Below are 576,716 nucleotides of genomic sequence, written 5' to 3' on the forward strand. Positions count from 1 at the left end.
GCAGGAGAACATTCCAGCTCTCTTCTGAGAATTGGTTTTGTCTGAGAAAAGCAGGAATGCTGTAAATGCTTCCTGCTGCTTTCTCAGGTCAGGGTGGTTTATGACAGCTATTGTTCAGCTCATGGACACGTGGTCTAGTATGCTGATCTTCATTGTAATCTTTTTGTACATTCTCACCTTTAAAAAAATCTGATAAAGAGACCACAGAGCCATGAAAGGTTCACAGAAGTCAGTAGAATTTTATTCAATGAAATCACTCAAAAGCTGTGTCATCTATGTTTACCTTTAAATTATAAATTTTTTTACATAAAAATTCGAAATTTGGGTTAAGATTAATATTCCTTGAAAATTTCCTTAGAATATACTGGTTTACTACTACATTTCATTTTTCCTACATTCAGCTAGATGACCACTTCATTTGGTGTCTCTCAGCCTCCTGCTGAGATATTTGAGTCCGAGTATATCCTCAGCATTAACAGTAACCCTACATAAAGAGGGCAGCCCAACAGCAAAACAAGAGTTGTATACCCTCCTGAGTAAAGAATAATAACAATAGGAATATTAATATCAGTGATCAGAATAGTTATACTGCTACCATTTAATTTCTATCAAATATCATTCTAGTCACTCTGTACCCATTAATCCTCACAATATCTTTATTAAATTGGTATGTTTATTCTCATTTTACAAATATGGAAACTGAGGTTCAGAGAGAAGAGGTAACTTGCTCAGAGAATCAAGACAATGGTGAGAGAACCCATCATTAAATCAAGGACTATCTGAGTACCCCTTGAGGCTTCTGTTATCAAAAGGGGTTGGCCTCAATTCAACAACTATTTATCAACGATATCTCCATTCCTGGCCTTGGTTTGGGTTTAGGAATGCAATGATGAATACACAGTTCTTGCCCATAGAGACATTATACTGCAGTAGAGGAGACACAGATAGAAATATATTTTCAAAACAATGTGGTTGGCAGGAGAGGTAAATACAATCTATTATTATGTAAGTTTTGAGAGGGAAGGCAAGCCCAGAATAGGGCCTAGGAAGGTTTGCTGTGGAGCATGATGCTGTACACTGAATCTTTCTTAGGGAAAAGTAAGAAGTCGGGAAAAGAAGTAGGGGAAGACTATTTATTCTAGGTAAGAAACATAAACAACATGAACAGCATAAACAGGCATGTGAGCAAGTGTGATGTTTTTGGCAAATCAAAAGAAGCTGAGCATCCATGTATGCTCAAGTTCAAGCTGGGGAGTAGCAGGAGCTGGGGTGCTTGCCTGTATCCCAGAAACAATAACATCAAAGCGTTATAAGGACAGATTCGTGTTAAAAAAAAAAAAAAAAAAAAGCCATGTGAAGGCTGGATTGGAGGGTACGGTATAGAGAAGCTGTTAGGAGTCTTAGTTGTTAACTATATTGTTCTCAGCAACATTTTCCCGAAGAGACCATTGTTTTGCTCATAGAGAACAATTAACTTGCTATTCTCACCAAGTGCAAATTGCTATGTACTAAATGAGACCAGAGTAGGCCACACTGCCCTTGACACTGGCCAGCACCATGCAGGCATAAATACAGTACCTCTTCTGAAGAAATAAAGATGGACGCACTGTCAGCAGAAATCACAAATTTATTAACTCTTAAATATATCAATCAGTCATTTACCATTATAGCAAGAAATATATACAGTGTCCCATGGTAAACTGCAGTGTTTCAAAATGATAGAAGATAATAAATGTGTAATTCATTTGTGGTGGAGAGAACAAATCACAATTTCCTCACATCTTAGTGCGGAAGACAAACTTGATCTACAATACTTCAACACCACATGCTACGTTAAAAGTGTAAAAAAAACACTCTACACCTATTTTTTTTTCTTTAATACATGTATGCCACGTATAGCTGCTTCACAAAAGGGTAAAAGAAATTAAAAAGGGAAAAATGAGGCCATTTTTTTTCACAGATCTCATTGGCAGGTTAACATGGCTCAATATATTTACTGTATATATTTATTTTAAATATATATTGTTTTAAATTGTGTAATAATTATCAGAAAAGCTTCAATCCATCTACCATACATCCACTAGCAATAATATCTAAGATGATTAGTAACCAACAAGAAATGTGAGATGAGAGAAAAGTGGAAGGGTTGTTTTTGTTGTTTTGTTTTTCTTTTTTGCTTCTGCTTTAAAAATAGGCTTCTGAGGACTGGGAATTACTATCGTTAAAATAACAATGATGGAGATTCCATGCACTGTAAAGCATTTCAGGGAAGAGAACAAAAATCACAGGAATTGAATCAACAAAGGAAAAATGAGAAGCACAAAGAAAACCTAGGACATTTCCCTTTTTGTTTTAAACTGGGAAATCCTAACTCCTTGGAGGAAGACAATGATACTCTGATTCAAGAGAGAAGCTAAAGAAGCACAAGTCACAAAGACCAAGTTCAAAACACTTATGAGAATGGTAAACATTTGTAAGCCTCTCTAACGCTAGAAAACTAGCTAGTGATGATGCAGAAGTGACCCTTTCATTCCCCAAGGCGGAGGTGGGTGCGTTTGCATAAAACCCCCTCTGCTATCAACTTGGTATCCTCCTGGCAACTGTCCCAATCAGTAAGACGTTGCAGTCACAGGAGGAACTTGCTTTTATCCTAACTTTAAACAACGCAAATACCTCCAACATAGTTAGTTAGGATACCTAAGTCCAAACTAGAGCTTAAGCAGAATTATAAACCTTTAAAATCTTGACAACATTTTTGTGGGCCCTGAAGATGATCAAAAGTGCTAGTTTAGCTACCTTCAAAAGACTTTTATTTCCCTTTTACCTTCATTATGCAAATTTCACTTTTATTCTTTTCTCACACACCATTAGCTCGCCTCCCCAAAAAAGGAAAAGAGAAAAAAGAATGGAACAAAAGAAAAAGAAAAAAGGAAGCAAACGAAAGGAACAAAGAAACAGGATAAAGAAAAGAGATCACAGATTTGAGAAAGAAAAACAATTCAATTCAGCAAATTCACCAAAACAATGTGAATATATCCTAAAGTGATTAAACTCAAAAATGATGTGAATTTTTCCAGTTTACACAGTTTGACCAAAAACAGCATGGCTTTATGTGGTAGCAAACCAACTGATTCTTGCTTCTACTTTCATAAGTGATTTTGCCCACATATCAACCCACTTTAATTGATAATCAGCAAAACTTTCAATGAAAAATCATCCATTTCAACCAGGATCACACCAGGAAACTGAAGGTGTATTTTTTACCTTAAAAAAAAAAAAAACCCAAACAAGCCAAAACAGATTAACAGCAGAGTTCTAAAAAATTTACATTTCTCTTACAAACTGTCATTCAGAGAACAATAGTTCTTAAGTCTGTTAAATCTTGGCATTAACAGAGAAACTTGATGAAGAGTTGTACTTGGAATATTGTGGATTTTTTTTTGTCTAATCTCCCCCTATTGTTTTGCCAACAGTAATTTAAGTTTACGTGGAACATCCCCGTAGTTGAAGTGTAAACAATGTATAGGAAGGAATATATGATAAGATGATGCATCACATATGCATTACATGTAGGACCTTCACAACTTCATGCACTCAGAAACATGCATGAAGAGGAGGAGAGGACGGCCCAGGGTCACCATCCAGGTGCCTTGAGAACAGAGAATGCAGAAGTGGCACTGTTGATATTTAGCTGAAAGGAGAAAGGGGGAGGAAGAAATAAATTATATTGTTTTACAAAATATCATCAAATTGCTTTGCCATAGATTTGACTAGGCTACAGTTTTATAACTTGGCTAACAAATAGATAGAAAACACTATATATAAGAGATGTTTGCTTGTGATCATTACAAGAAGAAATACACAATGTTACACAAAGAGAGTATTAAAATAGAAAATCAGTATTAATTATTTTTTCACACAAAGCTAAGCTAAAAACAAAGAGACAGAGACACAGGCTTCAGTCACATTATTAAATCTAAGTATACATCTTAAGCATTCCTGTTTACTGGACAAATTAGTAAATGAATATAATCCTTTTGTTGAAATAGACTTAAAATTCAAGTTCATCCTTAGCTTCTGTTATTATTATTAGATTCCTTGGGAAATCAAACCTAGAAGTCAATTTAACAAGGAATATAGTCTCAAAAGTAGAGAGAACATGATTACTCTCTTTAATTGTAGCTCTCCTTTGTTGAAAGCAACAGCTGGGAGCACTATTTGTTTTTGTTAAAAGCTCTGATAAGGTTTAGTTCTCTGAATGAGGCAAATATTCACAACAGCACCATACATATCTGAATGCTTGTAACCTAAGTCTAAGAAACAATTAATTAAAAACAACAATAAAAGCATGACATTAATTACAGTCAACTTTCAATTATCCTGTGGAATTACCCACTTTGTGAGTTTTAAATTTCAGCTTGACTTCCTCCTGTGGCCTGTCCTCATGGTCAAGTACCATTATACTCAGTCAGGCACAGCAACTTGATTTACACATTCGCCATAGCCAGCTGCTTATAGAACTGCAAACTCTTGAAAGAATGGTTAAGACACCAAAGGATTCTAAAGCTTAATATGAATTAAGTCTGGATAATTGAGAGTTATCTGAACTGACCCAGACATAATTTACTTTTGATGTGAAAACTTCAGGATTCTAACGTGACACAATCCACATGTTGGAAAAGATTCTTTTCAGTGTTTATTACCTTTAAAATAAGGATTATGCTACCAAATAGGGCTGAATGTTAGATTCAAAAGCTCATGCAAAATTGCTATGAATTTTCAAAGACCTTGTGCGTTTTTCATTGAATATTATGCAAGAAAAAATATCCTCAAAAGGAAGGAAAACAGCCATGCAGCTTTTCATTCAGCTCCAATCACAAAGTATCACGGAGCAGGATGTTACTTACAAGACCCATATGTGAATGGTTTTCAGGCCTTAGATGTTTTGCCACAAAGAGGTGCCTCCTGAGAAGTTTTCTTTCCCATTTGGAATACAGGGTGGCCTATTAAGAGAAGCCCCATTTAAGCCACCTGGCATAAAATGAAGTTTTCTTGAATAGGCTTCATCCCATAAACACTTCAGGGAATTGCAAAAAAACCTAAACCCCTGGTACTGTATGAATGTAACCCCTTCTATATTAACTGGTGATTTGTGCTGTACCTCTTTGGGGTAAAAAACACACAAAAACAGGTGTCTTCATTATCTTCATATTCCTCTTGTGTTTTTCTCTTAATTACATAGCTATGGTTTTGGGAATAAATTTCAGCCTATTGTTTGGTTTGGTTTGATTTTGTCCCTGTTGACCCACTTTTTACAAATCTAACAGTGATATATAATTATCAAGGCTATACAGAAGGCCTCTGAAAACCACTGTGGTATGTTATCAAACTAAGAAATCATGATGGATTCTCTGGAGTGAGTTGAATGGCTGTTTGTATGAACCCCCATTCCAAATCCCAAATATTAACAGGTGATCCTGGTGAGAGAATTTGGAAAGAGATCAACAGTGGACCAAACTTCTACACTGAGTTTAAACTCTTCTTGTTTTCATCTCACTCCACTTTACCAATAAGCCTATTTTCAATTATTCCTCTTTAGTTGTAACCGGCCTTCCTTACCAATAATGTTCTATCATATTAAACTAAATCCTGATATTGTACTTTTCTTCATGATGCTCCTTTAGCTTGGACTATCCTCCTTTGCTTTTTCAATCTTTCTATGTCTCTAAATTCTACTCATCATTTAAGATTTTGTCCAAAATTCTATCTTATACACAAAGTGTACTTCCAAACTGTTATAAACAGTTTACTACACTGTTCATTAATTCTACTGTATTCTGAAGTTGATGATAAACTTTATTATATCATTTTTTTCTTTAGAATCAATGATTGGCTAAATGAGAATACATGTTCCTTGAAAGCAATATCTTGTACCTTGTGTTGAATCTGGCACAGATTAAGCACATAGGAGATTCACAATAAATATGTGCCTAATCGCCGACTGGAAAAGCAAATGATCTGAGGTAGAGTGGTGAGGTGAGAACGACATTGCACTACCTGACAATGGCCTTTTAAATGCTGTCTCTCTAACTGCGCTTTAGGGGATCATCTATGAAATGAAACTCCTGATACCGTATTGGCCATTTTAGAAACTCCTCCCTATGTTTTCCTCTGATATCCCCTTCTTCTGTCAATTGAGAAAATGAAGTCACAAATATTTTGCCTTATTATACAAATCCCCTAGATTTAACCCTGTGAGATTTTGATAAGGTAGTCTCTAGTCCTGTCTAAACCTATCATATACTGCTCTATAGCAAGTTTCAACCCACAAATGGCTGATCTGATTGATCTTTCCAGAGAATCATAAACCTTTCCCGTGAAGGCATTTATTTTCATCAGCGTAACCAACTACTAGCATTAAATAACATATACCATGCTATTAACAATGGAATAAGTAGAAGGAGCTGACCATGGGTGTATTAACAAAGAAGCTGACAGCCTGGAAATATTTACTTGATGGGTACTGTTGGTGACCCCGAGCGATGAAAATGAACATTCTGCCACTTTCCATCCCGGCGGTGCCACACACGAGTCTCTTCTGACTGCATTGTCTTTGGCATTCCACTGCCATCCATGTACTGTGTGAGCCTAATATATGCTATGCAGGCGGCATCATCCCCTACCAGATGTACATGAGGGTTTAGAATAATAGTGTGGATTGGTTTATTGCTTTTGGACAAAGCTGAAAGAGAAAAACATGAAAAGCAAAATTTAGTTTCTATGTAAAGGAAACTAAAACCAGTAATAACTTCAGTTAGGACCAATAAATGAAATGATGTTTATTCACTCACTAATTAATTAGTTAATTAATCTACTATTTGTACTAATCGGGTACTGGGCACTGTACAAAGCGAAAAAAGAACAAAAGTGGATACAGTCTTTATTTTATCTGGTTTCCTTTACAGGCATTTATATGCTCTCTGGAAATTTTTATTGGGTGAAAAAGCTGGAGAGATATATTTATTTACAATGGAAAGTGGTTAGAAACAGAAATCACAATATGAATAGAGGTGAAGAAGGCCCGGCCCAGCTGTGCCAAGCAGTGCCTGTCTTTTCCAGGAATGAACTGCTAGGACAGTTGACCAGGGATCTTGTGGTGGTGTTTGTTTTTGTTAGTTGGTGAAGTACGTGAGGGAAGGGAAATATATCAAGTTTCAGGTATAGACACCACTGTCTTCAAAATAAGGCTGGCGGTAGCCTTTGAACAAGTCTATGAACTTGTTTCTCATCTCATCCTCTGACTCCTCCACATACTAGAGTCCATTCCATGATAGTCCACTGTGATCATTTGATAAACATTCAAAATGTGGTGTTGGCACGTAGCCTGATTCTGATCTTCCAGCTCTTTCCCTTGACTGAGTAGCCCTCACTGTGCTCCAGCCTCTGGTGTTTTGACAGTAGCTACCAATTCTAATTATTCAGTCACCAAGAGATGCGAGGAGGATTTAGTGCACATCACTTATTGATGCTGTTTCTTTCTTAGATCACTAGAAAAGGTTGAATTGTTTTTAGCTGTTATCCAAACATGCTTTCCATTCTCGGAAAACATATATTCAAATTATATAAAATATTATTATAGTCACCTAAATACCCCATTATGAAGGAATTATATTTATGGAACATGATATATAGTGTTATACTGAAATAGGTTAAAATATTAATGGGTTAATTCTTTCATTAGGGATCAGATGGTGTTGATAGAAAGTTAGTTGGAGGAAACATGAGATGCTATCAGAACACTGGAATATAGGGAATATGATAACATTTACTGAAATTTTGTTAAAGAGAATTTATCAAATAGTTCTTTTTGTTTATTTGTTTGTAAATGTCTAATGCATATAAGAAAAAGTAACTCATTCAACACATCTTAATTCGGAAATCCATGCCAAGGCAGACATTCTTATCAAAGCTTATAATTACTGAAAGTGATGTGATTATCCTAATCATTCCTATAATACATTTCTTTTTTAATTCAGTAAGATCTCTGCAAAAATAGTAAATTCACTTAATGCAATATGCAAACACAGCATAATGTCTAATGTCATTAGGTGTAAGGAAAAAGAGAAGGATAAAGGGAATTCCTGGTTTACATTTTTCTTGATGACCTGAAGGATTTCTGCAGGATGAACTTCTTTTGTCACCTTCTTTGAAAAGTGGCTGTTTCCTCTGAAACTACCACAAGTCTTTTTTTTTCTTTTTTTTTTTATTATACTTTAGGTTTTAGGGTACATGTGCACAATGTGCAGGTTTGTTACATATGTATCCATGTGCCATGTTGATTTCCTGCACCCATTAACTCGTCATTTAGCATTAGGTATATATCCTAATGCTGTCCCTCCCCACTCCCCCAACCCCACAACAGTCCCCGGAGTGTGATGTTCCCCTTCCTGTGTCCATGAGTTCTCATTGTTCAATTCCCACCTATGAGTGAGAACATGCGGTGTTTGGTTTTTTGTCCTTGCAATAGTTTACTGAGAATGATGTTTTCCAGTTTCATCCATGTCCCTACAAAGGACATGAACTCATCATTTTTCATGGCTGCATAGTATTCCATGGTGTATATGTGCCACATTTTCTTAATCCAGTCTATCGTTGTTGGACATTTGGGTTAGTTCCAACTCTTTGCTATTGTGAATAGTGCCACAATAAACATACGTGTGCATGTGTCTTTATAGCAGCATGATTTATAGTCCTTTGGGTATATACCCAGTAATGGGATGGCTGGGTCAAATGATATTTCTAGTTCTAGATCCCTGAGGAATCGCCACACTGACTTCCACAATGGTTGAACTAGTTTACAGTCCCACCAACAGTGTAAAAGTGTTCCTATTTGTCCACATCCTCTCCAGCACCTGTTGTTTCCTGATTTTTTAATGATGGCCATTCTAACTGGTGTGAGATGGTATCTCACTGTGGTTTTGATTTGCATTTCTCTGATGGCTAGTGATGATGAGCATTTTTTCATGTGTCTTTTGGCTGCATAAATGTCTTCTTTTGAGAAGTGTCTGTTCATGTCCTTTGCCCACTTTTTGATGGGGTTGTTTTTTTTTCTTGTAAATTTGTTTGAGTTCATTGTAGATTCTGGATATTAGCCCTTTGTCAGATGAGTAGGTTGCAAAAATTTTCTCCCATTCTGTAGGTTGCCTGTTCACTCTGATGGTAGTTTCTTTTGCTGTGTAGAAGCTCTTTAGTTTAATTAGATCCCATTTGTCAATTTTGGCTTTTGTTGCCATTGCTTTTGGTGTTTTAGACATGAAGTCCTTGCCCACGCCTATGTCCTGAATGGTATTGCCTAGGTTTTCTTGTAGGATTTTAATGGTTTTAGGTCTAACATTTAAGTCTTTAATCCATCTTGAATTAATTTTTGTATAAGGTGTAAGGAAGGGATCCAGTTTCAGCTTTCTACATATGGCTAGCCAGTTTTCCCAGCACCATTTATTAAATAGGGAATCCTTTCCCCATTTCTTGTTTTTGTCAGGTTTGTCAAAGATCAGATAGTTGTGGATACGCGGCATCATTTCTGAGGGTTCTGTTCTGTTCCGTTGATCTATGTCTCTGTTGTGGTACCAGTACCATGCTGTTTTGGTTACTGTAGCCTTGTAGTATAGTTTGAAGTCAGGTAGCGTGATGCCTCCAGCTTTGTTCTTTTGGCTTAGGATTGACTTGGCGATGCGGGCTCTTTTTTGGTTCCATATGAACTTTAAAGTAGTTTTTTCCAATTCTGTGAAGAAAGTCATTGGTAGCTTGATGGGGATGGCATTTTCACGATATTGATTCTTCCAACCCATGAGCATGGAATGTTCTTCCATTTGTTTGTATCCCCTTTTATTTCATTGAGCAGTGGTTTCTAGTTCTCCTTGAAGAGGTCCTTCACATCCCTTGTAAGTTGGCTTCCTAGGTATTTTATTCTCTTTGAAGGAATTGTGAATGGGAGTTCACTCATGATTTGGCTCTCTGTTTGTCTGTGATTGGTGTACAAGAATGCTTGTGATTTTTGTACATTGATTTTGTATCCTGAGACTCTGCTGAAGTTGCTAATCAGCTTAAGGAGATTTTGGGCTGAGACAATGGGGTTTTCTAGATATACAATCATGTCATCTGCAAACAGGGACAATTTGACTTCCTCTTTTCCTAATTGAATACCCTTTATTTCCTTCTCCTGCCTGATTGCTCTGGCCAGAACTTCCAGCACTATGTTGAATAGGAGCGGTGAGAGAGGGCATCCCTGTCTTGTGCCAGTTTTCAGAGGGAATGCTTCCAGTTTTTGCCCATTCAGTATGATATTGGCTGTGGGTTTGTCATAGATAGCTCTTATTATTTTGAGATAAGTCCCATCAATACCTAATTTATTGAGAGTTTTTAGCATGAAGGGTTGTTGAATTTTGTCAAAGGCCTTTTCTGCATCTATTGAGATAATCATGTGGTTTTTGTCTTTGGTTCTGTTTATATGCTGGATTACATTTATTGATTTGCGTATGTTGAACCAGCCTTGCATGCCAGGGATGAAGCCCACTTGATTATGGTGGATAAGCTTTTTGATGTGCTGCTGGATTCGGTTTGCCAGTATTTTATTGAGGATTTTTGCATCAATGTTCATCAAGGATATTGGTCTGAAATTCTCTTTTTTGGTTATGTCTCTGCCAGGCTTTGGTATCAGGACGATGCTGGCTTCATAAAATGTGTTAGGGAGGATTCCCTCTTTTTCTATGGATTGGAATAGTTTCAGAAGGAATGGTACCAAGTTCCTCCTTGTACCGCTGGTAGAATTCGGCTGTGAATCCATCAGGTCCTGGACTCTTTTTGGTTGGTAAGCTATTGATTATTGCCACAATTTCAGAACCTGTTATTGGTCTATTCAGAGATTCAACTTCTTCCTGATTTATTCTTGGGAGGGTGTATTTGTCGAGGAATTTATCCATTTCTTCTAGATTTTCTAGTTTATTTGCGTAGAGGTGTTTGTAGTATTCTCTGATGGTAGATTTTATTTCTGTGGGATCAGTGGTGATATCCCCTTTTTCATTTTTTATTGCATCTATTTGATTCTTCTCTCTTTTCCTCTTTATTAGTCTTGCTAGCGGTGTATCAATTTTGTTGATCTTTTCAAAAAACCAGCTCCTGGATTCATGAATTTTTTGAAGGGTTTTTTGTGTCTGTATTTCCTTCAGTTCTGCTCTGATTTTAGTTATTTCTAGCCTTCTGCTAGCTTTTGAATGTGTTTGCTCTTGCTTTTCTAGTTCTTTTAATTGTGATGTTAGGGTGTCAATTTTGGATCTTTCCTGCTTTCTCTTACCACAAATCTTAAAATTTGAATTGAAAGATTTATCTGATTACTCACCTTCATTTTCATTTTACTTTGAAAATAAGCATCACATATGCTTGAAAGCACTCTTCCATGTTAAATATTTTGGCATGGTGTGGTTTTTAAAAATTTTTTCCTCCTACTTTTTCTTATTTTTAAAATTTGAGACAGGGTCTCGTTCCGTCACCCAGGCAGGAGTCCAGTGGCATGATCATAGCTCACTGCAGCCTCAATCTCCTGGGCTCAAAGTGATCTCCCATTTCAGCTTCCCAAGTAGCTGGGACTATAGGCGCTTGTCATCATCCCTGGTTAATTTTTATATTGTTTGTAGAGATGGGGTCTCACTATGTTGCTCATACTGGTCTTGAATTTCTGGCCTTAAACTATCGCTATCCTCCCACCTCAGCCTCCTCAAGTGTTGGGATTACTGGCATGAGCCAGCATGCCTGCCTAATTTTTTAATATATAGTTTTATGAAAACGTGAAATAACATTTTTTGTAACTGCCTTATAGCTTATATTATACATTAACTGCAACTTGCTTGAAGTGTATTCAATCAACATAACTTTTTTTTTTTTTTTTTTGAGATGGAGTTTCACTGTTGTCGCCCAGGCTTGCGATCTTGGCTCACTGCAACCTCCACCTCATGGGTTCAAGCAATTCTCATACCTCAGCCTCCCAAGTAGCTGGGATTACAGGTGTGTGCCACCATGCCCAGCTAATTTTGTATTTTTAGTAGAGATGAGCCTTTACCATGTTGGTCAGGCTGGTCTCAAACTCCTGACCTCAAGTGATCCACTGGCCTCGGCCCCCAAAGTGCTGGGATTACAGGCATGAGCCACTGTGCCCAGCCAACATTAATTTTTTTACAAAGATATTTTTTAAAACACACCAAAACTGTAAGCCAAGCCTGACATATTTTTTTTTTCAATTTTGAATACAAAACCATTGTATGGTTTCAAATGCTGGATGAAGGTAAAAACTCTCATTACAGAAAACAGCAAAATAATCTGCAAATTTGGGAAAAATTCAGAGAGGTTTAAAAAGGGCATGTTATTAAATTAGGAATAAATGTACCATTTTCAAAGTAGAATCGGTGAAAATCCATCCCTTCCACTAAATTGCCCAAAGCTTCAGGTTCAAAAGCAGTAAGGCCTGGGTCACAGATTTTTCTGTAAAAGAAAAATAATGAAAATAACCAATTAATAGGTGCTTTAATGTGTTTTGTTGTTTCATGTGTAAACATTCTGATTTGCCAGTCACTGAAGGAAAGAGCCTCTAAAAACACTTATATACAAAAGTTCTATCATAAATCGTGGCAAGGTGGATTGAGGAGCAGACTCTAAAAAGACATTTTGCAGAGAACTCTGATAGGAACAAACTAATTTATCCAGTTCAAGCAGATGATAATATACAATATTTTAGGAGGCCCCTTTTTATAATTTCTACTTTTTTATTTTTAAGGTGAATTTTCCAGTTTTTCTAACTCTTGATTGAGGTTTACTATTTTTAAAAAATGCTCTCCAAGTCCTATTGTCCCAGTGTAAGACACTCTCCAAATCCTATAAAACTATCTTTGATTCTGAAATTAAATACTTCTGCAATAATAATAATAAGAATTATTATTATTATTTTTGAGACAGGGTCTTGCTCTGTTGCCCAGGCTGGAGTGTAGTGGTGCAATCATGGCTCACTGCAGCCTCAACCTTCCAGACTCAAGCAATCCTTCTGGCTCAGCCTCTGTAGTAGCTGGGAGTATTCGCGTACAGTACCATGCTGGGTTAATTTTTAAATTTTTATTTCTAGTAGAGATGGGGTTTCCTTATGTTGCCCAGGCTGGTCTCGGACTCCTAGGCACAAGTGATCCTCCCACCTGACCTCCCGAAGTATGGGATTACAGGGGTGAGCCACCATGCTTAGCCTTGGAATAATTTTTGATGGACCACATATCCTACATTCATGTCAAACATGTATATTACAATTGACTTGAAAGAAAGTATCACACCCTACACTTCCTGGCAATGTCCACAAGACTTACATCTTATTACTGTGTTTATTTTATTTTTAAAATGAAATCAATAGAAGGTTCAAATGCTCATATTGGTTTTCTGTCTTTTTTTTTTTTGAGACGGAGTCTCGCTCTGTCGCCCAGGCTGGAGTGCAGTGGCACAATCTCGGCTCACTGCAAGCTTCGCCTCCCGGGTTCACGCCATTCTCCTGCCTTAGCCTCTCTGAGTAGCTGGGACTACAGGCGCCCGCCATCACGCCTGGCTAATTTTTTTGTATTTTTAGTAGAGACGGGGTTTCACGGTGGTCTCCATCTCCTGACCTCGTGATCCGCCCGCCTTAGCCTCCCAAAGTGCTGGGATTACAAGCGTGAGCCACCGCGCCCGGCCGGTTTTCTTTCTTAATCCTAGAAATATGATTCAATAAAGGGGTGCACAATTTTAAATATTTGGAAAAAACCAATGAGCTTTCTTTGGAGAAATTTATTTATTCAGTAAAGAATTGCTGAACGCTTACTATGTGGCAGATATTCTTCAAAACAAGCAATTATAATATAATAATCAATACTAGAATAGATGAAAATGTGAAGTGCTCAAAAAACAGATTACTAATAGGCAGTGAACAGGAAAGGTTTAAGAGAGGAAGAAAATTTGAGCTGGGCTTTGAAGAATGAGCAAGAGTTTTCCAGGTATGTGGGAGGTGGTGGGCAGGGGGAGGACAGCAAGTGCAATGGTCTGCTGCTGTGAAAATGCAGAGTATGCCTGGGGAATGATGACTGGTTGCTTGATATGGAAAGCAGGGTCACGGTGTTATGTGTGTAAGGCCCCTGGAAATGGAAAGAAGAAAATATTTCCTTTGGGCCTATGGTGATCAGGGTAGGTTTCTCAGAGAAGGTGACAAGACCTGGATTTGAAGAATGAATGGGAGTTCACAAGGTAGATCAAATGGAGTACAAATCAAAGGATTTTGGACTGTTTATTAATTTGCCCCAAAGGGTAATACAGTGGATGGGGCCACATCTAATTTCATAGAGAAATTCCCCATTTGGGTGGGGGGGGGGCAAAATTTTTTAAATATTCAAAAGAAATACAAATTTCAAAAGTCTAACTCACTGTAGTTCCTCAAAGTGCAGTGCTGTTTATAGAACGTGGAACTGGTGTTATTTAAAGAACACCTTTAAAAAGTAGAAACCACAGTGGATATCTTTTGTGCCTTGAAGATGATAGGGGCAAGGATTACAGTAACCTTCACTTCAGACTGCCTGCTGGGCAGGCATTTTTAAGCTTAAAATCAAATATATATAGTCTCTTTCTAAGAAGCAAAATGGGAAGAACAGCGTTCCTATGGTAACAAGAATTTATTCTGCCAGGGGCTATTACTTCCTCTATAAATATGGTTTTTGGTTGTCATTATCAGTGAACCAAAATTTCTTACTGCCTTACATCAGTACTAACATAATCTGGGAATCACTGTGCCATGATGGATCTTCTTACCCAGCCATGAAAAAGAGTCAGTATATTTGGAAATGTGTCTGTCTATCTAATCTATCTATCTATCTATCTATCTATCTATCTATCTATCTATCTAATCATCTATCTATCATCTATCTATCTATCTATCTATCTATCTATCTATCTATCTATCTATCTATCTATCTGATCATCCATCTACCCCATAAAAGGCTTTGTATTAATGAAAGATCCACAAAGCTGCCATTTGACATGTGGGTGTGTGTGATCTGAACAGGTGTTCTAAGGACCAGCTGACACGGATACACCAGTACATTCTACCATCCCAAAAGCTCTCAAATGGAAGCCCTGTTGGATTAGCTCTGGCTGCAAAGTACAAAATCAGGCCAGATTATAAGTCTCCATAGGCAAAGATATTAGTGAACTGGTGTGATTCTAAGGTTTAGCATTATTTAAAATACCCTATTTTAAACTGAGAATATAGGAAACATACCCTTTTGCCTGGCTACAATTGCTCCCTATATAATAGTAGTATCTGTTTATAAATTTGGAAAGAATATAAAAGAAGCAGGAAAAAAATTCATACACAATTTTACCTCTCAGAGGCAACTTCTTTTTTTCTTTTTAACAACAACAAACACAACTTTTTATCATTCCACAAGGAAATGCTATTGCAAAAGAAAAAGATTTTTTAAAAAAGAGAATAATCTTATTCTTTGGATAATCATATCTATCTAACAAGGATATAACAGCAACAAGAATTTTTAAAAAGCAGGTTCTATGGCACAGCTATAAACAATTATTTAATAGAGAACCGTTGTCTCTGAAAACAGACTGTTCTTCTTAACTCCAATTTTTACTATTTCTTTTAATCCAAGTATGCCTTATTAGGTCATGATAAAGAATCGATACACTCATACACAAGTATATGCATGTGTTTATACATATATGCACACATATTTAAGTTATAAGAAGAAGCTCCTGATAGAGTTTCCGTCTTACATTTAGCTAATCTCATCCATATTTTATATTTGGTGCTTATTTATAACTAATGATAAAAGTAATACTTGCTTATGTAAAATTTGGGAACAATAAAAAAGCAAGAAAAAAATTCACAAATAATTTTACCTCTCAGAGGCAACTTCTTTTTTTCTTTTTAATTTGGCATGTTTTTTCTTTTTAATTTGGCATGTTTTTTCTTTTTAATTTGGCATGTTTCATTCCACTTTTAATACTTTTTATTTATTTATTTGTTTATTTTTTGAGAAAGAGTTTCGCTCTTGTTGCCCAGGCTGGAGTGCAATGGTGTGATCTCAGCTCACCGCAAACTCTGCCTCCCGGGTTCAAGCGATTCTCCTGCCTCAGCCTCCCAAGTAGCTGGGATTACAGGCATGGACCACCACACCTGGCTAATTTTGTACTTTTAGTAGAGACGGGGTTTCTCCATGCTGGTCAGGCTGGTCTTGAACTTCCAACCTCAGGTGATCTGCCTGCCTTGGCCTCCCAAAGTGCTGGGATTACAGGTGTGAGACATCACACCTGGCACTTTTAATACCTTTTACTTTTGTAGTTGTAATAATTATGTACATACTCTTTTATGTCCTGCTTAATTTTCAGTAAAAACATCATAAATATTTTTCCAGGTCACTAGAAACTCAACATAACCATTGCACCAAAGATGACTTAATGGGAATGGTACTGTTGGGCATATACATTGTTTCCAATTTTTCACTATCATCAATTTTGCTTCAGTATATATCTTTGTTCACAAATTTTTGTTCATGTTTTACATAAAAAATTTATACTCGTTAAATTCTTGTAAGTAAAATTATAGTATTACAGTAAACTGAGCCTTTATAAAAGCTTTCAGGTATATAATAACAGATTATACAACAAAATATATTACTAATCCCCCCATATCTGCCACCACTGCCACCCTGAAAGTTTGCACCCAACTGTGTTTTATTCCATGGTATAGGAAAGTCACCATTGTCCTGCAGTATCTGCACCTTTCTGGCTGTCAGCAGAATTTACATCTCTGCTGATTTTATAGGGAGAAGAGGCTCTTGCATTCAAGTTTGTGCATACTTAATTAGTAAACATGAACATGCCTTTATTAGTTTACTTGTCATTTATATTTCCTCCTCTGATAATAGTCAGTTCATGTTCTTTATCTATTTTTCTACTTTCCAATCATATTCACTCAATATAAAAAATTAACTTGATATATGTTTTGCAAATGTTTTTCTAAGTTTGTCTCTTACTTCTATTCTTGGTTTTTTAATTAAAGTATACACATTTTATCCATTTAGGTATAATAATATTATGTTCTCATTTATGATTATATCTTCAGCTTTTGGATCTTTCTAGCCAGAGATCAGATTCAATCTCTGTTTTGCATTTTAAGGCTTTCACTGGGGTGGAAGTCATTAGTTGCATGGTGTAAGGAGAAGGCCCTATTTAAATTGAATGCTTTATTTTAACTTCAGCAAAGTAATTTCCTTCATAGTTCCTATGATCCAGGAGTTTATAAACTTCAAATAAGCATTAGAACCCATTCTTCAAGTAAAGTTTTCCTTAAGATACAAACATATAAAGGACATGCAGATAAAGTTGAGCTGTACTGGCTGAAGAGAGAAGGCTACCTCATGTCACCTCCTAATCTCTTTCTCTGCCCCAGAACCTCTGCAGAACTGCAAGGGAAAACATTTCTTAAGCCAAAATGCACACTTTATGTACTTTCATATTTTTTTGTGTGTTTGCTCACATGAATTGCTCTGCCTGGATTGACCTTTTCTCATCTGGACTTCTGTGTGTGTGATGTGGGAGTGGTTATACATCTGCATATTTACAAAGAAATCTCCAATCGTTGGATCAGAAGTCAAGTCTTTTCTCTGTGAAATCTTTTTTTCTTTTCTTTTTTGAGACAGGGTCTCACTCTGTCACCCAGGCTGGAGTGCACTGATGTGATCATGGCTCCATGCAGCCTCGACCTCCTGGGCTTAGGTGACCCTCCTGCCTCAGCCTCTCAAGTATGTGGGACTACAGGTGTGCACCACTATGCCTGACTAATTTTTAAACTTTTTGTAGAAATGGGTCTTGTTTTGTCACCCAGGTTGGTCTTGAACTCTTGGCCTCAAGCAATCCTCCCACCTCGGCCTTCCAAAGTGCTAGGATTACAGGTGTGAGCCACTGTGCCTGGCCTCTGAAATCTTAAATAAATTTTTCTCTCCTAGGGGCGCTTAGTTATTTATACCATGAAATAAAACTATTGTTGACATATCAAACCTTGAATTAAATATACGTGAATTCAGATATGTTGAAGAATGCATTCATATAAAAACTATATTTACCATATGCATGAAAGCAAAGTAAACGTCCGCTACTCACGTGTAGGCTTCAAAGTCCCCATTGTTGATAGCTTCGATCAGTTGTTCAGTGACTTTGATAATCTCTTGCTTTCGTGCTAAAGGCAAAAATATAGAGTTGGGTAAGAATAAAAGACAAAAGTCATATTAAATATTCTTTTTCATTTTTAATTTTTGAGATAGGGTCTCACTCTGTCACCCATGCTGGAGTACAGTAGTGCAATCACAGTTCCCTACAGCCTTGACCTCCTGGACTCAAGTGATCCTCCCACCTCTGCCTCCCAAAGTGCTGGGATTACAGGTGTGAGTCACTGTGCCCAGCCAAATCTGCATTTTAACATGACTCTCAGGTGACCTCTGAGTACATTCATGTTTGGAAAGCACTGCTATTTTCCATTTGTTTGAAAACAACAGTCACCTGAAAGGTCAGTCAAGGCTATGTTTTTTAAAATTAGTTTTTACTAAGGCCAGGCACAGTGGCTCACGCCTGTAATCCCAGCACTTTGGGAGGCCGAGGTGGGCGGATAACCTGAGGTCGGGAGTTCGAGACCAGCCTGACCCACACGGAGAAACCCCATCTCTACTAAAAAAAAAATACAAAATTAGCCCGGCTTGATGGCGCATGCCTATAATCCCAGCTACTTGGGAAGGCTGAGGCAAGAGAATTGCTTGAACCTGGGAGGTGGAGGTTGCGGTGAGCCCAGATCACGCCATTGCACTCCAGCCTGGGCAACAAGAGTAAAACTCCATCTCAAAAAAAAATAAATAAATAAAATAAAATAAAATTAGTTTTTTACTACCTTAAACAACTTGATTGGATTAGTAAACATATTTCTCTTCATAGTTAACAAATGTTATTAAAAACAACCTTAAAAAGTATCATTCTAATAATATGTCTATCTTCAGAGTAAAGATGATATCTTGCATTGAGATATTGAACTTTATATAATTATTTGCATTTTCTCACTTTTCTGCTTGACAAACTCTACAAAAGGATGCTGACACTGTGATTGGCCTTTGTATTTAGACAAATGGCCTTTAGTAAACTCTACAAATTGAAGAAGTGACGTATGAATCAATACTGTAGATGTAGGCAGATAATAAGATGAAAGCCTCCAGGTATAGCTGTCAAACCCAACACCAATCATGATTTGTTTCTATTCCTAGCCTATAATTGGTGAAATTATTAATAGTGGTTTGGCTGAAATCCTATCTATTCAGTGAATTTGTTTCTACTGACATCTGTCTCAAGTGTTCTTTCTCTTTTTTGAAAGCCTGCAGCATCTGTATCACTCAGAAATTATGCATATACTCTCTGGATACCTTCTTTAGTTTAAAACACATTATTACTTGTTTTAAATTGTTATTAAACTTTCTGTACTGTGTAATGTGTCTTCTTTGTTAACTTAAAAGCTTCCCGAGGGCAAAGAACATTTTGTTTTCTTGTATAGCCTAAAAAGCTTTGTTCAATGTCTTTTATGGAATAGATGCTCAATGTTTGTTAATTTAATCAATTGAGACTAATAACCTTTTCTTGATTTCAGAACACTGTTCTCTTATAAAATTACTGCATGAAATATTTTAGAATCAAATTTTACTGGATTTTAAGAATATTGTGATATTCCCTTAAAATCACTGAACATAGACTGGGAATCACAAAATGTTACTTCCCATCTTATCTTACTGAGGTAGTGAGGCTGCTATTGATCACGAAAAAAGCTGACCTCTGGTTTTATTCTTTATTGACTAAAGAAACCAGTTTGCATTTTTTATGAATCTGATCTTCATTAAGCAGATTTTAACCACAAGCTTAAATGCTTACTTTCACTCTGAAACTTCAGGTTACCTAGGTGATGACATTATTTAAAAATAAATTTTCTATAAACCAAATTTTACTTCATCGAGACTATATAAGACTATATCATAACAAATACAAGTAATAAACTATCCTATAAAATGCGATTAAGTTAGTCCATAATATGGTTGCTACAATGTCAAGGCCTATAATATTAAAAAATCACTATATGGGTTAGAATTCATATTTAGTTATATAATTACTTTTCATTTATATAAAGTAACATAACACAGCTCCTACAGAAGTCCAAAACATTTCTTGCCCTTGCTCATTTGATTGATGAATATCAATAATACATTCAACAGCAAAACATACTGACAGAAGTGGTATCAGGGCATGATTTTGTAATAAGGATCCTGCCAGTGACACATTTTAGCTTAATTCAGTTAGGCAATAGGTGATTCATCTGTCTGTGGCCTCAACAGTATGAACATTTGGCAAAAGCTAATGACAGCTGACCCGATTCTGGAATATAAGGGATACGGGTGAGGAGGATCTCAGAAAATGAGATTATAAAAATGTGGCCACCAAAACTTCTTTCTCACATGAAATCCTCATTTCAAACTAACAGATTTTTTTTTGGTCTGATATACTGCTGATAGGAAAAGCTACAGTTTAGAAAACATGGCCAATTTGAAATGAGCATAAGATCAACGTCCTTTGTGGAGCTTCATTAGGGTAGGCTTCAGTTTATAGAGTGTGAAGAGTTTAGGATCACTTCCTGAAGTTTCTGAAAGTCTCTGCACTGCCTCACAAGCATAATATGGAATTAGAACCATCGGGTGTATATGGACATCTTTTACTTTCTGAACCACTGTGGAAATACGCATTCGCTCTTAAGTATTTTGCATGCCACAACTGGCTTAAGGTTGTCCTGCATAAACAAAGCAACGCAAATTGCCTCCTCTCACTTCTTATGCGTAGAAACAATGGTGCTTTTGCTAGCAGGACAACAAATGGGAATTAGCCAGGATGCTTCTGTGCTGTATCATCATAAAAACAACGTGACTCGTTTGGCTTAGGAGGGGCCTGGACCTCAGGAATCTTTAGAGTGCTTATTTCCCTGGGGCAAAGGAGCTTGAGTGAGTCACAGGCGGCACATGACAGCTGACTCTTTAAAGGAAAGCAGAAGGCTGGAAATGAATCATTTGTATATAGTAGTCAGCTTGTGGTTGGAACTGTTGCCACAAGCCCAGCATCTGACCTAGAGGAAGAGTGAGGGTTTGGTGCTAGCTAGGTCTACTCTCAATCAGCAGTGAGGCTGAGGAACAGATACTGTGCCAGTGGTTTGGACAGACAAGTTGTGTGGGGAGGGGGTCCACTCTCATCTGGCCTTCCCTCTTCCTGAACACCAAGTAATAACCACTCCAAAAGTCAAAGTGGAGAGCTTGTGACGTGTCCCTAATTATACCACGATGAATGGAGAATGTACCAGTAAGGTGTTCCCTGAATACCAGAAGCTTCTTCCACTCCACAGCTAGCCATTTAATCACAGGAAGCTGTTTACCTACTAGGTTTATTTCTAGAACTGAAGTGCTCAAGCCTATACTCACAGGGCACAAAGTACTTTCTGGGGATTTCTAGATTCTTAGGAAAAGGAAAAAGAGAAAACCTAGTGGGAGAGATGCTCCAGGTTCTGAGTGGAATTACTTTCCATGCAATTATGCACAAAGAATTGGGAACATTTTCCCTTTCAAATTAATATACCTTTGGCTGTTGTTCTAAGAGGCCTGGAAGAGTAGGATAAGGGTGTGAATGATCCCAGTGTTTGAAAACAAAATAAAACCCAAGAACTGAGAGTAATTACATAATAAAACAACTTACAGATTTCAACATTTCCTCAAACATGAGATTTGGTTACTATAACAATACTCAGGTATGCAGTGATTATTTCTTGGTTTAACAGATAAATAAAGGGATTATAGGCATTGCCCAAAGGTATGGAGTTTGCTGATCACTCCTTCCCACCTTCTTGTCTCGGAACACTCTCCTTTTACTTAACTCTCTTGCTTTTCTACATGTTCTCATTCTCATTTGCCATGTTATCCTTCTCTACCCGGATATTAAATGCTTCAATTCCTTCTAAAGACTCAATTTGAGTCCCTCTCCTTATCTCATGCTGCATCCCTAAAGTCCTGTGTACACCAGTGTTTTAAATAGTCATCTATATTCCAATGACTTCCAAATTGTTAACCTCCTTCCTAGACTTTTCCTTCGGATCTATGTGTCAAGGCGTATTTTTGAGCCTCCATTTGGGTATCTCAAGTGGACCTCAAACCCAACATATACTGAACTGAGCTTAAGAATTTCCACCACTACAAGCCTGCTTGCTCTTCCATGGATCCCCATCTTGGTGAATGGCAAGATCATCTCTCAGTTGCATAAGCCAGAAGGAAACCTGAGGATCATATTTGACTCCCTAAATCCAGCATCTCAATCCAATCCATTGAGTTCTGTTGAATTTGCCTTCCTCTTCTTTTTTACTTTTTTTCCTCTTCACCCCCACTCTGGGTACAAGCACCCGTCATTTCTTGTCCAGGCTCTGTAACAGCCCTCCGACTTAGTGTTTCTGCAACCAATTTTGCTCTTCACTATTCTGTTCTCTACAACGCAACCACCTCTCTCTCTCTCTTTCTTTTTTTTAAATGCCTGTCTCTTCAGATAACCTTCTATTTGAACTCCTCTAAAACCTTCTCACTACTCTCAGGATAGGTACCTGAAGAGAGACTACAAAACCTTGCATAATCTGGACTCTGCCCATCTCATTAGACTCATTCAGACTCTTTGACTTTATCCTCTCCAATCCACTCTTGCTCCCTTGTTTTACCAATTCGAAATGGACATGCTGCCTCCTATTACCAGCCCTTCATATGTACTGTCTTCTCTTCTTGGAAAACTGCCCCCCCCGCAATTTTGCTCCTACTTCTTTTATCAGATCTCAACTCAACTATTATTTCTTCAAAAATGCCTTCCCTGGGCCAGGCGCGGTGGCTCATGCCTGTAATCTCAGCACTTTGAGAGGCTGAGGCGGGCAGGTCACGAGGTAAAATGGTAAAACCCCGTCTCTACTAAAAGTACAAAAATTAGCTGGGTGTGGTGGTACGCACATGTAGTCCCAGCTACTTGGGAGACTGAGGCAGGAGAATCACTTGAACCTGGCAGGTGGAGGTTGCAGTGAGCTGAGATGGCACCATTGCACTCCAGCCTGGTGACAGAGCGAGATTTTTTTCTCAAAAAAAAAAAAAAAAAAAAAAGGCCTTCCCTGACCCTCATGTTAGGCCAGGTCCCCGTGATGTTATGAATTCATACATAGCTGACACCTGATTTTTAAAAGCACTTAGTACACTTGTATTTACATATTTATTTGCATGTAACCAATTAATCAGTTTTCTCTATTACTCTATAAGGGTGGTACTGCACCATTGCAACTCCAGCAGATAACACAGTACATGGCATATAGGAAATGTTCAATAAGTATTTGAATGAATGGTAGGTCCAAAACAAACTCAATTGGTTTCTGATTCCCAAGCCAATGACCATTTTAAAATATATGATGCTACATTATTTGGTGATAACCTGATAGCCTTTAAGAAATATAAAATTGGCAAATGGAAATAATTTAAGTATAAAGTAGCATGTCTTATCGTTTACTGACAATGAAAGAAAATTTTTTGACTTGTCTAAAACTGATCATCGAACTCCTTTGTTTTCCTGACGTACTCATTTTTGCTAATGAAACCACAATTTTGCCAGTCTCCCAGCTCAAAACCTGGGTTTTCTTCTGGATTCAATTCTTTCATTTGTTTCCATATCCAATCCTCCATGGATCATTATTTTTCCTTAGCACTTATGATGATGTTTCCCAGGGTACATCCTTAGCCTCTTAATTATTTCATTTGCTTACTCTTGGCAATCTCATTCACTCCTCTGGCTCTGACCGCATGCTGAAGACTGCCAGTTCTCTATCTTGGGGACCTTAAATCTTTCTAGGCTCCACGCTCATATTTCTAACTGCATTCTAAACATCTGAATTTGTCCTGGCATTTCAGACCCAGGGTGCCCAAAATGAACCTCAGTATTTTTCTCACAAAGTCTGTTGCCTCTCTGGAATTTCTCATCTTGGATAGTGGCATCATAATCTACTCAGCTGCCCAAACTGGAAGTCTTGCTATCTCCTTTCTTTTTATTCCTCGTAGATCTTTAGCTTTTCTACATTCTTCCAACTCTTTCTCAGAGCCATTTCTTCCTCTCTAGGCTCACTGCCACTACTCTGATTCAGGCTCTCGGAAGTTCCTGACCCTTCCTGCTCCCAGGTCTCCCACACCAGCCTCTCTCACTCCTCACTGCTGCAGAATCATCACTCTATAGAACAGAGCTGCCATTGTCCCCCACCCCTTTAAGGTTTCTAGTCCCCCTCCTCTCATGGTCTAGAAGCTGAAGCCCAAAGTTCTCTGTTTTAAAGATCTTCTTACTTTTCCAGCTTTATCTCCTGACACTTTTTGTCCTCCAGGGCTTTTAAATATTCTCCAGCCACACTAAGGGGCTCACCTTTCCTCAACTAGTCCTGGCTCTTTGATAACTGTACTTTTCCTGCCATTTTTCCTTCTGCCAGAAACTCTCCCTCTTCTGCCTGAAAATCTTTTTCAATACCTTGCTCAAGTGTCACTTTGCCTGTATTGCTCTTCCTGAGTGCTTCAGACCCAGCTACTTTGTTACTTTGATCTTAATGCATTATCACAGGATGTTCATATATCTAATTAGAACTTGACCAGTTTATACTCCGAACACCTAGTACTGAGTCAACGTCTATAAATGCATGCATGTATGAATAAATATCAATATATGGTTAGACAATATATATAAAATACTGGGTACATTTTAAACCACTAGATAAATGCAAGTATGTAGACAATTATCATGTATGATAGCAGTCTGGATGTGGTGGTGCTGAGAACGCACCTTGGATACTTCAGAGTCTGCATCAGGACCACAGTTTATGAGGCTGCAGTATTTCGGATGCTGGAATAGCAGCAGATTTAATCTTAAAAGTCTAGTAAGATAAACCAGATACTTCTAGTGAATGTTTACATTTAATATTTCTTTTAAAGAGGGTTGAGTGCAAAGAAATTCTAGTATTTGAGCTTGAGCTTTTCAGTTGTTTAGATTTTGGATTAATCAGTTTATTAAAGTGAAACTACTTGATGATAAGCCCTATTGAGAGGTCTAGCTGACTACAATGAAACTTGGACCACAAAATAAACTGAATTTATACCTGCAAATGTGTCTTCACTGGGATGTTTGCAGAGTGTCATATGTTGAAATCTTTTAGTGAATTGTGCCTAAAAAGCACTTATTAATGATCAAAAGCTGTGCAATTAAAATTGTTGTATAGCAACAATTTTTGTTTCATCTTAAGTTAGCAATTCTGTTTATTTACTTAATATGTCTAGTTCTATTTAATTTAAATCCTTCTTTCTACATTTCTCACACGTTATTGGGTACTTGGCTGCCAGAGACTTGAAGGACAAGGAGGTTAAGTGACTTGCTCAAGTCATCCAGCAAATTCAGAGGCTGTGCCAGGGTTAGAGCTTTATTTGGCTAAGGTTCCCCTCTGCTGTTTAATTCACTGATCTATGTTCCTTTCCAGCCCACAGTGCTTTACTTCAATATTTTGAAATCATAAACTTAAATGAACCACCTAAATGCCTTTGAACTTACTCTGGCACGGTGACTGACTACTTAATTACTAGGCTAAGGGTGTAATTAATTATTACATCAATTTCACACAACTGGGTGCCCCATGGTTTTATTGTCTTTTTCCATGCTGCCATTAACAAAATTAACCCTTGGGAATAGTTACTATTTTAGGCAAATATACAAATTATGCTGTTGGTAGTTTTACAGAAAAAGGTGCCTATCAATTCAGTTATATTTGGCATTCCCTGTGCAATTAGTGGCTTGTTTCTCTGTGACTTTATTTTTACTTCACTAGACTGATGTAGTAGTTAATGTTGGGGAGAGGAATTTTCATAATTTTGGCTTTTAAAATCAAACATCACAGATTCTAAAGTTGATTGATTGAATATCTATAATATTTTATTCAAATATAAGATCTGGCAATTACTAAATTTCTATTCACGAATGTTTACTGTAAACCTCTTTTATCCAGAAGTCACCTGTTGAAAAACATCAACTTTTCACCCTTTAATTACTAGAGGCTTTTACGATTAAAAAAATAAATAAATTATTCAAACCATCTTTGAACTTTGCTATATAATGCAGAGTAGTTTCACAGTACAAAATGATAGTTAATTGGGGAAGAAGTAATACCAGTCTTAGCCCTGTTAAATTGCTATAGCCTAATGATAAATAATTAACAAATATTTAAGATCAGAAAGATCTAGCATTGGGATCATTTAGAATAAGTACAAATAGGTTTGTATTTTTTTTAGTTTGCAAGGATATCACTGGGTTACAGCAAAACATGGTCATGTTATTCCTAAAATTACCTTTGATTGGAAAAGGAAATAAAAGATTTACTATTAAATTAAAGGAGGTATAAAGTATTTATAAAGATTTTCATTAAAAATGACTTAAATAAATGTTTTAGAGTCTAAAGAAACTATCTGTGATTACACAGAACATTTGCTTATGTGAAAGAATTCACCCTAGCCACATTAAAGTAATTGGGTAACTATTCTGCCACCCCCAGCTGACTTGCAGAAGCTAGAAATAGCACAGCATTGTGAATACCATTGAGTATTTAAAGTATTAAGATGTTCCATGAATCAGATAGGTGTGGTACCATTTCCAGTTAAGATTGATGACATGGAAGAAAAAGATTTTAAGAAACTGGTCAAAGACTCACATCCTCTGCTCGGATTTAAGATTAGAAAGTCTCTTGGCATTCAAGTTTACACATTTGCATGATCAGAGAAGTTCTAAGCATTCTCTAAGAGTATCTCCTCTCTCCACTGTGTAACCAAGGTGATGGTCACAGTTATTTTCTTGAAAGAAAAAAATTCAGACTTGGAAAAGAGACAATTAGACACAAAGTTTTAAAATATTTGGAAAATCCTTTTTTGCCTTTTTTTTTTGGGGGGGGTGGTCATGAAAGCAATCCAGCTGCCCCTGGGTGCTGTAATGATTTCAACTAACTCTGCTAATCAATTTTATATTAGTCAAATGGAGCATGTATCTTTCAGGTCAATTGTTTGTTTGTTTGTTTGTTTGTTTATTTATTGAGAAGAAGTCTTGCTCTTGTCCCCCAGGCTGGAGTGCAATGGTGTGATCTCGGCTCACTGCAACCTCCACCTCCCAGATTCAAGCGACTCTCCTGTCTCAGCCTCCCGAGTAGTAGTAGGGATTACAGGTGCCTGCCACCACACCCAGCTAATTTTTGTATTTTAGTAGAGACAGGGTTTCACCATGTTGGCCATGCTGGTCTTGAACTCCTGACCTCAGGTGATCCTCCCGCCTCAACCTCCCAAAGTGCTGGGATTACAGGCGTGAGCCACTGTGCCTGGCCAAGAGTTAATTTCAAAGTGTTAATATTCTGTCCTCCCTTCAGTATTAATAGCTAGAAGTATAAAAAGTGAGAATGGTTAAAATCCTTTATAGCCATGATAGTAGGTTTTAATTTCTTTCAGTGATTTCAGTTGCTGTTGTTTAGCTCACAATTAATTTAGCTTCTTTTCAATAACTGATTTCATCCCTTTATGAAAAGTATACTATTTGAACTTAGTAAATAATAGAATTTAGTTTATTCCTGGGTAAGTTCATTTATAGCCATATTTTCCTGAGTAAACAAACTGGTAAATTGGTGAGTGCCTTCTTGGACCAAGAAGGCAGAAAGAGCTGAAGAGCATGTCCTCTCTACCAAATAAGCATCATATCCCTTTGCTGGTTTTGAATAACAAACAAACAAACAAACAAAATTCCATAGTATCAACTGAACTGTTACGTCCTTGAATTTATTTTTTGAGAAAGAACTAGGCTGACTATATTAAGAGTACTCAAAATGTTATTATGCATCCATAATTATTGAACTCCAAGTGATCTTTTTAAAGGTATCTTCCCCCCATCTTCTTGCTAGTGTATGCTCTCAGTCATATTTCAGTGTTTCTCACACCATTGTTGCCTCAATGAGGTAGAAGCTAAGCAGTTTTACCAACTTGAACATAGTATGAATATTTCAACTATAAGAATGTCATTTCACTTCTTTGTGTTGCATACTTCTTATCTTATTTTGACTCAGGAAGTCTCTTCTCCTGGAAGAGACTGTCCAGATAACGAAGCAGATCTTTTACTACACAGGAGTATGCAGCAGCATCTCCTATCATTGTACTTTCATGTTTTCTAGCTTATTCTTATCTTCAGCAGCTGAAAAAATAGTAGCTTGTGCTTTCATTACAAAGTCCATCACTATCCAGTCCATAGCTCCCTGAATCAATAAAAGATAATCTGCAAGGGCAGATTATCTTCAGTGAAGTGGGAAGAAGAAAGGCCAATTTACAAAACATATGGGAAAATCAGTCTCCTCCCATTCATTGTTTAAAACTACTAAAGCATCTGTAATCTATAGTAAGTGGGGAATTAGTGGAAAAAGTTTATAAGACGAATAAAATAATTAAGGAGTATTTTTCCAATTTGGAAAATTACGAATAAATGACAGAACCTCTTGATATGTCAAGAGTATGTTGCATTCATCTATGGCATTGTAGATCCAAAGGCCAGGGCTCAACATAATATGTGTGCCTACATGCCCAACTTTGATGATTACTGTAGCTTTCTCAGATGTCAGACCATTGGACTGAAAAGGCACAGCAGCAATCAATCTGTGTAAATTTACAATGGTCTGTCACAACTTGCAAGACTTATTTAGGTTTGGAGGAAAATTATTTATACTTCCCATTTTTACCACACACACATTCACATAGTGATACTGAAACTGCATTTGCAAATATTACAACAATGAGATAAATGTGACATAACTGACTTCATCTTGCTTTTAACCTCACAAGCTAACTGCCCTTGCTCATCCCTGGGTGTAAACCAAGCCAACTATGGGAGAAATTTACTTTACGGTTTAACTTTAAAGCAAGGATGATTACAGCCCTTTCCCAAAACTATGCCCCTCCTTGTTCAGGACTGAAACTACCTTCATAAAACTAATAAAAAGCCACAAGGTTAGAATTATGGTAGAGTCTTGAATTTGCTAAGATCTATGAATAGTTAAGCAATAACCAGCTATTGTTCCATAGTTTGCTTACTGATCAGGAGTCATGTACCTGGAGGTCACAAGATTTATAACTTCTTCAATTACTCCTAATAGATAACATTACTATTGTAAAACCTAAGATTGGTCTTTGAGATATTTTTCAGACTTTTGCATTCTGGTGAACCAACTGATGCCACCCTTTGTATGTGACTCATACAAAGGAACTGACTCAACTGGTCCTGCAACCCCCACCCAAAAACTAACTCAGCACATGAAGACAGTTCTGACATGTCTATGATTCCATTCCCAACCAATCAGCAGCACCCTTTCCCTAGCCCCCTGCCTGCCAAATTATCCTTAACAACCCTAGCCTCCAAGTTCTCAGAGAGGCAGATTTCAGAATCATGTCCTGTCTTCCTGCTTGGATGCCCTGCAATAACTAAACTGTTTCTCTACTGCAACATCACTGTCTCAGTGTATTGGCCTTATCTGTACAACAGATGAGAAGAACCCATTGGGCTGTACCCACGTGAATGCCTATAACTCTTCCAATGTCGTCATGCATTTGAAAGCAGTGATAAGACTCGTAGGCCCAAGAGCCATTTCCATGCTTAGTTACTACATTGGTTAAAGCTTACTTTGGGAAGATAAAAATATCCTATCATACCAGAAATTACTAAATGACTCACAGTAACACATGCTTTTTAATAAAGGATACCTCACGTTGGTACTGTATAATCAGTTTAGCTCTGGGATATTTGCCTCTAAATTCAGCTTAGATAATTAATTTAAAAGTTCTTGTTGAAATATTGGGGCCCAGTTGGCCAGGTGCAGTGGCCCATGCCTGTAATCTCAGCACTTTGGGAGGCCGAGGCAGATGGATCACTTGAGGTCAGGAGTTTGAGACCAGCCTGGCCACCATGGTAAAACGCTATGTCTATTAAAAATACAAAAATTAGCCCGGGCGTGGTGGTGGGTGCCTGTAGTCCCAGCTACTTGGGAGGCTGAGGCAGGAGAATTGCTTGAACGTGGGTGGCGGAGGTTGAAGTGAGCCGAGATTGCGCCACTGTACTGCAGCCTGGACAACAGAGCGAGACTCTGTCTCAAAAAAAAAAAAAAAGACTATTGTGACCCAGTTTTACAGGTCCAGTAAAGGTGTTCTTAGTTTAACCAATGCAACTGCAGTAAAAATTAAATTTATGAGCCATATATTTCAGAACCAACAACATATTATGTATTCTCATTTATTCCAACATGTATTATAAACGTAAATTACCATAAATTATCAATTTATTTTAAAATTTAATGTATAGTAGATACATATTTGTGAGTATGACTCCTTCAAAAGATGAACAGTCTTCAAAGACACCATTCAAGTTACTTAATAAGTAATTAATATTCCACACTTAGGAAATTCGCGTTTATATTATATGAACTGAGATTAAGACAATAGTAAGAATTTTACATTTAAAAAAAACTGGAGATAACATCAAAGTATTGACTTGGAGGTTTCAGAGAGGATGACTACTGAGAATGACTACAAAAGGTTATCTCTGGCACTTGCATAGTCAGATTACAACCACACAGCACTTACTGAAGTGAGGTTAATTTAACTAACCCAGATGATGAAATTCCTCAATAACTTACAACACTGCTCCTGTTACAAAATTCTAGTACAGATTTAAAGAATACCAACTCGGGTACAAATGTTTACACACATCTCAAACAAATGTGTTTTTGTTAGTTTTATTCTCAGTGACAGGTAAACACATTTCATGTTTATTAACTCTTCATATATTTAAATAGTCCTAAGTTCCTTCTTAGGCTTCTCTCTTCTTGTAAAGATTATGAGTGAATAGCTTCTATTTCTTGAAGAGAGACTTAAATATACAATCTCATATGCTCATATGTAAATATACAAACTCTTCCTACATTGGTCAAAATACCACTTAAAAAATCACAGCACTCTTTTGGAAGTAAGTTATTTCTTCTGTCATTACAGACCATTAACCTTTCCAGATGTATTTCTTTACTGTTTAGTAATATGTTTACATTTTTGTGCAGCTTAACTTTGTATAATGTGATACAATATTTAATCAGAATGCTATAATTCTGTGTGAAGTGTCCTAGGTATGGAGTAAAAATACTCTACTTAAAATACTCACTGCCCCAAAATGTTATTTTCTCCAGTTGAAAACATTTCCTAATTCAAACTGTAAAATTGTAAAAAAAAATGACATTTGGAGCAGGATTTCTTTTTCTTTCTTTTTAAATTTGAAAACACATAATGGTATAAGTTTTTGTCTATTACCCCAACTTTTCCTGAAATCCAAATTCTCTCCATAACATTTACCATCTGTGTTTTGCTAGACAGACATGCTGTAAATAACCACATGTAGTGATGTTAATAAAGAAACCCATGATCCTGTACACAGTCAATTCAAAAACAAATGATAGGTCTTTCACATTTAATCTGCTAACTTCTATCAAGATAGTTAGTTTCTTTTGAGGAAACACTGAACCGGGTAATCACAATTTCTAAAAGGGACATTATATGTTATCGTTCTTGAGACATTTTGCTTGAGAAGTGTTTAAATAATTTTGCATAGATATGCTCCTTTTCAAATTCACATTTTACTTTTGTGGAAAACAATCAGTCTATATATTTTTCTTTTCCTCTCAGCAGTGATAATCAAGACACAGGCAAAATTGAGCCAATTTTTCAAAACAGTTGAACATATCCAGAGATAAAAGGATCACTTCAAATGAGGGATGACTTTGAGTTATTACTTAAAACATGTTTAATAAATACAAAATGTGTCTCAACTCAAAATTAATGTAAAAACCTCATAATCAATTCATTAATCTATTAAGTGCCTATTAGATGATACTATGGAGGCCAAAAGTAGTGAACTAAAATACTTTAATTGTTTAAAATTCATAATGAGTTAAAAGAACACTGTCATCTTCACAAACACTTTAAAAAAACCATCAATTTCGATTTTAAAGCAAAAACGAACTTGTTTTCTGCACTTGGGCAGCTTTATGTAGTTTGGGTATTTATGCACATAGGTTGGCTGGATGTGGGTCTTAACATTTATACCTACTTATCTAAAATAAATGTTTCAGAAAATAGAAACGATGATGTTTAAAAACACACACACACAGTTCTCTTTGGATTTATGGACTCTTTTAAATCATGGGTCAGGAATTATACTAGGCATTTAATAGATTGTATCACTATTCAACACGAGTATGCTGTCTTATTATTATTATTTTCAGGTTGAGCCATATGAAATTACTTTTGTAGGTAAAAAATGGTTAGGTATTGACATATTATTATTATTCTTTTTTAAGAGATGGAGTCTAACTCTGTCGCCCAGGCTGGAGTGCAGTGGTGGGATCTTGGCTCACTGCAACCTCTGCCTCCCAGGTTCCAGCAATTCTCCTGCCTCAGCCTCCCGAGTAGCTGGGACTACAGGTGCATGCTGCCACATCGGCTAATTTCTTTTATATTTTAGTAGAGACAGGGTTTCACCGTGTTGCCCAGGCTTGTCTCGAACTCCTGAGTTCAGGTAATCCGCCCGCCTCGGCCTCCCAAAGTGCTAGAATTACAGGCATGAGCTACCTACCGCATCCAGCCAGCATTGACATATTATTATCCCTATTGTACATATGACTCAGAATGGTTTACATGAGCAGTCAGAATGCATATTCAATAAAGAGCTGGGCTGGGATTCAAATCTAGTATATTTGACACCAAAGCGCGTCCTCCATTCCAGTAGGAAAAAAGATCCTATGACTTAATGCTATGATATGAATGTATGTGTCCCTACAAAGTCCATGTTGCACCTTAATAACAAATGTTGATGGTATTAACAGGTGGGGCCCTTGAGTGGTTATTAGGAGGGGACTATTGCCCTTATAAAAGGGCTTGAGGGCCGGGTGCAGTGGCTCACATCTGTAATCCCAGCACTTTGGGAGACCAAGGTGGGCGGATCACTTGAGGTCAGGAGTTTGAAACTAGCTTGGCAAACATGGTGAAACCTTGTCTCTACTAAAAATACAAAAATTAGCTCTGCATGGTGGCGGGTGCCTGTAATCCCAGCTACTTGGGAGTCTGAGGCAGGCAGGAGAATTGCTTGAACCTAGCAGGCGGAGGTTGCAGTGAGCTGAGATTGTGTCACTGCGCTCCAACCTGGGTGACAGGGTGAGACTCTGCTTCAAAAAAAAGGGCTTGAGGGATTGGCTAGTCCCTTCCATTCCTTCTGCCATGTGAAGACACAGCCAAGAGGTGCCATTTTTAAAGCAGAGAGCAAGCGTTCACCAGACATCAAGTCTGCTGGCGCCTTGATCTTAGACATTCCAGCCTCCAAAACTGAAAAATAAATTTCTACTATTTATAAATTACCCAGTCTGTGATATTTTGTTATAGCATCACAAATGGACTAAGACACTTTTAAAACATGCATTCTCTGTGTTTTTAACTCCTAAATTATGGAGCGGGGTGGGGGGTAATCATATGTACAAAAACCGACACAGAAAAAGTTGTAAACTGATCACAACTTCAAGAGAATTCTGATCATTTTAGTGGCTGCTAGGACATGTCATGGTTGGTATCCACTATGCTTCCTTCCTTTACCAATTAAATATTTATTATTCCTACTATTGCCCAACACTATTCTAGATACTATGAATATGGCAATAAACAAAACAGACAAAAATCTCTGCTCTACAGAAACTTACATTTTAGTAGGGTGAAGAGGAACAGGAAATAAGTAAAATAGATATTTCAGATAATAAATATAAGGAGAAAAGTAAAACAGAAGAATGGGAGTACTGGATTTGGAGGGATGTAAATTTTATTTTATTTTTTGAGACAGTCTCACTCTGTTGCCCAGGCTGGAGTGCAGCGGTGCCATCTCAGTTCACTGCAACCTCTGCCTCCCAAGTTCCAGTGATTCTTGTGCCTCAGCCTCCCAAGTAGCTGAGATTACAGGCATGCACCACCACACCTGGCTAATTTTGTTGTATTTTTAGTAGAGATGGGGTTTTGTCATGTTGGCCAGGCTGGTCTCAAACTCCTGGCCTCAAGTGATCTGCCTGCCTCCCAAAGTGCTGGGATTATAGGCATGAGCCACCATGCCCAGTCTGGAGGTATGTAATTTAAAATAAGGTAGTAAAAGATCTCACAGAGAGGGTAACATTTGATAACATTTGGTCAGAGACTTAAAAAGAGAAAGGGCAGCAAGCCACATGGAAATGTGTATCAGGACATACCCGACATGGAATAGTAAGTGCAAGGCCCTGTGGCAGGAACCTGCTTGATACATTTCAGAAACAGTGTTCCTGATGCACATATAATAGGATATTAAGTCAGATGGCAAGGCAAGGCATGTCTGAAGGAGCCCTGGTCATGGCAGGCCTTTTAATAGATTCTGATGGCTTTGGCAGCCACTGGAGAATACAGAGCAAGAGCAGCACATGATATTTTTGAAAGTGTAACTCTATTCTCTGTTGAGAATAGACTGTAAGCAGAAGCAGGTCAATGGCTAAGAAGCTATGTCAATAATATTAGCAAAAGATGATTATATCTTAAGTTAGAGTGATGGCAATGGAGTTGGTGAGCAGTAGTCAATTCCAAAAAAAAGTGTGCATTTTGAAGGAGAAACTGGTAGGATTTTCTGAGACTGCATGTGGGGTATAAGCAAAACTAAGGAGACAAAGAAATTAAAAGAAACTAAGGAGACAAAGAAAGACTAAGGATGATGATGAATGTGTGTTAAAAGCACTAGAATATAACATAGTCATATCAATTCAGTTTTCTTAGATGCATTTGAACACAAACATATTGAAAATGGTTGAGACATACTATACAGGAGTAATGCAATGAGTAATGCAGTAGTGCAGACTGCACTGATAGTACCATGGAAGTGAGGAGAAATTAAAGAGAAATGTTCTTTGGAGGTGACATTTAAAAATATAACTCAATCTATAGCTTAGATTAAATAAAATAGTTGTATAGAAAGGTTTTATATTTGTTTTTAAAGAAAACGCAATTGAGTAGTTTGGAAATGTCCAGACCTCATTATAGTTTTTAAATTTTGTTCTAATCTAAAGAGAAGAAATCAAACATCCAAAGGTATTTGCATATTGCAAATAATTTCCTTTGGATACTGAAGTACTCACATATATGTAATCAGTGGGATAATATAGCTTTGGCAGAGAAGTTAGTTTCACCACAGTAAAATAAATCATAGCAATCCCAATACTTAAATCAGTCTTTTTGTACTAAACATGTTGCTCACTTTCATATAATGGATTGACAAACTCTGCTCAACAACGTTGGCCAAGGGAAAAATGTTACGCTATTCCGTTTTAAAAGAAATAAAGACAGACTACCTAATTCTGTAGGTACTGAGTTCCAAAGGCAAGATATTTTATCCATTCATGTACTCTGGAAGAAACTTTATTTAACATATAATAAAATTTTAATGCAAAAAATAGCTATTCACTGGAATGGGAAATGCACTAGCAGATATAATTTCATTGAAGAGGATACTATAAGACTAAAAACTCCCTTAGGGAAAAGCTAAGCCTTTTAAGCCTCAGTCTATTTTACTATATTCAGCACATAGAAGGTGCTCAATCTTTTTTTCTTTTTTTTTTTTTAATGAATGAATCCAAGTATTTCAAATAGAGGTCTCTTTGTTAGGCATTACATGTGTTACATTCATCTGAAGCATTCTGTGTTTGTTCACATATGATAGCAGCTATATCCTTATACTTCTTTCTTTCTTTCTTTCTTTTTGAGACGGAGTTTTGCTTTTGTTGCCCAGGCTGGAGTGCAGTGGCACGGATTTCGGCTCACTTCAATCTCCGCCTCCCGGGTTCAAGCGATTCTCTTGCCTCAGCCTCCTGAGTAGCTGGGATTACAAGCATGCACCACCACGCCCAGCTAATTTTTGTATTTTGAGTAGAGATGGGTTTTCACCACGTTGGCCAGGTTGGTCTCAAACTCTGGACCTCAGGTGATCCCTCCCAAAGTGCTGGGATTACAGGCGTGAGCCACCGCGCCTGGCCATATTTATTTTTTAACGCACATATTATTTCTTGTTTTAGCCATTGCACTCCAGCCTGGATGACAGAGAGAGACCCTGTCTCTAAAAATTAAAAAAATGAGAAAATAGTAAAGGTCAAAATCAAAAGCAGAAATACATAAGGGAACTAATGTGGAAGGTGTAAAGAAAATTCCCAATTTTTATTTAAATGAAAAAGGGGGGCAGCTATGAGAATGTCTGTTTCCATATAAGCAATAATTGGTTAAGTCAAGTAAACAGAGTCACTTTATGGATATTTTACTAAGAATCTGAATTTTGTGTTAGGTAGGGAAGATACTGAAACTCATGAAATCTGTGGGGCATTCTGAAACAAAGAATTTAATTATAGACTTGTTGAAAATTACACATTTTACTCAACAAGCTAAGACCTTTCCCTATATACCCATTCTATCCAAACTTCCCTTTCTTACCCACTCCCATCTTCGGTCCTGGTTCCACTGTGATATTCACAAGCCTCATCCCTTCTACTCAGCGATGGAATTTAGTAACCCAGTGTCTAATTTCTAAAGAGCAATTTACAGTCTTTTTCCCACTTCTCTTATAGATGACTAGTCCAGGAATAGCTTTAAAATGTCTCTATCTCTCTCTAAGAATGAGTCTAGATCCCTAATTCCTGTCAAAGTGCTTGGTCTTCTCTGAAAGGAGGCCATTAGGGCTAGTATGATTCCAGATCTCTGCTTATAGCTACATAGTTGCAATGTCCTGAGTCCCTTCTTCATTGTATTTCTTGATTTTACAAACTTGCTGTACAGATTAAATGAGATTTAAAAAAAGCCCTAAAACATAGTGGTAAAATGTTTTACAAATACAATGGTACAGCATTTTATATATAGATGCAAGACACCAATCAGTTCTATTCGGTAGAATTAACTTCACAAAAACTGACAAATAACATGCTGTTATCAACCAAGTCAACACATTCCTTTATAGCCTTAGAGCTAAACTTTATAAGTAGAAATGGTTTTAAGGTTCTTTGGGAGCTCTTTACAAAAGATAATCTATTATCCTGAATTACGTTTCATCTTTTCCTCATTATTTAGGACCTTACACCTGATCCCAGGAGCAAAAGATGATTCCTGCAGATGTAAGATTAGACTGTGCTACCTAACTTGGAAGTCTTCATGTTTGATAGAAAACCTCCCTGGCAAGTGCCTTTGCCACTAACCTTTCTGGAATACTTTTGCATATTATTAAACGCATAGGATATAATATTGGAGTAATGTAAGGGCTGAGGGATCCCATAAATTCCCAAGTGGTTCAGTGCAGTGGTTCAAAGCATGATCCCGCTCCTGTTAAAGCACTTAGTGGTTATATGATTTAACCTCTCTAAGCTTCAGATTGTTCTTTTGAAATATTGGGTTAATAAGACTTACTTAACAAATGGAGTTTTTATTAGGATAATGTAAGGTAAAGTCTTTAGCTACTCTGTGATCTTTTTTTATTATACTTTAGGTTTTAGGGTACATGTGCACAATGTGCAGGTTTGTTACATATGTATCCATGTGCCATGTTGATTTCCTGCACCCATTAACTCGTCATTTAGCATTAGGTATATATCCTAATGCTGTCCCTCCCCCTTCCCCCAAACCCACAACAGTCCCCGGAGTGTGATGTTCCCCTTCCTGTGTCCATGAGTTCTCACTGTTGAATTCCCACCTATGAGTGAGAACATGTGGTGTTTGGTTTTTTGTCCTTGCAATAGTTTACTGAGAATGATGTTTTCCAATTTCATCCATGTCCCTACAAAGGACATGAACTCATCATTTTTTATGGCTGCGTAGTATTCCATGGTGTATATGTGCCACGTTTTCTTAATCCAGTCTATCGTTGTTGGACATTTGGGTTGGTTCCAACTCTTTGCTATTGTGAATAGTGCCGCAATAAACATATGTGTGCATGTGTCTTTATAGCAGCATGATTTATAGTCCTTTGGGTATCTACCCAGTAATGGGATGGCTGGGTCAAGTGGTATTTCTAGTTCTAGATCCCTGAGGAATTGCCACACTGACTTCCACAATGGTTGAACTAGTTTACAGTCCCACCAACAGTGTAAAAGTGTTCCTATTTGTCCACATCCTCTCCAGTACCTGTTGTTTCCTGATTTTTTAATGATGGCCATTCTAACGGGTGAGAGATGGTATCTCACTGTGGTTTTGATTTGCATTTCTCTGATGGCCAGTGATGATGAGCATTTCTTCATGTGTTTTTTGGCTGCATAAATGTCTTCTTTTGAGAAGTGTCTGTTCATGTCCTTTGCCCACTTTTTGATGGGGTTGTTTGTTTTTTTCTTGTAAATTCGTTTGAGTTCCTTGTAGATTCTGGATATTAGCCCTTTGTCAGATGAGTAGGTTGCAAAAATTTTCTCCCATTCTGTAGGTTGCCTCTTCACTCTGATGGTAATTTCTTTTGCTGTGCAGAAGCTCTTTAGTTTAATTAGATCCCATTTGTCAATTTTGGCTTTTGTTGCCATTGCTTTTGGTGTTTTAGACATGAAGTCCTTGCCCATGCCTATGTCCTGAATGGTATTGCCTAGGTTTTCTTGTAGGATTTTAATGGTGTTAGGTCTAACATTTAAGTCTTTAATCCATCTTGAATTAATTTTTGTATAAGGTGTAAGGAAGGGATCCAGTTTCAGCTTTCTACATATGGCTAGCCAGTTTTCCCAGCACCATTTATTACATAGGGAATCCTTTCCCCATTTCTTGTTTTTGTCAGGTTTGTCAAAGATCAGATAGTTGTAGATATGTGGCATCATTTCTGACGGCTCTGTTCTGTTCCATTGATCTATGTCTCTGTTGTGGTACCAGTACCATGCTGTTTTGGTTACCGGAGCCTTGTAGTATAGTTTGAAGTCAGGTAGCGTGATGCCTCCAGCTTTGTTCTTTTGGCTTAGGATTGACTTGGCAAAGAGGGCTCTTTTTTGGTTCCATATGAACTTTAAAGTAGTTTTTTCCAATTCTGTGAAGAAAGTCATTGGTAGCTTGATGGGGATGGCATTGAATCTATAAATTACCTTGGGCAGTATGGCCATTTTCACGATATTGATTCTTCCAACCCATGAGCATGGAATGTTCTTCCATTTGTTTGTATCCTCTTTTATTTCATTGAGCAGTGGTTTGTAGTTCTCCATGAAGAGGTCCTTTACATCCCTTGTAAGTTGGATTCCTAGGTATTTTATTCTCTTTGAAGCAATTGTGAATGGGAGTTCACTCATGATTTGGCTCTCTGTTTGTCTGTGATTGGTGTACAAGAATGCTTGTGATTTTTGTACATTGATTTTGTATCCTGAGACTTTGCTGAAGTTGCTAATCAGCTTAAGGAGATTTTGGGCTGAGACAATGGGGTTTTCTAGATATACAATCATGTCATCTGCAAACAGGCACAATTTGACTTCCTCTTTTCCTAATTGAATACCCTTTATTTCCTTCTCCTGCCTGATTGCTCTGGCCAGAACTTCCAGCACTATGTTGAATAGGAGTGGTGAGAGAGGGCATCCCTGTCTTGTGCCAGTTTTCAAAGGGAATGCTTCCAGTTTTTGCTCATTCAGTATGATATTGGCTGTGGGTTTGTCGTAGATAGCTCTTATTATTTTGAGATACGTCCCATCAATACCTAATTTATTGAGAGTTTTTAGCATGAAGGGTTGTTGAATTTTGTCAAAGGCCTTTTCTGCATCTATTGAGATAATCATGTGGTTTTTGTCTTTGGTTCTGTTTATATGCTGGATTACATTTATTGATTTGCATATGTTGAACCAGCCTTGCATGCCAGGGATGAAGCCCACTTGATTATGGTGGATAAGCTTTTTGATGTGCTGCTGGATTCGGTTTGCCAGTATTTTATTGAGGATTTTTGCATCAATGTTCATCAAGGATATTGGTCTGAAATTCTCTTTTTTGGTTATGTCTCTGCCAGGCTTTGGTATCAGGACGATGCTGGCTTCATAAAATGTGTTACGGAGGATTCCCTCTTTTTCTATGGATTGGAATAGTTTCAGAAGGAATGGTACCAGTTCCTCCTTGTACCTCTGGTAGAATTCGGCTGTGAATCCATCAGGTCCTGGACTCTTTTTGGTTGGTAAGCTATTGATTATTGCGACAATTTCAGAACCTGTTATTGGTCTATTCAGAGATTCAACTTCTTCCTGATTTAGTCTTGGGAGGGTGTATTTGTCGAGGAATTTATCCATTTCTTCTAGATTTTCTAGTTTATTTGTGTAGAGGTGTTTGTAGTATTCTCTGATGGTAGATTGTATTTCTGTGGGATCGGTGGTGATATCCCCTTTTTCATTTTTTATTGCATCTATTTGATTCTTCTCTCTTTTCTTCTTTATTAGTCTTGCTAGCGGTCTATCAATTTTGTTGATCTTTTCAAAAAACCAGCTCCTGGATTCATTAATTTTTTGAAGGGTTTTTTGTGTCTCTATTTCCTTCAGTTCTGCTCTGATTTTAGTTATTTCTTGCCTTCTGCTAGCTTTTGAATGTGTTTGCTCTTGCTTTTCTAGTTCTTTTAATTGTGATGTTAGGGTGTCAATTTTGGATCTTTCCTGCTTTCTCTTGTGGGCATTTAGTGCTATACATTTCCCTCTACACACTGCTTTGAATGTGTCCCAGAGATTCTGGTATGTTGTGTCTTTGTTCTCGTTGGTTTCAAAGAACATCTTTATTTCTGCCTTCATTTCATTATGTACCCAATAGTCATTCAGGAGCAGGTTGTTCAGTTTCCATGTAGTTGAGCAGTTTTGAGTGAGTTTCTTAATCCTGAGTTCTAGTTTGATTGCACTGTGGTCTGAGAGACAGTTTGTTATAATTTCTGTTCTTTTACATTTGCTGAGGAGAGCTTTACTTCCAACTATGTGGTCAATTTTGGAATAGGTGTGGTGTGCTGAAAAAAATGTATATTCTGTTGATTTGAGGTGGAGAGTTCTGTAGATGTCTATTAGGTCCACTTTATGTAGAGCTGAGTTCAATTCCTGGATATTCTTGTTAACTTTCTGTCTCGTTGATTTGTCTGATGTTGAGAGTGGGGTGTTAAAATCTCCCATTATTATTGTGTGGGAGTTTAAGTCCCTTTGTAGGTCACTCAGGACTTGCTTTATGAATCTGGGTGCTCCTGTGTTGTGTGCATATATATTTAGGATAGTTAGCTCTTCTTGTTGAATTGATCCCTTTACCATTATGTAATGGCCTTCTTTGTCTCTTTTGATCTTTGTTGGTTTAAAGTCTATTTTATCAGAGACTAGGATTGCAACCCTGCCTTTTTTTTGTTTTCCATTTGCTTGATAGATCTTCCTCCATCCCTTTATTTTGAGTCTATGTGTGTCTCTGCACATGAGATGGGTTTCCTGAATACAGCACACTGATGGGTCTTGACTCCTTATCCAGTTTGCCAGTCTGTGTCTTTTAATTGGAGCATTTAGCCCATTTACATTTAAAGTTAATATTGTTATGTGTGAATCTGATCCTGTCATTATGATGTTAGTTGGTTATTTTGCTCGTTAGTTGATGCAGTTTCTTCCTAGCCTTGATGGTCTTTACAATTTGGCATGTTTTTGCAGTGGCTGGTACCAGTTGTTCCTTTCCATGTTGAGTGCTTCCTTCAGGAGCTCTTTTAGGGCAGGCCTGGTGGTGACAAAATCACTCAGCATTTGCTTGTCTGTAAAGTACTTTATTTCTCCTTCACTTATGAAGCTTAGTTTGGCTGGATATGAAATTCTGGGTTGAAAATTCTTTTCTTTAAGAATGTTGAATATCGGCCCCCACTCTCTTCTGGCTTGTAGAGTTTCTGCCAAGAGATCAGCTGTTAGTCTGATGGGCTTCCCTTTGTGGGTAACCTGACTTTTCTCTCTGGCTGCCCTTAACATTTTTTCCTTCATTTCAACTTTGGTGAATCTGACAATTATGTGTCTTGGAGTTGCTCTTCTCGAGGAGTATCTTTGTGTCATTCTCTGTATTTCCTGAATCTGAATGTTCGCCTGCCTTGCTAGATTGGGGAAGTTCTCCTGGATAATATCTTGCAGAGTGTTTTCCAACTTGGTTCCATTCTCCCTGTCATTTTCAGGTACACCAATCAGACGTAGGTTTGGTCTTTTCACATAGTCCCAAATTTCTTGGAGGCTTTGTTCATTTCCTTTTATTCTTTTTTCTCTAAACTTCCCTTCTTGCTTCATTTCATTCATTTCATCTTCCATCAGCGATACCCTTTCTTCCAGTTGATCGCATCTGCTACCGAGGCTTCTGCAATCTTCGCGTAGTTCTCGAAACTTGGCTTTCAGCTCCATCAGCTCCTTGAAGCCCTTCTCTCCATTGGTTATTCTAGTTATCCATTCTTCTAATTTTTTTTCAAAGTTTTTAACTTCTTTGCTATTGTTTTGAATTTCCTCCCATAGCTCAGAGTAGTTTGATTGTCTGAAGCCTTCTTCTCTCAACTCGTCAAAGTCATCCTCCATCCAGCTTTGTTCCATTGCTGGTGAGGAACTGCGTTCCTTTGGAGGAGGAGAGGTGCTCTGCTTTTTAGAGTTTCCAGTTTTTCTGCTCTGTTTTTTCCCCATCTTTGTGGTTTTATCTACTTTTGGTCTTTGATGATGGTGATGTACAGATGGGTTTTTGGTGTGGATGTCCTTTCTGTTTGTTAGTTTTCCTTCTACCAGACAGGACCCTGAGCTGCAGGTCTGTTGGAGTTTACTAGAGGTCCACTCCACACCCTGTTTGGCTGGGTGTCAGCAGCGGTGGCTGCAGAACAGTGGATTTTCGTGAGACCACAAATTCAGCTGTCTGATAGTTCCTCTGAAAGTTTTGTCTCAGGAGTACCTGGCCGAGTGAGGCGTCAGTCTGTCCCTACTGGGGGGGTGCCTCCCAGTTAGGCTGCTCAGGGCTGAGGGACCCACTTTAGGAGGCAGTCTGTCCGTTCTGAGATCTCCAGCTGCGTGCTGGGAGAACCACTACTCTCTTCAAAGCTGTCAGTCAGACAGAGACATTTAAGTCTGTGGAGGTTCCTGCTGAATTTTTGTTTGTCTGTGCCCTGCCCCCAGAGGTGGAGCCTACAGAGGCAGGCAGGCCTCCTTGAGCTGTGGTGGGCTCCACCCAGTTCGAGCTTCCTGGCTGCTTTGTTTACCTAAGCAAGCCTGGGCAATGGCGGGTGCCCCTCCCCCAGCCTCGCTGCCGCCTTGCAGCTTGATCTCAGACTGCTGTGCTAGCAATCAGCGAGACTCCGTGGGCATAGGACCGTCCGAGCCAGGTGCGGGACACAATCTCCTAGTGTGCCGTTTTCCAGGCCCATTGGAAAAGCGCAGTATTAGGGTGGGACTGACCCGATATTCCAGGTGCCACCTGTTACCCCTTTCTTTGACTAGGAAAGGGAACTCCCTGACCCCTTGCGCTTCCTGAGTGAGGCAATGCCTGGCCCTGCTTCGGCTCGTGCACAGTGTGCTTCACCGACTGTCCTGCACCCACTGTTTGGCACTCCCTAGTGAGATGAAACCGGTACCTCAAGCAGAAATGCAGAAATCACCCGTCTTCTGTGTCGCTCAGGCTGGGAGCTGGAGACTGGAGCTGTTCCTATTCTGCCATCTTGGCTCCGCCCCCTCTGTGATCATTTTTATCCCAAGGGTAAGTCTTTGGTAGAAACTATGAGCCTTGTTTATTAGCTATTTCTGCCCACTAAAATCTAACTTTCATGAAAGTTGAAATCCTATCTATGTTGTTGCCTCTGAATATCCAGCACTTTTAACAGGGCTTGGCACTCAGCAGTCCCTCACTAAATATTTGCTGAAAGAGTAACTTACTAAATAAATGTAAAAATGATCAGCAAATTTCTTCATTCCTACTTGTCCTTTATCATTAGCCTACAAACTTGATCTAGACTCATTCATCCTAAAACATAAACAAAACAAAACTCAACCCTCCCTTGACCATGTATCTCCCTTTAGACATAGTCTTAAAACTGGTCTAACCATCTTTGGTCTTATAGCCTTCAAATACATATGCCACAGAATCACCAGAGTGTTCTACCTATGGACATCTTACCACATCTTTCCTCTGCTTAAAACTTTCTGATATTCCTCAGGTGCTTGGTACATTATCTTGCAGAATCATCCTTGTCTATGATGTATGCCTCTCATCTCTTAATATTAGATCAGCTCAAGCTCCTTCATATGGCTCAGTGCTCCCATAACTAGCACCTTCCCTCCTCTCAAGCTTGATCTGCTACCACTCTCCAACTTGCATTTCATTCTTCAGTAATACCCTGACTGCTTGCAATACCTCAGACATACCATGCTTTGTTTCTGTGCCTTCTATTGGGAATGTTTCTCCTCTTGCACCTTCTTCACCTGGTTAATAGTAACTTCCCCTTTAAAGCTAAGTTCAGGAGTTATATCTTTGAGGAGTCCTTTCAGAATGACCATTGGTGAAGAGATATGAAGAGTGAATGAACTCTCTCAGATTAGACCAGCTTTCTATAAACTCAATTTTCAGAAGAAAGTCACAAAAAAGAGATTAAGTAGTTCCTCCTTTGATTTACTTTTATTTTTAAGAGACAGAGTCTAGCTCTGTTATCCAGGCTGGAGTAAGTGCAGTAGTGCAGTCATAGCTCGCTGTGGTATTGAACTCCTGGCCTCCTCTTGCCTCAGCCTCTCGAGTAGGTGGGACTACAGGTGTGTGCCACCATGCCTAACTAATTTTTATAAATTCTTTTTTTGTAGAGATGGGGTCTTGTTATATTGCCGAGGCTGGTCTCAAACTCCTGGCCTCAAAAGATCCTCTGGCCTCAGCATCCCAAAATGTTGGGATTACGAGTATGAGCCACTGTGCTCGGGTGATTATAATCTTTTCTTACCTCAGAACTATTAAGAAAACTCAATATTTCAGTTTTAATATATTACAGAACTTTGGAAAGGAAAACTCACAGCAAAGATACAGACAGAAAATGTGTGCCATTACATCTATCCAATACACTGACTGCATTATTACCTTATGGCCAAAAATACCTCCAAGTACAAGAATATTAAGCCTGTACCCTTGGCATGTTTATGTTTTTCTTATACCCAATCTCTTGCTTCCTGATGCTATACTTACATGATAGCCAATGCTGTTAAATTATTTTTTAATATAACAACAAAGCTTGGAAATGTTTAGGAAAGCTGCCTTGTTGAGTTTCCCTACCTGGACTGAATACAACCGTTGTAGTTTAGTTAAGTGCTGTTGATCACTATTCACTCTCTATTGGTTTATGCTAGAATACAGTCCCTATAATCCACTCAGAATTAGCCCAGTCCATTTGAAACTCTCTCAATCATTTGTGTCTTTGCCTGCAACGTTATCTTGTAGAATCATCTTTCTTTTCTAAATCTTCTAGAGTCTAGTTAGAAGACTATACATTACAGGTGTTCATAAAATATTTGTTGCACTAAATTGAAAAACGAAAATACCACTGTTTCAGATGTGAAAAATAAAAATTCTTTATTTCTACACAGGCTCTTTCATTAAGCTCCTCACTGAATAATGTCTTCTCTGCTTTTACTTGCTAATATCTTACTTTTTCTTACTTTATCGTCTATCAATCATATTAGCTTGAGATAAAATCACCTGTAACCTGGTGGGATATTAAAATTGTATAGGATTAAGATTAATTTCTTAAATACTTTAGACCTAATTCCTCCTGACCAAATCCAGGGGGTTATAGCAGAAATCCACAGCAGAAAATAAAATTAGGGCCACTCCACTTACTCACAAAAAGAATCATGATATAGACATATAACTTTACATAATTTATAGATATATTTATTAGTATAAAGTAATACAAACTCAGCAAAGGAGACATTATTTCACTCAAGCAATTATTTTATTCTAATAAATAATTTCAGAATTACATAAAAGTCATAGTTAGTTAATAAAAACATAGCAAATAATTAGGATTTAACTTCTATATAGAAATGAATGAGCTCAAATATTAATTTAATTTTAGATATTAAAGAAATTTTGTATGGAAACTTTAGAAACATAAAATTTGACCTCATAATAATTCTCACTGGAATGTGTTTAAAGTAGTAACTTTATAGTCCTATAGTGCTATTGATAACATTTTGGATATTCAGGTTAGTGAACACCATTTTTTTCCCAATTTTAATAAGATTTCCTAAAACTGCAGCAATGTATTGTTTCTTTAAACTTTGAGTTAAATGTCTTTCTATGACTGCTTGAATAGTTTATATTATTAACATCTAATTGTTTTATAATATGTATTATCTTAGAATGTATCATTTTATATATTTTTAAAAATAGAAGAGATCTTACAACAATCTATTAATAGTACTGCATCACAATAGAGTAGAAAAAGAGCTTAAAAGTCTGTATTATTGATTTCAATATCTAAATTCTGCTGTTATGAGGAAACCTGAGCCACAGGTAAGTTATGCAACTTGCTCAAAGCAAGTTAGATAAAGGTTAGAACTAGAAACAGTATAGATTTCAGATTCAAATCAGATCCTTGCTGACATTTTACATTTTACATCACTTAAAAAAAAGTGATAAAGCCATAATCTGAAAAGATAAAGAAGATAGAAGGAATAATATTTTAAAATTTACACAAACCTTAGATTTAGTAGCTTATTAAATTGGACAATTTTTATTAGGTAATGGGAAAAATAGATATATGAACAAAAATGAGAAAGTTTTATAATCAACATTTATGTAACTATATTATAAAGTAAGTTATATTTGGATAACTATGAAATTTTTGATTACACAAAGTGTGAGTCTGATTACCTCTTATATTTTTAACTCCCACATAAAGTAATATCTATGAATAGTTAACCCATTTATGCTGGAGGTTGCAATTTTTTGAATTTTTGCATGAGTGGAAAATCAGACCTTAGTGATGACCTTGAGCAGTAGGATATAAATAACTCCCACATGCTTAGCGTTTCGATAATGGAACAGTAGGTATAAGTGGGTAAATGTCAGATTTTTAAACTGTGAATTCTTAAAGTTAATTCTTACAGTGAATTCACAGTTTGAAAACTGATAGCTCAGTCAAAGTTTAGAATCTGATGGAAGAAATCTTACAGCATACATATGCCTTTAGAGTTTATGTAGTTTTTAATAAAATAATGCTACATTATTTTTGCTGTGCATAGTTCTAAAACTCATTACAGGGTTTCACAAACTCACAAGAAAAGCTATTTATAGAAATTTTGAGCAGAGAAACTTTATTAATATAGAGTGAGCTGATGTTTTCCTAATGTTAAAATGAGAAGTTACATGTTTTTGTTTGTTGGTTCCATTTGTCTTGATTTTGGACCTTGTTTTAAAATGGGGTTGGCAACAGTTTGACCCTGTATTTTGTTAGCAGAGCTAAAAAAGCTTGAGGTTATCACTGAAAAACTTAGGATAACGTGGCAGGACGCAAGCAATAAAGAGAAAAATTTGAGTATAGAGGTAAAATAGAAGAAATATACAAAAATAGAGAAAATGAAACTGTGTTACATTAGTGGTGGAATAGAATAAATTCTGCATCAGTCCTATAAGTTACTAATTCTGATACAACACTTAAAAAATCAGCAGGTAGTATATGCAGATAGTAATTTTTCTAAATAAACTTGTTGTAAAATCAAATTTTGGATTAGGAACCTGAAAGAAGTTATTATACACTACAATACAGTTTCCTCTAAGACATTTTTAACCTAATGGGACGACATAATTATCAAAAGTCCCTCAATAAAATGCCCAAGAGTTTCTTAATTTGCAGATTTTTCTGGAAGTGAGAAATGTATGCAAGACAGTTCCTGAAATACAAATTACATGGAGATAACAAGAAGATCAGTATCATGAGATCATCTGCCTTAGGAAATCCCACACAGAAAAGAAGGTTTTCATTGATCAAACAGAACTTAAGAATAGTTGAATCTGGGTAATCAGTCATCATACTATTCACTAATATACATATTTATGGAAGACCCACACAGAGAGCTCATTAATCAAGTGATTCTACAAATTAGCTGAGACCACGATATCCAGGTCATCAAATATGAATCACCATTCAAGTAATAAGGGTGCCGACAACTTTGTCCTTAATTGAGACTTTTGCAAACATCCTCATTACTACTACCTAGTAATGAGGAAAAGTAAAAAGGAATTCAACAAGGATGAAGTCTCCACACACAGTCTCATAGCCATAGAATCTGCTTGTTGTAAAGGGCTCCACTTTCCTAGATGTTTAAGAAGGATGAAACGCAGCAAGAGATCCAAGCTTGTGGTGAATGGTGAGCTGAAGTGAGATACTGGAAACAGGATGGTGACAGAAATGACACAAGGGCATACAGGAGCCCAACTTCAACAAATGCTGCACAGGAATGCTGGGAAACAGCAGCAGATGGACCATATGGACACATACCCATCAGGAGGAAGTGGGTGACTCTGAACAATGGTGCTGGATGGGTTATGAGGCAGAGAGGCATTGTGGCATACAGCGACAGGTCCTGCAAACTGTGGCTACAGCCACAAACCAAAGGACGGTCTTCACATGTATACAGTGTGGAAAGAACTGCTACACATCACTGACTCTAGGCACACCCACACCCCTGGCGAGGAGTGCAGTTTGTACTGTTAACTGCTAATTAAGAGCTAATGATGATAGCTTAAATTAATGGAAGTAGCTGTTTTACTGGAAATTGATTAAAAATGGAAATGACTATTTCAACAATTTTTGGCCTAAAGAATTGTATATTTTGAAAACACCAGTTAGTTGTAAGAAGAAAACTTTTTTTCTTAGTATAGGATGGGCAGTTGTTACCACAGTGCTTCCATGATGGTAATTATGCTTTGTTAGGACTCCCATTTGCTTTTTTTTTTTTTTTTTTTTAAAGCAAAAAGTCTCACTCTGTCACCCAGGCTGAAGTGCAGAGGCACAATCTCGGCTCACTGCAATCTCCACCCACCGGGTTCAAGTGATTCTCATGCCTCAGCCTCCCGAGTTGCTGGGATTACAGGTGTGTACCACCATGCCCAGCTAATTTTTGTATTTTTAGTGGAGACAGGGTTTCACCATGTCAGTCAGGCTAGTCTTGGACTCCTGACCTCAAGGGATCTGCCTGCCTCAGCCTCCCAAAGTGCTGGGATTACAGGTGTGAGCCACCACTCCCAGACTCCCATTTGCTTTTAAACTATTAGTAACTCTCCATGACACTCAGTTTGCTGCTGAGTTTCCTGAAATAGCATCAGAGATAATATTTGGTTTTAAACACTGAACAAAATTAGAAAGCTGCTCCAAAGGTCAACACTAGGGTGTCAACACATTGCCTTGGAGAAAGAAAACAATGAACTCTGGAAGCTTTTTAAAAAGAAGAGTTGTAAAACAATGCAAGTCCCTTAGGATGATTATGAGCTTGGGAAGAAAATGTGGTTAGAGCTAAACGTTGAAGGTTTTTAAGAAAAAGGAAATGAAAGAACTTTTAGATTTAAAAAATGTATTTATTTGGGGTCTCACTTTTTTCCTGGGTTTCACTGAGTTTTTTTTTTTTTTTAGGTAAAACCTGCATATATGTTGGGTTTCACTAATTTTTCTTGATAGTTATTGTATTAAGTAAGATAAATGGGCCTACATTATAGCATAACAAGATTCATATAAAGGGTAGGAAACAGCATTTTGACTCTGATGCATTCAAATCTCTTGAACATGGCTAGTTCAAAAAGAGAAGCACATATACCCAAAGGACTATAAATCATGCTGCTGTAAAGACACATGCACACGTATGTTTATTGCGGCACTATTCACAATAGCAAAGACTTGGAACCAACCCAAATGTCCAACAACGATAGACTGGATTAAGAAAATGTGGCACATATACACCATGGAATACTATGCAGCCATAAAAAATGATGAGTTCATGTCCTTTGTAGGGACATGGATGAAACTGGAAAACATCATTCTCAGTAAACTATCGCAAGGACAAAAAACCAAACACCGCATGTTCTCACTCATAGGTGGGAATTGAACTATGAGAACTCATGGACACAGGAAGGGGAACACCACACTCCGGGGACTGTTGTGGGGTGGGGGGAGGGGGGAGGGACAGCATTAGGAGATATGCCTAATGCTAAATGACGAGTTAATGGGTGCAGCAAAACAACACGGCACATGGATACATATGTAACAAACCTGCACATTGTGCACATGTACCCTAAAACCTAAAGTATAATAATAAAAAAAAAAAAAAAAAGAGAAGCACATGGAACTCAGGTAAACAGAAGGGATTCAATAAATATTTGCTGAATGAAGAAAAAGCCTAGACACAATTCAAAAATATTACACAGACTGGGGCCATGATTTCTCAATGGAAACTAATAAGAAGAGCTGAAGGAAAATGGGCCTTTAAATCCTGGCTTTCTAAGGTGCTCCTGACTGAGAAACCATTAATCTCTGACTACTTTTGCTTTCTTTTATCTTTGAGAACAGCTGGCCTGTCTGCCTTTTCCCATTCAAAGAGGCCAGAAAGAAAAACTTTGTTGTTAGTTTACCTCATTTCTTCCTTTGACCAGGTCACCACAGTGTTTAATCCCCTCCTCCAGCAACTCCATGTTTCTTTACATTGGAGAGGGACACAGAAGCTGTCCCTGCCAGGTTAGTCCTTGGGGATGGGGCAGAATGTGCACTGCCTTGGTATGGGAGGCATGTGACATGGTATTCAAGGAATCATGTACCACCATAAAACAATGTAAGTCTAGGTGCTGGTGTTAGATGCACAATAGCCGAGGCAGCCAGCAGCAATGGGTAGAGCATGTGCTCGCATGCAGAAGTATGTATGGGGGTATGCCTTTAAGAATATGTCAAAAAGTGTGGTGTCTCACTGATCACAATGTTGTCTACAGAAAAGAGAAGGTTGAAAAGTATGTGTGTGGAAGACACACAATTTTGTAGATATGACATGGTTTTGTAGATAGGATACAGTTTTGGTCAGATTATTTAACTGATAGTACTTGTGAGTTCTTGGATGTTAGTTATAGGATGTTAGATATGGGTAAATTTGGGTTTCAACAGAGCTGGACAATAAACACATTCCCTACCAAGCTACTGAGAGCCACAGCAATTCTAAAGTAAAAATAAGAGAGCATAATTATTCAAATATAGGGTCTTTCTTGAGGACCACGCACTGATAAATGGAGAGATTCCCACACAAACAGATCATCAGCATAATAAATAATTTAAAATCATTTAAGACCATTTTATGTACCACTTGTCCCAGTAAAAATGATGGTGCCTAGGCAATCTTTCAAAGTGTCTTCTAGTCTTAAAGATTTCTGATATCATTCAATATTAAAAGGGTTAGTCTCCAAAAGGCTGTCTGGGTCTTACAGAGAACACAAATGAGTCCTAATGGGCTATGGCTATGACATTTTTGGCCAGATCCACACCAGTAAAATTAAGCAGAAACTTAAATAATGTATCTATTAAGGAAATAAACCAAAGCACTTTGGGTTAAACCATCAACTGGACGTTTCTTTTGATCTCAATATGATGCTGAATTTCTCTACTACTTGTTGTATATAGACTCAATGTAACTATAAATACAAATACTATCTCAATTTATGAAATCCCAGAGGCAAGATGAAACCCATATGATTTGAATTGGAGAACTGTTTTCTAAGAACTGATATTATTATTTCATTTTATGAAAAATAAATTACAAACTACAAGGTAACACTGACAGGAACTCTGTTTATACATTAATGTTTACATAGATTAATAGCAATGATCCTGAACCAATACTTAGTACAGTTGGATGCCAAATTCAGGTGAGAAGGACTACTTATTAAAACCCTTCTCATGATCACGTTCCTTGGCAGATGAACTGCATATAGTGAGGTGCTGGTATTCCCCTAATTTTATTTAGTTATTTAAAGATTCAGTTTCTCCAGTGGACAATGAACAAGTTTTCTTAGTCTTGCTCTAGGGAAGAATGTGAAAATTCATATGAAACATTTAGCTTAGCTTAAAGAGCTAATGAACCCAAAACACAAAGATAATGCTTCCTGAATCAGTGGGAAAGCTAAATGGCATATCTATTTATTTGGCTAAAAAAAAAAGAATATTTTTATCTAGTATGACTGGTATCAATGATTCATAAAACTACTTCAGTTCAAATTTTAGCTTCAGTGCAAAGAGTGAGATGAATAGTCCTACTAAATAAAATTCTTGACACAGCTATCTACCTTTCCACTGTAAAAAATAATGACTGACTACCTCTAGCAGAGTTAGGTCAGTGTGCTTAGTTATATAAATAGAGAGTACACTTTAATAGCATCAGCTGTTCTATTCAAACAGAAAGGAAAAAGTCAGCAGAGCTGACTGGCAAGTTGTGATCTACAGCCATTTTTACTTCCTAAATTGACCCCATGTCTCCTTGACCTGAGAATTTCCAAATCCTTTATTCTAAAACATGAATACAACTTTACAAGACTTTATTGTATTAACACTACCTTTAGAATTAAAGCTTATGGTGATACTATTAGGTAAGTAATCTTTTCAGATGAGGTTTAATTAATTTATGGATCATTGCTCCCAATTTATATTTCTTTTCCTTTAATATTTCTGTTTCAAATATCCTACGGTTACCGCTGTTTGTCAGAATATCTTCTAGACAACTGGTCTATAGAGACTATAGTTATATACAATGAATTACAAAAACAACATAAAACTGCAAATGCAACTGATACAAAAGTAATACTTCTAAAACAGTGATGTGGCCAAAGGAGGTGACCTAACTGCAAATGTGTGTTCAGTATGTGTGTGCAGGGGCACTGAGAAGATGTCTGTAGAAACACTACCAATGACTCATACATGTAGCTAAAAGAACCTTGGCAACCAAGGTGAATGGAGGTCAAGAATACCTTTGGAATGTACACAAAAAACTAGGATAAAAAGGCGGCCAAATAGAAAATTCTACTGATACTTATTTGAGACGACTAAAAGTTAAAAAGTTATTTTTATACTGTATCCTTGAATATAAATTGTTTTCCAGATGGGTTTTATGAATGTACCCAATGTGTATACATCTTATATTACTTTTTGACTGACAAATTTACAATTTGTTATGTTCCTATAACTAGTAACTCATTATTAGTTGTCATTACTGCAATGTGCTAGAATATGCTACATGTCTACAGTTCGAAATATATAAAATAATATGTAGGAAAAATGACAAAAGTAACGTATCGTTGAAATAATTATGTACTTATAAAAATATTTTTTACTCATAAATAAAATATTTTTGTACTTTAGGATAGGCCTACTTCCTAAACTTATTAGTTATTTGAAGCACTTTTTTTTCCTATATATATATATGAAGCTCTGAGTTAGGATTTTCCATTTCTGGTTAAATCATACCTTTCACATCTTCATCCTCAATTGTTGTATTTGAACTCTCAGTTGACTCCTGATGAGAAGAAAACACATTTTTAGGTTGCACGCAACGAATAGCTTGATTTCCTCCTTAAAAATTGGCTAGTGACATACATATCATGCAAAATTCTTCAGCAGGCTATGTGCATATGCTGACATGCAAATGGACAAACACATTAAGTGGTTTTTAACAGAAATAAAATGTCTGATGCCGCAAACATTTCAAACAGGGAGTACTCTGGTTGCCTAAGCTCCGAAGCTGTATAAATCCAGGTGATTTGTAGAAGCAGCGGAAGTATGCAGTTTATTTTAAAAACTGTGTAAGGATGTGTTTGGTGTTACAGTGCCCTATAAGGTTTGCTTTTTCTGTGTGTTTACAAGCAATTGAATATGTTAGCTGAATGAATTTGAAACTTAAAATAGAAAAAAGTTTTATTCCCAATTAATTAATCAATAAAGGTACCTTCTTTGTGTCAGGCACTATGTTAAGGCCTGTATGCCTTACACCTTTACAGGGAGAGAAAGCATTTCACCACATCATTTAATGAAGAAGCTAAGGGGGTTAAGCTGAGATATGCTGAAAGTACTTTTGAGAAGAATTTTCATGTTTGTCCTCAACACAATGGAATTATAATGAATAATTTACTTTCAAGGACAATTAGACTTTTTTCATTCTTTTCAAAATTAGCAACTGGCTGTTATTGATAAGAAACCTACTTCCATAATAAAAAGACAAAGCTCTTTCTTTGTAAAACTACAAATTAAGTGGAAGATTGTTAAGCACACTTAAAAGTACACTGTAACTGCCAGAATTAAGATACATTTCTTAAAATGGTGTGATAAATCTGTTCATTAATAATGTATGAATAAAATATTTTCTAGCAAATAAATTTTATAATATTCATAAGAAAGACATAGTTTTCTACTTGGAATGATTAAACACTAGAGCCAAAAATAACTGGAAACAAACTTCCAATCAATAGCTCAGTAATGGAAAACAGATTCTGGAAAATAATGTAAACACCAGCCAGTGTCATTTCAATATTCAAAAAAGTGATAATTTATATAAATATCATATACAATATTTAAACCAAGGGAACTAATTAAAGGTGTACCCAGAGTCTCCATACACACAAAACCAAAGAAAGGAATCTTCATGCATTTCTTAATGTGACCTAGTATTCAAATGTAAGCTGAAAATGGAGGTAAACCCATGCACTGTAAAATTAAACTAATTCACGTAAGCAAGAAATATCATGCAGCAACTCTTACAAATGATATAGCTAGAACTACTGAAGTGTCCATTCCAGCTGTTACGCTCGGCGTTTCATTGGCTAATGCTATTAAAAAAATTGTTCTCATATGTAATGGTCCTGACTACCTCAAGGCTTTTCGGGACCTAGACCATTTGCAGTGTCCTGACTATAAAATAAATCTCATATTAAAGAACATAACACTTCATGTTTTTTACTTTAACGGTTTTAATATTGATCAATTAAATGTTGAACCAGAGAGGAAATATATTTTCTAAGTCTTAAGATAAAATGTGCTTTCTAAGTCTTAAACATCATTGATATGGAGAAGATGCATGACTATATCTAATATTTGAGAAAAGTTTAGTATTTTTTTCTTCCCTTAGAGACATAATAATATATGAAAAGTAATAAATTGGACACATGGAATACATTCAGAAAAGGTCTTTCATCCTATAGACATGTATGTTAGTGCTGTTATTTAGTTAACATGCTATACAAATAATTTACAATGTATAGGAAACATTTAGTCTTCTTTCAGCCTAAGTAGTTAAACCCCGTTACTGGAATATATATTACTCAATAACAAACATATTTCACAAAAAGTGAAACTCCTTGATTCGCCTCAAATTCATGCCAAACAACAACAACAACAATAACAACAATAACAACATCATCACCAACAAGGAATTAAGAAACAAAAAACCAAAAAAAAAAAAAAAAAGACCACCACTCTGACAACAGAATAGAACTCAAAAGTAACACTAAATAAAAAAAAAAAACCTATAAAGTCAAGTTGATATTTTTGAAGACAATGGAATGATATTGCCAGAAATTCTAAAATATCATGCACAATATATCTATAGTACAAAGCACAAAGTCAGTCATGGGGAAAAAAATGACCAGATGGAATTGCTTAAGACACATAGTCATCTTGACATAAAGACTTCATTCATGTTTAGCCTGACTTTTATTGACTCATGGTAACATTAGTTTCTCTTTCAAGATGTCATTCATTTTTATTTGCAAGAAGTATGTCCATAGTTCTAGACAAATTAGGCCCAAAAGGAAGTGTGGTAGAAAATGGTTAGAATTTTCTTTCCTATTTTTAGATAATGAATTAATTTTTTTGAATATTTGATGAGATGTATAGTCTTGTTAAAGCAAGATGATGTTGATTCTTTCTGAATACCTTGTTTCCATCAGGGTTGTGGATTACAGTAGTTTGGGGCTCCTGAGTGAGAACAAAATAGAGAAAGAAACAGTTCGCATTGGTAAGTACATTCTTTCTAGTGTGAAGGACAGAGCAGAGTGAGCCAGCTGACAAAATGAAATAGTGACAAGAGCTAAAGCGATGTTAACTGCTGTCAGAGTTGCAGCTGACAATATCTCTGATGAAAGATCTCCCTGGCGCGCCCATGAGATAGGAACCTCCCTACCCAGAAGCAGCATGCAAAAGACCTTATTCTTGATCAGCATTCAAACAAGGCTTTGATATTTAGAGATTTGAAGAGGCACTCACTGTTTCACTTAATCCTATGCTTTCCTTTCTTCTTTAATGAGTGACCTGTGAATGTCTGTCCCATAGAGAACTGGCCAAGGACACTGGAGCTAAAACTCTGAGATGATTTCAAATTCTCAGAGAAGATATTTTTCAGTTATATTGGTTTGAAACTTGATTATGGTATCATTAATTAATATGTAACTGAATACCCTTATAAAATCTAGAGCCATTGGACAACACTTAAAAAAAGACTATACGAAAGAATCCACTTCAAAAGACCATAAAAAAATTTTAAGGAACATTTAAAAAGTTTACTTAAAAGGTTCTAGAACTAATCATGTAATCACTATAATTTGAGGCATACTGCTATTAAATCCTGTATTAATTCATATCTAAAAAAACTTCTACTTTATGGACTATATATACAGGATATTTGGCTGTAAAGTCATGCTTTTTTATGAAGAAAGTATTGGTTTTTCTATTGTTTTCTATCAGAAAGCAAAGAAATATTCCCAAGTGGAGAATAACATTCAAATAACTGATGTAAAAAAAGATTCAATATGCATACATCAGTGACATGCTTGGCACTTTCATTATGTGATATCTTGGCAATGGAGAGGTACTGCAACCCACTGGGAGTTCTCAACCGTGGACACTCCCCCATCACTATGGTTTACACTGCTGCAATATTGAGAGACATATCCATTGCTTCCATTCTCCCTTTCCCTTGGCTACAGCTGTGATCAACATTGGTTTTTTTTTTTTTTTTGAGACGGAGTCTCGCTCTGTCGCCCAGGCTGGAGTGCAGTGGTGCGATCTCGGCTCACTGCAAGCTCCGCCTCCCGGGTTCACGCCATTCTCCTGCCTCAGCCTTTCCGAGTAGCTGGGACTACAGGCGCCGGCCACCACGCCCGGCTAATTTTTTGTATTTTTAGTAGAGACGGGGTTTCACCGTGGTCTCGATCTCCTGACCTCGTGATCCGCCCGCCTCGGCCTCCCAAAGTGCTGGGATTACAAACGTGAGCCACCGCGCCCGGCCAACATTGTTTTTTACTAGTAGATAACCTGCTATCTTGATGTGTCAAATGGAGCCTCATGGTTAACTCAAGTGAAATGATTCCCTAACATTTTTAAATTTATTTAGAATAACAGTACGAGAACAGCAAATAATTGAAAAACATTTCTGAAAATCATAAATCAAAATATGAAATAGTTTAGGGAAAATGTTATGGAACTCAGAGATCACTGAATGACAGTATTCAAATTCTGAATTTTAACATAATACCATCTCAAAGTGTTAGACTAATTTAGTTGTTAATTGTGTGGATTTGATTGAGATAGACATAACTGGTTTCCACTGATAATTCAAAGCTCTATTCTTTGCAATTTCATTCTTTGGATTAAAGTGAAACAGTGAAAATTTAATTTAAAACATAATAAACGGAAAGCTCTAAATTATCCAGTGCCTCTTTATCTCAGAAAGTGAAGTCTTACAAAGCCCTGTTGTGTTTTAGTAAGAGGGAAACGAGAACTCTGAATAAGGTCTACTTTTATGTTGTCTAGCAACAATCCCATTAGCTCTCCTTGATGTCAGCATTTGCATCATGAAAAGAAGAAACCATTGTTTGCATAATCTAGAACTATCATCATCAGAAGAGCTAAGAGCAACCAAAGCACTGTATTTTGAATGCAGCATGCAATAATTCCAACTACAGAGACCACAGCTATCAGTACAATGTTCAACAATGAAATGAGATAATCTCATGTTAGAACACACTGCTTCACAACTAACTTAACCAAAAAAAAACCCAAAAGAAATGAACTTTGTCATATCGTAGAAAGCAAAATAAAAAGAAAAAACAAAAAACCCAACACCCAACGAAATAAAATATTTATATATATGTATCTATATAGTGAAAGCAAATGAGAGAAATCACAAAAGAAAAAAAATGTAAAGAACTTAAGAAGGGTTACAAAGAGTCCAGGTATACCAGCGCCGGGGTAGGAATATTTTCTTTGGGGCTGGTTACCACGTTGGCTTTGTTGTTTATCTGTGGGTATGCAGAAAATAGAAACAGAGATGCCTTAAACCCCTTGGTAGCCAATGTCTCTAGACGCAGCATGTCTACATGGAGATGTAGACATGAAGATAAAGAGCCACTGAAGATGAACGTGAAAGACATGGTGATGACTGACAGGAATGATGATCGCTAGTCTCCGATGGTCACATACAGGCTGGACCATGTCCGTGATGGTGCAATGAGAAAACAGACGTGTCTGCTGTTGCTATGCCACCTTAGCAAACAAAGAGCTGCTTCAATGGAGCTCCAATCAGGTTTCAGAGTATGAAATGAATATAACCGTTCTCATACTCTTCAAGTTGGATTCTGTTTCCAAGCTTCCAATTGTTCACAGTTATAAATATATTTCTTTCTTCCCTCATTTTATTCTTGAGCCTGAAGTCACACATAGACCATCTTTCTCTGGGGATCCAGCATTACTTTGCTTAGGAGCAATTAAATTATGCAATTAAAATTTAGATCTTCTGAGAAAATGCTGGTGTCACAATAGCTTTTAAAAATGACAAGTGTAGATCTCCTTTAAAAATTACATCTTCAATTATTAGTGGGGAAATCAAACTTTTTATGTTGAATGTAAAAGGACTTCAATTTTTACAGTTGTGTAAGAGGAAAATACTACATTTTCTGTCAATGTGCTACTGCTATCACTGCAGAATATATTTGGTAATATCATTCCTTTGCTTTAACATAACTGGATTTGACTTTAAAGAATATATCATTACCACTGTGGAAGCTGCGTGGTAAAAGCAACTTAGAGGGTCAATAAGTGTTCTAACAGTCCACAGAGAGGACTCTTTGTAGACATGTGGCAACCAGAAACTACAACTGAGTGGGCGCACTAAGAATCAAGGACTAAAAAATAATAATCAACATTCTTTTAAACTCATGTGTGACAACTTACATTATGGTTCTCAAACAAAAATGTAAGGTAACGTTCATTTTCTTACACTATATTATCTAGGTATTTTATTTATTATTTTCTAAAGGAATATACCTCCATGATTTTAATATAAAGACACATAAGGATATAAAGAGAAACATATACTATATAAAATAAATGAGTATCAAATGAGCATTTCAAGTGGTGACACCAGTTTAATTGTTTGGGTTTTCTGGAAGTCTATACCTGATAACTGTATATCCTGTCAAAACTAGTATTGAGAGGAAGATAGAAAGTAACATAAATTAATTTAAATATGTAACATTTTTCCTTTCTTCTTATTCCCTTTTGTCTGATTACCGGTATCATTATTTTTACAATAAGTTGTGACACTGTGCTGCTTGACCCGCAGGAAAGGATGAGAAAACTTCTAAACTTTCCTTTACTGGAAAATTCTATAAATGTTGTCATCAATCTATATTCTCCAGATAGTTGAAACCTTTTCTTTCCTTTAAATCAAAGTGCACAGAATTTAACATGATATTTGTGCAAGAGCCAAAGAGATAAGAGGTAAAAAGTCTATTAAAGAGGGATCAAAATTCAGTATTTATGTTAGTTCAGGGTACGTGAGAAAAGGGGAGGGATGCACACACGAATAATTTCCTATTCGGGAAACGTGCTGGGCAAAACACAGCTGGCTTCCTGTCAAATGAACAGGGGCACTTATGGTTAAAGCACCACATGTATTTAATATGCTATATTTAGTTTATATCGATGAATGCAAATGAAAGAAATATTCTGAGATACTTTTATTTCTATTTTGAAATATGATACTTGACTTTTTTTCTAGGATGTGGTTGCCAAGAACGGCTTTATTTTAGTGAAAATGTCCCACTTGCACACCTGTGCACACAAACTTAATCTGTACAAGTGCACATGTTCCCCCCCCACACACACACACCTATACACATTCACATACAGATACACAGCATACACACACCATCATCTCTTCCAGATGAAGGCTATTCTGTCTGGGTGAGCCATTCTTTATTGTTAGGTATGGGAAACATGAGTTAAATGAATATGTGCCTCAACCACACTTTTGGTCATGTTTAATATGCAGTTAAAGCTTTTTTGTTAATGTAAAGACTAACTAAATGATTTTTTTCCTATGGAAAATCTTTTGCAGGTATTTATAATATTAATTTATTGAAAAATAATAGGAGAATTTCTAAGCAAAAGGCGAGAAGACGTTCTTTTCAAAGGGTCAAATATAAAGTATGGGTTCAACCACAAATGTCTTTTTTTTTTTTTGAGACGGAGTTTTACTCTTATTGCTCAGGCTGGAGTGCCATGGCGTGATCTCGGCTCACTGAAACCTCTCCCTTCTGGGTTCAAGCGATTCTCCTGCCTCAGCCTCCCCAGTAGCTGGGACTACAGGTATGGCCACCATGCTCGGCTAATTTCTGTGTTTTTTTTTTTTTTTTAGTAGAGATGGGGTTTTACCATGTTGGCCAGGCTGGTCTCGAACCTGACCTCAGGCAATCCGCCTGTCTCAACTTCTCAAAGTGCTGGGATTACAGGTGTGAGACACCGCTCCTGGCCCATAGATGTCTTTTAAAAATACAAAAACTCTGGCACTTTTGTGTGATATAATTATTTTATGTTAATATAAGCAGGGTGTTTTTCAAAAAATCATGAATCAAATAATTAAATCAGATAATTGTATGATGCACTGAATTACTCTTATGAGGCATGGGCAAGATATTCCTATTTCTCAGGTGTTAAATTTATTGTTTGAAGGTTAATAAACATTTCCTTTAAAAGTACTTAACTAGGATTGGTACATTGTAAGATCACTTTCACACCTTTATAAACTCCATGGTGAATGTATTATGGTGTCCTATAAATCACTCCTATTTTAGCAACCATGAAGAGCATTAAAAAAAAAACATAGTTTTTTGTTTGTTTGTTTTTACTTATCACTATACAGACATTCATTCTGTCATGGTCTTTTTATTTTCAAAGAGAAAATTGACTTTGTAAAAGAGCAAACCTGTTAATGTAACTATCTACATGTTTAACAAATTCAATTTCAGAGAAAAACAATGTAATAGGTAAGAGGAGTACCGTGTTTTGATAGTTGATTAACACTGACCTGTAATGGTCCTACACCCTCTCCACTTACACTATCTTAGGTAAATAAGACTTTTATTCCTAAGTGTGAATTTTCACAGGAGGAGAAATCTGGCAGATAGATCCTCACCATCATCTGAACACTCGAACTGGACTTCCTTTTCTGAATTGACCAGTCAAAGAGAAAGGAAAAGAAAAAAAAATATGACCGGTTGGATTTAGAGTATCAAAGCATGGAATATAGAATAATTTTGTTTTTAAAGAGGAGCTATAAGTTGAATGGAAGGAAAAAGTTCTGGAAATGCGTTCTATGTAAGGATAGTAATGAAAATAAATATCTCAATAGGAACTGTGAGCTCTCAGTCACTGAACGGTACAGGAAAGCCCAGGAGAAGAAAATATTTGGAAAATGTAAGATACCACATTTCTACTATTGTAACATTGGGAAAAAGGCAGTCATCAACTATCATTCTTAAAATCTAAATGGAATAAACTAATCAGAATGAAGATAAAATTGCAGGCTGAGGAAAGCAATTGGTAAATGGAAATGGCATCCTAAAGGAAATCACAAATGCATAGTCATCAGTGCTCCAGAAATTTCCAAGTTGCACACAGACAGGTGGTAAAGAAATGACTGAGCATGAACATTTAAAGTGACAAATGATTTTCTATGTTTTCAATATGAACTGACCACCTGACTTTGGGTCAAATTCAAATGTTAGAAAATTAATTAATTCCCAAGAACGTTGAAGTGTTGATGAAGAATGTATGCATCTGTCCTTGGAAGAGAAAGAAAAGGATTAAAGAAATAAAACATTTAGGTGTTACTCTGAAAAGGTAACAAACATCATTATGCAACATGAGATTACATTCCAACAAGAGTAAATTCCCTTGAAACAAAATACAATCAGTAGGAAAGAAACTGTATTATTTTGTTTAGAAAGCCAGAAAGTAAAAATATCCTGCTGTTATTTTTCTTGCAAGATTTTTCCAATATTTGTTCAGATCATTCATCTTGAATATATCTCAACACCTTATGACAGAAACAAGGAATAATTAAGATCTTTATAAAAACTGCCTAAGCAGATTAATTTAGACATTTGACATTCTATTTTCCATACCCAAATATGAGTATTTTTCAGGCTATATACTTCAGTGGCCTTCACGTATGCAGCATAATTATTTGGAAAAGCATTTGTTTTTTACAGACTTTTAGGTCACCATGGTAGTTTGGAACTGTAGTAAATCAGAGAGATTAAGACATTTAATTTCTATAGGAACTCTATATTGTATAACAACATTATTTTTTCATGACTATTTCATATATAATCCAATAGAAGAAATACAGCTTTTCTTGGTATAAATGTTAGTCATCTTTGTATATTAAATCATTTGATATTTCAACCTGCAACCTTTATCAGAAACAATAAATAATAGAACTTGCAAAGACTTAGGAATTATATTTAACATTTAAAGATTATCCAGCATCTGAAAGTCAGAAATGGATTAGGGGCATCTGTTTAACTTACCTTTACTCCATCTGGTTTCTTCAACAAACTCTTGGCTGCTGTAAAATGAGAGTAAAATCAGTTTAGTGAGTTATCCATAGAAGCCCACAGCCAGACAACAAAGCAGTCAGGTTATTGTCTCCTTCTACCACCTTTGCTGAGTTATGGCCAACATACGGCAAGTTATCAACGTCACACTGATGAGCGCGAGCTTACAGGACATTGAAATACAGTATCACTTTTCTTGGTTTGCCACAGCAAATTTAGAACTAAAGGGTAGTTCGTTGCATATAATTGAATACTTTGCCAGTTGTGTTTATTGGACTTTATTTCACTGTTGGATGTGAAAAGGATACTGGAACTTTAACTGGACTATCCTTTTGTAATCCAGAAAGTTGAATTCAGTCTGTGGACATCAGCTGACAGATTGTATTACATGTTCATTCACACCACATATGGTGACCATGTCAGTTCTGCCATTTAAGCCCCTCTTTCTAGAGGTTGAAAACTCATTTGTAAAATTTGCTCTGGCTAAATAACATCTTCATTACATTTTTCTAGTCAGACAATTTGGTTTTACAAAAAATATTACTATTTAAATAAAATGGCATATTATTGGCCTAGAGCAAATTTTTAAAATGTTTAGCACATGATCTCTAAAAAAATGGCACTATGTATTCTTTCATACATTAAAATCAGAATACAAAGGCTTCATAAACAAAAGCCTTCACAATGAAAAAGTAAAAATCATAAAATTTGAGACAACATAAAACCAGAATAAAATCTTCAACGAAATTAGAGAAATCTTAAAGCATATGGTCTTATGTGAAACTTCATTTTTCTTGGCAGGGAGCTTTTAACATTCCTTCTGTTACTAAACTTCTTGAGTATATTAAAAGGTGAAGTCATCCTTTCAAAAAAATCTACTAAGGAACGTGTATATACACAGTGAACAGATAATATAACTGTCTGTCAATGACAATTAGTACACCAAGTGTAGAACATTCACAAATATGCAGGACATGATACACACTTATGCTTTCATTTAATATTAATTACATATACTTATTTAAGTATATCAGAATAGAATTTGGCTTTGAAAGTGGAAATACCTAGCTAGAATAGAACTGCATGAACATGTAATTTCCTGACATTCATTGATTTGGGGCATTATTTCAATATCATATTGGTATATTTTTAAATTTACTTAAAAGATACAAAAATGTTAACTTCATTAATCTTTAGCAACAAAGCTATTAATTTATTATTAATTGAGATTGTAAGAAATAGTTGCCTTAGCTATTATATTGTTTGCCTGGAGCTAAAAAGCAGTATTAAATCAATCCTGTGGCAGTTAATAGGTTAGAAAGCAAACTCAGAATAATTGAAATTGCAATAGCAAGCAAAGAGAAGACGATGATTCAGGGTAAGCAGGGATTTGGCCTGGGAGATGCAGAAATGTCCCTTTTGGTTACTATTCACCTTACCTCACAAGAAATACATTCCACATAAAGGGAGAAAAGAAAAAATAAAAACAACTTTATAACCATATACTTATGGACAAATTACTTTAAAGAGCATGTTTGGCAATGAAATAGGATGAATAAAATACTCAAAACTAAAATGCAGTATCAAGTACAAGATGTTGTAACTGGGTCTAATGTTATTCAGTTGATTTTGAAGTGATGGATAAAAAAATTGCTTTTTCATGCTAAGACATTCAGAAACAATATAAAATTCACATATTAGTCATGAGTTTTTAGTTTACATGATGATGAAAAGGAAACTGTGAGGTAAACAAAAAGCTTCTATATATGGGTACATACATTAATAAAGGCCCAACTTATGCCCAAGAATGTATTTAACACTTCAACAAAATGTACAATTTTAAATGTGAAGATTTTTTAAAGTTTGGGTTAGTTTGCCATTAACAATTTATGCTATATAAATCACTCTACCTTTTCATGATTCACTAATTACTGGGCCACGTTGAAGTTTATTTGAATATCGTATATATGAATTAATATTTAATGAGATGGCATTGACTCACCCATACAAATGTCAACTATATTAATCAACTGTTTATGAAACAGGTAACTTGACAAAGGCAGCAACAAGGTATTATTACACTAAACGAATTGGACAAAATACATACAACTGGCCAACACAGTCCCTCAATTCGTAGCATTATTCATTGTACTACTGTTCTTATTTTTTAACAGCCTTTGAAAGGCCTCTTATGGTTTCCCATTATTTGTAACAAACTGCAAAGGTGAGGAGAAAGGTGACCACTTAATGCGGTTGTAAATAATAACTAGATATTGGTTGAAGAGCATTTAATAATGATATGATGGATTATTACCTGATAACACTATAACACCCAGGCTAAGTATGTAGCAGAAAATAAAATAAAGAATTGAAAAAATAGCTGGATAGTTTGATGCTGCAGATCACTGTTATGTAAACCGTATCCAAACTGTAAACCATATCTAAACTGTAAACCGTATCAAACTGTAAACCGTATCTAAACTGGTAGTATTTTTGACTGACAAGTGTTCCAAGTCTAAAGGGCCAAAGGTTACCAAGTGCAGCTTAATTGCTGCTCCAGTCCTTCCCCCTACATAAGACTGCTTAGCATTGAACAAGATTTGACTTTTGGGAACCTGGTCCTTTGAGATAATCTATCAAAGAAGGAGGTTGCAAAACTCAAGTAATTTCTTGGAGTAATATATACTTTATCTCCACTTTTAGAGAGTGACACTTACAATAAAGAAATGGTTTGGCTTCTTTAAGCCTATTATTTAACAAACTTACTTATTTTTACCATGGAATCATTTTGAGGAACATTTATTATGCTCTGATAGTACTGAGTGCAAGGTGCTCTGTAAATTCTTGAGTTAGATACCTTTGACAGTTGTAATCACTTTTATAGTACACCAAGAAAATACTATACTTTTGAATGAACTTAGGTCTAAGAGAACTGGGTTCCTCAATAATGGTCTTTTTTTTTTTTTTTTGAGACGGAGTCTCGCTCTGTCGCCAGGCTGGTGTGCAGTGGCGCGATCTCTGCTCACTACAACCTCCACCTCCCTGGTTCAAGTGATTCTCCTGCCTCAGCCTCCCAAGTAGCTGGGACTACAGGCACGCGCCACCACACCCAGCTAATTTTTGTATTAGACGGGGTTTCACCATGTTGGCCAGGATGGTCTCGATCTCTTGACCTTGTGATCCACCTGCCTCGGCCTCCCAAAGTGCTGGGATTACAGGCGTGAGCCACCGTGCCCGGCCAATAATGGTCTTATTTTAAAAATCTTGCATACTAGGATTCCCTATGAAAATGAGACCAAAAATAACTTATTCAAAGTTATTACTTTATGAAATATCAGTAATAAATTCTAGGTTTGAAACGCTGAGATCGTAAATGACAGAGTATTTATTTCCACAACTCATGCACACCCCAGCATTTGATAGATGAGGCTAGTCCTGCACCAGCACTGACCGGTGGCCAGAGCTGCCAGAAGCACTCTTGTGAAGGGTGCAGTCACGGAGGCTCGGCAGCAGACAGCACCCAGGTAGACTGCTAATGGCAGCCACAGGTGTAGAAGGAATCTGTGCCACACATTTGCCACCCCTGAACAATGAGGCTTTTCTAATTATTAGATTTTTAAAATTCCAGAGACAAAAAAGCAGAGACTACTTAAAAAGAAAACCAAGGGATAAGAAGCAGAGTTCTCAATGCATGTACCTGAGAAATTCCTTGTAGCCAGCATAGTTGTTAAGATGGCACCCTGTGAAAAAAATTAGAACACAAAAGTCAGTGTTGCCTATGCAAATCCTGGACCTAACAAATATAGAGTCTTTGATAACAAATCTTTTCCCGGCCCTACTTTCAGTTAGGGGATTTTTGATTGTTTGTTTTTGTTTTTTGGTTTCCTGAGAGTCAAAGGCCTTTGTCTCTCATGATGCTGGGACGGCCCTCATGTGCGGGCCAGATTCTGATTATCAAATTGCACAGCTGTTTTCCACTGAAGGAAGGATCCACAGCATGTGTTGCCAGGATGATTCTAGCTTTTCACCATAGTTTTGATTCTGGTGTGTATTCCATTTCCCAAGACCCCAAAAAAGAATAATGAGAGTACTGAGGTCTACATAATTGAAAGCCTTTGCTAGAAGTTATTTTCCTCACACAGTATTTCACTTCTTAGTCTGCCAAATCTACCTCCCCACAAAAATGTAAAATTTCTTACCTTTAGTTTTCTTCTAGCATTAAATTTCTTCAAGCAGTCTACAGTCTCCTGTCTGTGCATCATGGAAGCAACAGTAGAACGTTGCTAGAAGAAGAGGATAAAAAGTAACTTAATTGAGAATATTTAAAACACACTAAGTATAATAATGTCCCTGACTTCATCAAATATTTATTAATGGTGCTGCACCTGCATGATCAACTTCTAAGTATTCAATTGCCAAAGTTACCTAAAAATAAAATTTTGGTTTTGCCAAGACTACTTGTGACCAAGATGCAACACTGATGTATAGAAAGTATAGAAATGGGCCAGGGGCGGTGGCTCACGCCTGTAATTCCAGCACTTTGGGAGGCCGAGGCGGGCGGATCACGAGGTCAGGAGTTCGAGACCAGCCTGGCCAACATGGTGAAACTCCATCTCTACTAAAAATACAAAAATTAGCTGGGCGTGGTGGTGGGCACCTGTAATCCCAGCTACTCGGGAGGCTGAGACAGGAGAATTGCTTGAACCTGGGAGGCGGAGGTTGCAGTGAGCCAAGATCGTGCCATTGCACTCCAGCCTGGGCACTAAGAGCAAGACTCTGTCTCAAAACAAAACAGAACAAAAGCAGAAAGTATAGAAATGAATATTAATAATTTCTCAAATTATCTTTATTTTAATGTCTTCAATCACATTTCGATTGGGCTGCTTTTCATTTACTTAGTGACACATTTATCACCTTAGCATTTGACACATTCAGAAATTTACTTAAGTCTCCAGATCCCCCTCAAGTTTCACACTATTTTTCTTAATATTTCTAAAATATATTCAGACTACTACGGCCATTCTTTTATGCCACTAAAACTCTACTCTCACCTGCCAAACTTCACACTTGTTTCTAAAGTTGCCTAATGATAAATAATTGAACTTTGTTCAATCTTTTCTTCTGGGACACATTTAATTTTGGTGTTATTTTCTTAACCTTGTTCATGAGTATTGTCAATAATTGATATGGAGAATATTCATTCCTTTTGTTACTGCAAGCAATATTTATTTAAGAATCTATGCAATTCAGACTTTGCTACTGAAAACTGCATTTTTTCACCATCATAAAATTCATTTTCTTAAACACCTCGAGTCAAAAATTCATTTATTCTGAGTTTCATCTCTTTTTGCAAAGCTATTTTAATTCCATAAAAAATATATTAAAAGAGAGCTTATTTTTTATTTTAGCTCTTGAAGTTTTGTAGAAGTTTTACTTACACAGATCCATGGGTGCTTCAGTGCCTCTGAGGCTGTGATACGTTTGGCAGGGTTGATAGTAAGCATTTTATTGATGAGGTCTTTGGCTTCAGGAGTCACCGTGTCCCATTCTGGTGATGGAAACTTCAAAAATATAAATTTATAAAAAGTTTAACAAATAGACACACTCAATCAAACAGGGAAGAGTTAACTACATGAATCATTCCCTCAAGTAGTGAATTTCTTCATAAATTTACTTTTTATATAAGTTAAATTGTATCTAAAATAAATAAAATCATTTAGATCTATTCTCCCCCTCTATGTAGACAACTATATACATTAAAGAGTATCTGAGAAGGGACCAACATAGGTACTGAGCTGCATATCACATATGGTAAATACATTTTAATACTCCATGGCTACTTGGAGTGCTGTAGTGAGAAGAATCTGAGACTACAGGAGCTTCAGCAAGGAGCTTCAAGAAGTTTAATCTGCCCAATTACAAATTTCACCAAAGTATATGAAAGTAATCAAACCTTATAACTTCCCATTACTAATACTTTTTATATTAAGACTATATAAGAAAGCTACTTCTGGCTGGGCGCAGTGGCTCATGCTTGTAATCCCAGCACTTTGGGAGGCCGAGGCAGGCAGATCACGAGGTCAGGAGATCGAGACCACGGTGAAACCCTGTCTCTACTAAAAAAAAAAATAAAAAAAATTAGCTGGGCGTGGTGGCGGGCACCTGTAGTCCCAGCTACTCGGAGAGGCTGAGGCAGGAGAATGGCGTGAACCCGGGAGGCAGAGTTTGCAGTGAGCCGAGATCGCGCCACTGCACTCCAGCCTGCCTGGGCGACAGAGCAAGACTCTGTCTCAAAAAAAAAAAAAAAAAAAAAAAAAGAAAGCTACTTCTTTCTTTACGTTATTTTTTGTACTGATAATTACTTAACTTACTTTTACATGATTAGCATATTTAGAAGAAATACTGTCCTTCAACGACGAAGGGAAATTTATACCACATTAGTTGCAAAATGATAGAATATCGGGTTATTTTCCCAATTCATGAATTTTTATGGACAATCTTGAAAAACAAAGCCATTGTCACTGTGTCATGGAATTAAATTAGTCTATTTTTAGTAGTTTTAAAATGGGGAACTTGTGACTCACTGGCAAAAGAAAGCATGAGAAAAATGATATTGACTCTAATACCTGTGACTTTTGCCAGCTTAACAATTGTCATTTTTTAATTCCTGAAGCTTATCTTTGGCAGTTGTAAAAGCTTGCTAACTATTAGGAGCTACTAAAGAAACACACGAGGTTGTTTCTTAATGTTGTACAGGTCTTCTGATAGCAAATGAGGCGTAGGTTCAGCATGAAGAAAGGTGAACATTTTCCTCAGTTCTCTAATTTTCATGAAAGCATTCCTCTAGGTATACCAAGCAGTGCATTTTCAGGGCTATGTCTGCACAGAGAGGGGCTGGTTCTAGTCTGTAAAGATGGTGAATGTGCTAGCTGTTGCCATGTAAATAATAATTTGTTCCAATTACTAGTCTAGGAATAATGCAATGATTCGAAATTCAAAGAATATACATTTTAAATTCTTGCTAACTGACACACACATCCATCTAAATAGAAAATTTTATCAGAAATGCATTGAAGAGTTCATGAGACATGACAGAATATAATACAGACATTTTATATTTTCTCCTCTCACTTTCACATTGAGCTTTCAATTTGTGCACAAAAGGCGAACCCAAAATTGCTACTACGTAGTTACTCTACTTAATAACACATGGAAAGCATGCCCAGACCCTGCACATGGATTTCCATAGGGCTGTATGAGGGGAAACCAGAGAAAGTGGTAAATCATATTTACAAGAATATGTATCAAAGGAGAGCAAATTATATCATAAACACAAAGTTAAGCCACAAAGAGAAAGAGTAGATAAAGCCTTCCTCTTCAGATTCTGAACTTAATTTACGAATGTATATATATATATATATATATCTACTTTCAAATATTTTAATTATAAATTAAATATATTAGAATTATGATTTTCAAATTTTTCAATTGTGAAACTCATTCTTCAAATGAAAGCTTGCATAGTATCCCAAACAGTACAAAAACAAAAAACAAAACCCAGAGACTGGTATAGTGGGATAATGTTCTATTTGATATGTGATCACAGCAAAGTATTGTTGGTATATAACGCAAAATTATGTGATAGATATTTGAGAATATAATTCAACTAAATAGGCAATAATCATTTCTATGGCAGAAATATTTTAATTTTTATGTTTTTAAAATGCACTAAGATCCAAGTATTTTGACAAAGTTCTTCCTCAGAGACTTCACATGGCTTTTCTTTCAATCTTAGGAGACAGTGAGTTAAAAGGAAACATAAACTGAATACATACGCTGCATTTCTTTCTCCCTTTCCTTAAGAGAGAGGGAAATAATATGAGAAAGTGGTAAAATTATGGTTAAAAGAAAAATGAAAAGATCTGGCTCTTGGTCAACAAGGAAAAGACAAACCTTCATCTAAAGTGATATAAATAGTTATTACATACATCATAAGCTCCAGCCTTGATCTGCTGATAAAGTCTGTGTTGGTCTTCATCCCAGAAGGGTGGATACCCAACAAGTAGAATATAGAGAATGACACCTGGAGGAGAATATAATGTTAACACAATTTAAGTCATATAGACAACAATAAATTAAATATGGCTGATCCACAATGATATTAAGCCGTAGTTGTTAAAACAGAGAAAACTAGATTGTAGGAAAACTTCAGAGGGACGTGTTATGATCGAGTCTAGAGCAGTCTCTGGAGGGTGAATGCTTCTCCTCCTATGCTCCAGAACTCTGACAATGTGTCAGTCAATGCATGCATCAAAGAATTCTAAAGAGGTATGGCAGGGCAACATTCATTTAGGGCAACATTCTTTGGCCTCCCTGAACTCTTGTCTATATAGGGTCTTCCTGCATTCTTATCTATATAGAGACTATGATTTTAGTCACTGTGAGGTTGAAGTTTAAAAACTAAGCATGTTTTTTATTTCCTCATACTTGTTTTGATGGTAATTGGGACATTTTGTTGAGTGATGGTGTCCTGGTTATAAATTCACATTCTAAATAACCAGAGTCCTGCAAATGTGGGTACCCCATAGAGATAAAACCCTTTTCTTTTCAGTAATCTTAGTCTTCAAAAACTTCAAACCTTCTCAGTCAAACAACTAAACCAAGACTACAGAAGAATATATATTATGGGAGAGGGAAAAGGAAGAGAAGGGAGAAATCCCACAGAAAATTCAAAGTAATAATAACAATAAACACATGGCTGTAATAAAATTTGCTAAAATTTTTCACAAACATAATTATTTATAAATTAATCACCATCTAATTTAATTTTTAAAATTAAATAAAATTCTGTATTCACAGTTTTTAAATTTCCCTGAAATCATATCTGCAGTCTAAATGTCTGAGATTGTTTTGAGACAATGGTCTTCTCTGTCATCAAATATCTCTCCTGCCACTTTTCGCATATTTTATTGCCTTGCTTAAGGCCTTTGGTTTCTTTCCTAGCTCATTATTCTGGAGGAAGGCAGTCATTCCTCTGACCTCTCCTGTTTGCTTTTTTCTTGCTATGTTTCCTTAAGCCTGGGAAACCTGAGAAAGAAGAGTAAGACAGGTGACACTTTGCCAGGTGTACTCTGAGACTTATTTTTTCCCTTATCCAAGGTGGTGTCTTTGGTCTCTGTACCCAGGAGATCTATCCCTGTTCCTGTCCACCAGTCTGGACATCTTTATACAATAGACACTGTTGCAGCTGAAATGGTTTTTAAGCAATGGTTTAATCATCTTAGAATTTTATAGCCTGCTTCAGGAAGATACAGTTCATAAGCAGATTTTTCAAGTCATGTGAATCAATACAAGGATAAAAAATTTTAAACAACATTCTTAAGGAAAAAAAAAAGACCATGAAGAAAACCACAGTATATTGGTACCTCACCTTCATGACATAAAAATAATTTTTCCATGCATCTAATGAAAATGATGATAGTAATGATGATGATGAGTGTTTGTGTTTGTGTTCTCAGGAGGCAAGTAGAAAAAAAGCTGTACCTGAGTAGTTTTAGCCCTCTGCTACATAAGGTTCCAGGAGGTTAAGAAGAAAATTTGCTTTGTAATAGTGATAGTTTCCATTGAATATGAACATTTTCCTAATACACATCTGGAATTAGGCTGTTATAAAATTATAAAACAGTGGCTCAACTGAGACATTTAACATTCTCAACATAGGCTGTCTGTCCTTATGAATTATGTCTGCAGTTGACAGTTGATGCGGTGCTTCTCGGGGAAGAGGAAGCTCACAGAGGGCTCATTCCACGAGTAAAGCAGCCAATATGTAATAGATGCCCACAATTTAGTTGTTTGAGGGAAGAGTGTTTACAAAAACATGTACTTTAAATAAGATAACAGCATAAATGTGAAGATGAAAAAAAAACACTTTTAGGCCCAAAGACTTAAAAAAAAAAAATTACAGGTGCTATTGACTAGCCTGATGTGAAATTGTCAATGCCTATTTAAATAAACACTGTTTTGTAAGTTTACTTCAACTTGATTATTAAACAAGCATCTAAAACCTTTCTGAGTTATGCTATTTTGTAGTTCTGTTTTCTGAACATATAGAACAAGTATGAGACTCATGGCATAAGAATAATGTAATATTAATAAATTTTATTGTAGATAACATTTATTCAGAGTTATGTGTGCTTTAATGCATTATCTCATTTAATCCTTGTATAATGCTATGAGGTAGATATTGTTATTATCTGCATTATATTATAGATGAAGAAACAGGCTGAGAGGTTAAGTAACTGTTTCAACCACAAGCAGGACAGACATAATGATGCTCTAAACATTCCCTGCAGCCACTTTTTCTTTCTCTGTGAACTTTAGTAGGAATGGTAATATACAATTTACAACTTCGTGTTGTCTAACTGAGAGACCTTGACATACTAGCAAAGATGTCCATTTGGTCCTATCTTAAATGTTCCTTGCAGCTACTTTTTCCTTTAGCTAGGTCCTCTAAACAAACGCCTATTTTAAAAGTGTTTGTTGTTCTAGGCTGGGCGTGGTGGCTCACACCTGTAATCCAAGCACTTTGGGAGGCCAAAACGGGCAAATCACCTGAGGTCAGGCGATCAAGACCAGCCTGGCCAACATGGTGAAACTCTGTCTCTCCTAAAAATACAAAAAAATTAACCGGGCATGGTGGCACATGCTTTTAGTCTCAGCTACTCGGGAGGCTGAGGCAGAAGAATCGCTTCAACTGAGGAGGTGGAGGTTGCAGTAAGCCAAGGTCGTGCCACTGAATTCTACCAGCCTGGGTGACAGAGTCTTGTGACTATCTAAAAAAATAAAAATAAAATGAAATAAAACAAAATAAAATATAATAAAATAAAAGTGTTTGTTGTTCTAATTGAGAGTTCTTGCCTCATGAGTAAGCCCAACTTACCCTTTTTTAATAAACCTAAATTTTACCTTTTTTCTATGTCAGAGAAAACAGAAAGGAAAAAAATTTCTAGCTCTTTTTCTTTGCCAATATACCTAAAGTAGTAAAATCATTACAAGTCAATGAAGAAGTCTTTTTTTTTTTTTTTTTGCAAGAACACTTGAGGGGTGATGATGTGACCTCAAAATATTGGGTGTCTCTCATGACACTAGCAGCCTTTGATGATTACTGACTACATAATTTTACTGGGGTTGTAAAATAATGATGGCTAGGCATGGTGGCTCACACCTGTAATCCCAGCACTTTGGGAGGCTGATGTAGGAGGATCACTTGAGCCCAGGAGTTCAAGACTAGCCTAGCCAACATAGCAAGACCCTGTCTCTTCCAAAAACAGAAAAACTTAGCCAGGTGTGGTGGCATGCACAGCCAGTCCCAGATACTTGGGAGGCCGAGGTGGGACAATCACTTGAGCCCAGGAGTTCGAGGCTGCAGTGAACCATGATCACATCACTGCATTCCAGCCTGGGCAACAGAGTGAGACTCACAAACAAATAAACAAAATGATGATACTCTAATTATATCATGCTTTCTTTACACTAAGAAAATCTTGCTCCTTATCCACTTGGTTGGCCTAAGATACAGTTCATATAGGAAAGATAGGCTATTATTTATTTATTTTCCTCTTTACTAGCCAGTTTTTAAAATAACGCATTGGCTCCCTAACATCCCCCAAAGGTTAGGACTTCTGTTGAATTTTGATTATCATTATCAATTCCTGGATTTAAACTTACGTGATGTATTTCAATCTATTATGGTATTTTTCTTATTGGTTCTCAATTGCCCCATCTTTGGCTAGTGCCAGCCTCCTCAAGGTGGCTCCTGCATCTGTTAATATAAACTCTGTGGTCCTTAATAGTTTTTCTATGTGGTATGACAAGATGCTCCTGGATCATCTTGCTTTTTTTCTGTTCTAAACTTGAAATCAGTTGCTACTACAGAAAGTTCCGGTTCCTTTTAATGGTAAATAGTATCTAGAGACCAAGATTGAGCACTTACACGTGCTGTCTTGGAGCTACAGGTTTCTTTGAAAAAATAAATCAAGATATAAGGAGAGAGGAGAGAGAATGGAGCAAAACTTACAAATTAAGAATGACTAAGAGATCTAAGAGACCAAATAAGATTATGACAGGAGACGATAAATAGGAAAATGACTAGATATTTTGATGCTACTAAGCAATAACTATTAAAGTTTTAAAACTAATATTACTGTCATATTTAGAGTCCTTTTCTTTTAGAGATATACTTTAAAATATTTATAGATGTATTGATACAATGTTTGAATTTGGTTAAGATAATATTGGAGTGGGAAGTGAAAGGGAGGAAATAGATGAAATAAGATTAGCCATCAGTTTAATATAGTATTCTCTCCATTTTATGTTTCACATTTTCCATGACAAACAGTTAAAACTATTTTTGATAGAGTTGGTTCCATATACAGATAGATATTAAAACTAGTTTTCCTTATCTTATGTATATATTTGTGCTTAGGAGATGCTAGAGATGTCCGGTTAATAAGACTTTTGAGAAGCGCTGATTACGATTAGGTAGAAAGACTACATCATCAAGAACATTCAAAATTGATTTTAATAAAAGTTAATGTTAAAAAAGTTGTTAAACCTATAATCTTGTTAATAATTAAACATTCTAAATGTTATTCTTACAAAAGGAGAGATGAAGAAGGAAGGTTGGAGAACTCGGAGAAGATAGTGGGAAGTTAATGGAAGAATCTAAGACAGTTGCTGAATATTCTAAGTAAATAAAGGGGTACTTTATAAACTTACAAGCAAAATGCATGTGGAACTTGGAAATACACAATTAATTACATGAGTGATAAGTATGGCTCTCTCTTACCTTGCTGTAATATGATTAATGGAAAATCATCATACATTTCAAGTAGAGAAAGTGCTCAACTAACACTCTGTGACCTGAATGGCCAACGAAGGGTAGAACAAAGAGCTAGAAGATCAATGCCAGCAAGATAGGAAGGCATGTTTCAGAGGATGGAAACTATCTATGCCATGTAGTAGGAGTGGCAAACTGACAGGCCTTCTAGCAGCAGGCAGGGATGAAGGCCTGCACCTGTACTGTGTATGGGGTGGGGTGGTCACCAAGAGGGCTGCTGTGTTTATGTGTCTGACAGGCACAACTACTATATAAGAGCAAAAGCATTGCATCACTTGTTCTTTTGATTATTTTAAAGAAGCAAGAAACTGACAGTTTTTATAGAAATTACTTGCTAATAAATTATAAAGATAAATAATTAATGTCAACGCTCATAAGAATAAAATGTCCATATGTCTGACTAAGACAGCAGACCGCCTGCAATGGACAGAATGTTTGTACGGCTCTCAAAATTCATATGTTGACATCCAAATCCCAATGTGATGGTATTTGGTGTGGTGGGGCCTTTGGGAGATAATTAGTTCATGAGGATAGGTCCCTCATGAACAGGAACAGCACCCTTTTAAGAAGACGGCAGACAGCTAGCTAGCTCTCTTAACTACCATGTGAGGATACAACAAAAAGTTGGCAGTCTGTAACCCTGAAGAGGGCCCTCACCAAAACCTGACCTGACTATGGTGGCTCCCTGATCACAGACTTCCAGCTTCCGGAACTATGAGAAAGAAATTTCATTGTTTATAAGCCACCCAGTCTATGTGACTTTGTTATAGCAGCCTGAACTAAGACTTCACCTGTTTGCAACCTCTGACATATCCTGGAATAATCTTAGAAACTGCTCTCCTAAAGGAATCTGAAATTAGCTATAGTAGTAGTGCTTAGTTTTGGTGTTGCATCAGCATCACCTGGCGAGCTTGTTAAAATGCAAATTCCTGAGCCTCACCTCAGTGAATCTTTTTTTTTTAAATTATGCTAAAAATACCTAACATTAAATTTAAACACGACATTAAATTGTACATAAAAAAGGTCCCGCACAGTGACTTTAAATTATACATAAAAAAAGGTTCCACACACTTGCAATCCCAGCACTTTGGGAGGCCAAAGTGGGCAGACTGCTTGAGCTCAGGAGTTTGAGACAAGCCTGAGCAACATGGCAAAATCCTGTCTCTACAAAAAGTAAAAAATTAGCAGGGTGTGGTGGTGTGCCCCTGTAGTCCCCGCTACAGGGGAGGCTAAGGCAGGAGGATAACTTGTGCCTGGGCGGTGGAGGTTGCAGTGAGCTAAGATGGTGCCACTGCACTCCAGCTTGGGCAACAGAGCCAGACCCTGTCTCTAAATAAATAAATAGTACATAAAATAGATCTTTTTTTTGTTTTGTTTTGTTTTGTTTTGTTTTGTTTTTTAAAGACAGGGTCTCATTCTTTTTCACCCAGGCTGAAGTGCAGTGGTATGATCATGGCTCACTGCAGCCTCAACTTCCCTGTCTCAAGTGATTTTCCTGGGCTCAGCCTCTCGAGCAGAGTAGCTAGGACTACAGATGTGCGCTACCACGCCCAGCTAATTTTTTCTGTTTTTGTAGAGGTAGGGTCAGACTATATGTTACCTAAGCTGGTCTCAAACTCCTGAGCTCAAGTGATTCTCCCACCTTGGCCTCCCCAAGTGCTGGGCTTACAGGCATCAGCCACCATGCCCAGCCAGATGTACAATTTTTAAGTGAACAGTTTTGTAGTACTAAGTACATTTACACTGTCATGAAACAGATCTCCAGTTTGTTTTCATTTTTCAACACTGAAACTCTATATACATGAAACACTAATTTCCTCTTTCTCTCTAGTTCTTGGTAATCACCTTTCTATTTTCTGTTTCTATGAAAGTGACTGTTTTAATACTTCACATGAGTAGAATCATATAATATTTGTGCTTTTGTAACTGGCTTATTTTGCTTAGCATAATGTCCTTGGGGTTCATCCATGTTGTAGCATGTGACAGAATTTCCTTCTTTTTTAAGGTTGTATAATATACAATTACATGTATAAACCACATTTTGTTTAAGCTCTTTATCTGTCAATGGACATTTGGGTTGCTTCTACCTCTTGGTTGTTGTGAATAGCGTTACTATGATCATAGGTGTACAAATATTTCTTCAAGGTGCCGCTTTCAATTATTTTGGATATATAACCAGAAGTGGGATTGCTGGATCCTGTGACCCCAGAGAATCTGATTCAATGGTCCTGAGGTAGATCTCAGGTGGCTGCACTTTAGGTCATTCTGAATGAACCATGTGGTTTGTGGTTCACAGTTTGAAAAACACCAAGTCAGGGAAACCAGACATAGTAAATGTAGAGAAATTTAAGACAGTGTGTAAGTTCAGAGTAAGAGAATATTGGTAAAGACTATGATTGGGAGTAAGGCTCCATGAACTGAAGACTGTTGGAGATGCGGGTAATAATGGATGAAGGCAGAAGGCCTCTAATTTGGAGGCCTATCTGTGATTGGCCAAGTGTAAGGTAATCTCAGAACTGGTAATAGCAACAGAATATCCAGTAGGCTTGGGATTTCAAAATGATTAAAGTACCTGATAATGACTTACCCCAGCTGAAATATGAAAAGGTTAAACCCCAGAAAACACATCATTGCTGAACCTAAATTCACCACACAAGAAAAGAAGAAACATATTCCATAAAATTCCCAAGGTTTGTCCAAAGTCAAGGTACATTTGTGACAGCCACTAATTTATTATCACTCATAACTGTTGACAGTGATACCTAAGTAAGGTAGAAAAGTAGCAAGACAACACATATGTACATAGGGTGTGGGAGAGACCTATGTTATAGGCTTGCATTTATTTATTTATTTTTAGGCCAAATTGTAGAAGAAGCTCTGTTAGAAATTTGTGATCCAGTGATATCTACAAACATTTCCTCATCCCATTAGGAAATTATGGAAGCAGTTATACATACAATTAAGTCAAAAAATTAATTTACTGCTGTTAATGGCAGAACACAAGGCTATGGTCTTGCTTCATTAATGTTTATTATTTGCTTTCCAGTAATGGACTAGTTGCTTCCAAAGAGAGAGTACAGGTCAGACCATACTCTGTGTGAGATCACAAAAGCAAGGTAATGTTGGAATTTGATATTTCCCGTGTGCAGATAATTGCATGATTCTAATAAAAATAATGTACAGGCTTGTTTTAGTCATTATACCAATGCCCTGCTTCACTCTGCTCTGCTGTAATGAGGGTTCAGAGCTTAATTCATATAGAAGGCTAGCTGCCTTTCTGCTAAATGGCTTGTTTTGCATTTCTTTTGTTTTCTGAGTAGTGTCATTTTTTACCACTCAACCCACTGTGTACTCTTGAAAATAAGTCACTACTTAATTGGCAAGAGACAGTGCTAATGAATGGCTGAAAAAGAGTTTCCCTCAGGACAAGCCACAACCTAAAAGCAACCAAATAGTGTGTCCATCGCTGTGGTGGTGATTACAATGGTGATGAGTAAGGGTACATCATCTTACAAATAAAGTGAATTAATGTCACTTTCATGTCACATGAGTAAGGTGATATATAATAAAATGGTAAAACAATTCCAAATCCCACAACAATGACCAAGACATGTAACAAAAGAATACATTATAATGTTCTAGTGGGAGTCATTTCCCCTAAACATGTGATATTAGAACACTTAAGACATTTTCATAGCTGTGTGATCTCAAGTGCATTTCTAGACAAAGGGTCCACACAGTCTCTAAAGAAATAGAAGTTGGTGGCACATACATGCTCCAACTGGGGCATGACTCATCACAAAAGAATTTGGCTGTTTGCATAATATTATGTGAAGAAAGGATACAATATAGCAAGGTGAAAGGTGGCAAAATTGGGGTTAAAAATCTATGAGATGACCTATGGCTATGAGTTTCTAAAGAGTCATTCTTGATATCTGTGTGTGTGTGTGCGTGCATTATGCACATGTGTATGTAGTATCTAATATTTGCTGAAAAAATGTTATATAGTTTAGAAAACAAAGATGGAAACTACTCTCTACCTATCCTTTTTCCCTCTTCCAGACAAGAAAGTTAGAGCTTCTACCTTATAAGTTCTCTCACATTTCACAGATATGAAAACTCACTATTATAAGATATTCCATTATTTTAAAAGGTTAGATATATGAACTGTATTACAGAAATGTACTCAGACAATCCACGTAAAATCAAATATTCCAAAGTAATATTAAAATTGAACATAGTGTGTTTTGTGAGTCTAAGACAGTGAATCCAAACTCTGAAAACACATCATAGGTTATTAAAAACGCAGTTGCCTGTGTTTACCACATATCCACTAAAGCAGAGGCCCATGCAGGACCTGGGCATTTTGATATAAAGGCATATGTTGTCTTATTGTGCTTTTTTTTTTTTTAACTGTACTTTGCAAATATTGCATTTTTTACACACTGAAGGTTTATGGTAACCCTGCATTGAGAAAGTCTGTGGTGCCATTTTCCTAACAACTTGGGTTCACTTCGTGTCTCTGTGTCACATTTTGGTGAGTACTGCAATATTTCATGAAAGGAAGAGTTAACTGATGTGGCAAACTTCATTGTTGTCTTGTTTTCAGAAATTATCACAGCTTCCCCAACCTTTAGCAACAACGATCCTGATAAGTCAACAGCCATCAACACTGAGGCAAGACCCTTCACCAGCAAAAATATTGCAACTTGCTGAAGGCTCAGATGATGATGGTGATATTTTAGCAACAGTTTTTTTTTTCTTTTTTCTTTTTGTAGAGATGGTTCATCCTATGTTGCCCAGGCTGGTCTCAAACTCTTGGACTCAAGATCCTCCTGTGTTGGCCTCCCATAATGCAAAGATTACAGGCGTGAGTCACTGGGCCTGGCTATTTTAAAGTATTTTTTAGGTAAGGTATGTGCATTTAGACATAATGCTATCGTATACTTAAGAGACTATAGTACAGTGTAAACATAACTTCTATATGTACTGGGAAACCAAACAATTTGTGTGACTCACTTTATTTTGATATTTGTTCTATTGTGAGACCAGAAATTAAACCCATAATATCTCTGAGGTTTGCCTGTATATGCTTCATCAGTGATTTTTCTGCACAGCCAGAGAACAATCCCTAGCATAAACTATTAGCTTTATGGGTTTCTTTTTAGTGGATCTGATATTCTTCAACATCAATAAAACTTATACATTACAAAAAAAGGTTTTAAATTTTCAAAAAATTCTTAATTTTTTTGGATTGACAAATTATGATTGAATACATTTATGGGGTATAATATGATGTTTTGATATTTACAGATATACAATGTGGCATAATTAAATAGAGCTAACTCACCTGTCACCTCACTTGTCTATCATTTTTTATGGTGACACATTTGAAACATGAAAAAATGTTTTCGATATAAGAACAAATGAGTAATTTATTTAAATTCTTTGGCAGAGTAAAATATGATTCAGAAGCTGTGAAATCTGTCCATAATAACACCTTTTACAAAATAAAACAAAGGAAAATTATTTAAAAGTAAAGAAAGAAAGCAGAGAGAGGGAGAGAGAGAATTTGGTATTCAGGTCATCAGATGAGGGCATTCTACCGATAATCACGCCGATAATGCTGAGTTATATAATACACTTTGTTTTTAAGTCTACTATAATGCATATATCAGTTATCTAGAAACTTCATTTATAAATAAAGACTTTGTATAATAATAGCAATGATAACGATCACTTACTGTATTTAAAAAATCCTCTCTGCAGTCCCATGAAGCAAGAACTTTGATGATCTCCATTTCTAGGAGGGAACTGAGACACGGGGACTAAAGAATTTGTGCCATGTCATACAGCAAGTGAACTGAGAAGCTAAGTGTGTTCTCTTAACCACTACAGATACTGCCTCCTACCTATGAAGTAAACAGGAGGGATGAAGACAAAAAAGTAGAAAATGGGAAGGAAACTAGGAAAACAAGGAGAGATAAACACAAAGGCAGAAGAGGCTGGAAAAGGCCTTCGATGAAGTAGGCAAAGAAAGAGTATGAAATGTCCCTTATGCTGAGTCCTGCTTCCCTTGGTTACTGATTATTGTATGCCACACTATCCCTCTAGTGTTCAAGGTCCAAATGCAGCATTTTAGCTACAACCCCCCATCTTTACAAAAATAGCTTGATAAAGTATGTTTTAAAAATACTTTAAAAAATATGATTGTATCCTTCACAAAACCTGTCTGTGTCTGCCTGAGTCTCAGGCCACTCTGTTGCTTTTTAAATTCATCAGCAGAAACAGATCTATGTATGCTGGGAGCTGATTTATTGCAAGGAAAATATCTGAGATATCTTCCATTAACATTTAGATTTGAACAAAGATATTTTGTGACAATGCTCTAATTCAAGGCATTTTAGAGCTCATGCCTTAGAGTTCATGCTTAGAAGATACTCTCAGGTAGATAGCAGGAAGACAGAGCTTGGGGCATTCCTAAGACCTTACCCATTAATTAAGTAGCAATTGTCAATTGTCTTCCTTTAAAGTGCACTGCATTTGACCCTCCTACAATTCAATGAGGGTAACATATTCCTATTTTACAGGTAAAGAAACTAACTCAGATATATTAAAGAGACTGGGTTAGTAGGTAAAAAGTAAAGACTGAACCCCAGGGGTTGAGACTATAAATATAGTGCCCTATTTTACCACTGCCTTCCCAGGCGTGGAGGTAACTCTGAAAGCCCAAGATTCAATCAGTTTAAGATCAAACATCAAGTTGTTACCAAAGAGGTAAAGCTGACAAGAAATATAGTGAGGAATAGCCTATCACTATAAAGTAGTGATGATGCATTTATTAACTTTTTAAACTAAAACAAGTCTAAGAAATTATTTTCAGAATCAAGTAAAGTTTTTTAAATCAACTTTTTCCAAGCTTGCTGACAAACACCAAAGGCACTGAAATCTGTCTGCAGCACACTAAAGCCAAACTATGATAGTTAGGTATCTACTTGTAGGCTGGTAGCAATGACATAGTATCAGGAATTTAGGTGATTATGTTGATAATCTTAGTAGGGTAATGTTGCAGTATTCTTTCAGTCTTTCACATATTCAAAGCATATGTTGAAACATAAAAATTCCATTATAAAAACTGTGGGTGAAAATCCTCCCCATTATATGTCTTTGGGCCTGCATAGGATACTGTTTTTGATTTGAGTTGGCTGATAGAGGCCTAAATCAGACTTTTGTCCCCACAGGATGGTCAATTTCATTATTTTCCAATATTTACTAGTTCACTCTTAAACTCTGCCAAGTATCATGGGCAAACATAATATTTATTGGAAGTATTGGTTGGATCCATTGAGAAGACAGCAGCATAAATATATAACCACTAGGAGCAATGCTCCACATCCCTGTTATCAAAGTGTTCCAGAAAACAGCAGAATTAGCATCACCTGAGAGTTTGTTAAAAAGGTAAAAGTTTCTATCCTAGATATACTGAATCAGAAACACAGCAATCTGTCCTTTAAACAGCTGTCCATGTAATCTTGTTGTAGACTGAGGTTTGAGAACTTCTACTCTAAGTTGATCACTAGAGAATATCAACTTCAAATTTAAAAGATATTACAGGGTGAGTATCCCTTATCCAAAATGTTAAGGACCAGAAATGTTTCAGATTTTGGATTTTTTCAGATTTTGTAGTATTTATACATACATAATGAGATATCTTGGGGATGAGACCCAAGTCTAAACATGAAATTCATTTATGTTTTATACACATCTAAACACATAGCCTGAAGGTAATTTTATGAAATATTTTAAATAATTTTTTGCATAAGATAAAGTTTGGACTGTGTCTGACTGTAACCCATCACATGAGGTCAGGTGCAGAATTTTCCACATGGCGGCAATCATGTTGGCACTCAAAACGTTTTGGATTTTGGAAGCATTTTAAATTTCATATTTTTTGATTAGGGATGTTCAACTTGTATTTTAAATTATAAAAATTGTGGTTGTTATAGACAATATTTGTGTCCCTCATAAAATGCATGTGTTAAAATCCTAACTCCTAATATGATGAAAGGAAGGAAAGTGAGGTCTTTGGTAGGATGGAGGCCTCATGAATGGGATTAACGCTCTTATAAAAGAGACCCTGGGAGCCCCCTCTCTCTTTCTGCCATGTGAAGACACAAAGAGAGGATAACGCTCTACAAAACTAAAAGCAGGCCCTCACCAGACGCCGAATCTGCTGGCACCTTGATTTTGAATTTCCCAGCCTTCACAACTGTGAGAAATAAATTTTTGTGGCCAGGCATGCTGGCTCACACCTGTAATCCCAGCACTTTGAGAGGCTGAGGCAGGTGGATCACTTGAGGCAGGAGTTCAAGACCAGCCTGGCCATCATGGCGAAACCCTGTCTCTACTAGAAATACATAAATTAGCCATGCATGGTTGCGCGCCTGTAATCCCAGCAACTCAGGAGGCTGAGGCAGGAGAATTGCTTAAACCTGGGAGGCAGAGGTTGCAGTGAGCTGGGATTGTACCACTGCACTCCAGCCTGGGTGACAGAGCAAGACTCCATATCAAAACAAATAAATAAATAAATAAGAAATACATTTTTGTTATTTAACCCACTTGGTCTATGACAGATTGTTATAGCAGACCAAATGGACTAAGACACTAGCATATCATAAAATTTGCTTCAAAATATAATTGCTTACCACATGCCCACATATCCACTGGCTTTCCATAAGGATCTTTACGTAAAACTTCTGGAGAAAGATATCCAGGTGTGCCAGCAAAACCTAGGGAAGAGAGATGTTAATGAGTCACAGTTGATTTGACAAAACAATATGAAATGGGAAACTAAGAAAGAAAAATTTCGGGGGCTTCTTTATCTGATTATATGTTTTTCAAAATACAACAAGATTCTCAGAGCAATAAATAGTGTAGACTTTCTCTTTATAGAAATATCAACACTAGTATGCCCTGCCCTGTAACTCATTTGAAAAAAAATACATCTTTTTTTCCAGATATGAAGGCCAATCTACTATGCTGCAAAGTCACTGTGTACACTTAAGGCCACTTTTGGTTAGCAATTCTTACTGTCCTTTATGTATATGGGAGTTAAAACTATACCTGAAAAGAAATATGGAGAAGAACTCACCAGGAGAAGATATAAGTCCAAAATATATCACAGAGCTCACTGTGTACTATTAAATAATCAGTATGTACTTGTAACTGGCAACTAAAGAGAAGATGCAGGAATATTCAGATGAATCACTATTGAACAAGTATCAACTAGACATTCGACTTAAGAAGGGATGTGGTAAAAACTAGATGGGGAAAGAAAACTTCATATTATACATATTGGTATAGAATTCAATAAGTTACACTTAGAAACAATTCATAGCTAGAATCTAGAGTAAAATATTTATTTCTGAAAATAGCAGTTTTTTAAAATAAAAATGTTTACTTGAAACATACTAAAAACAACTATCCTCATTTGGAAGTTTTCTTTAAAAGCATAAATAAACTAAAAAAATCTTTTAAAAAGTATATATAATGGGATTTCTCCAACCACAGATCACTGATGAAACACACCGTATACTTATTGAAATGCAAAGTGTCCAAGAAAGAAACTTTTCCCCCCTCACTTCTGTGACAAATTTATACTTATTAAGTACAAACAACATGCAAAGAGGCATTAAAAGACAATATATACAACACAGTTACTTCTCTGAACAAAAAAGAAAATGAGGAAAAATTGCACTCAATCTTTTTTCTTTTCTATTACCATTCTTCTTTTTCTGTTTGTTTTGGAGGAAGATTGGATAGACAATGAGAAGGGATTCCAAGAAAAGACCTGTATGTTGTAATTTAAGCTGCAAATGGACCCTGGGTAATCCACCTGTACCTCAAACTTGACTTGAAATAAATATTTGGTTGGTAGTTGTGAGGTACAGAGAATTACTGAGCAATAATGGTGGTTCCACTGCCTAAAGCTTGAAGATTTCCTCAAGGAGTGATATGCACTCTGTGAATTCCAAGGTAGAGATGGACACAATTGTTTTAAAGAGCTTGCCAGCGCTTATGTCCCCTCCACTCTCACCATCCTTCTCCAACTCCTCTAGAGTTGACAGGCAATGAGACTCCAATGAGAAATCGATGCTAATGTCCAGATTAAATCCAATGTTCTTAGTGTATACTTTCAGATCCTTTATCATCTGGCTACCCTTCATTCAATCAACATGATTTCATTCTCCTTCTGAGCCCTTGACCTGACTAAGCTCTTTAAGGTCTTTTAAAAATGGTCTTCTCATTGTCACCCTTGATACTACTTTTTCTGTTCCTTGAATCCTCAATATTTTTTCTCTACCTGTTTTCTAACAGAGAGTGGCTCTAAGTTATTTCCATCTTAGAGCTCTCCTTAGTTACCTACAGTTCTCGGTGATCCCTTCTCACCCTGAATTTCAATGACTCTTTTATATACAATCTGTACTCTTCTGTCCAAATCAGTAAACTTTAATAATGTATGATTTCGATAACTTATAATACATGGCCAGAAGTAGGAAATGTTAACAATACCTCTCCTAAGCTTCCCTAAGATAGGGAGGTAAGTTACTATGTGAGTAAGAAATGAAAAGATCATTTAAAATGTAAATTATTACAAACCTCTTCTGGAGACTAAAATTCTAAGAGAATACCAGCATGCTCATTCTTATTTAGTTACAACCATCATTTGAGCAGTCAATGGGGTCCTTACCCCAAGAATATTGAAGCATATATCTAAATGCATGGACGTTAGGAAACAATGTACTGTACAATGTGACCTCATAAATACAGACATATGGGGGGTAAAATAGATAAGACCTTCTTTGTGGGAAATTAAACTTGCAAGAATCTAGGATTATCATACTACATGCCATCAATAGAAAAAGTAATGAGAGCTTGCCTTTTTTAGGGATAGCATATGTTTCTTACTTTGAAAAACCAATAAGAAAATCAAAATAGGTAACACAAAGAGAAAAGAGAATTACTGACTGTTGGAAATGTATCCATTGTAACATATTGGCATAAAAAGAACCTTAATATCATAAAAAAGAGACGTAACAGCAACCAAGCAAAATAATTCTTCCATGAACCGAGATCTTGGTAATTATCTTTTTTTTTTCTAGCAGCAAAAAAAATGCTGGAAATGTATTGCAAATATCACGTCCAGTTCCATAAGAGAAACAGAATATATTTGAATACTTCTTTTTGGTAAATTTTCTAGCCATCTTATCAAGTATAGTGACAGGGTGTTTACTTCTACCATTTTTGGCTAGTACTCCAACAGACCAGACTTTCAAGAAAATGAAAAGTAAATATGGGAAAAAACAAACAAGTTTGGACTTGAAAAATGATAATTAAGAAAACCACAATAAACAGCTTCCATAATGCTTTGTATTATCTATTATGTTGTTTTGTATACATACTATGTTTTTTTCTTATTTGTAATGGACCTTGTATATTTATTAAAATAAAATTATGTAAAAGCCTGAAGCTCTGGTATTTCACATAATGAAGAAAGAGTCCTGCTCTTTATCAAAATTAAAATGACAAAGCTTTTCCTCCATAAACACTGATATTACATTTTGAAAGATAAAATTAATCAGTAAAAATATATGGGACTATAATGGCAGATCATAATGAATGAACATCAAAACAGGTCATTCATTATTAAAACATGCCTTTACTGGTAATACTTAAAATATATCTGGCAGCTCATCTGAAAGAAACGTAGAACACCACATGTCTCCTTTTTCCTCAGATTACCATGAAGATTTGCTTGAACTTGAGACAAGAAAAAGAAAGAGAAAAAAGAAGTATATTCTCCCAAGTTTAGACACTCTGTTTTTCTATACTTCTGAAATACTGAATTTCCTTAGAACTTAAGATGTTGTTTCTTTTAAAAGTTATTACTCTAACAGGTACCTTAACAGTAACTTAATTGCTGACAGCGCCATGCTGATGAAGTGGAAATTTTATTGCTGAGCTGTTACTGCTTCTTTGGGACCAGCTTGTTTTTAGAAATCAATAACAATTTGAAAATCTATGTACTTTTATTTGGATGCTATTGCTTTTACTGACCTGATATTCAGTCTTCTACTCACTGATTCACTAAACAACTTTCACTGAATATGCAAAGAACTATGTCATTGTTTCACACCAAGACAATTTTGAAAACGTATTGAACATCCTTTATAGCTCACTCAAGTTTCTATGGACTGTTTCACTCAATCTGATAACAGTCCTGTGAAGAAGTGTTTATTATCTCATTTACAAAGAGGACAGTGACCTTACAGATTTCAAGTGACTTGCTCAATATCATACAGTTGTTAAGAATCAGAGCCAAGATATAAATTCATATATTCTGATTCAAAAAGTAAAATTTTTTCTACTACACATAGCCCTGTTCTCAAACTATATGTGTCATAGCAGAGGAGATAAAACATTAAGCTCAAAAACAGAAGAGATTTAAGGAGCTTGATTCCAACATTCTTGAAATCATCAAACATAGCTGCTGATGTTAATTTGAGCCTCAGACCTGATAACAAAGGCTTGTCTTATTCCTGATATCCTATCATCACCTTTACCAATTTCTGGCAATTATATCCCTGGGCCTAAGTTCCCATTTTTGTATCCTGCCTCATACCCCAAGTCTCTCATGAAGTGGGGTCCTGCTTTGCCCTACACAGGACTCGGGTCCTGTCTTTGAACCCAATGTCTGGGACTTTCATGTTTCCTAAACAGATTCCCATAGAGTTCATACTTCCTGTCTGATCTGTATGTTATTTGGAACTTGCTTGCTCCTACACCCTCCCTAGTCAAAGCTATCATCATGCATAATTTGAACGATTGTTTTAGACTAACTGGGTCCTTGCTTTTAGATTAACTATCCTTAAATCATCTTCTATACTTCTACTGGAATCATTATTAAACAACATACACCTAGGTATGTCCCTCTCTTCTAAAAATGTTTCACCAGATCCCCAAATCTCTAAGGTGAAATCCAAACCCTTCAAAAAAACATAAAATCATTTCCTGCCTCATTAACTACTACTCACTCAAGTATCCTTTAGTTTTATCAAACTTCTTGTTTTACTGTAATGGAAAAAATAGTTTCATGCCTCTGAGCCTTTCCATGTGCAGATCCCTCTGTCTGGAATGCCTTAATCTCCTTGCATGACGGTGAACAAAGTCCCATTCATCTTTTAGGCAACCATAGGTGTTAAGACAATTATTGAACCTCTCTCCAGAGGCAGGTTTTCGTACTTCCTGTCTTGTGTTCCCACAGCACCTCATACATTCCTATGTTAAGATACTTCCACCCTGAATGGTAAATAGTTGTAGATACAAAAGCCTCAGCTCCTCCAGGGTCAGGACTTCCTACTTAATTTATGTATCTCTAGTATTTGATTTGCCCATCTCTGTGATAGCCCCAATACTTCCTGTTCAACCCTTAACTCCTGTTACAATATATTCTTTCTGTGTTAATTGTACTCTTTTCCAGGATACAAAGATCATCTGAATCTCTAATTTACAGACCTAATCTAGGTCCTACCTTCTTTCAGTTTGCAGTTAATGGGTACAAGCTTATTAAAAAGTTAAAATATTATAAACAGAATGACAAGTTTGGAGGTATTAAATTCATCTGGGATTGGAGGGTAAAAAGACAATGTAAAAGGTAATATTAAACATGGGAAAGACTTCAAACAAGCATAACTGTCAGGTACTACTGAAAAAGGACAGGCAGCAGGAACTGAGGTCCCGCATTAGGCTGCCAGGAAGGCTTGGCACACCCTCCACTCCCAGTAACAGCTGGGACAGAAAAGGGAGATGTGGTGAATCCTGGGAGTCATATGTACATCTTGGGAGATGTGTACATTAGGGATACAGAAAAGCATTTGCATATAAAACAAAGAAATAGCATGTTTTTAGTCCTCTATTTGTTGTTGCTCAGAGGAAAATAAATCAGAAATGAAGGGCGGTAAAAAAAATTATCTAACCTCAACACACCGAAAGTCAGAAGACAAGACAGGCTTGGGGAGAGGTTATATTTTTGGAACTCTACATGAGAAGTGGGTTGGATATTGGAAAATGGCAGAGAGAGGCATATGAAAATTAATGAGCAATAATTTATTCAGGCTGAATACTGAAACCAAACATAAGTCTGGTTAGAAATACTATAATTTAAATTTATTTAATTTCTTCCTTAATTGTAAAGAAGCAGAAATTTCATCATACAAAAATTTCTAAATTATCAGAATTTTTGAGAGGAAACTGGCATGTTGAAGACATAAAATAACTAAGGTGAAATATACACATAAATATATGCTTCATAATTTTTAAACAATCTTCAAATCATAAAGTATTATATGTGAAATATCCTGTGTTTCTTGAGCATCTACTATCTACACAGCAGTTTTTGGCATCATATGAGGTTGTACGCAAACGATCAACTTTCTTTCAAATAAAAAAAGTCCTCTTTGAATGTTGTAATCCTCTAATTAATGCTTACTAAATAATGTACTTTCTCAATCCTCCTTTGAGAAAAAAAGTGTATGTCTTCTTGTTCTCCCATTAATATTTTCCCTTAAATTATTTCTAGATTATATACCCTTTTATGTCAACAAAATTAAATGCTTATAAAGGCACAATATCTAAAAATTAGTCAAATTGTTATTAGGATGAAATTTTCCATTTTATTTTCACTAGGAAGTGGGATTAGGAGCCAGAAGTCAGAAGCCAGAAGACTACAGGTAGCATGAAGGAGAGGGCTCTCTCTACTCACCAAACCACGCCTGCTGGTCCCCTTGAACTTCTATGGCTAAGCCAAAGTCTGCCAATTTCACAGCTGCTCCCTTGGATTTGCTAGCTAAAAGCAAATTCTCAGGCTTTATTTAGAAAGAAAAAAAGAGACTGAAGTGAGAACCTATTTTAAGCGACTATTCAAAACTAACAACATTTTACAGGATTAGGGGGAAAAAAATTCATGCACTGTCATCTTTCCTGGAGACTGCCATTCCTAAATCCCAGGGAAAATACAGTTAGAAAATGATTAAATATTATCATGTGTGCAGGCTTCAGACAGATGCATAACTGTCCTAGAGAGATACTGGGTAGAAGAGAGAATACACTTGGGGAGGGATCGAGTGAATGAGAGCACCTGTCTTGACCTGCTCACATGTTTCCAAGGACTGCTCAGGATTCGGACTTGGCCATGGACATTGACTTAGAAGCCTAACAGAGCAGACATTTTCAGCAGAAGGAAACTTGGCAAAATAATAACAAGAGTTGGACCAATCTACAGACATTTGGCAAATGAAACTGTGCAAATTAAATCCTAGTTAACTTCAAGAGTTTGGACCCAAATGTAGTGATTTTGATTCCTCAATGTTTCCAAACAATTTTGGTACAAATTTTGGAGACTTACTCTGAATTATGTATTAAAATTGCTGTCTTTAAGAATCTGTTTATTCTTAAAGGCAGAAAGAGTATACTACTATTTGCCAAATGTTATAGTCAGCTTTTTTTCCTTATAAGCCAGCTTTTAAAACATAATTTACATTTCTTCAAAGTGTGATTCAGAGCATTACTTATATATTTATTTTTCCATCTCAGAGTACTATGAGAAAGATATATTTTTATTTTCTTGGGTACTTATCATTATGCAAGGGCTGATAACTCAGTCTTGGAATAAGGCTGTGTCTATACCACTGTTTCCCAACCAATGCATCAAGACACATTAGTACTTTGAAAATAAGCACCAGGGAACAGTCTTCAATTTCCATGAATCGCCTTTGTGGATTTTAAGAAATGAAGATGGTCAGGAAAAGGAGGCTGATTAATATATACAATTAAGGATATACAACCCCAAACTCGATAAATATATTGGGTTGGAATGTATATGGGAGAGTGGTTCAAAGTCCTCCTATTTGGGGACAAAACTCAGCAAATTTAGAGGTGTGTCTCAGACTGAAAAAAGTTGGGAAATAATGGACTCTACGAATGCCAAAACGATTGTCAGAAAATCTAAAAATTCAGTCAAATTCATTTTGTTTATATGTTAATAAACAAGTAATGTCATGCTGTAAAAATCAAATTGGCTAAATTTTTCCCACTGAATTAGTCAATTCTGTTGGTTGTTTTAACCTTGTGTAAACACAGCCTAAACCAGTATCTAATTTATTAATTAAGCCAGCCATGCAAATTAGCAAAGACCCATAACCAGAACTTGGAAGAAATTAGGTTAAATCTACAAGAAATTAGAGTGTTGGCGAGTAAGTTTTAATCAAGTACCAGACTTCTTCAGGCTATTGTTGCTCACTGCCATCAGATTCATCGCTATTATGACGACTGGTAAATGTGAGAAAACTTTTCTAATTTTGTGGGGCTGATAGGGATTTTTAACCACCTCAACACTAAATACATAATTTAATTTGGAGTATGGGATAAAGATATCTCAAGAATATAAAAGGCTTTTATGCTGAAATGACTTTTAGTAAAACCTAACATTTGAAATTATTTGGAACTTTATCAATATACTATAGTATCTACTCATGTTAAATTATTTTAATTTGAAGTTTTATTTTTGCAATGAAAATTTATGGTCTACTACATTCATGCATTTCCTAATTTGATCAAGAAGTTAAGTTCCAACTATTAATTCATGGAATAATTAACTTAGAAAAAGCTCATCAAACTGTAAGCAATGGTTGATTCTAATTCTTTCTTCACTTTCGAAAGCACAGGTATGTCAGAGATTTCTGTTAATACACATCTGTCCTAATTTGTCAACCACAGACTCATTCAAAAAAAGAGTTTCAGTCACTTTAGAAATCACATTTTAGGTGTTTGAAGTCAGGTGATAAGTTTGTTGAGCAACTGTCAGCGTAACTGGTAAATCATCTTTTAAAAAATTGAGTGTGTTTTCACTCTTATCACTAAATGAAAAAGCTGTTGGGCAGGGCTGTGTGCGTTATGCCTCAAGCACCAAGTATCTGCCAATTCAGAAGAAATGGAACATCTTAGAATTTTATCATGCATATCCTCTGAATGACCGGGGCAAATACTCATAACTAATGAAGACCTCACTGTAGGGCCTTTGTGAGTCATCCAGAAAATAGTAAATCCATCTGGACCAGAGTTGCACCTTATACTCATGAAGACTGTTCAGCTGCAGTTATGTACAAGAAAAGGCAGGGTTATTTGAAGGTGACTGTGTAGATGTAACAATTAAGAGACTAACATTATTTCATGTTTATGTATATCTTTAGGCAAACCTAAAATACAGAATCATATAATGAAAATTTAAAAATTACGATGATTACTAAAATTTAGGATCTAAAATGAAATTATATAATGAAAACTAAAAAATTTAGGATGATGAGTTTAAGGGATTATTCATTTTTAATATTTCATCACAAGATTGCTTTAAAGGGCAGCTCCAATGAAACATTAAAAATAATCACACAAGTTTGTTTTCTATATAACTCCGGTATATATCAGTTTGAATAATCCTCCTATCACGTTCTGTGATTGTGTGGGAGGCTTAATCACTAAGACTTTCTAAAGCAACATTTTAATCAGGACAAGCACATTTATTCTAATTTTCCTGAATTACTACCACTCATATAGCTTCCAAGTTAAAAATATATTCTACTACAAAATTTTGTTGGCAAGGTTAGTTTAAATTCTGAATGCCTACAGAAAGGAACATAATTTGCAAATATAGTTTACCCAAGCTGAAAGGGTAGTATTTCTCCCCTAATTAATGATTAGCTCCTTAGAAAGGACCACCACTACACAATTATTTGCTACTATTCCACTATATTGATTTTCTATTTTCTAACACGAATCAGACAGGTGAGATCAGAAACCCAGGTATTCTAATGTAGCTAGCTATGGACCACAGCACCGTAAGAGAAACAGGCAGGTGATGATCTAGAAAGAATGTGAAGATCTGGGTTCATGTCCTGGCCCTAACTGTTATTACCTATGTGGACTTGGGCAACTCACAAATGCCTGGACCTAATTAATTAGTTCCTTAATCTCTCAAATGAACATTATAAGGGTACTAAATTATATCTCACAACAGTTTCTATGAAATAATAAAATCACACTGAATTTTATCATAGGAGCTCTGTCCTCTGTGGTGACAACATACACATTAGTGATTAGCTACTACATTCCAGTGCAGCTGGTCATTTCAATGTGCAGAACATTTAATATTTGTAACTTGAGGAATGTCTTTTTTAATGATGCCAACTTAATGCAATCTATTATGTTACTCTTTATATATTGAGAGGATCCTTAGATTCTTATAATGCAATCCCTTTCTAGGTTGGTTTTTAAATAGAGTGCACAGACATTCTTACACATAGGTTCCTTCCCCACCCCCATTGTTTCCTAATGATGCAGGATTTTCCATGACATCTGGTCTCAGTGTCAACAACCATTTATAGCATATCAGCTGTAATGAGCAGCAACTGCTTGCGAGTTTTGTTCTGTACTTTCATATGAATACAATGGCAACTTCTTTCAACATGGTTCAAAGTTTTCTTGAAACTGTTCAAATGCCTCAAAGTACATAGGCAGGTTGATGGAATCACTTTCAGAACTGGAAGAGACTTGGGAGATAAAATAACTCAAACCTTTCAGTTTCTACATGAGGTAGGAGGCCCAAAAAGATGAAGCCGAGACCTGAAGCTAGATTTTCTAATTCCTTCCTTTTAAAGACGTGATACTAAAGAAACTCCACCAATTGTATAAAAAGTTATTTTTAAAAGGTAGTCCATTCAGTAGATGTTTTTAGAAGAATTTGAAGTACTCAAAAATACTTACTACCCATATCCAAGACTTATGAAAAAAACGTAGTTTTAACCTTGCTTCACCAATTATCATAATCTTTATTAATAAATTGATTTGGCAAAGGCAATAGCCTTTAGCATTAACCATATCAGGCTTTTATTTCTGCACATCTAAAAGATGTGCCATCTAAAAGACTCAACCATTAGAAATATATATGTAAAATCATGTGTGTTTTACTTCTTTTTAAATTTTTGAATATTATAAAAAGAGCAAATTACTAATTTTATTATCCTATATTATTTAATTCTTACATTCCTTTGGATATTATTTTTAAGGACTAAAAATTGTCTTTTAAAATTTCTTTCCTCTATTGGAGAATCTCATTCTTTTAACAGAAAACCATCCTCTGCTTGGCGTGTTTTCTGTCACTTATCTTTTGCCAAAGAAGGTGCGAATGAAGCTCCCCAAAATAAACTATTTTTTTTTTTTTTTAGTTTTGCATGAATTGAAAAGTTTGAATGTCAAGCTCACTTGTCTCTTGTATACATGGTACAAGGGATTTTAGCTTTTATTTTTGTGTGGAATTAATGCCTGAATTCATGTACTTAGCACAAGGAGTTTCTAGCAGATGTATGTGCTGTAAGTTTGCAATTAGGAAGTACTCTTTCTATTGCTATGCATATATGAGCAAGTTCATAAGAATCCTTCTGTATTCCATTCCTGTTTATTCATTTACTTCCACATTATCAGCACACACTGCTGGGTAGACTGAAAGAACCAGAGTGTAACTAACTGCAGTGGGAGAGTGCCAATTACCCACAGCTTCTCCACTGCCTAACAAACACTAGGCACTCAATAAAGAAATACTGGAATGGCTAAATGAATTATTAAATTTATCAAATACATACTTTGTTTCAAAAATATCTAAACATACATACACAGATGAGGTGTTCCTTAAACTTTTATCTAAACATGGCTCTGAGAAAGTATAATACTTGTATAATACTTGTATAATACTTGTATAATACAAGTATAATACAAAAGTATAATACTTGTGATTTTATAATTATCCAAAATATAAATTTCACAGGTTGATATATCTACTACCCATGGTTAACAAGAATTTACTGGCCGGGTGTGGTGGCTCATGCTTGTAATCCCAGCACTTTGGGAGGCCAAGACGGGCGGATCACGAGGTCAGGAGATCAAGACCATCCTGGATAACACGGTGAAACCCCATCTCTAGTAAAAATACAAAAAATTAGCTGGGCGTGGTGGCAGGCGCCTGTAGTCCCAGCTACTCGGGAGGCTGAGGCAGGAGAATGGCATGAACCAGGGAGGCGGAGCTTGCAGTGAGCTGAGATCGCGCCACCGCCCTCCAGCCTGGGCGACAGAGCGAGACTCCGTCTCAAAAAAAAAAAAAAAAATTACTAAATACTTCTCATCTCCCCCCTTCCCTGAAAACTAATTCCTTTCTACTTTGGTCATAAATTTAATTTATTCCTATGAAACAGCTTTAAAGTTCCCATCAAATCTCCAAATTCTCTTCATTAAAATCTCTCTCTTTCTCTCCCTCTCATATTCATCTATCCATCCATCCAATGACATTTCCATTAAGTAATGTTCTTCTGAATAGCGGCTAATAGTAAAGGCAGCATTCTCTGCTGAGGCAATTCACAGGGTGTTAATTCGTTGCTAAAAGATTCAGTTGTGTGTATAAAGCCTCCTATCCAGAATGTTGTTCATGAAATAGTTTAGTAACCATTTCGGGTACATTTGAACTGCAGAAATCTTACTACCTTGTTTCAAATATACTTATTTGAAAAAGCATAGCTTTATAACTATCTCCTTTACTTATTCTGTCAACTAAGTCATAGAAATTGTATTCTCCAGGTTCTTAAATGAGAAAATAGATCTGATCTGAAATTCCTTTATTTCTTGTGACATTAAAAATTGTCATTTGTTACTGCAACCTCACTTTGACCTAATATTTTTCTGAATGCAGTACTTGTCTGAGGTACTTCCTCCTTTCTGGGAAGAACATCATCAATATGCTTTTCACATATGCATATATATTGATTTTTTTTTTTTTGTAGGGAGGGGGGAGGTCTTGCTATGCTGCGCAGGCTGGTATTGAACTCCTGGCCTCAAGCAATCCTCTTGCCTCTGTCTCCCAAAGTGATTGGATTACAGGCATAAGCCACTGCACCTGGCCTATATACATATTTTTACACGATCCTTAATTCAATGGCCAGCAGGGTTTCATGCACACAAGGTCTGTTCTTGTTTTGCTCAGTAATGTATGCTTACATTTAAAATGATGCCTTAGTAGCTGCTGAAGGAATGTTTGATGAATATTCATTCTTCTCTTTTTGTATTTGAACTTTAAACCACCAATTCACAAATATCCAACACTGAGTTATAGCACTCAGCATTTCATAAAGAATCTATCTATCGATCGATCTATCTATCTACATAATTTATTTATTTATTTATTTATTTTTGAGACAGAGTCTCGCTCTGTTGCCCAGGCTAGAGTGCAGTGGGCGATCTTCGCTCACTGCAAGCTCTGCCTCCCCGGTTCATGCCATTCTCCTGCCTCAGCCTCCCGAGTGGCTGAGACTACAGGTCCCCGCCCCCATGCCCGGCTAATTTTTTGTATTTTTAGTAGTGACGGGGTTTCACCATGTTAGCCGGGATGGTCTTGATCTTCTGACCTCGTCATCCACCCGCCTTAAGCACCCAATACTAATTGTCTTCATGTGGCAATTACTAATTAAATGTGGCAAATGCATTTTATCCTTCTTTGTCTCATTTTCCAAAGGCTGTGGTCAATGCTACCTTACTGATTTTCTAAATGAAAAAGTTTTACTTCATACACCTGTCTACTCATTATATCTTATTTTCTTTATTCCCAATGATACAGATTTTGTTTATCTCTAGAAGACCCAGAGGCAGGACTATTTTAACCTTTTGATTCACTAAATTTAGAACCATTTCCACAAATTATTCTGAATGTTGCTAGCAAAATTATTTTCCTATCATTCTTTTGACTCATTCTTTGGTCTCTTTACAGGCTTTTAATTCATCCAACTAACTAAATTGAGAAGTACTAGTTATTAGGCATGCAGACTTGGAATCAAATTTCTTAGGCACCAATCATATTTTACTAGCTGAGTGATCTTAAGTTCTTTCATTTGTGGTTGCTAAATTTTCGTTTACGTACTATGAGGATGATCAGTGCACCTTCCTCATAAAGTTGTTCTGTAGATTTGTATGATAAGACAGTGCAGGATACATAGTAACTGCTTGATAAATGGCATCTTTTACCATTTTGATTATTAAGACCCTGACTTGATCCAAACGCTCCCAAAGACTGCAGTCCTATCCCTGAACTGTACTGTACCACCACTAGATCCTCCTAATATTATCTAGATCTACATTAATTGGCCTGCCACTGGACACACCTTTGACAAAAGGCTGTGGTCCATGTATCCACTAGGTTCTGCCTGGTGCCGATGGATGTACCTTCTTGACGCTGATATCCCACCACCCTGACTCTTCTCCTATTGCTTGTTTCAGGGACATCCCGAAATTGCCTGTTGTACCTCAGTCTTGTTTATAGGTCCTCATAATTTCCCACTGTCTAATGAGCCCCAATGAGCAGCAGTTATTCAACTAAATAGTGATCTTTATTCTGAAGATAAACTTATCTTTTTTATGTTATTCAAATATTAATGAACACTTAATAACCTATTTTACTGAATGCTGCCTTTTGTATTACAGATGTACTTTTGGTTGACCTTCATTCATTTCTAAATTGAAGGAATATGCTGCAGGTATTGGCCAGGTATAAGCCCCTGTGTTAGGTACTGTGGAGTATCGCATTACGTTAAACAGCTATGGTTCCAGAGGGCTTATATACAAATTGTACAGCACTTACATCCTCATAGGTGCTTTTGATCATGATAAACATGACATTTCCTGTGTTTCTTTTTCTCACTGATGTGGACAAATTAAATTATGTGCATCAAACATTTCTATCGCATATCAATTAACATATTAATTAGTATATGGACACAAAAATACATAGCATAGGAATAGTAAAGGCAAGTTTTTGCTTAAGGCCTGGTAATAAGAAATTTCAGCACTTGATCTTTTTAACTTTACTATATTGGTAAACATGCTGTTACAAGCGATATATTTATCAGAGTATACATCACGGGTATAAAAGGCATAAAACAAAGCCAGGGATTTGGTGCTTTCAAGAGGTTCATCAACTGCCTCTAATGCACATGTTTTGAACTCTCTCAGTGTGTTTATGAAATGGCCTACTGAAGCAAGCACTGAGAACCAGACTCAACTGAAATCCATCCAAGTCAGCAATTTGACACAAACTAGGACAACAACTACAAAAATTATAACAAGCTCTCTCAAAAGCTCATTTCTGTCCTTTCCCAGAACCAGAATAAGAATGGAGAGCAAAAGTACTTTCCCTGCCTTAAACAAATCTGGTGGGGAATGCAGCAAGTTATTTCTTTTGCTAGTAAGCCTCCCTAAAAATCATCTGCTTAAGTTTTTAATTAGTGACATTAGCTCATATGTCAGAGAATATATTTTTCTTCACAGCCCATGTCCTATTAAAGTTCCAGTCTTTGAAGGGCTCACCTGAGTCCAGATGCTTAGAGAAGTCCCATATTATGATTCCACAAAAAATAACTTTAAAGTTATGGAAGAGGATTCACTTTTTTTATACTTGGTTTTTAAAGTCCACTTATGGTTATATAACATGGAGTAAAATGTTTCAAATAATAAATTTATAGAAGTATCTGAAAAAAATTGCACAAATGATGTGCATGTTCATATATGTTCACTTAAAAGGAAAGTAGTGCTGTGGGTACTGAGAGGTAGCAAAAGGGGCTCTGTCTGTAAATGGCCAGTAAAGAATTTTTGAGGTGACTGTAAAATACATGAATTTTCAAAGAAACACAGAGTTTTTGCTTTATACTAATGGGTACATTTGGTAAGTGTTAGCAGATATACAGTCCCATCTTGGCTCTTCAGAAGAAAATGCCCTTAACCATACCTTTGCTTTTGATATTGAAAACTCTCAGAATTAAATGAAATCAAAAGATTGCAGAAAACTAAGGCAATGTTTTGCTTATAAATCACATCTTGATGTAATTGGTTTAGAGATACAGTCTTCTAGAACATTAAGTGACTAGAAATATGGATTTATAATTTTTTTATAACCAGAAAAGTCTGCATGTGAGAAATAAGTCTAGGTCCTCTCACTAAACACACACAGTTTTAGACATTCTAAATTATCCTTTGCCACCTTTGTCCTAATGCCTAGAAAATGCTGAGTTCGAAAGAGTCAAAACTACACAGTGCTCACATTTACTATTTTACTCATCCAGTAGTTTTTCTTTTCAATTTCTAGGCTTCACTATTTTTCTGAAATTCCACAGGTAAAACTAGAGTGCTGGGAAATGGAGACAGAAAATTAATGAAAAAGTACTCCCCTTGTGAGCTATTTCATTTCTAAATGATCTAAAAATTCTCTGTCCTCAAGGGTATCAGAAGCTGAGTGAAGTCTTAAGGGTATCAGTAAGCATTCAAATGAGAATAAGTATATAGGGATATCCATATATATTTGCTACATAAATATTATTTGATGATTAAATTTGTTTTGCTTTCTTTACGTCTGTAGTTTTAGAAGACACTAGTATCTTGGTCTTTAGGAATATAAATAAATAAAAAACTAAGAGGCCTCAGTGTCCTCAGAATTCCTAGGACTAATGTTAAGGGAAAGAGAATGTCAGAATTCAAAATGGGGTTCTTTAGCACATAATCATTTAGGCTAAAACTTCACCTAATAACTTTATCTCTACACACTTTATAATTTTACTAAGTATTTACATAATATTGGGTATATATCACATGAATATAAAATGTTTGATCAATGTACACAGAACAAATTTAGAGTGAAGAAGAGATCATCAAGCCCTACTGAAAGTCACACTAATGCTATATCCATCCTTACAAGGAAAGAAATATAGCATCCTATTTATTGTTAATGTTGGGAAGTTATTTCTATCTGGATAAATCAAGATTTGTATGTCTCAAGTGTGTGTTAGAGATGAAATAAGCGAGATTGTGGTGAGGGAAAGTTTCTGAGTAACGTGCTGGAATAAGTCCACACAACTTTATTGCTCATATTTTTGCCTTTACAGGCATAATTGCAGCTGAACAGTCATTAGGGACTGTGTGGTGGTTTATCTTCTCCAACCGCATTACTCACCTTCAGGTCCCGATGGACCACGCCCATCTGATGGCAGTGTAGCACAGCCTCCAGGATCTGCTGAATGCAATGACTGCATGCAAACACCAGGGGGCGTGTGTTAGTTCCAAGCTTACACTCACTGTCTGTATACCCTCAGAGAGACTGGGTTAAAGCGCAGAGCTAGCAGACAACTGGGGTTGTATTGTACCACCTTCAGCCATGTAAACATATTGCTCAAGTAGAGTGACTACTACCTCAGAACAATCAGATCTTGCCAGATGTGAGTCCATTTGTTCTAGAAAAACCCATTTTGAAAATACTTCATGTCATTCAAGAGATCATTTCCTGGTTATAAATTCTCCCAGGAAATAAACTGGAACACAAATATAATCTTTATAGCTGTTGTGTCCCGCCTCCACCCCATCACATAAATTGTTTCCCTTTTCTCTCCCATTTTTCCAGTATTGTTCTAAAAGCTGTCACATTAACAGTCAGGGCACCATTAAGGTTAAATTAAGATACCTAATGAATTTTTGATAAATCATTAACTTCGTGTGCTTTAATTTAGCTGGCAATTATTATCTCTTGCCTAAGGGTTCATCAGACTCAAATGGAGCAATGCGTAACCAGTTGTTCTGCTACAGCAACCCATGGTCTCAGAACAGAAGTGGTGTTTAAAATCTACAGGCGGACATACATCACAGGCCAAGTTTATCTCCAGGCAAATGCTGGGCAATTCAAGAAAGCCTGCCCCTCAACCCCTTTTGGTAGGTAGTTTACTGCTTGGAAAGTTAACAGGTTGTATTCTTTAGTATGTTTCCCTTTCTGCTATGATGTATATTTAGCCTGTAGATGAGCAAACTGGAAGAGGCATCATGCATTATCATTTCATCATTTACTCATTTTAGAAACAAGTTGGGAAAGGCAAGGGAACCATTTTAAATACCCACCCTCTGCCCTTTCCCCAGAAAAAAAATAAAACTGCTTTGATTCAGATTTATGGACTTCATATACTGACCTTCAGGTCCCTGTGAACTATGCCATTTAGGTGACAATGATTTACACTTTCTAGAATCTGCTGTATACAATGACTGCAAAGATACAAGGGCAGAATGGAAGGGAGAACATTTTAAAGGCACATAATCACATTGAATATGAAATAAAATGAAAGTCCCAATGAAACAAACAAACAAACAAAAATTATATTTCTTCACTTTTTTTAGCTTTACATTGGAATCAAATAAAGCTGAATAAAGCTAATTTTGGTACTAACAAAAATGACATCCAACACAGACTTTGTGACATGTTCAGACAAAACAATTTGAGTTGTGTTGTTTTCATTGTAAGTGTACAAATTAAATAATATGTATAAGAAGGTAAAATCTCCTTATTCAGAAAGAAAAATTTATAAAGAATTCCCATAATGTTCTGGGAAAATTCTTCAGAGATATAAAATTTCCAGGTATTTCTTATACACATCTAAACTGTTTAAAATCTGAGGTCACAATTAAACAGGTGTTGAAACAAGAGGGTAAACACAGATGAAGTGGCAAGTGAAACAAGGGTCAAAAAAAATGGAGGGACACATTTACCATTTCGCCTTAGAAGCATTGCTTTTTGTAAAGTATATAACAGGAAAACAAATGCAAGTCTCCAACAATAAAAGGAGAATTTAAAGTAAACTCATAAATAAAATAAACCCCTCTTTAGTGTAAGAATACTTTGGGGAAGAGCTAGGGAGCTTTCAAAGAATAAATAAATATAAATTTACAATCCCCTGGAGCACTGGTAATTGTTAAACCCATTTCCATACACTTCAATGAAGAAAAACTTTTGCTTCATACTATATCAAAATGCACATTTTATGCTATTCTTATTAAAGGTTCACTGATATCAAACGGGACTGCTAATTAGAGAGGAGAAATCCTTGTTTGGCACCTATAAGGTCCTGTGAGCTGTCATCTGACATATAATAATGTAGAACATATCACACTGATGAATTTTGTATAAGTTCACTGTGCAATTCAAATGCAAGTACATCCTGAACTACATTTATTCATTGAAAGATGAAGCAAACATTTTAATAAGGACATTTTCAACCACTTAACGTATAAAATAATATTATTCTAAAGAAAAATCTTGAATTTAAAGAAGTAATCACCATCTGATTTATTACAATGTAAATATTTTAAAAATTGATCATGACTATGATTTTTCTAGCTCTCATTAACAATACCACTAAAAGCGTCTCACATTCATTGCTGTTGACTACATTGTTTATTTGAGTATTGGTCATTATTTTTAAACCATAGGAATCTTTTTTCTTTTACAATAATGTTCACTTTGCACTACTCTTTAGGAATATTTCTCTTACTGTTTTCAAACAACAAGCATAAATTACTGAATCTTGGGAATAACAGAAGATAAAGAAGTAAACAATAATACATACTAAATAGACTTCACCATTTTTTTTACTAGTGAGAATGGATTCAATTCTTAAATTTTTGAGAACTAGTAAAAAATTTTCACAATTTTTTGACAATCAAATAACCTCTTCTGAGACAGGGTCTCACTCTGTCGCCCAGGCTGGAGTGCAGTGGCACGACCTCTGCAGCCTCCAAGTGATTGTCCTGCCTCAGCCTCCTGATTATCTGTGACTACAGGTGCATGCTGCCACACCTGGCTAAGTTTTGTATTTTCAGTAGAGACAGGGTTTCACTATATTGCCCAGGCTGGACTCAAACTCCCGGGCTCAAGCAATCCTCCCACCTCGGCCTCCCAGAGTTCTGGGATTATAGGAGTGGGCCACCACATCTGACTGAGAAATAGCCTCTTTATGCTTGTAGTTAGAAGGGAATGTTTCTTCTCTTTGATTTTGTCCGAGAGCTTTCATAAAAAATATCTTAGAGCTCTTTAGCAGTAAAAATAGTCTCTATTTCAATTTCAACCAGTATTTTTCAAACCAAGTAACAGCCTGTTTAACATAACTTTGAAGGGTGAAATAAATGAAATTCCCTAGTTTAGCACCTTGATTAAAAGGATTACTGTTTCTTGGCAAGTGGCCAAATAGCTACTTCCAGAGGTTCCCCAGGCCCCTTTCAGGACCCTAATGTGGGGATTTGGGGTAAACAGAGCAAGCGATGATTCACTCATCATAGTATAAATTACACAGAATTTTCTATTTGACTTTGGCCATACAAATTCCATTAAAAATTAGAGTGTAGTCATGTACAGATAGATTCACAAAGTGCCATAAACAGTGCATTAAACCAAGAAGAAAAATTAGAAACTTAGAAGTGTGCCTCTGAGGGCAAGGAGGGGCTGGGAACCTTAATATCAGCTGGACATCTGTTGAGGGTCAGGCTACAATGGGATTAGCAATCCTTGGGAAACTCTGACAGCATTGGAGAATGGGAGCAGAGTCAATCTCTGCTCCCAAACATCTCATTTACGTTGCTAATAATGAGCCAATCACTCTTGATCAGATTTTTAAAAATAAATGACAGTTACAGAATATATAAAAGTACACAGGAAAATTTACACCATGCAATCTAAGTAACATCTAAGCAAGTGGTTAATGTTTACTCCGCTCCAAAAATGTTGCCTTGGATAGCCTAGGAAGTTGCAAATTAGACCAAAAACTTAGCCTTTTTAAAACTTTTGTAAAGATTTTGCCAATTAACAAGATTGAAAAATTACTCTTGAACTCTCTTAAATGCCTGAATAAATATTTTTCAACTCAGAGGTTCAAGGGTTTTAATGAAATTTCCAAAGAGTTAATTAGCTAATAATAGTTCCTTAAAGAGACCACTGAGACTTTTTTCAGGCTGTTTCTGTTTTCTGATTAGATATTCATTGTTCAGTAGAACTTTCTGTGATGAGGAAAATGTTCTATATCTGGTCTGGCCAATTGGTAGCTACTAGACACTTGTGGCTACTAGGCAGTTGGCTAGACCAACTACGTGGTTAGACCAACTGACCAAATTAAATAAATTTTTAATTTAATTTAATTTTAATTAATTGAAATTGCAATAGCCACATGTGACTACTGGCTACCACTGGGCAACCTAGAATCTATCTAGGGATTAGAGGATTTCAATCTTTGATCTCTGACTTTCACTAAAAAATATATTGCTTTAGCAGAAGTCATTCCAATTAGGTGGGGTGTTTTGGTTTGTTTTTCCTTGTTGTTTTTGATAAAATATGTAATCTAACTACAGATACTAGATAAAAATATAGACCAGATTCATAAAGTTTTTTTTTTTTTTCTAAGAATCATCCCAGAGATCCTTAAAACCTGTGTTTGTACAAACATGCATTTGTAAAGAAATATACTGAAAAAGTATTATTTGAATGTTGAGTCTTGTATCTTGCCCAGCGCAAGTCACTTACCTGGCATCAGCTTCACTGTAGTATTCTCTTGCCACTATGTCTTCAAACAGTTCACCTCCAGTAACTCTGGGAAGATAAAAAAGATAATCACATTTAAAAAGAAGAAAAAAAATAAGCATCAATAGATTTGCAAATGTGTTCATATAGATGTTTTTCTTGGATGATTTTTAAAAAATCAAAACATTTTAAAACATGAGAGTGTTCATAAGTCAAATCTATACTACACTAAACATTTTAATCTTTTTTATTTGTCTATCATTAGACACATGAGGTCACAATTATCTGTATGCCATAAATATAGTAGGCAATATCTTTTGCAGAAAATGGTTTTCATTTCAATTTTTCAAATATTAATGATATCTGACAAAATTTTGGCACAGTTTAGAAACATTTTCTGAACAAAAGGAGATGATACACATCATAGCTACTGAGTATGAGTTTGCAGGCTGTATCCTTCCATGTATCCTTTTGCTATTTTTGAGTGTGTGCATCCTTAAACATACATTTTTCCCCTTGAAAACACACACATAAAAACAGATGCTTTTCCCACAAAAGTGGGATCATATACTATATGTAAATAATTAAGCTAATTGTATTTGTCATTTTACATTAAATTATGGGCACCATGTCATATCAGAAGCATTTTCCCCTAATTTAACGTAACATAGCAATGAATAGAGATATGCATGTGTACATACATGCGTGCACACACATGTATGTACATATTAGAGGGTATTTCTACAAGAGAAATTCTTACAAGTAAAATTACTGGGTGAAAGTACCCACATTTAAAATTTTGTAGAGCAGACAGGGCAAATCACCTTCCAAAATGGTTGCACCCCCAAAATTGTGAAGGTGCTCACACGCCCAAATCATTACTAATAGTTATTATTAATAAAGAACACCTATTCAATTGTGGAAAAGTTAATATGAATTTCTTGGTTATTAGCGAGGTAGACCATTTTCTCATTTATCAACCATTTCTTCCTCTGCTTTGATCGGGCTTTATTTTAAAAGGACATTTCATCTTTGGGGTTTAACCTTGTTAAGAGCTAACATTTGCTGAGTTCTTACAATAAACCACACAGTGTACTAAGCGTTATATTAACTTATAAATCCTCACAATTGCCCGCCGAGCAATTCCCCTCCCAGTTTATTGATGAGAAAATGGAGGCCCAGAGAAGTTAAGTAACTTGCCCAAGATCACACAGCCTTTAGTGACACAGGCAGGCCATCCACTCCACAACTCATGCCCTCAACCACTCCACAGTGCAGATTTCCAATAATGACACTGCCAGTCTTTCCATTAGAAGGCATGAGTCATTTGGAAAAGCATCAAGTAAAGGTATAGAGCTTCATGTATGAACACTATAGAGTGAGATAAAAGGATGCTAAATTAGTTTTTCTTTTTGTTCACTTGTTTGCTTTTTTGCTTTATTAAGTTCTGAAACATCATCAACGGATAGCATGTTTTAGAGATCACCAGTTAGTATTCTCTCCCTTATTCTCCTTTCCAAAAGGAAAAGATGGGATACTAAAACTTATAAATATGTCTGAACATTTATGCAACTGCTGCCTCTCTTAATTGCATTCTGGATACTTCAAAGTCCTTTAACGTCCATCATTATTTCCAATTCTATTATTTTTACATATAAAATATTTGCCTAAAATTATCATATAAATCTTCATATAGGCATGTTCTAAAAATCATGGTTACATGTACATAATTCCATTTAATAGCATAGCTATTTATTCTAATTAGAATCTATAAGGCAATCACACAATGTACCTTACATAAATTACAATGCAAAATAATTAGACAAAAAACACTTTCGACAAATCTACAGTTGCCTGTATAGCGATGATAACAATTTTGTGAGATTTCTTCCTTTGAATGTGACTAATGTATTATAGATATAATATATACTCATAGTTATCCTTGTTTTTGACCATAAGTACCTAGAAAACCTACATACATTAAAGACAATTTTGGATTGTTAAAATGTTTAATAAACATTGATCAAAGTCTACTGACATTAATAAAATTGCTGCTATTTATAGGCTCCTTAAACGTGTTATTTGGCCTATGAAAAATACCAGATCCTGGATCACTGGGCTTTCAACTTACTGATCTTTGTTATGTTAGCATCTAACCTAGCATAATACATATCTGCTTAATTAATGACTCTTGAAGTAATGATTAAATGAATTAACCCAGTTACAGAATCATGCTATCCATTTCATTTACTGTATATCTGAACTTTACATGAGCTTAAAAAAAATCATACACATACCAAAGTTTAGCTATATACAGCAATAGGTTTTATTTCCTAAGGGGTTCATATTTAAAGGAGAATATTTGAAAGTAAGGGGGACTAGCATTCTGGTAGTTTTCAATAAATCATAATAGCTTTAGACAAATTTGAGGGGTGTAGAGTTTCATGCTGAGTTTTAGATTATATAGTTAACTGTGTCTGACAACATTCTCTCTCCTAGCATTCATTCTTCCCATTATTTAAACATATCTTTACACAAATGAAACCATTTTATCATTTCTTCTATATGTATATGTCTGAAAAGGAAAAAATATCAGTTATAATAGAATTCAGTGTCTTGAAGAGAAGCTACTGAATTTTCTAACTTTAACATATTTCTATACTCACATTATTGTTAAATAGAACACAAAATTAAGCCATAGTTATTACATATTTTTGAAAATTTTTACTGTGCTGTGTGAAATTTCATATAATGCCCAAATTAAATCAGTCCCATGAATAAATTGTTAATTAATTAGAGATTTTGTGAATAAATTGATGTCAGAGTTCTACTATGATATGAAGGATATCAACTATAAATTTGAAGCATTAATTACCATCTATGAATCTCCAGAACATTAGGGCTCACAAGGAAAAAAAAAGATAACTCTAGAACATGAAAAGATGAGACTACATATCAGAAAGATTAATATCTGTGTTATTGTTGTTATTTATAGTGATGTTGATTCACACTGTATTATTACCCTGTACAATAAACTGTTCTTTTGTTTCTAGTGTACAGTTTGCAATTCACATCAGAAATGGTCAAAATTAGTTTCATCCAGAATACAATATTTGTAAAATTTCATCAGTAATAGATCTTTGACCATGAGGCTGAGCAGCAAGTAGGGTCAAAGACTGGGATTTAAAAAACAAAATGGTGCCACATTAACCCAAGGAATAGCACTGACTTGGAGATTAAAAGCAGTGCTCAAGGTGGTGGGGGAAAGCCAGGAACTTCAGGTTGGAGCTGATGGAAAACAGGAACCAAGAGCGGCACCTAGTTAATGCACAAGTAGGAGGCAATCTTGCTAAGGTAGGACTAGGACTAACTCCTGGAAAAAGGAGGAATTTCCCCTGGGAAATTAACTTAAAGCTGAAGAACAAACCTAGTGAGATGAGATTGCCAGACCTGAAATCCAAGCCTCTGAGCAGTGGTAACAGAGGTTCATTAAGCAGTTAAGCGAAGAATCACCACCATCAGATTTTTATTTGTCAAAAAAACATATCTTGTGCTGCCTTGCATTTAAGCAATTGGTATGTCTTCATTTAGTGATGAAGGCAGAAGTTGTAATGGTGACACATTCATCCGTATCACCTGCATGGTCATCCAACGCACTGTCTTCCACTTGTTGAACAATAACAATAACAACAAATATTCATTGGGTGCTTATTGTGTGTGCAGCTACCTGGATATCTGTGCAACCCCCCCTCAATTAATAGGTTAAAATCCTAACCCCCAAAGTGCTGATATTAGGAGGCGGGGCCTGTGGGTGGTAATGAGGTCATGAGGGTGGAGCCCTCATTTGGGGTCGTTACCAAAGGGACTCCAGAGAGCTCTCTCCTCTCTTTTCTCCATGTAGAGATGTAAGAAAAAGTCAGTAGCCTGCAATCCAGGAAAGAGCCCTTGCCAGAACCAGACCACGCTGGCACGCTGATCTCAGACTTCCAGCCTTCAGGACTGTGAGAAATGTCTGTTGTTCAAGCCACCCAAGCCATGGTATTCTGTTAAGCAGCCCAAAAGACTAAGAAAATGTGCCAAGACTAAGCGCTGTTCTAAGTGCTCTAGAGATTGTAACACAGCAACCCTATGAAGTAGATACTAGTGCTATTTCTGTTTTACAGACAAGGAAACGAAAGTAATGGAGATTAAGGTCATTTCCCAAGAACACACACAAAAGAAAGGAAAAGGACTAGTTTTTTTCTTGTCTGTGCTGCCCTGTTAGCTTGCCCCTTGGACACAATTTGGGGAGCAGAGAAGGGTAAGACAAGGGGCACAGAATAGCCCAAAGGATCAGGCAAAAAGACTGGGAAGGATACGGACATAAAGAATTCCCACTTATGTGCCCTTTAATCATTGATTAAAGTCAGACAGTTTGACTACTGGTGAGGGCAGGAGAGTAGTCACTGGTCAGTGTGAAGCTGATCAGGGCTCATTAGTAGGAGTGTTACTGGGTGTCTTGGCTGGATGATTTTACATTACAAGTGTGCAGCTGTCCTGTATATGGCAAGACTGTCAGCACCAGGCCCTGTTCTAGGTGTGGCAGCACTACCTTGTCAGCGTGCCAACCAGTGTGCCAACTCCATCCATTTCTAGTTACCCCAGGGGCTCCCTAAAGACCCCTGAAGGGAACCATGTGTCTAATGAACAAAGTCTATGGGGATACAATGAAAAATGTGGGTCTCCTTAGCACCATGTTCTAAGATATAAAGTAAATCAAGCCAACCACTGGTGTAAGGGTCTGTCAGGCAGAGCACATGACTGATAATGGGACATTGTCTCTTCAGCACCTTACACAATGCCTGGCCCACAGAAAGAGCTTAATAAATGTTTTCTGAGTGAATAAGTGATTAAATAATTAAATGGGGGAATGAAACTATAAGCACCACTTCACGATTTTCTGGTTTGACCTGTTATTTGAGCTAGTACCTGAGGGTGAAGAGGCCCAACCACTTTTTCTATTATGTAGGTACTGATCTCTAACTAAATCTTGCTGATTATATCTCCAAAACAGGACTTGAATCAAGACTTCTATCTCCACTACAATGTCACCAGCCTAAGTCTCTGCTATCTCTCACATGTACCATGCAATAACTCCTAATGGGCCCCATTTCCTATCTTGCCCCCCAGCCCCCGCGTCAACTCTCTACAGAATAGCTTTAAATGTACATCCAATTTTGTCACATGTCTGCATGAAGCTCTTCAATGGCTGTACGCTGATTTTTCAGGCCAACTCCTTACATGACCTTCATGTCTCCACTTAATTTGTATCCCACCTATCTTCCAATTGAGGCCCTCTCTGTCTTGCTCTAGTTGTGATGGCCTTCCTCCAGTTCCTCAAGCATAGCAAGCTCCTTCCTGCCCTAGGGCCTTTTCACATGCTTGTCTCTCTTCCAGGAATTCCCAAGAACACTCATGGAGAAGGAGAATGTCAAATTTGAAAGTAAGTGGTCTTTCTGCAGTGTCTGTGAGGTGACAGTCATTTATAGCATCCTTTCTATGTCCTTATGGAAAACTTAATAATGAATTCAGGGCTGTGCAAGCTGTGTTTTGGAGATTAGCTCTTATGTCTTACCATAGTACTTATCTTTTTTGATTTAAGGCTGGTTTACTGAGTCAGATTACCTCTTCAGAAGCCTATAATTTGTAACTGCATAGTTTTGCACCAGTCCTACCCTTAGCTCCCCAAAATTCCACTGGGCACATATACGTATATTATGAGCATGGATGAGTTGATATAATAATGCACTCAACTCTCTGGAAAACACAACAACTGATACCAGAGTACCTGTGCATATATAAAACAAATTTTAAAAACAGAAAAATACTAATAGCCTACTCAGATAGATTAGTGAGTGCCCTGTTGGGACATTAGGCTTCCCTGCCAAGCATAACCTTTGGTCCCTGAGATGTACAGTTCTTGGAGTTGAACCTGGGCCCAGACCCAAAGATGCAAGACACTCTTTTGGAGGTGAGGAATCTGGCTGAAAAGAGTTGGTTACACACTAGACCCGGAGTTGGGCAACAATAATCTCCCATTAAAGTAGTGAGACAAAAGGAGAAATAACACACTCACGTAACTCACAATGTAGTTAAACCACATATACAAAAATTCAGTTTTCATAATCACCATTTAACTTTCTGCTTCATCTATCCAAGCTAACTGAATAACCAAGTCACATTTTTAAGAGTTAATTTTCATATATGTATAGTAAGTGTTTTTAATTCTCAAAGTCACTAATCTTTATTGGCCCCAATATTTTTAGTAATTTGCTATCAATAATTTTTATTATGGCCCCAATATTTTTAGTAATTTGCTATCATGAAATTATATATACAGTTGGCCCTCTGTATATGAGAATTTGACATTGGCAGATTCAACCAACTGAGGATCAAAAATACAGTATCCAAAAACAAACAAGTATACAGAAGGATGTGCATAGGTTATAGGCAAATACAGTATTATGCCATTTTATATCAGGGACTTCAGTATCTGCAGATTTTGTCATCTGAGCGGGTCCTTGAATCAATCTTCTGTGGATAGCGAGGAACAACTGTAATACATACATACACACACACATATACTACTATGTTATGTGTGTATATATATGTAATTTCGCTTATAAAATACTGATTTTGCTGGGTGTGGTGGCTCACGCCTATACTCCCTGCACTTTGGGAGGCTGAGATGGGAGGACTGCTTCAGCCTAGGAGTTCAAGAACAGCCTAGGTAACATAGTGAGAGCATGCCAGGTGGGGTGGTATGAACCTGTAGTCCCAGCTACCCAGGAAGCCGAAGTGGGAGGATCGCTTGAGCCTGCGAGGTTGAGGTTGCAGAGAGCCATGATCATGCCACTGCACTCCAGCCTAGATGACAGAGCAAGACCCTGTCTCAAAAATAAATAAATAATAAAATCAAATATTCATTTAAAGAGGTAAATGGAAGATTTCTAACATGTCAGGCATTTCAAAAGATATCTGACCTATATACTCTATCGTGCATTAAAAAAAAACAAATGAAAGAAATCACTGTATATGGTTTTACAAGCACCACAGATATTCTAAAGATAACAAGCATATTTACAAAATATATTTTAAAAGAATAGAGAAGTCCATCTAATTAGAAACTATTTGAATACACAGAGGAATTATGTATTAACTATTGGAATTCAGTAAGCCTATCAGATAAATTAAAATCTCAATACCTATGCTATCTCTTGACATTCACTAGACTAAGTTTCAAACAATATAATATGGACATGATTATTTTTATTTATCTATATGTTACAATCATTGCCATTTAAAAATCTCTTGTATTATCACATTTTTTGCTCATATTTTGTTATTTACTATGCTTGGGTAATCCTTAGAGAAAAATTATAATTACTTTAAAAAATATCTGCCATTGACCCGCTGAAGAATGTTACTAACCGAGCATCATTACCTGATAAGCTACATATTATTAATGTCACATGTACTGAAACAGCCTAGGAATCCTGCCAGGGTTAGGCTGAACCTTCCTGTGCACATCAGATTTCACTGTTAATGCCAAGGCAACTGCCTTTGACTGAAAACATCATCACAGTTAAATTGTGTTTCACATGTTAATTGGGATGAAATCGTTTCTGTATATCAGTAATTCATCTAAAAGTTAGCTTTGGTCATCAGAAAAATGAGCATTTATTTAGTGACAAAATGTGTAGATCATGTTATGAAAGCAGGAAAGCTACTGTAGATAATGGGTGAATTTATACCCCAAAGTTCAGATTCTAACATATTTCTAATCATCAATACTCCAGAAATAATCCTGAAATAGAGGTGACAGATGAGTGAAGCTACTGATTTGTTGATATGCCCCTATACGACAACAGGTTTTCCAGGTTCTGGAATATTGGGGGTTTCAAAGATGTCAGACAAGAAGAGATTCTATCATCTATCAGTCTTCAATACTCAGAAGACCAACAGATCCTCTGCTGGAGAGGAGATACTGTTACTGTTGATCCCTGTGAGTGTGTAGATGCTTACAAAGGAAGGGCTCAAGCTACAGGTGGCTGCAAGCTATTTAAATGGTCCTTCTTGTTTTGAGGATACCAGGACATCCCCTACCAAGTTCTCCAGTGGGCGACTCATTTGTTCTCACAGCATTTTTTTTTTTTCCTGAAAATACAAATAACTTCATGGAGAGTTAAACTTTGTCATTAAGCAGTGTCATTTATATACTAATTCTACAAATATTACTCAACTGTATTCATAATATGTGTGAGCTTTGCCCATGCTAATGGACAAGAATATAAAGAATCAAGTTATAAGTTCTATCAAGCATCTAGTCTAGTGGAGAAAATAGAAACATAAATAAAAAATTATGTTCCTGTGGAACATGCTTTAACTAAAGCATAGGTCTATTTTTGTAGCCACAATCCTTAAGACCTAGCAAATCCTAGACTCAGGAATTGTCCCATTTACAGAGGAAATATGTATACTTGTAAGTAAAAAAGTTTCACCCAATACTTACCTTTTTGGCATGATGAAAGGAAGAAGAATTAGCACAAATGGGACATATGTGGACTCTATCTATGTAGACTCACTGATGAATACACAGTAACATCCACACTGGAACATTACACCAATCAGTGCCCCATGCCAGCCAGGAAGGCTGGGAGTCTTGCTGCATCTTGTTCACTTATTGCAGTTTACGAAGAATTGTTGCTATTTCCCCTATTTCCTATGCTTCCCAGAGGGCTCCACACCACTGCTATATAGATTCAGGAAGTTACTCCATACAAAGGATAAGCAAAAAATGAAGAGGAAATAATAGTCTCATAAAGGCTAAGGGAAAAGAGAGGAGAGAATAATGAATTCCTTCTGTGGGTCAGAGCAACTTTCATAGAGGAGGTGCTATCCAAGGAGGACTGTACATAAATGAGGAAGAGTTGGCCAGGAAGAAATGTGAGACATGAACACCTAGGAAGAAAGAGGAGTTCAACTGGAAAGAGGAAAGAAAAAAGGAACCAAGGAGTTGGAAACAGGAATCTCAATTTCCCCTTATTTGATCTCTAACTTTCCTCTCATTCCTCACAATATTCAGGATATACTTTATTACTACAGTGACTTACAAGATAGGTGTGGTGGCTCAGGCTTGTAACCTTGGCATTTGGGGAGGCCAAGGCAGGAGGATCACTTGAGTCTAGGAATTCAGTCTGGGCAACATAGTGAGACCCCGTATCTATAAAAAATTTAAAAATTAGCTGGACATGCCTGAGCATGCCTGTAATCTCAGCTACTCAAGAGGCTTAGGGAGAAGGATTGCTAGAGCCCAGAGGGTAGAGGTTGTAGTGAGCTACGATCACAACACTGCACTCCAGCCTGGGAGACAGTGCTAGACCCTGTCTCTTAAAAACAAACAAAAAGGCCTACAAAAGCTACCTTTTCCCAGATGTGCTCAACATTCTTTTTGGTATACTCTAGTGACTGTGCTTTTACAAATGAAAACTAGCAGCTCGTTTCTAGTTACATAAAATTTTCCCATTTATCTGAATAAAGGCTTAAGTCAATCTAGACATTTTTAAAAAGATAAAGCCAGATTAATCTCCACACAGGCTTAACAGAAACGATGCTTTCTGAAGGGATGTCTAGATAGTAATATCATTTTTTTAAAAAAATCAAGAGTTATTGCCGGTTTTATTCCCAACCTTTTGATTTTGTCAATAGCTAAGAAGTGACTTAGTAATCGTCTCTAGGTTTAACATTCATCCTCACAAGTTCTTCATGCTTCAGCTTAAGTGTTCTGTTGCCAAGTACTACACATATCATCAGACAACAGATTTCTTATTTTTTACTGGCATTATAGTTGGGTCTCTGGAATATTACTGAATGGTTTATTGTACGTGTGCCTGCATACACGTGTACACACAAGCATACATGCCCACTTAGTAAGCGTTAAAGAAAAGCCTGATTTGCTCTAGTAATTTTAGCTGACTTTTTACTGGATATAAAATGTTCAACGAGTTAAAAAAAAAAAAGCACCACTGTAAAGCTGCATAATTCAATTTAATTTGAAAAGAGTCTAGTCTGAATAGCCATATTTCTAAATTATGGAATATTTTTCTAAGGAAATGAAAATACATTTCTTTTAAGTAAAAGATGATAAAGTCTTATTTGACTCCTTTACAAATTATAAATTCTGCCAGAGCTCCATTAAGAAACAGCCAAGCAGAGGCATGCCACATGCAAATTATTGTGTTAAGTAATTATCTAAAATCTTATTTATACTCATTTTCTTAGCACAATGCCTATTTAGAATACAGAGACTGAGGTAAGTCTAGATCATTCTAATTATTGTCAATTTAAAAATTATTCACTTATTCATGTATTTGTGTGTTACTTATAGTACACCATTTTCTTAAAGGGATTTGAGACAGCTTATCATCTGTCGAAATCATCTAAATTATAAAATTTCCCCATGTGATCTCTAAGTGCATGCTTTTTTCTTTTTCAGGCTAACATACGAAAGAAGGAGCAACAGATTTATACTTAACTGCTGCCTATAAAGATCTATACAGCCTTACATTGCTTCCATTTTTAATAATTGTAACAGTTCAGTAAGAAAAATGTGCTTGATTTTAACAATCAATTGTTCATTGAATCAAAAAATATTTGTTGCTTTTTATGTGCAAGTGTTAGGCAACTAATTTACTGAAACTTGGTTTAATAGTTTGGTTCAATAAATTGTTTTTAAAAAAGATTATTAGGTTTATAGGCATATATGGCTTTATTTAATTTAATGAATGCCTGCAAAATTACAAACTCTTTATTCACACTTAGTAGTAGCTTTGTCACTATTCAGCAATACGACAAGATAATCTTAAAAATAAAATGCATTCTGTCCGGGCACAGTGGCTCACACCTGTAATCCCAGCTCTTTTGGGAGGCCAAGGCAGGCAGACACAGTCAGGAGTTCAAGGCCAGGCTAGCCAACATGGTGAAACCCCGTCTCTACTAAAAATACAAAAGTTAGCTGGGCCTGGTGGTGGGTGCATGTAATCTCAGCTGCTCAGGAGGCTGAGGCAGGAGAATTGCTTGAACCTGGGAGGTGGAGGTTGCAGTGAGCCGAGATCACGCCATTGCACTCCAGCCTGGGTGACAAAAGCAAAACTCCATCTCAAAAGAAAAAAAAAACAAAACAAAATAAAATGCATTCTTACACACATAATAAACACAACATTTGTAGGCATGATTACTGACAAATGTTAAGTTACTACAATGCAAACCAGGCACTCTGGACCTGGGTACTGAAAGCCATTTAATGTGTGGGTTTTCTTTCATTGAGAGCTTTCTTTCACTTTGTCTGTCATAAAATCCTCACTTTTGGTTCTTCCCGTATTTTCTTTCCCCACTCCCTCCCTCTAGTTCTATAGGGAAGGGCCTGTTGCCAAGGTACTGAACCATTTTGCTGGACCCTAAGAAGGAAACAAGGATGTTTCAGTGTTTCCAACTCTAAGATAGTGGTTTAATGGGTAGTTTGGTGGATGGTGCTATCCCACAGATTTCTAATACTGGAGAAGGAAAGGTAATTTTCTTGGAGGCACTTCTTGGGATCAATGGGAGGAGAAGTGATGACAGAATACAATTATTTTTAGTTGATCACCTGGAGACTATCTATTCAGCCACATGATTCAAGTCTGGAGTGTATCTGTACTCAACTATTGTGTTAAGAACAGTACAAATAAACGACTTCGGCTCAGTATCCTATCCCACCCAAATATACTTCATGTTGAGATTTATGTTTCACTTAAGCAAATTTTAATGGTAGGAAGCTTTGGAAAAGGGGGAGGGGGAACTTAGTGAAAAATATTACCGACTGTGATAGTGTCGAAGGAAGCTAACCTAGAATTTAAAAAATCCTTAGAGAATCTATGAAATAGAGACTCATGATGGAGATAACTAGTTTCTTTTAAACTCTCATTTGTGACTATTAAATGTCTACTTTTCCATTTATAAAATGTTGCCTGTATTAAGAGTTCTTTATACTGAAGCAATTTTACTAGGTTCATTTGCATACACACACTTAAAGCTCAGTTTCAAGGTATCAGTGACCTCCTCCTTGCAAAGCTAACACTGATTGGCCTAGAGTACATAGTTCAGGCCCTTACCATGACATGCACGGACCTCCATAACCTGGCACACTCTTACTGAGCTCTCTCTTTTTAATTCCACACCAATTACCTTGAACTTTGGTTAGTTGCCTATTTCACCATGCATTTTTAATGCCTAGCTAGCTAGGCAATCTTGATTTAATTTTCCATGAGCTTATACATTCTTCAAGAAAGAGCCCAAGTTTCCTCCAGAAATACTTCTCTGAAATCCACCCACTGTGCTTTCACAGGATACTGTGCTTGTTTGATTTAAATTTCACACCGAGACCATCTGCTTATATACCCATATCTCCTACTAAACCACAAGATAAGGAAAGGCAAGGACCGTGTCTTACTCATTTTTGGTATCCCTTGAACCTAACATGAGCCTAACACATTGCCTAAGACATATTAGCAGCTCAATCAACATTAATTGAATTAAACAGTATGTGAAAGGGAAGATGCAATATGAAATCGGTTAAAACAGGGAAGTGGAACTATGGGTATTTTTTATTATTAACATTTTCCTTTAAAAGGAGGATTTAAAACTCCTTCTAGTCATTTGCACATTTTTTCTTTTAACAAGTATATACCAACTGTCCATGTATTAGAGCCTATATTAGATGAGGAATATGATGGCCCCTAAATTTAAAAAAAAACCCGGAAAATACAAAATGTAATAGGACATCAACAGATATAACAGATATCCATGTGATACATAAAGGATATCAATTCAAATTTTCAAAGCATAAATGCTTGGCTATTACTACAGATAAGTCAGTTGAAACATCAAATGAAAGCAGTTAAGACAGTTCAAAGGGTCTTCAGAAAAAAAAATAACATTTAACCACAGGATGTGGTCAGTCTCCTGTCAGACCACAAATAGTCACCATCTGCAGGTAAGTCTATGATTAGAAATGTTTTCAGCCAGCACCACAGTGTATTGGTTTGTGAAAGAGAACAGGCAAGATATGGGGTTGGTGATTAGAAGTGAAGCTGGCTGGCCATGATCCTATAAATTTACCCATTACAACAAATTAAAGAGGGCTTATTCAAAGGGCTGTACAATACCTCTCTATTTTGGCTGCCAAATGCTTAGAAGAGTTACTTTCACACAGAAGTCACAAAATGGCTGGACATGGTGGCTCACGCCTGTAATCCCAGCAATTTGGGAGGCCAAGGCGGGTGGATCACGAGGTCAGGAGATCGAGACCACGGTGAAACCCCGTCTCTACTAAAAATACAAAAAATTAGCTGGGTGCGGTGGCGGGCGCCTGTAGTCCCAGCTACTCGGGAGGCTGAGGCAGGAGAATGGCGTGAACCCGGGAGGCGGAGCTTGCAGTGAGCTGAAATCGCGCCACTGCACTCCAGCCTGGGCGACAGCGAGACTCTGTCTCAAAAAAAAAAAAAAAAAAGAATAGGACAGTTTCATGCTAAAGAGGGAAGGCTGAAGAGAAGAACCGTCTCTCCCTTTTTCACTATGGAAAGTAGCAAAAGAGAGTGTCTTTTGACTGTGAATCAGCTCTAGTAATACTGGTCCAGTTCAAAGAGCAGGAATCCCCTTCTTTTAAAAACCAAGTATCTTCCTAAAGCTCTGAATGTTCAATTCTTTGTACTTTTGCAATATATGTGTAGAGTTCAGTCATTTTTAAAAGTCCAATTTACCTTTTGAAGATGAAACATAGGTTTTCTCCTCTACTGCTCATCTATGCCCAAATCATTGTCATTTTTTTTCTTTGACTCCTCCAATATCCGTTTTCCTCCACTTCCATTCTGCCCTCCTATAAGCCCTTGCCACAATGCAGCGAAAGAGCTTTGTAAAATGAAATCGGATTATTTCATATTTCCGATCTTTAAATCTTCCAATGCCTTCCTAGAACACACAGCATAATATCTAAATTCCTCTTTCTGGCCTACAAGGCCTTTGAGCTCTGGCCCACACCTATCTCATGTATTATTTCATATCCTTGCACCCTAGGACTTGGGATGTTTCATGCCACACTGGCCTTTGTTCTGCTCCTCACTGAAGCCACATTTTCTTAGGGCTGTACCCATTGTTCACACTGAGTGGAATATCTACTCACAGATCTTCTCAACATTTAGGTTCTTCTCCTGAAACATCATAGCAACCATTCCCGATCACCCTCTAAATCAGCCATCAGCCCCTAGTTACTCAACAAATGTCACACTGTTTTCTTCATAGCACTAGAACTAAAATGATTTGCTGGGTTTCTTTGTTCATTTACTCATTATCCACCCCTCCTCCTTCAACTACTACAATGTCAGTTCTGTCTTGTCCATCACTGTATTCCAGGACTTGGCAGAGTATATGCATATAGCAGGCATGCAATAAACGTCTAATGATTGAATTACTTAAAAAAAATCAGACGCACTAACACTGAGATCAAACAACCAAAAAAGCAGACTAGAGTCAAGCAGTGAACATTATACATGTTCAGACCCCAAACATAACAACTGAGATCTTTTTTTCTTTTCCTTTTTTTTTTGTTTTTTTTTTTGAGATGGAGTCTCGCTCTGTCACCCAGGCTGTAGCACAGTGTGCGGTCTTGGCTCACTGTAACCTCTGCCTCCTGGGTTCATGCCATTCTCCTGCCTCAGCCTCCCTAGTAGCTGGGATTACAGGCACCCGCCACCAAGCCTGGCTAATTTTTGTATTTTCAGTAGAGACGGGGTTTCATCATATTGACCAGGCTGCTCTTGAACTCCTGACCTCAGCTGATCTGCCTGCCGCAACCTCCCAAACTGCAGGGATTACAGGTGTGAGCCACTGCACCCGGCCAACTGAGATCTTTTGATCTGATATCTATGATTCTGTTATACAGGGGGAAATCTTAGATTCCCCACATAAAATTTTACATTTCTAAGCTTTACAATTCTTATAAAACTATATAAAATAGTCTGATTTTTCAGGTATCTCAAAGCAAATATGGATGAAATTTGAAATTGGTTAAAATGACAAACATAGAAGTTAGTTACCTTATGTTAGAACTGTCTTCGATACTTAGCTATTTAGCTGTGTGACTCAGAAGAATAACTTAACTTCTCTGAACTTCAGTGTCCTCATCTATAAAATGGCTAAAACAAGTATCTAATAGTATTGATGTAAAATTAAAGAGCTAAAATAGTTGAAGAACATAAACGGTGTCAGGTACACACTAGGTACCCAATAAACATCAGTTATAATTATTATTGCTTCAAAACAATGAGTCCTCTTTGGTTAATATACTGCAACCACATAACTAGACATCATTTTACTGGGTATTAGGTTTATATACTTAGGAGAAGTAATTAACAATAGCTTGATACTTAAACTATAAGATTTATAAATAAAATCTATCCACATTGTGTGGTCAGGGGTCTCTAATTTTTTTTTATGGAAAAGTGATGTTTTTAAAATTGTGGCAAAATACACACAGCATGAAATTTACTCCTTAAAAAATTCTTAAGGGTGCAATTCAGTGGCATTAACCATAATGTTGTGTGACCATTTTCAGAACTCCTGATCATCCCAAGCAGAACTCTGTACCCCAAAACTATCCATTCCCCCTCTCCTCCAGCATCTGGTAACTGTTACTCTACTGTCTTTCCCTATGAATTTCCCTATTCTAATTATTTCATATAAGTGGAACCATTCAATATTTGTGCTTTTGGGTCTAGCTTATTTCTCTTAGCCTAATGTTTTCAAGGTTCATTCATGTTGTGGCATGTCTCAGAATTTCATTACATTTTTAAGGCTGTGTAATATTGCATTGTATGTACAGGCTACATTTTTGTTTATGCATTTATCTGTTGAGGGACATTTGTGTTGTTTCCACCTTTTGGCTATTTTGAATAATGCTGCCATAAACATTGTAAGTATCTGTTTGAGTCCCTGCTTTCAATTCTTTTTGGTATATACTGAGAAGTTAAATTGCTAGATCATATGGCAATTCTATGTTTAACTGTGCAAGGAATCACAAAACTGTTTTCCACAGCTGCTGTGCCATTTTACATTCCCACCAGCAACATACATGAGTTCCAACTTCTCTATATCCTGGCCAACACTTGTTGCTTTTTTTGTTTGTTTGTTTTGTTTTTATAATAATCACTTTAGTGGGTGTGAAGTACTATTTCATGGTGGTTTGATTTGTATTTCTCTAATGATGAGTAATGTTGAGTGTCTTTCTATGGGCTTATTGGTCATTTGTATATCTTCTTTGAAGAAATGTATATTCAAGCCTTTTACTCATTTTTAATTGTTTTTTTGTTGTTGTTAAGTTACAGAAGTTCTTTATATATTCTGGACATTAACCCCTTACTAGATGTATGATTTGCAAATATTTTCTACTATTCTATAGGTTATCTTTTCATTAATTTTTCTTTTTGTAGAGACAGGGTCTTGCTATGTTGCCCAGGCTGGTCTCAAACTCCTGGCCTCAAGTGATTCTCCCACCTCTGCCTCCCAAAGTGCTGTGATTAGAGGCCTGAGCCACTGTGCCTAGCCCATATTTTTACTCTCTTGATCGTGTCCTTTGATGCATAAAAGATTTTTAATTTTGATGAGGTTCAATGTATCTAGTTTTGCTTTTGTTGCTTGTGCTTTTGTGTCATATCCAAAAAAATTGTTGGCAAATCCTATGTCATGAAAGTTTTTCTCCTACATGTTCTTCTAAGAGTTTCATAGCTTTAGCTCTTACATTTAGGTCTTTGATCCATTTCGAGTTAAGTTTTGCATACGGTGTAAGGTAAGGGTCCAACTTTTAAATTTTGCATGGGATATCCAGTTTTGTTCTAATAATTCTGGTACAATGTAGGAAAATGGTTGAAAGGACCATGTACAACTTGTATATGTCTATAGAGGTTAATTAAAAATGCATTCAAAGTTTCTTTTAAATAGAGAATATAAAACAAAACAATATACCTGTTACCAGATTTTTAAGTAATTAACTTCTAAATATCTCACACAAGAATTTGAGAGAATTGGCTAATATTTAATCTAAACCATTATCATACAAGATCTTCTCCAAAGGTCAGAATTCATGCAATTCTACCCTCTTAAGAATAATATCTCTATAAAAATATTAAATTGGCTTTTATGTTGTTGTAGTTTAGAAAAATCAATTTGTAGCAAATACAAACATATGAGTCGATTCCTTTAGATTATAAGTATTTTACAGTGAAGCAAGTTTATTCTTGTTTTACTCTTTATGGTGAATATAATGAAAATGATTAAGAATATAGTTCTGCTAATAAACAAATTTAGTAAAGTTGCAGGATACGAAATCAACATACAAAAATCAGTAGTATTTCAATATACTAACAACAGAGTATATGAAAAAAATCCAGAAAACAATCTAATTCACAATAACTACAAAAAGGAATAAATTTGAGCAGAGATGAAAGATATGTACACTGAATTCTACAAAACATTGATAAAAGAAATTGAAGACAACACAAATAAATAGAAATATATCCTCTGTTCATGGATTGGAAGAATTAATGTTGTTTAATTAAGTTCATACTAATGAAAGTGATCTACTGATTCTATGCAATCCCTACCAAAATTCTAACAGCATTTTTTTCCACAGAAATAGAAAAAGCAATACTAAAATTTGTATGGAACCATGAAATACTAAAATTTGTATGGAACCTCAAACAGCTAAAGCAATCGTGAGAAAAGAGAACACAGCTGAAAGCATCACACTATCTGATTTCAAATTCTATTACAAAGGTAATCAAAACAGCAGAGTTACTGGCATATTATCAGATTCATAGACCAACAGAAGAGAATTGAGAGCCTAGAAACAAATACATACATTTATGGTCAACTAATTTTCAACAAAGATGCCAAGAATACATAATGAGGAAAAAGAGAGTCTCTTCAGTAAGTAGTGCCAGAAAAACTGGATATTCACATGCAGAAGAATGAAATTAGACATTCATATCACACTACATATAAAAATCAACTCAAAATAAATTAAAGACTTAAATGTAAGATTTAAAACTGTAAAACTACTAGAAGAAAACATGGGGAGAAAGTTCCTTGATATAGGTCTGAGCAATGAATTTTTAAATATGACACCCAAAAGATCAGACAACAAAAGCAAAAATAGATGAGATTACATGAAACTTAAAAGCTTCTGCTCAAAAAAGGAAACAACAGAGTGAAGAGACAACCTAGACAATGAGAGAATATATTTGCAAACCATACATCTGATAATGGGTTAATATGCAAAATATACAAGAAACAAACAACTCAACAGTAAGAAAACAAATAACCTGATTAAAAAATGGACAAAGGACCTGATTAGACATTTGTCAACAGCAGACATACAAATGGCCAACAGGTGTATGAAAAAATGTTCAACATAACTAATCATCAGGAAAATGCAAATTAAGGCTATAATAAAATATCACTTCACACTTGTTAGAACAACTATTATCTAAAACACAAAAGATAAGTGGTGAGGATGTGGAGAAAAGGGAACCCTGGTACACTACTGGTGGGCATGTAAATTACTATAGCCATTATGGAAAATAGTGTGACAGTGCCTCAATAATTTAAAAAATAGAACTACCATATAATCCAGTAATTCCACTATGGGGTATATATTCAAAGGATATAAAATCAATACGTTGAAGAGATGTCTTCACTCCCATACTCACTGCAGCATTAACAATAGCCAAGAAATCAACCTAAGTGTCCATCAACAGATGTGTGGATAAAGATAATATGGCATATAAACACAATGGAATACTATTCAGCCTTTAAAAAGAAGGGAATCTTGTCATTTGTAAAAACATGGATGGCCCTAGAGGATATTATGTTAAAAGAAAAAAGCCAGGCACAGAAAGATAAATACTGCATGATCTAACTTATAATGTGCAGTTTAAAAAAGTCAAACTCGGCTGGGCGCGGTGGCTCATGCCTGTAATCCCAGCACTTTGGGAGGCCGAGGCAGGTGCATCACCTGAGGTCAGGTGTTCAAGACTAGCCTGGCCAACATGGCAAAACCCCATCTCTACTAAAAAATAAAAAAATTAGCTGGGCATTGTGGTAAGCACCTGCAATCCCAGCTACTGAGGAGGCTAAAAAATCTGTCCATAACTAGCTGTCTATCTGGGAGTCTAGTTATCTACCTGTATTATATTTTTTCGATGTGAGACACGAGTTTCATAAATGTAATTAGCAGAACACAGACTGCACTAGAGAAGTGTGAAAACCAATTTGGAGACAATAAATTCAATTAACTCAAAAAACATACTCTCGAAAAACTTCAAGAGCCAACATCAAACTTGTTTATGTAGAGAGACATGTTGGGCCTAATTCCTGAAAGATTATTTTACTTGAAGATGGGTAAAACCCTGGAACATGAAAACAGTTTTCATTAAAAAAAAAAAAAAAAAAAAGGAAGTGTTTCACTATTTGTTATTTAAAAAGAATATGGTTATGCTAAACTTCCAGAGTTGATGCATTCTTCCGTTCTACAGGATACCTTACTAAACCAGACTAAACTGTTTAAATATAACTCATTTACATAACAATTGTGTTGATAAAAATGTTGAGGAAAGGGAAAAGTACCTAGAAACATATCATTAGCTGACAAGGACTGATTGACCTTCAATCATTATTTTACATTAAAAGCCCTCTGAGACTATTTAAAAGATTAAAAAAATATGGTAAAAAGGGCCTAATCTCATACACAGGAAAGGATGCTTAAAGTATTTACTGGTGGCAATTTTAATTTGGTACACTGGAATGAAATTTTTGTTTAAAAAAAAAACCAAACACAAAGGACATGAACAGACACTTCTCAAAAGAAGACATACATGCAGCCAACAATTATATGAAAAAAAGCTCAATATCACTGATCAATAGAGAAATGCAAATCAAAACCACAATGAGATACCATCTCACACCAGTCAGAATGGCTATTATTAAAAAGTCAAAAAATAACAGGTGCTGGGGAGATTGGGGAGAAAGAGAAACCCTTATACATTGCTGGTGGGAGTGTAAATTAGTTCAATCATTGTGGAAAGCAGTATGGTGATTTCTCAAAGAGCTAAAAGCAGAACTACCATTTGACGCGGCAATCACTTACTGGGTATACACTGAGAGGAATATAAAGCATTCTACCATAAAGACACATGCATCCAAATGTTCATTGAAGCACTGTTCACAAGAGCAAATACATGGAATCAACCTAAATGCCCATCAATGACACAGACTGGATAAAGAAAATGTGGTACATATACACCATGGAATATTATGCAGCCATAAAAAAGGACAAGATCATGTCTTTTGTGAGAACATAGATGGGGCTGGAGGTTATCATCCTCAGCAAACTAACACAGGAACAGAAAACTCAACACCACATATTCTCACTTATAAGTGAGAGCTAAAAGATATGAACTTATGAACACAAAGAAGGAAACAACAGATACTGGGGTCTACTTGAGGAGGGAGGGTGGGAGGAGGAAGAGGAGAAGAAAAGATAACTATTGAGGACTGGACTTAATACATTAATGATGTAATAACGTGTACAACAAATCCCAGTGACATGTGTTTATCTATGTAACAAACCTTCAAATGACCGCCAAACCTAAAATAAAAATGGAAAGAAAAACTCCAAACAACAAAACGTGTTTTATGTGTACACACACATGCACATACACACACATTCACATACACACACACACAATCTCTAAGTCACTAGATTTTAGGGTTGTTTGTTGTTTGAGGTAATCTTTTAAAAATTAACTTATTCAGAAGCTACAATTATGTTTCTGATTTTCTTGAGCATTTTAGTACTGATGCTCTCCTTTCGGGAACAAACATGACATGAAAGTTTTTAAAAAATCATCAACCATTTCTTCAACTAAACTCAGCCCACATGGCCTACTCTGGATATTCCAATAAAGCACACTAGGTCTGCTGACAGAATCTGCAGGTGAAGAGGCAAGGAAATACCAATAAACGTGGGTGCAGCAGTGAATTGAATAATGAATCCAAGTATAACCTTCAGGCATTGTATAATAAGGCAACCAGAAGCCTCCAGATAACAAAGAGGCTTTATAAAACTACTTCCATACATTTTCCAATGCACACCTTGAATTGACGTAAATTCACACTTACTATATCCTCCTTCCCTCCTACCTAAAAGAAAGAAGCCTTCCTCCTTGAAGATCAAAGGCTTCATTTCCGATCTTAGTTTGCTCCTGCTCTTCAGAGCCTTACTCTTCAGTTCTCCCTGACTCCCCCACATTTTTCCTGAGTTTTCACTATCTACTTCTTAACTGGCTTCTTCTAATCTGCCCATAAGTGAGAGTCTCCCATCAATATCTCTGTCTACCCTCATTCTTTCTCCACCTATTACTCTCTTACCTTTTAATTATCTTCAGTAGATGTCTCATGGACATTCTGAAGGCATTTCAGGGTATGCAAAATATATTCATTTTAATCTACATTCTTATATCACAAATCCTACCCGTGCACCAATCACGCTAAATCCTTGGCTCCACTTTCAGTTCCGCACTGTTGCATCCAGTGGTTTACCACCTTTTGCCACATTCTGTCTCCAAAATACTCCTGGACCTGATCCCCTCTTCTCCATTCCCTATCCCAAGAGTTCAGTGCTTCACCGTGTCTCACATAAATTACTAGACAATCTCCCAATTCACCTCTCCTTTAACAAATACATTCTTCACATTGCTGCCATGGTTATTGTTCTAAAATGCAGTGCAATCAGGGCATTTCTCTGATTAAAAATATGTTTGATTCCACAAATAGCATTTAAATAAATTATGAGGTTTTAGAGCTCAGAAAGGACTGTTGAAATAATCTATTTTAGCACAGAATAGTGGGATAATCTTTCCAAGGTCATCGGTCACAAAGGAAAAAGGCTAGTATTAGAACCCAAAAGCCTGATTCCTCACTGCATTTAGGCAAAGCTTATTTCCAAGTTTGAGTTTCGGTTTACAAATTGAGATACTTCTTTTTCACTTTTAATGCCATGCAATCATTAAATGTTCTCTTCAACCATATGTCTACATTATAAGGAAGCTGTGAAGCAAGATAAGCCTCAGCTCTTAGTTAGATTTTGACTAAAGTGCTTCACTGGACAGATCTTATTGAGAACATTTTTCTCTGTTGACGTCAATGGAAAAATGCTAGGCATATTTGCCAACTCTCAAACTCTGTTAAATGTTACATACGTGTTCAAAATGGCTAGAGAACACATAAACAAAAACATTAATCCCATAGGAAGCAGAAAGACACTGTCACTGCTGAATTTGAGAACTCCAGGAGGTCTTATAAGCCCAGTTTTACCAGGGTAAGTCTTCCTTTGTCAGCAGCATATGGTGTGACACACAGGTGAAATCAGTTGAAGAAAAAAATGAACAGGGCATCTGTGCACTCACTTCTTCAAGTTTTAACAGCCAATTAGGCTTTCTACAGTAATATTTATAGCTCCACAAAACTCAGGTGGTAAATGTAATCACTTTTCCCCTCTGGAGAATGTAGGCTGTTAAACTACAGAAGTGAGGGAGTTTATTCTACTCATTTGCTGTCTTAAGGAACTTAAAAAGAATGGTAATTGTTTATTTGAAGATTACCATCCACTCCGTGGATAGAAAGAGAATAGAACTAATATTATGTGTCTGTATGACAAATTGCAGTGTTTTATGCAACAAAATGTAAAACAATTAAACAAACACCTCATTCACTTGGTATCATTAGGGATAGGGCTATTTTCTTAAATTATTTTTCAAAATAACAAAAGCTCCTTTAAGCTCCAAAACTTTATTTAATTAATTTTGATGGCTATAACAAAATATACTTTAAATTTCTCTGAATTCTTAATTTAAATATACAAAATACAATTTTCTTAATGACCCAGGATCATAATTATGATTATACAATTCTGTGTTATGCAGTTTTTGGTGCTTAAGAACTACAGAGGTGAGTAGAAATATTTGGCCCCTCACCAAGTCCTGTCAAACCACAATGTTTTTATAGCTCTAATTTCTTTGCTGTGCTTCATTTAAACCCTCAGTCAGTCAGCTCTTTATTCTTCTTGTTACTGCAATCAGTCTTTGTCTTTTTTGGTCTGTACTTCTCCCCTTTAATTTCCAGTTTCTAATTGCCTAAATGCTTGGACATTAGATTACAAAACCTGTTAAAATGCATGAAAGCGATGTGTTCTGATGAAGGGCCTGAGGGTCTTTGTGGAATAAAGTGCAGGAGCCTCAGTGAATATATCTGTTGACAAATATTTTAGTTATGTAAAGTTTTTTTTTGCTTACTGACTTCCTCGTAAGCAGGGATTTGAAGCATAAACTATATTGTTACTTTTTAAAAGAGAAGCCTCACATATTTTTGATAAGTATCTTCTAGCTAAAGTAAGAAAATACTCGGTCATCACTTATTAAGCTCTTTTAATATACATATTTAGACAGAGGCTCTCCCTCTGTCACCCAGGCTGGAGTGCAGTGACAAGATCCCATAGCTCACTGCATCCTCAAACTCCTTGTCTCAAGCAATCCTCTCACCTCAGCCTCCTGAATAGCTGGGACTACAGAAATGAGCTGCCATGCCTGGCCCCTTATAATATTTTTTATTTTTGACATTAAAAAAATACATAATAGACTGAAAATCTACATTCACAGATCTCCGATGTTTCGTCCCATTAACTTATTGGCACATTTGCTTCTAATCTCCTTTACCAACCCCTCACCTTTTTAAAAAGTCAGAATTACTTTAATGAAAATAAGATATTCTCATTATAGAGATTTAAAACAATGAAGAATAGTATAAAAATGAAAGCAAAAAGAAGAAAAAGCTACCTTAAATCCAAACCAGAAATAATCATCAATATTAGAAGATCAAATCAGATAGTAATCTAGAAGAATGTGTGTGTGTGCATGTGCCCAACACAAGCACACAGAAGGGTATACAGATGATAGAAACATACACATTTAAAAAACAAACTCGTATGATTATTAATCTTAATTTACTGAGCATTAAGTTTAACTCAGTTTAAAATTAATAGAAAAAACAACGTGAACCTTAAAAATAAATACTTTTAAACTGCAGATATATTTCTCAAAAGATCACTCTAAATTATTTTTAAAAGAGAATTTTGAAAAAAAATTAAGAAGCTAGAATAATTTGTTAACTATGTTTTAATTTAGATGGTATCAACTGACATGCTGCCTTCAACAAAAGATGAAGACATTAGCATTCTCATGCACCCTTCTAATTCCCCTCCCTCACTTCCCTATGTTTGTTAATTATAATGTGAAACTGCCTAGATTAATACATTCACATTCTCTTGGTTTTCCTAATTCCCAGAATTGTTTAGTACTCATTTCATTTTGAAGAGGATTAAATGCTCATAGCCAATCCTTTTACCACAGGTTTTTCATTAATAAATTATTTACTTTCATTGATTTGTATTTTGTTTTTTGTTAGTTCTCCTTCCTCTCCCCCCAAGAAGAGTCTAATGAATTCTTTACTTTGGGTTTTTTTTTTTTCACATTTGAGAATTTTTACTGCTGTGGTTTTCATTAGATAGCATCTTGCTGCCCGGATGCGTAAAGAATTCTTTCCATAATCTTAAAAGTTTATCAGCTTAACTAGAACATCTCTCAGATTCATGTTCTGATTCAAAATTCCCTGGAATATGTTGTATTTTCGATATACAGATTCAATCTTTCTTCATTTTGTAAAAGTTCTCTTGAGTTACATAAGTTGTTTCATATTTTGGGTTCTCTATTCAGGAACACCAATTACTCTTATGTTGAATTAGCTTTAGCTCTGTTCCATAGAAATTAGATTCTCTAAAACTACTGCATTCTCCCCTCCTTCATCCATATACACTATACTGATCACAAGTCTTCTCACTGTCACTAATTACATAATCAGTACTGTTTATCAAATACCTTGTATTTTGTCTGTTACTAGTTCAATAATGATGTTAGCTTGGCCCTCGATTTGTTTTCTCACACATATGATATACCTTTTATTTTCTAGGCTTTGAGCTCACTCTTTATTGAATATGTGTCCTTAGTGAGTTGTTCTTTCATGTGACACAACTGTGAGATTTTCTTTGGCTCATTTGTGTTACAGTTTTTTCCTTTGGGCTCTTTGTATACTACGTTTATTTTTTTATTTAGCTCTAATAAGCTTGTATAATTATTTGCATAAATGTTGTGCCATGGCATATTTTTCCCCATGTTTCATGTGTTTGGACATTTCAGACAGGACTCTGTATTTGTCATGAAAGAGTGCACCTGATTTAAGTCTTTCCCTTCCATAAGTAACATCATATGCTTTTCCACCACTGTGAGCTACTCATGGAATGCTAGGAGTTTCACAGTCCTACCATCCTTCTATAGCTTGAAAGACTGACAGGAGGAAGATGGTTGCAGAATCTGGCTGAGAATTGGTATTGTGTTTTTGTTAGAATACTTGAGCTCTACTCTAAAAGTAGTTTAAAATAGATGCTTTGTATCAGGGTTCAACTCACTTCATTAAAGAAAGATATTCTGTTCCCAAGGAACAGTATCTTAATATTTTGGATCATTTACCCAACAATGAAATGCCCATTCAATCCTGTGATAGTCAACTCCTTTGTTCACATTTCCCCCTTTATTCAAGTATCCTAGGACTCTGTTTCTAATTCTTCTCGGCCAGGAAAGAAAAAGAAAAAGGATTCACTAAGAATGTCTCTCTACATATTTGGTTATTTGTGAGAATTGTCAGGATTGGGTCAACTCAGTGGTATAGCCCTAGAATTACAGAGTAGGTTAATGATCAAGCCACACTGTGCCACTCACTCTGTTCCATCTCAGAATTGTTTGTTTTTTATACTGGAGACAAGTTTTTCAAGTGTATTGCTTTAAGTTATCCCTCATTCCCTATTTGGTTCATATCAGTTCAAAATGAAAATGTTTCAGCTAGTTTTGCTCGTTTGGTAGGTATGCAGGAAAATGTGCCAATGGATTTTATGTTACAGTTTAAATACGATATCTTAAACCAGAAATTTTACTCGTTTGTAAATAAACAGTTTTTCACAGAGCTAAAGAGATAACTTTAACAATACACAGATGTAGCCAAAGCTCTTACTTCTCATTTCTTTCCCTAAATACTTGCAAATTTTAAAAACCATCGTAAGATTTTAACAGAGAAGTTTAGGAGTAAAAAATCTAGTGCTGGAAGTTCTGGTCAGGGCGATCAGGCAGGAGAAGGAAATAAAGGGTATTCAATTAGGAAAAGAGGAAGTCAAATTGTCCCTGTTTGCAGATGACATGATTGTATATCTAGAAAACCCCATTGTCTCAGCCCAAAATCTCCTTAAGCTGATTAGCAACTTCAGCAAAGTCTCAGGATACAAAATCAATGTACGAAAATCACAAGCATTCTTGTACACCAATAACAGACAAACAGAGAGCCAAATCATGAGTGAACTCCCATTCACAATTGCTTCAAAGAGAATAAAATACCTAGGAATCCAACTTACAAGGGATGTGAAGGACCTCTTCAAGGAGAACTACAAACTACTGCTCAATGAAATAAAAGAGGATACAAACAAATGGAAGAACATTCCATGCTCATGGGTTGGAAGAATCAATATCGTGAAAATGGCCATACTGCCCAAGGTAATTGATATATTCAATGCCATCCCCATCAAGCTACCAATGACTTTCTTCACAGAATTGGAAAAAACTACTTTAAAGTTCATATGGAACCAAAAAAGAGCCCACATTGCCAAGTCAATCCTAAGCCAAAAGAACAAAGCTGGAGGCATCACACTACTTGACTTCAAACTATACTACAAGGCTGCAGTAACCAAAACAGCATGGTACTGGTACCACAACAGAGACATAGATCAATGGAACAGAACAGAGCCCTCAGAAATAATGCCGCATATCCACAACTATCTGATCTTTGACAAACCTGACAAAAACAAGCAATGGGAAAAGGATTCCCTATTTAATAAATGGTGCTGGGAAAACTGGCTAGCCATATGTAGAAAGCTGAAACTGGATCCCTTCCTTATACCTTATACAAAAATTAATTCAAGATGGATTAAAGATTTTTTTTTTTTTTTTTTTGAGACGGAGTCTTGCTCTGTTGCCCAGGCTGGAGTGCAGTGGCACAATCTCGGCTCACTGCAAGCTCCGCCTCCCAGGTTCACGCCATTCTCCTGCCTCAGCCTCTCCAAGCAGCTGGGACTACAGGCGCCCGCCACCACGCCCGGCTAATTTTTTGTATTTTTTAGTAGAGACGGGGTTTCACTGTGGTCTCGATCTCCTGACCTCGTGATTCACCCATCTCAGCCTCCCAAAGTGCTGGGATTACAAGCGTGAGCCACCACGCCCGGCCAAGATGGATTAAAGACTTACGTGTTAGACCTAAAACCATAAAAACCCTAGAAGAAAACCCAGGCAATACCATTCAGGACATAGGCTTGGGCAAGGACTTCATGTCTAAAACACCAAAAGCAATGGCAACAAAAGCCAAAATTGACAAATGGGATCTAATTAAACTAAAGAGCTTCTGCACAGCAAAAGAAACTACCATCAGAGTGAACAGGCAACCTACAAAATGGGAGAAAATTTTCGCAACCCACTCATCTGACAAAGGGCTAATATCCAGAATCTACAATGAACTCAAACAAATTTACAAGAAAAAAACAAACAACCCCATCAAAAAGTGGGCAAAGGACATGAACAGTCACTTCTCAAAAGAAGACATTTATGCAGCCAAAAGACACATGAAAAAATGCTCATCATCACTGGCCATCAGAGAAATGCAAATCAAAACCATAATGAGATACCATCTCACACCAGTTAGAATGGCCATCATTAAAAAATCAGGAAACAACAGGTGCTGGAGAGGATGTGGAGAAATAGGAACACTTTTACACTGTTGGTGGGAATGTAAACTAGTTCAACCATTGTGGAAGTCAGTGTGGCGATTCCTCAGGGATCTAGAACTAGAAATACCATTTGACCCAGCCATCCCATTACTGGGTAGATACCCAAAGGACTATAAATCATGCTGCTATAAAGACACATGCACACATAGGTTTATTGTGGCACTATTCACAATAGCAAAGACTTGGAACCAACCCAAATGTCCAACAATGATAGACTGGATTAAGAAAATGTGGCACATATACACCATGGAATACTATGCAGCCATAAAAAATGATGAGTTCATGTCCTTTGTAGGGACATGGATGAAACTGGAAACCATCATTCTCAGTAAACTATCGCAAGGACAAAAAACCAAACACCACATGTTCTCACTCATAGGTGGGAATTGAACAATGAGAACACATGGACACAGGAAAGGGAACATCACACACTGGGGACTGTTGTGGGTTGGGGGGAGGCAGGAGGGACAGCATTAGGAGATATACCTAATGCTAAATGACGAGTTAATGGGTGCAGCACACCAACATGGCACATGGATACATATGTAACAAACCTGCACATTGTGCACATGTACCCTAAAACCTAAAGTATAATAATAATAATAATAAAAAAAAAAAAAAACTGCACATTGTGCACATGTACCCTAAAACCTAAAGTATAATAATAATAATAATAATAATAATAATAAAGGAGTAAAAAAATCCACATCTTCTAATGCAGTGAAGAGCAATTTGAAGAGGCATGTCCTGTCCTTTGGCAGAAAATAGCATTGAGCTACTGTCTGCTACCATTGCTACACAATCAAATTCTTCCATAAAACTGAGTACATTTGAAGAATGACAAACAATTAAAAAAGATGCTAGAAAACAAAAACTCCTCTCTTCCAAAAACCAAAGACTATCTCTTAACTTTAACTATAGAATAAATGCAAAAAGGTAAACTGTACAAATCAGGAGACAGCCTGACTTATGTGTACCAACCACTTACATTATCTTCTCTCCTAAAATGGATATAACAAAAGGCCAGTTTAAAAACTATATTCCATTGAATGTTTTTGGAGACTAAGCTATGCAGAGGAATTTTTCTGTAAGCAGAAATGGCTAGACAAGTGCTATATTATAGTTGAGTCTTTGCTAAAATCGTTGCTTCTCATCCAGGTTTGGCTGCTCCTTCTCTCTGGAATTACAACACCAATTCTCAAAGTAACATGATGCTCTTCCTTTTACTTTTCCTTAAGCACGTTTCCCCTTAGCATGTGATATGGTTTGGATATTTGTTCTCATCAAATCTCATGTTGAAATGTGACCCCTACTGCTGTAGATGGGGCATAGTGGGAGGTGTTTGGGTCATGGGGGTGGATCCCTCATAAATGGCTTGGTGCCCTCTGCCCTGCCACACAGTGACTGAGTTCTCACTCTATTAGTTCACAAAATAGCTGATTGTTAAAAGACCCTGGTACTTCTTCCCCTCTCTCTTGCCCCCTCTCTTGCCATGTGACACTGCCTGCTCTCCCTTCATCTTCCACTATGATTGGAAGCTTCCTGAACCCCTCACCAGAAGCAGATGCCAGCACTATGCTTCTTGTACAGTCTACAAAACCATGAGCCAAAATAAACCTTTTTTCTTTATAAATTATCCAGCCTCAGGTATTCCTTTACAGCAATGCAAAACAGACTAACCCAGCATGCTTGAAAGAGCCTGACATTTTAAAACAGAGAACTTTATTAGAAACCAGAAAAAGAATTCTTGAAATATTTACTGAAAATACAGCCACTGTTTGAAAAAGTCAGCTTTCCAAATACAGGTTTCCCATCCCAAGACTTCCAGTTGACAGTGCAGAAGAGTTTTTCTTCAACCAACAGTTTCATGTCCTACCCACATGTAAGGCCAAATTTGGCCTGCATGGCTACTTACATAACTATGTGGTTTCCTTTCCTCCTAGGTCCCAGATTTTACAGTGAAAGATACTATCTCATTTTTTCTAAACAAAAGTGTAATCTCTCATTCATTTTATTCTATTTTAAAACCAAATACCATGACCTTATTAATGAAGCTCTTTCAAACTTTGACACACTTAACCAATTAAAAAGGCAATAGAAAATGACATGTTTGATGTGCATCAATGGCAACACTCCTCAGTTGGTTCATTAACTTTCGGGATATTCTGTTATGCCACAGTTTCTGAGTGTTCTCAAATTATATTCTCACATGAACATAAACAGAAATGGTTTTTCATATTGTATTCATTAAAGTGCTACAATATATCAACCTTTTAATATAGCACAATGATAATGTTATACATTTAGTACTGATTTAGTACTGATTCAGTAAGATGTACCACGTTTTCTTAACCGTAGATATAACTGTCTCTCTAGTTAGACAAGATATTCAGAAAACTAACTAAAATCCCACAATTACCTTATGATTACTTCCTTAGCTGTAAAACATACATACTTCTTGTTGCATATACTCTTTGTTGTGATTAAGAGATCAGACTCAGAAGTAGGTCTGTCTGGTATCAAATTCAGGTGTAAAAACTTACTACCATAGAGCTACAGGTAACTATCTTAACTCAGGAAGGCTTATTATCTGTAAAATCATGATGATAATAATAGCAACTACTTCATAAGATTATGAGGATTAAATGAAATAATGTATTCAGGGCTCTGAGTGCAATGACTACCACATATTTAAGCACTTAATTCAAGTTGGCTATAATTATTTTTAAAAGCTATACTATAATATTCAGAAGAAGTGACCTTTCTGTTTTTTTAAATATATCAGTCATCAGAAATGGAATGTGGGGTAGGGTGGGGGGAGGGAGAATATTAGAAAAAATAGCTAATGTATGCTGGGCTTAATACCTAGGTGATGGGTTGACAGGTGCAGCAAAGCACTATGGCACATGTCTACCTATGTAACAAATCTGCACATCCTGCACATGTGCCCCAGCACTAAAAATAAAAACAAAAATGCAGTGTGAAAGTAGAGGTAAAATAATTTTCTCACAAACAGAATAATTTTATTAATATAAGGAGTTAGAATCAATAATTGTTATTCTATTTGACCTTTTCTATACCTAAATAACTGAGAAGGAAGAAAAAAAGAAAGACCGGCTGGGTGCGGTGGCTCACGCCTGTAATCCCAGCACTTTGGGAGGCTGAGGCGGGTGGATCACCTGAGGTCAGGAGTTCAAGACCAGCCTGACCAACATGGAGAAAGTGTGTCTCTACTAAAAATACAAAATTAGCCAGGTGTGGTGGCGCATGCCTCTAATCCCAGCTACTTGGGAGGCTGAGGCAGGAGATTCACTTGAACCCGGGAGGCGGAGGTTGCGGTGAGCCAAGATCTCCCCATTGCACTCTAGCCTGGCCAACAAGAGCAAAACTGTCTCAAAAAAAAAAAAAAAGAAAAAGAAAAAGAAAAAGAAAGACCAGGTTATGTGTTAAATTAGTCCTTAGAAGGTATCTGATTTTTTTTTCTTCAAAAGGTCTGAAATTTTCAGTGAAAACTGAGCTCACAGAAATAGCCCAGACTTCTGTAAGATTATGTTCTTCCTTCCCACTACTACAGCCTTCTACTCCTTCTATTTTAGGAATAAAAGTGGTGGTGCTAGCAAAACATTGATATTTGCCTGTGATTTGGGATTAAGAACATTAAATGTTATTGGGTAATTTTCCTGTCTTTTCATGAAAACTAGAACTCACACCAGCTATATTAAGTAAAAGCAGATCTATAGGGGAAAGTCAGATAATTCAATTACAAGTTCAGCTAGGCCTCTGAGAAACTAGAATATCATCAAGGTACTATGCTCATCTCTCTTTCCATGATGAGAAAGGGACTCTGGCTCAATGATTCTCTGTCTGCCTGCTCAATTCTCCTTCCTTCTGATTGGCTTCTTTTGCATAACTCATTTTTGCAGCTTCTCATAACTCTCACTTAACCATGGCTTTTGGAGAGCATATTTTGACCCTGGCCCCAAATCTCCAAGACTTTAGAATTTTGGTCTGTCTTGGTTTCACATCTAGGTTGACCAGTTAGATGTTTACATTTGATCCAATAAACTGTCTAGGTCAAAATCATGTGACACATAGGGTGGCCCACCCACATAGGGTGTGCGTAGGATTTATTCTCCATGAATAGGATAGAGGTAGGAAGGAAATTTATATATAAACCATAAGACAAATAAAAGCATTTAAATCTAGGACAAGTGTTTCTATTTAGCAGAGCTGTCTCTTTAACCTGAATTTATTGAGGTACAATTTACATATAGCAAAATCCACTCTTTTTGGTGTATAGTTCTGAGTTTCGACAAACACATATTGTCGTGTAACCATCATGTGATCAAGTCAAAGGATGTTTCCATCACTAACTCATATCTAAAAATTCTGAAAAGTGTACACCTTAAGTATCCCTCCTTTTACCTTAAAGAAGCGAGCTGATAAGCTGCTCTTACTGAGGAAGTTTCCTTTTTAAAAAATTTGCCTTTAAGAGGTAACAGAAACATTATATATATTGATATTGAGATCTGAGTATTTTTACTCATGGCCTGTTTCAGGCTGTTATTTAAATAAATATTAAAGGGACTTCTTTAAGCTAGAACTTCATGAAACATTTAATGTATAAGGGCTCAGGTGAAGCATCTCTGTACAGTATATACAGTAGACACTTATTGTTATAAGCTTTAGACAATATCTGAATTTAGACCACAGCTTGCCAATAAACGGACACTCTCCCATGGCATTCTGCCAGTGGAGGGGTGGAAATGCTTGGGAGATAAACAAAGGTCACAGCTTTATTTAACACCGTCACACACCAAATCGGAAGATAGGCATTCCCTATTGGGGCAGAGACAGTCTGTCCTCCCGTGACTGCTCAGCTCTTCAGTGGAGTCAAATCCTGCCTTTAAAAGGTGGGGCTCACCAAGTGGCCTAAAACAGGTCTCATCTTTCATCAAGGGCTTCTAATTTTAAATTGCTGCCATGCTAAATTTTATCTTGAGTGTTGCCCTCAGTCTCCACCCAGTTCGTTGAGATGTACCACTGGTTTTAAGCAAGAATTTTCCAGGGTTTTGAATTCCAATGTGCATTATTTAGCAAATACCCTTCATAGGGCAAAAAAAAAAAATGCAAGTTGATTAAGAATTTGAATAAAAGCCTCATTTATGAGCATTGGATGTATTTCATGTGGTATACTGAAGCTAACCTACAAAAATATAAATCTCTACTGATACCACTCTCTGCAATAATAGAATCTACTAATAAGAGATTAAAAACAAAACCAATCATTTCCTAGGATAAAAGGTTAAAGTTCCAATTTAAACGGTACTTAGAAATGCACTGTAGCAGCCTTATGAGTTGCAACCTGGACTCAACTGGTAAAAATGGGTAATATCACATGCTATGACACTCAACTCCTCTAAAATACGAGGCAGCAGGATTCCTCTGGATAACTTTGCCCAGAAACAACGTATCTCTAGTAACGCTGCCAGCAGGAAAATCTAGCTGATAATTGCTGTTTAAAGCACTTACGGTTTGAAACGGGACCTCTTAAAAATAAAATTTGTAGTTTAACTTACATACAGTTACACTTACAAAAGACAAGGGTACAGACAGAATGTACTTACTGAAGTTATTTAATGCTTTCATATTACACACTACACGCAATTTTTTTTCTGTGTTACGGAATTCAGCATCTTTCATGTAGATTAACCTCACCTGCGTGTGCATTTTATTCCCATTGTGGACTAAGGTACTAGTGTGTCAGTGTTCACTGCAGACAGACTGAAATGCCTGAGTGAAGGCCACCATGTACTGCAGCCTTTAGTCTGCCTTTACAGATCAGAAAAACCTAAACCAGTCTTCCATAAAGCTTAATCATTGGCTGGGGTATGGAGAAATCTGATTCTTGCATTTACATTATAAAACCCCAACATAATATAAGACTATGCCTGGGTGTCTCAAGTTATTTCTAGCAGTCTTCCATTGTCAGTAAAAGGTGTTTCTTATCTACAGAATGTGGGCCAAGAGTCGCTGCACTGAGTGGACGTGAATTCTGGGATCTCATGTTTTCAGCATTAGGATTAGGTTGTACAAGAACCTATGGGGAGTAGAATGTGGGAGATGGAGAGTGACCTCAAAGTGTGAGAGTTGTTGGGGTGATTACCATAAGCAAAAATAAAAAAGGGATAATTAAGTGAGCCCAAATGGTTTCAAAGCCCAAAGGCTGTGTGAGTTGTAGAATGTGAAGCACAGGAGCTGGAGATGTTCCTGAGCTTCTCTCTTCACCCCAGTGATGAGGAGAGAAAACACAGGAGAGGCAGGCCTTGTTGGTTTATGCAGGAAGAAAAGAGGTTTCTTGGAAGGCTACGGGGTAGCTCACAAAACAAAAGGCGAGCCTGAGGAAGCAGGCTCAGCAATCATGAACCAGAGAGGCTTCCTGGTTTCGGGTGGTAGGAACAGATGTGTCTCTTTCAGGCATCTCCACCACTCAGTTCACTCCTATTTTCAGTCCGTAAGTTATTTGGCTCAGGTTACAAATTCCAGAGAAGGGGGTGTACCTCACAAGCTTAGTTCAGGTTTTATGCTCATCCCTTAGATAAGGGAGAAAAAGATACCTGGGGCAGACCCACCAGGCTACTTATAATGAGGAAAGGTTGGTCCTGCAGTTAAATTGTGGTGGTTTCCAAAAGAATGCAATAGCTAAGAAACAAAAATAAAAGATATGAATGATGCCTATCTTTTATCTTAAGAAAAAAAAAGTTTTCTGGTTCTTTATGTATTTCTGCCTAAAGACCCATTAAAAACTGAAGGGCTCACTCATATTCACAGATCCCTGCTGAAGCTGAGAACCAGAAGGCTGAGTCACTCTCCCCTGCTGTTTATCCGGGTCCCACATCAGCTTGCTGTCCTTTCTCATCATCTCACTTTGGGTCAAATGTAACTAGAGACTTCTCAGCTTATTTTTAGTAGCTGGTAGAGAAACATAATGTGTTCAATTCCTTAATTAATAACCTCCACAATTTTTCCACTAGAGGAGAGGAGACAAAACAGGTTAACATTTTTATCTCTGTGCATTAAATTATCTATAGATAACATAAGACCAGGTATCATTTGAATTTCAAATTCAGGCAAGAGTAATTGATTAATTAATTAACAGAAAAGACAATATTTCATATAATCAACATGAGGAATTTCAGATTTGCAGTTGAACCTCTAAAGTGATTTTTTTCCCTCGACTTCACTAGTTGTCCTTCCCCAGCCTCATGTGTGTGCAGGACACAAACATACATGCATACACATATATACATGTGTATATATATGCACACACATATTTGTATACACATGTATTTTGTATACACAGGGTAATTCATAGATGTTATCTGATTTCATAAAACTGTGTATGCTACTTTATGCATCTTTATCCTTTTTAACCTTTTGAATCAGAAAGGCATATGGTCAGAGGAAAACTCAGTTTCTCTGATAATGACTGAATTAAATATGCAAACTTACAGTATAGATTAGTATATAGTATAGTATAGATGAGTGTATAGATTAGTATATATATAGTATAGGTTAGTGTATATATAGATTAGTATATCATATAGAATAGATAGTATATAGTATAGTATAGATTAGTATATAGTATAGTATAGAGTAGTATATAGAACTTTGTGCTAAAAAATAAAAGCACTTTTTAAAAATGCAGTTCCAGTTTTGTAAAGATAACTTAAGTATTGCTTCCAGTATTAAACTGTAAGTAATTGTGTTTAAGAAAAGAGTTTTAATTGGCATGTATATGCGTTGTTATTCACCTAGACTACCCACTTTTGGCCACAGTGTTTCCTTTCCTTCAAAGGAAATTTTGCTCCTGGCTTGAATCCTGGCTGCCTCTTCTTTCTGTCTGACTGTAGTGGACCTATGTGGTTTTTTTGTTTATTTGTTTTTGTTTCACTTTTTTGCTTTAGTAAACTACTCTCCTACTCTTGGTCCACGTGTCCTGTGTACTGGTTTGACAACCACCTGTTTCCAGCTCCACAAGCTGGCATGTAATTCCCTTGGTCAGAGTAATTTGTTCAAGGATGAACTATACAACTCAATTTTCATAGAGTTGTTGGAATTAACTGGCAAAAGGCTATCTTTGCAGTGACACTTGTTGCTGTAAGAATGATGTAAGCCTGGAACTGCTGGAGGTCACCATATTGGGTAAATGTGCCTGGCAATAAAGTAGAAAAGAGGACCTGAGACCAGCTGAACTTGGGCCACCATTGAGCAACATTTGAAACTAAGTCAACTCATACATTTTTCTCAATTATTTGAGGAAATAAGTTAACTTTTTGGCCAAAGCTATTTTGGATTGCTGCCCCTTGCAATATAAAGAGTCCTGAAGAATGCACTAATTTTTACATGTTATTGTCAACCACTTTTCAGCAAAACACCCCCCAAATCAATCTATGTGATTCCAGCTACAAAGGTTTTGTTCACACTTCTTTTCTCAATAAACAATCTAGGATGTGAGGGTCAGCTCAATTCTGTTACTAAAACACCTTCTGATCATGCTTTGGTCCAAATAGAACCAGCTCTCACAAACCTAGGCTTTATCTCTGTATTTAAGAAACAAACCCACTCCAGTACTATTGATTGAGGGCTTGTAACATCCAGAAGCTTACGGAAAAGCCTCTATCTATGAACATTTGCTGGTTATGGTAATAAAGAGACAAAATTGGTGGTACGTTAGCTCCATGTTCAGGGCATGCAGGTAAAAGAACAGGGTCATGGAACAAGGAAGGGATACAAAAAACAGTTTGAATAAAAAATAAGACTTCAGAAAGTCTCTTGTTAACTTTTGTTTTAAGGAAAGAGATAAAAACAAGCCATTCAAAACTAAATGCAAGCACATAATACCTCATCATCTAGGTTCTGCTAAAGAGTAAATATAAAGCAATATTTTACAGTTGTTGATAGCACTATTTTCAGTGTCAGGCAAATCTAAGTTTAAATCGTAGCATAGCCACTTACTCTGTGACCTTAGGTAAAGCAAATAAACTCTCCTGCCTCAATTTCATCTGTAAAGAAGAATTAGAATAATACTATATACATTACGGAGTTACTGTCAATGAGACAATGTGTATATGCTTGTCAGTTTGAGAAGGCGGAGTTCATGGTAAGTGCTTAACAAATGTTCACTCTTATTACGGCCAGACATTCCTTTACAAAAACAAAATGACTTTCAAGTAATTTCACGTGCTGATAAAGGCAATTCAATAACATGCACCTGAGGCAAATTTCATTTGTGACTATGGCTTTTTACTCTTAGGTCTTATTCCCATAGTTTAGGGTTTTCAGCAGAGACAACATCCCAGTCTCTAAAACTCTCTTTCACACCGTAACACTCAAAAGGAAGAGCAGGGTCTTTATTCTTAATTATTTTTTGCTTTCTTTAGGAAGAGATTATCTGAACAACTAAAGAGAACTGAAGGATTGAGGTTGCTTTGAGAAACAGTTTCATTGAGAAATAGTTAATATTGAAACACAAAGTTACAGAAACAATGCCTTAAATCTAAGTGTATATGGAAAGTGTTCTTCCTTCTCCAGACTATTAGTAACAGTCAGTTATAAAGTTTTTCCAAACTCTGGGCCTAAATTTTAAGGGTCTAAATATTGCAATTCCTATGGCATGAGGCTGTCTATCATCAGTACACTCTAGTCATAGTCCCCAAGTGTTTTGGGTTTCACAATTATCAGCCAAGCATACCCTTTGAAAAAGTCTGCATCATCAATAATACTAGGACAAGAAGCCAAATATGATGATGTTGTCATCCAGATCAGTAGGTTTCTTTGTTCAAGCAAGAGCAGGCAGAAAATATTTCTTTCTGCCCATGAAAATGCCCCATTTGGGTCAACATTTCTGGAAAGGGTTGAATAGTTTTCAGATTCCAAAATAAGAGATTAAAAAAGCAAACAAAAGAGTCTTTCTTTCCAGGGACTCCAATGAAGAATGCAACCACTGAGAAAATATATTAATCCATGTATATACATTGCATGTTTCAGTCTTGGCACTTTGTGGGTTTGAGAAAGAAAATGACAGGAATGACTTCAATTGCTTAAATAATTACAGCCATTAGTATCAGGCTCCTCAGGTAATTGAATATCCTACTTTACTTGCTGGCTAAAAATAAGTAGCCAAATGTTTCTAAGAAAAAGACAAAGTAAATGGTACACACTTCAACTCATTAAGCAACATAATAATAAACATAATAATAAAGAAACATAATAAAAAAGCAACATAATAATAAAGAAAAATCAGTATTTCAATTTAAGTACATCATAAATACCATGTGAGACAACATTGCCTCTATTTAGACCATACAGGCATAACTATTTTCATTTCTTAAAACGTATCATGATGTCTCATTTTGCTCAAAAGCAGATATTTGGCTAAACTAAATCTCTAGTTTTAGTACTGACCAAAAATCAATTTCTATGATTCTGAGCATACTAATTAACTATTACTTAGGCAACAGTTGGCACTGAGGCACCATTATGTAACCAAAGTAGCAAGTAGATGAAAGAAAACCTAAAACATTCACTTACAACTCTTTAAACCCTTTGCAAAACAATGCTATATTCTTCCCAGAAGTTTTCTCATGTGCTCTTCTGCAAAAATATTTATTGAACATCTGCTATGTGCTCTAGACACTGGGGATAATACTGATCAAAAGAGAAAAAAGTCCCTGCACTAATGGAGCTTACGTCATAGTTGGTAATACAGAAAATTAACCAGATAAATTAATTCATGGTAGTTTAATAGTGGTAAGTATCAAAAAAGAAAAAAAAAAAAAAGCCAAGGAAGGAATTAAGAAAAGTTGGTGAAGAAAACAGATCAACTTTTAGATTGGTGGGCAGGGAAGGCCTCTGTGAGCCAAGCTCTGAGAGGAGAGCTGGGGAGACCATGCAGGTTTCTGGGAGAGGAACACTCAGGGCCAAGGAAAGAGGAAGTACAAATACCTTGAGCTGCAATATGCCTAGCATGTCCCAGGCTGTGAGGCAGGCAGTGTGGCTGGGGCTGAGTGGGTCAGAAGGAGAAGGCAATGTGGCAATGGAGTGTTTTGAGCAGAGGAGTGGCATGCTCTTGGAATTTGATAGGATCTCTCTGGCGACTGTGTTGAGAAAAGACTATATGTAGGTGAGGGTAGAAAGAGGAAAACTAGTTGGGACACTTTTACAGTGATCCAGGCAAGCGATGACAATGGTTTTGGCCAAGGGGGTGCTGTGGAGATTCAAGATATATTCAAGTTCTGACAGATTCAAGTTCTGGATATATTAGATTCAAGAAGTGTAAATGTCTTGAAGTTGAGATATGCTTAGCATGAACCAGGCTATGAGTAAGGCAGTATGGCTGGAGCTGAGTGAAATGTATTCAGTTTCTGAATGTATTTTGAATCTAATAGGAGTTGCTGATGAGTCAAATATGGTAAGTAAGAGAAGTGCGCAATGAGTCAATAATTACTCTAAGGTTTTTGGACTGTGAGCCTGAAAAGACGGAGCTGCCACTAAGAGGAGCAAGTTTGACCTTAGAGAGATGAGGAGAACTGTTTTAGATATCTTAAATTTGAGATGCCAATTAGACATGCAAGTAGAGATAGTGAGTAGGCAACAGAATGTGCAAGTCTGGAGTTTGGGTAGAGGTCTGAGTAGCAGTTTGTAAATTTGGATATCATTAGCTTATAAATGGAATAATTTAAAGCCATGATACTGGATGAGATTCTTAAGAAGCAAGTATAAGCAGAAAATGCATGATGCCCAAGGACCAAGCCCTTGTACTCCTACGTTTAAATGTCTGGGAGATGAGGAAGAACCCGCAAAGAAGATACAAAAGGGTGGAAGGAAATTACCTCTATGGTATGGCCAAATTACCTCTATGATATTTTGAATATATGCATGTTAATACGGTTAAATGAATATTCAAAAGACTTAAAATATCTTGAAGAGAGACACAAAATCCTACTCATTTTGGGCTTCAGGGACCAGCACTGTACCAACTACATAAAACACACTAAATGTATTTGTTGAATGAATAAGTGAATGGATAAATGAATGTAGAATCTTAAACATTCACTTTGGCTCAACGAATATTTATTGAGCATTTTCTAGTTCCAGGAACTGAGCAAGACACTGAGAAAACAAATATAGATAGAGATCTATCTGATAAGGAAGACAGACAGGTTAACTTGATAGTATATTGGTTTAATTTCTTGCTAAGAGAAACATCAGGCAATTAAATGGAAATATATCAGACATAGATGAAAAAAGTATGTTACTTAGGAGAATGACAGAACTCCTCAAAAAAAAATTCTAAAATCTGATTCCCCATCCTCCCTTTTAACAAGAAATATAAGAAATTACAGTGAAAGTCAATGGATAATCATGATTCAAGATAGTCAATTTCCTATGCATAAAACTTTTCATTAACACGTCTATCACTACACGAAAACAGCAAAGAAGAAAGATGAACAAGATCATAAATTAGAATTTTCTTCCAGTTCTCTGTTGAAAGCTTTTTTTGAGGCTCCAATAAAAGTTCTGGTTAATTTTAGGTTACTGATTTGTAATTCAAAACTTATAAACTTCAAAAGCGTTTATGAAAATCAAATTAATATTTCTCTTTCAAATATTCCTTAAAACAAAAGTAACATCTTACTTAAAATAACTGGGACAGAATAACTCTGCTCAGTTAGATCTTTGCCCTCACTACCTCACAGAACTGACACACATCACACAATATGAGTGTATATTAGGTAAAAAACATGTATACATCAAGAATGAATATATGAAATTTCAGCTGATGTATGCTCAATAATTGCTTCTACTTTTTGACTTATTTAAAATGTGAAATAATAAGTCAACATTAAACAATTAATAAGTCAACAATTCAACAGATGTCTGTTGAGTGCCTGGTATGTTTTAGTGCTGTTTACATCCTTGCTTTAGTTAGTAAAGGGAAGGAAGGTCTTCTCTCAAAATCTGCTTGTTTGTCAAGTCACATAGCTTCCTGGGACCTCTTGCCATTATCTTTCCTATTTTAGAAGTTTTACTTATTTTATTCACATAGTCAAAATTCAAAAAAAAAGGGACTAAGTACCTATTTCTGAGTCTGCTAAATGTCTATTAACACAATGTCTTTGCGTTCACTGTTGTCCACGACACAGCTATCAGCTAGTCAAACCATCATGAGAGATAAAATCTTTTCTCTAATCAGATTATTGTAGTTATTTAGAAATGGAATGTTCTAAACAGAAGATTTCAATAGAAGAGGTTCAGATCCCATTAATCATCATATCTATTACTTTTACCACTTTAATTACTCTCTAAACTTTCCACTTTTATTCATTCCCACTGCACTGCTTAGTTCCAAAAACTAGCATCTCTCACTAGGATGCCAATGTTCTCCAACTTGTGGCTAGAATGATTTCTCTAAATGTGTATCTCATCAGGTCACTCCCCTTAACTCTATTTTAAAAAATCAGGATCACATTTTAATGCAAGGAATGATAAAACTGGAAGTTGCTTTGGAAATTGCTCCCAGCTGGTTTCTTCAGTTCTCAGAGCCTTACCGTGCTCTCCTTTCACCCTTAAATGTAATAGCTCATCCACACTAAACTCTACATTTCTACAATTTTCCACATCTCTCTCCTCTGGGCCTTTGCACATGTTGTTCTTCTTGACATTGCAGGGAGGAGCTAGAATCTGACTAAGTGAATTCTACTCAATGTAGAGTCTTCTGTGTCTTTCCATTCCCCAGTTCATTAGACACCATTTCCTTCTGGGAGCTCACCTTGTCTTAGGGCTCACCATAGTTTATTGTTTCTTGTCTCTACTAGGTTGTAAGCTCTTTGTGGGCAGATATGTCTTATTCATGGGTTTAGCTCTAGTACTTAGCAAAGTTCTTTGCATATAATTAGTACTTAATAAGTATTCATTGAATGAATGTATTATAATAGCAAACCTATTTACAGAGAATGTCTAAAGTACCAACGCTGAGGGGGGTTGGTGGTTGTGGTTAACTGCAAGCCAACAGCAGAACCTGCCAAGTTTGGTTGTCTCAAGTAGAAGTGAAAAGTAAGCAGGGATTAAGTGGGAGTTGGGCTTCCTGTCTGCAAAGTCCAGGCTGGGAGATGAAATGGATGAGTGCATGGCAGAAAATATCATCACATACTGAAGAAGCTGACTGCTAAACTTAGCCTAACATGTTTTAAATTGTAACTTTTCCAGATTCTCTTTCATAGCAGAATGTCACTGACAGTCTACAGATACTGTCTCCAAAATGGCAATTAATACTGAATACAGCAATTCTAGCCTCTTTTAAGGAGAACCATCTGACCCAGAAGTTGAAAAGAATTTACTTAAGAAGGCACCAATTTAATAAGCATCCAAGATTTTACATTTAATTAACTTTTTGAGAAAATTGTGCTTTCAAAATCTAGTTAAACAAAAGAGGTAGTAAATCTCTTTAATGCCTCAACATCAAATTCCAATGGAGTATGATTTTTTTAAAGTTTCAGATTTTTTTTTCTGAGAAATATCAAACTGCTTATATTATCCGTCTTGCCAACCTATAATATATAAGAAAGAGGTCAAACTAATAATCTTAAACGTGTCTTAAAAATGTAAAGTTCTAGTCTTGATTTCTGACCTCCAGCTAATGAATTATTATGCCTTGCTTGTATTCTCAAATCCAAACCATTTAGTAGTTTATAACTGGATTTTTATAAAATTTGACATTTTATTTATTTATTTAAGACAGAGTCTCTTGCTCTGTCACCCAGGCTGGAGTGCAGTGGCATGATCTCAGTTTACTGCAGAGCCTCTGCCTCCTGGGTTCCAGTGATTCTCCTGCCTCAGCCTCCCAAGTAGCTGGGATTACAGGTGTGTGCCACCATGCCTGGCTAATTTTTGTATTTTTAATAGAGATTGGGTTTCGTCATCTTGGCCAGGCTGGTCTCCAACTCCTGGCCTCAAGTGATCTGCCTACCTTGGCCTCCCAAAGTGCTGGGATTACAGGTATAAGCCACTGTGCCCAGCCTAAATTTAACATTTTAAATAAAGCATTGTGAGGACTTTTGGTTTCCGATATGGCGTGTAAGGAGCTTAGAAGTCCATCACTCTGTAATTAGAACAAGTACAACACTGAACAAACTGACAAATTAACATTCTTCTTAGATCTGCCATAGAAGTGAGGTTACAGTGCAAACTGCTGCCCCTAAAATTGGAGAGTAAGACAGGTTAGGATAGAGTGTCACAATTTATCAGAGCAGAAATCCCTGAGCAGAAACCTCCTCTGAACCATCATGAGGTAGGAAAACATAAACTTTAACTGATGAATTGCTGAAGGATCAGTGTGGACAAATCTGAAAGATAAAAACTTTAGGGGGACCTAATCTTAAGGGGATCCTCACACTTTTGAAGAGTTTTACTTCCAAGAGCTGTATCAGAGCCTCACAGTGAATACCAGAGGAAAAATCTCTTTCTGCTTCTGGAAGAAGGAGGAGAAAAGAAACAACTTTGAAATATGGCAGAGAATGCTGCTTGTCTTAACAAGGTCTGCCCTCAGGAAAAACTACTTTAGTAGAGCCCAACCTCCTGGGGTTTTATCAGAGTCTAACAAACCTAGGGAAATAGAAATCCCCAACTCTACCCAGCTGTACCCTTGAGCACCAGTGTAGATTACAGTCTAGAGGTACAAGCTTATGAAAAGACTGAGATCTAAATATAGGACTACAGAGTGCTTCCTCTTTCCCCATAACTTACAATTATTATTAGTGAAGGCTTATTTACCAGAGTTGTGCTTGTTTTTTTTCCTAATCTAGTGTATTAGTCCATTCTCACATTGCTATAAGGAAAAACCTGAGACTGAGTAATTTATAAGAAGCTTAATTGGCTCTTCTTCAGGCTGCACAGGAAGTATGGCAGCATTTGCTTCTGGGGAGACCTCAGGGAGCTTTTACTCATGGCAGAATGCAAAGCGGCAATAGGCACTTCACATGCTGAAAGCAGGAACGAGAGAGAGAAGGAGGTAGGCCACACACATTTAAATGACCAGATCTCATGAGAACTCACTCCTTATCACGAGGACAGTACCAAGAGAATGGTGCTAAACCATTTGTGAGAAATCCAACCCCATGATTGAATCACCTCCCATCAGGCCCCACCTCCAACACTGGGGATTACAATTCAACATGAGATCTGGTGGGGACACAGATCCAAACCATATCACCTAGTATATCATGCCCACCTTTCAATAAATAACAAGGCATACTAAAGGGCAAAAACACAGTTTGAAGAGACTGAAAAAGTATCAGAACTAGAGTCAAATATGACAAATACGTGGGAATGATCAGACCAGACATTTTTTAAAACTGTGAATCATATATGAAGTGCTTTAATGGAAAAAATAAACGCCATGCAAGAACAGGTGGATGATGTAAACAGAGAGATGAATATTCTAAGAAAGAATCCAATAGAAATGCTAGCTTGACTGTCAAAAACACTATACCAGAAAAATGGAGAATGTCTTTGACAGGCTCATTAGTAGACTAGACAGGGCTGAGAAAAGAATCTCTGAGCCTGAAGATATGACAATAGAAAAAACTTCTAAAACTGAAGAGCAAAGGAAGAAAAAGACTGATAAAAAAGAGAGCAAAGAATATCCAAGATTAGATTGTGGGACAATGACAAAAAGTGTAAATATGTATAATTTGTTTAATGGGAATAGTGGAAGGAGAAGAAAGAGAGAAAGAAATAGTAACAACATTTAAAGCAATCATGACTGATAACTTCCTGAATAATTATTGTGAGACAGCAGTAACAGTTTGACAGTTTCCTCAGACCCAGGAAACTCGGAGAACACAAGGTATGATAAATACTAAAAAAAATCCCTAGGCATACCACATTCAAACATCAGAAAAAACAAAGAAAAAGAAAAAACAAAGAAAAAATCTTTATAAAGATTCTCAGGAACTAGGCAAGAAGAAGAGTATGGAATGAAACAAAGTGTTAAGAAGAAAACAAAACCAAAAAACCCTAGAATTCTATGTTCTGTGAGATTATCCTTCAAATGTGAGAAAATAAATACTTCTCAGACAAACAAAAAGAATTTGTAGACCTGTCTTGCAAGAAATGTTAAACGAAGTTCTTCAGGAGAAGAAAAATTACAAAGATCGGAAACTCAGATCTACGGCCAGAAAGAGAATCAAAGAAGGAATAAGTGAAGACAATAAAAACTATTTTTCTTATTCTAAATTGATCTAATAAGCAACAGTTTGTCCAAAGTAATAATAGCAACAATTTATTCAATTATGTATGATTGTGTGTGTGTGTGTGTGTGTGTGTGTGTGTATGTATGTACTTATGTATCAGTGAAATACATAATAGCAGTGATACAAGGGACAGGAGAGAAGAGTAACATTTTGTTATTATAAGATACTGATACTACCCATGAAGTGGTATAGGAGATATTGTGGGTTCAGTTCCACACCACCACAATAAAGCAAATATTACAATAAAATGAGTCACAGTTTTATTTCACAGTGCATATAAAGTTATGTTTGCACTACACCGTGGTCTATTAAATGTGCAATAGTGTTATCTCTAAAAACAACGTGACATACCATAATTTTAAAATACTTTGCTGCTAAATATGCTAATGATCATCTAAGACTTTAGTGAGTTGTAACCTTTTTGCTGGTGGAGGTTCTTGCCTCAGGGTTGATGGTGCTGACTGATGGGGGTGGTGGCTGCTGAAAGCTAGGGTGGCTGTTGTAGGTTCTTAAAATAAGGCAACAATTGAGTTTGCTGCATATTGATTGACTTTTTTCAGGAAGTTTCTCTGTAGCATGTGATGCTGTTTGATAGCACTTTACCCATAGTAGAACTTCTTTCAAAATTGGACTCAATCCTCTCAAACCCTGCTGCTGTGTTATCAATTAACTTTATGTAATATTCTAAATCCTTTGTTGTCATTCAACAATGTTCAGAGTATTTTCACTAGGAGTAGATTCCATCTCAAGATACCACTTTATTTGCTAATTCATAAGAAGCAACTCCTCATCCATGGAAGTTTTATGCTGAGATTACATCAGTGCAGTCACCATCTGCAGATTCCGCTTCCAGTTCTAGTCTTCATGCTATTTTCACATCTGCAGTTAATATCCTCCACTGGAAGCCTCAAACACCTCAAAATCATCTACGAGAGATGGAATCAACTTCTTCCAAACTCCTGTTAATGTTGTTATTTTTACCTCCTCCCATGAATAAGTAATGTTCTTAAATGGCATCTAGAATGGTAAATCCTTTCCAAAAGGCTGTCAATTTACTTTGCTCAGATCAATCACAGGAATGACTATCTAAGGCAGCTATCGCCTTACAAAATATATTAATGATAATACTTAAAAGATAATATGACTCATTGACCCAGAGGCTGCAGAATGGATGTTGTTTTCGTAGGCATGAAAACAACAATCATCTCTTTGTACATCACCGTCGGAGCTCTTGGGCAACTAGGTCAATTGTCCGTGTGCAGTAATATTTGAAAGAAATCATTTTTCTCCCCCTCAGGCCGCAGATCTCAATGCCAGGCTTAAAATATTCAGTAAACCATGAGGTAAACAGCTGTGCTGTCATCTTGGCTTTGTTGTTGTATTTACTGAGTACAGGCAGAGTAGATTTAGCATCTATCTTAAGGGTCCTAGAATTTTTTTTTTTTCTTTTTGAGATGGAGTCTCGCTCTGTCACCTAGGCTGGAGTGCAGTGGTGTGATCTCGGCTCACTGCAAGCTCCGCCTCCCAGGTTCACGCCATTCTCCTGCCTCAGCCTCCCGAGTAGTTGGGACTACAGGTGCCCGCCACCAGGCCGGCTAACTTTTTGTATTTTTAGTAGACACGGGGTTTCACTGTGTTAGCCAGGATGGTCTCGATCTCCTGACCTCGTGATCTGCCCATCTCGGCCTCCCAAAGTGCTGGGATTACAGCCATGAGCCACTGCGCCCGGCCGGGTCCTGGAATTTTTGGAATGGTCAATGAGCATTCACGTCTTCTTAAAGTCATCACATGCATTAATCCCTCATGAGAAAGTTAACCTGTTCTTTAAAGCTGTCCTTTAAAACTTGTCTCAAGCTACGAAAGTCCTAGATGGCATCTTCTTCCAATAGAACACTGTTCCATCTACATTGAAAATCTGTTGTTTAGTGCACAAACCTTCATCACTTATCTTAGCTAGATATTCTGGATAAGTTACTGCAGCTTCTCCATCAGCCCTTGCTGCTTCACATTGCACTTTTTTGTTATGGAGATGGCTTCTTTCCTTAAACCTCATGAAACAATCTCTGCTGGCTTTCCTCTATTCTTCTGCAGCTTCCTCACCTCTCTCAGCCTTCAAAGAATTGAAGAAAGTTAGGGCCTTGTTCTGGATTAGGCTTTGGCTTAAGGAAATGTTATAACTGGTTTGATCATCTATCTGGACCAATAAAGCTTTCTCCATATTAGCAATAAGGTTTGCTGTCTTATCATCTGTTTGCTAAATGGAATAGCACTCGCAATTTCCTTCAAGAACTTTTCCTTTGCATTCACAACTCAGCTAACTGGCCCACAGGTCTAGCTTTCAGCATATCTCTGCTTTTGACATCCCTTCCTTACTAACCTTAATTCTTTCTAGGTTTTGATTTAAAATGAGAGATGTGTGACTCTTCCTTTCACTTGAGCACTTAGAGGCCAGTGAAAAGTTATTTATTTGTTTAATTTCAATATCTTTGTGTCTCAGGGAATAGGAAGGCCTGAGGAAGGGGAAAGAATGGGGAAATGGCCAGTCAGTGGGGGTAGTCAGAACACACACAACTGATCTATAGATTCAATGAAATCCCAATCAAAATCTCAGCAAGTTATTTTTCAATATATACTAACCAATTTGAAAGTTCATATGAAAAGAAAAAAGACCCAGAATAGCCAAGAGAATATTGAAGGAAAAGAACAAAGATAGAAGACTGACACTACTCAACATTGAGACTTACCATAAAGCTACAGCAATCAGACACTGTGCTATTGGCAAAAGAACAGACAAAAAGATCAACGGTACAGAACAGATCTTTGAGTATAGAAATACACTCTCATAAGTATAATCAACTGATCTTTGATAAAAGAGCAAAGGCAATACAATGGAAAAAAACATTCTTTAATAAATGGTGCTGAAACAACTGAAAACTCACATTAAAAAAACGAATCCAGACACAGACCTTACACCCTTCCCAAAAACTAACTCAAAATAGATCACATACCTATGTTTTATGTAAAACACAAAACTCTAAAACTTCCCAGAAAACACAGGAGAATATTTAGATGATCTTGGGTATGCTGATGACTTTTTAGATATAAGACCAAACACATAATCCATGAAAGAAACAAATTGATAAGCTTAAAAACTTAAACTTAAAAATTTCCACTCTGCAAATGACACTGTTGAGAGAATAAGAAAAGCTACAGACTGAAAGAAAATATTTCCAGAACACATACCTGATAAAGCTTCTGTTATCCAAAATATACAAATAACTCTTTTTTGTCTGTTTGTTTTAAGATGGAGTGTCACTCTGTCACCCAGGCTGGAGTATAGTGGCTTGCAGCATCTTGGCTCACTGCAACCTCTGCCTCCTAGGTTCAAGCCTCTCAAGTAGCTGGGATTACAAGCATGCACCACCATGCCCAGCTAATTTTTGTCTTTTTAGTAGAGATGGGGTTTCACCATGTTGGCTAGGCTGGTCTCAAATTCTTGACTCAAGTGATCTGCCCACCTCAGCCTCTTGAAGTGCTAGGAATATACAAATAATTCTCAAAGCTTAACATGAAAATGAACAATCTAATAAAAAAATGGATGAAAAACCTGAAGAGATACCTCACCATAGAAGAATGCAGATGGTAAGCGAGCACATAAGAAGACGTTAATCATTGTATGTTGTTAGGAAATTTCAAATTATAACAATGGAATATCACTACACACCTATTAAAATAGCCAATATCAATAACACCAAATGCTGGTGAGAATTCTTACAAAGGTAAAGCTATGGAGACAGTACGGAGCAACAGGAACTCTCATTCATTGCTTGTGTGAATGCAAAATGGTATAGCCACTTAAGAATACTGGCAGTGTTTTAGAAAACTAAATATACACTTACAACATGATTCATCAGTAGCACATTTAGGTATTTACCCAAATGAGTTGAAAACTTATGTCCATGCAAAAACCTATATATGGATGTTTATAGCAGCTTTATTCATAATTGCCAAAATTTGAAAGCAGCCAAGATGTCTTTCATTGGGTGAGTCAATAAACTCTGGTATGTCCAGACAACGAAATATTATTCAATGACAAAAGGAAATAAGCTATAAGGCCATAAAAAATAAATAGAAGAAACCTAAATGTGTACAGTTGATTCTTGAACAACATGAGGGGTGGAGTACCAACCCCCCAACAGTTGAAAACCCTTGTATAACTTTTGATTCCCCACAAATTCAACTGCTAATAGCCTACTGTTGACTGGAAACCTGAAGGATAACAGAGTTGATTAACACATATTTTGTATGTTACGTATATTATATATGTATTCTTAAAGTAAGAGAAAAGAAAATGTTACTAAGAAAATCATTAGGAAGAGATAATAAATTTACACTCAGTAAGTGAAAGTGGGTCAACATAAAGGTCTTCATCCTCATCATCTTCACATTGAGAAGACTGAAGAGGAGGAGGAAGAGGAGAAGTTGGTCTTGATGTCTCAGGAATGGCAAAGGTGGAGGAAAATCCATGTATAAGTGGACCTGTGCAGTTCAAACCCATGTTGTCCCAGGGCTGACTTTATTACTAAGTGAAAGAAATCAATCTAAAAGGTTATATACTGTATGATTCTAACTATATGATATTCTGGAAAAGGTAAAGCTATGGAGACAGTAAAAGATTAGTGCTTTCCAGAAGTTAGGGGGTAAGGAGGACAGAAAGGTAGAAGACAGAAGATTTTTGGGGCAATGCAACTATTCTGTATGATCCTACAATTGTGGTTATAGAACATTATACATTTTAAAAAACCCATACAATGTAAAACACCAAGAGTGAACCCTAGCATAAATTATGGACTCTAGGTGATAATCATGTACCAAAGAAGGTTTATATAGTAGTACAATGTACTACTATAACTAATGTACTAATGTTCTGTGTGGATTTTGGTAGTGAAGGAGGTGGTGAACTTGTAGAGATAAGGGTATATGGGAACTTTCTATATTTCCACTCATTTTTGCTGTAAACTTAAAATTGGTCTAAAATATAAAGTTTATTAAAAGTTTAAAAAGAATTGTCAAAGTTTCAAAAAATCCTATATTCCACAATATTTTCTCTAACTTCATGAAGATGAATTATAATAAATATGAGAGGTGATATAACACCAAGAAATCCAGATCTGTATTAAAAAGGGCAATAATAATAATAATTACCATTATTATTTTAAATTGAGACAGGGTCTCGCTCTGTCAACTAGGAAGCAGTGGCATAATCTTGTCTCACTGCAGCCTTGATGAACTGGGCTCAAGTGATCCTCTCACCTCAGCCTCTCAAGTAGCTGGGACTACAGGTGCATGCCACCACACCAGCTACTTTGTAAAAATGTTTTTGTAGAGATGAGGTCTCACTATGTTGCCCAGGATGATCTTTAAGTCCTAGGCTTAAGCAATCCTCCTGCCCCAGCCTCCTGAAGTGCTGAGGTTACAAGCATGAGCCATAGAATTAATGTGATGGTATATATATACTAAGAAGAAATCCTTATTCTCATCAAAGAATAAAAATTTCTAAAGTGAACAAATAAAATAGAAATGGGCCCTCTGGAATTTATGACAATTATCCCTGACAAAAATTCTGATATCAAATAGTATTTATCACAAAGAACCTACCTCCTTCTGTAGGTTGTAACTAAAGAGTCTTTAGGAGACAAGTTTATACCTTATCCCACACAAACTGAAAGTTTTCATGAACATAAAGGAAACATGATGCGTGGGTAGAAGGATTTAATTTGCCATTGTGGAGCACCATAATAGAGAGAAGTTAATCGTGTATTTTGCCTTCCATTCAGAATAGAATCAAAAGTATATGACAAAGCATCCCTTTCTATTAAAAGGACAGAATGTCATGAGCATTGAAAGCGTTCTTCCTTAAAAAATATAACAAAATCATTAGTTGTTTTATTAATTTTTCAAAAAAAGGAACACGATTCGGATGTGTCCTTTCATGAGGAAAAAAAAACACTAAAATTGTTTAGTATAAGTACTGGGAAATCAATATTTTTCCCACATGAGACATACTAAAATTCTAGATTCATTGGTTTTCACTATAATGAACATTAAATTTCATTTTAAAATAGCCCAGATATTTTGATTCAAACAAAATTCCATTTTCTAAAAACAAACAAGAAATGTAGTATATTTATAGCATCAGGGTTTGCTATTTAAAATATCATGCATTTTATGTAGATTAACTGTTTCTTCTTCTTTTTTTTTTTTTCATTTTTTAAGTCAGGTTCTTGCTCTGTCACCTAGAGTGCAGTGGCATGATCAGAGCTCACTGCAGCCTCGAACTTCTGGGCTCAAGTGATTTTCTGCCTCAGCCACCCTAGCAGCTAAGACTACATGCATGTGCCATCACCACAGACTAATTTTTAAAACTTTTTTATAGACAAAGAGTCTTGCTATGTTGCGCAGGCTGGTCTCAAACTCCTGGGCTCAAGCGATCTCCTGTCTCAGCCTCCCAAAGCACTTGTGATTAGAGGTGTGGGCCACTGTGCCCAGCCTGCTTCTTAAATACATATTATGATCTTGAAACAAAATTCGTAGACTCAGCTATGTTCTATAAAGTATTTTCAAAGGGATTACACTATTTTAGTTCTTTTTTTTTATTCTTCCCAGCACCTTACTTCAGTGACTTCTAACTGGGCTAACCTATCTCTAAACTAAGTCCATCTTTGCTTGAAGCTATCTACACAGAACAATATCACGGCAAACGTTGTATTATACTGTAATTGCTAATTTTTTTTTTGGTTTCTTGAACAAGTATTCACTCAACAAACACATAATACTGATTTTCTCTGACATACAGTTCCTGAAATAAATGTCATTAATGAAGGGTAACAAAATATGTCACTCCAAAGTATGCCACTTGTAAAAATTATTTTTTGCCGAAGGCAATTGTGAAGAAGCAGATACAGATAAAGCTCTTTGCTTTCCCTCTATTTGCCTAAAAGCAGGACATAAATTTGTAGAGTTTTCTCTCCTGCCCTCTCTCCAGGGATGGCAGAAGTTAGTGACAACCTAGAGCCTGAGCCTGGAGACTGCAACAGAGGAATCCGCATAAGAAACTTTACTACAACTAGCCATTATCTGTCATTAATTATCCTCATCTATTTACCTTCACACAATTTGCTGTTCTTATAGACTCAAAGTCCTTTTCCTTTGTTTTGTCTCTAAGAATTTATTGTTCTTTTAAGATGATATATAAGCTGAAGTTCTAACCACCCCTTTGAGTTACTCATCTCTGAGTGCTTCCATGTGAACGTATTATACACAGGTTAATAAACGTCTGTTTGTTTTTTCCTTAGTCTGTTTCCTGTCAGTCTAATTTGCGGGGTCCCAGCCAATGAACCTAAAACAGGTAGAGGGAAAACAATTTTTCAATGCCAACACATATGTTCAGGTGACTGCCCATGTTAAAGCCTTATTTACCATCAGCCCTAGAAATGAATTTGATCTGTGATCTACCTTATCTGCTTAAGGCTGAAGTCTCTGCCTGAAGGCGTCTCCCTTGGGGACTACAGTCTAGCTCCGTTTCTCTTATCTTTCAGTAAATTCACATCTCTATAAAGTTAGCCCTCCTTGTTCTCCAGAGCTGCTGAGGTGTGCCCAGAAACCATGCTAGGCACAAACCCTGGAAAGGATTATTTGAAAAAATCAGGGCAGTTCATTATTTGCTGTGAAGATGACTTTGCTTTCATAAAAGCCTTTCCCATTCATTCCTGAGTCTATCTGCAAAAGAGACTACTAATGCCTTATTGTTAAAAATGGCTAGATATCTGAATAAAAATATATAAATTTAAAATAGCAAGAAATATATATATTTCTTGTTATATATATGTTTCTTGCTATTATATTTCTTTATATATATATCTTTCTCTATATATTTCTTGCTATTATATATATTATATATAAATTTAAAATAGCAAGAAGAGGCTGGGCATGGTAGCTCACACCTGAGCACTTGGGGAGGCTGAGGAGAGAGGATAGCTTGAGACTGGAAGTTTGAGACCAGCCTGGGCAACATAGCAAGACCCCATCTCTATAATAAAATAAAATTTAAAAAGAAAAAAAAAGAAGAAAATTTTTCCATAGAACTCATGTTCTCCTTTGTTTTGATTTTTTAAAAAGTAAAAATCATTTCATTAGAAGAAGACTCAATGCACCTATAAAAATAGAACTTCCATTAGATTCTGAATAGCTAACATTCCACAGGAAATATGTACAAGCACCACACTGCCAAAACCATCATCAAAAGGAGGAACACAAGGAACATTCCTTCTTTGGGAATTCAAGTAGTTATTTTATCTCGGAACTCACTGGGTAAGTGGCTCTAATTTTCCATTAAGAGTATTTCATTGATATGTTTAAGATATCAATGTATATTTCTTAACTATATGTAAAATGTGCATTTTTCTAAAGCTGCTTACTTTTCCTTTTCATAGATTATTGCTGCAATGATCATGTAATTTCGATAAATTAGACACTTACATCTGTTATGCTCTTTTCAGTCATTGAAAATGCATACTTTTAACCATTGTTTTTCAATTTTTCTAATGCTGGATGCTTTATTGGATTGTGTTTAACTAGTTTATTAATCTCATTTACTGGTAGATCATTTTAAGGATAACTGCTGATAATGCTCCTCTTAAACTTTAAATACTAAAGAATAATTGCAAGAATTTGAGCCCTTCATTCTAGAGGCAGAAGTTCAGTTGCCTGTTGCAGCATATTTCAAATTACTATGGTTTGTATGTGAACTTTCACCTTCTTCACTTTGGTTTCAAAGACATTAATAACCCAAACAAATATCATTGCTAAAGACATAATCCACTTTAGTTAAAAATCTTATTCTGTTTCCATGTGAACTGCTTTCTTTATGTTCTTCACCAATTATTGTGCTGAATTTCTAAAAAATGATACAAGAAAAAATAAACTGTGTGATTCTCATCATGCCCTTAATTTAATAAGGAATACAGAAGCTATAAATTTTAAAATATAGATATAAATAACTTAATGACTGTGGAAAACTGGCATAGTAGAAGGTTTTGACCTAACACTGAAGTGCTTTTTACAGCAGAAGGAGATCAAAATATATCACGCCCAAATATGCCACTTTGGCATAAGGATTATTTTGAGCTAAAGCTAAGTGGGAATCAACAGATACAGAGAGAATTATCTGCCCTCCCTTATCTGCCTAAAAGCAGGGAATAAATTTCCCTTTAAGGAAGATGCTCTCTTTCCCCAACACCAGTGAGAAAGATTGACTCATCACAGAAGACAGGGAGTCGACAGCAGATGAGTTTGCAGAAACAGATCTTACTAAAATAGCTCTTATCTTCCATTAGCTCCTTCATATATTTACTAGTCACTTTTCCATAAGTCAATTCTCCATTATCTCTTGAAGCCCAAATTCTCTTTCCTTTGTTTAAAAGGGTATAAAAGCCTGAGCCTAACTGCTTCTTTGAGTTTCACTTCTTTTCTGTGAACTCCCATGCACATAAATATTAATACAAATTATATGCCTTGTCTCTTGTTAATCTCTCTCTTGTTAGTTTAATTCTCATGCCCCAGGCACTGAACCTAAAAGGATAGAAGAAAGTGTTTCCTCCCTGACCGAACTGTGATCGAACTCACTTCAGAATGTTATTACTTAAGTAATGAGAACTCACAAAAGTGTTTTTTATTCCACCATTCATCATAGCATGAAGGACATATCTTAGTTTACAATACCATACCTTGATCTGCAAAACAAAGGAGATCTGACCAATTAAATGTATTAAGAAATAACAACATGTCTGATGCTTAAAAAAAATATGGTAGGTGTATTTCTCCCAGTAAATATAGAAAAAATAAAAATCCCTGTGTTCCAATGACCTCACCTAGCCGTAAGGAAACACCACCCAGGCATGTCAGTGGAGGCTGTGGGGGGAGCCTGGGCTACAGCCCCCATCAGTCAGTAATAAGATGGCATCTGCTTACTCTGGTATCAGAGAAGGCCTGCTAAAGAGAATAGTTAATGGAATCCAAAGTCTTATAAAATAATACCCCCAAATGTTCAGGATATAATCCAAAAATCACTCATCGTATCAAGAACTAGGAAAATCTCAATTTGAATGAGAAGATAATCAACAGGCAGCAACACCAAGATAAGAATGCTGTCAGAATTATCTGATATGGATTTTTAATCAGCCATAATAAAAAAATGCTTCAGAGAGCACTTATGAACACACTTGAAACATACATACAAACAAAAGGGAATCTTGGCAAAGAAATAGAGGCTATAAAGAAGAAAAGGAAACTGCAGAAATGAAAAATATAATTGACATAAAAAATTCAATGGATGGGCCAGGCACAGTGGCTCATGCCTGTAATCCCAGTACTTAGGTAGGCAGAGGCAGGCAGATCACGAGGTCAGCAGTTGGAGACCAGCCTGACCAACATGGTGAAACCCCGTCTGTACTAAAAATACAAAAAAATTAGCTGGCATGGTGGCGTGTGCCTGTAATCCCAGCTACTTAGGAGGCTGACACAGGAGAATTCTCGCGGTTGCAGTGAGCAGAGAACGCACCACTGCACTCCAGCCTGAATCGCAAATTGCACCACTGCACTCCAGCCTGGGTGACAGAGTGAGACTCTGTCTCAAAAACAAACAAACAAACAAACAAACAACAACAAAAAAAAACAGAGGAAAGAATTAGACAATCAGACTTGAAGACAGAACAATAATAAATTACCCAAACTAAACAACAGAAAGACAACAGACTACGGGAAAACTACAACAAACAGAGCCTCAGGGACCTCTTATACTCTAACAAAAGATCCAACATTCATGTCATCAGAGTTCCAAAAGGAAGGGAGAAAGAAGGTGGGGCTAAAAAGGTATTCAAAGAAACAATGTCCAAAAGTTTCCCAAGTTTGCCAAACAAAAATGGACACATTCAGAAGGCTAAGTGAACTCCAAAGAAGTAAACTCCAAGAAATCCACGCCAAGCAAGATACATCATAGACAAACCTAGAAACCAAAGACAATGAAAAAAAGAAACAAAAAACAAAAAATTTAAAGCAGCCAGAGAGAACTAATACCTTATCTTTAGGGGAAAAACAATTAGAATGACAAAGACGTCTCATCAAAAACCAAGGAATCCAGAAAGAAGTGGCACAACATTGAAAGAACTCTCAACCTGGATTTTATATCTGGCAAAAATATCATTCAGGAATAAAGGGGAAATCGAGACAAGCTCAGAAAAAGGAATACTAACAATTTGTTGCTAGCATACCTATCCTAAAAGAATGGCTAAAGAAAGCTCAAGAAAAAAATCATAAAAGGGACTCAAACATTGCAAAGGAAGAAAAAATAATGGAAAAAGTAAAAACAAGAGCTGAGAAAGGACTGAAGAGGAAGCACTACTAGAACAACATAGAGCCAGATGAAACTATGGCCACATGAGCAAGCCATGGATGAACTGGGACTGTGGAGAGGAGTCTGTGCAGTAGGATTGTGCAGAAGTAGTGCTTCAGTCTCTATTCTAAATATGGCAGATATGCTTGGTTGCCTACCTGTCAGGCCTCTGAGCCCAAGCCTGCAGGTATGCATCAAGATGGCCTGGAGCAACTGAGGAACCGCAGGAGAGGTGAAAATAGCCAGGTCCTGCCTTGACTGATGACATTCCACCATTGTGATTTGTTCCTGCCCCACCCTAACCCATCAATTGACCCTGTGACATTCCTTCTCCTGGACAATGAGTATCAGAAGCTCCCCACAGAGTACCCTGTAACCCCTGTCCCTGCCCCCAAGAGAAAAGTCCCCTTTGACTGTAATTTTCCACTACCCACCGAAATCCTATAAAACCGTCCCACCCCTATCTCCCTTTGCTGACTCCTTTTTCGGACTCAGTCCGCCTGCACCCAGGTGACTAAAAAGCGTTACTGCTCACACAAAGCCTGTTTGGTGGTCTCTTCACACGGACGCACGTGACACTACCCAACAGATAAAACTCCCATTCTTTCTTAATAACAGAATCACAATTTAGTTCTGGACTGGGTATCACATGATTCAGAGGAGGCCAGTTCCCTCACCAGATCTACAGACTAAATTATTATTTGTCAATGCCAGTTGTAATTTCATTCCCTTAACAAATACCTGGTTTAGTGTGGGCTTGAGAAGTCTAATTAAGGATTCTTGAACAGATATCTTCTGAGAAGCTCTTAAGAAAGATTTCTCCATGAGTAAAAACTTACGCAATAGAATTTTGATTCCCCTTTTTCTGCCTTTGGAAGTCACTGTGATAACTGAAAATGTGGCAGTCAATTTCAGACCATAGGGGAACTCAAACATGAAGACAAACCCACATAATACTAAAAACAGACAGATGGAAAGAACGTGGTTTCTTAATGATATAATCGAAGTATTGAATTAACCAAACCTAGTATTAACCTACCTTCAAACTCATATTATGTGAAATAATTTTTTTAATCTTTCCCAAAACTCTGTGGCATCACATTAAAATGCTAAACAGTAGTCCATTATATGAATATACTATAATTATGTAGCTATTTCTCTATAATTGGACCCTTAAGTTGGTTTCTTTCTTTTCTTTTCTCCCCCGTTATAAAGGATGATGCAATGAACATCTTTCAGCATAAAATTTTAACTGAATTTAGGGTATACTTTCCATGGACTTTGTTCCGAGGAGTAAAATTACTAAGTCAAATGATACAAACATTTTTTATTCCCTTTGATGAGCACAGTAGCACCAAATTGATTTCCAGAAAGTATGTTCTTATTAAACTCCTACCAACCATATGTGTGGCCTGTTTTACTATATCCCTGCCACTATATCCCTGCCAAGAGTCATTATTTTCCCTTCATTCTTGCTGACAGCGCCTCACTTTAAAAGTCTTGATTAGTTTAAATCAATTTTGGTAATCCAAGTTTCTTCCTTGAGTCTTCTTTTTACATTAAGACAATAAATTATACATACTCTTAAAAATTAAATGGAAAATTTTGCTTATGTCAAACATTTCTGTGCTACAAGGTAGAATTGAGAACCACTCATGACATCACAATGGACAACGCAAACAGAAATAACTATTTCACTTAGGTTAAGGTTAATTCAAATTAAGGTTAAATTAAATCTTAAATAAAACAATGCTGAGTAGTATCCTCTTTTCAAAAGAATTAGAGTTGAATGTTACTTGAACATTAAAAAATATTGTAGCAGTCAGTAATTTGGACTGTACAATGAGAAAAATCATTAATTCAAAACGGTCCTCAATTAGATTGCAAAAATAATGAATACAGAGTATATACTTACAAATCAAACACCAAGTAGTGAAAGCCCTCTTCTGATATGCTATCATGAAGTCGCACTAGAAAAAAATAAGAGAAGAAAAATTGTGTTATACCTATTCCAACGATCAACGTTAAACCCCACTTCACATGGACATGTATCTCCTAGCTAGAAATGTTGGCATTACATTTTATTTTAGCCTTTGATACATCCGTATCTTTTACAACATAGCTTGGGTTCAGATAGACCTAAGGTTTGGGTTCTGGTAATGAAAATTGGTAACTATGCGATCTTAAAAAAAAAACTGCTTAACTTGTAATGATACTAGTACCTATGCTTTATAAAACGGTTGAGATTAGATGAGATAAAAATAAATCCACAAATTTTCAGGTGAATACTAAACAAATGTTAAGGATCATTATAATATATATCCACATACTCAAAGTCACTAGGTTCTGGCAATTCTTTCACTCCTTGCCATTCCCTTTGCTATCACCTTAGTCCAAGTCCTCACCAACTCATGCTTGGTCACTACAATAGACAGTAAGAGGAATGATTCCAAGTCTAGGAAATGGTTTCCCTGTGTTCTCCCTTTTGTCCAAGAAGTTCTAGGTGGCACTCCCTGGCCAACCTGGCAAAACACAGATTTGTTATGTTACTTATTCACTCAGGTCACCCAAATCCATTTACCAAGTCATTAGCCCAAAATGTACAGCTTGAACTTTTGCTAAAATAATCTACTAGTTTCTCAAATTAATACCACTCTAAAATTTTCAATGAGCTAGACTTTAACTGATAACGCTAAACTAAATCACACATGTAGAATTACGTACCGCTGTATCTGCTATTTATTTGTTCATAAGCCCCACACCTTGTCCCAGTTATCCTTCATAGATAGTGAATTCTTTTTGTTGTTGTTGTTGTTTATTTATATTTTACTTTTATTTTAGCTTCAGGTGTGCATGTGCAGGTCTGCCACATAAGTAAACTCATGCCATGGGGGGTTGATGTACAGATTACTTTGTCCCCCAGGTACCAAGCCCAGTACCCAATAGTTATTTTTTCTGCTCCTCTCCCTTCTCCCACCTTCCAACCTCTGGTAGCCCCAGTGAATTCTTCCTATGTATCCAAATCACTTGAAGTGGTGGCTTGATCTTCACTGGGAGCAAAAGAAGGCAGGGAACGCAACAAAGTTTTAGGACACAACTGCTTTTACAAAAGTCACCACAAAATAATAATGATTTTCTACTACAACCTCTTACGTTTCCCATGCACTGATGACCACCACATGGAAAATGTGAATTTATAAGAACATTTAGGTTATCACACAAACTAAAATTATTTACACAAGGAGACTGTAGTACTCATTCAATACCCAAGCTCATAGACTTAACATAATCTCTGTGCTTTATCATCTAATTCCATCCCCTTTGGATCTCATTCCTGGCCTCCTATTAAAATATTTTCCGAATCCCTCTCTAGATAGATTATAGTCTGTAAAATATGAATTTTCTATTGTTATTAACGTGAGGAGGAGGCCTATACTGTAGGCAACTGGGAATGCAGCCAACAGTTCAGTCTCAGACCCTCTACTTAGCTCTTGAGTGCATGAAATGTAAGCACACTGCAGTCCCCCCTGCCCTGCCACGCTTATCTTACTTGTCACAGTGTCACCCTTGAGGTCATTCATACATCATATTTTATCTTTATTTACTACCTTTAATACCTTTCCCTTCTTCAGTATATAGAGTCTCATCACCAATACTCCCAAACAGGAACCATATCTTATAAGTCTTGCATCCTACACAGAGATCTGGCACATAGTAGATGGTCTTTCATCAAATTGTTTTTGAGCATTTACTATAGAAGGTTTTGGGATGGAAATTTTCACCAAAGATAGCTATATATATGTTATATATACACATAACACACACACACGTATATAAATAAAATAAAACGATGGCTACATAAGCAATTCTTCCATCACTTTAATGGTGTGAAAGGTATTCTTCACGTTGCCAATATCAGAGATGCCTGCTAGCTTTGCTTAAACTTATGCTGCTGAAGAATATAAAGAGTTTGGTTTGATGGTGCATCTTCTAATGATCATTTAGTACAGTAAAGAAAGCTGGGCCATGGATGATAGCTCACTGGCTTCTTGAATGACACAGTTTCAGAGATATCTCACTTAGCAGCTATAATACAGTATGTATTCAAACGAACTTAAATAATGGCATGGCTTCTTAAAGAACTCATACAATTATTCTGGAAAATAAGATGGGTTCCCATGTTATCAAAGTTAAACTGAAAAGTACAGTCTACAATGTGTCCAGGAGGAAATCACCATTACTTTCTTCCACTGTCTGAAGGTAAAAGCCTTAGGTGCAGGTAGGATCTCAGGTGTCCAGATCAAAGAGGTGTACAGCTGAACAGAGGAGAATATTTCAGGTACAACTGGAGAAGTAGTAATAATTTCTGTCTATCCTGGGAATAACATTTTTTTAGAATTATTTCTATTCGCTTATTAATACTAATTAATACTAAATATCATCATTCAGAAATTAATTATTTTTTGAACAAGTCAGGAGTTGTTCAGATGGAAACATGATAATCAAACATATGATACAAAAGCACTTAACCAGCTAACATGTGATAACGGTTTGAGACAAATCATTCAGCCAAGTTTACTTCTTTTGCATCACACAATTCCAAAATAATCCCTAATATGTCTAACCAGCCATTTGACCACGTGAGATTATGAATAAATGTGTTATTCATATCACATATTCAACATCATGTTTACTTGGGATTAATATATACATATTTCCTTCCTTCCTTTATTCCTTCCTTCCTATGTCCCTCCCTACTTCCTTCCACTCTCTTATTTTAAATAATGAACTGAAAAAACAGAATTACATGAAATTGTCATGATTTTCACTTACTGTATTAACAAAAGTAGATACTATAGTCTTCACAGAGACATTCCACATGTTCACAATTACTGTGAGGATGGGTTTGTTTCCTTTAAAAATGTTTAACTCTTCAACTATTATTCTCAGAGTTGATGGTATGTCTAAATGGTCTGAAAGATAGTGTTTTAGTTGTAGACATCATCTATTTCTCTTCAAGCCTTTTCCGTTGGTCAAAAGTATCCTTCATTTCCTATTTTTTTTTTCCTTTTTAACGGTTTCTCAAGGATTGAAAATCATGTTTACTTTTACAAAATGTTATGTTAATTATTCCCTATAAATAACTGTCAATTCATTTTCACACCAAAGGAACAACACAACATTCTGTTCGTCACAGCTGTTAGCTCAAGACTGACGGCATGGCTGGCCTTGACAGTACTGCAGATGCTGCATTTTGAAGCATACTGCACCTCGTTCTTCCTATGACTGCTCTGTTATTGCCATAAGCTGCACATATGAGTGGACGCAATTAGCCTAATTACAGTTGTCCCTATGATGTTTTTAGAGAGAAATTCTAAAAAAGAGAATGAGAAAAACATTTGAGAAAACAGGTTATAATACATTTTGGCAGTCATTCTTTTTGAAGTTTGCTCAAAGGTAAAATTACGTGTATGAATAAATGAATTTTCACAACCTGAAACAGCACAACAGTTCTCATCAAATTTTAAATTCTGGAACTTTAAGTATGGAATTTATAAGAGGGATAAAAGTGGCTCTGAGGCTAAAAATAGTTCCAAAGGTTAGCTGACCCATGTATTACCACATTTGAATGATTGCAGGATCGCTGCTTTCTCTTCCTGTCCTGTGTTCTTGCATTATTTCATTGCAGTTTCTAGATAAATATTAGCTCCATAAGGAAGGGGTCAAATAGACCATGGTCCTTGTATGATCTGAGAAATTTTAATTAAATATGATAGAAGTTTTCTAATTAATTCCTCATTTCACTTAAGTGGTTAAAAGATATAATAAAACTTATGTTCTTACTGTCAGGCACAATGCAAATAATTTTTGCAAGAGTTATTTTATTTAATATATGCAAGCACCACAAGGACATTTTGCCATAAGCTTTTACAAATGAACGTTCACAGGCTTAGAGGTATGGAGGAAACTTCCAGGTTAACAGCAAGTAACTGGCCTGGCTAGGACCAAAATGTAGAGTTGGATGATTCCAAACACCTTGTTCTTACTGAGAATACTACGTGGGCTCCCTAAAACCTTTCTATCAACAAACTACTTGCCAAATACCTGGTGGCATATGAACTGGTTTGTCAGGGTAAAATAATATTCAAAAAAATTCAGAAGAGAAGAAATAAAAAAACTATTATGGTGACTAGAGAAAGAAAAGTAGTAACAAGTAAGTAACAGACAATTTCCACAGAAAAAGAAAACCATTTTGACTGTAGGTTTAAAATGTAATGCTATAATTTTGAGGATATAGAGGTAGCTAGATGATGTCTATGATATGAAGCCACATTGTCTCTCTATACAGTTGCTAAAGCCCCAGAAAATTGTTATTTTTCCACTTCAAATTAGGAATATGAGAATTGCCAGTGACTCAGCTGTTTTATCTGATAGAACATTTAATGTACCAAAAATGCTAGCAAGTTGAAAAACCTGAAAGCTTACCCAACATACAAAATATCATAAATTTAAATTATTTTCATTTCCAAAAATTAACTTTCACATCATGGACATTATGATAACATGGACAAAAAGGGGTGTGTGTGTGTGTGTGTGTGTGTGTGTGTGTGAGTGAGAGAGAGAGAGAGAGAGAGACGAAGTGGAAATGAATGGGCAAGGGAGAAGAGGGAAAACAGTAGGAAAATTAACTCCAAGTAGAAGCTGTGTCAACAGTGATTAGGTACATCTTATCCATTTTGATGACACGTTAGAAACACTTCTGTCAAAAGAAAAGGAATATATTATTTTATTGAGACTTAATATCTTTCATAAAAGGCTGACAGGATACAAAGTCAATGTTTTCCATTTCAGTACTACTTCCTTCCTCCTCCATTTCTTAACAGTACTCCCCCACACAAAATAAAACCAAGGTTGTTAATTATAATTTTATGTAATTTTATGAAATTATTTATATAAAATATTATTTGGTTCAAATTATACTGATTCTTACTCTGCCATACAACCCAAACTCACTATCTGTTGCTCTTCACTAAAATTTATTATGGAGATGAGGCAGTCAATTACATTGGTGGACCCCAGTGGACTATGTCTATTATTATTCATGTCCTTGTGCAGTCCCCTCCCACATTACCTCTGGGCTTGGCTATGTGATTTGCTTTGAGTGAGTAGCACGTGTGATGCAAGCAAAACCTTAGTAAGTTTTCTACATTGGAGCTGTAATCTTGGAAACCACTTGCTGTGCTAAAAGAAAAGATCAGGTTAGATTGGAAGACAAGAGGCCACATGAAGAGAAACCCCCGAGGATAAGAGATAATTTTGACATTCTATTACTAGCACAGCTCACAGCTGAACGAAACTGCATGAATGACCTCAGCTACACCATGTGAGTAGAGCACCCATCTGACTGAATCCAGTCAACTCATAGAATTATCACAAATAATAAACTGATGTTATTTTAAGCCACTAAATCTGGGATGGGGATTGTTACCTAACAATAGATAAATAAACAGAAAAGACTTAATCTGAAATGTGTGATTGACCACATTGTCCTCAAATAAGTCTTTCAATATCATAAGCAAATTTAGCAGAATAAAAGAATGAGTTTGACCTCAGAAAGTAAGAAAGAATTAGTAAAAATTCTAAAACTGAGCATGGTAGGGCAATGCTGCCAATATTATCATGATACTAATAGAGTAATTCATACAGAACGATTGTATTATATCCTCATAATCATTGTTTGTCAGCTCTGAGTAACAGTTCTGGTTATTAATGAGGCAGAATTTGCATTTTTAGCTTTGCTGTGTTGCAAAGACTGAGGTAGTTGGATTTGGTTCACATACTGGGATGCAAAAATGGCAGCTTGTAAGTCAGATCCTTTTTATATTCCCATCAGTAGTTAATTATAATTCACAGCTAAAACAAGCACTAGCCAAGTTAGGCCATCCAACACTCCAAGTCTACCCCAAAAGAGGGAAGCCAACATTAAGTTCATTTGTAAATTAAAAATAATAAATATATACATACATTTATTAATTTTATATCTATATACACTTTTTTCAATATTATATTAAAAATGTAAAAACACACACACATTAGTATTAGAACATTTTAATAGTCAAATTACACCACTCTGGAGAGAAATTTCAGCTCAACCATTATTCTCCTGGCTGTATTTATGACAAAGCTGCTCATTTCTAGAGAGAAAACTTTTCAAATAGAAAACACAAAAGCACTGAAAACTAAGTTGAAAATCAAACTAACACTTCTAGAAAAGTGAAGCCAAATCTCTCTATGTGGTTTTTTAAAAAGTATTTCCTATAACACAAATAATACAGTTAATAAAATGACATCACTTGATTTTTATTTTCCCAGTATAAAATATATTAACTTGAGTACATTAGAAAAAATATATGCTGTTTTTTTGAAATAGAGATGTTCATTTTTAAAACACTGAATAGAAATATAGACAGATATAGATACATATTCATTTTTATGTTGTTATTCAGGTCAAGAGTCCTATATAGCATTTATACTTTGTCTTTTTTTACTTGTTTTAACATGAAACTTTAACATTTGGGCATAAAAAATTGGGAGTTTGATTAGCTGGTTAAGGCAAACAAATGAACTGGTCAGGCTTAGAAGCCATAATCTGTTTTAATTTTAGCTATTTGAACACATAAAGTTACATAAGGGATATGTATTTTTGAAAACCTATTTAGCAATATGCCCCATTTATAAATGCCAAATAAGTAATTATTCATTACTCAAAAGTTAAAATTAACTTCTATATAAGAAATTGAAAAATTATACTAAAATTTTAGATATTCTTCCTGTAATGACAAAAAAACTACCTTGTAAACTTAATATCAACTAACATTATATTTCAAAGCAATTCACTGTTTACATGTAAGAATAGGAATGAATATTAATTACTTTTTAAAATAATCAAATGTAATTATTATATGAAAACTTCATAGGGAATGTCATCCATATTAGTTTAAAAACTATTCTAAAAGTACACAAAGAAAGTTACTGGATCCCAAGATAAGTCCTGAAGGTCAAAGCATATCAACTCTGGTGACTATGGTCTCCATCCTTATTCCCGAATCCTCACCCCACTCCTGATTCAATTAAAAGCCAAGTTTAGATTATCTTCAATATCTATAGGATCAGATTAGTATAATAGCATTCAGTGCTGACTAGAAGAAATCATTATGCCTTTTATAAGCCAGCACTAATTAGAAGCCTAGATAATCCAACTGGGTTTCTGATGGGTCAAAATAGTTATTACCTGAGAGAATTTCAACCTGGGAAGAAATTAGAAAGTGGGAGATATGATTAGTAACTGTTGACTGTATGGGTATCAGCCACATCTATCACATGACACTACAAACAGCATGAAAGAACAATCAGTTCTTTTGCTTGAAAGAAAAAAGTCATCAATGGCTAAATATAGAAGCTCAGAGAAGATTAAAACAATATAAAAGTAAATAGGTAATTCATGTAACACTCTGTCCTGCTCATTTTTAATAAAAACATAAATTTAAGGGGAAAGTAAATAATAGATTTAGTAATATCTGGAAACATTCTTTGTTTTCTTTGAAAAATAATTTGAGATTATCTTGTTGTATATTTTAATTGAATAATTCCATTTTGCTTATTTTGTTTTCTAAAAAAGTAATTTCATTTCTTGGAAAAGTTGATACTCATTTCAAGAGTACTGAAACAATACTCATTTATATAGAAAAATCTTCCCTCTCTAAATTTTGCATTAATATCATTTGTTTTATGAACTTTGATTGGTGATTCCAACTTTCCTTTCTTCTTGCCTTATGTTTTTGTTATTCTATCTTCCATTATGTATGGCAAGTTAGTCAGTGATCTTTCATCAATATCCTTAGCCATTAGGAATATTAAAAAAGGGCCGGGTGCAGTGGCTCATGCCTGTAATCCCAGTATTTTGGGAGGCTGAGGCAGGTGGATCACTTGAGGTCAGGAGTTTGAGACCAGCCTGGGCAACATGGTGAGACCCTGTCTCTATTACAAAAAATTGGCTGGGTGTAGTAACGCATGCCTGTAGTCCCAGCTACTCATGAGGCTGAGGCAGGAGAATCGCTTGAACCAGGGCGGCGGAGGTTGTGGTGAGCTGAGAAATCACCACTGTACTCCAGACTGAGCAACAGTGCGATACCCTGTCTTAAAAAAAAAAAAAAAAATTAAAAAAGAAGAGAGACGTCTGTCTTGGTCTATCTTACTGTACTCTCTGAACCTTATCAGAAATTTTGATGAGTATGGGAGAAGTAAGGGAAGACAGACAATATATGGAAAAGTAAAGGTATTCCAGAGAAGGCGCATCCCTTGCTGATGAAGAGTTGTTACTTCTGTAAGGAAAAATAGAACAATTGTTTTTTGTTCTTAATTTGAAATGAGGTCTTGCTATGTTGCTGAGGCTGGCATCTTAAATGCCTGGTTCAAGCAATCCTCCTACCTCAGCCTCCAGAATAGCTGGGATTACACAAACACCACCATTCCTGGCTAGAAGAAACAATTTTTAAAGAAGATTAAAAATAACAAGAATAAAATCAAACATGCTGAAGTATATTTCACATTAAAGTAACTATTGCTTTGTGAAACTTTTGCTTGGGTTATACACACACACATACACACACACACCACACACAGACACAAACATATATATATATAAAAGATACACTGGGCCATGATATAAAACATTTTTTATACTCTAGGTCACTCACAGTAAGTAATACTTGATAAACACTGGATTAGATGATCCTTTAAGAAGATCCTATAAGATCCTTTCTAAGTTTTTACATTTCTACATTCCTGGATGATTATGGCTAACAAATAGTATAGGAAATAAACAATACAGTTATTATCAATACAAAGCTAAATATGATTCTCTAAGTGTAAGAGTTTTACCTCTTCAACACTCTAACAAGTTAAAGTTTAAAACTTTAACTTCATTTTATTTTGGAATTGTTTTTAATGAGTAACTAGAGAGAAAACATAGAACATTTATCTTGCCAAATTAAAAATATGCTCTTCAAAAAATTAACTGAGCAGATGAGCTGCTTTTATAACACTAGCCCCTGGAGAATAGTAAATGGAAAATCTTATTAGATCATCTTCTCTTTGTAACTTACTACCATATTATATTAACACTTGCAACTGTATTTTCCCTAGCGACTCACTAGCCCAAATGCTCTCATCTTTCAGTTCCTTTTTTGAAAATTCATTTATTGCATTTTTCCAAAGTTGATATGTCCTATAAGCAGGAAATCTGTGAGTTTAAAATCTTAATACATGTTAAGAAATGCAATGTAATTGGCTTGTAGACATATTGTACTATAATATTACATTATCCAATAACATTTGCCTCTATATATCTATTTTTATGATGAAAGCACTTAAAATATCAGTTTATTTCTCCTGGATAACATATGCAAAAGAAGTACATGAAAAATACATTCTGTAATCTTAGGCTCACAATCTGGGAAAAACATGGGAGTTATTTATGAACTTGCTCATGAATTAGATGCCATTGGAATAATGAAGAATACTAGTAAATATAGCTGCAGGCACCAGTCTGCATCTAACAGGCACCTAATATATTTTTATCTAAGCCTTCGGGAGAACAATTAGTTCAGCCTAGGTCAATGATGTTTCTAAAGTAAAGAATAATTATCTATCTATCATGAAATCAAGGAAGTTATAATGAATGTCAGACATCTCAAATGTGTGGTGCATTTGCTTGTCTCACTTATCTCATAGACATCTCAAACCAAACAAGCTCAAAGAACTCGTGATCTTCCCCCCAAAACCTGCTTCATCCATGGTCTTCCAACTTTCCAGTTGCTCATAAAAACCCCAACGTAATTCTTGACACTTTCTGTGAAAGCAAAATCTAATCTGAAAGCAAATCCTTCTAAATATAATAGGGCGCGATGGAATATACATACATATATAGAGAAAATCTGACCACTTTTCATCTCCTCTACTGTTACAAGCCTGATCTATGGCAAGTCCAGTAGCCTCCTATCTCATTTCTATGTTTCTACCCTGCCCTCTCACTGTCTTTACCATAGCAGCCAGAACAATCCTGTTAAAACTTAAATCTGATTATTGTCCTTAGGTTCAGAATCCCCCAATGGCTCTCCACTTACTGTCTCTGAGTAAGAGCCCAAATTCCATTCATGGCCTAAAAGGTCCCTTGCTCCCCTACCCTCATTATCCCCCTAACCTCTCCTACTACTCATCCCTGGCCCACTGTGCTCCAACTTCATTGGCATCCTTGCTGCTTCTGGAGAACTCCAGGCAAGCTCCTGTCTCAGAGCCTTTGCACTTGATGTTTCCTCTGCCTGGAATTCTTTCCCCTGATATTCACATGGATCAAGGCCTCATCTGTTTTAAGTCCCTAAGCAGCTTTTCAGAGTATTCATTTTTGTAAATAAAGATTTTTTTTTTGGAACATAGCCACATCAATTTGTTTATGTATTATCTATGTTGGTACAAAGCTAGGACTGCATTGTTTAATAATTGCAACAAAGACATGTCCAGAAAACTGAAAATACAAACCCCTTTACAGAAAAAGCCTGTTGACCGCTGGAGTAGAGGGTAAGATTGCTGAAAGAGAGAATATAGGTGCTGAGAGGCCAGAGTTTGGCATGCATAATCTATGTGGCTAACTAAAGCCATTAAGAATGATGGCGGAAGTGGAAAGGAGAGAACGTAGTAAGTCAGTTACTATATAATACAACAAATGATGGGAATTACCAAGAGAATGATAGAAAACTGCTGCACTAAGAATGCTGGATGTTATAATCTAACCCCTGGTTCTGTGGTATGTAGAGGCCCAAGAAAACAGCCCAGCCAACACCTCCAGGTGCTGCAGATAAAGCAGCTCACTCGAGAGTCAGACTGCAGTCAGCACAAGAAGAAATGAACAGAGATTAGACAACAGGGGGCAGTTTGCAAATATTATACCAGATTTATTATTGTACAATTAAAGGGAAAAAGAAGACTAATGAAAAGTGTGAAAAGTTGGCAACTTTCTCACAGTCTAGGCATTAACCCAACAGTTACTAAAATTGCTTAAGATTCAAACTTGGTAAACTTTCATATTTTTTAACGAAAGATTTTTTTTTTTTTTTTTTTTGAGACAGTCTCACTCTGTCACCAGGCTGGAGTGCCGTGGCATGATCTTGACTCACTGCAACCTCCGCCTCCCAGGTTTAAGCAATTCTCCTCTCTCAGCCTCCTGAGTAGCTGGAACTACAGGCATGCACCTACATGCCCAGCTAATTTTTGTATTTTTAGTAGAAACAGGATTTCACCATGTTAGCCAGGATGGTCTCGATCTCTTGACCTTGTGATCCACCTGCCTTGGCCTCCCAAAGTGCTGGGATTACAGGCGTAAGCCACCACACCCTGCTAGAAGAGATATTTTTAAGTAAATTATGTTTTTATGAACCAAATTTAAGAAATATAATTTTTGGTATTTTATTACTATTATATTTCCAAAGGTTCTAAATCTTATTAAAGTGTGATTTTGATTTTACATATTTTTTATTTTTTTGAGACAGAGTCTTGCTCTGTTACCCAGGCTGGAGTGCAGTGGTATGATCAAGGCTCACTGCAGACTCCAACTCCTGGGCTCAAGTCATCTTCCCATCTCAGCCTTCCAGTTACAAGAGGCACGCACCACCACACCTGGATAATTTTTTGTTTTTGTAGAGATGAGGTCTCACTATGTTGTCCCGGCTTGTGATTTTAAGTCTTTATGCATATGTCCTGTATTTATAGCATCTGAATTATTTAGAGAACAATCAATAGTTACTCTGATTTTATTCACTCATTATATAAAGATATTATATCTTCATACTTGGTCTGAATATGCATTTTAATTAAGTTTTCTTTCTAGTTCTTATATGCCAGATGAAATACTGTAAAAAATGAATAAAGAAGATACATTTTAAATTTGTTCTCAATAATAACACCTATATGACATTAATTCTTTTTTTGATGAAAATTGGTTTTGCCACCTCTATTCTTAAGCAAACTATTTTGTCAAACTGTCCTTCAACCCTGAACAAAAAAACATTAATAGAAAATATGTTCCAAGATTCTTGGAAAATATATTTAAGTTTATAATCTTGACTGGAGTCTTCATTCAGAGATTCTAAGCCAATGGGATAAATGAGTAGCTTTATGAATAGTTTTATCTAGGATTTTTAAGAAGACAGAGCACAGTATTATAAGAAATAAGGTTCTACGGGGTGTTCATTCTTTCAGTCACTCAGCAAATTTTCTCGAATGATATTTGCTGGGGATATAACTGTGAACAAATCAAGGAATGGTGATCTCAGCACTCATACAGTCATTAAGATGAAATCCTCTCACTAATTTTGTAATTCTGTATTCTGGATTATTGGCTTTGCAGCTAAGGCATATCCCGCAAAGCATGTTTCATTTTACAGTCTTCTCATTATCCATGCCCAGGGAAGCACAAGAACACAATATAACTATGCCGCAAACAAATCTAACTAGTGATAGGTTTTAACTAAATGAACTACGAAATGTCTTCACCTATATGGGACTACTAAATCAATAGTCTTTATCCACTGACAAACTGATTTCATCAAACAACAGACTTTTCTGATTTTTCTTTTTTCCAAAATTAACTTGCTATTGAGAAAGTTTAACAAATTGTTTAAGCTGAAAGACAAATTTCCTGGTAAATAACCATTTAACATCCCCTGTGCCTTTGCCTCAAATCCATTACCAACAAGGCAGTAATCCTTTCAAAATGCAAATCTGATTATATCACACTTGACTAGTTTAAAATTTGTCAACCCTTCCTATTAATTTTACGTTGAGGACCAAACTTCTTAACATGACCCATTTATCATGTATCATCCAAACTGGGACACTCTGAGAGTGAAAGAGAGTGATTAATTTTTATACCAGTAAACCAGGACAGCCCCTAGAAAAGAGGTTAGTGTGGCTATCCCACCCACAAGGCCTTATACCTCTTCAAATTCCTTCACATTCTCCCTTACTGTTTCCCCTCCAGCTCCCTCCAGCAGGCATCTTTGTTAAGAAAAAAATAATATAGCTGGGCACAGTGGCTTATGCCTGTAATCCCAATGCTTTGGGAGGCTAAGGCAGAAGTATCGCTTGAGCCCAGGAGTTCGAGACCGGCCCGGCATCTCTACAAAACATTTTTTAAAAGCCGGACATGGTGTTGCATGCCTTTGGTTTCAGCTACATGAGAGGCTGAAGAAGGAAGATCGTTTGAGCTCAGGAGCTCAAGGCTACAGTGAGCCATATTTGTACCACTGCGCTCCAACCTGGGTGACAATGAAACCCTGCCTCAAAAATATATAAATATGTATCTCCATATTCAAAACCTGCAAATGGCCAAAAGAATACATGTCCGTTGAATGACATGACGAAACACTGTTTAACTGATTCACCTGAGGATTATCTAATTCTCTAGAATAGGTATCTTTACTTTGTTTTATTTGCTATTGATTAGGCTTTAATCAGGAGTCTGCAAACCATGGTCTGTGGGCCAAACTGGGATAGGAGAGTGTTTTTATATAGTCCATGAGCATAAGGATACATAACAGAGAACTTATATGGCCCACAAAGCCTAAAAAATTTACTCCTTTACAAAAAAAGTTTGCCAACTTCTGGATTAAGAAAACTGATGATGCTGCAAATGATTCTTTTTATACCCTTGTTGCCTGTAAAGCAATAATCAGTTTAGTTTTATGGCAATTACATCCTAGCATTCTTTCTTTCAGTGACTATGAATATTTCTGTTACTCCTACACTTTTTTTGAACTGGCTTTGCCATCTTGCTAGTTCTTTCATTAGTAAAGTATTCTGTAATAAGTATTTTATAAAAAATAAAATATAAAGTATTTTGTAAATAATAATGACTACAGATTAATGATGATCAATGATCTATCATGATGTGTATATATACACACACACACACACACACAGACACAAACACTTATAGCATGTGTCACTTAATTACAGAGATACATGCTGAGAAGTGTTGTTAGGTGACACTGTTGTGCAAACATCAGAGTGTACTTATACAGACCTAGATGGTATAGCCTACTACACACCTAGCCTATATGGTAGTCTATTTCTCCTAGGCCACAAACCTGCACAGTATGTTGCTGTACTGAATAAGCAACAACTGTTAACATAATGGTTAGCATCTGCTCATCTGAGCATAGAAAAGATAACAGTAAAAATATGGTATTATCTGACCATCGTCAATGCAGGCAGTCTGTTGTTAACTGAAACATTGTTATGCGGTGACTGTGTCTGTGTGTGTGTGTGTGTGTGTGTGTGTGTGTGTTATGTTTTAATTAGTAAATATATAATGTTATATGAATGTACCATGATCTACATAATCAGTCTTCTGTGTAAGGACATTTGAATTATCTTCTGTCTCCTGTTCTTCAGCCCTATCACTCTCACTCACCCTCAAGGAGCTTCTCATTGTGTATTAAATGCGTATACATCACCAAGCCAGGATTTCAAGGTCTTCTTTGGTCCAGAAGCATTTAACTGATAATCTATTGTTTCTGACCTCTGAGACCCTTTCCTGGAATGCTGCCTACTCCAGTCCCTACCATGGAAACCCTACACTTCATGCTGAAATGCCAGCTGCTCACAGTTCACGGCTCAATGCAGACTTTCCTTCTATTTTCTGTAGTTCTTGGGGCCTCACTTCTAGTAAATTTAAAGAAAATAGGAGACTCAGTCAATCTTGAATAAGTTTAACCACCTTGGAAGTAATACATCCTAAGATTTGATATGTAACAGGTAAAGAAAATAAAAAGTATGTCGAATTTCCATTCACAGCCAAGATGTACCATGGAAAGATGTCTTGAATATAAGTTCTAGAAAAAATAAGCAAACAAACTTGAATCTTTTCAATCGCCTTATAACATGCTTGGTATAAGATAATATTTTTGCTAATTGGCAAAAAAAAATAAGACAAATGGAAAATAAGTATTTGCTGTCGTACTTATATGCCTTAATCAGTTACAATGAACATTCTTGCTCACTTGGCAGGAAAGGTGGGCATATTCCTTTGCTCTGACTTTATATATATTAAGTAACTTTCTGTTCTTAACCTGCCTTCTTATGTGAACTTTCATATAAGTGAGACAACACATGAGCAGTAAACACGGTAGTACCCTGAAAGGAACTGTGGTCTGTAAAATCTGGTGGTGTACTTCTGGTCTCTGTATTTACTGTGGCTAGTACATTCTGGCACACATAAGAAACTGCGTTGAAGGATTAAAGGGATTGGTGTATCAGTGTATCAGTGGGTTGTTTTAGGCTGAGTCAGTCTCTTAAACCAAATCATCTCTGGTGAATGATAAGCCCATATTTTTGTAATTAGAAAATAAATGGAGAGTCCAAACTTTGGACACTTGGTAACCTATAATCAACAAATAGGCACCATAAGAATTGCAGAGAAAGCTGACTTTCAACTTTATACAAAATTTAACATCCTTTTAGCTACAATAATAGTTATCCAACCTTGCCTTGTTCTGAAGTTTTGTGTATGTCCTTGATAGAAGCAAAGTCTTCTCTTCTTTCTGACCAAGCACATGGAATCAGTTGGAAGAGACTACCTGCCTAGTCAGCCAGATGTCTGATGATCAATGGAGCAGTCACAGGAGGTAGCAGCAGGATCAGACTTATCTTCTAGTTACATGTACATACTTCTTTAATTCATGGAATGTCAAAGACAGGGAGCAGGCACTCAATAAATAGTCATTGGTGATAAATTCCTTATTCTTCCAGTGAATATTTATTGAGTTCCTACACTGGGCAAAATATTATAGGTACTAAGAATAAAGCACGAAACAAAATAACGTGCCTGACCTCACAAAGCTTATGTGCAAATATGAGAAGACTGATCAATATTAAGCAAATAGGTAAATATATACATAGGAAAGTGATAAGTGCTCTGAAAAACAATAAAGCAGGGTAAGAGGGAAATGAGTACCAGAAGAAGGGAAAGAAAGGCTATTTGGGAAAAGCATCACTGATAAGGTGAATTTTAAGAAGAGACCAGAAGGAAATGAATAGTGTAAGCCATGGAGATGCCTCAGGGAAGATCATATGGAAGATAGGCAAAAGCAAATACAAAGATCCTATAGCAAGACTTTACTTGACCAGTTTGAGAAACTGTGTCTGTAGAAGAGTGAACGGGGAGAAGGCAGTAGGAGATGAGATCAGAGGTGTGAGTATCGGGGGTGTGAGTATGAGGGGTTATACAGAGCCTTGGAGTATGCTATTATTAAAGGCTTTGGCCCTTCCTCTGAGCTAGATGGGAATTCACTGTAGAGTTCTGAGGAGAGGGTGATGTGCTCTGCTTGTTTTAAGAACACATCCGTGACTGATATGTTGAAAATACACTGTAAGGAAGCAAAGGTAGAAACATAGAAACATGCATGTAAAAAGTCAGGTGATGTAATCCCAGCCACTCTAGAGGCTAAGGTGGGAGAATCGCTTGAACCCAGGAGGTGGGGGTTGTAGTGGGCCGAGATTGCGCCACTGCACTCCAGCCTGGGTGACAGAGTGAGATATCATCTCAAAAAAAAAAAAAAAAAAAAAAAAAAAAAAAAGTCCGGTAAAAGATAACAGAGTTTCAAACCAGGATGGTGACACCAAAGGTACAATGAGATCAGACTCTGAATACATTTTGAAAGTAGAGCAGACAGGAACTGCTGACAGAGTGGGATGTGAGAGGAGAGGAATAATGAATGATGTCAATGTCCTCAGTAACTGGTATACTGGAATATATGAAGATAGAGGTGTAACAGGTTGAAAAGATGGAAGTAAATTGGAAATGCCAAATTTATCATCTAATGGAGAAATCAAGAAAAACAAATTCATTCTTTAGTGGATGAAATCTACTCTTGGCCTACTTGAATATAGCACTTTAAAACTAGGTATCAGAACATTATATGTTGTGTTTGAGAGCAAGAGCTCTAAAGCTGCATGAATGTTGTGTACTATTGTTATTATTAAATTACATTAAGGAAAATTGTTATTAAACATTTGTTTTAAATTTTGCATTAAATAAAGTTGATACATTTGTTATGAATAAATATTATATGAAATAAATCCTTTCATACTAGGCAGTTACTTTACCACGTGGGACAATAGGGTTTCAGAGAATGGATAGCCCAAGGAAGAACAGAAGCACTTGACTGGATCAGGAAGTGTTGGTTTAGGCCCTGACTACCAATAGCTTGCTCTCCAATCTTGGCAAAGTAGACAGTGGATCTGGGCCTCCATTCCTTGCAGGCAAATTGAAGGGTTCAGTTAGATGGGTCTCAGCTGTTTTCTTCAACCGGAACAATCCACCAGCATCTAACTTTAAACAACATTTCTCATAATGATGACGTATAATTCACAATGTTTAAAAAAAAAAAACTCTCTTCGGTGGAGATTTAGGATATTGGTTAAGAAGGGCAATTTAATTTAGCAGTATGGTGAATCAGGCTCATATAATCCAGAGACCAGGGAATTCAGACATAAATTCAACATTTTACTTAGGTTCACTTTTATTCACTATACAAATGAAGAATTAAGATTTTTCATGGAGATTTGTAAAAATGTTTTTAAATAATAGGCTTGTTTTATACATGAATAAAGCAGCAAATTATTACATGTAAAATTTCTATTATTTCCCTTTAATCATTGACTGTCTTATGATGCTCTCTTTGAAGTGAAAAAAAGTAGAGAAAAAATACCTTTGAAAATAATGATATTATCCCACTAATGGATGGTTGCATCTCTATATAGAAATGTGTTCCTCTATAAGTGAAGGTTAATTTGATTCTTTCAATTTATATCATTTTTCCATTACATTTCACTGTAATAAATTTTGGACTTCTTAATACAGGTGATTCTTATTATCTGCACTAGTTATGTTCTATAAAGTCATCATGAACATTGAATGAGCAATATATTAAACTACTGTTCTTGGGGGAAATACAGGGTTAGTTTCCTGCAAGCCCCTACTCACAACATTTCTGTCAACTAATCAATATATAACCTAGTTTTATGTGTGTTTCTGTTTAAAGAGATCTTAATTGATACACATTGTTGATTCATTGACATCGAACCCACAGTAAAAGGCACTATAACTCATGCATGAATGAAGCTTATCTAACACACAGATAAGTGTGTGTGGAAAAGATGTGCCTTTTCCATAAGGCACATCACAACCTTCTTGAGCTTAGGAACTCTAGACAACACTGCAGCTTTATATTTGGGGGCCATTTTAAACAGGAAAATTAGCAAGGAAAAGCACCAAAACGTGGCATTACATAGACGGTGAAAAGGGCATTTGCTTAGTGTTTATAAAAGCTTACACATGAAGGCAAAGTGGGGCCTTATTAGACCTTAGCTGGGTACACATATGCACACAATGTGACTCAAACATCTTGCTGCTCTGCATGTCTGTGAAGGTCCATGAGTGACCACCAAAGGGCTTCAAGTACAGATGGGATTACAAATAAATTTTCCAAGAGCAGGCAAACTTGCAGTTACAGAAACTGCAAATAATGAAGATCAACTGTATTTATTTCTTATCAACTGATCATGGCTCTTAGCCCTTTAATTATATTTATCTGCTCTTTAGAACTACTGTCAAGATACTGTTGATCAATAAACACAAATACTTAACTGTAGATGAGGAAATCAAATCTGTGTGGTTAACCATTCATGAAATTTTTAATAAATCAATTACCACCTAATCAATCTACTTTATAAGTTTGCATTTTGTAGATACGACCTTTCTAAATATTTAATATTGCACGAATTATAAACACTACTAAAAGAGCTACAAATTATGACACTGTGTTAGAGACTACATTAGAAAATTACACTACAGTTTATAACCTACTAGAAGATTGGCTTCCATTCAGGAAAGGAAATAAAAAAGAAATAGAAAAGGAATAAGAAATACAGCCTTGTTAATTTTAAAAAGCAATCTTTAATATTAATATAAGCTATAATTAACATTAACGTGAAAATTATGTTTAAAAATGCGCAGTAAAATCAGAAGTCTGGGTGACCTTTCTTCTGGATTCCTGCCGTGAAAGAGTGTAGTTTGAAGTGATTTTGATATCTATCATACTCTCTGATCCTCTCAAAGGACTTATCTTTCCTGATACAAAGCCTCTGGGCATTAAAATTATTCATCATTTCATGACATATTTGGGGCTCCCTGGCAAAAACAGCTCTCTGAAGATGATGCACGTAAATAAAAAGGGTGTAAAAGAAAGTCTTGTATTATGTAATGAAAAATGAAAAGAATGCCCTGTTGATGGTAAAGGTGATTTTTTTTCCTTCTTTTAAGGACAATAAAATCATAGAAAATAAAATGATATCAGTATCATTTGGAAAAGTTTCTATTTTTAATAACTCCTAAACAAAAATGCTTTTGAACTAAGTTGAAGGTTTGGCTGAACAATCTGTGAACAGGAAAAAGAGCTGCTGTACCTGGTCCTCTTGCTTGAAGTTGCCAGTAATACAAAGCCAAACTGCACCAACAATGCCAAGCCCAGTTGGAAGATTTCCACCAATGTAAATAATATTTATTTCTAGAATTGAACAAAATACCTAGACAGTAAAAAATACATATATAACTCAGCAGTGCACTGGAATTAAGGGACTAATGGTTTTTATCTGCAGCATATTCCTTCAATTATATAATTCATTAAACACAAAGAATAATGAGGAAGAAACTGTGCTAAGTATCAGGCTGAACAGAACTACCCATTGGACAGAGCCTCAGAAAACCTTTTAGAAACCACTAATGTAATCAAATCATCTGAATAAATAAATTTGTATCAGAAACTCCAAGAAGCTAAGGTAATAACAATTTCTGAGTAACCATTTTTGCCATAGTCAATTTTGAAAATCAAAAATAGACTCAAAAAATTTTTAATACTTTTTTAAAGAAACATGGCATTAACTGACAAAAGGTAAATTTCTGGTTTTTAAACTTTTTAAAATAAGAAATAACTTTCAGTAAATATTACATTCCATACAGTGACTCAATACATATATAAACACATAATATATATACATACATAACTAAAACATAAGTTACAGAGAACAATACTTAATCTTACTACATGTAATATACTCTGACATTTAATGAAATTTATCTCACTATATTTAGTGGTCATTAAAGGGTCATAATGCACAGTTTGAAAAAATCTAGACAACAGTATTTGTTATATCTCTCCCAGTTTGGGGCCTCATCGCTAGTAGTGAATTGATTTGGCAGTGAAAAAAAATTTCATCTCAAGTTCCTTGGATGATAATATATATCAAATAAATTTACTCTTGTCAATTGGATTATGTGCTTGGTAAAAAAAAAAAAAATAGAAAGGGAGGGAAAAACAAATTCTCCATTCTATTATTCTATTGTGATAGCTTTCAACTCCAACTTTGGGCAGCCTTACATACAGGAAATAATGTATAATTCACAATGTTTAAAAAAAAAACTCTCTTCAGTGGAGATTTAGGATATTGATTAAGAAGGGCAATTTAATTTAGCAGTATGATGAATCAGGCTCATATAATCCAGAGACCAGGGAATTCAGACATAAATGCAACATTTTACTTAGCTTCACTTTTATCTTTCTTCCTATTCACATCTAATTCAAATCACTATACTACAATATCCATTTGTTAGGTAGCAAAAAATGAATGTGTAGTTATTTTCAATGAAGAGAACTGTTTATACAGAGTTGAGTTCTTTGGGCATGGAGGACAAAGCATAAAATAAAACAGTTTTTAAAAATGCCTTGAGAAACATTATCAATGAATGTTTCCTTACACCTGATCAGAGGTTTTGCAAATGCATATTTATGGCTAGTTTTCTACTTTGCTCATTCATTCATTCTCACTAAAATTAATGAATTATTAGACCTGGGGTTATGTGGTCTTTGAGAAAAATCACTTGCACATTTGTTCAGTCAGGGTTCTTAGGACTGTTGACTGCAAACACTTGGGTATACTCCATCAATTCTAATAAATTTATTAAGCCAATATTGAATAGCTTCCAGAATTGTTGGGAGGGCTTGGGAATAAGTTTCCAGAAAAAAAGTCCCAAGACTAAGCTCCGGAACTAGCCTGATGGAAAAACAGCTGCCGCTACATCTGATGCAATTAATACCAATAATATATGCCAACTGCCAATGCCACCAGGTCCAATGCCACTTTCATATCAAAAATTAAATATACTGATGACTCCTCAAACCATAGCCCTCTACCACCACATTCACTGAGAAAAATGGAAAGTCTGTGCAAAATCTGCCTTCTGACACTGATGAATCCCCAAATGAAGTATGGCAAACATCTGTTAGATTGGACAAGTCTACAAGCCTAGTGACACGCCTGCACCCTGGCTGCAAGAAAGACTAGAAATTTGACTTCTGACTTCTAAGTTGCTAAGACATAACCCAGAGTGTTGTAATTTCATGAATTTAGAAAGTCTACTCAAATACTATGGATATGACAATTGTCTAGCATATTAGCATTTTATGTAATATATCATGGATCACAACATATTAAAAAAATCAAATCTCAGAATTTCAGAAGTGACAGGGACTTCAGAAAACAATTACAATCCAGCCCCTCAGTTGTACTAATGGAGTCCAGGGGCTATCTATTCATTTAAACCAGAGCCACAAATGGTATTCTAAAGTCTGTGATGGTCTTTTATATTAGGCCATTCAAAGATCACCTCTTCTTATCTCCTATCACTAGTGCTATTTGTGAGCAGAGAACGGTTCAGCTGAGATTGTAGACTGAGTATGGTAGCACACGCTTGTAATCCTAGCACCTTTGGAGGCCAAGGCAGGAGGACCACTTGAGCCCAGGAGTTTGAGACCAGCCTGGGCAACATGGCAAAACCTCGTCTCCATTTTTTTAAAATTAAAATAAAAAATAAAGCGAAGAAAATGTAGGGAATTATTATGTTGAAAGCGGTACATTGACAATTTTAAACATCATCCAGACAGGCTGCAGTTGACATTTCCAATATTCAATGAACATTCCCCCTTTAACTGTGAGAATCTGCTAGCTAGTGATTTTGTGAGTTATTGCCCATTAGATGGAGGGCTTCTGGAACACATCGCCTCCTCCCTACACACTAACATACAAAACAGCAAGTCATATGCCTCGGAAGGATGACCCAGACCAAAACCAAAATGTTAACTGGGTAAATATTGTCGTTGGCATCTATTTGCTTTTCATTAGGTTGGAACTGAACTAGAGCTTCAGGGAGATCAATGAGCACAGGGTGCAGTGGTAAAAATGTGGCACCATAAATCTGCTTGCAATTAGCAACAAAACCTGAAAATTAATTCAGAAAGTAGATACATGTCAACACTAAGTGAAGAAACAAGTGTTCTGGATGATGACCATGCTTTACTACTATGATGGTGAAAATAATGTGTCCTTATAGAGTTTATATACACTTGAAAGTTTTGAAGGAAAATGTAAGAGAATAGGGACTCCAATGATGAAATTGTAGATACAAGCCTGCTTTGGTTAGTTGAAACAGTATTATGTAGAATTGGGAAGATAATAGGCATATGTATTTATGATCCTCCCTCAGGAGCTTTGGCTTAAGAAGTTACAGGCTAACAGTACTTCCTATCACTTATTACCCAATCAAAGCCCATATGATGTGAATAGAGAGGTTCCTGATCTAAGTGGAAACATTCTCCAAATCCAAAACAATAAATTATCAAACTTCTTATAAATTCCCTCTCATTCTAAATGTGTGTGTATTATCATTATCATTATTATTATTTGATATGGAGTTTCACTCTTGTCCAGGCTGGAGTGCAATGGCACAATCTCGGCTCACTGCAACCTCCGTCTCCTGGGTTTAAGCGATTCTCCTGCCTCAGCCTCCCAAGTAGCTGGAATTGCAGGCATGCACCACCACTCCCAGCTAATTTTGTAATTTTAGTAGAAACAGGGTTTTGCCATGTTGGTCAGGCTGGTCTCGAACTCCTGACCTCAGGTGATCCACCTGCCTCAGCCTCCCAAAGTGCTTGGATTACAGGTGTGAGCCACCACGCCCAGCCCATGTGTGTGTATTATTTGATTGTGCTACTGCACTTCAGCCTGGGTGATACCCCATAGAGAGATACTCCGCCAGGCTGGAGTGCAGTAGCTCAGTTTAAAAAAAAAAAAAAAAGCAAAGGAAGCAGAGAGAGCTAATAATATTCATATGACCTGTAAGTCATTGTCCTGTCATACTATTATACGTAATGTAGCATAATATAGTCAGTAAACATTACTCTGTTAAATCTTGGTTTCAAAGTCTATAGACACTGACAGGTGCTTTCAGGGAGAAACAGAACAGAATCTGAGCAGTTTCAGATCCAATACTTAGGTCCTCGTCAGCTTGAACTGAATCTCAAAGTACTAAGAAGCATCATAAAATAATGTTCAATGCATATTTCCCTAGGATTGAGAAATAATCTATTCCTAGGCATAAAGTCAGCCTTAGGTTTTCAAAAGGTAATTTGTTTCCTTAACTATCTGCTTTAAATGAAGGAATAGTTGTTTTGTCATCCAAAGGCAAAAGCCAAGATAATCTGGACATAAAGCTATAAAGTAAATTCTACTGAAGAATATATTAGAAAATTTGCAAGTAAATCAATACGAGGAAACTAAATGTAGCCATTAAAAGGCCTATATGTTAAGAGTCTTCATGCGTTGTGAGATTATCTATGTACACAAATAAATTTAAAAAAACATTATCTACCTATCCATTTATCTATCTCTGCCATTTTTATGCACAATAACCAAAAGGTAATTCCCACTGCAGGTAATTTTTGGTTATTTTCACTCAAAGGCTACCTCACCATGGAGTTACCACAATTCCTTGGTTTTCTTCAGAAAGGTATTAATATTTTCAAAGGACATGATTCAGGCAGCTTAATACAGAAAACAATGTCAATGCAGGAAAGAAAACAACAGCAACATAGAGTGCAAAAGGACACCAAGTCCAATACCAGCAGTCACTGCTGCAAATAATGTAATTTGTAAATCAATTAAAAGTTGCATTCATAGAGATCAGGCACTCATTCAGTTTACCAAACATAATCAAATTACACTTCCAGGGGGAATTAATGTCACAGTATATTTAGTCATTGCTGCAACTGTCATTTCCAATAGGATAAATAAAATAATCCTAGGCCTCCATAGCTGTCACTGAGATAGTACAGAAATGACTGGTGGCTCCACAGGCAGGATGCCTGGCATGCAGTGCCAGTTCAGCCACTTACTGGGTAACTGTGGGCAAAGTGCTTAGCATCTCTGCCTTCTTTCCTTCAATTTGTAAAAATGTACATAATACAATGTGCTAGCTCAGGAGGTTACTGTGTCTGCTAAACAAGACAATCCATCAGAGGGTTGAGCATCATGCCTGGCACAAGATTTACATTTGATAAATCTTTAGTAGTTGTTATAATTTGAAGAATTAGGTTCAAAAACTTACAGCCACATAATAGTTGAAAAGAACAGCATTACTGTGCATGTATTATTAAAAATATTTCTGGAGAATGTCTTTACTTGCTTTTAAAAGACTTTTGTCTACCTTTGCTTTTAAAAGACTTTTGTGCTTTTTAGCACAAGTAGATGGCATAGTCCAATCTGTGGTACAGTCCCACAAAACACTGAAAATCATTTCCCAATCTTCCAGACTGTTGTTCACAAAAGAGCAGCCTTCCAGGTTTCCCTGTTCCTTCTCCCCTATTCTGATCCTCTACAGCTGTCCATATTTTCATTTACATGTTGTAGGGAATAGACAGTTTTGAATCATTCATAGCCCTGTCCTCTGCTAGGTTCTGACATATTTATTCAGCCTTGTCTGGGAAACTGGAAAAGGTATCGACTTTATGGAGAGAGAGACCTCTTAGGCAAGAATTCTTTCAAAGCAAAGACAGAATTGGGCAATTAATATTGACCCACCAACAAAATGAAGAGCATGGTATTTTATCTATTTCTTTGGTGGGGACAGAAAAGTAGGTAACAAAAATCCAGAATTTAATGAGGAGAGGGAAAAAGCATTATTGAGCATAAAAGGACACCAAGTCCAATGCTGGCAGTCACAGCTCCAAGGAATGACATTTGTAAATCAATTACAAGCTGCTTTCACAGAAATAAGATACTCATTCAGTGTCTGCTTCCCTCAAAATTCCATATGACACTGAGGTACAATTAGCACTACAGCATTTTTGTTTCTACATATTAATTTGACATCTATTTCTTGGGCATTGATTCTGTGCCAGGAGACTTTCTAGGTATTAGGGAATCAAAAGTAAACAAACAGTCATGAAACAAAACCTCATGGAACTTACATTACTATCTATCTGTGAATGCAGCCAAGGCATTCTCCCCAGATCTGTCCAGAATACAGAGGTACCAAGGACTTGAACGTATAGGATCTTTGGAAGCCTAGAAGGCCAGACTCTCTTTACCTACAATATGCATTACCTAGCCTTGTAATTATCCTCACAAAATAGTACACCAGCTCAACCCTGAAATATCAGAGCAAGGCGGCAATGTAATTTTTGTCCTATGAGAGGTTATCAACAAAAATGAGGGGTTAGCAAGTCACTTGGTGTCACAGGCAAATATTACATAAGGATATAATTGATTGCTAATGCTGTATGCAAAAGCACTTTTTGCTGGGTTTTTACAATCTGACCTATGAGAAAGAACTAATCAAAATCATTCTTTCCTTTGATAACCACTTACACTTCCTCCTGGTAAATAGGGTGTCCAAGAGAGCACATATTTATTTATGCCCAAGCATTTCTGAATGTAGCTTACAGCCTAAATCCAACATATATTGTGTAATATATTATAATAATTTGACCAGTTATTATTAAGAACACAAGCCAAGTTAAGGTCTTTTCAAGCTCTAAAATCCTACAATTTGGGTGGGAAATTGTACTACAATTAATGGGCACTGTAATAGATCCTTTATATATAGAATTTCTAATCCTTATAACAATGTAAGGTAGTCTTATTTCCAGCTTTACAGATTTATTTTCAGATAAAGGAAGGAAAAGGGGCTTATTTCTGCAAAAACAGATAGTACAATGGAGAATCCCGGACTCAAATACAAGTCCATTGTACTTGAAAGCTGGTACTTTCAAACTAGTCCCTGGCCTTCACAAATATGTTGGTATGTTAAATACTTGTACTTAACCCTTACAAGAAAATACAGTGGGCATAATGTGAATTAGGGAGTGGAGAAATATACTAGTGGAGAAAATAAATACTCCCTGCTTATGCTCTCTAGTTGGTGCCTTTTTGGTTTTAATGGGTAATCTGCATTTATGGTATATTGATAAAGTTTGTAGTTTATCTGTAAAGGTTGAGAATGACCAATGTAGCAAGGATATGTTTTAGCAAATGCAAGTGCATGTTGGACTGACAGCCTGCTGATAGGAGCTGTACAGCCATGCTTGTTGTTAAGGCAGGCATCTGCTTTGATTGGTTGGTTCTCAAGTCATACCGGTTGTCAAATATTTTAAATAACATTCCTGCTGCATGCTGTCAACTTCTGATTTTATATTCCCAACCCTGAACTCTCTACCAGATTTCAGACTCACATCCAATGACTTCTTTGGCATCTCCAACTCAGAAGTCTAATAGGCATTTTAAGATTAATGTGCCGGTAACAAATCCTTTCATCTTCCCATCACAACATTCTACCTCACTCCCAGCTGTGCCCACCTCCACTGAGACAACTCTATCCTCACAGTTTCTCTGGATTTATCCTTGACCTCTCTCTGTCTATAATAACTCATATCCAATCTACCAGTACATTCAGCTCTACTTTCAAAGCACATCCTGCATCTGACCACAGTGTTCTATCTGCATTGCTGCCACCTCAATTCAAGCCACCGATTACTGCAACTGTCTCTTAGCAGGTCTTCCAGCCTCTGCTTTGGCCCTTGCAGTCCTCTTGCAGCATAGCAGCCAGAGTGATCCTCTTCAACAAGAAGTCAGATCAGCTCACTCCTCTCTTCAGAACTTGCTGAAGCCTTCCTATCCTTAATAATCTACTCGGACTGCCATAACAAAACACCATTAGACAGGTGGCTTACACAACAGATATTTATTTCTCACAGTTCCGGAGGCTGGGAAGTCCAAGATCAAGGTACAGGCAAATTTGGTTTCAGGTGAAGACCTGCTTCCTGGCTTGCAGGTAGATGGCCCCCTTGCCACTGTGAACTCAAATAGTGGAGAGAGAGCTCTAGTCACTTCCTCTTCTTATAAAAATACTCATGCTATCAAGGAGGTCCCACCTTCATGATCTCATCTAAATCTAATTACCTCTCAAAGGCCCTATCTCTAAATTCCATCGCATTGGGGATTTGAACTTCAACATATGAATTGGGGAGGTGGGCACAAACATTCAGTCCATAACAATCCCACTCAGATGGAAAGTAAAGGTCTTCACCATGACCTAGGGCCCCTGCCCTACTTCCAGTCCCCTCACTCCACACCACACTATGCTGCATTGCCTGCAAGCTGCTCCCATCCTTGCCAGATAACCCCCCATCTCACTATCCCTTAGAGGTTCCTCCCTCAGGTATCTGCAAGGCCTGCTCCCTGACTTCCTTCCATACTTGGCCCACTTACCATAATCTCACCACAATCTGACCACAATATGACAGGCTTTATTTGTTTATTCACAGCCCCTGTTCCCAGAATAGAAGCAGTATAAGGGCAAAGAATTTTGTCAGCTTGGCTTACTGGTGTATCACAGGTGTACAGAAGAGTACCTAACATGACAGATATTAAAAAAGATTTGCTAAATGGATGAATAAATGTATGAGGACAAATTTTGTAGGACACGTGTAATTCTAAATATACAATGATTTTCCTACAATTCTCAAAATAATTCTATATCCAAAATGGAACATATCCCCCAATGTTTCGTTTTGCTTTTCAAAATAATGTAAAATAAAATATATCAAATGGAATAAGAAAGTTGAGTGACAGCGAGTCTAAGAGGGAGTTAAAGTCCCATTAACAAGTTTCATAAACTTGTGAGTCCTTATCTTTCCTCCTGTGGTTTCATTTGTGTTTGGTTTCAGAAATTCTCATCGAGGAAGCTAAATGCAATCTTTTGTTTTGGTTTGGGCACATAATCAAAAATTTTTAGCTGCAAGAAAACAGTAATCCAACTATTCAGGGGGTTTCCTTGAAATCTGTCACTTAGAGATTTACTGTGGTATAAACTTGGATGTAAATTTCTATAAAATATCTACCTAGGAAGATATAATCTGAACTTTTTTCCTAGAAACTATAAAACTATAAAAGTACATATTTTTTTTTAATCCATAGGTTGGTTCCCAGGCCTTTACCATGCAGAGATAGGCTGCCTGGACATACCAGAGTTGAAATGTTTTTGAAATAATAATAAATACTAAATCTTTATACAGTTTCCAGGATTTGACACCAGTTTGTGGACCAAAAGCAAGAAAGACCTAGCAGGCTTGTCCATGCCCATCCTTAACCGAACATATAGCTCTCCATCCTCCTTCTCCCAAATATGGTATTACACATCCACTCATCTCTTAGTGCCTTCCAATTTGTGGCTTCAGAGCTGGCTCCCCGATCACTCCTCTAATTTCTGAATCCTTTCTGAAGCTAAGAGCTAACAGTGCACTCAAATAATTCTGTGCATTTATCCATGCATAATATGAAGAAGCTAATTCAAGTGAAGAAAAGGGAAGGCTGACTGGAACGATGAGGTTAAAAACAATGGAGCTTGAACAGGAACACAGAAACAGCTCTGACTAGAAAGACAGGTGTGTGTGTGTGTGTGTGTGTGTGTGTGTGTGTGTGTGTGTGTCAGAGACAGAAGGATACAGACAGAGAGAGAAAATTTGAGAGTAGGAACCACAGAGCACAAGAAGAAAAATGAGGTAGAGGTTTGGAGAATATGAGCCTGCGAACAATGAGAGAGGTAGGAGGAAGTATATTATTTTCTTTTCTGAGGTGTGATTCCCATAGAGAATATTTCCCTTGGGGGTAGGTTAGATACTTACAAGATGCAAAACACAATGTGCTCTCCGTTCTGCCAGGTACATATTTAAGAGAACAGTTTGGAGTTAAAGGTAGAATGCAGCTGGGCCACTTTATAACCTTAGCAAAACAGGGTTTAAGAAAATAATAGAGGAATTTCACTCTCAGCAAACAGGGACCTGTTTCTGTAATGCGAACTCATTAGGGCTATGCTCCTACTCAGCTTTTGTGCAAGCAACTCTAGATAAAGTGCTACTCAAATATCCCCCAAATCTGTCCCCAACTTAATTCAGACACCAGAAAAAAACAATAACTTAGAGAAACAGAGGTAGTCCAAAGACATGTTAGGGAGACAATTGTGGTAAGGTGGAATTTCTCATGTGGTAAGGTGGAATTTAAAAGTTTATTTAAAAGTGAACGTAAAAATCTACTTCCTCCGCTTCCCAGGTAGCTAATAACCTAGCTTTATTGTTAATCAGAAAAAAATAATAAATATAAAAATGTAGGTTAGGCACGGTGGCTCACGCCTGTAATCCCAGCACTTTGGAAGGCCAAGGTGGGAAGATTACCTGAGGCCTGGAATTCGAGACCAGCCTGGGCAACATAGCGAAACTTTGCCTCTAGAAAAAAAAAATAGCCTGGTGTGGTGTTGTGCACCTGTAGCCCCAGCTTCTCAGAAGGCTGAGGGAGGACTGCTTGAGCCCATGAATTTGAGGCTACACTGAGCTATGATCTCCTCACTGCACTCCAGCCTGGGCAATAGAGAAAAATCCTGTCTCTTAAGGACAAAAATAAAAAGAAGGAAAAAGAAAAAAAATGCATAGTAAATTGTGAAAGCAGTGGATATGAATAGGTAAGATTATTATACCATACTCTGTGCTGGATCTAATGACAATTTGTTTGCTAGGCCCTGAAGATAAAAAGTGAATGAGGTCCCTAAGGCCAAATGGCTTTTTGTGGGGGGAATAAGGATATGTAAATAAGTAATGTGGTACCAGAGCCACTACTAGCCTGCATAGGGCCACTGTGCAAATTAGAAAAAGGAAGCCCTGCACCAGCGCTGACTCACTCCTTCGGCCAGGCACCTTTGTACACTACAACACCCACCCTAGAATACCAATTAGGGGCATCAGGGAAGGCTGGGGGGTGATGCCAAAGATGAGGCCTAAACAGAAAGGAGGAGTTCAGCCAGACAAAGTGGGAGGGAGAAGAAGAGTGTCTCCTACCAAGAGAATGTAAGTGGAAAAGTACCAAGAGAAGATGGAAAAATTAGTAATTACAGTTTTAGGGAGGGAGTCTGTATGGCTGGAGAGTAGCAAACAAATAGGGGAACTCAAAATATAAAGGACTTTGCAATGTCAGGATTTTAGAATTTAGCCTGATAAATTAGGGAGCCATGGGAGGATTTTGAGGAGAGTGACAGATCCGAGTTGCATTTTTAAAAAACCCCGTTCTTCATAGCAAAGGGAAGAATTCAGAAGAGGGAAGGCTTATTAAAGCATGTGGGTTACGGGGAGGGGATAGATTTAAAAGCCATTGAGAAAGTTGAAGGGAGAACTGCTAAGTGCTTATATAAGTTGGCAAGGGAAGGAGAGGTAGACAGGATGACACCAGGTTTCTAGCTTTGGCAAGGCTTATAGCAGGGAACACAACCAGAGAAGCAGGTTTGGGTGGGAGCTGAGTGGGGCAAGGGTGGAAAACAAGTTCCATTTTATGCACAGTATGATTACCAAGGTACCAGAATATCATCCAAGTGAATATTCCACTAGCTAGTAGGAAACGTGTCTGGAGAGAAACGTTAAACCCTCTAAAATAGATTTGAGAGTTACTAATATATGAATGAAATGCCCTGGGTAGATTTAAGAGGTAGGCAGAAGGGGAATTCACAAAGGAGATTAGGAATGAATGGTTGGAGATAAAGAAGAAATCTAGAAAACACTTATGTTACAAAAGCCAAAGGAGGTAACTCATACGGTTTCCTGGGCCATATCGTTTCCCTACGTACAAGACAGACTCAATCCCCATCCTCAGAGAGCTTACTATCTATCAGAAAAGTTAGATGATTAAGTAAATAGTCCTAACAAAACCAAATCAGTATTGTAATGGGGAAGGTATGGAGCATTCAACTATAGAGAGACATCAAGTAAGACCAGAACAAGAAAGTTCCACTGGACTTAGTAATAAGGAGGTGGTGATAATCACTATGAGAGCAATTTATTTGGAACACATAGCAGAAGCCTGAAAGCAGAGGCTTAGAAAATAAATAAGCATTAAGGAAATGACAATAGAGTGCTTCTCTTTCAGAAACTGTTCAACAAGAAAGGAATGAGGGGAAAATTACTTACATAGCTAATTGTCTGTTGACATTTTTTAAAAGGTAGAAGGATAATTACCTGGCATTATCCATAGACAGACTCATTTTAACTTTCATAATTTGGAGACAACATTGTTCCTTCCTTCCTAAATCTTATCCTTCCAGATGCTTAAATGTGTTCAATGCTCTGTAGAAAACATTCCACAGACAATATGAGCCTCTCTCTTTATATCTCTAATTAGGGCACTTAATTACATTGCTTCTTTGAACTGCTGAGTATTTTTATGTGTAAATGTCCTAACTTCTCTTACAGGAAGAAAGCCCCTTACATGTCAACAGTGTTTGGTATCATATCGTTCACATTCTAGTGCTTTATTTAAATAAAAAGTAATACAGCTGCACAGAGAGCTTTCACAGCTTTGAGCAGATGAGGAAGTGAAGAACAGAAGGCTTGTAGAGTAGAAACATGAACTTTGGAATCAAACAAATGTATTTGAATCCTGGTTCCACCCTTCATAAACTAAGCAACCCCAGTCAAATTAATATATCTATTTGAGACTGAACTTTTTCACTGTACAGAGCACATAGTAAAGGCTGGATATTTATTGAACTAAATTAAAAACACTTGATATAATATTTATATCTGCAGAGTAGTTGAGAAAATTAAATAAGATAATTATGTTAAGTGTTTAGATACAATACGTTTCAGATTGACACTATCTAAGGATCTTTCTTTCTTGCAGATTTCATTCTTTAGACCTGTTATGAAAGTGATAAAGAGGACAGGGAGCCTAGAGATCTGCAGAGTTGAATAGAAAGTTCCTGGCTCAAAGCTTTACTGGGAATTTAGTTTTCTAAAACATTATCACTAGCAGAATGTTTTTTATAAATTGTGGCTTTGAAAACCTGTATCACAATCACCTGGGTGCTTGATTTAAAAAATTATAAGTCGCCGGGCATGGTGGCTCATGCCTGTAATCCCAGCACTTTGGGAGGCCGAGGTGGGCGGATCATCTGAGGTCGGAAGTTCAAGACCAGCCTGATCAACATGGGGAAACCCCATCTCTACCAAAAATACAAAATTAGTCGGGCATGATGGCATATTCCTGTAATCCCAGCTACTCAGGAAGGCTGAGGCAGGAGAATCCCTTTAACCCGGGAGGCGGAGGTTGCAGTGAGTCGAGATCGTGCCACTGCACTCCAGCCTGGGCAACAAGAGCGAAACTCGGTCTAAAAAATAAAAATAATAAAAAATAATAAACAATAAAGAAATAAAACAAGCAAACAAAAAATTAAAAAGTGGTAGATTCCTAGAGCCTGCTCCAGATCAATTTGTAATGCTGAAGCTCAAGAATCTGCCATTTTATCAAAGGAATCTAACATACAAGAATGCTTCAGAACCACCCTCTAAAAGTCAAACTCACCCCAAATGCATTTTGCCAGTTACTGTGCTCCAAAAACAGGAAACAAGATTAGTTTTCAGACTTCCCTGGATATATGAATTATTTATTATGATTTCCATTCAGGATGGGCTCTGTAGAGTCATTTCTATCTCAAGGAAGCTATAAGCTATAATCTTAGTAAACTGAAAAATTGAGGGACAGTTAGGAGGATTCCAGAACTACTCCCTTCCAGGGTTGGAGAAAATCAAGGCATATCTGAACACTATCAGAATGTCCACTCACCTCCATTCCCTGTCTCCCACATTCCTCACACATACAAATGTCATCAGAAGTGGAGAGATGGACATGCTAAGGCTGAATTAAACCCAAACTGATACCAAATTGGCAGCGGAGTGAAGCTATTTATCCCTCCTCCCTTTTTTGGGCAACAATAGCCATCTAGGCTAAAGGCTTATTTTCTTTCCCATAAAGAGATGGCAAAAGCATACTTCTCCTCTCATAAGGCTGTCTGTGGAAGCTGGTTAGAACAAGGGGCATTCTTTTTTTCTTTTTTTTTTTTTTTTTCCAAGATGGAGTCACGCTGTGTTGCCCAGGCTGGTGTGCAGTGGCACGATCTCGGCTCACTGCATCCTCCACTTCCCAGGTTCAAGTGATTCTCCTGTCTCAGCCTCCTGAGTAGCTGGGATTACAGGTGCCCACTACCACGCCCGGCTAGTTGCTGTATTTTTTAGTAGGGCCTGGGTTTCACCATGTTGGTCAGGCTTGCCTCGAACTCCTGACCTCATGATCCACCCACCTCAGCCTCCCAAAGTACTGGGATTACAGGCATGAGCCACGGTTCCCAGCCAATAAGGGTATTCTTTATACTTTCCTTCATTCATAGAGCCTTGGAAAATTTCATTACTCCAAATACAAGTGCAGGTCCTTGTTCCTGATCTCTGATAAAAAGGATCATGAATTTGGCAGGACTATACCCATGACAACATCAAGAACCTTATAGCATATGGAATAGTTCAAGCTCCTTTCCATTGACTGGCTAATATAGATTGGTAGATTCACATAATAAAATATCATTTGTTGGAATTCATATTTTCCATTGCCTATTTCTTCATTTCTTTACTCAGAGAGCTCCTAGCCCTTCAAGTCCTGAAGTTACCAGGTCACTCATTGATATAACCATTTGAATATCATGTGATATGAAAACACTATATGAACTATTTCCATACTCTCAAAGTACTTTTCAAAAAAGAATGTTATGTGTAAAAATGAAACTCTGTTAAGGTTCTCTAATAACATAAAGATATTAAGGCAGTAAATTTGTCATTAGCAACTTAATAAAATCAAGCTACAATTTGTGATGAGCTAGGTTGTGATCCACTTACAGTGTGATTATTAAAGTCTTTGGTTTGCAAAATGAACATAGGAGTCGTCTTAGTCCCTTTAGTGTTGCTATAACAAAATACCTGAAGCTGCACAATTTATAAAGAAAAGAGATTGGCTTCACTCACAGTTCTGCAGGCTGGGAAGTTAAAGAAGCACAGCACTAGCACCAGCTCCGCTTCTGCTGAGGACCTTTGTGTTGTGTCATAAGATGGCAGAAGGTCAAAGGGGAAGCAGACACAAGTGAAGGGGCCAAACACAAAGGGCAACCCATTCTTGTGAGACTGAATCTATTTCCAAGAGAACTAATCCAGTCTCCTGAGAAGGAGAACTTGCTACTGCTAGAAAGGCACCAACTGCCCACCAGGGCAAGGGCAAAGCCTTCATGATCCAAAGCCTCCCATTAGGCCCCCTCTCATACAGTTTCCACCCCACACCTTGCTGCACTGGAAATTATGGTTCCAATAAGAGTTTCAGCAGGGTCAAGCCACATCCAAACCATAGCAGAGACCATGTTAAACTATATCTATAAAATAAAAGAAAGATACTACAATTTAAAAATAGATATGTAACAAAAGAAGAGCAGAAATTATCTGTCCTATAAATCAAGATTAGAAATTAAACAATCAAAATACCAAATTTTTTAATCCACAAAACTGAAAGTCTTTCCCAGAAGACAAGTGACATTATATTTCTTCAATCTATATTCATTCAAATATATGCTAAAAGTATTATATTTCAATAGAAAGGGATAATTCTGTCTTCCAAGATAAAAGATACAAACATGATAAAAAAAAATTTAAAAAAAAAGTCCAACAAGGGCAGAAGCACTAGTGTAGAGAGTTGGGAGGATAAAAGGGCAAAGCCAGAGGCAAGTATGATAGGTTCAGATCAGAAACAGGGCTGTCTGTGAAGTCACACCTGGGTGCTCATGCACTCAAATTTAAAGTGTGTAGAACAAATAGTCCAGGGCCCAATAAAAGAAAGTCAAAAAACAAGAGCTAAGCCAGCTGTACCAATCACCAGTCATAAGAACAGGGTCCGGACTGTGTTCATCATTTTTGGAGGCCAGGGAATTCTGATAAGCTACTGACAGAAAGTAAGAATTGTTCTCTATTTTGGCAGCCCACAGTCTACATCTATGTACAAAAGTAAGTGAATGAGAGTAGGTCAGTATCTCCCACGCTTAGCAGCGGAAACCATCAGACTTTCCTCCCACCGACCACCTTGATAATCTGCTGGATTTGGCTCTTTGTCTTGATTCCAAGTGCTTATTTCCCTTTCCAGGAGAAATTTAAATTATATCTGATAAGGGCCAACAGACTATTCCTCAGTGTCATGTTAAATTCAAATTAAACTGGACAGAGTATTTAAGGGGACCCAGGCCAGCTTTACAAGTGAAAAATAGGCCCAAAGAATAAAGTAACTCTCTTCATGAGATATTTGCAAATCAAGGTGAATACAATATGCTTTTCTGTACTCTCAGAAAAATGGTCTTATATTACATCAAATTATGTCATTCTAGTTTATACCTATTATTGTCAGAAGAAGTTTGTGTAATTAAGAAAGGCAAGCTCACAACTGAAGTGATTCTAACTTTGACTTCATAAGAGGTGCAGACCCTGGTATACTCAGGGTGTTTTGAGAGAGACGGGGAAAGAGATGGGTTCAAAAAGAAAAAGACCTCAATAAAATCAGAAGAAACAGAAAAAATAACATCCTGTCAGATTCTTGGCTTAGATGGTTGCAAATCTGCCAAATGAAGACAAAGCTGACCTGTATCATACATGGGACAAAAGTTTAAAAGTAAGAGCAAAAGTCAGGAGTCAAAATTATTCTAGAAGCAGCACTTGTATGTAAATTCAAAGGTAATCTGAAACAGATAATCAGTTCCCAAGGAAAATGAATAAAGGGAAGCCTTGAGTAGTCTCAGCTTAAGTCCAAAATTCATAGGTTACCTAGGTGTGGTAGTTGGCAGATGAAGGCACCAAGAGATAGGCAGCTATTATCCAGAGCTTTATCATGAGGCAAGAAATCTAGTCAATGGGCAACCGAGAAGGTAGGTAACAGTAAGACCAACAGCAAGACTGAAACAAAACCAAGCAACAGGGATAGGGCTTTTTGTATCACATTAGACCTAGAATTGAGAGCTGAGCTAAACCAGAAATCAGAGTTGAAATGACACTATCTTCCAGAATTAGAGAAACTCAGAAGTGGGAAGCAAAGCAGATCATCACTGCACCCAGATATTTTAGCTTCTCCCTTCTAGGATTCAGAATCTACAAAGTGGCCAGGAGACACAAATAAAGCTATTTGTCAGATCCAAGAAAAAAAAGCATTAGGGAGTTCAGCAGACATCCAAGATCCAAGTAACCCACAAAGATGAAGTCATCTCACTGTAGAGCAGGGGTCAGGAAACTATAGCTCACTTGCCAATTCAGCTCACCACCTATTTTTGAACAGCCTGTACTGATAATTTTTGTTTGTTTGTTTGCTTTTGTTTTTGTTTTTTGAGACGGAGTCTCGCTCTGTCGCCCAGGCTGGAGTGAAGTGGCACAATCTCGGCTCACTACAAGCTCCACCTCTTGTAGGGTTCACGCCATTCTCCTGCCTTAGCCTCCTGAGTAGCTGGGACTACAGGCGCCCGCCACCACACCCAGCTAATTTTTGCATTTTTAGTAGAGACAGGGTTTCACCATGTTAGCCAGGATGGTCTCGATCTCCTGACCTCATGATCCGCCTGCCTCAGCCTCCCAAAGTGCTGGGATTATAGGCGTGAGCCACCGTGCCCGGCCCAAATGTTTTTTACGTCTTGAGATGAATTAAATGAAATTCAGATTTTAGTGTCCATAAGTAAAGGTTTATTGAAACATAGCCATACCTATCTGTTTATGAAGTTTCTGTGGCTGTTTTTGTGCTACAGTGACAAAGAGGAAGCATTGCCAGCATAGCCCAAAATATTTACTATTGGGTGCTTTACAGAAAAGTTTGTCAATCCTTGTTCCAGGACAGAGCTCCCAAGTGAGAGTGAGAGATAACCGACCTTTCTCTTTCTTTCCTGACTACTGTAGTTTGGTAATTTCATTTGAAAAGCAGCTTTTTGCTTGGAAAGGTAGAGTAGTCAAATAAAGGGCTATCCTAGAATAAGGTTTATCCAGCCTTATCTGAAAGGCTAGGTAATCCAGCAAGGAGAAAAAAAAAAAACCATGACATTTATTGATAATGCTGTTCTGCTTTCTGGAGTATCATTAAAATGCTCCTGAGGAAGGTAAGGAAGCAGCTAGCAGTTTTAGGTATCTGCCAGATAAAAGAGATCATGAGCCCCTTACTCCTGACAAAGATGATTCAAATGCTGCAGGGTGTATGAGAAACATATCAAAGATCACCAAAAGGGTCTGGGCCAAGATTCCAGCCAGCAGAATAGGAATTTCAGAATATGATAAGGAGATGTCAAGGAAGGTCAGGCAGTAAAAAGAGGTTTGCTGACTCACGTGGTTTGTTGACTTAGCAAGTCAGGGAGAAGTCAACTGTTTGCTCTCCTGTTACAGTCTTTAGGCGTGGGCCAGCCCAGGGCCATTGATAGTCATTTTAGCCAGAAGGAAAGCAAAAGCCTACAGATGAACTTAAACAAAACAGCTGTGACATAAGTTAAAATTTATGCTTTTCTCTTAATAGAAGTGTTTGTTCCTCTTCAGATAATCTAAACTTGAACTTAATAAAAATATACGTACCCATGCATTGTTTAATTCCTATAGCATTTATTTGTTGAGCGCAGACTCTACGGCAGGTGCTTTTTTAGGTACAATAATAAACAAGAAACGTCCATGCCCTCATGAAGTTTTACATACTAGTGGGTAGAAAATAATCAAATCAACAAGTAAATATACAAAATCTGAATAAGCGCATCAGAGATAAAGCAAGAAGGATGCTAAGGAGTGCTGGGTGGGGCATGGGGGAGGGAGGCTGTTCTTTCACACACAGCTGTCAGGGCAGGCCTCTACTCTTGGATGAGCAAAGGCCTGCAGGAAGTGAGCCAGCATGCCTCCTTGCTGTATCCTCAGAAAGAACTCCAGGCAAAGGCCCAGCAGGAGGACATCAGGAACAGGTGAAGAAATGCAAGGAGCCCAGAGGGGTTAGAGCAGAGCAACTGAGGGGGAGAGAAGCTAAGATCAGAAGAAAAATAAGCTAAGAAGGGAGAGAGGGTGTTCATTGTGGAAGCCTTGCATGCCATTGTGAGGCCTCCCCTTGTCCTCTGAGTGCAGTGGGAAGCCACTAATTAGTTTCTGAGCAGAGGAGAGACATGGTCAGACTTGCAGTAGCCAGAGTAATCCTGTTAAAATTAAATTGGATATTGTCACTTCACTGTTTAAACGTTAAAACCTTCCCAAATTAAAAACAAATAACTGCATCATAAACCTCCAACCTATTTATTATCTCAAAAAATAACGTTTTCTAGTTTACCGAAAAACCTCATGATAGCCTTACATAATTTTTTAAAAAATTTCACTGGAAGGTGTTTTGCAATTGTTACACCATAGTAACTCATCACTGACTCAGACTGGGGAGAAGACCCGTCAAAATTAGTTAAAAGACTAAATTACTCTATTTTATTTAAATAGGTTTCATTACCTTTTTGTGTGTAAAGGAATCAGAATTGCCAAGGTTGCCTAGTAAAATCTGTTTTGATGAATAGATTTATAAGGATTGTAATTAGCATATGTCAGCATCAGACTATGCTACCTTGGCTCTGCTTATAGTACAATTTCTATGCTTCAATTTAATTAGATACCTATAAATTGTTTCAAAAGCAGTTTATTTTCTTTAATAGACTTGTCCTTTACTTAAGAAGATGCACTGCCTACTTTTTTTATGAAAAAGAAAATTGCATGGCCCCAGAAGTAAATCAAGTAATGCTGGTTATTTATCTTTTTGTTGTTATTGTAACTCTTACTTTAAATCACTGAGTTCCTCAATATTAGTACTATGGCATTTTGGAGCAGATAATTCATTATTGTGAAGTGCTCTTCTGTGCATTGTAGGATGCTTAGCAGCCTCCACCCAAGAGATGCCAGAATGGCACCCACAATTGTGACAGTCAAAAATGTTTCTACACATTGTCAAATGTCTCCAGAAGGAAGAGAGAGTAGAGGGGGCAAAATCATCCCAGGTTGAAAACTGTTACCTTAAATGAATGATCCTCTGTCTTTCTGTGGGGGAAAAATGGTTCCATCTCTTTTCTCTCATCCATATTATGAATAGATTCTTAGAAAATGACCAGAAGATGTAATTTAATTTTGAAGGGCAGATTTGTATAAGAAATACCAAAAGAAAAGGTCACTGGAATAATCAACACATATAAGAATAACATTTGAAAACCATGTTTTATCAGAGTTCTCTTGGAGAGTTCCTAACAAATAAGCTTAAATGCACATTTGGCACTACAACTTTTAAATGAGAAATTGTTTGGAAGAAGGAGATTGGCAGAAGGAAATAATGATCTTCAAAATACTAACTCATTATAACTTTAACAAAATTAAGTCTGTAGGTAAAATTTATGGTCTTCCTACTTTTCTAAGAGTATAAATTGATATAACCCTATTTAAAATGAGGGTAGATGGATTATTATTGTAACAAGAAGCCTATGCTGCATTTTTGTACATCTCAAAATATTTCGTTCCCAAATATAATTTCCTTTTATTCATCTGGAATAAAAATTCAGCTGTTTTATATATTAAATGTTTTAAAATATATTCAGAATGAAAGTAATCTAAGAAAAAGACTGTTGTTACTGCTCCTTAAAAGAAGTCAAATTTTTACAAATAAGCATTTTTCATCATTCTGTGTATGGGCCCCTTGGTAATATACTGCTGGGCACGTTCATACGCTGTCACTATCCCATACATTTAGACGACTCAAAACATACATTCATACTCTCTAGAGTTCTATGTGGTATCCCACATGCAAGTCAGATGGGATATATACAAATTAAAGTAGTTGAGCCAACAAAAGATACATGTTTGGGAAAGGCACGAGGGACCAGTAAGAAGTGCGCTTTACTTTAGTGGACAGAATGGGGGGAAAAAAGCACCCTAGAAATAAGTGCTCAACCACAGTTAGGTGGTGATGGAGTTGCTATGACATTATGTTGCTTTTTCAAAAGATACTTTGAGCACCCAACTTGACTACTCTTGACTCAGCAGAGTTCAGTCTTAGTCTAAGAAAGATGATCACAGTCACCGCCAAATATTTCCATCCTAAAGAGGATGCTCACATAGTAAGAAGCTTATATCTTCTGCCAAAAAATGAAAGATCAGGGGTTTGGGCAGTGGCATTTGTGACTTCTAGTCTTCTTTTTTTGTCCATGGTCCCCCATAATGGATAGTTCCAATCCTTAAAAAAATAATGTTTTCAAATCAGTGAAATTTCTAATTTCTCCCAATGTTTTTTCCTCCTTTGTTGCCTATTGTCAGTTAAAGGGGTCAACATCTCTCTAGTCACGCAAACTAGAAACCTCAGAGAAACCTCCTAGCCCATCTGCCATAAGTTAATTGCTGCTCAAGATCTGATTCCACAGCAACATCTTTGATAGCTTTGCCCTCCTTGCCATCCTTGATCCCATTGCTATGGTTGAGGAACTCATCATGTCTTACACCTACATTCACTCCAGAGACTTTCAGATGCTCTTTCAACACCAATTTTTCCTGACACCACATAATTATGCTTATTACTACTAAATCTGTCCTAAAAAACTGATATAATCATGAGTCGACTAAATAAATCTTAAATTAATTCTTTATTTTCTCCAGATTAAAAATCAAATTCCTTCCCAGACTCTCCACTATTATTCTCAATCAACTTTTATTTCTGACATACATACATAATACGCCAATCATTACAGGTTTTCAGTCATTCAAGTGCGACAAAGACTTTTAACTGTTTTTTCTTTTGTGGGCCTTTCTATAATGCTCTTCAGTCCAATCCCTACAACTTTATGGCAAAATTCTGTTCACCATCCAATATATTTCAGTTAAGATTCTTAGCTTGTATGTTGGTGCTCCCATGGCACCTTATTAGTAGTTTCATTATAGTATATAATCACACTATATTTCAGTTGCATACTTAATTATTTGTCCTTTAAAATTGTGAACTCCTTTTGGTCAAGGAATATGTCTCATTCATCTTTGTAGTCTACTAGTACTCCAGCTACAACAGAGTTAGCGCTATTCAATTCAATCAAGCTTAATCATTAGAAATAGAAGACAACTGGCCAGGCGTTGTGGCTCATGCCTGTAATCCCAGTACTTTGGGAGGCCGAGGTGGGCAGATCACCTAAGATCAAGAGTTTGAGACCAGCCTGGCCAACATGGCGAAAACCTGTCTCTACTAAAAATACAAAAATTAGCTGGGTGTGGTGGCATGTGCCTGTAATCCCAGCTACTCGGGAGGCTGAGGCAGGAGAATAGCTTGAATGAACTCAGGAGGCAGAGGTTGCAGTGAGCCAAGATTGTGCCACTGTACTCCAGCCAGAGTGACAGGGCAAGACTTCAACTCAAAAAAAGAAATATAAGGCAACTTCCAAATTATGTATAGTTTTATTTTTCTTATCTTTCATTTTACCTTTCCCCAGATTAATATAATTTTCTTTAATTCCAATATCAAATGTGGACATAAAACTAATCTAATGATTGTTTAAGAAATTAGAGGGCTGGGTATGGTGGCTCATGCCTGTAATCCCTGCACTTTGGGAGGCTGAGGCAGATGCATCACCTGAGGTCAGGAGTTCGAGACCAGCCTGGCCAACATGGTGAAACCCCATCTCTACTAAAAACACAAAAATAGCCGGGCGTTATGGTGCATGCCTGTAATCCCAGCTGCTCAGGAGGCTGAGGCAGGAGAATAGCTTGAACTCGGGAGGCAGAGGTTGCAGTGAGCCGTGATCATGACACTGCACTCTAGCCTGGATGACAAGAGTGAAACTCCATCTCAAAAAAAAAAAAAAAAAAAAAGAAGTTAGAGAAAAATATAATGGGTGGAAAGAAATTAAATTAACATTTCATTTATTATATTTTTCAAAAGATTTCGAAAAAACATTTCCAGATCTAATCAAAATATAATGGGATGTTTCATCACTTCAATTTGAAAGTGAGCATTTTGCTCTAAATGAAAAATAGATAAGACAAAGCATAGCATGTTTTTTGACAAATATCCAACACAAATTCATGTGAATATGCAAAACTGCCTATGCCTACGGAAATAATAATTATGGATGTCTCAAGGAAAGTGTTTACAAAATATGAGATTCTGCACATATATTAGTAAGTAATATCATTTTCTGAACAGAACAAGTGAAAGAAAAGACATGCTACACTTCAAAATAATGTGCTCATGAAACCTACTGTTATCTTCTTTGGTGAACAACTTTGTATGCTACAAAAATTTTTCCTCTTATTCTATGCATTTGGTTAAAACACACAATAAGCCCATCACTAAAAACTGAAAGTAATCTTTGGAGACTGAATTATAAAAACTACTGAACTTCAACAGTGTGAGCAAAATCTTCTGTCATTTCACAGGATATGTTATAAATTACTACTGAAGTGAAAAACGTGAAAGAATATTTTAAGAGAATTCAAGTCATATCACTGTTTACTTTCCTTCAACATAGACCATTAGCCTTCTAAACTAAATAATAAAATTAACAAGTTATTTCAAACAATAACCTGACATGATCATAAATCCATGGTGAGCTCATTAGAGCTACATATGATTTTGTTAAACTGATGTACTATAAATCAAATTCAGAGAGCAAACACTTCTACCTATGGAGCATTTTTAAAGAAACAAATTCCTGTGTTCAAATGTGTATATAATAAGAATATGAAGCTACCTTTTCTATTGTGGCAAATTCCTACCAAAGTAAACTGCAGCTAGGATAAAAAAGTGACAAAAAGAAATGCTATAATTGAACTCTAAAGTACACTTTCAAAAGTTATCTCAAACCCCTAAATTGGTATTCCTCTGTATACTCTAAGTAAGTTATAAGCAATGATTGTTTTAAAAAAATTGGGCTTATCTGATGTAAGAATTCATCATCACATTACTATCTGGTCCTGATTTCTTTTTCTACAATGTAAACCATAGTTTTAAAATGTTTTGTTATACATTGTACAAATTATATTAATTACTATTGTTTCCTTAGCCTTCATTGTTTTCTGACAATTATTTTATTTATTTTCATGATCAGTAAGAGATAAAAGTAAAAGACTGTCTTGTACAGCGAGTAAATAATTAATTCAGGGCCAGATGTGACCACCTAAAAGATGTAAAAGATAAGCCAGATTTTTTACCAAGATATTAAAATTGTCATTAAAATATAATTAGTTCTATAATACCTATATTTTCCATAAGCATTTGAATAATAATGTCATGCTAATATTGCCCTCTGGAACAAGGACTAATAATAAATACTAAAATTAGATAATTTATCTAAGCAAGGATTTTTTAATCAATGTTTATAAAATTTTAAAATTATTTTCTGCACTTATTAAAGAATAGTATGACTAATTCAGAGTTATACAGCAGCGATACAGTATTGAAGAGCACAGATTGTCATGCCAGAATATGCAGGTTTGGATTCCAACTCCACCATTTACTAACTGCCTGATCTTGATTAACCTGTGTAACCTCCTTAGGCTTTAGATTCCTTGCCTGTAAAATGAAGACAAGAATGATATTTTTTTGTTATGAGAATTAAAATAACTAATGCATGGAAAACACTTAGACCAGAGCCTGATAACACAGTTAATAGTTTTATCATTAGTTCCAGTGGTGAAGTTCTTTGGAATTCCAATCTAATTTTTTTTTTTATAATTCGGCCTACTTCACATCTTAATAAAAGCACTTATCATAGGCAAGTTTATTATCAATGCTACTGGAATAAAGGGAAAAGAGGAATGATTTTTAAGTGATTAAAAGGTGTTATCACTTCCCCAACTATCTTCCGGGCTCCCTAGCGACATGAGTTATTCTTCCCCATGGTGAGAAAAGGGAGTGGAGGTGGGATTCTGCACAACTCAAGCCCCAATGAAACAAAGTACTTCTCATGTTTGGGATTATTTTTCTTTCAAATTTCAGTTTAGAGCCGACTTCTGAGCTGAAGAAATTACTATAAACTTCCAATACTCTGTTAGGGGATTCTACCCTGAATGTAGTGGAGACAGGGCAAGATGGAAATCAAATAGGCTTAGTAGAATAAATCAGAACTATTTCAGTAAATATTATGCATTGATAGATCAAAGTGTAATCTATGTACTATAAGTAAGTCTAAAAATGAAACTATCCTTCATTTGTAACAGAAGGACTCTTTTTCTCCAGTTTCATGTATAAATCTACCTACTTCTAAATTAACTTAGTGAAGTGGCTTTTTCATTGATACATGGAATAAAAATATTTACAAGGAAACCAGTAACAAATGTACTCAGATTCAAATTCACCAATGGAAAAGATTTTGAAGTATTATCTTGAATATACAACTTTTATATCCAAATTTTGTCTTTTTAGTAAAATAAGCATTTACTTAAAAAGATGATAAATTTAACTTTCTACCAAGAATTATAAAGAATATATCACTGGCACCATATTGTATAAACAAAGAAAAAAAAAGCTAAAACAGATAATTAGAATTTTTTGAACATATTTATTTGAAGAGAAAAATATATCACTGTGCTGGTTCTCACATTTATTAAAAGAGAATAATCAATTCTGCAGACTGTAATATATTCTAAGAAGTAATTTGGCCTTCTCACCAAATAATCATAATAAAGAGCTGAGATTTAATCAAATAAGGTAAACATAAGATAATTTGCTTTTTGCTACTAAATAGTATTAAAATACTTTTTATCTGTTAGAGAGTCACTAGAGAAAGCAGTTAACAAGAAAAATTAATTACTCTTGTTTGATTACAAACTATTGTAATTTTTAGGCAGGACCATCAATAAGGGAGAGGTCACAGAAAAAAAACTGCAAGTGTCGCTTTCTTAGACTGTTGCTCAATTTCTGATGCCATTGAAAAAGACTTTTAATTGCCATTCATAAAACTATTAACTTTGTTTTCTCAGTAGATCAATTAACATTTACTCTGCATTAACTCTATTCTTCTTCCCTATGTGATTTTGTTTCAAAGGGTTCAAAAACTGGAATATTGGTGCAATAAACACGTAAGGCAATTTACTCATTTATAAGTAAATACTGGGCATATTTAAGAGAAATATTTAGTAAGCTTAACCTGTACAATGTGATTGTATTTGTTCCTTATAGAACCTGAGGAATCTAGAAGACAACTGCACGCAGAGAAGGATAAAAAGGCAAAATTTATGGTTAAAATCATCTGTTAAAGACAAAAGAACAAACAAAAAATGACAGTTAATTTATTTCATAAAAATTTGAGGAATGGTATTTAAGCGAAAAATTTCTTGTGTAGACTAGGGAGATCTAAGATTGTGGTTAAAATATTACTTTTACAGGATGACATCACATCTCCAAGGTCAGCAAAAAGAAGAAACACTACGTGCTAAATGAAGTAATACACAGGTTGTGTGTTTTTCATCTCTTTTTAGATCTGGGTATGATCTTGGGCATATTACTTCACTACTTAAACCTTCAATTTGTAGAATCTAGGTTGGTCTTAGGTAATTTCTAAGAGCCCTTCCAGTTTTAAATTTTAGGAAAAGAAAATTATATAGATCCTAAATGCCATTATTACTCATAGGAATGGGAAACACGCTTTTATAGAAAGTAAAGGCTCTTATATATTCTTTAATCTCCACCTGTCAGCACATGAAATTTTGTGTACTGTTATATATGTCAAACAATAAAACATCTTTAAGCAGAGCATCTCTCTTAAACACACTGGTTCTATACCAGGGCTAATATATATGGTAGGTAGCTGTAACTTATGCTCTCTAAAATGTAAAGGCTTTCTCTTCCTGTATTAGTATTGAAAGTTTTTTAGTTAATGTTTATCTTATGTGAGGGGAGGAATCGATTTGAACCAAAAACAACCTCAAAACTCTCCTCAAAAGGGAACAAAAACATTGCTTTTTCAATCTTGCAGCTTCAAGTTAGGTTCCCTAAACATTGCCATCTCTTTACAGAGGCAATCAACAGTTTAGGTCTGGCAATATCATTAAAGAACTGTGACTTTGGACAAATCATATACATTTGGAAAGTTTTAGCTTTCCTAAATATTAAAACAAAAAAATTAGAGTTTATGCTACATAATGTATAGGATCTGCTATTGCAATATCACAATTATCTGATTATGTGTAATACATATCATATATTATATACTATATATAACATACATATCATATAGAATATATGATATTTGAAAGTTTCTGAAATATATTTCCCCATTGTTGAATATGCACATCTCAGAAAGATACTACTAAATGCTAAGAAATGAATTAATTAGTTACTACTTGGTAAGCAGTACCCCATAATAATGTACTCAACTGTTTATTTAAATTAATCGTCTTACAAAGTATATTATCTCCTCACCAAAGTAAGATGCATTACCTCATTCTCTCTATTGATTCTTGGAAGGAAATAAAAAAGGCAAATATTTTCTCTGCTTTACAAAGAGAGGAACTAGAACTTAGTGAGTGGATGGGATTATATAGCAGATCACAGAGCAGGCCAGCATCAGAAGGAGAATAAACTGTGGCCCAATGAATCTATAGAGCTTTCCATTAACATTATGCCTCTTATTTTCTGTTACACTTTGTAGTGTATGAGTGAGTGTGTTTGTGTATTTTGGGGTAGTGGGTAGGGAAGCCAGTAGAGAGGAGATAATCATTGAGCTATGACGTGATCTCAGAAAGGTTAATTCATTCACTGCACTAGGGGTTCCAGGGTATCACTAAAGACTAGATTCAAAAGGTTACAGAGCTCTTCCATTTGCTCTCTAGCTGCTGAAGTTCATTAAGCCATATTATAATGGGAACTGCTTAACTTATAAAGATAGTGTTAATCTACAAATATAAATGTTGCTTCAAACTTTCAAAAAATTATCTTGCTCTTTATAAAGTCTACACAAAATGTAAATAAAAGTCTTTAGGGAATGGGATAACCCAGCAACAGAATTCATCATCCCATGAACTGCAAAGTTGTCTCAAATACTGATCTTTTCCCAAATAAAGGCCCATACATGAATATCTTCTCACTTGGGACAATCAGGTAAGTCAGATCAAAGTTCTCAATATTTTTTCTTTTCCTTTCCTGGCCCAGCTGTTTTTGGACTCTTATGGTTGAATTAAATGAATTTTTTTCCTGTTTTCCTATTTTCTCTTTACCATTGTTTGTTATCTGAGCTTCACCATAAGTTTCGATAAATTCCTGAAATCAAAGACCAAGAAAAAAAATAGTATGAATATCAAATAATTTTGAGAATTTGGCTATCACCTCAAATATTTTATTTCAATACCTGAAAGGTATTTTTCTTTTACTTATTTGATACATATGTTGACATATAGCTCAGAATTTCTGGCTTACAACAAATTTGTTAATTCCTCAAAGAAAAATAAGCCCATTTTATTAAAATAAAAGGTGAACAGAATGATCAAACATTAACTAACCTAAGCACAAAGTAAAGTGTTCTCCTCAAATTGCTTCAACATCTTAATGTCAGCTATAATCTTTCCAGTCTGAGGTTCAAACAAAAATTGCCTGGCTAGAGCACAGCAAAGATGGAGCTTCTTTAAAAATGGCCTGTACTCTGCAATTTATTGAGCCAAAAGATGCATGGTGCTTTCTTGGATCATGTGGACCACACCAAAGAGAGAACCAACCTGGAGTTGTTTAAATTCTTATCCAAGAAGATGTAGTTGAGGGGTACCTACGCTGATAAGCCTAGATTCTGATATCCTGACTGAACACTATTATCACTGATTGTGCTCATGTAACTAGGAAACCATTTTACACACAGCAGACACAGCAAAGCAGATTATGATACACTTTTTTTTAAAATCCCACTATTGGTTTCCCATTGCATGTAGAATGAAACCCAAACTCCCAAATCTGGTTAACGAAACCCTACATGGTTAAATATCTACCTACCCTGTTCAGTCATTCCCTTTCAAACCCCATGGCAGTCCATCTACTGGTTTCCCCACTTTTCCCCTAACAAGGAGGACTCTCTGTGCCTGAAACTCTTTCTCTCTTTTTCATGATGGCTTCCACCTGTCATTTAGATATCAGTTTAAATGTGACCTCCATAGATACATCTTGCCTGACAAAACGCTCTAAAGCAGTGACCAAGACTCTCTCCCTAACCAAACATCAGGCAGGTTCCTGTTTTCAACTAGATCTCATCCTTGGACAATGTCCCTAACCTTCCTAAGCCAGCCTAAATGAAGAATACTACGAAGTGATTTCCCACCTTTGATATCTCATCAAGGTCTTCATCCTCTACCCTTAATGTCTAAGTCCTTGGCCTGCCTTTAGCAAGAATCTTGTTAGTACAGTTCAGCAAGAATCTCCCTATCCTTGATGTCTCCTCTTAAAAATCTTCCATCCACTGACCCCCTCACTCTGCTCCTTAACTATAAATCCCCAGCTGTCATTGCTGTGTTTGGAATGAAGTTTAGTTATTTCCCCGATTGCAACAGTACAAAATAAAATCTATATCTGCTTTAACTGGTGTCTGGCTCTGTTTGTTTTTGATAGTAGCCACCCGGTCCCCTGGTATCAAATTACCCTATTTTAATTCTCTGCATAGAATGAATCCTTATGACATTATTATGGTGTTTTGTTTATACACTAGGATGCAAAGCTTTGGGAAAAGATGGGCATTGTCTCTCTCAGTCACTGTTTCATCACCAGTGCATATAGCCTAGAACAAAGCTTGAAAATGGCTACACACTCAAGAAATTTTGTTGGGTGAGACCATTTTCATGATATATCTAAAGGGGTCTGAAAATGCACAAAAGAGAATGCTGAAATTAGCATATATATATAGGATTTATTATAAAAAGGCAAAAATGAATAAATCAAATATTAAAAGTTGAGCCCTCAGGTTTCTTCTTTATACAATGTTGTATTTTCCAAATTTTCCACTAACAGTATTACTTTTAAAATCAGAAAAACATAAAAAATAACACATGAAAAAAAGTAGTTTAATGAATCACCATTTTTAGTTGGTTTAAAATGTGTTTCTTTGGAAGAAACCTTTTACTTGCTGCAAGTTTTCAAGATTATTGATTCTGTGCCAAGAGAAAGACACATTCAAATATAAAAATGAAACAAGCACATTTTCACAAGGGAAAAAATGGTCAAAAATAGTTATTTCCTTCCTTAAAGTTCTAAAGCCTAGCTGATTTTAAAACCAAGGAAATAATAAAATAGAGATAAGGGAGAAGAGGATAAGAGTCTGATATTACTTAGGTACCACATTACCTATGTCACGGAAATCAAGAGCAAATGCTGTTTTCCCTGTGTAATCTGATTCAGTCATGATTGAGTACTAGTGATTCATGTGGTGCTGTTAACTAGTGCAATGATCAACAGGAACTGCAGTACTCTCCTCACAACCCTGGGTGAACTACTCTCCAATGCATTTGCAGATGTCCACTTATGGCATCTGTCTTTAAAACACTCCTGCTTTGTTGGCTGTTGCTTACTATTTTATGACAGTTACTGTTGTTATTGATGTTTTAAAATCATTCTTTACATGAATAAACACAACACTGTCAGATTACATGGCATGGAGATTCATCAATTAAGGTTAGATAAAATGAAAAAGAACTCATCCCCTATCTCTCTCATTAGATAAAAGGCTTTGGTGGAATCTACTGACCTTAGGGCCCTTATGCAGGCTATTGGTTCCCTCTGCCTACAATGTTTTTAGTTTGTTTGCTTGTTTGTTTTTCCCCCAGAGAGCCAAATGACTTCCTTCCTCCCATCTTTTAGGTCTGAATTCAAATATATTTCACATTCTCTATGAAATGGTCCTGACCAACTATATAAAATTGGAATACCCCAACACCCAGTATTTCCCTCTTTGCTTCCTATTTTTCCTCAACAGTTATCACCATCTAATATCCAATGCTTTGTTTACTGCGTGTCTCCCCAAAAACTGCAAGCTCCTTGAGGGTAGGGATATTGGTCTGTTTTGTTCCTACTATACACCTAGAAATGTAACTTGCTGAGTGAGTGAATGATACAGGTGAATTTGCCAGTGTTACAATTTTTGAGATTATGTCTCATAAATTTAATCCATCTATGACTTATACCCCGAGATAAAGGATCACTCGAAATCTCTCTTGTGGTTAGAAATGGGTCCTAGGGTTCAAGGACCTAGAATTGTCACAGTTCCTTTCGTACTCCTGAAATCTTAAAAGATTGAAGAAAATCTCCAGTGAGGTAACCAAGGAATTATGATATTTGGCTGTTATGGATCCCCGAAAAAAATGTACACTGTGTCAGAAGGTGTTGACAATGCTATCTAGGACACAAAAGTTTAGAACTTTCCCCAGCATACTTTCTCTTTTTATAAGTTTAGTCTGTATGTAGTGTCAAAATGAAAAGAGTTCTTGTTTTAGCTTGGCAGTTTTTCGAATGTTTGACTTTGGTATCCTAGAGGAAATGGAGGAAACTAGTTTCATTATCCACAAAAATTGAGTCTCATAGGAGGACCTGATACAAACCAAACCAAACCAAACCAAAACAAACAAATATCAACTTTCTGTACAGGAATTACAAGTTCACTAAACAAAGATTTGATTTTATCTTAAACCTGAGCAAGAGAAGTAATCTTTGAACTATAGTGGTTCATTGGGTAATTTCTCTTTAGCCAATGTTACGGGCAAATTCCTATGTTGATATACTAACCCTGATACTTCAGAATGTGACTGTATTACTTGCATATAGAATGTCTAAAGGGGTAATTAGGTGAGAATGAGGTTATCAGCATGGGCCTAATCCAATATGACTGGTGTCCTTACAAGAAAAAATGAGCACTTCATACAGAGGGAAGACCATGTGAAGACACAGTGAGACGACAGCCACCTACTTGCTTAGGAAGGAGGTCTCAGAAGAAACCAAACCTGACAACACCTTCATCTTAGATTTCTGGCTTCCAGAGCTATGAGAAAATAAATTTCTGTTGCTTATGCCACCCAGTCTGTGGTACTCTGTTACTGGCAGTCTTAGCAAACCAATACAGCCAAACAAGAAATGCCATAAAGTTTTGTCAGAGTAAAATGCTTCTAAAGAAGTAGATTTATGTGTCAGAGTTGTTTTGTTCTCTCCTCAAACCAGAAGGTTCCTTTTAATCAGCTGCCAGTATGTTTTGTTCCTACTATACACCTAGAAATGTAACTTGTTGAGTGAGTGAATCATACAGTGAATTTGCCAGTGTTACACTTTTTTTTACCCATAGTATCCATTCACTTAAGACCCTAAGATGCACCCACTAAGTGCAGGATACCAAAAACATCAAAGCAGGAATAGAAATTGAACGCTCCTACCATAAAATTAAAACACCTGTAAACTTTTCAGTGAAAGATTTTGCAAATTCTACATCTCTGTTACCCCTTTTCTCACTGCTTCTAGATCAGAAATACTTAGGTTAACAATAAAATTGAGGGAGCTGGGACAGTAACATTTTTCCAAAATAATCAAACCTATTATCACAGAATCCAGTTTACACATATTTCTGAATTTACTGTTTCTTTCCTGTGTTTTTCTTCTTTGTTTCTTATATTCATCCCATTTAAAAAATTTTGAAAACAGTTATGCTATTTTATAATTCATGAGGGATAAATATTCTAAAGTCCTTTTACTATTTCTAGAATCAAATCAATACCTATAAGGTAAATTTTTTTGTTTTTTGAGACAAGGTCTCATTCTGTCACCCAGGCTGTCTGAAGTGCATGGCTCACTGCAGCCTCAACCTCCTGGGCTCAAGCAATCCTCCCACCTTAGCCTCTCTAGTACCTGGGACCATACATGCACACTACCACATCCAGCTAATTTTTTTAATAGTTTGTAGAAATATGGTCTTGCCCATATTGCCCAGGCTGGTCTCAAACTCCTAGGTTCAAGCGATCCATCTGCCTCAGCCCTCCAGACTGCTGGGATTATAGGCATAAGCCACCGCACCTGGCCTAAAGTAAACTTTTTACAGGATATATGGAATGTAATTTAGCTGACTAAAGTGATGACATAAATCCTGTCTTTCCATACTTCAGCAGCAGTAGCTGAACAACTCTTTTTTTTTTTTTTGAGATGGAGTCTCGCTCTCTTGTCCCAGGCTGGAGTGCAGTGGCACAATCTCGGCTCACTGCAAGCTCCGTCTCCCGGGTGCAAGCCGTTCTCCCGCCTCAGCCTCCCGAGTAGCTGGGACTACAGACACCCATCACCACACCTGGATAATTTTTTTGTATTTTTAGTAGAGACGGGGTTTCACTGTGTTAGCCAGGATGGTCTCCATCTCCTGACCTTGTGATCTGCCCGCCTCGGCCTCCCAAAGTGCTGGGATTACAGGCGTGAGCCACCGTGCCCCGCCTGTAGCTGAACAATTCTTAAAGACACATAAAAGCACTATTCAAATGAGACCTTATATTTTTTTTTTAAGTGTTTATACATAATCACAACCTTTTGAAAAAATATATACATAACTTTTCAAAAAATTGTTATACTTGTTTCATTTTTACCTTCACAACTATTTTCCCAATTAGGTAAAGGATTATTGTTTTCATTTTATACAACTCTACAGAAAGGACATTGAACTCATTAACATAGCAGACTCCAAATTATGTGGTTAAGATAAAGCTAATATAACCAGGGATTACCTAAATTTATTTATTTATTCTTTAAATTACACTCAGGTTTTCCACTGGTTGGTACACTGTCAACTTTCAGCACAACAGGAAACATACACTATTAATTAATTTGGTACCTCTGTTTCCACAAACTTTTCACATTTCTACTTCAAAGATTGCATCAAAAAACAAACAACAAACAACAAACACAGAAAAATTTTGAGGAATCAAATGTAACCAAGATTGAAAGTTAGGAAACTATTTTTTAAAAGTTATAAATATTCTAGATTATCGAATTAGCATTTTTATTGTGGTACTTAACATAAAATTTTAAATTAACATTTAAAAAACATTAAAAATATGTTCTCACCAATATTAGGGTGCTTCAAAAGACGGCAGATTCTGGCTTCTCTTTCTAGTTTCTGATGATCTGTTTAAAAACAAAAACAGAATAAGGCAAAAATAAATAAAGCAAAAAATAATAAAACACAATAAACAGCATAACAAAATGACATAAGGCCTTTGCATTTACTTATCCCTTGATTTCATTTTGAAATAATGATAATTCAAATTTAGAATTAAGTGAATAGCACATAGTTCAACAATCTAATTTGATTTTTCATTGACTTGATGCTTGACAGAGTGCAGTATAGAACAGTGCTAAATTTAGACTTCGGGAAAATAGTGGAAATTGCACAAAACAATACTATTCTTTCTCATCTTTACATCAAGTATATATTATTGTAATAAGTTAAATAACCCAGTGTAGACATACCAATTTAGAGCAGAGGATGCATATATGGAAATTGAATTGCCAATGGAATAAGTGCTAAATCAGGTAATTATATTTTATCCCTAATGGAGAATGTTCTCTGTCAGTCATATGTTCTGTTAACCATTCTCCTTACAATTGTTGGCTCAGCTTCCTAGGTATATGATGCTCTTCCTAATATCAAAGATTTCCAAAAACCCTAATTGCTTGCTCATCTTTACCTTTCTATGTTTCCCTAACCATTTCTTTGAAGAAACATGAACCACTATAAACTTGTGTTTCAAGAATTATCTTAATATTCTTCTTTGATTTTTTGGTGGAGGTACCTATAAACATAAATATAACCAAAATGACTCATCAAAACACAAAATAAATCATAGAGAGAGACAAAAACATGGTAGAAATACATGTTGCTGATAAGGGCAGCAGTGTAGAGTGGTCATTAGTTTAATACTTATACACAAAATATCTGATTTAAATCTTACAACCACCATCTTATATTGGCAATATTATCCCTATTTTAAAATACAAATGCCAGTAGTTTAACACCACTGCCTCGATTAATGCAAAGCCTCCAGCAATTTCATCCACTATTTCTTTTGCATTTATGATGCAACACATGTCAACACATATAAAAATGTCAACACTTTTTTAAATAAAAGGAAAATAATGTTTTAGTTTTAGTTTGGAAATAGTTTTGACCTTGAAGATCCCCTAAGAGAGTTTCTGGCACTCCCTGGGTCTGCAGACACACTCTGAAAACCACTGGTGTGTGCTATAATGAACTGTTGTATATAATGTATACAATGTAGATTTTTTTGGCCATTTAGAAAAATATTTTAAACACGTACAGTGCTATTAATAGCTCAAAGTGCCAAAAAACAGTGTCTTAATAAATCAGCCCAGCATTAGATACGCTCTAACAGTGTAACTCCATTATATCTGGATTCCCAAATACAAAGATAGATACTCTCTGGACCTACCATTATCTAGAATTATACCTACTTCAAATAAATGTAAATTCTTCAAACTCCCTATCTTTTTAACAAGTACTTATACTTAAGACGAGCTACTTCCAACTTATTTAGAAGTATGCAAGCAAACACAAAAAGTAAAGGTAGATTTTGAAAATGCCTCTAACAGCAATACCATAAATATTGCAAAGTGTTATACCTAAAGTATATGAAAGAGGTTGGGCACAGTAGCTCACCCCTGTAATCCCTGCACTTTGGTAGGCTGAGGTGGGTGGATTGCTTGAGGCCAGGAGTTCAAGACAAGCCTGGCCAACATGGCGAAATCTCATCTCTACCAAAAAAAAAAATACAAAAATTAGCGCCTGTAATCCCAGCTACTCAGGAGGCTGAGGCAGGAGAATCACTTGAACCCGGGAGATGGATGTTGCAGTGAGCTGAGAACGTGCCGCTGCACTCCAGCCTGGGTGACAGAGGGAGGCTCTGTCTAATAATAATAATAATAATAATAATAACAATAATAATAATAAAGTATATGGAAGACATATACTTAAACAGAGATTCGAATTTTGTTATGGAGACAGGGATATGAAAATATATGTGCTAAACTATGTGATTTATATATATATATATATAAATCGTCTGAAAAACATATAATTACATTAAAATAAAGAATAAAAAGGAATCAAAAGACCTTTACAGACAGTAAGTTCTACAGAGTTTTTGCTATAGAGATAAACATAATTATAAAATTTTATATAGCTTATCGTTATGGGCTGAACTGTTGTTTCCCCGTAAAATTCATATGAAGCCATCCTAATCTCCAGATCCCACAGAATGTGACTGTATTTGGAGATGGAATGTTTAAAGAGGTGACTGAGTTAAAATGAGGTCATTATTGTGGGCTGTAGTCTAATATGACTGGTGTCCATATATGAAAAGGGGACTAGTGCACTGACACACACAGAAGGAAGATCACGTGAAGACATGGGGATAAGACAGGCATCTACAAGGCAAGGACAAAAGCCTAAGAAGAAATCAACCCTTCTGACACCTTCATCTTAGACTTCTGAGCCTCCAGAATTGTGAGAAAATAAATTGCTCACAATTGGCTATTTAAGCCACCTAGTCTGTGGTACTTTGTTGTGGTAGCCCTATCAAACTAATACATCTAATGTATCAGTTTTCTATTTCTATGTGTCCAACACCTCAAACTTAGAAGCTTAAAACAACGCATATGTATAATCTCATAGTTTCTGTGGGTCAGGAACCTGGGCACAGCTTAACTGAGCCCTTTGCTTTAGGGTCTCTCACCAGGCTGCAATCAAGGTGTCAGCCATGGCTGGGGTCTCATCTAAAGTCTTGACTGAGGAAGGATCTGCTTCCAAGCAGGTGTAATTGTTGGCAGTACTCAGTTCCTATAGGACTTGTTGAGGTGAGGGTCTCAGTTCCTACATAGCTGTTGGCTGGAGGATGCACTCAGTTCCTTGCATGTGCCAATATGGCAACATGTTTCATCAAAGTCATCAAAGGGAAGAGTATGGTAAGCAAAAGGGCAGGTCACTATCTTATTTAGCCTAATCACAGAAGTGATATCCCATCATGTTTTCCATATTCAATTGGTTAGAAAAAAAAAACTACACTGGCCCAATTTCAATGTACAAGGGCATGAACAACAGGAGGCAGGATTATTAAGGCATCTTAGAATTTGTCTGCCACAGTAGATTTTTTTTTTTTTTTTTTTTTTTTTTTTTTTGAGACAGAGTTTCGCTCTTGTCAACCAGGCAGGAGTGCAATGGCACAATCTCGGTTCACTGCAACCTCCACCCACCAGGTTCAAGCAATTCTCCTGCCTCAGCCTCCCAAGTAGCTGGGATTGCAGGCACCTGCCACCATGCCCAGCTAATTTTTGTATTTTTGGTAGAGATGTGGTTTCAGCATGTTGGCCAGGCTGGTCTCAAACTCCTGACCTCAGGTGATCCACCCTCCTCAGCCTCCCAAAATGCTGGGATTACGGGCATGAGCCACTGTGCCCAGCCCACAGTAGACTTTATAACAATAGTACTGATGGGCTTTCTCTGAAAAGCAGCTTCACTTACTTTTCCTCCATATAATCACATAACTTAGTGATCATCTATGAATCATAGGCATTCTGCACTCTCCCACTGGGACATGTTTTGACATCCCAAACATGATGATATAAGTAAATTCTAGTTTCCATTAAAACTAGAAATTAACAATAATGAAAATGCATATCACCTGGTATGTTTCACATTTAACATCAAGTCCACAACCTGACTTTTAGAGAGAGTAGGTAGGTGAGGAGTGATTAAATACCTATTACAGTATTACCAAAAAGCACATTTCTGTATTTATCCTGCTAAAGAGATGGATTACTTTTAAAGTCTCCTTTACTTTTAATTCTGTCAGCAACAAAAATTACACATCCTACCTCATCATTCCCAGCTCTGACAACCACAATGGCAAGCGGTAAAGACAGATTATAAAAGGCAAGACAGCCATTATACTGTTTGGCACCATTTGAAGATTTTCTTTTATTATCCACAGGCCCTGAAGCTAGTGTGGAACCAGCCTTATTTATCATTTAATATTTATTAAAGTCCTTGAACTATAATAGTTTGGCCTTATTATTCCTTTGAAGCTCAAGTCCATACTCTTACATGAATCAAAATATAACTCTTCAGGCTGTAATCTTGTCAGGTCTGATAAGGTACAAACTGTTAGTAATATATGGTTGAAGACCTGCCATATAAACAATGCCTTAAGGAAAATACATCATCATTTGGTTTTGACATGAAGTCAGTGAGGGAATAATATTACCAGTAGAAAGACTTTTGGATTTTAAAACATTTCTCAAGAATTTTGGTGAAATGTTGTTATAATATTACTTCCCAGCTAACATATACTTTAACTTACAAAATATTTTATTTCAAATGAGGTGGAAAATGTGAAATCAGACCTAATGAAGTAAATCCTTGACTCCTGTTCCAAATCAAATTTTAATCTTTACGCAAAAGAATAATCCTGATCACAAATGCAAATTAAAGTGCTAGCCCTGATTCACTTTCACACAACAATAGAAATATCACTAAAGCTACATAAAGCAACAATATATCTACTCAGGCAATATCAGGGAATAAGCTCTTATCAATAAGCAAATTTCAAAAGTACTTATTTACTCCTGCAAATACCCAAGTATTAAAATATTAACCTTGTTAGGGGGTTGGAGGAAGATCTAACAGTCATTGCTTTCTTACATGAATGAGATATAGAAAAGAATTTCATCTTTCTTGACACCACTGAGTCCTCATTATTAGCATTAATTATTACTCTCCTGTAATCCAGTGAAGTCCTCAGAGGCTACAGAGGTGTGAAAACCCATAGGTACCTGCACCACCTACCAAATGCCAAGGGAGGGGTTTGGGCAAAAGGAGAGGTTGCCTTCTGTCATAATTGGTCAGTTACTGCCCCTTCCAACAAATATACACACATGCATGCACACACATGCACATGCAGGCACACACACACAAATATAAGCATAAAACCTAAGGAAGGCTTGAATTTGCCATGGCCGAGAAGGTTTAACTCTTCTACTCCCCTTCCCCACAAAGAGAGTCCCACTCCCAAAATAATCTTATATCAAAATTACAGAGGAGTTTTCCATGGGCGCATGAAAAATGGAATGTTTAAAATCCAGCTCTATCACAAATTTTTACCTTGCTGGCCTTTCGGCTTGTCGGCTTAAGCTGCTGAGCTGGTGTGTTCCCTATTCTTATCTCTTTAGTCCTGACCTTTCCTGGCCTTATGCTCCAATTTGAGATCAATGCCTCAGATCTGTTTTTGAGGGCAGGTTAATTCTGCCTCCCTGACTTCCTTACCACAGCCAGCCCAACTCGATTTTGAAACTTTTCACATTTGCTTCATTTCCAAGAAACTACAGCCTCGAGTAAGAGACATTCTACTTGCCCCTCTGGAAGAAACCTGGCTGGCTACTCATTCTCAGAATGGGGGAAGATAATACTAAACGTACCTAAACTATTTGAAGTTTTATACTGTTGCATCTGCTTCTTACATTTTTTTTAAAAATCTCTTCATGAGTTATTGCTGTCAGCTGTTAGTGCTGTGAATGTCTCCAGTACATAAAACAGTTTCAGGTGCACATAACAGGCCTTAAATAAATGTTTGTTGACCAAATAAATGAATGAAGGACGGATGCCCCCCCTTTTTTTTTCACAATTGCTGTGAACGGAGAACCAGGGAAAACAAAAGCTTAAAAATATAATCATAAATAAGCTGGAAGTGAGAACTTAGAGATCCTCTCTTAAAGAAAGATGCACTTTTTAGTGCATGGATTCTGGAGCACTATAATGTAGCTACTCAGAGGCCTTATTCCTGGAGGTTTTGGAATTACATTGTGAATGCATTTTTCTTGTTAGAGAAATTATGTCTCACTGAATGAGGCATTTCTCTAGAAAGAATATAGAATCTATCCATTTAAGTAGGTCACATTTAAAAACAGACTGCAAGGTAGAAGGAGCTAAGGAAAGGGCCATTTCACTACAAAACCTGAACAGGATGTATATGAATTTAAAGCTGTCATATCCATTTAACAAAAAGTTTTAAAAATTCATAATTAAATATTACAAAACTATGCTACATCATTGTGTCATAAATTTGAATTTTTAACTAATTGACCTAGAATCTTTCTGACATTAGGGACCAGTCCTTCTGCTGCCCACTATGCCTTGGAAGAATCAGTCAGATCCTACAACTATATAGGATGATTGTTCTTCTTTTCATGGCAAAGTAGAATTAGATATAGATGCTGAAAATTCCTACATCTTAACTTCGAATGAAAGTTTCTACATCTTAATTTAGAAGTGAAACTTTTTGAAAGTCTATTCTGTGCTGGAAGCTCATACAAATGTAGATTATGAATTATGATGTGAGTCCAACCTTGACTCTATATGGACTGGAAACCATGGCTTCCTTGTGGAGAAGCTCCACCCCAACATTTGAAAAAAAAAAATTTACGTGAAAAAAGAACCAAGCCTCTACTTCATTTTACCTTCATTCTGCAGTTTCATCTAATATAAATAATATATATTCACTTTTGAATTTTTTATTTGTAATCTTTTCTTTCCCTTAGGAAGAACCTCCCAGATTGCATACATGTGAGGTGCTGCTAAGTGTCGATGCATGCTCCTTGTTATGCTTATGAAAAAAAGTAGAAGATGAGAATGTATTGTTTAAATTCTAAACAAAAAAAGACTTGCATATTCAAATACCTCAGATAATTTATAATATTAACTTTCTTTAAGTGAATAGAAACTCATTCATACTGCTAAAACTAGTCAATAAAATCCCATACATATCTTATATTACATTAGTCATGAGTGAGCCGCCATAGTAAAATGATCACTAAGTTGATGTCAAGGTAAAGAAATTGGCTTCCAGTACAGACCCTGCCAAGAATGGCAAAAAAGCAAATCTTATACATATGTAAAGCTATATTTATTCCTCTCTATCCTATTAAGATACTATAAGTTTGAGATACTATGTATTTATTTTTAAGGGAAAAAGTCCTTATATCAGACATGCTACTTAACATATTTGTAATTAATATTTTATTAAGCAAACACAAGGGAACTGATAGCTGTTTTGGAAGATGAAGTAAGATGTTATGGTCTAAGTACGTGCAAACTAATAATTAAACTAGCAATTATAAGAATATCCTTCGAATTGAAGAAAGAAAATGAAGTTATCATTTATTGAACTACAATCCCCAAGTTAAAAAATGCAAGACACTTAAAATCTTGCATCTATATATTTTAATTCTATTAATTGAATTAATTAAAAATAAATAAAATTAATTTAATTCTATATTCCTTGTTTACCACATTTGTGAATGCTTTTATTTCCTATACATACACACATACACACACACACACACATAAATGAGGTTTAATGCAGCCACCTAAATGAAAAAAATACTACTGAGTCAAGGTATTTAAAATGAAATTGTGTAGTATCCCATGTACCTCAAAAATATGTAAAACTATGACATATCAATTAAAAAATACAAAACAAATGAAATTTTCTGTTTTAGGTGAAACCTTGAAGGCTAAAAACAAAATAATTATCAGATACAGGTGCCAAATCAGAACTTGCCAAAGGTTCATTTGAAGCCATTCTGTCATCATGAGCCCACTGCTTGCTTTCGGCTCTACAAGAGAAGGTAATGAGACCCCCAGAGAGGACTACTCAGGATAGAGTGGTCAGAACATTCTGTACCACCTCCTACTTCACACCACAAAAGAGCTTACTCAAGGGTACCAAATTGGAAGGGAATGAGTGTCTCTGAGAGAAATATTTGAAAAAAAATGCATCTCCTGGAGTTAGAGAAAAATAACTACTACCTATTTTAAATCTGACTTTAAAGGCAGGAAATTGTGGCTTGCTAGCTGTCCTGGAATTGCAAAGCCCAGAAGACTCTGTTGTGATCAGGCTATGCTTCCAACAATGGCAAGAAAAAGATGCACCTTTCTCATGGACAGGATACAGGCCCACAGGAAGAATGATCTCACAAGGGACAACGCCCAAAAGGACCACCTGGCAAGGCAATGTAATCCCAAAAGTGGGGTGTAATGCCAGAAACCCAGGAGCTGCAAAGACAGCTAAAAACATCCAGCCAGGGGCAGCATGACTTTCGGAGGAACTATATACCCAGAGGTCCCTAAAAGGATTTATCCAAAGAGAGAGTTAGCAATCATGCATCTAACAGAAGGTAGCAGTGCAGGTTGGAACTGCACCAGTGACTCAGACTTGCCCAGTTCCTTACAGCTCTTCTCTAAAGGGCCCTAACGGCAGCCAGTGAGTGGCAGAGGAAGTCAGGTGACAAAGAGTGTCAGTACCACACACCCCCTGGTGCAAGGAGGCTGTCAAGCCTGAAACAGGCCCAACCTGAGGTAAGAAATTTTAAATCATTACTCTGATCAGGACTTTTAAAATCCTGAAATGAGACTGTTCTTGTGACTAAAAGACACAGCAAAGCTCTGAGATCTAACCAAGACTTCTTACATGGCTGAAATAAATATATTCAGTGGGAAGACGAATAAAGTAGTTCCCACTTGCATCCCACTAAAGCTAGATGGTTAAAATTCTGATTACAGTATTTTAATAAAATAGTCATTTGTTATAAATATTTAACAAATATATAACCATCTAGTGTTTGAATTTACTGAATATCATTGCCTTTACATCACATACCTCTGCTTTCACAGTTCCATGTCCAATACCCTTTGGAAGCAGAGCTAGGAAGAACAATCTAGGTAGATTATACAAAAGCAGTTGTTAAATATGTTTGCATATTTTTTTAAAATCACCTAAAGTTTTTCTAGATAACCTACACTTCAGGAGTGTATCATCTTATTGATTCTGATATTGAAATTATGATACATCTGAAATGCAGAATAAAATTCCCCAGACTGAACAGAGTGGTATTCTTAATTAATCATCATTCTAGATGTCATCGTTCATCATTCATTGAGAAGGAACATTTACCTTTTACCTAGAATGCTCTGTCTCAGGCAAGTACTGCATCATTTAGAACATGCATTTGGCATTGCCATAGCATTACAAGTGGGTCAGGTCTAAAGTAAGAGCTTATTGCAACTCTGCCTGGCTTGATGCCCACAGTTTACAAGGAAGCATATTAAATGCCACTTAAATTGGCTGTGGTTCCTTCTAAATTCTGAAAGAGGAAGATTCCTCTATGTGACAAACTTTAAAGCTGGCAGACAAAAACCTGTCCAGGCTGGACAGTTAATTTCCTCTCCCATGTGAAATTAACAGACCTACTGCCCACCTGCTAAATGTCTGTCTGCAGAGTGATACTGAAAACAATTTCTGACTTGTGTTAATCCACAGATATTCTCAGAGCTTAAAGAAGGCTTCCTAACAGATGGAAAGGGGGTGGCAAGGGAAGCCCCAGGTGCTTAGTGGGTTTTTTGTATCACAGTTAACAGAAATCAATGACTATTCCCCCCGAGAGAATAAACAACAGAGGCACTAAGGAGGAACTTCTACTATTTGCTCCTTAAAACTTGAGACTCTAGGAATTCTGCCAAGTGACCTGGAAATAAGGGACTGTGACCAGAAGCCTCTGAAGACAGCATCATGCATTAGCTTCTTGCAGTAGAATTAAACATACTGCTAACATCCATGCATGCATATTCCATCTTTGACAACTCACCTATCTTCTACACAATAGAAAAAGAAACTCTTCTTCTTTTCACATAGCCCAATTCCTGATTTTTCCCCTACCCTTGTTTTACCTTTTCCTTTCACCTTAATATTGGCTTTAAAAATCTCATTATAAAACATGATAGATTCTCACTGAAAAACATGTATATTTCAGCTTAGAGAAATAAATATGATGTAAAACTACTCCACTACCTAGATATACCACTATTTACATTTTGATGAGTGTCTTGCCAGTCTTTTCCTAGGCATATATAACATATTGCTTTCGTCTTTAAAAATCATAACTTATATACTTTCATAAGCTGGTTAAATCCCTTAGGCAATTATTGGTACAGAGAGATTGCTCGCTAGCCAGATAAACAAATGGAGAATGATAAAAGTTTACAAACATGAATGGAGGTGCAGACAGGGGAAGATCCTTTCCAGACAAGATGTATCCCCATATCAGAGAATGCCCCTCAGTGCAATTTCTGTCAAAAGGATCTAACTCATCGGTTCCACAAAAAGTTAGTATAAATGGTAAAGTTCCCATGGAATCAGAGGGAAAGTAATTATTCTGATTAAAAAGTTCATCTCTGAAAGAAAAAAAAAAACATGCAACTACTATGTAATTAATGTAGATGCAAAGGTAATTGTAGTCAGAGAGGTAAAATTCCATGTAAAGTTTACAAAATTTGCACATGTGCATAAAATTAAAAATAATAACACCTTCCATCTAAAAGAGCTGCACTATTTCCTTCATTCACAATTTATCCCTATGCTTTATTCATGCACAGCTACCACTTGTCTTTGGGTAAGCCAAGATCTGTACAGCTTCTATACAAGTGATTATGACACAATTCCTATCATCTTGGAATATGCAAGCCAGATGAGGAAACTCCTTTAGTTCAGATTTTGAAATATCTGTATAATGGCCAAAATATAATGAACAATTGGGAAAATATAACATTGAAAATCTAGAAACTTTATCTCTATCATACAAACCATTCAAATCTTGTGAAATGTTTACTAGGCACACTAAGTGGTTCTCTTTCCCCACCACCATTCAACCTACTTTATGTATTAAAGACTTGGCATCTATCCAGTCTTCTACTTCACTGAAAATTTGCCAACATTCTGGGCTATTTCAACAGACACAAGGATAACTGGTTCAACACTCAGCCTGTCAGTTCCTTGACCTCCCTATCTCCAGTGGTCTTCATTTCCACTCGATTTCAGTCACCACTCTCGCAGTCATTCCTTGAAACTTGGCCATCCTCCTCCAGAATCAGGGAGTTAAAAATCAGTTGCTGGCCATAAACTGCCCATTTGCTAGATTATTCAGTGTCTCCTAGAGTGGCTTTTTTTTTTTTTTCAAACCATCAGGAATACCAGTCCACTGACTCCTCCACTGTTCCCAATCCATAAGTCACTTTATTTACTTTGCTCCACACAACTCTATGCACTCTTTGACTCTGTCATGTTGGCCTTCTTTGAGTTCCTCAAATGTGCCACTGAAGGAGTTAAAAATACACCATTCTGGCATAATGACTATTGTGAATTAAAGGTACTTGTAAAACAGCGGGTACAAGATCATTCTGGCCTCCTTTCTGTTTCTTAAAAGCAGGAACTCCGAAAGGTCCTCTCCCTATACCAGAAGGAAAGCAACATTCTTATCATCAAGGATGGAAATTTGAGCCAAAGAAAATTCTGTACAAACCTTGCTAAAATAGCTCTTGTCTCTTAAGCCTCTCCACATAATTTAGTTGCATTTTCACAACTTACTATTCTTTGTCCAATTCAATCTATAACTGATTCACTCTAATTGTTTCTCTGGGTCTTCATTTCTTCATGAGGGCTCCCACTGCTGTGTAAAAGTTATACTAAATAAATTCCTGTGCTTTTCTCCTGTTAATCTGTCCTATGTCAACTTAATTCCTAGGCCTAGCCAGAAAAAACCCTAAAGGCGAAGAGTTAAAATTCAGCCTCACTCCCCTACACTATTGGGTTGCATTTAGAACCTTTGTGCATGCTATCCTGGCTGCTGGAATACTAATCACTCCTCTGTCTGATTTATATCTTTCTATTCATTCTTTATATCCTAAAGCAAGTATCTTTTCTTCAAGGAAGCCATTCTTAATGTGGTCAAACTCCCTACCATTGGCTCACATACATAGCACAAATTCCACCTCTATATTGTACTTGACCCATTTGTGATTTCTATTTAGCTGAAAGATTTTTTATTTTTTAATGCTCTGTCTCTAACAAAATAAGGCCCAAGACAGCAGGACCTATGTTGATTTTTTTTGTTTCACCATTTTATACCAGCTCCTAAGACAGTGTGTGTGTGGCCCCTAGCAAATACTCACAAATATTTATTAAATGCATTCAGAATAAACAGGAAGAAGGGGTATCAACAGGAAAGTGAAAGTAACAGAATGGAGACTATATCTGATACAACTTGGCTTACTTTCTTCTTGAAGGAACTTGCTTGTCTTACTTCCGTCAGACATGAGGATAATCTGTCAATCATCTAGAGCCTTCTCTAAGAGTCAAGTGATGCAATACCATCTGAATAAGAAGGCCCATGTCAGTAGTGGCCCTTGGATAAGAACTGAGTAGATTCTAGTAAATTCAGTGATTACTGGATTGACAAAATTGGGATTATTTATTAGGTTATCAATCTCATATATGTGATATATATGATATGATCTGAATGACAGCATTGAATTAAAGAGATAAATCAGTCAAGTAAAAATAATCTCATGTATACAGAGGAAAAAAGTGGCTTTTCATGGTAGCAGAATACATATAAACCTAAAGGGGATATCATACTTGTGTTAAGTGGAAAATATGCATAGGATAGTATCTAGTAGCATCTTGATAAAGCTTCAGAGATCAAGCGAAACTATGCAATAATAGCTATATGATAAAATAAATGTCATGAAAATAAAGATTTTTAAAGCTATCTATGGTAACATCTCAAATAACTAGAATATTTTATAATTTGATTGTTCTGGTCAGCTGAAAATCAGGCTGCCTGCAAGTTAAATGAAAAATACCCTTTTTGTAAGAATTGTCATTAGAAATCCTCATAAGCTAGGTTAACTCAAGCCCCATTTTTAATAAGAATAGTTCTATGAAGAAGCTGCTATTAGGAGACAGGCTAAGCCACACAGTAGAAAGAAGCTGAGCAGCAGAGAAAGGTGGATCTGAGAGCTCTTTAGCAGGCTCTGGTGAGATCCCGGGCAATGGACCTAACCTTACTGACATCAGTTTCCTCAGCTGTAAGACATGAAATCATCGTTCCCTAGGATCCTTGCAAGACTTCAAAGCCTTTTAGGCATCTGTTCTCTTCGTGACATCAGTGGGCTAAGACCTTTTCCGTTTCTGTGATTTTATAGTTGGTTCTGTGATTCTTTTATTTTTTCAGTTTTTAAATTTTAGTTGACACATATTATAATAATTGGGGTATCAAGTCATATTTTGATACATGCATACAATGTATAATGATCAAATTAGGGTAATTAGCATATCCATCACCTCAAACATTTGTCATCTGTTTATGTTGGGAACATACAAAATCCTCTCTTGTAGCTATTTGAAAATATATAATAAATTATTAACTATAGTTACTCTACACCCTACAGTGTTGTAGAAGACTAGAACTTAAATCTAGCTAGCTGTGGTTCTGTGATTCTTAAAGATCTAAGTGAAGCAAAGTAAATCCAGCCCACAGGCATTTCCTTCACCCAATTTTTTGAATATTTAAGTATAAAATACAAAGACAAAAAATTGCAGATGTCATGAGTATATTGCACAATGATCTTTCATAAAATGAACACACATGTGATCAGCACGCAGATCAAGAAACAGAGCTGGGTGCCATGACCAGCACCCAGAAGCCTCTCCTGCTCCCTGCCCCTGCCTCCACAACAGAATAACCACTATTCTGATTTCTAATAGCAGAAATTTAGCTTGTTTTTAAATAATACTTTACATAATAGGACTAACACACTATGTACTGTGCCTTGTTTTTATTTTAACCCTGGAACACATTCCACTCACCTAATGCTGCTCTGGGGTTCTAGTGCAACAACATTGTTAAGAGCTGCAAAATTTAAGATGGATGAATGGAAAGGGGAAAAAAAAAAAACAAATAAGGAAATATGAAAGGTTGTTAATGCTAAAGAGCTCATTAAACTTTCAAAGGCTTCTTCTAACACATATAATTAACTCTGTGACCACAACATAGTATGCAAAGTCAAAAGTAGCTTAGGTTTACTAATACATATATGTCAAAATTTAGACTCTTATCCTGTTCTCTACTAACACATGTGGTTGTTTTTTAAATACTTGCCTCTCCCCAGCCATTTTCTTTTCTTTCTTAATTCTTCCCTAGATGTTCATCATATATTCCAGCCATATATTCTCCAGTCTCTGCTTTTTCTGTCCTGATTTTAAAAATCAATAATAATATGTAAAAGAAACCCACAGAAATAGTAAGTCATATCCCTTAACCATGGGTAGAGAAAAAGCAAATTTTTAAAAAAGCTGAATTGAGTTTTGATGACTCTGATTTCAGAACACAATTTTAAGCAAAAATTCTAAATGTAAACTGTGAATTAAAGAACAAATAAAGAAATACTAGCCCTCCATTACAACAGGAAATCTAATTTGGAAATACTCAGCATACAACTTACTTTATCAGATCAACTTCATAGTAGATGTCAGACTTACTAGTTTTTTTAAGACAAAGATAACCAAATCTAAACTATTTAAGAAAGAATAAGAAAAAAGGAAAGGAAGAAAGGCCTCTCACAATGATTTATTTGAAGACTGCTAAAGAAAAGTTACCTAAAGTGACTGTACCTTTCTTCTTGGGCATGCTTTGTTTTAATAAGAAAATACAATTTCCAAATTAATAAACTACAGAATATGAACCAAGCCCATTATAAAGAAGTCTAGTAATTTGTGGCTTGAAGATTTCCCTTCTACTAGTCCTTTTACACATTATTTTTTTTTCTTTTTTTAAAATCGAGACAGGATCTTGCTACATTGCCCAAGCCAGTCACAAACTTTTTTCACATTATTTAAGTTCTTGTCATTGTTCAGATTCTATGGAAGCAGATGCTGAGATGGCTTATAGGGTGTAAGATATTTATATAGAAAACCTGTAAGATTTTATCAGACCTAGAAAGGAGAAGGAAGAAAGATCAGGAAGCATGAGAAACAACCACGAGGGAAATCCAATGTCTCAAACCAGTGGAGCACTCTAGAACAAACGCTGTCCATCAGAGTTGTCTAGTCCTGGGGTCTTAACTTGGTCATCAGATGTGAGGTGCCACAAGAGGGAGATGACTTTGGGAGGGCCAGCTCTGTGCAGCTGAAGCTGACCCTGACTGCTGGAGGCTCTCCTGACAGCCTTCCTTGGAGGGGCATCTGAATGGCCTATCTCTATGTCTGTTACAGTTCTTTCATAGGACATGAGCTTAAAAAAAAGTTTAACAGGTTCAAGAAGCTGAGTGGGACAAACAAACAAAAAGATATAAATCAGAGCAACTATATGGTAAGTTTCTCTTAGGAATTATCTGGCTATGGACTGCTGCTTTGATAGACGAGGACACTGAGGCACACAGAGGAGGAAATCTGCCTAGTCACATAGAACAAACGTTCTTTGTGTTATGGAAAAACCTGTCCTTGGCCTGAATGTGGGTGACTCCCATTAGGATATGGAGTGATGGCACCATCCTGTGCAAGGACTAGACACAAATGAAGGCATTTTAATGATAGGTCTGATTTATGGAACACCTTTCTCTGGGGCAGCACTGGGAACTTGGCTAGCATGGGCTAATTAATCTTCACCATCTCCCTGTGAGAAAGGTGGGTCTCAAAGACCATTCCCCTAAATTAGGAGTCAGAAAGAATGAAGTACAAAAGGATTTCTGTAATTTTCCTATAATCATTCATTAAATTATGAAGTGCTGGAAGACCCAGGTATTTCTTAGCTCCCTGTTGACTACACTTACTGAAGCAAATATTGTATTTTACTGATAGTCATATTTAAGCTATATTTCTTTCCCTTTATTCTTCATATTATGTGCAATACTTCTGTATAAAAAGTAAAAAATGAGACACACTGTATGATACGGTTTGGCTGTGTCCCCACTCAAATCTCATCTTGAATTGTAGTTCCCATAATTCCCACATGTCAGGGGAAGGACCTGGTGGAAGGTAACTGAATCATGGGGGTGGTTACCTCCATGATGTCATGATAGTGAGTGAGATCTCACAAGATCTGATGGTTTTATAAAGGGCATTTCCCCCTTTGCTCAGCACTTCTCTCTCTTGCCACCATGTTTAGAAGGATGTGTTTGCTTCGCCTTCCACCATGATTGTAAGTTTCCTGAGGCTTCCCCAGCAATGTGGAACTGTGAGTCAATTAAACCTCTTTATAAATTACCCAGTCTTGGGCAGTTCTTAATAGCACCATGAGAATGGACTAATATACTGTATATTCTTCATTTTCAGTGCAAAGATAGTGAGTGACATGGCCAGTCCCAAGAAAACATTCACTAATCGCAGAAAACTTCAAGATTGTTTTGAGTAACAAAATCTCACCTCAAATTTTATGCTGAGTTAATTCCATGCTATAAAAATAAGTGATCATACAGGAACAGCTCCGGTCTCCAGCTCCCAGCCCCAGCGACACAGAAGACGGGTGATTTCTGCATTTCTGCTTGAGGTACCGGTTTCATCTCACTAAGGAGTGCCTAATAGTGGGTGCAGGACAGTCGGTGAAGCACACTGTGCGCGAGCCGAAGCAGGGGAAGCGCAAGGGGTCAGGGAGTTCCCTTTCCTAGTCAAAGAAAGGGGAAGCAGACGGCACCTGGAATATCGGGTCAGTCCCATCCTAATACTGCGCTTTTCCAACGGGCCTGGAAAACGGCACACTAGGAGATTGTGTCCCGCACCTGGCTCGGAGGGTCCTATGCCCACGGAGTCTCGCTAATTGCTAGCACAGCAGTCTGAGACCAAGCTGCGAGGCGGCAGCGAGGCTGGGGGAGGGGCGCCCGCCATTGCCCAGGCTTGCTTAGGTAAACAAAGCAGCCAGGAAGCTCAAACTGGGTGGAGCCCACCACAGCTCAAGGAGGCCTCCCTGCCTCTGTAGGCTCCACCTCTGGGGGCAGGGCACAGACAAACAAAAACTCTGCAAGAACTTCCACAGACTTAAATGTCCCTGTCTGACTGACAGCTTTGAAGAGAGTAGTGGTTCTCCCAGCATGCAGCTGGAGATCTGAGAACAGTCAGACTGCCTCCTAAAGTGGGTCCCTCACCCCTGAGCAGCCTAACTGGGAGGCACACCCCCAGTAGGGACAGACTGACACCTCATTCAACCCGGTACTTCTCTGAGACAAAACTTTCAGAGGAACTATCAGACAGCTGAATTTGTGGTCTCACGAAAATCCGCTGTTCTGCAGCCACCGCTGCTGACACCCAGCCAAACAGGGTCTGGAGTGCACCTCTAGTAAACTCCAACAGACCTGCAGCTGAGGGTCCTGTCTGGTAGAAGGAAAACTAACAAACAGAAAGGACATCCACACCAAAAACCCATCTGTACATCACCATCATCAAAGACAAAAAGTAGATAAAACCACAAAGATGGGGAAAAAACAGACCAAAAAAACTGGAAACTCTAAAAAACAGAGCACCTCTCCTCCTCCAAAGGAACGCAGTTCCTCACCAGCAACGGAACAAAGCTGGATGGAGGATGACTTTGATGAGTTGAGAGAAGAAGGCTTCAGACGATCAAACTACTCTGAGCTACGAGAGGAAATTCAAAACAACAGCAAAGAAGTTAAAAACTTTGAAAAAAAATTAGAAGAATGGATAACTAGAATAACCAATGGAGAGAAGGGCTTCAAGGAGCTGATGGAGCTGAAAGCCAAGTTTCGAGAACTACGCGAAGATTGCAGAAGCCTCAGTAGCAGATGCGATCAACTGGAAGAAAGGGTATCGCTGATGGAAGATGAAATGAATGAAATGAAGAGAGAAGGGAAGTTTAGAGAAAAAAGAATAAAAAGAAATGAACAAAGCCTCCAAGAAATTTGGGACTATGTGAAAAGACCAAACCTACGTCTGATTGGTGTACCTGAAAATGATGGGGAGAATGGAACCAAGTTGGAAAACACTCTGCAAGATATTATCCAGGAGAACTTCCCCAATCTAGCAAGGCAGGCCAGCATTCAGATTCAGGAAATACAGAGAACGCCACAAAGATACTCCTCGAGAAGGGCAACTCCAAGACACATTATTGTCAGATTCACCAAAGTTGAAATGAAAGAAAAAATGTTAAGGGCAGCCAGAGAGAAAGGTCGGGTTACCCACAAAGGGAAGCCCATCAGACTAACAGCTGATCTCTCAGCAGAAACTCTACAAGCCAGAAGAGAGTGGGGGCCGATATTCAACATTCTTAAAGAAAAGAATTTTCAACCCAGAATCTCCTATCCCGCCAAACTAAGCTTCATAAGTGAAGGAGAAATAAAACACTTTACAGACAAGCAAACGCTGAATGATTTTGTCACCACCAGGCCTGCCCTAAAAGAGCTCCTGAAGGAAGCACTAAACATGGAAAGGAACAACCGGTACCAGCCACTGCAAAAACATGCCAAATTGTAAAGACCATCGAGACTAGGAAGAAACTATAGCAACTAACAAGCAAAATAACCAACTAACATCATAATGACAGGATCAGATTCACACATAACAATATTAACGTTAAATGTAAATGGGCTAAATGCTCCAATCAAAAGACACAGACTGGCAAACTGGATAAGGAGTCAGGACCCATCAGTGTGCTGTATTCAGGAAACCCATCTCACGTGCAGAGACACACATAGACTCAAAATAAAGGGATGGAGGAAGATCTATCAAGCAACTGGAAAACAAAAAAAGGCAGGGGTTGCAATCCTAGTCTCCGATAAAATAGACTTTAAACCAACAAAGATCAAAAGAGACAAAGAAGGCCATTACATAATGGTAAAGGGATCAATTCAACAAGAAGAGCTAACTATCCTAAATATATATGCACCCAACACAGGAGCACCCAGATTCATAAAGCAAGTCCTGAGTGACCTACAAAGGGACTTAAACTCCCACACAATAATAATGGGAGATTTTAACACCCCACTGTCAGCATTAGACAGATCAACGAGACAGAAAGTTAACAAGGATATCCAGGAATTGAACTCAGCTCTACATAAAGTGGACCTAATAGACATCTACAGAACTCTCCACCCCAAGTCAACAGAATATACATTTTTTTCAGCACCACACCACACCTATTCCAAAATTGACCACATAGTTGGAAGTAAAGCTCTCCTCAGCAAATGTAAAAGAACAGAAATTATAACAAACTGTCTCTCAGACCACAGTGCAATCAAACTAGAACTCAGGATTAAGAAACTCACTCAAAACCGCTCTACTACATGGAAACTGAACAACCTGCTCCTGAATGACTATTGGGTACATAATGAAATGAAGGCAGAAATAAAGATGTTCTTTGAAACCAACGAGAACAAAGACACAACATACCAGAATCTCTTGGACACATTCAAAGCAGTGTGTAGAGGGAAATTCATAGCACTAAATGCCCACAAGAGAAAGCAGGAAAGATCCAAAATTGACACCCTAACATCACAATTAAAAGAACTAGAAAAGCAAGAGCAAACACATTCAAAAGCTAGCAGAAGGCTAGAAATAACTAAAATCAGAGCAGAACTGAAGGAAATACAGACACAAAAAACCCTTCAAAAAATTAATGAATCCAGGAGCTGGTTTTTTGAGAAGATCAACAAAATTGATAGACTGCTAGCAAGACTAATAAAGAAGAAAAGAGAGAAGAATCAAATAGATACAATAAAAAATGAAAAAGGAGATATCACCACCGATCCCACAGAAATACAATCTACCATCAGAGAATACTACAAACACCTCTAAGCAAATAAACTAGAAAATCTAGAAGAGATGGATAAATTCCTCGACAAATACACCCTCCCAAGACTAAATGAGGAAGAAGTCGAATCTCGGAATAGACCAATAACAGGTTCTGAAATTGTGGCAATAATCAATAGCTTACCAACCAAAAAGAGTCCAGGACCTGATGGATTCACAGCTGAATTCTACCAGAGGTACAAGGAGGAACTGGTACCATTCCTTCTGAAACTATTCCAATCGATAGAAAAAGAGGGAATCCTCCCTAACACATTTTATGAAGCCAGCATCGTCCTGATACCAAAACCTGGCAGAGACATAACCAAAAAAGAGAATTTCAGACCAATATCCTTGATGAACATTGATGCAAAAATCCTCAATAAAATACTGGCAAACCGAATCCAGCAGCACATCAAAAAGCTTATCCACCATGATCAAGTGGGCTTCATCCCTGGGATGCAAGGCTGGTTCAACATACGCAAATCAATAAATGTAATCCAGCATATAAACAGAACCAAAGACAAAAACCACATGATTATCTCAATAGATGCAGAAAAGGCCTTTGACAAAATTCAACAACCCTTCATGCTAAAAACTCTCAATAAATTAGGTATTGATGGGACGTATCTCAAAATAATAAGAGCTATCTACGACAAACCCACAGCCAATATCATACTGAATGGGCAAAAACTGGAAGCATTCCCTCTGAAAACTGGCACAAGACAGGGATGCCCTCTCTCACCGCTCCTATTCAACATAGTGCTGGAAGTTCTGGCCAGAGCAATCAGGCAGGAGAAGGAAATAAAAGGTATTCAATTAGGAAAAGAGGAAGTCAAATTGTCCCTGTTTGCAGATGACATGATTGTATACCTAGAAAACCCCATTGTCTCAGCCCAAAATCTCCTTAAGCTGATTAGCAACTTCAGCGAAGTCTCAGGATACAAAATTAATGTACAAAAATCACAAGCATTCTTGTACACCAATCACAGACAAACAGCCAAATCATGAGTGAACTTCCATTCACAATTGCTTCAAAGAGAATAAAATACCTAGGAATCCAACTTACAAGGGATGTGAAGGACCTCTTCAAGGAGAACTACAAACCACTGCTCAATGAAATAAAAGAGGATACAAACAAATGGAAGAACATTCCATGCTCATGGGTTGGAAGAATCAATATCATGAAAATGGCCATACTGCCCAAGGTAATTGATAGATTCAATGCCATCCCCATCAAGCTACCAATGACTTTCTTCACAGAATTGGAAAAAACTACTTTAAAGTTCATATGGAACCAAAAAAGAGCCCGCATCGCCAAGTCAATCCTAAGCCAAAAGAACAAAGCTGGAGGCATCACGCTACCTGACTTTAAACTATACTACAAGGCTACAGTAACCAAAACAGCATGGTACTGGTACCACAACAGAGACATAGATCAATGGAACAGAACAGAGCCCTCAGAAATGATGCCGCATAGCTACAACTATCTGATCTTTGACAAACCTGACAAAAACAAGAAACGGGGAAAGGATTCCCTATTTAATAAATGGTGCTGGGAAAACTGGCTAGCCATATGTAGAAAGCTGAAACTGGATCCCGTCCTTACACCTTATACAAAAATTAATTCAAGATGGATTAAAGACTTATATGTTAGACCTAAAACCATTAAAATCCTACAAGAAAACCTAGGCAATACCATTCAGGACATAGGCGTGGGCAAGGACTTCATGTCTAAAACACCAAAAGCAATGGCAACAAAAGCCAAAATCGACAAATGGGATCTCATTAAACTAAAGAGCTTCTGCACAGCAAAAGAAACTATCATCAGAATGAACAGGCAACCTACAAAATGGGAGAAAATTTTTGCAACCTACTCATCTGACAAAGGGCTAATATCCAGAATCTACAATGAACTCAAACAAATTTACAAGAAAAAAACAAACAACCCCATCAAAAAGTGGGCAGAGGACATGAACAGACACTTCTCAAAAGAAGACATTTATGCAGCCAGAAAACACATGAAGAAATGCTCATCATCACTGGCCATCACAGAAATGCAAATCAAAACCACAGTGAGATACCATCTCACACCAGTTAGAATGGCCATCATTAAAAAATCAGGAAACAACAGGTGCTGGAGAGGATGTGGAGAAATAGGAACACTTTTACACTGTTGGTGGGACTGTAAACTAGTTCAACCATTGTGGAAGTCAGTGTGGCGATTCCTCAGGGATCTAGAACTAGAAATACCATTTGACCCAGCCATCCCATTACTGGGTATATACCCAAAGGACTATAAATCATGCCGCTATAAAGACACATGCACACGTATGTTTATTGCGGCACTATTCACAATAGCAAAGAGTTGGAACCAACCCAAATGTCCAACAACGATAGACTGGATTAAGAAAATGTGGCACATATACACCATGGAATACTATGCAGCCATAAAAAATGATGAGTTCGTGTCCTTTGTAGGGACATAGATGAAACTGGAAAACATCATTCTCAGTAAACTATCGCAAGGACAAAAAACCAAACACCGCATGTTCTCTCTCATAGGTGGGAATTGAACAATGAGAACTCATGGACACAGGAAGGGGAACATCACACTCCGGGGACTGTTGTGGGGTGGGGGGAGGGGGGAGGGACAGCATTAGTAGATACACCTAATGCTAAATGACGAGTTAATGGGTGCAGGAAATCAACATGGCACATGGATACATATGTAACAAACCTGCACATTGTGCACATGTACCCTAAAACCCTAAAGCATAATAAAAATAAAATAAAATAAAATAAAATAAAATAAAAAAAAAAGAAAACTGACAAGATACCCTTGTGGACATTGGCTTTGGGAATTTTGTCAAATGCTCTTTCTGAATCAATTGAGATGATTATGTAATTTTTGTTCTTCATTCTGTTAATGTGGTACATTATACCTATGGATTTTTTTTATATTAAATCATCTTTGTATTTATATACTAAGTGAGAATAAATCCCACTTAGCCATAAAAAAAAAAAAAAAAAAAAATTACCCGGTCTCAAGTACTTCTTCATAGCTGTGTGAGAATGAACTAATACATTCCATGAACAAGATCTTATTTACTGCTGGAAATTTTAAATGTTACTTAAGTCCTATTTATTTTTGAACTTATATTTCTATCCCCACTGATTTTTATCCTACATAATAAATTTTATGCTTGAAAAAAAAAATAATAATAATAAGTGATCATAAATTCAGGGGTAAAGATCATGGATAAAGACACCCAGACAATCCACTAATCAAACTCTCAACTGAGATTTAAATGACAACTGAAATATGAATAGCTTATTTAAATGACTTCTGTTTTACATATGCCAGTAACATATTCAATTAAAAAAAAAACAGCCTTTTCCAGTTCCATTTTGTCATTTGATTAGTTTGTAATTCCAGTTCGCTGGTTTCTCCAGCACAAAGTATATCTGTCCTCAAAACTGACATTCTCTACCAAAATATACTAGAAAAAGCATGGGATACAGGAGCAGTGGACCTGAGTTTAAATCCTATTCTACCCCTTCCTTTCTAGGGAAATTGCTAAGCTTAATTTTCCATGCATATATGATGGAAGATGATAATGCTGTACAGGTAACTGCAAGAATTAAATCAGATTACATATGTTAAACTTTGCATCACAGAATAGGAGCTAAATGTTTTACCTGTTTTGATATAAGAGGAAGAGCAATCTTCAGTTTTAATTTATTCATTTTTTAAAAAATTGCCACATATAAACTGCTTTAAGAGGAAAGTATATGAGAAATTTATAAAAATGTATTTTTATATAAGAAAAATTAATTTCTCATATAAATTTATAATTTCATATTTTAATTTATTAAAGTCACAGACTTTTATAAATTAAATTTTAAAATATAGCTTCATTTATTTTTTCAAATACCAGAATATTATCATTCACCATTTTTATGCATTCCAAAATTTATAATGAGTACTTTTTCTTTTGGATTTGAATCTCTCATTTACTTCAGTACCATTCAGACTTCAACTTCTGTTCAAGACTGAAAAAAATTATAATGCAATTATAAGTAGGCCATTTCCTCCTTCTTTCTTCTCTGCTCCAACTTAAGTACCTAGAATCCTCACATAATCTCCAATCTTTCTCACATCTATTTTACTAAAATTATGCAAAAACCTATAATTTGATATTTATCTTATTCAAAATTAGGAATTGTATCATCTTAACATTTGGTTCAGTAAACACAAGAAAAGTGTTCCTTTACAATGACTATTATTCTAAGCAAATGTTTTAAATAAAATATTCTTCAATTGAAGTCAAAATTAGTCATCGAAGTTTTGCTGGATGAAATAAGGACTAAAGTACATGGGGCCCTATGACTATAATAAACCCATCTGCATTCACTGCTTTACTTAGAGAAATAAAAGACTCAGAGTTTCATCATGTTCAATCATCTGCTAGCTACCCTAAATACACTTGAGTCACATGATCTATAATGCAGAAAACAAATAAAAAGGTGTTTGGAAATTAGTCAACGTTCATCCAACATCTGAAAACTGCCTTTCTAAATTAAAGTGAAGAGTGAATAAAAATCTAAGGAGCAAAATATTTTAAACACAACTAATATGTGTTATCTTACCCTATTCATGACATTTAATTGGTGATCTTAACTCCAGGTAATAGGCTGTGTGCACTTATTTTTCCCCACCCACCTCCTATCGTACACAGACAAAAGAAACTATCTCAAGTGGGTGTAATGGTTCAGTTTCAAGCATTTCAAAATCCTCCACCACCTGCACAGGAAACTGTGACTGAAAACTAGAGAGGGCACCGCAGAGCAGCACCGATGATACAGGAACATGGCTGAGAGGTGAATCTGGTTACTAGACAGTTGAATGAAATCAGCAGAGGGGACATGGTACTGCCAATGAAGAGCACATGACACTTAAGGGCAAATAAACACTACCATACAATGAGAGAAGCACCAAAACCAGAGTTACTTATTAAGTGCTACGGAAACACACATGAGAGAAAATACAATTTTACAACAATGCATAAAAGAGGTGAAGGCTGATATGGGCTTTGAAGAATAAATATGGGTTTTCTGGTTAGAAAAAGATGAAGTAAATTTCAGATAAAAGGAATAGCATGATTAACATCACAGAGTCAGAAAATTATCTGGAAGGTTTGGAGAACAGCAATAGTTTGATATACTTGTCTGTGGATAACAACCTCAAATGTGAGCAGGGAGAACCATAAAAAGCTAACAAATTAATCCTGTGCTAATATGTTAAGATCTTCTGCTGCAGGAAATATGGGTTTTGATCAGAGGCACGAGGAACCAGATTCTGTGTGCAACACAATATAGTAGTTAAGAGTGCAGATTTTAGAGTCAGACTGCCTGGGTTCAGACTGACTTTACCACTTAGGATTGTTTGTGACCTAGAGTGAGCTTTTTGACCTCTCTGTACCTCAGTTTCTTCTTTTGTAAAATGAGGATGTTAACAGCACCTACTTCATGGAATTGTTGAGAGATTTATATACAAAAAGTTAGAACGGTGCCTGGCATATAGGAAGCAAGACAAAAGTGCTGGCTATGAATGCTATTTTTGAAAAACAGGGTTGATGATACTGTGGAGTACACAATGGAACCAGAGAATGAAAGTCTACAGGCAGGGACTTCAATTAGAAAGCTAATGAAAATTGTATCTGTAAAAATTAAACGCATCTGTGAGTCCATTTCTTTGTAGAGATATCCACATTGGATAGCCATGTATCATATAAATTAACACGTCATACAAATATATTTACATAAAAAGTCAGACACATGTATGTATGCATGTGTATGTATCTCCAAATCTCTTAGGCAAACTCATATATATGCCAGAATATAAGACATAAAAACAAATATACTCCCTACAGACAACCTTGTATGTACTGTATGCATAATTATAATTTCAAATTTAGTAAGTTGGAAGGTAAATGACTGAAGAGAATGATTGCTTTTTTCTTCTTTGTGTAACAAGGACTCGCTCAGAACAAGGGAAGAAGATGACTATGCAGCTGCTCGGTAACAGCGTCTAGTCACACTCTGAGATACCGAGGTCAGCAGGAATAGAGGATGCACAGTATGTCCCATCTTGCCTTTCTGCCCAGAAAGTCTCAGTTACTGGAAAAGCTTCAGAAATATTTACCAAAAAATCCATTCAAAATCCTGAAATTCTACTTCTCAGAAAAATAGTATTACTCTTCTCTAGAAATAACATTCAGGCCTCAAAATGCTATACTGTCATTACTTCTAAAAATAAACTGAGCAAATCCAAGTCTTGAGGTCAGTTTCAAATAATGTGCTGCAGCAATGACACAAGCAACGGCCCCACTCTGCCCCGCTGGAGGCAGTGCATTCCCTGAGGGCCTGAGAGCACAGACCTGCTGCTCCTCATCTCTGCCTGGAAAGAGCTGGCAGCAGATGACCAGACAGGCCTCTAAGGCAGAAGGTACTGAGCAAAGTCCTTCTCTCTTTGTTGATTCTCTTTAGTAAGGCACCTGGAGAGAGTAAACCAATGATAGGAGGGAGTTGCCAAATCCAGCAGCCTCTCCAGATGGCAGCTCAATTTTTCTCCTAGCATCCTCTAAATGATTTTCTAAGACCACCATCATGAGTAAGAATGCTTGATACCACCTTATATCATTTGAACAGATGCAAATAACTTACATTTTGGACTTTTTTTTTTTTAGACAAGGCCTTACTGTCACCCAGGCTGGAGTGGAGTGGTGTGATCTCTGCTCACTGCAGCCTCTGCCTCCCAGGGCTCAAGCAATCCTCCCACCTCAGCCTCCCAAGTAGCTGGAACTATAGGCGTATTTTTTGGTAGAGATGGGGTTTCACCATGTTGCCCAGGATGGTCTTGAACTCCTGGCTTCAAGTGATCCTCCCAACTCAGCCTCCCAAAGTGTTGGGATTACAGGCATGAGCCACTGCACCTGGCCACATTTCAGACTTTAAATAGGAAACACATGAGCCCGTGAAAGGTAATAAATTAGGTGTATAAATTATGAAAAATTAGAAAAAAACAAAATTAGGTAATATTACAAGAAGTGACAAGTAGAGACATTTTAATTTTATGTCAATGTAATTAATTGATGCTATAATATAACCAATGCTTTTTTTGAGAGATAGGGCTGATGATATTGTGGAGTATGGAACCAAAGAATGAAAGTCTACAAGCAAGGGCCAGGCACGGTGGCTCATGCCTGTAATCCTAGCACTTTGGGAGGCTGAGGTAGGTGGATCACTTGAGATCAGGAGTTCAAGACCAGCTTGACCAACATGGTGAAACCCCCATCTCTACTAAAAATACAAAATTATCTGGATGTGGTGGCGCATGCCTGTAATCCCAGCTACTCGGGAGGATGAGGCATAAAAATCGCTTGAACCTGGGAGGCAGAGATTGCAGTGAGCTGTGATCACGCCTTGCACTCCAGCCTGGGCAACAGAAAGAGATTCTGTCCCCCCCCCCAAAAAAAAAGTGATAAACTAAATAAATGAATAATGAATAAATGCCAAGTCACTAAAATGTACTCGATTCTAAGCAAGATCTCTGCTATTAAAACTTAATTTTTATCTTGAAAGAAATGGGATGAAATTATCAAAATATTTTCAGATAATAAACTCCAAATAATTGAAATTTATCTACATAGAAAGTTGTCCTTTACTATCTTTGTAGTAGTGTCTTCTAATATGGTTGTAGTAGTGTCAGTGTCTGTACTTTTTCTCAATTCTCTGTAAAAATACCTAAATATTGCTTACACATCTGAAAAGCTACAGGGACATACCTATATTCCCAAGTTTTCCCTTACAAAAGTAATTAACTTTTTATTTCTCCTCTTTGCTAGCAACAAAACTCTCAAAATCTTAAGTAAGGTATCCTTCTAATTGCATAATAATTCAAACATTTCATTAGGACCTCTAATTGTAAGAGATTATTTTTATTACACCTTTGATGCATTAATCTTTAAATTTAGAAGGAAGCACACAGCTTACTTCTGGAATAAATTTCCTCCTGGAGTAATCAAGAATTTTGGAAATTAATTCTGTAAAAATTGTGAGCCACAACCCAAGCATCTGGAGTCCTACAATGCTCTCAATATATTTTTAACATGATCATTGAGAAAAAAGCCATCAGCCCTTATTTCTCAACGAGAGCCATTCTCATCCATATTGATAAGTGTGAGATTTTACGCCAAGCTTTCATGAGTTTTAAGACAAACTCATTAAGCACCTTTCTTATTTACAATACAGGTATGTGTATACACATGCACACACACACATACACTTCAAGTTGCTCAATTTTAAAATAAAGATATCTTTTAAAAATAACATAGGTAGAAGGGACCAAAAAATATAGCTCCAAAATGTAAAACTCCAAATTAAGGGATAGAAGTTTCCCAGGAAGGAAAAAAATCAACTATGTATACAATAAAATGTTTGCAAAATTCACCTGGTAACCAGCCACGAGCACATGCATTCTCTTCTTTGAATTTATATGATTGTGACCTTTCTAATCTGAGTATGGAAAATTATTAACCTTCTTCTCCCTTCCCCATTTGAAAAAAATAATTTCAATAGTCCTCATGTTAGATTTCCATTCAGGTGTTATTGAAGTGTAGGAAAAACACATATTGGAGTATGTGGTAACCTTTTTATATGTTCCCAAGTAAAACCCCTAGCAATACAATATTCACACAAAATGGGTGATGGGATTTTTTTAACTTACTAACCATCAATTGGCCTTACATGTCATTTTCTGTGGCTTGTGGTCACAAACCCTCTTCTTAAGGGCAAGCCAGGTCATCAATCAAATCCAATTCAGATGGCTTAACCAACTAGCATGCAAACACTGACAACCTAAAAATCTGTTAGGCCTTTTATTAGGTGCACTAGTGACTAAAATGGACCAATGGACACTGCCCTCCAACTCGAAATCAACAAGTCAGACAAAGGGTAGTAATATGGTTTGCTACAAGAAAGGAGGAAGTTTGTCTTGTGACTAAACAAGGAAACTTTCCGTCTCTAAGGGTTTTTATCTGGCACATGCTTCATACGAAATAAGAAACTCAAGAATTCCTTGGACACCCAACCACCAGCTGAAAATGGGGAGCTTCTGACTGTTCTTGTCAGTAACATAAAAGCAGCCAAATACAAATGGACTATTTTTATTCTCCTTTGTCTTTAAGATGAAATATTAAATCATCAGGCACCCTACCTGTTTCCTACATCCCTTCTTGGTTCAATCATCACAGAGAATCTTGTGCAAACATTATAATTTTAAGATACTTCTCTGTTACAAAATGATACATGAATTATAACTAATAAAGTAGTACACAGAATAATACTTATATTTGCAAAATGAAATATACACACAGAGAGAAATAAAACATTCACTAGGTAGATCAGGTTCAGCAAAATAAAAGCATTTAATTCTCTTAATTACTAAATAATGACTGATTTTCCATGGTTCCTAAATCTGAAAAGGCCTTCCAGAAAATTCTGCACTCCAATGTAATCTATCAAAACTCTATCTATTGCAAAACAGTCCAAAATTCTTGCCATCCAAAAGCAGCACGAAGCAAACTAATGGATCTCTCCTTAACATTATGTATCTGCCAAACGTGTGTCCTTCACAAGGAGGTCTGTGTGTTCCCAGAATTTCATCTGGTACTAACCTCATTCAAAAGGGCTTAGAAGCTTTAGTGGGAGGGAGGGTGCATTCACCTTTCTAACTATGCCCAATCTTTAAATATGTGAAAATAAAATAACTTTCCATCATTTTTCAGTTAAATGACATGCTTTCTGTTATATGTACTTGACATTAAAAATGGCATAGTAACCTTCATCTATTTACAAAATTATCACCTTTATACACGTTTCTAAAATTTGTGTCTCTAGCCTGCACTCTTCTGATTTCTAAACATTTCCAGCTGCCAGAGGTCCATCTCCAGATGGCTGTCCTATGAGGCACCTCAGAAGAACCCTCCACAGAACAGAACTCATCCTCTTCTAGTTCCTATTGCCCCAACTGATTTCCTCACCTTTAAGTCCTTGGTTTCCTTCATCCCTGCATTCAGTTACAGAATTGCCAACTTCCGGACCCTATATATCTCTCAAGTCCATCACATCTTTGCTTTCCAGCTTCCACTAACCTAGGCCATCTCATTATTGCTTCTTGTCTGAAAAGCTAAGAGAGATTTTTAACTGTTTTCAGTCTGTCTCAAAATCAATCCTATACCCCAAAAATGACCACTGAAGAAAAAAGAGCAAAAACAGATTAATATACAAAGAAGATGCAAAAAAAGAGGAAAGAGCACATTAAAAAAAATGATGGTCGGGTGCAGTGGCTCAACGCCTGTAATCCCAGCACTTTGGGAGGCCAAGGTGGACAGATCACGAGGTCAAGAGATCGAGACCATCCTGGCCAACATGGTGAAACCCTGTCTCTACTAAAAAAATACAAAAAACTAGTCGGGCATGGTGGCAGGCACCTGTAGTCCCAGCTACTTGGGAGGCTGAGGCAGGGGAATTGCTTGAACCCGGGGGGCGGAGGCTGCAGTGAGCTGAGATCGTGCCACTGCACTCCAGCCTGGCAACAGAGCGAGACTCCATCCCAAAAAAAAAAAAAAAAAAAAATGGTTAAAAGGATAAATTAGAACAAAAAAGAAGATTATTTTCCAATTAATTTCCTACTCTTGTCAATCTCTCAGAAGGCTGACTTCCTCCAGCCTTACCCTGAGCATGAACAAAGCTGTTTGATGCTGAGAACAAGAGAAATCTCCAGTTACGTTTGTTCCTGCAAATCTCCACTCCAGAATCTGTTTCATGCAGAACCCAACCTAAGATTCAAGGTCTGTAAGTTCCTATTAAACTAGCTACTCTCTGTCTCTCCCACCTTATCTTATTCTACTTTCCCTTTTGTTCATGATACTCCAGATACATTGGTGCCCTTTCTTTGCCTCCATCCTGTCCTTCTTATTCTTTCAGAAACTTTGCACTTCCTTTTTTCTCTGGCTTAAATATTCTCCCCTTGTTTTTTCCACGGGTAGCCCCTTCTCAGCATTCAGGCCTCTGCTCAAATGTTACCAATTCACCTTCCCTTACTGTTCTTTCTCAAGCAGCCCCACTATCATTGTGTTAATTGGAATCATATCACTTTTGTTATTTCCTTCATAGCACTTACTACAATCTGAAATTATCACATTTTTATTTGACAACTTGTATAAAAGAAATCTGTTCTCATGCCCTACCAGTTTTCCATTCCCACTAGAACACTAACTTCTTGAAGGCAGGGAACACGTTGTCTTGTTTACCACTGTTTCTTCAAAGTCTAGAAAAGTGCCAAACACATAATGAACACTCGATAAATATTTTTTGAACATATAACCAAGCTACTATGAAAGAATTAACATTAAGTTTGAATACCACCAATACCATGGTGGATGAATAGGTGACATAAGAGAACCTCCATGAAAAATGACAAAATGAAGCCAGATCAGGCATGATAAAAGGAACAAAAAGTAGTCCAAACAAAGAAAAGAACAAAACTTTGCAAACCTCAAAATTTGATGACCAAGGAAAACAACAGAAAATTCTTGACCAATTTAACATGATTTATAATTCACCTCCAATGCAACCCTACCTCCATTCCTGAATTCATACTACTGAATGTGTTGGTAAAATTGTGATGGGAGAACACAAGGTCACAGGTCTGTAACTTCTACTACTCGGACCAATAATACATCTCATCTGAACTCCTATATTATCTAAGAAAAAAATCTATGGAAGGAGGTTCCAGGATGTTTAAGGAGGTAATTTAAATTTTAAAAAATGAGCTCCCAGTTGTGGGAATAAAGGTCCCCCTGAGCAGATGTGTTCCTACACTGATCTTTAATCTTATGCCTCCAAACAAGTATCATCTTGGATAAACTGAGGCAACAGTATTTAATTATACATTTTATTATTATTAAGAGCCAAAGTTGTATTTTTCAAAATATCTACTAAATGTCTATATTATTGCACATTTCCCAACTTCCTTATCTTTTTGCCATGTATGATGATTAGATTTCTCCCCCATTTAAAAATATCTCATGCTTTCTTACTAATGTTGAACAATTTCCAGATCAGTCCTAGGCAAGTTTTAATTTGAATTAATGTATTCACATTTTCATTGATTTCATTATGCACTGTGCAATTTGCTAGATTTATAAGCTAAATTTATAATACTGTGAGACTAAAATTCAAGAATGGCTGTTCTGTATTTATTAGTTTCCATATAGTATGGGGCCAGTTGTCTTCTCTTTCTGAACACTTCTCTTGATAACAGTAACAGACCACACAGGAAATATGAGAGATTGTTTATGAATGCCCTGAGACCCAAAATGCTTAGACATAAACTAAGATTAATTTATTGCACTAAAGAAGTGATTACAAGCAGACAGTAATTAAGATTCACAATTGTCTTGGGATTTACAACACAGAATATTCCTTAATAGAACACTCTGGATCTATAACAACCAGAATCCATGATAGCAATTCACCACCATCACTGTCACAAAAAAGATACTAAAGGGTAGAACACCCACCATTAATATTAAAAAAGACATAGGTCACCCATTACAACACTTTGACTGAAAAACTACAAGACTGAAAACTCTACCTAGTTTGCATGGAGTGTTAGATTTAGGTACCATACTTGCTCTACCAATAGTTCAGAACATGAGGGTATATACTTTAGATTACAGCTATCTGTGCCTCCTGAACTGGACAACTAGCTGGAAAGAAGTGCACATGCTAATGGAAGGAATAAAGGTAATGCTATCAGGCTGAGTAGATTTTCCTGAGCTACAATCATTCTATTGATATATCTAGATCTAAAAGGAGCAAATGGGTCAGGGGCACAGTGGCTCACGCCTGTAATCCCAGCACTTTGGGAGGCCAAGGTGGGCAGATCACTTGAGGTCAGGAGTTCGAGACCAGCCTGGCCAACATGGTGAAACACCGTCTCTACGAAAAGTACAAAAATTAGCCAGACATTGTGTTGGATGCCTGTAATCTCAGCTACTTGGGAGGCTGAGGCAAAAAAAATCACTTGAACCTGGGAGGCAGAGTTTGCAGTGAGCTGAGATCACACCACTGCACTGCACCCTGGGCGACAGAGCAAGACTGCATCTCAAAAAATAAAAATAAAAATAAAATGAGTAAATGTTTCTGCATGGTTGAAGAAATCCCACCAAATACATTTGCCACACTATTTAAATGGGTGGTGAGGGAAACTGGCCAAATAATGCAATGAATCTTCTGTGAAGTGTGGCCAATGAATATAATTCTGTGTTGTGCTTTAATGAAATTTTCTTCCTATTCCTGAGAAAAGGACAAAGAAAAATATCAATACATGAGAGGAATAAAGTCAACCATGAAACAATTACATGAGCAAGAATTAAAATGCTGCTAAGGAAACCACTGAGTAATTTAAGAGTTCTTGCTAAGTGCCTCAATCTTCAACCTCTTGTTCTCTAAGAAAAGATTATCTCTAGCACTCAAGGTTCTTTCATAAATTCCAGGTGCCTTGTGTCTGCAGAAGAGTCCTCAACTGACCATATTTCTTCCATTCCCAAATCAAAACACCAATTCATCCCTACCTAAGGAGAATGCAAACAGTTATCCTTAGACCTCCTGATAAAATATATTTAAAATAAGTAACATCAATTTGATATCGTTCACTACATTAAAATATGGCCATAATTTTCTAAGTTTGTGAAAATTTTGAGTAATATTAAATTTTGATTATTTACATTTACATGGTACTATTGTAATTCCTGTTGCCCTAAATATTCACAAAAAACATACATGCACAAAATATTTGGGAATAGGGAATATATATATATATATTCATACATACATATTCATATATTCATACATACATATATTCATACATACATATTCATATATTCATACATATTCATATATTCATACATACATATTCATATATTCATACATACATATTTATATATTCATACATACATATTTATATATTCATACATACATATATTCATATGTACACATTCATATATTCATACATACATATTCATATATCATACATATATTCACACTATTCATATATTCATATACATATATTCACACATATTTATATATTCAACATACATATATTCACACATATTCATATATTCATACATACATATATTCACACATATTCATATATACATACATATATTCATATATATATACATACATATTCAGTGTATATATCTGTGTGTGTGTATATCTATCTATCTTCATCTATTCCCAGGATACAAGTATATACATTTTACATTATTCTTAGAACTATTATCTTCATAGACTATCACTTAAAACAAATCTTTTCAAGTTCTATTAATATAATTTGCAGAACTGCTTATAATGGTTTTCATAAAGACATTCATGAAAGTTCTTACTTTTACTTCTGTATTCAGGCAAAAACCCACAGGAAGTCATTATGTTCCCTCTGACCTACAGGAGATGTAAAAAATAAATAAAACAAGTCTACAGCAGGTACTAGAAGCTGGTACTAAGCCAACCTTTCTGAGGGATACTATCTACAGAATGGAAGGCAAGGAAGTATTCTGAGTAAGAGGTCATAAGAAAGCCAGTCCTAAAATAATCTCCTCAAGCAGCAGTCCTGGCCTGTGTGGTTTCATTACGTTGTCAGAAGCAACATTTGTACAGTTTATGAGCTCCAAAGCTCCCATAAAAAATTCCTAGGAAACCAGCCTGGAAGTCAAGAAAGCCAAAGAGGGCCTTAGCTAGTTCTGCTAAATTCCAAAATGCGAACAGATTTTTTTTTGAGACTTTATTAGTGTAAAGCATTTAAAATATTGCCTTTTATTGGTAGCTTCAGTTAAGACCTTGCTAAAGATTAGCTACTCACTTGCCAAGACCCAAATAGTCCTCGAACTCTGATCCTCATAGAGAAAAAGGAAACATCAAGTAAAGGCAGCAAGTGTCAGAGGAGAAAGAACTAATGCCCTGTTTCCCTTCTCTTTGTGTCTAATTGTTTCTCATATTCCCTGCATTCCAACTGGGATGGAAATGTTTGTTTTTTGAAAGGTTAGTAGGGATTTATTGGAAATTTTCGCTCAGGACCTAATAACTTGAAAGATCTGCTGTGAAATCTGAGGACAGATACGGCTATCACCAAACACAAGTATAAAAATAAAACAATATTTTACTATCAACAAAAATGCTTTCATTTGTCTAGATTAAAATTGTTTGGAGATTACTGAAAGGTAATTTTTTTTTACTTTTTTACACTAAATAATATTTTCTAATTTTCATGTCTATCAAAATGAACCCAAATAGGAAAACATATCTGCCACAAACCATTCTATAAGCATTCCAAAGCTAAATGAAAATGAGTTTTAATATATCTACTCACTTATTCATGCTAGAGTAGCATTACCAAGCAAAACCCAAAACACTCCTCCCTCTATATACAATCTTCTCATGTTTGTTAGTCTTAAAAACCTAACATGAAAATTAAAGATGCATTCATTATCCATATCAGCTAACCAGTTTATCTAGGAGTAGGAGGATTAATACAGGGGTGTAAGAATCAGCCAATTTGCTCAGAGAATGGAAATACCATATGATATCATCTGACCTCAAACTTTAGGAGTTTCCTGACCCCCAGATTAATGGAGCATGAAGATACATTAAAGACTTCAGGAAAAGGAAGATCTAGTTTCTTAGCCACTGCTGATTTATTAATGAAGCATTAACACAAACTCATTAATGCTTTCAGCTATTGCAACGAAGCTGCCCTTTAAGTGCCTCCAATATGTTTGTTTTGGGAAGTTAATAATTAAGAAAAAAGGCATCCTGCACATCACTAAAAAATGCTTTATCTATGTCTCAAAAAATAGCTATCTCTATGAACGAAAAAGCCAAGATCGGAGTTTATAAGAGGCTCTTATTTGGGGAATGCAGGTCACATGTTCACTAACTTCAGTGAGAAGTGGAAGGCAGGTTTGACTGGAACATTGCCCAAAATTATCACCAAAACCTGTGGGGTATTGGACAGATAGGAGGGTCAGATCCCCTTTGCTGTGCACTCTATCTTACTTTGTGCTTCATCCCATCCATATATGATAAAAAAGAAAGTAATTTATAGGAACATTGTAAAAAATGTCAAAAGATCGATTTTAATAAGCTTTTCCTTATAAGCCACACCATACAACCTAAGGCACAATTCAGTGCTATCATACATTGTGCTCTAATTGGTTTACTATGTGAGACCAGGCTTTCTACTAATTAGCAAATTTTTTGAGGCCAGAAACTTTTAGTAATATTTCTCTTATTTCATCCACAGTACAGGTACACAGTGTTCTTTAAGTGTTTATAGACTGATTCATGAATTATTAGCATATGGTTGATGGAAAAATAAATACTGCTAATAAAAGGAACATGAAAATAAGTTTCGCACTTTCTATTTAGAACATGATTTGATCACAACCTAATAGTCACCAAGAAGATGCTGTCACCTCACTACAATAAGCACTTACTCTGATTACATCACAAAGTGAGAAAAGTACAATGTTCCTCCACATCTCCCAAGCTGGATGATAACTGACAATACTAACTTCCGCCTTGGAATTTGTGGGATGGGAAGATAGGTAAGAAGAGTAAGTAAAATAAAGAAAAATAAACTAAGTGGGGAAAAGGTATGACAGAAGAAATTTTGAAATAATTTCCTATTCAGTCTCAGTGATTCAAATACTGTATATTGACAAGCCTGAATTTTTATCTCCAAATTTGACCTCTCTACTCCTCCCCTGAATTCTGGACCACATCCAAGGGTCAACTTTCTACCTCCATTTGAATGTCTAAAAGGCATATCAAATTTAACATGAACAAACTTAGCTCTTGTTTCTTCCCTCCAAACCTATTCTTCCTGCAGTTTTCCCTATCAGTAAATGACAACTCCAGCCTGCTAAATTGCTCAGGCCAAAAACCTGATCTTTGAGGCAATTCGTTCCCTCACACCCCATTTCCAATTTGTCAGCAGCTCCTATGGGGTCGGCTTCCAAAGTATAACCAGAATACAACTACTTCTCACCACCTCCCCTACAACCACCTGGGTCCAGGCCAGCACTGTCTTACCTGGATCACTTCAATAGCCTCCTAATTTGTCTCCCTTCCTTTCCTGCAATTTGCTTTCAACCAGCTTTCAACCAAGTAACCAGACTGACCCCATTGCCTCCTAAGACAGATAACATTATCCCTGCACACAAAACCTTCCAAATGGTCCCCATCACTCACAGTGTAAATGACACAGCTCTTGCTATGATCTGCAATGCGATGTATGAGCTGTGCCCCTGGCCCTTACCTTATCTTCTATTACTCTCCCTCTGACTCACTGCTCCAAACACACTGGTCTCCTTGCTTCTCTTTGAGCATATTACATATGCCACTAACTCAGGACCTTTGCACCTCCTGACACCTCTTCTTAGGAAGTTCTTGCCACAGATATCCACATGGCTATTCCTTTACCTCATTCAAAACTTTTCTCAAATGCACCATACTAAGTGAGGTCTTTGCTAAGCCATCATATTTAAAATTGCAACGCACACCACTTGACAGACAGACACACACATACACACACATACACATATACTCCTTAGCCCCCTTCCCTTGCATCATTCTTCTCCACAGCCCCATTACCAGCTCACATACTTCTAGTTTACCTAGGACTAAAATGTAAGCTCCATTGAGGCAGGCATTTTCTTCTGTTTTGATCCCTGGTATATCACCAGGACCTACAATGGTGTCTAACACATATAACAATCAATAATTATTTGTTTATTAAGTTGGTGGATCCATTAAGCAAGAGAGACCAATTAAAGTCTCTACATAAAAAATCACCCAAAATCAATCTTTAGTCATCTCCCCTGTCTTCTCAAGGGTTGTTATTACCCACCTTCTAATATCTATTGATAATAGCTATTAGGTAAGTGTATTTGTAGAGGCCAGGAGCAGCCCTTGCCTTCTCATCTTAATCACGGATGAGATAAAATATACACAGAAGCCACACAGTAATAATGGCTAACATTTGAATGCTTACAATGTGCCAGGTACTGTTCTAAGCACTTTAATAGATTATTCAATCCTCACATGAATTCCAAAAGGCAGGCTTCTCTTTCATTCTTTCCCAGAGGAGGGAACTGAACTGTAGAAACTTTAAGAAACCTTCACAAAGCTAGGAAGTAGAAGAATCAGAATTCTAATAACTCAGGTCATCTCTCCAGAGGTCATGTTCATAACCCCTGCATCTAATGGAAAGATGATCCCATTACGGAGTACAGAGAAGGTAATGCATAAGAACGTTTTGAGGTAGTATGAAAAGCAGCATAATAAGAACTAACACTTGGATATACAAAGAAGCACAATGTCCCTCAATGTCCAGGGAGTCTTGATTTGGTACAGGAAACAGTAGAGACCTGTTGCATCTGAGCCAGGAGGTCAGTCGTACTGGAAGAGGGTCTCACTATAGGCACACTAACTCTGGTCTCAAGGTTTTGAAGAAAGAAGGGAAGGCAAAATCTACATATGGAAGCATGTATATGCAAGAGCATGGAGACAAAAAAGAATGTATTTATTCACTCATTCATTCACTAGCCATTCTAAGCCTCCCATGCTATAGGTACCAGAGGCACTAAGAACCAACAGATACTCCCTGTGCTTAAGGACATAGATAGTTACAGAAGAATGATCAAGAAACCAGCCTAAATAGATGCAGTTTGTTGGAAGAGTGGAGGAAGAGCTTAACAGACAAAAAGGGAAGAGATTATGGAGATTTTCAAGAGCCAGGAGTTTGAATTTGAATGTAAAAATATATTAATTTTAACTTTCTGAGGTACACAATAAATATTTGCTGAATAAAGGAAATGCTATTCTAAAATACTTTCAAACGCCTGGCCTACTATCTATTTTCTTCTTTCTGTACTTGGATAACTATTGCAACAGAGGAAATCATTTGCTGACATCTCTCAACCCACCAATAATCTTGGAAAATATGAGGAGGAGTCTTTCTTACTATACTAAGCCAGTTCTTATGAGAAATGACTCATATAATACCTCTCTGTTTTAAGATACCTAAAAAAAATTCCAAAGCATAGATGACTTTTTTTCCTCTGAAAATGACTCCCTCAAATAGAAATCCTTGGAATTAATCAAATAGCCCATTTTCTCCTTGAATTAAACTCTGAAGAACAATTGCAGAAGTCATGGTGTTTAAAAGAACCCAGCTTCTTCCTTTCTGCTCACAAAACTAGCCAGTCACAATGTTTACTCTTCTGGATCACACAGGAGAAATCATTTATAAATGGCAGTACAGATGTTCCTTAACTTATTATAGAGTTACATCCCAATAAACCCATCAGAAGTTAAAAATATTGTTAAGTAGAGAATGCATTTAATACATCTAACTTACTGAACATCACAGCTTAACCTAGCCTACCTTAAAACATGCTCAGAACACTTTCATTAGCCTACATCATCTAGCACGAAGCCTATTTTATAATAAAGTACTGAATATCTCATGTAATTTATTGAATACTACACTAAAAGTGAAAAAATGGTTGTATGGTTAATCAAATTACAGTTTCTACTGAATGTGTATCACTTTTGCACCATAATAAAGCTGAAAAATCGTTAAGTCAAACCATCATGGATACCATCTATATTCCATATCAATGCTCTTATTTGACTCTTTCCTCATACATTGACTTGGACACGTAACCAAAGATCTCTCTGTGCCTCAAATTCATCATCCATAAAATGGGGATCTCAATAGATGTACCTTGTACAGTTTCTGTGATAATTTAATGAGGACAAGCACGTGCCATATGTATACAGCAGTGTCTGGTCCATTGTAAGAACTCAATAAAATGTTAGCTATCCTCATTATTATTATCTTACACCCTTTTATTTTCTAGTAGTTTGTATTTTAATTTAAAATATTTTACAAATATATTTATGATAAAACAACTCAAACAGCAGAGAAAAGAAAAAGTAACCAAGAAAATCCCTTCTTCTCCACCCCGGCTCCTTTAATCCCATTCTCCAAAGGTGTTACCATCTGTATGTCTTTCCAAACATATTTTGTGATAGGTATATGACATGTTGGATGAAAGAAGCTAATTGCAGAACAGTTTACAGAGTGTGATCCAATTTACATAAATTAAAAAATGGGTATATAGCTATATCACCTGTCACAAAACATGTCTGAAAAGACATGCAGATAGCAATTTCACTTTGGAGAGTGAAATTAAGGAAGCCAGGGGTGGAGAAGAGGGGAACTTCATGTTTACTTTTTCTACATTTTTGGGATTATGTCTGGATAATAAATTCTAGAAGTATGCCTGCTGGAGCAATGGTTACATCTATATTTCCATTGGATAGATATTGCCAAATTGCCTAGAAGAAATGATGTTTCTCAGTGGTACTGCATCAACTGAGAACACATATAATGTGATCCCTGGGCTTATCTACTGGCAAAGGCAACTAAAAGGGATTGACTGAGGAGCCAACCTGAACAGAGTACAGAAGAGGTTTGCTGGAAAATAGGTGGGGATGGTATATCTCTCATAGGCCATGGAATTAAAGTAAAAACTATACGAAAAATGGCTACTTTGGTTTTGTTTATCTGTAGTTTTTTCTTTTAATATCTATGATACTACCCACATACCTGAACTACCAAGGCTTTACGTTTCCAGACAATGTATTCTCAGAAAAAAGCGACATATTTAAGTGCTATTGATTCCTTTAATATTATGTTGTGGATACTGAAGCATATAATCTAAGGTTTACTAAGCGGTCGGCTGTCACAGAACATCAACTAGAAGCTCTAGAAGACAGATGACACTACCACATTTCTACTCCCTTCCACTCTGCCCCACTTTCCAGTCACTCTCTATGCCTAATCAGTGATTTACATAATCTATAAACATTTTCTGCCCATCATCAAGAAAAATAATCAGATCAGATTTATGGGGAATAAAAAACAGCCCCACATCAAAATAACAAAACAAAACACATTTTGGAAACTCCAATATGGTATATACATAGTACATACATTTTGAATGTTGAGATCAAATTGTTCTAATGCAAACTGAAATAAACTCAATCCTATGTATCTGCATTCATTATGATATAAACATGTCTTAACTTGTATTTTGATAAACCAAGGCACCAATTTTTAAAAATAAATTTATGAGCAAAAGACAGTCATTCTTTTAGAAAACTACTAGGTACTTTGATAATACAAACGTTCCTTAGTAATTATGAGTCATGTTAAGAAGCTAGTTCTACTACTTGTTTATTTCATTTCAAATGACTATGTACTTAAGCATCCTACATTCCTGCTTGTCTATAATATCTCCATCTGGTACTTTTTGAATATCAAATTTTACTAAACTGTTTCTGTGGAAACGCAAGTATGTAATATCCAATGGACAACTAAATTGAATTTATTTCGGAGTTATTGATCAAAGCCAGTCAAGATTGAGGCTACTTTTCAAAAAGGAACCAAAGAAAACCTGCTAACTTTAAAGAGGCAACCATTTCCCTGCCCCAAAGAAGGGTTATGGGTTATTTTTAATAAGCTCATAATTGTATGTTGTCCATCTTTACTTTTGTCAATAAAATTTAAGTAAAGTATATTCTACCAATTCATAATAAAGACCAAGGAGGGATAAATTCTTTCAGGTTGAGAAAAATCACCATATACTGACAAAATATTTATTTCTTGTCCAGTTCTCAAGACTGTAACAGTGGTAAGAAAGTAGGCTATTTCAACTCCTGCTGGCTCTGTGTGCATGATTCTAAAAGGTAGTCTTGTGCCACACTTCCCAACCTTGTTAACAAAGGGCCCTCCTCCTTAGCTTTAAATAGCAGCATCAAATAACCAACTCCTTCAAATTGAGAAAAAACAACAAAAATAAAAAACACTTTCCTCAAAACCAGAGTAGTGTAAGACTGTGAAACAAACAAACACAGGAGGTCCCAGGTAAACTGCTTCAGCTACCTCTCTAGGGTGACCACACAATTCAGTTTCCCTCCTCTTGATGCTGGCTGTGGGCAACTCTGTTTTCTCTGCAGAAAAGGAAAAAAAAGTGATCATAGCTAACTGGCAAGAATAGGCTCAGCTGTGTCTGCTGGTTTTAGGAAAACCGGAATGGGCAAAATGCCAGGCCACCCTTTAGATGAGCCTAGGACACCCTAGAAGGGCAGCCTTCCTACCCTCTTCAGGAATAGACTAAGGGAAAGGAACCTGATCCACCCTTCAGGAAATATCCACCATAGTCCATCATCAGAGTAATTTCAAGTTCTCAAATTTCAACTAATAAGGTTTTAGTTAAACAATGTATTCAACTATCACTTACTGATGATGCATGAAATCAGGCACTGATAAAAAAAAATTAGCAGAGAAATGGATATATTTTTCTTTAACAATTTCTGTTCCCTATAATCCCATTTCTCTTTACTCGATTAATTCTTCTAAAGCACTGTTTTCTTCATATCACATCCCTGCTCCAAAAGCTTTCTGTTGTCCCCAGGATAAAGCCCTTTGGGCAATCTTATAGCTTATCATTTCAAACGTAGACACTGTGGGCTATTCAGGTCATTAATCTCACTCACCTCCAAAAGAACTTTTTATTTTTTCCCTCTGTCTCTTTGTTTACTTAACTCTCAACAATTGGAATGCTATTCATCTTTTTGCTCATTGAAGGTTGGATTCTCCCAGTAACAGCAGACTCTGAGATGGGGTGTGATATGCAAAATGTTGATTAGAGAATTCCCTTGGGATCAGAACCTCAGTAAAGAAGCAAAAGGGTGCAGAATTGAACAGGGAGAGAAGCTAGGCCAAAGCACTGGTCCAAGGAAAATTGGCCAACACCTTAAGGAGCTCTGGAGCTAAAATACAGCCTCCCAAAGTTGTCTCAGGTTAGCTAAAATGATGGGACCTTCATACCTCCCCTGCCATTCGTCACTGAATATGGGCCACCCTGGGAAAGTCATGACCTCGGACAAGGTGCCTCTTTACAAAGCAGCTGAGACCGTACATAGTTTTTATGTCGTTGTTGTTTTGTTTTTTTTGAAACAGGATCTCACTCTGTTGTCCAGGCTGGAGTGCAGTGGCCTGATATGGCTCACTGTAGCCTCGTCCTCCCTAGGCTCAGGTGATCCTTTTACCTCAGCCTCTAGAGTAGCTGGGACCACAGGCATGCGCCATGATGCCCAGCAAATTTTTGTAGAGATGGGGTTTCACCATGTTGCCCAGGCTAGACTGGAACTCCTGGGTTCAAGCGATCTGCCTTCCTCAGTCTCCCAAAGTGCTGATATTATAGATGTAAGCCATGCTTACATGTAATGCCTAGCTCAATTAGTAGTTCTTTGAAGGGGGATCTGGGGAGTGCATCACTATTTTATCACTCTCTTCTGCTCAAATTGTTCCATCCTTCAAGATCCCCTCTAGTGTACTTCTATATCATACAATGCCTGAATACATTCATAATACTGTCACTTAATAGAATTTCACTTGCATTATGTAACATTACTAAGAGATTATTTTCACTACAGTATAAGATGCTAGAGGCTAAGGTTCATGAGTTCTACCCTCATAACTTCTTTAGAACAAGGGTAAGCAAAGTTTTTTATATTAAGGACCAGACAGCAAATATTCTAGGCTTCGCATGTCACACATGGTCTCTGGTACACATGCATTTTTTATTTACAATCCTTTAAAAATGTAAAAGTGATTCTTAGCTTACTGGCCATATAAAAACAAGACAGATATGGCCAAAGGGACCATCATTTGCCAACTTTTGCTTAAGAATAGCACTGTTGAATGGAAATTTAATGCAAGCCACAAATGTAAACCACATACATAACTTTAAATCGTCTGGTAGCCACATTTCAAAAAGCAAAAAAATATATAAACTTAATTTTAATGGTATATTGTATTTAATCAAAAATATTCTTATTTCAACATGGAATTAATACGAAAATATTGGTTGGGCACAGTGGCTCATGTCTGTAATCCCAGCACTTTGGAAGGCTGAGGCAGGTGGATTACTTGAGATCAGGAGTTCAAGATCAGCTTGGCCAACATGGCGAAATCTCATCTCTACTAAACATACAAAATTAGCTAGGCATGGTGGTATGCACCTGTAATCCCAGCTATTCATGAAGCTGAGTCATGAGAACCCGGGAGGCAGAGGCTACAGTGGGCCATGATTGTGCCACTGAATACCATCCTGGGTGACAGGAGACTCTATCTTTTTTTTTTATTATTATACTTTAGGTTTTAGGGTACATGTGCACAATGTGCAGGTTTGTTACATATGTATCCATGTGCCATGTTGTTTTGCTGCACCCATTAACTCATCATTTAGCATTAGGTATATCTCCTAATGCTGTCCCTCCCCCCTCCCCCCACCTCACAACAGTCCCCGGAGTGTGATGTTCCCCTTCCTGTGTCCATGAGTTCTCATTATATAAATGAGTGATTTTACATTCAAAATCTTGGAAATCTAGTTTGTATTTCATATTTACATCAAATCTTAATTCAGACTAGACACATTTCAAGTGCTCACTAGCTACATATAGCCAGTAGCTGCTATACTGGACGGCGCAGCTAAAGAAAATAGGGGAGGATGTTTTGATATATGTGAATTTGTTCATTTAAACAGTACTCACTGAGTTCTAGCTGTTGAGAATACAGATTGATTTGTGCTAAATATGAGAATACAGATTTAATAGGATTGAATTTTTACCCTCAAAGAGTCGAGGGTTCAGTGAGTGATACAGATAGATGATATAATAACAATGTGGTATATTAGTGGTGTAGAGAAAATGCTATAGTAAAATTTTAAAAATAGGTTAGGTCTGTTTTGTGTTTTTTGTGGCTTTTGTCTTAAGACAGGGTCTTGCTCCGATGTCCAGGCTGGATGGAGTAGAGTGGTGCAATCACAATTCACTGAAGGCTTGACTGGCCCAAACTCAAACAATTTTCTCACCTCAGCCTCCCGAGTAGCTGGGATCACACGCGTGAGCCACCATGCCCAGCTGACTTTTTTATTTGTAGAGATGCGGTATTGCTATGTTGCCCAGCCTAGTCTTGAACTCCTGGGCTCAAGAGATCCTCCAGCCTTGGCCTCCCAAAGTCTGACGTCAGCCACCATGCCTGGCCAGGGATTAGGTCTTAACTGGTCACCAAACCTATAAGAACTTCTTCAATGCACTATTGATTCTTTCAAATCAAAATTTTTTAAGTTAAAATGTTTGGACTTTTAAAGATGTATTTCTTTTTACAAATACCCTCTGAATGAGGGAAATAAATTTGGGATGCAACAGGAATAACACTACAACTGGATAAGAAGTGCACAATCTTTCATGATGAATTGATGATCTATTTTATAGAAAGCACAAAATGGAAGGTGTATTATCTCAAAATATATTTTGAATTTCTGCCATGGTTGCAGCTTTCTATTTCTTATGACTTTTTTTTTTTTTTTTTAAGAACCAGGTACTTCATGTGACAAAATGATGGCTTCTTAAATCTCAAATACCTGAAAACCTTTTGCTTGTTTTTGTGCAATCACATTTTGTGATTCTTCAGAAAACATAATCGATATAAAGGAGCCTTAGAAGCACAGTATTATTCTTAAAAAGAATCACAGGTCCTTCTTTCCCCGTAGTGTTTATCTGGAAGTCAGAGTAATACCAAGTGAAATTTAAATATTTTCTGTAAATATATAAGATTATCATTTCTATCAGTTTCCCTCTCAATAATCTAACAAGCTTCTCAGACTTTATGTCCTTAACAATTCCAGAATGAAAATAAGATAATCTGCAATGTTTTTTTTTTCCTTGTGCCTACTGAAATTTCTTTATTATAAGCTATTTGATTGTACTGGGATATTCTGGCATATTTTACTAACTGTAAAAAAATTGACTTTACTGTTTTATATAAGAACAAGAGAAAATTAATTTTCCTGACTAGCAATTTAAGTTTGATTATCCCAAATTCATTTGATTTAAAGCAAGTCCATAATCATATTTTATTCTTACTAGAAACATGTATATTATAATGTATGCCAACAGAGAATAAACACACATTTAAATCCCATTAGTACTGTGGAACGTCATCCTAATTTACTTGACATTTTCTGGGGAGAAAGGTTACTACTTGGGAAGGAAGTGAGAAGGGAGAGAGTGATTGCATTCACTCTTGAAAACATTCATAGAACCTACAGATCCTCAGGAAAATTCAAATTCTCATACACACTATAAAGCCCACCGTGAATCCACAAAAGTTTACTTACTCTAGGTTAAGAACCTTTTCACTAAAAACTAGATCAAATTTCTCAGTGAAAAATAAAGCACTGAAATTAAATGACCAAGAAGGTATTATTAACGAGGCTTTTACAGTTCTGGAAGTTATACTACACAAGAACAAGCTGCCTGAATAAAGTAAGAATTGTCTTTAGTAAGAATTGTAGAACCAGGGTTAAACAAACTATGGCAGGTTAAAAAAAAATGAAGAGCAGATTTCTTTGGCATTCAGTTGCTGTTACCATGTTATATTTAATCAGATATCAGGGTGGTTTCCAGAAATATTTATTCCTCCTTAAAAAGTAGTAGATTCCGGCCAGGCACGGTGGCTCACGCCTGTAATCCCAGCACTTTGGGAGGCCAAGGCGGGCGGATCACGAAGTCAGGAGATTGAGACCATCCTGGCTAACACGGTGAAACCCTATTTCTACTAAAAATACAAAAAAAAAAAAAAAAAAATAATTAGCCGGGCGTGGAGGCGGGCGCCTGTAGTCCTAGCTACTCAAGAGGCTGAGGCAGGAGAATGTAGTGAACCCGGGAGGCAGAGCTTGCAGTGAGCTGAGATCGCCCCACTGCACTCCAGCCTGGGGGACACAGTGAGACTCCATCTCAAAAAAAAAAAAAAAAAAAAAGAAAAGTGGTAAATGGAGCCTAGCACTCCCTACTTCAAAAGCTTGTTTAGATGCTTCAAATTCTCTGATTTCTGCATTCAGCAGCTACATACTCCACACTACAACTACCTACACACAAGGGACCACTCAAAGGCCTTTGCATTTGCTTTTAAAAGGTAGCCAGTATCTGGCCTTCAAGTAGGAGACAATGTAAGCTAGTTGGTCTTGAAAAGTTTTAGTTCTGAACTAAGCAATAGGTATATGAGAACATTCTGTACTATCTTTTCAGCTTTTTCATAAATGTAGAATTGTTACAAAATAAAAAGTTTTAACAAATGTGCTCTTCTGAGAGACTATTCAGAGGTAGCTTTTGCTTTCTCCATAGATCTGCTTAGACTGGAGATTGTATTTTCTTAAAAATTGATAGTGAATGAAATTTAATGGGAAGAAATATATTTCTCTTGCTAATAAGCCTCCCCAACATTTTAAAAGGAAGTAAGGTATTATGCATCAAGAATACAAAGAAGAAAACATTCTATCAGTCTCAGTGAAGCCTTCTCAAAGCAAGGAACCCTTGGCATATTTGTGGGGAAGAGCTCCAAAAACCTGTAACACCATATAACTTTCTGCATGTGGTGGGGGCGGGAGACAGAGACATGGGTGGTGTGTCTCATGTTAAGATCAAGGCTAAAGAGAGAAAATTGCTCCTCATGAGTAAAGGAGATGCTAATTGGCTGGTAAAGCAATTAAGAAATTTTGAAGTGCTTTTTCAATAGCTGCACTGAGCCACAAATTCTTTTCTATACAAAATGGCTAATTGTAGGACTTAACTTATGGAGAAAAGCTAACATCTATCAAGGACTGAACTAGTATTATTAAACCAGTGATGAACATCCTCTCAAGTACTATACAGCACTTACTGAATGAACATGAACTTTCAATTAAACTAAAAAAGCATGTGTGAAAACCTCAAATTATAAATCTATAAATGTATAACATTGTAAGAGACAAAATGAAAATAGTAGGTGCACTAATAGAAACTATTCTGTTGAAGTCATGTGAAAATAGGACATTCCCTAGCTAAATAAAAATGATAATTTGACCCCTTGTTTATAACTAAAAAGTTAAATTACTGACATAACGTGGAGTAACAAAATGAGAAAAGTTAAAACTGAAAGAGGTACTATGCTAGCACCTCCTAAGAAACAAAGAGATTTTATAAACTATAAAGGTTCTGAAGTGAAAAGGAAATGCAGCTCGCTATTTTCACAAAATATGTACATTTTAGAGTGAGTTTTAACGGATGGTATGGCTACAACTTTGCCTACTATTTAGTGCTATTTAACATTTCCTTAGTAAAATAAGTAATGTAATAAATGGCAAGCTTATTAAATTCCCATCAGCAAATAGATACAAAGAAATAACTTTGGTGGATTAGAAGTGCTTTTAAAATGGGGTTAGTATATTAGAAAACTCTATGTAATTAATGAAATGATTCAGACAGTTGCATTATCAACCATTCAGGCATAAGTTATTTCCCACTGTATAGAAAGAAAGCATTTTTAACAAAATAATCACTTTGAATACATTAAAATCTTTTAAAAGGTTTTTTTTTTCACATCAAAATATCCTTCATACTTACGCAAGTCTTTCCTGTCACTTTGCAAAATAATATGTTCTGGAACAAAAGACACAGCATATAAGGTAAAGGCTGGCCACGTGCAAGAATTGAAATGTAGCCGAAAAAACACACCTTGTACCATAGCAGACCTACAAGTGAAATATGATAGCGAGCCACCATTCTTGTTGTGTTTTAAGCAAGCACATTACTGGGGTTCATAAATAGAAAATTAGTTTAGAAACTCTGAGGTAAGTTTCTTATTTTACTCTTCACTGCTTGACTCATGCTGGCTATCCATGCCCAGTTATGATCTCCACATCTGAAAGGGAATGCAGAGAAATAAAAAGGAAGGAAGCCCACACAGATGATGAAAGGGTTGGAAAAAGAAGAAAGATCAAAAGGATAGAAGGAGTCAGGCTGTGAAGAAAAACCTGAGGGAATGCTTTATAATGTTCTAGAAATATATGGGTTATTATATTGGGAATGGTAACCAGCTGTTCTCCATCTCTATTTAGGACAAACCAGAAGAAAATGGCTTAAATCAAGGCAATGACATATTTGGGTTACTAAGGAAAATTGTGGAATCTTTTCTAGAATTATTTAAACTAGACAGATATTTAATGTACCTAGGCTGGCTCAAGCACAGGGGTGAGAACTATAATCTGATTTACAAGATCCTTTTTAACTCTAATTTCTGCATATACTTTATCAAGACAAATATACTAAAATGCATAAAGGAACTATTAAATATTATTGAACACAGTCAATTACTCCAAATTATAGGGGACAATAGAATGAAAATTGCTGTAGATCAAACCATAATGTGAGGCAATAGGTAAGATTTTTAACCTCAGAATGCTTCAGCTCTCTAGTGGCATTGTCTGTAGAAGGAGATTATAACAGTATCTACCTGTCTAAGTGCTGTGATAATAAAAATGAGATGATCTGCATAAAGGATCAATTCTCTGGAATATTAGAGGCTCAGTTAATGTTAGTTCCCTTCTATTCTCTGGTGAATACAATACGTAAGATTTTGAATTTTCCAAAAGGAATGCAGATACAATACCATGAAACTTCCCTGAATTTTTGCTCATATTTTTCACACAACTGAAAAGTGGGAAAGTCTAAGTATACCAACCATAAAAAAAAAAAGGTCCCTTCTCCAGTCTATAATTTCCCATCCCATTCTCTCCCCCTTCCCTGGTGTTCATAGGTCTGAGCTTTATTTTGAATAGCACCATGTTTCTATATTATAGGCAAATTGTGGTCATCCAAAAGGGCCCCACATTTGTGTTACTAGCCATCATGGCTCACTTTTTAAGTGGTTCATCACAAAGTCAATGCCAATATAATCAGAAGGCTTCTAAGGTTCAAACAAAATTTGGTTACAGATTCCTTCAGAAGCAAACAATTCTATAAACAATTCTCAAGAACTGGGCTGCATGGCTGGAGAGTCTCTGACAATAAAATGAACGAGGAACTGGTGGTGTTTGCCAGAGTTCATATCCTTTAGCCTACCTGTTGCCTGGTAACTAACTGGGCTCACCTCTTCATTCAGACCACTTCTCAGATGCTACAGTAAAATTATTCTCACATGCAAATCACCTAGTAATTTTCACACCAAGAGTGGGAGAAAGTTTTTTTCCTCAGCTGTAGGAATAATCTTTTTTAAAAAGCTAAATATTCCTGACAGTCTGCACTCTACCCATAAATGTGCTATCAAACTGAACACATTTTCTTCCTTTCAAAATAAAAGGTTTTGTTGTTGTTGTTCTTTTAGTTGTTTTTTGAGACAGTCTCACTCTGTGCCCCAAGCTGGAGCGCAGTGGTGTAATCTCGGCTCACTGCAACCTCCGCCTCCCGGGTTCAAGCAATTCTCCCACCTCAGCCTCCTAAGTAGCTGAGACTATAAGCATGCACCATGTCTGGCTAATTTTTGTATTTTTAGTAGAGATAAAGTTTCACTATGTTGGCCAGGCTGGTCTTGAATTCCTGGCCTCAAGTGATCTACCCACCTTGGCCTCCCAAAGTGCTGGGATTACAGGTGCGAACCACCGCGCCTGGCCCAAAACAGAAGTTTGTTTTTTTAATGGAACTAAACTATATGAAATTTTAAGGACAGAAAAATATTGATAAGCTGATTTGGCTATAAAGACAGAAAATCCTTTTTCCATTTAGTTTTTAAGAATAAATCACTCCATCATCTGTGAAACAAATTACATTCTCTCAAAATCATCTCAATTCTTTGAGTATCCACATTATAATCTAGTTTTTCCTGCAGAGAAATTTTACTTGTAATCCAAAATAAATGTTTTCCTCAATTCCAGATAAATTAAGATTATCATTTTTTATGACTTAAGAATATTATGCATTTTAACTTAAATACATTAATATTCACTGAATTATATCAGGACCCGAAATGGAAAAAAAAAAGTGTTTAAAATACTTGTCCCACATCTTCCAATTCAATTACAACACAAGACAAACAGAAAAAATTAGTAGAAAAGGGAAGATTGTTTTTAACATATGGGTATATGTACTTAGAAGGTGAAAGGTACAGGGTGGAATGATTTAAATAGTTTGGGGGCTGATTGGCTGAATGTAAGCAGGCTGTACTAGAGAATCACTATCTTACAATCTTACAAATTCCTTATGTTCCTGGTTCCAAAGAGTCAGAAATGCCAAATGCCATAGGGTAACTGTATGAATAAACAATATTCCAATCTGCTCTGCTTTCAAGGAGGCTTTCATATGTGGAGTACAGTGAAAAGCTAAAAGCCGTGAGCGATATAGACATATATATATATATGAGACTTCACACTGAATATTAATGCCCCAGAAAATAAACAGGAGTTAACTAGGTAGAACTCCCTTTTCATTTATGAGCAAAAGCAGCTCCAGGTTTCAGAATGGCATTTACTTTTAATTTAATGCCAGGCACGGGGGTGGTGGGACTGGCAAACCTGCACTTTTATCTTTAACTTCATTTATTTCCATGGTTTGATTCTGTTACGAGAAACAAAACAGAGAAAGAAATTAGGATATTTGGAAGGAAACTATTTAAGGCTCCAATCACTCTGGGTTCACCAGAATCTCAGAACTACAGATTTTCCGAGATTCTTACATTTCAGGATATTTAAAAACTAGGGTATTTTGACAAGACTTACATATTTGTGAATAAATTCCTGTCAAAAGCTCTCAATGACATATATGTAGATGATAGCAGGTTAAGTTATATTTATTTCCTAGTGTATAGAACCTAAGCTGGAAAATCATCACTAACCAGCCCAGTGAAAAAGGACAATTGTGGAATTCAGATGATATTCATATCAGGTTTCTGGAGCAAACTCAAGATATGCAAACTGTTTATTATGACTGGAAGAACAAAAGCCAAGGAACTAAAATTATTAATACAGAGACCTTCTGAGCTCCTAGGACTATCTGAGACCATGTATTTCTAACCTCTGACAAAGACAATACTACCTTGCTCTTTGGCACACACCTGGAATTACTGTTCACAACACACATCAATCACAGCTATCGATCAATTATTCCTTTCCTTTTATTCAAGAAACATTGAAAATAAAGGGATGATAATTAAGGGATAATTATTTAGATTGATATAGCAAAGCAATGTCTGTATTAAATTTTAGACAAGTCTTAGATCTTGTTTGTGGCTGCAGTTCCATCCTACAGACTATTTCTATTGATACATTGCTGCTGTCTCAGCTGTTGCTGCCACTACAACTTCAGCAGCTAGGCAAGGCAATACCGGAATAGGAAGGTGAGTTTGTCCTATTTTCAGAGAAAATATAGAATCAAAGATTGCTGATTTAGGTATACCAGCTTCATACTGAAAAATGGGAAACTGCTTTAATAAGCTCTCAAGTATCTATCGATTACACAACTTCAATAGTAAGAGATCGAATGTTTCTCTAATGCATGTCTTCTTTGGACTAATTCTGGAATGTGTTCTACATAATAAATGCTTTCTAGCTCAAACTCTTTGAAATCTGAATCTTATGGAATTGCTACAAAGTTGTGTTATCTTGTTTTAAATTCTAATACCTAGACATATGTAAAAGAGCCTTTAGGTTGAATGAAATTCACTGAATTTTAGATTTCAATGAATTTACAAAAAATATAAATTTATTATATTTTATTAAATATAAAAATATAATTATATATTAGTAAATCTATAAATATACTATATACATCATCTATTATGTTTCATATTATCTATCTTATCATATATACTTAAAGTTGAAAATATATTAGCCTATATCTATGCACAGTTTAGAAGTTCCCAACTTACCCTTCACAATTCATTCTTAAAATACTAACATGCACATAGATAATGCCACTAAATCTCCCTTTACCCCAACTGTCTCAATGGAAACTGTAATAAGCTTAAAAAAGAAAATAATACTGAGAAATAAATTCAAAACCTATACTAAAAGCTAAAATATCTACTTGTATAGATGTGAACATATTTTTACTAAGGAGATTGTGCCTATTTGAGCTAAAAGAGATATTTAAATGAGTTGATACCCCGTTTGGCCTCAAACCAACTGCAAAAGTAAATTGAAATAACACAATAATATTGGTTTACAATGAAATGGTTATTCTGCAAAGAGTCATATCAACATGGGACTAGCCTTTATGTTGACCTATGAAAATAAATGATCTAGGAATTTACTTATAATGGCTATCACAGTGAAATGGACCCTACATTTAACTTATTGAAAACCTACCATGGGGCCTTCACTAACTCTCCATGGTGACATCTGAGCTTAGACTTCATTCTATGCTTGGAAAGAACATCTGAATACAAAATATTTTTCAGGGTGATGAGGTTGTGTGATTTCTAATTGGTCTCTAATTCATAACTTTTTAAAATAACGTTACCATTTTCATTAAATATACTTTTTCTCTCACTTTATTTTCCTAGGTAAAAAGAACAAACACTGGTCTCCTAAGTAGAGCAGACACTCACTAGGGGATGGAACTGGGAGGTCTGGTGAAGGCCCTTGTCTAAACACCTACCCCCACCCACCACTCCAATGAACAAGCCTTAAACTTCCACTTTTAGAAATTCATTATTTTAGTGTAAGTCATTGAACTTTCTTAAAATCTAAGTATCATTTGGAGATAAAACTCATTATGCATCCTGAGTCACTTATACTTTCAAGTATGTGAATGTATCACCTACTGATGCAGTCATCAATCTCTAAGGGATAGAAGCAAACTTGAGAAAAGCCCGGAAATAGCCAAGAATTAACTTTGACCTACTCAAAAATGTGTCCAAGAATGACCCAGGAAGACTATGGTTGTTTATTGTTATTTTAAATCTCTCATTATCTTTAGAGTAAGGTTCAAGTTCATACATTATTTATAGACTTATGTTTTAAAGCTGATGGGAAATAGTGTTTCCCAAGCTGGATGCTAAGCTGGATATTGTATAAATATACTTCTATTTAAAGACTTGAACTGTTCCTGGCCCAATTAAATATTAACAAATCAGCAAAAGCTATATACCATTACTTCATTCACCTCAAATTACATAATTTGAAAGTTTCAAGGCACATTCATCTTCAAGGCACTAGCTACAGTGATCAACTGAAAACGGCTCCTCTTCTATGCCTATTTCTGAAATTGTAAAAACGGAAATCTGTGAATACTTTGAATTTTTTAAAATTTAAATTCTACTGATAGTTTTATCATGTAGAAAATATATAACAAAAACATTTATCCACCACCATGTTTAAACCAATATTGAGATTTCCCTATTTTTGTTTCCAAAAAGAAAAAAAAGGGAAAAAAAGTCATATATATATACGTAAACCCTCAAGCCTCCATCTTTTTCCTTCCTTTCTACCTAGGGATAAAATATTTTTTTAATGGATAGGTATAAGTCCCATGCATGTTTTTAGTCTTTCACTATACATGTATATCCACAAATATGCACTACTGTTTTCTGCATTTAAAATTTCATACAAATGGTATTATACTGTAAGTGTGCCTTTGAAACTTGAACTACTCTAATTTCCAGATTAACCATGTTGATATAAATAAATAAATTTCCTCATTTTAACCACTGAATAATGTTTACTAAATAACTGTATATCACAGTTTATTTTAGCCATTACCCTACTGAGGAGACGGTTAAATTGTGTTCACTTTTTCCCTCATTTACAAACAGTCCTGAATGACCATCTCTGTACAGGCCTACTTACACACAATTGTGAGAGTTTCCTTACATTGTAAACTAGTAGGAAAATCCTTGAGTATATAAATGAAAATTGTCCATTTTTCTAGGTATTATCAAATGGTTTTCAAAGTGACTTTGCGAATCTATACTCCTGCAGAAATGGGTACAAGTTTGTTTCTCCATGCTTTCCCCAACAATAAGTGTTACATGACTTGTTAATATTAATATTATTATATTACATATAATTAAATGTAAACTTGTGATAGTTTGCATTACTATATGTAATCTAACAACAATATTATATATAGTATTATTAATAGGACTCATTAAGAATAATATTGGCAGCCAGTAGCTGCCAATCTAATGGATATGACCTGGACTCTCTTTTTGTCAACCTGCATTTTTTAACATTACTCATATCATTGAACATCTTTTCATATAATTACTGACAATTTGAATCAATTCTTTTGTGATAGTTCTTATCCTTTCCTCATTTTTTCTATAAGGACTTCTGTCTTTTTCTTATCAATATGCAGAACTTTTGTTTTTTAATAGCCTGGGTACTTACCCTTCACATGTGATTTTTTTTTTCTCTCAGGCTGTGGCTTACATTTTTACATGTAGCATATTCTTTCTTCATGGTAATACAAACTTTTTTTGGGGGGGTGCATTTATTTGTTTTTTTCTTAATGTGGTAAGTTCTACTAATTTTTTACTGATGGCATCTGTTTTCTGTGACTTTTTAAAACAAATATATCCTTCATTACCACTATATCATACAGATACTCTTCTATAACTTGTTGTAACTTGTTTCTAAAAGCTTTACCATTTTACTTTTCATATTTAGTCTTTTGATCATCATGAATTTATTTTGGGGTAAAGTTTCAAATAGTGTCTGTTTTATCTTTTTCCCTGTGGATAAACTAATTTATCATGTATTCAGTGGTCCCTCTTTCTTCTATTAATTTATGATACCACCTTTGAGAAACATCAAGTTCCCACATATGTGGATCCATTTTCAGTGTTCTCTTCTATTCTGCCATATCAGTATGTTTCCTTTTCCCTGTACCAATACCACATTCTTTTATTTACCACAAGTAAGTTTGGGTATCTGGTATAACAATTACACGCCAATCCCCCTGCTTCTCACTCCATTCTTCTTCTTTTTAAAAATTATCTTTGCTATTTTTGGCCCTTATTATTCCACATAAATCAACTTATCTACTGAACGAGTTCAGGATGGCATCCCAAAATACACCATTTGACATGTTGATCATTCTGAGCTAAAGGCACCTGAAAAACAGCAGGTGCAAGAGATGCACTCTGATTTTCCCTTTTCTTCATAAAGCAGGAGTTGAAACTCCCATGTCTTCCCTATACCAGGAGAAGCGAAATAGTCTCATCACAAGAGGAGGGGAGTTGAGGCTGAAAGAAATCTGTACAAACAAACCTTCTTAAACTAACCCCTCTCTTCTAGTCACTTTACTACAATTGCCACTCTTTGTTCCACATAGTATATAAGCATTTAGAGCTAGTCATTTCTTTCGGCCTCTATTTTTCTTGTGAGAGCGTTCTGTTTACAAGCACATGTAAATAAAATGTGTATGTTTTTCTCCCGCTGATCTGTCTTATATCAGTACCAGCTGGAGACCATAGGGGGTAAGAGAAAAATTTTACCTTCCCTACGTTATCAAGTTATATGAAAACCCTTATGGTATTTTGTAAATAAAAGTTATTGAATTTATAGATTAATTTGGGGAGACTTGTCATTTTAAACATATTGACTCTTACCCATCCATACAGACATAGCTTTCAATGATACTTTAAAATTTTCCTCATAAAAGATCTTTTACAACCTTTATTAGATTTCTTCTCAATTACTTTACATTCTTTTATGTAATTTCTACATGGTCTCTTTTTAAAATTACCCTTCGTAACTGTATGGTTAGCTGTATAGGAACACTTAATTTTTTATATTGATCTTGATCTAGCAACTTTTGTTGATACTGAAGATTGCTCTGTACATTCTCCTGGACCTCTGCAAATACTGAGAATTTGTTTCTTCCTTTCCAGTCTGAAACCTTTTAACAGTGAGCATTCTTCTCTTCTTCCTTAATTTAAAGGAAACGTTTCCAGGTTTCATTTTTAAATATTATTTTTTAGAGTTTTTGGTAGGTACTATTAAGTGGTGTTCCTTTTATTCTCAGATGCTATGAGTTTGTATCATAAAAGGCTGTTCAATTTTATCATGTTATTTCTACCAACATTTTTTAAACTTTGAATATAAATTAGATTCATCAGTAACTAGAAAGTACACATTAATATATAGTTAGGTTTTTAGATAACATTCATTCCTCAATTAATTTCTATGGAGCATTCTCATCTTACTAGATGTTATAGGTGGTTTCCAGGATCAAGTCGGTTTGGAAAATGTTGTGAACTGTATACCTCCTTCTTAGCAATTCACAACATATGTCATTAGTTTTGACTCTGAGATATCCTACAGTGAAACAGTATACAGCTGATTGTGTAACAAAGGTTTCTCAAATTTGCTTGATCAAGTAATTTCTCTTTTCTCAGAACAACTCACTGGCATTTCCAGGGCACTACTATTCCACAAATCACTGATAGGGAGACCTTGCTTTGGAGTAATTTCAAGAGTCATAAAAAATTATTACACACCTAGAGAGCCATTACTCCCATTAGTTTCTCTGAAAAGCCTAACGCCAGAAACAGAGAAAAAGCCATACTTGTGCCACATCACAGGAGACTGAAGTCACTGAAGAATTTGCTCCTAGTTTACTTCAGGTACAAGGCTTCTAAGTATGTATTTGCATCAACTTTCTCTACAATTGCTCCATTTCAGTCATTTGCTCACAGTAGTAAAAAAATATTAAGAACAAATTTTCTAAGAATCACAGATATGGATCACAACTCAATTTGCTGTACTAGTTAAATTTAGTCCACGATTTCTATCAAGCTCCCAGCTTTTACTAGTCAAAAGACAAGTGTGTTGACTGTCATGACAGTATTGTCCAAAAAAAAAAAAGACAAATGTCAAGAGCCAAGTATCATTCTATTATACACTAAAAGAAAGTAGTCTGTTACTTGATTGACATTTTCTTGTCAGTTGATGAATCTTGAACAAATCACAAGCCTGGGCTGGGCATGGTGGCTCACACCTGAAATCCCAGCACTTTGGGAGGCCAAGGCAAGTGGATCACTTCAGGTCAAGAGTTCGAGACCAGACTCTCCAACATGGCAAAACCCTGTCTCTACAAAAAATACAAAAATTAGCCAGGTGTGGTGGTGCACACCTGTAATCCCAGTTACTCTGGAGGCTGAGGCAGGAGAATCGCTTGAACCTGGGAGGTGGAGGTTGTAGTGAGCTGAGATTATGCCACTGTACTCCAGCCTGGGTGACAGAGCAAGACTCCATCCAAAAAAAAAAAAAAAAAAAAAAGACATACACACAAGCCTGTAGAACTCATCTCTAACTTGAACTATTTCCTTTGATATACTTAATAAAATTACTGCATAAAAGTAGTAACATCCAGCAAAGTGAACTTAGTGATATAAAGGAGGACAGATGGTAATGAGCAGAACGTTTAGTTTTATGTGTTTCTAAAACTGAATCCCTACAAATTTATGTTTAGTACCATTTAGGAATATTTTGCACACCAAAACACAAACAACCCAATGATACAGTTATGAACACAAAATTGAACAAGTGAATAGTGTTCCAAGCTCTTCGTGTTCCAATTATTTTCATTTAATATTGGGAATTAAACGTTTGAAGGAATTCCTATAAAAGATTACATCTTTCTGACCTATTTTACCTTTTCTAAGTTTTAAAAGTGATCAGGTTCAAATAAACATTCTAGTGTTTTGCTAAATAAGCCACTGGGATATGTTTTTTCTGTCCCTCTCAGAACAGCAATTACCATCACAAATTAAGAGGGAAAGGCAGATGTCTGAAAGAGCAATAAATTTTAATTTGTGAGTAGTTTATATTTTCCAGAATTCTCTTATCTTTTCTATTCATTTATAAAATCAATTAGAAACAGTATCAATAGCCAAAGAAAACGTTTATTAAAAAAATAAGAGAAAAATCCTACTTGCAGAAAAACTTTCTTTGCTGGTCTCTACCCAATATGAGTTAAAATGTAGGTGATAAAGTAAGATTTATAGGAACCTTTTGGATAATCTCGTATAATGAATTTTTATAGCATGCTCATGATTGAATTCTTAAAAAATTCCAGGACTTGGTATTGCCTGAAGCTTGAGTTATAAATATATAATTCAACTGTACATTTATTATGTACATAAGCAAAAGAAAAATAAAATCTTTATCTCCAAAAGTGAGTGTTAAGGTAAAGCCAAATACCTTTTTGTGAATACCACTTGAAATGATTCTACTAAATCTCTATTCTCCAATTTTAAATAGCAAAGATGGTGGAGAGTTGCATTTTCATTCCTAAAATCTTTGATTACTGGAGAGAATTGTTCATATGCTTCACTATTTTTATTTCCTTCATAATAGTCTTATTTAAATAATTAAACCTTAAAGCTATTCTTACAGAATTACATTAATATAACTATATTAAAGTTAGACTGCTGACCTCAATTATAATATAGACCTAAGAGTATAACCTACTATATCACAGTTATTAATGCTGTTAACTATATATATATGCTGTTTTATATATATATATATAACTATATATATAACTATATATATAACTATATATATATATGCTGTTAGATATATCATGCTCTTGAGGGCCCATTAACTTTTTTCACAACAGTCTTCAATAAAATTAATACTGTTAAGTGGCACAAGGAGAAGACTTAAATTTTTAAAGCAAATCTATGGGAATTATTTTTCAAGCAGAATAGAAACAAAAGATGTACATAAATACCATAAATGCCCAATGGGTTTTCTTTCCCTGCTGCCTAGACAGAGAAGATTTACCAAGAGAGGGAAATTGCAATAGAGAGTTTAATTCATACAGAGCCAGCTATTTTTATTGTTATTCAAATCAGTCTTATTTGAGTTGTGTTATTACTTAATAATAAAGACCAGAGTTTTATTATTACTCAAATCAGTCTTCCCCAAAACTTGGGGATCAGGGTTTTTAAGCATAATTTGGTAGGTAGGGCGTCAGAAAGTGGGGAGTGCTGATTGGTCAGGTCAGAGATGAAATCACAGGGATTTGAAGCTGTCCTCTTGTACTGAATCAATTCCTGGGTGCTGGCCACAAGACCAGATGAGCCAGTTTGTCAGTCTAAGTGATGCCAGATGATCCATCAGTGCAGGGTCTGCAAAATATCTCCAACTATGATCTTCGGTTTTACAATAGTGATGTTATCACCAGGAGCAATTTGGGAAGGTTTAGAATCTTGCAGCCTCCAACTGTATGACTCCTAAACCATAATTTCTAATCTTGTGGCTAGTCTGTTAGTCCTGCAAAGGCACTCTAGTCCCCAGGCAGGAAAAGGTTTTGTTTGGGAAAGGGCTGTTTTCATCTTTGTTTCACAGCTAAACTATAAACTAAGTCCCTCCCAAAGTTAGTTTGGCCGATGCCCAAGAATGAACAAGGACAGCTTGGAAGTTAGAAGCAAGATGAAGTTGGTTAGGTCCAATCTTTTTCACTGTAATAATTTTCTGTTATAATTTTTGCAAAGGTGGTTTCAAGAAAATTTTGTCACTATATGCTTTTGTCTAAAGTTAGACATTTTAGACAAAAGCATATAGTGACAAATTTTTTTTGAGAAAGAAACCTAAATACTACTAAATATTAAGAAAAAACAGTGAAAATCTAAATTAAAAATTAATAAAATAGATAACAATTTAACAAACAATACGCTAACGTCTATGCTCAAGTAAAAAATGGAGTGATAACAAAGTAAATTCAAGATAAACATAAACTGTTAATGAATAATTTATGTGATTATTTATATAGCTTCACGTTTGTCATCTTGAAATTTCCGTATGTCTTGCATCCTTTATTCCTGTTAAATAAAATTTATAGGAAGCCATTGATTTGGACTGAGATCCTGTACTAGGCCCCAACAGAATAGACCAAACCAAAATGGAGTCCCTCATACTAATGTTCAGAAATCAGGAGAGAGATGATAGCCAAATTCCCAAATAGGCCAGTTCTAGCCAACATGGTAAGTCCCCTCTGCTTTAACCCAGTAACCTGAAGTAACCTGATATTAACCAATTTGCTTTTCATATTATGCTGTTTTCCTGTTCTTGCTGAAGCTATCTTATAAAAACTGACCATTCTACCATGCCCTTCAGAGCAACTTTTCCAAATTTTTCAGTGAGATGCTACCCAATTCATGAATTGCTATTAAAAGCCAATTAGATCTTTAAACTAAATTTGTTGAAAATTTGTCTTTTGACAACCCTCAAAGCACTACTTTGAAATAGAATGGAAATGAACACAACTGGTAGTTAACTAGCTAAATACGTATGATTCACAAAACACTATCAAGCTAACTCTAAAAATTTAAGGCCCCCTTGGGGGATGGGGAAGGAAGAAACCTCTAAGATCACTGTTCTCACTTTTAACATCTAGTTCAAATCCTAAGTTTAGTCACATTTTATTATATGGGATCCCAAACTAAATAAAAGAATAATGAAGCCAAGTACCTACTCAAAGCGCTGATCTCTATGGGATCTAAAACATCACCTAAAATGTAACCGAATAGAAAGATACAGAACTCAGAAGGACTACAGAACTGATAAGAAGCTGGAAAGAATACTTAGCTAAGTAGCTTGAAGTTGAAGATTAAAACCCTTCAGGCTCCTGTAACCAGAGGTGATTGATCAGAATAATACTAAATTATATTCTAAGGATCGCAGAGATTTTAACTGTAAAATTTTGGTTTGGACAACAGAGTTGCAAATGTAAAGGCAAAGCTACATTGTTCATGATAGCAGATGACAAGCCGAGTTGCTATCAACAGTTCTCAGATAATATTAATTGTTCAAATGTCTAGCATTTGAAGGGGCCACAAATCATTAGTCTATTTGGGGACGGCCACAGGTCTTGTTGGCCATGATTTACCTGTGCCACCAGTTAAAGGGTTCTGATTAACAACTCAGTAGTAGTAACCAAATTTAAGTTGCATTTTTAAAAGTACTCAGAGGTATTTCCCATCTCTAATCAAACACCAATTTTTGGTAAAGAAAATCAACAATCACACACACACACACACACACACACACACACACACTCACACATTTTAAAAAAACGCCTTCTAATAGATTTAGCAATTCAGAATCAACACATCCCACTACTGAGGGCAGCCAACATACTGAGAATATTTAAAAGTAGGAATGCATTAAAATCCTCTTAAAAAGACTGGTGATTTGAATCTGATATTGGCCATCTATAAATGCTAAAAAGTATCCTCAAATTTCAAAAAAAAGCTAATATCAAATTAACCAGAAATGGGTTATTGTCTGGCCAGATTATTTCAGCTGCCTATGAAAGGGCATGTTTAGATGCAAAAGCAAAAAATAATAATTTTAACAATAGAAATCATAATCACAGAAAAAAAAAAAACCCCACTATCCTTTCAAACAGAACCAAGTAATCCCAGCAAATATATTGACTTCAAAATAACTGGCATATTCTCAATATGAAATTCTGTGACAGAAAAATGATCACAATTAGCATATTCTGTTTCATCCAATCAGATATGATGCCCAATTGTATTACCAGTGCATATCGTATTGAATATGCCCATTATTACAACATATTAAGTACAAGTGAATATTTTGTTTCTGGCCTGCTCTCCAGAAACAAATGTTAAGATGTAATTGGTTTACATATGCAAGGATAAACAGGCTGAAATACATATAAAAAACTACATTTCCAAACTTCACTTAGGTAAATATAAAAGAATTACATATGCTTACTCACTTTAATGCTACTTCTATAAATATCACTACTAAGCAGTCAGGAAGGAATAAACCTAGGCTCTGCACCTAAGGAGCTCATTAGAGATAATCATCTTCGGTAGGCTGTGACAAAATAACAGAGGTGAATTTTCAATTTAATTACCAGTAATAAGAGAGTGGAACGGTGACTTGTGATCAAAATTCTAAGATCAAGTTGAGATATTAAGGTGATATTCAAGAAATAGCGAATAAAGCTTTTCATAAAAACATCAGATTTACTCTTCTAATTCAGCTACCTAAATATAATTCTCACTGTTCCCTATTCCTACCCTAAAAGGCAGAGAGGGGATATTATTAAAAACACTTTACCCAGCAACCTGAGGACTGGGAAATTCTACAACCAATTGTGTCACTAATACAACATGTAACTTTGTCTAAGTCACATCTCCAGACCTGCTTTTCCTAAGCTGGAAAATGAGAGTGTTGCAGTAAATGAATACCAGCATTCATGTGGGGACCCACTTGGGACTCCATGGTTGGTATAAATTTTATTTTAAGCTGAAGACATCTGTGATTTAACAGATACACAAGCCTCTTCAGAGTTTCTCTTATCTGAATAAAAGTAAATGCAAAGACTTCTAACAAATGAGGAATGCCATAAATTATCTCTGTGGTGGCTTCTAATCCCAGCAGAGAGCCCAAGAGTAAATTTATCATAAATCCTCTATCTGGGGGCATTTTCTGGCCCTAAGAAGATATAAAGACCACTTGTACCAGTACAGTCAAACATTGTAACAAATGTTATCTTCTGTTTGTTCACCAAAAATAACCCACTTGTCTTTCTTAAAGAAACCTATTTGTTCTTCCCACAGGAGCCTTTTCTCCCCACTGCCTTTCCCCTACTAAGTTAGGAATATAATCCCCAAATTCTAATGACCCCTTTAAGTTACTCATCACTTAGCACGCCTGTGTATATGTATGTTGCATGCATAAATAAATTCATTTTCCTCTTGTTAACCTACCGATTGTCAGTTTAATTCACCGGTTTCCATGTACAAACTTAAAAGAGTATAGAAAAAGTTTTTTGCTTTTCTTTCCTACATTAAACCTTCAAACATTCCTCCAAAGGTCTCAAATTCTAAACCAAAACAACTAAAAGGTGAAAATAGCCAATCAATTTATTTATCTTCATGATGCCAAATAACTGAAAAGAGTAAGTTGTTTGGAAATTAAATTGCTTAAATTGACCTCTAATTTGATATCTCATATGGAATGGCACAGTACATTAGAAAGTTTACTAAAGCAGTAAAAGACTGAAAATCTAATCTAATCAAAAATTATTGCTGGGTCTCAAAAATGCTCCTCTTCCCTGCTCAGATTCAGAAATGGAGAAATAAAACAATGGAGTAGCTGATTGAGGCCGAAATAATACTTATAAAGACAATATTAAAGTACATGGCTCTTCATTTATATGCAAGCAATGTGCTTTCTTAATACCGAACCCTAGAATTATGCAGGATTATTAAGGTGATCATATAGCTTATTATTCCAACTGGGGTACTCAAGGGAGTGAAATATGGCGCTATGAATAATCATATTGGGGATGACATCAAGTGGAAGTGTCCTGGGCAAAACAAGATATACGGTCATCCAGCCAGAACCCAGCTTTCCCTCTGCAGAGTTGAAACCTGTTCCTCTAGACTACAGAGCCCAATCGGTACTCCTTGCAGTTAAGCCTGTTCCAAAACCCCTTGCCTAATACATTCTTCCCAAATTTATCAATCACGTTAAGCTATTTCACCTTCACCAAAGCAGAGATGAAGGGGAAGTGAAGTAGGAGAGAGAGAGGGTCACTAATTGCACTAATTAAGGTCCCTTTACCTTGAAGGAAATATTACAAATGGGGAAGAATCTCTTTCTCTAACGACTTTGTAATTTATTATCTCTGAGCTGGTCCCCTCATATACAAAATGAAAACAATACTGTAACTCTTAAATAAGAGTTGTTTTGAGGATTAAAGAGAAAACACATATAAAACTTTCTGAGTTTCAAAAAAATTACAATTGCTTTATTACTTTATTAATCATTAAGATTACAGTGTCTAAACACAAGCTTATTGAATATTATTTCATGCATTTCTTTACCAAAAATAACTTTTTTTTTTTTTTTTTTTTTTTTTGAGACAGTCTTACTCTGTCACCCAGGCTGGAATGCAGTGGCATGATCTCGGCTCACTACAACCTCCACTTCCCAGTTTCAAGTGATACTCATGCCTTAGCCTCCTAAGTAGCTGGGAATACAGGCATGTGCCACCATGCCTGGCTGATTTTTTTATTTTTAGTAGATACGGGGTTTCATCATGTTGGCCAGGCTGGCCTCGAACTCATGGCCTCAAGTGATCTGCCCGCCTTGGCCACCCAAAGTGCTGGGATTACAGGCATGAGTCACTGCATCCGGCCACTTTACCAAAAATAATCGTAACTACTTTTCCTACAAAGTAAAATAATCAGTGAAGTTTCACACTATCCTCCTTATCTGAATTGGGCTAACTGGCCAGTGTTGAAAATTATAAGCAATTAACAATTTCAAAACTCTGCAAAAAATTATATGTGTGTATACGTAAACATGTATATAAAATGAGCAAAATTATACCAATTGAAATTATACATTTCCAATAACTGTTTGACTATGACATTATTCACCATAAAAGACATAGGTAGCATTCAGGCAACATACAAAGAATGGGGTAGAAAAACACTGAAGGATACTAAATTTACAGGATTGTTATCAAGGTTAAAATACTTTTTTAAAAACCTTCTGTTTTTGCAATTAATATTTACTTTTTCTTTATGAAGAGAATAAATTTTATTAATTGCCTTTTCAATACCTTTCAGGGTAAGACTTTTGTTATATAACATATTGATGTTATATTATGTATTATGTTAATAAAATTCCTAATGTTAAATTAGATTTGCATTCCTGATATTAACACTACTCAATATGTTATTTCACTTGCTCTTATTTTAGATTCTGTGTTTATTCATGTGAACTGTTAATATTTTGGAATAAAGAGACTTCCTTCATAAAATGAAATAGAAATTTTTCTACTTTTCGTATGTTTTGGATTACTTTATATAATATAAAACTATGGGCTTCGACAACAAAATGAAAATACAAATTTGTTTTGTTAATTATTTGTTATTGAAGTCTTAAAATTATACTTTTTTCTTTTTATGATTATCGGCATATTGTTTTACTAGTTATTGTATCCTTTTCACTCTGAAAATTATGTTTGGAATTGAGATGTATACTTTGCTTAATACATAAATGTATGCAATATTAACTTATAACAGTTAATATTTTCTCTATTATTACATTGTGCTTTCATTTTCAATCACCATTAATCTATTAAAATATGTAAGAAATATTAATGTATTTAATAAATATTTACCGAGCATTTACTGCCAGCCAGGCACATCTATACTCCAGGAATAAAGCACGAATAAAGTAGAAAAAAAAAAAAAAGCCTCCCAATCTCTTGGATTTTTAGTCCATGCCTTTGGTTATTTGTTTATTATTTGTTTGAAATAAGCGGCTTTTGGTTCTACTGTAAATACTTTTGATTTTTTTCTATTATTTGCCTTTGTATTTTGTTCTTTATAAGTTTTCTTCTTGCTTTCCTTGGTTAATTTCTGTTATCATACAGCCTTAAGGTAAGGTTAGATATCTTTTTCCCTTTTGTTATTAGGTCATTTAGCACATACATTTAACACTATGATAGCTTTTCTTTTTATAACAGCTTCCAACAATATAAATATTCTCCTATAATTTTTTTGTTTTAAAATTTCTTCTTCTTTAACCAACACAGTGGTCAAAATTCTTTGCCTTTTCAAACTTTGACATACTAAATCTGTTTTTTCATTCATTTTACTCTATCTTGCATCTAGCTATAAGATCCTTTTCCCCATTCAGCGATTTAATTTCCAAAGGATCAATTTCTGAGAAAATTTAAAGGTAGATATGCATTAAAACTCATTTTAGTTTAATAAGCTTAAGATGTGCAATTAGAAATGCACTACATCAAATGAAAATAAACTATGTAAGAATTCTGAAAATAGATTGTGGGAGGAAGGGTCTCAGATTGAGTAGCATCAAAACCATGTGGTTATATAACTATGTATATATCTTAGAAATTAAGCTAAAAAAGATGAATGCCCACATAATTATGTAAAGATACACAGTTTACTACTAACAGATAACCAGCAACTATTTTTGCAGAGTGGAAACAGGGTGTGAAGAAGAATCTTTTCAATTTCATTTTGTAACTCTAGCCTATTGAATTATATTAATGAAAATAAATTACTCCTAATAATATAAAATATACTTTAAAAAGTGAATGCACTCTCTGTTCTACATCAAATTTACTTTGCCTATAAAGGAACAAGTCCCTCTGGCCTTTCTAAGCCACTAATGTAAGGTAAACCTCTCTTGCCCTAAATAGTTCACAAGTAGCTTCTAGTTGCTGCTAATAGGTTTAATCTGCTTATAACAAATCACTTATAAATGTATTGTCAACAAACCTAAGTATATTTAAATGTATTATCAACAAACCTAACACTAAATTATATTTTAGTGTTAACGTAATAACAAATACCATGGTCTGTAAATTAACTACTGTAATTAACTGGATTTAGAAAAAAAAATTTACTGAGTTTCATTCTTCTAAGTTCCAATAGTTTCAAGTCCAGTAAAAGGAAAAATATTCTTTATGTTAAATGGACACTAAATTTGGAGAGAGATATATATATATACCATCTAACGAAGGAAATCATACCATATACATAAATATATATCTGCTTATAAAGTAGAAATCAAAACCAAATTAATATTTGAGAAAAGTGGTGCTTCTGCAAGATGTTTGAATACTATGGTCAACCATAGCATTCTAAAGTGAAAGCATAGAGATGAAACAAGTTAAAAACCTGCACCTGCACCCAGAACTTGTCATGGATCTAGATAAAGATGAAAATATTTGTTTATTGAGATCCTTCTTTATGCCAAACAATGTGCTCCACACTTGTCATAGATTTCCTGCTCTAATCCTTGCAGTAATCCTCTGAGGTACATATTATATTACTCCTCCAAAATTAAGTATTGAAAGATGAATGTTCTGAACCCTATTGACTTACTGGAAAATTCAAGTCCCAAAAGCTTTTACTTTCATTAGTTTTGTTGTACACATTTCCCCTAGACTTAGAAAATGCAACTCTATTCACAACTTTAAAGCACTTTCTGGCTGCCTCCACATAAGATTGCTTGTTTTGCTTGGGCTTTTTTTTTTTTTGAGTTGGGGTCTCACTGTTACTCAGGCTGGGGTGCAGTGGCACAATCATGGCTCACTGCAAGCCTCAAACTCCTGGGCTCGAGTGATCCGCCTGCTTCACCCAACCGAGTAGCTGGGGCTACAGGCACACATTACCATGCCTGGCTAATTTTTGTTTGTTTGTTTGTTTTTGGTCAAGATGGTGTCTCACTATGTTGCCCAGGATGGTCTTGAACTCCCTAGGCCTCAAGCAATCCTGCCATCTCAGCCTCCCAAAGTGCTGGGATTATAGGTGTGAGCCATCAAGCCTGACCAAGACTGCTTGTTTTTTATGCAGTGTTTTATGAGAATACTAGTGATCACATATCAGCTTATTAGGTAATTGAATTAATCTACGAGAGATCACACTTTCACTAGTACAGAAAATATATTACTAGTCAAAGGGCTGCACATTTTTTTGGAAAGCAATTTTTTTGAAACCCAATACAGTTCTGAAGTTTTAACTGCTCCTCTTAATATAAGGAAGTATAGCTCACTCACTTTCACATGAGATACCCTCTCTTAACACCAAACGCATGTTTTCTGAGAATTGGTGTTTAAATAGACTTTAAAAGAGAGAGGATACCCTATGTTTGCTAGAGGTAATGGGTCAACTAGTCTCCGCTCATGAGTTCTTTCTTGTCCATTATTTTGGGCTATGAAATAAATGAGAGATAATGCCATGTATGTAGATTGAAGGACTCCATATTAATAGGTTCATTCTCACAAAATTAATGTAGAGATTCAATGCCATTCAAACAAACATCAGGACAGGTTTTTTTTAAAGAAATTGACAACTCTCTGTAAATCTATATAAAAATGAAAGAAGCTCAGATAGATAAAACTAGCTTGAAAAAGAATAAAATTCACTTCCTGATTAAGTTACAGTAAAGAAGACAATGTGATATTGGCATGAGGATATACAAATTTATCAGTATAGTGTCCAGAAACTCACTCACACATACATAGCCAATTAATTTGATAAAAGCACCAAAATAATTCAATAGGGAATAACGATGTAGGAACAACTGGACAAACATGAAAAAAAAAAGTACTTTGCCTTTTACCTCATATTATACACAAAAGTAAATTCTAAATGAATCAAAGACTGAAATCTAAAGCTAAAGTAAATCTTCTGGAAGAAAACACAAGAGGAAATTCTTTGTAACTATGAAGCAGGCAAAGATTACTTAGGAAAGAGAAAGCAGTAACTATGAAAGACAAAACAAACTGGACTTCAATCAATATTAAATATTTCTACTCATCAAAAGACACACTACTAGAGAAACAAATAGGCAAACCACAGTCTGGAAGAAAATATTTGTAATACATATATCTGACAAGAATTTGTATTTGGAATATATAAAGAATTCTTAAAAATCAGCAATAAAAATCCAAATAATGCACATTTTTTAAAGGGCAAAAGTCTTAAATACTTCAAAAGAAAAGGTATACAAATGGCCAATAAACACATTAAAAGGTACCCGACATCGTTTGTCTTTAGGGAAATGCAAATTAAAACCACAGTGAGATAGCAGTTCACACCCACTAGAACGGCTAAAACAAAGACTGACAATACCAAATGCTGGTATGATACACAGCAATTGCAATTCCCATACATTGCTGGTAGGAAATTGAAATGGTACAACCACTTGAGAGAACTGTTTCGCAGCTTCTTAAAAAGGCAAACATACATCTTACCTTACAATCCATCAATTCTACTCCTAAGTATTTACCCAATAGAAATGAAAACATATTCTAATACATAAATGCTCATAGCTGGTTTATTCATAAAATTGCTAAGAACTAGAAACAATCTAAATGTCCCTCAACAGGTGAAATGGACCTATACTGATATAATAAAATACTACTATTCCTCAGCCATAAGAAAGAATAAGCAATAAGTAACAACACAGATGAGACTCCAAAAATTATGTTCTATTCCATTCACATGAAGTCCAAGAAAAGGCAAAACTAACATATGGTGATCAAAACCAGATAGTAGTCTGTAGAGTGGGAGGATGTTGGGGGAAAACTGACCAGAAGGAGCATGAAGGAACATTCTGTAGTGCTAGAAACATTCTGTATTTAGTTTGGGGAGGTAGCTACATATGTGTATGCAACTGCGAAAATCCACTGAATACAATTAAGATCTGTGCATTTTATTATATGTAAGTAGTTTCTCAATAAAAGGTATTTTAGGTTTTTTTAAGGTTTGAGCTGTGGTATCAGAAAGAACTAGGTTCAAATTCTGATGCATAATTTTTTATCTTTGTTACCCTGGGAAGTTCCTTACCTTCTCAGTCCCCTAGTTTTCTTATTTTCAACATGGAAATAATAACAGCACATATGTCACAGGATTTTTGTGAAGATCAAATGAGATAATGGATAGGAAACACTTACTACAGTGCAAGAGAGTCTACTTGGAAAACCTTCACTATTATTAATTCATTATTAATAAAAGTCTTCCAAAGAACAGTCCTAATACAATCACCGCTAAGTACACATGCAATTCTCCACCTAAAACTAATTCCTTGCCACAGTAGCTTACAACAAAAAGCCTCTTATGGCATTGCAGTTACTGTTTTAAAATAGTGATGTTTACAAAATTGCTTTTAAATGGACAATGGAAAGACACAGGACTGAATTTGCAGCCACAATAACAGTGGATTATATATTAACAAACAATCTCCCGCCTAAGTCATCATCATCGTCTCTTTCCTGCACTATTTCAATAGTCTCCTAACTAGTTCCACAGTTCTTACATCTTTCCTTAGCCTATTACCCTAGGGAATCCAGAACAATTTTTTAATAAACATAATTTTGATCATGTTATGCCTCTACTTAAATTTGGCTGACCATGCTCTCTTAAGATAAAATCTACATTTCTCACCATGAGCCAGAGGACCTTCCATGACATAGCTTTTGCTTACCAATCCAATTTCAGTCATGTTCTTCCACCCTCACTAAGTGCACATGAACTACACCGGGCCTTTCCTTTGTTCTTCAAGCATGGCAAATTCTGTCTAATTTCCTGACCTTTGCACTTGCCATTTCTTTTGCCTCACGTGCTCTTGCCTGGCTGCTCCTCTTCTCTTGAGTCTCAATTCAAATGTCTCATTCTCAGAGAAACTTTTCCTGGTCACCCTATCCAAAGCTGGTCTTTCTGAATCAATTTCTATTACATCACCTTGATAGCACTTTATCTTTGCTACACTGAAAGTCTGTGTCCCCTCAAAATTCATATGTTAAATCCTAATGCCCAATGTGATGGTGTTTAGAGTTGGGGCCTTTGGAAGGGGATTAGGTCATGAAGGCAGACCTCTCATGAGTGGAATTAGTGTTCTTATAAAAGAAGCCCCAGAGAACTTCCCTTGCCCTTTCCACCATATGAAAACACAGAGAAAAGATATCTATCTATGAACAAAAAAGCAGGCCCTGATCAGACACCAAATCAACTGGGGATTTGATCTTGGACTTTCCAGCCTCCAGAACTGTGAGAAATAAATTGCTGCTGTTTATAAGCCACCCAGTCTATGGTATTCTGTTAAAGCAGCTTGAAGAGACTAAGACACATGTATTAACACCTGTGCACATCTTAGGTGTATGTTTATTGTCTGTGTTCCACCACTAGATTATAAGGTTTATAAAGACAGAAACTCTTTTGTTCACCTGGTATCCTCAGTTCCTAAAAAACAGTAAGTGTTCAACAAAATTGTTATATTAATTAATGAATTCATAAGGTTGACTACAACTCTTTAACTTTTCAGATGGCATTAACAGCAAATTCATTTCAACAACATACTTATTGTTAACCTTTTTTTCTAAGCTCCTCATTTTATGTTCTGTTCACTTCTTGTTTTCATGTCTTGTGTTTCAATAGTAGTTTCTTCAAAATAATATGGTGAATTAAAATGAGAGTAGTAAGGATAGAAAGTCTCCTGAGATGAAATAATTTTATATCCATAGCAGAAAGGTTTTCCTGTATTTTAGGGATATTTTACTAAGGTACTCATAGATAGTATTAGCCATATATACTATAAAAACATTTGCTGTAGGTAGAAAGACATCTTCTACCAAACTGCAATGTACACATATTGTTAGAGAAACATTTACACTGAATATCAGGTTCATCAAGGATCAAACTACAAAGGAACCAAAATCATTTCATTCACATAGCCAAGCCTATGACTGAGACATTTTCCACCATACAAAACTTTTTTACCCAATTCATGGAACTTATAATTCCTTCACCTGCCTATAGAAAAGAATGAAACTGTTAACTGTTTAAATCACTTCCCTCACAGCAACTTTCTTCCACTTGTTCATTGGATCAACTCACTGACTTGACTCTCCTTCTGTAGAGTGAATACCTGACTTGACTTTTTCTACCTTTGTTTATTTTTATATCACCTGTGCACACAAAAAACCAGGTGCTACATTTCACATCTTTTCTCACCAACTTATACAACAGCTATAGGACTTACCACTGAACTAGTAGAGTCTTGTAACCAGAAACACAAAGTCACTTATTTAGCAGTTACTGTGGCATCACATATTTCAAATGACTGACTTAAAAACTGAAACTCATATAACCCTGAGATTTTATTTGTCATTCATTTCAATATTCTCCAACTGAATATTTTCAAGAAGTGCTAGTGAAAAGCCAAACTGAGTGACTAGCATTTCCACCTCTCTCCCACAAATCTGCTTTCACTAAAGCAACACCAAAAAGCAAAGACATGCCACAAAGTAAAAACAAAGATAACGGACATAAAATAGAACTAAGGGTTAGGAGAACGAAGAAGGTCAATGACCGCAGGCCATTCATTTTATAACTCTGTGTATTAGCATTCCCAGGTCTAAAAAGGCACTCACCAAATCTTCCCTAATTATTTCTCAGGCTTTATAAAGAAATAAAATCACAATTGGAAATAATGTCAAAAAGTTTGAATACTATTCAAATGATGCTGCTGCTATTACTGAGTTTCTGAAGAATCAAAAATTAATAGTGTAATAGATGAAACTTTTCATAAGCACTATGTAACATTATCTTCATTAAACAAGTTTTCCTATCGTTTTATTTCCTGATGATGAAAAAAGACTTCAAGTATAAAAGATAATCTAAGCCACGGTTATTGCTTTTTTTTTGAGACAGAGTTTCACTCTGTCCTCCAGGCTGGAGTGCAATGGCGTGATCTTGGCTCACTGCAACCTTTGCCTCCCGGGTTCAAGTGATTCCCCTGCCTCAACCTCCTGAGTAGCTGAGACTACAGGCGCGCGCCACTATGCCCAGCTAATTCTTTGTATGTTAGTAGAGACGGGGTTTCACCATGTTGGTCAGGCTGGTCTCAAACTCCTGACCTCGTGATCCACCTGCCTCGGCCTTCCAAAGTGCTGGGATTACAAGTGTGAGCCACCATGCCTGGCCTATTGCTCTTTCTATATAGCCCTCTCTCATAAACTTCATTCCCCTTTGTTATGTCCACAGCCATATAGAGAAGTAATATGATTACAGAGCCATAGGAACCAGATCTAGTTCTATGTTAAACACTTTCTGGGTGATGTGAGGTGGGTCATTTCACTCCTTTGGGCCCAGGGTTCTCATCTTTAAAGTTAGGCAACTAGAGTCCAGCAGGTGTCTAGACCCTTGGGACATCGGCACTCCTTTTTTTTTTCTTTAAGAGACACGGTCTTGCTCTGTTGCCCAGGCTGGAATTCAATGGTGCGATCATAGCTCAATGTTGCCTCAAACTTCTGGGCTAAAGTGATCCTCCCACCTCAGCCTCCCAGGTAGCTGGAACTATAGGTATGTGCCAGTATGCCCAGCTAAGTTTTTATTTTGTGTATAGACAGGGTCTTCCTATGTTGTCCAGGCTGGTCTTGAACTCCTGGCCCCAAGTGATCCTCCTGCATGGGCCTCCCAAAATGCTGGGATTACAGGTGTGAGCCACCGTGCCCTGCCCTGCACTCCTTTTTAATGTCAAAACACTTGCATTGCCACATGACAACAGTGGTGTTTCTAATATTATTGGTTGAGCTGTTATGAATTCAGTAAAACTTTGAAACAAATTTGACATTAATCAAAATGATATTAATTCACTATGGTATCAATTACATGATAATTCACATATTTTTACATATTTTAATCAGCGTGCATGAATTCAAGACCTCTAGGAGTAATTCAATGATAAGAGTCCTGCACTCACAATTTAGGCACTTTATAACTACAGCGGCTTTAAGTCATCTAAGAAGTGTGACTTTTTACATATTATTTAAATAAAAGGAGCTAAATGTGAATTTTCTGTAGCTCCTCTGACTCCCTGAAAGTTCATGCCTATTCATTTAGAGCTAACAGTTATCTCATCTTCATCTATGCAGCGCATCCTATCAAAATATATATATATATTAGGAATACATGCTCTACTAGAAGCACTGTACAATATAAATGAAAAAGACTTTAGGTCAGTTATTTCATACTTTCCAAATGATTTCAAATGAACACAGGGTAAAAATTAATTTAAATAAGTAATGGATATAAAGTAAAAGAGTTTGCATAGGACAGCTTTAACAAAAAGCTGGCCCCTGGAGAAGTTTTGAAGGGAAAGATGAGGTAGACTAGTGGAGAGCCTGAGGGGTGAGAGTTGTATGTGCAGAGACAGAGACTGAAATGATAAAGCAATGTGCTTAATGACTAATGGTGATATCCGGCAAACCAGAATTGAAAGAACCATTTAATGCAGCTTCTGAAATGATTTCAAAAGAAATCTTTTGAATACTTTCCTGTGTTCCTGTAATAACAGTTGCCTTCCATTTATTAAAGGAGCCTTGGTCCTCAGTATCTTTTCTCCCGAGTAAGCATTTTTACTTTAGTTAGTTTTAAAATGTCTAGGCATGAACACCACAAATGAAAGATCAAAGAGTAACCAGATGCTGTCTAATTTAAAAAACTGTACTCAGCAAGTGCAAATCCTTTTTTAATTGCTAAACTGAACATCTGGGTTTTTTCTCTACTTCTTTTCAGCCTGTGAGTTAAGTGAGTTAAATATCCTCAAACAAAGGGAAAAGTCAAGTTATCAGGTGTAAGTATGGCTCCAAATTAAATACCAATAATGTTGGAATTATCAGAAATTAATTTGCCCCTCTACTGATGCTTTGATATCACTGTAAAAGCAGAGCTATGAAAATATAGTTACTTAACATGTTTTAATACAAAGACAAAATCCACTTTATTTTTTAAATACAGAAACAGACTCTGCTCAAGCATGTAGCTTTTAAACTGTGAAATTACATAAATGGCAGTTTCTTCATGAGTAAACTGTGATACATGTACCTAATTATAATGAGCCTCTTTAAAAGGTGATTACTTGACATCTGACTTTTAAAGTACATACACAAACTAATTTTGCTCATGACTCAACCATTGGTAAGCCAAAGGGTAGGCTAAATATGTACAAATGAGAACAGGTTTCCATTCTGCCTTTAAGCTAAATAAGAAAAATGTTGTTTTTAAGGAAAACATTATTTCCATGTTAAAATATGAGAAGGATTCTCACCTGAGTTCTGTAATAGAATAAAAGAACAGATATTTTGTTTAAAATTCTCTTGTCGAAAAATCTTTTTTTAAATAATAGGGGTATTTGATGTGTTTTAGCTTTGAACTGAGGGCATAAAATAAAATCTGTGCACATGGAATCCCTAAGAAACACAGAAGATGAGTAATTTAAAAGCTTTGTTCTGAATGTTGGTTACAAGAGATTAGTTCAGTTGTTTCAACTTACTGTTTTTCTCCTTAACTCCTTCTAAAATAAAACATTAAATGGGCATGAAAAACCTCGTGATGATTTTCATTTGATCTAGTTCAGAGTGTACAAATGGAAAGGAAAGTCATAAAAATACTTCTTGAATCATAATTTACAAATTTATGAAATAATATTCTACTACATTCTAAGGTAGTAGAATTTTTACATTGTTCTTTTTTATTCCTATAGTAATTTTTTTTATTTATCCACTTCAAAAACAATTTTTCCAAATAGATGGCATATATACAGATTACTTAACAAGTATGTAAATCAAATAGTTCAAATTGTTCAGTGTTATCTATTGAAAATAAGAGAGTGGGAGGTCCAAGCACTAATGCCCAAGCAGCTTCCTTATTTCAAGAACCAGCTGACAGCCTAGCTAGACTATTATTAAAATGACAACACTTTCATAATCAAGATACAATAAATTTGAAAGGCTGATGGGAAAACATTTACTGTGTTCATATTTCTGTAAATGCAATATATGCCTTCATATTAATACAAAGTAAAAACCAAAGGAAAAAGTATAATATGACCATTCCACTTAATCTTCTAAAGTGTCTCAAAAAATTTTTTAAACCAGTTTTACTCCTAACTTTAGGAAAATGGAAAAAAAAGGCAGAAAAATCAACCCAAATGATCTAAAATATTTTACTATCTTATATGGCAAACTTCTAAATTTATAATCACCAAATGAGTAAAACAGATTCTGAAAATGATCCAAGACATTTTAAAAAAGTAAAACACACACAAATAAAACACAATAAAAACGTTTGCCTGTCCAAGAAACTACAATACCAATAGCATATAAGAGCCCAGTTAGAATAATACACAGGAAATATATATAAAATTCTGCCTTTTGCAAACTTGTACAGGCAAGGTGTGGTGGCTCACGCCTGTAATCCTAGCACTTTGGGAGGCCAAGGCGGGTGGATCACTTGAGCTCAGGAGTTTGAGACCAACCTGGCCAACATGGCAAAACCATCTCTACAGAAAAAAAAAAATAATACAAAAGTTAGCTGGGCATGGTGGTGTGTGCCTGTGGTCACAGCTACTTGGGAGGCTGAGGCGGGAGGATCACTTGAACCCACGAGGCAGAGGTTGTGGTGACATGAGATTGTACCACTGTACTACAACCTGAGTGACAGAGTGAGACCCTGTCTCAAAAAAACAAACAACAAAACACAATTTGTACAATACGCAACTATGTATAACTTACAGAGATCAATAAAGTATAGATGGTGCTTTATGATTCAGTGTTTTCATAATAAATCACTTAATTCTTACAATAACTGAGAGACGCACAGGAGAAGGGTTATTATTCTAGCTCTAGTAATAAAATGACGTTCAAAAAAATTAAAACATACTCTAGTAATTTAAAGAACAGCAATTTTGTAAGAAACAGTAAGGTGGCTCAGAAATTTTTACATTGAATGTGAACAATTTGGAAGAAAGGAAAAACAAAAAGAGTAGAGTAGCCAGATAAAAGCCAAATGGCATTAAAGTATATTTATGTAAATATATTATCATTGTCGTCTTTGCAAATGGCAACAAAAAATAAGAATTTCCATAACTTTCTACAAAAGAAAGTACCTAATACTTTGAACATCAGATAAAATAAAAATAAAAATAAAAATATCCTTTTGTTTATCCTCTTTGTTGGAGCATCAGAGAGACTTAAAAAGGTTCCACCATCTTTATATGACTACTCAGCAAGGAAATACAGATGGGAAAACTCTACAAAGAATTATGTAATCTACAACCCATACTGAATTTGAAATCTAAGACCTACACTTTCAAACAGAAATAGCCACCTGACTCACTAGTAGAATAAAAAAAAAAAAACTCCACTCAGTAACATCAACACAATTATATAAAAGTGTATTTGGTGTTACTGCCATCTTAAAATCAGATCTTCCAAGACATCCAACTTACTCCAATCCAATTTTTAGATGCTGTTCTTCAATGCTGGTATATTTTGAATACAGTTTTACTATATATAGTGTTAGACACTGAGTGTACAAAGAAACATATTAAACCCTATAGCCTTCAACTAGTTAATCCCAGAAATCAAAACTGTGCATACCATACCTCAATATTTAAAATATACTAATGTAGAAAGGCAAATTACTACAAAAGTTAATCAGCTGGATTTCGTCAAAATTTGTTTCTGTTTTGTTGTATTGTATTGTTTTAAATTGAGTAAAACACAGGAAGAAGCGGATAATGCAATGGCATGTATTCCACATTAATATCTTTCTAAATTAGTACTCATAAAAGTTTCATCAAGTTTGCAGATTCCCTGCAAGTCTAGGACATTGACAGCACTCCATATCACTGCAATGCAATGATAAAACTAGTTAAGTGAAAAATAATTATGAAAAACAGATGAAGGGCTAAAGAAAAAATGTACACTACAAAGCTAAAAGTTTAAAAAGGCAAAAATATCCCTCTGTTCCTTGTGATTCATTAAATCACGTTATCATACACTAAGAAGTCAAAATGTAAATGAGAGTTTAGAACCGGCAATGTCTAATTCATCGGAATATCCAATATACACATTATGAAGAATTCCATCTTTCCCTTCAGGTAAATAAATATGCATCATGCTGTATACTCCAACATCTCTATTTACGTCATAGAATATTAAAAGTAAGCAGTCTACAACATAATAATATTATTTGGGGGTAAAATGATCTAGCACTTTCCTGTGTACAATAAAGAAATCAAAATTATAAACTCTATCACTGATATCTTTTCATTTCATCCAATTAGAATGTTCAATTTAATAATCGTATATACCCTTGTAAAGATAAATCTAAAAAATCTTAACTGTTAACAAATGCCAAAAGGTAGAAGCAACCTGCGTGTCCATCAACAGACGAATGGATAAACAAACTGTTGTATATATATAAAATGAACTATTATTCATTCTTAAAAAGAAATAAAATTCTGACACACACTACAATATGGAAAAACCTTGAAGATATGCAAAGTAAAATAAGTCAGACAGAAAAAGACAAGTAGTGTATGCTTCCACCTACATGAGTTACCCAGAGTAGTCAAATTCACAGAGACAGAGTGCAAGGGTAGTTGCCAGGGACTCGGGGGAGAGAACAGGGAGATATCACTTAATGAATATAGAGTTCTAGTGAGGGAAGACAAAAAACTTCTGGAGATAGATATTGGTGATAGTTGTACGACGATGTGAATGTACTTAATGCCACTGAACTGTACACTTAAAAACAGTTAAAATGGTGGATTTTATGTTACAAATATTTTTCCAAAATATAAAAAATCTTTATTAACTGCATCTATCCTTCACTGTCCTTTATATTTTTGTTAAGGCATAATAGCATTTTTATAAGGCTTTAGTAATCATTTCATAACATCTGGTTGTGAATCTTTATCTTTAAATATAGCATTTCTTTATAATAATAAAATTGGAACTAGATCCAAAACAAAACATCAAGCTCTCTAGTAAATGAGAATATGCATTGGGAAAGAGTGAAGAGATCTCATTTGGGTCAATGAATTTAGGCAAGGTCTAGAATCACTCGTTTTTAATTTTTAATTTGTTCTCTCCATCTGGAAAGCCATAGTCACGTGGGTAAACATGCGCCTAAGACAATGTGCCTTTCAGCTTCCCTCATTATTTCTCACAACCTCAGAATAGGCTTTTTCAAATCACAATAAGTTAACCAAATTGCCTACGGTCATCTTGCTAATGTTAGAAATCAAAGTTTCCAATTCTCTATAAAAGAAGTGATAAATGACAGCTTTTATATAGCACAACCCCACAAGAATGAGTGAAGAATCTAAATACGTTCTTTGAAAAAAAAAAAACTATTGTGAGAAAAAACTAAGTTATATGAAATAATAAACTCCTATCTATAAAATCACTATACTTCGTTCTCTGATGGTTCTGCCTAAAGAAGACCTAAATATTATACAAGATGGTCTGTAAATGTTCCCTTCCAATCCATCCTCCACAAATAATGGTTTCATGCAGCTGTTTAAATATACCCATATGAAAACCCACAAGGGAGAAAGAATGTGTGGGAAAGTTAAGCAGTCTCATATTTCCAGTAGACTTACCAACCTGATTTTTTTTTTAAATGAAAATAGGATATTGCACAATGAGTGTATGCAAAAAAATATTTTTAATGTGTTATTATCCTCTTTAGTGGACTCTGGCAAAACATAATTCTGGCAAAACATAACTTTTTATGGTTTCTGCATCTCCTTCTTAAGAATCCTGTCTATGTATGTATATATCTCCATATACTAAATATATCACTAAAAATATAATGAAATAATATTAGTATATATTCACCATTCAAATATCAAGGGAAATTTTCCCAATATGAATTTTCCCATGTCACTGAAAATTTGGGGGGAAGAGTCAACTGAAAGGCTTTAAAAGGCTATTAATCCAGCCTAGTTTTAAAAATTAATCGAAGCATTTTATGAATGATGTAATATGGGCAACAATATTTACTAACTCACTTGGAAATATACATCAAATTTTAAATATATACAAAAATAAATAACACATCCCAAAAATGGGTTTTTGATTTGTAAAAATAAATATTAACTGTGAATTCAAAGATTCCTTCAAAAAATGCAACTTTCTTTGTTCTTTTCCATTCCTTACTGTTCATAGCACTTAGAACCACAGTGTAAATGGAAATACTTCATAGATGTGTTAATCTTGTTTTGTCAGGCAGATCAAGAAAATACAATGCTGCAAAAGAACTGAAATTCAACATTCAAATTTCACTGGAAAGAAAGGCAGAGTGTTGCATTATTAGGCCCTCAATGAATCCTAAATGTACTCTTCAATTTAAAAGATTAAAATGGAAACTTCTCACTGACCATCGAACTAACCCCAGGTTTTAGTGAAAGACAATTTCAACCTACTTCTCCTCAGTCCTCTGCCCCCTATCAATCCCCAGTACAGCTTCCTACCCCAAAAGCAAAAGCCTAGCAAATTTTATGCCAGTGTCAATAGGCTGTGGGTATCTGCCACAGCCCAGCAAGTAATATGCAAAAACGGGCACTCGCCAACAAAAGAGGAACAGGAAGGGGTGGATCCAGTACAAGACTTATAAAACTTTCCATTCAATTAAAAGAAAAATAGCCGTCTACATCAATAGTCTAAAAAAAGTCTATGATACAAATAAAGCTCCCAAGCCAAATTCTTTCTAGTAATAATTGACATGAGTAAAGAGATCATTCAATAATAGGTTGATGTTTCTTTGACACGAAATAGATGTTTCTTTCAACTCCAGGCATAGCTAATTTAAAATCATGGTTAAATAAAAACTTTCCTACATGATATAATACTTCATTCACAAAGTGAAAATGGTCATAATTTACTTTCTTATTCTGAAACTCAACTTCCATGTCCTGTTTTTTTCAGCTTTTATTTTAGATTCAGGGGGTACATGTGCAAGTTTGTTATAAAGATATACTGTGTGATGCTGAGGTTTGGGGTATGATCGAACCCATCACCCAGGTACTAAGCATAGTACCCAATAAGCAGTTTTTTAGCCCTTGATCCCTTCCGTCTTCTTCACTCCATTTCTTTTTCACACTTCAAAATATCTAAACTATTCCAAGTGTCTTGGCTATTAATTATATGCACATGTGTTATAATGCAAATTAATCTGTTTAGTAATAATTGATTCCTGTACTATAGAGTACTATCTCATAAACTGTTTCCTTTGTATTTCTTGAATGTGTGTATGTACAGTATTTCCTCCATTCCTAGGTATATACCCAAGAGAAATAAAAACTTAGGTCTACACAAAAAACTTGGATACAAATGTTCATAGCAGCATTACTCAGAATGGACAAAAGGTAGAAACAACCCAAAAGTCCTCCAGCTGATGAACTGATAAACAAAATGTGGTATACCCATATAATGAAATATTATTTAACAATAAAACATGCTATACTACGGATGCACCTTGAAAGTATTATGCTAAATGAAAGAAACCAATCGGAAAAAAAAATTGTATGATTCCACTGACATGAAATGTTCAGAATAAAATCTATAGAGACAGAAAGTAGACGAGTGGTTGCCTGGGTTTGAGGGAGAGAAGGAGAGGTAAGAATGATGAATCATTGCTAATAGGTAAGGGGTAATAAATCTCACATTTAAGTCAAGACCTGGACTCTTGATTTCCCACTCCAATCTTAGTATACTCTACTATTCCCCTTCTCAGTTACAGTGCCACCATTAGATAGTTGGTTTGACTAGTAGTCATCTCATAGTAGATGACTACTAGATCTAGTGTAGATCAACTAGTCATGCCTCCTCACTTTCCCTCACACCTCACAACCTTTCCATCAGCAAGTCCTAAATTTCCTCCTCCAAAATCCATCCTTCTCACTATTTCCAATGTCACCTTCACATCTCCCCTAGACTGCAAGAGTCTCCTAACTATAGTAGTCTCCTCTTAATTCAGTTTTTCTTTCTGAGGTTTCAGCTACCTGCAGTCAACCACCATCCAAAACTATTAAGTGGAAAAATTCCGAAATCAACAATTAATAAGTTTTAAATTGGGTGCCATTCTGAGAAGCATGATAAAATCTTGTAACACCCAACTCTGACCAGCCCAGGATGTGAATCATCCCTTTATCCAGTGGATCCACATTGTTTATGCTACCTGCCTGTCAGCCATCTTAGTTATCACAGACTGCTGCAGTATCACAGCGCTGTGTTCAAGTAACCCTTATTTTACTTAGTAATGGCCCCAAAGTGCAAGAGTAGTGATACTGGCAATTGGAATATGCCAAGGAGAAGCTGTTAAGCAAAGGAAGCTGTGCTTCCTTTAAGTGAAAAGGTGAAAGTTCGCCCCTTAATAAGGAAATAAAAAAAATATATGCTAAGATCTATGGTAAGAGTAAATCTTCTATCCATGAAATTGTGAAGAAGGAGAAAGAAATTCATGCAGTTTTGCTGTTGCACTTCAAACTGCAAAAGTTACGTGCACAGAATAACTTTTATTATAGTATATTATTATAATTGTTCTATTTTATTAGTACTTGCTCATCTCTTACTGTGACTAATTTATAAATTAAACTTTATTATATTTATGTATGTATAGGAAAAATACAGTATATATAGTTTTGTACAATCTGTAGTTTCAGACATCTACTAGGGGTCTTGGAATGTATCCCCCATAGACAAGGGGAGACTACTATAGTCTTGCTTTCACTCACACTTCCTTACAATGTATTCTCCACATGGCAGCCAGAGAGATATTTTTTAAAACAAAATCCTATCACATTACTTCCCTGCTTCACATCCTTAAATGGCTTATCAATGCATTTAAAATAAGATCCAAATTCCTTAACTTGGCTAAAAGACTCTACACAATCCATCCCCTGCCTGCCTCCCAACATCATCATGTACTTCTCTCCTCCTTGCTAATTACACTCCAGCCACATTGACTTTCTTTCTACTCCTGTGCAAGTTCACTGTCACCTTGGTCCTTTGGCCTGGAATGTTCTTTCTTCATATTTTCTCACGGTTTGCTTCTTCTCATCGTTAATGCCTCAGCTCAAATGCTTCATCCTCAGCTCTATCTAAAGTAACTCCAATGAGGTCATTATCTAATTTATAGCCCTGTTATATTTTCTTCATAGCATTGCATGGTACTTATCTACCCAAATGCCTTTTCCCATGTCTCTCATCTTAACGCTGTTCACCAATCTACCCCCCGAATCAAGAACTGTGCCTACACGTAGCAGTTGCTCAATAAATATTTGTTAAATAGATGAGTAAATGAATGAACAAATAAATGATGACTCATATAATGAGGGCAATATAAGACATGAGAGACCTTGGGAACCAGAGAAACAAAGTCCAAGAGTTACAAAATTTTCAGCATAAAAAATATCAAACTTTTCCTTATTAGATAAAAGCTAATCACTGGGGAAGGTACAAAGAAGATATCTTCCGGAACTTTGAAGTCTGAACTCAGGAAACTGTTTTCTTTGTGAAAAATAGAGTGGTAGAGAAGGGAAAAATCAGGAATAATCAGATTTTAAACATCAATAGTAATAGCAATGGCAGAAGAAATGGGCAAAAGAATAATAAAGTGGAAAAAACATTGTATGTAAAAAGAAAAAAACAACATCAAACACATTCTAATCACATCTACCTCAATAACAATTCTTGAGTTCATTTTTTTTTTCCTCAGGGAGCAAAGTAAACCTTTGTGGTGAACTTGGAAAAGCAAATTTTAAAAAGAGACAGACTTTTTAAAAAAGATATTAGGAATACCAATGCTTTTGGGAAAACTTACCAAACCAAAAGCCCCAATCGTCACAGTTACTAAACCAGAGACATATAGATAGGAATGTAAGCAAGGCACAAGAAATAGAATATTCATGATGATAAACCATATTCAACTTTGGTAATATGACATCCAGGATGAACCAATTTATGTTTTCATAGCATGTACTACCTATTTCTGATCTATGATAATTTTTATCTATAAGTAGTACTTTCCTACTGATAAAAACTATGAGCCATCAAAAGCTGCCTGTAGAGTCCTTTGTTTATGCAGAAAAATGGAATGAAATTGAAGAGTAATAAGGGAAACTTAGATTGTAAAGATTTCCCAGGTTTCACTTTCAAGTAGAAAAAGAAATATGCTACTGAACATTCCAAAATGACATCATTCTGGCAGTTATTCCTAGAGAATAAAATTTTCTTTTCAATTTTTTGTTTTCTAACTGCCTCCCTCACCTCATCTCTCTGCTAGATGCAACTTGGAAGGAACATAATAGAATGACAATATCAAGGATTTTGCTATTAGCTAGTTTGGGTTTAAATTCTAGTTGCTCTATTATTACTAGCCGTGTGAATTAAGAAAAATTAATGTAAACAAAAGATACCTCTTCTCCTTAAATCTTTAAAAAATGCCAGAATCTCTGCAGTCTCACTTTGCTGAGCTATAGGTTCTGGGAGCCATTTTTGGACACTTTGGTGCTAGATTCAAGGCCTGTACCTGCTAATGATTCAGGTTGTTACTACTACTGCACAGTGCTTTTGGTTGTCTCCTTTCTACAGTCTCCAAAGACCATCTAACTTCTCAACCCCACTTCTATTTCTCTTCTTCTCAACAGAACTATAACTGTCCTCTTCTCCACCTCAAAACCTTTCGGTATGTGCTGTTTTCTCACTCTTGGTGCCTGCTGAGGAAAAAGAATGCATTTTCCCCAAGCTAATCTCTTATTCTCACTCATGCCCACAACCTCCTCAACTGTGCCCAATAAATACCACCCTCTTTCTTTGCATTATCAGTCCTTCTTTTCCTTACTTAGTCTTTTTCCTCTTCTTTCAAATAAGCTTTGGTTTTATTTATCCCCAAAGTTTATTCCCTTGACCTGATGAATCCCCGGAATTACTCCCAATTCTCTTTTTCTCTTTTATCTTCCCTACTTTTTTTTTTTTTTTTTTTTTTTTTGAGATAGAGTCTCACTCTGTCGCCCAGGCTGGAGTGCAGTGGCGCAATCTTGGCTCACTGCAAGCTCCGCCTTCTGGGTTCATGCCATTCTCCTGCCTTAGCCTCCTGAGTAGCTGGGACTACAGGCGCCCGCCACCACACCTGGCTAATTTTTTGTATTTTTAGTAGAGAAGGGGTTTCACAGTGTTAGCCAGATGGTCTGGATCTCCTCACCTCGCGATCCGCCCGCCTAGGCCTCCCAAAATGCTGGGATTACAGGCGTGAGCCACCATGCCCAGCCCCCTATTTTCTTAAACAAGCAAGCTTTTGCATGTTATCTCCATTTGTTCCTCAATCCCAAGAAAGTCATTAATTCTTTATCCTTCAGCAAACATTAAATACCTATTTTATTTTATGCAGTGTGCGAGGTTCTGAGCATATGAAAACAAGTAACAGTCTAATGACCCAATCCTCGTCACCTTGTCCTAAACACTATTGAAATTCTGCCATATGGGACATCAAGGCCTTTTCTTAGTCTTCATTTCTCTCTACTTCTCTACAATTCTGAACATTACTAGCCACCCCTCCTTCGCAAAAATTCCCTCCCTCAGAATTCAAATCACTGCATTATCCTAATTTCCTTCATACCTTTCTGCCATATCCTTCCATTTATCCGAAACTAGCCCTCTTTTCATCCATTAAAATGCAGTATTTCCCTACACCACTATCCTAGGCCCTCTTTTCTTTCCTTTCTATACTCTCCATTGTTATCTTATCCACTAGCATAGCTTCTACTATCTTCTCGGTGCAAATAAATCACAAAACTGATTATCATAGCCGCAAAATTGATTATCATAGTTTTACAGATAAGAAAACCAACGCTTGGGAAGGTCACAAGAACTTGGAAGTGGTAGAGCCACTTCTTGAATCTTGGCAATCTGATTTCATAGCCAATGCTGGTAACCTATACAGTACCTTGCGTGTTCTCCAGAGGCACTTTCTTAAGGACCACACCCAATTTTCAAAGGTCTTTTTGATAAGTCAATGTGAATATATTGCGTATACCTCAAATACATATCAATTAATCATCTTCCCTCATCAAAATCAGTTCTTGATTCTCACTTCTCAATTAGTTACATGAAAACTAATTCTCCCCATGACTCAGCTTTGAAACTTCAGTCCTCCTGCCACACCTGTTATTATCTTAAGGTTTCAGAATCTCAGTGTCTCTCATACTCTAGGCCAATCCATCCTATTCATTCACTGCTACCAAGTAACATCATAGAGGCTCTCTTTAATGTGTCTCTGGTCTACTTAAGAGCACATTCGCAATTTGGTAAACTACCTTTACGTGCTTTTAACCTTTTCTTTCCTGATTTCCCAGATTGTCTATTCTTTGCCCAAATAAACATTTTTGGTTCTTTCCTAAACACTGATACTTTCCTGCATTCCTGTGTCTTTGTCCTTCTTTCTTCCTTCTATGCACTGCCACTTCTGCTTCCTCAATGTTACCTTTCTTGCTTCTGCCATTAAATGTCATCACTAGGCTACACTGAATTCTCATAATACTTTCTTCTGATACTGAAGATACATATGTATCTTCTCCATAATTATCTATGAGTGTCTCCTATTCATCAAACCAGTTTGTAAGTTTTTTGTGGGAACTGGTCATATATTATCATCTTCATGTCCCCCACAGCTTACTTTCGACAAGCATAATACAAATAGTTTTTCTCTTTTAATATCTTTTAGATAAAATGCTATCCTCACTTCCTTTCCTCATTAATAGTAGATATAGGCTGTCACATTCCTCAATATTAATGTTAAGCTCCCAAAGGTAATTGCAGAAAATAAGTGATGTAGAGTTTATTTTCTTGGGGATAAAGCAGGATATAAAATGTTTTAAAGATAGAACATTTTTATAGGAATAGGATTTCTGACCCAGAAAGCTGGCCAAATTCCAATCCAGGTACTTCACTCCTGTTCCCCTAATCCTTCTGGGATTTCAGCTGGATAACACTGTCTCCTCCATTCTCTGGCCAAGGAAGGAAGATGATGTACCCTACAAAACAGCTGCAACATGCCACATGGGGATGGCAGGCCTTACAGCAGTAGGCACAGCAGTCTCTGAATGTCCCTTACCCACACTCCAGAAGTACTACAGAACTCAATTAGGAAATGTCTGAAGGTCTTTGAATGAAAGATGCTAAATAAGCATTAGTGTGAGTTACAATAATTTTCAAAGACTCATTTCTCACGCCCTTTCCCTCTTTTATCCCCTAAGCTTGTTATAGAAGGGCTGAATAAATTATTTGCATTCAGGGTGAAGGAGAAATTATCCTCTCAAAGCTAAGTGCTATTTTTAAAATTGACCTTGTGTGTGTGTTCACTGTATATTTCTAATACTGGTATTTCTAAGTTTAGATTTATTTGGTTTGGATTATTTCAAAACATATACCTTAAAACCTTCTATCTGTTTTAAAGTTTGTAGAAGGTCAACAAATATTAACTCAATTTCTATAAATCATTATTATTTTAAAAGTGATCTCAATGATCCTTTAGCCACCCCTGTTCATGCCTCAGAGCCTCTTTATTATTTTATGTTATTGGGAGATTATGGACATTATGATTATCAGCACTAAATGGAGGATACAGTGTTGCAGGTAACCCAATAATTGGTTCTCTGTCAATACAAGACAGTATATGTTTGTTTCTTTCAAACAGACTTTTTAAAAGTTAACAATTAAATCTTGTTTTCCCTTTTCCTGGTCACACAGATGCATTGGGTGAAGGGGGCAAAGTCAACCCAAGGAAATTTTTCCCAAAAATAACTTCAAAAGTTACAGAAAAGTAGGTCTCAATCCTATCTATAGGAGGTAAATAGTTCTCGTTGACAGCTTTTATTTTTCTTTCTCTAATTCTATTAGAATGAAAAATGGCCTGAAATCAGGAGATCTACATTTAAGGAACAGGAGTGACTCTGATACTAAAATTCTACTTGAGGTCTGGAATTAGGATTTTTCCCAGCCTGCTTTCTAATGATTCTACCAACCCTGAGGCACTATTTTTGAAGTCAATAGGCTTTCTGCTCTACTCCCAAAGTTCCTACATCAACCAAAAAAAAAAAAAAAAACTACCATTAATAATATATATATACACTGCGTAAAACAATGATCCTTTTTACCCCCTTTAAACTACAAGGCAAGCAGTCCTCAAAACTAATAAAAATAGCAAAATCTTACATATTAATTTTTTTTACTGTTGCTAAAATTCTTCTAAAAACAGGGAAAAAATTGCATGGCTGGGCCTTGCTAGGGAGACTAAATATTTAAATCGAAGTCGTCTTCTAAGTGAATGGAAGATTGTTTCATTATTTAAATCATGGGCATAAAGAAGTGACTACTTCCCTACTACCAGCTTATGCCAAATTATAAACTATATCACAGAATTAATCTAACAGAATTTTGAACTTTTTTAAAAAAAAAAAACATTCAATAGTTAGGAAAAGCGTATGCAAATCTTACTGCTAAAAGTTCTAGGTCCTCAAATGTGTATTCATTAATCATAAGATGATATCATTTGGGAATCATTTTATTCCTTTATGTATTCAATAAATACCTGTGGTGGGTGCCAAACACTACTCTTGACAATAGGCATTCAAGCAGTTAATAATGTCAGTACCATTTTTAGATCGCTTAGTTTTGGATTTGAGCAGAAACCTATGAACTTTTTTTAAAGTCATTACTCCATATTGCAACTATAGGAACTACATTTTCTTATTTATAAATACAAACTGGATTGTCTACTGCACTTCTAAAGTACTAGCTGATTTTTTTTAAAAAATTCTAATTATCCTCCCGTCCTTTATTTTCTACTTAGTCACTCTTAATTTTTTTGTATTGCCCCAAGGCTCACTAAAACAAAATAATGAGGTAGGTAAGAGGTTAATTATTCCTCTCTTATCACCTGTTCATTTCAAATAACTCAGTGTTGTAAAATTCTACAATCTGCCTTATTTAAGAACCTCCAACAGCTCTTGCCATACTTAATGATTCATTGGAAGAAAAAACTCCCATTCTTTTCACCCGTTTTTGCATGTTTCATGAAACTCTATACCTGATAAGTCGATCACCAAGAGTTAGAAAGTGCTTATCTCAAGTTCAGTCTTTACTGGTATGTTCCAATATTCTGGCTTCTCATGAGTATTTTTTCAACATATACTTTGAACTTGTTTTTTTTCCTACCTATCTCTCAGTTCAAAACTGATTCTTTTGGAAACCCAGTTCAAACATCAGCTCCTCTAGGTTTTCCCTGACCTCTCATCAACCCAACAGTTATCTCCTACACCTCAGAACCCAGTAAACACTCCCATTGTTAGATTTATCAACCTGAATGGTAATTTTACTTGACTTTACATCTGTTCACCTTGAAAGGAGGGACTTTTGTCCTTTGTACCTTCATTTATCCAGCACCTAGCAGAGGACCAGAATATGGTGAATAAGCATTTTTTATCAAATTGAAATTGGAATTTAGAATCACGCTCCTTAAAATTCAATTTCTAGCTCGCATACTTTGTCATTGGTGGAAACATACAAAATTTACAGGAAGTAATTAGGCAAGAATAATTTTGATGATATTTAATCCTCTAACCCATTAATTCTCCTCTATGAATATTTCCTAAGAAACTAATCAGAACTATAAAAAAGTTATACAAAAGAATGTTTATAATAGTGCCAGTCATCATGACAAAAAGCAAAAATTAAAAAAAATTACTAGGAATACCAAAATAATTAATTGGTGTTCTAGTCACTTAGTGAAGTATAATTCACTTATTAAGAATTCAAAAGATTTGCAGTACATAGGGAAATTTTATAATTTTAAGTAAAAAAGCAGGACACAAAATTGTAATATTTTAGTCCAGTATTCTGAAGAAAAAGAAAGTGACAAAATGTTAACAGTGCTTGTTTGGGGGAAATGAACTACAGATGTGTCTTTCCCTCATTCTATTTTTCCGTATTTCCCCAAATTCTGTAATTAGAATATATATATTTTATGATACAATTATTTTAAAATGTATTTATACAAAATTGTAATAAAGATTTATTTCAGAGTTATGTCTGAAGTTTGTAATTCTCTCTATACCTAACAAATATTAATATTTAGTATTAAAGCATATAAAATTCACTTTATCAAAGTAATAAAATATTCATCATGGATACAATTTCTACAAAACTGCCAAAATGTACACCTGAACTAACTCCCCAAATCACTATTGCCACTATGATTAAAGCCTTTAAGTCATCATTTAAAAATATGATAGGAATACTTTTATGAAAAGAATATTTTCTCATATGTAATAGCTATAAATAGAATGTAATATATAATATGAAATATATTAGAATAGATATTAGAAATATGTCTCTAATTTAGTATATATATTAGCATTGTAAAGCTATAGAATTACGAACCACCACCCCCTGCCCCCGCCCGCCCAGTGTCTTGCAACATATCACACAAGAAATTTCCTTGAGGAGGGAACATAAGTAAGTGCTTTTCAACATGCATTCTGTTTAAAGAACCTTCCAATACAGAAACAAGTACACTCTCCCTCACCAAATTTCTCAACTGACAGACACAGCAGTTGAAACAGCTGGCCTCTAACTGCCTTTACTAAAAAAATCAAATATCCTCTAAGCTAATAACATCCAACATATGTATATCTAAAATTCTATAAAGTATCACCATACTGCTTAAAGATGAGCTTTGTCAAAAAATAAATGAAAAAGTAATCAGATACCGCTGTAGAATGGATCGAAATTTTTTTAAACTCAAACATGTTAAAATAATTTAATCATGACATGAGACTGGAATTATTAAAGTGGTGCTGATGGACACACAAACCATGAAAATGTTAGCCCTCATTAATGAGCCACTTTATAATACATGGTTTAAAAAAAGAGCAGCAATAAGAATTTGCAAGTAGTTGCTCAAAAAGAAAACGCTGAATTATACAAAACTCTTTCCAATAAAGCAGAATTTGTCATGACAGAACTTATGAAATAATTTGTGAATTAGAAATTAATTTATAGAGTTACTGTATGCTATTTGACATGAAGTCTTAGTCAATTTTCATTTACTTTGCCAGTCATAAGTTTCTCTTTGAAGCATGTCTATTTCAAGACACAGAATCTTATTTGGTCATGCAATTATTTGTCCACTTATCCAACAAACATTTACAAATATCTGCAATATTAACTACTGTGCCAGGCGCAGACTGAAAGATAAACTAAGAAATGTCACAAAATGCCTGAAGGCCACAACATGTATGACTGCAATACAAGGGGAGAAATCTGGCAAGCTCCATAAGATATGAAATATCTATTCAAAGGACAAAGAAGGAGACAACAATCTCTCTGGCTAGAGAAAGTAAGGAGAGGTGGGGGAAGAAGTTAGAGACCATGGAGGAGGCAGGACCTGCACTGGATCTTAAAGGAGAGAGTACTGCAACAGTACCAGGTGTACTCACTCCATCAGGAAGATGGAGCAGGAACTTTCTCCTTCCCTGTGAACAGACTGCTTACTCCCTTCTCTAGCAGGCTCACCTAATTTATTCAAAACACAACCTCACACATCAATCTTTTCAGGAAATCTGTGAGAACAACCTCCCCGAGCCTGTCTCTGCATGCTCTCAAAGGCCCTGTGCACGCGTCTATCACAGCCCTTTCACTCTACTAAATGCCAGGCTGTCATCCACACTCATAGGCTAGGAAATACTTGAGGAAGGAATGTCTGTCTTTCACCTCTGTATCTCTAAAACTTATCAAGTTGCCCAGCAAAGCGAGTGCTAAAAGATCTAATGATGAGCTGAATAAACGAATAAAAAATGTGCACCTATTATCTACCAAACCCATTTAGGAGGCTATCTAAAAGAGTTGAAGCAGCCAGGCACAGTGAGTAGCTCACGCCTGTAATCCCAGGACTTTGAGAGCCTGAGATAGGGGGGATTGCCTTACAGCCAGGAGTTCAAGACCAACCAGCCTGGGGAACACAGAGACACTCTATCTTTACAAAAAATAAAAACAAACAACTACTTGGGCATGGTGCCACATGACTGTAGTTCCAGCTACTCAGGAGGCTGAGGCAGGAGGATCACTTGAGCCCAGGCATTGGAGGCTGCAGTAAGCTAGGTTCTCACAAATGCACTAGAGCCTGGGTAACAGAGAAACTGTGTCTCAAAACACAAAACAAAGAGTTGAAGCAAAAAGAAAAGAGAGTTCAAATTGGGATGGTGAAAAGGAAGAAATGAAAAAGGTGTTGAGATGGGATAAGAAAAAGAAAAAAATCAGGCATGCTTGAAAGCTTAGGAAAATTATTGTGCCATTCACAGAGGGGGAAAGTTGATGAGTCTACTGGGAATATGCTGAGTTTGGGGCTGTATTACTAACAAATAACCCTCAGCAGAAATTCAAATTATCCAGAACATTGCCTCAGAAAAATGCAAAAGTACTTATTTCCTCAACAAAACATCAAATTTTAATTTAAACACTAATAGCATGATGTGGCATATATCAACTATCCACAATTTCTTTATAAAACAGAAAATTTTGATAAATTTTCACTTACTATATTTACATTTAATAAGTTACTTTTATATAAGTTATTCATGCTTTATTTCAATGTGTATACATTATCATTAATAAAATTTCAGCCAGGTATGGCGGCTCACGCCTGTAATCCCAGCACTTTGGAAGGCCTAAGTGGGTGGATCACAAGGTCCGGTGTTCAAGACCAGCCTGACCAACATGGTGAAATCCCGCCTCTACAAAAAATGCAAAAATTAGCCAGGCGTGGTGGCACGCACCTGTAATCCCAGCTACTCAGGAGGCTGTGGCAGGAGAATCGCTTGAACCTGGGAGGCGGAGGTTGCAGTGAGCGGAGATAGCACCACTGCACTCCAGTTGGGTGACAGAGCGAGACTCTGTCTCAAAATAAATAAATAAATAAATAATCTTAAAAAAATTTTTATCAGACATAGGAAGAAAATAATTTCTTGTTACTAAAAAAATTCCAAATAAATTAAGCATTGCCTATATTTAAGAGGGTAAATTTATATACTAATATATGAGAAGTAATGCATTTTATTCCATGAGTTTACACATATACCACACAAAATAAAATAAAATACAATTTACCTAGAAAATGGCTACATATATTTATTCCATGAATGACTGACTGGCCCACTGAGATCAGCCAGTTAATTAAAAAACCCCAGGGTATGAAGAAATAAAAAGAGGTTTCTCTCCTAAAAAAGTTAGGGATAGTGATTAGCTCTTGGGGAGATACAAACGATAGGGATCAACAAAAAGCACACAGGTAGCTTCAAAAGTAGGGAGAATGTTCTAATTATTGAGTGGAGGCTTATTGGGTACTTATTGTTATAAAATTAAATATATATGATATAATTATATATATTAAATTGTATGCAATAAAACTTTTAACATTCCTATGTAATCAATCTAACTAAAGGAAAATAGGAAACCTATTGTAAAACAATTAACTGTATATAAATATTATATCACAATACTTTCTGTGTACCTTTATACTACTTGCTGCACCTAAGTTATTTTTCCAACAAATATAGAACTTGACAATTTTATATTTTTCTTTAAATTGCCACATTTTTGTAAGAATTTGCTACATACAACAATGTTGTTCAAAAGGAAACTACAAAACAACAAAAATTTGTCTTCCATTGTTCACTGGTTAAACAAGATGAACCAGAAGAGTAGAACAGCTTTCTGAGTAGGTTTCTCTGGGCTTCGGTTAAGGGCTGAGTTTTTGTTTGCAGTGACAACTGAATCATTTAGAAGAAGTAATCCTAGAAACTTACTGTATAGTGAGATATTTTTAATCAGTTAATGAATTAAGTTTACCAAAACACTGAACTCCTCTTTAACCATTTTCCTACCATTTATAATAATAACATTTTTCACTATATTGTTTTCCTTCCAGAAGACAGCATGGAGGGACTGTCTGAAACTTCACTTTGATCTTGTTATAGTAGCATTTAAAAGACTATCTTCTCTCACAGGTTGGAACTCTAAATGTATTTTCCCAAAGAAATACTCAATTCCCCACACTGCAATGGGAAGATAAAATGTAAGACATAGTGCTTTGTATGAAGGACTCTGAAGTCTGTAAGATCAGTTAAGCACACACAGGTAAATACAGAGAAGTTAAGATAAGTTCTCTCTAACAGCAATTAACAGGAGGTGACAGTGGAAAGAGTCAGAATTTACAGTCAGAGAAAACCAGATTGAAATCCTGACCCTTAGCACTTACTAATTTTGAGGCCTTATACAAGAGCCTCAGTATACTTTTTTAAAATGGACATACTATTGTTCTAGGAGGCTGCAGTGTGGATTAAATAAAGTAAAACAAACTATCTTGTAAATATATACCTATTGTCTCATAGAAGGGGCTCTTCAAATAATGGCTATTAATATTTATATTTTTCTAAATTATTATTAATGATGAAGATGGCATTATTGATTTTGGTAGTAATAAACGTAGTTCTAAGGAGTTAAAATGAGACTGTAACACCAGAAAAGGGGGTCAGGTAACTAAAATAATCAATGATGTCATTGTATCATTGTGTGTAATTACAATGATAGTTAAGAGATTTAAAAACAAAACCAAACAAACTTAACAAAAAAGCTGCCCTCTCTCCTCTTCAAACCTACCAATTTCCCTGTGCTAGAGTAAGAGAAGTTATGGCAGATGAAAGGTCTATGATTTCTCCTTAAGTATTGCTAAATCTCTCTCAACTGGAATTAGAGGAATTTTGTCACTTAAGAAACAGCCTACTTCATTTAAAATAATTTTATTCTAAAAATAACTGTAGACTGATAATTACAACAAATTTACCATATGAATAACATAACATTTTGTTATAATCAGATATTTAAACTACTTTGAGCAACTTCCCCAAATCATTTATTTAGACCTTTTTTTTTGGTTGGGTGGCGGGTGGGGGGGTGGTACTTAAAGCCCAATCTACATTATAGCTTTCAGAATTTCTTTAAATCAATACTATATGAAAGCCTTTCTTTATCTCCCTGGGCAGAAATAATCTTGTCCTCCTTTAAAAGCCCATAGTACTTTATTCATGCTTGAATTGTAATGCCATTTATGTCTTCTATTATGTCTATTTAGGTAGATAGCCTTTATTTTTCCTAATACTGTCCACTGAAATCATTTAATATTTATTAAATAAACACATAAAGACGTGAATATGCTTAATGATCTATAAAGTGATTTGAAATATAAAGATATGTTTTAGAGTTAAAATATTACTAATACTCCATTTAATGCATTGCAGTGTAGTTTACTAAAAATACTATTGTAACTTAAAATCTTTAACACATCCTCTATGTAAATAATCATTAATTGCCAATGATTTATTAAAACACTGCATACATTACATCCCAATAAATGGGGAAGACTGATGTTAAGAAATATACCAACCCAGCCCTAGAAATACTATGAGTCAAACTCAGTATAAGCCCAAGGAAAAGACTTTAAAAATAAATTAAAATTCTAGTCAACAAAAAAGTTAGATGCCCAAGAAAAGCCCAGTTCATATAAGATTTCTAGTAATTCGTGATTATTACCATTAAAAAGATTCATAAAAGGTGATGTACTGCTAAATTTTAATTTTTATATTGTTTATTCAACATTTCAATGGAAATGAGAAGTATTAATCTAATTGTCTAAACAAAGTTCTCATACAATCAGGTAGAGGTTTACACTAGTTATTAATATCACAGTATGGCACCTGACAACCACTTTCTTTATTAAGTTTTCTTCATTTAATGAAATACAGAAAAGAATTCTATTATTTCCTGGAAGTGTGGATACACTTTTTTTTTATTATTTGTATCACCTAACTAGTTCTGAATAGCAGTAATGTTTTCATTCAACGAAAGAAGAAAATGAATGTTTAATATCAAGACCTATAGAAGAATATAAATACAACTAAACACAAGTAAAGGATACAAAATAGTAAGGATGACACATGCCACTTCTGGGTCCATAACTGAAGAGTTGTGGAGATTCCATGTACAAATATAAAAATGATTTACTAATTTTTTTCTTAAAACATTGTTCTTGCCAAGAAACCTTCAAATTTTAATTTGTCCAAATTGTTCCAGTTTGCCAAATCAATAATGTATAATCAGAACTTAATCCATCTACATAGTCTCAGTTCTACTTCCAATTCAAGACAAGTAACCATGAAGTTGAGAAATTACGGTACTTTCTTGACTGCCTGGATGCCAAAAATAAAAGTAGCAAGAATTAGTTTTTAACATCCCTTTTATAACATCCAAAAAGGTTACTTAGGGATATATATATATATATATATATACACACACACACACACACACACACACAAAACATTTAGATTTTATAGATGAGGCCTAATTTTGTATACATGGTCAAGTAGTTTTATAAAGTCCTGATTTATGTACTACTAACATCACCAATTTAGGAATTAATAAAACTAGTAAAATCAAAGAATATCAAAATGACTTAACTGATTAAGCCTGAAGTTTTACAGAAATATAAAATGAAATCCCTTTTAACTTTAGCAATGGAGTAGAGGTAAAATATACTTGTAATAACTTATTTTTTAACCCTATACTATGTTATATTTTACAAAAACAGGGACTGTGACACATCAGAATCTATATAACAGTCAAATGGTTTCTAACGATCAAGAAATACACTGGGAGATGAATGTCAAGAAGCCATTACTTCCACATAAAATATTTTACCACCATGAGGCTTTGAAATGCAAAATAAATCACAGGTACTATTTCTAAAGATATCTGCCATCAGAACCATCAGTCCACTGGATTCTGAACTGCAGTCACAGCTATTCTTGGACTTTATATAATTTGACAACAGTGTACAGTTCTAAACATGTATAAATAAACAGAATATCAAAGCAGCAGAAAAAAATTGGCTTTTGTTAAGTACTAACCTAACTGTGTTTGGGATTAAAATGGTGTAATTTCTAATTCTCATGGTGAAAATATAAGGCAAAAATTCTATTGTCACTATTCAACATTTACTAAGTATGCCCTCAATGCCCATCTAACAAAAACTTTTTAGAAGATAGAAATTACATATAAAATATAAGATGCTTGAGATGCTTCCATACTACTTTTTATTTTCAAAATAAGCCAAATTATATATGAGTGTACTCATCTACATGCTCAGTATAATGAATGTTCTATGCATGCACATGCTAACACAAAAGGTAAGAAATTCTTCAATTGACTCAGAGTTCCCCAAATATGGTATGTATGACTAACAGCTGAGAGGAAATACAACTGAAACTGTCTGCTGGAAATCCATTAAAATCCAGGCACAGAAAAATGCCTGGTTGACAGTATAGTTGGATGTGCAAATTTATGCAGGAATGTAGCCAAATTTTTGGCAATTCCCTCATGGTCTTAGATTTATTAACAATAGCCCTTTCTTTTTCAGTTGTAATGTTATATTTAAAGAACATTAGTGGAGTTGGAGGACCTGCCTGGTCTTTAAAACAAATAGACTAAAGGCTTGGTATACAGAGTCACGGAATTTCAAATACAAACAAAAATTTGCACAAAAAAAGTATGCTACACAAAAGCTTCCATATGCAACTCTCAAAAATCAGTACCTTAGAAAAAACAAGCATACTATTTTGCAATTCTTTCTACATTTACCTTTGAATATATTATTTTAAAAATTTTTCTGCAAAAATGATTTGTATCATTACTTTCTCTGAAATGAGTGTTATTAAAAGAATATATCCTCTTAATATACTACTTCACGGATTTATTTTCAGTATTTGCTTGTTGTTAGGAGTAAATTAAGTACTTAACTCTTACAAGTCATTTAACAACCACATTTGATTCTCATTACTCTGTACTGAGCCCCTTCTATGCTCTCAATTCTGTGGAATGTTATATCAAAAATGAAAGCATGGTATTTTTTTCTTCAAGAGTTTATAATTCAATATGAGTACAAGTTAAACAAATGTATTCATTCAAAGGCACACATATTCTACAACCAGCTCTGATTAGTGTGACAACATAAAATAAAATTGTTGACCATTTTGAAGGAAAAGTTCTGTAATTTTTCAGGAGAACAATAATAAGAGGTAAAATTGACACAATACTTTGCAGTTTAAGAAGTGATTCTCATTGAATTCCCTGAATCTTCAGAACACCCCATGAGACTCCATGAGTATGATTTCCCGTTTTACTGATGAAGAACCTGATATCCAGAAAAGGAAAGAGACGAAACCAAATTTATGCCTAAGTAGTAGAGCGAAGATTCAAACGTAGTTCTCACAGCTAAATTAACGCTGCCACTGGATTTATAAGTTCTTTCATAAAAGTAATCTAATTTGATCATTATGACAACTTTATTAGATAATAATAGCAGAAAATATTCATTGACTGCATATACTGGGACAGGTGCTGTTGTTCTATGCTATGTTAATTCATTCACTCCACACAAAACCCTATGAGGAAGGGTTCTGTTATTACTCCTATTTTACAGATGAAGAAACTGAGGCTCAGAGAAACTAGTTAACGTGCTCAAGATCACACAGCCAGTAGGTATGGGCAGCAGAAGTTAAACTCAGAGCTTCTGGTTGCAGCATTAATAATGTTCTTCACCACCAGCTCACTCTTAGGTAGGTTAACATACAACAGGTTAAGAAACTTACCCAAAGTCACAAGGAAAAAAAATTGCAGAGAATGGGCAAGAATAATGTCTCCTAACTCTTCACCCTAGTTCCTTTTCCTAAGTAGAATAATTAAAATCATTACATCCAGAAGGGGTAAAAAGCTTTGGGACGTGTAGGTAGTTCTTTGAAGCAGAATATGAGCAAGTAAGGAACATTGGTGAAGTAGCAAGGAGAAAAGATTCCATCAGGCCAAAGAAGGCTTCTTTTCCACAGATTGAAGGGAAAAGAGAGTAAAATGTATGTGATCAGGGCTAAGTATATTTGTTACTCTGATTTAGGGAGGACAAATTCAGACGAGTGAAGAGAGATGGCTCTAATTAAGAAAGTTAGTAAAAGTGAAGCACTACACTGATTTGTTTTGAAAGAAACACCACCAAAAATCTTGGAATAGGTATTGTAATGCTTTCAAAAGAAATGATACCCCCACCACAGCCAAAAGTATCTAGCACACAGAAGGAAATAAGAGAAGCACTGAAAGATTCTAACTACACATTTTCATTTTTTTAAATTAAAATGTCACTTATAGTTTAGCAATTCCTTTTCATTGTTAAAAACTTCCTGTGGAGTAGAGACTAAGAGAACATAATTAACATAATATTCTTGTCATTAGTTTTCATACCATGATTCTATGGTGCTGGTTACTTTATAGATCTTTCTCAGAATCATGTCAAAATCAGATGAAGGAAATTAAAACATCCCATGTGAATGGATAAACTAAAATACCAACCTAAACCTAAAGTGCATGTTAAAAGTAGAATTTGCAATAAATATGGAAAAACTAATCATGGCAGAGACCAAAAGCAATGATGCCAGGATTTTGGTAAGAAGCACTTTTGAAAAGACATATTAAATGAGGAAAACTAAACCTAATGGAATTTCTTCTCTCATTACTTAAAATAAACCAGGTCACTGAGATGAGCTTACACTATGGTATTTTGTTCATTTTCATTTCATTTTTATTTCATCAAACCATAAATTCCCATGGAAATACCTCAGACACGTGCCCACAATAATTGGAATGCCTAACATTTCAGCATAAGTACTTTTGCATGAGTTCAACTAAATAAAAAGAATGCAGTGAGAGCCCTCCAAGTTTTTTGGTTATGTCAACAGCTATTTTACGAGTATGAATTATCTCTGTAGCTATAAACTACATGTGTAAAATACATTACATGAGTCTGTGTGAAGCCTTAACGCGAAGACCAAGGTCTGAGCTGCACACAGAAACATCAAAATAAAACTAAACTTCCTAGAATATAGCAATCATAAATTTTTTTCTTACCGAAGCTATTACTGTTAAATATACCTTGATGAATTAAGTTCAAGTGTAACTACAATTGAAATATATGATTCAACTGAGCTATGACCTATTTTCCTCTCAAAAGCAAAAGGGAATTATGACAGTTGTGAGACTTATATTTTTCCATTCCATGGTCTAAAAGTTATTTTATACTTAAACGATAAGCAAAATGCACCTGACATTTATTTGCTTTAAAATATAGTTATTCATGCTATTGCTCATAGGACAGATAGAATTTTAATAGCAATGTATCAAATAATAATTATATTTTTCCATTTATTTTTAAGCTGTACAGACCAAGAAGCATTCAGGAAGAAAATCATCTCAATATGTAATATGATACCTAAGTCTAAAATTCAGTTATAACTACATGATATATTTACATACAACAGAACCTATACTCAACATGACAAATACAAAATTAACCAATATATGTGGTTGAAAATACCCACCCCTAGCAGAAAGCTTTTTGGTGTTGATAATTTTGGCAGCATATTCTTGTCCAGTAGGAATTTTCATACATCTTCTCACCACTGAGAATGCCCCCCTGGAAACCAATAATTAGCAGGTTATTAATATAACAGATATAATATTTCATTAAAAAATTTATAAAATCTGAGCATGTTTATTGATTTTAGTGGATTGCCAGTGAAGTACAGTAATATCCAGTAAATGAACAATTCTTCCTGGAAACTCACACTTTCTTTAATGTTGAAGAATAAAAGTAAATGTTATTTAACTGGGAGCACACATTATTATCAACAAAATGAAAGGAACTGCCAATTATGACCGCTCTTGTTTGCACAAGAAATTTGAAAACATTTTACAGTTCACACTCAAAGCACCAAATGCTCTGAGAAAAACCCTGCACAGAACAGAGCAGACGAGGAGCAGCAAAAAAATCTGCTGCCTACTTATTTTGGTAGGAAACAAAAAATTAATGTGGTTCCAAGTAAGTAAACATGATGATTATTTTCATTAAAATATAAATCTTGAGCACATTAGTGTGGTTTAACAAATCCTGGTATGGTGATTTCTCTATGCCTTGTTTTGGACTGGGGGAGGGGAGAGATTTGAATTAAGCTGCTCTTCCGACATATTCTCCATGTTTTAACACCAGACAATATATACATATGTAATTTTTATTACTTTTAAAAATATTTACCTTTCCTTTAATTACAGTATAAACCAACAACATACACATAAACGCACTCCTTTCATAAAAGTAACAGTCGAAACTAGTGAAAGAGGAATTGGGTTTGGGTTCGATGCTACAAAAATCAGCATTCACGGCTCGGCCCCTAGGTCCCTTTGCATAAGTCCTCAGTAGGTCTTCTGCCTCCTGCCCTAACATCTCCAAGTAGTTCTGCCAGTCGGGTGAAGGAGGTGGTTTTACACAATGCTAGGCTACTCTTAAGAGCGCTCTCAGTCTCCAGAGGGCTTTTCCGCTGCCTGTGTAAATAAATCCTCCCAGAGAACGCAAAGATGCACACGTAAATCCTAGGAAGACTGATGGTGAGCGGTAATCTGGTGCAAAGAATAACACCGGATATAGGGCAAGGGGTTGGGTTCTGTTGGGTGGCCCTTTTCCTGGACAGAACTACTGGATGCGAAATAGACTCTATGCCAAGTTGAACTTTCGGCATCAATAAATATGGCACCGTCTGAGGCTGTGAGTTCTCATCAGTACGTGGGTCATACGGCCGACACGCCGGCTAACCAGGAGGCATCTCTATTTACAGAAAACATGATCTATGTTGCATTTTACATGGGTTCTAATTTCCTCTCCAAACACACATTACACACAGGCGCGCGCGCACACTTCTCAGGATGACAGCTACAACTGCAGAGATCGTAAATTCACTAAGTCTCTCAGTGCAGGAGGGTGGGGGACCGGGAGAAGGTGGGCTAGGGACCACCAAAATGAGCCACAGTTGGGGTAAGGGTCCTACCCCTTCTGTGCTCCCTCCCCTTATTAAGACAGCACCTTCCCCAGAGGTGACAAACCAGGGGCCCTTCTCCCACTTCTCTCCCAAACTCCCTCGCCCCAAGACGGAGGCCGGTGGGTCGGGGGCAACGCGACCCGCCCTCAGCTGGAAAGGGGATATGCGGATGCCGGGCAAAAGTGCTTACTTTCCAAGCTCCTCGAAAAGCTGATACTCGTCCGTGAACCTGGTGCAGGTTGTGGTCGAAGCCATCCTCGGTCCGGGCTGTGCCCTGGCTGGGAGCGCGACGGACCAGAAGCGAGCAGACGCGCGGCTAACCCCGGGACTGGCCCCGCGGCGCTGTCACCCAGGGCCGCCCTTACTTTCCTGGTCCGAAAGTAGCTCGCCCGCGAAGGAGTGTGCACCGGGGCGGGGCGGGAGGGGAGATGACCAGAAAGGGTGGCGTGGGGTCTCCTCCCCACGGTCCGCCGATCCTCCTCCTCCTGCGGGCCTCGCTTCCTTCTTCTCCACTGGACGCTCCACCCGCCCCTTTTCCAGTCCCTGTCCCCAAATGCAGGGGGTAAAGTACTCAAGAAGAGGGGGCCGGCAAATGGAAAAACAGCCGGGCACGGGGCGAGTGGCAAGCAGTTGCGAAACGATCCGCACTGGAGCAGGAGGGGTAGAAGCAGAGGGGAGGGAGTCCCAGGGGGCGGAGGTGGAGTGCAGCGGGGCCGAGGCCGCGGAGCCCAGAGCGGACAGCCTGAGCCCAGCGGCAGCTGTCAGCAGGCTCAGGCGCGGGGCGCGCCGGGGCTCCGGCAAGCGTGCGCACCCGAGGCAGGCTTCCCTCCGGCGGGCAGCAGCGGCTCCGGCGAAGCGAGGCACCTTGGCGGCCTCGCGCTGCTCACGAGCCCGCGCGGCTTCAAGACGGCGCGGCGAGAGAAAGAGCGCTCGGCTCAGGCGAAGCCTCTTCTGCCGTTCCCAGGCCTCCGTCTCCTCCCCTGGCGCCTCCTCCCGCTGCTCCCTCCGCCCCAGCACCCCCTCCCTGGCGAAGCCCCCTCCTCGCTGGTCCCACACCTCCCTCTAGCGACTCCAAGCCTGTCCCTTCGTGGATCTCTCGCTCTCCCTCCTTTGGTTGCGCACACGAGCACACCAGTCTAGGGAGAAACCAGGTGGGTGGAGGAGGATATGCGGGGGAGAAGACTGGAGGTTTGGGTGAATGAGGCGAGACGTCACAGTTACCCATTTAAACCTGCACAGAGAAGCCTGCCTCAATCTGGGGCTGACTGAGCGGGAAGATGCAGGGCAACTCGAGGATGGCCCGGCGCTGCCGCCCTGGGTCGCGGAAGCCCACGCCCCTGTTTTGGGCGCCGGGCAGCAGGGACTTCTCCAGGCCGGCTCCCGGGCCACGACACCCGGTGGGCCGAGCAAGGGAGAGCAACCACTTCATCTCCACGCCGCTCAGAGTTGACACAGCAGGGGCCGGATGTGGGCTGTTCATTGCGCTCAGAGAAGGGTCCCAACCCTTCCCACAGCCACCAGCGACTGTCAGGGCAAAGCCCAGTCTCAGCGGGGTTCACTGCGTCGCCACCTACCCAGAACCGGGCGCAGGTTTTCTCCCTCCCCCGCAGCCCCTTCTGCAAGGGGCAATGACGGCCCCTGAGCCACATTTCACTTGCCACCTCCAGGCCCACCTCCCCCGCTGATTTCCAGGACGGTGGCTGAGACTCTGGCAATCCCCAAAGGCCTTTGCTTTGGCTGTGAACGTTAAAAGAATGAAAGCAAAAACTCCGCCACTCAACCACACCTTCCCTTCCCTTCTGAGTAACTCCCCTATAACCTCAGTAAGTTCCGATAGTAAGGCGAATTCTCGCGATATTTCCCACTCTGGCGGTCGGGGCGAGGTAGTAGGAAGGCTGGGTGTCGGTCACGCGACCCGGCAGGGGCTGACGTCATTCACATCACGTGAACACGTCTAGCCTGTTTCGCTTTGCAAAGGGAAAAAAGAAAAGGGGAGGTCGTGTGTGCTTTTGCTTTCAGCCAGATAGTGGCAATTGAGTGCACTCCGTAAATGGCTATCTGGAAAAACCATTTAGCAGTTCAAGAATGTGTCCTTTCCTTTAGCATATCTGCCATTGTTTTCAGTAGGAGGAAAAAAAAGTATGCATTACAATTTAAAATAGATAAACTGCTGCCGATTGCTAGAACAACTTCTGGGCCCTTTTTCCAGTTCTCTTTAATGAAACTATGCTATTGCAAATTTAGCCGCAGACCGAAAACAGCGTTATGGACGGTCTTTTTCAAATTACTGCCAATTGTTCTACAGCACAGGACTATAAAAACCTTGCAATCCTATTGCTAATTTGCTCGTGGTATTACTTCATAGACTTAAAATTTCACAGCTGAAAGATAAAAGAGAATTTGCAGACACAAGAGAATCTAAGATTTAAAGGCGCTGCTGCTTGCTCCCAGAGACTGTTATTAATTAATGTTACTTTGTGGTCATAGATAATCCTAATTCCTTTTTTCCTGATCTGGGGAACGCTTCTGCCATTGAGTGAGCTTTATTACTGAAGTACTAAAAATGTTCACAAATTTTAACGTTTATTACAACAAAATTGAAGTTCGTATGTGTTTTGATTCCCAGCCATAAAAGGCAAGAAATAACTGTGTAAAATGTAGTGCTATAGAAAAAGATGATACCAAAAACTGCATAAAAGAAACATGGTCTCTAAATATTAATAATTGGGCTATAAATTGAAAAAAAAAACACAATTTGGTCTTGGCTAAAGATTTGTAATATCTGAACTATTTAGCAATGTGGCTCCAAGGTGATAATGAAATAATTTAATATTTTTCCCTGAATCTAAGAATGAAACAGAAAAAGCAAAATTAAAAAAATAAATAAAGGTAATACAAAAGTTTACATCTGGGAAGAAAATTGTTTCTTAAATATTCAAGTAATGAAGTCTACATAATTACAGTATTTATCTCAGTTATTTAAACTACCAATAATTGTAAATGGTTATAATTGTGCAATACAATAAAGGAAACATAACTGAGTTTTAATACTGATGTACTATTAGACAATAAATGTGTACTTTTTTTACAGCAAACACTGCTTAATCTGTACGTACTCTTTCTTTGATTTATATTTTAGACTAAATATTTCTCTTATTTGAACAAATATTTACAGTTATTTCTGAAGTTTGAACCTCCTTAAAAAGTAGTCAGATTAGCCGGGTGCGGTGGCTCACACCTGTAATCTCAGCACTTTGGGAGGCAGAGGCAGGTGGATCACCTGAGGTCAGGGGTTCGAAACCATCCTGGCCAACATGGCAAACCCTGTCTCTAATAAAAATACAAGATTAGTCCGGCATGGTGGCATATGCTTGTAATCCCAGCCACTTTGGAGGGTGAGGCAGGAGAATCGCTTTAACCTGGGAGAAGGAGGGAGGTTGCAGTGAGCTGAAATCGCGCCACTGCATTCCAGCCTGGGCAACAAGAGCAAAACTCTGTCTGGAAAAAAAAAAAAGTAGTCAGATCAAAGACTTTGTTGTTGTTGTTCTACTTCAACATCATTTCAGGAATAGCTACAAAATAGAGTTAAATTCTAAAAAGTGTAGAAATATAGACCTATAAACATAATAACACTGGATGTTAGTGCCAAATGTATTTACATTTCATTATACATGCCTTACTAACTGCATGTCTCATGAACATGGTGGAGAAAGTTAAGAGGGAGAGTTAGTGAATAAAAAGTTAATCATTAAAGTTGTTGAAGATAATAAGGCAGGCTTTATTCAAGGGGGTCCATGGTGATGAGAACCACTGCAACTAGGTCTTGAAGGAGGAGAGAGAGATTGGACTCTATTTCAACTCTTAAAAGGCCAAGTGGGGATTTACAAGCAAAGAGCAGGGTAGAGGGCTGTGGATATAAAATGACTAAGTATTCTCCCTCTTTCCTCTTTGGCAACTTGGAATTTTAAAAAATCCAAGACTTCAATAGTTTCACCCAGAAAGTACAAGTTTCTAATGCTTACATTAACAAAGGCAGATATTAATGGATACTAACATTCATTGATTTCGCTTGCTACAAAGTTATAAGATAAGAAACAACGAAGAGATAATGTTATCTGTATAGCTCCCCAAAGTGCAGAGTCCATCAGTAAAAAGCAGATTCCTGTGAAAATTTTAGCAGGCACTGTGTTGAAGCCACTCTTCACTGCAGATTTGGAGGCTAGGGGAAAATAGCAACAGCAAGTTGCTGCCTTTCCAAACTGTGATAACTAAACCATATAGAGCCAGACAGATAGTCTACTGATGAGCAGATAATCTGTTTACCAGACCGTCCATTAGTGCAAGATGAATTTGCAGTTAAGAAATAAACTATTCATAAAAGCAAAGCTAACAACAGAAGAGATTTTCTTTGTTTCATCATGGGCTGAAAGAATTTTTTTCCTAAAAATAAAAATAAATGTGCAAATAAATAAGAAAACAAGTGATATCCATACAATGAAGAAATGTCTCTTTTCCATTACTTGCAAGTACATTGGTCAGCATGCTTGACCCTCCGTGAACATACATGTTTCCCTGACACTCTGCTAAAAGACTTGCAGTAGGAAGGTACATTAAATAAGATGTATAATTCACAATAATTGTATAAAAGTTTATAGAGTCATTAATAAAGAAAATAAATTAACAGATTTTGACTCTTCTGTGTACCTCTGATGATTTTCACTGACTTTCAACTGTTGCAAACACTTATTACACTGGACTGTAATTAGACTGTCAGACCCTTCCTGGCAGGGACTGTCATTCAGTCCCCCCACTGTATCACTAGCACGGGTTTTTGCCACAACAGGTGCTCAAAAATACCTTTAAAAAAAAAAAAAAGAATATTATGGTATTAACAGTCTTGTCTTGCCAAGTATTAAAAATGCCCAATCTTTAATAGGGTATAATGAGGTCCCTTTGTTGTAATATTTAGTAGATTCTTTGTAATCCTGAAGTAACTTGAATTCTCTGTATAATTTCATACTCTTGACCTGAAATTCTCTCTGTTGGTTTTCATGTCTGATACCACACTTTCTATTCACAACACCTCACCCATTCCACAACATTTCTGCTTCTTTTCTTCAGTATCATTCCTGGTCTCTTTTTTCTCTGCCTCTATGGTAAGTGGTAGTGCTTTCAACCTAGGATTCCATCTTAGGTTGCCTTTTTTTCTCATTTTACACAGCTTTCCTAGGCTGCCTTCATAACTATCACTGTGTTAATTATCATATGTCTTAAATTTGACTCTCCAGATGTAGACCCTAAGACAAGAATGTATGGAAAAGGGATTTATTGAGGTAGTGTTTCCAGGAACAAGGATAACGTTAAAGAAAAAAAATCTCATTCAATGATACTTGCTGAAGTATAGTAAGACAGATTTTATTCAGACTATCACAGTAGGTATAGTTACCACTGCAAGGGGGTTTTGCAGTAGGGGAGAGAGATTGGGCTGAACTTCAAATGCAAAAAAAAGAAAAAAAAGAAAAAGTGGGAATTTATATCTAAGGAGTGGGAGTGGAGGAAGGTAGATGAATGGAAAATTACTAAAAGGAAACTTCTGAGGTAAGGGGATAGTCTGGCTAAACCTACCTAACAAGATTCTTACTGAAGGCAGGCTGGTAGATTCTGGATAAACAAACTTGCAGGATTCTTAATAAAATTGGGCTGATGCAAACATTTGACATGGAAATTCAAACGTCGAGGGTAGGAAAGAGGATTGAGAGAAGCCGAACTAAAATTTGGTCAAGGAGAGACTCTTTGTCAGTAGAGAACTGGAGAACATGGGACAAAAACAATGCAAAAACAAAAAGCAGCATGTGCCTTCAAGTAAAGTCCCAGCATCAGCCTTCTTTTCAGGGAGCTCTGGAGTATATGTTATACCCAGTTTTGTTACCCTCAAAGCAAGGGCTTTCCTATTCCTTCACCAGTCATTCATTGATCACTAGCAATGGAAGAGGGAAACAAACGGACATAAACTCCCTTGGGGTCAGGGTCTGGCCGTCCTTCCTGGCAGGCTGAACAGCTCCAGTGGCTCCAGAGTATGCCACTGAGGAAAAAGTCACAGGTAGAGGCTATTACAAGAAAAGACTGCAGAAGTGGGGTATGCACTCAGAACTAGGGCATGGGCACAGAACTGGGACTCCAGAGAACGGAGACGGGAAGCACCAACAGAATCAGCTGGATACTAAAGTGCTAATGACCCGGCAATCTCTGTCTGTAGCAAAGGTCTTTTTCTGAGCTTCAGACTCATATTGCCCGCTCCCTACAGGAAACTTCGTCTTGGACATTGCACCTCTGACTCAACATGTCTAAAATTAATATGTCTTCCTTCTACATCTGCACCTCCTCCATATCTCAGTGAAATTTCAGGGTCATCCCACTATCAATCACATGTCCATATACGTCATAACACTCCTACTGCAAATGCCTTAGTTTAGGCCACCATCGTTTCTCACTTGGATTCAGAGGAATTCATACTAAAGAAATCTATCATGTGTCTTCTCAGTATAGATATCATTATTAGCTCTCCATATATCTTTAGGAAAAAAGTTCAAAAAGTCTTTAGTACACCCTACCAGGCATTTTAAACTCTGCGCACTGCTTAGTTTCATACTCATTCCTTGTACCCACACATACCCTAACTCCTAAACATTTCTGGAATTATCTCGCCATTTCTCATTACCAGCATTCTAGATCAAACTATTGTCTTCTCTCAACCAGTTTGCGGAAACAACCTCTTAACTGCATTGCTAATTGTGCTCTCTTCCCTCTCCTACATACAGCTGAGAGAAACATCTTTTGAAAATAAATATGATCCCATCATTCCTTTGCTAAAATGTTTCAATTATGTCTCCAGTGATCTTGAAATAAAGACCAAAATCTATCAAGGTTTAAAAAGCCTTACCTGATCCTCCAATATTGTTATACTTACTATGATTAGTATTTTAACCTGTCTGAAAATTTTTGAATGGTACGAGGCAGGCAGGTATCTACTTTCATTTTCTTTTCCCCTCAAATGGATAGCTAGTTTTGCCAATGCATTAACTGAATAGTCCATCTGTCCATCTTTATCTTTTCCCACTTGTTTGAAAGACTTTTTTTTTTTTTTTTTTTTTTTTTTTTCTGAGACAGAGTCTCACTCTGCTTCCTAGGCGCTGGAGTGCAGTGGTGCGATCTCAGCTCACTGCAACCTCCACCTCCTGGATTCAAGCAATTCTCCTGCCTCAGCCTCCTGAGTAGCTGGAACTACAGGCATGCACCACTATGTCCAACTTTTTGTATTTTCAGTAGAGACAGGCTTTCACCATGTTGCCCAGGCCAGTCTCAAACTCCCGAGCTCAGGCAATCTTTGGCCTCCCAAAGTGCACGGATTACAGGCGTGAGCCACTGTGCCTGGCCTGAAAGACCTTTAAAAAAAAATCATATATTCATTTACATTGGATTGTTTCATTACTCTTCATTATGTTCAGTTTATCACTTTGTCAATTCCTTTAACAGTACTCTTCTCTTGATTCATGTAGCTTTAGAGGAGGGTAGCATTTCTCTCAACATTCTTGATGTTTAAAACAACTTTTCCTAAAAGCCAATGGCTTAGCCTTTAAATTACCTTGGTCAAAAGTCGAAAATTATTTTTTCATCATGTAGGGGCCAATACCAAGGATTCACTATATGCTATGTAGCGGGTAGCTAATACAAAATACATTTTTAATCTATTATCACCACACCTACAGAATTATAGTACTCTGTCTCATTTACATAATGAGAGGACCAGCCAATTAATTAATTATTATTATTATTATTATTATTGAGATGGAGTCTCACTCTCTCCTGGAGTGCAATGGCGCGATCTTGGCTCACTACAACCTCCAAGTCCCAGGTTCAAGCGATTCTCCTGTCTCAGCCTCCCGAGTAGCTGTGATTACCGGCGCCCACCACTTCCCTCAGCTACTTTTTGTATTTTTAGTAGAGATGGGGTTTCACCACGTTGGCCAGGCTGGTTTCAAACTCCTGACATCAGGTGATTCACCAGCCTAGAGCCTCCCACAGTGCTGGGATTACAGGCGTGACCCACCTCAACCAGTGCTAATTTATTATTATTCAGGTGCTACTTATTAATTTCCTACATCGTCAAGGGCCCTGTTATTTCTTATTCCCCTGCTTTTTTGTTTCCTGGAGTTGGCTTAGACTTACTGATTCATTCCTTCAAAAAGCAGAAAGAAGTTTTAAAAATCTGTTTGCCTGTTCCATCCTACTACACAAATAAGGTCTGGGCTGAATACATAGCTAGAATACCAGATTTTCCTGTTTTGAGATTAATTTTTTGGCAAAGAAATGGAGAAAAAGTGATATATGTCGCTTCCAGACCTGGTTCACGAAAACCTCCTATGCATGTTCTCTAATGTTCTTCAGTCTCTGAACGACTGGGATGGCAATTCCTAGGGCAATCTTATAAGTATCATATTGAAGATTGCAGAACCACTGTCAGCCTGGGGCCCTGAAAGACTTCATACAACAGAGCTGCTGCTAATATGGAACCCTTGCAGTGACCAAAGAAATAAACTTCCTGTTCTTTAAGGAACCGAATTTTGAGGATTCTATTTGTTTCTGTAATTTAGCCTCCCCTATCTAAAACAAAGTATGGAAACAAATTTTTAAAATCAAAAGCGCTATACAAGTATTTATTGTAATTTAAACCTTAAGAATAAAATTACGATTAAATGAAAACATGTGATTTGCATTAAGGCCATATTTTATTTTTGTCTATTGTGCCTGTGTCCGTGAGTGTGGTAATTGAGAGTTAGCTATGTTGTAGAATGGCCCAACTCCAACCAGAACAAGTATCTTTACAGTTAAATAATTTTTTTTAAAAAAACACTGCATTCTTGTTCCTATTTTCCCTGCCTTCCTCCCCCACTGCCCCACACATGATTTCCATTAGATGAGGAAAACAGATTTTTAAAGGTTCTGAAAGTTATGACAATACCATTGAAAAAGGTGATGCATCTTTATCCTTAAAGCTGTCCCGTTTTTAATGTTTTTCTGTTTATCAGTGGTAAAAAAAAAAAAAAAAAAAAAAGAGCCTCAATTAGTAACTTGTATGTGAACAACACCTCTTTTTCACAACTGCTTGGTTTAACAAGGAAAGAGTGCTGTCAACTTAAGAGTGAAAAGGTGTTTCTGAAGGTAGACGTAATTATGGTGGGTTGTCAAACAACATAGTAACAGAAAACAAAATGAAGGACCCCTACAGCTTAAATATGAAGACTGGTGTAATTAATTTTGCAACATTTATTCATAAATTGGTGTGTGTGTGTGTGTGTGTGTGTTGGATCAGGTGCTCTGAGAATATAATGTGGAAAAAATAGTGTCTCCACTTTTATAGGGTTTATTTTTCAGTGGGACAAATAGGCATTAAACAAATTACTCATCAAAAAATTAAGTAATATAAAGGAAGAATATGGAGAATTATGAGAATGTGTATTATTTGTCTTGGTGGAGTAGGCACAGAAGGTTTTTCTGAGAATGTATGAGCAAAATGAGATCCAAAAGACCCTATTATTTTGTTAATAATAGTTAATAGTTAATAATATTAATAATAACTAAATTAAAGAGAAAGTACAGGGAAAAGCATTCTAGTAGACGAAACAGGACAAATTCAAGGAACCAAGTGGGTCCGATGTGGTAAGAGTGTAGTAAGTGAAGTGATTCTATAGAATTGGGCAGAAGAGTGTCTCATGGGGCACTTAAAATTATATGAAGAACTGTGCAAACACTGAAAGGATTTAAGAATGGGTGTGACATGTCTGGGTTACAGAGTTCATTATCACTGTCTGGTGGAAAATGAATTTTCCCTATCAGCAGTGGCTTTAAAAGGCAAGGTAAGGAAAAGTGATAGCTAGACCTTAGGTGGTGGTAGTGAAAATATAGATCAATGAATATTTAAAATATATTTGGAAAATATAATAATAATAAATAGTAAAATATAATAAATAGTAAAAAATTAAAAAAATTGACAATTGATAACTTCTGTGTTAATATAAATCAGATAAAACTGTAGAGCACTTATGTTGGTATGACTGGGGTTTTTTTGTTTTTAAATTCTGCTCAGGAAATATAAAACCACAAATCAATGAATTACTGTTTGCGTCAGACAATTCCATCAGATCAAGTTATTAGAGAGAGGACCCTGCCACCTGGTCAAGTAGCTTGCTTATCAGTTTGGTTATAAAGACTTACTTTACTGTTTTCACCAATTTTAAACTAGTAGATCATGAACTTTGCTCAATTCTCAATCAATTCCCCTTCGAGAAAGACTTTATTAAACCACTTGAGGCCAGTCTTTAAATGCTATAAATATCTCACTTCTAGTTTCCTTCTGAAGCACTAGGATTCTAACAAGATGGTATTCTGTTTGTAGTGCTTTATTAACAGATTGTTTAAAGATATTTGGGGGATTTAATGCAAACATAGGAGGTTCACAAACACTGGGATAGTCACACCATAAAATATATAAAGCTATTATTGCATTGAATTATGCTGTAGGGAAGTATTGTGATAGAAAAGTGTCACAATATATTAATAAAATTAAAGTTATTGAAAAGTTTACATATTTCAACCTCAGTTTTGTGTTTGGTTGTTTACATGGATAGATGATGGATAGATATTAAGTTCTCTAAGTAAAACTATTTTTAATTATGATTACCTCCTACAGAGGCAGAAATAAGAATAATTTTTTTAGAATTTTTTTTTTTTTTTTGAGACAGAGTCTGTTTCTGTTGCCCAGGCCTGAATGCAGAGTGCCACAATCATGGCTCACTGCAGCCTCAATCACCTGGACTCAAGCAATCCACCCACCTGAGCCTCCTGAGTAGCTGGGACCACAAGTGTACACCACAACGGACCTGGCTAATTTTTTTATTTTTTGTATTTTTCTCCCTATGTTGCCTAGGCTGGTCTCGAACTCCTGGGCTCAAGCAATCCTCTTACCTCAGCCTCCCAAAGTGCTGGGATTGCAGAGCTGAGCTACTGCAGTGGGCCCAGAATTTTAATTTTTTTTTTTGGAGACAGAGTCTTGCTGTGTCGCCCAGGCTGCAGTGCAGTGGCACTATCTCGGCTCACTGCAAGCTCCGCCTCCTGGGTTCACGCCATTCTCCTGCCTCAGCCTTCCAAGTAGCTGGGACTACAGGTGCCCGTCTCCACACCCGGCTAATTTTTTTGTATTTTTAGTAGAGATGGGGTTTCACTGTGTTAGCCAGGATGGTCTCAATCTCTTGACCTCGTGATCTGTCCACCTCGGCCTCCCAAAGTGCTGGTGAGAGGTGACAACGTGCTAGCAGCCCTCGCTCGCTCTCAGCGCCTCCTCAGCCTTGGTGTCCACTCTGGCTGTGCCTGAGGAGCCCTTCAGCCCGCCGCTGCACCATGGGAGCCCCTCTCTGGGATGGCCACGGCCAGAGCCAGCTCTCTCTGCTTGCGGGGAGGTGTGGAGGGAGAGGCGCCGGCGGAACCAGGGCTGCGGCTCTCACGGGCCAGCACAAGTTCCAGGTGGGCTCCAGGTGGGCACGGGCTCAATGGGCCCCGCACTTGGAGCAGCTGGCGTGACGGGCTTAGGACCTGGGCCAGCAGCTACAGAGGGTACGCCGGGTACCCCAGCGTGGCCGGCCTGCTCGTGCCTCGCTTGAATTCTTGCTAGGCCTCAGCCACCTCCCCGTGGGGCAGGGCTCGGGACCTGCAGCCTGCCATGCCGGAGCCCCCTGCCCTCCCCCCACCCCGTGGGCTCTGGCGCTGCTGCAGCCTCCCTGACAGGCACTGCCCCCTGTTCCTCTGCACCGGTCCCATAGACTGCCCAAAGGCTGAGGAGTGCAGGGCGTGCAGTGCAGGACTGGCGGGCAGCTCTACGCGGCCCGGGAGCAGGATTCACTAGGTGAAGCCAGTTGGGCTTCTGAGTCAGGTGGGCACTTGGAGAACTTTTATGTCTAGCTGAAGGATTGTAAATGCACCAATCAGCACCCTGTGTCTAGCTCAAGGTTTGTAAATTCACCAATCAGTGCTCTGTGCCTAGCTAAGCTAGTGGGGACTTGGAGAACTTTTGTGTCTAGCTAAAGGACTGTAAATGCACCAATCAGCATTCTGTGTGTAGCTCAAGGTTTGTAAACGCACTAGTCAGCACCCTGTCAAAATGGGCCAATCAGCTCTCTGTAAAATGGGCCAATCAGCTCTCTGTAAAATGGACCAATCAGCAGGATGTGGGAGGGGTCAGATAAAGGAATAAAAGCCGGCTGCCCAAGCAAGCAGGAGCAACTCGCTCAGGTCGTGTTCTGTGCTGTGGAAGTGGTTGTTTTGCTCTTTGCAATAAATCTTGCTGCTGTTCACTGGTTGAGTACCTGCTGCCTCTGTGAGCTGTAATACTCGGAAGGTCTGCATCCTGGCTCCTGAGGCCAGGGAGACCACGAACCCACGGGAAGGAATGAACAGCGCGTGGCCTTTAAGAGCTGTAACACACACCACGAATGTCTGCAGCTTCGGTCCTGAAGTCAGCCGGACCACGAACCCACCCGTAAGAAGAAACTCCGGACACATTATCTTTTAGAACTGTAACACTCACTGCCAGGGTCTGCGGCTTCATTCTTGAAGTCAGTCAGACCAAGAACCCACCAATTCCGAACACATCTGGGACTACAGGGGTGAGCCACCGGCATGCCTGGCCTAAACTTTTTCTTCATTGAATATATTTTACTTGTACAATAAAAGCAAGGAGTACTACAAAGAAATACAACTTTTGAATTTACATATATTTGTGTATTACAGTGTAGATTCCAGAATCAGAAGTTCGGAATTTGTAAGCTCTGTGATTGAGATTTGGTGATGGGGAAATAGGATAGGGACCAGGAATAACTTCTTTGCATGGCCTAGTTTCATAGTAATCTGGTAAGATATATAATATTTTTCATTTTATGAATGAGAAAACGTTGGGTATCAAATGTTTAACCTTTTCACTGAAAATATGGGTCAATTCAAATTTAATACTCAAGAATAAGATAATAGTAACGGGTAACATTTGTTGAGTGTTTGCTATATGACTCAGAACCTTCTGAGATAGTTGTCTATTATCCTCATTTTGTAGATGAGGAAACGGGCACAGTCATGTGTGTTCAAAGGAAGTGACTGAGTAAGGAAGCAAACCCAGGTCGGCTGAGCCCCAAAGCTTGTATCTTTAATCACTGTATATTACCTTCCATATTTTTATTCATTTCCTATGCCACAGCTAGATACTCATAGATACACTAAACTTTTCAGATGGACAATGCTGAAAATATTTAGCTATTTAAGTTTGGCTGATTTTTAAGGGGAAGAGCAGTGTGAAGCGAGCAAATGGACTGTAGAAGTAATTTGTCTTCTGAGGAAAATCAGCTGAATTTCCTTCTTTTCTAATTAGCAACCCTAGTCTGAGTGTCAAATAATATCAGCCAGTCAGCACTGCTTTAACAGAGAGATTGGTGACTTGTTTTCTAAACATACTACTTCTGTAGTTACTATAATACGTCCTGCTATAGAAGTTTGGCTAAGCCCATCTTTCCTCTCTTCCTTTTAGGGATCACCTTCAGTTTTTACTTCTCCCTGATTCTGGTACCTCCATACCCCAATTTAGTATTCTATTTTATATTAGAATAATTCAAGTAAGGGTCTGCAAATCTGGACTAAGTTGTAAGTAGGGGAAAGGAATGATAAACTCCTAAATCCTCACTACATATCCCAGCAACTAGAGACAAACTCATTTTCTTTTTTCTTTTTGATACAGAGTGTCACTCTGTCACCCAGGCTGGAGTGCAGTGGCACAATCGTGGCTTGCTGCAACCTCCGTCTCCTGGGTTCAAGCTATTCTCCTGCCTCAGCCTCCTGAGTAGCTGGGACTGCAGGCATGCACCACCACACCCAGCTAATAAAACTCATTTTCTTAATGCCATTCTCCTGGCTCCACCCCCAAGCCCCATCTCAAATCCTTATCCCATTTCCAAGATCTACTTCCTGATCCTTAGGCTCTTCCAACAGGCTGGCAAGGTCAGAATGTGGATATTCTCAGAAATGTAAAGGAAGGATTAACATTCATGTGGATTCTGTCAACAGCTATCACCGCCCTCTGTTTAAGTCTGTGCGGTCTGGCTTCCATCCCTCTACTCTGAAGATCCTGCTTATGACCAAGGACTCCCAATGATCAAATCCAGCCAACTGAGTTAAGCCTCAACCTCATGTGAATCTGTAGAAATCTGCGTAGCCAGTTACCACTTCTGAACTGTTTAGACTCAATTCAATTCCAACATGAAGTCACCAAATGTTAGCACAGACTCTGCAGGTTAAGGGCTCAGCTCCACAAAACTGTCCCCACTTCAGACTTCTGTCCCAAGTTGCAGGTTGCCACATGTATGTATAACCAGCTGGCTATAAATTATGGGGAGGGGTTCCCATATTCCCCTCCACAGGTTTGATAATTTGTTAGAACCACTCACAAAACCCAGGAAAACAGTTTGCCATTTTATTATAAGAGATAGGAGTTTTCAATCCTTGGAGTAATAATGTGTGACTGTTGTTTCCTTGTTTCTCATTTCTAGCAATTTCCAAATCCTATAATTCCGTACTAAAAGTATCTTTTTCAACTCCCATTAGGATTTATTCCTTCCCGCTTATATGCCGTTACGGAGGGTGTCTTTATTAAAGAATGCAAATGAACAGCCAGGTGAAGAGGCCCAGGAGAATTCCTAATGCAAGAGCTTCTGTTCCATGGAAGTGGGGGTGTGCTACCTCCCAGCACATGGATCAAATTTAAGTGTGCATCTGGCTTAACCTGGCTGTTCCCTAAAACCCATCATTTAGAGTTTTTTATGGAGGTTTTCAATTATGGAGGAACGATTTATTAAATCAGGCCATTATTGATTAATTCAATCTTTAGCTCCCTCTTCTCTCCCTGGAGTCAGGGGAGGGGCTGAAATTTCTAACCCTCCATTCATGCTTTAGTTTTTCCAGTGACCAGAACCCATCCTATCTGGGGGACCACAGCCACCAGTCATCTCATTAGCATACAAAAGAGACAACTCCTGAGATTTCAAGGGTTTTAGAAGCCGAGTGCCAGAAACTGGTGACAAAGACCAAATACATATGTATCACACCATCTTTTCTTGAAGCTGTCTTCCTTGGACTTTCTCAATTCCAGTTCTCCTGGTTTTTCTACTATGAATTGTTCCTTCATTATTCATTTTGTTGCCTTGTTCTTCCTTTCCTTTTTTCCTACTAACTTGGGTCTTTCCCTGCCAAAGCCCTTAGCCATTATCTCCATATAGATAAATCACACATCGTGATAATTAGTCTCAGTAGTTCTGAGTAGCTCATTCTTGGTCCCACTTCCTGTTTGTTGCCAATGTGTATCCTTTCTAAAGTTTCAATATCTGCTTGCAGTACAATTTTCCTATTTATTCAAATTCAATCGGAGTAATAATGCTTGACTGCTCTTCCCTTGTATTCTTCGTTTCCAACAAGTATCAAATCCTATAGATTCTGTATTAAAAGTATCTCTTTCATCTGTCCATTAGGATTTATTCCTTCCCACTTACATGCCATCATCATGAAGGGAGTTTTATTATCATGGCTCAGTGACTGCCATGTCTCCTGACTGTTTCACCTATTGAGCCGCCTCTTCCAAACTACCAGCTTACTGCTTCAGTCTTCTATGATTCCCATTAGTCACCTTCTATATTAAAAATGAGAACAACTTAAGAAATTAGGTCCTAAAATAAATTTCCCAGCGTATGCATTCCTTCCATAATAACTATTACTCATTTAGCATATACTATGTGCCAAAAACATCATTAGCCATGTTACTGATAGAGACAGGAGACAGCCAAGGGTCCCCGGCAAAACCCCACCTTTAAGCCTAAAGCAGCCTGAAGGCTGAAAAGCCGGACTGCTGGTCCTGGATGAAGCCAGGCTTTTCCCGACTGATTGTTTCTGAATGATGCCCATCTGCGCACTGGGAGGACGGGGTGGGGCCTTGGGAAGTTCCCGCAATTTGCAAGGGGGAGGAACCTGGCCTCTCCTGTTCCTGTGTGGTGACCTGGGATTCAATCTGTGAGGCGGGAAACCTCCTAACGGGACTCTCTCTCACTTTGCTGAGAGTTACTTTTCCTTTTTTCTTTTCGCCCAATAAACCCTGGTCTACTCACCCTCCAGTGCATCCACGTGCCTAAATTTTCCTGGTTGTGTGACAAGAACCTGTTTTTTTTCAACAACATTTTATATATCACTTTTAACCTCTTCGACAACTCAGAAAGCTAAAGCTTATTATATCTATTGTAGGTTTCAGCAAACAAGATTCAATTAGTGATATATTTGCTTCCATAATGTCACACCTACCAGAAGGCAGATAGCTCTGTCATTTGATCCAGATCTCTTGGATTCCCAAAGTTCATTCTGAAAATGTAATATATAAGATGCTACCAAGATGCATATATTAGAGAATCACTAAATGAAAATAAAAATATTTGTATTATACGTCACTATATATTGAAAAAAATTAAAAATTAATAAAATGAAGTTAGGAAGTTTACTCTTTAGGGATTTTTGTTGATGTAGAATAAAATTAAGTACAAAGCAAGAAAATATTGATACTTTTACCTGCTCTAAATTTCTTATCTCAGATTCATGAAATGGTAACTTCTATGTCAGCGAAGTATTTATTTAGACCCAAACTGGGATTGTAACTATAAGAAGGAAAATGTCTTACTACTCTGCAAACAATGGCAGGGACTTCCTCTGGAAGTGTGTGAATTATGTGAAATTGATGCTTGTAAACACATGATTACAAAAGATGTTTATAATGAACTACATGCTCAAGTGAGTTTGCCTCTCATACACAATAATGAAGTGCTGACTCCCTATTCCTCCAGCTAGAAGGAAACCAAGTAAATATATGAAAATGGTTCTGTGAATGCGCAAGATGTCACAGTGCGTAAGAAAACAAGGCTTTCCCTCACAACCATCATAGTAAAATAAAACAGAAAAAAAAAAAAAAAAAACTGGTAAACTATAAGCTACTGCTCAGGGGTTTTATTGTAATAACATATTCAGTGGTTCCACTTTGGTTCTTGTTTATCTCTCTCTTTCCATCTTTTTTTTATGTCATTAATATGTGTTTGTATGTAAGTTTCTGATTCCTTCTTTTAGTACCATCCCTCCAATTTTATGTTTATGAATTGTTCCAAAGAGGGGGAAAAAAGGCATTTTATGTCAAACAACAAGGCTTATTGTCCAGCCTGAGGAAGCCATTATACATAGGAAGTGAATGAAAATTAAACTCATTCTGGATGCAGTTGAAGACAATCCTTTTTGTTCACAATATTCAAGAAGGATTTATCAGTCTCTGAAACCTTAAGAGACCCAGAATCTGAAAGGGATTCCAAGAGATCAATCTAGAAGTAAAAGGAAGGCACTTTGATGTATTCAAACATCAATTCAATATAGGTTATTGCCAGAATCTTATCAAAATCTGCCAGTGATTCCTAGACATTACTTTAAAGCCGGTATTTATGTAACTAATACAATTCTTTGATTTCAAGTGGCAGAAAGAAGTGGAAAAATTTATTATAACGATTCAAGAATATTTTACAGAATGCAATGACAGGAATAATCCTTGTCTCAAAAGAGATTTAGAATTTATAAATGGAAAAACATCAAAAAGTTAGCAGTATTCTGACTTCATCTCTCATTTGTACTTCTTTCTGTGCCGTACTGTTTATTTTACATGGTGTAAAAGGCCAATGATACCCCATAAGGCTATAGGGGTTGCTCACTACACAGGGATATTCGGTTGAGGGAGTTAAAATACAGTCCTAGTTCTGCTAGCCATGCAGTGAACCCTGAGGGCTGAGTTGTCCTAGAAAGGGTATCTCTTCCAGTTTCCAAAAGGCAGCATATGGTCAAGTGGAGGCCCCATCAAATGGGTTTGCATGTTTCAGATCCAATCACCCAAAGAAAATGAATATGAATAAAATGAATAAATTGCAAATCGCCAGAAAAGAGATTTTGATTGAATGTGCTACCCAGTCCTGGCTTAATTAGCTGTGATTCAGAAGGTAAGGATATGTTTTTTAAAAAAGAAGTTGTCAATTAGATAGAATTTGGTAGATGCGGTAGTTCTTCACAAAACCTCTTTTCTCTTCTTCTCTCTTTTCTTTCTTTTTTTTTTTTTTATTGAGACAGGGTCTCACTGGTGCCCAGACTGGAGTGCAGTGACACAATCATGGTTCACTATAGACTTGACCTCCTAGACTCAAGTGGTCCTCTCGCTTCAGCCTCCCAAGCTGCTGGGACTATAGGCACATGCCACACACTTGGCTAAGTTTTGCACTTTTTTGTAGAAAGAGATTTTACCATGTTGTCCAGGCTGGTCTCAAACTCCTGGGCTCAAGCAACTCTCCCGCCTTGGTCTCCCAGTGTGCTGGGATTACAGGCATGAGCCATCGCACCCAGTTCTAATTTTTATATTTCAGACTGCCCACTAACCACACAAATTTCCTAAGAGTTGATTATTTATGTTTATATTAGAATGAGAAATACAACAAGTAGAAATGATAAAAATGATCTAGATTTGGAGCAAGAGCTAGTTTCTAGTTTTTTTCTCCATGTGTTTGAAATTATTTATAGGTTGGCTTTGCATTTCTAGGGGACTGGAGATCCATTTATTTTTCAAATAAAATATAAGGTATGATTGTTGAAATTTTTTTTGTATGTTTTCCCCAAAATAATTTTAATCTTTCTTTTGAGGTTACCAAATTTAGCAAATAAAAATACAGGGCACCCCGTTAAATCTGAACTTCAGATAAACAATAAATTATTTAGTATATGTCCATGTAATATTTGAGACACAGTATACTTAAAATTATTGCATGGGACATATTGATGTTAAATAATTATTCACTGTCTGAAATCCAAATTTAACTGGGCATTCCTTATTTCATCTGGCACACTTCCTTTTTATTATAGATTGAACCCTATAGAATTACCGTAGGAGACCAGAATATGCAGCCCCAAGGTATGGATTATTCACATTTTGCTGAAGACAAGAAGAAGCAAATGCAGGAAAGCTTTCTGCCCTCCCTTTGTTTATTTTTAGTTTTTTCTTGCTTAAAAGTGGTATATAGATTTATAAATACAAAAGGTTTGGATGCTTGTCATCTGAAATACCCAAGGAATCTACATTAGTAACCTTTATTGACTAGCCTTTATCCGTCATTTATTTGCCTTTCCGCAAGTTGCCTACCAAGAGACTCAAAGTCTTTTTCCTTTGTCTTATTTCTCTAAAAAGTGTACTGTTCTTTGTTGAAGATGCTACGTAAGCTGGGATTCAAAGCCACTCCTTTGAGAATTACTCATTCCCTGGGTGTCTTCTATGTATACATGAAATATACATATTAATTTTTGTGTTGTTTTTCTTTTATCTGTCTTTTGGAACAGGGATCCTTTCCAACTAAGAATCTACGTGGCTTGAAGAAAAAAACCACTACATTATGTTTACACATTTCTAGATCTAAATTTGGCAGAGAAATTAGGTCAAGGAAATAGACATATGTCCCTATATATAAAATTCATTAAAGCTTGACTTGGTGACTTTACAGTAAAATGTGATAAATTATTACCTGGTGTATATGAGTGAAATTCAAAGTCTATACATTTTCTTTAATCGAAAAAAATGAGAGAAGAATAATATGTTTTATTTTCATAGTATTATATGTATACTCAATCACCCAATGCAGCAAGGATATTTTACAAATAAAATATAATTATCACATAATTTCATCAAAAACTAATTTACTTTTTTAGAGATTAAAAAGTCAGATATCATTTCCATGCATTACTATTTTTATGTCTCTGTTTTTTCTTTTTAATCTTAAATATTTGTAATAGCCTTACATTAACTACACAGAATCACTGCAGTTATTTATAGCTGGCCATTTTTTTGAATAAAACTAATTTTGTTTTTAGTTCTTGAAATGGAAGAAAAAGATGTGTTTCTGCAGTTTAAAAAATAGCACACTGAGTTAAAAACTTAAATCATAGAGTTTTGCAAAAGGGGTAACTATCTTATTAAGCCATATATAACTTGGAATAATTGTTATTTAAATGCACAAAAAATGCATTTGATGTTAGATTTAATCAGGTAATTCCAGTAAGAATATGAATTTTGTAGGACATTAGAGAAATATCTTAATTTTCCTTTATTACTCAAAAGTAATGACACCATGATTATTTTATGGATTTGATGAGCACCTATTCTGTTCCATGTAGTAAATCAGTCACAATCTGTATTTTAATCTTGTTTCCTTCCTATAATTTCTATTAGGTAAATATTATAGTCTAGAGTTTTTAAAAAACTGTTAGAAACTGGTGCTTAGAAATGTTTATTAGTTCCTCTAAGTAACATGTAAATAATAAGTGGCCACCACTGGTCCTGAAGCCAAAAAACTAAATTTATTGTATTTCTAAAATATTTTACTCACTTTCAAGTCAGGAAGAACTGGTAATTTATCTTGGTTTTGGGATTTTTTTCTTATTCCCAATAAAAATAAATATTAAAATTTAACATTGATATCCAACAACTTTTTTGGTGTAATGAATAATTTGGCTTGAGCTGTGGTACACTGAGAAGGGGACATGGATAATATCTAATCCTCTCTTGATGGAAATGTTTTTGTAAGTTATACTAATTTTTCAATTTATTTGAAGAATACTGTCAGTCTTAGAGAATGAGCAAGATAGTGTTGACCACTAGAGGGCTTGAAATTTGTGATCACTGTTAGTAATCTAGAAATACTGATGGACATTTCATTAAGGGCTTCTGGTAAATTTTGAAAAGAAATAGACACTTTGACTCCATGGATCTTATATAAAGAACAAATGTTGTAGTTAAAATTAATTTTAATGTTTATGTTTATTGGAATGTTTACTTCCAAACAACTGTAACATTAGGGTGGTTATTTTACAATTATTACTTGATAAATTTCCCAAAGCACCTTAATGAAAGTGGAAGACAATATAATTAGGGTGAAGTACTAGAATGAACAAGAGGGAGAGGCTCTTAGAATACCTACTCAGAAGAGAGGCCAATAGATGACTAGAAAAGACTCTCTGGAGATGAGAAGAGAAAAGATGACAAAGAGGCAAAGAGAACCAACCAAAAAAAAATTATTTTTTCCTTGAGTTAATTGGTAAATATTAATAATGTGAAGCCAAGGGTAGAGAGACTGGGCTAAGTATTAATAATTATTATAAAAGTGACATTTATTAGATGCTTACTACATGCCAGGACTCTGCTGACATTTACATACATTAACTCATTGAAACATCAGAAAAACCTCATGATATTTATTATATTCTTATTATTTTACAAATAAGGAAACATCACATCTTTCCTTCATAGACCCTCATTCCTCCCCCTAAAAAAAAATAAAAACCGAAAAACATTCAATGAGGGCTGTGGCAGACACAGTGCAGTTTTTCTAAAGCAGATGCAGTCTGTAGAGACTAAAGATTTGGAGCTTATTGAGTTTGAGATGTAGGACAAAGCAAAGGTACCTGGTGAGGATACATTCTTTATAGGCTTTGGAAGAACTGAGTCAGTGCATTTAACAACATCTGAGAGTAGGAAGTTAAATGCCATTGAACAGTATCTGATAGTTGGAAGATGGAAATTACATATGGTCCAAAATCTTGTATGGGGGACAAGGGAAAGATAAAATGGTTAATGGATTACAGTGTTAAATGACTAGGTATTTAAAGGCTTATCTAGGTCATAGATTCTTAAAGGCTATATACATGGTGAAATGAAGCAAAACACAACAGAAAGCAAACACACGATGCACTAAATATGTGTTCTGTAACAATTTCTTGCTATAGCTAGTCATAAGGAAATCCTGTATTTTTGTTACTCCCTGAAGAGCTGAAAAGGAGGTAGAGGTCAAGTCATTGGCTTATGGAATGTTATCTTGAGATAATTGTATATAAAAATGCATTTATGGTGGTTTTAAATGCAAGCACACTCAAGCTGAAACACGCAATAATAGGTAACATACCTACAGAAAAACATCTTTTAACGAGCAGGAAGTGACAGATGAAAGCATAGAATTAGCCATTGTCTTCAGCAAGATGTTTTTCATGCTGATTCCAATAAGCATAATTATGTAATATTCTCCAGTAGTGTTCAACCACTTGAATGTAGGAACATATTAACAGTTAGTTGGATTTGACTGGTGTTTAGGTTTCGCCAGGGAAGAATAATTGAGGGAGAAAGAAAAAGGGGCATTAAGGACATTTGTTAGAAAGTAAAGCTGGGCACAGTGGCTCACAATTGTAATCCCAACACTTTGGGAGGCCTAGGCAGGAGTATTGCTTCAGCCCAGGAGTTCAAGACCTGCCTAGGCAACACAGAGAGACCTCCATCTCCAGAAAAATTAGAAAGTTAGCTGGGTGTGGTGGTGAGCACCTGTAGTCTAAACTATTCAGGAGGCTGAGGGGGGAGGAATGCTTGAGTCCAGAAAGGTGAGGATACAGTGAGCTATGATTATGCCTCTGCATTCCAGCCTGGGTGATAGAATGTGACTCAGTCTCTCTCTCTCTCTCTCTCTCTCTCACACACACACACACACACACACACACACACGCAAAAGTAGTTACATGGTGGAAATCATGAGAAACAAGCTGTACAAGTGACATATGAGGACACGGGGTAAGATGAATAAAGGAAAGTTACAGGGTTAATGAATTAGTGCTAGTAATGAACTGGTGAATTGCATGAGTAGAGTACTAGAGTAAGTAGGCTAGAAGAATAGGAGATGACAGAATGAGATGTTTAAAAGAGAAATTCAAAGATGGTACAGGGTGATGACAATGTCTAGATATGACACATGAGTGGGTCATGGAAGAGTGATAGAGGACAAGATTATTAGAGGTAAGGAAACAAAGGGATTGAGGTCAAGGTGTTAGCTGGGTCATCTAATTGGATTTTGAAGTAGATAGCCATGATGACAGAAAATATATAAATGAGTGAAGAGCAGTGACTCAGAGGTCCCTACGTTGCTTAACAAGAAGGGAATCCATAGTGGCAAAGAATGATAACGTGTGTTTCAGAAGACATGAGAGTTTGGAAGGGTGAAATAGGAGTGACAGTTTGGAAGTAGCAACAGGGAGCAGAGGGGATGCTATAAGCATATGTAGTATGTAGCATATAAGAGGAAAATAATAGGCTGGGTGTAGTGGCTCACCCCTGTAATCCCAGCACTTTGGGATGCCAAGGTGGGTGGATCACGAGGTCAGGAGTTCGAGACCAGCCTGGCCAACATGGTGAAACCCCATCTCTACTAAAAATACAAAAAATTAGCCGGGCGGGGTGACATGCGCCTATAATCCCAGCTACTCAGGAGGCTGAGGCAGGAAAATTGCTTTAACCTGGGAGGCGGAGGTTGCAGTGAGCTGAGATGGCTCCACCGCATTCCAGCCTGGGCAACAGGGTGAGACTCCATCTCGGGGGGAAAAAGAAGAAAAAATACAGACATTTTCCACTTGAAGGGCTCTAGGGAAAGCAGGGTTTGCTGGAGTCAGGTTAATTTCAACAAGAATCTGAAGAAAATGTTCAATAAAGAGATTAAGGAAGTAGAGGAATTTTCTGATAACTGGAAACAAGCTTTGGTGGAAGGACTTGGATGACCGAGAATGTGGGAGATGTGATCAGATTGGTGACGCTGAAAGCAGGGTGGTGATAAATACCTGTGAAATTAGGTGAACTGGGAAGCTTGGATTTCTGATGGTGATACAAGGGAACTGGTATTGGAAGCATGACGAAATTCATTTCAGAAGCCACAGAGCACTGAGTTTGGAGGTCATGGGGTGGCTGTTCTTGCCTTCAGCTGAAGATGGGGTGATAGGGAGGAGGTGGGTCTCATTCCTGGGATATCAGAAAATCTTGGGCCCAGTGTTGCTGGCAAAAGAGCAATAATTCAGCTATCTCTAATTCCCCCAAAAGCCCTCTCTACTAAGTAATTCTATTTATTGGAAAAACTCCCACAGAATCTCTAAAGCCCCAAAGTCCCTTGCTTTGTGAACCATTTTCTAGCTTCAACATCCCATAGTTAGTCATTTCCTCTATTACCCAACACACTTTACACAAATAGCACTTTGCACAAACCTTCTGTCTCTCTCACTATACACTAAGCTTCTTGACCCAAGAACTGTGGTTTACTTTGTATCTGTGCCAGAAAGTGGATCGTATCCACAAACTGGATGACAAACTCAGGACCTACTCCTCAATAGTCTTTGAGGAGTAAGCGAATTAGAAGTCTGCTTAAGTTGTGTTACTATTATTACTAGCTGTTGAACATTTACTAAGGGTAAGCATTGTGCTAGGAGCTGCATATACATAATCCTGATTTTGTAGGTTTTCTCTTGATTCTGCTTATGTTCTTCTGAGAGATAGAATTTTAATTAATCAAACTAAAGGTTAAATACTGCAATGACAAAAATAGAGAAAATGAAGGTGTTAATTTTACTGTGATGTTTATTTATTACTGTAACTGTTTCAAGACTGTAAAGTAAAATGATTCAAAGGGAAAATGGCTTACATGATTCAAATATGATCAAAACTTATTTTGAGTTTGTAAGAGAAAAATATGCAAATTAGACTGTGTTTGACAGTAAACTCAGCTAGGAATGTGCAAAGAATCCTCAAACACCAATTTCACTGAGACAGAAAGAAATATGCAAATGCTAGAGTGACAGTGTCATGAAATGTCACAGAAATTTTGGCATAGATAATGAAATTAGAAATTCTATTTTGCATTTAAATTATTTAAAATTATACTACATTTTTTAAAAATAGGAGATGCCAAATAGCTTCATGTGCTTTCAATTTCATAACACTCTCCTTCCCTAAGGAAAATGCTATTGAATATCCAGGGCTTATGTGGAGCTTGCACAAGCCAGGGTCCCAGAGGGTCTGTGATATGAATCCTATATTCTGAGTTGCACAGGAGAATCATACCAACTTCCACCATTGGTAAAAATTTAGGCGTACAAGTCTGGAATAAGGACTCTGACATTTTGAAGAGAGGAAGATTTGAGCACTTCCTCATATCTCAGAAGCAACAAAGAATCCTTTTTTCAAAAAATTTTTATCTTCTGGGACATTTACAGAAGCATCACATTAAACCTGGATGAATGAATGTATCCCAATTACTTAGTAGTTGCTGGCATTGCATTGAATGTATTCTACTACTTAGTCAGTTGCTGACATTGCACATGTGATGGATGCCATGACTATACCTAGGATACAAGTAGAAGTAACGTCAGCAGCAACAAGTATTTTTTGAAACAGGGAATGGTTGTAAGTTTTGGTGTCCACAAGTAGGTTCTTAATAGTTTAAGCATTTATTTAATTACTTGATCTAAGTGGCCAGCTAAATCAAATGATTCAGTAAAATGACTAAAACTAGTAAAACAGAGGCCTTGAATTATGTAGTTGATATTCCTATTCAAATAGGTAGATAATTTGCCAATCTTCACTTCATTTGATGCTTCATAGCCATATCTTCAAGTTCATGGGCAAATTGCGCAGTAGTAGGTTCACCATATAATCAGCAGGATATGGAAGAGGCCAGACTGGTAAAATTAGAATTTTTTAATTGTGTGGGTGACAGTCTCTGAAAGAATAGTACTTATGTTTTATTCTCTAATCTGCCAAAATTGCTGGACTGTGAACAAACCTTCAGATGCTTACTCAGATTTAACTATTTTGATACCCAATGATTACAATTTAGACTAAGTCAAATGAGGCAGATTTGCAAAAATAACTGCTGGACACATCTCAATAAAATTTATCTGTTGAGTATTTAAAGATTTGGACGGAAAACAGGAACAAGTGTTACTAACTATTCTTAGGTGTTACTAAACTTATCAACTATAATCTCAGAAGTTCTATGTTTACCTTTGAATTTTATTTGCTGACTTTATTCACCAGAGCTGTTATGACTTTTCCTAAAGTTAACTATCCTGCTGAGTCTTGGATGCTAAGTGTGCAGGATAAGTTAGAAGAAGTCAGGATCTGGGGTTGGCCATGTAGCAGTAATATTAGCTAAATGGTAAATAGGAAGGTAAGAGATTGTGTTCAGAGAGGTCAGCTAGGAAACAGTGATAACACAAAATATTCAGTTTAAAACTCAGGTTGTAGGGATCAGGATACCAGGCTGAGAGATTAAGGGAAAATGGTCAGAGACCTATGAGAGATGGAAAATTAAGATGGTTCAAGTACTTAAACTCTTGAGTATGTGTAGCAGGAAGCTATAATCTGAAGCATAGAGTCTAAATAGTTATAGATAATTATTATTACTGGTAGCTATTCTTAACTATTTTTATGAGCTTTATATTAAAACTACTAAGACAGAGGTTCTTACAGAGCTCTTAAGGCTAGAAATGTTATTAAAATATTGGACTTGAATGAATGGGTACTTAGCGGCAGGTGAGACCTGAATGGAATAGGGGACTGATGAGTAGAGAGCTACACAATTTTCCTACCTACATGATTCTGAAAAGGAAGTGCTTAGATTTGCATCCCAGCTCCATCACATACTACCTGTATGGATTAAATTCATGTCATTTAACCTCTCTCATAATATTTAATATAGAAGATTGCTATGGTAATAAGTGAAACAAGTGCCTGACATCATGTCAGATCCAGAGTAGCCACTCAATAAATGTTAATTTCTATCCTTCTTCATCTACCACCTAAGCACACTTTGTTTTACAGCATTATGTTTATTCTTTTATATCTCAATAAACTCTCTATTTTTGATAATAGGAAAAGTGTGTTGGCATTTTATCACTAGTATCTACCTGATATGTGGTAGGTGATCAAAAATGTATTCAATAGATATAGTATGTTTGGAAAGTATTCCCCTCCTAAAGGAAATATTCCCTTCCTAACAGGAAGATAATTTGGAAAACTTTAAGACATTCTAAATTTTACCAAGGACTTAACAAAAACAATAAGATATATATACATCATTTATATTTTCTAGGATAGATGTCAATGAGATTTACAAAAATTAGACTGATGGAACTCTGTGGTGATAGGAATCAGAAACTTGGTCAGTTAAAACACTTAGAAGTGGGCCTGCTTCCCAGTAAAGTAGTTGAAAATACTAGACACTTGCTTTCTTGGTCTCCTTTGCTGCTAATGTGAACTTCACTAGAAAGATACATAACCCTCAGCCGCGATCATAAGAATTTCCTTCCCGCCTGTAATCCCAGCACTTTGGGAGGCCGAGGCGGGCGGATCACGAGGTCAGGAGATCGAGACCATCCTGGTTAACACGGTGAAACCCCGTCTCTACTAAAAATACAAAAAAAAAAAATTAGCCGGGCGCAGTGGCAGTCGCCTGTAGTCCCAGCTACTCCGGGGGCTGAGGCAGGAGAATGGCGTGAACCCAGGAGGTGGAGCTTGCAGTGAGCCGAGATTGCGCCACTGCACTCCGGGCTGGGCGAAAGAGCAAGACCCCGTCTAAAAAAAAAAAAAAAAAAATTTCCTTCCCTAAGTAGGAACTTAGGGAAGACAGCACTGCTGGGAGTAGCAGTGGCCCTGGGGCATAGTCCAACAAAAGTGCTAGGTGGATTGGTTGCAGAGTGGTATCTTCCACAAATTGGTTATACAACATGATTTTGGGCATTCTTTCTCAATTTTCTTTCCTAGGAGTTATGTGAGCAATCAATACCCTTTTCAATTCTACTTGCAACAAAACAGAAAGAATAGATTTTAAATATGCTGTCACCTAAGGTGCTCCGAACATATTTTTCTTTTCTTTACATTTTATCATGTTGGTGACATCGTAAAGGGAAAGATGCTGGGGTGGAGGGCATCTTTCAAGGAGAAAATAAAGATTTATGTTGGTACTTAAAATGAGTTAAAATTTATTTCTAACAATATTAACAGGGACAACAACAGCTGTAGCAAGGAGAGAAAGTGTGTATAGTAGATTAAAAATTGAAGATGAAATACTAGAATGGTGTCAGAAATTGAGTTTAATACTCTAGGAATAAAGTGATTCTGATTATTAATATGAGGGTAAATTCAGAGACAGAGAAGAGTCCGATGTAACTGATTACATTAGCTCCCTTCCTCAATAACGTCGCTGGCTACTGCCCAAACATTCCCACATCTAATTATTCCAGCACTGCTGCCCTTCCATATCATCAAATTTTCATTCTCTACTGGATAATTTAAATCAACATGCACATATACTGTAACATCTCTCACCTACAAAACCCTGCCCTGTTCCTATATCATCTTCTGTTTATGTTCCACTCTATTTGTAGCAAAACTCAAGGAATAATTATCTAAACTCATCTTTATTTCCTCTCTTCTCATTCTCTCTTGAACCCACTTCATAAATCTTTGTTCCCCATTTAACCAAAACTACTCTTGCCGAGACCGTTTGTGATCTCTTTGTTGCTCATTTCAACAGTTTACTTTCAGTTCTCAAATTTCTTGACCCCTTCCAACAGAATTAGGCACAGTCTCTTGCTTTTGAACTACTTTCTGTGCCTGGACTTTAGGACAACACACTCTCTCCTATCTCACTTTTCATTCTTTTCCCATCTTTTTTGGGTTCTTTCTCATTTTTCCAATCTCTAAGCTTTGGAATCTCTCAAAGCTCAATTGTTAGAATACCACTCTTTTCTATGTAAACTCATTCCATAAGTGATCTCAGTCCAATTTGCTTTAAATGCTATAGATTTCAAGATTCATAACTCTAGCCTAGATTTCACTCTTGTATGTCCAATTATCTACCTGATGTCTCCACTTGAATGTCTAATAGACATTTCAAACATTACATGTCTTAAACGAGACACCTGATTCCCCTATCATAAACACTAGAATCAGCTCTTTCTGTAATCTTGTCCATATGTAATTTCTGTCATGCATCATTTGACAATGGGGATATGTTCTGAGAATCGTGTCCTTAGGTGATTTCCTAATTGTGCAAACTACAAGTGTACTTATACAAACCTAGATGTTATAGCCTACTATAAATCTAGGCTATATGGTATGGCCTATTGCTCCTAAGTTAAAAACCTGAACAGCATGAGTACTGCCGGCAATTGTAACACAATGGTAAGTATTTCTGCATCTACACATGTGTAAATATAATCTTATGAGACCACCATTGTATGTGCGGTCAATCATTGACTAAAACGTTGTATGGCACATAACTGTATACAGTTAATTAAAATTCCATCTTTGCAGTTGTTTAAGCAAAACTCTAAAGTTATATTTGCCTCCTTTCTTTATCTCACATTCAATCTATCAGCAAATATTGTTGGCTATACCTCAAAATGTATCTTAAATTTGACTATTTTTCAATATCTCCATTGCTACTACTTTGGTTCAAGATACAATACATCTTGCCTGAATTACTGTAAAAGTCTTCAACTGGTTTCCCCGCTCGTGCTCTAGACTCCTAGTCTCTCTTTTCCACCTAGCAATCAGTGTGAATTTTTTAAAATAGGTCAGATTATGTCATTTTTTTCTACACTCAGTAAAATCCAAAGCCTATTCTCTGACCTTCAATGCCCTACATAATCTGCCTCCTGTTACCTCGCTGAATTTAACTATTCTTATTCTCACTTTGTTCACTGTGTTCCAGCCTTACTGGCCTCCTTGCTATTTCCCTCTCACCAAGTACCCACCTAATTTTGCAATTGTCATTTTCTCGGCATGGGACATAGATAGCCAAGACATAATTTGCTTTCCCCATTTCTTTCTAGTCCCTCTTTAATTATCACTTTGTTGTGAGACATAACATCCTCCCTAGACCCTATATGTCCATGAAGCTGTCTATGGTACTGGATTATAATCATCTCTCACTTATTGCCTTAGAGCCTGGGCCTCAGAAGGTGACCTAATACCTGCCTTAAAACTTACTTTTCCTGACTCCAATTAACCTCCATAGCTAGTTGCCAGCCCTACCTTTGGTCTTCCTTAACTTAGATCACAATTAAAACCAGCTTCCCACTGGAGAAGTTCCTCAAACCTACAGCTCAGTTCTCTGGTCTGTTTCCTCATATTGCCATGCTTGTTGCTTTCCTTTTGAACTTTGATGATGAAAGAGGGAAGTCTGTAAAACTTCCAGTTCCAAAAGGATGGTGTAGAAGCAAGCTGGCTTTACTACCCCAAAAGAAAACCAAAATCAAATATACAGTACCAAGATTATCAGCAGCAATATACAAGAACACAAATATGAAAAGGAGACAGTTCTCAGGGGCCACAGAGAACTGAAAAAACTCTGAGAAGAAAGTAAAGAATTAGCCTTTCATATCTGAGATACTTCCCTTCCCAATCTGCCCACAACCAAGTACATGGAAAATTTCTCCCATCTCACAGTTTCTAAACTGAAAAAAGTAAGATTGAGTTGAATAACCAAATTCTCCACCATCTGGGGATCCCTGGAAGTAGACCTGTCCCTGTCTCAACCCATGAGAAGCATTGAGAGTGCCTAAAAGGAGAAATGTCCTGAGGACAGCCAGAGACAAAGGGGAGAGGCAGGAGTACCGTCCCCAGCCCTGGAAACTGGTTTGTAATTCAGCCAAAGGAGGTGGCAAATTAGAGTGGCTGTTCAGCAGCACTATGCTGTAGGAGGTTTGTTCCACAGGTACCCTGAGCATGAACCCCTAGAAAGCCATCCCACACTACCAGGAGATCCCATTTGGGATCTCTCCCATATGGGATGGGTGGTGATTGCTTACTAGAATTGAAGCAAACCTGGGCAGAAGGTGTCATTTAGTGTTGAAAAGGAGGCAGTAACCTGGGAGACAAAAAGAAAATAATCTAATAAATTACAAAGACTGTCTAAGGAAACATATCCAGTAAAAACCAAAGCAAGCCAGACAAAGAAGACTGGAATAAATAACCAACTCTTCAATGCAAATAAGTAGATGTACATACACAAGAAACAACAGCAAGCAGGGGTTTCTTTCCCCTGAAAAAAGCAATTAAGTAATTAAAGAAATTTAACAAAGAGATTGAAGTAATAGGATGAAAATCAAACAGAAATCTTTTTTATTTTATATTTATTTATTTATTTTTATTTTTTATTTTATTCAAACAGAAATCTTGAAACTGAGAAATACATTTGCTGAGTTGAAAAATTCATTGGAGGCTCTCAACAGTGCAATGAATCAATCAGAGGAAAGAATCAGTGAGCTAGAGGATAAGCTATTTGAAAATATATAGTGAAAAGAGAAAAAAGAAAAAAGAATGAAAAGAAACAAAGATTGCCTGTAAGATATAAAAAATGACATCAACTCACTTGAGCCTAGGAAGTGAAGGCTGCAGTGAGTGATAATTGAACCACTGCACTCCAGTCTAGGTGATAGAACAAGACCCTGTAAAAAAAGAAAAGAAAAAGATGATAAAAAAAAATTACCTCAAAATACTAAATCTAAGAACAATCAGCATTCAAGATGGACTTGAGCAAGAGCAAGGGGTAGAAAGCTTATTCAAAGAAAGAATAACAGAAAACTTTTCAAATCTTGAGAAAAAGATAAATATCCAGGTACAGGAAAGCCAGAGAACACTAAACAGATGCAACCCAAATAAAACTACCTCAAGGCATATAATAATCAAACTCTTTGTCAAGAACAAAGTGAAGATCCAGAAAGCAGCAAGAGAAAAGAAGCAAATAACATATATAAAGGAGCTCTAATTGGTCTGGCAATCAGCTTCTCGATGGAAACCATACAGGCCAGTGGGGAGGGAGATGACATTTTCAAAGTATTGAAAGAAAAAAAAAAAACTCTGTCATTCAAGACTACTGTATTCAGCTAAGTTATCCTTTAAATATGAAGGGGAGATAAAGTTTTTACCAGACAAATAAAGGCGGGAGAATTCACCACCTCCAGACTCATCTTACAAGAAATGCTAAAGGGTGTTCTTCAATCTGAAAGAAAAAGAAAACTAACATACAAAACTAAAAAAAAGAAGGTACTGGTAAAACTAAGTACAGAAAAACCCAGAATACTCTAATACTGTAATTGTCAGGTGCAATTCATTCATAACTCTAGTATGAAGCCCAAAAGACAAATCTATGTAAAACGATGACTAAAACAACCTGTCAAGATATATGACATATAAAATATGCACATTGAGACAACAGAAAGCCAAAATTGGGGTAGAAGGGATGGAGTTAAAGTTTAGAGATTTTTCCACTTTTTCTTTGTTTCTAATTTTTTCATTGTGCTCTAAGATAAGTTGTCAACTATTTAAAATAGTCATACCTATATGATGTTTTTTGTAACCCTCACGGTAACCACAATGTAAACCTATATTTATTCATTAAATGTAAAAAGCAGTAAATTAAAACATATTACCAGAGAAAAGCACTTAACAAAAAAGCAGAGAAGAAAGGAGTTACAAATCACCCAGAAAACAAGCAACAAAATGGCAGTAGTAAGTCCTCACCTGTCAGTAATAACACAATGTAAATGGACTCAATTCTTCAGTTAAGAGAAACACAGTGGCCCAATGAATAAATAAATAAGACCCAATTATATGCTGCCTATAGGAAACCCACTTCACCTATAAAGACACACATAGACTTAAAGTGAAGAAGTGGAAAAAGATATTCCAGGCAGCTGAAAACCAAAAAAGAGCAGGAGTAGCTATACATATATCCGATAAAATAGACTACAAATCAGAGACTGTCAAAACAGACTAAGAAGGTCAGTAGATAATGATAAAGGGGTTAATTTAGCAAAAGAATATAAGACTTATCAATATCCATGTACCAAACACGGTGCTACCAAATATATAAAGTAAACATTAATAGATTTAAAGGCAGGGATAGACTGCAATACAATCATAGTATGGGACTTCAGCACATCATTCTCAGTAATGGACAGATCATCCAGACAGAAAATCAACAAAGAAACATCAGAGTTAAATCACACACTAGACCAAATAGGTCTAACTAACATTTAGAGGACATTTCACCCAACTGCTGCAGAATACACATTCTTTTCATAAGCACATGGAACATTTTCCAGAATAGACCAAATCTTAGTCCACAAAAAAGTCTTAACATATTCAGAAAAGTAGAAATCACAACAACTATCTTTTCCTGACCACAATGGAATAGAAATCAACAAGAGGAACCTCGGAAACTACACAAACACATGAAAATCAAACAATATGTTCCTGAATCACCAATGGGCCAATGACAAAATTAAGAAGAAAATTTAAAATTCTCTTGAAACAAATGAGAATGGAAACACAACATACTAAAATCTCTGGGATACAATAAATGCAGTGCAAAGAGACAAGTTTATAGCAATAAATGCCTATATAAAAAAACTAGAAACACTTCAAATAAACAATCTGATGATGCACCTCAAAGACCTAGAAAGGCAAGAAGTCAAATCCAACAATAGTAGAAGGAAAGAAATAATAAAGATTGGAGCAGAAACAAATGAAATTGAGACTACAAACCCCCCAAAATCAACAAAACAAAAGGTGGTTTTTTAAAAAGATAAAATTGAGAAACCTTTTGTTAGACCAACTAAGAAAAAAAAGAGAAGACTCAAAAAAAATTCAGAAATTAAAAAGAAGACAGAACAATGTAGACCTAGAAATATAAAGAATTTTTAGAGACTATTATGAATGAATTTATACCAACAAATATGAAGACTCAGAAGAAATGGATAAATATCTGGACATATACAACCTACCAAGATTGAATCATGAAATAGAAAACTTCAACAAACAAACAGTGAGTAATGAGATTAAAGCCATTTAAAAAAAAAAGCCTCCCATGAAAGAAAAGCCTGGGACCTGATGGCTTTACTCATAAATTCTACCAACTATTTAAAGAAGAACTAATACAAATTCTACTCAAATTCTTCAAGAAAACTTAAGAAGAGGGATACTTCCAAACTTATGCTATGAAGCCATCATTACCCTAATACTAAAGCGAGACAAGGACACAACAACAAAAGAAAACTACAGGCTAGTATCACTGAAGAACATAGATGCAAAAATTCTTAACAAAGCAAAACAAATTCCACAACACATTAAAAAGCTGTTTTACCATCATCAAGTCAGATTAATTCCAGAGTTGCAAGGATAGTTCAACACACAAAAATCAAGAAACACGATACATCACAGAAGCAGAATCAAGAACAGATAATTGGGCTGGGCGCAGTGGCTCAGCCTGTAATCCCAATACTTTGCGAGGCTGAGGTGGGCAGATCACAAGGTCAGGAGTTCGAGATCAGCCTGCCCAATAAGTTGAAACCCCGTCTCTACTAAAAATACAAAAATTAGCTGGGCATGGCAGCGGGTGCCCATAGTCCCAGCTACTCAGGAGGCTGAGGCAGGAGAATTGTTTAAACTCGGGAGGTGGAGGTTGCAGTGAGCCAAGATTGCGCCACTGCACTCCAGACTGGGTGACAGAGTGAGACTCCGTCTCAGGAAAAAAAAAAAAAAAAGAACAAAGAATCATATAATGATTTCAATAGATGCTGCAAAAGCATTTTGTAAAATTGGACATTCCTTTAGGAAAAAACCCCATACAATCAAAAGGAAACATACCTTAAATTAATAAAGGCCAAACATGGCAAATTCACAGCTAACATCAGACTGAATGGGGAACAATTGAAAGCCTTTCCTCTAAGATCTATAACAAGACAAGTGTACCCACTTTCATCACCTTTATTCACCATAATACTGAAAATTCTGACCAGAGCAATCAGGCAAATAAAATGAAGGGCATCCAAAATGGAAAAAAAATGTCCAATTAGCCTTGTTCATAGATAACATAATATTGTACTTTAAAAAGCCTAAAGATTCCACCAAGAAACAGTGAAAACCAATAAATAATTCCATTTGCAATGGCTACAAAGTATATAAAATACTTAGGAATCAATTTAACCAAAGAAGTGAAAGACCTACACAAGAAATAGATAAAATACTGAGTTAAGTTGAAGAGGATACAAAAAAAAGGAAAGATACTCCATGCTCATGGATTGGAAGAATTAATATTGTTAACTTGGCAATATAATTCAAAGCAATTTGCAGATTCAGTGCAAAAAAAAAAATACCACTGGCATTTTTCACAGAAATAGAAAAACAGTCTTACATTTTTATGGAATCACAAAAGATGCTAAGTAGCCAAAGCATTCCTTAGCAATAAATGACAAAGCTAGAGGCATCACACTACCTGACTTAAAAATATACTACAAAGCTATAGTAACCAAAACAACATGGTTTACAGTCATAAAAACAGAAACGTAGACCAATGGAACATAATGGAGAACCCAGATATGCATTTATGTATTTACAGCCTACTCATTTTTTACAAAGATGCCAAGAACATACAATAGGGAAAGGACATTCTCTTTAATAAATGATGCTCGAAAACTGGATAATCATATGCAGAAGAATGAAACTAGACCCTATGTCTCACCATATACAAAAATCAAATCAATATGCATTGAAGACTTAAATCTAAGACCTATCAAACTATGAAACTACTAGAATAAATCATGGAAATGCTCCAGGATATTGTACTAGGCAAAGTTTTTTGTGTAAGACCTCAAAAGCACAGGCAACCAAAGCAAAAAATGGGCAGATGGGATGACATCAAACTAAAAATCTTATCACACACACACATCAACACAGTAAAAAAAAACCCACGGAATGCAAGAAAATATTTGCAAACTACCCATCTGAAAAAAGATTAATAACCAAAATATATAAGGAGCTCAAACAACTCAATAGTGGAAAAAAACCCAAGTAATCCAATTAAACAATAGGCAAAAGTTCTGAATAGACATTTCTCAAGAGAAGCCATACAAATGGCCAACAGGTATATGAAAAAGTGCTCAACATCTCTGATCATCAGAGAAATGCAACTGAAAACCAAAAATAAGATCATCTCACCACAGTTAAAATGCCTTTTATCAAAAAGGGAATAATGAATGCTGGCTAGGATGCAGAGAAAAAGGAACACATGTACACTGTTTTTGGGAATGTAAATTAGTACAGCCACTATGAAAAACACTGTAGTTTCCTCAGAAAAACAAAAAATAGAACTACCATTTGATTCAGCAATTTCACTTCTGGGTATACATCCAAAAGATAGGTTATCAATATATTGAAGAGATATCTACACTCCCACATTTATTGAAGCACTATTTACAATATCCAAAATATGAAATCAATCTTTAAGTGTCATCAATGGGTGAATAAAAAATGTGGCATATATACACAATGGAACATTACTCAGCTATTAAAAAGAAAAGAAATCCTGTCATTTGCAGCAACATGAATGAAACTGGAGATCATTATGTTAAGTAAGTGAAGCACAGAAAGACAAATATATTGCATGTTTTCATTTATATGTGGGAGCTAAAAAAGTAGATCTCATGAAGATAGAGAGTAAATTGGTAATTACCAGAAGTCAGAAAGGGGAGGGGAGAAGGGGATGAGGAGAGGTTGACTAATAAATACAAATATATAGTTTGATAGAAGACATAAATCTAGCTTTTGATAGATTAGTAGGGTGACTGTGGTCTACAATAATCTACTGTATATTTCAAAATAGCTAGAAGAGAATAAATGTTTCTAGCATCAAGAAAATACAAGTATTTAAGGTGACTTAAGGTGATCAATTACACTGATCTAATCTTCACAAATTAAATAAATATACAAAATTATTACATGCACCCTGAAAATATTTACATCTCTTCTATATCAATAAAATAAAGAAAACAGTTTTTTAAAAGAAGGAAGACTGTAGAAGTTGAAGGGAAGACAGGAACAGATGTGCCAGCTGTCGAGGTTTGACTTCTTAATAGGCTTTAGTTAGAGTCTAATCTTTCCCTAGGATTCCTTTTGCAAATTAGATAAACTATACTGTGTCCAAGAAATAAACTCTACTTTGGCTAAATTCAAATAATATAACCATATTTCTTCTAAATACAAGTGTATAGCATCAGGAATTGGGTATAAATAGAATATTACTTTATCATTCAGGAAAAGAAAAGTTTAATCAGCTGTCAATAGGTACTAAACTAAAGCTTAATGATTTATATTAGTATTTGCAGATTATATAAACTTAGCATAGGCAGGTATATAAAAAAGTTCATGGAGATGAAAAGTCTATTTGTGGTCCTGATTATTTTAAATTTGAAAATAATGAGCTACATGGAAAGTCAGAATAAAAACAAGCTTAAAAGAAAAGGAAAATGCTGGTTAGGAGGAGAGATTTTCAGAGAATTAGATGAAATAAATTCAGAAATGTTTTGGGCCAAAATACCATTACCACTGTTGTTTGAATAACAATTTAAATGGCCTTTTCTATTGCCATTATCTTTTTATCTCTCTTTTCTATCAGGAGACAGTGATTTTTCTGAAACATGCTGCTACCTTGTTTAAAAAATCTACTGTTCTTCAAATTCTAACGAATTAAGTTTAAAATCCATTGCGTGACATACAAAGTCTTACTTTTTAAGATTTATCTCTGATTTATCTCTATTTGCATATATTTAGATGTAAAATAGATCTTCCTGACTGTGCAAGGCACTTTTGCTCTCCCAGGCCTTTGGTTAGGTTATTTTCCCACGCAACAGTGCCTTTATATTCCTTTCATAGCTGGAGGAATCTTACGTATTCTTTAAGGTAAACTCAAAAGTCACTCCCTATGAAAGGCACTAATTCAAATGGGATTTTTAAAAGCTCTCCTCATTAACCAAGCTAAAGATTTTAAAACATATAAGCTAATATTTGTAACATACATATAACATTTGCAAATGAAAACATGGCATGCTTGTATAGAGTTTCTCAATGCAAGAATTTAAGTCATTTAATAAATATAAAGAAAGAATTGTCTGTACCTCCAGAGTAGCTACTATGGTAACACAAACCTAGCATCTTACAAAACAAAACAAAAAAAAAACAGAGTAGGTATTATGGTTTGAATGTTTGTCCCCTCCAAAACTCATGATAAAACTTAATTGCCATTGTAACTGTATTAACAGGTGGGGTTACTAAGATATTAAGATCATTAAGATATTAATAGGTGATTAGGCCATAGGGCTCTGCCCTCATGGGTGAGATTAATACCATTATGAAAAGACTAGTTTGGCCCTTTCTTGCCCTCTCTTTGCCCTTTCACTTTATGCCATTTGATAATACAGCAAGAAGGCCCTCACCAGAAGCCAGCACCTTAATATTGGACTTTCCAGCCTCCAGAACTGTTAGCCAATAAATTTTTATTCATTATAAATCTCCCATTCGGTTTTTGTTTTGTTTTGTTTTGTTTTGTTTTGAGACAGAGTCTCGCTGTGTCACCCAGGCTGGAGTGCAGTGGTGCAATCTTGGCTCACTGCAAGCTCCACCTCCCAGGTTCACGCCATTCTCCTGCCTCAGCCTCCCGAGTGGCTGGGACTACAGGCGCCCGCCACCACACCTGGCTAATTTTTTGTATTTTTAGTAGAGATGGGGTTTCACTGTATTAGCCAGGATGGTCTCGATCTCCTGACCTCGTGATCCGCCCACCTCAGCCCCCCAAAGTGGCATTCTGTTTTATTCTGTTACAGCAGCACAAAATAGGCAGTAGGAAAATAAAATAAAATAAAGTGTGATGATATAATCAAAGTACATATTATATTACATGCATGTAACAAAATACCCACAGACACCATAAAAATGTGCAAATATTATATATCAATAAAAATACACAAAAAACCCTGCTTAAATTCCACTGGATGCTTAAAATACCAATAGCTCCTAAGAGTACATTATGCTTATCCAGATGTTTACAATGGCCAGAAATAAACTAAGGGCAACTGAAGCAATTCCTTGCTTTAGGAACTGTTAAAAAAAATTTGCAAGATGTATATAATTACTGACAGTTCTTTTTTTAAATGAACTCAGATGCGGTTTTTCAGCTAAAGGGCTCATTGATAGAACTGGTAAGTTATGCTTCACTGTGCTTTTAAAGATAGCTGTTAATGTGACTGATGTTTCTTGCTAACATGGTGAAATATAGTGAATCCTGACAGTTTCTTTAGCAGCTGGGTAGCAAATCTAGCAGCCAATCCAAGGTCTTATTTGTCTTGATGTTTCTTGTTTTATAGCTAGGATAATGAAAAGCTAAGCATTCAAATAATAGGCCTGCTTCCTGAGTCCACTGGCAGGTTCTGACTGGCTGGCAGACAGGCCTCCCTGTTCTAGGAAAGACAGGCAAAATCCAGACCTCTTATGTTCTAGGAAAGAAAAATGTTGTTGATGTCTGGCCCACAGGCCCTAATTAAGAAAGAGTCTGAAGCATGATGGATATATTTTTAAAAATTTATGCTAGCATTGGAGCCATCTAATTCAAAAGTATGAAAATAAAGGCATAAAAGTAAGAGATATATTTTGTATTTGTTACCCTTGACATACCAGGCATTACATATCTGTTGCTTTCTATGAATGATTAGCCAAAAGCATGGCAAAGGAAACACTGAATGATTTATGAACTTATTGTTGGTTTTCATTTTAGATGATATTTTTTCCACCAATTATGAAAATGTAAGAAGATATACAGAGCTTTATGCAGGATTATTTCCATAAAGCTTAATGGCTATGTTTTATGATTCAGAATATAAGCATCTTAATCATTGCAATAAATATTTGTAGTAGTATGCAGTTTGGCTCATTTGCTTATTTATTTTTCCTTCCCAGTTTTTTTTTCATCACCTTTATATTATGCTCTTAGGGACTGTATGCCTGCTAACATCCAAAGAATTCTTGAATGAATTACATACATTAAATACTATCTTTTATCACTGTTATTCTAGAAATTTAATTAGAAATGTAAAATGTCTTCAAACAGTTTAGAAAAGTGGGTACTTATAAATAATGTTAAAAAGCCATTCTATCTTAGAAACATTGCTTAAGGAAGGAAAAAGTCTATATAAAGGCATGATGAGACCACAGTTCTTTGGGGTAAGATATGATGGGAAGAAACTGCAAACTGTATGTTGTATCAATAGAATTAAATTGAAATGTAATAGTCAGTGGTTTGATGGGAAAATAACTATACATTTAGTTGTATAAAAAGAATGACAGCCTGAAGAAACTATGAGTTTCTATCTTTATAGTTACTACTAATAAGGTTTTTTACTGAAGTCATGATTGATTTGTGTTCTACAGTTGATTTGTGATATGAAAAATTTGCAATGAAATTTAAAGAACAGTCCATTTACTGCTAATTTTGGGGGAAATTTTCTTTTGTTATATACCACAACAAAATGAATCCAGTAGTGAGATAGGAGTGGTCACCCAAAGCTGATAGAGCAGTTCATTTTTTTAAAATTTATAAGATTCCTTCTATCTCAGGTATTTCTAGTTCCTCTAGTATTTAAAAGTATAGATGTTAAGAGGATCACTTCAACACTTCTGGAGGTCAGAGATATTACTTATCCAATTATCTGAAGCATTAAAAAATATATATAGAGATAAAGGGTCTCACTATATTGCTCAGGCTAGTCTTTAACCCTTGGATTCTAGCAATCCTCCTGCCTTGACCTTGCAAAGTGCTGGGGTTACAGGCCGGAGCCACCATGCCTGGTCACTTGAAGCATTTTTAATTGAATTGTATGTATTGTACAAGATCAATAAAAATTGTTCATTTATAAACTAACTAGAAATATTGAATGCTGAATGCTTGTTGAGGGTCATATAGTCTGTGGTGGATGTACTCTGCATATTATTAGTAATTTATTACTGTGGAATAAATCGTCCTGACATTTAGTATCTTAACAAAAGATATATTATTTCCTGGTTTCTGTGTGTTAGGCATCTATGGGTGGCTTACCTGGGTGCCTCTGCCATAAAGTCTTTAACAAGACTGTAATCAAGATGGCAGACAGGGCAGTGTTATCTGAAGGCTTGACTGGAGGAGATTCAATTTCAAGTTCGTTTGTGTGACTGTTGGCAGGACTCAGTCCTCCATAGGCTTTTGGACTAAGGTCTCAGTTCCTCACTGGCTGGTGGCTGGTAGCCTCCTTCAGTTCACAGCCACATGAATTTCTCCATAGGGCAGTTCATAAGAGAGTGGCTACTTTCCTCAGAATGAGTGAATGGGCAGCAACAGAGGGCATCAAGATGGAAGCTACAGTCTGTTTTTAACATAACCTTGAAAGTAATAATCATTTCTGCATGTGCTGTTAGTTAGAAGTGAGTTACTAATTCCAGCCTACACTCAAGAGAAGGGTATTACACAAAGACATGAATAGCAGAAGGTGGGTATCATGGGGGTTATCTTAGAGGTTGCTCACCATGTGCCCAATTATATGTGAAGAAATACTCAGAGTTTTAGTAACATTTTTAAGCAAAATGATAGTATATTTAGGAACTGGAGTCAAAATTGTTATCTTATTGATTTCAAAGTCCAGAGTATTTACATTGCAATACATTGCACTCCTATGATAATAAAAAAATAAGTTTAAATGATCTGAGGAAGCACTGGAACAAGTCAAAGAATCAATATTAATAAGATTTTTTTTTCAAAATGAGCTAGGTTGTACTTTAAGAGGACATCCCAAACAGGAATGTACTGTTTGTATTTGTAGATTAGAAAAAAGCAAATGTAGAAGGATGACAGGATTGTTTAGATAAATATTTCAAATAAATCCTACACATAAATACTAGAAATTAATACATAAATTTTATGCTTGTTCAAAAAATTAAAAAAATTAAATGAATTTAAATTTCCAGCAACAAATATTTAGAAAATAAGAGTACAACATTATTCAGAGTGGCATAAGAAATCAAACACCTATCATGAAATATGAAATGTCTATGATCAGGAAACTACCAACTTCAAGAGGACAATAATAAGAGGAGTGATATACCATGCTCATAGTTTCAATGACTATATTGTAAAAAAGCTAATTCTTCTTGTTTTATAGTAAAACAATTAAATTGATTCCAAATGAGTTAAATTGGTCAAATCGATACAATTCATTCCAAATCTTAATTTCAATGCTTTGTGAGTGTATGTGTATGTTTGTGCAAATTGATCAACTGTTATAAAATTTACATGGAAATGAAAAGGTCCCAGAATGGCCAAGATTACCTGGAAGAGGGATAATAATTTGGAGGATTTATATTTAATGTGAAGATCATAAACCTACAATGTGGTATTGGTGCAAGGTTAGACAAGTAAACCAAAGGTACAAGTCTAAAAAATAGACCAACACACACATAGTCACTTGATTTTTAATGATGGTAGTGCTTCAGGGCAATGAAGAAAATGGTACTGGGTTATGGTACCATTTTCAGTAAATGGTACTGGGTTAATTGGATATTCATATGAAACAAAGCGAATCACAGCATACACAAACATTAGTTTGTAATCTAAATGTCAATTTTAATGCAATAATCTTTTAGAGGAAAGCTTAGGAAGAAATTTCACGAATTTGAATTTGAGATCAGCAAAGATTTATTTAAAGCAACACCATGGAAAGATGGTTAAATTGGACCACAAAAAATTTAAGCCCTCTGTTAATCAAAAGACACCACTAGGAAGTGAAAAGACAAAGCGGCGGCAATATTTACAACATTTAAAACTGACAGGAAACAGGTATCCAGAATCTGTAATGAACTTCTTACAAATGAATAAGAGAACAAAAGACAGGCCAATAAAAAAAATAGGCCGGGGAAATGAACAGGTACTTAATAAGACAATATCCTAGTGGCAAATAAATAGATAAAAAAGGTAGTTTAACCTCATTGGTAATCAGAAAAATCAAAACAACACAACTGAAGAATGATTAAAATTAAACAAAATTAGACTGACAATCTTAAGCATTGGCTTATGAGTCCATTTTCACACTGTTATGAAGAAATGCCTGAAACTGGGTAATTTATGAAGAAAAGAGGTTTAATTGGCTCACGGTTCCACAGGCTGTACAGAAAGCGTGGCTGGGGAGGCCTCAGGAAACTTACAATCATGGCAGAAGGTGAAGCTGGCACATTTTACGTGGCCCCAGCCAGAAGAAAGAGAGTGAAGGAGGAGGTGCTACACACTTTTAAACAACCAGATCTCGTGAGAACTCACTATCATGAGAACAGTGAGGGAAAAATCTGTCCCCATAATCCAATCATCTCCCACCAGTTCCCTCCTCCAACATTAGGGTTCACAATTCAACATGAGATTTGGGTGGGGACCCAAATCCAAACCATATCAATTGGCAATAATGTAAACTCATAGGATTGTACTTTAGTGAAATCACTTTTGAAAACTCTTTGGGCATTATTTACTAATGGTGAACACATGTTTACCAATGACCCAGAAATCCTAGGTTTACAACAAGCAGAAATGGAACATACATGCACCAAAATAAATACATTAAGATGTCCATAACAGTATAATTTTAATAGCCCAAAACTGGAAACAATTCAAATGTCTACCAAAGCAAAATGGGAAAATAAATATCATAGAGCAATGAAAAAAGATTAAACTACTGCTACTCAAAACAACACATTACTCTACAAACATAATCCTGAGTGGCAGAAGCCAGACATAAAATAATATATTCTGTATGATTTTATTCATACAGCTCAAAAAGAGGTAAAAATAAATCTCTGGTGTTGGAAATCAGGATAGCAATACACCTTGACGAGGAGGAAAGGGGGATTCTGGGATTTTGGAGTTGGTCTACTTCTTGATCCTGATGGTGGATACATGGCTATTTACACTTTGTGATAATTCATTGAGCTGTATATTTATTTGAAAATATTAACACTTATTTAAAAATATTTAAAAGTCTGATGAATGGAATTGGATATATATTTTTTAAATCTAAAATGTTAAAGGGCCAAAAATTAAATGGAGTGAATATTATAAAATGAATTTTAGGTTACACAAGCTTTTATTGACAATTATATAGATCTGAGCTCTGAGAATAAACTTCTTAATAAATTTACCAATGCAAATAAATATATGGATGGGGCATGGAAATGATTACAATGACTAAAGCACTATAATATCTTTTGTGCAGAAGTAATGGGTAATCGATTACGGGAAGATGTTATTATAAAAAATAATTTATAGGCAAAAAAACTAGGTGCTGCTGATGTTTCATTATATTTTAAATATCTCAGAAAATAAAAATTTTAAATTAGAATACCAGATAATTATAATTCAGTAACCTGATTTTATAGCACCTCTACAACTCTCTCTTCCTATATGAAAATTTAGAATCTGGTTTAACTGAAGAATAAAACTACATAATGGCCAGCAATTTAAGACTCCTATTTGCACAGGGCGTTTTATCTGAACAAAGATGACAAGACTGTGTATGTAATTATTAGGATCTGGAGAGCATCCTAAGAATAAGGACAGACCTAACTGTTCCTGATGTAGGATCTGAGATGGCAGCAATGAAAACCTCCTCTATTGCAGCTATCTTAAGTCTAGTTAAGCACAGAATAAAGGAGCCAGTCAATTCATTTGCATTTTATTGTCAAATGTCAATATTTCTTTTATGTGTGACATAATTAAGAAGGGAGTGTGTATCTTCTATATGTTTTATTTACTATGATTATACCTAATGCATTAGAGTAAGTGATCAATCAGATGTATGACACCTATATCCACATTGTCTTAAAAGAATTAAAAGTCCATGTCAATATCAATAGCTAGTATTATGTTAATTAGATGAACGAGAGGTAGTGGACTACAAGTCTGACACTTGGCCTGTAATCTTGACCGTTGTCTAACTGTGTCCACATGGACAAATCAATTGACATCTGTAAATCTTATTTTTCTCAGTATAAAACAAGGGTATTAGGCTCATTTAAACAAATGTTTTCATCTGCTCTATAAAGCTATGTGACAGCTATCTGATAATCGGTTTTTACTACTAAAAAGGAAAAAAATTATATAGTCTTTCACTGCCTCACAGCTTTCTAGATCACTGTAAGAAAAATAGAACATTGAAATATTGGACCTGAAGTCAGGAAATAGAAAATGAATCTCAGTTCTATTCTTACTAGCTTTGGGATGATGAGAAAGTCACCACACTTCTTTAAGCTTTAATTTTGTTCTCTTTAAAACTTTTACCTCTAAAAGTACTCACTTCAGAGCAGGATCCCAAAAATTTTTAACTCAATCTCAATACAACATATTTACAAGTGAAAAAATGTATTCTTTTGTATTTTCCCCCCAGAAGGTTTTTGAGGAAATTTATATCATCCTTACCAGCTTTTCCACTCTTTACTAGCTTAATTTATCATTATGGATAAGAATTAGATTCTACCTCTCCTTGATTTAAGTCTCTGAATCTTCACATTTTCAAATTTGGTGAATATTGCTGGTATCTAACTTTCCCCCTCATGTTATAGCATATTCAGTGAGATGCATCATCTTAGGTTACCCATTTTTCCCCTGTAGCAAACTCAGGATTACTATCGCATGCAATTTGTATAATATAAGCTTTGATATATGCAACGTTCATTTTTAAAAAGAATCTCTAACTAAAAGCATGGTAGACAAAAGTAAATTAACTAGCAGAAACTTACTGCAAATGTGCTGGAACCCAGGATTGCAGCAAGGAAGTTGATGGAATTGTTCCTTTGGTTTAGGATATTGGCTGCTCTGCAAACAAATCACAATTTCTGTCTCTCATTTAAATTCTTGTGAGATAATCTGATTGGTGTCACTCAGCCAATAGACTGGATGCCCTTCAGTCAGAGTCCAACACTGGAATAAAAGCTGAGATCTGGGTGGTGGAGTAAGTGACAGAAATAAGGCTCTATGAGATGCCCAGGAATAATGAGATGGGATGGTACCTAGAAAAATGGGCCATGAATAGGAGTATATTCTCTGAGAAAGGAGTTCAGCAAGTTATCATGTCTTTATGTGCCCACTGTCATGCAGTGCAACACGAAGATGAAATGTGTTTATAGTTCACCCAAAGCTAAAAATACAAGGATGCTAAAAATGATAATTGTAGACTATTTGTGATGTCTGGATTGCAAATTTCAACTCTGACTGCATGTGTTTTAGAGTTTAGATAGCAAATTATTTCTTACTGTAATAATTCTATGCTATGCCATACATGTGCCATTAATAATTATAACTTCCACATTTATTTCATTTCATCATGTAAGAAATTGGACACATATGCATAAATTTCTAAGTTAAAATTTATCTGAGACTTTAAAGTCTTCTGTCTTTTTTCATAGGATTTATTAATTTTGAAGAAAGCATAAAGTACTTCAAATTTAAAAGGACATGGCTAAAAAACCAAATGAATTATATGTATCTGAATTATTTCTTAAACCAAAGGCCAATTTAAAGTGATAGTCTAAGTTGAATATATTACTTCCATTTATAATTTTACCAGTATTCATATATATGTGCATCTAGTATCTGTTTGATTTTGAAATATAGGGAAATAAAATGAAATTGATTTTTTTAAGTGTGTAATAATATGCCACTCCAAAATAAGCCACTTTGGCATGAGGATTATTTTGAGCTAAAGGCACCTAAAAAACAGCAAGTACAAGAAGGTCACTCTGACCTCCTCTTTTTTTTTTCCCCTAAAAGCAGGAGACAGAACTCCCATATAGAAGATATACTCCTCATTCTAGAAAGAAAATAACATTCTCATCAGCAGAGATGGGGACTCAGAGTTGAGAAAAATCTGTACAAACAAACCTTGTTAAACTAACCCTTATATTCCTAGTTCCCTTTTCACCATTAACTACCCTAGCCCAAGTCCTCCATCTTGTCACATTTTCATAATTTACTACTCAGTGTCCAATTCAGTATAGAAGCATTCAACTCTAACTCCTTCTTTGGGTCTTTATTTCCACATGATGGCTTCCATGTCATGTAAAACTAAAATTTATACTCAGTAAATATGTATACTTTTCTCCTGTTATCTATCTTATGTCAATTAATTCTCAGGCCCAGCTGAAAACCCTAAGAAGGTAGAGATAAAATTTTTGCTTTCACTAAACTCTTTTTCTAAGGATGGTTGTGTAAAAAATTTTTTTAAAAATTATATGTGTGTATATATATATATACACACACACACACACATATATATACACACACACATATATATATCCACATATATATATATATATCCACAGTGTTATCACCAAAATGTTGGCTTCCATTATCCAATTTAGACATGACCTAAATAACTCCAATCAAAAGAGCAAAAAAAAAGAAAACCCTTTCTCAAAGAAAAAAAATCTAAAAAAAAAAACTTTTCTCATAGCTACCAGCTAACAATGATGGCAACATTTTGCCTCCTGTGTCGCCCTTTAAAAGGGCAATAGAAAAAAGCCTTAGAGTGAAGGAAGAAAGCTTGCTGCTGAAAGACAGGAATGCTGCTTGCTGTAAGCCTGGACAGCCCTAGTTTTCTCCATTCTGGGTCATGCTCTGAAGTGGGGCTGATGGCGAAATGTCACATCACCAGAGTACCCACCTAGGGGAAGTACACCATGCTCATCACCCCATCAGAAACTTGGCCATTCCCCAAACTAGCATAATCTTAGTGAGGCATTTCCTGGGCACAAAAGTGTCTCATCTGCCACACTAAATTTGCAGATGCAATTTTTCCCCCGTGTTGCCCTTGAAAAAAGAGTAGTAGTTATGAGAGCCACCAAGAAGCATAACATTCCAGGGAATATATATTTTTTCACTCAAGTGCTTTGAAAAAAGGTCTTAGGGTAGGTTAATTTAGGAAAAACTATTATATATTAGAATAAATTATTACATGAATCAGAACTCAGAGCATAGTGTCTGAATTACTACTGTTAGGTATCATTGTTACAGATTCCAAGTTTTAAAATAAATTCTAATTTATTCCTTTAAAAATTTTTTTCACATAATTCTTTATGACTCTTTTTTAGAAGAAAAAGAAAAGATCTTTTCTGCCTTTAAAGTAATACATAACAGAAAACCTTTTGATAGTTTTGAGAAATGGTAAGCATAAAATCCAAATTACAGCAGTTCTCATTGTAATGGCACTGAATAATCACCTTATTAGTAGTGATTATCTTGACATTAATAGCAGTTCCTGACCTACAGATTTTTTTTTGCAAATGTTTGTATGATTTGCAACAATGTGCAAACCATTTTTTACTATGTATTTTTTACTTCTCAGTATTGAAGGAATTAGTTGAATGAAGATTTATGAGATATTGGATAATGTGAAATGTATTGACTGTCAGGAATCGTGTTTCAAGGAACTGCACTCCTTAGGAGTATGTGTGTGTGTGAGTGTGTGTGTGTGCATGTTTGTGTGTGTGTGTGTGTATCTTTCTTCATCATTTATTTTCTTGCATTATTATATTCTGAATCAAACTGCATTCTAGAAGTTAATACTAGCCTTAGGAGAAGCATTGCATTTTGATGGTGAATGATTTTGCAGAAATTATACGTGGTTGATGGTAACTTTGTCAGTATTGTTGACAAAAATTTTAAGTTAGCAAATATTGAGAGTCAGAAATTTCTTATCCTCCCATTTTCCACTGTGTGTTTGTTTAAAACACTCACTTCAATAATCCAAATTTCCCTTTGTTCATTGCCATGAAAGGAATAATTTGGTGAACAAAATGAGCCAACATTTTGTCTACTAAAGACATTTTTCCCTTTTTATGTGCAATCATTTTTCTTAATTTAAATAACAAAGCCATTTAACTGGATACTTTTTAAAATTGAGAGATAAAAAGCACTATTTATTAGCTTTAAAAAGTATTGCTTAATTCTTTATCCTCTTCTCACAAAAGATGGCTCTTTTGCCTTGGTCAATATTTTAACACACTTCTTTATTATGTTATCATTTGTGGTCTGAATTAAGTAAGAAATTTGCAAGAAGAAAAAACCTTAGAAGTTAAAATATTTGATTATTGCGTTTTGAACACATTTTAAACATGCTAGTTGTTAGAAGCAAAAATCAAGAATCAAACCTTTATTCTTTGAAAACTACTTAAAATAAAATGTTTTTATGAGTCAAATTAGTACTTTGGAAAGGACTCTGGAATGCTTACATCATATATAAACCACAGAGTCATCGCCACATTGGTTGAAATGAATACTTATTGTGTGGAAAGTGTTTTGGAACAAATGTGTTAGAAAAATGCATTTCAGGGAGATAGCTGGCAAAGCAACTTAGTGTTATATAATCAGGACTTCTCCTTAAATGCTTTTTTATTTTACCTATTCTATAAAATCTAAAAATGTCTCTTTGAAGAACCAATTCATTATATTTCCTTTTATACTTCTTTTGGATATAAGATGACAAGAATATCAAAGTTCTTGAAAATAGGGAACATCTCAAACCATAGCTCTTTAGGTGGTTTCACTAAAGATTAGGTAACATTCTGCCAGCTTCAGAAACCCATCTGATTTAGAAAATCATCCCATGGCAGCGTAGTCTGTATTCATGATGACAGAATTCTCTGAGCTTCCCTTTCACACGTTCTGCTTCCTAGTTTCTTGTGACATTTTTCGGAGAAAACCTAGCAAGAATAAAGTTCAACATAGGAAATCTAAATGATGAATCATCATGAGGCCTTTTAGAAAAGAACCAATAGTTCCTTCTAGAGGAAGACTATGACCAGGCTATTTGCAAACAGGGTGTCATTGACTGTTTGCTTTCTTTCATCTCAGTGATACAAGAAATATCAATAAATGCTGTTGATATTTCAGGAACAATTAGCAAACACTAAACTGTTTAAGTGTTACATATAAGCAAGGAAGAGATCACAATGCCAGAGGAGATCCCACAAGATCAATGCTTTCTAGATGCTTTGATATTTAACAAACTGTGTGGAAAGCAGCATTAGACATTGGAGCCTATCTGTTATATACATTTATAAATTAAGTTGACTCATAGTTCTATTGATGCAGACAACTTGTCAGCATTTAAAAATTAAGACTTTTGGTACACTAGTAATAAAAACACAACTTGTGCTCTGAAGTGGAAACTTACAACATCCAATCATTGATTTTCTGCCTCCTGTTGGAATGAGACTGACTGAAGTCTGAACAATGCTGCAATTGAAACATCAGTTCTCACAAAATACATCCCGTTTCTCCCAGGGATGAGCATGTCGCTCCAGGTCTGGGTTTTCTTACTTTTTTTTCAATGCTTAAATATTCCTCTGTCAATTAAAGAATGGATATGTGCTCAAGTATGTAAGTAGGCATGGCAAAATTGCATAGAAACCAGATAGAACATTAATACTCCCACAAAGCAGCAAGAGAGAAGAACAGGGAGCTTTTCCTGCTTTGATTAGTTACAAGAGTTGTGGCAAGATGTGCTTTAAATTATTGGTTTCTCTTAATGTTTTCTATTTCTCTATCATTTTCTTTCTATTCTTCCTGGGGACACTTTTATATAAACACAAAGAACTATAACAACAACAAAAAAAACCTACCCAACCCCAAACTCTGATTAGCCTGACGATGTTCTTTAACTCAGTATTTTGATTTCTAATAAATGTAATATTAAAAATTTTCCTTTGTACAGCAAATTTACATTAGGGATTGGGCGTAGGCAGCATTATTATCTTCATTTTGATTTTTGGAACATTTCAGAAGATTCTGATACTCATTGGATAATAATAATAATAAATTCAGAGTAAATTTGTGCTTTTGGTCCATATGATGCTCAATATGTTATTGCAATTTAATATCCATTAAATTAAAAAAATCAAAACATTTGAAAAGAGGAGCAAAGCTTATATATGATTTTTCATTTCTTTCATTTTATATATGAAGAAAAATAGGGCCCCTCCAGACAGTCATTCTTGTTGAGAAAGGGATAGTTGAAGTATCATTCAAAATATACATAGTTCTAACACTTAAATTACTTGCTGAAGAAAAACAGTCATCCACCCGAGCAACCAACCAACCGGCCAACCAAAAGACCCTTTGCGAGAATATTAGAATGATTATTTACTGGTGTGTGAACTCTATACAAGGAACTCCAACTCCTGAACCTATTTCTTTATCTCTGAAAGAGAAATAAAAATTATAATAGCATCTACCCTATTGAATCATTGTGAAGGGTAAATGAGAGAAGACATGCAAAGTAAGTGATACACAGTTTGTGTTATGGACTGAATGTTTGCGTTCCCCACAAATAATAGGTTGATGCCATAACCCCAAAGTTACAGCATTTGGAGATGGGGCCTTTGGGAGGTAATTAGGGTTAGACAAGGTCACAGGGGTAGAGCCCTCATGATGGGATTAGTTCCCTTATAAGAGGAGACACCAGAAAATTTTGTTCCTTCTCTATGTCTGTGTGTATGCAAAGAGGTTATGTGAACACGTGGGGAGATGACTGTGACCTACAAGCCAAGGGAAGAGGACTTAGAATAAAACCTACCTTGCTGGCACCTTGATCTTGGACTTCCTGGCCTCCAGAACTGTGAGAAATAAATTCTCATTGTTTAAGCTATTCAGTATATGGTATTTTGTTTTGGCCGCCTTAGAAGTTTATGTTAGCTAGGATGATGATCATAATCATGATCATGGAATAAAGTTATCTAGACTATGTGAAGGCCCTAGTCTCCATTGCTCCTTGATTTGTTACTTTATTATGCTAATTAATGATGTATTATAAGATTCTCTGAGAGGGAGTACTTATTTTATTTACTCTTCTATCTTCTGCAATGTATAATACAAGTTGTTTATGGTAGATGCTAAAATTACAAATAAAAATCTGACTTTATGATAACTTGAAGATTTGATTAGATAGGATTTCTTCATGATCTACCCCACAGCTGTTCTCTGCTTCTACTTTATTATCTTAGTCATACTTTCATACATATTATAAATTAATTTTACATCAAATTTTATAGAAAAAAGATGTGTGCTATATTTTCTGTGTGTGAATTTGTGTATTGCATTTTAACTGCCAAAAAAAGACGTATGCTCTTTGGCTGCAAAAAAGATGCATGCTCCTTTATCAGGGTCAAGTGAAAACAGCTGCAGTTGTCTAGCTGTGAATGCATGGCAATGGCATACATAAGCCTTGGCTTATAAAATGTTTTTTCTTTGGATGATTACAGTCTACCTGCAAAGCTGATTGAATTTAAATAATGTAGGAATAAATATTCTAAATATTTCATTAGCTCCTCACTGTGTAAATGACAGAAATGAAAAGCTATGTCCTATCTAATATATGGGTGTGGTAGTAGCAAAAATAAACAATTAGATGAAAGTGCCCTATTTATAGAAGAACTGGTGTGCCTCATTTGTATAAAATTTGACAGTAGATTATGAAAATAATATTTTTATTCCAAATCTCAATTATGGCTAAAATCAAATGCTCAATTTCTTTTGCCCTTGCTTTCCTACTTTTTAATACCGGCTAAGTCCAAGATTATTGTGGGCTAAGAAAGAACTCATCAGGAGGCCTGTGTTCTCACCAAAGAATATTCAACTAACCATCAATAGTTCACTATCAGCAACAACCACCACAAGCATAATATTTATTGGAGGTTTTCTGTGAAAATGCACAATGAAGTGCTATGGAGATAGAAATTTAATTTTCATAGTAGTTCAATGATAATTATCCCCATTTACACATAAGAAACCTAAGGTGTAGAGAGATTAAATAACTTGTCCAATTTCACACAAACTACAAATTGATTTCAACCAGGACTGTGTGTTTTTAAATGCTATCCACAAAGAGCAAGCTGTCTAGTACAGAAGGCAAATTGTGCATATAAAAAGATCTCAGAAAGAGGCCAGGCGTGGTGGCTCACTCCTGTAATTCCAGCAGTTTGGGAGGCCAAGGCAAGTGGGTCACGTAAGGTCGGGAGTTTGAGACCAGCCTGCTCAATATGGTGAAACCCTGTCTCTACTAAAGGGCATGGTGGCAGGTGCCTGTAGTCCCAGCTAATTGGGAGGCTGAGGCACGAGAATCGCTTGAACCTGGGAGGCAGAGATTACAGTGAGCCCATATTGCACCACTGGACTCCAGCCTGGGTGACAAAGTGAGACTCCGTCTGAAAACTAACTAACTAACTAGCTAACTAACTAAATAAATAAATAAATAGATAAAATAAAATCCAACAAAGAAAGCAGGGATTTTGCTTATTAGTGTTCCCATTCCCATTGCTGGAAATAGTTCCATCCAGGCCACTTAGAACCAGGAATACTGTATTAGGCAGCAATATTATTTTCTTCTTTTCTCTTTGCAAATATGCATAGACCACAGCTACAGAAAATAATTAAATGGGAAATATATGTTTAGTAAAATTTGTGAATTATATGTATAAATTATGCCTTCTAAGCAAATCTCAATGTAGACAGGCATTACAGCATAGTGATTAAGACCACAATCACAGAAGTCAATCTGCTGCTTATTAGCCGTGAAGCCTTGGGCAAGTTACTTACCCTCTATGGGCATCAGTTTTCTAACCTATAAAATGGGTATAATAATGGTACTTCCTTATACAGTTGTTATCATAGGATTAAATGAGGTAATAATATTTGTAGAACACTCAGCATAATGCTTGGCATATAATACTCAATAAAAGTTCGTTGTATTATCATCATTGCATCTATATAAGACATGGAAAACATAGAATCTTGGTTTTGTTTGTTTGTTTGTTTTTTAGTTTTAGTGTTTCTCCCCAAGTTGTCAGAAACCAATCTAAAGAAAACCTGGATCCTTTAGTTTCCCAGAACAAATATCATTTACTTTGCTCTTTTGTTTTTGTGGCTCTTTGCATTTTCTAGTTAATATCACTTTCCTTTCTTCTCCTTTCCAACTGACCTATTAACCTCTTCCTCTTTCAGGGAAAAAAACAATCCAACAACTATGACAATAAGAGCAACCTCTCTCTGCAGCTTATTCTTTCTCAGAATCCTACAGCACAAACTTGACCACCTCTCTTAATGGCGGCCTTTGAATTCTCCCTCTCCTACTCCTCAGATTCTCTGTGGCAAGGGATGAAGGTCCATGGGAAGGCCACTAAAGTGCTGAAGTAAGCCAAAGTTATTTCCAATGAGACTTGTAAGAAAGGGAGGAAGTGATCTGAGCAAAAAGGAAAGGGAAGAGCATTATGGAAAGTGAAAACATCACAAGCAAATGTGCTGCAATACGTTTCACTCTTGATAGTTCCTTTGGAAGGAATCTTCTCTGGTAGTTGTTGGGCAATGTCATAGCTTTTGAGTGCTATGACTCTTCTAAAGATTTTTGTAAAAATGGTTGTTATTCTTATGAAAATTGTACAATTTATAGTCCCATCAACTTGGGATAGGTTTAGGGCTAACTGTAGGCAAACAGTTAAATATGAATAATTACCATTAATATTTTTGAAGTTTCATTTTTATTTTTGATTGACATATAATAATTGTACATATTTATGGGGTGATGATTTTATATACACCCACAACATGGGATGATTGAATCATGGTAACCGGTGTATCTATCACCTTAAATAGTAAAACTTTTTTTGTGGTGTGAATGTTCAAAAATCCTCTTCCAGCTATTTTGTAACATACAGTACATTATTGTTAACTATAGTAATTTTACTGCCTCATAGGACACCAGGACATATTCCTCATATCTAACTGTAACATTGTACTCACCGACCAATCTTTCCCCTCCCCTATCTTCAGCCTCTGGTAACCACCACTCTATTCTCAATTTCTACAAGATCAACTTTTTTTTAGATTCCACATATAAATGTGATCATGTGGTATTTTTTTTTTGTGCCTGGCTTATTTCACTTAATATAATGTCTTTCAGGTTCATCCATGTTATTGCAAATGACAGAATTTCATATTTTTTTATGGCTGAATGGTATTCCATTATATATATTTTATATATGTGTGTGTGTGTGTGTGCACACATGCACGTGCGTGTGTGCATATAACACTTTCTTTATTCATCTGTCTATTCTACATTTTGGCTATTGTGAATAGTGCTGCAATAAATGGGAGAGTGCAAATGTCTCTTTGACATGCTGATTTCATTTTAATTGGAGATAAACCCAGTAGTGGGATTACTGGATCATATGGTAGTTCTATTTTTGAGGAACATCTATCCTGTTTTTCATAGTAGTTGCACTAATTTACCTTTTCACCAAGAGTATGGAAGGGTTTCCTTTTCTCTACATTCCTGCAAGCATCTTTTACCTGTTGTGGTTTTGGTAATTTCAACAGCTGTGTAGTCATCTCTTATTGTGGATTTGGTTTGAAATTTCCTGATGATCAGTGATGCTGGAAATTTTTTATACCTATTGGCCATTTGTGTATCTTCTTATGAGAAATGTCTATTTAATTTTTTTGCCATTTTTAAAATCTAGTTATTTGTTTTCTTGCTATTGAGTTGTCTGAGTTTCTTGTGTATTTTAGATGCTAATCTTTTCTCAGATTTATAGTTTCTAAATATATTCTCCCATTCTGTAGATTGTCTCTTCACTCTGTTGATTGTTTCCCTTGCTGTGAAGAAGACTTTTAGTTTGATGTAACCCCATTTGTCTACTTTTGTTTTTGTTGCTTGGGCTTTTGAGGTCTTATCCAAAAAAATCTTTGTCCAGCCCAAGGTCATGAAGCATTTCTGCCATGTTTTCTTCTAGTAGCCTCATAGTTTCAGGTCTTACATTTAAGTGTTTAATCCATTTTTGAATTGATTTTCATATATGGTGAGAGATAAGGATCCAATTTCCTTTCGCATGTGGATATGCGTTCTCCCAACATCATTTATTGAAAAGACTGTTCTTTCCCCCATTTGTGTTCTTGGAACTTTTGTCAAAAGTCAATTGATTATTAGTATATGGGTTTATTTCTGGGCTTTCTATCCTGTTCCATTGGTCTACGTCTGTTTTTATGCCAGTACCATGCTGTTTTGATTACTATATCTTAGTGGCGTATTTTGAAGTCAAGTAGTGTGATGCCTCCAGTTTTGTTCTTTTTACTCAAGATTACTTTGGTTATTCAGGGTCTTTATGGTTCCATATGAATTTTAAGATAGTTTTTTCTGTTTTTTAAGATTGTCTTTGACATTTTGATGAGGATTGCATTGAATCTGTATATACTTTGGGTAGTATGGACATTTTAACAATATTAATTCTTCCAATCCATGAACGTGAGATATCTTCTCATGTATTTGTGTCTGCTTCAATTTCTTTCATCAGTGTTTTACAATTTTCATTGTAAAGATTTTTCATCTGGGTTAAATTTATTCCTAAGTATTCTATTTATTTGTGGCTATGGTGAATGAGATTATTTTTTGATTTCTATTTCAGATAGTTATTAGCATATAGAAATATTACTGTTTTTTGTGTGTTGCTTTTATATCCTGCAACTTTAGTAATTTTACTAGTTCTAGCAGTTTTCTGATGAAGTTTTTAGGGTTTTCTGTGTATACAAGTTTATGTCATCTGCACATAGGAACAATTTAACTCCTTTGTTTCCAATTTGAATGCTGTTTTTTTTTTTTTTTTTTTCTTGAGACAGTGTCTCACTCTATTGCTCAGGCTGGAGTGCAGTGGTGCCATCATGGCTTACTGAAGCCTTGACCTCCCGGGCTCATGTGATCCTCCCACCTTAGCCTCCTGAGTAGATGGGACTACAGGTATGTGCCATCATGCCCAGCTAATTTTTAAAAATATTTTCGTAGAGACAGGGTCTCCCTATGTTGTCCAGGCTGCTCTTGAACTCCTAGGCTCAAGCAATTGGATGCCTTTTATTATTTTCTCTTGCTTAATTGCTTTACTTAGGACTTCTAGTACTATGTTGAATAGAAGTGGTGAAAGGATACGTTCTTATCTTGTTTCAGATTTTAGAGGGAAAGCTTTCAACTTACTCTCATTCAGTACAATGCTAGTGTGTGTTTGTCAGATTTGGCCTTCATTGTGTTGATGTACACAATGTACCTAATTTGTTGAGAGTTTTTATCATGAAGAAATGTTGGATTTTATTAAATGCTTCTTAGCATCTATTGAAATGATGTTTTTTGTTCTTCATTCTGTTTATGTGATATGTCATGTTTATTGATTTGCATATGTTGAATCATCCTTGCATCTCTGGGATGAATCCCACTTGGTCATGGCGAGTGATCTTTTGAATGTGCTGTTGAATTCATTTTGCTAGTATTTTGTGGAGGATTTTTACATCTATGTTCATCAGGGATATTGGCATATAGTTTTCTTTTTCTTTTTTTTTTTGTATTCTGTTCTTGTTTTGGCATCAGGATAACACAGGCCTCATAGACTAAGTTTGGAAGATTTCTCTATTCAATTATTGAAATAGTTTGAGAATTGGTATTAGTTCTTCATAAAATGTTTGGTTGAATTCAGCAATGAATCCATAAGGTCCTGGGCTTTTCTTTGATGAGATAATTTTTATTACTGATTCAATCTCCTAAACTGTTATTGGTCTATTCAGCCGTTCTATCTCTTCAAAGTTCAAGAAATTAATGTTACAGTACTATTAATAGCTATACTATAAGTAACATTATGTTCCATTTTCCAATCATGAAATGATTTTATGTAATATATTATTTTATCCCTAAATAATCCCATGGAAAAGCTAGGTAGCATTAGTATCATTTTGCCATTTTATAATGTGGAATCAGAAGGTTACTGATTTTAAATAAAGCCACTTGACTATTGAATGGTAGATCTAGGATATAAATTCAAGTATTCAGATTTTATTCTAATGCTTAACTACTATCCCTTCAGTGATAATTCAAGAGCAACCAGACTTGGGTAGAGCCTGATGTCTTGCCAGATTAATGACAAATGATTGTGGAGCCCTACAGTTTTACAGACACTGTGCTAGACACTGGGGTGAGAACTGTGACCAAGGGAGATGAGATGTTTACCATCCTTAAGTTTATGAAATAGTCAGGAGAGAGAGTAAATACAAAGAACACATTAATATATAGGATATTTATTGATTATGGTAATGCTATCTATGAAGAAAATTAACAGCATGGTAAGACAGAGTAACTGGGGGAAGCCATTTATGGTAGGATGATTAGGTGAGATGGTGACGTCGAAAGACGTGAGTAAAGGTGAGAATACAGTTAAAAGATGAGAATATGCTGCTACAGAAAAGGCCAGTGGAAGTGCTTTCCAGCCTAAACTGAAACTAGAAAAACTTGGAGATAGGAAAATAAATGTTGTCATATGGGACAGACAGTGTTCGAACTACTGTAGCTGGATTGTGAGGAGTGAGGAAGAGACTGATTGAAAGTTGAAAAGGAAACAGAAGCCAAGTTATGGAGTAAGTATAAAGGGAGAATTTTGGAAGGTCAGTCCAGTTCACGAAGGCAATCTTAACTGCATTCCAGACTCAATCCACAAGGGTAGACTCCTGGCAACCATGTTTGTACATAATCCCACTTCCTTGGCCAGAGTTCTCATGCAATAAAAATATCTTGAACATCTGCTATGTGCACTGTGTAACAGGTGATCAAAACACGTGCAGTTGCTGCCCTTGTGAAGTTTTAAAGTTCAATATGCGTGTGCCCAGATCCAAGAATGGCCAGTTAGAACTTTTTTCTAGGAATTTGAAACTGAGAACTAGAGAGGGATTTGGTTTCTGTGTAATTGGAGCTATAACATGAAAACTAGGAGCTGCTGGAAACCAAATTCTGCCACATCATCTGGGAAGTCCAGAAGTCCAGTCTGCAGAGACAGAAGAATGAAGGACACAGAAAGAGATAATACTCTCATGATCCCTGTTGGCTTTACATTCATGGATTTTAGTCCTTCTAGAAGCCGTGTTGCATTCAGCAGGCTTGTTCTTTGAGATAACTTATAATCCTGTAATATAGTCCTCATATTCCTAATATGTTCTGAGCTATTTTGTGGTTTTCAGTAAAGTAAATTTAATGTATATTCTAGGCCAAACTAGGGCAGGACAGGCTCAGGAAAAATGAGTTCTAGGGCTTAAGCATGACAAGATTTGAGAGTTAGGTGAATAATTTGTAATCCTAGAAGATAAAACAAGCAAAAAAACAAACAAACAAAAAAAACCACACACCTCTTCACATGGTTATTAGAAATTTGGAGCATTGGATGCAGGGAAACACCATTTAAAAAAATGGAAAAAGCACTCCATTGATGATGATTATGGTAGTGATGCTAAAGATGATGAGAAGATGTCATGTACTAAGAACTAAATATTTGCCAGATAGGGAATAAATATAGCGTGCTTCACTGAAGCATCTGTCAGTCTCTAAATTATCCCCTTCACAAACTCACAAACGCAGTAACAAGGTAGACAGATTCCAGGGAACCATGTTTAAACATGACCTCTCCCCTATATACACATCTGATGGAAGTATTTATTTATTAAACAGATATTTATTGAGTACCTATCATATATGGAGTGGTGAACCAAACAGATAACATTTCTGCTTTTTTGGGGCTTTTGGCAAAGATAGGATGGTAAAGATAGAATGAGCTAAGGTACTATGCTTGATGCTTCCAGGTAGACTCACCCTAACCCCCCAAAGTAAGTAGTGGTATTCTTATTTTACAGAGAAGAAAGCTAAGCTCTCTTTCCCTAACCAAGGAAATTAAGTTGCTAATAACTAGAAAGTGAATAAAGGGCAAAGGCAACTCTATCCTAACTCTGAGCCTTTCTCAAGTCTGTGATTATCCTAGTTGCACCATTTATGTCCCATAAGTAGGACACGGAAACATTTAGCTGTGATCTATGGGCTGGAATGTGACAACTACTGCTGCTGCTAGGATAGGAAGCTTTGCACTGGACACCTCAATGTACAGCTGGACTGGCAAACCACTAAACATGTCCATCACCATGTTTGCTAGGAACAGCAAAGTATGAAACCTAGAGATGGTCTCCTCCTCACTTCTGTCTTCCGAATTTTGCATAAGTACACCTTATTGTCAGCACCTACTTTGCACTTAGAACACTAACCGCAAAGGAGTCTGGGGAAATGTAGCTTTCAGGTTTCCAGCCTCCGAATGAATGATGGCACACCAGGAGGAGGGGATAAATTCTTAGCAACCCAGTGCTTAGTATTTGGCATCCCATTACATTAAGATGCCTTGAATATTTGCTTAGAAATGTGATATTTCATATTGGCAGGTTTGGACATGCAGAGGTTTGTCTGGTGTTGTTTGGGATTTTTCTGGGTTTTGAGTTACTCCACATGTTTTTGCCACACAATTAATTACTTGTACCATTTCAAATTAAAGGAGACTTTATAAAGAGATACCTATGTGCAGACTCAAGAGAGGACTGAAATACCTAGGAGTCAGAAGCCTAAAGTTTGTGTGTATATTTTTTTTCCCTGCAGGTTCCCAATAACTGTGTGTCACCTTCAACAAGATCTCCAGCCTCTTTGGGTTTTTCAGCGTTTTCTCCACTGTAACAAGAATAACGGCTCTCGCCACTTCTCTGCCTCTAGGGGTGTTGTCAGAATTAATGAGACATCAGGGTGAAAAGCTTTCTACATTTTTTTCCCCTCAGAGAATGCTGGAATGTAAATAAAAGTAATATCTGTATTTTGTGAAGAACTTTTCTTTCTGCATGTCTTCATAACATTTAGAAAAGAGTTTACAGATTTTTTTTTTTTGAGCAATGGCAATTACTGTAGGTGTTACATATAATAAGGGAATTTTATCTGTCAAGAGAAACAAAGGAGGAACTAAAAACTTGAGTCAGAGAAAGTCTGCTCCTGGCTTACTCTTTAATGGAATGAGTAGGAGGGCTGAGAAAATCACAAGTAAAATATTACTGTACAGAGAGCATCTGAAAGTAGGAGGAGAAACTACTTAATTAAAGTTGCCATCCTGAAAGTAGAAAAAGAAAAGTGATACTGACTGCTGACAAGTTGCTGAAATGTCTTAGATATACTGAAGAGAGAAGACGAAAGTTGGAGGTCAAAAATCTTTGTGCTTTAGGGTTAAACTGCTCAGATCAATGATAATAATATCACTAATCATTATGTTCCATTGGAAGTTAAACTCTAACAAGTTAAAAATGTTCTCAACAATTTCTTTAATTAATTAACCAATGAATTGTTTGTTAACATAGGCAACAAGTACTATATCAATTCTGTCACTTCAATGGAATGCAATACTCTGGATTCTGATGGGTGTTAATGCTGTCAAACATGCACATCTTAATAAGATTTATTCTTGGCCATCTGTAGATAATGACTTTCTAAATAAAGCTGTTCTTGGAGATAGAAAATATTCAACTCTGGTATTTATAGTACTGTCCATATTTATAATCAAATTGCTTTTTTGTTTAGAATCCTTTGTTTTAGGATGTTAAGCGTTTTGGAAAATATTATGGGGGCACATATAATTATTATTTCTTTTGGGTAAAGTACAGCTAAGCAAGGATAGGCCAAATGTCAAAGAGTGGTCCAGAAGTCAGACTGAGAGTTCAATTTCCTCACCCACTGACTGCACTCACTGAATGCCTCTGAAAAACCATGACTAATCACTTCTTTTCAAGTATCTTATGAGGATATCTTTCTTAAAAGTATTTTATTCAGTTTCAAAAGATTTTTATTATCTAATGCCTTTTCCCTAACTCAAAACAAATAGTACTTTTCAGTAATCATTGCCCTTTTCACATCAATCCTTCTCCACATTGGTTGAACAATACTCTTTGGAAAAAAGTAAGCTGGATAGTACAATATGTAGTAAGTTGAGTATTTAATATCTTCTTCTAATAGGTCTTCAGATTTTTACATCATACTTGTTGTCTTAAATTCAATATCTTCTTTTGAGTAATAATAACTTATGAATAACTTACGGAGAACATTGTTAAAGGTGACAGTATCATAGAAACAGAAACTTCAGGGCATTTAAATATATCATGAATAAGGCTTTATAAAGACTATGAAGGCTAATTTGTATATCAAATATAAACAGGGTTACTAGTGAAAACAAGGTCCAAATAGGGTAATTCAAAATAGCATATTTATATCTTTTTAAACATCCCTCAGAAAACAATATTTGAAGCAATCAGGATAATCTACATATTTCTTACAAAAATACATTTGTTTTACAAAGAGCAAGATGAACAATTAAAGTAAAACTATTAAGGATGTTTGTAAGTGTCTGGGGATAAGATTTCAGATTTAGAGTTTGGGATTAAGAAGCAATTTCTTGCATACTAAAGTTGTAGAGGTGTCAATATGAATGTGTGGCTTCCTTGAATAGTGCTCATGTATGCAGGGATCGGTGTTGATAATGCAACTGTTATCATTTTTGTGATTTGGTTTGGAAAGGACAGGAAAGGATAATTGTATAAGAGAAGCAATGGTACAAATCAAATGAAAATTCAGATGATCAGCCAGGTCCAAGATGCATGGAGAATGAAGACAGAAACTTGTGAAAGTTTTGTTTGTTTGTTTGTTTTTAAAAGAGGGATTGAGATCTGAGAAAGACCAAGTTACTGGAAGTCTTCAACTTGGAAGTCAAAGAATAGATAGGAAATATGTTTATAGAGAAGATTAGCTAAAATTTTCAGACATTTTAGTTTGCAGGGCATGACAAGATGGAGGGTAAAGCTATGAGAGTGGATAGTTGTGAAAGAAATGCAAAGGGAAATTATTGCATTAGTGATCTATTGCTGTGTTACAAATCACAAACTTAGTGGCTTAAGACAATATTAATTATCTCACAGTTTCTGTGAGTCATGAGTCCAGTTACTGCCTAGCTGGATTCTCTTCTTAGGGTCTTACAGTGCTGCAATTAATGTCTTGGCTAGAGTGTGTTCTCATTTGAGATTTGACTGTTGAGGAATCTATTTCCAAGCTCACTCAGATTACTGGAAGAATTTCTTTGCAGTTGTAGGATTGAGGGCTCTGGCCTCTTGTTGGTTGTGAGCTGAAACTGCCTTGAGCTCCTACAGTCAATTCTCATCATACAGAAGCTATTCGCAGTTCCCACAGGCCACCTGAAGTTCTTTGCCATATGAGCTTTCCCAACATGGTTTCTTACTTCATCAAACCAGCAAGGAGACATATGCTAGGGTGCCATCCCATCATCTTTGCCATAATCTGTTGGTTAGAAGTAAGTTATAGGCTCTCCCTGTAATTAAACTTGGGGCGGGGGAGGGAGTGGATTACATAAAGATGTGAATGCCAGAAAATGGGGATCATGAGTTCATCTTAGAAGCTGTCCACCTCGACTGGTAAGGGAAAAACTCTCAATATAGTATGACTCTGAAGTTTTCCAACTTAATAGAATGAACCAGTTTCCAATGTGTAATAAATGCAGGGCAATTGCTAAAAAATAACAGAGTACAAAAGTTGACATAGCTGTCTAGTCTGAATCTAAGAAGAGCAGATTTTTGTATTTGGCTGGTGGAATAAGGCAGGAAACAGCATTCACCACAGAAAACGAGAACCTAAACCAGGGCTCATGAAGCTTGAAAGAATCAGCAGCCTCTACTGCAGAAGCTTCAGGGAAACTGTGGTTAGAACTAAAGAGCAGAGAGATTATTTTGTGAATAGATTGATATGTGACACATGTTTTTTACCATGGCATGAGTTAGAAGAGCCAGTGGGAAAATGAGATGAAGGACAGCAGAGGGGAATGTAACTTGTAAATGTAAATGTAGCTTGTGTTACATTTCCATCCATTTCCAGTTCATAAGCATTTTCCTCTATCCTTTCTGTTACTTGTTATATATGTGTCTCTTAAAAATAGCAGGCCTGATGTTTCTGAATCTAATGGCCGTTTAATTATTTGAAGACAAGTTTCACATCTTCTCTCTTTCAGAAAAGGTGTTGTGAGAAAGAGGCTTACTTTTAGTCCAGCATTAAAGGATTTTATATTTTTTATAAAGGATAAATTATTTCAAAAGTCTTAGACAAGGTCTGTCCCCTCCCTGCTGAGCCCGTGCAAACTCTCATGAGATCCCAGTCACTCTCTCTCCCAAGAAGACTTTCTGTCTTCTCTTTCCTAGTTCTTTCTCTCTCCTTCTCAAATTACAGTGTTGCTTTAGGAAGATTGAATATAGAAAGGGTTTGAGGCAAAGGTGGTAAGAAGGATTGTGATGGAGGAGGGAAAGCACAATATTCTCCTTTATTTGTTCCTCCATCTCAAACCTGAGCAGAAAAAACAAAACAAATAAACAAAGCAATGCCAAAACAAAAACCTTTTATTAAAGAGATTACGGAAAGATACCTGTTCTGCATAGTTGGTACTGACAGCTACATCATGGGGGAAAATAATTGCTTTTAAGTCCTTTTCTCTCCCTTCCAAAAAAAGTATACTGGTTCTCAGAAATCCTTGTTAAACAGAGAAGAAAAAAATCTTCTGGTTAGTCAGACTTCAAGGTCAAAGGAAGTATGCCTGGCTGCAACATATGGAGTTCATATACTGAATGTCTCCTTTTAAAATTAGTCTCATTCAAAATAACAATTTTCACATAATCATTTGATTAAGTGCTTCAAATAACAAAAATTGGAATGGAATCAACTTCTTAGACATTTTTTGTTGTTGTTCTATTACTTTGAATATTCAAACGGGCTATAAAAAAAATCACTGAGATGTTCCAAAAATGAGCTGTGGAGCAGTATCTAGAGATTATGGTCAAGAACAGCCCACATTGGATGACCCTAACTTATTATGTAACACTTGGCTTATCCACACTTGGAATAGTCCTTGTTTGGATACCATGTGTGCAGTTATTCTTGCCAGGATGCCAACAGTGTAGCTGTCTTTTAACAAACCCTACGCTGGTGGTCTCCAGGTGGTTGAATGCTTCTAACCACTTCAAATGTGTTTGTTTTACAATGCCTAAGTAAATTATTTAATGAAGGATTATGGAATACAACAAAATAGCTACTTGAGGAAAACCAAAACAACATTATGATAAAGTATATACCAATGTTCCTAATAGTTACTTAAGCATACACATGTAGCTAATTATCTATTCTTGACTAAGTTGTAATCTCTCTACCCTAGCGTCATTTATATTTCATTCATTTAGTAAGCACTTATAGAATGCTTACTATATGCCAGTCACTGTTCTAGGTGCCTGGGTACAATAAGTGCAACCGAGTACAGTCCAGTCATCATGGAACTATTGTCTTAGGTGAAGAGAGGCATACACTAATCACATAAGCATGCCCAAAAGTAAAAATCACAATCCTTCAGTTATTACAAAGGAAAGACACATGGATGCTCTTTTCAGAGCACTGTATATGGATGGCTGCTGGTGACTGCGGGTCCTCTTATGACCCTTACAGCTAGGTAGCAAGTTTAAGTCCTCCTGATGGAAGAGTTTTCTCATGCCTGTTCCTAATCCAGTCCATCCCTCAATGCCTTTCAGAGACCTCACCCAAACTTCGAACGCTCAGTTTCTCCCTAGTCTGAGTAGCTTCTCCATCAAGTCCCTCTCCTTTTATGTCCTCTGAATCATCTTGTTTCTAGGAGCAGAAAAATTCAGCCTTCAAACTGACTTCCAAAGCTTTCTGTCTCAAACAGTGGCTGATGACTTCACTCTTTGTAAAGGTCTTTGGTCGACAGAAGCCATGTGTTAGGAAAAGTGCCTTAAAGTACTACTGAGAAAGCAGAGGGAGAGACAATACTCGGTAAATACACAAATCAATTCTTTGAGGTGTAATCCTGCCATATTAGTAAAGCACATAGGTAGATATCTGGTACAGAAGGAGGGATAGTGAATTGTGGTCAGGCACAAGAGGATGGAGTTCAAAGCAGCAAGTCACAGATGAACCAATCTATAGGAGTGAAAAGATCAGAATCATAGCAAGATGGAATCCACAGTTACATTAATGAAGCTTGACAAATGTATGAAATTCTAACAGTGGGCATTCTGGTGGTTTTCTGTGTCAGGAACAAATCACAGTAGATTTGCCAATATAGAGTGGGCAAAATCAGGTGATTAGTGTTCATGGCTGAGGTGGGAGGGTGAAGAGATTCAGAAGAAACTCTTAGCAAAGGCTTATCAAAATCATACAGTCCCAGATCTTGTCTAGGGCTTTTGACATAATTATATCTTATAATGCTGAACTAAAAGAAAGTCCCTGTCTCACAACACTTTGGAAGAGAGAAGATGTGACCATTTTCTGTAAATAATTAAAGGGCTGTGATATTTCAAAACATCAGTCCTATTGTTCAGGATCCAGAGAGCAGAGATATAATTTTGACAAATAAAGAATTTTCTAACAGTGGGCGCTGTTTGAAAATGAAAGAGAATACCTTGTGAGGCACCTTGTGTGGACATATTCAGAGGCTGCACGTCCTTTTGTCAGGGATGAACAGAAATTCGTGCATCAACCACAGGATTGAAATGAACTCTAAGCTTCCCTCCTACTTCACAATTTCTAGGGTGAACATTCTCAACAAAAAAATCTCCTTCAAAGGACAGTGGTTTTACAATATGTTTTTATGAATTTACTGTTTTATAAGCACAATGACAAGACATTTAAGAAATAATAATACAACTGAAAATGAAATGTGATACTTTGATTTTGATTTTCAAGTTGCTATGATAGATTTTTCTGGCTTTACATTGAACACTTACGGTTATGTCTTAGGAGAGGAGTTAGGGGACTAAATGAAAAAGTGAAGAATCGTTAATAGTATTTTTAATGTCTGATGCTCCAAATGCTGTTTTGTTTTGTTGAAATTTGCAGAAGTTTAGTTCTCAACTCCATCATAAGCCAAATAATTTAATTTATCACTGCACACAAAATAGGCATCGTGTATTTTTTGGCATAAAACATGGTTACATTAGATAATGTAGAAAAATTTGGAAATGACTACTTCTCTTTCTCTCCAATGTTGACTGCTAGAGATCCAGCAAATACTCTTTAATTAAGGCAGGCTCTCCAAAACAAAATCCCCTTCTGCCTGAGTTTGCTTCTAGAATGTAAATACTTGAACATAGTCACTGATGACTAATGTATGTATATATATATATATCACTATATGTACAAGGCATATAAAACTCTCAATTTAAGCTTTATAAACTGTTCATTTCTGTGATTTATGTCTTTCTGAAGATATGTTCCATGTCTAAGTTCCTGTTTTTTATTCATTCACATAATATTTGTTGATTTCCTACTATGTGCAAAGAGCTGTGTTAGATACTCTAAGGAATACAAAGGTGTATAAAATACGGCATTTTCTTCCTGGTGATTTTAATATTGGAGTATAAACTAAGATAACTACACAGAACCAGAGCTTAAGGTATAATAGTATGAGATAAGCATGTTAATAGTGGTATAAACCAAGTATTTGTGAGATCAGAGGAGAGACAGACCTCTTCTTACTGAGGAGACCCAGTTGGGCTCCTGGAGGAAGTAGCATTTGATTGGAGCTCTAAAGGATGAGTAGGATTTTATAAGTAAATATGGGGTGTTAGATGTGTATGGAATGACATTCAAAAAGGCAGGAGAGAGAGAGGAATGTTCAAGAAATAGTGATCAGATCTGCTCAGTTGGATTCTTACAAATAAATCTGGGGTCAGATCAAGCATACGCTTTCAGGATCAGGCTAAGGGCTTTAGACTTGAGTTTGTAGAGAATGAGATGTTTGAAACCGTTCTTTAGAAAAATCAGCCTGAGAACAGTTTTCAGGGGAGTGATGTCAGGTAGAGAGAGCTGATAGAAGTATAAGGCTGAAGATAATGGTAGCAGAAATGGAATGGTATGAAAAATATTGGGAAGACTTAATCTACAGAATTTAGTTTATTGGTACGGGAGGGAAAGTGGAAGGAACATGGAGAGGTTTGCAGTAATTTCAAGGTTTAAAGTTTAGGTGATTAATAAAACATTAATAACATTGACAGAAATAGCAAAGAGAGGATAAAATTTTGAATTTGAATTTTTGAATTTAGATGTTTTGATTCTGATACGCTAATAGAGTATCCACAAGAAAAATCTTCAAGCATAAGAATAAAGATATCAGGCTCTGAAGTAAGACACATCTAGGTTTGAATGCTTCTCTACCACATATTGGGTAATTACTTCTTTTTGAGCCTTGGTTTCTAATCTGTAAAATAGAGCTAACTTTAGTACCTGAATATAGGTTTGTGTGTCAAGTAAATGAGGTAATTTATGTAAAATTCTTCTCATGAAAAGGGATATAATGTGGCTTAATATCAGTTAGCTGGTTCTGCTGATAATATTGCTGTTAGTAGGCACGAGAAAAACATGAGTTTGGAAACAATGATGCAACCTTGGGGAAATAGCCACATTCAGGAGATAAGGAAGAAAGGATTCATTAATAGTATCAGAGAAAGAGTTACAGGAGATGCCAGAGGAAAAATTCTTAAAGTTGTGGGATTCTAACCAGGTACATTTCAAAAAGAACTAGCGAGCAGGGTCAGTTACATTTTGCTAAAATCTCAAGGAGGATGTGGGTGAGTAGAAGGCTACTGAATATTATTTAGGTCACTGGTACCACTCAAAGGCACTTAGCAGAGGAGTATGTTTTTGGATTTTAGCCTTTGGCAAGATTTCCCCCAAACTGTTTAATTTGTGGTATCACATTTCATGGTATCAATTATGTTTGTCATTCACTACCTTGTACCTAGAAGTCTTAAACATCTGAGTTCAGCCATATTATAGGTTGAGAATTTCTAAAATCTTCTACAAACCTTCTAGAGCTATCAGAGACCCTAAATGTAGCCATTATTCTTATGCTTGCTTAAAGGAAGGTAATACTGGCCGGGCACAGTGGCTCATGCATGTAATCCCAGTACTTTGGGAGGCCGAGGCAGGAAGATCACCTGATGTTGGGAGTTCAAGACCAGCCTGACCAACTTGGAGAAACCCTGTCTTTACTAACAATACAAAAATTAACCAGGTGTGGTGGCACATTACTCCTTGTATTTTTTAAAATAAATATCTTTAATGGATACCCTGTATGAGTAATCATTTTAGGCTAGAGATGTGAGTCCAGGCTATACTTTTTATTGAGGTGAAAGAGGAATGATGAACTCTCTATATGAGCTTGATTTTTGGCTCTGCTAAAGAAAAGACAGAAAGAGAGAGAGAAAAAAAACACCCTATGATTAGGGTTTAGCAAAAGCACTAGATAGTCTTGGTTGTCATGGAGACCACCACAGCCACTACTTTATATGCAGATAATGTGCAGGAAGGGTAGGCAGGAAAGATTATATATCCATATATTTCACCAATGGTGAAATGGTAGCAATAAAAAAGTGACTGGCCTTGGGAGATAGGAATAGCCAACACAGGCGATGGCAGGAACAAATTTGAAGCCAGAGGTTGAGGGAGAGGTTTTGGCTGGGAATTCCAGGCAGGCAATGTCTTTGAAAGTCCTTATATGGTAGTCATTAGTGCTGCTTATCAAATACTTCTGGCTCCCTTCCTCCTGAGTACGTGATAGGACTAATACTTCTGGCACCTTCTTGGGTAGGGGGAGCCATGTCATTAGTTCCAGCTAAAGAGCTATCAGCAGAAGTGGCATGTGCCATTTCCAGGCCTAGCATTTAGCTGCTTGGATAAGACACTCCAGAGCTTGGTTTGCCTTCTGGCTCATTGATTGGCAATACCAATGAGCTCAGGTCCCTCTGTAACTTTGAAGAGGTGAGCTTCCCAGTTGATCCATGGTGGACATGCAGGGCAGGAAATGAGCCCTTGTTATTTAAAACCACCAAGATTGTTGGCTTGTGTTTTACCTCAATGTTGCCCAGCCTGTTTTGAGTAATATAGCTAATAAATGATAAGGGTAAAATTGGCAGGCTATATATAAGAAGTTTTTCCAGTTATCCATTGTATGTAACAAACCACTCCAAGACTTAGTAGCATAAAAATAACAAAAGTTCTATTATGTTCATGGATTCTGTGGGCTCAGAATTCAGAAAAGCCAAATGGGGCTGGCTCTTCTCTGTTTCACAGTGGCTGGGTCCTTGGTTGGGAGGACTGGAATGACCAGGGTTAGAATTATCTAACCTGGTGGCTTCTTCATGTACATGTCTAGCACTTGGGCTTGATAGCTGAAGGATAGGGTCAGCTAGGCCTGTCCAACAAGCACCTCCATGTGGCTTGAGCTTTTCACAACATGATCACCAGAATTTGAGAGGAAGCATCCAGAGAGCAATTATTCCAGAAGGTCTAGTGGAAGTTTTTTGGTCTTTTATTACACATGGCATCATCTCTGTGCACTGTGTTAGTTATGAGAAAGTCATTAGGCCAAGACAAGATTCCAGGGGTGATGGTGGTAGAAGGGGGTTAGAGTTAGACTTCACTTCTCCATGGGAGGAATGTCAAAAATTTGCAGCCATTTTTTTTTAAAGCCATAATGGAAGAGTAAAGAAAAGATTACATAGTCATAGAAGGAAATCCTTGTATAATGTGGTCAAATCACAGTTCATTTCATAAAAACAAGATGCTATTTTTGTATAGTGTTCTGCAGCTTATAATAAACGTTCACGTACCTTATCTCATGTGATCCTCCCAACAGTTCCATGATGTAATGCAGGACAGTTACTTTTATCTCTAGAAAGCAAAAGAAGAAGAAAAATTCTGAGAGGAGTCTGAACTAACAACACTCTACCACTGAAATGGATATACAGACATTTAAATTGATCTTCTCATATTTCAAACTACCAATAATTACTCTGGATTAAACAAATAAAATTGTATGCTTACTAGTTATTAGGCACTTTCTTTGGTGCTACGTACAAAGATGAGTTAAATATTTTTTCAAGATTTGAGAAAGGCAAAGTTGTAAACAGAAAACAAAGCCAAAGGCAGAATGGCACAAGAGCTAATGATAACGGTTCAGTGACAAGAATATGTAGAGGAAGAATCACTTAGTTTAGATGATGAGAAAGTGGTATTTAAGCTGAGTCTTGAAGAATTAGAAATATTTAGATTGGTGGAAAAGGGAGACAAACCTTCTCCAGCATGTGCAAAGGCACAAACTATATGTGTTCAGAGTTTACTACTGAAGAAGAAACTGTGACTGGAGTATAAGGCAAAAACAAAAAAAGAAGACTAGAGGGGAAGCTGAAGGTGTACGTTAGTCAATTCACTTCAAATTGTCTCAAGCCTGCCTATGATGCCTTTATTTTGAGAGCTGTGCAACAGAATATATTAAGTATTTTTCACGTACAAATCATTTTCCATCTTTGGAGACTACTCATTGTCACAAAGCTCTTTATCATCACATATGTTTCTTCAAAATCATCTCAGTTAATGGTCTCACTCTCATTGCAAGCTACTCTCTTTGGTTACAAACTGCTTGTTTTTCTGACAGAGTCTTTACTGGGTTTTTGCATCCACATATTGACTATGCCAGAAATTAATAATACTGTAGATGGTCTTGAAATTTTCAAAAATCTTTTTGAAGGAAGAGAATTATTAAAGGAATAAGCAGAGAATTATTAATGAATTTTATAGAGTCACTCTCACAATGATCTACCTCTAAAATAACATTGAAAAAATAAAGCATCTTTCTTCTTGGCTGATTTTCAAAACAATCTTTCTCCAGTTTTTAACATCTTTCTTTAAGCTACTCCATCTTGTTCTACCCCTACAGCTCCTATCCTCTCCTCCCTCAAATTGCTAAAAATCCATAACCTATTTGTTTTCTGTTACCCACCATTAAATGTCCTTCTGGATGAGATGAAAATCTTTGCACTTTCAATAAAATATTATCTCACCAGGATTCTTTGATGTAACTTTTTATGACCATTAGGAGACAGTGAACATGAAATGATTAAATAGAAATGACTTTAAAGTACTGTTGCTAGGAGTATTTAATGTATTGCCTTGAAAGTATAATGACACTAAGCATATGGATCTTATTTCATTTTATGCTCCAAACAGGAAATTACTTTTTTGCCTAAAGGAGTTTAAACTGTTCTAAAGTTCCCACAGCATAGAGAAGAATATCGGTCCTGCAGAGAGAATGCAATGATTAAAGCAGAAGATGTCAATCCTGATCTAAAGAACAAGAACACCACACTGCCAGCAGGCTAGGGCATATTACATGAGTGAAACCTTCTGCAGAAATCACTTGAGTATAGCAGCACAATTAAAACCCATTAATAAGAAACCGGGAGGAAGAAAACAGATACCCCAGACGCAATCAGTTGAACAGTGAACTGCAAGAGCTGTATAGAAATAGAATCCATCATAGCATCAGGAGTTAAAATATACCATCTAATCCTTTAGGAAAATGTACAAGTACCCTGCACACACGTATACGTAAGGTTGCACAGTAAACTGGGTGTATTTTTTATTATAAAATGTGGGGTCAGCTAATTTAAATAACCATTTGTATCATTTTTATAAGGTTCAAAGTCTTATAGATATTGTTAAATATAGAATCCTAAGTGGAATGACCCAATATCTAGCTTTTACAGTTAGGATCCTGGTGCTTTGACTGGCAAAAACCTGGAGAGAGGTAAGTATCAGAATTAGGACTTTATGAAATATGCTACATGTTTCATATGTATTCCTTTATATGGAGAATAATTTGAGACAGAGTGTACAAGTAATTTGACCAATGTTAACCACACAGGTAACAGCACACAGTTCAGTTCAGAACCTGAGCTCTGAGCTGAGTCTGTTTCCTTTATTCACTGCTGCTTCAAGGCTCAGGAAATACCTCCTGCCTTACCCTTGAGTGGATTCAGGGTGTAAGGCATTACTCACAATTGTCCTGGTGGTAGAAGCAGAATTCCTGTATTCACTCACTGATTATTTTTGTTCTGGACATTGGGACCGTCTGATGTTAATATAAATCTCACACTATTTTTTTTTAAATTAATACTCTCATGGCGACAGCCACAGTTTACAAATGATGTTGCTGAAAGTAACAATTCTTCACTTTAAGGAAGAATATGCGATTGGTATCTACTAGCATTTTAGCATACTTTTTTGTCCGGCTAAGTTTAAAGTGTTTTGCTGAATGTCTGACAGAATTATATTGCGTCAAAGCAATAAAGATGGTGATGAATTTTATACATTCTACCTCTTAAAGGTCGTTTTGCTTCAGAGAAGAGAATTTTGGATTACAATTACATATTTATGCCAAAATGTGTTTATGAGAATAAGTAGGCAACAATTGCTCCTTCTTAACAACTGCAAATTTGGCAAAATGCATAACTTTCAGAGATTCTCAGGATCTAAGAGAAAAAGATTCACTAGAACTGTAGACATTAATGATGTCTAGTTGAAAACATATTTTCAACAGTTAGCACTTTTAGAATTGGCATCAGCTTAAATCTTTTTAATCTGCTCACATAAAAGGAAGTTATATATTAAATGTTCAAAGCAATTATTTTTTGTGTTTAACAAAATCTTGCATTAGAAATATGACATAGATGAAGTACATAAAAATAAACAAACTGATGGTGAAAAGGGTGGAGCCAAAATGGCCGAATAGGAACAGCTCCGGTCTACAGCTCCCAGCCTGAGGGACACAGAAGACGGGTGATTTCTGCATTTCCATTTGAGGTACCGGGTTCATCTCACTAAGGGAGTGCCAAACAGTGGGTGCAGGACAGTCGGTGCAGTGCACTGTGCACAAGCCGAAGCACGGCGAGGCATTGCCTCACTCGGGAAGCTCAAGGGGTCAGGGAGTTCCCTTTCCTAGTCAAAGAAAGGGGTAACAGATGGCACCTGGAAAATTGGGTCAGTCCCAGCCTAATACTGTGCTTTTCCAACGGGCCTGGAAAACGGCACACCAGGAGATTGTGTCCCGCACCTGGCTCGGAGGGTCCTATGCCCAAGGAGTCTCGCTGATTGCTAGCACAGCAGTCTGAGATCAAACTGCAAGGTGGCAGCGAGGCTCGGGGAGGGGTGCCCACCATTGCCCAGGCTTGCTTAGGTAAACAAAGCAGCCAGGAAGCTCGAACTGGGTGGAGCCCACCACAGCTCAAGGAGGCCTGCCTGCCTCTGTAGGCTCCACCTCTGGAGGCAGGGCACAGACAAACAAAAATTCAGCAGAAACCTCTGCAGACTTAAATGTCCCTGTCTGACTGACAGCTTTGAAGAGAGTAGTGGTTCTCCCAGCACACAGCTGGAGATCTGAGAACGGACAGACTGCCTCCTAAAGTGGGTCCCTGACCCCCGAGCAGCCTAACTGGGAGGCACCCCCCAGTAGGGACAGACTGACACCTCACTCGGCCAGGTACTCCTCTGAGACAAAACTTCCAGAGGAACTATCAGACAGCTGAATCTGTGGTCTCACGAAAATCCGCTATTCTGCAGCCACCACTGCTGACCCCCAGCCAAACAGGGTCTGGAGTGGACCTCTAGCAAACTCCAACAGACCTGCAGCTGAGGGTCCTGTCTGGTAGAAGGAAAACTAACAAACAGAAAGGACATCCACACCAAAAACCCATCTGTACATCACCATTATCAAAGACCAAAAGCAGATAAAACCACAAAGATGGGGAAAAAAACAGAGCAGAAAAACTGGAAACTCTAAAAAGCAGAGCACCTTTCCTCCTCCAGAGGAACGCAGTTCCTCACCAGCAATGGAACAAAGCTGGATGGAGAATGACTTTGACGAGTTGAGAGAAGAAGGCTTCAGACGATCAAACTACTCCGAGCTACAGGAGGAAATTCAAAACAATAGCAAAGAAGTTAAAAACTTTGAAAAAAAATTAGACGAATGGATAACTAGAAAAACCAATGGAGAGAAGGGCTTAAAGGAGCTGATGGAGCTGAAAGCCAAGTTTCAAGAACTACGCGAAGATTGCAGAAGCCTTGGGAGCCAATGCGATCAACTGGAAGAAAGGGTATCAGTGATGGAAGATGAAATGAATGAAATGAAGCGAGAAGGGAAGTTTAGAGAAAAAAGAATAAAAAGAAACAAACAAAGCCTCCAAGAAATTTGGGACTATGTGAAAAGACCAAACCTATGTCTGATTGGTGTACCTGAAAATGACGGGGAGAATGGAACCAAGCTGGAAAACACTCTGCAAGATATTACCAGGAGAACTTCCCCAATCTAGCAAGGCAGGCCAACATTCAGATTCAGGAAACACAGAGAACGCCACAAAGATACTCCTCGAGAAGAGCAACTCCAAGACACATAATTGTCAGATTCACCAAAGTTGAAATGAAGGAAAAAATGTTAAGAGCAGCCAGAGAGAAAGGTCGGGTTACCCACAAAAGGAAGCCCATCAGACTAACAGCGGATCACTCGGCAGAAACTCTACAAGCCAGAAGAGAGTGGGGGCCAATATTCAACATTCTTAAAGAAAAGAATTTTCAACCCAGAATTTCATATCCAGCCAAACGAAGCTTCATAAGTGAAGGAGAAATAAAATACTTTACAGACAAGCAAATGCTGAGTGATTTTGTCACCACCAAGCCTGCCCTACAAGAGCTCCTGAAGGAAGCACTAAACATGGAAAGGAACAAACGGTACCAGCCACTGCAAAAACATGCCAAATTGTAAAGACCATTGAGGCTAGGAAGAAACTGCATCAACTAACGAGCAAAATAACCAACTAACATCATAATGAGAGGATCAAATTCACACATAACAATATTAACTTTAAATGTAAATGGGCCAAATGCTCCAATTAAAAGACACAGACTGGCAAACTGGATAAGGAGTCAAGATCCATCAGTGTGCTGTATTCAGGAAACCCATCTCATGTGCAGAGACACACATAGACTCAAAATAAAGGGATGGAGGAAGACCTATCAAGCAAATGGAAAACAAAAAAAGGCAGGGGTTGCAATCCTAGTCTCTGATAAAATAGACTTTAAACCAACAAAGATCAAAAGAGACAAAGAAGGCCATTACATAATGGTAAAGGGATCCATTCAACAAGAAGAGCTAACTATCCTAAATATATATGCACCCAACACAGGAGCACCCAGATTCATAAAGCAAGTCCTGAGTGACCTACAGAGGGACTTGAACTCCCACACAATAATAATGAGAGATTTTAACACCTCACTGTCAACATTAGACAGATCAACGAGACAGAAAGTTAACAAGGATATCCAGGAATTGAACTCAGCCCTGCACAAAGTGGACCTAATAGACATCTACAGAACTCTCCACCCCAAGTCAACAGAATATACATTTTTTTCAGCACCACACCACACCTATTCCAAAATTGACCACATAGTTGGAAGTAAAGCTCTCCTCAGCAAATGTAAAAGAACAGAAATTATAACAAACTGTCTCTCAGACCACAGTGCAATCAAACTAGAACTCAGGATTAAGAAACTCACTCAAAACCGCTCAACTACATGGAAACTGAACAACCTGCTCCTGAATGACTATTGGGTACATAATGAAATGAAGGCAGAAATAAAGATGTTCTTTGAAACCAATGAGAACAAAGACACAACATACCAGAATCTCTGGGACACGTTCAAAGCAGTGTGTAGAGGGAAATTTATAGCACTAAATGCCCACAAGAGAAAGCAGGAAAGATCCAAAATTGACACCCTAACATCACAATTAAAAGAACTAGAAAAGCAAGAGCAAACACATTCAAAAGCTAGCAGAAGGCTAGAAATAACTAAAATCCGAGCAGAACTGAAGGAAATAGAGACACAAAAAACCCTTCAAAAAATTAATGAATCCAGGAGCTGGTTTTTTGAAAAGATCAACAAAATTGATAGACCGCTAGCAAGACTAATAAAGAAGAAAACAGAGAAGAATCAAACAGATGCAATAAAAAATGAAAAAGGGGATATCACCACCGATCCCACAGAAATACAATCTACCATCAGAGAATACTACAAACATCTCTATGCAAATAAACTAGAAAATCTAGAAGAAATGGATAAATTCCTCAACAAGTACACCCTCCCAAGACTAAACCAGAAAGAAGTTGAATCTCTGAATAGACCAATAACAGGCTCTGAAATTGTGGCAATAATCAATAGCTTACCAACCAAAAAGAGCCCAGGACCTGATGGATTCACAGCCGAATTCTACCAGAGGTACAGGGAGGAACTGGTACCATTCCTTCTGAAACTATTCCAATCGATAGAAAAAGAGGGAATCCTCCCTAACACATTTTATGAAGCCAGCATCGTCCTGATACCAAAGCCTGGCAGAGACATAACCAAAAAAGAATTTCAGACCAATATCCTTGATGAACATTGATGCAAAAATCCTCAATAAAATACTGGCAAACCGAATCCAGCAGCACATCAAAAAGCTTATCCACCATGATCAAGTGGGCTTCATCCTGGGATGCAAGGCTGGTTCAACATACACAAATCAATAAATGTAATCCAGCATATAAACAGAACCAAAGACAAAAACCACATGATTATCTCAATAGATGCAGAAAAGGCCTTTGACAAAATTCAACAACCCTTCATGCTAAAAACTCTCAATAAATTAGGTATTGATGGGACGTATCTCGAAATAATAAGAGCTATCTATGACAAACCCACAGCCAATATCATACTGAATGGCCAAAAACTGGAAGCATTCCCTTTGAAAACTGGCACAAGACAGGGATGCCCTCTCTCACCACTCCTATTCAACATAGTGCTGGAAGTTCTGGCCAGGGCAATCAGGCAGAAGGAAATAAAGGGTATTCAATTAGGAAAAGAGGAAGTCAAATTGTCCCTGTTTGCAGATGACATGATTGTATATCTAGAAAACCCCATTGTCCCAGTCCAAAATCTCCTTAAGCTGATTAGCAACTTCAGCAAAGTCTCAGGATACAAAATCAATGTACAAAAATCACAAGCATTCTTGTACACCAATCACAGACAAACAGCCAAATCGTGAGTGAACTCCCATTCACAATTGCTTCAAAGAGAATAAAATACCTAGGAATCCAACTTACAAGGGATGTGAAGGACCTCTTCAAGGAGAACTACAAACCACTGCTCAATGAAATAAAAGAGGATACAAACAAATGAAAGAACATTCCATGCTCATGGGTTGGAAGAATCAATATCGTGAAAATGGCCATACTGCCCAAGGTAATTTATAGATTCAATGCCATCCCCATCAAGCTACCAATGACTTTCTTCACAGAATTGGAAAAAACTACTTTAAAGTTCATATGGAACCAAAAAAGAGCCCGCATCGCCAAGTCAATCCTAAGCCAAAAGAACAAAGCTGGAGGCATCACGCTACCTGACTTCAAACTGTACTACAAGGCTATAGTAACCAAAACAGCATGGTACTGGTACCACAACAGAGACATAGATCAATGGAACAGAACAGAGCCCTCAGAAATAATGCTGCATATCTACAACTATCTGATCTTTGACAAACCTGACAAAAACAAGAAATGGGGAAAGGATTCCCTATTTAATAAATGGTGCTGGGAAAACTGGCTAGCCATATGTAGAAAGCTGAAACTGGATCCCTTCCTTACACCTTATACAAAAATTAATTCAAGATGGATTAAAGACTTACATGTTAGACCTAAAACCATTAAAACCCTAGAAGAAAGCCTAGGCAATACCATTCAGGACATAGGCGTGGCCAAGGACTTCACGTCTAAAACACCAAAAGCAATAGCAACAAAAGCCAAAATTGACAAATGGGATCTAATTCAACTAAAGAGCTTCTGCACAGCAAAAGAAACTACCATCAGAGTGAACAGGCAACCTACAGAATGGGAGAAAATTTCTGCAACCTACTCGTCTGACAAAGGGCTAATATCCAGAATCTACAATGAACTCAAACAAATTTACAAGAAAAAAACAAACAACCCCATCAAAAAGTGGGCAAAGGACATGAACAGACTCTTCTCAAAAGAAGACATTTATGCAGCCAAAAGACACATGAAAAAATGCTCATCATCACTGGCCATCAGAGAAATGGAAATCAAAACCACAGTGAGATACCATCTCACCCATTAGAATGGCGATCATTAAAAAGTCAGGAAACAACAGGTGCTGGAGAGACTGTGGAGAAACAGGAACACTTTTACACTGTTGGTGGGACTGTAAACTAGTTCAACCATTGTGGAAGTCAGTGTGGCGATTCCTCAGGGATCTAGAACTAGAAATACCATTTGACCCAGCCATCCCATTACTGGGTATATACCCAAAGGACTATAAATCATGCTGCTATAAAGACACATGCACACGTATGTTTATTACGGCACTATTCACAATAGCAAAGACTTGGAACCAACCGAAATGTCCAACAACGATAGACTGGATTAAGAAAATGTGGCACATATACACCATAGAATACTATGCAGCCATAAAAAATGATGAGTTCATGTCCTTTGTAGGGACATGGATGAAACTGGGAAAACATCATTCTCAGTAAACTATCGCAAGGGCAAAAAACCAAACACCGCATGTTCTCACTCATAGGTGGGAATTGAACAATGAGAACTCATGGACACAGGAAGGGGAACATCACACTCTGGGGACTGTTGTGGGGTGGGGGGAGGGGGAAGGGACAGCATTAGGAGATATACCTAATGCTAAATGATGAGTTAATGGGTGCAGCAAAACAATATGGCACATGTATACATATGTAACAAACCTGCACATTGTGCACATGTACCCTAAAACCTAAAGTATAATAATAAAAAAATAAAAAAATAAATTAAAAAAATAAATAAAAAATTGCCTCTCTCACTTTTGGCAGTACCTAATTTTATGCAGTTATCTTTAATATTCTATCAACGACTCATTTTTCCACAAATATGCATGAAAATCATGTTAAATATTTTTTAAAGGCATTTGCTATCTCTTGAGCCAAATTCTTGATATTTCTGGTCTTATAATATTCCCAAGGACAACAAAAAAGTATGCGCTGTTTTCAAGGGCAATTGCTCATTAGCAGTGGAGCTGACATGGCGAATTCAAAGCATTGGTAAGTCAGCCCCGAGTGAAATGGACACAGCTGGATTACTTTACCTAGTTTCACATGGCTAATTCAAAGTACAGCTTATTGACTTAAGGATAAAACATCATACCCTGTTAGACAATGTAGCTTGGCACCCATTTGACTTAGGAATAATTTCATTTAACACAGCCAAATTTTATATATACGAAGGAAAGTACTAAGACACTATGATGAAGATTAACAAGTAGTTTTTAAGACTATGTTGCAGACATGTTTACATCACTAAGTATGTTTTGCTTAAAGTGTTCTAGATTTCCTGAGTTATTAAAATATATAAAACAAAAATATAACTCATATACTTAAACGTATACACACATATATACCTGAAAATAAAAATTGATAAATAGCATCACATCAAACGATTTTAAAGCAAGAATATACAGAGACTGTAATGTGGAGACTTCAATAATTTGGACCAGAAGGAATAATGGTCCTCTGTGCGAAGAGGACAGAAAACTGGGGCCAGAGCTGAGGGAATTAACCTGGCTTTTTTGCTGAGTTCCCATCAGAAGGGTGACCAGCATCCAACATATAATATTCAAAGGGTGGTGAACTCTTTGGACAGAGGGCAAGGCAGAAAAGATCTGCAAGAGTAGCCACAGTCAGTATTGGGGAGATGGCCACATGGCTCCTGATGATCTCTCAGTAGACCAGGATTATAGGGAGCAAGATGAGGCCCCCAAAAGCTGAGCCAGTGCCCCTGTGTTCTAGTCTCAGGGGATAATGCTGCTGAAGGCCTGAAAAGCACAGCTATTTAAATGGTGTGCAGGTTTTACAATCAGTTAGACCTGGATTATAATCCTAGCTCTCCCACACACTTGTCATGTTATGTACCCTTTTTAAGTTTAACCTCTCTAAATCTCAATTTAATCACTGATAAAGTAGAGCTAAAAATACTTAGTTCAAAATATTTTTTGAGGATCATGTGATGTAGAATCTAATGGTTAAGGATTCAGGGACTGAGAATGTAAAGATTAAATTATAGGTTCTGGAACCAGACTCCTTGAGTTAGGATGCCAATTTATGTATTTGGGTAATTTTACTTAATTCTCTCTGCTTCAGTTTTCTCATCTCTATGAATGGGGAGCTAAGTGCTCCTATCTTTTAGAGTTTGTTGTTAATGTCGGGTATGTAATAGTAATCAATGAGGTTAATTATCATTATCTATGCCATTATATGAACATACAAAAGACTTTTGTTGTTGCTACTATTTTTGTTATTAAGACAAAAATATTTACATGAGCTAAACATGGCAGTGATGAGAAAGCTGTGATTAGTGAAGACCTGTGAAACCAGGGCTCCTCTAAAATTTAAAACCACAAGCTTAATTCCAGATATGTTGAAATAGGTTCTATGCTGACCATGTGTGATTTGCCATTACCAAGAATGACTCAGCATCTGAGTAAGTAAGGGTCACTCTAAATGAAAAGGCCATAAGCTAAGGCTGAACAAGAAGAGGGAAGCGAGAAAATACAAGACCATGCAGCCAGCATTGTAAGTTTTAAGAAGAAAACTAGATACATATCTACTAAGAATTTTGTTATGTCTTTCTCAGAGTTATTATAACATCCCTGGCTTGTTCTGCTTTGCTAAGAAGCTGCTGAAGATGTGTCACAATAAGTCATGTCTCACTGGGATCATCCCTTTAATTGCATTTAAAAAAATTTACACTAAAGAACATTACTAGACACTTAGATTCTCAAGATCTTAATTTCCTTAGCTGAAAACTTGAGGGATTATATAAGTTCTGTAATAACCTTTCAATTGATAAGTTATATGATTTTATGATCACATACCATATTTGGTTTTCGCTAGCATGCCACCTTCAGAGACAGGAATGTGTGATAGTTGTAGCCACGTTTTAGGAAGGCCCTTATGGAACTTCATGTAGTTAAAAACCTTTGGTTAAAGTCCACTGCCATAAATTCAGTGCTATAGTGGGCTCTATTCAGTAGAGATTTCAGTTTATAACATGTGTACATTAAATAAAGTAATTTATAATGAACCAAAGCCTGAGGGAGATGTGACTATTTTTCAGTACATTGTATTTTACCATTTTCTATTACAGGGTAGAACTGCCTATAAAGGGAATTGCTTCAAAATTTATGTTACGATTCATATTGGAAGCTTCTCACTTCACTTGATTCATTAAATCTTATAGCTATTCTAAATTCTGAAGTACTCTTGGCTTTGTAGATATTATCTGTCTCAACAGTCATCATTACTTCTTCAAAAGCATTTTGCTTTTTTCTCCTATGATATATGATGAAGCAACAATTATAACTGACATCTTCTAAGAGTGGCATGTGGCACCCTGTGCTCAGTGGGTGAGCTGCATTATCTCATTTAATCTTCATAGGAACCCCGCAAGGCAGGTGCTATCAGTACTGCCATTTTATAGAAGAGTAAACTGAGGTTTTGAAAGGGTCAGTATCTTGCTCCGGGTTACACAAGTGGCAAAGTTGGGACACTCTGGCTACTAATTTCACACTTCTAATTACTCAGCTTTCTAGATGACCATGAGGGAGAGGTTGACAACAAAGATGGCAAAAGCTTCTGCATTTAAATGTGCAACCTTCACTAATAAAAAAAACCTCAAAATGTTCAAGTGTACTTTGAGCACTTATCGTTATTTTGTAGAATTTGAGAATTCTTTCTAATGGCAAATATTTTGTTTTCTAAAAGTCTGTCCACTGCACTTTTCTCAGATGGACAAATCTATTAAAATCTATTTTTAGCAAAGCTAACAATTCATCCATGCTTTCAGTAAGTTCAGTAATTATTTCTTTTTGGAAGTGGCTTATAAAACTTCCCTGGAGCATCTTTGCCTTTTATGCTCTTGAAAAAATAAATTATTCTGAGTTCCCTCTGTCCTTAAAGAGCTGTTATTACTAACTGAATCCTTAGCATCACAAATAGGCCAAGGGGTAAGAGGCTTTTATTGATACTGTTCATTAAAATATTCATAACTAGGAATTTAAGATGCATTCCCTGTTGAGTGCAATCAAGCTATTATTGCGTTTGTGTATCTTTCACCTAGTTTTTTTGAAGTAATTTTCCAAACTATAAAAAGTGTTAGATCTTATAAGTGGAGCACATACTTTTGGTGTATCGTGGGAGACTGGGAATGTGACAGAGGCTTTTTCTCTCCCCAAGATGTCTTGTCAATTAATTCTTTAACCACTAATTGATGGGTGGCACAAGACACTGGGCTAGGTACTTTGGCAGATATGGAAAATACAAGTATATGGTCCCTGGGACAAAAATATATATATTTAAAGAAATCAAGAACAACTTATAAAGTCTCACAAGAATACTGACAGCACTAAATTCTTTACAGAGAGAGGAATTTGTGTGGTGTTCTTTTGGAAGATTTGATAGAAGTGGTGAGAGTTGAGCTTGTTTCTGAAGGATGAACAGGAGGTAAAGGCCGGGAAGGATTCAATAAACTAAATCTAGAGGCAGGACCATAACCTCAAGACATGCTCAGGACAGCAAATATGTCCTCCCAGCTAAAGGGAATATGTGTGTAAGGGCAAAATGAAAAAAAAAAAAAAAAGGATAGCTTGTATCCAGGTGGTAAAGAAGCTTGAAGGCTAATTTAAGAAGTTGGATCTTAATCATCAAAAGAGGCAATGAAAGTTTGTAAAGTGGATAATCAACATGGTGGTAAAAATTTTTTAAGAAAGATAAAAATCATGATTCTCCTACAAGGAAGAAAATAAACATTCATTAAAGATGATATTGTGACGGTGGCCTGCAGTCACCTCACGGCTGTCCAGAATTACAAGGCTGTCTGCAGAGATTTGAAAAATGGCAACAAATGAAAGTGTCAGCATCTTTAGTTCAGTATCCTTGGCTGTGGAGTATTTAGATTCACTTTTACCTGAGAATCCTCTGCAAGAACCATTTTAAAATGCATGGAACTATATGCATTTTATATGAAATAAAATAAAATGTATAATTATATGTTGAATAATTATACAAAGTTCCAAATGGCAAGTAACTTGAAAAATCTTTTAGATACAAACTGGTCATTTCAGAAAATCCTTAATAGTGGTGTTGGCTTTATATTTAACTTTAAACATCATTTAGAATTTGCCTAAAGATCAAAATGTCATGCATTGAACCTTACCAATTGATAGTAGTGAATGACTGAAGCTTCCAAATCAGGAAAAACCAACACCAAGAACTTCCATTGTTATCTGGAGTTGGCAGTTTGGGCTGATTCTCTCTTTGAAGAGTCCTTTTTGATTGCAGTGCAGTACTGGCATCTATGAATTAAAGCATTTCTTGATGTAAGTGGAGTATTTTAGTCCAAAGATTTTTCAAATTACTTGCATTTTTTTTAATTGAGAAGCTTTATTTCTGCTGCTTACCCTTTCATTTTTATATATCAAATTTCTATTGTCATTAAAACTGTATCTTGAAACTTTGTGAACTGACTTGCTATATTTGCACTTTGAACTATTGAAATAAATGTTAACTTTTGTCTGGCAAGAAAGATGATGTAACTCATAATAAAGGGAAAAGGCAAATGTTAAAAAAAACTCAAAGAACAGACACATTGATTGATTAGGAATATTGAAATGAATGTGCAAATGGAGGCAAAACTGTTGTTTTAGAATAAGGAGGGTGTCTCTTCACTGGACGGAAATTATTTGCATGTCTATAGGTAGGATTTACTTTGCGTCTTTATTAGCTATCTACAAAGTATAAAGTTGTAATAATCAGAAAACTCAGTGTATAGTGTTGTGCAAGCTGAATTGAAATGGAGGCCAAAGGTCTCTTTAGTGGTGGATAGGATGTCTATAGTGTGAATGGTATAGGAGAAAGGAATGTAAAAGCAAATATGTGGTCTGGACATAATTTCACGATTAATCATGAAATTACAAGGGAGAGGGAAGAATGTGTGATATATGTGAGTTTCTAATTTCCATCCCTGTGCAAATAATAGTAGTATAGACAAATACAAAAACCATATGAGCTTAATTTTATACAGTCGAGTCTAAAGTGCCATTTAAATGGAATTGTCCAATTGCGTTCCTTTTATTTACTTTCCACAGTGGGAATTGCATGTTCTACTCTACTGTTATACTTTCCTTAGGAATTTATACTCTGCTAGAATAGTGGGTGCTTCTCCTGTGAAGTGAGCTCTTTGGAGTGGTAAGCAGGATGCAGGCAAAAGAAGGCCTATTTTATATCAGCGTATAGAGACTTATCATTGGATAAGGCATTTTGTTTCTAGAAAGTGCCTGAAATGAAAATATGTTTCCTTGTGGGTAAGATCTTCCTTTCTGAGGCTAAAGCTATCAGAGTGGTGTGTTAAAGGAATAACAGGGCCCAGAGGAAATGTGGCTCAGGGCTGGTAAATTTTGGGGCTGGAAAATGATAAATATTTATTGTGTGCTGTTTGTGTGCATGGCACTCTTTTAGGTATTTTCCTAGCATTACCTTCTATGACCCTCACAAGAACCCAATGGGGTAAGTGATATTAGTATCTCCACTTATGAACAAAGAGACTAAGAGAGTTCAAGTTACTTGCCATGGCTCACAGGTCTACTAATGTCAGAGCTGGGACTGAGCTTGGGCTTGTGATTCCATACATGCAGCTACTTACCCCTCTCACTGCCACTTATGAAGAGTAAAAGGTTCACAATGATGGCTCTTCAAGGGAAGTCAGAACTAGGATGAGGATTATAGCAAAAGTCCTGCCGGGAAATGTGAAAGTTCTGCATATCTGGGGACAGGAAAATAGAAGTGCACAAGGAAAAGAAGATCATTCCTAGCTGGAAATCTGGAGGTTTTGAATTCAAGATAACAAGGATATCAAATTTTATCTTAGGATTGTGTCTTTACACAGAGTTGTTTCTTTGGGGACAATCAGCATTCTGGTAGGAGTGTGAGCTATGAAACACCATCTGTAAATTCATAAGTGTCTTTGCTATTTACTAAGCAGTTGAACACCGCACAATGTGCTCTCTGTGCTGCAGTCTTCTTAACTGTAAAATGGGTATGACAGCTTCATTAGCATTATTGTGAGAAATAAATGAGTTCACTTGTAGAGCACTTAGAACAGTTCCTGGAACATAGTAAGCATTCTGTGAATATTTGCTATCATAAACAACATTGATTATATTAATGACACAATTCACTTTCCAGAGCATTTGAGTATATTGTGTTGTATCAGTCATGGCTCTTTAAAGAAACAAAACCAATATGATATGTGTGTGTGTATGTATGTATGTATGTATGTATCTATCTATCTGTATGTGTGTATATATATATATATCTTTATTTTAAAAAGTTAATTCACATGATTGTGAAGTCTTGGCAAGTCCAAAATTTGATGAGGGAGGCTGGCAGGCTAGACACTCAGGAAACAGTTACAGTTCCAGTCCAAAAGCTGTCTGGCTGGAGACCCAGGAAGAGTCGATGTTGAAGTTCAAGGCAGTCTGCTGAAGAATTCCTTCTTGCTTCTGGTGAGTCACTCTTGTCCTATTCAAGCCTTCATTTGATTGGATGAGGCCCACCCACATTATGGAGGGCAATCTTCTTCACTCAAAGTTAACTGATTTAAATGTTAATCCCACTCAAAAGCATCCTCAGAGAAACATCCACAATAATGTTTGATAAGATATCTGGACACTGGACCAGCAAAGTTGACATAAAATTAGCCATCAAAGTGGTAAATCATCTTAGCTTTTGCATCACAGTCTTTGACTGCTTGGACCACTTATTTTATGCCATAGAAAAATAAACTTAAAATTGGATGTCAGATGTCAACTATTTCTTTAGAGAGTATGTCTTTTAGAGTATATTTCTTTCATTCTTTTGTCTCTTATGATTTTGAAGGATTTTTTTCCTCACCCCATGCATATTTAACTAGTGGAACCAGATGAGATCCAGCCTTTTGGGGAGGTAGTCAAAAGCATTTTCCTTAAAACACATCCATAGTCAATGCCCTTTCCCTTAAAGCAATTCATAATGAATCCACAAAGGAATAAAAAACAAATGAGGCAAATGGAAATTTATTCAGATTAGATTTTAACTTTTTATAAAATCTTTTATGGAATCCTACTGTTGGCTTCTTTGTTCAAAGTTTGAAGAGGTTTATACTGAAGATGATGCTAGCCTTGCTGCAGTTTTAAAATTTCTTTTGTGAAATCCTTCACTTTTTTAATCAGGCTTTTGTTGAGAATCACTGGTCTCGTTCTGCAACAGATCCCCTTCTGTATACACCTTTGGAAACACTGCAGGAACAGACTTCCATTTGCTTATCTTTTGCTTATCTATTAATCATTCTGAGTCCTTATCGAGTAGCTCGTTCTTCATTCAGGGATCTCCGGAGTGTACCTCAGTCACAAACAGGATGTTAGTTTTGTGAGTGTAGTTTTGGGTATTTGTTTTACACATACAGACTCAAGCAAGAAATTATTTTTTTATCCTAGGTTAATAAAAAGGCATATCATAGAGTTCTTACTTTAGCTCAAGTCCAGCATTACAGCTATCTTCCTTATCACCTGGTTGGAAGTTCTTTTTCCTGGGATGTTGATTTGATGTTAATTTTAAACACCATTTTTCCCTTCCAAGTATTTTAAGCTGTGAAATTAATATGTACTCACTGCAGCTAGTGAAACGAGGAAAAAATTAAGAAAAAGCTAATGATTTCTTTCTACCACTTTGAGGAGACCAGTGCCAACAACTCCAAGGTTATAGAAACACATACAAAGACATGCTAGTGTTGTTTGATTTTATAAATGACATAACACACATGAATTTGCAACTTGTTTTCGTCCTTTAACAATTCACTATGGACAGCTCTATAGGTCAACGGATAGATGTATTTCTCATTTTAAAAAATCGCTCCTGTTTCAGCCTGGGTTCTCACAAAAGATCTCAGGTAAAGGCTTGTCTACAGGCAGTTTATTCTAGAAAGTGATTCCAAGGACCAGGAGTGGAGGACTGGAAATAGTGAAGCAGAGGAGGAGGGAAAGAGTGAAGCAGGGGAGGAGTGGCTCAATATGAAGCTGGTCAGAACTGTGGGAAGCTGGGGATTTTACAGAGCAGTGTAGAATGCATCTTGGAGTGATCTGTCCAAGGGACAGAAGAGAAACCACTTACCTATGGGCTCCCACTCTCTTGTGGCCAGGGTATGTCCCATGCCCTTTGCAATTTCAGGTTTGCATGTGTGTTGGAATGGCTGAGTTAATACTTACAAATGTCCCAAAGTGTTGACAGAGAGACTCTGGGAACAAAGCAGGAAGTGTGTCATGCAGCTGAAGCAAAGTACTGTCAATCATACCTGCAAGCAGCTGGTTGCTACAGCAACAGCTGGAGTAAAATGTGGACTGACAGTATGTGAGATGATACCCAAGAGATGTCTAAAACAACCACATAATGTTCCATAATGTGTATGTACCACATCTGTTTAACAATACACAGTTGGATAGATATTTTTTTTTCCCCATTTTATTTTTTGCTACCACAATGTTGCCCTGAAAATCCTTATCCATATATTCTTATTTACTAGTGCTTTTAGGTCTATATAATGTATTCCTCAAAGTGTAGTTGCTGGTTCAAAGCACTTTTCATCTACTAACTCATTCATTCCTCCCACAGCTGAGTCATTATTCCTGTCCTTGTGTTTCACATGAGGAATCAGGGGCACATTGGAGTCCAAGAAATAAAGGCAGTTTGAATTTTTAAACAGCTACAAAAAACTAGATTCCAAAATATTCTTGGACTGTAAAAAAAGAAAATTTTGACATTATTAAACTATAAATCATGTTTTCTGCAGCATCATATCTTCAGTGAAGGGAGGCAGGTAGATGCCGCTCCCAGATAAAGGAGGCTATGAACTAGCAGAACTCTTTCACACAAGAAAATGATGTGGAAAGCCTAATGCTTGCTGACAAATGTACCTGGAAGGTCACCACTGGGGTGGGCTGGGGGAATTATCCATAGTTGAGGACTACATGGTTGACTGCTTGAGCATAAGACCTCAGTGGGGATTGTAGCTTTTTGCAGGGAAAACTGGTGGGCCCTGACTGAACTCAGATACCCCAGGTCCACTAACCACCTTATGTTTTAGGAGACAGCAGAGCAACCAGCTGTCAGGCAGACAAGGAAATGAGCAAGCTATAGAGCTTGTGATTGGGACCAGGTTACAGAGGCCTTTGACAGCAAAATAACTCAGTTTGTTGGAGCAGCCTTTAAGTCGTGATGTCTGAGATTCTTGAGGGAAGAACAGTATCATATTCAGTTTGCAACCTTGGTAATAAAGAGATGCTGTTTCAAGCACAGAGGAAGACATGCTTATAGCCAGATGGAGCTTAAAAACAAAATAAAAAACAAGCCACAATATGAAGATCCCTTAAGAGGCAGAGATGAGCAGCCTAAAGATCTTCCAGTGAATTCCTTTTCACTTTGCACTTGTTCCCTGGGCCAGTCATAATCTTAAGGACAAAAGCCTCATGGATAACATGAGATTCCTTTACTCAATGAACCAAACTTCTAATAAGTATTTAAGAAATCTGTAAATAATGAATTTGAACATGATATGGCATGTTGCATTACTTTTCTATTACTGCCATAACAAATTACCACAGATTTAATGTCAACACAAATTTATTATCTAACAGTTTCTGTAGGTCAGAAGTCCGTGTAAGCCCTGCTGGGTCCTTTGCTTAGGGTCTCACAAGGCTAAAATCAAGGTTCTGGCTAGGCTGCTTTCCTTACTAGAAGCTCTTGGGAAGAATCTGCTTCCAAGATTGTTCATGTTGTTGGCTGAACTAACTCTCTTGTTGGAAGGTTGAGGTCTCTGCTTCCTTGTTGGCTGTCATCCAAGGGCCAGTCTTTGCTCCCTGAACTGCCTGCGTTCTTTCTCATGCTTTCCATGTGGTCCCCTCTAGCAATGGTGGGTTGAGTCCCTCTCACACTTTCAATCTCTCGGACTTCTTTTCCAACATCTCTCTGACTGCAGCCAGAGAAGGTTCCCTGCTTTTCAGAGTTTGTGTAATTATATTGGACCCATCTGGATAAGGCACAATAATCTCTTTATTTAAAGGTCCAGTGACCTTAATTTTATCTGCCATATAATGTTCATGTAATATTCCATGTAACATACTCACAGGTTTCAGGGATAAGGGCATGGACCTCTTTGTGGGGGTTCATTCCACCTACCACATATATTATTGACACATAGGAAGGAGGCGGTAATACTATCCAGAGAAAAGACAGGGCACAGAAAGGCGTCATCAAAGAAGTAACATTTGAGTTGTGTTTCTAACAAGGAATGGGATTCCATCAAACAGCGTGGGTATATGAACGTTAATTTAGACAAGTACAAAGTTAGGAAGACATGAAAACATTTGGACATATTTGGGATTGGCACGTGGTTTAGTGTAGCTAAAATATGCCTAGGCTTAAATCCTGGTTCTGCTGCATTACTGGCTATGTAATCTTGTAAGCCTTTAATATCGTAGCCTTGGTTTCTTCTTCTGTTAAATGGGGGTAAAAATAGCGCTCACGAAATGTGAGAATTCAATGAGTGAAAATACAAAAGCACGTATCACACAGCATCTTTCACATTGCAAATGCAAAATCAAAGACAGCTACATCATTAGAATTCTTCTTATTACTACTAGAGCTAGAGAGGATTGGGAAAGAATGGAGAAGTGGCAGGAGTTGAGTGAGGCTAAATTTGTAGGCTGGGGTCAGAGTGTGATGCTAGAGTGAGATAGTATGAATCACAGTTTTTTTAAAAAATCATTTTCTTTTCTTGTCTTCTCTGACATCACACTTGTATGGGTTTTATCTTACTTTTGAAGCTTACGTCTTAATTTTCTTCAGTGGGTTATAGCCTGAGTCTTCCAGACTTCTTGTGAGACCATGTCTTTTCCCTAAAAGATTTAGTCTATTTCCTGGATTTAATAAGCATATCTTTATCTCTTGTTCCCAAATTCTAGTCTGAACTGGGACCTTACTTGGTTATTTCAACCTAACTATTATCCCTCACCACACCCCTTTGTTCTTGTGCCTTCACTACTCCCCGGTCTCCCACCTCACCCGCATTATCACCCCCAACACCACACCCAAGAACTATTCATTTCCAGTGCTTTTTGTCTCCGTTTTTGATTCCCAGCAATAAAAAATAATTGCAACTAATAGTTCCTGGAATGCAGTTTTATTCTTATGCACTTTCCATATGCCATTTCTTTTAATTGGCAGACCCATCCCAAACTCAGATATCTTTCCATTCTGAAGCCCCTAAAATAGATGATCACTCCATATTCCATACTGTCTCTGTACCTTGCACATGCTCTTGTGGCTGCACATATTGTAGTGTGTTGTAAAGAGCTGTTAATGTATCTGACTCTCCTAGAATTACTCCGTGGGCAACTTGCAAGTCCATGCCTTTTCATCTTTGTATTTGCCGTACCGGATGAACTTCATCACTCATACTAGTAGTCGAGACTCACAAAACAGTGGTTGAAACAACTGATTTTATCCCACAGGCAACAGGAGGCCACCAAAGTAAGTTTTTAAGTTAGTGAATACATTATCAAATAAGTGTTTCAGCAAGATAATTCTGGTAGCTATGCTAGATAGGTTGGAGGGAAACGAGAGATAAATGACAGAGAATCTAAGAAGTTTCTTTATACTCCAAATGAGAGATGGTGAAGGTTTGGCAGTGACCATAGAAATTAAAAAGAATGAATAAATGTGAGAGATTCTTCGAGGCAGAATATCTGATGTATTGAGCAATGGGACAAAGGAGGTGGAGGAGAGAGGAATAGAGGACAATGCTGCAGTTTTTAGCTTGGTTGACCAGGTGAGATAAATGTTGAGATAGGGAGCTTAGAAGGAAGACTTGCTTAATGAAAAAAAAAATACTAGGTATGGTTTTGAACATGTTTGGATAGAGGTGCTGAGGGACATGCTGCTAGAAATGTCTAATAGGAAATTGGAGATTGAGGTCATGTATATATTTTCTGTGTTTTAAAGCATTTATTCAAATATGTATGTTGATTTTAAGAGTGTTTGTACAACTTTAGGAGACATTTCCTATTCTTTGTTTTCTATGCCTTTATCTCCTTCTTTACTATCTAACCATAGTGTACTCAGTGCTGTATAGTAAGAATAAGGAGTAGAAAAATTAAGTCCACAGAGGGTTTGGCACCTCCTCACCCCTTCATCATTCTGACCTCCTCATTGAGAAAGAGCACAAACACACAGTGCTCATGACCGCAGAGGCAATGAATACACAGAAGTCAAGAATGGAAAATTGCTCAGGGTCCTATGGGAATTAATAGTGAAACTTACCTACATATTTTAACTCCTCAAAGTTTTAACTCGAGAGAGCATTAGACAAATATAGTTTAACTCTCTCTAAAGATGTTGAAGAATCCATCACTTCTCTGCCATTCAAGATATAACAATAATGTCTTAATGACATTGTCTCCAGAGAATGTTAGGCTGTCTTGAAAACCCACGACATTAGCCTTTTAGTTTAACTAGATTCTTGTGATTCTAGATGAGACATTTAAGGGCATCTGTCCTTTATTACCTCTAATGCAATTGAAGAAGCAACGTGGTACACGTTTCCCTGAATAGGAAGGAAAAGAGTATTATGATATATGTGGCATGAGGTGGAATCATTTCCCTGAAGACTGTGATTGCATTGTGCAGATTTTGTGCCTAATTAGCATTTCCAAATATGGATTTGATTGTCCTACGGTATTGCATGTTCATACTTACCAAGGATACAAGAACAAGTAACAGCTTTCTTACCAATAAGACATCTTATTTTCCTTGCACTTACTGGCTGCATAGAAACTACAGACAATAAATCTATCTTGAACATTTGTGAGATTTCCTCTTAAAATGAAGGAAATGTATCCCTCCTACAGATTGCAAGCAATTCTAAACTCTTTCCTAGGAGATTTCTCCTTAAATTCTTTGTTGCAAAATGCAATTTATTTTGAGTAGTCCTGAGTTCCTTAGGACTTTAATAAGTTTAATGAATGTTTAGCTGTCATGTCCTACATCAATGCTGTCTACTATGAGCAGCCATGAGCTTTAGATGTTAGTTCTTTATTTGGTCTACCAGACCAACTTCTTTCAAGGCTGGCAGGTCGGCATTAGACATTTTGAAAACTTGTTTGATTCTGAATGCCATAAGAAACAATAGTAAAAAAGTTCTTTGATGTAAGGTGGATATTAGAAATGGAAATAATATGTTCATCAGTGTTGGCAACTACTGTTCCTCTGTCATTCTGATCTCCTCAAGGAGGAGGAATGCAAATGCCTGTCAAGGACCACTGTGGACACAATGGACACAGAAGCACCAAAAATGGTTATATTATATGTACATGCAGATGGTAGGGTGCACTGTAAGACAATGTGTCACTCAGACCATGGGAGTTGGAGACTAAAGCTTTTATGGGAGACAGGGCATTATAAAGGTAGGAGTTCTGGAGGCTATCTTCATTAATTTGTCATCCAAGTTGCAGAGGGCTTTGATGTGGGCGTACTTTAAGCTGGCAGGAGATCTTGGTTTTAGTCGGATGAGTACTAGATGGAGCCATATGAGAAAGAAAGAGAAGATCAGACTGCCAAGACTAGTGTAGTGTAGCTCTTTCTTTTTCTTTTCTCTTTTCTTTTCTTTTTTTTTTTTTTTTTTTTTTTTTTTTGAGACAGAGTCTTGCTCTTTCACCCAGGCTGGAGTGCAGTGGCGCAATCTGGGCTGACTGCAACATCTGCCTTCCTTCCGGGTTCAAGCATTTCTCCTGCCTCAGCCTGCTGAGTAGTTGGGATTACAGGTGCATGCCACCACGCCCGGCTAATTTTTGTATTTTTAGTAGAGATGGGGTTTCACCATGTTGGTCAGTCAGGTCTTGAACTCCTACCTCGTGATCTGCCTGCCTTGGCCTCCCAAATGCTGGGATTACAGACATGAGCCACCGCGCCTGGCCTAGTGTGGCTCTTAGTTTGAAGGAAGAGTGACAAAAGTGAGGCCAGGTGGTCTTCGAGGCTCCAGTGTTTTCTGACCTAGTTTTCTAAGCTAGGAGAGAAGATAAAGATTTGCAGCAAAACCCTGGTTATGAATGAGGATTATATGCTGGCCTGTGCCACTGCAGAAACTGCAAGACAGGCACTCACTCAGTGGAGGAGAGAGATGCCCTAGCATCTCTGACAGAGTAGGCCTGGGGGAGAGGCAACCTCTATGAAATCCTCAGCACAAACTGCACAATGGGAAAAGAGTTATTTCCAGAAGAGATAATTATGTGCCAGACCAGAGCCTTCTGATTTAGATAGTCTTGTAAAAAATTTAAAAAGACAATTATGAAGTTTGTCATATGGCATTGGAGAAAAATCTCCCTATTAAGTTCTAGGATTCTTCAAGATGATTTGGTTTCCGCCTGGCTACCCAAAGAGAATTGCTTGGCTGCTATAGCAACTGTGTCCCTGGATATATAGCAATTGACAAAAACACTCTTTATATGCTGATTTTTATGCGTAGAAACGTAGGCTGGGCTGGTGAGATGGATAAAATAACAAGCTGGATGATAAAATTGCTATAAGACAATGCTGTAACTATCCTTTATCACACACTTTACATTCCATTCATCAACAAATCCTGTCAACTCCACCACTCTCACCCTGGTCTAAGCCACCACCATCTCTCACCTGGATGTTTGCAGCAGGCTCCGAATTGGTCTCCTGTATGCCCTCTTGTCTTTCACCCATCTACTCTCTAAACAACTGTCAGAGTAGTCATTTAAAAATACAATTCAGATTACTTTATTCTTTCGATTTAAACCCTCCAGTGGTGTATCAGTCAGCTCTTGCTTCAACAGTTCTGCTTAACAAACCACCATAACTTTTAGTGGTTTACAATAGCATTCATTTTTCTCACCCACAGGCAGCTGAGGTAGCTCTGCTTCAGGCTTTACAATGGGTTCTGGTGTGTTCCATGCATCTCATTCTGGAGCCCTTGCTGAAGAGGCAGTGAACTGGAGCCTTTTCTTCGAATGGTGTATTAGTCTGTTCTCACACTGCTAATAAAGACATACCCGAGACTGGGTAATTTATAAAGGAAAGAGGTTTAATTGACTCACAGTTCCACATGGCTGGGGAGACCTCACAATCACGGCAGAGGGCGAATGGGGAGCAAAGTCACATCTTACATGGTGGCAGCCAAGAGAGCAGGTGCAGAGGAACTCCCCTTTGCAAAACCATCAGATCTCGTGGGACTTATTCACTATCATGAGAACAGCATGGGAAAGACCTGTCCCCGTGATTCAGTTACCTTCCACCAGGTCCCTTCCACAACACATGGGAATTATGGAAGCTACAATTCAAGATGAGATTTGGGCGAGGACACAGGCAAACCATATCAGATGGTAATCAAGATAATGTCTCCAGAAGCCTAGACAGCCAATGTGAGCATATTTAAGGCTTCTGAGTCACATTTGTTAACATTCCATTGGCCAAAGCAAGTCACATGCATCAAGGGTATGAGGAAATATACTCTACTTCCATAGGAGGACACTGCAACAAAATATGGCAAAGGATATGAGTGTGTAATTCTATTATAGACAAGTGAAACATTGTGAGGAATAACTGAGTCTCTCCAAAGTGGCTTCCAGTGGCACTTGGAAAAAAACCCCAAAACTGCAGCCTTTATTGCAGCTTGTAAGGATCTATATTATCTGGTCCCTGGCTACATTTCTGAAATAATTTTCTACCACTTCTTACTTTTCTCTGTTGCAGGTGCTCTGGTCCTTCGTCTGTTCCTTGTACTCTCCCAGCATATTGTTCCTGGACTTTCACATTCTTCATTACTTCTGCCTGAAATTCCCTGCACACCTCTGCACAGCTTCCTCTCTTTTGCCTCATTCTGACCCCTGATCAAATGACGGTGCCTAAGAAAGTTCTTCCCCAGCTGCACTGTTTAACATAGCAGCACTTGCAACACTCTTTTTTAACCTGCTTTGTTATTTTTCTCCTCAGCACTTAGCACTGCTTGTCAAGTGTTCTAAACTTATTTATTTGATTCTTGTCTGTCTGTCTCCTACAGGAGAATGTAAGCTCTGTGAACGCAAGGGCATTGATGATCCCACACATTGTGGAGGTGCAAAAGATAATTGTTGAATGAATGGATAAGCTGAATTGCATTAACTGCCAGGTTCCATTCATTTCCTGCAGCTTCTTTGGGATATACCAGTATGTGGCCATGTGAAGAGATAAAACACTCACAGGCCAAGTGCAAAGTTGTTGTTTTCCCTCTATAGATTCTTGCATACAACCTCCTTTCACACAGGGAAAATATTGATCTCAGAGTCATTTTTCTTACATATTCCTTTCCAGGTAGTTCTTGCCAGGTTTTAGAAATTGAAGGCCTAAAGATTTTGTTATGAGCTTTGATCACTCATTTGCTTGAGTCAATGCACTCTGGATTGTTTGTGTATTTGTGTATATCAGGAATTGGCAAATTTTAATGTTGGGTGCCAAGTTACCAACTCGTGTTTTTTGTTTTGTTTTAACTTTTCTTTTCAGGAGCAGAAGTTCACTTTTTTAAATTAGGTGTGGATATATTTGAATATGTGATTGTTCTTACTCTTCAGACCCAGGGGTTTGACTGAGAGTAAATGATCTGGCACTTGAGAGAGAGATTGAAGCAGGCACTTTCAGAAACAGGATCTCCTTAGAGACTGGTATATAGGGAGAATTGGAGATGGCGAGAGGCTCAGTTTCTTCTGGACAGGTCCAACAAACAGCACGCAGATCATGGATGGATAATCTCTCATATATGCAAGTATGCCAAACCTACAATATCTCATGCCTACTCTGCAGGCCAGGCCTAGTCAAATGTCAGCCACCAGGAGGACGGTGTGTATTGCAGCAGGGAGGGAGTCATTTCCAAAAAAGAGCTCATTATCAGTTAATAATTTGGGATGAAGTTAGGAAGAAGAGCTGTGATTTCGATTTTCGGGAATCAAGCCAAAATCTGGAACTGGGATGGCAGCCAATCAGTGTGTCAAGCTGAGCAGCAAGGAAACCAGGGAACAAGGCAAAGGTCCACCATGGGATAACAAGAAAAAAGAGAAAGATACGGAGGGGCAGTTCTGAAAGTCATTCTGTGAATGCTGCTTGTGTGCCATGGAATTCCTCTTAGGTATGGCATATGATTGAGCTGAACCAGGTATATAAAAGACATGTGCTCAGAATCTTTATATAAATTATAGTTCCATTTATTTATTTATCTTTAATTGCCATTATTGTTTGGGTAAAAGGCATAATTCAAAAGTATATAGATTTTTGGAATTAGAAGGAACATGAGTTGCATAACAACAAAATTCAAAAGTGTGCTAAAATGTTCTAAACTAGTCATTTGTTTATTCTGTTATTTTTAACTTTTCTTAGGCTTGAGGTCTCCTTCTGTTGCCCAAGCTAGAGTACAGTAGCACTATCATGGCTCACTGCAGCCCTGAACTCCTGGCCTCAAGTGATCCTCCCACCTCAGCCTCCTGGGTTGGGATTATAGGTGTGAGCCACCCCACCTGGTTCAAGTCATTTGATAGATGAATATTTAGTCCTCATAGGTAGCAAGATTGATGCTTTTTACTCCAGTTGAAGGTAGAAGAGAAAGGATGTGAAAATAAATAATTGGGTCTATTTCTAAGCCCAAATTTCCTCTTTCAGAACTCGAACAATATATTTAGATCCTAATGGGGGTGACATTTAATGGAATACACATTTTTAAATTATTAAAGTACACAGTTTAAATAAAATATTTTTGTATATAACCAATACATATTTTAACTTCTTTAAATTTTAATTTATCATCATTTTATTTTATCTTTAAGTTTACTTTAGGTCAGTATGCTGACATAAAGAAAAAACTTTAAAATAAAATCTATAATTATATTGGCAACAGTAAACATATTGGTAAGCAAGCAGGTCTCATTCATGCAATTGTTTTGAGCATCAGGTAGTTTTAAATGAACACTGGTGAAAACTGCATTCCAATAATTCAAACTGGTTTACTAAGTTTTTCTCTCTTTGTAAAAAAATCACACAGTCTAGGGAAACATCTCTCATCTGAGATATTGACAAGGCACACTTTCTAGGATTATTCGGTTCATATAATTAATTCTTCTGTTCTGCCTGTTACATACATATTTTTTTATTTCCAGCAGATTCCTTTTCTCTATTTACCCTCTTCCCGAATGAGTTTTAGACAGTGTATAATTTCAAATCAATTGTCTCGAATAATATAAGGACTTTCTTGTTTATTCATGGGAAGTCCTCATCACAGTGTCTGGCACAAAGTAGGCAGTCTCTAACATGGGTGTCTGTACTCTCCCCAGACCTACATGTTCCCTCATCTTTCCTATTGTTCCCTCATTCAACAAATACTTAACTGAGTGCCAGACAGGCTGGTCCAAAATTATATGATAATGAACTGCCCAAGTGGGATGCATTATGGTGCTGGGCAGGGTCAAGGCCAAGACTATAATCAAGTTATATGGCCCATTTATATTTCCCAGTATTTCTAACAGAATTGTATCTTTTCAGTTTGAGTCTTCAATGGTTCTATAATCAAAAGCTCCCAGTTATTTGCCAAACTCTCTATGCCAAAATATAAAGATAATATAAAATTCATTTATAGTATTTTTTATAATAGAACATTATTTTACATCATAGTATCATTGTATTATTATTTATTTCTGCGTAACAAATGATCTCAACATCTAGCAGCTTAAAACAATAAATGTTTATTATCTCAAAAGTTTTCTTAAAGTCAGGAATGCAGAAGCAGCTTCTCTTGGTGGGTCTGACTCAGGGTTTCTCCTGAGATTATAGTCAAATGTTAGCCAGGGCTGCAGTCATCTGAAGGCTTGACTGGGCCTAAAGCATTCAGGGGTTACATGGATATATTGCACAGTGGTGAAGCCTGGGCTTTGAGTGTGTTCATCCCCCATATAGTGAACATTGTACCCAATAGGCAATTTTGCAACCTTCCCTCTTCCTACTCTCCCACTTTTGTAGTCCCTAGTGTCTATTATTTCTCTTTGTATATCCACATACACCTATTGTTTAGCTTCCACTTATAAATAAGAACGTGCAGTATTTAATTTTTCTCTGAGTTATTTCACTTAGGATAATGGGTGCTAGCTCCATCCACATTGCTGCAAAAGACATGATTTCATTCTTTTTTAAGGCTGCATAGTATTCCATTATATATATATATATATATATATATATATATATATATATATATCACATTTTCTTTATTCAATCATCCATTGATGTATATTTAGGTTAATTCCATGACTTCGCTTTTGTGAATAGTGATGCAATAAACATAGGTGTGCAGGGTCTTTTTGATATAATGATTTCTTTTCTTTTGGGCAGATAGTAGTGGGATTGCTGGATTAAACGGTAGTTCAGTTTTTAGTTTCTTAAGAAATCCTCATACTGTTTTCCATGGTGGTTGTACTAATTTACATTTGTACTAACAGTGTACAAGTGTTCCCATTTCTCCATATTCTCTCCAACATTTATCTTTTTTTTTTTTTGATGATAGCCATTCTAAGAGATGTGAGGTGGTATCTCATTGTGGTTTTAATTTGCATTTCCCCGATTGGTGATGTTGAGCATTTTTTCACATACTTGTTGACCATTTGTATGTCTTCTTATGAGAAATGTCTGTTCAGATCCTTCACCAATTTTTAAAGTGTGTTATTTGTTTTCTTACTATTCAATTGTTTGAGTTCCTTTTATATTTTGGATATTCACCCCTTATCAGACGTATGGTTTGCAAATACATTCTCCCATTTCATAGATTATCTCTTAACTGTTTATTGTTTCTTTGGCTGTGCAGAAACTTTTTAGTATGATGTAATCCCATTTGTCTATTTTTGCTTTTTGTTCTTGTAGTTCTACAGTTTCAAGTCAAGTGTTTAATCCATTTTGAGTTTGTTTCTGTATATAGTGTGAGATAGGTGTCTGATTTTATTCCTTTGTGTCTGGATATAAAGTTTTTCCAACACCATTCATTGAGAAGACTGTCCTTTCCCCTATCTGTGTTCTTGGCACCTTGATCAAAGTCAATTGATCATAAATGTGTGAGTTTACTTATGGGCTCTCTATTCTGTTCCATTGGTTTATGTGTCTGTTTTTACGCCAGTAGAGTGCTGTTTTGAGCACTTTCGCTTTGTAATGGCTTTTGAAATCAGATAATAATGCCTCTGGGCTTTTTTTTCCTCAAAATTGCCTTGGCTATTTGGAATCTTTTGTAGTTCCATATAAATTTTAGGAATATTTTTTCTATTTCTGTGAAAAATGTCGTTGGAATTTTGATAGAGATTGCATTGAATCTGTAGATCACTTTGGGTAACATGGACATTTTAACATTAATTCTTCCAATCCATGAACATGTGACATGATTCTAATTTTATTATTTGTTAAGTACTGTCTACATGATAAGCATTGTACTAAGGACCTTAAGAGATGAAAAACAATAAATAAGACACAATCTCTGATACTAGGAATATGATGATAACATCCACTTGTTTACTGCTTTTCCTATAGGCAAGACACATTATACATCTGACCTTCATTTATTGAGGCTAGCAGAGTAGATGCTATCCCCATTTTAGAGATGAGGAAAGTAAGGCTTAGGGCATTTAAAGGATTTATTCTACACTGCAGGCCAAGGAGGGCCAAATCTTAGCTGAAACTCAGGTATTCTAACTGCATGTAGAGCATGTTTCCTGTACACAAGGTATGAACTTAGTACAGAGCTAGTGCTTTCAAAAATGTGCACTGATTTGAAAACAAGAACACAAGTGACTAAAATTTTAAAAGGCTATTTAGAAGGATACATGAGTGTTGCAAAGTAAGCATTGCTCTGGATCTCAAGTATGGAATATGAGATCCTTTATATCTTAGGAGAATCTCCTACTCAGGCCCCAGAAAGGGAGTAAGGGGAAAGTGTCTGTGGACCAACGTTATCTCTTAGGATTCATTGCTTTGTTTTTAATATTAAAAAAATACTTTCTCTGTTAGAGAAGTTTTAGGATCATAGCAAAATTGAGCAGAAATTACTGAGAGTTCTCATACTCCCTGCCCCCACACATGCACATTCTCCTTACTATCAACATCCAGCACCAGAGTGGTACATATGTTACAATCAATGAACCTGCATTGACACATCACTTTCACCCGAAGTCCATAGTTTACATTAGTGTTCACTCTTGGTTTTGTACATTCTGTGGATGTGGACAAATGTAGATGATATATATCCATTACTATAGTAGTATACAGAATAGTTTCACTCTCCTAAAAATCCACTATGCTCCAACTATTCATCCCTCTTTTCTTTGTAACCCTGCAACCACTAATCTTCCTACTATCTCCATATTAAACACTTAAAAAAAACATGCCTTTCATATGGCTTAAAATACATTAATTCCTTCATTACTTTATTGCTACTATCTCTTCATTTTATTCATCATCTTGTTTTACCTACTTTCTCTTGTTTAAAAAAATGACTCCAAAAGAAAAGAGAAATTAAATATTAAAAAATAAGAGTGTAATTATAAGATTTCTTTAGGTACTCTCTACATTGATGGTTATCCATGTCTTGGTTGTATGGGGGAATTAGGTCATGTTCTTAGGTATTTTTGATTAAAGGGAGCTGTTTAAATTATGGATGTGTAAGAAAGTTATAGTTTCAAATACAAAATACATATTTGCATTACACAGGTTTAAAATGATAATTTCTCAAGTTTGGTATTAATTTTAATTTTTAAAAATATCATTTTCCCTGGAGAGGTAGAAATGGCACCTAGGTCCAAGGGGAAATTACTTTACAGAAGGTATGTAATTTAATTGGATTTGCTTTTAATAATGTGTGACATGAAAAGGTTAATTTGAAATGTTAAGAAGCAGTGAATTCCTTAAAGAATTCACTAAAAGTTAGTTTTACTTTACAAATTACTTTGCCGTACCGTCTTTCCTGCCTGAGGGTCATTTGGTACTGAGGCTTAGGCTGTTGGATATAAAATAAGAATGAGAAGAAATAATGTAACATCAAATAGAACAAAATTTCACATTCAAATGCTCTGACAGTAATGAAACCACCATTTTACACATTTTTAGGTACCTTTTATTTTTAATATATCTTCAATTTAGTATACTTTAGTATATTTATTTTAGAATATTTTAAATTTAATGTCCTAAACCTAATGTCCTTTATTTTTAATATATCTTCAATTTAGCATAGTGTGTCTATTTTAGTATATATAGTATATTTTCAATTTAATGTCCCAAACTTACACAAATTAATAATGTAGTTTAAAAGAAAGGAAAATTAGATTTAATGTGCTAAGAACAATTTTTACTTACTTTGTTTCATTATAGTGAGTCCTTTTTGATTTAGCTTTTAGGAATCATTATTCCTAAGTGTGATTTTGAAATACTTCTTTCAGTTCATTTAGCTGTAAGTTTTAGACCTGATAAATGGAGAAATGTTTAACATTCCTGCTCAGAATTTGAATATGTAGTACAAGTATTCTAATAAAGTAAAAAATAAAATAACCATCTTTCACGTTAGGTAGTTCACTAGTTATTGACCCGGTAATAAGTCATCTCATAAGTCAAATAGTTTCAAGGCCAGAACCTCAGTATAATTTATCAATTCATTCATCTGTCAAGTATTTATTAAATATCTTTTAATTCTTTACAAAAGTACACAATCCTGGCTCTCTTTTCCTGATTTTCAATATAAAGCTTGACTTATGACTAAATAGTAGCAGTATCAGATAGGACTATACTCTCAGGTTAAGGATCTTTGTACTGTAAGAATTTCCTCCAGAATATTTACAGATTCAACTAAATTTTTGTAACAAAATACATCCTTTCACAACTACCTAAAATAATAAATGTGAGCTCTTGACACCTGTGAAGCTTAAAGAAAAAATAGTTAGTGGTTGCAGAAGGACTCAAATATAAACTGGAAAAGCCAAGATGGAGGGCTGCTTGGAGCTATTATTCGCTAGGAGAGGTTAGCTTGTAGAATGCAAACAGACTTCAACTCTAGTGGTTCTGTAACCAGGGGCAGCTCAGCTAATCTCTCTCAGTTTGTTTCTTTTTATGGGAACAGCAACCATCCCAGAGCATTTCTGTGGGAACTAAAAATAATACATGAAGAAGTTCTCAATGTAAATGGTCTTTATTCATTCATTTTGCACTTGATATTAATATATTTGCACCTTTAGATTAGGCACCAGGCTCCCATGTGCTAGTGAACGAGGAAGGGGTGGCTTCTCATTTAGAAATTTTACCATATGGAGAAGAATGTTATATAACTGCTAGTTGCCCACTGCGATGGTTAATACTGACTGTCTACTTGATTGGATTGAAGCATGCAAAGTATTGATCCTGGGTGTGTCTGTGAGGGTGTTGCCAAAAGAGATCGACATTTGAGTCAGTGGGCTGGGGAAGACGGACCCACCCTTAATCTGGTGGACACAATCTAATCAGCTGCTAGTGAATATAAAGCAGGCAGAAAAACTTGAAAAGACAAGATTGGCCTAGCCTCCCAGGCTACATCTTTCTCCCATGCTGGATGCTTCCTGCCCTCAAACATTGGATTCCAAGTTCCTCAGTTTTGAGACTCGGACTGGCTCTTCTTCCTCCTCAAGCTTGCAGACGGCCTATTGTGGGATCTTCTGATCATGTAAGTTAATACTTAATAAACTCGATCAGGATATGTATATATATATATATATAAAATAGGATATCTATATCTATAAATAAAAATAACTATAATCTATATCTATAAATAAATAAATAGATATATCTCCTGTTAGTTCTGTCCTTCTAGGGAACCCTGACTAATACATCCACCTTCATGAGTGGCTATTAAAACATCCCAAGAAAAAGAATAGGCAAAATTGTTTAGTATGATTCTATGAAATAGTGACATAGAAGTGGCATTTGTAGGTTTCACCAGATTTCTGTGCTAAGTTCAATCATTGTTGTTTTCATTTAATGTTTATTAACTGGATTTATAATATATTTTCTTTTTTTTTATAGTACAGAGTGAAGAAATGACTGAGATACTGATAATTATTTTGCAAATGCAGAAGTAGCATGATCTATAGGCAGACAGGAATTATATCAAGAGTGAGGAAATATAATCTTTGATCATTTAAAAAATATTAGTGCAAGCATAGATAATTAATTTAATCTCCTTGCGGCATGAATTCCGCACTTGCTAAATAAACAGCTTGCCCAAGTTCATTTAATGAAAATCATATCAACAAATATTTATTTTATAATATTCTATGCATTAAGGAAAAAAGTAGAAGCCCTGAGTTTTCAGTCAAGCTAAAGAGATTTCAGACTATGAAATGAAATTTAAAAATGAGACAGAAGATTTCATAGGACAAGAAACATTTACTTGCCAATGAATGGTACATGCTATATGTGCTATATGTGATACTGCACCACCTGGGTTTAAATCCTAGTCTACCTACCTACAACAGGTATGACTTTGGATAAGTTACTTAACCTCTCTGTTTCTCAGTTTCTTCTTTAGTAAAAAGGGGATAATAATAGTACCTATCACAAGCGTTGTTGAGAGAATTAATTTATATATATAAAGTATTTAAAAGGGAGCCTGGCACATTGTATTATGTGTGTGGGAACTGCTTATATGATTTGATATGTGCGTGTGTATATATATATGTTACATATGTGTGTGTATATATATGTTATATATCATATATATGCATGTTATACGTAGATAGTTCCTGACTTATGGCAGTTCAACTTATGATTTTTTGACTTCACAATAGGTTTATTGGGGCATTAAATGTATTTTTGATTTATGATATTAGTGACTATGATCGGTTTATCAGGAAATAACTCCACTGTGAGTCAAGAAGCATCTGTATACATACACATATATAAATATATAAGCAAGTATATATTTAAATATGTAAAATAAATATTTAAGTATAAATATATATAACAGTTGCTAGCATCTTTACATATACAAATATATATATATAAAGGGTGCTAGTAACTGTTAAATTATAAAATGATAATAATGTTTAACCATAATTTTCAGTCACAGAATGATTACTATTGAAGACAATACAATGTTTACTAAGTGATAGAGAAGTGGAAATGAGAATCTTTGAGATAATGTATTAGAAAAAGGTAAAATTGAAAATTGGCCCCACAACACATTCAGTATTTATCTTATAAATCGTAATATGGTTCACATTTTTTCTCAAAGCACTAGTGTTTCTGAAAGTCAGTTCTGCAGCCATTGGGATCACCTAACATGCAGATAACCTCATGAGGCAGCATCAGCTGATGAACTCTCTGGCTTTGTTTACTTTGAGATGTTTTAAAATTTCATTGGATTGAGTGAACTCTGCCATCTTTTAGCAACTATTTTTCTCCTATTCACAGTAGCCTAGATTAAATAAGGCTAGAGACTTTTAAAATAGTAGGTGCTTCTTTCTTATCATGCTTGGATTCAATGTATAAAATGAAAAATAATTTATGTATGCATTGTTGCATCTGGCTACTAACGCATGAAGCAAAGGCTTCATATTTTATTTATAATTTGTAATGATGAAAGGTCTGATTAAATATACAAATATAGCTACAGAGCCACTGCTCATTAAGGATATCTGATTTCTTCTGACTTTTTTTTTCTATGAAAGAGGGTTGGTGTCATTTAGGAATTTTTTTTTAAATACTGAAGCCTAGGGGACAAACTGTTTAGTTTCTTGGTCAACCTTAGTTATTATTTATATTATTTTTTGACTGTCTAGGCTCGCTCTGATGCATAATATTACATTGGAAAATTCTTTATTTATTTTCCTCTTTATATCTCCAGATCCTATATATTGAACATAATATCATACCTGACTAATTTAAAATCCTGTGCCTGAGTGATGCATACTTTTGTGTTCATTTTATTATCTAGTATAGTATCAGTGTACAATTTCTTCTATTACAATTTTGAAAGCTATAATGATAGCACAGTGAAGTAACTATGTGTTAATTATCCATAACTAATGAAAACAAAACTTGTTTTTCCTACACTCATGAGACAATTTATATGTGATGGATGTGCCAGAAACGTTTTTCGTAAATACTTACGGTATATTCGTTTTATTTTAAGGAATAAAATAATACAATTAGTTTGAATTTATCATCTCATTATTTTTGAGTAGGCAAGGATTAGTCGGCCATTATACAACATTTACCCACTAGTACTAATCAAGAAGGAATGCCCTAGCCTTTTCTATTTAACAAATCTTTTATTTTTAATGAAGCAGATTAAAAGCTGATTAAGTTACCTAAAGTACATTTACTTTGAATTCCTTGCTTAATGTGGGTTCCATGGGCAGACTTCACTGTTTTTAGAAAATGTTTTCCTCCTGGCCCACTACTACTAAGCTTCCAAAGTATTCTTCAAAAAGGACCACGAATATCATCTTGTTTACAGCTTGAATAGAATGACCTAAGGTAGCCAGCACAAATCCAAGAACTATTACTCAGAAAAACTTATTTAGTTATAGAATTAGCCTACAGCAGTAGTTTTCATGGAATCTTTGGAGCCCTGTTTATTTAAGACATCTTGTCCCAACAGAAGTAGAAGGGACCTGTTTTGAAAACCAATGTTCTAGACTAGAGAATCCATTTTTTCTTTCCCGAACCACTTTACAAATTGATAACTAGGGTTGTTAAAGACTTTTCACACATATTGAAAAGTAGATATAATGAAGGCAAAGTATTACTATATATATTCTTAAATCTCTAAATTAAATTTCGAGATAACCCTAGATATAATTTGACAATTAGGTTAAAAAATGATACTTTCTGCCCATAATTCTCCATATTAAACAACCCTATCATTGTTTAATTTGAACTTTGCCTGCAAGTCAACATCTAAATCTTTCGTTTCATTTGTGTAGCTACTCAGCCTTCCATTCTCACAGTTAATGCAATATCAGGTATATGAAAGAGAAGTTACTGTGATCTTGTTCCTTAGACTGTCCTCAGTGCTAAGAGAGGCATAAATATCTTACATATAAGCAGTCTAAAAATAAGATTTCTTGGCAAAACCTCCATGCTTCCTGCTGCTTTTCACTGCACAGATCATTCCCTGGCATAACAATCCCTTCATTTCAGCTGTACTGCTCATAATATTTTTGTTCTCCAAAATTATAGCTCTTTTGTTACAGGTTGATGAAGCTTAGTGGGTGGAAATGCTGTTATACTAAATAAACACACCCTTCTTAGCTTTTCTCCATAGACATGTCTTTGACCACACACTGCATCACTCATTCCTCCATTCATAAAACATCTAGTGAATATCTAATGTTTCAAGCTCTGTGGTTCTGTGTAAAGATTATAAAGTCACAAAGAGAAAAAAGAAAAAATCTTCCCTATGAAAAGCCTGAATAATGGTATGGGAACCCTAATTACAAAAAAGGGATGAGCACTTCAAACAAGTATGGGGTTCTGAAATTGAAAAAGTGATCTAATTCTAGTGCATATTAGGAGCCAGGAAAAGGCTAGGTACTCACTAAATATTAGTTGAATGAATAAATAGATCATGATACTATTCTCACATCCTAGCCAATGTATAAGACATTAAGTAGGCCGGGCATGGTGGCTCACACCTGTAATCCCAGCACTTTGGGAGGCCGAGGTGGGCGGATCACGAGGTCAGGAGATCGAGACCACCCTGGTTAACACGGTGAAGCCCCGTCTCTACTAAAACTACAAAAAATTAGCCAGGCATGGTGGTGGGCGCCTGTAGTCCCAGCTACTCAGGAGGCTGAGGCAGGAGAATGGCGTGAACCCGGGAGGGGGAGCTTGCAGTGAGCTGAGATCACGCCACTGCACTCCATCCAGCCTGGGCGACAGAGCGAGACTCCATCTCAAAAAAAAAAAGGACATTAAGTAGAAAAAATAAGATTTTTATTTTGCAGTAAATGAGACAAAAACATTTATTTGTTGGCAATATGGCATACACAAAGAATATCCAAGAAAATGATTTGAAAACCCTTGTATGAACAAAATGATTCTAAAAATGGATCAGGTATATCAAGGATACAAAAAATCAAGAGTTTTTCAGTGTAATAATTATCACTTAGCAGATGTAATGAAAGAAAATTATTTCATTTCAAATAGCAATAAAATATTATCAAGGGAGAATCCTAAGAAGAAATACCACGATTCACATTAATTAGAGAACTTTACCAAAAAAAAAAGAGAGAGAAAACTCGTGTAGAAACAAAATATTTCTCATGAGAGTATTTTAAATATCTCAGTTATTTCCAAATTAATATATACACTCATTACAATTCCAAGTGAAAAGAATAGTAGGATCATTCTAGGACTGTGAAATAAAGGTGTGAGTGTTTATTTGGAATGATTAAAAACTTAAAGGAGTTAAATGCCTTTTTTTTTTTGAGAAAAAATAAACTGGAATCTTGCCTATTAAGACAATAGGCCTGATAGATTTAAAAATATATTATAAAACTAGAAATACATCATTTCTTCTTATAAGAATTGACAAACTAATCAAACAATAGTGTATATGTTGTGTATATATGTTTATGTAATATAATATTCATTGAAATTTATTTATACATATAGAAGTAGATGGATGGATTCTTCAACAAATGGCATTGAGAAATGGCCTTTTTCTTCATGGTGGGAATGGGGGTTGTTACCTTAAACCTCATTATATCATTTACCAATATCAAGCCCAAGTGAATCAAAAAGTTAAGTATAAAAAACTGTAAAATATACTAGAAGAAAATTTAAATATTAACAGAATAGGTGTGTATCATCTAAGAATATACACTATGTAAGAAAATACAAATGAAATACAGAATTTAAAACTTTTTGTATGGGAAAAACCTCCAAAAGGCAAATGAGAAACTAGGAAAATGTAATAAACTATACATAAGAAGTTAATATGCTTACTATGTAAAGACTTTCAAAGAGCAATGAAAAAATGTTTTAGTTCCCAACAGAAAAACTGACAATGGTGTAGACAATTCATACAATAAAAAAGACAAATGGCCACAAAAAATTGTGTAAACTCGCAAACTCACTAATCATAGAAAACCAATTAAAAGGCTGGGCTCAGTGGCTCATGCCTGTAATCCCAGCACTTTAAGAGGTCGAGGTGGGTGGATCACCTGAGGTCAGGGGTTTGAGACCAGCCTGGCCAACATGGTGAAACCTCATCTGTACTAAAAGTACAAAAGGTAGCCCAGCAGGGTGGCTTGTGCCTGTAATCCCAGTTACTCAGGAGGCTGAGGCAGGAAAATAACTTGAACTTGAGAGGCCCAGGTTGCAGTGAGCTGAGATCGTGCTACTGAACTCCAGCCTGGGCGGCAGAGTGAGACTTTGTTTAAAAAAAAAAAAAACAAAAGAAAAGCAAGTAAAAATAAGTTGTAATAAATGCCAAAAACACAGAAATCCTCAATGTTGCTGAAGATATGATTAGACGGACTGTTTTATATACTGCTGGCCAAAATCTAAATAGAAATATTATTTCTTAGAAAACAGATTTTTAGGAAAACTGATTTATATACGCTTATCTTTGCATGATTTAATAAGAAAATTATAAACCTAAATATCCAGTTATAAGGGAATGTGTGTATCACTTTTGTTACATCTATAAGATACCACCAGTAAATATTTAGCTTTTAGAGAAGAGCATTTATTACTTTTTAATAATATGGAAGTAACATAATTATAAAAAATCAGAGATAATGAAAAACATAACAAAAAATTACCTATAGTTCATCCACACAAACACTTTCTATCTTTAAAGTTAAAATTAAACTGTATAATAAGTTAAAATTAAGCTGTAAACAATGTTACATATATGTGTGTTACAAAAAAAAAAAGAATGGAAATTCCCCCCCAAAAAAAAAAGTATTTGAATTAAGGCAGATACTGTTGTGACCATTCTTTGATCTACTAAAACTTTCTCTGAACAGCAATTGGAATAGAGTATGTATGTGTGGTGGATTATTTGCAAAGACAGCCATCAGTAAGTCCTTCCATCACTGTATATGTATGCCTCTCCTTCTATGAAGAGGTAAAGTCTGTTTTCCTCTGCCATTGAATTTGGGCTGTGATATGGTTTGGCTTTCTGTCCCCACCCAAATCTCATCTTCAGTTGTGGTCAAGGGTGAGACCTCCTGGGAGGTGATTGTATCATGGAGGCGGTTTCCTCCATGCTGTTCTCATGACAGTGAGTGAGTTCTCATGAGATCGGATGGTTTTATAAGGGGCTCTTCCCCCTTTGCTCTTCCACTCTTCTCTCTCTGATGCCATGTGAAGAAGGTCCCTTTGCCTTCTGCCATAATTGTAAGTTTCCTGAGGCCCCCCAGCCATGTGGAACTGTGAGTCAATTGAAACTCAGGTATTTATTTATAGCATTGTGAAAACAGACTAATATAGGCTGGTTGTGTGACTCGTTTTGACCAGTAGACTGTGTTGAAGTGATATTGGTTGACGCCTGGACCTAGATCTTAAGAGACTTTGCAGCTTCTGTTTGTCACTCTCTTAAAAGCCACCCATCATGTAAAGAATTCCAGCTACTGGCTAGAAAAAAGTCCATGGAGACAGAGACAAAAATTGTGGAGGAAGAAAAATCATAAAGTAAAGAGGTCCAGCCAACTCCCAGTTATTCTAGCCATCCCAGTTGAATGCCAGATTTATAGATGAAGCCGTCTTGGATCCCCTGGCTTTTCCTAGTGAAATGTATGCAAATGGAAGAATTGTTTGCTATTTTCTTCTTTTATAAAGCCATCGATGATGAAATTAAACTAAATTCTGCCAAAATAGATGTCAAGAGGCTTATTCTGAGCCAGTATGAGTGACCATGGCCTGGGGTTATACAATCTCAAGGGGTCCTGGGAAAGTGTATCTGAGGTGGTCAGGTTATAGTTTGGATTTATATGTGGAAGATTCTGCAGGGTGAGGAGGGACATCTCAATGAGGAGTTGGGGGTTGTGTAGTGGGGAACTTGTACGATGACTTACAAGTGGTGGGTTTTAGGGATTCTTTAGTTGACAATTGATTGAGAGAGTTAAACTATTGTCCAAAGACTTGGATTTGGTAGAAAGGAATGCTTGAGTTAAGGTTTTTGTTATGTAGATAAAGCCTCTCAGGTAGCAGCCCTGGGTGAGAATAGAGGTAAATATCTCTTTTCAAGGCTTAAAGGTGTAAGACTCACAGTTAATCTCTCCTAGATCCAGGAAAGGCCTAGAAAGGATAGACCTGCCTGCATTAATGGAGATTCTCTACAGATGCAAATTTCTCCCACAAAATATGACTTTGCAGGGCCATTTTAACTTGTTGGTCCTGTGGTACCTATTTCTAAATACGTCAAATAAAAGTATTTTGGGGTGAAATATTTTGGTTTCCCTCAGGATTTGCTATCTATCATGTGATGCTACACCAGAGTCAGTTTGGAAAGTAAGCCACATTATGCTTGGTTAATAATAAACATCTAATGAGATTTTATGGTTTGTAGTGCAATACCTTCTAGGCCCCTTAGATGGGAATTTTGGCAAGAGAAGAAAAGGCCAGATTTTAGTCCTCACCATTAAGTATTGTGGTGTTTCGTCATACAATAGGAGGTAACTGAAATGTTGTGTGAACCAGATCTGGCTAATGAGGAGAGGAGCTTCTGAGGCACAGAGCTGATGGGCATGTACCTTTTTTTCTTTTTGCTCCTTTCTTTCCCTCCTTCCTGAAACAGGATTGTTGCAAATGCAGCAGCCATTTTATGACCATGAAATGAAAAGCACGAGGATGAAGACCTATATGTGAAGGATAGCGGAGAAGAGAGAGAGAGAGCCAGCCAGAGCCATTGCTAATGACATCCCTGAACTTCCATGCTTTCCTCACTTTTCTCTATCCATAGAATTCTTGTAGTTGAATAAGCACTTAAATGTTTGTATGTTAAATTTTTCTATTAGGGTTGTTGTTCCTTGCCCTTGAATGTAATTTAAATGGACTCAGCAGATTTTAAAATTTTCATTAGAATTTTAAGACTTTACAAAATTTATGACATAATTGTATATAGCATATTCAGGTTACAAATATAATGGTACTAACAGTAAGAAAAGTATCCATTTCTGTCTGTCTATTTTAAAATCTATTGGAGATAGAATAGGATAGGATACTACTACTTTTTCATGTAGTTTTTTTTTTTCTTCTTATCTTCACAAGACCCGCACCACTACCTCACTGATGCTATGCCCACTAACCCCAGGCTTTAGTCACACATAGGAAATAGCTGCCATTCTGTGCTTTCATAATGGTTAACCATGCCTTTCACTTAAAGAATTCCAGAAATTGGCTTTAGGAGAAGTAAACATTGAACGAATCTTGTGAAGTGTCCCGCCTTGGGAAGGAATGCTGAACAATTGATTTACAGCCTTATTGCTGCTGGCCAGACCACCAGGTAGCCCATTACTCAAGATAACCATAGCAACAAGATGCACTGACCTGCATATCCCACCTCTCATGTGCTTTGCCCAGCTCAGCCGGCATACTTTACCCCTGATGTGAATTCCTGTGCTTTGCTTAATAAGAATAAAAAAATACCTACTGCAGATTTTAGGCTTTTTCAGAAAGCCAGCCAGAGGATCCTTACACCTCACCTTTGCTGTCTCCCTTTTGCTCAACCACAAGTCCCAAAATAAAAGTCTTGTCTGGGAAATCTGCTTGGCCCTGTGTTAACTTCTGTTACATGGGAGCCAAAGAGCCTGTGGTCTGTAACAGGTTCTCTGGCAGCCGTGAAGGGATTATAGGACGTGGCTCGGAGCATTTTGCTCCAAGGAGGAGGCTTGTGAGCCAGCAGGATGGCGGGGTGTGCGTGCCTCCTTCATGGGTGACAGGTGGTCACCTGAATCTTTGACTCAGCATTGCCACAACTGGTGAGTTTTCTTCTTGCCTCCCCAAGACTGCCAGACAATGCTTCTGTCTTCTCCCATCCCCTATTTGTTGTGTCTTTTTCCTTCTTCTTTCGTCCTACTTTTCCTTCACTTTTCATTAACTTCATCAGCTCAAATTGAATAGACAACTGTGCAGGACAGATTGCAATGGCTGATTGGTTCAACTGGTAGGACTGTCATCTTTAAGTCTGCTAAGCACTTTTCCTCCCTTTCCCACACCTATGGGGAAGGGAAACCTGTGGGCTTTTCTGTTGTCTATCTTTTGGGGCATATTATCCTATCGACTCTGGGTGCTGCCTTTTGAGGGGAGCATTGACAGCACATGGTTCCAGAGTTTGAGCTACTGACTTCCTAATCCATTTTTCCCTGTTTGATTTGACAACATATTCCCCTATGCCTCCTGTTGGGTGGCATCTTGTAAAAAATGAGAGACTTTTGCCTATGATTCCATAAAACAGAAAAAGATGTGTTTTGTTTTTTTGTAGCATGGCTTGGCCCCCACAGCTATGGCACAGTGAGCAGGGTCATCAAAAGCCACTCTGCTCTTCCAGAAGCTGCAGAGAGAGGGAACCCTAAAACCTGACATGCCAGAAAAGGTAAACATTTCTTACCATCCAGACTCCTGGCCTCTCTCTATGTGTAAACCAGTTGATGAAAGGTGAAAATCACTGTTTGTCTCCCCTGCAAGGTTTTGATTAATGGGAAAAGGGATTTGTGAGACTAGTCTTCAGTTGTAGCAAATCTTGTGTACTTTGAGCTATATAAATTTGTCTTTCTGTGTTGTTCTGTCATAAAGTGTGGCCCCATAGGATAAAATACGAGCCTAGACCCTCTGTAAGCCTTCTGTTGCAAGCCAGCCCTGCAGACTGGTCAGCTACAAACTTTGCTGTGGGTCCCTGAAAAAAATGCCAGATGAGGTGTCCCTCTCATCTTGTTTTACATCCTTGGGAGCTTGACCTTGTGACCATGTGGGAGTACCTCTCTTGGTCTCTACCATCTGGAGGGCTGGAATTTTTGGGTTCATGTCAGGCAGCTAGCCTGAAAGGACTTGGAGTCTGAGCTGCATCAGCACACTCTTTGTCCTGAATGTGTCATGCCGTTGGGTGAGTTTTGTCTTAAATGGTCCCATCCCTATGTGGCTTTAGTTGTCTTTTGCTGTCTTAGGTCATTTCTGAGAATGAATTCTTGGGGACCATGGAGATGCCTCCTCTACTCCCTCTAGATATAATTTTTGCTTATATAGTAAAAACCTCTAAAATTACTATCTGAACTTCAAAAGGCTTTTGGATTCACTCACTATTGGAACTGAGTACACCATCAAAAGAAAAAAAGGACTTCAGAGATCTCTTATTCTCAACAATTAAAGAAAAAATGGTTTAAAATAAAAGAAGGATGCATAATAATGTCATAGCTAGCCTTTAAAATGATCTTGAGCATCCTGGTCAACAGAGTGAAATGCAAAATTTTTTAAAAAGTAAAAAGCTATATTGAACAGTTAAAAATATTTTGCAACCTAAAACATGACTGCTCTAGGCTCCTTCTGGGAAGAGCAGTGGCAACTGCCATATGCTGTAGCTCAGTAGCTATAGACGTTGCCCTTTCATGATGTGTGTGGCCTTGGTTCAATTCTCATCTTAAGGAACAGGTTCTTTTTGGTTTGATATTTATGTGACCTTTAATACTTATTGATTCTTTTCTCCTCCATGAACAACTTCTGAATTTGTCTCTTGAATTTTTCTTTCTCTGAGTTATCTTTGGGGCAATTCTAGCTCTTGTAAAAACCACTTGCCATCTTTTTGGAGATGTGATTCTGTGGTTAAGTCATAACCTTACTTAAGGCTTATTGGTTTCACTCAGAAAAATACCTTTAGGAAAACAAAAGGCTTAAAAGCTAGAGGTGTCAGCTGTTTGTCCCAGCTAAAGTCTAGTAATAAAAGATTTAAAAGAATTTTTAAATAAAAGAGCTCTATGCTTAGAAGTGAGCTTAATTAAAAGGGGATATCCAAGCTATACATATACTTAAAAGGCCATTATGTTTTTTCTGAATTCTTGGATCTTGTTTTTTGAATATATATATGTGTATATATATGTATATATGTATATAGATATATACGTATATACATGTATATATATATCTTTTTTCTTCTCAATTGACTGAGTTGTTTCTCCATTTACTTTTATCTGTCCTCTTGCTACCCTCAAGTTCACATGAGAGGACCTAAGGTAATTTCTGACAGCCTTGGGGAAAACAGAGGAGGTCTCGCAGGCCCTGTTTTGGGAGAAATCTGTTTTCCTCTTGGAACCCAAATAATTGTAAGTGGACAGATCCCTCTCAAAACCTAAGGCTCTGCTCTGTTTTGCATTGTGTTACCCGACCTCTTTGACTTTTGTGGGCATAAGAAATTACTTTGAATTATTAAAAAAAAAACCTTAATTTGTAATAGCTAAATAAGAGATATGCTTTTAAAAATGTCTAATGGCAATTGTTTACAGTGAGTGGCTACTACTACAAGCTGGTACTCCTTTCTTCGTGCATTTAGATAAGAAAAACACGCTCTTGAGCACCTAGAAGGTATAGAATGGGGGATGGGCTGGTTACAGAGTGGGCTGATTGGAGCTGGGTTGCCCACCAGCCTTGGAGAAATGTCCTTGCAATGAAATACACTGTGAAAGTGTTGCAATGTCCCATCCCATAGTATGTCTCTCTTTTTTGGGACCCAAGATTCAGTGTAAAAATGGGATTCTTGAAAACTCTCCATGCGTAAGAGTATCTGCTTTTCCTGGAGATCTCACCTGAACTTTTACTCAAACCATATTTTCTTGGTTTGATTAAAATAGAAATTCTCTATCTTATTTCACCTAAGAGTTGTCCTTTTAGAAATACAAATTAGAGTTGCCTTGCTGACAATTGCTTAAGACAGGGAACAGGTAGTCAAGAGACTAATCGTCTAAAATGGAAAACAAAAAATTTTTCTTTGCCTTTTAAATAACTATAGAAAAAAGAGAGAGGAGGAAATAGATTCAGCTGGCCTCATGCTGTCTTTATTGGGTCTTATTGTTTGGAAAGCTGAGTCTCCCCTCTATCAATAAATAAAGGTTTTTGGCTTAAAAAATTTTTAGAGTAATCACTTTGGCTAAATAAATGGCTTATAGTAGCCTGGGATTCTATTTTGTGTTATCAAGTGTTTTAAACCTTTTGATATCTGACAAACTTTTCAAGATCAAATTAAGCATTAGGTCCTTTTAGGTCCAAAAGAGATATATTTGGCTCATTTGGTATATTAAACCCATATAAGAAACATTGTTAAATAAAAAATGTTGTTTAACCTTCATTAGATTATATTCCTATAAATGTGTTAATATGTATTTGAAAATTATGAGATTCCTATAATTCTGATATGCCTCAGTATGTTATTAATAATTGTAATTGTTATGTTAAATTATTGTGTGCCACAGAGATTACCAGATTTCTTTTTTTTTTTTTTTTTTTTTTTTTAGATGGAGTTTTGCTCTTCTCGCCCAAGCTGGAGTGCAATAGTGCAATCTCGGCTCACTGCAACCTCTGTCTCCCAGGTTCAAGTGATTCTCGTGCCTCAGCATCCCGAGTAGCTGGGGTTACAGGCATGCACCACCACACCCCACTAATTTTTGTATTTTTAGTAGAGATGGGGTTTCACCATGTTGGCCAGGCTGGTCTCAAACTCCTGACCTCAGGTGATCCATCTGCCTCAGCCTTCCAAAGTACTGGGATTACAAGTGTGAGCCACCATGCCTGGCCTGATTACCAGATTTTCTTGTTGATTGTGTCATTAGTCATGGCTATCCTAAGACTTTTGCCATCCACAGACAATTGTTATCTTGTTTTGATTCTTTTCAAAAGGCAGCTTATAATCAGCTATAGAATTCTGACAGGTGTTCTTGAAAGCAGGTCTCTGATAACTTTAGAGATTGGACTATTAGAATAGAGGAAAAAACTTCTAAGACTTTCCTGGAGATGTTATATGTTAATAAATATTGAGTGGAACAAGAGTTAATTGCATGGACTAAACAAATAGAAAATTGAAATAATTTTTTTATAAATTTCCTGAAATTCTGCTGATCCTTTTTGGTTTTCAGAGTCAAGAAAACTTTTTTCCTGTTGAACTAGTTATATATTTTAACAATTGAGTACTATATATTCCTATAAGCAAATTTGGAGCATGTTTCTTTCTACCTGATTTCTTCAGAATTTGGAAACTATTTGTGACTATTCTTAACTTATGGCAATACAGTTATTTGCATAAGTTCAATAAGAATCTGTTTTCTTTTGTAACAGAACACAACTGGGGACACTGGCTATTTTAACAGGCTTTTGACTGATATGGCATGCTTCCAACTGCTTTAAAAATTTGAGGTTGACTTATAAAGCTGATAAAAAGCCCCTTGGAGAAACTGGCCTCATACCTTGTCTATGCAGTCCCTGTATAGAGTAAAAAATGTCACTTTCTGACAGGTTCTGGAACTCCAAGTTTTATTGGGACCTTAAGAGGGGAGGAATTCACACAATTCATACAAGTATTTGTACGGACAGATAAATCAGTGGCTAGGCTCAAGGCTTTAAAAAGTCTAAGCTGGGTTGGAGCCAAGATGGCCGAATAGGAACAGCTCCGGTCTACAACTCCCAGTGTGAGCGGCACAAAAGATGGGTGATTTCTGCATTTCCGTTTGAGGTACCGGGTTCATCTCACTAGGGAGTGCCAAACAGTGGGAGCAGGACAGTTGGTGCAGCACACTGTGCACGAGCCGAAGCAGGGCGAGGCATTGCCTCACTCGGGAAGCGCAAGGGGTCAGGGAGTTCCCTTTCCTAGTCAAAGAAAGGGGTAACAGATGGCACCTGGAAAATCGGGTCAGTCCCACCCTAATACTGCGCTTTTCCAACAGGCCTGGAAAACGGCACACTAGGAGATTGTGTCCCACACCTGGCTCGGAGGGTCCTATGCCCACGGAATCTCGCTGATTGCTAGCACAGCAGTCTGAGATCAAACTGCAAGGCAGCAGCAAGGCTGGGGGAGGGGTGCCCACCATTGCCCAGGCTTGCTTAGGTAAACAAAGCAGCCAGGAAGCTCGAACTGGGTGGAGCCCACCACAGCTCAAGGAGGCCTGCCTGCCTCTGTAGGCTCCAGCTCTGGGGGCAGGGCACAGACAAACAAAAATTCAGCAGGAACCTCTGCAGACTTAAATGTCCCTGTCTGACAGCTTTGATGAGAGTAGTGGTTCTCCCAGCACACAGCTGGAGATCTCAGAACGGACAGACTGCCTCCTAAAGTGGGTCCCTGACCCCCGAGCAGCCTAACTGGGAGGCACCCCCCAGTAGGGACAGACTGACACCTCACTCGGCCAGGTACTCCTCTGAGACAAAACTTCCAGAGGAACTATCAGACAGCTGAATTTGTGGTCTCACGAAAATCCACTGTTCTGCAGCCACCACTGCTGACACTCAGCCAAACAGGGTCTGGAGTGGACCTCTAGCAAACTCCAACAGACCTGCAGCTGAGGGTCCTGTCTGGTAGAAGGAAAACTAACAAACAGAAAGGACATCCACACCAAAAACCCATCTGTACATCACCATCATCAAAGACCAAAAGTAGATAAAACCACAAAGATGGGGAAAAAACAGAGCAGAAAAACTGGAAACTCTAAAAAGCAGAGCACCTCTCCTCCTCCAAAGGAATGCAGTTCCTCACCAGCAACGAAACAAAGCTGGATGGAGAATGAATTTGACGAGTTGAGAGAAGAAGGCTTCAGACAATCAAACTACTCCGAGCTACAGGAGGAAATTCAAAACAATAGCAAAGAAGTTAAAAACTTTGGAAAAAAAATATTAGATGAATGGATAACTAGAATAACCAATGGAGAGAAGGGCTTAAAGGAGCTGATGGAGCTGAAAGCCAAGTATCGAGAACTATGCGAAGATTGCAGAAGCCTCAGTAGCAGATGCGATCAACTGGAAGAAAGGGTATCAGTGATGGAAGATGAAATGAATGAAATGAAGCAAGAAGGGAAGTTTAGAGAAAAAAGAATAAAAAGAAACGAACAAAGCCTCCAAGAAATTTGGGACTATGTGAAAAGACCAAATCTACGTCTGATTGGTGTACCTGAAAATGACAGGGAGAATGGAACCAAGTTGGAAAACACTCTGCAAGATATTATGCAGGAGAACTTCCCCAATCTAGCAAGGCAGGCCAACATTCAGATTCAGGAAATACAGAGAACGCCACAAAGATACTCCTCGAGAAGAGCAACTCCAAGACACATAATTGTCAGATTCACCAAAGTTGAAATGAAGGAAAAAATGTTAAGGGCGGCCAGAGAGAAAGGTCGAGTTACCCACAAAGGGAAGCCCATCAGACTAACAGCTGATCTCTCGGCAGAAACTCTACAAGCCAGAAGAGAGTGGGGGCTGATATTCAACATTCTTAAAGAAAAGAATTTTCAACCCAGAATTCCATATCCAGCCAAACTAAGCTTCATAAGTGATGGAGAAATAAAATACTTTACAGACAAGCAATTGCTGAGTGATTTTGTCACCACCAGGCCTGCCCTAAAAGAGCTCCTGAAGGAAGCACTAAACATGGAAAGGAACAACTGGTACCAGCCACTGCAAAAACATGCCAAATTGTAAAGACCATCGAGGCTAGGAAGAAACTGCATCAACTAACAAGCAAAATAACCAACTAACATCATAATGACAGGATCAAATTCACACATAACAATATTAACTTTAAATGTAAAGGGGCCAAATGCTCCAATTAAAAGACACAGACTGGCAAACTGGATAAGGAGTCAAGACCCATCAGTGTGCTGTATTCAGGAAACCCATCTCATGTGCAGAGACACACATAGACTCAAAATAAAGGGATGGAGGAAGATCTATCAAGCAAATGGAAAACAAAAAAAGGCAGGGTTGCAATCCTAGTCTCTGATAAAATAGACTTTAAACCAACAAAGATCAAAAGAGACAAAGAAGGCCATTACATAATGGTAAAGGGATCAATTCAACAAGAAGAGCTAACTATCCTAAATATATATGCACCCAACACAGGAGCACCCAGATTCATAAAGCAAGTCCTGAGTGACCTACAGAGGGACTTAAACTCCCACACAATAATAATGGGAGATTTTAACACTCCACTGTCAACATTAGACAGATCAACAAGACAGAAAGTTAACAAGGATATCCAGGAATTGAACTCAGCTCTGCACAAAGTGGACCTAATAGACATCTGCAGAACTCTCCACCCCAAATCAACAGAATATACATTTTTTTCAGCACCACACCACACTTATTCCAAAATTGACCACATAGTTGGAAGTAAAGCTCTCCTCAGCAAATGTAAAAGAACAGAAATTATAACAAACTGTCTCTCAGACCACAGTGCAATCAAACTAGAACTCAGGATTAAGAAACTCACTCAAAACCACTCAACTACATGGAAACTGAACAACCTGCTCCTGAATGACTACTGGGTACATAACGAAATGAAGGCAGAAATAAAGATGTTCTTTGAAACCAACAAGAACAAAGACACAACATACCAGAATCTCTGGGACACGTTCAAAGCAGTGTGTAGAGGGAAATTCATAGCACTGGATGCCCACAAGAGAAGGCAGGAAAGATCCAAAATTGACACCCTAACATCACAATTAAAAGAACTAGAAAAGCAAGAGCAAACACATTCAAAAGCTAGCAGAAGGCTAGAAATAACTAAAATCAGAGCAGAACTGAAGGAAATAGAGACACAAAAAACCCTTCAAAAAATTAATGAATCCAGGAGCTGGTTTTTTGAAAAGATCAACAAAATTGATAGACCACTAGCAAGACTAATAAAGAAGAAAAGAGAGAAGAATCAAATAGATGCAATAAAAAATGAAAAAGGGGTTATCACCACCGATCCCACAGAAATACAATCTACCATCAGAGAATACTACAAACACCTCTATGCAAATAAACTAGAAAATCTAGAAGAAATGGATAAATTCCTCAACAAATACACTCTCCCAAGACTAAACGAGGAAGAAGTTGAATCTCTGAATAGACCAATAACAGGCTCTGAAATTGTGGCAATAATCAATAGCTTACCAACCAAAAAGAGTCCAGGACCTGATGGATTCACAGCTGAATTCTACCAGAGGTACAAGGAGGAACTGATACCATTCCTTCTGAAACTATCCCAATCCATAGAAAAAGAGGGAATCCTCCCTAACACATTTTATGAGGCCAGCATCGTCCTGATACCAAAGCCTGGCAGAGACATAACCAAAAAAGAGAATTTCAGACCAATATCCTTGATGAACATTGATGCAAAAATCCTCAATAAAATACTGGCAAACCGAATCCAGCAGCACATCCAAAAGCTTATCCACCATGATCAAGTGGGCTTCATCCCTGGGATGCAAGGCTGGTTCAACATATGCAAATCAATAAATGTAATCCAGCATATAAACAGAACCAAAGACAAAAACCACATGATTATCTCAATTGACGCAGAAAAGGCCTTTGACAAAATTCAACAACCCTTCATGCTAAAAACTCTCAATAAATTAGGTATTTATGGGATGTATCTTGAAATAATAAGAGCTATCTATGACAAACCCACAGCCAATATCATACTGAAAGGGCAAAAACTGGAAGCATTCCCTTTGAAAACTGGCACAAGACAGGGATGCCCTCTCTCACCACTCCTATTCAACATAGTGCTGGAAGTTCTGGCCAGGGCAATCAGGCAGGAGAAGGAAATAAAGGGTATTCAATTAGGAAAAGAGGAAGTCAAATTGTCCCTGTTTGCAGGTGACATGATTGTATATCTAGAAAACCCCATTGTCCCAGTCCAAAATCTCCTTAAGCTGATTAGCAACTTCAGCAAAGTCTCAGGATACAAAATCAACGTACAAAAATCACAAGCATTCTTGTACACCAATCACAGACAAACAGCCAAATCGTGAGTGAACTCCCATTCACAATTGCTTCAAAGAGAATAAAATACCTAGGAATCCAACTTACAAGGGATGTGAAGGACCTCTTCAAGGAGAACTACAAACCACTTCTCAATGAAATAAAAGAGGATACAAACAAATGGAAGAACATTCCATGCTCATGGGTTGGAAGAATCAATATCGTGAAAATGGCCATACTGCCAAAGGTAATTTATAGATTCAATGCCATCCCCATCAAGCTACCAGTGACTTTCTTTACAGAATTGGAAAAAACTACTTTAAAGTTCATATGGAACCAAAAAAGAGCCCGCATCACTAAGTCAATCCTAAGCCAAAAGAACAAAGCTGGAGGCATCACACTACCTGACTTCAAACTATACTACAAGGCTACAGTAGCCAAAACAGCATGGTACTGGTACCACAACAGAGACATAGATCAATGTAGCAGAACAGAGCCCTCAGAAATAATGCCACATATCTACAACTATCTGATCTTTGACAAACCTGACAAAAACAAGCAATGGGGAAAGGATTCCCTATTTAATAAATGGTGCTGGGAAAACTGGCTAGCCATAAGTAGAAAGCTGAAACTGGATCCCTTCCTTACACCTTATACAAAAATTAATTCAAGATGGATTAAAGACTTAAATGTTAGACCTCAAACCATAAAAACCCTAGAAGAAAGCCTAGGCAATACCATTCAGGACATAGGCGTGGGCAAGGACTTCATGTCTAAAACACCAAAAGCAATGGCAACAAAAGCCAAAATTGACAAATGGGATCTAATTAAACTAAAGAGCTTTTGCACAGCAAAAGAAACTACCATCAGAGTGAACAGGCAACCTACAGAATGGGAGAAAATTTTTGCAACGTACTCATCTGACAAAGGACTAATATCCAGAATCTACAATGAACTCAAACAAATTTACAAGAAAAAACAAACAACCCCATCAAAAAGTGGGCAAAGGATATGAACAGACACTTCTCAAAAGAAGACATTTATGCAGCCAAAAGACACATGAAAAAATGCTCATCATCACTGGCCATAAGAGAAATGCAAATCAAAACCACAATGAGATACCATCTCACACCAGTTAGAATGGCCATCATTAAAAAGTCAGGAAACAACAGGTGCTGGAGAGGATGTGGAGAAATAGGAACACTTTTACACTGTTGGTGGGACTGTAAACTAGTTCAACCATTGTGGAAGTCAGTGTGGCAATTCCTCAGGGATCTAGAACTAGAAATACCATTTGACCCAGCCATCCCATTACTGGGTATATACCCAAAGGAGTATAAATCATGCTGCTATAAAGACACATGCACACGTATGTTTGTTGCGGCACTATTCACAATAGCAAAGACTTGGAACCAACCCAAATGTCCAACAACGATAGACTGGATTAAGAAAATGTGGCACATATATACCATGGAATACTATGCAGCCATAAAAAATGAGTTCATGTCCTTTGTAGGACATGGAAACGAAAACATCATTCTCAGTAAACTATCACAAGGAGAAAAAATAAAACACCGCATGTTCTCACTCATAGGTGGGAATTGAACAATGAGAACTCACGGACACAGGAAGGGGAACATCACACTCCGGGGACTGTTGTGGGTTGCGGGGAAGGGGGAAGGACAACATTAGGAGATATACCTAATGCTAAATGACGAGTTACTGGGTGCAGCAAACCAACACGGCACATGGATACATATGTAACAAACCTGCACATTGTGCACGTGTACCCTAAAACCTAAAGTATAGTAATAAAATAAATAAATAAAAAATAAAATGTCTAAGCTAAGGTTCCTTATAGAACAAAGTTCCAGCAAAATAAAAAGTATATATATGAGAGTCTATACAACAATTATTCTTGCTGTACTTTATGCAAATAATCAGGCCAAGTATAATCAGACTAAAAGTTATTTGCAAACAAATCAGTACTATCATGATTTGTTTTTGATAAAAGTGAAACTGGAGACAAAAAGACCATAATATACCTGTTGTTTGATTCTAGTCTTGTCCATTGTAATGGAGTTTTTAAATATTATTTTCCATGCAACAAATATCCAAACTAACATTTTCAAATTTGTCTTCCATTTTTCTGACTTAAGCACAATAAAATTGCTAGTATCTCTTTTCTAAGGCCCTGCAGACTAAAGTTTATTTCTTAGAACACAGGCAAGAAAAATGTGTCAGATTGCCAGCGTCTTCCTCCTCTGTAACTAAAGATGCTTTGAGTGTAACGTCTGGGTAGATTATGCCCACGATTAATGTTTGTTTTTCTTCTGTTTCCATATAAATGCCTCTTATTAAAAGTCTATTTGTCTTATATTTTGACAACAGGAGGTTGGTTCTCCAGTCAATTCACTTACATTTCAAATGGCATCTTATCTCTTCTTATAAGCATTGTTAAACTGGGCTTAAGCATTTTATTAATCACTGGGTGCTATTTGATTTTTAAAATAATTATTTGTTATATTCAACAGGGGTACAGAGAATTAAAATTTATGTCTTCAGGCTTCAGCCATTCCAAGTCACGCTACTGATGGCCCAAGGAGTCCAACCCTTACCATCGCAGGAGGATCCTAGTTCCTACTGATCTTTAGAACAGTCAGTGAAAAATTTCCATGCCCTCCAAGGTTAGGAAGGGATGACAATCCTATTCAGTAGGAAGTAGCTTCAGAAGATGAGATCTTTGGCCCTCTCTAAGAATAAGGAGAATATAATCTCTCAGGGAGGAATTTAGATAGAATAGGAGTGGGATGTGGCTCCCTCTTCACATATTTTTTCTTCTTTATTCTCTTCACAAAATCCACAGCACTATCTTGCGGATACTATACCAACTAATCCTGAGGCTTTAGTCACACATAGAAAATAGCCATTCTTCTGTACTCTCATAATGTTTAACCACACCTTTTATTTAAAATATTCTAAAAGTTGGCCTTAGGAAATCTTAACACCGAACCACAGTTGCAGAGTGTCCCACCTTGGGAAAGAATGCTGAACAATTGATTTACAGCCTTGTTGTTGCCGGCCAGACCACCAGGTGGCCCATTACTCAAGATAACCATAGCAACAAGATGCGCTGACCTGCATACCCTACCCATCATGTGCTTTGCCCAGCTCAGCCGGCATACTTTACCCCGATGTCAATTCCTGTGCTTTGCCTAATCAAGCAAACAAAAAACCCTACTGGATTTTTTTAAGGAGCCTGCCAGAGGATTCTTACACCTCACTTCTGCTGTCTCCCTTGCACTTCAGCACAAGCCCCAAAATAAAAGCTTTGTCTGGGAAATCTGCTTGGCCTCGTGTTAATTTCCATTACAGGGGAAGCCAAAGACCCTGTGATCTATAACTGTCTCTCTCTTTCTGTCATAAGTGAATAAATGAAAACTGAAATGCATCCAGTGCCACAGAGAACTTTTATTAGTGATCATTTCATTTAATAATTTAATTAGTCTTACCACACCTTGTTTCTTCAGCCATAAAATAGGGTTACATAATGTATCTACTTTGTAGGGCTGTTGGGAGGCAGAGAAAATATGTATAAGATGCCTAGATTTGTGCTCACACAAAGTAAACACCTAATAAATGTTGGCATTAAACATTTATATGAAGAATGTTTTGATTTTAATGTTCTTTTAAAATACTTTTTACTTCTTCAATTTTCTACAATGAGAAGAATTACTTAATAATCACAAAGCAAAACAAAGCATGAAGGGCTTTAGAAAAATCTCTGGATGATATTCATTCAATATTGAGCTCCAAATATAAAGTTCTATAGAGCGAGGTTGAGTTTTTAAATTTGTGGCTTCTAAATAGCGCCTGTCAGGCCAGGCGCAGTGGCTCATGCCTGTTATCTCAGCACTCTGGGAGGCTGAGACAGGCGGATCACCTGAGGTCAGGAGTTCGAGACTAGGCTGGCCAACATAGTGAAACACCATCTCTACTAAAAATACAAAAAATTAGCCGGGCGTGGTGGCACGTGCTTGTGATCCCAGCTACCCTGGAGGCTGAGGCAGGACAATCGCTTGAACCTGGGAGGTGGAGGTTGCCCCACTGCACTCCAGCCTGGGCGACAGAGTGAGACCTCGTCTCAAAAAAAAAAAAAGAAAGAAAAGAAAAGAAATAGGGCCCATCAGAATAACTTTATACACAATTTGACATATTTTATCAATATCCTTTAAATATTTTAATATTAAACATTGATAGCAATAATGGATCTTCATGGTAAAATGTATCTTTGTATTATGCTCATGTACATATACTTTACTAAATTTGTGTACCTTAAAGTTCCCACAAAACCCCACCTCCTAAAGGCGACAGTGTTTCTGGATGGGTGGTTCACAAAATATCCATTTGAACTTGTCTAAGATTTTTCTGAGCATATGGTGAAGAGGTGGGAGATGATGCTTTCAGTTACTCATACTCACTGGCTTTGCCTGGGCTGATATATTTCTGGGACTTTAATATTATTCAAAATAAAGTAGAGAATTGAGCACAATGTAGTTGATTATTTCTGACTGTTGGTTGGTCTCCAGTGTTGTTAGGAGTCTGGCAATAATAACACAGCAATACAGTCTAATGGCTTTGGATTCTTGAGTTTTAAGTCATTTTGTAACTTAAAGATGGATGTTCCAATTTTAGTTTCACTACTGACTGGCTGCCTATTATCTTCACACTGTCCTGTTTTTCTTAAGCATAAAGTGGGGTTATAATGCTGACCTTTGTTTCTCTTTGAGAGTATTTGTTTCAAAATTCTTTAAGGTGTAGTGTAACAATGCATATAATATGCCCAGATAAATTAAAAATATATAACTAGGAAAATAACTCAGGGAAATATCTTGAAATGAGAAAAATAAAATAAACCTAGAAGTTAGTGGTAAATTGCTTGCCAAGAGATACTGTGTGCTTATTGGATATAGGCCATGATTTCAACTCAATGTGCTTTAGCAGCCGATTAAAAAGGAAAAAAAATGGGTTATACAACTCAGAGGGTCAATAAGATAAAGTTGATCATGTCAAGAAGCACAAAATCAAAACAAAACAGTTGCTCCAGAGAAACTATGTTACTGGTAATTTCTCCACAGTAAATAGATAGGTACTTTTCATAGGACAATTTCTTATATGATTCTTTAAATTAGACCAATAAATTAACACCAAAACATAATTTTATATAATTAATCTATATGGGGCCAGAACACTATGTACTCACGTACAAGCTTTCTGATAATCTGGCTCAACCCATGCACTCACACTGAAGCTCTTAAGAGAGACTTGGAAGGATTGCATATCTTATAGGCAGTCCTCAATTATGCATCTTTAAAGTGTACCTTTGTTAAGAAGTAGATTGCAATTATAACATGTTGCCAGTTAGATTGCAGGTTAACTCACAGTTAAGTTTCAATGGACTGAAAAGGAGAATTGACTGGTGAAAATTGAGTTTAAGAACAGAAAGCTAACCAACCTCTTCATTCAGATGGGTGTAGAAGTCATTGTTGGGCAGGGCCGGGCCAGGATTCTTGTCTTGAATATGAGTCATGGAATCAGGTTGTTCGACAGAAAAGCAAACTAAAAATAATCCTCTGGACACAGTGGCTCATGACTATAATCCCAGCACTATGAGAGGCCAGAAGATAGCTTGAGGCCAGAAGCTCAAGACCAGCCTAGGAAACATAGTGAGATCCCCGTCTCTACAAAAAACAAAAAAGAAAAAAAATGTTAGCTGGGTGTAGTTACTTTTGGGAGGCTGAGGTAGGAGGATCACTTGAGTTTGAGAAGTCAAAGGCAACAGAGCAAGAAACTGTCAAAAAATAATAATAAAACCAAACAGAAACTAAAAATAATAAATTGAAAACAGACAAAGAGATGAGTCTAAAACAAAAAACAGAAACAAAATATAATTTTAAGGTAAAATGTATTCTAAAAATAAAATATTTTAAAATATGGAAAAAGCAATTAAGTTTAAAACAATTAAGTTTGAAAATATGTGCAATACAAAAAGCTAGATCTAAAAAGTAAAGTTATGAATGAGATTATTAAGACTAAAAGTAGTTTCTGAGAATGTACAAATAAAGTTAAATTGTTTTTATTAAAAATGTAGGAGTCACCATTTAAGCTAAAGAAAAATAAGAGTGAGGCAGAAAATCCAAAATATAAGAATAATGAAATTAGAATAAAACTTAGGAATAAATGTTATACAAGTTAATAATACATTTTAAGTCAATTTTGAGGTGCTGAACCATAGAAATCAATGTTTAGTAAAGTCAGAAAACTCAACCACAGTGTAGGTAGGCTACTGGGAGTCCTTAGTAAGGAAAGGTTTTGGTTTGAGGTGGCTTGAAGGTGCATTCTTCCTTAAAGGAGCAGAACTATGCAAATTCTTTAGCCCATGTCTTTAGTAAAGGCCCTCATTCTTGTCAAAATTTTCACAATTATAAGTAAAATTGTGATAAACACTTATATACCTACATCTTTGCACTTTTTTAAAGAAAAAAGTTCTGAAAGTTTAGTTGGCTAAAGTATATACTTTTTTTTAAAGATTTTTGATGCTATATAATGCCAATTTGTCCTCCTATGACTGGTAGTAATTTATATTTAAACCAACAGTTCATGAAACATCTATTTCACTCCCCCCTGTCTGTTATTATGATACCATTTTCATTACTGCCGATAATTGAAAAATATCTTATTTCAACTTGTGTTTCTTTTTGATTGGTATTGAGATTGAACCAACACTCATTAAAGAAATATTTGTTTATTCTGAACTCTTCCTCTTTTCTCTGTTTATCTTCATATAAACAGACGAGAATAATTCTCACAAGGCAGATAACTTAACTGGCAAATGACTTTGGTGTAGTCATTATATACAAAACATGTTTGCCCATATCTCTTTTGTTAAGCAGGCCTTTCCCAAGCTTCCTGATTACCAGCTAGCTCTCAAACCTGGCTTGATTCCTAAGACAATGGAAATATGATGAATTAATGGTAGTTATTTAAATTCCCAAGCTTATTCGGTGACATAAAACATGCTAAGACAACTCATGAACTTCCAGTTTAGCTAAAATTAAAATGAATCAATAAGTTAAACTCAAACTGATCTACTGAATAATCAAAAATAGATGTCAGCTGGGTGCCGTGGCTCACACCTGTAATTCTAGCACTTTGGGAGGCCAAGGTGGGAGAATTGCTTGAGCCCAGGAGTTTGAGACCAGCCTGGGCAATATAGAGAGACCTTGTCTCTACAAAAAAAAATTTTAAAAATTAGCTGGGTGTGATGGTGCGTGTCTGTGGTCCCAGGTACTTGGGATGCTGAGGTGGGAGGATTGCTTGAGCTTAGAAGGTCGAGGCTGCAGTGACCCGTGATTGTACCAGCCTGCATGGGTGACAAAATGAGACTCTGTCTTAAAAAAAAAAAAAAAAGTCTACATATCAATGGCTGGTTTAGGATTATTGAATTATCTAATTATTTTGTTTCCTTTTGCATATCAGATCTCAAAAATGAAAGCAAAGTGATACAAAATTAATATATTTTAATTGTTTGTAACATTCTATCCAATTCAAATTTTATTTCCTGATACAATTTGTGGACTACACATTTATGTTCTTGTCTAATGCATAGTTAAGTCTTCTTTGGTTGGCCTTTAAAATGTTTTTATACTGTCCATTTAGAGGATATTGCATATTCTGAAGATAGGGTCAATGGCTTCTATCCTCTAAATCAGTGAACTAGAAAATAACGTCTGTACATTAAGAAATACATCCTCACAAAAATAGTCTAAATCGTGAAAAGGGAAGACTGACATTCTCACATTTTAAAATTAGATTTCAGATTATAACAGGAAAGGTTTAAAATTTCTTAGAAAACATAAAAATTACAAAGTATATAGTAAAAAAATCTTAATTTTTACTTTAATGGCAATTGTTCAAAATGTAGAAAACTGTCTGAAAGCTAGAAAATCCAAGATTGACATTTCATTAGATACTATTTTAGGATTGTTTTTCTTGCTTTTAATAGAGTTCATTGAGAATAATTTTTCAACAAGCAAAGAGACATTAAACATGTAAGACTTTAATTTCAGGAAAATGGTTGACTGGCTAATTAGGTAAACCCATCCCGGCATGGAATGTCTGCAATAATAGATTAAAAGTGAAAATCTTTTGAAAAGTCATGGTAAAGATGATAAATTAAGAAAAACCATCAGAGGGCAGAACTGACAAGAAAACACAAATCCAAAATAGATGAGGTTGAAGTCAGCGTTTGCTGTTTACCTGGACTGCATCTGCCAGTAGTTGTTAACCTTGAGCCTGAATTATAATGTTGCCTGCATCCATGGAGGCTGGAAAGAAAGTACCAATAGTATGAACTTGAGCTGCATAGAAGGCTGGATCAGAGATAACCTCAAAAATCTGAGACTGCTCTTCCCAGACAGCAACACCCTCAGTGACTGAACTTGAGGGAAAACACCCTTGCAGAGGAAATGTTAATACTTGTCTGTCTTCTTGCAATATTAATTATGCATTTTTTATATTTTATCGTGCTTTGACATCTTGGGGTCTTGCTGATCTTGGAGAGATTGTCTCTTGTCTTCCAAGGATAGCTAATTGCTAGAGACAGCAAACAACTTGCCTATGAACCTACCTTTCAAATGCAAGCCAAACAATCCCGTCTCTACCTTCAGCCACCTCCTTTATTAACTCTCACACACCATACCGATATTCTCCCTGCTCTAAATCACCTACCAGGTACTAGGTAACTAGAGACCACCACTATAGCCCAAGGCCTGCTGAAATTTTAAAAAGAATTTCAATCTTGTACTTGCTCAGCTTGCCTACTCCCTTTGTTCCTGAAAACAAACAAACACAATCATGGCTTTTGCCCATGTTTCCCTTTGTCCCTTCTGTCCCCTAATTGACCCTGGTGCTTCCCCAAGTGGCTTTGCATGGTGTGGCATGCCCTATCCTCTGGGGGAACTGTGAGCAATAACCTCTTCTTTCAAGGCAGTTATCTCCATGTCTGTCATCTTATCATACCTGATTAAAACAAATCCCAGGCACATATTAAAACATCTTGACTTTGGGTAGAACAGAATGTAAAATTAAAAACAAACACAAAAACAATGAAAATCCTTTAAACTCCTAACCAGAAGCCCTTACATACATAGGTATGAGGCAAGAATCACATTGCCATGTGACTTCAAAACCCAAGTCAATAATTAAGTTAAAGTGATTCTGGATTGGTGATGGCCCCAAGAGCTGGGCAAAAGGAGACAAATCTGCTATGGGGGAAAGAACGTAAACAATTTCCAGGCAATTTTTAGAGTTCCAGTGAATATCATCTCACAACAAAATACCATTAAAAACATGAAGAAATAAGTCATAAACAAAGGAGGCAGAAATCAAATTAAATTAAATTATCCTTTCCTCAGGGCCCAGTGGCTTGGAACTTCTGCTTATGGTGGAGATAGAGAAAACAATTTCTCACAACCTTGTTCCTTTTCCAGGACTTAGTTCTCTGGTGCTGGGGTGGGAAGGAAGAAGGGTCAAAAAGGTGTTTCCATATGCAACTGCCCATAGTTGATTAGCTGATGTTTATTTTGTTCGTTGAAATTGCTCTTCCATTACTTAAGCAAATCCACCATGAGGTAGTTTACTTATCCTTTTCTGTTTTTTGCAGCCACACTTCTATGGCAGGCATTCAACTGCTGGTTTTCTAAAGGGTAGATGTTTGTTGGTTCTGTGAAGGGTTCTAAGGAAGCCTTACCCTTTATAGTTCTCTAGCTTGGGAGAGTCAGCTGAGGCTTAACCACTTAACCTGCTCATTTCTGCTGTGGGAGGGGCATTCTATTACTTCGTGTTGAGATTTTTCTCTTCTAGTAGCTCTCTTGAAGTGAATTAATTTATCTTACTAATAAATTAATTTCTTTTTTTTTTTTTTAGACGGAGTCTTGCTCTGTCACCCAGGCTGGAGTGCAGTGGCAGTGGCATGATTTCGGCTCACTGCAACCTCTGCCTCCCAGGTTCAAGCAATTCTCTGCCTCAGCCTCCTGAGTAGCTGGGATTACAGGTGCCTGCCACCACGCCCAGCTAATTTTTTTCTGTATTTTTAGAGACGAGTTTTCACCATCTTGGCCAGGCTGGTCTTGAACTCCTGACCTCATAATCCACTTGCCTCGGCCCCCACAAAAGTGCTGGGATTAGAGGCATGTGCCACCATACCCGGCCTGATAAATTAATTTCTAACCAACACCTAAGGTGATTGTCAGAAATATCTGTATCCTTGCCATACAACAGAACAGGCATACAGTTTACCTCCTCACCTTCTCCTTGCTGTTTTCTCTCCTCAACATCTTTCTTGACTTTCTTTTCTCTCATCAGCAGCTGTAAGTCTAGGGCACCAGATATCCTGCCGGCTCAGTAGTTAGGAAATTTCACACAAGGGATGATCAGCAGTCACAACTTAGTGAAAGGGGTAATGGTTTTGGCATCCTCCATCTTGTAGGATGAGAGAGAATATGTTGGATGCTTCTCACCAATGGGAGGAGTAAGAGAAGCTGCTCCACAAATTCTCATTCCTGTCAATAATGACTTCTAGCCTGCCTTCTTTTTATAGTCCAGAGTAAGTCAGGAAGTAAAGGGTTGGAATGATGAAGAGCTCCAACTGTGCTGAAACAGTGCCCCTTAGCAAGCCTCTCTTGAAAGTGATTGAGCCCACAGCTGGTAGTTTTCTGACTTTACAATTTGACATTACTTGACATTAGACTGTGGATTCTTTCATCAATTCTGGGAAAATAAGAAAATGCATTTGCATTATTTGGCTTTAGACTATGGATTCTAGGCATTAATTCCGGGACAATAAGAAAGTTTTCTACCAGTATTCTACAACAGTGCTATCGTGACATAACTTATCATCAAAGAACAAAAATTTTCATTTGCATAAATATTAGCATATAACTAACATCACTGAATTCTCTGTACCATATTAACACTAACGTTTGTAATGAAACAATTTAAGTTTTAAAATATGGAAAACTGGGCCGGGCACGGTGGCTCACGCTTGTAATCCCAGCACTTTGGGAGGCCGAGGCGGGCGGATCACGAGGTCGGGAGATGGAGACCATTGTGAAACCCCGTCTCTACTAAAAATACAAAAAAAAATTAGCCGGGCGTGTTGGCGGGCGCCTGTAGTCTCAGCTACTCGGAGAGGCTGAGGCAGGAGAATGGCGTGAACCCGGGAGGGTGGAGCTTGCAGTGAGCCGAGATTGCGCCACTGCACTCCAGCCTGGGTGACAGAGCGAGACTCCATCTCAAAAAAAAAAAAAAAAAATATGGAAAACTGGTTGTTGGAGATAGTATAAAAATATAAATAATATTAGAAATGAACCATAAAGGTAAAGCTTGTGCAGTTAAATATAGGTGTATTAGTCTGTTCTCATTCTGCTAATAAAGACATACCCAAGACTGGGTAATTTATGAAGGAAAGAGGTTTAATTGACTTACAGTTCCAGATGGCTGAGGAAGCCTCACAATTATGGCAAAAGGAAAACAAGATATATCTTACATGGCAGCAGACAAGTGACCTTTTGCAGGGAAACTCTCCATTATAAAACCGTCAAATCTCACGAGACTTTTTCACTACCACGAGAACAGTATGGAGGAAACTTCCCTCATGATTCAATTATCTCCACCTGGCCATGCCCTTGACACCTGAGAATTATTACAATTCAAGGTGAGATTTGGGTGGAGACACAGCCAAATCATATCAATGGGTAAGATCATTATTCTAGTTGCACAATTGTTCTGAATGTTCTGAATGAGTTCAACCTGAGAGATTCTGGGGTGTTAATTTCCTTTATGAATTCAATTTTATGCTTCTGAGATGTATCCTATTCTATACTACGTTGAACTTAGAGGGAAAATTCTTTTTCAATTTTCATTTCTAGTCTCTCTGTTTCTTAACCAGATTAGTATAATAATAATATAAATTTTGGGTAGCTATGCAAAGTATTATAATCCAGTCTTTCTATATATTAGTATAAGAAAATGGCAAGCTACTTTCACATAGAATATTGATCCAAAAGTATAATTAAGTAAAAAATCAATTTAAGGTCTCCTTCTCATCTGATGGCCAAAGTTTAGTAAGGTTTGTTTTTACTTAATGTTTATTTATTCATGAGTTCTTACTGATTTCATACTAATAATTAATTTCAGACTTTTGTCTTTTAAGATTGATGTATAGATGAACTATTCAAATTCATGTCAAGTCCAGTATCTTTCAAAACCATTATATTTCTTCAGAAAACAGAAAGAAATTGAGAAATTCTAATTTAAAATTATGACAACAGCCTTATCCATTGACAAAATTCTCAATTATTGAAAAGCAAAGAGTAGTTAGAACAAAGTGAAGATTGACTTTGATGTAATGCTCAGTATATATTTATGAATGCATTTATTAAAACTGTAGTTGCTGTAATTGGGAGAAACAATAGTTCTTGAAAACACAGCTAAGGTTTATGAATGACTCTTGCCTGGTGCAAAAACTTAAGCTCTCTGGGGAGGGTTTATCACAAGTATCTGTATCATATAAATTGCTTCCAGCTGGATTAGCAATAGTTGGTCTGTTCCTGAAGTTTCCAGATGAAGTTAAAACAAAGGGCAATACTTTTCACAGTTCCACAAAGCCACACCCTGAAAAAGAGAAATCATTTTTAAAAGTTTTATTTTATGGAAGAAATATGTCTTCAAGATACATTCCTAAAGCTTCATTTTGAAAATACCTGTTACCTTATGTATTATTCAAAAGCAAACATTCGTGAAACTCTTTTCAAATTACTTTGACCTTTTACTTTTCCACTGGCTATTTGGCCAGATAATTGATGTGACAGAGGCTTAGATTTTAACCGTTGTGTGGTGATAAAAACACAAGAGTTGATTTATCCTTGTGGTGGGATATTACTTATGACCACATAATTTTAGATTGTCACCTGAGATCTTCGTTCCCTCAATTATTAATTTTGCATTTTTTTCTAAAGTAACTGATTAAAATGCGTAGGACCTCTTTCCCAACCCACCTATTTAAAAACCCTATCATTTATGGAAAGAAACAAATCTTAATTTAAGTTCCTCAAGTTGCATTCTTCAGGTTTGAATATATAAAAGAAGAATGTAGAATTCTTTTTTGGCAAACACTATTGTTAACTGATTTCCTATTCTTTTCCAGAAAACTCTAGTGGACGTATATGATTCATTTCAATAGGCTAAAAAACATTACTGTCATAAAAGTTCACTTTTGTTCATTTTTTATCATTTTGGAAAAGCTAAAATATTGTACATCATTGTGTTATTTGTGAACATACTTTCCTATTCTAATGTTCCACATGCTTTAATGATTCAAGCAGACACTTCTTGGGTCATCTGGTGTCCCTCTTCCTGCCACCTATAGTCTTGGAGAGTTTAATGTATAAGCTAATGTCAATATCATGGTTTCTAATATTCTTTATTCCTAAAAACCAGGGCTTTTTGAAGCATAGCTGATTCAATGTTTTCAGATCAGATAAATAAGAATAGCCTTTAAATATCTTGATGTTATCAAAAACAAGAATACTTTCAGCAATATCAGAGGCGATAGGGAAAAGGGCAAGGCTGGGGAGGAGGCCCTGGTCTGTGAGAAGGCTTCTCAGGGCCCAGTGTATAAGGTAACTTCAGGAAAGAAAATAAAAATGATTAAATTAAATTCAAAGAAGTTGTCTGTTAAAACAGACATGATTCCATTATAAAACTGTATCAGGCGGGGCACCAGGGCTCACACCTGTTATCCCAGCATTTTGGGAGGCTGAGGCAGGTGGATCACCTGAGGTCAGGAGTTTGAGACGAGCCTAGTCAACATGGTGAAACCATGTCTCTACTAAAAATACAAAAAATTAGCTGGGCATGGTGGTGGGTGCCTGCAATCCCAGCTACTGGGAAGGCTGAGGCAGGAGAATTACGTGAACCTGGGAAGCAGAGGTTGCAGTGGCTGAGATTGCATCATTGCACTCCAGCCTGGGCAACAAAAGTCAAACTCCGTAAAAAAAAAAAAAAAGAAAAACCCAAAAAACAGAAACTATTAGTTCGTTCTTACACTCCTATGAAGAAATACCCTAAACAGGATAATTTATAAAGGAAATAGGTTTAATTGATTCACAGTTCTGCAGGGCTGGGCAAGCCTCAGGAAACTTACAATCATGGCAGAAGGGGAAGCAAACATGTCCCACTTCACATGGCAGCAGCAAGGAGAAGTGCAGAGCGAAGTCGGGGGGAAAGCCGTTTATAAAGCCATCAGATCTCATGAGAATTCACTCACTATCATGAGAACAGCATGGAGGTAACTGCCACCATGATTCAATTACCTCCCACCCGATCCCTTCCATGACACATGGGGTTTGTGGGAACTACAATTCAAGATGAGATTTGGGTGGAGACACAGCCAAACCATATAAACAACTGAAAAAGCTCAAATTAAAAAGTGGTTGGGGCTTCCAAGATGGCCGAATAGGAACAGCTCCGGTCTGCAGCTCCCAGCGAGATAGATGTAGAAGACGGGTGATTTCTGCATTTCCAACTGGAAACAGTGGGAGCTCATTTTTTTCTGGTTGCTTGTGTAAGGCGGCTTTTGACTCAAGGTCTCACAGCAGTCTATGCTCTGGATGCTTCTCTAGCTTATTAGCATGTGGAGACTGGATATATTCCAGGCATACAATGATTCTACTTCTATTAGGTTTCTTTCAGTATGAGCAAACACATTGTCTTCAGAGGACACCACATTCCACCGAAAGCTGCACTTTGGCTAGAAAATTCTTTCTTATTCTGAACTGAAATTTGACTCCCTATAACTTTGATTAGTCACCTATAGCAGTTTTAAAAACATTTTAATCTACTCATGAGCTTTAATGACTTTAAGCTAATGCCTCTTATACAGTAATGTGTTTAACATGATATGTTTAAATATGTCTGTTAGCAATTGTACTTTTATTAACTGTGATAAAAAGAATAATATATTTCTATTATTAGCAATAATATTCTATCATAATTTGCACTTAGGTACTTATCATTTTATATTTTTATAAACACATAGGTACAGCAACTTCCCTGGCTGTGAGTCTCTCCAGGCTGGAGAATAAGTGCGAGGTATTGAGAGAAGAGGAGAAGTAAGGTTGAACTCATCATGTGATTGATTTCAGGCTTTTTATTCTTTGTTGCTCTGTTAACCACCTACAGCCAAAGGATGAGGTTAGTCTCAGGTGGGACTCAGACGGGATGCATCAAGCTCGAGGGGATCAGTGACATCTATTTTTAAACATTATGATTTGTGAAAAATCAATTTTGCCTTTTGCTGCCTTATTTTGATTTAGTCCAACTCTCTCTTTTTGTAGAAAACTAAGCCTCTGTACAAATGGCTGGTCTCAGAGCACCACAGCTTTCCTGCAAAGTTGTCATTTTTCTCATCTTAAGAAAACCCCGAAAAACCTGGTCTGACTAATAAAACATTGGTGTTTTGTTGTTGTTTTTCTCTGTAGAGGATACACACCAGCAACATGAAGCCTCTAACTTCCTATTTTGGTTTCTCTTACATATCAAGATTTCCTGTTTGATCTGGAGAAAGGGAGCAAAATAAATGAAATGAAGTTATTGCTGTTTTTATGTAATTGGCATTTTCTCTCTTTTCACACACAATTATATGGAGTTCATTCTGTAATACGGGCTTAATCCCTGCTACTAGAGAATTTCAAAGACAACTCATGCTGTGAATGTGAGGTGAGAGCTAGGTGAATGACTAAAATAGGACAAATTTGACCTTATTGCTATTATTTATACGAGCTATAGTAGAATCGTATCTTGAAGGATACTTCAAAGTTCTCTAAAGAAAAAATAAATAATAATGGGAACACTACTAACAGTACGTTTTCTAGGATAAAGGCACGTTAGATCATTTGAGAATAGTTAATTGAAATGACAGACTTTAGAAGTCAGGTTTCAGAAATGTATAGACAATACTTTTTAGTGTAAGAGAAAAGACAGCAACTACCAGGTACATTTTCAAGGATTTATTTGGAAGTATTTCATGAGCATGTACAGCATCCAAATAAGCTAATAAAATGCTTCAACTCAGTAAACAGCTGCTTACAAAGGGATAAAGATAAATGTCAAAAGAGAAAGATGCTTTAAAGGTTAAATAAATTATGGAGTAAATTAGCATTAATAACAAGTTATAAGGAAATTAGAACATTTTCACAGTGTTCACTGTTTCATAATGAATTGTTCACAACAAATAAATCTTGATGAAAAGCAAGATTTATGAATTGTAAAGAAAACAAAATTATAGTAGAAATAATGGTCAAAAGATGGTTAGAGGGAAAAGGAGAAATACAGTATATTAATAACCTGAAACTTATTAAAATTTTTACTTTGTTTTTAGTAAGAATGAGTAGGCAAAATTTACAAGTGAAGTTAGATAACAAATAGCTATTATTTCTTCAAATTCACTTATCTTAAGACAATTAAAAATAATTCAAAATATATGCTACAAAAATTCTCCCATAACACGTGTTAATTAGGTAATATGACAAATGCATCAACACCTTAAAATTAGTAGAATATGATTTAATAAACTACTTTTTGCTTGAAAGGATTAGTGTAGTTTAATAGAAAACAGTGCTACATCTCTTTATTCACAAGTATTTAAATTTTATATTAATTTTACTTACAAAAATGATCATGTATATAAAATAGGAAAAATGCAGGCAATCAGAAAATGATATTCACTAATGTAACTCATAATTCACAAAGCACAGCCTTGTATATTATTTTATTGTGCAGGGTAGTAACATGAATTCACTTAAAACAAATTGGCATCCTGTCAGTATATGCCTTTTTCCACTAGGAAACATAACAAAACAAATGTTTGAGCTGCAAACACATTTTCTTATTTAATAGCCACTAACAGCCATAATTAGTTCTTGGAAACTGTAATCCAATCAAGTGTGATTATAATTAAACATATACACACAAAGATAATTATGAATCTTTCTGGCAATAGTAAATAAAGTTATCTATTGCTGAAATATGATCACTATTTTTGACTATTGGTAAAAGTATTAATTTCTGGTCAACAGTCATTTTCACTCTTAGATTAGGCTGGAATATAAGTGGCTATGTGGAAATATGCATCCTAGTATAAAAGTTTACCCAAAGCTTTGTTTAACGATAGATACAGAGACTCTAATTTATTGATTTCAACATATGAGTTTGGTTTTTAAAAATATTAAAGAGATTATTAATTACTGAAAGAGGGAGAAGGGAAAATAAAGATGACAAAGAGAAAAGAGCCAGAGAAGCAGGGAGAGATGAATAGGCAGAGGAAATAGTGGGGTGGAGTGGAGCAATGCAGAGAAATACAAGGATAGTCACTGCAAAGGTAAGAACAATAGAGAAGAATTCAGGGGGAATCATGTTACCTCCGTAGAAGACCCTATAATCAGAAAGACATAAATATGGGACCCACTATTTTTTTATTTATTTGATAGGAATTGAGGTTAGACTGTAATATTGGACATGACTCAATTTTGAATTCAATGCATATGCAGATTTTATTGCACTTACCATTCAATATGATTATTCACATCACCTTTGCTTCATAATTTAATTTTTAAAAACTGGATTTGAACTATTAAAAATTATAAAATTAATTACATTCAGCTTCAACCTGTTGAAACAAACCTGCTAGCATGACCCCTGGTGGTAGTCATCTATAACATGTATTGGGGCTGGATATTTAGGTCCCAGGAATTTCTGCATGTTGGTTAATATGATTAAGAAAAAAAAAAAAAAGAAATACAAGGTGGGTAAATTAGGCCTTTTTGTTCTGTGTTTCATGTTAATTGAATACTACAGTGTGCAAGACACTCTGCTAGGCATGTATTAGTTTCATTCCTGGATTTGGGCAAATATCTGGGAGTGGAATTGCTATGTCATTTTATATATATATATATATATATATATAGACTCCGGTAGTGGAAGAAGTATAACAAACACAGGGAAGTACATAAACTCTAGCTATATAGCTTAATAAATTTTAGAAAACTGAACATATACCCACAAGCAGCACAGAGATAAAAATATTAGCAGCCGGGTGCAGTGGCTCGCGCTTGTAATCCCAGCACTTTGGGAGGCCGAGGCAGGCGGATCACGAGGTCAGATCGAGGCCATCCTGGCTAACATGGTGAAACCCCATCTCTACTAAAAAATACAAAAAATTAGCCGGGCGCGGTGGCGGGCACCTGTAGTCCCAGCTACTTGGGCGGCTGAGGCAGGAGAATGGCGTGAACCCGGGAGGCGGAGCTTGCAGTGAGCCGAGATTGCGCCACTGCACTCCAGCTTGGGTGACAGAGCGAGACTCCGTCTCAAAAAAAAAAAAAAAATTAGCAGAACCCCAGAAGCCTCACTTGTGCCCCTTCTAGTAACCCCTCAACACGTCCCCCTCAATAGAATAACACTCCATTATATGAGAATATCACAATTTATTTACTCATTCTCTTGCTGATGAATAATTGAGGGTGCTTTTCAGTGTTAGGATACTATAAATAGTGCTTCTATGAATTATACCTTTACATGACTTTTGGTGAATATTTATACAAGCATTTCTCCAGGGTATGTTCCTAGGAATGAAAGTTCTGGGTTATAGGAATATAAATGTTAAACTTTCATTGATACAGCCAAAACGTTTTCTGATGTGGTTATATTAGTTTACACTGTCACCAACACTCCCACTCAGTTGTTCCACATACTTGGTATTATCTTTTTCATTTTAGCATTTCTGATATAAATGTAGTGGCATAGCATTACGATTTTAATTTACATTTCTCTAATGCCTAATGATTTTGAGCACATTTTCATATATTTATTGTGCATTTGTGTATCACCTATTGTGAGGATCCTTTCCATTATTTTCTCTTATTGATTTGTAGGAGTTCATTATATATTCTGGAGACTTTTTGTTGTTATATTTACTGTGAATAATTATTCTAGCCAGTGGCTTGCATTTAGCAGCTTTTTTGAGGAATAATTTACATGTCATACAGTTGCCCATTGTAACTATACAGCTCAGTGATTTTTTTAGTACATTATGCAGTTATACAGTCATCCCTACGATTCAGTTTTAAGATACCTCCTTCATCTTGAAGTTTCCCTCATTCCTGTTTTCTGTCAGTCCCTGCTCCAACTTCCATCTGCAACCACTGATCTATGTCAGAAAGTGAATATTCTCATGTTTCTGCATAGTTAGGACTTTCTGACAAACGTTACTGGCACCTGGGTTAAAGGACAAGCTTGGACGTTAAAGGGTGTTAGGGAATTATCTGTTCTTAAAGAGTAATAAAACTTAACTTCTGTCAGAGCCAACAGCTTGCATTTTGGGGTACTTTCCCCTCTCTTTTCTTCAGAACATTGATTTACAGTCCAAAGGACTGTAAAAGACCAGGGAGCAGATGTTTCTCTCTCAGGAAGGGAGGAGAGGGAGGGCATTTTATATATATATATATTTCCAGATTCATGACTTTAGGCTTCCTCTCCTATGATGTGACCCCTGTACATGTAGTCCTAAACATGTGGCTCTCCTTGCATCACCTGTGTGACACTGCTGCAGTTATTGCTGTAATGAACAATGATGACTCTGAGTTCCAGAAACTTCATGCTTGTATTCAGGATAACAAGGAATAAATACAGATCATAAAAACTTACCAAGTTTACTGACAAGAATGAGATCCTGTTTGAAACGTGGTTTTCTGAAAGAGATAGAGGATGGCCCCCAGGCTAACAGGATTTGAAAGAAGACAGCAAGAGCCAATAGCAGGCAGATTGAAAGGATTGGAACACAGTTGTTGGTCGAAGGCTGGGGGTAGGTTGGAACAAGCAGCCCAAATGGTTTTAGGTTTTAGAGAAGGCTTTTAGTTTTTGCCCTCTCTTCCTAGCAAGAGAAGAAAGGGTCTAGGAATTCTCAACATTGGGCTTTGGGTGGGTGGGTAGAGAATGTTAGAAATCTATGTTGTTCACTCTTCTATGTAAGAGGAGAAGAAATACCCAAGGTAGGCTTTGGACAGGTCCTGAATAGAAGTTACCTTGTTCACTGCTCTCTCTTCTAGGCAGAAAGAGAAAGGATTAATTAGTTCCCAAAGCTGAAGCAGGCTTTGGATATTGCAGCTGCTAAACTGCTTGGACCTGAAGGGAGCGGTATCGCACTTACACAGGTGGGAACCCTTTGTTGGCTTCCTGATCGCTCACTCCCACTCTGATCTCAGCTCCTTGAAGGTTTTGGGGTGGGGCTCAGGTCTTCTCGTCACCAGAAGGCGGAGATAGCTCTACACACTCATCCCTTTATGCTGGGAGAGCTTTGGAAGGGAGGAATTCACTTGATACCTCTGTTGGACATAGGTATAATGTGCCTAGTTCTGTGGCAGAAACGGATGTGGGACTCGGGTATGGAGAAGGGTGCCAAGAAAGTAAAATGCGGAGTTATGGTTGCATATGAGTTCAGAAAGAAATAGCCCTAGCACAGCCGGGATGCTGAGAAGTGCAGAGGCAAGGGGCCAAATAAAAAGGTAAGGGGAAAAACCTCTCCACCCACCCGCCTCACCTAGTCTCCACTGCCACTGCAGCCGCCATTGCTCCCAGCTGGGAGAGAGCAGGATTCCTCAGCAGCTGTGACCTTAATCTCTGAAACACTATGTTAACTGTTAGGACTTGGAGCAAAACTTGGAGAATAGAAAAAAAAAGTTTAATAAAACACTGTATTGTTTTGTTGCTATGATGTCTGACTGTATAGTAGAAATAATTGCAGGACTTTTTATGCTTGTAATTCCCCACCTCATAGGTGCTAGAGGGGATTATTTAATTAAGAATAGCTAAAGATAGAGAAGTTTTAGTGGGATTTGCCTTAGAGACAGAATAACACTCTGACTGAGGACTTAACGCTATTTGCCCAAAGGGAGCCTCTGGAAATTCTGGTGATAATGACATAAAAAATATGATTTCAGATACTAAATTAAATCAAGAGTTTTTTAAAAACCTTGGTTATAAAAAGGTTTTTTTCTCACAGTTGTTTAGGATTTAGAAGGTCAGCTGAAGGTATTCCTTATTCATAATTCTCAAAGTTGAAGTACTTTAATTCTTAAAACATTGTTTCTAGAGAGATTAATATGACAGAAGTGATATTAAAAATTATTTTTGGATTTTTATACTGAAAGACAAATTTTACTTTGATTATGCAATAAGATGCTCTCTACTTATAATTATTGGCTGAAGAATTTCTACAAAGAGTGGATAGGTAGACATTTCTAATAAGCCTTTGTTATTCTCTTGTTTGTTTTTCAATTATTGGGATTGATTTTATCTAAAATTGCATAAAACAACTGACAAAAAATGTTATAGGATTGCAGTAAATTTGAGCATAAGGCAATTTCAAATCATAGATATGAAATTGAAAGGTAGGTAAATATGTTCAAATCTACCTAATCCCCAAAGGCAACATTCAGGTTCTGTGCTTTAAATAATACCATGTTTAACCAATGAATCAACCAAATTCATAGAGATGCTATAACTAGTAAAATATTTAAGAAAAATATATCTTTAAAAAAGCAGAATTTCTGCTCTGCCAGATTGGAGAGGTTTGTAATAAAATACCCAAGGATGTGAGGTATATTCCATTTGGCTTTATAATTCTATGAAGACATAGAGGTTTATTTTCTAATTATATTTTTTTCCTTTCACGATTTGGTACAAAAAAATATTGACAATTTAAGCCCTCATCTCTTTTTTCTGGGAACTCATTTATGCTAATGTATTCTGTAATATTCCAAGTAGCGTTAGAATAATCATGTTCTATCCTGTTATGTAATAAAGATGATAGATAAAATTTGCTCCCAATTTTGTGTAATTTTTGCTTCGCTTTTGCTGTAACACCATGTTGCTATAAGTATACATTATTAGAGTTAGTTTTTTATAGTGTTAGAAATTTCTGCATTTCATATCATTGCTGTTAAAGGTATTAAGGATGACTAGTTCTATTTTTCAACAATGAAATCCTTGTACCAGAAATGGAAAGTGGAAACTTAGACAAATGTGTTTGAACATATGGATAAATGTGATTATCTTATGTATTCACTCAAAAACATTGAGTGCTAAGTATAAGTAGGACATCATTTTACATACTGGCCATGCATATGTAAACAGAACTTACAGAAATCACTTTTCTTAAGAAGTTTATATTCTAGGGGAATGAAACAGACAATAAGGAAAACTTGTGAGTAAAATCTGAAGCATATTAAATGCTAACGAGAAAGATCAAGCAGGAAAGTGGGGTAGCCGTGGCGGGAGGATGGCGGAGATGAAGTGTTTGATTATTGGGTTCATGGCTGCATCTTCTAGGAGAATGTGCACTACCTGAAGGTAGGGGCACTACCCGAAGGCAAGGACTCTGCGTGATGTCACTTGCCATCACATCCCGATGCACACCATTACATGGGGCACTTAACAAATGCTGAATGAATGGATGGATAAACTTGGTGTAGAGTGAATCCTCCCCTTATCCTGATCTACTCTTTTTTCACACTACTTTATATGGTATATAATGTTATAATTAGTTATGTTTATTATTTATTGTCTGCTTCACTCAGCTAGAAGATAACCTGCCCAAGGGCAAGAATTTTTATTCATTTCATACCCTGATATATCCCAAGATCCTAGAATATTGCCTGAGAGAGTAAGATGCAGCAAGTTTTTGTTGAATAAATGAATGAATTCTATGAAGTCATTATATGAGGAAACGATGTAGCTATTAGTTTACCACAGAGGAATTGTGCTGCTTTTGGCAATGAAATTTTTTCCTGCCAACCTCATGCATTCTGCCACTGACAAATTCACAATTTGTATGTTCAAAAATCGTATGAATAAAATGCTTAGGAAGCTGATCCTGATGCGAAATTCATGTGCCTTAGAAAATCAAGAAACACCTGCACGTGAAAATACATAGCATTTTTAGTTATATTAGCTTAAACCTGGAAACAACCCAAGTGTCCATTAACATGTGAAAAGATAAAAAATGGCATATCTATATAATAAAACACTTCAGTAATATAAAGAAATAATGTGGAGATGTGCGCACTAATATGGTATATTCTCACAGAGGAATGTCGAAAGTACAAAAAAGTATTATTATTCAACTATCAATGACAGTATTCCTCTGTTCTTAAGAATTTTAAAAGGGGCCTGGTCAAGAAAACAAAAATATCCATTCAATTTTTTAAAAAAGGAAGCAAGAGTATGTAAAAACAGATGAAACAAGGTCTTTAGTTAGACTTGACACTTGACAGACCTGGGGTAGATGTTTTCACTGGCTGAAAGGTACGACAAATATTTTTGTTGTTGATGTTTTCATTGGAAAAAAATGTTTTTATATCCCTTCTCAACCCAGAAACATAGCCATATTCAAAAATTATTTTCTGACAAAGCTAATGAGAGTTTCTTTTGAAACCCTAAGAAAGATCAGAGGTTTAAAAGAGGTGCAGTTTACACTTGAAAGAACCACAGGCAGCCTAGAAACGCATCCTGAAGATCACAGTTTAGGAAACTAACACCTGAGAATGAATTCCCCATATTAACATGGCATCAGTGATTAGGGCACAAAACTTAAGGACACAGTATTTTCCTTCTTGGTCATCTTGAAATTCCTAGTGATTTGTTGACAGCATTTTTAGAAACATTTTTAGAAACATTTTTGTTCATGACTTATACATGACTATTAGATTATATTTTAATTTCTTGAGGGCAAGACACTGAGACTTCTCGTAAACCACATCCTGCTTAGAGCCCTGGGCAGGTGGCAGGTACTCTCTAAAACAGTGATCAACATCCATGAAGCCATTTCCAGTAGAATACTGTGGGCTAAATTATTTTCACTGAGATTATAATCATTTATAGAGAACTTAGAATTACATCACAATAGGTGATACCTACTGGTATTTCATAATCCTAATTTGCCTCTTTGCTTCTTTTTTTGTCTTTCTAGGAACTTCTAGATGATTCTATGTTTACACTATGTTTCCAATAACAGTATAGTTCCTCAGAACCCTAGTCCTGTGCATTGTTCCACAGAGAGCAGTTTTGTGGTGAAATTATTAAATACTGTATAACATTTTCCTTCTGTCAGGGTTACAATACAAGCTAAGATTTTAAAAATTCTAAGAAAAATCTGCATTAAAGTGACTCCTTTGACTTTCTTTAACCCAGCATCTCCCAAACTTACTTTCTTCAGAACTCTTTTTTAGTGTAAAGATGTCTATTTTTAAAAAATGTAAAAGATGCCATCTATTTTAAGACATGTTATTTTTGTGCCACCAGGTCAGGAAAACATGAACAATATGCCTTTATTTTTAAGACTCATTTAAAAGATACTGTCGACAAAACACAAACTTTAGGAAATACAACTTTATAAAATAAAATGGAGCCATATATTCTAGAAACAAAATATTAAAATCCTTTAAATCATCTTACCCAATTTAGTAATTTCAGTACTAGATTACAGATTCTTTTATACATTTTCAGAAACTGTGAGCTGTGATATAAATGTATTATATCACAGTCCTTTGAGCTGTGATGCAAATATATTTAATGGTATGCTGTCATACCACCACACACATTTTCTGATCACAGTTATAACTTCAAAGATCACAATTCTAGCTATCTGTGACTTTTCAAGTGCATACTGTGAGCTTCGAGGCCTCTGCATTAGGAGAGGGCACTTCAAAGAAAACACCAGGGTCTACAGGACCCACACCAATCTATGCTCATTGATGACCCATGATAAACTTCATTACTGATAATAATCCTTTAATTCTCCTTATGACGTTTGCATGTGGGGTTTCCAAGCAAGATTACTCACTCCAGGCAGGATCCATATCTTCCATTTCTCTGTATCTCCCCACAGTGTCCACTTTGTATAAGAGTAAGGTTATTACTTTTAATGGGAAAAACCGCAACTACTTTTGCACCAACCTAATATAAATGTTATTTATTATTATGGGAACGTTTTTCTCCATGTCGTAGCCAAGTGGAAGCATCTATCTGTAAAATCATATTATATGACTGTGGTTGTTAGCAAACCATTCCTTCAATTGCCTGTTAGTAAAGATTTTTATTTTTTAGGACGAATGATACAATTTTAGCTAGAAGTTAGATCAGAAAAGCCACAGTAAATTTTCTAGTGCCATAAAGTAAATCATTTTAATAATTAAGATACATAAATAGTTTATGATAGAAACAATAAAGTTGTCTTAACTCTGCGCAAACATCGAATTTCCAAGTAATTTGTAAGGAATATATTCATCTTATTACATTCAAAATCTTGGTTGAACAATGATGATTATAATGTTTTCTGATGTTTTTTATAGTCTATGAATTCACACAGTATTACAGTAATTTATAGTATTACAGTGCTTTGTAATTTGAAGAAATGAAATAAAATTCTTCTAATGGTATGCAGGAAATAAAAATAAAATAAAGTCACTTGCATAACTTTATGAAAACAATAATATTTTTCTGTAAAAATAAATTAGGTTTTTTATACTGAAATGTTCTTCTATTAAAGTGTTTAGAAAATAGTTACATTCATTGTGGGCAGTGTGCTCAAACATTCTTATTTGCCATTCCCTCATGCATCATAAAATGAGGTGCAAGCTGTTCACATGTGAGAAAAACAGCTTTTCACAGGAAAAGAAACATATATATATATATAAAATAGAATTAATTAAAAAACCCAAGTGTCATATGACAGACATACAAAAATTCACCAAGAAAATATATTCTTCAAGGCCTTTGAGGTGACACAGTCTTTGACTATAATTTATCAAAGGTAGTTTTAATCATGCTACCCTGTAACTTCCATCAAATTAGCATGCCTGCGGATGGTAGATTATTGTTCTCCTCCTGTAATTTAAAGCAGTGTTTGGTCAGTTGACTGAAGCACAGCAGTCGAACTCAGGACTCACCACGTTTTCTAAAGGAGCAAGAGAAATAAACATCTCCACTCTAAGTGTGGCTTGCAAGAGTAGCACCTTGGCACTGAGCAGGACAGTTTTCGGTGTGGCGGCCAGGTGGCAGAAGTCTCTGGAGTGGCACAGCATGAAAACAAGCCTGACATTTAGGCCAGCGATATTATCGAGCCAAATTTGCTGGTTTACCTAGGAAACAGATGAAAGATAAGAACTGATTAAAGTTTAACCAAACAGGAAATATTTGTGCTTATCCACAAGTAATACCTGAATGGCAAGTTGAACCTGAGACTGCTTTCTGCTGTTTCTTCTTCTTTATTTTGCTTTTATTTTGCTTTTTCTCAGCCTGATTTTTGCTTGGCTTCTTTTTCTTGGTTTCCTCTTTATACCATGGTCCCCAGACCCCTCCGTTGAGCCTAGGGTTACTTCTGGGGTCTTTGGGGGGATACCTGACCGGCACTGCAGTTTTGTTGAACTGTGAGAGCCTCCGTAGGAGCTTCTTCACGATTCCTGGATACCTGTTAGATAGGTCCACCCTCTCATATGGGTCGGCTGTGATGTTGAAAAGCCATACACTTTTGCCAGTTGACAAGGTAATCCGTTCATTGTGCCACCGGTTCGGTCCCAGGTTGCTGAAAGACTGAGGGGGAACCCAGTCGCTGTAGCCAGGATTTCCTGTAAGCAATTTCCAGTGCTGCACTCTGATGGCTGACTGGATTGCAGTGTTCCAGATCCCATAGCCTGCTGCCCAGGAGCCATTTTTTGCCTTGGTGTATATGGGGTCAATGTTATGCAAAATATCTACTCGGGGTGAGCGAAGACCCTCACTTATGGTCTCCCAGATATCATAGCCATCTAGTTGAATGTCCTCATCAATCTGTCCTTCAGCCAGTGAAATCAGAGTGGGGTACCAGTCAGTGATATGCACAAGTTCCTTACACACTGTTCCCTTGTTTTTCAGAAGTGGGCTATGCACAAAGCCTACAGCCCGGATCCCTCCTTCCCAATATGTTCCTTTGCTACCTCTGAGAGGCCAGTTACTCCCTCCTGCTGTAGGCTGGCCACCATTATCTGAAGAGTAAATGATAATGCTGTTGTTATAGAAACCATAAGTCTTTAGAGCCAATGTCACGTTGTTGATTGCTTCATCTAAGCAGGAAAGCATGGCAGCATATCTCCTCCTGTTTATGTTGATAATGGATCGGTAGTGTTCAAAATACCTGCCAGGAGCTTGCAGTGGTGAATGAACAGCTTGATAGGCAATATATAAAAATATAGGCTTTGTGGGGTTATGAGAAGCTAAGATTTGCTGTACTCTCTGAGTGTACATCTGTGTGGAGTATATGCCATTGTCATAGTCCCAGGCAGCATTGTCGTTTTCATACAAGTCATAGCCACACATCCCAGGACTGTCACATTTGTAGTGTGTATAGTAATCCCCACTTCCCAAAAGGGAACCAAAAAAGGTATCAAATCCTCTTCTGGTGGGCATGCATTCTTTTCTGTAAAAACCCAAGTGCCATTTTCCGACCATATGCGTTGAATATCCAACCTCCTTCAGTTTCTGAGGTAGGGTGGCATTGTCCAGAGGTAAACAGTTGGGTTGGGTAGGTCTTATGATAGAATGTTGAAGTCCGGTGTGTATCTGATACCTTAAGAAAAGAGAAAAAATTTGTTATCAGGGCAGGATAAAAGAGATATTTTACATAAAACAATGATCCCTAAATTAAAAAATGTTTCTATGGGCATCATTGTTAAATTATAATTGACCCCAATGATAAATGACCGATTCAACATTTCTGCTCTTTACTCACAAGTCTTACTCTAATTAACTTCCTATTTAACATTTGAAATACATTTCAATCTAAACCAGTACTTTTGAAACTAAAATTTTGCCACTTATCTCAAAGTCTTTTTGAGATGGAGTCTTGGTCGTCACCCAGGGTGGAGTGCAATGGCGTGATCTCGGCTCACTGCAACTTTCACCTCCTGGGTTCAAGCGATTCTCCTGCCTCAGCCTCCCCAGTAGCTGGGATTACAGGCATGCACCAACATGCCCAGATTTTTTTTTTTTTGTATTTTTAGTAGAGACAGGGTTTCACCATGTTGGCCAGGCTAGTCTCGAACTCCTGACCTCAAGTGATCTACCTGCCTCGGCCTCCCAAAGTGCTGGGATTACAGGCGCGAAGCCACTGTGCCCAGCCTCAGAGTATTTTAAAGTTCTTGTAGTGGAATTAACTTGAATAAACTTTAATCTCTTAATTACATGACTGAAAACTGACAAGGTAAGAGAAAAGATATACAGAATCAGAGTGTTATTATTATTATTACTTTTAACCTAGGGGCCTTCTAAATCATTAGCTCCTAGTTTCCTGAGATCATTTATTTCAAGCTAACTCTGAAGTACTAAAAATACAATGAAAATTATAGAAAAATTTCCTGTTTGATTGTCAACAATAGTTCATTCTTTTTTTTGAGACGGAGTCTCACTCTGTCACCCAGGCTGGAGCGCAGTAGCGTGATCTAGGCTCACTGCAAGCTCCGCCTCCCGGGTTCACGCCATTCTCCTGCCTCAGCATCCCGAGTAGCTGGGACTATAGGCGCCTGCCACCACGCCCAGCTAATTTTTTTGTTTTTTTTTTTTTTAAATTAGAGACGGGGTTTCACCATATTAGCCAGGATGGTCTCAATCTCCTGACCTCGTGATCCGCCCGTCTCGGCCTCCCAAAGTGCTGGGATTGCAGGCGTGAGCCAACGTGCCCGGCCCTTAATCTCTAATCTGTTAGATCTCTGAAACGAGAAAGAGGTTTCTGACTACACAATACATTATTGTTTAAAAATCATTTTAGAATAAATGTTTTAGCTAGTGCTACAAATTATATTTTTCCAAAAATAACAGGTAATAAGTCCTTATGTATGTTTCCCACAGTGTCTCTTTTTAAAAAACTATAATCACTTATAAAATAGTCTAAGAAAGCATAACACTTTCTAATATGTTAAAAATTAAGTGAATGTTAATTTCTTGCATTTTTCTCTTTCCAGTGGTATTTGCCAAGGGCGTTTTCCAAGAAGGGATTATTATTACATAAGTGTATGAATTTTCACTTGGGCCACAATATACTAGTTAGTTTCTGACATTTAAAAATTGATTCTGTAGTTATATGTTGAAAAACACTTTCAAAATAGAAAATATAAAAATGAAAATAAAATTAAGGTTGCAGAAAATTGTCAGGGTAAATATGTAGATATTCTTGGAATCAAATTACAAAAAAAAATTGGGGTCAAAAGCAACTTTTTTCACAGTGATTTAACCTGAAAAGCCAACATGTTATACATGCCTTGGATGAATAGTTCAATTTATTTTTAATGTTTTAATGATAGCATTATGAAACTATGAGCTTTTTGAAGTGTTAATTGCAACACACACTGATGTTTCTGTGGGCGCTGGAGTGATATCTTATCACTATTGCAAAGCAGCTTTCACATGGACCCTGTTTATTCCACTGATCATTTAGCTGTCAGTTTTGCAATAGTCATGATCGTGGTAATTTAAAATGTAAGAAATTCCCAAAGAAATAATCATTTCATAAACATCATAAAAGTACCAAGTTTAGAAAGCATTGTTACTGTTCTTGATTTTTTTTTTTTTTTTTTTTTTTTTTTTTTTTTTTTTTTAGACAGAATCTCACTCTATCACCCAGGCTGGAGTGCAGTGGCACGATCTTGGCCCACTGCAACCTCCGCCTCCCAGGTTCAAATGCTTCTCCTTCCTCAGCCACCTGAGTAGCTGGAATTATAGGTGCATACCATCATGCCTGGCTTATTTTTGTATTTTTAGTAGAGATAGGGTTTCACTATGTTGGCCAGGCTGGTTTCGAACTTCTGACCTCAGGTGATCCACCTGCCCTGGCCTCCCAAAATACTGCCACTGCACCTGGCCTGTTCTTGATAAGTTTTGGACCAGTCCAGGATCCAAAACATTCAATTGTGAAAAAACTAATTTTTTAACAAGTAAATGTTTTCTAAAATTAGAAAAAAAACATTTTTTCACACAAGTACATCACAAATTAGTAAATACCCATTAATGGAAACTTGGAGGAAATTAAAAAGGGAGATATCTATATGGGTAAAAATTTTGGGAATCATTCATGGGGATGAGTTATTAACAAAATAATTATGTTATGCAGAAAATGGATTTGACTGGATTGTCTATTTAATTCATCAAATGGTAAACCAATTAAGCATTTCTAATTAAATTGGTCATTTTCTCACCTATTGGCAAAGGCAACAGGAAAAGAGGCTTATGAAAAACATAAAATACAGGAAACATTTGCAGAAAAAAAAAGAAAGCAAGAAGAGGTTTACTGCTTTCAGAAAATGGTGTAGTGTTCACAGAAAAATAAGAGTTCAGAGCTATTAATCAACTATAAGGTTTCTGTCTTCTCTAGAAAGTAGAATGGTTTTTAAATTGGAAAATTTAAAACCAGCAACATAAAAGTTTGACAGCAGCTTATAACAGGGAAGAGGTTTTCAGAGCAGCTCCTGCTTAAATGAGTTCCAGCTTCTATGGTGGAATAGGAGGAAGTTTCAGTTAATTTGGGGTGTGGGTTAAGGGTGTAGGTTTTGGAATCAAACAGACCTGGGTTTGAATTTGCTCCACTGCTTATTATCTGTGTGGTTTTGGGAAGTACTTAATCCCTCTGATCCTCAGTTTCCTCATCTGTAAAATAGGGATAATAATACATATTGGGTTGCTGCAAGCATTGGAAGGGAGCAGAGTCTAGTAAGGAAAGTACATTTATTCAGTGATAGCTTTAACAATTATCCCAGAATGCTGAATTGGGTGTCACTAACATTTGCATAACACTTTTTAATTTATAGATTTTTTTATATGCATGATTGCATTTAAGTTTCACTACAACAGTGAGAAGTCAGATTCTTTAAGTTCATTTTATAGATGAGAAAATAGAGACGTAGAGAAGTTGTGGTTTTCTCCCCAGCACCCTCAACCTGCCCCACCAGGCTGTGAAACTGATTCCTGATCAGCAGTGGCAAAGTCCGATGCACTCTGTTCTTTTTCAGAGTTACTATCAGTACTTTTTGAAAAATCAAGGAGCAGAGGAAAGATGCCAGAAGTCTTGAGAAGCAAATCTGTTCTAACTTTCCAATTAAAGAAAGGAAGGATTTGTAAACTGGATAGTGAGACTTATGTTGATCCCAGAAAAATTTGAGAATGATTTTTTTAAAGTACGTGATTTGTGAGCATTTCAAAAATAACAAATGGGACAAAGTCAAAAAAGAAAAATCCTGCCAAGTTAGCTTCATTGTCTTTTATAAAAAAGGATCGGCATTAGGTAAATAGCTTAGGAATGATTTAGCATTTGAAAGGGCTGCCCATTATTCTTTTTTAATAAAATAATGAAAAATCAACTGTATGTTGGCACTTTAGTTGGGGGGTAAGAATGATAATCTTACACTTTAATGAAAGTGAATATAATATGAAAATTTTTTTTACTGATATACTCTTCTCTGGCCTCCACAACTCTGTGGGGCAGGTAGGAGTGTTTCATTTAATCAAAAAAAAGAAAAGAAAGAAAAACAACTCAGAAAATAAGTCCTCACAGCACTGTCCAAAATAGCAAGACTTGGAATCAACCTGAATCCCCATAAATAGGAGATTGGATAAAGAAAATGTGGTACATATAACCCACAGAATACTATGTAGCCATAAAAAAGAACAAAATCATGTCCTTTGCAGTAACATGGATGCAGCTGGAGGCCATTATCCTAAGTGAATTAACACAGGAACAGAAAACCAAATACCACATGTTCTCACTTATAAGTGAGTGCTAAACTTTCATTGCACATGAACACAAAGAAGGGAACAAAAGACACCAGGACCCACTTGAGAATGGAGGATGGGAGAAGGGTGAGGCTTGAAAAACTACCCATCGGGTACTATGCTCACTACCAGGGTGACAAAATAATCTGTACACCAGACCTCCATGACATGCAATTTATCCATGTAACAAAACTGCACATGAACCCCTAGAACCTAAAATAAAAACTGGAAGGAATTAAAAGAAAGAGACTAAGGAGACATGACAATTAAATGCAATATGTGGTTTTGAATTGGAATAGTTTCAATAAAGAACGTATCTAGAGAACTGGCAAAACTTAAATGGGATCTCAGGATTAAAATGGAATAACAATGCTTCATGATTTTGATGGTTTTGTGGCTAACATAGGAGAATACTCTTGTCTGTAGGAAATACTAAAGTATTGAGGGTGATGGGACATCACATTGGCTCTTAACTCTCACTTCGGGAAAAATGCTATTTGTGCTGCACTTGCAATTTTTCTATAAGATTGTCTCAAAATTTAAAACAAGATGTAAGAAAATCTAACTGGGATAAATAAAAGATATTTTATTTAAAAATCAATTTTTTACATGTTAGCTATATAAGACTACATAAACAGATCTGAGAAGTTGAATATATTAGACTACAAATTTAATAAAAAGCAAAAGAGACAAATGAGAGCTATAGTTGTAATTAATCTTTACATTATATAAAGGCAGTGTGCAAATTCTGACGAGTAATAATCCCATTATGTTAATTAGAACACATCTGAAAAATAGTATTCAATATTTAAGCATGTACCCCTAATATATGCACATTTACTTATTTATAAATTACACTTATGCATATTGTATTAATTTAGGAACATTATAAAACCTACACAGAGTAGAAATTAAAAGGGATGAGATAAAAAGAAATGTAAGTAGAATTTCTTATGTTTCTTTTTGCATCCTAATAAATCATCTTGCATTACTCTTTGGTTTATGTATTCCAATTTGGAGACCACTGGTATAGAAAGTGGATTTTAGAAAGATGAGAATTGAAACACAGATTGTTTAGAAAAGAATTTTTCTAAACAATTCTTCTCATTGTTTAGAAGAGATTGTTTAGAGATTGTTTAGATTTGTCTAGGTCAAAGATGATGGTGGCTTGGACTACCATCTAGTGGCAGTAAAAATGGAAAGAGGTAGATGGATGAAATGTGTATCTGGATTTAGAACTGATAGGACTAAATCAGTGAGAGAAGGATAGAAGGAGTGGAAAAGAAAAAAATTAGGAATGATTTCTGGATTTGTTGCTTTTATAACCTGGAGAGTGGTGGATAGTTCAACTCCTCTCTGTTTTATTTCAAAGCATAGAATTAGGACTAATGGTCAATATTATAAAGAGGCTGATTTCAACTCAATTTGAAAAATAACATTCTAAAAAAGAAAATAAACAAAAAAATAGTAAACAGGCTAGGTAAGCATTTGCCAAGGATTCTGTAAAAGGGATTCCTGAATTGGAAACAAAGTACTAGATGACCTCTGATATGCTTTGGTTGTGCCCCCACCCAAATCTCATCTGAACTGTAGTTCCTATAATCCCCACATGTCATGAGAGGGACCTGGTGAAAGGTAATTGAATCATGGGGGCAGTTTTCCTCATGCTGTTCTCCTGATAGTAAGTTCTCATGAGATCCCATGATTTTATAAAGAGCTTCCCCCTTCGCTTGGCTCTCATTTCTCTCTCCTACCGCCATGTGAAGAAGGCTGTGTTTGCTTTCCCTTCTGCCATGTTTGTAAGTTTCCTCAGGCCTCCCCAGCCTTGTGAAACTGTGAGTCAATTAAACCTCTTTTCTTTATAAATTACCCAGCCTCAGGTATATCCTTATAGCAGCATGAGAACAGAATACTACACCTCTAAGCTTCTAACTATAAGAATCCATGAGTCAAAGACTATTGCTCAATGTGTCAACAAAGCGTCTCCATTTAACATCAGAACAGCTTCACAATACCAAGTTTATAATTTACAGATATTTCATAGGGAAGATTCCACAAACATCAATTATATATTTAACATTTATTTGTATAATATGAAATTAGTTTAAAAATAGATTTTTCATATAATACATGCCAAATGCTTGTATTACCTTGGCTAAAAAATAAAATAATTGTGAAATTTAGTAAATTTTTTTGTCACAGTCTGGCTACCATGTGAAGAAAATTCCATATGAATAATAGTAAACCTAGAGTTGTTGCCAAATCTGTTAAAAGCAATTGCCATCATTCTCACTTTACTGCCAACTTAAAAGAAAAATGCTAAGTAGACCTTTCAGCTTGGCATTAGAATATGTGAAGGTTTATAATTTTTTGTATTAATTTGTATTACTGGGTGTTGGATACTATAGTCGGTGAATTCTCCTTTGTCTGAAAATATTGTCTAAGATAATGTTATTGTTTTAACCTAATTACATATTTGATGTGCGCTTGTAAGTGGGATAAAATATGAATACTAATAGTTTTATGCAGACTTGAAAGTCCAGAATGGTTAGCGAGTAAAAAATAGGCCAATAGTGGAGTAGAAATTCATATTTTGAAGGGAAGGAAATAAGTGCAAGAGACTGTAGTTTACAAATCAAATATCACTTGGATATTTATGTAGGAAGAATATAACTAATTTTCCATATTCTGAAAGGTGTTTGCTTATGACTGCCTTCCAAAAGACTCTCTTGTCTATAAATACATTCTATTTACAGGCCTTAATTTTATCTTTCAGTTAATTATATCTTCTGGAAAGGGGTGAAAGTGGGGCGGGCTGTGGCAACAAATATATGCCTAGTTGTTTAATCTCATGAATAAGTGAATTAATTGCTTGTTTAACACTCCTTCTCCTAGACTGTGCTAGCTTCAGGGATTACAACAGGTGAATAAGATGGTCTCTGCTCTCAAGGAACTCAGTATAATTGGAGAAACAGACAAGCCATTAGAGGATTATCATGACAGGACTAAGTGTTACAGTAGAGAACCAAAACAGCATTTTATAAGTGCTCATAGTAGAGTCAGGAAACCTCTCAGAAGGGGCCATGTTTCATTTGAGTTTTAGTGCATTCAGGAGTATCTGAGTGAGTGTGGAATGAAGGCAGGTAAGTGCAAGCAGCTGAAACAACTTGGACAAAAGAGCATTCACAAGGGAAGGTGAATCTGAGATGATTTTTGCAGCAGGAGGAGCCATCTAGGTGAAGAGTTGAAGGGAAGACAAAGAAAGTGTTTCAGCAAGAGAAGCAGAATGTTTGAATGCAAAAAGTGAGAGAGAATTTGGGTGTCTGTAGATCAACAATTTAGAATATTAGAATTTAAGGGCAGAGATTCAGACATATCTTGATGGGAGACTAGTCTATAGAGGTAAGTAGGTGCTCAATGACAGAGTGCTGTATTAGAGGATAGAGCTGTACTAAGGTTTTCTAACTTAATGTGAAGGTCACAGGAGGTCACAGAATGCTTTTGAAAAGAGAATGACACAATTGAAGCTTTGCGTTGGAAAAATCAACTCTGGTTGTAGTGTGAAGAATGGATTGGAGTGGAACAAGACCTAGGCAGGGAGATGTGCCCTAATCTAAGAGATAAAGGATGATATCCAAGACTGAGATTCGTTACAGTGAGGATGCAGTAAAGGGAAGATTAGATATTATAAAGAGAGACATTTGATAGGGTTACAGACTATATGTGGGAAGTGTGGGAGAAGGAAATGTTAAAGATGAGTCCAAAGTGTCTGGTCTGGGTGGCCGGGTGGAAGGAAATCTTTGCATTGAGTTAAGAAATCCAGAAAAGGGATAGGAATAAATAGGAAGACAATGATTCCTGCCCTGCATTTAGCTAGAGGCACCTGTCAGATATCCACTTGGAGATGTATAGGATAAAGTAAAATAAATATTTGATGAATACATTTTAGCTGCTCCTGCCACACGCATGCACAAAAGCGTAACTATGTGAGATGATGAGTGTGTTAATTTGCTTCACCATAGTAACTAATTTAGTAGTTATGGCTAGCCTATTATATCATACTGTATACCTTAAATATACACAATAAAATGTATTTAAAAGAGTGGTGTGCTACCCAAATTAGATCACCATAATGTTTTTCACCTGCATTAAAGTTAAGATGATATGTATTTCTTAATGACAAATAGTGGAATGGAATGTTACAATAAAAATGCAGTTAATTTAATTATGAAATAGAGATTTGAGACTCATTAGCTTTTAGGTGGTAGGCGAATTCATGGGAACTCATGTCATCATCTAAAGACAAAATGGAGAAGGCCATAGATGGAGCCCAGGAGATACCATCATTTAGAAGAAAAGCAAGGAGCAGCATTAAAAGAGTCTGAGGTAAATCAGCTACCCTGGGAGCTAGAGTAGTGGAGAAGAGTTTTAGAGTCAACTGCATCACTTACTATAGAGAAGCCAGGGAAAGTGAATTGCACAGCATCAGCTGGATTTGGCAATAAGCATGTAGACCTTATAAGCTATTCTTTAGTAGAATGGTGTGGGAAGAAACCAGATTATAGTGGATTGAGAAATGAATGGAAAGTGAAAACGTATAGATGGTAAGCATACACTATTTCAAGATATGTAGATGGAAAAAAAAAAAGAATATGGTGGGACTATAAGTGCTGATGTAGAAAAGTGTTTATGATGTATTATTAAGTAAAAGACCATCTGGCTATGGCAGAATATCTATTGTATTATTACATTTTTACAATAAAAAAATGTATAGGTTCCATGAGGGCAGGAACTTTGTTCACTAGTATATACATATCACCTGAAACAATACATGGCTCATAACAGCACATCAATTGTTGAATGAATAAATGAGTATGTGTGTGTGTGTGTGTTCATAAAGAGAGAAAGATAAAGAAAAAATGTATACATATATAACAATCTGTTGAACATGATTATTTCTGGGAACATAATAATTGTGGGAGGAGAAGCTTTCAACTTGTTATGTAAATTTACATGTAAATAAAATTTAGATGATTAGGTTTCAAAAAAACTAGCTTATTCTACTCAGACTAATTGTATCAAGGCTTTGAAATAAAAAAGATTAAATATAAATGTCAAATGAATGGACACACTCATCTCCTGTTCTGCCTAGCAGGGACATCTACTCAGATTACCTTCGGACTAGACAAAAGGGGATGGAATGAGCTAAATAAATTCTGTAATTACCCCTCAAATCCAGAGAAAATGTCTCCTTTCACTACACAAGCGGATAAGGAAACTTGTCAAGTAACTTTTAAAATTTCTGCCTTTGGATAATCTTTCCTAGTCTCTGCTATTTGTCCTTGCAATTGCGTTACTCATCTACTGTCGGTGAACCTTCAGGACACCAAAGCTTTTTCTACATTGATTACAATTTTCCTGGTCTCTTTGGAAACATAGCTACAAATAACACGCTAAGTGATTCTTTTCTGGAAATAGTTTTCATCCAAAAGTAAGTTTCTTTCCTACTAGATGGTCTTTTCTCTGACTCTTATTATCTCATGTTCTTTTCTCTTTTTCAGAATTATTTATTTGAAGACTCATACTTCAAAAAAATAAGATTTAATATATAAGTTACAGACTACCAAATACCTATTAACATGAATATTCACTTATATAATTAATGAATCTCTCATTTATAAAATTACTTACAGAATAAAATTTAAGAGGGAACTCCAGGGGTACATTTTAAAACTATCTAATTTATAGAGACTATTTCAAGGATACGTACACTCCATAAAGCAAGTGTACCCACACTGCCAAAATAATATTTATATTTTTCTTGCTATTTTCAATATGACCACAGAATAATGTAAAATTATTTTTAAAGAAATGTACAAGTTTTCATCTCCTCTATTCCAAGCCAAAAATGCACTTAGATATGTAGACTAGGGAGTAGCTTAAATACTAAACTATTCCTGATACTACCAACTTTGCCCTGTGACAGGAATTGTTAAGGAAGATATCCTTAAGTAATATCATCATATTAGTTAGAATCCTCAATGTAAGATATAGATTGCTTAAAGAGACTTTAAAATCCTTTCATTTTTAAATTTTTATTTATTTTTTGAGATGGAGTCTCGCTCTGTCACCCAGGCTGGAGTGCAATAGTGCGGTCTCAGATCACTGCAAACTCTGCCTCCTGGGTTCAAGCGATTTTCCTGCCTCAGCCTCCTGAGTAGCTGGGATTACAGGCACCCACCACCACGCCCAGCTAATTTTTGTATTTTTATTAGAGATGGGGTTTCACCATGTTGGCCAGGCTGGTCTCGAACTCCTGACCTCGTAATCCACCCACTTCAGCTACCCAAAGTGCTGGGATTACAGGTGTGAGCCACCGCACCCGGCCTAAAACCCTTTCAATATTTTGAAAATATGATCTCTCACTCTGCTTTACATGAGTTGGTCCATTAATATTTAGTTATTCTAATATGGGCAGGACTGCCATATTTAAGAATTTTAGCATTTTCTTTGTACCTCTGACTTTGAAGAAAGAAAAATTATCAAAAGTTTCATATTTATGTTCACCAGGTGGTTTTTCCGGAAAACAGCCCAACCAAAACAATGGTAATGTTCTTCCATTTTTGGGCAGAATTGCTTTCTTTTAGCCACGGTTAGGAAAGATCTGTCAAATAACTGAGTGTCTTTGCACCTACAATTAGCCACACACAGATGAAAGTATTTCATGTCAAACTCATATGGACATATCAATGTCTTAGCTGCAAGCCATGTGACAACAAACTGAAATCCAAGATAACTTAGTAGAGAAAATGAGGCAGTCTCCAGAAAAAATTACCACAAATTTATTAAGTACCTACATTATTCCAGGTACTGTACTGTGGAGAAACATAAAGAATAGTGAGAGTTTATGAGAAATAACTCTGTAAGAAACATTGTGGAATACTATATATCCACAGTAGAGAGTAATTTTTATGATTTAGAGAAAGTTGAGAGTATTTTTGCTTATTCTTCAAAACAGTTGAGTTTCCTACACTGTCCGTTCGTTATTTACAAAGGGCATTTATAAATCTGTGTTATAAAGCAGTTTCAGCTAGAAATAAAGAGAATTATTGAGTAAACACTGCATTAATTTGGTATGACCAGACTCTCAAGGCTAGAAGCATCTAGGTATCATTGTAGGCTACAGTGATACCTGATGGATACTATCAATGTAGGCTGCAGATATCATTAAAAATAGTACATAGGCCCAATTAACAGGTATTAGATATTTTTCCCTAAAATATAAATCTCTGAACTTGTAATCTATCTGTGACTTTGCCCTTTTATTAGCGTCTTTTCTAAATTCCAACGGTAATGGTTATTGGCTCTGTCTCTAATACAGATATTGAGCTATTTTGAATAGTTTAGGATTTATTATTAATGGCAGTATTACTAAGCAATTAGTCCTGACGGATCAAGATATGGAATTAACATTTTATATTCTGAAGTGAACTTTATAAGTAGCTTATTTAAAGCTACTCTCATTTAGAGAGTAAGAAAATTAGCAAATTAAAATGGACCCTTTGCCCTGATATTTATTATAGATCATCTTTCCTCCTCTATTACATGTACAGTAGCATGGTTATAGCTGACTTAATTTTATATGATTATTTTCATTTAACTTTCTCCTTTATGTAGAAAAATACCCAGAGTTTTTGTTTGAAATATACTGTAGGGATAACAATTTTTAAAACCAGAAATAAAAAGAAAAAATAAATATACTCTGAAGATCTCTAATAAATAAAATTTTTTGCCTTGAAATACCTCCAGGATGAAATTCTGCCCACTCCACCTCTGGATCAGAACATCTGTTCTGATGATGTTACCCTTCATCTGCTGCAGGTAAAATACTTGCCTCATTTCTGTCATCACTGAATATGAAAAGCAGATGGTCTGCACTCTTTCTGCAACAATAGAGATCATATTTTTGTTCCCAGCAAAAACATCCCAAAATTGCAAGTAAAGTGAAAAGTGATCACTGCCTAGGCAGACTGTTTCCCTCCAGTGAGGGCTCACTGCTTATAGACTGGAAAGGACACTAACTGGAAAGCTCGCAGTTTTAATCTCACATGCTCTCTGGCAACTCTCTTATTTTCTGCAAAAAGTTTGCCCCTCATGGTCAGGGTTGAATCCATAGCCCAATGTCTCACAGGGTGTTTCCTGGATGGTATGTGAGAAAATGAATATTTTATATTTGTTATTAATCTGGTGGGTAGAGAGATTGGTAGAGGGCTTACTTTATCTCTGGACATTCTGCCTATTGACTTGACATCATAGGAATCTCTCCAGCATGTATTGTGGAAACAATCTGGCCTACCTTTTCTATTGAGAGAACCCACAATATCAGAAATCAGAATGCCTGGATTTGAATTCTGCCTCTACAGACTGTGTAACCTTGAGCGTGCCCCTCAAACTGAACCTCAGTCTTTTCATTTATAAAGGCGATATTAATGATAGCAGCACACCAATGCCACAGGATTTTTTTTTCTTTTTTTGGGTGGTGAGGTATAGAATAAAATGAAATAAAATATATTAAACATATTGCAAATTGTAAAATTTTATAAAAATGCTAGTTATAACTAATTGTTACTACACGTTCTCTCTTTTTTTTGTCCTCTGGTACATCATCTCTTCAACTCCATGTCTTCCTCCCCCTTCTGCTCTATCTTGTGCAAATGGTGAAATCAAAACTAAACCAAAGCAAAACATGATACCACTGCTTGGGTCTCATGAAATACTATCTTGCCCACTCTTTCTTTTTCCTGGTAGTCAGATTGGAATTTCCAATTGCCAAACTGAAGTTCAACCCATGGAGTTGCTTTCTGTTTTTCCTTTTATTTGACTAATGTGTCAGTTCTTTAAATGTCTATGGAGGAATGCAAAGAAATATTTCACAGTGCTCTATAGGGAGACACATGTTAACTTGCCAATTAACTTTATTTTTACAAAACAATAAATATGTGGAACAGAAAATTTTGTAACAAGGAGGATAGGTGCTGAATCTAAAGGAATATTCATGGTATGCTGTGTTGTAATTATAATCAAAAACCAACTGACGGATACATCTCAGCTGGGATATTCCATCCAATTTTTTTCTTTTTCTTTACTCATATCATAACAGGTAAGTTTCCAAAATATTATACAAATACTGCATCTATTATCCTGGGAAAGCATAACCATTTTTGACCACAGGTTTCTCAGCTGATTGTATTCTGGGAAGCACCCAGAAAGTATCATTAAAATTCACTGCAGTCAAAGCTGTTTCTTACAGTGTTGCTTCTCTTAGTGCCTGTTGCCCCCTTTCCTGTACCAATGAGAGGAATCATGTGTCCTCATGCTATGCCTTGCCTGCCACCTCCTTCCAAAATTTCTCTTATAACATCCAAAACTGTCATCTCCATATTCCTGAGCTTTTGCAATCCTGGAAAGCAAAATGTTGTTTTAGCTGTCTTTTTACCAAGATACAACACACAGATTCTCAAAGTTAATTTAAGGATATTTTATAATAATATAAGTGAAAATGCATGTAAAAGTGCAATGATTAGCTAAAAATTATATTCAGAAGCCATATTAATGTGATTCTTATATGTCACATTCAGAAAAATTATATTAGAACACAAGCTAAAAATCATTCATCACAATATAGTTAGAGGAATATTAAGAGAATAATAAGTGATTTGACCTACTAAAGGAGAATTACATTATTTCCCTTTGAAATTTACCAGCATATTATTAGAATCTTCAATGTGATTCTTATGAATCTTCAATATGATTCTTCAATATGAATACTTACCAATAATTCTGAAGTTCTATTATGCATCCTTTACATTAGGTTTATTTTACTTTGAATTGTTATCCTGTAAAACAATATAGCTGAAAATCAAAATGGCAAATCCATTTCAAAGAATTTCTATGCCTCAGTTTCCTAATTTGCATGAAATGGGATTAATAATAACACTTTTCACACTGAGTTACCATGAAGATTAAATGAGCTTATAAATGTGAGGTTTGCAAAATAAGGCCTAGCACATAGAAACACAATATTTAAGAAATTACAGAGTTCAATGTGGTTGTTAGAATTTTATCAGCCTTACATTTCCCAACCTATGGGTTATTGTCTGCTCTTACCTAACCAATGAGCAATAAGAATCTCTAATAAACCACCACTTTTGGTCAACTTTTGGTGCAGTAACAAAGAAGAATATATCACAATTATCAGAAAACATGACTCAGGCACATCTTCCTTTTCCAACTGCATATATCCACGAGGCTGAATTGTCCTTATACACTTCAACAGAAACAATAACTAGCAACAAGAAATCCAGCTATCTTCTATTAGAGCAGACATTAAAGAGATTTGAAAAAATGACAAATAATGCTACTTTTCTCAGTACTCGTCTTTTATTTTGTAGAATATATTTATATTCATAAAATATTTATGTTATGTGTAAAAGGCTTGTTATTACTTTTGAATGAATAAGTATTTTTGAAAATTCTCAGTTTTAGTTTCTATTATGGTAAAAATCAGTAGATGTAACTCAGATAAGCAAAAGCTGATTGCGGTCTTTAGTGATCTGTAAGAATACAAATGGATCCTGATGCCAAAAAGTTTGAGAACTGCTAACATCTAAAATTTCTTTAAATTATTTTATGGTTAAAATTTTCTGAATAGATATATTAATCAATGCCAATTTATGCCAAACATTCTTTCTTTAAATTTCAAAAATCTCACATTACAAAACCTAAATAACAAATGATTTTATGATACAGTGTTTTGTAGTAAAAAGAATATGAGATTTGGATTTTAAATTCCAATACCGAATCCATTACTAATGCTGTAGTAAGATGAAAAAATTATTATTATTATTATTTTGAGACAGGGTCTCATTCTGTCACCCAGGCTGGTGTGCAGTGGCATTATCACAGTTCAATGCAGCCTCAACCACCCAGGCTTAAGTGATCCTCCTACCTCAGCCTCCTGAGTAGCTGGTACTACAGGTGCATGTCACCATGCCCAGAACATTTTTTCTTTAAATTATCTTTAATGCCAAAATATTAGGCTGATCCTGGCATAATTCATGTCAGTGGTGAAATTTTTCCATACTGCTTTCTTCAACTTCTAGAGTATTTGGCTTTGGTTTTTACAAAAAGTTAAAAATAAATAAATATAAAAATACCATTTTTTCCTATCTAGGTTGCACTGAAGCTGAGAGATGTGTAGTCCTAGACCAGAAGAAGAGATTCAGCTGAGACCAAGGGCTCAGTTGCAGAAGGAAGTGACCATGAGGCTGTGAAATCCTAATAATAAACTGAAATCCCTGAAAGACTACTGGACTACTAGAAATTGAAACCGGTCTTATATAGTGAAATCTCAAAGAAAAGGCCAAACCAAGGTGACAGCAAAGTTACACCATAGACTTAGGTAAGTCACTTCTCTATGTATTCACATCTGCTTCTGTAAAGTGGATCAATAATACTTACCTCACAGGGTTATTTTAAAAGGTTACATGTGTTAATGCAAATGAAGTATCTATATAAATTATAACATGCTCAACAAACTGTTATTGTTGATATTGTGAAAGTAACCAAAGGAGCCCCGAATGTAGTCAGACCACATGACTTTCAGGTCATGTTCCATCATTTGGCTCCTTCGCTTATCCTCTCTAAACCTCGATTTCTCTATCCATATGAGGTAGAAGGGACATGTGCGATGGTGTGGGCTTTGGGAAGGAGCAGTGTGTGAGATGGGGAGTCAGAGAGATGGCAGAAGCTTGTTGCTAACCCCATGTTTTTAGAAAAATTAGTAATGCCTTAGAAAAGCACTGCGAATCTTGTGGAGAAAGAAGAGGCTCATGACTCAGCATGACAAGGAGAGGAACCTGAAAGATGGGTAAATGCAGAAGGGCAGCCTGAAAAAGGCTAAGAAATGTTGGGTGTTGAAGTAGTTTTGTACCTAGCAGGAACCCTGCTCGTAAAGTGAGTATGGTCAAGTTTTATTAAAGATTTTTTTTTTTTTTTTTTTTTTTTTTTTTTTTTGCAGGAGCTAGAAACAAGCTGTTTCTATAGAAATAAAGAACTTCCTTCTTGTGTATTGTATACCATGCTGTCTACCCCTTCACATTTTAATAAAAGAGAGGACAGATGAATATTCCTTCATATATTTGTTGGAGTAGGACTTTAAAGCTGACAGTTATAGTTTCTGAGACTTAAAAAAATTAAAAACACTGTTTTGCCAAAGATCATAATTGTTCTCTAACTCTTATACAAGTTGATTTTGGTGAGGATAAAAAGGTTTCCACAGAGTATTCATGTTTGCATGAGTGTTCAAATATAAAATATTCTATAGAAAAGCATCAGTAGGTAATAGGTACAGATGAGCAGACTTAAAACACACATTCATAAAACACAACAGTAAAAGTAAAAATCATCCAGATCACTTTGCAACATCCCTATACGCTGTGGACAATAATATGTTTGCAGAAACAAGTCCAAATAACTATTGGTGATACCCTAAAGAAACATACTAGTCAACATTAAGAAAACTCTTCAAAACACTAACAAAATTTCTTCTATTAAATGAGGAGTCTGAAATTAGGGAGCCTCAAGGGGGTTTCAGTTCTAACATTCTATAAGTCAGTGACTTTTATTAGATACTAAAAGCTGAAATACAGACTAAATTCTCCTTAAATGAAACCTTTGTTTAAAAAGACAAATCTTAATTCAGAAGGCTGCATGTCTCTTTGGAGGCTGACAGAAGTGTGGCACGTAGTTATTATCGAAGTCCATGAGGGGACAAGAGTTCTGAGCACTGTCTACTTTGAATGTCAACTATGAGAAAGTCAATCTGGCAAGCATTTTATATACATCATCCTATTTTAGAGTAAAAATGAAGTTTCATAAGTTTTAAATATCAGTGAGGCCCAGGAAACCAGAAATGTCACATTCATATTCTCGAACAATTTAATCTGAACCACTGGCAAGCATTAGAAGACATTAAATAAAGAGCAGTGGCGCTAATAATAACAGACTGGAACATTAAAGCTGGGCTTGCTACATGACATGAGATAGCTGGACTGTATAGGTGCTGCATGGAGTTGATTTAGATTCATCCAACAAAGAGGGAGTGCAGTATATTGTTTATAATTCCCTGAAATACACACACACACACATACATACACTTTAAATAATCATAACTGTGAAACCAAAATAAATAGCTAAAAATTGTAAGCTTCAAACTTAACTAAAAGTATAGGCCATAAAAAATTGATTACAAGCCTTGAGAGAAAAGAATCTTGCTGACATATGCGCTTTGCAACTTCCATAAACTGTGCTGGGTATTACTCATTTCAGTAAGAGAAGGAAGATTACAAAGAACAGGTCTGTTAGGACTTTGGGGTAGGATGTGTGTTAGTAAAAAACTTAGTTAAGATTCCTTAGTTGAGATTCTTTTCACTTATATAAGCTCTTTCTCTTATTATCTTGGATGATAGCTTTTCTGTTTTAACGTTGACTGCGAAGGGGCAAAGGCTCTCAAAGTTATTCACCTGAAACTACAAAATTCGTTTAAAAGCATAAGGAATGTAACTTTTAACCAAGGCTCTGGGCTCTAGATCTCACAAAGCCAGTTAGATTCAGTGGCTTGTTATGGTGAAATTTGTTCACCCAAGCTGTAAATGAAGCCACCAGCTTAGTGAATATTAACTTTAGGAATAATCTCACTAGCCTTGTGTTAATTCAACTTGTCACATAGCCTAGCTTCTCTTCTTAGTCAGAATGCTACTGCATTTTGAGGCCAGCTTTCTTTTTTGCAAACTTCTGAAATAAAGACTATGCATAGCAGTTTCTCAGCCAAATATGACATAAGATTTCATCTTTCACGATAGTCACATGCAGGCACAACAACCAAGAATGGAATACCTTGGTGAAAACTTCAGGTGGACAGTGAGTCTACATAAATGGGGAAATAGTTTAGACAATTTGTGAGGAATTCTCAAATAGTTCTAAGAAGAAATCAAATAATAGCCATCATGCTCGGACAATATGGACAGGGCAGTTGTTTCTTTACCTTGTGATCCAACTTCCCTATACAAATGTGAAAGAGAACAGTATCAACATCATAGTTTGTGAGGAAGGTGAAGTAATGTCTACTACAAGAAAGAACATCTTAAAAATCAAGGAAATATCTCTGTCTCTAATTCTCTTCCCAAGGGACATCTTCTGATTAAGTAAAATCTCATGCCTTAGTCAAAGATATTATGTTAGAAAAGTACTGTGCTGAAATTTGTGGTGTGAAATTACAAATCAGCCCAAATCAAATATTGTTATTCAATTTTAAATAGTTTCAATTACTAAGAGTTTGTAATCAACAAAGAAATGTAATTTAACACATAATTTTCATATTTGATATGTAAACAGGATTACTAACAAATATTACCTTTCATAATTAACTATTGTTCCATGTTTAATTATGAAATGTGTAACGTGATATCATCCCATCAGCTCTACTGCTATGCAATATATTTCCCCCAAATATATTAGACATGTTCTGTAGTTGATGGAAGTAATGGTAGATTCAACTCTGACCAGTCACTGTTATATTTTCACTACCTGGAAAATGACAATATTTACAGCTGTCTTCATGCTTTTACTTATACATTATAGAAAACAAGAAAGTACTATTTGATAGTAATTAGATAGCATCAAAAAATTTAGAGTAATATGAAACAGTGTAACAATTTAGAATGCTCTATCTGGTGATTTGTTAAACATGCCAATTTTGCTTGGTTATATGAAAGCAATTTTCTTTAGTATAAGTCAGATTCTTTCCAGTGTACTCCATGGAACAGTGAAACTTGTTGTACTACATAAAGAAATGTTAAATGGCCTATGTAAGGTTTAATTTTATATGTCAACTTGGCTAGGATATGGTAACCAGATAGTATTCTAAATGTTTCTGTGAAAGTATTTTTAAAGATGAGACTATCATTTAAGTCAGTTGACTTTGAGTAAAACACATTACCCTCCATAATGTGGATGGGCTTCTCTGAATTAGTGGAAGGCCTTAATAAAAAAAGACTGATGCCTCCTGAAGAAGATGGAATTCTGCCAGCAGGTTGCCTTAGGACTTGAACTGCTGCATTGGGTCTTCCTCCCCTAGGTCTCCAGCCTGCCGGCCTACCCTGTAGATTTTGGGCTTGCTAGTCTCCATGGCTGCATGAGCCAATTCCTTAAAATAAATTGATTTCTCTCTGTTTGTATACATCCTGCTGTTCTCTTTCTCAAGAGAAGGCTAATACAAACTATTTCTTGGAATAATAAAAGATGCCTTTAAAGTGTCTTAGAAATACATTATTCTTGAATGCCTTTGATATTTCTTGAACTTTCAGAGAATAAAAAATAATATAGAAGCAAAATTTTGAGGAAAATAGCTCTTAGATTTCAGCCTATGTAGATCAGAGTAAACTGACTTCTACTTATTTTTCAAAAGATGAGACAAAAATTAAGAAAGAGGAAAAAGGTTTTATTTCACACTGAAAGTTGTAAACAAGTTTCTCTAATTAGCATTAGATTTTCTCTATTGCTCAATAAAACAGTAGACAGGATTTTGTTCTTTAGTTTCTTTTTAAATTTTCTTAGTAAACAAATATTGTCAATGGTGTATACCTTTCCAGCATCCTTTCCAACATCCTATTTGCACTGCCACTGTCCATGTTTATAAGTAAGGGAGGTGGTAGAATGCACTGATTTAGAATTAGGATGCAGAGCTGCACTGTCGAACATGGGAGGCACTAGCTACAAGCAGCTATTTACATTAAAAGTAATTTAACTAAATAAAATGAAAATTCAGTTTCTTAGTTATATTAGTCATATTTCAGATGTTCAATAGCCATATGTGACTAGTGGGTACTGTATTGGATAGTGAAGTACTTTAAAGTGTCTTAGAAATACATTATTCTTGAATGCCTTTGATATTTCTTGAACTTTCAGAGAATAAAAAATAATATAGAAGCAAAATTTTGAGGAAAATAGCTCTTAGATTTCAGCCTATGTAGATCAGAGTAAACTGAATTCTACTTATTTTTCAAAAGAAAATATGAGAAAAAATTCAATTATTTTTGTAGGAATGTTCTACAAAAATAAAATTATCCTATAAAATAAAATTTCCATAAAAATAAAATGCCTATAAAATAAAAGTTCTATTGGATCACATTTCTCTAGCATAAGACTGCATAGGTTCAAATTTAGTTCTGGAGCTAATTATCAAAGTGAATTTGTCTTCTCTGTGCTTTAGTTTTCTCATAGATAGTATTATAGATAGACAGACAGACAGATAGATAGATAGATAGATAGATAGATAGATAGATAGATAGATAGAGGAGTTTATTAAGTATTAACTTACACAATCACAAGGTCCCACAATAGGCTGTCTGCGAGCTGAAGAGCAAGGAGAGCCAGTCAGAGTCCCAAAACTGGAGAACTTGGAGTCCAACGTTCGAGGGCAGGAAGCATCCAGCATGGGAGAAAGATGTAGGCTGGGAGGCTAGGCCAGTCTCTCCTTTTCATGTTTTTCTGCCTGCTTTATATTCACTGGCAGGTGATTAGATGGTGCCCACCAGATTAAGGGTGGGTCGGTCTTTCCCAGCCCACTGACTCAAATGTTAATCTTCTTAGGCAACCCCCTCACAGACACACTCAGGATCAATACTTTGTATCCTTCAATCCAATCAAGTTGACACTCAGTATTAACCATCACAAGTCCACCCCTTGTCAACTTGAACCCATACACATCTCCTGAGATCATACATAATTTTCAAATAAAGACAAGAATAAGGTCATAATTACACCTAACATAATACAACTTCCTTCATACAACCAGAAGTGCACCAATCCCCACTCAAATACTATTACATAAAGTTTTAACAATACTTAAAAGCTAACATAAAGTCAATAAATCTTATGGCACATGACAAAGGAAAAGAAAAGAAAATGAGGATATTTTCTTAGCATAAATGTTATACACGCACAAACATGTTCTTAACAAAAGAGGGAGGAAATACTTATGACAGTTACAGTCCTCGTTTCTGCAGCTGGTCACGTGGTCGTAGCTGGTATTGATGACTACCTTCTTCTACTACACATTCTGTATTACCTTTGCCCTCTGCAAGCACCTCAGCAGGTTGTGGGTTTTTTTCCTGGTGGACTGACCCAAACCTTCATTCCTGAAGGGTCTGGAACATTTGTAGTCCTGCCGGGATTGGGCTGTTATATTTTCCCATTGACCTTAATCACAGGGCATAGTAATACTAAGAGACACCCTAATGGAGCTCCTGTATCCATACATACTCTTCCTTACCTCCTTTATGGAGTATTAGACTGATTTCATCTTGATAGTCCGGGTCAATCACCCCAGCCAACACTAACTCCCTTCTTAGCCTGTTGACTTAAAGGTAGGAGCACCCCAAAGTGTCCAGGTGGCAATCTTAACTTCCAGTTTAATGGAATCTTTAAGTCTGCTGGTGGCAGCGTTCCTCCCTCGGGAAGTAAGATCTCTAGGCCAGCAGAAGGTAATGTCACAGGAACAGGGAGCAAAAATTTTGCTGGTGGATCACTAGGGGTGATGGTGAATGGTACCTATTCCACTCCCACCGCTTGATTTCCTGGACCCATGAATATTGACTGTGGGAGAAACAGTACTATATATTGGACATTGATTCAGAGCATACACGGCCTTCTGGAGAACTTTGCCTCAGCCCTGCAAAGTATTGTCACCTAGTTAGCATTGTACTTGTGATTTCAAAAGGCCATTCCACCATTCTATCAATCCAGCTGTTTCAGGATGATAGGAAACAGGGTAAGACCAGTGAATTCCATGAGCATGAGCCCACTGCCACACTGCTTTAGCCATAAAGTGAGTGCCTTGGTCAGAGGCAATGCTGTGTGGAATACCATGATGGTGGATGAGGCATCCCATGAGTCCACAGATGGTAGTCTTGGCAGAAGCATTGTGTGTAGGATAGGCAAACCCATGTCTGGAGTAAATGTCTATTCCAGTGAGAACAAACCTCTGCCCTTTACATGATGCAAGAGGTCCAATATAATCAACCTGCCATCAGGTAGCTGGCTGATCACCATATTGAGGGCTCAGTGTTGGTCTCTGCTGCTGGGAAATTGGGCACTCAGCAGTGGCCATAGCCACGTCAGCCTTGGTGAGTGGAAGTCCATATTGCTGAGCCCATGCATAACCTCCATCCCTGCCACCATGGCCACTTTGTTCATGGGCCCACTGGACAATTACAGGGATGGCTGGGGAAAGAAGCTGAGTGGTGTCTACAGAATGGGTCATCCTATCCACTTGATTATTAAAATCCTCCTCTGCTGAGGTCACCTGATGGTGAGCACTCACATGGGATACAAATATCTTCACAGTTTTTGACCGCTCAAAAAGGTCCATCCACATACCTAGTCCCCAAATTTCTTTGTCACCAATTTTCCAATCATGCTTCTTCCAAGTCCCTAACCATCCATCCAAACCATTGGCTACAGCCTATGAATCAGTATATAATTGCACATCCAGCCATTTCTCCTTCCATGCAAAATGCACAACCAGGTGCACTGCTCAAATTTCTGCCCACTGGAAGATTTCCCTTCACCTCTGTCCTTCGGGGATGTCCTAGAAAGGGGCTGAAGTGCTGCAACTGTCCACTTTTGGGTGGTGTCTGCATGTTGTGCAGAACCATCTATGAACCAGGCCCTAGTCTTCTCTTCCTTCATCAACTGATCATAGAGAACTTCCCATAAGGCCATTGGTGCATGCTGGGGGAGGTAGCAGGAAGGCAGGGTAGCAGGAGTGGAGACCATGGGTATTTAAGCCACTTCCTCATGTAACTTATTTGTGCCTTCAGGACCTACTAGAGCTAGATCATGTACATACCACTTACATTTGATGATGGAATGCTGCTGTGCACAACCCACTTTATGGGTAGATGGGTCAGAAAGCATCCAGTTCATGATAGGCAGTTCAGGTCACATGGTGATTGATGACCCATAATCAAACGTTCAGTTTCCACCAAAGTCCAGTAACAGGCCAAGAGCTGTCTCTCAAAAGGAGAGTAGTTATCTGCAGAAGATGGCAGGGTCCTGCTCCAAAATCCTAGAGGCCTCTGCTGTGATTCACTTATGGGAGCCTGCCAAAGGCTCCAAACAGCATCCCTATCTGCCACTGTCACCTCAAACTCCATTGAATCTGCTGGGTCATATTGTCCAAGTAGCAGAACAGCTTGCACAGCAGCCTGGACCTTGCAGAGCGTTCTCTTGTTCTGGACCCCACTCAAACTGGCAGCCTTTTGGGTCACTCAATAAAAGGGTCAGAGTAACACACCCAAATGAGGAATGCGTTGCCTCAAAAATCCAAATAGGCCCACTAGGCATTGTGCCTCTTTCTTGGTTGTAGGAGGGGCCAAATGCAGAAACTTATCCTTCACCTTAGAAGGAATATCATAACAGACCCCACTCCACTGGAGCCCACACCACTGGACCCACAGAAATTTTACTGAGGTAGAAGGTCCCTGAATTTTAGTTAGATTTACTTCCCATCATCTGACACACAACTGTCTCATCAATAAGTTTAGTGTGTTTGCTACTTCTTGTTCACTGGATCCAATCAGCATAATGTTATCAATGTAATGGACCAGTGTGATATCTTGCAGAAGCAAGAAGTGATCAAGTTCTCTCTGAATAAGATTATCACACAAAGCTGGAGAGTTGATATACCCCTGACATAGGACAGTAAATATATATTGCTGGCCTTGCCAGCTGAAGGTAAATTGCTTCTGGGGGGCCTTATGGACAGGAATGGAGAAAAAGGCATTTGGCAAGTCAGTGGCTGCATACCAGGTACCAGGAGATGTATTAATTTTGTCAAGCAATGAAACCACATCTGATATAGCAGCTGCAATTGGAGTCACTACTTGGTTATGCTTAGGAGAATCCATTGTCATTCTCCAAGATCCATCTGTCTTCTGCACAGGCCAAATGGAAGAGTTGAATGGGGATGTGGTGGGAATCACCACCCCTATGTCTTTCCAGTCCTTGATGGTGATACTAATTTCTGCAATCCATCCAGGGATACAATATTATTTTTGACTCACTATTTTTCTAGGTAGAGGCAGCTCTAATGGCTCCCATTTGGCCTTTCCCACCATAATAGCCCTTACCCTACCAGTCAGGAAGCCAATGTGGGGGTTCTGCCAGCTGCTAAGTATGTCTATGACAATTATGCATTCTGGCACTGGGGAAATGACCAGAGAATGAGTCTGGGTACACATTGGACCCACTGTAAGTCAGACCTGAGCTAAAATCCCATTAATTATTTGACCTTCATAAGCCCCTACTTTAACTGGAGGACCACAATGATGTTTTGGGTTCCCTGGAATTAATGTCAGCTCAGAGCCAGTGTCCAGTAGTCCCAGAAATGTCTGATTATTTCCCTTTCCCCAGTGCTCAGTTACACTTGTAAAAGGCTGGAGGTCTCCTTGGGGAAGGATGGGAGAAAGATTCATTGCATAAAATGTCAGTAATATAGTGGGGTCCTTCCTCAAGAGGAACTGGCCTCCCCTTCATTCAAGGGGTTTGGGGTCTGTAAACTGGATAAAGTCTGGAAATTGATTGAGGAGCTGTGATTCTCTGTTTTTATAATTCAAAATAGTCTTTCATCCATTCGACCTAGAAGTTTTCTCATTATATAAATTAAGTAGGAATGCAGTAGGCTTCCTGTCAATTTCATTTCTAGGAACACTGTGATTAGCCAGTGCTAGAGGTCTAAACGAGTCAGGCCATTCTGATTGCTGCTTTGTCTCTGCTGTCCATTATGGCAGCTACACCCACCTTCCCTTTGATGGTTGAGTGCCACCACTTGGCCCCTGCCACCTCAGGATCCAATTCTTCCCATTGTATTTACATTTTGTAGTTCAGTCACTGTGGTTCCCACTGTTGGATCTGACATACAGAGAAGAGCAATTACAGGGATCTTCAAAGATGCAGGTGCTGCCCTCACAAATCTGTTTTGAAAGGCATTGGTCAAGGGTATGTCTTCTGGACCCTCCCAGTTGGGATGAGTAGGTTTAAAGTGACAAATCTACTGCACCATCCCAATCTCCCTAAGCCTTTGGATCCCTTCCTGTACATTAAACCAGGGGAGAGCAGGCATTTCCAGCTTGCTCACAGTGGGCCATCTTTAAATATATATTTAGCTAACCAAGCAAATCAACTATTAGAACCTTTTTTGACTCATCGAGCTGCAACATTAAAAGCAGAGTCCGAACTTAGTGGGCCCAAATCAAGAAATTTAGCCTGATCCAACTCTATGTTTCTTCCACCATTATCCAATACCCTTAATGTCCATTCCCATGCCTGGTCTCCAGATTGCTGTTTGTATAAATTAGAGAACTCAAAAAGTTCTTTTTGAGGGTAGAGCATCTCCTCATGGGTTACACTCTTAACCTCACCTCTAGGGGCCCACTGGGACTTTAGTCTAGTTATAGGTCTAGAAACAAACAGGGGTATTGGGGTGGCTCCTGAGGAGAATCATTATCTTGCCTGGCAACTGCCTCAGGGGAGGCCATCACTGTTGCCTCAGGCAGCACAGGGTTTATCTCCTCAGACAAAGGTGGAAAGGCTGATGGCAGCATGGGTTGGGGCAGGAGGGATGTTGCTACTACTGGGAATGGGGAAGTTGTCCCTTTCGGCAAAAAAGGTTCATCAGAGTTTACAAACTCAGTGTCCCCAGCTTTATCAGGGTCCTCCCACACATCCCCATTCCAAGTTGCAGGGTCCTGTTCCTTTCCAATCAATGCCCTCACTTTAACAGTAGACACCTGGTGAGGCTGTGCATGCACCTTTTTTGGCAGGTCAGCCACTCGCATGATAAGAACTTGTGTCTGTTTTTCCACAATTTCAGCTCTTTCTGTATAGGAGATAAGACTCTCGCTCAGGGCAATCTTAGCAGATTTGAGGCTCAGTATCTGCTTCTGAAGCCATGGGACAGAATCTCTTAGTTCATCATTTTCTTTCATCAGTTTGTTGACTGAACTTAGGAACAACCAACCAGCTTCATTATGTTCCTTGGTTCTCCACATATGGTCAAATGTATTATGTACAGAGTCACTAAACTCCTTGCCTCTCACAAGCAGTGAGTGAATCAGGAATGTCAAATGCATTTATTTTGCATAACTCTCTAAACAGTTCATGTCAAGGGCTATCAGTGTTCTCTATGCTATTAGAAGTAGAGTCCTTAGCATTTTGGGGTCTAATCATATTAAGCAGCCAACTCCAGAAACCCGAAAACCAATGAAAGAACTCCATCCTTAATATTCTGTTCCTCTAGAACCATCCCTGGTACCCAAATCTGTATTAGTCAAGGTTCTCTAGAGGGACAGAACTAATAGAAATGGGAGTTTAGTAAGTATTAACTTACACTATCACAAGGTCCCACAATAGGCTGTCTGCAAGCTGAGGAGCAAGGAGAGCCAGTCAGAGTCCCAAAACTGAAGGACTTGGAGTCTGATGTTGGAGTACAGGAAGCATGCAGCATGGGAGAACAATGTAGCCTTGGAGACTAGGCCAGTCACACCTTTTCACGTTTTTCTGCCTGCTTTATATTTGCTGCCAGCTGATTAGATTGTGCCCACCAGATTAAGGGTGGGTTGGCCGACTCAAATATTAATCTCCTTTGGCAACACCCTCACAGACACACTCAGGATTAATAGTTTGTATCCTTCAGTCCAATCAAATTGACACCCCATATTAACCATCAGAGTAAGCATTCGGTAATTGGTAGTTTTTACTGTTAGTAAAATATTATAGCCCCCAGTTTGAAAGTGAACATTTTTTTATAACTTAATTCTAAAATTTTGAAGTATAAATAAATGTACATAAAAGGCTACCCTTGGCTCAGCCTCCTTTACTTTGGCTCACATTCTACATTTTAAGCAAGAAGAAAAACAAGAATAGAATATTCCTCTTCATTAACAAGTTTACTCGCCTCTTGGACCTACTGTGACCCAAGATTAAGTGAAAAGAAGAAGGAGAAGGAATTAATGAGATAACCAAAACATAAAGGGTACAGAAGAAGGAGGCTATTTGAGCTATGAAAGGAGCAGCTATGTTTTCCACCTGCTTACAATAGAGTAATGCCACCCTTAACAAAGAAGATGTAATCTCCCATACTCCATGCCTCATTTTGTGTTACTAGTATTTCTATAAAAGTAAATGTCTTCAAGAAACTATTTTTACCAGTTATGATTAAAAATACATTTCAAATTATTTTGGAATCCGGAGAGGTTCAATATGTTTCTCCTCTGAGCAAGCAAGCCTTACGTGCATGTAGGGCCTCATGTCAAGGGGCTCAGGGTATTTGCAAGAAAAAAGTAATAATTGCAAGACCAAATAAATAATAGATATAAAAAATAATAAAAACAATTAGAATCAAATGGAAACACAAGAAACGCTTGATCCAGGAGACATTAAAATGTAATTTTAATACCTGAATCAAAATAAACCAAAATGTAAACACAGGTGCAATGAAATAATTAATCCCAATCAGTAAAGAATGGTGAGAATTCATAACAAATAAACAAACTATGACTGGAACTGTATACTTCCATGCTGCTTACAAGAAACCAAGACTTCAACTATAATGACCCACATAAACTGAAAGCAAAGGAGTGGAAAAAGATATTCCATGCAACTAGAAACTTAAAAAGACCAGGAGTAGCTATACTTTCTATACTTATACCAGATAAAAATAGACTACAAATCAAAGAGAGTAAAAACTGACAAAAAAGGTCACTGTGTAATGATAAAGTGGTCAATTTAGCAAGACACTACAACAACTATAAATATCTATGCACTGAACACCAGAACTCCCATGTATATAAAGCAAATATTAGTAGATCCAAAGGCAGTGATGAACTGTAATGTAATCATAGTAGGGAACTTCAACACCCCACTCTCAGTAATAGACAAATTATCCAGATAGAAAATCAACAACAACAAAAAGTTAAACTAGACATTAGAGTAATAGCCCTAACTGACATATACAGAATGTTTAACCCAGAATACATATTATTTTCATCAGCAAATGGAACATTTTCCAGAATAGGACATTTCTTAGGCAACAAAACAAGTCTCAACAAATCCAATACAGTAGAAATCATATCAAATATCTTTTCTGACCAATATGGAATAAAAGTAGAAATCAATTGCAAGGGAAACCTTGGAAACTGCACAAACACATGGAAATTAGACAACATGCTCCTGAATGACCAGTGGGTCAAAGAAGAAATTAAGAAGAAAAATTTAAATTTTCTCCAAACAAATGAAAATTGATACATAACATACCCAAATCTATGGAATACAGCAAAAACAGTATGAAGAGGAAAGTTTATAGCAATAAATGCTTATGTCAAAAAAGTAGAAAACTTCAAATAAACAATCTAATGATTTACCTCAAGAAATAGAAAAGCAAGAACAAATTAAACTCAACCTTAATAGAAGAAAAGAAATAATAAACGTCAGATTGTAAATAAGTAAAATTGAGCTAACAAAACAATACAGAAGATCACTTAAGTGAAAAGTTGGTATTTTGAAGAGAGAAACAGAATTGACAAACTTTTAAGCTAGACTAACTAAAAACAGAGAAGACCTAAATAAATAAAATCAGAAACAAAAAAGGAGACATAACAACTGAGACCACAGAAATACAAAGAATAGAGACTATTACAAACAACTTTATGCCAACAAGTTAGAAAACCTAGAAGAAATGGATAAATTGGTAGATGCGTACAGCCTGCCAAAATAGAACCATGAAGCAACAGAAAATCTCAACAAACCTATAGGTAACGAGATTGAAACTGTAATAAAATGTCTCTCATCTAAGAAAAACCCTCATGGCTTCACTGCTGAATTTTATCAAACATTTAAAGAGAAACCATTACCAATTCTACGAAAAATCTTCAAAAAAAATGGAAGAAAAGGGAATATATTAAAGCTCATGTTACCAGGCCAGTGTTGCTCTGATACCAAAACCAGATAGAGACACAACAAAAAAGGAAAACTACAGGCCAATATCAGTGATGAAAAGGGATGCAAAAATTGTCAACAAATCCTGGCAAACTCAATTCAACTCCTCATTGAACAGGTTTTCACTATGATCAAGTGGGATTTCATCCTAGGGATGCAAGGATGGCTCAAAATAAGTAAATCAATAATTTACTTATTATATTAACAGAACAATTATCACAATAAATTACATCACATTAACAGAAGCAAGAAAAAAACCCATATGACAATTTTAATAGAGGCTGAAAAAGCTTCCGATAAAATTCAACATATGACAAACCTTCACCAAACTGGGTGTGAAGGAACATACTTTAAAATAATAAAAGCCATATATATGATAAACCCATAGTCAACATCATACTGAACAGGGAAAAATTAAAAGCCTTTCCTCTAAGATCCGAAACAGCACAAGGATTCCTGTTTTTAGCATTTTTATAGAATTAACGTTTATTTAACGTAATAGTGGAAGTCCTGGCCAGAGCAATTAGGCAAGAGAGAGAAAGAGAAGGGATCCAAATTGGCAAAAAAGAAGTCAAGTTTACCTTGTATGCAGACAACATGGTCTCATATTTAGAAATGCCTGAAGACTACCAAAAAACTGTTAGAATTGATAAAGGAATTTAGTAAAGTTGCAGGACATGAAATTAAGATACATCCCAATTAAAATGACTTGTATCAAAAAGACAGTAAATAACGGATGCTGGCAAGGATGTGGAGAAAGGGATCCTCGTACACTGTTGGTGGAAATATAAATTAGTATAGCCACTATGGAAAACAGTATGGAGGTTTCCAAAACAACTAAAAATAGAGCTACCATGTAACCCAGCAAATTCCACTGCTGGGTGTATACTCAATATATTGAAGACACATCTGCACTCCCATGTTTATTGAAGCAATATTTGTAATAATCAAAATATGAAATCAACCTGTGTTCATTAATAGATAAAAAAATGTGGTACACATGTACACACAAGGGATATTATTCATCAATAAAAAAGAATTAACTCCTGTCATTTCCAGCAACACAGATGGAACTGGGGGTCTTTATATTCAGTAAGAGAGGTCAAGCACAGAAAGATAAATTTTGCATGTTTCCACTCATATATGGGAGCTAAAAAATATCATGTCTTTGAGATTGAAGTAGATTGGTGATCACCAGTAAGATCAGTAAGGTGACTATGGTTTATATTAATTGATTGTACATTTCCAAATAGCTAGAAGAGAATAATTTGAATGTTCCTATTATGAAGAAAAGATGAATATTTAAGAAGAATATCCCATTTACCTTTATTCGATTATATGGGTGTATTTTATTGATACCTATTAGATGTACATATTTTCAGGGTACATGTGAAATTATATTAAACTGTCACATGTAGTCTGAAAATATGTATGTCTACTAGGTATCAACAAAAAATTTCTTAATTAATAATTGAAAATCGTGTATTCTAAACCTTGGGATTTATCTTTTACTTCACTGGAATATGAATTGACCCAAGAAGTAAGAGCAAACTAAACCACTTTTCCAGTGCAAATCTGAATTAGAAATTAATCTATTTTCTTAATTTGGTGGATTGGTCAATTATTCCTCTGCTTTCCGATTTAGCCTAAGTATATACTATGATTCTCAAACTTTCCCTAAAATGGGAATTAGCAATGTCTGGATTTCAAATTACTCTCCTTCTGAAAGTCTGCATAAAACTTTAAAATGTATTTTAAACATTCTTTCAACACTGAAGTAATTAACTAAGGATAGCTAGTCAGGAAATTAAATGTCAAATAAAACCAAATAATCAGAGAAGGTGCTGTCTGTTATATCCTCATGATAATTTGCAATGTAAATAACTGCAAAATATGATTCTGTAACCTACAAAAAGCACTGTGATCATATGGGCAACAGCTCTGACTTAGTTTGATCTTTTCTTCATTCATACAGTAAACATTTATTGAGCAACTTCTGTGAGTAAGTCAGAGTTTTTGTTGCCATGAGGAATGTCAAGATATATAAAAAGGAGCTAAATAAGAAGGACAAGACATAGAAATGCACACAAGACAGAAAACCCTTCGGGTGTTCTAAATTGGAGGAACCTAGTTCTGGCTGACTAGACATAAAAATAAAGGGTTCATGTCATGTGGCTTATAAGTTAGTAAAGTGTAGTATCTGAGTCTTACCATTCTAGCTCTCCCCTTTGTACATGTATTCTGCAATAAAGTTATCACTTAAAAGGTCTTTGAATGAATGAGTAAATGAGTAGATGAATGCGTTTTGTGTATATGTATGTCCATGGAACAGGCTGCCATTCAAAAGAAAAAGGATGTATCTGCTACCCTCTTAAAAAGACATTTGCATGTTGTGGTCAGATGTATTCCAAGATATGGAATATCTTGGAAGTGGGTCAGATGTATTCCAAGGGGGAATCTGATTTAGCAGTAAAATATGAAATGAAGACCACTTGAAAAACACATGTACAACTTCCATTAGGTAGCTGCTTCCCACACTTCATATATGGGCACTTGAATTTGTAATTTCTGGTGTACATAATAGCTATTCAACAAATAAATGTATAAATACATGCAGAAGTGAATGTTGAATGTTAAATAGTATTTGCTATCAAATCAGCCTGTTCATTTCCATTTTAGCATATTCTAAAATGATCATACTGTTGTTACTTGCCCATCATTTGCTGCCCACTAGGATGTCAGCTCCATGCAGGCAGGGCCTTTTTTGGCATCTTTATCACTGTATTGTTCATGTATTGTACAGTGCCCGATGCATAGTGTAACTCAAATGGTGCAGTATGAGTAAAAGCATTAATGTAGAAGCATGGCAGAGTGGAGAAGACAGTAAAATTAACTATTATAAACAATAAAATTTGCCTTGAAAAACAGACTCATCACTGATAAGTGATATTTGTTGAGTTTTTATGGTTTATGTGTCATTGGGCAGGATACTATATGGGATTTAAATACTAAAAACCAGAGAAAGAATATAAAAAATTATAGATTTTGTTTATAATTCATGTTCATAAAATGAAGACAATATAATCTTCTCCACCATAACCCATCAAGACAGAAAAAGTTTTTCATTAAACATTTTGATTTGACTAGAGAATGTTGCTATGTAAAGAAGACAAATATTTAACAGCTAGAATGAAAAATAGTGAACTAAGTTTAAAAACATAATTTAGTTCTACTTTTTGTACTACACTAAAATAATCTAACCACAAAATTAGTTATTAAAAATATTTTAAAAGGTAACATGCATCCCTGTCAAATCAGAATCAGATTCATCGTAGGCTTTCCTTAATCTAAAAATAATTAGAAGGGCACTGTCATTAATCATAAAGGTGAAGCTACTTTATTATAGCTCAAATACCAGACTATTTTTATTTTGGAACTCATAAAAGCAGAAATAATAACGAAGCAAAACATTAAAAAAAATCACCTCTGAGAATACAATAAACATTTGGTTATTTCAAATAAAATATTAATGTGCCTTTAACATCTGTTCATATGTTCACATCCTTGCTTTTAGTTGTACTGAGTCTGAGAACACAAGAACATTACTGCAGCTAAGAGCACGCAATCTTGTAAAATTCAACAAATACACAAAACTATTTGCAAAGAAAATTAACCAACATAGATAAGTATATGCCATCATTTATTAATAAATAACTGTGTTCACTCAATAAGTAATATTCACTGATTATGAACATATTCTGGTTGTAATTTCAGTGGTACTGGGAAGATTCATTTCTTTCAATATCTGCTCTATGCAAGGGCCAGAGATTCTCAGTGTTCACACATTATTTAGGTTATACTTTTTCCACCACTTCTGACCACGAATAATTGTTCAAATCATGCTAATAATCCTGTAGTGACACGTAAGAACATGAACCCTTAGGAAGAATTAGATCCTGCTGGATCAAAGCCACAGGAAAGCTCCAGATGTGTAGAAAATATGGATAATAAAGTAGGTATTGATAGAGCATAACTCAAAATAATAAGAGCCATTTATGACAAACCCACAGTCAATATCATACTGAATTGGCAAAAGCTGGAAGCATTCTCCTTGAAAAGGGCCACAAGAAAAGGATGCCCTTTCTCACCATTCCTATTCAACATAGTATTGGAAGTTCTGGCCAGGGCAATCAGGCAAGAGAAAGAAATAAAGTGTATTCATATAGAAACAGAGGATGTCAAATTGTCTGTGTTTGCAATGACATGATCTTATATCTAGAAAACCCCATCGTCTCAGCCTAAAAGCTACTTAAGCTGATAAGTAACTTAAGCAAAGTCTCAGGATACAAAATCAATGTGCAAAAATCACAGGCATTCCTATACACTAACAGCAGAGAAGCAGAGAGCCAAATCATGAATGAACTCCCATTCACAATTGCTACAAAGGGAATAAAATATCTAGGAATACAGCTAATAAGGGAAGGGAAGGACCTCTTCAAGGAGAACTACAAACCACTGCTCAAGGAAATCGGAGAGGACAAAAACAAACAGAAAAACATTCTATGCTCATGGATAGGAAGAATCAATATGAAAATGCCACATTGACTAAAGTAATTTGCAGATTCAATGCTATTCCCATTAAATTACTGTTTACATTCTTCAGAGAATTAAAAAAAACTACTTTAAAATTCATATGGAACCAAAAAAGAGCTGGTATACCCAGAATAATCCTAAGTAAAAAGAATAAACCTGGAAGCATCATGCTACCCGACTTCAAACTATACTATGAGGATACAGTAACCAAAACAGCATGGTACTGGTACAAAAACAGACACATAGACCAATGGAACAGAAGAGATAACTCAGAAATAAGACCACACATCTACAACCATCTGATCTTCAAAAAACCTGACAAAAACAAGCAATGGGAAAAGGATTCCCTATGTAATAAATGGTGCTGGGAGAACTGGCTAGGCCATATGCAGAAAATTGAAACTGGACTGCTTCCTTACACTTTATACAAACATTAACTCAAGATGGATTAAAGACTTAAGTTTAAAACCCCAAACCATAAAAACCCTAGAAGAAAATCTAGGCAATACCATTTAGGACATAGGCATGGGCAAAGATTTCATGATGAAAACATCAAAAACAATTGCAACAAAAGCAAAAATTGACAAATAGAATCTAAGTAAACTAAAGAGCTTCTGCACAGCAAAAGAAACTATCATCAGAGTGTACAGGCAACCTACAGAATGTGAGAAAATTTTTGCAATCTGTCCATCTGTAATGGTGTAATATCCAGAATCTACAAAGGTAGATTACAGAGGTAACCAGAATACACAAATAATTTAAACAAATTTACAAGAAAAAAAACTACCCCATTAAAAATGGGGCAAAGTAGATGAACAAACATTCCTCAAAAGAAGACATTTATGTGGCCAAGAAACATATGAAAAAAGCTCAACATCACCAATCATTAGAGAAATGCAAATCAAAACCCCACAATGAGATACCACCTCATGCCAGTCAGAATGGCAATTATTAAAATGTCAAGAAACAACAGATGCTGGCGAGGCTGTGGAGAAATAAGAAAACTTACACTGCTGGTGGGAATGTAAATTAGTTCAACCATTGTGGAAGACAATGTGGTGATTCCTCAAAGACCTAGAACCAAAAATACCATTTGCCCCAGCAATCTCATTGCTGGGTTTATACCCAAAGGAATATAAATCATTCTGTTATAAAGATACATGCATGCGTATGTTCACTGCAACACTATTCACAATAGCAAACACGTGGAATCAACCCAAATGCCCATCAATGATAGACTGGATAAAGAAAATGTGGTACATATACAACATGGAATACTATGCAGCCTTAAAAAGGAATAAGATCATGTCCTTTGCAGGGACATGGATGGAGCTGGACACCATTATCCTCAGCAAACTAATGCAGGAGCAGAAAACCAAACAGTGCATGTTCTAACTTACAAGTGGGAGCTGAACAATAGGAACACATGAACGTAAGGAGGGGAACAACACACACTGGGGCCTATAGGGAGTGGGGGGTGGGCGGAAGGAGAGCAACAGGAAAAAATAGCTAATGCATGCTGGGCTTAATATTTAGGTGATGGTTTGACAGGTGCAGCAAACCACCATGGCACATGTTACCTATGTAATAAATCTGCACATCCTGCACATGTACCCTGGAACTTAAAAAAAAAAAAAATGTGTATAAAGACAGAGTCAGAGTATCCAGAGAAGGGGGCGGAACTACCAAAGATGGATTTCGCCCACTTTAAAACTATGTCTAGAACTGGCTCTAAGAAGAGTTACATTAGAGAGTAAATTCAAAATGGATTAAAATTTTAAAATAAGATAATTTTTTTTTCATCTTGAATTCAAATTTTTTTATAGGCAACATGCATACTTGTTGAGTCTGGGCATATATGTCAAGGCAAATTACTCTTAGGGTAAGGTCTTAGAGGTCCTTTACACAACTGATTTCTTTGTTCTCTTCCAGTTTCTTCAATGTCCTCTCTGAAGTAAACCTCCAGGTTACAGAGAAAAAGAAGGTGGTCAGGTAGCTGAGTAGCCTTCAATGAGTTATCACAGAGAGCAAATAGATCTTTCTATTTGGTTCTATATCTAAACTTCTGCACTCCTCACAGAGCTGGGAACATTGTAGAGGCTACAAATATATTTTTAGAGAAGGTGAATGAGTTCTTTCTAGAGGTAAATGTGATATATGCAGCAACATGAGAACACACTCCATATTCTGAAAATACAATGCATTTTTCAGTTTCTAAGGACATTGCAAAGTTGCAAAACAAAACAAACACTTTGCTGTTACATACATGAACAATCCAAAGTGTAGTTTTTTGGTACCTCTGGTAATTTTAAAGGAAACAAGAGTCACTTCTTTATATTCGTGTTTTGATTCAGAAAATGTTTATTTGGTTTCTACCACATGGAAGAAAATCTACTAGGAATTTAATAGGATAATGCAAAGATGAGAAGGCATGGCATATATGTCCTCAAACAACTTGTGTCTGGTATCAGTGTGTTCCCAAGAAGCCCCTAAAAATCATAATTTAATAACATTGTAGAACATTTAAGAACATTATCAAAATAATAATTTAAGATAGATGTGCTGTTAAAAATTACAAAATGTCATTTAATTTAAATTCAAAACATGAATTAAATATATAATGTGTAAGGCACAAAACTAAACTCTGCAGTAGAAACAAAAATAAACATACAATTTCCAATGTTAATTAAATTATGATCTAGATAAATCACTAATTTATATATACAAATTACTGTCAGCAAGGCAAAATGTTAAATTAATATTGCCAAGTTAAGATGCAACAATTCAAAACAAGAATGCTTAAAAATCTTTTCATTCATTATCTACTTTAGCAGAATTCTGAGGCAGATAACATTATTATTATGGATTAGAAATTAGAGTTTTAGAAAGTGAAAACACATAAGAAGGACATGTTTCCAGAAAGCAGAGGTTCAGGGGTAGAGGGTGGAGCAGGTGACAGAGATATCAACAACTTGAAATCTTTAAAGTATGACTAGACTGTTTAGAGTGTTAAGATACCTAGGAAGGCAGATTGGATTCCAGTTACAAGGAATCTTGTTAAGTAAATGAGGTGAATTTGAAGAGTCCAAGAGTGCAAGAACAGTCAAGTTTAACTGGAATGTAAAGAATAAATAGTGAGTGATAAAGGTTGGAAAAGCAAAGAAAGGTCAGATCATGGCAGGACTGGAAGATATAAACTACCTTAATAGCCTCTAAATTTATGTTTCCACTCCTACTTCTCATTTCCCATGTCCTTCTGCTCAAATTAATTTAACAAACAGCTTCCAGATCAATATTTTATAAGTAAAGCCCAATGATATAATCCTACTGCTAAATAAAATCAGTTAACCTACAAAGTACCTAAAGTATAGATATCTCAGAATACTAGGCTCTTGAAATTATGGCTGCAACCTTTCGCAAACCCAAGTCACAAATGCCTATTTCCTCTCTGTTCCAAATAAACCCCAAACAATATCACTCCTAGGACTTTAGTTGGAATAAATCTTTGATCTAGAACCATTTCCATATTTAAAGGCCACTTCGAATGCCATCTCTGTCATGGACTTTCCTCTCTCCTTTAAGCACAAGGTAGAATACAGTCAACAAGAACTTGGAATGTTCTTCAATTTCAGCATGCAGTGGTTACGAGTGATCTTTCCAGATTTCCTTTTTAACTTGGCGTACACACAACAAAGAGTTCTGCTAGAATTTCAGAGGTTTTTTCTTAAAATGGAAAAGTGATTTTAAAATTATGAAGAAAATTTACCATGTTTCTTTTAAAATTACTAAATAGGATGCATGATGTATGTTCTATCATAACCAAGAATAATTGTTATCCCTTTGTTGCAGCTAATAGATATATGTGAAGAAAATATCTTGCCTTATGAGACAGAAATTTACCTAGCTATTAAAAAACAGTAACAACTTGCAGTGCAAAACATCTTTCTCCTAAGAATTCCAAGATATTCATTCATAAAGGTAGATTTTGAATCTCTTTGGTGGATCTCAATACATCTCAAACCCAATCAGTGTCAAGGTTTATATGGAAGCCACTAACCTCCTTTTGGCCAAAGTACATCACTGTGGGCTGAAACTTGCTTAGACAACTTTAATTAAGAGGAGCCAGCATGTGCCATAGGCTCCAATTTCAACCCTCTTTGCTCTTGTTTTTCTCTTGGGAATCATATGTCCTTGAATCAGTGCTTCATATCTTGGCTCACATCTAAAGATTTGACTTGTGTCTCCTACTCCTACATTATCTGCCATAGCCCTGTGCAGGAATCCTTGCCACACTTCTTGCCGTCCTGCGACATAGGGGCCTAGGATCATGACTGCCCTGAATACCATTCTGTGATGTTCCATCACATGACGGGAAGCAGTTTGGATTCCCCAACTGAGCATAATTCCTCTGTAAATATCTCAAATACGTTTTCCTGGGATTGACCTCTCCTTTCTTTTAAAAAATATTAAGTGAACACTACTTTGTGCCAGGTACTAGTATAGATGAGACAGGGCTTCTCACTTCCCACAGGCGGAGCCAGATGATAAAAAAATTAAACCACTTTGCAACCAAAATAATTCAGGTAGTGATAACTGCTATGGGAAAAAGCAAAATAAGCTAGTGGAAGAGAGTGACAGAAGGCAGTTATATTAAATTAGGTGGGAAGGGAGACTTCTTTGAGGGTGTACCTTCTGAGCTGACACCTGAATAATGAGATGGAGCCAGTCAAGTGCAGGTATGGGAAAAGTCACTCACGCAGAAGGAATGGTAGACATAAGGATCCTGAGCTGGGAATCAGATCAGCATGTTCATGAACAGAGGGAAAGACAGGCTGGAGAACAAAATGAGGGAAGATGGCAGGAAACAAGGCCAGGGAGGTAGGCAGCGATGAGAGTATGTCATGCCTTGTAGGCTGAGTCTTGCAATTTGGATTTTATTCTCATTGAAATGACAAAGACATTCAAAAATTTGGGGAGAAATGTGATCTAATTTAAGTTTTCCAAATCTCCCTGGCTGACTTATAGAGAATGGAATTTTGGTAGCAAAGCGGAAACAATATGAACGCTGCTGCAAAAGCAAGTGATGTTTGTGGTTTGGGCTGTGGCTTCGAACCAGGAGACTCTGAGAAGTGATCTTTAGGAAACGATTTGCAGGTAGAAGTGACAGGGCCAGATAAGGGATGCATGTGTATATGTGTATGTTTATTTATGAATCTGTATGGATCTACGTGTTTGGGCTGCGGAAGATGAATGTATAAGAGGCAGGATGACATGTAGGATTCTGGTTTAAACAACTCAGCCAATGATGGAAAAAAAAAAAGAGAAATGAATAGCTCTCTTAAAAGTTTGAGACCACTACATTAATCTCATAGTTCCCTGTCAGGTAGGCAAGTATCTTAGGTTTCCTCAAGAAAAATGATCTCACAATTTTGGACTCATCTAGTTACCAAAAGAGATCTATTAACTACAGTAAAATTAGTTACAACCACATGTCCAATAAAATTATATGCAGTGTCGAGAACATATTGTCCAAGATCTAGAAACGGGCAAAAGAGATAACTGGGTTTCCTTTCAGGAAAATGCCAGGAGATAGAGTGTTCTAGCAGCTCTCAGGGGATTATCAACTCTATAGGGTTGTGAGTCTTATGATTGACTAGACTGTTTTACAGCTTAATAGGTGTAGAAGTTAAGTGGTAGAAATTGAGAGTAATACAAATGATTTTTGCCATAGCAATGTAAATGAATTTTATTCAGTAGAGGTACAACTGATTTCTACCCTCTAGAAAAGATGAGTCCTAACATTTTGTTGCCTATGAATATTAATATTTTGTAACTATTAACAAATTCATTTTAACATTCCTGATTGTATACATATATATATATCTGCATCTGTATATCTATCCATCTGTCTTCAAATTCCCATTTGAATTTGTATTGGCATCTTAATTGTTCTGTCCTTAATTAATGACTTAAATAAATAAAATATTTGGCATGTTTATATCTGAATAGGAATAATTTATTTAGCTTTTGAAGTTACATTTTAACAAGAGTAAAAATAGTGCAGATATTTTTGAAGTCCAAATAGAAACTCATATGCTCTTTGTTGGTGTCTCTTTTTAAAAATATATATACATATTTTAAGAGACAGGGTCTTACTTTTGTTACCCAGGCTGGAGTGCAATGGTGAAATCACAGCTCACTGACCTCCTGGGTTCAAGCAATCCTCCCACCTCAGCCTTTCTAGAAGCTGGGACTATAGGTGTGTGTCACCACACCCAGCTAATTGTTTGTATTTTTTGTAGCAATGGGGGTCTCACTATGTTGCCTAGACTGGTATCAAACTCCTGGGCTCAAGTGATCCTCCCACAGCCTCCTAAAGTGCTGGAATTACAAGTGAGAGCCACCATACCTGGCCCTTTTGTGGTGTCTCTTCAAATGCTAATTCCTGACAATGACACAAGAGAGGACAGAAGTAAGTAAACTTTTAATAGTTAGGACCAAAATTGATTGGTAGAGTTATGGATAATATTTGAGTATAAATAGAATTGATCCTAAGACATTCATGCTATAGGGGAATTTTTTTTGAGGGAGCTCATTATTTCATAAAAGGCATTATAAACAACTCTGAGAAAACCAGCTTAACTGCTGTCATAAATTCCGTTGCTACATTTACATATTAAAATTCCCAATGCAGTTTACTTTTATGTATCTGACATTTATATAAATAGATACAACAACCATTGTTTAGAAGTACACTGTGTACTTGTATTTTGTCTGTCCTTTGATTTCTTCTCACTTGCTTCCTGATGAAAAGAAAAATAATTCTCCCAAGTAATTCCACACAACTTATTTTCTGATTTGAACCAGCAATCTTGGTTGTTGACAGGATTCTTAAGGGCTTAAAAATGTCAGTTTGTTCATAGTTTCAGGCAGAGTGATCTAGGAAAGCAATTTCTCATAAAATACTTTTCTTCTTCTCTTTAAACATTTTTTTTCCTTAAGAATTGCTTTTTCTTCTTGGTATAAAAATAATTTGCTTTGTGGTTATTGGGATGTGAGTCACTTCTGTAAGTCACTTTTAGCTATGTTCCCCTGGCTGGGTGAAACAAAGTAAAAAGAAAGCCAGAGTTTATCCCTCTACCCTTTTCTAGTTGTCTTTTTCTTCACTTTTTCATCTGCCTGCTTTATGCTTTTCTTGAACCGTTGACAATAGGGGCTGTGCTTGCTCTCCAAGGTTAGAATGAAAAGAAATCCTAAATGTAGCCCCCATGTTTTAATGACTTGCAAATCACCATGCATGAAAACAATGATGCAGGCACACATTGAAATTTCACACCAAGAAGACTCCTTTGCACATCAAACGGCATTTTTAGGTGCATAAAAAATTGTGCCTAAAAGAAAAGAATGTTAAGATCTTAAAGATAATTTTAAAACATCATGTATTACAGTGGACTAGGAGCCATGATTTTGCACATTGTCTGCAATGAGCATTTCAAAGTAAAAAAAAAAAAAAATCAGTGAAGATGGTTTTACACACACACCATACACACACACACACACACACACATCAGTAAATATGATTTATATATTTGATATGCCAAACTCTCCAAGTTCTATTTTAATTTACATAAATCTACATTTCTCCTTGACCTCAATAATAGTAATAATGCACTTATAATATTTTGCATAAATTGTACAATTTATTTTCACGCATGTTATTATAACTGAGCTCAGTAGCTGTTCCAGGAGGAAACAAAGGCAGTATTAAAATTATTTTGGTGACTTGAATTACAGCTGTTTTGTTTTTCTGTATAGCGTTTCTAATTCCTTATTTTCTCTTCTAAAATTTGTTTACTTTATCAATTATAAAAATGTTAAAGATATTGTAATAGTTCAGGTTACGTATATAATTTAGAAGTTCTGATGTTTAAACCTTCATACATTAGAGGAGAGGCATCAGCAAAATGAAGTGGTATCCAATATATCCAACATTTGATGATTCACTAAAAAATAATTGTAAGTATTACCTTTCATCAATTCCATAAACTAGGTAAAAACCATTAGATTAAGTTTTTGTCAATAAGATATTTTGTAATATAGACATATATATTCAAATATTTTAAATTGTGATATTTAAGTCCTCCAATAGGGATGTAAAATTGAAAAATAGGCCAGATGTGGTGGCTGAGACCTGTAATCCCAGCACATTGGGAAGCCAAGGGAGGAGGATAACTTGAACCCAGGAGTTGGAGATCAACCTGGGCAACATGGCAAACCCCATTTCTACTAAAAATACAAAAATTAGCTGGGTGTCTTGGCATGCACATGTGGTCCCAGCTGCTCGGGAGGTTGAGGCACGAGAATCGTTTGAATTTGGCAGTTGGAGGTTGCAGTGAGCCGAGATTGTGCAGCTGTACTCCAGCCTGGGCAAGAGAATGAGATTCTGTTTCAAAATAAAGAAAGTGGAAAGAAGAAAGGAAGAAAGAAAGAAAGGAAGAAAGAAAGAAAGAAAGGAAGAAAGAAAGAAAGAAGGAAAGAAAGAAAGAAAGAAAGAAAGAAAGAAAGAAAGAAAGAAAGAAAGAAAGAAAAGGAAGGAAGGAGGAAGAAGGAAGGAAGGAAGGAAGGAAGGGAAGGAAAGGAAGGAAAGGAAGGAAGAAAGGAAGAAAGGAAGAAAGAGAGAAAGAGAGAGAGGGAGGGAGGGAGGGAAGGAAGGGAGGAAGGAAGGAGAGGGGGAGGGTGAGGGAGGGAGGGAGGAAGGAAGGAAGGAGAGAGGGGGAGGTAGGGAGGGAGGGGGGAGGAAGGAAGGGAAGGGAAAGAAGGGAGGAAGGAAGGAAGGAAGGAAGGAAGGAAGGAAGGAAGGAAGTAGAAAAAATTGAAAAATAACTTTTAACTTTATTGGGTAGAGAATAATCTACCTGAGCAATTAAATTTTAAAAAGTATATGGACTGTATTTTATAAGTTATTTCATAAATTTTACCCTTTTTTGTTCATTAAGCTTGAGAAATTATATACTTTTGTAAGTGTAGTATGGCAAAACATATTATCCAATTTGTCTGAATATGGATATTTTCTTTAATTATGGTATTTTCAAAAGTAAGCCTTTAAATGTTTAATCAAAATACATTGGCCAGGCACAGTGGCTCATGCCTATAATCCCAGCACTTTGGCAGGCTAAGGTGGGTGGATCACTTGAGGCCAGGGGTTCAAGACCAGCCTGGGCAACATGGTGAAACCCCATCTCTAATAAAAATAAAAAAATTAGCAGAGCGTGCTGGTGCACACAAGTAGTTCCAGCTACTTGGAAGGCTGAGGCACGAGAATCACTTGAACCCAGGAGGTGGAGGTTGCAGTGAGCCGAGATTATGCCACTGCACTCCAGCCTGGGTGACAGAGCGAGATTCCATCTTAAAAAAAAATTAACATAGTATTTTGTTTATTATATTAGGAAGTAGTGGGCTTGTGAGTTATTTACAGCTTCAACCCACTGTCTTATTTATATTAGCCTGAGTAGGAAATTACCTGTTGAAATTTATATTCTCTCATAACTATAGATCAGTAAATCCAAATGGTTTACTGACATCAACAGGAAATTTGAATCAGGAAAAATTTTTAAATTTTTATTATTTTCTTCAGAAATTTCCTTAGAGTTAACAAAGATTTGAGTATTCTCTGGAACCCTAAAGGTTAAGTGTCATATTTTATAGTATCTAGGCAGCTTTATTTATTTTAAAACTAAAGCACTTATCCTTTATTATGCTATAATAATAGTTGCAAGCATACTATATTCTAGAATTTTTTTTCCAGACATATTGTTAATGTTATCATTAGTCTTGAGTTACTTATTATGCTTCACTGATTTTAGCTATATGTATATGTCTAAGTGATCATACTTTAGAACCAAGTTTCATAGCACATATTGGAAAACCTAACAATTATATTAGTGCAGTAGCTGAAAGGAAACAATCCAGCACCGTGACATGGAGGAGTTGGCTGTAGCCATTCCACATCCTCTTCTAGGCCTCTTGGTATTTGGCTTTGTTCTTGGAATTTTCTGTATCTCTTCATTGCAACAGATGCTCAAAGAGTTTGTTAAAGTTCACCTTTAAGAAATGTGCTACATCCTATTCACAATAGCAAAGACTTGGAACCAACCCAAATGCCCATCAATGATAGACTGGATAAAGAAAATGTGGCACATATACACCATGGAGTACTAAGCAGCTATAAAAAAAGAATGAGTTCATGTCCTTTGCAGGAACATGGACGAAGCTGGAAACGATCATTCTCAGCAAACTAACACAGGAACAGAAAATCAAATCCTGCATGTTCTCACTCATAAGTGGGAGATGAACAACGAGAACATATGGGCACAGGGAGGGGAACATAACAGGTGGCTGTGGGGGGAGGGGGGAGGGGCTAGGGGAGGGATAGCATTAGGAGAAATACCTAATGTAGATGACGGGTTGATGGGTGCAGGAAACCACCATGGCACAAATATACCTAATGTAACAAACCTGAACGTTCTGCACATGTATCCTAGAACTTAAAGTATAATAATAATAATAATAAAACAACAACAAAACGAAATATGCTACATCTTCCCTAGCACTTTTTTCTGCCTAGAATTGAAGATCTGGTGAGTACCAGAGACTATCTCTTTCCTTTACACTTGACTTTCATCAAAGGAGGTAAAAAAAAGGCTCATGGACACAACCTGAGGTGGTGGACACTGGACCTTGCCATTTCCGAAAGAAGTTCAAGAATCTGCACCCAGTGAACAAAGACTAGCCTTCATCATTCCATAGGTATTTACTGATGGCTCCCTTAAGGCCCAACTTAAACGTAGACAGAGATGATGTTACTAGCTGAGTGTTATTGAGGGTTTAGTCCATGCCAGTCTCTGTACTAAGGACTTTACCTCCCTTTCCCTATTTGCTCCTCATTGCCCCATGGGATAGATATATTAGTGTCATTTGAATATGAAGAAACAAAGGCAAAAAGAGGGAAAACTGATGATCTCTTCACTCTTAATGCACTTTGCGATCTGTACTCCACTCCAAGTATATTTTATTAGATCCTTATGTCTTGCAACACCCTTGAGAAGTAGAAGAGCATTGCTATGGCACACAGTTTGTCTTCCTCTTAATTTTAAAAGCTCTTTGGTGGACATAAAAGAGGTGTGGGAGATGTTCTTTCCTCTAGTTTCCCCCCACTTTTAATCTGGAAATGGAGGCAGACACTGTAGAAGCCCAGGCTCTGGGGGTTCATAGAAATAGATGCTATGCAGATGTAAGCTATATGGTTCTCGGGAAATGAAATGAAGTTCTAATGAAATGTACTGAAAAGTGATTACACGCCACTAATAATGTGGGACTGTCTGAAAGGAGAAACCTGCTTCTGAAAGAACAGCTTCTCCTTTTCCCTCCCTTTGAAGTGATTTCAGCTGCCCAGAGCTGCCCTGAAGGAAATCCATCATAGAAAAGAAAGAAAAGTCCTATTCTAACCCTCCCCCTTCCTTTTATGCTTCCCTAATACCTGCCCCTGCTGCAACCTCATCATTGCTTTATGACTGGCTGGTGAAGGGAAAAGCTATTCCTAGCATAGCAGATGTAGGAAGCCCCAGCCAGATGAGCCCTGGAGCTGGCAGTAGGTTTGGTTTGGTAATAAGGAAACAGCTCAAGAGAAGCATGGGAAAAGGACATTGAATTATTCACTGAGAAACATTATCCAACAGTTGTGAGATAAATCTTGAAAGAGAGAGAAAGAGGGAAAAAGGGTGAATATGAGAAGAGAGAAAGGGAAGAAAGAGAGGGAGAGGAAGAGGGGAGAGACAGTAATTTTGCTTCAAAAGGCCTGCAAATTCTGGAGGTATATAAATTCTGTTTGGTTTTGTAATATGAATATTAAAATATTACACATCAGCCCCTTAAACTTATGCTAAAGTAACTATTCTCTTTATTTTTATAGCTATTAAGTCTTGCACATTAAGAGGGTATGCTTTCCTGTTTATACCGTGACTAGGCATAAGAATGGGAATTATTTTCTCTGGAGTTTTTATGAGGCAGCACCCTATTCTTAAAGAAATTTGCATACGGTTGAAGCACTGGTGTACTGATGTGGGGTCCTGTCATTCTGTTTATGGCACCAAACACTGCCAACTCTGTCCAAGACTAATAATTGGGAGAAAGGATTGGGAATAAAAGGAAATAAATGGAAGTTTTAAAAACACTTGAAGAAACAAATACAAAATAGAAAAAGAAACCAGAATCATAAAAGATAAAGATTTATGAGAAGGCATTAGAAACCCAGGGCAGTACAGCTATAAAGGCCCATACTTGTTACTTAGTACTACAGCTGTCAAAAATGCTTCCAGTAGGGGGAAGTTCAATATCTCACCAGACAGCTCATTTTATTTCTGAAGAGTTTACTAATATAAGGTTCTCATTTGGATTAATCCAGGCTCTTCTTGTCTGGAATCTTAACAAATCTGGAATCTCTTCTATGTTAATGTTCTTCAAATATGTGAAGACAGTTACCACGTTTCTGAGTTGTCTCAGTTATTTCAGCCAATCCTCATGCTCTCTGGTTGCCAGATCTCCTTGGCACACACTTCAGTGTGTCAGTGTCCCTCTTACAGTCTGGCACTTTAAATTGAACATAATCCTTCAGATGTGGTCTGGACAGTGTAAAGTTCAATGAGACTACTCCCTTTCTTGATTTGAAGTCGACACTTTATTAAGACTCGCACGAGCTTGTTTGGCAGCACGTCATACTGTTGGCACACGGTGAACTTCTAGGCAGCTAAAACTCCAAGCTATTTTTTTTTCTATATTCACTGTTCTTAAGCCAGTTGTCCTCTCTCTTGTAGAAGAGGAGTGTATTTTATGAATCTACAGAGAGAATGTTTTGTTTCTTGATGCTTTCTCTCATTCTTCCTGCTCTTTAAAGATCTAGAAGATACTTAATTTTGTCCTTCAATATGTTAGCTATCCCTCCTGTTAATTTTGGTAAATATGTGTCTTCATCTGAATCATGCGTTCAAGAGTTTGAGGGGACAGAACTGACTCAGAACAAAGCCTTATAAATTGTTATTGAATAACTGCCCTTAGGTTAACTTTGATTTGTTACTCAATTCACTTTGAATGGCACGTTCAACTTTTTACTCACCATTCAGTTTATTTTTTTTCTGATTAAAAGGACTGTCTTTTCTACAAGTCTTGTTGAAACTGAGATATAGCATATGTATAATATAACCTCCCCGGATTTTGCATGCTGGAAGAAATTTACTTTTCTTTTACATTCTTTAAGAGACAGGGTCTCACTATATTGCCCAAGCTGGAGTGCAGTGACCATTCACAGGTGCATTCATAGTGTACCGCAGCCTTAAACTCCCGGCCTCAAGCAGTCCTCTCATCTCAGCCTCTCTAGTAGCTGGCACCACTGCAAGAAATTTAAGTGATATATTTTGGGCTTGAATTATTTCAAACAATTTAAGACCACTTCTAATAATCACCAATTCCTGTAGTAACTTACTGAATAAAAATCAACTTCCCAGCCAACTTGATTTTTTAAAATCAGGGAACCATAGTCAACCTATTAAGTAGTTTTATTTCTAAAATCCAGACTTCTCTCTTCTTTGACATTGAGATACTAGTCTTCAGTATCCTTGCTTTTTATGAGTCTTCAATGAATGCTTTAAAAGATTTTCATACACATGTCAATATTTAAAATATGGCATGTAATCTAATGCCATAGATTGGGGTCTCAATTTAGCTAACTGTTCTTACAGTCTGTTAACCCATGAAACCAAGTGCTTTCATACAAGGTTAAACCCCTGGGTGAGGTAATGCTGCAAGCAGTCACTAGAGGGAAATAGAGGGCTGAGAACTAGGTACAGGAATGGTCGACCCCTGGTTAGAAGGACCAAGAGAACGATAGGCTGGAGAAGGCTAAACCTCTGTAGAAGAGGCTACTCTCAGGTTTACCCCGAAATTCCACTTTAGATATGGTTCACATAAGAACAGAGATAGAGCTGGGACGCAATCAAGGCAGATCAGCCAGTCAGCACTCAGTTGGAAGACATATCAATGACAACGTTTTTAGGAAGTTTGATATCAATGCTAGAAAATGACCTTGAAGCATGGGTCTTAGTGTCATGGTTGAAATCTGCAATCCAAGCTAAGATCAAAATTATATCAATTCAGCAATAATCGTTACAATTTATTGACTGTCTACTATATATCTAGCAACCAACCAATATTATCTCCCATTCTTGGAACAAGCTTTGGAAAGTAATTATTTTCCCCATTTCACAAAAAGGAAACTGAAGAACAGGATTTAAGAAATTTAAGTGGCAAAACTGGGATCTCAACAGAGATTAGTTGAGCTGCAAGGCATGTACTCACTATGCTGAAAGACCGGACAATACCGTATTCTGATTCAGTAATTAGAACTCTGGGAAGAGAGCTCTGTAAAAGCTTGGAGCAATCTTCTCCGCAACTCTAAGGCCTTCTCTCTTAGAATTTGTGGTGAGTGGACACATCTTCTCACTTATCGTAGGCTTCTATTTTCTGTAATCAAATTTCATCAGTCCTTCACAGATTTGAAGTTCATTCTGCTTTTTTAGGACCATGCAAACAAAATATATCCTATTAATACATTTTATTTTCTTTAAAGTCAAGGCAAATAAATACTTTGTAAACATAATGTATGGCTTTTTAAAAGTTATATGTAATGAATACAAACTTAGTACAGTGAAAATTCTCAGTGACAATTTGAATTTCCAATAGGATCTGCACCTCTTGGCCCAAATGTTGGCCACATAAACATGGCACCAATCTATCTGGTAAAAATGCATATTAAGTAGGTAAGGGAACAAATGTTTATAAGGGGTAAAAGAATTTTCAGTTTTAGCATCTGTAAAGCCAATATTAGGTGAACAGGTAAATGAATTCAGGGATAAAATGATCAGTAGCAGCATAATAAAAGGATTTTAAAAGCACTGAACCTTAAATAACTCAATAGAAGTAAAGAGAAAGTTCAAAAAATGATTCACAAGATAGCTCAAGCGATAAGGTCCCTGATTTCAAGGATGTATACATATGTTTGAATAAAATTGTTTCAAGAAATCTGAGGTTCAAAAGGCAATATTTCTAAACATACTGGAAGCATTCTAAAACAAGCTAGAATACTATAGTAATAAGCATGGTTCTTTAGAGTTTTCCTGTTCTGGGTTTCTAATGCTTTTCTCAAGACAGAGGTAATTAAAATAATGTATTACCATCAAAATCCATGTTAGGTCTTCTGATGGGATTTCCTGTGGTTTCCTCAAGTCACCAACATCTCACTACACATTTGAATATATCCATTACATATCTCAATGTGTTTAAACCTATTAAGAATGATCTCCCTCCTGTTTGTCTTCTTCCTCCACAATATATATGAATACAAGATTCCTTGCAATTAATACAAATTTCTTCCTTGAACTTAATAATGTTTTCTTAGCAGATTTCTCTGATCCAAAAAAAGTAATTTGCGAGGAATATGAAATAGAAAACAACTTCAGGCTTATAGACTGGAGACCCATAATTCATATTATTCATGTTTTCATCTTTTCTGAAAATACAGATTTTAAATACTTGTAAAAAATAAATGGGATATTTGTTTTAAATTCTGCCTCAATCCAAATACCTGGAAAGCCCTGTATTTCAAAAACTTGAAATTTCATTCTAATTTTATTTAAGGTTAAACATAGAAGTGTGCTTTAAAAGTTCACATCTATCTCCCTTAACTTGGGCTGTACAAATTGTCCCAAAGATTTACATAGTTATTATGGCATTTTTTTGATGCACAAGGAACCAATAGGTGATAATTTATCTTATAGCAGCAGGATAGATGAGCACAGCTCACACTGGGCACTTACTGAGCAACGTCCTACTTGCTGAAAATGGAACCTTATAAAAGTTGGGCTGTTTCTAAAATGTCCGTGGGTATTCTAAACCTATAGTCTGAGCCAGATGTCTGGAAGCTCTTAGAGATGATTTTTATTTTTTCTAATACAGTCATATCTTTCCCTTTGCTGTTTTTGCACTTTTCTGTCTTGTCTTATTTTGGTTTGGTTCCTTCTGTCCCCGCTGTAAACAGAAGTATGTTCTTTCTTCTCCCTCTCAATTTTTTGACTTTTTTTTTTTTTGAGCATATGTGAGCATACAGCATCTGTTTCCAAGCCTATGCCAGATGGATGAAAATAATTATTGGAGAAATCTGAGAAAAGGAAGATCAAGGCACTTTTAACATCAGCAGAAGATAATGAAAGGGTTGAACAAAAATTGAAAACCAGAGACACTGACAGGAGTAAACTAAAGCCACTTCTCAGTTTCCATAGATCCAATGGCACTGCCATAAATCTAGATTGAGAAAGTCCATTAGAAGTTATTGCAGATACACTTACCTTCTCCTCACTCCAAATTCTAAATAAAATATATCAAAATAAATGAACAGACTGGTTATTATTTAAATATTAACCCAATTTGCCAACTTCTTTTAGGCTGTAAATTTACATGGACTCATGGTAATCCAAATGACTGTATAACCAATCAGTATATTTAGGAAAAAAAAAAAAAAAGAATCAGTGGCAATACTCAAGCCCAGGTTCCATGCCATCTGCAGGAGCTGTGCCATAGTTTTTATTATAAAAGAAACTACTATTAGGATGCAGTCGGACTGGTTTTTCCAAGCACCAAATCCATATGGGTAGAACTCAATAAATACCATGCAAATAATAATTACTAACATCTGTAGAGTGCTTTCCGGTCTACATGTTGCTTTGTTTAACCTTCATAACTGTTATAATCCTCTTTTATAGCTCAGGAAACCGAGGCTTAGGGAGGTAAAGTGATCTAGTTAAGAGCACACAGCAAAAAACTGTTTTAAACCATAAATTTCAACTCTAAAATGAAGCTTTTTGATTCCAAATCCAGAGCTTCTGCTACCTTGTGGTGCCTCTCTGAAAATGTTTTAACAACAATAATGTTGTGATTATACCTTTCAATGTAATTTTTAGAAAATGTTGCCTTTTAGTATCTTCCAGCCACAGCAGCTAATATTTTATGAGGTCATATTTCTGAGTTATTTGTAGTATGGAAACTGAACATTTGAAAACATTATTGAAATCTATTTAAAAGCTGTTATTTGGTTAATTTGTAAACCTCAACCTCCTTGGCTCAAGTGATCCTTCCACCTCAGCCTCCCGAGTAGCTGGGTCTAAAGACATGCACCACCATGCCTGGCTAGTTTTTGTAGAGACAGGGTTTTGTGTTGCCCAGGCTGGTTTCAAAGAGTTTGTAGTGATTTTGAAAGCAAGCTAGATAAAGCCTACTTTATGAAACATGTGCTTAGAATAAAATAGATTAGGATTTAAATCCATAATAATGAAGAGCCACCTCTCCTTATAGGGAATATTTAATATATTCCCCTAGAACATAAAGAGTTAATTGTTAATCACTTATCAGGAAGACTAGGAGAAGGAGTTCTAAGACATTAAAAGCAAAAATGGGAAGAAATGTTTTAAGTAAACTAGAAATCAGTGGGACCACACATTCACTTAATAAATCTTCACTGGCCATTTACTATATATCATATAATGCCAAATACTTGGGGAAATTTAAATTTTATCAGAAAAAGCCTATCCTTTTGAAGAGCTCAAAGTGCAATGGAGAAGAAAGCAATGAATAAAATGTTTGAATTAAGAAGGAGAAACTTGCCTGCAGGAATAAGCAAGGGAAGTAAAATTAGATTTGAGGTCTGAAGGATAAATTGTATCTTCACAGGATGAGAAATGGGTAAAATGCATTTGGAAAGGAGAAGCTCATGCAATGGCATAAAAGTACGAGAAAGAGATTAAGTTCATGAAATGGTGACATGGTCATTGCAAGTAGATCACAGGGTACTTGAACGAGTGGTGAGAAAGGAGTCTGAAAGGCTGCAGGGGCCAGTTTGAGAGGGATCTTTGATGACACACGAGATGTAGTGACTTTGCAGGCTCCAGGGTGCCAATAGCCTTATGCTTTTCAGGCAGGCAGTAGCACCGTGGAATGTGCAATTTCGAAAGACAATTCTGGTGGCTTAATGTGGAAAGAGACTGGTGGCAATGCAGCATTTTACAGGCTGTTGCAGTTGTAGCAGCAAGAGGGGCCTATAGAATTATACATATTGTCCTAAATTAGAGGGTGTATTTTACTTTAGAATAATCAATGCCATTAATAATTGTAGGCAGTTCATAATATAAAACGTTTTCAAGCAAGGGGAGGTTTGGGGAGGAAGGCCTTGAGGAAGATTCATTATATAGTAAGCTAATAGGAATAAAGGCTTCAATGTAATGTCCGATGCCTTAGGATGGTGACAGTTCTTTTAGTTTTAGCTCTCCAAAAAGTATTTCCACCATTTTATTTAAGTATCTCTATTAGCATCCTTAAATATTAGGGATTTCTTCTTCTTTTAAAAAAGTTAATTTCAGAGACCTCTCCTGAGAAAAAAATAGAAAGAAGCTCTTTATGCTTGCAAAGCTAATAAGCAATACATTGTATTGGGAAAAAATATAAAAATAAGTAAAGAACCTTTTATTTAAAAATGGAAATAAGTCTCTAAAGTCGTTTTTTCTGCAACAAATGTAGTCTTTTGTTACATTGAGTAGGAAAATCTTAAATCAAACTTTCCAGGATAGAACATTAAAAAACAAAACCCATCAACTCTGAGCTCTCTCTCTACTGTTGAGCACAAAACCAAAATCACAAATGCACAACATTTACTTTCATAGTTCATGGTGACTGATTTGTGTATTGAACACAATGATTTTCTTCCTTTGTGCTTCTTTTAAAAAAGTAACATTAACTTGCAAAAAAGACTCCAAATTGCTTATGTAGGAACAAACTTAAAAGTGAGACAGAATTTCATCTACAAGGCTTAAAAACATCTCTTAATTGTTATGATGTAAGAGCAGTCTAAAAATTTTTATCAACAAACAAAAAATCAGTCAAGCACACAGACCTTCTGAGACCATCTTGTCTGGATAACATCTTCAAAGTCAGGACTCAGTGATTACTAGTCTACGTTCTATGCTAAGGTGCTCAAGAAAAACAACTTCATATTGAGTGACATATACAAGTGCAGCAAATCTTTTTAAATTTGCATGTTGTTTTGGGAGCCTTTTAAAAGAAACTGTAAGCCAGCATATGGAAAGTTATAAATGCAGCCCAAGTTTGCTTGGAATCTAATTAGGGATGCCTTCCAGCTGTTGCCACTGCCTGGAGCCTCTATTTCCTCTTACTCTCTCCTTCCAAACAAACCATGGAAAAGCAAGCTGAACACCAGTTCTCTTGCCTGATGCAACATGAACTGAATTAGGCAGTCTGGCAAAAAGGAGATGAAAAAATCAGCCTCCTTATTAAATGTTGCTGTACATAAAATGTACAATGAAAATTCAGTCGAATTAAGGACAGAGGTATAGAAGCAAAATTAACGTTAAAAAATTTAAGTGCATTACCAGCAGCACAAAAGGCATTATCAATATTATGACTAAAGACAGCATGGTGTCTAATGTTCACCTATTTGTAGAAAAATGAAAGAATCCATTAATGATTTTTCTATTTGCACTATGTTCTCCAAACTAGGCACCTATGATAATCAAAGAAGGTCTTTGAACCCCTAACTTTGATAAAGATCAGGCTCCTACATCATAGATTGGTTATTTTTTTCTCTATGGATATTAACCTGCATGTTTGGACTTTCGCTGATACATATATACAAATAGATACATAACAGAGCTTAAGGCATGGAAGGTTGGGAGAAGGATGTGGCATTGATGTAGCTCTTTGAAGAGAAATAAAATTTCAAATAGGCTGAGAAGAGGGTGATTGTGGTATAAATTTACCTCTCCCATTTCTTTAATCTTCCACTTTCCACTAATTTCCCTACATTTTCTCCTCATCCTTCACCTTCAAGCATATGTCTCTCTCTATCCTGAAAATATCCTTTCTTTGAACCTGCTATTTTTTAAATTGCCACAACACTTCTCTTTCCTTTGTTGCAAGGTTAAACCCCGCACACAGGCTACACCCACTCTTGCCATTTCTACTCTACCAACCCATTTAATAACCTCTCCAGAATCAAACCATTTGTGTTTTGGGAGCGGGATGGGGGTGGGAAGATAAAAATGATGACTTTCTTCTTAAAACAGCAATTTAAAAGCACGATAAAATTTAAATAATAACTAGAGCTGTCTGAAGAGAACATTTCTTTTCAGGCAAATGTGAAATTAAGTAATCTGTTCCATGTTGCGGTAGACATTTTTCTGAATGGCTCACACAGAACATAAACCTTAAAAGCCAACAGCATACTGTGGGGGGAATAATTTCTGTTCACCCTCAGTTCAGTGTTCTGTCCCATTAACAGCTCTACCTCTAAATATGCATGACATTTCCTTTCAAAAATTTTCTGTTTAATGTTTCAAATGCACACAATAGATCTGACTTAGTAAACCAATTCCTTAATAATGAGTCATCTGGCCAAACATGAGTCAGGGTAATAAAGTTCTCGAGACACTTCACTGTTTGAACTTTAGGGACATATATAAACCTGTGAACAATTTCACAGCCTCAAGAAAGAATTTTTAGCTGTTATGAGAGGCTGGGTAAGAGAGAACCAGCACTTCCCTGTTTTCATGTCTTATTTTTTCTGAATTTGTAACATTGATTAGAAGAACCTCTGTTCTATAATTTTTTATTTACCGACATTGCAATGATCATGTGTAGCATTAAAATACAAATTTCACAGTCAGTATATTTTACTTTATGTATATTAAACGTGTTTTTTTTCTTGAACATTTGGCAACTATAATCAACGTGAGATTAACTGTTTCATCAGAATGTGTTTATATGGTTGCATATTATCAAATGGAATTTGGTTTCTGAAAAATGGAATGAAAGTATGGAACAAAACGGCAGAGCTAAAAGTCAGAATATTCCCAACCTCATATTTTAGTTAATTTTACTGTGATCTATCAGTCACCCAGTAGATTTTTTTTCTGAAAGTCTTCTAGTTTCTCTTGTCTTCAAGCCTATGTTCACTGGGGCATTAAGTAATGTACCTTCTATCATTGCTTCTCTCTTGAATTATTGTTCTCTTTCCATTCTTAGTGTTATCATTATGTTTTTTTTTCAGTATTTTGTTTCTCATTCAGACAGCTTCCTACTGGTTTCCCTGTTTTAGAGTTGGAGAAATAATAATGAGACATTGATAAAATAACAATTAGGCAATGATAAAATGATAAGAAAACAAGGTATTGACAATGAGTTGTAGTGGGCATTTTACAAAATACACATTGATGGAGAATAAATTTTGTGTGTGGTTCCCTATACCTGTTCTGGTATGCCTAACTACAGCTTAGTTATTGAATAATAGTTTTCTTGTATGCTTTTCTCACTACTGGGCTATTGAATTTGATGACAAGTGAAAAATTTGAGAGTTCGAGATCATCTGAAAAAGCTCCTCTACTTTACGAACATTGTTGCTTTATAATTATTTTCTGCATACCTCCAGTATCCTGGTTTGAATGTTAAAGTATTTCATGCTCACCTCCATGGTGGTGTTATAACACCGCAGGATTATCAGTGAACTGCCTCAACTTTAATAGCTATAATTGATTCTAGTGTATTCATCAAAATGACAGCTATATTTTGTAGAAAAAAAGAATCAAAGAATTTTCTTATAAAAGATGTGTTTAATAGATCTCTAGCTTTTTATTATCACTGCTGCTGATTCATTATTTTTACACTTTGTAACTTGATGCTGGTACTTCTTGAGAATGATTGTCTTATTAACATATTACTTATTTGTAGCATTAAGTCAGTAACTTCTTTTCGTGATAGGTTAAGAAAATTCCCTCAGAGTAGATTGAATAGGCCAGTGTATTTCAAACAATGACCCAGGAGCCCTGGAGATTGGCAGAAGTGCCCCAAGCCTGCCTTAGAAGGAAGGGGTTAAGGCTAGAACCTGCAGTAGCAGATCTACTTTCTTTTGTTTTATATGCTGGACTTCTTTTCCATCAAGAAATTCATTTGACTGCAAAGTGCCACAGTGAAAAAGAGTTTGAAAAATTATAGAATAAGTTTCAAGTCCAACAGGGAAATAAACCAATTTACCTTTGGCAAACATAGGTAATGTGAACAGGGCAGCTCCTCTAGGTGAAAAATAAGTAATGGGAGAGACTACAGTGCAGATCCTGAGCAGACACCATGGAGATGTGACACCCACACTCTGATCACATCTGGAGGAGGCATCCAGCACGTTGGAAATGAAGTAACGCTTACCCGACAACATAACCTGGCTTGCCTAAAGTTTTACACTTTAAGATTTAAAATAAAGGAGCTTAGAGGAGGGATTTGAACTTGTAAAAGATTACGAGATTCTTATTCTTTAACAAATAAACAATCACAAATGTTCTTTTGCAGGATATGTTCTATAGTGCTTGTTCTTAAAATCTAAGAAAGGGAATGTTTGGCTAACATGTTACATCAGATGGAGGTTGGACGTTTTGATTTCAATACTGTGTGTGGTAACTAAGGTGAATGTATTAAAACAAACATTCCTTTCAATGAAATCTTTCTCAGTGTCTGCACAGCTGTTAACTCTTTGGCCCAGAAGACTGCAGCAAAAGCCAGCAGTAATACAAATTATTCAGGCTGGCCCATAAACTGTTTAGTGAGTACTTTGCTTTTGGAGAACAAAAAGAAGAGATCACCAATGTGGAAAAGTTGTAATAAATGACTATGTTCTATAAATTAAAGCAAATGACCTATTTTTAGCTATTTTAAAATAAGAAGCAAAATAGGTGGACTTCAAGTTTTAACAAAAATCTTGCCAGATGTAAATCCTTAAAAATTATAATTCTAAAAATGTAAGTGCAGGACCACCAACTACTGCTCAGACTCTTTTGCCTTGACATCAATCCAAGAGAAAGGGAAAAACATGTATATGTGCCTGTGTTTGTCTCTCTCTTTCTGTGTGTGTGTGTGTGTGTGTGTGTGTGTGTGTGTGTAAACACTTGATATTTGATGCAATCAATAGTCTGAAGTAGCAACATTTTCATTTTGATGAAAATAGAGATGTTGAGTTCATACATTGGCTCTTTGTGTTGATTTCTTTTTATCACCAACCATCTGACCATATGGATGCACTAATAACATGCAGAGTTTTGGCTACAAGTCCAAAGTAGTGAAGTAAGGGAGAATGGTGAGTTCACCCAGTTCATTCAACTCTGGGACAGCCGTGAGGCCAGAGAAGCATGCTTGTCCTAATGTAGCACCCTGCCCCAACATTCACCTGTGCTGCTTTTTCTTTCTTTTGAAATATCAGTGAGTGGCTGAGCCAGAACTCAGATGCAGACCTTTTGACACCACTTACTATGATAAATGAAAAAAAAAATCTATAGCTGCAATCCTTCAAAATATAAAACCTAAGGGAGTCAGAAAAAGAAGGGAGAAGCAAAGACTATTATTTATTGGTAGGCTTTGAAATGTGAAATGTAATTGTCAAAAAGATTCCTGTAACTTGTGATACATGTCTGCTTGAGCAAGCACCTTTTTTTTTTTTTTTGCTAATAGTTGAATGAATAAACTTGAATTTGTCCTTGACTCCTCCTTTTCTTCCTGTTGCATTTGTAGTTCATCAAAAAATCTTGTCTGCTCTATCTGCAGAATATACTCAGAATCCATCACTTTCCCTCACCCCTCCCTCCGTCCCACGATCTCTCACACAGGTTAATGCTATGGTCTCTTTAATAGACCCACCTGCTCTCCATCCGACCTGCATGATCTATCCCCAACACAGCCACTAAAGCAGTTCTGTTAAAAACGAAGTTAGATCAGGTTCCCCTTCTGCTGCAAGCTTCCCAGTGGGTCCCATTTTAGTCGAGTGAAAGTCAATGCCCCTGCCTGGGCCTACAGGATCTGGCTTCTTTCACTGCTTTGACCCCATTTCCTCTTAATCTCTCCTGGTCTGTCTCTGAACTAGCTTAGTGGGGCTGCCCTGTAATGGTACTTGAACACACCAGGGGTGTTCCTGTTGTAATACTTATGCATTCACTCTTCTTTCTGCCTGGAGAAGCTACATACAACGATCCCTTCCTTGCCTCCCTTCTTATCGAGGCCTTTAGTGACCTTTGTAATATTGTCCTCTCAATTTCTGTGACTCCCAATCCTCTTTCCCGCCTTATCTTCTTTCTTAGAGCATGTCACCCTCTAGCATACTATATAGTTTTCTTATTTTTGTCTTCTTGCACTAGAATATGAACACCATGAAAACAGGGATTTTTATAGGTTTGTCAACTTATATGTTTCCCGGTGTATTAGTCCATCCTCATGTTGCTATAAAGGACTGCCCGAGACTGGGTAGTTTATAAAGGAAAGAGGTTTAATTGACTCACAGTTCCACCTGGCTGGGGAGGCCTCAGGAAACTTACAATCATGGGGGAAAGGAAAGCAAATATGTCCTTCTTCACATGATGGCAGGAAGGAGAAGTGCCAAGCAAAGGAGGGAAAAGCGCCTTATAAAACCATCAGATCTTGTGAGAACTCACTCACTATTGTGAGAACAGCAGCATGGGGGTAACACCACCACGATTCAATGACCTGCTGCAGGGTCCCTCCCAGGACACTTAGGGATTATGAGAACTACAATTCGAGATGAGATTTGGGTAGGAACAAAGCCAAACCATAATCACCCAGTGTCTAGAACAGCACCTGGCAAAGAGTAGGTTCTCAATATTGGATGAATGGATGAATGAATGATGGATGAATTTCAGGGAAATAAAAACGACACCACTTAAATCAAGGGCCATTACTTAATGAACGATTAGCTGGTAGTGGAGTGTCACAAGGGTTACAAATTAGTCAATGAATAGTTTTCTTCCTTTTAGAATTTCTAAAGGTATACATTTAACCTTGGGAGTTTCCTTTATGTAATTAAGAAATAATCACACTCAGCTACATCATGGATTTGAGGTGAGGATTAAATGACATAATCCAGTGTATTAACATTGATCTTAAGACACTATTTTAAATTACTTATTTTTTTATTTTATTATTTCGACATCTGGAATCATTCAGAGACACAGTGGAAAAGAAAACAGATCTAAAAAGCTCTATTCTTGGAAATGAACCATTGAATTATTTTAATTTTAGCAAATCTCAGACTATTAATCCAATTGACCCATTTTTCTTTTAGAGATAAATAATGACTGTGAATTATCTAGCTAAGATGGCTATAACACTTTAGAAAATTATGATATACTGTATATGCACATACTCTGAAACTGATGAAAACCAGATAAAATTCATAGCTTCCTGATTTAAACAACACACTGAAATAAGCATTTGTTTTCTTCAAGTTCATACTGTAGTAGAAAAGGAGCACATAAAAAAGAACTATACTCCAAAATGTTTACATCTCCTAGTACCTTTAACTTCATGATTCAGTTCTCAGAAACTCATTATTCAGTTATCAGTTGCTTTTTGCTCTTGAACCAATTACTAAGCCTAAAATAAGAATATATAAACTTATTTTATGGGAGAACAGACATACATTAATAGGGATGTTTCCTCCAAGATTGAACTCTGTGAGACCTTAAACAAGCTTTCAATTGCAGACTTTAGGAGGAAAAACACAAGTCAACTGACTTGATTCTAAGATAGTGCTTAAATTAAATAGTCATATGCATATAGCAGGTGTTAAATAAACAGTTGGGAGAAAAAAAAAAGAGACAAAGATGGTATAAATCACCATGGAGCATTAAAGATCAAAACTCTACCACAGTGTTATTCAGTATGGTTCCCAGACCAGCAACTTCACCTTCACCAGGGAGCTTATTGGAAATGCAGAACCGAGACCACCACCCTCGCCCTTCTGAAATATTAGGGTAGGACCAGAGGCATAATATTTTAACAAGTTCTCTTAGTAATTCTTATACATTGCTCTATTATATACATCTTACAGTCCTAAATATCTAATTGTTAATATTTGAGAGGTTGTTAGGATCAATAATATATGTGGAAAAAAATATAAAAACTTTTCACAGTCAAATTTAAACAAAAGATTGTATAGGAACTAGTTATTACTTCAAAACACAGTAACAAAAATAGAACTGGAATTATATTTTAAATGCCTTATGGCATCTACACTTACGGAATATTTGAGTTCTTCATTTCATCTCTCAATAAGAGAAACATAGTTTGATTAATAGGTTAAGTATTCTTAGAAATTCTGAAAGGTAATATTGACATCATTAATTTATATATGAAACAAATAAAACACAAGAACTTCTTCCAACTTCCCAAAACTGTATGGGAAACAATTTTGAATATGAGTCTCTGGTTTTTAGAATAACTATATCTACTTAGCCTGCTGTTGCTTTACTTTAATAACAAAAGATATTTATTGTTTTCTACCCTAAAGAAAGCTGTGCAGGGATAACAAACCCATCCTGTCAGCCATCTGAATAATGTCATTGAAAAATCCTAGTGTTGGAGTTGGAATCTTGGCTTCATTGCTTACATGGGACCTTGGCCAAGATACCTTACTTCTCTGAGCTTGATTTCTTCAAGTGTAAAATGTGGATAATAATAATTACTCTAGAGTTATGAGACTTGGAGAATATATAAAAGAGATACAGATATAGATATATACATATATAGAGATAAATATATTTTTTAGAGATAGATGTACTAAGAATATATACTACAGGGTAATGTACATAAGGTATATTTCTTAGCACATACATGCCAAATAAATGTTAAATTGCTATTAACAAGATTTTATGCTCAACTAAATCTTTTATTTAGGAAAAATGTATGATTAAACTATAGAGTTACAAAGACAGCCAAACTAGGAACAAAGTAAAAAATTGATTTCAAATGTTTGAGTTTATATTTTCAAGTATTTTAAAAATATCTAAACCAAATTAAATTTTAATTTGAGTCTGAATCACTCCGTTCACATACATTCATTATGACCTTATCCTGTGTAAGAACCTGGTGTGTTCAAAGGATCTAACAAAATCTTTAACCTCATAATGTTCAACTCCAAAGGTAATTTTTAAAAATCTGATAAAACAATGTAAAAATTATTTGGTTTTAGACTGAAGATTAGGGACAATGTTTTAAATAAATTTCTAATAAATTATAAATTTATTTTAAAAATTTCAATTATAGTATAGATTATAGTAGAGATGAATTAATATTATAATACAGGTATACTATCAAATTTACAGTATGTATTAATATATTATAGCTTAATAATTGAAATGGAGTTAGTATATATAATTCACAAATTTTTGCTAGGTAGAAGTGCAGAAAAATTAAGTAAATTGTGCACTTTATTTTGGTTTATTTTTAGATAGAAGGAACTTACTCTCATTTATGTGATGGTAGAAATGCTTTAGTAGAGATAAAAAAAATGACAAAGAATGTAAAATTGTAAAACCTAAGTCCTTGAGGAAGAAAAAAGTGGCTTGGGGAGGCATGGGTCTTTGACCGATGCATGTATCTCAATGCCTACTGGAAGAAGAAGGCTGCACATGTGCTGTCAATGCTGGTAAGTTGGTAAATTTGGTGTTGGTAATGAAAGGGCTAATTTATTATTGCTTCTAATTCTCAATGGAATTTTGAAGCAAGGCAATGAGCTGATGAAAGGATATTAGCAGTTTGAGAAGATGAGAAATTTGGAAATAGCAGTTCTGAAGAATGGGACACATAATATAGGAAGGTAAAAAAACTGCTGGCATTTTTAGTGCCTATTTTAGATTTGTGGTTATGAATTTAATTTAATCAAACATTGGTTGCCACCCAAATTTTTGCTGCTGTGTCCAACTGCTGGCTGGACCTTCTTGGGCACTGAATGTTGCAAAACCATGCCTATCCAGCCCATTTGGGCTTTGTGCATGGAACAATTCAGCACTCCGACAGGGTCCAGTCAGTTGCCACATCCTCTTTCTCATCTATTGCTGGTCCTTACCCTCTCTACCAAGCTTGAGAACAACCAAATTTCAAGAAAAGCATATCATGGTATCTCCTCAGGAAGGGGACAATGACCTAGTGATTATTTTCTGGCATGTCTCCCTACGAGGCTCAGTTGGCTGGTAGATTTGGTGTTGGTGATAGGATAGAGAAATTTTATTATTGATTATATTCAGTCAGTGGAGAAAGAATTCATTGTTATAAAATGAAGGTTTTGAGAAAGATAATTTTCAACATCTCTTTGAGCTCTAAAAATTCTATCACTCTTTGTTGGCTGCCACATCTTATTATACCCAAGAAAAAGTGTGTAAAGCTTACATAAGGTAAACCTAAAAGTTTTAGGTTTACCTTATGTAAGTATGCTGTCATTTCTGATTTCATAAGTATGCTGTCATTTCTGATATGGATTCTACATATGCCCATTTGGAACAAAATTTATAGGAGTAGTTGAGACTTTGGAAATACTCTTCCCTTTCTATTCAAAATAAATTCCCTGAAAATTCAGTTAAATCTAAAACTTAGAATGTATTGAGCATTTATTATATGCCAGGTAATGCTCTATGTATTTTTGCCCTTATGGTCTTATTTAATAAGATAAGAAAGAATGGTCTTTTAAGTTCCTACTACTCTCATTTGATGAGGAGATCTACAGGCTTTAAGTAACCTAAGGTTTCACTTGAAGTGTGGAGCTGGGGTTAGACATAGGTGTCCAATCCTGTGCCTCCTGCTTCTCAAATAACTTCCACTTAAAATAACTGCTTTGTCCGAATATGATATAATTTAAAATTATGCTTGAACAATTACTAAAGGTTGCTACCAATCTAAATATCTATGTTCATCCAACTCTATCAAATATGGCATCATATTTCAGTTGATGAGCAATGGTAATATGATGTTAACAATTTTTAAATCAAAACATTCCTCTTACATTTTAAGCTATTGTACTAACAGATGAAAAATTTGAAAGCTCCTAAAATTCAGAATGAATATAAAATGTCATTCTGACATTTTCAATATGTCAGTCATAAAACACTTAACATAGTTTTTGAATATCTTCTCCTTCAGAGCTTTTCACTTGGTTTAATTATTGCATAAATGTTTATTGAGAGTCTGCTTATCAGCAAACATTCATTAACTATTTATGGGCTAAGTTAAAGTTTCCCAGCCTGGAGGTAACCAAGATTATCAAGGTTATATGGGTTTCTATGTGGCAGGCTCTGTTCTAAATGCTTTAGGTACACAATTCTACTTAATCCTCATAATAAACCCCATGAGGTACTATAATGATCATCCCCATTTTCCCCTGAAAAAACTGAAGGATAGATAGTTTAAGTTATATGGCTGATGTCACATAAGTTCTTTGCTTTTAATCATTGTGATATATATATATATATATGAGAGATATGTATATACATATAATATTTATGTATTTTTAAATTAGACTATATGAAGTTTATAATTTAGTGTATTCTTGTACACTTATGGATTAAGAGGAAAGAGGTAAGTATAAAAACTGAAACAGAAGTATGCAGAAAAGACTGTAGGAACAGAGCAGAATGCACTTGACTCTGCCTGAGATGGGGTGAGAAAATGACCAGAAAAGCATTGGTGAGGAGATGAGGGTGGTAGAGAGTCTAGAAGGATGCAATGATGTCTTCCCAGAGGTGAATGAAGAACATTCTACCAAAGGAAGCCCTGCTTAGAAGGAAACAGGGTGGTATGAGGATGCAGCCCTAGTGGGAAAGTACAAGTACTCTGGCAGTGATAATCCAAAGAAGGTATAAACGGAAAATTGTTGGGAGATTGCAACGGAACCTTGGCGGAGGCCAGATTTTGAGGGCCCTTATATGGAATGCTTAGAAATTATGCTTTAGTCTCCAAGCAGTGGAAACTTCTAAAAATTTTAAGCAGGGAAGTGTCATGATTTCTACTATTGTAGGAATTTTACTCAGGTCTTATTGTAGAGGTGGATTCAGAACCTGTAAGCAATATAATCATTTAGGAGGTTATTGAAAGAGTGATAATAGAGCACAGAAGTCTCAATACCTATGAAACCTAAAACAATATATTAATTCAAAACTATTATGTACCTTCTAAGTGGTAGTGCCAGGGGTGAGCTGGAATTCAAAGCTGGATAAGATATATTAATAATATTCAATAACATGTCTTGACATTTTTGGTTGAAGGAATTTGAAGTAATTAATCACTGGCCTTTCCATTACCCTATTTTCAATTTCTCATTTAGTGTTATACTTTTAACATCACTGTTTAAATACACATTTGCTCTCACTTGTCACAGGCTTAGCAGGGTTCCAATAGATTCTCCCACATATGACAACCAACAACAACTAAAACAGTTTGCAAGTGCAGAGACCTTAAAAAATACACCCCAGTCACCTTTTTGGACATCTCAGAACTAACAATATCATGCAGAACACCATGCCAGATAAAATATATTAAAATTAAAACATATGGGGTTTAATTTTAACCCTTTTTTTAATCAACAGATTAAAATTGGATGAGAGCTATGACTATACTTACAGAAAGCTTTAAAAAAGAACAAAAGCCACTTCTTGTAAGGTTTTTATATGATTAAAATTGTGAAGACATAACTCTAAATTTAAAAGAATGTTTACTTTAAAATTACATAATATGTAAAATTATCAAAGTACTTTCACATATGTTACGTCAATCGATGAGTGGAATAACTTTTAAGATTGGTAAGTCAATAATATCATTACTATGATTCTACAGATGAAAACAATGCATCTCAGAAATATCAAAAAAGGTATTCAAGGTCAAAGTCAGTAATCTGTTGAATCAGCACTGTACTGTAACTCAGATTTCCTTACTATAAATTATATGCTATTTCTTCTCAATCACATTGCCTGCCAGGGGGAAGTAAACAATCATTTATTCATCAATTCATCCATTCATTCATTCTTCACACATTTGCTTAGTGCCTATTAGTACAAAGCACTGGACTGGGTGCTGTGAGATTTATGGAGATTATAAATCAGCTTTGCTGCTTAGGGGACCAGCAAGGGAAGGAAGAGGTTCAGTAATAGCTGTGAAGGAGTGGAAAATCATGCCTAATGAGACAGTTACAGAAAGGAATAAGAAAGCTCATCGTTGAGATAAATTATTTCTGGCTAAGGAATCATGGAAAGCTGTATAAGCAAAGTCGTATTTTAGGTGAGTTTTAATGAGTGGTTGGCATTTGGGCAAAGAGAGATAGGGTGTAAATTCCAACAAGCGAAAACAGAATGAGCCAAAGAAGAGAGGAAATCGAGATGTTCTTGAGAAACTGTGAATCATCCATTTCCCTGGAGTAGAGTTTGAAGGTAGAAGGAGAAAGATATGGCTAAAAATATTGTTTAAAGACTGGACTGAGGTGTTTATAATTTTTACAGGAGGCAGAATGGGGTGAAGAAAAATAATAAAGTCACACAAGTTTAGGTTCAAATAGCTCTGCTGCTTAAGAAGCTGTGTGACCATGACCAATTTATATAATTTCTCTAAAATTTTCATAGGCCATCCATAAAATGTGGACATTTGTGAAATATTTTGGAAATATTTTTCAAATAAAAAAAAATTACCTTCAGCGTGAATGTGAAGATCAAATAACAGGATGTCTGAAAAACAAGTGGCACAAGAAGGCCTTCCATATAAAATTACTTCTTTTCCTATTCTTTGGTAGTCAGTAGGGGACCAGGGAGGGTGTTCGCTGAGGATGGTGATGTCATGACAGTCTGTTTTAGTAAAGCAAATGTGTTGGGTAAATTAGAGGAGAGAGGGGCTGGGCAAGGTGGCTCATTCATGTAGTTCCAGCACTTTGGGAGGGCGAGGTGGCTGGAACACTTAAGCCCAGGAGTTAGAGACCAGCTTGGACAACATGGCAAAACCCTGTCTCTACAAAAAATGCAAAAATTAGCCTGGCATGATGGTGCACACCTGTAGTCCCAGGTACTTGGGAGGCTGAAGCAGGAGGATGACTTGAGCCTGGGAGGTTGAGGCTGAAGTGAGCCATGATTATGCCGCTGCACTCCAGCCTGGGTGACACAGCAGGACCCTATCTCAAAAAACACTAAAAAATAAATAAATAAATAAAAAATAAAATAGAAGAGAGAGATTAAAAGATGAGAAGCAGAAAGTTTTTTATTTTTATTACTTTTTTACAACAGGGCATGGAAAAAATGCCTCAATGAGGTAACACTACTGGGAATATATCTAGAATTATAAAAGAACACTGAAACAAACTCTACATCAAGGTAAAGTCTTACAAAAAAGATGAAATCAAAATTAATATTAGAATATTGCTATAAGAAAAAACTGAATGAAACCAAATTTTGAAATAAAAAGACTTTCATACTGAGCTCATATTAAAAGCAGGGGCTCTAGGTCTTTTGGTCCTCCTAGCTTTGATTTCTAAGAGTTGTCATTTGGATGACACAAGACATCGTCAGCCTTCTGCGCCTGGATAATTTCCACCTTTAAGAACAGCTATTTCAGAAACTCAATAGAATTATCTGAATAGGAATTCACTTCAATGGCTTTTTAAAAGACTCTTTAAAATTATGGACTTTGAGCTTAATAGTGTGCCAATAGTTTACTTGACCATAATTCTACTATCAGAAAACCCATATGGTCAAATAGGAATTGGCAGCTCTTTGTCAAATGGTTTGACTATTGAGCCATTCTTTTTGAAATGGATGTGTGAGGTGTCAAAGCCACCCTCTCCACTTGTTATATTTATTTTCCAGAGTCAAAGTAAGGCTTAAAGGAAACTTGTTTTTCCTGAACTTCTAACAGTAAACATGTACATTTTTCTAAATGTTTAAGTATCAATTAAATATTTATGAAAGTAATGACTGAACTCATATAACTAATGTAATTTATATTTATTGAGTATTGTCTGAATGTAACATGCTGCTTAAAACTAGGCCTTGAATAAAAGAAGTGGATGGAAGAGGAAGCATGCATGACCGTGATGTTTACAATAAGCTGATGGGAAATGAGTGTGTGTGTGTACACACATGCCTATGAAATGAAATAATCAAACTCTATTGCCCTAAGCTTACTTGACTCTTTCTCCTATCAGAGTGGCTGAAAGAATTCAGTTACCTTTTCAGGGTTTCCAACACTAGGACAATTCTAACTTGAACATTTAGTATCTAAAATATTTGTAATATTTTGTAAACTGGAAGACACGTTCCCCTGCCTTGACAGGCCACTACCATCCACGGAGGAGGCCTATCTGGATTCTATCTTCCTAGACCAAACTAGGCCACCAGAGCTCCCGACTGAGTGCCTGACTATACAGTGTGGCTGTAGCTGACAAGGCCCAGCTGAGGCAATTCCAGAAAGAGGCTATAATTAAAACCAGAAACTCACCACTTTCTAAGAGATGATCTGGAAAAAAAAAAAAAAAAACCCACCATGATTTTCATCCCTATTTAAGTCTTTACCAAAATTTCAAACTTTCCAATATATTTGCTTTCATTCAGATTCTAATACCTATATGTCTGTGTCCCTCCTCTACTCTCACTCAATCCTTTCCCCATCCCAACTCCCTAACCCTTTCCAATAGGCCCACTGTTATTTAGCAAAATCCTCCTTAAAACTTTTGTTTTCTAAGAGATGGGGTCTTGCTCTGTTACCAACGCTAGAGTGCGGTGGCCCAATCATAACTCTTTGCAGCCTCAAATTCCTGTGCTCAAGGGATCCTCCCACCTCAGCCTCCCTAGTAGCTGGGACTACAGGTGCATGCCACCACACACAGCTAATTATTTTTAATTTTAAACACAGGGTCTCACTATGTTGTGCAATCTGGTCTCAAAGCAAAATCCTCTTTAACTTCATCTCTTCCCTGGACAGCCCCTGTACCTTTTTGCTGTAATTAACTGCTGGCTGTCCCTGCTGTATTTTCAAGTTGGGGCTGGGCTTTTACTCACATCCCAATATTCACAGAGCCTGCAGCAGGTACGGGTGCTCTCTCAGTTTTTCACTGGCACTTCTAGACAATTTTGGCTCTTGTCTCCCTTTAAAAGCTCAACGCCTTTGAAAAGTAAGGCAACAGACAACAGACTCATTATCTTTGCTGTTAGAGTCCTTCATCCAACTTCAGGCCTTTCTGGAACCTGACCCCTCATTCATAGATGATCCCAGCACTGGCTCGCTGTTGTCTTTGCTACTATTTCTCTTTTTGTTCTCAGTGATTTCTCAATGGATATCCATGGGAGTGATTATTCAACACTCTGTCCTTCAAATACTTTGCCTTCTTTACTTCCAAAGATATTTTCCCCCATCTGACCTTAGCACTCATTACCATATAATTTTCAAAACCTGTACTGCATAACTGAATTTTGACCCCATGCATACACTTTCCCAATCACTATTATCTATGTTTTCAACTTTCCAAGTTTACTGTAGTGTTCTCATTTCAATGACATTCAGACAGTTAATTTATTGACCTCAGCACTTTTTAAGAGAACATAAGCCCCCATAGTATTCCCCCTTTCTTTGCAAAGAGTCCACGATCCACCATGCTAGTTATTCGGCAAATCTCAAAAACTAGTTAATTCCACCTCCTCAACCGTACTTCTGCACACAAGCACCAAGCAGGGTGGGAGAAAAACAAACAAAAAATGCCTGGTGTTTGTTAAAATTTATGACCACAAATCTCAAGTGGGCTCTCATTACAGGCCAGTATTTTTACTGCATTTCTTTATCCAATTCACTTTCTCACTCTCCTAGCAGATATTTTGTATCTCTCTCCCTCTCTCGTTAAACCTTCAGATTTTCCTTCTCAGCTAATTACCTGTAGGATAATTCAGAAGAGAATTACTTCAGAGTCCCAAAACTAAATCTTCCAAGCTATTTGCATCTGTACATCTATACTCTCTTCTTTCCTAGGAAAATTAATGAACTGGTATAAAATAGCCAAGGCAATTTTGAAGAACAAGCAGGAGGTTTTACATTCAAGATATTAATATTTATTATAAAGCTATAGTAGTTAAGAGAACATAGGATTGACACAACAAATTGACAGTGAAAACAATGAGAATTGGAATGGAAAAGTGCAGAAACAGATCAAACATGTGCATTCATCTGATTTATGAAAAGGTGATGCTGCAGTCCAATGGAAAACCATACTAAAAACTAATCTCAGATGAATCATAATCTAAATATAAAAACAAAACAATAAAACTCTTAGGGATAAAAGACCATGGTCATGATCTTGGGGTAGGGAGAATATCTTAAATAGGACACAAAAAGAAAAAGATTATAACGTGGATTACAAGAAAATTAAAACCTCCTGTTAATTAAAAAAATGAAAAATCGCTAAAAAAAACCAAACACACCAAAACCACCAAAAAACATACACTAAAAAACCAAAACGCTGTAGAGGAGAGTGAAGAAGCAAGCCACAGTATGGGGAAAGAGACTTGCAATACAAATATCTAACAAAGGAATAGAATATATAAATAACTACCACAAATTAATAAGGCAGAAACAATCATCTAAAGAGAAACTAGGCAAAATACTTGAATAAATACTTCTTTAAAGGGGATATAAAATGGGTCCATAAAAATGTGAAAAGATGCTCTTCTTTATTAGTTGTCAGGAAAACGCAAATTTAAACCATAATGATGTAGCAGTGCATAATGACCAGAGTGGCTAAAATGAAAAAAGATAATACTAAATGTTAACAAAGATGTGAAGCAAGTAGAATATTCCATACAATTACTGGTGAGAGTACAAACTGGTAGAATCACTTTGGGAAACTTGAGCAGTATCTACCAAAACTGAACATAGACATCCCTTTAACCCAGGATTTCCACTTCTTGACAGATATCTAAGAGAAATGCATAAACTACGTTCACAAAAAACATATACAAGTATTTTTATGGTAGCACTGTTTATAATAACCCAACTATGAAAACAACCCAAATGTCTATTAACAGTAGAATGGATAAATAAATTGTAATATGCTTATGCAAAGGAATACTATTCAATGTTAGTGAATATCTGCAGGCAACAACATGGAAAAATTTTACAAACTTAATGCTAAAAGAAACCAGACATAGAAGAGTACCCTCTCTGTAATTCCATTTGTATAAAGTTCAAAACCAGGCAAAATTAATTTAAGGTATGAGAAACTGGGAGAGTGATTATCGATGGTGAGGGATACCAGTTGGGTAGGGGGTTGTTTTAAGCACAGTGAATTTATCAAATATCCCATTAGAAATAAACATTATTTGAGTTACCTTCACATTTCTTAACAGCGATCATCATGGTATTTCAAGTGGGATAAATGAGTAACAAAATAGTAAAAACACAAAATTACTATCAAAGATATGAATTCAATTCAGATTGTCAACCTTTCCTCCTCTAAAGTCTGCATAAAACATGTCTAGGTTTTGCAAAACTTATAATTCACTTTATGAAGCCTTCACTATATTCTCTTTTAAGAAAAAAATGATATTTTTAATCCATATCTTTATTTGCAAAACTGTAAAAAAAAAAAGTGAGTACATTACTTTGAAGTAAATCAAACACAGGCAGTCACTTTCCCAATCAACCTTTTATCTCATCAAGACAACTATGAACACCTAGAACGCTGTTTCTCAAAGCCCAGTGCATAGAATCCCTACATCACTACCCTTCTTAGAATCTGTTGCAACATCAATATAAAATGGGCATAACAAGAGCAACTACCTAAAGTTGTTGCAAGGATTAAATGAGACAATGCATATAAAATTCATTACCCCAGAACACAGTGACTGTTCAGCAGACACCAACATTTAATACTAACAGTCTTAATTTATTTTTGATAACGTCATCATCACAACAACCTGACATGCTCATTAAATCACTGTTGATTTCTAGACTCAACCCCAGACCTACCAAAGCTGAAGGGCCCAGAAATCTGCATTTTAAATAGCATGGACTGATTCTTTTTGCATACTACAACTTGAGAACTACTATCCAGAGATTAGGGCTCACTTCTTGTTTCTTCTTCATAGCTCCAATGCAGGGGTCTGTACACATGAATGCTTATTGACAGGCTGACTAATAATCAATATTGCCAGACTAGTATGATGTAAATTATTAAGGGAATCTTCAATTTGTTACAGATTTGTGTAGTAAAAGAAAATGGATTTTTAATTTTTGGCTCCAGAAAAATATAAAGGGAAGGCTGTTTTGTTAATAGTATCAAAAGTAACTTCAGCTTCAATTATGTAAACTCTATGTCATGTGAAGATATTTGAATCACGTCACGCTTCACATAACCCGTTTTATTTCCCTTAAAATAGTTCAGTTCATTTCAGTTTTTTTTATGGCTTCCTTTTTTAATTTAGAAGATCCACAAGGCATAGACATGTGTTCATAGAGAGAACAAATGACCATATTCTCTGGGACCTGCCTTATTAACTCATTTATGCCTAGTGTTCCATTATTGGAATTCTAAACATGTGGGAGTAATTTATATACTACTGCTCAAGATCATTGCCAGGGTCTGATTGCAAAAATTCAAAAAATTGCAACCTCAGGCATAAATGGGTTAATAATGTGTCCAGAACTGGGCTTCCATAACTGCTTTATTTCTTACATCTGTGTTCATTTAAATGAAGCTTCCAGCAATTTGTCTAAAAGGAGAAATTGCAAGTGAAAAAGTATTCAAATGTTTAATTCAAATAGAAATTTAAATCAAATCACAGTAGCTATTTGTACTTCTTGTCTATAAAAGTTATACAACCTGTTGCACTGAATAAAAATTTTTAATGAGAAAAGAAATCTCATCAGATGTTTGATTGCATTGAAATTACAGAGACGTTAATCTTTCACCAAAGAGAAAAATTAGGAAATATTTCCACCTTAGTTTCTGTTTCATTTTATTAAGTAAACATAATGGTTAAAAGATAAAACCTACATATTGTTTCAGTGCAAGATAATGTTTAAGAACAAATTTTCTTGTTTGGTGAAAAGCCTTGAACATATGCTTTATTGTGAAAAATAAATTCGTATAGTTCAGTTACATATTTTCAACCACTGTTGGCTATCTGTGTAAATGTAAATTCTATAAGTTAGTTGAAGAGGTCCAGTGAGGCTTTGTGAGACATTTATTTCATGAGCCAAATATAAGGGTGTTTGGAATTAGACATGAAGAACTTGGACCTCTAGGCCACCAGATGCACTTATTTTCCAGCCAATAATCTACTCCTTTATAAATATCAAATACCCTTGATTTTCTGATGCCACAGTTAACCTTTAAAATGACCCTGAAGTACAGTGAGACTTTTCTCATTCTCAGGAGAGGGAAGGACAATAATTTTTTTCTTTTCTGGCAATGATGCTAAGTTCTGACAGTTTGCTAAGCAGTGGAAATCATGCTGTAAGCAAAAGTCTCTGTGAGACAGAGATTCTTACAAAATAGTCTTTATTTTTCCAATGGATACTGGCTACTTTTATAGGATCCAATTCCAAGAACAACTTCACAGAAGCAAGGGTTCCCTGTCCTGCAACTGAAATCACAAGACATAGATTGAAATGGCTAAGGCTTTTCTTCTACCTCTGTCCCGCTTAACCCCTGCCCTTCCTAGTTTATCTTCGTTCCACAGGCTGAATTTGTACATCCAAATCAATTCCAGTAGCCTGTGTTCTGATAGGATAGAGTAGAAATATGAAAATGTATGAACAATTTAAGTAGATTTAGCTACTTAGCAAAGCAGCAACAATATGAGAAGCACTTTAGTTAAGCATCAAAATAGTCTGATTTCTGTTGGTTAGTCAGAAAATTCCAGACCTGTGAAGAGCAGCAGAAAACTGCAGATGAAGTTTGACTCCTCTTGAGTGAGCACTTACCATTGTATTTCCTTGCATTTTGAGAACTGCTTTGCTAACTAAATATGGCCTTCATTAGGGGGTCTCATAAGAGAAAATGACCCATCAAAGACCGAAGCAGAGTCATACATAAACTGGTCATATTTTACATTACTCTATATCTGTTTCGTTGGCTCATTTTCTCTGATAATTCAATTCTAGATTTAAGAATGCACCAAGAGTAAAAAAAAATTTTGATCTTTCTTATCAGTGACGGTGAGTGTGAATTCTAGTATGACATCTGAAACAAAATCTGAGCATGCTCAAAAGTAGAATAGATTTGAAACAGGAGACCATTTCTGGAAATCTCTGGTTGGTGGGTATCTATACGTTCTCATCTCATTTAAAAACTTACAATTGGCTCTAAAAGGGAAAACTAGACTACACTAGTGACTAGAAAATTAAGATCATTAACATTGTATCCATTTTAACACGGTACCCCAATACCATACATCATTCATTCATTCTTCATTCATTCAGTTGTTCCCCATAGTTTCTGTTATTCCCTTAAATTTGGAGCTGGATCTTCATTAAATGCTTAAGATTTCTCCAAGGAATAAATATAAGAAGTTGGAACACTTACTTTCCAGTAATAAACTGACTCCTGGATGGTGTGCAAATAGGCTGGACATAGTAGTTCTCCAGTTTAACTCCTTCGGCAGCGAGCTTGTCAAGAGTGGGTGTTTTAATCTCAGATCCGTGGTAACCCACATCTCTAAATCCCTGATCATCCGCTAGGATGAAAATGAGATGGGGCTGGGAGGTGGAAGTTGTGCTGGGCTCTAGTCTCTCTCCAGCTTGAGCTAGTAAGGCCCCTTCTTCCTCTTCTAAGGCCTGGCCCCAGGACAGGTAACCATAAGTGAGGAGGCAGAGGATCCAGAATCCTGCCAGCGCCCCCGTTGCTAGCATCTTTCCAGGACAGACCCAGGCCTGTGGAGAAGGCGGAGGCGGATGCCCCGCACAGCCCCTGGGAGCCATTCACTCGGGTCCCAGGTGAGACTCCACGCGGAGAACCACGCGCCCCGCGCCGCTGCGGGCGCACACATGCACCCAACAGACGGTGAAGACTCTCCACCTGGCAAGAAATCCTCCTCTCTTCTCAGCTGTCACCATGTCCGACAACTTTAATCTTCCAGAAGTGATGGCTTAATGGATGGGACTCCGGAAGAACAAGGAGGGCTCGCTCTTCTCCAGCATATTTCACTTTCTCCTCCTCCTCCCCACTCCCTAGAGCAGCTTCCACCAAGGAAAAAAAAAGAAAAAAGTTAATATCTCCACCCAAAAGTTCTCTGGAGAAAAAAACCAAGCAAGGAATTGAGAATTACACTGGACAGGAACTTTTCGTGGCCAGAGCGCCCTCGACGTTGGGGAGCGAGGCTGACTGTCCTGGGTGTGCTGGTACGGAGGGCGGCGGGATTGGCCGTCTGTCCTACGGTCCCCACACCTGGAAAGAACTGCGAAGTGGACGCGTCGCGTCTGGCTCTGATCGGACAGATAAACTGCCGTAGTGGACCGGCCTCCTGATCACCTTCTCCACTTTCCCAGGGCTATTTTCCCCAGTCCTTTCCTAGGCTTTTGCCAATCTCCCCGACACTCACCAGGCGGCGAAGTGAGGAAGAAGCGGTTTCCTGATATCCCTCCACCTCCGCAGAAACTCCGGGCAGCAATTCCTTTTCCCGGCTGCTAGGGAGCCTGAAGGCCAAAGCCGGGTCCGTAGCCCCGCGGCCGGTCCGCACGGAGCCTGCTTGGTCTTTGCGTAGTTGGCGCACCCGGCGCAGGCGCTGCAAGCTGCGTGCGTTTTCTCAGCTAACTTATTTAGCTTTGGCACTCCGAGTTCTTTTGCCTCCTCCCTCTTTTCTCTCCAGTGAATCACAGAACGGTACTTTCTTCCTTAGCTCCCCCGGGAAGAGGGGGAGGGGGAAAAGGAAGGTTTAGAGGCTCAATCTTTCCTTTTTCTTTTCCGGGAGGTGGATGGCCAAGGCAGAGGAGGCTTTGCCAGAGGGAGAGCTGCGTGCTGCTAGAGCCTGACGGGATTCCGGGGGATCCCCCTGGGCTACCGTGTCCCAAGAGTGTCGCCTCCTGCCCATCACCCCGCGAGAGGGAAAGGACAGCGGCGCGAATGAGGAAGGGTGAAGCGGGCACTTCTTTTCATGGGTCTGTTGGTGAAGAGCCCCGTCTCCCATCCCTAAAGTTGCGCGTGCAAACTTTTTCTAGCTTCTGGAGGGAGTGAGAGAGAAGGAGCAGGAGTAAAAACAAAATGCGTATGACACTCTTTCCTCTTTCCAACTTCCTTTTCAGGTTTTCCTTTACTAGTCCCGCCACCCCCATCATTTTCCTATTCCTTTTGTCCCTACCTTTTTTTTTTTTTTCCAGTAACGACAAATTTTTAAGTTTTATTTCCTCTCCCAATAACTGGCTTTTACAGCCTGATTCTTCGTTACCTTTTCCCTATGTGAAGATACTGGAATTGCCCACTCCCTCTTTTACCTTTCCCCCAAACTTACCCACAGGGTGTCTCCAGCCAAAAGCGTGGAGAGGAAGAGTTATGCATTTCTCCTTCAAGAACCGCGAAGCCAGTCTGCATTCCTGCATTAAAGAAGCCAGTGTTTCCCATCCAGTAATTCAGGGAGCTTCATCATTTTTTTCTTTCTTTCTTTTTTACTGTGTGGAGTAAAACCATTGTAAAAACTTGTCTTGGTTGTGAAAATACTCTTGATTTTACTAGAGTCATAGTTTTAAAGTCCTGCTCAAAGGCAGAAGAGGGATGTATAGTACAGTCTCTCTTTATAGAAGAGGCAATGAATGCCAAGAGCCACTGAGATATTTTTTCTACCACCAAATTTATTCAACAGTTACTTACTGAATACCTACTGTGGGCTGGCACATACCATGTCAGATTCTCTCAATTGACTGAAACATAAATCTAGGTTTCATTTAGCCATTTATTTCTAATTCTTTCCTGTTACTAAAGATCCTGCTGAGTTCCCAGGCAAAACTTTGTGAAATGGTAACTTTGAAAGGCGCGATGGTGCCCTGTGAAGTTAACCTTGCTAGCTGCTGTAGGCCATCTGGTCTCTGTTCTTCCTTGCAGACCTTCTGGCTAATCTGGGGAGAGATAGTCAGTTTTAGAAGCCATGTTCAGAAATGTGAGTTTAGCAATTCTGTAAGTTAAGTCACCAAATATGTAATGAGAGTACTGAGTGTCAGGGGATTGAAAAACACTGAGAGGTAGGGCCCTAGGCTTAATGGGCCTAGCCAGGTGCTTGACTGGGAAAGATGCAAACATTCTGATCAATCTAGCCTTTTATTTGGGGAGATAGTGACTTCTTGTGACATAGCACAAGAAGTATCCATGTTCTGTGCGAGAAGGAGACACATTTTCAGTTGAGGTTCCAAGCAATAATAATAAAAAAAAATCAAAATGTACGGAATACTTACCATGTGCTAACCATAGTACTCTATATACTGATACATACACACATATACAGTCGCATCTATCAGGGATTAGTTTCAGAACCCTGAGGGATACCAAAATTCATGGATGTTCAAGTCCCTTATGTAAAATGGTGCACTATGTGTATAAAACCTACATATTAATATATCTTCTATGCTTTAAAACATCTCTAGATTACTTATGATACCTAATACAATGTAAATGCTATGAAAATAGTTGTTGGACTGTATTATTTTTATTGTTGTATTGTTATTTTTTTTTGTTTTCTTCTTTCCTCGAATGTTTCCAGTCTATAGTCGGTTGAGTCCCATAATGTAGAACCTGCAAATACAGAGGGCTGACTGGGTATGTTTGTTTATATAGTGCTGTATACAGTTTATTTCTTTTCCTTATATATCAACCTTATGAGGTATTCTTCCATTCAACAAGTATTTGGGGAGCTGGGCCAATGCTAGCAGATGGGAAGGTAATGATGCAATAAATCAGTCTCTGCTCTGTTGGAATATACACCAGAGTGGAGAAGAAATACATTAATCAATGAATCACCCTACAACTCCAATAGTTACTTACTATATTACTTACTATACAAATGTTCTGAAAAAAGGAACATTTTCAAAGAAATTTTAAAACACAAAAAATGATTTAGACTGGGTACAATTACTGGGTGAGGTGGTTCAGGGGAGTGATCTTTAAACTGAGGGCATGTTATTTTGTTTGCCATTGCCTTTCTACAGAAAATTTAGACTTAGAAATCTGACTTCAAAGCTGATGGTTTACAAAAGATATTCTTCCTACAAATGGGCTTTAAAGTCTTTGCCAGCCACATAGCACAGAGATAACACAGCTGCTAGAGTTAGAATTCTAATCCCCACACGAGGCATGCAGACACTCTACGCTCAGGATAGAAGGACTGAATTCAGGCCCTAAAAGGTCATTTCTGGATTAAACAGCACTAACACTAAGAAAGACTAAGAACTACTAACAATTAGTAATAAGAGCCAAGAAACAAGAATGGCCATGCCACAGTAGACCAAATAAGATGTGACTCAAAGAGGAAAATCAAAGTCAGCTGAGTGCCCTACCCACAGTAGGTAGGACTTATTTCACATCCCTAAGGAAGACACGGAGAATGACATCAGAGTCTATTGAACGCCCTAAGCTTTATAGTGCATATACTGGTATTATAAGAACATATGCTTTGCATTTCTCATTATAGGTTTGGGTTTCATGCGCTCTAAGCAACAGTTTTAGTGTTCTCATGAAGTCTCCAGTTAAAGACCCTCTGAAACTTACTAGATCTTTCCTGATTTTAGAATCAGCATTTTAGTATTCAGGCATCAGCTGCCCTTACAGACTTCCATCTTAGGTTTACTTCAGCTTGAATATGCTTTTATTACACATAAACTCTGGTTGTGGAATGGTTATATAAAAATTTAAGCTGTTATTTGATTCAGAAAAAAAAATGAAAGAAAAATAGAATTGCCTAGAAATGAAATCTGTATGGACTGAGTCTTCAAGTAAGGGCTAATCAGGAGGTGAGATGAAGCCATGCCTTAAAGTATGATAAAAATTTAGGAAGGAGGAGAGAAAGTTAAAGGAACGACATTTCAAATTAAAGAAAAGAGAAAGCCAGTTTGCTGAACACATGTTTGGATTGGAAGATTATGGGAAACAATGTTAGGAAGTTCAGGTGACACCAGATTTGAGGGACTTTGAAAAGGTATGAAGAGCTGGAACTTGATTCTGAGGGCATTAGGAGGAATGAAATCCTTTGAGTAGGACATAAGATGATAAACTATTTTAGTGAGGTGATTTCTGGGATGGATTTATAAGGATAGAAGTTACAAATGAGCTGCTTCAGTCCATCAAAGTTTGAAGAGTTGTAACTTTACTCTGAGAGTACTGAATCTGTTGACTTCTTATTGGGTTTTTTTTTTTCTTGATTAGAGTAAGACATGATGAAAAATATAGGAAAAGAATTCCCAGGGCATTTTCAGGGAGAGACTTGAGGAAGTAAAGACTAGAATCACACAGCTGCCACGGTGTGTAAAAATTGTACAGCAAAATATTCCTTAGGTTAAAAAATTATGCTTTCGTTTTGTTACCTGGTGGGAGAAGAGCATTTATTAAAAACATAGAAAGATTTAATCAACTAAGAGGGGGGCAAAAGGAACAAAAGAATAAGGGACCCAAGATAGGACCTTGTTTGATTGGATAATAGAAAAGAATGAGTAGGTTAAATTGGGATAATGGCCATTAACAAAAAGGGATGGTATGAATAAGGCACCACAGGGTGCCCGCGGTTCCTCAAGGGACAGACCAAGGGTACTGGATGCCCAGAGGTTGGAGGGTGGAGTGAAGGATGGGGTATGGGGAGCCTGTCAGTCAACATAAAAGCTAAGAAAATCACAAGCAAGAAGTAAAGTGGGTAGCTAAACAGTATTTCTTTGAAACATCGATGTTAAATCTCACCATTAAAATGACATTTCCCACAGCCTCCCAGTATGCATGGACTGAATAGCTTATGAATTTCATATACCTGAAAAAATATTTGAAGGGATGCCTAGTAGGACAGCATGACTGCCACACCATTCCTGTTTCTTCTGTAGGTACTTATTTTCAGCTAAACATATACTCAAATTTCAAAAAGATACAGCTAAGTGCAGGTTTAAAAATAGTGAAAACAGCCAATCCAGAGACTTAAAGACTATTAAAAAGATTTAAAACCTGATTGCTGCTTGGTTGCATTTATAAGAACATTAAATACTCAAAATGAAGGAATGTCACTGTGTTTAAATTAATACACAAATAGTCTCAAACAGATGTTTACCCTAATATGATCATTTTGACATGGATGACATATAATAAACTCCTTATTAAGTATTATTAACTCTTTACTAGGCTATGGAACTTAGGCTGCTTTGAGCCATTAAGTTATCACAAGCAACATCCACTTTCTGATCAAGACAAAGTAGGATGGCTAACTTGCTGGTTTAGTAAATGTTAAGTTGAGTTTGCTTCTGATATGGTTTGGCTGTGTGCCCACCCAAATCTCATCTTGAATTGTAGCTCCCATAATTCTCATGTGTCATGGGAGGGACCTGATGGGAGATAATTGAATCACGGGGGAGGGTCTTTCCCATGTTGTTCTCATGACAGTGAATAAGTCTCACAAGATCTAATGGTTTTATAAAGGGGAGATCCCCTGCACATACTCTCTTTCCTGCTGTCATGTAAGACATGACTTTGCTCCTCCTTGGCCTTCCACCATGACTGTGAGGCCTCCCAAGCCGTGTGGAACTGTGAATCAGTTAAACCTCTTTTATTTATAAATTACCCAGTCTCAGGTATGTCTTTATGAGTAGCATGAGAACAGACTAATATAGTAAATTGACACCAGCAAAGTTGGATGCTGCTGTAAAGATACCTGAAAATGTGGAAGCAACTATGGAACTGGGTAACAGGAAGAGTTGGAACAGTTTGAGGGCTCAGAAGAAGACATGAAAATGTAGAAAAGTTTGGAACTTCCTAGAGACTTGTTGAATGGTTTTGACCAAAATGCTGATAGTGATATAGACAATGAAGTCCAGATTGAGGTGGTCTCAGATGGAGATGAAGAACTTGTTGGGAATGGATTAAAGTTCACTCTTGCTATGCAAAGAGACTAGCAGCATTTTGCCCCTACCCTAGAGATCTGTGGATCTTTGAACTTGAGAAAGATGATTTAGAGTATCTGGGGGAGGAAATTTCTAAGCCACAAAGCATTCAAGAGGAAGTAGAGCATTAAAGTTTGGAAAATCTGCATTCTAACTATGCAATAGAAAAGTAAAACCCATTTTCTGGGGAGAAATTCAAGTCTGCTGCAGAAATTTGCACAAGTAACAAGGAGCAGAATGTTAATCACCAAGACAATGGGGGAAATGCCTCCAGGGCATGTCAGAGACCTCTGTGGCAGCCCCTTCCATCATAGGCCTGGAGGCCTGGGAGGAAAATATGGTTTCCTGAGCTGGGCCCAGGGGCCCCCTTTCTGTGTGCAGCCTCAGGACATGGTGCCCTGTGTCCCAGCTGTATCAGCTCCAGCTGTGGCTAAAAGGGGCCAACGTACAGCTCAGGCTGTTGCCACAGACAGTGCATGCCCCAAGCCTTGGTGGCTTACACATGGTGTTGGGCCTGTGGGTGCACAGAAGTCAAGAATTGAGCTTTGGGAACCTCCACCTAGATTTCAGAGTATGTATGGAAATGCCTGGATGCTGCAGGCATGGACCCCTCAGGGAGAACCTCTGCTAGGGCAATGTGGAAGGGAAATGTGGGGTTGGAGCCCCCACACAGAGTCCCCACTGGGGCACTGCCTAGTGGAGCTGTAAGAAGAGGACCACCATCCTGCAGACCCCAGAATCGTAGCTCCACTGAGAGCTTGCACCATGTGCCTGGAAAAGCAGCAGACACTCGATGCCAGCCTGTGAAAGCAGCCAGGAGTGGGACTGTACCCTGCAAAGCCACAGGGGTGGAGCTGCCCAAGGCCATGGGAGCCCACCTCTTACATCAACGTGCTCTGGATATGAGACACGGAGTCAAATGAGATCATTTTGGAACTTTAAGATGGAATGACTGCCCTGTTGGAATTTGGACTTGCATGGGGCCTATAGCCTCTTTGTTTTGGCCAATTTCTTCCATTTGGAACTGTTATTTTACCCAATGCCTGTACCCCCATTGAATGTCAGAAGTAACTAACTTGCTTTCGATTTTACAGGATCATAGGCAGAAGGGACTTGCCTTGTCTCAGTTGAGACTTTGAACTGTGAACTTTTGAGTTAATGCTGAAATGATTTAAGACTTTTGGGGGCTGTTGGGAGGCATGATTGGTTTTAAAATGTGAGGACATGAGATTTGGGAGGGGCCAGATTTGGAATGATATGATTTGGCTGTGTCCGCACCCAAATCTCATGTTAAATTGTAGCTCCCATAATTCCCATGTTTCATGGGAGGGACCCAGTGGGAGGTAATTGAATCATGGGGGCAGGTCTTTCCTGTGCTGCTGTCTCATGATAGTAAACAAGTCTCATGATCTCTGATGGTTTTATAAAGAGGAGTTCCTCTGAATACACTCTCTTGCCTGCTGTCATGTAAGACCTAACTTTGCTCCTCATTCGCCTTTTGCCATGATTGTGAGGCCTCCCTAGCCACGTGAAACTGAGTCCATTAAACCTCTTTCCTTTATGAATTACCCAGTCTCAGGTATGTCTTTATTAGCAGCATGAGAACAGACTAATATAGCTCCTTTTTTTGGAAAGTCTCTGTTGATTAGTAACAGTAATAATTTGTCAAGAAAAGATGAATGATGTGGGAGAATTAAAGTTCCAACCATGTATAAATGTAGCTACCCAAAAGTAGCAAGGTTTTTGACATCAGAAACTCAGAAAATATAAGCTGTCAAAAAGATCTTTCTTTCATTCAACAAACATCTTTATCCAAAAGCAGACTTTTAAACAGAATTTTTATGATGAGAAAATCCTAAAATTTCTACATTTTAAAAATCCACTCCTATTGCTTGAATTGTAAATAAAATTCTATATTATTTACGTAGAGATTTTGTTTAGACTATCAATTCCTGAACCTACCTGGACATTAGAATCCATTCAGGATCTTTTTTTTTTGAGACAGAGTTACGCTCTTGTTGGCCAGGCTGTAGTGCAATGGTGCAATCTCAGCTCACTGCAACCTCCATCTCTTGGGTTCATGCGATTCTCCTGCCTCAACCTCCCCAGCAGCTGGGATTACAGGTGCCCAACACAATGCTCAGCTAACTTTGTATTTTTAGTAGAGATGGGGTTTCACCATGTTGGCCAGGCTGGTCTCAAACTCGTGACCTCAAGTGATCTGCCCACCTCAGCTTCCCAAAGTGTTGGGATTATAGGAGTGAGCCACCATGTCTGTCCTAAGGATCTTTTTTTAAAAAAGAAAATTCCCAGACCCAAGACCTAAATCAAAATACTCATAGTCTGCAACTTTATGTTACAGATAGTGCTACAGATGATCCTGTGTGTGATGAGTTTTGAAAACCACTGATTTACAATTTAAATCATGAAAAAGTTTTAATAGGACTGCTGACTTGGTAAAGTTGGAGTCATTTGTCAAATGCAATATGGGAAACAGCTGAAAAACAAATGGGCAAGTCTAGAGTTGAAACATCTGAGGGCTGAGCACCTAATTTCTGTCAGATGGCAGGCAGCAGCAAGGTTGAGATATGGCCAAGTCACTAGGATCAAGAAAAGAAGGGAGAGGCATTAAAGCCTAAGTGGGTGGATGCCAGAGGCAACCGTCCATGCAGGCATTGCTGGATTCAGATACATTCAAACAAAAGACCAGGAAACAAGCTAAATTCTAAATCCAGCTCCTCCAAAGTGAAGTCTTTAGGCAAGATTCCTGGCATTCTCCTTGTGGCATGGGCCAGAGGTGGGAGGCACCGACCTCTTGAGATTAAAGTGGGCTGCTGTCTAGTTTCAATGGGTCTAGACAGATGTAGAATCCAGAGTCAGGCTAATCCATAAGAGTAAGTGCCTGATGTGGCATCCAGGAAGCAGTAAAAACTAATGTGAATTAATAAGACATCCAGTGGTAAAATCAATAGAAGTTGGTGATTGGAGAATAAAAATGAGGGAGGAATAGATGATTATCCTCAGTTTCTGGTTTGGGTAACTGACTGAATAGTGGTGCCATTTATAATGGTAGAAATCCTGAAGGAATTTAGCAGGTTTGGTGAATAGGTGGAAAAAAAATTACTTTGATTTTGAGGTCTATGAAGCATCCCAATAGAGGGGTGCAGTAGGGAGGTGCATATATGGGCCTTCACCTCAGGGAAGAGGGCAGTATGAGAAATTCCACTGGCCTCTAGATAGAGTAGACAAAATTTCCATGGAAAGGTGGAAAATAAGTATGAGAATGGGGTCTGGGAGAGAACTCTTTAAGGATAGGGAAAATGACATGAGGTCCATAAGGAGACAAGAAGTCATGAGAGAAACATAACTGTAAAGATAGCAGCATTTATTGAGATTTACTTAGTAATGGTATGGTTCCAAACTATGCTAAGTGGTTTTACGTGAACTATCCCCTTGCTCTTTGTAACCACCCTATGCAGGTAGGGACATAGGAGGAAACCAAGGTTGAGTTACACCAGGTGGCTGTACAAAGAGTAGGAGGCAGAATAGGAACATCACAAGAGAGCAGGATATCATAGAGCCAAGGGCCAGTAAACCGGCACACCAGGGAGTGGGAGAGGTTGATAGAGTCAAGAGTAATCAAGAAGACCAGTGTCATAAGGCACATATTCTAGCAGGTTTTACTTTAAAAAGATACAGTCTCTGTGAATAGCTAACTAATGCCTTTTTCTTATGTGTGAGTTCATTGGCATTGACAAAGATAGAGTTCTAAAGTGTTAAAGTATTGATAAATGAAATTAGCTTGAAAAGAAAACATGGTTTTACCCTGAAATCTATATAAAAGAACTGATAACCACCAAAAAATATAAACATTAAAATAAACAAGATGAGACATGTGGTTTCATGGCGTAGCTCTTCCTTTTATGTCTTTGAGATATATGACAATTCACTTAAATTTTCGGCGCTTCAGTGACCTCAAATTTAATATGTATTTCATAAAAGTATATGTTTATATTGGAAGATGAAAGAATTTGAATAAACATGTTTGAATAAACTTTTTTTCAAAACTGAGAACTAAATATTATAAAGATGGTTAAGAGCATAGACTCTAAAGCCGTCCTGTGCCCTTGCTAGCTAAATGACTTAGCCTCTCCTTGCCTCATTTGTCTCATCTCTAAAATAGGGATAATAATAGTATCTACTTCATAGTGTGTCACAATCATTAGCTATTGCTAAATAATGCTGCTTAGCAAACCATCCCAAAACTCAAAGCAACAATAATTTATTCTTACAAATCTAAGCATTGGGCCAGCTTTGCCCCAAGTGTTTCCCATGTCCTCCTGAGATTAGTGATGTAGACACATGTTCTTTCATGGCAATGGCTGAAGTAAAAGAGAGCAAGCCCCATCAAGGAAGCACATATCAGACTCAGAGTATCTGCTTCTATCCCATTGGCCAATGCAAAACACATGACCAAGCCCAGAGTCAAGAGATGGGAAATACATACCTCCCAGGAAGAGGTTATAACAAAGCTGTGGACATAGGAAACAGGGAAGAATTGGGGCTGATAATTACATTTACCATGGTTGTTTTGAGAATTATATGAGCTAATATGTGAAAAGCACATAAGAACAGTGCTAGGTCCATTGTAAGCAATATTAATGTTTGCTTTAATTTGCTATTCCTATTATAATTCTTCATACATTAATTTATAGCTTAATGTCATTTACATCAAAACCTCAATCTGATGACAATAATTTGGAACCTAACATATGGTAATCTCAAAGCAGTAAAAAGAAGGCCCCAACCTTATTATACAGTAGAACATAATATTATACACCAGTAATAAATACTGGTTAATGAAAGAAAGGAGAGACAAAAAATAAATCTCATGCTATAAGAAAATAATGTGAACATAAACTTTTCAAAATGAAATAAAGGGTAAGCATTCTGAGTAATAAACAACATTTGAATAAATGTGTTGCTACGTGTTGCATAATTGTGTAGATTTCGGGGTAAAGCCCTGTTTTCTTTCCAAGCTCATTTGTACTTATCAATACTTTGACACTTTGGAACTGTATCTTTGTTAATGACTGTGAATTCACAAATAAGAAAAAAGCATTAGTTAGCTATTCCCAGAGACCTTATCCTAAAAAAATTGATCCGCATCTTATAGCACATGCCAAAAGAAAAACGTATCTAGTTGAAATTGGAAAGCTAAATGAAAAAATATTAAATTAAAGAAATCCAACAGAAAATTTAATTGAAATATATGTGGGTAAACTGTTCTATTTTCATTTTTTAAATGATACAGAAATTTCAATAGCACATGATTGATTATAAAATACATTAAACAGACTATTAAATCAAAAGTCTTAACTGAGGTGCCAAGATTCAATGCTGTGATTTTCCAAAGAAGTGTGCCAGAACAAGGTGCCAATTTTCAAAGATTATTAAAAACCAGTTGGACAACTCTTAAAATTCCTACTCATATCAAGGTAATAAAAGGGTCACATCACAGAGGATTTGTGAGAGACATTTTTTAAAAGTTGATGTGCCCTGAGTACACCTACACCTGCCTACATAGTCCAAGATGGGAAGGTGCTGACCTGACCCATGAAATTCAAGTGGCATCTGGCTTCTGCCTAGGAAAGCCTCAGGAATGGCCGCTGCTGAAGCACAGGAAGGGAGGAGGTTACAGAAGCTGGCTAGCTCTCCACGAGTTTGTCGGGGTGAAGGATACTTGAGTGTTCCCTGGAAACCAGGTGTGGGCCACATGTGAAAAAAGCTGGCCTGGGGTTGCCTTCGGTCCTGTGCAGGAGGGTTTCTTGCAGTCTTGAACAGACCTCTATAAAGAGAATCAAGGGTAGTTCTCCACCTAAGGGGTTGACTCCACAGAATATGCTTGGAGATACCTTGTCTCATTTCAAGGGAACTGTAGATAGGAGATGCTCAGAGGTTGGTGGGGAGCCTGTATTCAAAAGATCATCTTTGTACACCTACCAGCCCCAGAGTGCACCATATTGGTCATTTAAGAACTCTTGTCTCTGTCTACACATTGATCCTGGAGGAGGAGAAGTTCAAGTTAACAAGCTAGGAAATACTAGGAAAGCCTCAGGACTGGCTGCTGATGAACCAGAGGAAGAGAGGCAGTTACAGAAGCTGGCTGGCTCCTCATGAGGTTGTTAAGCTAGGGAAGGAGGAGTAGCAATACTAGGCAGAGAAAGGGAGACATATTCTAGTTTTCCACACTGAAGTAGTACTGACCTGGGAAAGGACAAAAGATTTACTTAAACTAAACTCTACAGTTTTTATAATGATATCTTTTTGGACATCCGAATTCTAAATTGAGATCAGGTTTTGTGATGTTCAGCACCCATGAGATCATTTGTTGGTTAAGAGTGACTCCAGAAGTCTCAGAGGTCAGAGAAGTCAGGCCCACAGAACTTAGTGTGACATTGAGAAATAAAAACAAAGATGCTCACATAACTGGTTTTGCTTGTTCAGTGTAACAATTAGATATAAAATTTTTAGTTATATGAAAATTAATTTAAAAACTAAACCTAGAAAGGAAAATAAACTGGAAAATATTTCCAGGAAATTAACAAAGAGTTTAATATGTATTTCATTAAAAAATTCATTTAAATTTATAAGAAAAATATCTTAACCACTAATAATAAATATGTAAAGAGCTTAAGCAAACAATTAATGCAAATAGAAATGAATAAAAAATAAAAATATGTATCTTATAATTAAAGAAATATAAAATAAGCAAATTTATGGCATATACTTATATCTAGTAAGTTAGTAGAAATAATGGTGTATGATATGTAATACTGGTAATATTGGAGTGAAACCAACAATTTACTGAGAACATTGGTTTGATACAGTCCTTTTAAAAATAACATAGCAATAATCACAAATAATACAAACATCTCTATACATTAGCTTAGTAATAACATCCTTTGACATTTACCTCAAGAAAATGATTCAGCAGAATTCAAAGGTATATTCATGAATGTGGTCATGACTGAACCATCTATAATAGAAAATATAGAAATAACCTTAATATTTGGCAAACATTAAGACGGAAAAAAGAAGTAACTTTAATATGAAATAATAGGAAATGAATTAATTTGATGTGATGCTATGACCATTAGAAGTGATCATTTTGAATAAATAAACCTAAAATATGCTTATAATGTAATACATATGGAAATTGAAAAAGATATTTTGTATATCGGAACTATAACATATATTAAATATATGTTAACTATATAAGACATACATATTTATTTCTACATAAGATATATATAGTTTCAAATTGGTAATTTTGAATAATTGTCAGAGACAGTGTTCAACAGAATAGGGGATGATACAAACCTAAGGAAAAAATAATAAAATTCACTGGATGTGTGAAGTTTGTTTCACAGGACACAGAGAAAAGGGAAACCTGAGAATTCTAAATCTGATGTGGTTTCATGGCCCAGCTCTCTGTTTTATGTCTTTGAGATATACGGCAATTTACTTAACTTTTCTGAACTTCAGTGACCTCAAGTAAATGTAAACAGTTACTGAATTCAAGCCCTAAAATTATATTCTTTGGTTTCCTTTTATATTCCTTTCTCTCTCCTTAATAAAGGAAAGTGCAGGATTTCTAGGGCAGAAGCCAGTTGGACTCCAGTTACACTGATGAAGTCAGAGAGATTTCAAACAGAAGCCAACTGAGAAATTGATCTTTTCAAAGACTAACACACCACAGTCTCATGGTAAAACGACATATATGTATTCACTTACATTTACATACCTTTTTTTGTTAACAGAAACCTTCACATTTTGTAAAGCTATCACTTATTTTCTTAATTGAAAAATAAAAGGGTTGTTGAAGACCAAGTTCAAATTCTAGTTTGAATTAGATGGTATATTTAGAAGAAAGGGAAGGTGTATTTCCCTTCAGAATGATCTGGAGGCCTGGTTCAAGATTCAAATTCCTGGGCTTGCTGGAGCTCCACATCATGAGTTGGTGGTTCCAGTGGTTGGGCAACAGCCCATGCTCACTTCTTTCTCTTTCTGTCCCTGCTCTGCATCTCCTGAGGCCTTTGGATCCAAAGGCATACATAACCTAGACCACATGTCCAAACTTTCCTACCACCCCACCATCCCTGCTCCAGACAGTCCTCTCTTGTTCTCTTCTTGATCCAGGGAGTAGACAATAGCTGTGTGGCCCCTCTCAGGGGCACAGACCTGGAAAAGGGAACTGTGTATAAAATATTGGAGTCTCAGATATTAAAAATGTGACCTAGAAGGGGGCATGTTTACTCTGTGCTCTTTGCCTTCTGGGGAGAAACAGGACTGGAGGAGGGACAGAAAGTAGCCCCTCTATAGGGTGGGACATGGGCAAGTGTCCTTCTTGACCAAGTCTAAAGTCTTGTTCCTGGATCCTTAATTGATTAACCTCTTTAATTGCTTAACCTCCTACTTAGCTCCACTTTAACCACCCTTAGGCTCAGTTTCACTTTGGGCCTCCTAATCTCTCAAAATGGAAAATCTTTGTTCATGCCTTTCCTCTACTTTCATTCCTATCAGACCAGTGGATGATATTTCCTTTATTAACTTATGCAGGCAGGCCTTTCTGCTATGCATTCACCCAACTCAGCCACACCCTCCCCAAACTCTCTCAATCAATTTCTGAGATACGCTCCTGTCTTCACTTTGTTCTTTTCTTCCTCCTACCTTGCTCTTCATTGAACTATTTCCATTTAAGGTCCACCATGAGTCAGTCATTGGAGATAAATACAGCAGGACATAAGACAGACATGGCCCATGCCTTCATGGAGATCACAGTTTACTGGGGGAACGGATATTGAGTGATTAGATACAATTCTGATGAGTGCTGTGAAGGTGATGTATATAGTTATATGAGAGTCTAAAACAGGGTCCTAACATAATGTGGGAGCAATTGCACCTCAACTTTAGATAAATAACTCTATTTCCTTTACTTTGGTTTCCATGTTGCTGTGTGTTCCTTGATTTAATGCTACTCAATCACAGCTGGGTCGTCCTTGCTACTTAACGATTTTGAAGTTTCGCTCTCACAGCTTTTGTAAGAACTAAAGAAAGGCTAAGGCCGGGCGCCTTGGCTCACACCTGTAATCCCAGCACTTTGGAAGGCCGAGGTGGGTGGATCACCTGAGGTCGGAGTTCAAGACCAGCCAGACCAACAAGGAGAAACACTGTCTCTACAAAAATACAAAATTAGCCGGGTGTGGTGGCACATGCCTGTAATCCCAGCTACTCAGGAGGCTGAGGCAGGAGAATTGCTTGAACCTGGGAGCCAGAGGTTGCAGTGAGCCGAGATCATGCCATTGCACTCCAGCCTGAGCAACAAGAGCTAAACTTCGTCTTTAAAAAAAAAAAAAAAAAGAAGAAGAAGAAAGGCTAAAATGTAATCAATGTAAAATAGGCTGTGATGTAATTCATGCTTACATGCGTATGGTAATCTCATACCAAAAGGATATAGCTAAATTTAATACAGAGAACACATAGATTTGTTTTTCTCTTCATTTTGGAGATTTGCTACTCTGAGCTTCTATCCATGCCTAGTGAAATATCTCCTAAGAATCATCACATCTATTTGTCTTGATTTATTTCATACAAATTGACCTTTTGTTAGTATTCATAGTACAAGGAAAATAAAAAGCGGTTACCTTCGATAGTGTATTAGTCCGTTCTCACGCTGCTATAAAGAAATACCCAAGACTGGGTAATTTATAAAGGAAAGAGGTTTGATTGACTCACAGTTCCACATAGCTGGGGAGGCCTTAGGAAACTTACAATCATGGTGGAACGCAAAGGAGAAGCAAGGAACTTCTTCACATGGCGGCAAGAGAGAGAAGCGTGAAGAGTGAATGGGAAAGAGCCCCTGATTAAACCATCAGATCTCATGAGAACTCACTCACTATCACCACTATCACAAGAACAGCATGGGGAAACCGCTCCCATGATCCAATCACCTCCCATCAGGCTCTCTCCCTAGACACGTGGGGATTATGCGGATTACAATTGAAGGTGAGATTTGTGTGGGGACACAGCCAAACCGTATCAAATAGCAAGTGCAATCTGTCTGGCTACTGAAAAGATATATCCATTATCAAATAATAAATTGACATTCTGATTTGCTTTCATTTTTCAGAGACAGGGTCTCACTCTGTCACTCAAACTGGAAAGCAATGGCACAATCATAGCTCACTGAAACCTGGAAATGCTGGGCTTAAGTGATCCTCCCACCTTGGCCTCCTGAAGCACTGGGATTACAGGTGCAAGCCACCACACCTGGCCACATTCTGATTTTTAAAATCATTTTCTTATAGTTTTAGTTAGTGTAAATTGCTTACACATGAATTTTTTACCTGCTTATGCTCATATGAAATAATGCAATAGAACTAGAGCTTCTGACCCTAAAATGCTAAGAATGTATCATGGATCCATGTTAATATTACTGACCTATAAAACTAACATAAGCTGTTAAGTTACTCTGAAATTGCTTCTTCTAAAACTGTATCAACTATGGATACTAAGAAAGAAGAGAATGAGGAGTGGGGAAGAGGAGGAGGAGGGAAAAGAGGAAGAAGGAGAAGAGGAGGAGGGAGAAGAGAAGGAGGATAACCAAAAGAGAGTTTCTGAGTAATGAAAAGAAGTTGTGCCTAACTGTGCTCCATATGTAATTTAAAACATCAAGATACTGTGCCATCATAAGTATAAGGAAATACAACTAAGTGCAGATTTTTCCATTATAACCACATTAATGCTTTTTGAAATATCAAAAATTTCATTTTCCGTTCAAGATTTGTAACATCTTATCTTTTTTTTTTTTTGGCTTTGTCTCCTGTGCAAACTGGTTATAAATTCTTCCCATCTCTGTTTGCAGCCCCTTTGCAAAACTCCTCCCGTCAGGAGACGGCATTTAGTTTTCCACTTCTTGAATCTGGGCTTGACCATTTGACTCACTTTGGCTGATGGGACATGAGTAAACTTGCAAGTAGAGGCTTAAAAAGTGCTTGTACTTTGAGATTTGGCATTTCTGTTTTTTGTTTTTCAGAATCTGGAGACAACTGTGGGTAGAAACCAGGGCTAGCCTATGGGAGGATGAGAGACAACTGAGGCATGGATGAGTTGTCCCTTGTCTCAGAGATGAGGCTCATTAGGCCTAGCCAGCCTGCTAAAGGCTATGAATGAAGTCACCCCAGACCACCACCCCAGCTGAGTCACACTAGGTGACCAGAGAGATTCAGCAAGTTGGCCCAGGGTAGAAGAATTGCCCTGTTTACTCACAGAATCACCATGTAAACTGGTGGTTGTTTTATGCTACCCAGCTTGGGTGGGGTTGTTATTCAGTACCCGTCCTCCTGCTGAGTGGGAAGTTTGGCTCTGGCTGTGCCCAGGTTACAACACCAGACATCTACCTGACAGCAAAGGGTCAGCATCGGTGGAGCCTTGTCCTAAAGGAGGAGCCTCCTGAGGTGAGAATGGGAAGACCAATAAGAACTGATTCCAGGGACCAGAGTGAGGAGAAAACAGAGTGGAATGGTTTCTTTGAAAGTAGATGCAAAACTCCTTTGAAAGAAGATGCAAAAAGAAGAACTTGTAAGACAAATGAAAAATCACATCCAGAGAAAAGGCTTCTGGGAATGGAAGTAATAACATACTGAACTGGGAAGAAAGTTTGTTCTGATCTTTATCTTTGTAAAATAATAAAACGGTCCTTTTTGAAAGACATTCCTTTAATATGATATATACAGAGTTTCAATCCACATCTGCCACATGGTGGATATTTAGTAAATATTTGTGGAAAAGAAGTGAATTCAATGGACATGTTTTCTACTGGGATACTCCAAGATTAGTAATAGTAAGTTGTGCAATACTCTCCATTTAAAAATATTGTATATCATATTTATTTGGTTTGGAAACACTTTGCAGTCTTCGTTATATCTTGCTTTAAGAGAGTTCAAATTACCATATAGCCTTTTCCCCCCCGAGAGAACACTAATTGGGCATAGGGAATGAGATGCAGTTGTAAAAGCGTCATTCAAAGTACCTGGCAGGGTGTGATGTGCTCATTGTACCTCTAACAAGTATTGAATGGCTTATTGGTGCCAGGGACTGTTTTCTTTGTGTTATGTATGTATTAACACATTTAATCCTTGCATCAGCCCTATGAATAGGTAATATCTTTACCTCCATTTTATAATTAAGGGATCTCAGCCAGAGGGAAGTTATTTACACAGCTAATGTATTGGAATAGGGATTTGAACCCAGTCAATGTGGCTTCCAAGCCACTCCTCAAAAACCAACAATTTTTTAGTACTTATTTGAGGAATTTGCTAAAGTTTTAATGAGTAAAAGTCAAGTCATTCAATTCTCATAATTTTTCTCTAAGGTACTATTGCTATTTGCACTTTATAGCAGGTGATCAAAATGTGCTGATTATGTGCCCTGCCTTTTTCTTTTTGTCCCTTGCCCTTATTTGCCCTCTCTGTTCATGATTCTGCAGTGACTGAAAGAGAGTCTGTCTCCCAGGATGTCCAGCCTCGATCTTTACACACTCTCAGCTGAGCTGCCTAGTGCCATCCTGTGTGGTTTCTGGCTTGGGCCTGATGCTCTGTGGTGATCGAGCTTATCCCTTTTTGCTACGTACAGGCCCAGCCAGGCCCAGCCAGGCCCAGCGGCAGGAGTGTACTTATGTAATGTAGGAAGACCCCACCCAGACTCATTAAACCTGGAAACAGCTGGTAACTATTTCCATGTATCTGCTTCAGGATAAGCAAAGGCAGGCTAGGAATTGTTATGTGACTTTCTCGAAGTACATAGCAAATCATTGCCTAAGTGATAATAAAAGTATGGGCCTCTTGCCTTGGCTTCCATGCTTGCTTTTTTATTATGTCATGCTCTTTATTGTTATTATTTTGAAGTTTGTGTCTTCCTCATTTCATATATTAACCAGAAGAGTTTAATTTAGAAAAAAAGTTAAAACACAGCATTTTATAGGTAAATTATTAGGTCAATTCTTACACTTAGTTCAGAAGGAATTTAATTTTCAAAAAGCAAGTTGAATTGTCAAGGAATATGCTTTCTATGATGATGAAAGTCTTGGGGAGTACCCCTCCTTCCCTTCCCTGTTCAGCCCCTCACCCCAGCCACTTAGGAAGCATTTAATCTTTAATCACTGGGTCAACTGAAGCAATAAGACTGTGGTTTGGCAATACTAAAACAAATGCAGATGTTTTAGAATATTTCTTGCCCAAAATAGGGAATGCTTATTTCACTGATAAGGTTTTAGAAATACTTTTTAAAACAGTATTTCATATTTTAAAATGTGGCTTGTCAGATTTTTATATTAAAATAATCCCATGAGAAATATGTTGATTACTTCATTGATTTAAATATTACTGTAATTGATATAATTTCCTTTTAATATCAAAGATCTGGCTCATAGAAATAAATTTATGGGAAATGTTTCCCCTTGTGATTATCTTGTGCTTTCTTGCCACAATAAATAAGAAAACAGATTTTCTGCAGATGTTTCTATTAACATATTGAGTATTCTGAGCCATAAAGTCTGACTGAAGTTTAATTAAAAATATCCACCTTAAAAACCTTTGGGAATAAGTTGAATATATTTTTTCTGTATCTTTCAATTTAATGCCACACAGAAACTACTTTTGTAACTTTCATGAATTTCTTTTTGTATGAAATAATTGAAGAAACCTGTACTTTCTTTACAAGGGTATGTTAATAGTTTTAGCAAAAAAAAATTACAGGTAAATATACATTTAAATATATAGTATCTCCTTGGGGAATCATCCAATTAACTTACATGTATTTGAATTTAAAATAAAATAAGCAATAATTATATGTGTATAGCTAGTGGGATGGGAGCTTTTCAATTTCATAAACTATTAAGTAGAAAATTTTGATTATGGTTAATTATTCTTTTTTTTTTGCACTGCTGTCAACTTTGATGATGTTTGAAATGAAAGTATTTTTTGCTCATATCTTGTGAAACAGTAAAAGGCCAAAGTGCTAGGAAAATAAGTAAATTTTTTATGATGCTTGAAGCCTTTTTAATTCAAGACTGGATAGGGAATGGTAAAAAAAAATAGGTGTTTTAAATAATTCTAGGTTATATAGGAAAAGATAAAATTGAAAGAATACTGTAGATGGAAAGATAAAAATGTGATAGTTGTCTTATTATACATTTTGAAACGTTTTATTTAAATAACTTTCAATAAACGCATAACATTTTCATATATTATTTTAATTTTAACATTTCTACATCATGTCTATCAGTTACATTTTATAAACCAATGTTATTTTCAGGAAATAGCTAGAGGGATCTATTTTATAGAGGTATATATTGTATTGTGATTTCTTTTAAGGATTCATGTTGTTGACCTAATTCTTTGATTCAGAAATAACAAACAACTAGTTGAATCTGGTCTCACTGGGAACTGTATTTTGGAGCAAATAATTAGAACAAGTTTTAACAAAGGGTATTTGCCTACCACCCACTCAGTCGCTACTCCAGTTAAGACATGCATGAAAAGAATATATAATAACACATCAAAAGCACTAAGAACATAGAGAAACTCTGCATGAACATTGCCGAATTACTGCTTTCCCATATAGAATATAGTTTGTCTTACAAAGTTTCAGACAAGTGCATGAGTTTTCTTCTATGTATATTTTTATTAACCTAATATAAAAGTCAATCCTCTTGCAAAATGACATCAGAACATTTTACTACTTACTGAGGTCTGTAATTATTTGACTTTCCTCCAATCCATTTTCTATAATCAGCAATTACGTTTTTTAAAAAATCACATATTTGACCATGCATCAGCTCTGCCCTTTATCTTCTCCATGTTTCTTTTCTTCACAATGTTTATTTCAGTTTATAAAGATCGTGTAGGTATTTGATTAATTCCTGTCCTTACTCACCCCCGCCAGCACACACACTAGAGTAAGGACCAGGTCAGTTTTTGTTCGCTGTTCTAGTCCCAGGGCCTGACACCATGCTTGTTCCATAGCAAGTGCTTCATAAATATTAGCTGAATCAAAAGGGACCATGGAAATTGATGTTGCGTGAAACAGAGTCCTTCCCACATTGTCAAAGTATCTTCAGCGAATATGAAAGTTTTGGCCGGGCGCGGTGGCTCACGCTTGTAATCCCAGCACTTTGGGAGGCCGAGGCAGGCGGATCACGAGGTCAGGAGATCGAGACCACGGTGAAACCCCGTCTCTACTAAAAAATACAAAAAAAAATTAGCCGGGCGTGGTGGTGGGCGCCTGTAGTCCCAGCTACTCGGAGAGGCTGAGGCAGGAGAATGGCGTGAACCCGGGAGGCGGAGCTTGCAGTGAGCCGAGGTTGCGCCACTGCACTCCAGCCTGGGCGACAGCGAGACTCCGTCTCAAAAAAAAAAAAAAAAAAAAAAAAAAAAAAACAAAAAAGAAAGTTTTGGCATGTTTCTTATTGCTTCTTAGCTTCTAAAAATGCCTCACTGAATAACCCCACTCTCCCGCTTTTGGAAATGAAAGCTTGGTTGGGAATGTCTTGTTGCTATTTCTTGCTGCTAAATTCTACCAAATGTCTGGCTGAAAAATGATTGCTGTTGCCTTTCACAAGAACATTAGAATAACATAACTCTTGTATTTATTATTTTTTTCTTCTATTTCTATTTGACAAACATTAAAGAAGTATGTCACACCAGCCACTAGAATAAAGGATAATAGAGTTTTGACCATTTAGCCCAGTCCTCTTTCACCAATGGCAATATTGTAGCAAAATGCAATTACACTTTGGCCCACAGGCCCCCTTCCCTGATCAGAGGTTGTCTTGCCTTGGAGGACTGTTTTTCCTTTCCAGAAAGGGTGGTTGTAAGAGTTAATGTGCAATTTTCCTGGTACAGCAGATGTTCTTTTCTCTTTAGGAATAGGGGCCCACGTGGAAAAATAAAACAAAACCCACCACCCACATGGCAGAGTTTCCATCTCCCTCTGGAAGCTTACAGTAAAGCCCTGTTCAAGTCAGCTTCAGTGGAAGACAATGCATTTGCTTCCTATTGTACACCTTACCAAGCAAGTTGCTAAGGGCTAACCCCAAGAGAAATGGTTTTCATTAGGAATGTCAACCCTTACATCCTAACAAAGAGGATGGAGGCTGGAAGGCTGTTTGGGTGGCTGGCGGGAGAGTGCTCCTTCCTGCCAAAGGTGAACATCAGCATCATAAACAGACCTCAGAGAACGTTTGAGAAGGGGAAAGGGCTTAAGGAGCACTTCTTCACACATCGCACAGCTCTAGAGACTGGCGAGTTGCTGGAGTTAATGGAGGAAGTAAAATAAAAAAAAAAAAAACAGAATGAAAACTTCAATAACATGAAAGGAACGCAAATCTGGTAAGAACAGATTTTAAAGAGAGGTGTGAATGCCCATACAACTGTGGCAAACACCTTTGGCCTCATGTCAAAGTACGGTCAGATCCTGGGCATGAGTGGATTTCTCGCTCTTCTGGTATTTTTGTTTCATGTCTGAGAAAAGTTTGGAGCATAGGTGGGTTTTGTTTCTGTCTCCCAGCAGCAGAACCTGAAGTTTGGATGGGCTTCTCTAGGTATTCCTGTTCTTCCCTCAGACTTTGGCAGGTACTAAAACTTCGCTACCAAGGAAGCCAAGGAGGGGGTCTCTCAGGTCTCCCGCCCTGTCCCCAATCTTCCTTCTGAGCACCTAGAGGAGGTTTGTGGAGCTAATGAATGGATACGGGCTCTCCTTGTGTTTGGGGCTCCCAGAGATTCTAAATGCTCATGCTAGCCAACCCTCAGTTTATTACAATTTTTGCAGAGTTTTTCTTAACTGCTTTTATGACTGTCACCTCTTCCTCCTGTACTCTTCCAAATGTAAACAGTTCATGTGTCCTGTTTCTCCTGAGTAGCTTGGCACACTTTGGAATGGAGTTCACCTGATTGCCTTGAGATGTAAGCTCTCAATTAAAGTGACTATTTTACATAATAGATTATCCAGTTTTTTCTCATGTTATATTGAGAGTGATGCTTTTTTTGCGTATTTATACATCCTAAGTGGAAGTGTGGCCCTCTTCCTTCATTTCCATTTGATATTATCTTGCTCTCTGGGGAAACACACTAATTTGGTTCTGCCTAAACTGTACTCAATCTCCAACTAAAAGTGGTAATCCCATCAGAAGATACTGATCTCCACAGCCCAAGATTCTCCACTTTGCATTTATTTTAAAGAAAGCACAGATAATATAGATCAGTGTTTTTTTTTTTTTGTTTATTTCTTGTGTTAAGTAAAGTTTATGACTGGTAGGCAGTCAGTGTCAGCCAAGAGATCAAGAACTGATTCAGAAATTCACATCCTCTCTTTATTTTTCATGGAAAAATGGCTTGGGAATTCTACAGACTCATGGTTTAATACAACCAAGGATGATTTAGTACAGCAAAATGAGTTACTAAGAGTAATAAAATTTTGTTTTTCATGAACCAAACTGGCATGGTTCTACTACATGAAGAATCTAATTTAGTGTTTTATAATGAAGTCTGGTGAATATTTCCTGTAGCTGTAATAGTTATCCATTGCTGCATAACAAATTACTCTAAAACTTAGTATTTCAAAACAATAAACATGTATTCTGTCACAGTTTCTGAGTACAAAATCCCAGCATGTCTTGACTGGTTGCCTGTAGGTCAAGGTCTCTCAAGAAATTATGGTCTTTTGATTTTTTTAATGTTGTTCGAAGACTGCCTGAGATGGAATTTGGGAGAGATTGGAGCATGGGTAAATTTTTTGCTGTTCCCTTGAGATTTTAAGACAGCATACTGGAATGACATTCCATCACTTCTGCCATGTTCTGTTTGTTAGAAGAGAGTTAATAAGTATAGCCCTCATTGAACTGTGTAAATGAGAAGAGGTAGGATCATTAGGGGCCATCTTAGAGGCTGCCTGCCACACTAGCTGAATTCCTACTTTCAGCATTCCCGTATAGGTGGCTGCAATTGCCACTATTTTCAGGAAGAATCCTGTATGTGTTATCACTGCAAATGCAGTATATTCTTGAGCTAATTATGATTTAGATGTTCTGAGACATATGCACCATTAATGAATGCATTTGTAGACTTGACCTGAAAATTTATTTATTGATCTTTTATTTTTGTGTATTTACTACCTTTTAACTATTTTTAAAGGCATTTTCTTTTAAAAAATTCTTTGGTATAACTGGGGTTCTCCCACTGATATGGTTTGGCTGTGTCCCCAACCAAATCTCACCTTGAATTGTAATAATCCCCACATGTCAATGATGGGGCAGGTGGAGGTAGTTGAATCATGGGGGCAGTTTCCCCCATACTTTTCTTGTGGTAGTGAGCAAGTCCCAGGAGTTCTGATGGTTTTATAAATGGGGGTTCCCTTGAACAGCTCTCTTGCCTTCCACCATGTAAGACGTATCTTTGCTCATTTGTCTTTTGCCATGATTGTAAGGCTTCCCCAGCCATGTGTAATTGTTAGTCAACTAAACCTGTTTCCTTCATAAATTACCCAGTCTCAGGTGTGTCTTTATTAGCAGTGTGAGCGCAAACTAATATACCCACACTTCCTTTGAAAAAGACACTTGTAACGATTGAGAACAGGTGGCAAATAAATCAGATAGGGAATTTAATGCCGTATTCAGTTTAGAGACAAGAACAATAAACTATAGTTGACAGTTTGGACCCCGAACATCTTTTCCTCTAACTCTGAAAACATACTTGGTCAAGATTAGCATAAAGTCCCTTCTTTTCCAATTCTAAAATTTTCTGGTTATAATCAGGCAATGTATCACAGTTTCTTCTATGGATAAGAATTAAAGGAGACAGAATAAAGTCAAAGTAGATAGCAAAAAGAAGTATCTTAGAGCTGATTTACTTACTTTCTCATTTTATATATACAGAAAGTGAATCCCTGAAAGCCTCAGTTTCAAAGATATCATTCAAAGATATTTACAGTGTTAATAGTCTAAACCCAAACCTACGATATTCCCTTACAAAGATGTTCCTCATTTCAGTTAATGGCAAGATGCAGGTCTCTGCTGACACTCTCATTCACTACATATAATCCATCATTAAATCCTAAAGGACCACAGGCTACATTCTGAAATCCTGCAAAGTCTCTTTGCTGCTTCTACTCTTACATCTTTCTAATTTATTCTCCACAGAGTGGGCACAAGAATTCTTTCAAAATGAAAATCTAATCACATCAATTCAATTCCTTTGAAATGCTGCTAGCTTTATGAAAAAAATCGCTAAGAAGTCCTACTAGGTCCTGCAAGATCTGACTTCTCCTGTCCTGTCTGGAACCTCTATTCCCCTTACCTACTGAGAGGTGACAGCCACACTGTGGAAGCTTTGTTCTTTCGCTCTTTGCAATAAATCTTGCTACCGCTCATTCTTTGGGTCCACACTGCCTTCATGAGCTGTAACACTCACCGCGAAGGTCTGCAGCTTCACTCCTGAAGCCAGCGAGACCACGAACCCACCGGGAGGAACGAACAACTCCAGACGCGCCGCCTTAAGAGCTGTAACACTCACCGCGAAGGTCTCCAGCTTCACTCCTGAGCCAGGGAGACCACGAACCCACCAGAAGGAAGAAACTCCGAACACATCCGAACATCAGAAGGAACAAACTCCGGACACGCCGCCTTTAAGAACTGTAACACCGCGAGGCTCCGCGGCTTCATTCTTGAAGTCAGTGAGACCAAGAACCCACCAATTCCGGACACACTACTTTAAACCACTCTCATCCTTGCTTTAAACCACTCTGCTGGCTCAGGGCCTTTCCTTAAACTCTTCCCGCTGCCTGGACTCGTCTTCCCTGCTCCCTACTCCACCTTATATGTTATATCTCTGGTTAGATATCACTTCCTGCAGGAAGCATTCTTTAACCTCTCTCAAGTTCTTCTGCATTATAATGCCCTTATCACATTTTTTAGTTACATTTTTATTTTGTGATTATGTGATTACCTCCTGCCTTCCCCATCAGACTGTTAGTGTTATGAGAGCAGGAACGATGAAAGTATTGCGCACAATATTATTTCCAGTATCTGGCACAGAATTTGAGACATAGAAACACTTATGGAATATCTGAATGAATGAGTGGGCTTTAGACTCAGGTCCCTTACTCTCTTGTCCGCTACGACTTCTAAAGCATTTTGCTGCCTTTTCCTCTCTTCTAAACACTTTTATCTTTTAATAAAAATGAAAGAAACAAAAGAATTTTAACTTCACATTTAAAAATTGGAGGTGAATAATAATTGAAGTGATAAAAAATCAATTGTTCAAAATTGAATTGTGTAAACAGAAAAACTAAGAACACGCATCTCAGTGCTAAAACATGCAGATGAACATAGAAGCACTGAGGGGAAAATTCAGGAATTTTCACCATTATCACGGTAAAATAAAAGTAGAGACTATACATTTACCTATGTTGTGAGTTGGTTCAGTGAACAGAGCAAGTTACCAGAAGACAGGAGCTAGAAAAAGAGCCCTGGCCGGGCGCGGTGGCTCACGCTTGTAATCCCAGCACCTTGGGAGGCCGAGGCGGGCGGATCACAAGGTCAAGAGATCGAGACCACGGTGAAACCCCATATCTACTAAAAATACAAAAAATTAGCCGGGCGTGGTGGCAGGCGCCTGTAGTCCCAGCTACTCGGAGAGGCTGAGGCAGGAGAATGGCGTGAACCTGGGAGGCGGAGCTTGCAGTGAGCAGAGATGGCACCACTGCACTCCAGCCTGGGCGACAGAGTGAGACCCCATCTCAAAAAAAGACGAAAAAAAGAGCCCTAAGTCACACTATCATTGGCAGCATAACTCGAAAGAGATGGGCAAAATGGAGGCTTCTTTTTAGACTCTAAAATGTAATTCATAGATTGTCACTCTTTCCCAGCTAATTATTAAAAATGAATCCCGTTGACATTTGATTATGGCATTCTCCCCCGCACTGTCCTCCCACCAAAAAGATCAGCTTCAAGTAAAGGAAAAAAATTTCAGTGACCTACTAACCTAGTTAGATTGTTAGAGTCAGACTTTGGCCACAAAATGACTTCCTGTGATTCACAGTTGGCTCTAAGTAAATGTTCTAAAACTCTTGGCAGTAGCTTTTAAAAAATCACTTTTTTTTTTTATTTTTGCAAATGGTAAGCAGACCTACCTTGAAAGTTATGAGTGAGATGCATGGAATTCTGTTGTTCCCTGTAGAAGAGGCAAATAGAAAAGACTGCCAGAAAACACTGAAGCACCGGAAAAGAATGATCTAAAGCCCTCTTTCAGGAAATTTGAATGGTTGCCATCCCCCACCTGAGTGTAGATGTGTGCCTTCACTAAAATCCTGAGTAGGACTATCCTCTTTTAAGTCTGACAAGTGAAAGGCTTACCTAGACCTTTTCTGATTGTGTAATACTTATTAAGCATGATCACTTTAACAAGAAATTGCCTTATACAATTATTCGCAGGTACCATTTCAATATCTTTTGGATTTTTTTTACATGAACTGACTTTATGTGAAATACCCCATTTGGAAGAAGTCCTTACAAAGTATAAACAACCATTTGTAGTTACAAAAATTACGTAAATGGACTTGAACTGTTCCTACCAGGATACAACAATAGGGACAAGATTTATCCTTTTAAGCAACAATTAGAAAAACAAAGTATGTAAAATACTGGTTTTCAGATATTGAACATCAAGCAGCACAGGACAGTGATCCCTGAGAGAAAAGAAAGGAATGTGGCAAATGAAAAGATGCCTTTCTATTTGCATAGATGAAAAGAATATCTCTGAGAGAGAATACAGCATTGGAGCAGGGGCTAGAGGGTGAGAAGGATGCAGCATGGTACAGGAGAAAGGGCAATCCTTAAACTCCGGCATCAGCAAGATTTGTTCTTCAAGCTCAGCTCTTCCATTTAATCAATACACACATCAGCCATTCAAAAATAGGCATTACCATTCAGGACATAGGCATGGGCAAGGACTTCATTTCTAAAACACCAAAAGCAATGGCAACAAAAGCCAAAATTGACAAATGGAATCTAATTAAACTAAAGAGCTTCTGCACAGCAAAAGAAACTACCATCAGAGTGAACAGGCAACCTACAAAATGGGAGAAAATTTTCACAACCTACTCATCTGACAAAGGGCTAATATCCAGAATCTACAAGGAACACCAACAAATTAACAAGAAAAAAACAAACAACCCCATCAAAAAGTGGGCAAAGGACATGAACAGACACTTCTCAAAAGAAGACATTTATGCAGCCAAAAAACACATGAAAAAATGCTCATCATCACTGGCCATCAGAGAAATGCAAATCAAAACCACAATGAGATACCATCTCACACCAGTTAGAATGGCCATCATTAAAAAGTCAGGAAACAACAGGTTCTGGAGAGGATGTGGAGAAATAGGAACACTTTTACACTGTTGGTGGGACTGTAAACTAGTTCAACCATTGTGGAAGTCAGTGTGGCGATTCCTCAGGGATCTAGAACTAGAAATACCATTTGACCCAGCCATCCCATTACTGGGTATATACCCAAAGGACTATAAATCATGCTGCTATAAAGATACATGCATACATATGTTTATTGCAGCACTATTCACAATAGCAAAGACTTGGAACCAACCCAAACGTCCAACAATGATAGACTGGATTAAGAAAATGTGGCACATATACACCATGGAATACTATACAGCCATAAAAAATAATGAGTTCATGTCCTTTGTAGGGACATGGATGAAACTGGAAATCATCATTCTCAGTAAACTATCACAAGGACAAAAAACCAAACACTGCATGTTCTCACTCATAGGTGGGAATTGAACAATGAAAACACATGGACACAGGAAGGGGAACATCACACTCTGGGGACTGTTGTGGGGTGGGTGGAGGGGGAGGGATAGCATTAGGAGATATACCTAATGCTAAATGACGAGTTAATGGGTGCAGCACACCAACATGGCACATGTATACATATGTAAGAAACCTGCACATTGTGCACATGTACCCTAAAACTTAAAGTATAATAATAATAAAAAAAAAACATTGTCATAAAAAAAAAAGAAAGTATATTGTAGATGGCGTTGAAGTCAGTTGACTTCGGATAAGAAAGATTGTCTTGGATAACCAGGGTGGGCCTGATTCAATCAGTCGAGCAGGGCCGAGGCTTTCCTGAAGAAGAAATTCTGCCTGTAGACTGAGGCCACAGATCGTGTCCCAGGGCTCCAGCCTGCCTTTCCTGATGGCCTGCCCCTTGGATTCCATAATGATGTAAGCCAATTCATTGCAATAAAACTCTTAATCTATATCCCCCCCACAAAAAAAATTGTCATTGAAGGACAGAATAATGAATTCAGAAATAAAGAGAAAAGGTTGTGGAATAGGCTATTTTTCCTTAAATATTGCTTCTGCCCTATTCTCTCCTTTCCTTCCAGGACTCCAATTAAACAAATTTATACCTTTTCACCATGCTTTGTGCATCTCTTACTTTATGTTCTGTTAATTCAATTTTTGTTTCTCTCTTTTTTTTAAATTAAGTTCTGGGATACATGAGCAGAACGTCCAGGTTTGTTACATAGGTATATATGTGCCATGGTGGTTTGCTGCACCCATCAGCTCGTCATCTACATTAGGTATTTCTCCTAATGCTATCCCTCCCCTTGCCCCACACCCCCATGAGGCCCTGGTGTGTGATGTTCCCCTCCCTGTGTCCATATGTTCTCATTGTTCAATTCCCACTTAAAAGTGAGAATATGCGGTGTTTTGTCTTCTGTTCCTGTGTTAGTTTGCTGAGAATGATGGTTTCCAGCTTCATCCATGTCCCTGCAAAGGACATGAACTCATTTTTTTTTATGGCTGCATGGTATTCCATGGTGTTTATGTGCCACATTTTCTTTATGCAGTTCATCGTTGATGGGCATTTGTGTTGGTTCCAAGTCTTTGCTATTGTAAATGGTGCTGTAATAAACATACAAGTGCATGTCTTTACAGTAGAATGATTTATAATCCTTTGGGTATATACCTCGTAATGGGATGGCTGGGTCAAATGGTATTTCTAGTTCTAGATCCTTGAGAAATTGCCACACTGTCTTCCACAATGATTGAACTAATTTACAATCCCACCAACAGGGTAAAAGTGTTCCTATTCCTCCACATCCTCTCCAGCATCTGTTGTTTCCTGACTTTTTAATGATCACCATTCTAACGGTGATCATTAACGGTGAGATGGTATCTCATAGTGGTTTTGATTTGCGTTTCTCTAATGACCAGTGATAATAAGCTTTTTTTCATATGTTTGTTGGCCGCATGAATGTCTTCTTTTGAGAAGTGTCTTAATGATCTCCATTCTAACTGGCATGAGATGTTATCTCATAGTGGTTTTGATTTGCGTTTCTCTAATGACCAGTGATGACGAGCTTTTTTTCATATGTTTGTTGGCTGCATGAATGTCTTCTTTTGAGAAGTGTCTGTTCATATACTTTGCCCACTTTTTAATGGGTTTTTTTTTTCTTAAAATTTGTTTAAGTTCCTTGTAGATTCTGGATATTAGCCCTTTGTCAGATAGATATATTGAAAAAATTTTCTCCCATTCTGTAGGGTGCCTGTTCATTCTGATGATAGTTTCTTTTGCTGTGCAGAAGTTCTTTAGTTTGATTAGATCCCATTTATCCATTGTGGCTTCTGTTGTAATTGCTTTCAGTGTTTTAGTCATGAAGTCTTTGCCCATGCCTATGTCCTGCATGGTATTGCCTAGGTTTTCTTCAGGGTTTTTATGGTTTTAGGTCTTACATTTAAGTCTTTAATTTGTCTTAATTTTTGTATAAGGTGTAAGGAAGGGGTCCAGTTTCAGTTTTCTGCATATGGGTAAGCAGTTTTCCCAACACCATTTATTAAATAGGAAATCCTTTCCCCATTGCTTGTTTTTGTTAGGTTTGTCAAAGATCAGATGATTATACATGTGTGGCATTATTTCTGAGGCCTCGGTTCTGTTCTATTGGGCTATATATCTGCTTTGGTACCCGTACTATGCTGTTTTGATTACTGTAAACTTGTAGTATAGTTTGAAGTCAGGTAGCATGATGCCTCCAGCTTTGTTGTTATTATTATTATTATTATTTTATGCTTAGGATTGCCTTAGCTATATGGGCTCTTTTTTGGTTCCATATGAGATTTAAAGTATTTTTTTTAATTCTGTGAAGAAAGTCAGTGGTAGTTTGATGGTAATAGCATTGAATCTATAAATTACTTTGGGCTGTATGGCCATTTTGATGCTATTGATTCTTTCTATCCATGAGCATGGAATTTTTTTTATTTTCTTGTGTCCTCTCTTATTTCCTTGAGGAGGGTTTGTAGTTCTCCTTGAAGAGGCCCTTCACATCCCTTGTAAGTTGAATTCCTAGGCATTTTATTCCTTTGTAGCAATTGTGAATGGGAGTTCACTCATGATTTGTTTCTCTGTCTATTATTAGTGTATAGGAATGCTTGTGATTTTTGCGCATTGATTTTGTATCCTGAGACTTTGCTTAAGTTGCTTACCAGCTTAAAGAATTTTTTGGCTGAGATGATGGAGTTTTCTAAATATACAATCATGTCATCTGCAAACAGACAATTTGACTTCCTTTCTTCCTATGTGAATACCCTTTATTTCTTTCTCTTGCCTGCTTGCTCTGGCTAGAACTTCCAATACTATATTGAATAGGAGTGGTGAGGGTTTTGTCTTGTGCCGGTTTTCAAAAGGAATGCTTCCAGCTTTTGCCCATTCAGTATGCTATTGGCTATGGGTTTGTCATAAATAGCTATTATCATTTTGAGATATGGTCCATCAATACCTAGTTTATTGAGTGTTTTTAGCATGAAGGGCTGTTGAATTTTATCGAAGGGCTTTTTTGCATCTATTGAGATAATGATGTGGTTTTTGTCATTGGTTCTGTTTATGTGATGGATTACATTTATTGGTTGGCGTATCAACTGGCCTTACATCCCAGGGATGAAGCTGACTTGATTTTGGTGGATAAGCTTTTTAATGTGCCAGTGGATTTGGTTTGCTAGTGTTTTACTGAGGATTTTTGCATCGATGTTCATCTGGGATATTGGCCTGAAATTTTCTTTTTTTTGTTGTGTCTCTGCCAGGTTTTGGTATCAAGTTGATGCTGGCATCATAAAACGAGTTAGGGAGGAGTCTCTCTTTTTCTACTGTTTGGAATAGTTTCAGAAGGAGTGGTACCAGCTCCTCTTTGTACCTCCAATAGAATTCGGCTGTGAATCTGTCTGGTCCTGGGCTTTTTTTGGTTGGTAGGCTATTAATTACTGCCTCAATTTCAGAACTTGTAATTGGTCTATTTAGGGATTCGACTTCTTCCTGATTTAGTCTTGGGAGGGTTTATGTGTCCAGGAATTTATCCATTTCTTCTAGATTTTCTAGTTTATTTGTGTAGAGGTGTTTATAGTATTCTCTGATGGTAGTTTGTATTTCTGTGGGATCAGTGGTGATATCTCCTTTATCATTTTTTATTGTGTCTATTTGATTCTTCTTTCTTTTCTTCTTTATTAATCTGGCTAGTGGTCTGTCTATTTTGTTAATCTTTTCAAAAAACTGGCTCCTGGATTCATTGATTTTTTAAGGGTTTTTCATGTGTCTATCTCCTTCAGTTCTGCTCTGATCTTAGTTATTTCTTGTCTTCTGCTAGCTTTTGAATTTGTTTGCCCTTGCTTTTCTAGTTCTTTTAATTGTGATGTTAGTGTGTCAATTTTAGATCTTTTCGGCTTTCTCCTGTGGGCATTTATGGCTATAAATTTCACTCTAAATACTGCTTTAAATGTGTCCCAGAGATTCTGGTACATTGTGTCTTTGTTCTCATTGGTTTCAAAGAACTTATTTATTTCTGC

General features: G+C 36.6%; 2 protein-coding genes across 34 annotated transcripts; both read right to left on the reverse strand.

Moving 5' to 3' along the window:
- Window positions 1–219: 219 nt before the first annotated feature.
- CAMK2D (calcium/calmodulin dependent protein kinase II delta) lies at window positions 220–321,197 on the reverse strand. 33 transcript variants are annotated; one of them, XM_030798854.1, is made up of 21 exons: window positions 320,276–321,176; window positions 318,595–318,689; window positions 217,953–218,012; window positions 164,413–164,467; window positions 105,620–105,685; window positions 101,246–101,318; window positions 90,923–91,025; window positions 84,807–84,890; window positions 71,192–71,286; window positions 68,642–68,764; window positions 67,403–67,486; window positions 66,901–66,943; window positions 63,177–63,211; window positions 58,542–58,601; window positions 56,239–56,280; window positions 53,779–53,827; window positions 18,226–18,301; window positions 12,437–12,531; window positions 6,514–6,742; window positions 4,908–5,003; window positions 220–3,691 (listed from the first exon to the last, which is right to left on the reverse strand). In XM_030798854.1, the coding sequence occupies exons 1-20, from the start codon at window positions 320,338–320,340 to the stop codon at window positions 4,937–4,939; spliced, it is 1,599 nt and encodes a 532-aa protein (XP_030654714.1). In that variant the 5' UTR covers window positions 320,341–321,176; the 3' UTR covers window positions 220–3,691; window positions 4,908–4,936. The 33 variants fall into 33 exon arrangements, with proteins under 33 accessions (XP_030654714.1, XP_003269380.1, XP_030654716.1 ...); XM_003269332.4 differs by having other exon boundaries at window positions 63,177–63,214; XM_030798856.1 differs by lacking the exon at window positions 58,542–58,601 and adding an exon at window positions 61,778–61,810 and having other exon boundaries at window positions 63,177–63,214.
- Window positions 321,198–467,250: 146,053 nt separating this feature from the next.
- On the reverse strand, window positions 467,251–544,430 carry ARSJ (arylsulfatase family member J). Its single transcript, XM_030798632.1, has 4 exons — window positions 544,228–544,430; window positions 543,213–543,865; window positions 468,394–469,778; window positions 467,251–468,315 (listed from the first exon to the last, which is right to left on the reverse strand). The coding sequence occupies exons 2-4, from the start codon at window positions 543,605–543,607 to the stop codon at window positions 468,290–468,292; spliced, it is 1,806 nt and encodes a 601-aa protein (XP_030654492.1). The 5' UTR covers window positions 543,608–543,865; window positions 544,228–544,430; the 3' UTR covers window positions 467,251–468,289.
- Between the last annotated feature and the right edge of the window lie 32,286 nt (window positions 544,431–576,716).

This window comes from Nomascus leucogenys, chromosome 18 (genome assembly GCF_006542625.1).
Source record: "Nomascus leucogenys isolate Asia chromosome 18, Asia_NLE_v1, whole genome shotgun sequence".
Taxonomy (NCBI): domain Eukaryota; kingdom Metazoa; phylum Chordata; class Mammalia; order Primates; family Hylobatidae; genus Nomascus; species Nomascus leucogenys.

Coding starts and splice junctions, on each gene's coding strand:
- ARSJ (XM_030798632.1), bottom strand. CDS start 543,607: ATGGCTCCCAGGGGCTGTGCGGGGCATCCGCCTCCGCCTTCTCCACAG. Junction 469,779..543,212: donor AGTCAGTTTATTACTGGAAA/GTAAGTGTTCCA, acceptor TCTTTTCTTAAG/GTATCAGATACACACCGGAC. Junction 468,316..468,393: donor AGGTTCAACTTGCCATTCAG/GTATTACTTGTG, acceptor TCTGTTTCCTAG/GTAAACCAGCAAATTTGGCT.
- CAMK2D (XM_003269332.4), bottom strand. CDS start 320,340: ATGGCTTCGACCACAACCTGCACCAGGTTCACGGACGAGTATCAGCTT. Junction 66,944..67,402: donor ATGCTAGAAGAAAACTAAAG/GTAAGAAATTTT, acceptor TTTTTTTCACAG/GGTGCCATCTTAACAACTAT. Junction 58,602..63,176: donor AGAAACCAGATGGAGTAAAG/GTAAGTTAAACA, acceptor GCATACCCACAG/ATAAACAACAAAGCCAACGT.